Below are 576,716 nucleotides of genomic sequence, written 5' to 3'. Positions count from 1 at the left end.
CACAATGTCGTTTTTTGCTTCCTATAGTTTGCCCGTTCCTAACCCCTCAGAGTAACTTACTACTGTAGTAACTGTACTGTATCTGTAGTAAAAATAATTTACTGTTGCTGTTTTTGTTGTTGCTATTGCTGCTGTGGTGGTTGTTGTTGATGATAATGATGATAAGGTATCACCAAAGGTTCAATCCCAGAACCTGTTAGGTTGGTGATCAGCAAACTGTTTCAGCAGGGGGCTGGTCCACTGTCCCTCAGACCTTGTGGGGGGCCCAACTATATTTTGGAAAAAATAAAAACGAACTATTTCCTATGCCCCACAAATAACCCAGAGGTGCATTTTAAATAAAAAGACACGCTCTACTCATGTAAAAACACGCTGATTCCCGGACTGTCCGCGGGCTGGATTCAGAAGGTGATTGGGCCGCATCCCATGTGTTAGGTCAATGTTAACGTTAGTGGAATTGATGTCCTTTACCTGTTGTTCTTGGGTTTGTTTGTTTTTCATTTTGTTGATGACGCACGGAGGTGTAAATGGAGACAACCTAATGACGTATCAGCCCCCCCACCCCTCCACTCTGGGATCTCGTGCTCAAATTGTCTTCATAAGCTGGCCTTGTGCTATGTAACAGCAGAGAAGAAATGCCCATAAACAAGGTTTCCACCATTCTCCAATCCCTACACTCCATAAACAGCCTCAACTCACATTGTCTTTCTTTCCCATATCTGCAACAGAGAGAAAGACTTCAGAGCATGATCTTAACTCAGTGGTAGGGCTTTTGCCTTGCTCGTAGAAGGTCCCAGGTTCAGTATTCTGCATCTCAAAGTAGGACTGAGAGAGATTCCTGCCCCAAATCTGTATACTTAAAGCTATGATTTTCCCAGTAGTGATGTATGGAAATGAGAGCTGCACCATAAAGAAGGCTGATCGCCGAAGAATTGATGCCTCTGAAATTATGGCGCTGGAGGAGACTCTTGAGAGTCGCATGGACTGCAAGAAGATCAAACTTATCCATTTTGAAGGAAATCAGCCCTGAGTGCTCACTGGAAGGACAGATCCTGAAGCTGAGGCTCCAATACTTTGACCACTTCATGAGAAGAGAAGACTCCCTGGAAAAGACCCTGATGCCAACATGGAGGGCACAAGGAGAAGGGGACGACAGAGGATGAGATGGTTGGACAGTGTTCTCGAAGCTACTAACATGAGTTTGGCCAAACTGCGAGAGGCAGTGAAGGATAGGCGTGCCTGGCGTGCTCTGGTCCATGGGGTCACGAAGAGTCGGACACGACTGAACGACTGAACAACAACAACGAGCTAGATGGATGGACCAGTGTTCTGACTCAATGTCAAGTGACTTCCTATTTTCCTAAACTCAGTTGCATGTTGTCTTCCTGTTCAGAGGGAAAAGGCAACATGGGCACAACAGGCTTTCAGGGATTTGTGTTTAGCCTCACCCCTGAGATCACGTTAACTACCTCTGCCCCACCAACAGTTAGTGGGAAGAAACTGGTATTCATGGAGGCTCCCTGTGTGATTGTGAAGATCTGGGCTTTCAGTTGCAGAGGGAGTTTCCATGGATATGCAATGCTCCCTGCTAAAGGAGTCCCCTCATAACAAGAGCTGGGAGAATCTTTTGACCTTGGGGTGTGCATGAAATGCTCAGCTCTACGGTATATCTGTTGCCTCTTCCGTCCGGAATGATACAAACATTGGGCTTCCCTCAGGAAGGAGAAGTGGGACAGAAACAATAAATGGAGTGAATAAAATCTGGGCAATGCTGTTACTCCCATTAGCTCCTTCACCCTTGCTTGCTTTCTGCAGCAGAAATTTGGTGGAATTGGCATGATAAAACTCACATAAAAATGGGTGGGTAGCAAAGCTTTCTCCCCTTTTGATCATAGAATAATGAACGAAGCGGGAACAGTGACACAGAAAGATGCAGATTCTATAGACTGCCAAATTACTGTGAACTTTGTGTTTCTTTCTTTCTTTCTTTCTTTCTTTCTTTCTTTCTTTCTTTCTTTCAGGGGTTAGCTGCATTATTAGCTACTTTATTATGTAGCACCTTAATTAAATCATGGGCTGGAATGATCAGATCAAGTGCTTTTGGTTCTATTGTGTCTTCAGCAGCTTTACCTATATTCATAAAGCAAATGCCTCGTTTTATAAACAGGGAAGAAAATTATTTTTGCTCACTCGTCAGTTGAAGTATTCTAGTTAGCGCTTGTCATGGTATGCGGTTCCCCTGTGCCATAGAATAATTGGGGGCTGGGGATGCAGGTGGTGGGGAGGGGAGGGGGTGAATAAATCAGGTAGTTAGTACAGATTTCTCAATGTGAAATAGCTTCACTCTGAAGTTCATAGTCCTTTTAGCAAGACAAGAGGCTGAATCAGGGTGGCCGGATGCCTCCTTCCATCTTTGGAGGCATCTCCTGCTAAAAGCCCCAGAGTGCCATGCTGCAGTATTCCACACCAACCTGGCACGGGGCATGCTCCCATGGCAGGATGCATTACTCCATGCCACCAGGATCATACCTCCCAGGTTTGAACAAAGTGGCCTGTGCAAGAACTGCCCGCAGATTCCTTCAAGGGCTGCCTTTTCCCATGAAGCCTTTGATACACAAATCTTATTTCCCCCATGTTTGTTCCTGCCCCACTTTCCCTCCCCTTGTCCGTTGTCTCTCCCCTGTGCCTGCTTCCTATGTCCACAGCTAAGCTAATCAGAACGTCAAAGACTTTTAACAATAGGTCTGCAACAAGCCCACAAAGACACCTATAAATGGCAACAGCTATTTTTTCCAAATACATTCTTTCATATTAAATAGCCACATCAATTATTCACAATGAAAATTTCATCAACACCTGTGCAACAAAAATAACACCTCTCCTTCAACTGCATCATTCTTTTTAATTAATTTAACTTTCAGAAGTGTAACTATTATTGCACTAAATCTGAAGAAGGTCTCGCGGATGCATCTTGCATCATGGTCAGATATTTTGTCTTGGGACAGACTACCAGCACTGAAGGGATTTCGCCCCCTGCTCTGTTCATTTGATTCATTTCTACAGCACCACCCATGTACACGATGAGAAGAACCCTGGAAGAGGCTGGGCCAATCACAATGCCCCTCTGCCCCACCCCAGCTATGATCAGGACCCCCACCCATCCATTGCAAAAGTCTGCTTTTGTAGTCAGCCTAAAGTTTTGCTGTGCAAAGAGAAGCCAAGCTGAACTGAGCTGAAAGCTAATCTTTTTTATTATTTTTATTAAGGTTTTTCTTGTTTTACAAAGGTGTATGCAATGTCTCTCTCATATTTTTCCATGCGGCATTTTTACACATCAGTTTTGTTTGTTGAGACATTGGGAAGAAAGGGGGGAGAGAGGTGGGGGGGATGGGGGAAATGGGTGGGGTGGGGATGTTTCTTCTTTACTTAATATATGTATGGTTTGGTGTCAGCGTCGTTTGTGCTGGTTCTCTGTTGTTAGTTTGTGCTCCTTTGATGGTGAGAGAGTTCAGGGTTGGCGTAAGGTGTGATTGTTCCTTGTTGGTTGGCTGCCTTGGTCTTTTGGTTTCCTGTGTGAGTGGGGTGGGTGAGTGTTTTTGATCAGGTTAGCCATATTTATTTGTATGCTGTCAGCAGATTTTTGTCATTGTTTTTTTGGGCTGTGTGTGTGATGAAGGGGAACCATACCGGGTTGAAGTCGTCTTCTTTTGTTTGTCAGCTGAAAGCTAATCTGTGGAGTGGCGGAGAGATACAGGTTTATGGTTGAGAATAGATAAGCTGTATCCTGAATAGTGAGGTTCAAGTTTGTTTACAATCCTGTCATATTCATGAACCAGATGTTTTCAGAAAAGTCAGGGTCCCATTTGAATTTAATTTCTAATTTAATATCGGACCATCTTGATTCCCCCCCCCCCACACACCTTACAAAGAATGAGAGGACAGGTCTCTGGAGACATAACTGACAGTTACCTATGGAATAAGGGATCAAAAGCAAGCATGTGGGAGAAATTGGTTTGGTCCCCATTTTTCAGCAAACAGGTCTGATTTGCAGTGTGTTGACTAAAACATGAAAAAAATGCAGGCATCAGTAGGACTGCAAACCTCTGCAAATGCAGTTTCAGTTCAAAACTGTGTGTACAAAAGGTGTAGTTTTTTTGGGGGGGTCCAACTACGTATTTAGTGTAAAGTGCATGCAATAATGCTTGTTTTAGGGGAAATGCACACAGTATAAATGTGATTTATGTGGGTGTGTTTAATCTGCAGAATTGGGATAGAATGGGACACCTTGATTGAAAATATGTGAAACTAACACAGAATGGAAATAGTCGAACCCTAATGGCATGCAGAGATAATGTGCACCCATGATTTAGGAGTGGGCCACAAAATCATGATCATCTACTCTCTCTCATTCACAAATTCCCTCAAGCTTCCTGTATCATAGATCAGCCTGGCAGGTAACATTGCCTGGTTGAAAGACCTCGATTCAGGACTCTACTGTGTGTTTCCATGCCCTTCTCACAATCCATAAACTGCGGTTATGCATTACATCTGCCCCAGCCCATGAGGTAGTACCATTACAGTGTTTCACCATGACCTCTGAATGCAATATAGGTGATAGGAATAGGCGGCCTAATTGAAAAGACTTTGGCAAAGATCTCTGGGAAGTGTATTGAATGTGTGAAAGGCACTCTGCGTATGCGGCAGGATGGTGAGTGAAACCTTGAACTCCCACTGTCAGCAAATAAACCCCATTATCTGGCATTATCTGGGACTCTGAGGTTAAAATTTGGCAAGAACGTTTGCGGACCTGTCCTGATGTTATGTTCATGAATCACAGTTTCCTAAGCTTAAAAATAACTCTCTTTATTGCAGGAAAAGCACAGCATTTTATCAATAGCCTATTAGTGCCACCTAGTGTTCTCCATTTCCTTTACACTGTTGTTGTTGCTGCTGCTGCTAAAGAAAAAAATTGATTCAGCCGTTATAAATCGGCAGTCTTCTTATTTCACACAAAAGGCATGCACTAATTTGCTGTCCAGCTGGAGCACAGATAGGTTTGCCCTCAGGTTTCCTTATTTCATCATGATCACTGTCTCTAGTTCCTTCCTCACTCGCAGAAATCATTTGCTATTGCTGTGCAGGCTTTCGGCACTTGTAAGCAGCATAGCTCTGCATAAAATCCTGTACTGTATTATCGTTTATCAATGCTTTCATTTGTTAACGTATTTATTTGTGCACAGGGGATCTAGACACATCGCTGTTCCAAGAATGCTGAACTGTTTACTCTCTACTAACCTTAAGCATAGCTGGTCATCCAAAGCAGGGATGGCTCACACACCCCACCCGGTCTGGGGATATGATCCAGCCTCCCCACGAGCAATTTTTTGCTCACCTCCTAAGATGTCACTGATTTTGCCAGTGGCAGCAAAAAGAAAAGCTCAAGTAAACATAACCTGATGGGAATGCAAATTGCACCCTCCCCAGTCATCAGAGCAATCTTTTGATGAGCAGAAAAGGGTTGATAACTCCTTTCCTTGGCTGAGCTGCACAGATAAGCAGAGAAGAGAGGGCAGCTGTGTGTCTCATGCATGTGTGTGTCTCATGCATCTGCAGACGAGAGAGAATGGGCTGGCCAAACCCATTTTTAGTTACACCCACCAGTGCCATAGAGTCCATGGGAGATTAGCCAAGGGTGAATGTGGAAACCTGGGCAAAAAAAAAAAAAAGATTTGTCGCTTCTGCTCCGGGTGGACACTTTTAAAAGGGAGGTGCCGATGATGAGCAAGAGGAATTAAAAAAATAAAATAAAGAGTCTCTTGGTTTTTCTCAGGAACCACATCACAGAAGACATGTATGCAGTTCCGGTTCAATTATTTGGCATTTGCACTGAAAATTATTTGGCATTTGCTGTTGCAGGCTTTCAGTAATTGGTGTGTATAAACTACCCATACAGGCTCTCTTCTCTGTCTTGTATTTTCTCCTGGTGAGCTAATTTTAGAAGCTATGGGCCTGACAGGTGCAGTTCGTACGTTACAAGCCTCCCTGAATCCCCAGCGTCAGTGATACTTTCCTGTCCCTTGTTGTGGCACCAAGATATGGACTCACTGTCATGGTTTGAAAAGTCCTTAGAGGAGGAGGGAGGTAGAAAAGAAAGCAAGAGGGGTTGCAGCAATAACTGCTTATAGTGGTAGTGAAGTGTTTTCCACTCAAGATTAGATCAGGCTTCTAAATTAATGCTTAAGAGACTTTTATTTCTCCCGGCGCTTTAGAGGTATGGCATATTTATTTGTTCCCCTTTTTGCTTAGTTTGCAGTACTCCGCCTGTCAACATGAAAGTGCAGCCAGTGAACAGAACCGCCTTGCTGGTGACGTGGAATCAACCGGAGATGATCTACCACCCTCCCATTATGAACTATATGATTTCCTACAGCTGGGCTAAAAACGAAGATGAAAAGGAAAAAACCTTCACCAAGGACAGCGACAAGGACCTGGTAAAAACCACAGCATCGGAAGTTGCCATTAGTGTTAAGATAGCCTTACTGTGTTGTTTCCTCAGTAGATGGCTGGGGGATGAATCACTTGGGTCTTAAGCTGAATGAATGGTTTCTGCCTAACTCCTTTTAACACACATACGGTGTTTGTTGGTATCTGTGCACTGTTCCACAACTTCAAAACATCTGAATCTGATTCTTGGTTTGTATAGGTATAGGAGGAATGGCCAAACACCTTCTTCTTCTTCTTCTTGTATTGCACTTATAACTCTATGGGGAAGGACCGTAGGGTCAGAGATAGAGCATCTGCTTTGCATTCAGAAGGTCCCAAGTTCAACCCCTACCATTTCCAGGACCAGGAGAGAATCCTGCCAGAAACTCCGGAGAGCCACTGCCAGTCACTGTAGATAATACTAAATGGATCAGTGATCTGATTCATTATGAAGCAGCTTCCTAACCCTTCAGCTTGGAAACAAGTTAAGCTTGATGATGGAAGGAACTTGCTTCCCTGCATGTTGCTTCATACTAAGGGATCTGTGGCCCTCTGGATGTTGCTGGACTCCAACTCCCAGCACCCCTGACCATTGGCTGTGCTGGCTGAGGTTGATGGGAGCTGGAGTCCCAACAACATCTGAATGCCCATAGGTTCTCCATCCCGCTTTATGGCAGAAGTTGCAAATCCCTCTAATGGTCCTTATTGTGAATAGGAGATGAGCTATATCCTGAGGTTGTTCATGTTAGCACAGCCATTGTTCGTTCACAGGATTTGGCCTTTGGAGCCGGCAGTACATGTAGTATATGTACCTTTGTAACAGGTGGCTTAAATTTGAGAAGAGACATAAGCCCAAATCAGGGCAGTCTATATGGGCTGGAATATTGGTCTAGCACTTAAGGTGGGATCTACTTGGCATTCAACTTGCTGCCCAAGCAGAGGCAAGCGATAACTGTACAAGACTTTAAAATTCCATGTGTCTAGAATGAAAGTGACATATTCCATTTTGAAAGGGCTCAGTTTATTGTTAATCAAAGCAAGCTTCTGGAATAATGAAATCAGTAATTGTATATGCACATAAAAATGCAGCCACAATGAGTGAAATTTCTAATGACAGTTATCCTTTCTCTTCCTTTGCAACTACACACTCCTTGGGTAACCATTCAATCAGTTTATAGAATAATACATGTCTTATTCTCTCTTAGATTGAGGTTCTTTTACTTAATTTCCATTTATATTTTCAATTTCCCCCCACTAGAAGTTGTTATCTGGGTCGCGTTAGGGAGTGATGTGCTTCATGAAATCAGAAAGCAATCTTCTGAAAGGTGCCCAAGGTTAGGGCTGCATTATAATCTCAAACTTGTCATCATTTCGCACTCTTAAGGGAGATTATTTCCCCCACCCACCCACCCCCGTTTCTAATTAGTAAAAAGAACAGAGTGCATTAATCAGGGGGAAAAAGATCTAGTTACAAACATAGGGTGTAGTCCCCCAGGAATGGCTGTCGCACAATTTCCATTCATTTTCATTGCTTTAGAATTGATTGCTTAGCTATTACAGATGCTATAATAATTGGCACTTTAGAATCATGATTTCTAGCCAGCATCAATCTGTGGCCAAGAGGATGGCAGCCTAACTGGACGGGGGGGGGGGTTGGTTTTGTTTTTTTACCCCCTGGGCTTCTCAGCTGCTACTCCATGTGCATTTTCTTCCCTGTGCCTTCTCAGTCTTGTTCTTCTAGAACTATTTGGTGGGCTGGAGATGGGGGCGGAGAGAATGATTTACATGGGGAGAAAGGCACACACCCTCTCTCTCCACCAGATTACCCTATGAAAATGTCTGCCCTAACAATCCGCATCCCAATTGCATGGGAGATGGATGAGTGGTTTGTTTTTGAAACTTTTTTGGGCGGCAATAAGTAATGGAGCCTTGAAAAGGGAAGGATTTATTTTATGCCCTCCCATCTGCAGGAGCAAATAGGTTTTTCCCCTACCCTTGGGTCTTTGGGGCAGATTAGAAAATGGTAGAATATTCAACCATGAATATTTTATCACTAGCAGTGATAAAAAGAGTGCCTAGCCCAGGAGTCTTCCTGTAATTGAGGAAAATGAGGAACCTGGCAGGCAGAGAGTTTGTAGCACCGGGGGTGAGGGTGGGCTTCAGCCCTTCTGTTCTGAGGGTCTTCTGACCTTCCAAAGCGACCTGACATGATGTGTGAACCAAGGATCCAGTGAAAAAGTCCTCAATTTTTTAAAAACTAGCTTAAAGACTAGTTTTAGGGAATAGTCTAGTTTTCACATCGTCCGTCTCCATGGAAAACGTCTGATGAGTGCATGACCCAAAGAAAGCCTTCTGATTTCTTGACCGAAATAAATTCTGCCAGAGCGACTAGAATAATCTTTCCATTGTGCCTAGCGAAAGCAAACTTTTGATTACACAGACAAGGATTTTATGACACCCAGCACACGTAAGCTTTTTCTGATGAGGCCTGTCCTGGATTTTGAGTCACGTTGAGGCTAGCCAAGTCAGAAGGTCACACAGACCTTTAGTATCTGATACATTATGACCATATGGCAAAGGGACAGAAATCTGGAGCCTCCCTCCATACTTTGAAAATTCTGTTTACCAGCTGCTTTTATCGTTTTATTTTTGGAATATTTGTAAATCATTTGCTGTGTTTGACTAAAAGCCATTACAAACCCAGTTCCAAAACTCTGGTACCGTATCTCTTTATCGTATAAATATTTGTAAATGCGTTTTGGTCCCCTTAGGGCAGGGATGGGCTAGGGAACATGTTGCTGGACTCTACCTCCCATTTTCCGTTCCAGTAGTTGTGCTGGCTGGGGCTGATGGGAAGTAGAATCAACAGCATTTGGAGGGCCAGTTCAGCCCTGGTGGTCACATCCAGCTCTTCAAGCCTCTCTTTCTGACCCTCAGGAATCTCTGCAAGTCCAGACCTCGTCCCCACCTACATCCCCTATTGGAGCTGCTTTGCACCTTCCTTGAATGTTTTTGCCTGGCTGGAATATGTCCTTGAATTCTGACAGTGCGGGAAGGTTGTCCAGAGAGAAACAATGGCCGCTGGGCTTAAAAGGGTTCCCCACCCCTGGAACAGAATGGTTGAACTTGGTGCATTGTGCGTTCCTTCCAGCGACTTAGAAATTTGTATTCTGGGCCTGAGTCGCACTCCCCTGTGGCATCTCTGCTTCACAAAGGCAACTGCTAAATGGTAGCTGATCTTTGCCACTGCCTCTTCCTGTGCAGACAGATGCTCCTCTAACACTCTGAAGTCAGGCATGGCTGGGTTATATGATTCCGCAGATCCCCTCATTGCTAGTTTCATTTGGCGCCCAACTGCTTATTATACACAAAGACTGACGTTTCCTTCTGCCCAAAGAGCTGCACAAAATTTGTATGTTCCTCTGTGCCTTTTGGCATTTCTCCTCAACACAGATCCTGCTCCAGGGGGTGGGGTTTCTCTCTGATAAGCTTGCCCCTCGTGTAAACTCTCTTCTAAGTTTTCTTTTTGTTTTACAGACTGATCGTTCAGAATCCAGTTGGGAGGGATAAAACTGAATAATATCTATTTTTTTTAAACAGAAAGCCATCATTAGCCATGTCTCACCTGACATCCTTTATCTGTTCAGAGTTCAAGCAGTGTGCCGAAATGACATGCGCAGTGATTTTAGCCAGACAATGCTCTTTAAAGGTAAAAACCATGCAATTATTCTGTTCTCTTGTAATGTTCCCTTGGCCAGGGAAAAGTGTGTAGAGTTTAAAGTCGGGGGGGGAGGGGCGGTCAAGCTGCCATGGTATTTAGGAACAGTGCTTTTATAAAAATTGCATAAAGTGGAAACGCAATTTAAAGAGAAAACTTTGCTGACATGATTCACAGTATGACAAACCACTGAGTTCATTTCCATCAACCCAAATTGGGGGAGAGAACTGACCCTTGGCCAGTGCTATTGTTGCAGATCCAGCATACTTCAGGTGCAATATGAATCCCGAGAAAAATAATGGAGTGGGCTAAAAAGTTCTTTAAATGTTCTAAAAAAAAAAATCTGGAAGAGCAAATCTTAAATTGTTACTCCTCCTCCTATGGCTAATCCTTTTCCCAGTAGGTGTAAATTGCTTGCTGTCATATACCAACCCCAACTGTACCAGCTATGTATTGCTATGGGTTTGACATTGCAAATGGGGCTGTAATGTTGAAAACCGTGAAAGTGTTTTTCTTGCAGAGTAATAATAATAATAATAATAATAATAATAATAATAATAATAATAATAATAATAATAAAGACCAATGGCATTCACAACAGTGGTCTTGTTCTTATGACCCCGTGCTCAGGTTTAGTGACGTGTTCTCACATCTCCTGTGTTTGAAATGTGTTACAGTCCCCTTAAAAAAAAAAAAACCTGGTAGCTATCAGAGAGTATATGCCTCTTTGTATTCAAGCAGATCAAGTCCTGGGGAGAGCTTAAATATTTTAAAATCATATACACCTCTCAGGAAGGAGAGTTTGATCCTCAAAAATGTCTGCCTGTCTGAAGCTGCAGACACAGAAACACAGCTGGGTATTCAGCCACTCCTATGATGTAATCCTGACAATGTTTCTACTGACACAGATGCAGATCCAAACTGAGGCAATTGTGTCAGCAGTAATAATTGAACTTTTAATTCCAGAAACAGAAGCCTGCCTCCCTTGCACAAGGCTGGACTGGGCCCTCGATGGCCGTTTTATATTTACACAAGGCCTGTCATTTGTGGTGGCATCTCCACACATGCCCAGTTAGTTACAAGTGTTGACCCCTGGCTGCCTAAAGACTGAGGTAGCAGGGCTTGGGGTGGGGAGGGATAAGAGATGGTTTGACAGGAAAAGCAAGAAAAGTATAATGATAGGAAATTCCATCTTGTAGTATGCATTACTGGGTTGTGGGAATGCAGAGCAAGGGTTTTTGTTGTTGTTCAGTCGTTCAGTCGTGTCCGACTCTTAGTGACCCCATGGACCAGAGCACGCCAGGCACGCCTATCCTTCACTGCCTCCCGCAGTTTGAGAGCAAGGGTAGGGGACAGTATTTAGAAGTCTCAATTCTCATTCCAAGGAATAAGCTTGTTTATAGTTCCCCTCTGCCTCAATAAAAGCTATTGAAAAAACATTTTTTATTTATTTTTACTGTAACTCACCCTGGGATCATTGGGCTAGAAACTGAAATGATAAAAACATAAAATTATAGTGTTTAATGTTGTTTGCAGCTTTATCCACTTAAACATTATTATTACTTTTTCCTTCCCCAGCTAATACTACTCGAATTTTTGAAGGGACCAGAATAGTAAAAACAGGAGTGGTAAGTGACTTGAGTTATGAAATTGAATAGAAAAGCATTTAAAAAAAATACTTCAATGTTCTCTCCAGCAGGTGGCAGCGTTATATAGTAAATGTCCTGATTTAAAGTACTGATTTAAACGCTGTGATTTAAATTCAAAGGATCCAAGGATTTTGATGCAGAGTTCTTTTTTTTTTTTGTTTTTCATCATTGGTTATAACTCAGTATTACTTATGATCCTAGGACTATACAGATATGTTTGAATGTGTTAAATTAAAGCAAGTTAGTTAAACTGGATTTTTTTTGGGGGGGGTGTGTTTTTACACTGAATAATACACCAAAGAGCATTGTAATTAATTGAGGGGAACCTGCTGATGTGAATCAAAAGAGTGAGAACATAGTATCACCATTTTATTTTGGGTTTTGTTTGGTCCTATTTGGAACTGGCTTTTGATAGCAGCCACACAGTCAGCAGTAAAAAGTAAACAATTCTAAACATCAATGATATGTGCTAGAATGATGTTCAAAATTCCTTCTTCTATTGCAAGCATAAGATTGATGAAAACTGGGTGAAGCTTTATAATAGGATAAAACTATCAGGGAAGTGAAACTTGTAGGTCTAATCTAATTGATATTAGATTATTATTTTTTAATCCACAAACTCTTCCCATACCTTTTTCCTTTTCTGCTTCATCTGTTAGACTGTATTCCATTATTTAAAACTGAGCAGTGGGTTGGCAGAAAGGTCATATCCTTTTTTATTATTTAAAAGAAGTAGGTAAGGATGTGCCACCAAGCTAAACATAATAACATTTTACTGTGTGCTAAACAAAATGAAAATTAAATCTCAAACAAAATTATAGTGGGGCAGCAAAATATAGCAAATGCACTACACAGCCCTATGTTTTACTTATTATTTTATATTGTTTGGAGCTGAGTAAAAACGTCTTGACAAAATGGAATTCAAGTGGAAATTCCCCAGAGATGCAGAAAAACAATATAGCATTATTTAAAAGTTTTTAATGCAAGCCACCTAGAATTATTTTTCAAAATCCTATTTTTTTTCAGTGGGGGAGATTTAAGCCTCTGTTGCTTTAACTCACCTACTGAAAGCAATTGGATTTAGAATAGTTTAACTCTTGAGTAGATCAGTGTTTTTCAACCACTGTTCTGCGGCACACTAGTGTGCCGCGAGATGTTGCCTGGTGTGCCGCGGGAAAAATTGAAAAATTACTTTATATATAGTCAATATAGGCACAGAGTTAATTTTTTAACTCTGTGCCTATATTGGTGGTGTGCCTCGTGATTTTTTTCATGAAACAAGTGTGCCTTTGCCCAAAAAAGGTTGAAAAACACTGGAGTAGATCATACCTGCATGCGGGGGTGGGGGTGGGAGGGTAATAAACCCAAATGCCACAGCCTGTGAAATTCGTTGCTATGCCTTCCTTCATCTTAAAGGAGGAAACTGTGACTCTGGCTCTGATTTGAGCTGGGCCTCAGTCGTAACATAGTTTGTCTTCAGCCTTCTGTTTTCTTTGTCTTGTGAATCTCTGTGTTGTTTTGCCGGCTAGCTTTAACCACAATTGTTTAAATATACTTGTCTTATTTAAACAGAATAATGGGCAGCATGGAGTGTTTGGAAAGAAAAGGAAATCAAAAGGAAAAAAGAGCCGAGGTAGCATGTCAGGTACCTCTACTGATGCTCTCTCTGCTGTGTTTTCTTCTCTTGTTCCCCCTGGTGATTTCTTCAAGCCTACAGCTTCTCCTGCACCATCAGCCGACATGGCTCCCATCAGTTCTGGATCTTCTACTTGGACTTCCTCAGGCCTCCCCTTTTCCTTTGTATCCATGGCAACTGGAATGGGGCCTTCCTCCAGTGGGAGCCAGGCAACGGTGGCCTCTGTGGTCACCAGCACTTTGCTTGCAGGCCTCGGGTTTAGCAGTAGTGGCATTTCCTCTTTTCCTAGTACCGTTTGGCCAACTCGCCTCCCGACATCTGCGTCGACCAATAAACAGTCGGCGAGGCCCGTCCTTGCTACCACTGAGGCTTTATCTTCTTCTCCAGCCCCGGAAAGCGATTCCGCCCTCACAAAAGACAGTGAAGGCGCAGAGGATGGGGAAAAGGATGAGAAAAGCGAGAGCGAGGATGGGGAGAGAGAGCATGAAGAAGAGAGAGAAAAGGATTCGGAAAAAAGAGAGAAAAATGCTACGACTGAGGCTGCCGAGGTACAGGATAACACTGAAGCTACAGGCACCACTCTTGCTCCCAACAGGACTACGGAGGGAGGGAATAAAACCATACCTGATCAAGGGCAAAGCCAAAACATTTTCCCAACAGGTAGGAGTCCCGGACAAGAAGGAGATACGGAAACAGACTCTCAATACGAAACAGTCCCTTCCACCCAAGTGCCACCAGCATACACAAATGAACAATACACTCGAGAAATTCCAAGAAGACCAGAGACAGCATCAACCACACCCTTACCAAAAGACAACAGATTTATTACAATTAATCCAGGTGAGTTAACTGTGCAGGTACCAGGGAGGGGAAAGTGTGGGGTCAGGGGACTGGGAGTGTGTCAAAAATTGTTCATCAAAACAAAATGTCACTGATGCTTTTCGGCTGCTTTTGAAGTGTTGTAGCACCAACATTTGGGCTCATGCTTTCAGGAAACCTCATTACACGTTCTAGCAAACCCTTTTGTAATTACTGTGCTCATGATTGTTTCGTGCATTAAATTTTTCAGTATGGAACCTAACATCCAGATCTGTGGCAGTGAAAGGAAGGATAGATGTCATAAACCCTGAATGGAAATAAATAGTTTTTTGTGTAGGAGTGTCTGTGTCTTGTGACAATTATCCACACCTTCCTAAGAAGATTCATCTTGCTTGCATTGGAAGCATCACCCCCAAATGTTGCTAGAGAATGGAATAACTGCAATAGGTGTAGGCATACTTTGAACCACATTCAACTCGTATTAAGTAGCCTTGGTTGATCACACACCCACACACCTCCCAAGCTTCTTTTCATTTGTGGGTCTTTTATAGAAGCCTGGGTTCATGACTTCACACATCACCCCCATTGCCATGTCCACTTTAATCAGTGTTTGGGTTACTCTAGACAGTTTCCATTTGGCAAACAGGACAAGCAGTCCTCTAGTGCTATTGTACCTGGTTTCAGAACTCAAAATTCACTCAGTATATGGGCAGATCTACTATGTAAGAAGCTGGGGGTGACATCTTCCTCCTGTTGGCTAATTTTAAACTCGGTATCCTGTTTCTCAATTTACTTGCATGCCTGAATTTCTCTCTGTGTAGGTGTGAGTTTGGGTGTGCACCAGTGTTCTGTTTATTGAGCTCAGAGGCTGGTAGATTTCTTCAATTTCTCCCACCAATCTGCTTAATGTAAATTACTGCACTTTTTCTCTCCTGTTTTCTTCCAGCCTCTTTTGTCCTTTGCCTCTTTTGCTGTTGTTTTTAGTCACGGGCAATATCGTTAAATAAAATCATATTAAACAATAGTGGGGCGGGAAGGCACAGAAGCTAATAAAAGAGTAAAAGCCATCCTTTAAAAAGTGGAAGTGCAATCCAAGTCAGTTTGGGGAAAACTCAAGAACATAATTTCTGCCATGTGTATTGCATGTAAAACAAAGGGATATTGGGTGCAAGGGGGCAAATTTTTTTTTTAAAAAAAAACCCTACAATTTTGTTTCTCAAATACATTGTATAGAGGAGGCCTGCCGAAGGAACAGTAGGGCCACTGGACCACCACTGTGTAAGAGGAGCACTCAAGGATGACAGGATAAATGAGTTCTTTGCATCTGCCTCCACAAAGAGGGTATAGGAAAGAGGCCACACTCCAACAATTCTTCTTGGATGGTGAATTGGAAGAAAAAGTTGCACAGAAGAGATTTTGGAGCAAATTCATTGGTTTTGGGAGGGGTGATTCAACCAGATAAGATGGCATTTGCCCAGGAGTTCTAAAAGAGCTCACATTCAAAAATGAAATACTGACTTGGGCGCCCAGCCTCCTTTTTTTGACATTATTCTCTGTAGAGGATTTGAAAAGGACTAATGAAGGGCCAGTCTTGCAGACATGCACACAAACACACCTCCACATATGATCCTGGAAGCTACATCGTTAGCTAAATGTGAATTGAATTATTGGTCTATTAGTAATGTTTTCAAAAACGTTTAAAATGGATTGTTTAAATACTTGGTTGTTAGAGAAGAAGTAATAATCATCCAATGTTTTCCCAGCACTGGGAGGAACTCAGTCCCATTTGATTGAATACCTGAGAATCGATGGGGAAACGCCAGAGTCCCCCAAAATGGGAGAGGATCAAATATAATGCCAGATTTTACCACCTACCATGGACTTATAACTTAGTCCTGTTTGGAAGTTGGCAGTAGGAGTATATTGAATAAAAATTGCATCCATTGAAGAAATGAATGGAAGGAATTGTTCAGAAGTGGCTGATCCATTCCCCATCTGGGGAGACCTAATCCATCCCCTAAGCAATCCCCACCACCAAATGATGCCATTCTTTTTATTGGTTGCAAAAAGAAAATAAAGGAGACAATCAGTCCACCACCCCTGATGAAAATATAAATGTCCCCTTCCCTAGTCATAAAGTCAATCATTGGATGAATGGTGATGGTATGATGACACTCAGCTGATCTGCACATCTCAACTGAGATTGGGGAGTTTTGTGGTTATGTCCTCTGTGTGTGAGTGCATGTTTGTGCATGCAAAAAAATGCATGCGACAGTGTGGGGTGGTCAAACTCATCACTGACACATGCCCACCAGAGGGTTGGCTGGGAGTGAATATAGCCCATCAACCCAAAAAAGTTAGCTGCCTCCAGAACAATTGCAGTTTCCTATAGACCCGCAGAGGGGAGACCAGCTTTCCCTGGATAAAGTGACAGTGATGTTATCTATTTTTTCCTTCCTCTTCTCTACTCATCCAATAGAAAAGTCGGGAGCTACTTTTTGACAGCTTAGGTTTGTTGATTTACTTGCAAGTTTGTTTCTAAATATTTTCCAACATTCAAGGCATTGTACAATATTTAAAAACAGCTCAGTGAGAAGTGGCAAGCGATAATGATACAAACACCCCCGAAGAACTTAACCAAGTCAACAATGCACCTCCCACAAAGACAAAATCTTACACATTAGATCAGAGTAGGAGAATCTTACCTGTGGCCCCTCAGATGTTGCTGGACTTCGACTTCCATCAGCCTTAGCAAGCATGGCCAGAAGTCAGGGATGCTGGGAGTTGTAGTCCTGCAAAATCTGGAGGGCCACATAGGAGCCCCAAATCTCAACCCTATATAATGCCTTTCTCCCTCTTCTTTATCTCTTTGTCCTTCAAACCCTAAACAGCAACAATAAAATTTTGATTGTTTATATGCCACCCATCTGCCAGGAGTTTTGAACAGGGGCTTGGGATACAAGGGAACACTTTGTGCTACTTTCTCAGCTCACTTCTTTGCTTTCACATACCATCTTGTCTAACTTGAATTATGTCTATTCTGTACCTACATCTGTTCTGCGTACTGTGTTACTTTCTTTCTTTCCTGCTAAATAAATGTTTAGCAATTGTCATACTAATTCTGTGTCTTGTGTTTATTGGTTACAAATCTATCTTCTAAGCATTTAGGGTCTAGTGACTTCCGTGTCAGTGTATCTGAAGAACTAGGTTTGGTCTTAGTTGGTCTCTAAAGTGCTACTGGACTATTTTTCAATTTTTTATTCCAAGCATTCAGTTTTTCAGGCTGGTGATAACATTGGTGTTCCAGTAGCTGCTTGGAGCTTTCTCACACAATAAGACCACCATAAACGTCTGTGCAGTTGAACCTCTGCTCACTGCCGATAGGAACGATTGGCGGTGGCATGGAAAGAAACCCCATGGTGGGGGCTGACCACATGGAGTGATGAGCTGGTGGCTAGGAAATGGCTCACTGTATGGAGCAGCAACCATCTGGAGGCCATTTTAAGAGGGGTTTTTTTTTTTTTGCTTTGCGTAGCCCATTGCCAGTAACCCCCATTTGCATGTATAATCTAAACTATGGATTAGTGGACATAAGCAAATGTGCAGGTTCCCAGAGGGAAGAGCACAGCCACTTTGTTCCTTCTCTGATTCTGCTGCTGTGAACTGAGCCATAGTTCGGCCTTGTGTTACATCATGGTTTCTTTCACTCCAGGCAAACCATAAACTGTAGCCAAGATTTGTTCTATGGCTCATGGGTTTGTCTGGAGAAATAAACCAGGAGTCCAGGGGGAAAGGAGCAAAGCAGCTGCGATTGTCAAAACCAAGAGGATCCCCATGTTTGATTTCCAGGTGTTCATCAGGAATCTAGCCAGATTTTCCCCTCCCAATACTTTGCAGGGATTGAACCATGGGTCTGCAAACTAAGGTCCGTGGGCTGGATCAGGCCCAATTGCCTTCTGGATCTGGCCCATGGACGGTCCAGGAATCACCACGTGGATTTCCAGCACATGCATTCTTTCCCTCTCCCTCCCTCTCCCTCCCACGGCGGCAGCACCTCCTCCCTCCCTCCTCCTGGCTTCTCCCTGCCCTGCCTAGAGGAGGAAGGGGGTGAGCTTTGTTGGTGCCAGCAGCAGCAGCTCTTGAGCGGCCGTCATTTAAAGCCGCCCCTCTCCTGGGCCTTTTTGCGCGCTGCTCATCATCTCACCGCTGCCAGCCCCTTCCGCTCGCAAGACACAGGTAAGCAGCCACCGGGGCTCATGGTGCTCTTGCGTCATTTTTTTTTCTTTTTTCAAAATATAGTCCGGCCCCCCACAACGTCTGAGGGACAGTGGACTGGCCCACTGCTTAAGATGTTTGCTGACCCCTGGATTAAACCAATAGGTGACTGGACATTGCCTCATTGGAATACTGCACCTCCCTCCCTTTCTCCCCTATTTACCCTGATATGCTTTGATCTTCTCCCTTCAATAGGCATGGTCACCAAGACGATCCTTTGTGTGTTGGGGCTCATTTAGCCTCTGTACGCCTAGGCCTTCAGTGTTACTGTCTGAATTTCAGTCGTACAGAATTTTTTATTTTTTATTTTTTTAAAACAAGCTTGAGGTTGTGCAAAAGCCTTTGGGAAAAACCTCATTAGGATAATTAAGCATCTGTGTGGGTTCCCTCTCCCCCCATTCTCCATATGTGGCAAGAATTATTAAGTTATAATTTCTTGTGATTCGTGAATGTTTTACACTGCCGCGTGTAGGAGCCTGCAATCACTAAGACAGTTTGCATGCAGATAAACAAAAGAAAATCAGACCAGATTTTGCTGGCAGACTGTGTATACACAATATGACACTGTAGAAAAGTGTTGCCAGTCTCAACAGAAAAAAGGACATACTAAGGTGTAGAGGGAGGCGAGAGAAATACCTGCAACTAAATGGAAAGTAGCGTATGCTGCTGTTGCCTCTCACGTTACAGCGAGTAAAATGCTTTAGCTAATCAGTTACGGGTGTTTTAAGCTGTCCAGTGTCCGCTATTTATACTTGAATGGCTTGTACTGTGCTGGAAACAGTGTGCATTGATCCATCTGCACACAGGGTTTCATGCTCTCATAGGCTCATGAGTGTCCTTCAGTTGCATGAACTGCTGTTCATTGCATAGTGGGATTCTGGTAAATACTGTGTTCTGTGGTGTCTGCATGTATGTTCCTAGAAGAATGAGACATGAAATGCCAAAAAAAGGATGGGAGAGAATTTTCATTCTGTTACAAAGAAAGGTGGCTTCATAACATGTATCATCTGTTATGTTACCTTGTTACCTGTGGAGAATGACCCAAGTGTACATTGTCAAGGGCCCATTAGGATGGGCAGACAAGTAGAAGTTAATATGCTTATCCGGTGCCTTCCCCCCCCCCCTGGGATCCCTGTAATACTTTGCCAAAGCACCCTTAACAGTTTCATATATTTCTCCTGGCCCAGATTCTGAAATGGATAAAAACTGCTGAATGAGGCTTTCCTCGGGAAAGCAATTGTCATGGAATAAGCTACACATTTCAGTTTGTGGAGAAATGGCTTTTAAAGTGCCGGTGATCGTGTTAGGTAGGACTCCCTGAAGCAGATACGCTATAATAATTTTTATTCCTTCCTACTGGGATGCATTCCAAGCCAGTAAAAGGCAAACTGAATTAATTCAGCGGTGACATATGCCACAGGAAAGTGTTTGCATTTCTTAGCAAAACTGGAGTTTCCTCACCCCTTTTTTTAAAAAAAAAATGGGCAAAGTTACAAAAAGGATACATTATATTTGTCTATCGCTGCTGAGCTGCCTTTGTTTAAAACGGAAAGCTGAAAATGCTGGGTGGCGGTTGTTGTTTTTGTTGTTGGGATGCAGGGAACCAGAACCGTCTGTGTCATTCTGTTTAACGTACATTTTCCTTCAGTATTACTCAGCAGGCCACATTTTTATAGGCTTCTCAGTGCTGGACCCCTGCTGGTAGCCCAGATGTACTGCGGACTGCTTGCATTGAGCACCACCAGTTACTTTTGCTGGTACTTTTGTGTACTCCCTTTATATTTGCTGTAAAATACTTTTAAGATTTGTTTTTAAAAAGCAAATTTTCAAATGTGGCTTTTTTATTAATTTTTTATTCAGTTTTCTTATCATTGCATACATCTCAATATCAGTAACATTTATATTACATCACCTCTTCCACCCCGCCCCCCCATTTGTTTCCCTATTGTTACATACTGCTGTTTCTTTAAAAATCTACTGTATCATTCCTTTATCATTTTGTTTCTTTGTTGTGAAGATGTGAGTGTCTGTTTAAATCGTGCCATCAAGTCAATAGTCTTCCTTTGTTTCTGCAAATATATTATAAATGGTTCCAACTCTTTTTCAAAGTCACTGCTGTCTTTTTCTCGAAGTCTGTTTGTCATTTTTGCCAGTTCTGCATAGTTCATCAATTTCTCCTCCCATTTTTCTTTAGTTGGTATTTCAAATGTGGCTTTCTATTCAAATGTACTATCATGCTTCCACCTCTCCTGGTGCTCTGGGACAGCTCTCTCTCTTTCTCCCTTTCCTCTTTTTGTAGATCCAAATTGTTGATTAAAATGGAATATTCCTTCCAAATTAATTATGTATAATAATCAATATGTCAGTAGTACTAGATACTAAAGTCTTAAGCTGGACACCTTTTCCTCTGTTGCCGCTGGCTGCTGCTGTCACATAAGAAGAGATCAGACCAAAAGGCAGGCTCATCCGGCACATAATCCATGCATACAATGCAGGACACCTAATTAGGACTTGGTGTTGGACTTGGAACTGAAATTTGCTGGTTTCTATGCCTGCTCATCCATGAACTTTCTAGGTAATCATGATCACACCACTGTATGTATCCCAGTGTCTGTTGCCCATATTGCAAGAATTATTCCTGCTTTCATGTTCCAGTAATTACGCCCAATCGCATAAGACAAATGCACTAAACATCTGTAAAGCATTCTAGAAGTGCTGTGTAAATGTTTAAAGAGACGTGGGTTTGCCAGTATTGCCGTTTGCAGTTTAATCTTGTGAAGTGCTCCAAGTGGTCCTGCTGTACAGTGTTCTAGAAATCTAACACACACAAAATAAGAATGTCCTGTATGCAGGTTTCCATCTCATTGTCCAGGAGCCCAAGATGCTAAGTGGTGCCACAAACTTGAGAGTGATCACTTTTGCTACTTATGGTGGCTTGTTTGTGGTCCTTTTGATGCATTTGCTTATTCTGATTGTGTCCATTCAATAGATCTTGAGGGATGTCTTGATATTGGCTGTTTGGACATAATACTGGCCATAACCAAATTAGCTTCTGCACATCCCCGCTTCACTTCTCCCTTCCAGCAGTAGGGAGACAAGTCATTGAGTGTTGGCTTAGTGTTGTGTCCAAACCAAGGCTCACATTATTGACCCTTGGGTCCCTTCCAATTCTATGATTCTACAAGGTTTTCTCTCCTCCCAAACAAACTACAGTCGGGAATCCAAGAACAAATTTTGCCTTCCCGGTCAGGATTTGTTTAGGAAACTGGTCTAGCTAACTGACTTAACTATGTTTTATGGCCAGTGTTAAGTGCCACTGTGCCATGCTGGTTGGGACTGATGGAGGTTATAGTCCAACAGCATATGGAGAGCCACAGGGTCACCATCTCAGTATTAGAGCATCACACTTAAAGACTTTCTGTATGTATTAACAGAGGACCGGCTCAGTAATCTAGATTCTGTAACATTGCAAGAGACCCTAACTCTGTGAACATAAAATAGAATAAAAAACTTTATGCTTTGCTGAAGACTAATGAAAGTTCATTCACACCATAGATTTGCATAATGGTGTTATGATATCAGAAATTTAATTTTCAATTCCTTTCTTAATGATCCCTAGCATAGAAATTGGCTTTTTTGCAGCTGCCACATACTGATCAACATCTTCATCAAGCTATTCACTACAACTCCAAGGTCTTGTTCCTGGTCAGTCACTGCTGGTTCAGACCCCATGAGCATATATGTGTAATTAAGATGTTTTGCCCCATTAAGATGTTTTGTACACTTGTTTACATTGAATTGTGTTTGCTATTTTACCACCCATTCACTCAGTTCTAGAGAGATCCTTCTGGAGTTGTTTTTTTTTTGTTTAAACTACACTGAACAATTTTGTATCTACAAACTTGACTTCCTCACTGCTTACCCCAAGCTCTAGATAGTTTATAGAACAAGCACAGGTCCCAATACTGATCCTTGAGGGACCTCACTTTCTTCATCCCTCCATTGAGAGAACTGTCTGTTTTTTCATCCTGTCTGCTTTCTGTTACTTAACCAGTTCTTGTTCTGTAACTGCTAAACTTACTCAGCAATCTTGGGTGAGATACTTCATTGAAAACTTTTTGAAAGTCCAAGTACACGATGTCAACTATATCGCCTCTATCTCCATGCTCTCAAAGATCTCTAATGGGTTAGTGAGACAGGACTTACTTTTGCAGAACCTATGTTGGTTTTGATAACATAATTCAAACTGTGAACAGAGATACAAAATATGAACATTGGTAAAATCTTTGCTTTAAGCCATGTAGAAACCTGAGTTGAACTGTGACGTATAGGAGAAAATATATGAGGACCCTATTAGTTCATTCATTTAAATATATGCAACTGTTTCCCCATTGTTAGCCTTGTTTAAAGATTTTAGAAATAGTCGACATTGATCTCTGTACTCTCCACATTGTCTTCCATGAAGTTACCCCAAATGTCTTGCTTTGAGGAATATATGAACTCAGGTTTGTATCTTTCTACAATAATCTATTGTGAGGATCCAGCAATTTACATCTTCAGAGACATTTCAAACTTCACAGTGAGAAACACTGCAGTGAATACATTACAATGTTGAAAAGTTTGGAGGGGGTGGAGGATGAAAACAGTCATGGGCAAAAACTGGGAAAATTGAAACAAAATTCATGCACCCAATGCCTATGACCATTTGAAGTTGGAACCTAAAGAATGTTTCATGATAGCAAAACATCCCTATGTAACGCAACCGAGGTTTTGTGTTTCCAGTGTAATTCCTTGCTTCATAAAACACTCGTCTTTGTTTTGAAGTCTGGTCTTCACTCATGTGGAAAGAAGTACCATTTTCACTTTGGGCCATTTTATACATTACATTCCCAGGTGTACACAAGAAATGTATTGCATGCACACCAAAAAAGGAAATTGAAAGCAACAAAGATATGTTCACTGTAAGAAGTACCATACCGGGATACCTGTCAGGGAGCCGCAATTGGCTGTAGCTCCTTGCCAAGTGTACGCTTGATGGCAAACTCAGGTTTGCCTCTGTGTAATGTGCAAAATGGCCTGCTGTTCAAATTATTTTGTAGCCGTTCAGTTTCTTCTTGCAATTACTGATTTTGTTGTTATTTGCCATGCAGCAGACAAGAATATTTCCAGTATGGCAACCAGACCTGCTACTGGCAAAATGGAATGGATCATTCCCCTCATTGTAGTCTCAGCCTTGACGTTTGTGTGCCTCATACTCCTTATTGCTGTTCTTGTCTACTGGAGGTGAGCCTTTTTAAAGCATCTTTAAACTCAGTGATTGTATGCACTTTTGTGACTGCATTGTGATTTCTCTGCATTCATTTAGCTGTGGTTCTTGCATTGCAGGGGATTGGCCTCGGTGACTCTTTGGATTCCTTCCAGTTCTATGATTCTGTTATTTTTATTATTTTCATCAAGCTAATCCGATGACAAATACACTAAATACACCTTTGACAATTGGTATTTGTTTCCAGATTTGTGCCATGTAAATAAGCTATGGGAAGGGCACATGTACAGTATGCTGAAAGATCTGGCTCAATCTCCACTTAAATAATCTCAGGTAAAGGGAACGAGGAAGACCTCTCCTGAAACCTTGGATTGGGGTAGCGAAAATGGTGACACCTGGGTCTTGTCGGACTTCAGCTCCCTTCAGACCCAGGGAGCATGGCCAGTAGTCATGCATGATGGGATTTATATTCCTGCAAGATCTGGAGGATCACACATTGGCTGCCCTTGGCTTATCCCAGAACAGATTTATTTGTTCTGTGATTGACGAACTCAGTATATTGTCTGACTAAGTGCAAGACAGTTTCATATATTTAGGCAAATTTGCTGTGAACTGGCGTCAGATATTTCTTGCACTGTGGTCCATGCACATCTTAAAATAGCAAATATGGGTTCAAGTTGGCTTGTTCTAATAAACCGTAGTGAATATTGTCCAGGTTTTGACATCACAAGAAGCTGCTTGTGTTTACTTAGATGTAAGTCCCATATGAGGAGGTTTTTCAGTGATGTGTGGTCAGTGCCTAGCAACAGATACTACTGCTACGACAACAACAATCCAGGAAGAAATATACTGGTGATAAATGAGTGCGTTAGAAATACTATGGCAAATCAAGTGAAATATGGGAAAATACAATAATAAAAGATACAGTGGTATAAAAATCAGATCTACTTTGCTTTCAAAAATATTCCAAGAGAACCAAGGGTTGTATCCAACACTAGTCATCCACAAGGTAGATTCATTGTAATACACATGAGTAAATTAGGTTCATTTATTTCACTGGGTCTACACTGAATAGGACTTAGTTGGCTGCTATCCTTGAATCCCTGTATCGTGATATTGATTTATGTGTTTTCTCCCCTCTTGCAGCCAAGTATATTCTGTTAATTTCCACCATATTCCATGTTGTAGCTAGCCATTGTTTTAGCCAATTCACGTTCCAGCTTCAGCAGTTACCAGCAGTAGGAAGTTTGGTCTTTGTCAAAAGGTTCCAAACTAACTCATAATGCTTTGCATGAACCGTTTCTTCCAAATAACCCTTCAATTCAAACAAAGGGCTTATGGAGACTGTATATTCAATCATTAAACCAACGGCATAGAAATCATTTTCCACAACAAGACCACCACCCAACGGGACCACCAGATGTGCCGAAATTCAGACATGGCCCCAAAACTTTAAATTGCCTTTGGAATGAAATACTCAACTTTTCAAGTTTTTTGTGCACAAGAAAGCAGTCTTCCACATACAAGCCTTGCGCAGTCCTCAGTACAAACCAGTGTTGATTTTTAATGTTGGTGGCAATAAGGCAAAATAACAAGAGTCCAAACTCAGCCTTTGGCTTGGGAGCATTGAGCCTGGAAACGGGGAATAGATAGAGGCAAAGTTTGGTTTTTATTTTCCTTTGCTGACTGAGTCATTGCTCCCTCTGGCTGTTACTAGGGTGATGTCAACATGGCCTTCTCACACCTCCTTGAGCCGCACGGTGGGTCAACATGACATGTAGCCCAGAGCTTGAAAATGTAACAGTGTGTCTTTGTGTTCTAAGCACTGTGCTTTTAATTTCTAAGAACCGTGCGCAATCAATAATGATTCTGTCTCACGGCACCTTTTGCTACCCAGTCATTCCTTTCTTCTTCACACAAACACTCCCCTCAGTAATTTCGAGCTTTGAATACCTATTTACCTTTCTATATAGCAAAGTAAAAAGAGGCCTTCCTTTCCCTTTTTAATAATCCCAGGCTACAAGCATATGCTTGTAAGTGGGAATTCGTCAGTGGGAATTCGTTCCACAGGGAAAAAAAAACATGTATAGGATTCGGCTGCAATTACTCATATGCCATTGCAGTGGTTAGCACTGCAGGGAACATCTTTCTTTTTATAAGCTAAGGCTTTGATAGTCTGCGCTCAGGCCCAGTTCACACTGTTCTGCCAATTGCTGTTTATTTTCTGCCTGGATTGCATGAAGCTTGTTGGAATGGTAGGTCTCTGAATCACTTGCCCTGAGCACGAATCACAGTTCTTTATGCTACCTCTCAACCAACATTTGGAAATTTGCAGCTGAGGGCAACATACAGAGCTCAGGTCCTAATCCATTATTTGATTGGTTGCCAGAAGCTCCAGCTTGTCTTCTAGCTGCCACCGTGCTTTCCGTGGAGTCAGGTGCTAATATTGAAAGGCTGTGAGAGTACGCATGGAGTTGAGGCCCAAATAAACCACAGTGCATGCGCAGAAGGCCACATATAGCCCTTTGGATCTGCTGAGCAGATTTGAACATTCCCCACCACCTATGGTTTAGTAATAAAAAGAATAAACAAACTAGTTTCCTCATTCTTTTAAGATAAGGGTTGCAACTTGGAGCATCTGCTTTGTATGCAGAAGGTCCGAGGTTTAATCTTGGGCACCTCCAGGTAGGAATGGAGAATTTTTTTGCCTGAAACCCTGAGCTAGATTTAGCTAAGTAGTTGTACTAGCAGAAGCCAGTGCAATGAGTCCCATTAGTGCAACAGGATTTCCACCCCCTCTCCTCCTCCTGCCCCCTCCATGAGCACTAGAGGGCCTTGAAAACCCCCCAGAACAACACACAGAGATCATTCCATCAGGCAAGCTTAAAGCCAAAAACTTGTCAATGTAGTGCTAAGCAAATGCTTAGTGTTACATCCAAAGGAAGCCACTCCGGGGACCCAAATTAGGGAAAGTTACCAGCTCCTAAATGCTATTCAACTAAACAATTGTATAAGTTTTGCTAAGATACATGTTTTGAAAGCAACTATAATTGAAAACAAGACCGGGGCCTTAAAAAGGAATAAATGTTCCATAGTACTCTATAATATACTGTATGAATTCTTTTCCAAATACGTCTATGTGAAAATCATTATTATCTACTATAATTTCTTTAAAAAAAAAAAACAACCCTCTTTAATATCCTTTTTTTAAAAATAGTTATTTTTCTTTAGCTAAAGTAATTTGCATCTGTGAGCTAAATCTAATTTAACTTTGGTAATATTTAATTTAATATTAAAAAGGCTTTTGTCAGGAAAAACAATTGTATCTCCATTAAAATCAATCCTAATACAAAAGAAGCATTAAAAAGTTTTATAAAAGGTGAATGAATAAAGATTAATGATTCATTTTTCTTAAAAGATTTGAGATACAATTTCCATTTTCCAAAGGAAAACATTGTAATTAGAGGAATCTGCAAATTGAAATTAGCTTGCCTCTTCATTTTTGCCATTAAATAGAGTATTTAATTAGCATTTATAGTATTCAGGTTCTGAATTTAAATATAAACTAGAAAAGGACTTGAGTCACACTATTGTTTACATGCAAAATACCTAAATTGAATCTGCTGACAATGTGAATTAATTTTTTCCCTAACGATGCAAAGCACATTTTCTGAGATGAGTGAAAATCTTACTTTAAAAAACCCTTTTCCTTATTTGCATACATATTAATCCCTGTTTTAAAAAAAACATTAATTCTCTTCATTAAGCGCTAGTAAATGTATTTCGAACTTCTGATAATCAAGTTTGGAAACTATGGCCCTATTTTCAATGCAACATTTAGCATCGCTGAACTATCTACTGGATAATGCTTGTCTACTGTTTGTGTCACGAGGGTAAATCCCATTTGCCTTTTTAAAAATTACAGTGATTGCAAGCTCTTGTGATTAAGGAGCTAGCACTCATCCCCTAGAGTCTCCTCTGAAACAACTGGGTACTTTCAGAGACCACTTAATCCAGTATGTTAAAAATACAAATTTTGGCTTGCTGGAAAAGGTAATCAAGATCAAATCCTAATGCAAAAGATGGAGTGCTTTGAGGTTTTTTTCATTTATTTAGATAAGTAGAGGTGATTGGAATGTGTTAAGTATGATCAGTATAATGAGTAGTTGAGTTTGCTGGAAATTCTGCATTAGATCAGATACAGAAGGGTGAAAAGTTATGTGGATAGATTAATAGGTTTGGTTGGTAAAAATTTTTTAATGATTCTATTCTATTCAGATGTTCCATTGAGATCAATAAGGCTTACTCCTGTGTAAAGTAGGTATAAGTTTGACTTTCTCTTAGTCTCATATTTGCATCGACACCTCCCATCTACCCAGATGTAAACTGGTTGCTAATCCAGACCGGCGCAATCAGTTGAACTGGAATGATATTTTCTAAGTAGTAGTATGCCAGTTACTTGTTAACATGCCTCCATCGATGCATATGGTGCCCATATGGTTAGAAAGCTCTACAGTTGTTCATCTTAGCTGTAACTATGTGCTAAACATGGTTGTAAGAATTTGCCTAAGAGAAAGGTGCAACCATGCGCACACTCATTTCAGTCACTGGATAGCTGGATTGAGCTACTTCACAGCTCTTCAATACTGCTGGGATTATAATACTGCACAATAAACTAGAAGTGGAGTTACAACTGTGATCAAGACCACATTATTGGCATGACTACAGGTGCCGCATAATACCCATTCTGCATTTATAAGAACTCAATTATGTAGTGTGGCACTTAGGAACCCCCTGCCTCTTGAGATCAAGCATACACCTTCACTGTACTATTTTCTGCAGCTGCTAAAAATGTTCTTGTTTAGACAGGCCTACTCAGATGCTTAGAAAGTTGAGGTAATTTTAATCTTCGTTGTGTTTTATGGTGTGTCTCTTCCCCCCCCCCTCAATTTTATTGTTTAATCTTTTTGTAAACCACTTTGAGTTTCTTTTTTACAGTCAAGTGGTATATACATTTTGTGAAATAAATAAATAAATACCTCAGTTTGCAGCACTATATCCCCATAGCAAGCTGAACGTGGGCATGCATTACTGAAGTGGGATTTAAGTTTCAGTGTAAACAAAGAAAGAGTCTTGTGCTACCTTAAAGACTTCACCAAAAATGCCAAAGGTTTTTGTGGGTCATAGTCCACTACTCAAAGCTTTTGTTGTTCAGTCGTTCAGTCGTGTCCGACTCTTCGTGACCCCATGGACCAGAGCACGCCAGGTTTCTTTCACTGCCTCTCGCAGTTTGGCCAAACTCATGTTAGTAGCTTTGAGAACACTGTCCAACCATCTCATCCTCTGTCGTCCCCTTCTCCTTGTGCCCTCCATCTTTCCCAACATCAGGGTCTTTTCCAGGGAGTCTTCTCTTCTCATGAGGTGGCCAAAGTACTGGAGCCTCAACTTCAGGATCTGTCCTTCTAGTGAGCACTCAGGGCCGATTTCCTTGAGAATGGATAGGTTTGATCTTCTTGCAGTCCATGGGACTCTCAAGAGTCTCCTCCAGCACCATAATTCAAAAGCATCAATTCTTCGGCGATCAACCTTCTTGATGGTCCAGCTCTCACTTCCGTACATTACTACTGGGAAAACCATAGCTTTAACTATACGGACCTTTGTCGGCAAGGTGATGTCTTTGCTTTTTAAGATGCTGTCTAGGTTTGTCATTGCTTTTCTCCCAAGAAGCAGGCGTCTTCTAATTTCGTGACTGCTGTCACCATCTGCAGTGATCATGGAACCCAAGAAAGTGAAATCTCTCACTGCCTCCATTTCTTCCCCTTCTATTTGCCAGGAGGTGATGGGACCAGTGGCCATGATCTTAGTTTTTTTGATGTTGAGCTTCAGACCATATTTTGCGCTTTCCTCTTTCACCCTCATTAAAAGGTTCTTCAATTCCTCCTCACTTTCTGCCATCAAGGTTGTATCATCAGCATATCTGAGGTTGTTGATATTTTTTCCGGCAATCTTAATTCCGGTTTGGGATTCATCCAGCCCAGCCTTTCGCATGATGAATTCTGCATATAAGTTAAATAAGCAGGGAGACAATATACAGCCTTGTCGTACTCCTTTCCCAATTTTGAACCAATCAGTTATTCCATATCCAGTTCTAACTGTAGCTTCTTGTCCCACATACAGATTTCTCAGGAGACGGATGAGGTGATCAGGCACTCCCATTTCTTTAAGAACTTGCCATAGTTTGCTGTGGTCGACACAGTCAAATGCTTTTGCGTAGTCAATGAAGCAGAAGTAGATGTTTTTCTGGAACTCTCTAGCTTTCTCCATAATCCAGCGCATGTTTGCAATTTGGTCTCTGGTTCCTCTGCCCCTTCGAAATCCAGCTTGCACTTCTGGGAGTTCTCGGTCCACGTACTGCTTAAGCCTGCCTTGTAGAATTTTAAGCATAACCTTGCTAGCGTGTGAAATGAGTGCAATTGTGCGGTAGTTAGAGCATTCTTTGGCACTGCCCTTCTTTGGGATTGGGATGTAAACTGATCTCCAATCCTCTGGCCACTGCTGAGTTTTCCAAACTTGTTGGCATATTGAGTGTAGCACCTTAACAGCATCATCTTTTAGGATTTTAAATAGTTCAGCTGTAATATCATCACTTCCACTGGCCTTTTGGTTAGCAAGGCTTTCTAAGGCCCATTTGACTTCACTCTCCAGGATGTCTGGCTCAAGGTCAGCAACCACACTACCTGGGGTGTATGAGACCTCTATATCTTTCTGGTATAGTTCCTCTGTGTATTCTTGCCACCTCTTCTTGATGCCTTCTGCTTCTGTTAGGTCCTTTCCACTTTTGTCCTTAATTGTGGTAATCTTTGTATGAAATGTTCCTTTCATATCTCCAATTTTCTTGAACAGATCTCTGGTTTTTCCCATTCTGTTATTTTCCTCTATTTCTTTGCATTGTTCGTTTAGAAAGGCCCTCTTGTCTCTCCTTGCTATTCTTTGGAAATCTGCATTCAATTTCCTGTATCTTTCACTATCTCCCTCGCATTTTGCTTGCCTTCTCTCCCCCCCTATTTTTAAGGCCTCATTGGACAGCCACTTTGCTTTCTTGCATTTCTTTTTCATTGGGATGGTTTTCGTTGCTGCCTCCTGTATAATGTTACGAGCCTCCATCCACAGTTCTTCAGGCATTCTATCCACCAAATCTAAGTCCTTAAACCTGTTTTTCACTTCAACTGTGTATTCATAAGGAATTTGATTTAGATTGTATCTTACTGGCCCAGTGGTTTTTCCTACTTTCTTCAGTTTAAGCTGGAATTTTGCTATAAGAAGCTGATGATCAGAGCCACAGTCAGCTCCAGGTCTTGTTTTTGCTGAGTGTATTGAGCTTCTCCATCTTTGGCTGCAGAGAATATAATCAATCTGATTTCGATGTTGCCCATCTGGTGATGTCCGATAGGGGTGCCTGGCGTGCTCTGGTCCATGGGGTCACGAAGAGTCGGACATGACTGAACGACTGAACAACAACAACTTCAAAATTACTTCAAAGGGCTATAAGAAACTACTGCTGCAGTTGCCAGGAAGTCCCATTTTAAAGCTAAGTCCCATTTTAAAGTAATTCCCATTCCGCTTTGTCTGAACTATTCTCAATGGTAGTCTTCAGTCAGGAAAGGTTTCTCCTTGTGAGGTTTAAAATGCCTCTGCTACCTCACTGCAACGTTTTTGAAACTACTCATTAATTGGTTTCCAATACCCTCCCTCTTGCCCTCCTGTTGGCATGGGCAGAATACTTGGCCGCAATTAATTCTAGAGTAAGGGGCGTTGAAGAGCAAATGTACCTGAAAATGATTGCTGTGGGGATGCTCTTTAAGCGCAAATGCACCTAGAACTTTGATTGGGACAGGAAGGAGAAAGCCAAGATTTCTGCTAGTGAACAGCTTGTTCTGGGCTAAGCAGTTTAAGAACATAAACTAGCCCAGCATCCTGCTTCCCATAGTGATCTTCAGGAAGTTCACAAGCAGTACATGAGGGCAATAGCCCTCAGCTGCTGTTGTCCTCCAGCAACTGGTATTGAAAGGCATCCTGTGTCTAGTCTAGAGATGGTCTTTAACCACCATGACTAGTAGGCCATGATTGCTTTATCCTCCATGAATTTCTCTAATCCCCCTTTTAAAGCTAAGTTGGTGGGCCATCACCACATCTTCTGGAACCAAATTGGATAGTATGCCACAGCAGTGAGAAGGAGAGGCAGGGCACAGCCTGGATGGAGGCACGAATAGGATCTGGTGCGGACATCATGAGAAGTTCCATCCCAGATCACTTGCTGCCGCCTTTATACTCTACCCTGCTCCCCGCCTCTCACTAGTTCACCCAACCTGAGCCATCTGCTCAGGGATCTTACAGGCCTTTGACCATTGTGATTACTTCAGTTTGACATGATTACTTCAAAAGCTGAGGCTCCCTGGAAAAGACCCTGATGTTGGGGAAGATGGAGGGTACAAGGAGAAGGGGGCGACCGAGGACGAGATGGTTGGACAGTGTTCTCGAAGCGACTGGCATGAGTTTGGCCAAACTGCGGGAGGCAGTGAAAGATAGGGGTGCCTGGCGTGCTCTGGTCCATGGGGTCACGAAGAGTCGGACACGACTGAACGACTGAACAACAACAACTTCAAAATTACTTCAAAGGGCTATAAGAAACTACTGCTGCAGTTGCCAGGAAATGCCCTACTCCAAGAAGAGAGCGAGCAAGGACAAAACAAGTTTTCTGGTCCATGTTTCACTTAGGTTAAATTAGCTGGGTGTGTACGACGCTTGATGCTTGAAAGAAAAGTGTCTTGCAGCTGAACTGGGATAGTTCTGAACCCACACATACAAATGGAATGCCATGTTAACAGGTTTCCCTCCCTGATTTGTGCTCTTCCTTTCCCCTTACCCTCTTGTACTCTGGAGTGAAAGTGGGACAGGAAGCTCTGGGGAAAGGCAAAAGTGGAAATGTGGGGAGTTCACCTGCCACATAATCCTATGGCAAGTTCAAACCCCATGGAACAAGCAGGAGAATTGTGCTAAGTTGACTCTCCTATAGAGAGATTATACTACTGTTCAGTTCTTTTTCAAGTTGGATTTTTATTTTATTTTTTGGTCCAAAAATGCAGGAGAAGTGAGCATGGTGGAAACACGAGGGCTATAATTTGCTTGCTACTTTATGTGGATGAGCTGTAGGGGGGGGGGAACCTGAGTAAACTAAAAATGAGAATTCTACAATTCCTAATGCAGACAGACTTCCTCTTCATCATCATCATCACCATCACCATCACCATCACCATCATCATCATCATCATCATCATTGTATCCCGCCCATCTGACTGGGTTGCCCCAGCCACTCTGGATGTCTCCAACCACTTTCTGCCTTGTGAATATTATGTTTTAGAAATCACAATTTGCTAGGACCCTCAGCACCTAAAGTAAAGCCTACAAAGGAAACAATAAATTGTTTCCACCTACTATGATCTGAAATTCATGAAGCATGTTTCCTTAGCCTCTGTATGAATGGGCCAAAACAACCATTTTCAGCACCATGTTTACAGGGAAATATGGCCCAATGTATTCAATTGCATTTTATTGCAGGCCTGAGCCTTCTACCATCACCCCCATTTCAGATTCTGTATTTGGCTACAATGAAAAGTTAAATCGTTTGATTGTGTGCACATATTAGGATGCTCATATATCTATTAAAATTAGAATGTTGTTTTTTGTCATATTTTGTGTAAGCTCTATTTAAATTAGTTTGTTGCAGAACAGAGTTGCTTGATGGGTAAATTGGTGGATCAGATTCAGTGTTAACAAGTTCCTTGTCTGGTATTGTATATTGTATTATCAGGCATAGTTTTGTTCACATGTCACACTGAACACAGGTACAAGCTGTCTTCCCATGTACAAATATTTGTGTGAAAGAGTGAAGACATGTTGATTTGTACAGATTAACTCTTGTGTACCCAGGTACCCAAACTATACACTCATTGAATGGTACCTGTGAATAACTACATGAGCATACAACTCAATGTGCACACTTGCACAGATTGTACGTTCGTTGAATGTAACATGAACATCCCTCATGTGGCTGTGTTTTGCAACCAGACTCATATAAATGGCCCCTCCTTTTGTTGCAAACACCATAGCATAGTTCTTGATGATTCAGTAGTGAAAGTAAATGTTAATGCAATGGTCGTTGATCGTATCTCATGCACAAAAAATGTGGGGGGAAGTGTTTTGTTTTCTCCCCTTTTAAAAAAACAATAATTTAATATCCATTTAAGTGGCTTCAGCAGAAAGCAGCATGTAAACTGACAAGCATCCTATCAGGCTCTCCATTCCAGAATTCCAATTAGGTGTTTGAGCGGCAGATTGTCAGCACACTGGTTATCAGCCTTGTGTGATTGTAGTTTAGTGGGGCCTAATTTGCAATCAGGAGCCTATTGCACCCCCCACCCGCCAAACACTTTCTAAATTTCATACGCCATCATTTAGATTCTGTATTACTCTAACGGAGTATCCATTGTCTCCCCTACAAATTTTGCCTCTCCTTGGTGTATTGACACAGGGAGTAGGTATTACAGAGGGGTTGGGGAGGAAGCAAACCCTGTTTCCAAGCTAGAAAGGGGATGTTAATTAAACACTGTATATTCCCCCACACGCCTCGCTGAAATATAAATGACTCATTTGTTAGTCAACTGAAATTATCTTGCCCTGAACATCTTGTGCTCCTGTGACAAGGTTTGCCTGCGCATGGAAAATCACTTGCGCTGGCCGTTTTCCGAGTTTTCTAAACTGCTGTGTTGCTTTGACATGGTGTTCAAATGAATGGTATTTTCTGCTAGTCTGAGGGAGGAGGGAGAGGAAGGAACTTAGCTATTTCAGGCCACAATCCTGTATAGCCAGATAATTTAGGTTTTAGGTGGTTTCGTATCTTTTTTTTTTTTTTTATGAAGAATTTATTGGCGTTTTCATAACACAACACACACCCAAACCCACACCTACAAATATAAAACAAATACAAATACATATATTGCCAGGATTCTTCTTCTTGTTTATATACATAAAGAAAAATTTCTATTTCCGAATCTTGACGGTTGACTTCCCCTGCCTTTTCACCTTCGGTTTTAAATCCATAATCTACTTTCTTAACATCTTATCTCTGAAAAAAGAATTTAACTTCAATTAAAGATAACACAATTATCTTAATCCTCATATTCTATCATAAATCTTAACAAAATATTCTTATAAAATCTAAACTTATTTCTTCTGTCCTTTATCATGCTGCTATTAACATAAAATCTCGATATCTCCTTACTTATTCAAGATAAACTTACAATTAACAACCTTCACCCTCCGATTTCAGGTACCATAACAGACCATTTAACTTTTACATTTAATACTTCACCCCACACCCCCTCTGTCCATTGTCTTTCTCTGTCTTTCGCCGGGACCAATCTTCCAGTTATCTTCTTTTCCCAGATGTCCACAGATCCAGGCAGCATTCACAACAAACTTTGCATCGAGCTTCAGGATACACATCATCTCTTTTCTGGGCTCCTCCGCTTCTTTGTACCATACTTCTTCTTCTTGTAAATATCTTAATTCCTTGTCCCTTGCCCCCGAGCTCCCACCTCGGGGTCTGGATATTGTAAATTTTACCGTTCCGGGACTGCCACCCCCAAAGAACGGTTCTTTTTCCCGGAGTCGCCCAGACATTTCAAACCATCCTTCAAGCATCCCTTCTAACTCTTTGCAAAGGTTTCCTTCCATTGTGTAAAACTTTTGAAAAGCCTCCTCTGTGGAAAGTAGATTTTTTTTATTTATTATCCCACTCAAGACTTTCAATTTCCGATTAAGCAGTTCCAGCCTCAAGACAGTAAGCATTTCTTCATCCGTTCAGAAGCATTTCTTCATCCGTTCAGTAAGCATTTTCATTTCTTCATCCGTTAATCCAGAGTTCAAAACAAGTTCAAACACAAAGTCCAGCATGTTGGGGGAGGGGGTGAGTGTCAAATTTCAGTTCCTGTCTCTTCCTCCCTTTATTTCAATTGTTTCCCACATCAGTCCAAATTTTCCATCGCCATTTTTCTGAAGCCAGAGCGTAAAGACCAAAACTTTAAACGGAGATATTTTCTGCCCACTTAATCCCCAAAGGGAAATCTCAGCAGTCTCAGTTTTCAAATTTCAAACACTTTGTATCCATTACTGTAGCAGCAGTCACTTAAACTGGTTATTTTCTTTCTTTCCCGAAGGGAGGGAGGCAGGCTTCCTTTCCTCTTCCCCCCGGATCGTTCCCAAGATGTAAAAATCAGTCAAATACTCACAACCACCGGGTTCTTTAACACCATTAAAGACAGGTAGAACTTAGACGCTCATCACGGGATTTGTCGCCGCATTTGCATCCCGGTTGGGACATGTCCCCTATAGCCCGGCTCCGTCGTCCCTTCACCCCCACTCCCCCTTTACAGGGGGAGCGAGGGAAGGGTTCGGAGCCACAATGGGCACAGCCGGGGAGCCCAGGGTGCGGGACGCTCTTCCCGCACCCCACCGGAGCCCCGCTTTGCGGTAGCGGGGCTCCAACCCCCGGGACGGACTGGGTCGCCTCGCAGCCGAGGCAGCCCACGACCTCCCGCAATGGCGTCGCCGCCGGAAGTCAGGTGGTTTCGTATCTTAAAAGCTACGTTTTCTGAACTTAAAACTTCTTTCCGAGTCAACGTTTAAAGACTGCACTGTCCACACTCATTTGTCCATAGTTGCTGCAAGCAATTCATATGCAAAGATTCATGTTTGAAATCATTTTCCTGCATGTTTGTCCACTCATGTGTTAGTGTTACATGTAGCATGGGGTGCTGGTGATGTCATATTGACGGTGGCATGCAGTGGAATGGCATACAGGAAGGAATGTCACTCTCTTCACATGGGTCACCACTACAAATGGGTTGGTACCGTATTTTTCGCTCCATAAGACGCACTTTTTCCCTCCTAAAAAGGAAGGGAAAATGTTGCTGCGTCTTATGGAGCGAAGGCTTCGCTCCCTGCGGCCTCCCCCCACCCCCCACTGCGTTTGGCAGGAGGTGGGGGGCGGCAGCGGAGATGTTGCTGGATCCTCCATGCACCTACGTTCGCAGAAACATGCTTGTTTCTGCAAACAGAGGCTGCGGGGTGGACCCAGAAGTTCCTCCTCTGCGCTGCCCGCCGATCCCAAAAGCAGGCTTTTGGGATTGGCGCGCGGCGCGCGGGGTGGTGGAGGAAGCGGCAGCATCCCAGCTGCTTCCTCCACCACCCAGCACCCCGCGCCGATCCAAAAAGCAGGCTTTCTGCATCGGCACGGGGAGCTGGGCGGTGGGGAAAGCAGCCGGGATCCCAGCTGCTTCCTCCACCACCCAGGATGCAGAAAGGCTTTTTGGAGCAGCGCTGGGTGCTGGGTGGTGGAGGAAGCAGCTGCTTTCTCCACCACCCCACACCCTGTGCTCATCCCACTTGCTTTGAAGGGAGCTGGGGAAGAGGGGTGAACGCTCACCCCTTCTCCCCTGCTCCCTTTAAAAAAACGGGGATGAGCCCAGGGGCGTCGCTGGGGAGGGGCGGTGGGGGCGGTACGCCCCCAGTGACAGGGTGAGCAGCGGCGGGTGGGGGCGACCCCTCCCGCCACTCCCACGCGCCGCTGCGCCCTCCGTCACCCCGGGAGCAGCAGCACACGGATGGGGTGCTGCCACCGCTTTTTTTCGGCAGGGGGGGGGGGTCGGCCAGCGAGGGGGGGTGTCGCGCTTGTCCCCCCCTCATCGCTGGTCACCACCCCCCGCCGAAAAAAACCGCGGGGGGGGGGCCGGAAAGGAAGCAGAGCAGGCGCGTTTAAGCGCCGCTCTGCTTCCTTTTCCCCTTTCCGCTGCTTTTTTTCGGCGGGGGGGGCCGACCAGCGAGGGGGGGGTGTCACGCTTGTCACCCCCTCCTCGCTGGTCACCCCCCCGCCGAAAAAAAACCGCGGGGGGGGGGCGGGGAAAGCCTGGAAAGGAAGGAGAGCAGGCGCGTTTAAGCGGCGCTCTGCTTCTTTTCCAGGTTTCCGCCCGCTTTTTTCGGCGGGGGGGGGCCCGACCAGCGAGGGGGGGTGTCACGCTTGTCACCCCCTCCTCGCTGGTCACCCCCCCGCCGAAAAAAACCGCGGGGGGGGCGGGGAAAGCCTGGAAAGGAAGGAGAGCAGGCGCGTTTAAGCGCCGCTCTGCTTCTTTTCCAGGCTTTCCGCCCGCTTTTTTTCGGCGGGGGGGGGGGCCGACCAGCGAGGGGGGGTCACGCTTGTCACCCCCTCCTTGCTGGTCACCCCCCCGCCGGAAAAAACCGCGGGGGGGGGGCGGGGAAAGCCTGGAAAGGAAGCAGAGCAGGCGCGTTTAAGCGCCGCTCTGCTTCTTTTCCAGGCTTTCTGCCCGCTTTTTTCGGCGGGGGGGGGGCGACCAGCGAGGGGGGGCACGCTTGTCACCCCCTCCTCGCTGGTCACCACCCCCTGCCGAAAAAAAGCCTCGGAAAGGGGGAAATCCCCCCTTTCTGCATACACGTGCGTCGTGACGTCACGATGACGTCACGACGCACGCGTTGTGCCCCTCCCCCAGGGGGGTGCCTCTGCGCTGCCGCCGCCCCCAGCAGCGCAGAGGCTAGCGACGCCACTGGATGAGCCTTTTTGAAGGGGTGCATGGTGCCCCTTCAGAGCGGCTCATCCCCACTTTTTTTAAAGGGAGCCGGGGAGAAGGGCTGAGCGTTCACCCCTTCTCCCCAGCTGTCTTTAAATCTTTAAACCTCCCCAACACCAGCGAAATTGGGGTGGGAGGACAGGAAGCCCTACAGCATCGCTACTGGGCTTCCACTTTCTCTGCCCCACTCTCTGCCCCACTTTCGCTGGTGTCGGCAGGGTGGGAGAGGCAGGGGAGGCCCGTAGCATGTTCCTCTCCCAGTCCCTCCACCGCTGCTGCCTTCTTCGCTCCCCCTCCCAGCCTTTTAGAGGAGGAAAACCAGAAAAAATATTTTTCTCTGGTTTTTCCCCTTTAAAAATTGGTGCGTCTTATGGTCCAGAGCGTCTTATGGACCGAAAAATACGGTATATTTAAACTGTCCCAAAACAAGTGCTCTTCTGAAATCAAGTTTTCCTTTGCCTTGATATTTGATCAGTGTTAGTCATCTTCTACATATGTATCAGGGCAGGTGGGCATAACCATATTTTAACATCTCATAAAAGATAGGAAAATCAGAAGCTGGGTTATAGCAAGTCAGGCCGTTGGTACATCTAGCTCACTCTTGTCTACTCTGACTGGCAGTGGTTCTCCAGGGTTTCAGGCAGGAGGCTTTTCTCAGCCCAGAGATGCTTGGACCTTTTGCATGCAAATCATAGTTACCTTCAGTGAGCTACAGCCTCTTCCTCATGCTAATTCCTCAGGCTAAGAAGCTTAGCTCTCTTTGTTCCTATAATTTCAGTCATTATTTCTGTTTGAATTTAAAAGTCTCCTTTATTCTAATGCTCTAGTCTAGAACTTTGCTGCCTAATTAGGAGTTCCTGCAAATTCCTAATTCTAACGCTTCAGATGTTTCGATGTGCCTTGATTTTGCAGACATTCTGCATAACAAATGTTTTTTCCCTCAGCAGTCTGACTTGCTGTATTTTGGGACTGGGTTTGAAACTTCAAAGGTGTCCTTGATTATTCCCGCCGCCCCTTCTCTCTTTTTTTCTCTTTTGCAAATACTTTGCACAAAGGTGGTTTGACTTGGTCTCTCTTTTGATCCGATACATTTTATGACCTCTTACAAAGTTTGTATTATCATCACTTTGCCTCTTGAGAAGCTGTGCTAAGCTGTTCTTTCTTACTCCATTTGGAATTTGTAGTAAGTGTTTTTTTCTCTGCTTAAAAATACTGAACAAGTGCCTCAGGGCTATGACTTCTAGGCTGATTTCATGGATCTCAGTGGATGGAATAACAGAAGGAGCCTAGACTATCTGCCTCCTGCCCTTAAATAGCGCATCTGTTATCTACATGGCGCTTGTAATGATAGGGAGATAGGGTGTTTGTAATTCATTATGGGTTATGTGCAGAGTTGGAAGACAGGCCTGCGGCCAGAAATGTTGTGTACCTAAGCATACCTTGGGGGGAATGGGGATCATAACTCAATGCAAATCAGCAGAAACCTAACCATAAATAGTGGAATTTAATTCTACATTGAACTGATGTATTACATTTTTTAATACCACCAGATGCCCTAGTGTTTCTCAGCTGCCCCAGTACTTTACCACTTGCTGGTTAAAAAACAATGGAAGCCAGGAGCATGATTCTAGTGACACACTGGATACAGTGCTGACTGCGCATTTCCCCTCTGCAGGGAAGCTGCCTGGAATGCCCCCAAAGGCAGCAGACATCTCCATACACAACTCTGGGACACTGTTGTGGATAGCATTAATGTTGTTACAAAAGCCGGGCTCCTGTCCCTCTCTTCGCCAAGCCGTGGCAGGAGACGCACACACAGGGTCTGTGTCCCTTTGGATAACAGAAGACACAGTGGAGGCTGTCGTGCTTTAAGAAATGTGGTTTTATTCACATATTTACACCTTCAGTTTGCATGGAGGGGGTCCAGGTCTTACAGCATGGCCCAAAGGCGGTCCTTCCTTGCCCCTCACCAAGATGGATCTCACCCTTAATTCTTCCCAGAAGCCCCTTGCCCTCCTCCCAGAGCAGCTACCCTGGCAACCTTCCAAATCTCCAGTCTCTGGTCACACCTGGTGCTAGAAGTTTGGCCAGGCTACCCAGGAATTCCTTTGCAGCTTATATTCTGCCTTCATATCACCAATAACCCAAAAGCCTACCATTTATTAATTTTAGTGTTCGTCGGATGCCTCACCCCCACAGTTCTGTGGCCCACCATGTAGACCTGCCATAAACAAGATTTAGGATATGCATTCAAAATAAAGCACCTTCGTTCATTAAATAACTCAGTTCCATTTGGACAACATCCAACATTGTGTGAGTGGACTTCCCATTCCTCTTGTCTGCACCCCTTCTAAAGGTCCCACGTGGGGGTCATGGAGGGGACGGGACGGAAGCCTCCTCCTACAAACAGAAGTCCTTTCTGCTAGTGAATGGACTCCACTGGATTTCACCAGTTGTGTTTTAGGTCAGGCATGCTAACTCTTTTAAAATGGAGCATAAACATTTAAAAGTTTTGAAAAGAAATCCCACCTTCTTGGTCATTTGTAGTCCATAGAGCACACCCTCTTCCTCCTTTTTCTTCGTTTTCATAAATCCCTTATGTCAAAAGCTTTTCACTCACCACTGAGTGTAACGTGCACAGATGTTCCAAGTATTGATTAAATACATGGAGGGGGGGGGGAGCCTCGCTTGTTCCAGCCCTGCCAGAGGTCACAGAGAGAATAATTACTCTTAGAGGACCTTGTATGTCATCCCAAATAAGGTTTCACAATTTCCTTTGCCATTCTCAGGGGATGGTGTTGGCAAGATGGAGGAAAGAGCTGTGTGCTGGATTTATCCCACTATTAATTTGTAGTCAGAGAGCCATGTAAATGCATTATGGCACTGGACACCTGAGCATTCATTTGGTTGTACAGTGGCAGACTTAAGTATCACCCTCACTCCAAGAATCCTGATTTAGCCAGCTCAGCCAGATTTTTCGGAGCTCTTTAATGGGGAAAATGTCACACTGCAAGAGCCTTGATTTTAAAGAAGTGGTTCTGCTTGTTTTGCAATGCCTATGTATATATCAGCTAAAGCTGCGGCTCTGATAATAAACAGAACATGGGAGTGCATCACATGTTTGTACTCAATTCATCTTGAATAACCAACTGTCTCAGATTCCATACTCCCAGTTGGTCATCACCTTTCCCCCCACTCTTAGCTACTCTAATGGTGAGTACAGCAGAGCGGTTCAAGGGCAGTTGATTTGCATTCAGTGTTATGAATATGTACCACTTATGTAAAGAGGCTTTTAATCTGCATTACTGTACTTCAGACTATGGAAACTGGAAGCTGTTTTGATTAATTGATGTGGGGCATGTGATCCTGTGTCTATAGCATTACACTCTATGCCACTGAATCTACAGAGTGAGGTATACTGAAGATCACTTATCCCAGATTAATTACTCTTAAATACATGTTCCCTGCACATTTGTACAGCTAGTCAGGGTGAAAAAAGAATGCTAAAAGTGTGGCTTGGTGACATTTTAGTCTGATTGCCCAGAATTCGCTTGAGTTTTAGACCTGCCCATGGAATAAACTTTCTACACTCCTAGAGTACTCTGTCAAGCCAATAAAATGTATGTGAAATATATACAAGAGTATGGTAGATTGTAGAATACATACTGGGTACTTTGGTAGCAGAAGGTTTCAGGTTCAATCCCTGACATTGTAAAGCTGGAAGGCACCATGAGGATCATTTAGTCCACCCCTCCCCCTGCAATGCCGGAATCTTTCACCCAACGTAGGGCTTTAACCCATAACCCTGAGATTAAGAGTCTCATGCTCTACCAAGTGAGGTAGTCAGAGTAGGAGGGCTGTCAGCTTTGCCATAAGTACAACTATACTGACATACATGATATATGAACTGCTTTCGCACTTCATTCCACAATAGTGTTCCCATTCTAATGTCCTTCTGCTGCCCGCTGGATCTTCCTTCTGGAAGCTTTCAACTAGACTCTTGCAGCAAAAGCCTGTCAAAAAAAAAGTAATGTTTTCGGCCCCATTGTGTCCTCTGCAAACGAGATGCTCACAGATGCTCTCTCACATGAGTGCAATATCACACAGGCAGGCTGGAAGTTCATGAATATTCAATAGATTGGTTGTTCTTGTGGGCTTTCTCTTTGTGGGCTTCATAATTGCCCGAGCCCACATGATTTGCTCATAAAAGTCAGTGACTGATGACCCTAACTAATGCTTTGCAGACTGCTGGCAGGTGTCGTCCTGAGATGAACTTCACCAATCATTGCTTGTCTATAGCCCCCATTTACTTCAGGGAGGCTCACACATGCTGGTCTTTTGGTCATTTTGGGGTTGGCCTTGATCTGCCCCAGTTGCACTTTCAGGATGCAAATACTTCCTGAGAAGTTGATGCCTGTCAGTTGTGGTTGTAGTTGTTGTTGTTGTCTCTTCTATGACTGTGGGTGGAGCAGATGTTTTAAAAATGCAAAGTTATCTGCCTCATGTGGCCACATCTGTACATCCATAGCACATGTTGTTAATGAAGCCATGGACTAGCAGGCAGTTTATTTCAGAATCCAAGAGTGCCTTGCTCTGCATGTTGCAATTTCAGCAGGTAAAGTGTCTGTGCCAGCATATAGCTCCCCTCGGGCCAATACTGGGGCCCTACTGCTGATGGCCAACATATAATTTGGCCGTTCACTGCTGCAAGGTGTGGCAAATATTGTTTTCTAGTTTTTATATACCATTTTTCATTAAAAGCAAAAAACAAATAAATCACAAAGTAGCTTACAAGGCAATCCAAGAAAAGTGAAAAACACCATATAAAAACAATAAAACATCAAAATATACAAAATGGGATTCCACTCAGTACCCTTCCTCTAACTCAGCACCCACACAGATGAATTCAACCTATACATTCACATATTCACCCATCTTAAAACACCCACCTACAAACACAGTCTCCCTCACTCTCAACAATGGCTATTAGATGCTGTTAAAAGGCGGTTAGGCAAATTCAGGGACAGCAGTTATGAGTCATGATAACTAAACTTAACATGCATATTCAGAAGCAATGAGCCTCTGAATACTAGCTGCTCTGAAACAACAGCAGGAACATAGGAAGTCCGTTGAGCCATCTAGCTGATGGAGAAGTACATCCCTGGTTTTTCTACATATCCCATATCCCTATTATTTATTGGAAGTATTTTATTGTTCTGCTTGCAAAGGAGTTGGTACCTGAGGATGAGTTTCCATTTGTAAAAAACACTGCTCTCTAAAGTCAGTAAATTCAGTGAACATCCTCCTCTTCCTCCTCCTTCTCATACCGCCCTATACCTGGAATATGGGTATATGCATATGCCCTTTTAAACCCTGTTCACATCTGTAGTACACAAACAGAACACTTGGCAATACTCAGTGTTCTAAATTTGTTAATGTCATTGAGTTAAAAAAACTAACAACCGCCATTTAGTGATGGAGGGTCTTCCCTCAAAGTATAGTACTTTTGGTGGTAGTCCAACCCACTCGCAATTCCTTTTTGCCCATACCCGCAATTCCTTTTCACAATGGCCTGTCTGATGTCTGAGATCTCACACAGTGATTGTTCCCTGAGGAAAGCCAGCCAAAAAATAAACCATATGGGGTTTAGGAAGGTTGTGCTGAGAGAATAGTGGGACTGCTTCACTGAGCACACTAGTCTCTTTCAAAGACAACAGAGTTCTCAGTAATTTGCAGAAAACATGTGTGGGCTGTCTGGATTGTCCTGGAATTGGAAAGGAGAATGGATGCCATTTCAGCTATGAGATTGTGGAATTCTTTCTTGAAGTCAAAAAGTATTTCACTAGGTTTGGAACTGTGTACTTCCGTTCCACGTGGATTCGGGTGCTTGTTCAAATGCAGTAATTGAAAATCAGCTCATTCTGTCTTCTGAGGAGATACCTCAAGTACCTTGAGCTCACCATAATAAATATATAATTAGGACTCATTGGCAGAGTAGACAATAGGCATATTGTGGACCATATGAGTTCTTCAATGAATGTTTTTTGTAGCATAAGAGCTTATATCATATATTGGAAAAACTACAGCTTTAATACTGTAAAGGAAGTGTCTAACATATTGTCATTTCAGAATCTAGTCCCCTTCAGATATCTTCAGCTACAAGGCCCATTAGCCTCAGCCAGTGAGGCAAAAGGCTGTTGTAGAAGAATGAAAATGTGATGGCAATAAATGCTACGGAGACAAGACAATTTATTATAAATTGATCTAGTTTTTTAATTCATTGTTGTAAGAAGAGTCTGACAGTTTCAAAAATGCAACCTGTTTTTCAATGTTTAATTGAAGGAGTAATTTAAGTTCTTCTAATTCCAAATGGACTTGATTTCAAACTATATTATATTAGTATTGCAGGGATTTTTTTTTACATTTTTTGTGCTTATTATGTAATACCCTCAGTTAACCACCATCACCACCAAAACAAGACAAAACTGGATGCTAGGGAAGGAATGAAGGAAGCAGGAATTAAAATGGGTCTTGGGTGTCAAGAGGCAAGGCTTCATGAGGGTAAGGAGGGAGGGGTTTGGAGGACTCCTCCCATTGAGTTCATGAACAAAGAATAGCTCAGCCCACACCCTCAGACACCTCTCAGGAGCTGGCCTTGGCCTGATGAGGTAGCCATGTTCTGCTATATATGTCATAAAAGAAAGCCAAATCATATAAAAAGTGTCTGGAGAGTCTAGTCCTTGTCAAAATCTCAAATTATGTTTAATTTTATCCAATATAGCTATATTCCAGAGTGAGTGGTCACAAAGCTTCCAGTGTCAGATTTTGGGCTGTTTTCGAGTTGAAATTACTATTAAGGGTTGCTGATTTGAGACTCATTTTGAGCTTGAATCTGTCCGGTCTTTACTATCTGCCACTACATTTTGAACATATCTGAATGGAGCACTTGGGAAGGAGGAGGGTGGGTGGAGATGTGCTGAAAAGCATTTCCAATCCCATGTATGAGGAACCTTTGTCCTTTCAGATGTTTCTGAAGCCCCCTCAGCCCCAGCAAGCATGGCCAATGGCCAAGGATGGTGGGAGTTGTAGTTCAGCAACATCTGGAGGGCCAAAGGTTCCCCACACCTGCTGTACCATATATGGCCCTCATCATCATGGTGTGATGTTAGCTTATTGCAGTACTAGCAAGAAAGACACCATACGTGTACCTGCTGGAACCTGTGCAGTTTCTCATGGGTGCATGTTTGGATGAAGGGACTAATTGGAAATGTTCTGGTGCAAAATGTTGTTCATCACACTTTTCACATGTCACATGTTCATCACATGTTATGAAACCTGAGTTTCCTTATTGTTGTTGTTGTTCAGTCGTTCAGTCGTGTCCGACTCTTCGTGACCCCATGGACCAGAGTACGCCAGGCACGCCTATCCTTCACTGCCTCTCGCAGTTTGGCCAAACTCATGTTAGTAGCTTCAAGAACACTGTCCAACCATCTCATCCTCTGTCGTCCCCTTCTCCTTGTGCCCTCCATCTTTCCCAACATCAGGGTCTTTTCTAGGGATTCTTCTCTTCTCATGAGGTGGCCAAAGTACTGGAGCCTCAACTTCAGGATCCGTCCTTCTAGTGAGTACTCAGGGCTGATTTCTTTGAGAATGGATAGGTTTGATCTTCTTGCAGTCCATGGGACTCTCAAGTGTCTCCTCCAGCACCATAATTCAAAAGCATCAATTCTTCGGCGATCAGCCTTCTTGATGGTCCAGCTCTCACTTCCGTACATTACTACTGGGAAAACCATAGCTTTAACTATACGGACCTTTGTCGGCAAGGTGGACCTTTCCTTATAGGTAAAGGTAAAGGACTCCTGGACAGTTAAGTCCAGTCAAATGAGACTATGGGGTTGGAGCACTCATCTCGCTTTCAGGCAGACATCTTTCCGGGTCATGTGGCCAACATGACTAAACCGCTTCTGGCACAACGGAATACCGTGACGGAAACCAGATCACATGGAAATGCCGTTTACCTTCCTGCCACAACAGTACCTATTTATCTACTTGCACTAGTGTGCTTTCGAACAGCTAGGTTGGCAGGAGCTGGGACAGAGCAACGGGAACTCACCCCGTCGTGGGGATTTGAACCGCCAACCTTCCGATCAGCAAGCCCTAGGCTCAGTGATTTAGACCACATCGCCACCTGCATCATTGGACACCACTAAAATATTTTTCATAGAGCCTGACATATGCTCTTAAACTCTGTAACATTAAAAAAGGTAGGATCAGGCCCCTCCTGATAGCTTTTAGCTGACAATTTCCAGATTTTGTAATAAACTAAAGCCTCAATTTCCTGTGCTCTTAGCAAGTTCTTTGCTATTATGCTGTGCTATAAGCAAGTGCATAAGTATGTGTTCAAATAGTGATCTGCCCACACGTAGGGGACTGCCTTTGTTTAAAGGAACAGAAGTGGTGGCTGGAGGAGGCATTGAGATCACGTACATCACGATCCCAAGCCTGTTTATTCTACTGTGAGCTCTGCTGATTTTAGCATGAGGGAATCCCAGATACTGGTGCACAGGCCCTCTAGTCTTGGCACTAATACTTTTAAGAAATTATTCCTGGAAGATACACCAGTGGCTGGTGTAGATGTAACACTGTGAGATCAATTAAACGCCGGTAGGCAATGAGGGGTGTTTTTCAGGGTCTTTGCCCACCCTTCTCCCCACTTCTTTGTCCCCCACCTCCCCAGTTATTGATATACAGACTTTCCTACAGGGCAGATGGCCCTGTAGGAAGAAAGAAGGTAGAGTCTAGCTGGCTGGAAGAGGCTCTGAGGCAGTCTTCGCATGCTTACTTTACTCTCCTGGAATCCTTCCCACAGGGTAGCTGGTGACAGATGGCTGCCACAGAGAAAATGTTGGCGTACATAGAAAACTAACTATTGTTGCCTTCAAAATTTAGAGAGCAGTGCCTGCACTGGGTAGTAGGTATGTGTTGGGGGGGGGGTGGAATCCAAAAGTTCAGGGGCTGCTGGTTGCTCAACCACAGCTAGGCAATAGGGTATCATTATGCCTGTACTGAATGAGCCAATCCAATGACTCTGTTACAGCAATTCAGGGTTTTGACAAAGCTACAGTACTAGCTATTTGTTTGAAAGAATTCCATAGCACATCCAGCTATGAAGCTAGGCCAAAGGCTGATTCATGTGACAATTTTTGTCATTGCTTTGTATTGTCACCTGGTCCTGAAGATCATCAGGGAACGCTCTGTGCTGAACAAACACCTGAGTGTGGGTTAACATGATTGTGTAAATATCCTGAGATGTTATATGACCATAAATCAGTTACTCCTCTGTGTACACACAGTCTCTGTCACACATCTTTTCTTCTCAAGATTCATTTTTGTGATGCTACTTCCCAACATGAGGCAGATGGTAGGTTTTTGTCTTACATGCTGTTCTTCTGATAAATAATATCATAAGCCTAGTTACAGCTAAACTTAGAATTGCTCAAAACTGGAAGATGGACATTTCAGTATTTAAAGGACAATGGTTCGAACTATTTTGGTCCTGTTTAGATCAGGATAAGCCAGAATCAGGCTAACCTGGTGGAATGTTTGTTAACCAGGACATTTTTTCTTAGTTACACTGGATATCCAAACAAGGTTCAGTGTTAAACATATGATGATAAATTTGTATCAGACTAGCTTTGTTATTAATAAAGATGACTCTTATACAGAACAACTGGAGGGATGGAAGTGGTGTGGGATTATTACTTTTTTCCTTCTTGTTGTCGTTCAGGGGGCTGGAGGAATATAAAAAACACTAAAATGAAGAGCATGATATCAAAAGCCATCCTCCATGGATTTTGCTGAATATTTTACTCAAAGGAGAAAATCCTAAACGCTTCAAACACATGCACGTTCTACCTGATCCATATTCATAGGCCTTCCCTTGCTGTGACTGATTTATTCCCCTTTGTGGCCCTGGGGTGTTCATAGTCTATAGTAAAGGCAGCCTGAGTAGAAACCAAGTCTATCTTTACTTACGATCAGGAGGAGAAAGAGCAGTCAAGATATTAAGGGAAGAAACAAATTATTTGTGAAGGAATATTTCATTATACCATCACATATGTCACAATGTTTGGTCATACGCCACATATATTTGATCATATGTCACACCTTGGATTCCCAGGTATCATTTCACTACAAAGTAATGTTCCTAGAAAAGTACAGCTGTTAGGAGATGGTCTGTATGGAAGCAGCTGCCTGCTTGTGAGTAAAATGATGCTATAGAATAATAATAATAATATTTATTAATAATAATAATAATAATAATAATAATAATAATAATAATAATAATAATAATATTTATTATTTGTACCCCGCCCATCTGGCTGGATTTCCCCAGCCACTCTGGGCGGCTTCCAACAGAAATCAAATACAAAAATATCAAACATTAAAAACTTCCCATAAAAAACTTCCCTAAGAATGTGTTCTTTGGTGGCTGCATATTGTTTCAGTGGCCCTATGAATTTAGCTGCCATTGCTTTCGTTATTCATCAAGAGCGCAGTTGTTGGGACTGCCAGATGTCCCTATTATGATATCCCCGAGAGCCAGTGAATAGAGGGTCAGACTGGAACTTGGGTTCAGATCCTCACTCAGCCGTGACACAAAGTGGGTGGCCTTCACCCAGCCACAATCTCTCAACCTATAATCTACATCACAGGATTGTTGTGGTGAGCAGGGGGGAAATAGGATAACTTTCAAGTACACAGTCTTGAGCTGCTTGGAGGTAGGGCAGGATAAAGATGTGTGTTCAAGTGTTAGATTAGCCAGCTTTGTGGTTTTCACTGATCCTATTGTTTCAGTGGTTTTCTGAGTGTTAATTGTTGTGGATTCTGTGGTTTTAGGCATCCTGTATTTCATACCCAACCCTGGATTCCACTTAGATGAAAAAATAGGCTATAAACAGTATATATTTTGTGCATGTTGTGTGTGCGTTCGGCGGTGTGCATGCCCCATAACCTTTTATCACAGCTCCACTGACCATGGCCCTTAGTTTTAAACAGTTCAACTCACTAGTTTCATGCCTGGAGGGGGCTCAAATTTCTAGGAAGGGACAGTGTTCTGGAGCCTATGTACACCCGTCATTCTAGATCCAGAGAGGCTGAATGCCCCCTGCAGACGACCCTCCCCTATCTTCCTTAGATTTATTATGGAGTGACTGCACCCTCCTTATACCATCATCCCTAAGTGACTTTGAGATTATGTGAGTTTGGGAAAATATCTGTTCCCTGCCCCCGCCCCGCCCCAATCCCTTGTGCATACTTTCAGGAGCAAGGAAGTCAGAAAGTGTTGTCTTTTCAGATTTCAGTATGGGCATTGTTGGGCCAGTCCCACAGATCCTTCCATGGGGCACTAGGCTGTTTGCAAGCAATGGGTTGGGTTGGGTTAATGTATGTATGTATCACTTAAAAATCTTAAAGCAATTTGCAATACGAAACACATCAGATACACATACGAAAGCTTATACCCAGAACAAACTTAGTTGGTCTCTAAGGTGCTACTGGACATTAATATATATATATATATATATATATATATATATATATATATAATCTCAACTGTGTCAGACCAACATGTCAACCTACCTGAATCTACAATAGAAACACCTAAGTGTAATAAAAGCATAATCAAAATTATAAAAATCCAGCCATTGTTGCTGGCTGCCCAGCTCCCCGCCACACACACACAAAAAAACCTTTGCCACTGAATGAATGAAAAGGTAGGTGCCAGGTTGGACTTCAGGGGAAAGTATTCTGTTTCATAGGCTAAAAAGAAAAGGCTTGTTCTTTCTGCACACAACCATATCTCCATATGCTCAGCTAGTTGGCTTTGGGTTCAAGGGACAGCAGAATGGGGTGGTCATGCACAAAACATTTGAGAAATACTGCCCCGGCTTCATCAATCTCCTTATTCTGAGCATTTCAATCCGACAGCCCTAGCATTGTTAGCAGAATTCAGAAATTGAGGGCCTGCTGCATGCATTTGGCCAACTTCTTGCAAGAGATTTGCTTGGCCTTTGAAAGCTGTGTGAGTTGCACTGCCCTTTTTTCTCTCCCCGCACCCCCCACCCCAAAGCCCTCTGCTATGTACCTCTGTTCTGGAAACAATGGCACTACAAATTGCTTTGACAGTGTCAGCAAAGCTGGCGGGATAGAGTGGGCTTTTCTGCTTGGCCGTAATTCCAGAAGCCGTGCTGTGCGGCAGAGAGACCGCTGCAAACCTTTACAAGCAGAGGCAGTCTCTTGCGTGCCGGGGAAGCTAATCACGGCAGCGGCGGAGGCGGGTTCAGGACCCCGCACAGGTGTTGAGGAGCAGCAGTTCATTAAGGAAGGCAGGAAGAAGGCTTTCTCTCTCTGCTCTGTCCAGGCTATTGTTAAGAGCTCCTGACAGCTGAGAGCAGCCCCTTTGCTTGTCACAATAGCTGCTCATGCTGAGCAAGGCTCATTAAATATTCAGTCCCAGCCTCGAGCAGCTCATTAAGGCAGCAATGAGCAGTGACGTGGCTGCTGGAAAGCCCTGCCTTGCTTAGCATCACCATGCACAGGCTCATTGGACCTCTGGATGCTCTTCTCCTCAGTGCCTTCTCTGTGATGACCAGCTTGTGCTCCCTGCTTTGCATTAAGTACAGGTAAAAAGAGCAGCAATTACAATGTGTTTAGGGAAGCAGATTCAAGTCTAAAAATTTGGCTGGTTGGAGCATCGATCGGTGGGCTGCATCTGAGTTGCCCTCTGGCCTTTTTAGTGTTCGACGGGGTAGGGGGGCGTCGCAGAGGGAGGAAGCCGAGTTGACATCTACCACAGGCTTTTCCTTAGCAAGCATGTGTGCTTCTCGCCGTTTTGCAGGAGAAGCCTGCAAAGGGGATTTGCACAGCCAGCACAGAGTTGAATGAGGCAAACTTTTTTTTCCTGTTGAGATTGCAACTTCCCTAAGGAAGTTGTGTGGCCGTTATGTGTGTTCTGCTCTAGGTGCTGCCCATTAAGTGGCATGGTTCTATATGCTTCCAACACTAGTGTAGTTATGATTGTTTTAGTTTTCTTTTAAGAAGGGCTGCTATTGAGCCACAACAATTGACACCCAAAAGTTTCCTTTTTAAGTGAATGCATGCACTCTCAGCTGCTAAACTTCCTAGACTGTTTGTTTAATGAGAGGTAAGAAACAGGAGGCTCCTAAATGAAATGCTGGTTTATGGTGACTGGTAGCAGCACATTTCAGCGTTCACTTGAGGGTCACTGGCATGACAAAATCAGAAATTAAACTTTGTGTGTGTTTGTCCGTGTGTGTGATGCAAATGTTTGGCATGCTTAGCAGGTCATAGAGCCCTGAGAATGCTTATTATGTTTCTCTTCAATTCACAGAAAATGTTTTCAGACAGCTCATTTCTATGTGGAAGACAGCAGTTCGCCTCGAGTGGTGCCAAACGAAACCATTCCCGTTATTCCCATCCCAGGTAAGGAAGGTCTGACATCATGACTTAACTCATTCATACTTTGGGCTCCTTACAAATCACAGTTTGCACTGTATGTTCTGTATCAGTCAATCCGCTTCCCTCATTGGCTGACTTCTTTATACATTTGGAGCATCCTGCAGTTTGTAGTAATATTTCTGTAAATCTTCATTAAAATGAGGGGGAAACACAAAGTTTGGATTAGTGCATTCTTATCTGGTTAAGACACAAACAGCACTGATGGTATCATAGTGGTGAGTCCCCATGTGTCTTCTACTTTTCTGGCTCTGCCCTTTTGCCATTAATCACTTACTCCATCTTTCTTGTTCACTGAAGTTTGTAGTGTGCACCTTCTCTGGCCTCCTGCTGTGCAGGGCAATCTTATTAATGTCTACACAGAAATCCTGACATTCACGGAGACTTACTCCCAGGTAATGTTGGATTGCAGTGCAAGTGGAACTCCAGTTGCCAGGTCTCCGTAATGAAGACTTTTGCTTGCCATGCTGCCTGTGACCTTTTGAGGGTCTCCATAATCTGCCTATATTGTACCTTTTTATCTGAAGAAGCCATTGTTAGGGCTACATGTAATAAATTTTTAACATTATTATGTATATATATGTGTAAAGGCTTAGTCCTCACAATAAACTTTATTCAACCTTTCGAGGGCAGGGGGAGATCTCACCTATGCAGTACTGTTTTATAGGAAAACTCTTAATTTAAATGTGAGTGGCCAAATAAGATGCATATGTTTTGCTTGAGGCAAAGTTGTACCAGTTTAGTCCTAAATACTGTCCTAAATACACTTACTGGAAAGTAAGCAGTGGGATTCACTTCTCAATAAAGAGAAGATTGCCTCGTTAGAGTAGCTGTAGACTTGCTCCTAATGCTTATTTACTGGTTAATTAAAAATATCAAAGCACATGCCTACTATTTTACAATCTGTCATGTGCCTTGAAGTAATTATATATGGAATGGTTCTCAGCATAAATTTGTGTGCCAAAGCCAGACAGATGTGAAGATTTGCATATTGTCTGTTGTACACAGCTCTTTATCCCTTGAAACACAGGTAGCTATTTTGGTGCTGTCCAGATGTTGTGAACTACAACTCCCATCCTTCCCTGCCAGTAGGATCAATAGTTAGGGATGATGGGGTTTGTAGTCCAGCAACAACTGAGGGCCAAAGTTTCCCTACTCTTGCCTTAGAGCAATGAAAACTCAAAGCTTTTTTCAAAGGCATGTTGGAATTGTCACAGTTTTTCCCGAGGTAGTTGGTTGGCCACTGATTTGAGCTTTACCATTACAGTTATCTTTCAAAGTTATTGGGAACATAGGAAGTTGGAATCCCTAAAAATGCGGTGAACTCTCCTTCTTTGGAGGTATTTAAGCAGAGGGTAGATAGCCATCTGCCATGAATGCTTTAGTTGAAATTCCCCTATTGCAGGGGGTTGAACTACATGACCCTTGGGTCCCTTCCAACTCTACAAATCTATGATTCAGATGCTATACCACTGAGAATTGTGCACTGGACTTATTCCCCCCCCCCCCACTTCCAGATATTTTGAAAACCATGTATCGAATAGCTGTTTTAGACTGAGATTGCTTGCAAGGCATACGTATAAGTTAAATATTGCTAGCCAACAATATTGTGTACAATATAGATAAGATAACATTGGGGTTCTTTGTATGGCCTTGAGGCTTTTGTCAGAAGTGTGATTACCTTGTCTGACGAACCTCTGATGCTCATGTGGTGATTTTTTTCTTTAATGGGATCTCCTAAGCAAACATGCAGATACATAGGAAATTCACTTGGAATGCTTTCTATGTCACTTTTCTAAGGTTTGATCCCATTAGCTGAATTCCAAATTGGGTTTGGATCTGCTTTATGGGATTGTCTTCAGAAAGGGTCTGTGAATAACCCATTCTGACAGAGCTTTTGTTCACATACTCTTATCCAATTAGCAGCAAATCGTGTCAGAAATGTGTACAACTCTGCATGCTGTGATGATTTTTCCCTATTCCCAGTGTGCACAATGCTACAAACTATAAGTCCTTCATATAACCAAAACATTGCCATTAAAATGCTCCTTAAGGTTTGTCTAAAAGCTTTTAAAAACAAAAAAAATATCCCCATCTTCTTGTCACGTGTAAGCAAAATTGTATTATTTGACCATGTAGAATGCCTCACCCCCAAATGCTACTAATTCCATTAGTTCTGTGATATTTCCCCACACGATCACAGGAGGTGCGAAGTATTCAGGAGAATAGCTATGAAGCTTAAGTGGGAGTTGTAAAATAAAGAATTTCAGAGCTGAGCCATGCATTTAGCATGAGAAAAGTTCTAGTCTAGTATTTTACCTCATGTGGTTTTTCATTACTACAAATACATATTGTTGGTTTTAATCAGGTAAATAAGAGGGAACATAAAACAAACACACCAAGCCCCCACTTTTTGTATTAAACAAGAGAAGAAAACCTCTTTTGGTTGAACATGTATATCAGGGTCGCCCTCTAGATGTTGTTGGCCTCCAGCTCTCACAGCATGGTTAGGGATGGCGGGAGGTTCAGTCTAGCAACTTTTGGAGATAGACATGTTCCTGATCTCTGGTGTAGATCATTTATTGGTCTCTCTAAAAGGTGGAGGCAAAAGCTCCTTCTATTGGAGCTTCACTCTAATATAATTTCTTAATACACTTTTAATACTAAGTTGTCTGAAGGACAAGAAACTTGGGGGTGGATCTAGGAGGGGGGGACCCAAAACATACTCAGTGGTCACATAATATTGCTTGACTGTTATAAGCAAAATAGGAAACGGGTGGGAGGGGAAAGGGACTGGAGGTCCCACTTCTACATCAATGGCTGTTTTATTCTTGCAGTGAAAGAGGAAGCATCCATATCATTACTACCTTCCAACTAATGTATGTAGCCCAATTTCAGTTTGATTAATCAAAATAATGTGTGAAATAGCTAAAATGTTCAAAAAGTCTCCCCAGATCTTCAAGCATTGGTCTGCAGAAGTGGGGGTTTGAGATCCAGGATAAAGTTTTTGTCTTTTCTAAAAAAAGAGGGGGGTTATAGTGGCTCTTGATTTGAATGAAAATTCTCAGTGTGTTTTCACACTAGAGGGAAGATTTTTAATTTTCTAAAAAGCGGGAGTGTGCCCATAGGCCCAAAAAGAAAATGAGAAAATGGTTGCTTTTCATCAATACCACTGAATTGTTTCAGGAGTGCCAAACCAGAACTTAGAATAAAATGTTAGACAGTGGAACAGTAGTTTAACCTAAATACTTTTAGATATTATTAAAAAAAACTGTTTTTCCTCTGAAGGTGGAAAGCCATATTACAAATGTAACATAAAAACAAGGACAAAATTTTCAGCATTATTCTGTGTAATAGGAAATATTATGCCTCTTTTTAATTGGTGATAGGTCTAACTATGACCAAGGTCTAATTATGGAAGTAAGAGCACCTTTTTGCATGCATTCTGAAGCAGCAACCTTTGTGGAACTTTTGCAGTTTCTTGTACATAGCTGTTGAGTTTTATGTATATGATACCATGACAATATTGTGCCTTAATGCTGGGAACTCAATAGCTCCATTCAAGCATTCGGGGTCTGTGGGCACAATGTGTGCATGGCCCAGGTGGGCTAGCAAGGCATGTACCAGCTGCATAACCCCAGCCAATGCCCAGTTGTCATCAGTCTGAAGAGGGCTCTTTTTGTGCTCATAAGACAGGTGTTGCCAGTGAGATGTCCCATAGATGTTGTTGAACTATAACTCCCTGACCATTGGCCATACTGGCTGAGGACAACATCTAGAGGGTACCACATTGACTACCCCTTGCATTGGGGATGAGGAACCCTGAGTGAACAAGGTTTACCTCCTTTTCCTATAAACCCTATGCAAATAGATACAGATTGTGAGTCTTTTGGCAAGTCAGCTGGGGTCATGGCTGACACGCATGTTGTCATCAAGGTGGGACAGGTCTAGCCCCTCGTGTTCCTGCTGGTCCCATCATGCATTCAGTACCCATAGAAACAAGATGCCTGAGTAGAACTAAAGGTGTGCATAAATGTAGAATTTTTTTTTATATAAAGTGGGGGGAACCCCTTCTTAGTCTGTTTGAATGGGTCCAATTAATTTCACACCTGCCTGTCAGTTATAACTCCTTATACAGCCGTTTTTGCTGAAAAGCCTTTAAAGGTTAAATGGAAAATTCTTCCTTTTGATTCACTCATATGGTTGATAAAATGATACCTCTTCTAAACTTTTTCTTCCCCTTTAGAAACAGCCAGGGAGCATGAGAAAATCTCCCAAGCTGTATTGATTCTGGAAGTAAAGTATAAATGACATTTTAACAAACCCCAGTTCCTTAAAGTAATCTTTATTTGCTAGCAATACCCCAGGCAGTAGTTATAAATGGATAGTTAAATATGTCCCTGTGGATCTGCACATCTATTTAACCAGGCTGGGTGGACCAATTTTCATTCTCAGTTTCAGTCATATGGTCATAATGGAAGCAGTTTTGACCATGCATATCTAAAAATGTGAAACTCCTCTGCATTCCTTTTTTAAAACAATAAACAAAAACATATTCTGTGACAGCTTTGAAGATTCTTGACAGCTCCAAAACACATGGTGCTAATGATTGATAGTGTAATAGAATTAAATGGACATAAATCTGATATCAGGAATCACAAGACAGAGAAACCAATAGGAGGACACTTCAGTCTCCCAGGACATTCTATACAAGATCTCAGAGTAGCTGTCTTACTACAAAGGAATTTCAGAAATAGACTGGAAAGAGAAGTTGCTGAATTGCAACTCATTACTAAACTTAAAACCATGGAGAGACCTGGTCTGAACAAAGACATTGGATTCTTATCTCATTATACATGACAAAGCTATCTTTAGCAATCTCACCCCTTGCTTTTTCCTGTAAAGACCAATTGCAGTCATTAACAGTCATCAACAGGTTTTCCACACCTATCAGCCAATCACCCATTCCCACCACCCTTCTGAATAATACCCCTCCCCTCCCCACTCCCTCACTATATATAAGGGTCTGGTGACTTCTGTTTCAGTGTATCTGAAGAAGTGTGCATGCACACGAAAGCTCATACCAAGAACAAACTTAGTTGGTCTCTAAGATGCTACTCCCCTTCATGGATCACTGCCTTGTCGTGGCGAAGGGGCTTGAATTACTCAGGGAAGCTATGAGCTATGCCGTGCAGGGCCACCCAAGATGGACAGGTCATAGTGGAGAGTTTGGACCAAACGTGATCCACCTGGAGGAGGAACTGGCAACCCACTCCAGTATCCCTGCCAAGAAAACTCCATGGACAAAGACAACAGGCATATAAAAGATATGACGCTGGAAGATGAGCCCCTCAGGTCGGAAGGCGTCCAACATGCTACTGGGGAAGAGCGGAGGACAAGTACAAGTAGATCCAAAGCTGATGAAGCGGCTGGGCCAAAGCCGAAAGGACACTCAGTTGCGGATATGCCTGGAAGCGAAAGGAAAGTCCAATGCTGTAAAGAAAAGTATTGCATAGGAACCTGGAATGTAAGAACCATGAACCTTGGTAAGCTGGATGTGGTCAAAAATGAGATGGCAAGAATAAACATTGACATCCTAGGCATCAGTGAACTAAAATGGACGGGAATGGGCGAATTCAGTTCAGATGACTATCATATCTACTACTGCGGGCAGGAATCCCGTAAAAGAAATGGAGTGGCCCTCATAGTCAACAAAAGAGTGGCGAAAGCTGTACTGGGATGCAATTTCAAAAATGATAGATTGATCTCGATACGAATCCAAGGCAGTCCTTTTAACATCACAGTAATCCAAGTTTATGCACCAACTTCCAGTGCTGAAGAAACTGAAATTGACCAATTCTATGAAGACTTACAACACCTTATAGAAATGACACCAAAGAAGGATGTTCTTCTCATTATAGGGGATTGGAATGCTAAAGTAGGGAGTCAAGAGATAAAAGGAACAACTGGCAAGTTTGGCCTTGGAGTTCAAAATGAAGCAGGGCAAAGGCTAATAGAGTTCTGTCAGGAGAACAAGCTGGTCATCACAAACACTCTTTTCCAACAACACAAGAGACGACTCTACACATGGACATCACCAGATGGGCGACATCGAAATCAGATTGATTATATTCTCTGCAGCCAAAGATGGAGAAGCTCTATACACTCAGCAAAAACAAGACCTGGAGCTGACTGTGGCTCTGATCATCAGCTTCTTATAGCAAAATTCCAGCTTAAACTGAAGAAAGTAGGAAAAACCACTGGGCCAGTAAGATACAATCTAAATCAAATTCCTTATGAATACACAGTTGAAGTGAAAAACAGGTTTAAGGACTTAGATTTGGTGGATAGAGTGCCTGAAGAACTGTGGATGGAGGCTTGTAACATTATACAGGAGGCAGCAATGAAAACCATCCCAATGAAAAAGAAATGCAAGAAAGCAAAGTGGCTGTCCAATGAGGCCTTAAAAATAGCGGGGGAGAGAAGGCAAGCAAAATGCGAGGGAGATAGTGAAAGATACAGGAAATTGAATGCAGATTTCCAAAGAAGAGCAAGGAGAGACAAGAGGGCCTTTCTAAACGAGCAATGCAAAGAAATAGAGGAAAATAACAGAATGGGAAAAACCAGAGATCTGTTCAAGAAAATTGGAGACATGAAAGGAACATTTCGTACAAAGATTACCACAATTAAGGACAAAAGTGGAAAGGACCTAACAGAAGCAGAAGACATCAAGAAGAGGTGGCAAGAATACACAGAGGAACTATACCAGAAAGATATAGAGGTCTCATCCACCCCAGGTAGTGTGGTTGCTGACCTTGAGCCAGACATCCTGGAGAGTGAAGTCAAATGGGCCTTAGAAAGCCTTGCTAACAACAAGGCCAGTGGAAGTGATGATATTCCAGCTGAACTATTTAAAATCCTAAAAGATGATGCTGTTAAGGTGCTACACTCAATATGCCAACAAGTTTGGAAAACTCAGCAGTGGCCAGAGGATTGGAGAAGATCAGTTTACATCCCAATCCCAAAGAAGGGCAGTGCCAAAGAATGCTCTAACTACCGCACAATTGCACTCATTTCACACGCTAGCAAGGTTATGCTTAAAATTCTACAAGGCAGGCTTAAGCAGTATGTGGACCGAGAACTCCCAGAAGTGCAAGCTGGATTTCGAAGGGGCAGAGGAACCAGAGACCAAATTGCAAACATGCGCTGGATTATGGAGAAAGCTAGAGAGTTCCAGAAAAACATCTACTTCTGCTTCATTGACTACGCAAAAGCATTTGACTGTGTCGACCACAGCAAACTATGGAAAGTTCTTAAAGAAATGGGAGTGCCGGATCACCTCATCTGTCTCCTGAGAAATCTCTATTTGGGACAAGAAGCTACAGTTAGAACTGGATATGGAATAACTGATTGGTTCAAAATTGGGAAAGGAGTACGACAAGGCTGTATATTGTCTCCCTGCTTATTTAACTTATATGCAGAATTCATCATGCGAAAGGCTGGGCTGGATGAATCCCAAACCGGAATTAAGATTGCCGGAAAAAATATCAACAACCTCAGATATGCTGATGATACAACCTTGATGGCAGAAAGTGAGGAGGAATTGAAGAACCTTTTAATGAGGGTGAAAGAGGAAAGCGCAAAATATGGTCTGAAGCTCAACATCAAAAAAACTAAGATCATGGCCACTGGTCCCATCACCTCCTGGCAAATAGAAGGGGAAGAAATGGAGGCAGTGAGAGATTTCACTTTCTTGGGTTCCATGATCACTGCAGATGGTGACAGCAGTCACAAAATTAGAAGACGCCTGCTTCTTGGGAGAAAAGCAATGACAAACCTAGACAGCATCTTAAAAAGCAAAGACATCACCTTGCCAACAAAGGTCCGTATAGTTAAAGCTATGGTTTTCCCAGTAGTAATGTACGGAAGTGAGAGCTGGACCATCAAGAAGGCTGATCGCCGAAGAATTGATGCTTTTGAATTATGGTGCTGGAGGAGACTCTTGAGAGTCCCATGGACTGCAAGAAGATCAAACCTATCCATTCTCAAGGAAATTGGCCCTGAGTGCTCACTAGAAGGACAGATCCTGAAGTTGAGGCTCCATTACTTTGGCCACCTCATGAGAAGAGAAGACTCCCTGGAAAAGACCCTGATGTTGGGAAAGATGGAGGGCACAAGGAGAAGGGGACGACAGAGGATGAGATGGTTGGACAGTATTCTCGAAGCTACTAACATGAGTTTGGCCAAACTGCGGGAGGCAGTGAAGGATAGGCGTGCCTGGCGTGCTCTGGTCCATGGGGTCACGAAGAGTCGGACACGACTGAACGACTGAACAACAACAAGATGCTACTGGAAGGAATTTTTTTATTTTTTATTTTGTTTTGACTATGGCAGACCAACACGGCTACCTACCTGTAACTAGAATTTTGCTGTTCTGCAACTGCAGCATTATTAGATACCTAGCTTTCCACAGAAGAAATTTACTTCATTTTCGACCATGAAACTGAATAGCATATAGGCATGTACTAATCTATGCCCATTCTGTCCTGAAGCCCAGAGTTCTCATTACAATTCATAATTAACTCTACTGAGCAGTTTAGAGAACCACAGAACACCGACAGGATCATTAGCTCAGTTGCCCCTACAGCTATTACCCACTTAATATAAATCAAAAAGCATTGGTCTCATCTGGGATCATGCCCTTAGGGGGAGAGCAACTGCGCCTGGATGGCAGACTTATTAAACATTATTAAATATGCTAGCCCATTCTGTTCCACACAAACACACACACACACACACACACTTGCCATTGCTTCATTTTCTGTTTCTTAGCACAGTTCATTTTGGGTGCCTTCTAGTGATCTTTTCATGGAGTTCTTTATCACTAATCTGTAGTCATAGGTTGTGTGTGTGTGTGTGTGTGTGTGTGGATCTTGTCTGGTGCCTATCAGCCCTCCCCACCAAATAAAAGTTGACCAGAGAGTCATAAAACTTGCATTAAAAAGAGATATATGTATTTTACCAATGTTGTCATTAATGTACATCTCCCAGCTTCAGCCCCATATGGAGCAAGGGAAACCATGCATCTGTAAGTGAATCAATATGCTGTTTTCCCTCCAAAATGCCTATGAAGAGGTGTCCCATTCTGCCCCTGCATGCAGAATTTTCTAATTTGTGGAGCAAATAGCAGGTTGATTGGCCTGGAAGGAGGGCCATATTCAGAATGTATGAGAAATATTAATCCAATTTCTTCCATTTGATATTGGCTTGCCTTATTTTCCCCACTTGTTTTCAACAACAGTTTGAGTCATATGGAGGGACGGGATTCAGCAGCTGCTGAACCTCTGACTTAGCACGAGTCAAGAAATTTCCACGACTTTCTCTTAAGTTTGCAAACAGTACTCTGATGTTTCCATTATCACTGTATGTCACCATATTCATTGCTAAGGAGGAGGAGGCCAACATGTACCCAGTGCCTTTTCATATCGGGTACTTTTTGCAAGACACAACATTCTGCCCGGTGAATGTTAATAGTTCTCATTTGGATTATTCAGGAATGACTCTCATTCCTTCCTTGCAGACTTAAAGGAGGTGGACTGAATGTCACTTTCATTTATTATTTAAAGGCGGATGTGTGCATGTGGCTTATAAATTCAGATTTCATTCAATGTGCATAATATTTGTAACTGACACATCCCTTAATAGTTGCTCTTGGCATGATGCTATATTACATTACACCTTGATTGAAATAGTGTCATTAATACTCACTTAGTCACAAGCACGTGGTCTCTTTTCTTTCTTTCATTTTTGTCTGCCTAAGAGTCAGTTACTGCTCATGCAGATCTCTGGATCGGGACCAGTGAGGGCTCTTAACAGCACTTAAAATATTAAATATGCTGAAATCTCATGGTTTTTCAATGGGATTTAGGCATAACTCGCTTTCTCTAGAATAGACTCAGTACAGTGACTGCAATCCAGTGCACAGCTATATGTGCTCATGCTACTTAAAGTCGGTGCAATTTAAATTCATTTCACAGTTTGCTGACTTCCAGCCAATAACAACATAGTCTTTCTCTCAGCCAGTAGGTTCAATGTTGCTAAAATGTTAGTTATGGGAAGGCACTGTTTGTACACTCTGCAGTGTGTTGTTATTATCTTGTAAAATGAATAAAATAAAGAACATTCATAAGGGCAGTCGTCTGTCCCTTTACTGAGATTGGCTAAATTTAGGCGTTTGGAATGGAATAAAGGATTCATGAATGCTCCCATAATGCATCAGTTAGGCATTATGGATACAGGCACGCATAAGTAATTGCAGGGTTGTAGCCTGTCTGAAAAGTAGTAGAATAATATAATAGTAGAGTTGGAAGAGATCCCAAGGGTAATCTAGTCCAATTCCCTGCAATGCAGGAATCTCAGCTAAGGCATCCATTGCATTGGATCCACCATTGTTCAAACATCAGTTATGGGAATTCACTGTACCCTGTACGATGTGCTGTGATTGCAACATAAGATATTTGTAGCCAATGGAACTTGAGTTCAGTGGAACTTACTCCCTATTGTGTACATTGGATTGCACAGCCTTAGACTAGTCCAAAGCAAGCACCTGGGGTTGTAAGCAACTATGGTTTACTCAGAGTTGACCAGTTGAAATTGTGGGCCTATGTTAGTCATGCTTATTAATTTCAGTGTGCCTACTCTGAATAGGACTTACATTTTCTACAAAGTGTCTGCAGCAGTTTCAGTTGACATTGCATGCATGATTTTTAGTAAGATCCATTCTCTCATACACTGCTCAAATGGCATTGTTGTTAATGTCTTTTTTGCATCACCTGCAAATCCCTAAACTATCACTTTCCCTTGACACTAGAATAGCCTCTTAAATCATCCACTTAACATCTTTTAACATGCTGTATCCCTGATCCTCCAAGCTTCTGTCTTTTCTTAGCCCTCTCCATCCCTTCCCATAGCTCTTTGGTAGAGCACATGCTTTGACCCTGGGGCCTTTTGTTTGCAATCATTGGTATCTCCAGTGAAAAGGATCTGGTAGCAAGTTGTGCTGAAGGGACACATTAAACAGATGCAGCAGAGAATGTGCATCACAAGATCTATACATATGGAAAGGGAATGTGAGAGTCACCCGTGGCTCCCATCTTTTAGCTTAGCCTTCTTTACAAAAGTCAGGGGCAAAATAAAATGACACTGAATGGAGTGTGTGTGTGTGTGTGTGTGTGTGTGTGTGTCAAAAGTAATCACTGTTGTAAACCACCTTCTTTGCATTGCACATATTTACTAAGCACAAGTGTCATTATCTATTTTTGTTTATTTTATTTTTTTAAGTAAGATTTATATACTGCCGTTCATCAAAAGATCTCAGGAATGTTCACAAGTTTAAAATACAACATAAAAGCACAACTAATTTGTTAAAGCTGAAACAACAAAACAATAGCGCCCCCCCCCCCAACACACATTTAAAAGGCTGTAGAATATTAATCAGTCAAAGGCCTGGTTGAAGAGGAAAGTTTTCGCCTGGCACCTAAAAATATATAAGGAAGGGGCCAGACGAATCTCCATGGGGAGAGCATTCCACAAACGAGAGCCACTGTGCAGAAAAGGCTCATTCTCGTGTTGTCACCCTCTGGACCTCATGTGAAGGAGGTACACAAAGAAGGGCCTCAGATGATGAATGCAAAGTTGAGGTCAGTTTATATGGGAAGAGGTGGTCCTTGAGGTATTGTGGTCCTGGGTCAATTAAACTGAGCAGTTTAATTACAGGTAGGTAGCCGTGTTGGTCTGCCCTAGTTGAAACAAAATAAAAAAAATTCCTTCCAGTAGCACCTTAGAGACCAACTAAGTTTGATATTGGTATGAGCTTTCGTATACATGCACACTTCTTCGAAAGCTTATACCAATAACAAACTAGAATTCCTATCTCCAGACATGTGAGAACAGAAAGCGGCGACTCAGTTGTGGGGGAAGATAAGGGTGGAATTGGACCAAGACTAAGGGAGGCTGGGAAGGAGGCAAGAATCTTGGCTGGAGGATGGAGTACTTGAAAGAGTTCAGAAAAGGGGCAGGAAGATAAGAATCCGGATCTGGTACAGGTCACAAATGATAAGGGTACTTCCACAAGAGACATGAATAAATACTTCAGAAAAGCAAAACAAAATAAAAAATAAAAAAATTCCTTCCAGTAGCACCTTAGAGACCAACTAAGTTTGATATTGGTATGAGCTTTCGTATGCATGCACACTTCTTCGAAAGCTCATACCAATAACAAACTTAGTTGCTCTCTCAGGTGCTACTGGAAGGAATTTTTTTAAAATTTTTGTTTTGAGCAGTTTAATGTAGCCTTAATGTGGATAGGAAAGTAACCCAAGATGTCTGCTCATATAATCCACATGCTGGTTGCATTATAATATATTCCACCTGTGATTAAGGTTTTATTCGGGGTCCTCCATGGAGGGTTCTGTTTACACTCAAACAGGAATATAAGCCCTCTGCAAATCTTCCCCTCTCAAAATGGGGGGGCTGGGAACTCATCGGGTGAGACAACATATACAAGGATACTAGAGGCAGAGCCTGTCTGCATGGCCTAATCCAGAGATTCTGTTTTGCATGTTCAGGCAAACGCCTGAACATACCTAGAGACTGGGACAAATGTACAATTATAATATAATCCTATACATGTGTACTCAGAAGAAAGTCCCTTTGGGTTCAATGGAACTTACTCCCCAGGTAAGTGAATATAGGATTGCTCAAGACTAGCAAGCAAGGCCACTTGCTGGAAGGCTATGTAAAGCCTTGATTTTTAACATGGCAGAATGTTTTCCCATGTGTAGATGAGGAGAGGCAGGCTAGTCTTTAACATATTGGTAAGTAATTTAGATCTATTGAAACCGGAGAACCTTCTTATTTTTTTTTAAATACTTATTTATCCATACTGACATGACATAAGGATGTGCCTCTGAGACAGAATGAGGAAGAATCAAAATAAATAAAATAAAAAGTATGAACAATGATTATTAACACAAAACATATTCTCCCATTCATTAAATGTTGGGACAAGAAGGTTTTTTCCACTGTGACACTAATGAATGCTGCCCGGTTTTAGGCAAGGAGAAAGCTAATTGCCCAAATGGGACTATGCACTGAGCAACTGTTGGGTTTCCTAATTAGCCGTTATAGGATTTCATTAATCTCTTCAGTAGACTAAAAGGGGTATGGTCTCTGAAGTAAATGTTCCTGAAATGGAAAAGAAGCTTATCAGTAGCCACTAGATAAGTGGTACCTGAAAGAAGCATGTTCCTCATATGCATTAGCAGATTTTATTTGAGGAGGCATTTAGAGTGCATGAGCAAAGAATGCAGTGGAATTTTCGAACAATGACTGCATTTTTGGAATGTAGAACTTTCAAACTCCACTTCTGGCTGACTATATATTTTCCTTCAAAAGAATGCTCCTGATATTTGCAGACTGTATGGAATAGTTGTGCAGAGAGTCCTAAACTGACGGGTTGCAGTGCCTCAAATTACTTTAATCTCTGGCCTTTTGAGGCAAGGAAAAAAAGATAATATGAATATGAATTGGCAGTATGTTTGCCTCAGCTGGACCTTCTGTAAGTCAGAATAAGTCATTCTGCCCCCCCCCCCTGCCCCCAGTCCATTTGAAATATCAGGATCTTTAATTCTGGGCATTGTGGTATTGACCTGAAGATTATCTGAGTTACTCGTATCAGCACTGAATCACACAAACCGGCTTTTTTTCAAAGTGAAAGCTTTCAAACACTGACAAATTTAGCTCATGCCCTTTGCTCTTTGGTCTACTGACAGCTTGGTAAAGATGGAAGTAGAGGTGGGATCTTCCCATCACGATGCTAAGTAGCTTCCTCCGCCAGTGTTAACTTTTTCTCTGCTGGACAATTTAACCAGAAGGAATGGGAAACTTCAGAACAAAATACCTATATGGAGATGTCATTTGCTGTGCATTTAAAAAAGAAGAGGGAATTGAAGAAGAGATAGAGCAAGATAGGACAGACCAAGTTGGGGATGGGGAAGAGGGAGGAAGAGAGCAAGAAGAACAGGAAGAAGAAATGCTTGATCAGGAAAACTCAACAGTGATTGAATACCTTTCAGACACAGAAGATCCATATAATTTGTCACCAGGTGATGACTTTATTGATTCATTGTTTCATTAAATAGAGGTTGTAGTCTACCTTTGACTTTAGTTCATTCTTTTCACTGATATACCAAAACATCTGGGAAGTGTGCAGCAGTCTATAGTCTTCAATGTCCCAAAGTAAAGATAGCTGCTGGACTCTTCAAAGTTGGATTTATTCCCATTTCAATAGTTTTCAAGCCTTCGGTTAAGCAAGTTTTTCTTGGTATTCCTGCATGCTCTACATCAAGTGCAAAAGATTATTACAGTATGTGCTTATTCCCCAAAGGAAGGGTCACAACTCTGTAGTCTAAACAGACAGAACAAAAATGGCATACTGCGAGAGCCAGTCATCCTCTTTGTTTTAACATATATAGTTTATATAATTAATTAGATACATTGCAAAACTGTAATTTAGAGTTAGATATGCTTAAACAAGGGTACATGGAAAGGGACAGGTTACTGGTTTTGACTGTAGATTAGGACTCAATACTGTAACTGATCTCAGGAATTTTTTTTCGGGGGGGGGGAATTATTCACTGTGTCAGAAATTAACTTCTCATGAAAGTAGCATAGGAATTCATTCACTTTCAGAGACATTACTTGCATTGGAAAATATATTATTACAACCTACCTGTGGATGAGAGTTAATTCTTTTGCTAAGCATACAGTCGTACCTCAGAAGTTGAACAGAATCCATTCCGGAAGTCCGTTCAGCTTCCGAAACGTTCGACTTCCAAAGCACGGCTTCTAATTGGCTGCAGGAAGCTCCTACAGCCAATTGGAAGCCCCGTTGGATGCTCAGCTTCCAAAAGAACGTTCGAAAACCAGAACACTCACTTCTGGTTTTCAATCATTCGGGAGCCGAAATGTTCGACTCCCAAGCTGTTAGGCAGCCAAGATACGACTGTACTCATATTACTATGATATTGTAATAAACACTATACTAGAGGGAGGGACTTACTGTCAGGTTTGACCTCAAAAATTCCCCGGATTTTGCAACGGTATTCTATTAGCATATCTAGAGAAAATGCAAGAAGTTACCATGAAGTGCAGACTAGGCAAAAGTAAGCATAAATGTACATTTTGCATGGATCATACCAATCTATAAATTGTTGACTTAGCCTTAATACAACCACAGAACACAGTCAACCAAAATGTTTCCATGGGCAAACCTTTTTGGCTGTTCCATGTATCACAGTAGCAGAAGTTGAGAGGTAGTAGAACTGATAACAATAATAGTTTAGAATTCAGAGTCCTCTTTATTGTTTGTCAGTATATTTTCATATTGCAAAGTGTTAAGCTAGACCAAATACATACATAAATGTGTGTGTAAAAATACATATGACATACAGCCAAAGCAAGGTAATTTGCCCTACTCATAATTTGCATTATCTGTGATCAGGCACACAGCAAAGGTAATAGATATGCTGCGATTTCTCGGCTATTCTGCAGTTAAACGCATTCACTACAAATATATTCCTGGAGCTCAATTCAGCTCAACTCCCCATTTATGTGGAGGTTACGTTCCAAGGCACTGCATGTTTAAGTAAAATTGCTTATACAGTGGTACCTCGGTTTAAGAACAGTCCGGTTTAAGAACGATTTGGTTTACAAACTCCGCAAAACCGGAAATAGTTTCCCAGTTTGAGAACTTTACCTTGGCCTAAGAATGGAATCCAAATGGTGGAAGGGGACCAGCGGCGGGAGGCCTCATTAGGGAAAGCGCGCCTCAGTTTAAGAACGGTTTCGGTTTAAGAACGAACTTCCAGAATGGATTAAGTTCATAAACCAAGGTACCACTGTAGAGGGAACACTATTGAAAAAGCCTGCAAAAACCCTGTATCTAACCCTTTGGAAACCCTGTAAAAAACCAAAAATCCACCAACCACCACCACAATCACTTTTTCCAAACTTCCTTTCTCAAATTCCAACTTTTCACAAGCCTCAAAGTCAGTGCAAAGGCTCCTGGGGTTGCTAGGTGCTGTTTTCATGCCATTATTGCTGTTTATATGCTCTTTTCGGGCCGTTTTTGCCCCTTTGGGGGCCACTTCCAGGTTTGTGGCGATGCACGCATGCAGTCGCACATGCATTGAATGCGCATAAATGGGGAGTTGCCTGTAGTCTGTCCATCAGCAACCTACCCAGGGTCACTTTGTTTCCCGTGCATTCATGGGTGTTCCTTATTTATAAAATGGAAATAAAGCAACCATTTCTGGTCAGTAGGATCAAGTAAATGAAAACTTGACTGAACAGCAGCAACATGGTGGTCACTTAGTGCTGGATAAAAGTGATAATACAGAAATTGAGCATTAAGTTTGCACCAACATCTGGGGCCAGTATCAGCTGCAAAGGCACGTGAAACCATTTTCGCACACCGTTAGCATCTAGGTAGAGATGTTATTGCCTAACTTTATAGGACAATTGTTATTGTTAGAAAATATTGATTGTAGAGCTGAGTATCTTTTTCATTTTTCAGATGACATGGACGCTATTCCTGTCAAACAGTTCATTAAGCATATCAGTGAACTGTATGCCAACAACCAGCATGGATTCTCAGAAGACTTTGAGGTACGTGTTTACAGCCATAAGCACTGGAAGTTCCTCTGTGTGTTTAATTTAAATGTCTCAAGCAGCCTTGGAAGAGCGAAGGTCCAACTGCACTCAAGTGATCCTCTGAATAGAAGGGACTGCACGAGAGGTAGGGATATTTTTACTATAACGAGAAGGGTTGCAGAAATCCTAATGCCTGTGAGCATCTGCTGATTGGGACGGAGGAAGAATGGAAGGCAAGGCAGCCTGAAGCCTGTAATGAACGGTTGGATGTGGGATGGAGGCTGCACCAAGTTCGGTGGGGTTTCTTGAACCTTGTAACTGCTAGCCTCGTAGTAGACAAGCAAGGAGGAAAGAGACTGTGACTGCAATGCCCACAGACTCGTTTGGGTGGGATTCACCTAATGGGCCCTGTCAGCCCTGTGCTAGGACTTCCATTTGCACAACAGGGCTTTGAAGATGGTTCAGAAACATGCCGCCACACTAAAGGAATGACTCCATGCAAAAAAATAAATAAATGCATGGCACCTGTAGAAGTGCAAATTCCGCATATCGAAGTGATTGTAAGGGGTAACATGTTTTGTGATTGTAAATAAATTCCCCCCTTTTTATTATTATATTGTTGTAACCTGTCCTGGGACCTTATCGTGAAGGCTGGGTAGGAAATCTTATAAATATAAAAACTGTGATAACAGTAAAATGGAGAGCTCAGTATTAGGGACTGAAACAGAAATAATGGCAGTGGAAGAAGACGTTTAAATACAGGAATGCTGATAGCTGTGCAGCTGTGTGCGCAACCAAGTCACAGTCGCGGGCACTCTGTGGGTTTACAGACCCATGTGGCTTACACAAACACAGTTTCATGCTTAATGATGGTGGCAGACTCAGGCTCTAATAAGTTAAAATAGCTATTCCAAAAGCCAGTATTAACCGTTCTGCTTCCCCGCATTCCTTTCAGCGTGATCACAGTGGGGCTTTCAAAGTCCTGTCAGAAAGGAGGGCTCTCCCAGCCCTCTCAGCCAAAAATAGTGTGCAGCTGTTGTGCCATCTCGCCAGGCTGAGAGGAGAGAAATATGGTTTGGGGGCCATGACATGCTTTAGCAACCAAGTATTAAAAATGTCATGACTGAGTCATAAAAGGCAGCTGTATTTACTAATAAGATATTGGCACAAAATGGCTGCTTTGATGCTGAACACCCTTTCCCTCAGTGTAACAAAGCTAAGGCTGCAGCCGTTTTCTTCAGCATGGCCTTTTCAAGCCTCTTATTGCTGCCCTTTGGTAATAGCCTTTGCAATGAGGCACACTGTCTGATAATTCAAAAACCAAACCAAAATAAAGGGGGGGGGGAACCCTATTGTGCCAATCATAAGCATTTCGTATTCATGAGGACAGCGGCTGTGCGAGGTGTTAAAAGTGATTTAGTTAAATTGACTGTTGGCTGGATGACTGAACAGGGATATTGAGGCATTTAACAATGTTGATGGTATTCAGGACAAACATTTATCCTCGGGAGAGCAGAATTTGATGGGAATGATCAAATGCAATGCCGTCTCCTCAATTATTTATGAATTGAGACCCCAGTGCTATTCATCACAGCTGGTTTTGACACCATTTAATTATTCAAAATAATCAGCTACACATCTGTAAACTTGCACTGACTTAAAGTAGGCTTTGCTTCATCTGTCTCTGAAAACGCTGCCATTAACAAAAAAACGAGGCAGCTTCTGTCTGCATTGTGCAGCAGAGGGATATATTCCTGAAATAGCCTTTCAGAATGCTTCAGAATGCCCTTGTTGCCTCTTACTTACCCAGTAAATATTGTTTTGCCTATTAGTTTCGATTTATGAAGTTGGGTATCTCTTTTAAAAGGAAGTATAATAATTTTTAAACTGTAATTTCAAAGCCAAAATCTCTTCACTCCCACAAAGTATATGTGGAATGAACCCATAAGGGATTTGCATAAGCCAATGTGGTGCTCTCTATATGTTGTTGTGCTACAACTCCCATCATGCCTGATCATTGGCCGTACTGGCTAGGGCTGCTGGGAATTGCTGGCTATCCTTCACATAGGACACTATTTTTAGGCTTCCCCATGACAGACATGGGACACCATCTGATTTCTATACCTTTGCCACATTCCTAATTGCTTCTCACCAAGGTAACCCCTCTTGAAACAGTCACACTTGAAAATCAGCTGTGAATTTTCCCTTTGTTTGATATTCAAGTTGTCAAGGGGACATGTATAAAAGGTCAGAGATCAGGTTGCCCAAGGTAGTAGGGAGTCTGTCCATTAAGGAGTAATGTAGAACACAGGAAGGTTAGGTGTTACTTCAGTGCTGGGTAGCCCCAGATGAGTAGCTTTATAGCTGGTTACAGGTAGGTAGCCATGTTGGTCTGCCATGGTCAAAACAAAAAAAATAATAATAAAAAATCCTTCCAGTAGCACCTTAGAGACCAAATAAGGTTGTTTTTGGTATGAGCTTTCGTGTGCATGCACACTTTTTCAGATACCTTCAGATATATAGCTGGTGTTTCTCTCCCACCCTTTCCTGGCCTGGTATCAGACCCTGATATTGTTCCTGTGAGGAATCTGGATCCTACTTCATGGGTAGCTCTCAGGGATAGTTGACTTCATCCTGCCAGATAAGCACTGCACCTCCAGTCCTAGGTTTCTGCTCGGACATGCTGCCATCTTTCTTCGTGGGTGTGATCTTGTTGGAGCTATTCTTGGGGAGGGGAGTATATCAGTCAGGTTGCATTGTTTCCTCCAAACCTGCCACCTTATTAAGTGAAGTACCTTCCAGGATGGTGGTCTTGGAATGGTTACTCATATCTGACTTCTCTTTGACCCCATGAGAAGTAGGACCAGCAACAGATACCTTTTTCTGAAGTCCTGCCCAATTCTGGGCTGGCCCTGCTAGGACAGTTTGGGACATGACAAGGGATACCTTACTTCAATCCAGTTAATACAGTTGTTCTGTCAGCAATATATGAGGCTTGGTAATGCATGATTAGCACTGAGCTATTCTCATTCAAACTCTCTTTGAGAAATAACCTTAAGACGCCTTGCCTGATTGTTAAAGTCCATCATGATGCGCCTAGGTGTTTCGCCCCTTAGATGGAATTCTTATCCTCCCATAATAATTGCCTTGGAAATCATATGACAAGAACCACTGATAGCCTTTCTGTCTACCCCTATTCACATATCTTCATCAAGTCTGATGACATCTCTGGGACATTGATTTAGGCACGGAGTGCTGGAACTAGGCTATGGTAGATCTGTGCTTTGTATATTGCCTATATGGAAACCCCCTTAAACTAAAATTAAGGGGTTGGTGTACAGGACTGAAATAGGAAAAAGGGAAGAAATTGGAAGGGGGAAAACATGGCATGGATGGCTCTACAATCATGCAGACTTGTGTCTCCTCTTGGGATCATTTGGCAGACGTCTCCTTCTTCCTCATAAAGCATGATAGAATGTTCTGTGTCCTAGATTTACTCTCAAAAGCTTAAAATTTAACAGAGTAGTGGTAGAATGTTTGTCTTTATTTGGGGCTCTACTGCTTCTTCTGCTCTTTAACTTAGAAGTTATCTGTTATTTGTTTCATGTATTACTGAGCTCCAATATTTTTCTGCCTGCATTTTGGCAACCTAGTAGAGGATTTGGGTATTCATGCCATTAGGGAGTTTAAATGTAAGAAGACTCTTTAACCCTCCGAATGTAGATCCCTCTCCCCATCTTCCCCTTTGGGAGCTTTAGGCAGGCTTTTACTTGAATATTGGGAGGAGGAGGTTGTTCTTAGTTCTGTCCTGCACGTCTCATGAAAGAGGATTAAGCAAGGAAATCCCCAAAGTGCTGGCACGGAATGTTTATAATAGCATAATATGTATTGGATTTTGGAACCCATACAGTTTTGTTTGCCTCAATTCATTAATGGGTTGGGCATCTCTGCTGCTAGAAAGATTAGCAGTGGTGAATATAATCTCCCTAGTCTTGCCTGTTGCCTGTGGAAGCACAAGGGTTGTGATCCAGCCCCCAACTTGGAATTTGACCCAAAAACAAGCAATGCAGCTATCCCCCCACATACATTCAAAAAACTTCAATATCCTTCCCCCCAAAATGCCAAGAAACCAGCCATAAGTCCACAAAATCTGGTGGAAGAATTCTGCATTTGATAGCTTCCACAGGAGCAATAGTTTTATGGCTCGCTAATTCTTTTTTAAAAATAATACCAAATCCTTACAGATTATCCCCAAAGAGTGGTGGCTAAAAGATAATACTGCTCATAAGCATGCCCATAGTGCTTCAGAAAAGAGTTGGAAACCTCTAGCACTCTCGATGTTGTTGAACTTCAACTCCCATCAGCCCCAGCCAGCCCAGCCAAAGGTCAAGGATGAGACAGTGGCAATACAGCAACCTTTGGAGGGCACTAGGTGCCCTACCCCTGCTCCAGACCATTAAAAATCCTTCACATACATTCTCTCAGCAATCCTTGCAACAGCCCTGTAAGTTAGCATTAGTCTCTCCTCCACATTGTAGTGAGGGAAGAATATGATAAAGCTGAGAAATTAAACAACTTCATTTTAAAAATGGGTTTATGGAAGACTTTTAACTGCTATTGTTAAAATGGAGTCTATAAACAAACAAGATGTGTACCTCTAATTATGAGGTGTTGAGTACAAAGGGATGGGGACTGTCTCCATCTATCCCTCTGTGTGTTTCACAAGGACATCTGGATTGTATGCTACTGAAAACATAGGCTGGATAGAACAGAATTTAGTCTGGGCCAACAAGGTGTGGATGTCATTAAATACCCTTACCCATCTTCATCATTCACACTCTCCCAAACCCAACTTGCTTAGCTGTAACATTATTCCAACTGCACTCACTTGCTACTTCCATTGTAGAGTCATTGTTGTCTTATTTTCTACAGACACCATGGAGGCTTTACAAATTCTGGAAAGGAGCATAGGATGTGGGGGGGGGGGTGTAGCAGAAAGAGCAAGTGTGCAAGTTTTGCCCTCCCTCCAGCATAGTTTTCATTGACTACCAACTTAGGAAAGGCAACTGTCTACAGCAGGGAGATTTTTGTATTCATGGGTGCTTCCTGGGCATTTGGAAACCCCAATTTCCCAAAACATTCAAGAAGCCTCCATAGATACAAGAAAACACCCTGCTGCAGTCAGGCACCCTCCACACCGTTGGAAGGCAAGAAAAACAGTGATGGAGGAGGGCACTCTCACACACCTCTCACGTTTTTAGTTCCCAGGATTTGTAACACCTGTACAGAGCTACAATTGTCCCTAAGTATCAGACAGAAAATAAAGCCCTATGAGAAGCTAGCTCTCACCTGGGCTGGGCGTGATTACAGTACTTTTGCTAATCCACCCTAGTTTAGCCCCAGCCCTTTCTTTGCTTTGCCATTAAACTTGTTGCAGCTTTACAAGCTTGGCTTTAGTTTGAATTAGGTCTTGCTGGGCCACAGAGGCCTGTAGAAGAGACTCTTGCACTTTGCATTTATTTATTGAGTGGTTTCTGAAATTTCCAAATAGCCTTTCTACAGTTCAGTGCACAAGGAAACAAACAGAACCTTGTTGCGTAGCTACAAATTGGAGAGGGAAACATTTGCATGTTCTTACAAGTATAGATTTTACTGCTTGATTTTTTTTAATTTTTTTGTCTCAGAGTTCTTTTCAATTGACTGGGAAACCATATTATGATGTTGCTCTCAGGGTCGTAACTTGTTCACTTGTCTGAAGTTATATCAGAATGTCTATGCAATCAGCCATTCCGGAGCAATTTCTAGCTCATTATGTTGGATTATCAGACGTGTAGCAATTGGATTTTACACATAAATTTAGTGAAAGAATATTTGAAGTTTATAAAACTAATCAGCAACTTGTTTCAGAGGGACACTGAAAATGAATGAGTCATTAAACCTGGATGTATTAAATCCCAATCAGTGGTAGCACGGACAATATAATTAAAAGCTAAATTAGCCATAATGACACAGAAGAGTTTTAACTGTGACTAAAGGTTGATTAAAACCAAGTGTGTTGGATTCCAGAGTTGCCGACAATACATTCCAGTGGACAAAATAATAAGAACCGTAACCATTCATCTTTAAACAAAATTAGCGTTCTGGGAAGTTAAACACTGAGAATGTCATATGAACCAGTGAGACAAAAAAAATTGAATAAGGGAAAAGAATGATCGAGCCAGAAAGCTTTTCCTTCAGAATCCTAAAATAGACAATCCATTGTTGCTTTGGTGTCTTATACTCCAGTGGTCCTGCATTTGAACTGTTAGAAATTTGGGGTGATGGGAATATTTCTATATTTTTTTAAGAATTAGTAAAGTAATTGCAGCACATATATTTGTTTTACATTTCTTGTAAACTACTTAGACATTTTTGCTGATCAAACGGTATATAAATATTACTAAATAGATATCTAAATGAAATCTCCTTAGATACTGGCTTTAAACCAGGGGTGGCTAAGTCTGTGGTCCTCCAAATGTTGCTGAACTGTTGACTTCTATCAGCTCAGGCCAGTGTGGCCAGTGCCCAGGGATGATGGAAGTTCAGCATCATCTGGAGGTCACAGGTTAACTACTCCTGTTTTTATCTAAGCTAGAGCGCAGCTAACATTTAAAACCACCTGGAGTGCAGCTTCAATTTTAAAAATATATAAAAACCTTTTTGAGTCACAAATCCAAAATGCAAAATCCACATGACTGTGATTTCTGTCGTATTTATTCCAATTATTTAAATTTGGAAAAGGTTAAATAAACATGGCATGTTTCTGCTTCATCTGATCTTAAAATGCTTGTGTCAGGACAGATATAAAAGGGGTACCTGGTTCCTTAGGGTCTGAGCTGTAGTTGCTAACCAAGCACCATAAGGATTCTCTCCTTATCAGGGCCGTCTCAAAGGGATCGTGCGCCCTGGCGCGACGATCCCTCGGCGCCCCCGGTGGGCCGCCTCTCCGCCCACCTCCCTCCCGCGCTGGCCGCCCCTCGGGAGGGGGGGTGGGCGAGCGGGGGATGGGGGCGTGGCGCTGCAAGCCGGCCACCCTCCGGCGCCCCAGCTGGAGCGCTGGGAAGGGCGCGCAAAGCCCCACGCTGCTCCAGCGCCACGTCCATCATCCCCCGAGGGGCGGCCAGCGCGGGAGGGAGGCGGGCGAGCGGGGGAGGGTAGTGAAACAACACAGTGATTAATGGTTGATAATTAGAAATATCCTTTGGATTGAATCACTGAATCCTTTCTCTGCTGAACTACTGGTGTGAAAACACTGTTCTAGAATATATAATCATGTGACATTTGTGTCAATTATTCCATGTAAGGATTAGACTTGATACCCCGTTCAGCTTCTTTGTTTGTTCTTTGTTTCTTCTGGACAACAATGGGGATTTGCTTACCATAAAAAATGCCACTCCTTTATGAGTCTAAATGCCTCTAATTATATTTGGACTTGTGATATTTTGGATTTCCCAAAAAATGTAAATGTTTGGGGGCTGGATAGGAAGGAGGGCAATGAATTGGTTTGTCACTTCTTTATGACAGTTTGGTATTAATCCTGCACTCTGGCTACATCTGCAGTTTCACTAACATTTCTTGTGATAATTTTCTCTGTCACTTAGCTCGTACTCCATCATTGCAGCAGCTGTGCTGTACTAATGACTTCCCTTATTAGGATGCTCCTGTATTAACACATGAAGCCTGGGGTATGAAACAGTGTGGCATCTTGTAACCCTTGGGAGTACGAGGGAAACGGATGGCACTGACGGCACCCTGCAGAAGTAGCTTTTGGATAAAATTCAGCTAAATACATTGAGAAAATGCCCTGGAAAGAAGCAACAATGTTACATTATTGTAAAAAGATCTTTAAAATGCAATTAGGACACTTAAAATAAATGGCACAATTGACATTTCTGACTAAGAGGAATGTAGGACAGTATAATCACTGTGTTGTCCAACTTAACACTTTTTATATTATTTGATATTATTTAATATCAACTTGTTAACATATTTTAATTACTATTTAAAGTTACAAAAAAAACATTGAAGACAGACAAAGCCTACAAAGTAAACACTGACTTTAATGTGGAATGTGATAAACAAGAAATCACTCAAATCTTAAGGGAGGAAATGAAACTAACACACGTGTGTGTGTGTGTGTGTGTGTGTGTGTTGGCATCTGTCTGTCTAGAGACAATGGAGGAGTATGCCTTTGGAGGTGAAGTCAAACCGTTGGAAGGTTACAACGCCTGCTATGGCTGTATATATTTGAGTTGTCACAATTTAGGTGGTTCAGTTGTGCCGGTGTGCTGATTTTGATTATTTTGCATTATTCACTTTACCCCCTTTGTTGTCTGTTTTGTTGAATAACTCTAATGACACATTGGGACCCTTGTTCACATTGGGCCCCTGTGAAACACTGTAAATTCAGTCTGTTCTAAACTGAAAGTACTTCTTCAATACAGTCATTCAGCAGCTTATGTGCATTTAACTTGTGCATTCAGCTTTACGTGCTTGTCAAACAATTTTTTACAAAAATTAAAAAGGGTCAAAAAGTGGACGGACATCTGGGGGGAAAGACTTCTGCGATCCTACTTGCCATTGCACCCAATGTGTTTTGACTATTTACGTTTTTGGCTCTAGGGGCGATCCCCAGAATGTAACCCCCCTATGAGTTGTGGGCTTACTGTACTGCTTTGTATTTCCTAGGTAGGCACTCACTCCTCTCCCAGACCTAGGGAGTTATGACTATGAGTTGCTCTATGGCATAAAACTTGCCCAGACCCCTTTTTTTATTTAAGAGCAGAGTTGCTATTTTGGCTATGTTTTTCCTGCTTCTGAAAGTGCTCTAATTACAATTAAGCCTTGGGCAAATGGCTAGCAAAAGGCCTGTGACCACATTGGTATCTCTTTCTGGCTGCCATTAAGGGAGCTCTAGATAGATGGTTAAGCGGTGGGTGGGTAGGGGGTTGCGCCACAATGAATTGTAATCACCATGGACTTATATCAGATACTGGGAACCAGGCAATATCCTTAATAGAACTAGGATATGTTTAAGCAGTGTTATGCTGAAAGGATTCTCATGGGCGAAGAGAATCAATTACACCCACCATTTCAATGTGTTCTGAATGAGCTGCTTGCAAAATGAGACAGACAAAATGTTTTGCACTCATCTGTCTTTTTCAATGTAATTGTTTTCTTAACAGGAAGTGCAGCGTTGTACATCCGACATGAACATCACCGCTGAACATTCCAATCACCCCGACAACAAGCACAAAAACAGATACATCAACATTTTAGCATGTGAGTAGTAAAGGCCATAAGAGACAACAGCAACTAAAAGTGTCCGCTTTATACTACTGGCGTAAGAATGCCTGTCTGCTCAGCGTGAGGTTAGTCAGAGTGACAAAAGTTCATTTTCATCTAAGGGACAAGATGCCCCTGTTAGGTATGCTTTCTGATGTTGACAGTCTGACATTAGATACTTGTGGATTTTGGTTAGAAAGTAGCAATCCTGCCTAAAGATTTCGCAGCTGAATGTTTCAGCCTAAATTACTGTCTGATCTAGGTATGCTAATCTCTGAAAAGCGACTTAAGGGAAGTACATAATTGACAATCCTTGCTAGTTCCATTCTCTCCCAGACTTGCTAATGGGTTTGTCACATTTCCAAGTGCTCTGGAAAGAAAGAAACCCAGAACTTTTTGATCCCTTAGCTGACCATTTCTGCCACTTTTTTTTCTGGGCAGCAAATTATTTTACTGGTGCAGTTGAGAATGGAATAAGTTTTGTGATCTTCAAAGGAAGGGCAGCATATAAATTTAATAAGTAGTAAAAAGAATCTTTAGGGAAAGAATGGTTTAGCCCTGAAAGAGCCAATGAAGGTTTGCTCCAGATGTTGGACTCCCAGCAGCCCTGGACATTTGCCATCCATGCTGGTTGGAGCTGATGGGAGTTGTGCTTATTAGTTTTTTTTGGTTAGGAAATTGTCCTTTTAAGAAATCCATAGTTTTAATCTCCTAATACGTTTTCCTGTTTTGTGCCTGTTTGTTATCTTTCCTGAAGATGATCACAGTAGAGTGAAGCTAAGACCTTTGCCGGGAAAAGACTCGAAACACAGTGACTACATTAATGCCAATTATGTTGATGTAAGTTGTTTTTTGCTCTCATCTCTCTTTTGAGAAACACTGTCCTACAGAAGAAATAGAAACCATTAGTACTTGTAGAAGGCTTTTTTTTGCTGTTGTTTTGTTGACTAAGTTTAGCTCCAGACTCCTCAAACGTTCAGCAGGAAAGGCATCTCACACTGCAATATATACATTATTAATATGACTGCCATGCAGATACTTCATCTTGCTTTGCATTGTGGTTTTCTTTGAAGGGTTACAACAAAGCGAAAGCCTACATTGCCACCCAAGGACCTTTAAAGTCTACATTTGAAGATTTCTGGAGAATGATTTGGGAGCAAAACACTGGAATTATCATCATGATTACAAACCTTGTGGAAAAAGGAAGAGTAAGGGCAATGCAGTTTTTCACTAGCTACTTTTCTCGCCGTGATTATGTGGTCTTTCTTCAGAATCATTAAGGAGTACAATTGGTTCCATTAACTGTCATGTACAATATAAATTGCTGTAATCCGAAGGGGGTTATATAATACTGTAAGACTAAGGGGATGGATGTGGTGGTAGTGATGCTTGAAGCCTTGCTTCTAGCAGTGATAGGCTGAGCTCTCCTAAGGTCACAGAAGGTCTGGGGAAGCAGAAGGCTGACACTGGCTGAGCTGATCATGCCCTAGAGATAGAGGAGTCAAAGAAGGTTCCTGAGAAGGCAGCATACCACTGAACAAAGGAGGGCCTAGGAAACCAAATTTGGAGGAGGGGAGAGCACCAGAAGAATTCTCTGTCATCAGATTTCCATTCTTACAGTATATGTATGCTGTGATTCCAAAAAAATTATTCTCAGAGCAGATGTGTGCAATGCTGCTGCTCCCGGGGCAACGGAGCGAACGGCGGCGCGTGGGGGTGACAAGCGGCAGCCCCTCCTGCCACTCCCCCGCGCTGCCGCTCCCTCTGTCACCCTGGGAGCGGCAGCGCACGGCCTGACGATGGGGTGCGCCTGCGCGACATTTCGCGCAGGCACACTCTGTCGTCGGACCGCCGCTTCCACGGCCTCCTTTTGAGCCGCAGAGTGAAAAGGCGGCTCATGGGGCTGCCGTGCGCGATCGGCGGGGAGCCACCGATCGCGCTCGGCAGCCCCACGAGCCACCTTTTCGCTCTGCGGCTTAAAAGGGGGCTGCAGAAGCGGCAGAGGCACTCCATCGTGACGTCACAATGTGACATCACGACACCCCGCCCCCGGGCCGTTTCCTTTTGCCGCCCTGGGTAGCGCGGAGCCTTCCTCTGCCACTGCATGTAGCACTGACTTCCTCTAGCCCTAGGATCAGTAACCCTATTGTGGTTTGTCCTTCCCATCAACTCTCCGTCCTTCCTTCCTCTGCAGAAGGAACTCTGAGACTGGTGGTTCTTCAGTGAGCAGGTCACATAGGAAAAGCACAAATCTCTCCCTCAAACTGCAAGTTCCCTTTTAACTGCACGAGCACAGTCTTTCTGGGCTGCAACGTAGCCTCAGTTGTCCTTCTGGTAATGACATTGCAGCCTGGGTTGCCCCCACCTTGTAGTTCTCCAGTAAAATGTACCACCACCACCCCTAAAATTTACCATCCCCCCTCCACACCTGTCCATGCTTGGGCATTGCAGGCAATGATAATTTCTAAGGAACCCTCAAACCAAATGTGCCCTTGCAACCTAAGTTCAACAAAAGGCCAAGAAAATGAGGAGAAGCACTCACTTTTGCAATTCCTCAAAGGGGAGGCAACTTTTAGGTGCAGCTTTCCACTCCAGCTGCTGATGGAATATGGCTCTGCTGTTCTGTCTTTCACACTCACTCCCTGTGTGGCAGAAAAGGTAACTGAGGCCAGGGCACTCCAGATGAAAACTGCTTCCCTGCATTCTCAACTGGCCCATCAGCTGAGAAGCTGCAGCTGATACTGGTTTCAGGCCAGAGTCATCTGAGAAAGGAGGGAAGACTTTTCTAGCATGTTGCTGGTCTTGTGTTGTCTAGCATGCTTCAAAATCTAATATCCTATGCTACTCTGTCTTTTCTCAGAGAAAATGTGACCAATACTGGCCATCAGAAAACAGTGAAGAATATGGCAATATCATTGTCACATTGAAGAGCACAAATATACATGCTTGCTATACAGTCCGCCGCTTCACAGTCAGGAATGCAAAAATGAAAAAGGTGAGAAATGTTATTGCATTGTGGTTTGGAAAAAGGATGGAGACTAGGAATATGCTATTGGGTGTGATATACACAGCTGCTATATATCTCTTTGATGAAATATCTGGACCCAGCCAGTCAAATGCACTCTCCTAGATTTAATAAGGCAGGAGGGATTGGGGACAAGAGGACACATGGACAGGTATGTAGCCACCAGCACCCTGTGCACATCAGCTGACTGCATAAGCTGAAACTGATCCCACAACACATCACCAACACTTTACATTGAAAATTTCTTCTGCAACTGAAACAATACAGAATCAAGTTCACTCCAGAGTTGAGCAACTTTATATTGTGTAACCATATGGTCGCAGCAGGTCCTCAAATGTTCCAGAGGCAGATTAAGGGGAGCACAACTGGTTCAGTTACACTGGATATGGAGCCTCGGGCATGTCACAACTATGCTTCAGAATGGACCACAAGAGGCTGGGGGTGCCAAATTTTGGCATTGCACAGGGCCCCACTGTAATTTGAGACCCCCAAGGTCCAAAGCCCGCAGTACCACAATGGCATCCTGTCATAAAACGGAAGAGCTTTCATTCTGGCATGGGATGATATCTCTACTAGTAAATTGATTCTGGGGGTGCTCAACTACCCTACGTGCACAAAGAAAGGTCACAGAGGCAGGTATTTGAATAATGGCTGTGCTTGTAGAATGAGAGTCATTGCTAAGCAGTTGTTTTGCCTATGTAATCCTATTTTTCAGCTCAAACATGTAGAGTACAATCCTGCTTTTTGCAGGGATCAGCTGCGCAAGCAGCCAATCCAGCTGTGTCTCCACCTGCTCACACCTTACACCAAACATGATGTCAGGTGTGGGGCACATGGGCATGGAAAACCAACCTTTCTGCCAGTGGTTTAGTTGTTGTAGAAAAGTATCGTGATTTTATTTATATATTTTTGTTGCAAGTCAAAAGAAGAAATGGAGAAACTCACCAGAAGAATAAGAAATCAAGAAGAGAGACTTTTTAAAATAGAATGGGGGGGAAATTATTGACTGTTTGAAGATACACTGTAAACAAAACAAAACATAACATTAGTGGGACTGTTATAAGCATATGCAGTAAGAGATAATTAAGGGGAAATTAGTAAATATATTTGAATTAGATATGCAGTAATAAAAAGATATAAAATAAATAACCGCAGAAAGGAGGGAAGTCGAGGGGAAGGTAAATTAGACTTTCAAAGATTTTGTTTCTCTTGTTAAAATGTTTGTAAAAGGGGGAAATGAAAAAATATTTTTTAAAAAATTAGAAGAATAGGCATTGGTTAAAGCTTACTTATCTCACACCTGAACATGGTACAGTTCAATCCCCAACTAATATGTTTTCCTCCTGTATGTGTTTCATGTATTCTGGCTCACTAGGGGAACCCTAAAGGACGACAGAATGAAAGGACGGTCATTCAGTATCACTACACACAGTGGCCCGACATGGGTGTGCCTGAATATGCACTGCCAGTGCTGACATTTGTAAGAAGATCCTCTGCAGCCAGGACTGCTGAGATGGGCCCAGTGGTTGTGCACTGCAGGTACAGCTGGGCAAGTTCAGTCTAATTTTGCGTGCAACATGTTGTGGTTTAATATACAACTGAAGTAGAGCATAACAGTATTTCCCATATGTATTGTGCACTTTACAATCAATTATATCCATTTTGCAATAGGGAGAGATTGTGATTTACCAACACCATTCGCTGAATCATTGGCAGAACCACAGTTTGAACTTAAATTTCTCTGGTCCAATACAAGTTTATTCACTGTCCCGCACAGCACAGCACATTGCTGGCTGAAATTCTCTTATACAGATGAATGACTTTCTGGGATCTGATAATTCTGTAATCTATAGCAGAACTGGGCAGTTTTCATTGAATTCTAGAGGATTATGCAGTTAGCTGCAGGATTTCATGCTGTGATCGCTTGCTGTCATTATATGGGACAGAGCTTTCAGGTTCTACTGAATAGGTTTAATCCAGAACTGCCCTATGCCACACCACAGCTGCTCAAGAACATTTGCAACTTTTTCTTCACCCACAACAGATTCAGAAAAGAATTCATCAGATGAAGACATTTAAACTTTTCCAGACTTTTAAATATATTGTTGTTTTAACATGCTGTATTCTTACATTTTGGCTTAATTTTTTAAATCTTTGAATTACCACTAAAGGCTAGATGTTTTTGAGGTTTTTTTAATTGTCAGAAAGGGCAAATTCTGTAAATGAATCCTATTTTCATCAGTGGGATTCCTTAATATGTTCTGATTGCAAAATGTAAGACTCCTTTTTGGGAAAGAGTAGCTGTGTGTGCTACATGTACTTCCTAAATTTGCAGATGTTTGCATGTTCACATATTTATTTAATATATTATTTTATTTACTGCATTTATAGCCCACCTTTTTCTTCAAGGAGCTCAAGGTGGCATACATGATTCTCCCCCTCATTTAGTCCCCACAACAACCCTGTGAGGTAGGTTAGGGGGAGAGGCTGTGACTGGCCCAAGTTGAGCTTCCTGGCTGAGTGGGGATTTGCACCCCGGTTTCCCAGGTCCTTGTCCAACACTCTAACCGCTACACCACCCCAGCTCAAGTCGCACATAGTCTTGCTTCTCTCAAACCTGGAGAGTATCACCAGCTGAAAATGAATATTACCAGCTGACCTCTGTCTTTAAATGCTAAGCAAGACTGACCAACCTTTTTTTGGCCCAGAAGCTGCATTCACTGGGAGATAAGATTCCTTGTGCAAGGATTCAAAGAAACACCTAAGATCCCAGCAATTACAAGCAAATTGAAAGTTGGCCATTGCATATTATAGAAATTCTAAGGAGCAAGACTTTGTGAATGTAAAGAAGGGTATACTGTATATCAATATTAGCATGGTGTTGCAATTCTTTATTAGTGTTTAACCAGCCTTTCTCCTGAAACTTCTTTTTTGTCAGCGCTGGTGTTGGCAGGACTGGTACCTACATTGTTATAGACAGCATGCTGCAACAGATAAAAGACAAAAGCACAGTTAATGCCCTGGGTTTCCTGAAACACATCAGGACACAGCGCAACTACCTCGTCCAGACAGAGGTAAAACACAGAGACACATTTATTTTTACTGCAGCAAGCTATTGTCGCCAATTAAATATTGCAAGAGGGTCTGCCAAGTGTAATTTCCACTGGAATATCTCCACTGGAATATCTCCATAGGTTACATACTGCATTTCTTATGTTTTTCTGTGAATTCGGTTTGCAAATGTCATATTATTATTTAGCAATTGTGTCACTATTAAAATAAACCAAGCACTTTGCAGAGAATTTTCAAAATACTAGACCCAAAAGCTTTAGTCTTTAGTCTCCACAAGGCATTTAATATGCCAGGGTAATGTATATTTTATAACACAGAGAACTTTCGTAAAGGTGAACAGCAATTGATTAAAGTTGATGCAAGTCTCACCACCACCACCAGTTTCCTTTTCTGTAAAAGTAAAGGAGAAATAGTCTTAGAAAAAGAAGGGAACTGAGGCATACAGGAGGAAAAGGGAAATTCAATACATAAACAAAAACAAGGAGAAGAACAGCAAGCTGCAAAAGAAAAAAAGCAAGCAGAAATAACTATGGGAAATATCTGAAAAGTTATCTAAGCAGTATTTTTATTTAGTTGGTTCATTTTTAACTTGTCCTTCATTAAGCAAGTGGTCCAGGTTGGGGTGTTGTTGGTCAGTCGTTCAGTCGTGTCCGACTCTTCATGGATCACTGCCTTGTCGTGGCGAAGGGGCTTGAATTACTCAGAGAAGCTATGGACAGGTCAAGATGGACAGGTCATAGTGGAGAGTTTGGACCAAACGTGATCCACCTGGAGAAGGAACTGGCAAGCCGCTCCAGTATCCCTGCCAAGAAAACTCCATGTACAAAGACAACAGGTTGGGGTACACTGACCATAAAATCAAACTAGCGATGCAACAGTTCCAATTTGAACAATTGGAAAAATTAAAAAAAAAATCTGTCAGTATAACCTCTACACCTTACTCGAAAAATCAGTGTCCTAATACATCTGGCTAAAGAGGCACACTTTCAGCTGGCATCAAAACCAACCAAAATTGGTCCCAACCAGATTTCAAGAGGGGAAGGCATTCCAAAGTCAGGAAGCCAGCACTAAGAAGGCCCTTCTGTGAGCTATAGATGTACAAACCTCACTCAGAGGTGAACTAGCACTTTTCACACAGTGGGATTGTTGCAAATATAATTGTTGTTGTTCAGTCGTTCAGTCGTGTCCGACTCTTCGTGACCCCATGGACCAGAGCACGCCAGGCACGCCTATCCTTCACTGCCTCTCGCAGTTTGGCCAAACTCATGTTAGTAGCTTCGAGAACGCTGTCCAACCATCTCATCTTCTGTCGTCCCCTTCTCCTTGTGCCCTCCATCTTTCCCAACATCAGGGTCTTTTCTAGGGAGTCTTCTCTTCTCATGAGGTGGCCAAAGTACTGGAGCCTCAACTTCAGGATCTGTCCTTCTAGTGAGCACTCAGGGCTGATTTCTTTGAGAATGGATAGGTTTGATCTTCTTGCAGTCCATGGGACTCTCAAGAGTCTCCTCCAGCACCATAATTCAAAAGCATCAATTCTTCGGCGATCAGCCTTCTTGATGGTCCAGCTCTCACTTCCGTACATTACTACTGGGAAAACCATAGCTTTAACTATACGGACCTTTGTCGGCAAGGTGATGTCTTTGCTTTTTAAGATGCTGTCTAGGTTTGTCATTGCTTTTCTCCCCAGAAGCAGGCGTCTTCTAATTTCGTGACTGCTGTCACCATCTGCAGTGATCATGGAACCCAAGGAAGTGAAATCTCTCACTGCCTCCATTTCTTCCCCTTCTATTTGCCAGGAGGTGATGGGACCAGTGGCCATGATCTTAGTTTTTTTGATGTTGAGCTTCAGACCATATTTTGCACTCTCCTCTTTCACCCTCATTAAAAGGTTCTTTAATTCCTCCTCACTTTCTGCCATCAAGGTAGTATCATCAGCATATCTGAGGTTGTTGATATTTTTCCGGCAATCTTAATTCCGGTTTGGGATTCATCCAGTCCAGCCTTTCGCATGATGAATTCTGCATATAAGTTAAATAAGCAGGAAGACAATATACAGCCTTGTCGTACTCCTTTCCCAATTTTGAACCAATCAGTTGTTCCATATCCAGTTCTAACTGTAGCTTCTTGTCCCACATAGAGATTTCTCAGGAGACAAATGAGGTGATCCAGCACTCCCATTTCTTTAAGAACTTATATATAATAGTTGCCTTTAAAGAAGCTATGCTCCACTTACTATGGGCTTGCTTCTTCATTCTTTATTTGCTTCCTGCCATTCTAGGAGCAGTATATTTTTATTCATGATGCCTTGTTGGAAGCCATTCTTGGGAAAGAGACTGAAGTTTCTGCTAACCAGCTGCATAGCTATGTTAATAGCATTCTCATACCTGGAATTGGAGGAAAGACTCGGCTAGAGAAACAGTTCAAGGTAAGCTTCATTCTTAGCTTGTTCAGCCCTGCTGCCTTTACTAGGGAGATAGTGATCAGACCAAAACTGGTACTTTATCAGTGCAGATGGGTGGGAGGAATGGTCTGGTGAAAAGGCATTTGGTTACACCTCTGAAGTTGTCTTAATGTGTAAGGCAAATTCACCTAGCAGTAGATGGGCATTTAAATATCCCAGTCCTATGCCATTTAGGACATAATAATCATCCTTCAATTCAGAGCCTGGAAATGTATCAGAGGCTATCCCAATCAGCTGGCTCAGATGCCATGATAGATGGTGCTGAAAGCTGCTGAGAGGTCCAGCAGAACCAGCAGGGATACACTCCCCTTGTGAGCTTCTGGAAAAGGTCAGCCACAAAAGTGACCATGGCCATCTCCATCCTATATCTTGCCTAAAGTGAGACTGAAATGGATCGTGATAATCTGTGTCATTGAACAGGTAGGTAGCCGTGTTGGTCTGCCATAGTCAAAACAAAATATTTTATTTTGTTGTATCATTGAAGAGATCCTGCAGGTTTATCACCATTGCACCCTCAAACACCTTTCCTAAGAATGAAATATTACAGACTGGGTGGAATTTTAAACAAATTTTAAACATACATTTAAAACACATCAGCATCTACGTGCCATTGTAGGTTTGGCTAAATTAACATGTTTTAAACAAGTGACAAAAGGTGTACAGCAAAAGCACCTTCCTGGTGTCAATAGGCAGAGAATTCTGAAGTACAGGTGCCGCCACACTAAAAGATTGATTTGTGACAACTGTGATATGAGTATTGTGTGGCATCTGTAACAGTGCCAATTCTGCAGATTGAAGCGATCGAGGGTGCACATGTAACGTGAGGCGATCTCACAAGTAAACTGGTCTCAAACTGTTAAGGGCTCTCTGTACCAAAAGTAACACCTTGATCTTATCCACATCTTCAGTGACACAAGTGAAAAACTATCCATAAGAAGTAGAGCAAGTAGGACCCAGGTTTGCACTTATTGCACCTGCATTAACTGTGCCTGGTGATGTGAGGTGAGAATATTCTCCGGAGAATATTCTAGAGAATATAAAACATGTTTTACTTTTTTATTTGATACTTGCAAGTGACAAGTAGGTTTCTGCTTATATATTTTCACTATGGTTCCTTTACTAAATATATGGTTAGTGGTGAGTCATTCATGTTGAATTGTCAGTTTCAAGTTTGGTGCAAAAAATCAAAGAATGTGAATTCACTGCATTGCCCCATTGAATAAAAGTATTTGTACAATTTTGGTTGGCATCTGAACAAGTTTACCCATGAATAAACATATATATTAACAAATTATATCATTTTGAATGCATTAAAAAGGAATATTCTATTTTAAATTAAAATTCTCTAATATTCTCATTAGTCAAGAATATTCTCGAGAATATTCTCCAAAAGATTATTCTCGAGAATTTAACATCACTAACTGTGGTGTCCAAGTGGGAACAAAATATGCGACGATTTTGTCTGTGAAGTATCTTGAGAAACAGTCACAGTAAGCTCACTTTTTACCATGAAAGTATCACAGTCAACTTGGCAGGCAAAATAGACAAGCCCAGGAATAACTGATCTCAGCTGCAGCATTCCGATTCACAATAGCAGCAAGGAGGAAAAATTCCTTAGGCGTAGTTTTGTTTTGATGTTTTATAAAAGAACAAAGAGAGCTTTTTTTGTTTCCTGAGACCTGTTCTGACCTACATATGTCTTTGGGGCTTTGCAATATGTCTTCAGCAGAACTCAAATCGACATTGTCAAACCAGGTTGGAATGGAATTTCATTTACCCTGCGTGATATAAATGAGACCTACACAAACTTGAGGTCCCAACATGTGTTTGTATAAGTACCTTTCTTTAGGCAGAAAGTTCAGTTCATCTTGGCATTTTGAATGCTTTTAGCATATCTTACAGTTCAGTCTTCCAGAGATGCATTTCCCCCCCAGAAAAAAAAGAAATATTTGTGTGTGTGTGTGTAAGAGAAAGAACTGCAAAGGACTTAATCACACTTGCTTATTTTTTTTTAGCTGGTTATGCAATGCAATGCTAAATATGTGGAGTGCTTCAGTGCTCAGAAGGACTGCAACAAAGAAAAGAACAGAAACTCCTCAGTTGTGCCATGTAAGATCACATCTTAAAGTCTGATTGTTGTGCTGAATAATTTCCATGTGCTAAATTCTGAATTGTGTTTGCATGAAGTGGTGTGGGCCCTCAATTGGATTGTTTTGTGCTATTGGGTCAGAGTTCTTTTTAAATATAAATCTGATTTGTGGCTCCTGATGCTGGGTGCATGTCAATGCATTCCAATGCATAAATACAAATAAGTTTTGAACCAAGTGAAAGTATAAGAGTTTAATATAGTGATGAAGTATTTTCAAATATTTTCAGGGAACTTAATACAGCTTCCAGGAATTTTCAGTTGTCTTTTCCTGCAGAAATTCAATTATCAGCACTTTCAGATGTGCAAAATTAATTTTAGGGAAGAAAAAAATCCTAAGGGAAAAGACACCCCCACCCCCCAAACAGCTCAACGCATTCTGTCCATGCTCAATAGCCATATAATGCTGTTTGTTGGTGGGGAGATGGAAAACAAGGTAGGAGTAGGAATGGAACAGAGTATTGTGAAGGAGAGCATGGCTGGCTGGGACACTGAACAGGAGGACTGCACGCTGCAACTTTTTGTTGCAGGTCCCAAATAGTTATGGCATTGGTTTTCAAAGTGTTGTAATTCACCCCAATTCTTCATACCAATGGGTGAATAAATCTAAATAAGTAAATGGGGGTATGCATTATTAATGATGATTTGTCCGTGTTGGTCCTGCAATAAAAATATTACATCTGAAATATTAAGTTGATCCTTAGAAGCGCTTCAGTGGCTGGGAGGCTAAACTGATCTGGGGTCATTGACACCAGTGGCCTAAATCAGCTGAAATCCAAGTATTTTTGCTTATCTGCTTTGCGTGGCTACCTCTGTAGTCATTAGAAGAGTCCAGTGGTGTCCAAACCTTTTTTCAAAGAGGGCCAGATTTGATGAAGTGAAGGGCCGTGACCTTTTTTTTAGGATTTTACCCTAAAGTTCTTGAGCTTTTTTTAGGGTTGAAGTTGATGAGTTTTTTTAGGGTTTTACCCCAGGAAATAAACTGCCACAGGGGCTGGATTAAACCGACTGGCGGGCCGGATTAGGCCCCCGAAGCGGACTTTGGACATGCCTGGTCTAGATACATCCACTGCTGCGTGTGTGCATTCTGTGGTAGTTAACTTCAATTAATGTGGTTCTAAGAAGATAGCTGCTGACTTGCCCTGAAGTTAGGGAAGTGGTTGCTGCTGTCGCTACTTTTGGGAAGGGATGAGAGCAGCAAAAATAAATCAAATGTTGTTGTGTGCAGTTGCCCATAAATGATCTGATCATCATCAAATCTTTATTTCATTTATTACATTTTCATCCTCTGCCCTTTCTCCAAGGAGCTCAAGGCACATAGTCCTGACTCTATTTATCCTCACAACAAACTTGTGATATAAATTAGGCTGGGAGTATCTGGCCCAAGGCCCTGGGTGAATTTCATAGTGGAGAGGGAATTCGCTATTAACTATTATTTGGCATCTGGGGATAGCAGAAAGTAGTAAAATTTTATTGCTGAAATTATATCCTTGTGCAAACATTTCATTTTATCATTTTTATAGCTTTATCTCCTGCATGAGCTCAGCAAATTTTATGATGCTGGGTCTGGCCCTGGGAGAAATAGGAGTTGTGTTATGATAGCTGTGCTAAGATTGTGAGTTTTGTTTGATATGGGCTTTTCTTCTGTTCATTTGTTTGTTTACAGCTGAACGAGCAAGGGTGGGACTGGCACCATTACCTGGAATGAAAGGGACTGATTACATTAATGCCTCTTACATTATGGTAAGAAAATCAACAGAAAGTAACCGAATATAAAATTGTTCAATCAGTTGGTTTTATCTATTGTTGCAAATAGCTCTTGTGTTTCTTTTTTCAATGAGGTGATTCTTTTTTTCAAAGAACAGCCACTGTGTGCAACGAACGTTAAACAGTGCTGCTTAGAATTAAAAGAAATTCATTTTTTATAACTTAGGGAATTAGGGACACAATTCATCCTCTCCTGCATGCACATCTCATGGGATGAGATCACCACAGTTTCAATTGAGTCTTCTAACTCCGATTCCCTTGCCAGCCCTTGACTGGGCAGATGTTCGCTAAAGCATGCCAGCTATTACGTAGAATGAGAGGAGCCCAGCACATCTCCCATTCCAGGTGATAGCCAGCATGCTGCAATGGATATATGTCCCAGCCAAGGACTACAGTGTAGTTAAAAGGCTCATTCAGTCCTTTGGAGATCCTGCCCTGCTTGCACTGCTCTGTGAGCTGCTGTGCAGGAGGGATGGGCCATGCCTTACATTGGCCAGTCATATTCTTCATAGTTGCATATTGTGTGTCATTTGCATATTTTGTCATTGGCAGTGTCATTCTACTGGAGTAATTTTTTAAAACCGTCTGAAGTGACATTTGCTGTACCAGAAACTAGAACAAGTGGCATCACAGAAGGAAGGCAATATATCTAACAACTGTGCTGAATCCATTATTTTTAATTAGGGTAAACAAATATTAGTTGCAGCTCATCTTACTTGTTTCCACTGTGGTCCTCTACACTCAGTGGGTTGCCGTTCCTGGTGGAAACTATTCAGTTACGTGAAACATGTTTATAGAGTTTATTTTTCGTTTATATATTCTCCAGTATTGTTTTAGGATAAATTAACACAGCAGGGAACTTTTAAAATTTAGCAATGTAATAAACTTGTATTGTCTGCCTTCATCCATGAAGTTTCCAAACTATTCTATGTACTGAGTAACTGCTGCATTTGGTTCTTGCTTTAAAAGGGTTACTATCGGAGCAACGAGTTCATCATTACACAGCATCCCCTGCCACACACAACTAAAGATTTCTGGAGAATGATCTGGGATCACAATGCACAGATCATTGTCATGCTTCCGGATAACCAGAGCTTTGTAAGTTATTTAACTCCACATACTTTATATTAATGATGTATCACAGCAGGGAGCAAGAACTGGGCCACTTAACTACATATTGTGGCTGTATTTCAATGCAAAGCATTGTTGATGTCTCCTTTAACAGCTCCATAATCCACAGTATCCAAAGACGCCTAGGAAAGAAGTTGGAGGAAGACAGTGGGAGGGAGGAAACCTGTTGTGTTCTGTCAGCATCACAGCAAAATGTCCCAGTTCTGTGCTGCCCTACTGTGAAGGCAAAGTCTATCCCAGGGGTAGGCAACCTAAGGCCCGTGGGCCGGATGTGGCCCAACTGCCTTCTCAATGTGGCCCGTGGACGGTTCGGGATTCAGTGTGTTTTTACATGAGTAGAATGTGTCATTTTATTTAAAATGCCTCTCTGGGTTATTTGTGGGGCATAGGAATTAATTCATTCCCCCCCCCCCAAAAAAAAATATAGTCCGGCCCACCACATGGTCTGAGAGACGGTGGACCAGCCCACGGCTGAAAATGGTTGCTGACCTCTGGTCTATCCAGTGAGCTTTTTTGAAAGGGAAGAAGAAAAACTTTAGTGCTTTTGCACCAGTCAACCCTCAGGGATATCGGCCTCCATTTGTGACCTCTCTTTCTCAAATGCCAATGAGAAATAATATCTGCCTGCCCTTATCTTCTTGAACAACAGAACATGTAAAATTACTTTGTTTCCTGTTACAGGTGGGTAGCCATGTTGGTCTGCCATAGTCGAAACAAAATAGAAAATTCTTTCCAGTAGCACCTTAGAGACCAACTGAGTTTGTTCTTGGTATGAGCTTTCGTGTTGCTGCATGCACACAAAAGCTCATACCAAGAACAAACTCAGTTGGTCTCTAAGGTGCTTCTGGAAAGAATTTTCTATTTTGTTTACTGTTGCAGTGTACAAAACAGCTGAGCAGTATGTTGTCATTTCCATTAAATTACTGCAGGTGCCTAATCAGTTGTTATCCTAGTTGATTGCTTGTGTAGAAAGACAGAAACACACAGTGAGTTGTTTGGCATTTACTGGTTCTTAGTGAAGTGAGCAGTGAAGTGGCAGTCATAATTTATCTGCACCTTCCCATAATATCTAATGGATTTGTGGACTATGGCACAGGAATTGAATCTGTATTCTTTCCATGACTCTGTGGGTATTTCTCCTGGAACTGTTGGCTTCTGGTATATGAACTCCAAAACTGATTAGAAGAACAAGAGAGCGAGCCCACATTTGCTTCTGCTCCAGGGCTCTTTCTCTGCCAGCATTCGTCACTGGTTGGGATACAATGTCAACTTCTGAAGCAGGAGTAGGCAACATGGTGCCATCCAGATATTGTAGACTGCAACCTCCATCCTTCCTGACCATTTACCATTCTGTCTATGGCTAATAGAAGTTCTAATTCACAACATCTGGAGAGTACCAGGTTGGCTACCCCTGTGCCCTTAACCTAGTTTGTGCTGTCCTAAGCAGTTTCTGTTTTGGTTGGATTTTCTAAACCAGAATCAGCTTATCTGGATCAATGCTGTTATGAATGGGGGGTGTATGTGTGGTGTTATTTTTTAATGTACAGTGGTGCCCCGCTAGACGAAAATAATTCGTTCTACGAGTGTCTTCGTAGAGCAAATTTTTCGTCTAGCGAAGCGGCAATGCAGCGCGGAGGTTTTCGCTTACAAAAAAAAATCGTCTTGCGAGGCAGCCCCATTGACATTTTCGTCTTGCGGGGCAGCCTTCCGCTAGTGAATGCCGTTCGTCTAGCGAGTTTTTCGTCTAGCGAGGCATTCGTCTAGCGGGGCACCACTGTACTGTATATTCTGGCGTATAAGACTACTTTTTAATGCAGGAAAATCTTCTCAAAAGTCAGGGGTCGTCTTATACGCCGGGTGGAGAATCTACGGTCGAGTATATCTCAAACTCTATATTTTAACTGGAAAAGTTGGGGGTCGTCTTATACGCCCAGTCGTCTTATACGCCGGAAAATACGGTATTGATTTTAAAAATTAAATGTAAGCAGAATATTTAAGGAAAATTCATTTTTATTCTTCAGAATTCATTGTGAACTTACAATACTTTTAAAATATATAGCATGAAGTACAACTGCTGTGTGTGTGTGTGTGTGTGTGTGTGAGAGAGAGAGAGAGAGAGAGAGAGAGAGAGAGAGAGAGAGAGAGAGAGAGACATATAGTATCTCTGTATGTCCTGAAGTTACTATTACAAAAGGGAATTTTTAGGCTTTGAATCAAGTCCTAAAGGGCACTATTGATAGCAAATAAAGGAAATAACACGTCAATATCTAATTACCTTTGTGGCTTCAAGCAGGTGCTTACCTTAAGACACGAAAAACTACATTATAAAATGTATTTCTGCAAAATCTGTACCCCTCTATAAAAATTTAATTTTATAAATGTTCTAAAATATGCAGTTCCCTGTGAAACTAATTAAATATCAAACTTGCTCTGATTGGGAAGCTCAGAGTATCCCTATGATATTCATACTGTTGTTTTAACAGGATACATTTTGTAAAAAGAAAGGGATATCAATTTGTATTTCTTCCTATTAAACCAAGTTTTGATTCTTTGAATTTTGCTCATGTAAAAAGTAAAGAAATATACAAAAAAGGTCTGTTTGATTCATTTTGTCTTTAGGCAGAGGATGAATTTGTGTACTGGCCAAGTCGAGAAGAATCCATGAACTGTGAGGCATTTACTGTGACCCTTATCAGCAAAGACAGACTGTGCCTCTCTAATGAGGAGCAGATCATCATCCATGACTTTATCCTTGAGGCTACCCAGGTATATAAAACATCCTCCAGAGGTGAATCTGGAATCTGCTTGACATTCAAAGTACTGCTGCTGTCAGTTAACAATTTATATGCATGCTTTTCAGTGGGATTGGCTTAATGTCTTTGTTTGGTCATAGTGGACTTATCAGTTTCCCTCTTTCTTCCCAGAGGTCTTCTCCTGTCATATCACAGTTTTGTTTTCAGTATACCATTTCCACAGAAGGTGATAACATTTCAGCTTTTCTCTGATCCAAGGGTGAAAGTTTCTCAGACAGGAATCACACCAAAGGCTTGCTTTTGTTTTATTTTCATTTTTAAGTAGAATGTACTAAGCGTGCATGTTCACTAGCTATTTCTCTGGATGTATCACTGTTATTGAAAGCAGCTTTTGCAGGCCTCATGAGTGGAGTTGGTTATTGGTCTCACAAATGGAGTTGGTTATTAGGTATAAATATCTAGATTTTGTTTGGGGCAAGTGATTCCCTCTTAAGGCAGGAGCGGGGGAAACGTTTTTGTGTTGTGGGCTGTATTCCCTTGGGTGTAATCTGTTGGTGGCCACACCCACCAGTGTGTGGGACCAAAGTGGGTAGAGTTTTGAAACTGGGCTGCAGGTTCCCCACTCAGCTTTAAGCGGTGTTACCTTCTCTACAATGTTCCGTGCAATTTCTGGACAAATGGCAACTGCAAGTAGGTTACTCCTGAGTAAGGAGTTCAGTTATTCTTTATATAGCAAGTTGCAACTTTTAAGTGCAAGTGGGCATGCCAGAGAGCTAGTTGACCCATCATGCCTTTTCTCTATTCTTATACTCTTTTGTGAGCATATACACTGCAAGTCCGTAGCGAGCACCACAGAGATGAGAAATTATCAGTGCAGAAGCAGCCAAGGCCCCACAGGTGGGGCACTGTTGCTCTCCAAGCTTTCCAACACAGCAGGTTGCTGGCATTTACTGAGAGGAAGAGGGTAAGAGTGCAGGGAGTTTGGCCCAGTGCAGTGCATGGCAGCAGGAGCATCAGATTGCCTGCACACTGTGACTCACAATGGGCCAGCTTCCCCAGACATCACTTCTCCCCTCTCCATGCCAACACCCAGGTATGTTGGGAACCCAGGAGAGCAAAAATGCTCCACCCATGCTGCCTCATGAGCCGCTACTGGATTGGAGACAGAACAAAACAATTATGGAGCATGATAATGGCACATAACCTAAACTGAAGCAGGCAGCAACTCTGAAGTGCACTGGATACCTGGGTCCATGGAGGGCTAGTGAAAAGATTGTATTGCCTTTGGGGCATAGGTTAGGATTAGCAACAAAGTTGAAACGCCCACATGTTAAATATATCAGTGGGGAAATTTCCCCAACATTTTAGGAAATGCACTGCTCCATTAAGAGCAGCTGGTATAAATACGTTTGGAAGGTGCAAACAACCCTCTGGAGTAGATGATCTTTCCTTGATGAAGGAGGCAGTCCTGGGGAAAGCACTGCAGCACTACCAAGCACTAGTGTGTGTGTGTCCAGTAGCACCTTAGAGACCAACTACCGGTAAGTTTGTTCTTGGTATAAGTTTGTTCTTGGTATAAGCTTTCGTGTGCATGCATCAAAAAGTGTGCATGCACACGAAAGCTTATACTAAGAACAAACTTAGTTGGTCTCTAAGGTGCTACAGGACAATTTTTTTATATGTGTCACCTCAAAAAGGATATTATAAAGTTAGAAAAGTTTCATAAAACGAAGGCAAAATTATCAGTGGGTTGAAGAAGAGGAGGAGTTTGGATTTGGTATCCCGCTTTATCACTACCCACAGGAGTCTCAAAACGGCTAACATTCTCCTTTCCCTTCCTCCCCCACAACAAACACTCTGTGAGATGAGTGGGGCTGAGAGACTTCAAAGAAGTGTGACTAGCCCAGGGTCACCCAGCAGCTGCATGTGGAGGAGTGGAGACGCGAACCTGGTTCCCCAGATTACAAGTCTACTGCTCTTAACCACTATACCACACTGTCTCTCTATGAGGAGTCTTGCAGCATTTGGCATATTTTAGTTTTGAGAAATGGTCAGACTCAAAGACGACATGATACAAGTTTATAAAATTATGCATAGAACAAAAAAAAAGTGGATAGAAAAAAGTTTTCTCTCTCTCGAAAACTGCAGCTCATGGACATCCAATGAAGCCAAATATAGGAAGATTTAGGAGAGATAAAAGAAAGTACTTATTCACACAGTGCATAATTAAACCATGGAATTTGCTCCTATAGGAGACAGTGATGATCACAACTTGGATGGCTTTAAAAGAGGATTAGACAAATTCATGGAGAACAAGGCTATCAACAGCTTCTAGCCACAATGACTTTGTTCTACCTCCACTGTCAGATGCATTACACCTCTGAATTTCAGTGCCTGGGAATGACATGTGGGCAGAGTGCCTGGGAATGACACTGTTGTAAGCTTCCCACGGGCATCTGGTTAGCCACTCTGAGAACAGGACGCTGGGCTAGATGGGCCATTGATCTAATTCAGCAGGGACTTCTTTTGTTCTTAAATAAAAATGAAGGTTACCACATGCCACTTGCAGAAAGAGAGTTCCTGCTTGTATGGGCAGGAGACAAGACATGCTTCCTCATAGCAATCCGAGGCTGGATTGGTAACTTCTTTTTAGCTAGAGGTGATCAGTGAATCTATTTGAATGTTAGAAGTGCATTTTTAAACATAAAAGTGTTATTAAAACGATTAACTGTTGGGTTGGTTTTTGTTTCAGGATGACTATGTTTTGGAAGTACGCCATTTTCAGTGTCCCAAATGGCCAAACCCAGATGCCCCAATCAGCAGTACCTTTGAGCTTATCAATGTAATCAAGGAAGAGGCCTTAACAAGAGATGGCCCCACCATTGTTCACGATGAGTATGTATATCCATCAAATCATATTCATTTTATAGATTGGATAAGAAAGATTACAGTAAATATGGAAGCTTATTTGGCCTTTCATCTGGGAAGTGGAAAGGGGGGCACAAGTATTTTATTTGTTTATAAAACAAGTCTGTACCACCTATTGGCTCTAAAAAAAGAGCCTCCAACATGGTTTACAACAATGGTAAGTCAGTTAAATAGAGCATATAAAGCCAAAATAGCACAGAGAAACAAAACTATAACTAGATAAAATTTAAGACACATTAAAAGCCTGACAGAACAAAAATGCCTTAATCACTCACATAAAGAACAGCAGAGAAAGGGCCAGTCTAATCTAGTTCACAGTTAGGGTGCTGCCAGTGAAAAGGACCTATCCTTCCAAAAAAAATTCACCTTGCAGAGCAGGGCTTTGGAAGTTGCTGGAGATTGACTAGCAGGTTCATGCAGAAATAGACCTTCCTTTAAATATCCAGGTCCCAAGCCATTTCAGTGCCTTAGATTGGGCCTTTAAAAGAATTGGCAGCCAGTACTTCATCCGCCAAGGCAATCAAAGCCATTTCTATCCTCAAGCTGGGCTTCAACCCAGATCAGAAAGGATCTAAAATAATAAGAGTCTTGTCCAAGAAAGCTTGGGTTCTGAGTTGCCACCATTGCGGAGAAAGCTTTTCAATAAAGGTCTCACAACTAATTTCTCATTCAAGGAAGAATTCAGAGTTCCAACCACCCACTTGGCCAGCCTCCCATCTGGCATTCTTAATCAGCCGAAATGGGCATGGACCAAAATGCAAGCAGTTGGCCTCAGGCTGAACAAGCTGGAATTTATCCTTCAAAACAGTACAAGCAGTAACCTCAAACAAAGCCATAGATTCTCACTCTCAGTGCAGAGTTTAAACTGGAATGCATGCATCAGCAAAGTGTTTTACGAAGTGGTCACAGCAGGCTGCCAAGGTTTCCTCCTTGCTAGCTTGTGGACTAGCATGCAGCCATCTCCTCATCACTTGGAACAACTCCACTGACTGACCCGTGTCAATGTACTGGTGATTAAGAAGTATAGTTTCTTCGATGCCATCATCACCATAGAGTAGGCCTTGGAATGAATTTCAACACATTTTTATAGACCACAGTTTTCATAAAAATAGAGTGAGGCAGTGTACAACACACAAATTACAATTATTGGTTTGGTTGAATACATCTTGAGTATTTTCCACTGTCACTCTGGCTACCCACCCACTCATTGCATCACCCTAGGTTTTTCAGAAAACCAATGAACCTGAGTTCTACCCATGAGACAGGGTGTTTGGGAGTGATTGTGTCAATGCTAATGGCATTCCCTATTCTGGAGGTCAGCTAGGTTCAACAGCCATCTTGGTAGGAGAATCCCCTGGAACACTCAGGAGTCCATCAGGAACGATAGGCTCCCCAAGACCTTTTCAGCCAGGGACTTGTCCATGCCAGTGGTGTTATTTCAACCCTGCACCCTTACACAGAACACATTTTTTACTGCCAAGCAGCTAAGAAGATTATGTCCTGCAGAATCTGTAGGACTAGATATTGAGATAAGTCCATGCTTGTTATGGAGACCATGAAATCCTGGCCTGCTAAGCAAAGTGCTGAAAAATCAAGTGCTTTTTCCATGTACCTTGGGTTCATTCTCCAAATCAGAACAAAATGTGCGGAAGAGACATTGTCAGGAAGCTACCCAGCCCAACACACAGCAATCAACTAATGAGTGTGTATCCCTCTGGTGTATTTTACATACTTTCTTACTTAGTTATTTTTGTCCCTCTCCTTAGGAAATGGTGGCTGGGTGTGTGGTGTATTATCATCATGCACATATGGGTCTGAAAAGAACAATTAAGGGCTCTATATATGACTTTTCTTTCACATCTTGACTTGCTAAAGTGCATTATAAAATACAGATGCTTTAGCCAACTGAATATTAAGTCATTGCTAGTTTTAATGCTCACCTAGGTTCTGAATACTTTTGCTGCTCTTGCAATATTCAAAATTAAGACAGTTATTGATCTGGGCATTTCATGAGACAAAAAAATATCAAACCTCTCTTTCTAACACTGCTGAGTCATTTCTTTTGTAAATTGCTTTTTGGGTTATTTGTTATATTCACTGATTTTTATTTTTATGCCTTCATACATAAAATATGTTCCACTTTTAACTGCATTCTGAGGAAATGTAGCTGAAAATGAAAATTTTCCTTCTGTGCACTCGACCACATCATCACTTATTTTATTCATTAATAAAACAGCAAACTAATCCCAAGTATAGGTACACCTATCTGGCAGTGATTATAGGTGCAATTCAAAGAAAACTAAAGCTGATATACAGACATCAGATTTTCATTGCTACCTGACAGGGGGGCTTCATGATTCACCTATGAGCATCTGAACACAACTGTTCTGTGGGTTTGCAGGTATGGAGCAGTGGCGGCTGGAACATTATGTGCCCTTACCACTCTGTCCCAGCAGCTGGAGAATGAAAATGCTGTTGACGTTTTCCAGGTGGCAAAGATGATCAATCTGATGAGGCCTGGAGTATTTACAGACATTGTAAGTCTTTAAAAAGGAGATAAAGTTGTTTACAAGGTAGTTTATAAACAGGGAAATGTCCAATTAAAATCTATGCACATGTTTTGCATACAGTCCCATGCCCCTGTGCCTGTGAAGTCAGATGGCTAAAAGATGTCAGGATGACCTACACACGAGTAGAGCCTTGGCAGAGACACATGCCCGACTGGCATGTTCCCTCCCTCCTGGGCGATCTTTCAGGAGCTTCAAAAGCATTCCTCAGCCCGAACATCACAGCAACTAATGCCAGAAGACATTAGCACACTAACGGATCCGCAGAGGTTTGCGCAGTTGCGTAACAGAACTCAGCAACTCAGCATTTTGGCTAATCTACTTTATTTACATATAAACACACATGGAACACTGCAACACGGCTCCCTCTCTCTCTAGCATCAGACAGCAAAGAGAAAGAATAAAGGAAAATAGTCCCACTTCACAGAACACAGTAAGACAAACATCCTGTCTTCGTTACATCCCATTCCTGTGAATCAAAATACATACCCAGTCACGTGATAGACAACAAACCCATGGCTGCACACGGGGAATGAATCTCCAACAAAAGACTCCACCACCACATATATTCATAGAGTCTCCACCAGTTTTGCTGCCAGATATCCTGCACAACTAAGAACCACAGTGCAGCAATAAGCACCATCTTAGACCCTGACCTTTATTTATCTAGGGTCGGAATTCCTTTCTTTCTTAGATCCAACAAACAGAGTTTGTTCTAGGATGGAGATTATCCATGGAGTCAGCGCTATCATTCAGCTACTTTTTAACTTGTTATATTCTTGCAGGGTTTGGGGTTTTTAGACTATAGTTCATTACAGTTCTCACAATATTACAATAAAAAACAATGCAGTACCTTATTCCCCCTTTTCCCTCCCAGCTTCCCCACCAACCTCTGTCCCCATGCTTCTTTATTTACTTCAAAACATTTTCGTTTTTAATACGTAGTCGTTAAGTACGCTACACAGTGTTCAGACTTCCGTGCTCAGATAACGGTTAGGATGAATGAGTGGCAATGCTCTGCTTTGGTCCCAGATGAACATCTGTTAAATTGGAGGTGTTTCCATCCCTGCATTGTGCCTGCAGGCTTCACAGGAAGCACAGGACTTGTATGCCCTAACTCTTTAGACGAGATCAGAGCAGAAAGGAGGTGCACATAATATTAAAATAAGGCGAGTAAACAAACCTTTATTGAAGATGTAGTTTGTGAGAGGTGACTGGAAACAAGATGAGAGCGAATCTATTGCAATAATTGGGCGGGGGTCCGGCTGTAACACACAACCAACAAAATTGATCGAACAGGCAAGTCTTTTGGTTGAATCTGTGTCACTGCCCTTTGTAAATCGTTATTTCTGTATCTTCTCTCAACTTTTTAATTATTCAACAGATTGGCCACATAACTTAATTTTGTTTCATTGGTATTGTACCTGGCTTTAGGATTATTTTCTAATGAAAGGTTGGTAACAATTTTTATATTGTGGGTTATCAGAGTATGGGAGAGCTACAAGATTAAAGGTGTCAGGCTAGGGCACAGCAAGCAATACTGATCTCCCCTAGAAAATGCAAGCTGAACATTTTACTTCCTTGAATGTTAGGTTGTTTAAAATGTTCTGATATTTCCATTCCAGGAGCAGTACCAATTTCTTTACAAAGCAATGCTAAGCCTGGTCAGCACTAAGGAAAACGGAAATGGCCCCATGGCACTGGACAAAAATGGTGCTGTTATGGCCAACGACGAATCAGATCCTGCAGAAAGCATGGAGTCTCTTGTCTAATTGGAATATTGAAAAGGCACTTAATTTGTGGAATTTCTGAAGACTGAGTAAACTTTTTTGAGGCCTTTTTTGCCAGACTCTAGGTTATACAATAACCCAATTACTTTTTTACACTGATAAAAGTTTTGATATTTATTTTTGCCATTTTATGTCTTAATGGTATCCTACTGAGCATTTGCACCTCTTGTTTATTTCACACAGTGAAACGCAATTTTATCTAGTTTGCACTATATGATCAGTGTTAACTGCCTATAAAGTTGTAATACAAAAACAAGCAAGCAAACAAACCCTGATGTGACATTCCATAACAAACATGCTACTTTTTAGTTGAAATGCCATGAAGTTTTGTTAATTACTGTGAGCCTTGACTCTGAAGTCTTGAATGCTAGACCAGAAGGATTCTTTTTGTTTTACAAGAACAGTGCTGTACTCTAAACATACTCCAATGTTTATTAATTTTCATATAACTTTGGTAATCATTATAGGTCTTCTGTATTCCAGTAACATGGATGAGTGTTTTTTTTCCTTGTTTGACAAAGTGGTGTGGTGATCACTAGCTACACTGAAGTGCAGTAGCATTCAGAAGTCGAATAGCTGGTCTGCATTATTTGAATTGCTCCTCTCGGCTACATGGAAGCCTAAGGAATTGCTTTCCATGTCACATACTAAATTACATTCCCGAAACACTGAGCGACTCAAATCTTGAGATTTGACCTCAGTCTTTGGTTTTACAACTTCACTGATTCCCCAGATTTTCACAATGACATTTCAGTATGGGAAAATATTTTGATCATATTGCCACCACAGACAATTTAGTAATCAACAATATACTACCAGATCATTTTATTCCAAAAGCATTTAGGTCACAATTTCCCAGTTAGTGTTCACCATTTTAAACATATATTTCCTTCATTCTTCTGGAACAGGATTTCTATCTTGACAATATGTTGCAGGATGGCAAAAGGAATTTCTTAATTTCATAGCTGTTAGATGCCGTTTTTACAGGTGTGTAATTTTCATACTTTACTGCTAAAACGTACTGATCCATATTACTGGTGAAACGATCTAATAAAAAAAAACTACCTATAAGATTACACTTCCTCTTTTTTTTTTTTGAACCAAATTAATTATTTAGCATACATCTCCTTAGTTCATTGATCCATTTCTATATATTATACATTATACTACACTGTCCCTGTTACTTCAGGCAGCCACTTAATCTATTTCAAACTTCAGAAAACCCATTTCCACTCATTAGCTTTACATTTAAGCCTCTGTTTTGAATAACTTAAAACTGCTCTGCTTTCCAAACCACTTTTCTGTGCAGCTCATTTAAGCATGGATGGTCCCCTTGCACTGCTTTTTATCTACACTGTAAGAATGGGGAAATTAATTAAATTCTGATGAGGTGCTTGGTTACATGGCCCATACCATCTGTGGTCATTGTAAATAAGCAGTGAATGCCCACAGGAGGAAGATTACAGAATGGACCTTGCTAGTATAAAATTCAGTATAATTGGCAAACTGGTTTTAATGGCTAAAATGTATAACTTATGTTATAGCTACCCAAATTACTTTATTGTGCTCTTGTGCTCTTGGTTTGTCCTTGAATCAGTTTGTTTAAAATGATCCCTTCTTGTCTGAATTTACTTTACTGTGCCTCCAATTCAAAATAGTGAGAAGAATGTGCCTACATGTAAAAACAGGTTCCTGCCGTTATATCTGCACTAGCTGTCAAGGGTAGAAGTGGCTGTGTGTATGTATGAGGGAATCCAGGGTAAGCCAACAGAGACACTGGTCTACTTGTCATTAAGATGGTAAATTGAATAGTTCCCTAGGCAAAAAAGCCATGCCAATAGAAAATTAGATGTCAGGTAGAAGTGTTCTAGCTTAGTCTCCTCCTTGACATCTACTGTAGTTCTGCATCTGCAGGGGATTTTCCCACCACAATAGTGTGAACCACAAATTTGATAGGTTTGCAACCTTGGTGAGAATTCACTGTGTGCTAGGGCTTCATAGCACCAACTTTACTAGCTCCTCTATTTAAAAAGCCACTGAAAATTCTAACATTTGGTAGGAACCAAAAGGCACCATCACTTACAGTCCAATTCTATATATATAGCCAAAAGTGAGCCCCACTGAATCTAATGGGACTTACTCCTTGGTATGCATATAGGGTTGTAGCTTTAGGGAATTATTTGCATGCAACAGTCACTACTACAAATGTAAGAGTTGCTATGCAAATATTTGGTATTTGCAATGTACAGCCAGGCTAATACTGGTGCCTCAATACTGCAGGGCAAAACCACTTCTTTCTTTGGATGATGATTTCCAGTGTTCTCTCCAAATGTATGGGAAAGTAAATTAGGGCATTAAATATATATTCAAAGTAAAATGTACAAACATTTAGGAAATGCTGGTTCCATTGAAGAAACAATTGAACTGCAAGCTTATAATGTTGACAGAATGTCCTATTTTATGGATTCCTTCATCCATAGAAAAGAGAGAAATCTAGTTTGTGCCAGCCACACATTTGAAACACTTTACCACTAAACTTAAAATAATCTGGATGACCTTAACCATTAAGTAGAAGAGTTTGAAGTGGTTTTTATTGACACAAGTTGATGCATGTGTGTGTCTCCTACTCCAACAGCAAACTAATTCTTAAACAAATGCCTATTTCTTTATAATATTGTCTCCTAAAATGTAAAGGCCTCCTAAAAGGGTGTGAAAATAAATGTCCAGCAAAGCTGTTATCCAGTGATGTAACAGCTGCTCCGAAATTCATCCATGAAGCTGTTGTTTGTAATTGTTCATAAACACACAATTAAGTGCCTCTCACATGTTGCTGCCCATTTTAAATTTGCAGTTGAAATTATTAATGTGGCATTAGAGAAAGTAGGGTCCAAAACCACCACAAGATCCTGATGGTAGTTGCATTGAGGAGCCTCCTCTGTTACGGAGATGGTTGAGGCAGCACCCTCTTGCACTGAGCTCCATGCACATATCAGAACCATCCATGCACTCTAGAGCTGCTGGAAAAGGACTCCGGGTTCCGCAGTAAATAAACTACATTAAGTGAAGCTCACCAGAGGGGGGCCTAAGTTGTCCAATGCATTGTGTAGATTTAAGACTGACTATCCAGAAGCTGCACTTCACTTTAAAAACTCATTTCAAGTTACACCATCTGTACTGCTTCTGCTTTGACCAAGAGGCATACTGCTTGCATTGGCATCAGGGACTGCAGTGCTTCCATTGCTGGCAATGGGCACTGCTTCAGGAAATTACAACTTTTGAGCATGAGACGAACTTTGATCATTTCACATCCAGAATTTTGTGGCAAGAAATGACTGGTTCAAAAAGTAAGAGGTGTGTGGTGTGTATGTTTCCCGCCCCCAGCTTTAGTTGGATTTGTTGGTAGCTTTTCATTTGAGTCTGAATTTGTGGAGGAGATACTACAGAGGAAAATGAATGTGTCTTGGCAAGACTGCCTGGCAGCACTTAAGCCAGTTCCTTAAAATGTGTACCATGTTGTACAAGTGTGTTTTTCGGTGTGGATTTTAAGACAAAATTAGACCAGTATAGCTGAAGTTGGATTGTTTGCAAAGCCAATTCCATGTGAATTCCAGCTCTTCTTTAATATTTACAGAATTTTGTCCAAAGGTGTATAACTCGATTTAATGATCAATTGCTTTGTTTTAATTAGTTCACATGGGAATCAGGGTGCATTCTTAATGCTGCAGTCAGCAGGTAAAGAGGGGGATAACAAGATGCGTTTGGGGAGAAGGGTTTGATGTTTCATGTGAAGTTCGAGTTACAAAGTGTAAATTTGCTGTAACATGAAAAGCTGCAATTTTGAGTTTGCAGCTCTCATTTTGTTCTGAAACAATCCTATGGACATGAGCCCCAACTCAGAGGATGTTTGGGCCACACTACCGTAGATGTGACATTGATTGCATGAATGCAGTCGACATACTGTTTTTATTATGCAAATACCAACAACCAAGGTGAAACCTAAGCAGCCGTCAGACCTTATGGGGTGGGAAGGAGGAGTTCAGCTTTTTCTCTCCCTGCCAAAGTCATATGAGCAGCAGTTTATGAAAAGTTAATTTTTGTCAGAACCATGGAAGGGAGAGAGTTAAACTCTCCATTCCCATCAACCCCTCCCAGGTTTAGGTGTTATTTACTTTTCTCGTTGGCTGCAACAAAAATGTGCACATTATTTGTATTACTGCAATTAAGTCAGTAGTTTGGCCCTGAATCAGGACTTACATCCCAGTGAATTATTTGGAACAAGTTAGTCATTTGTGTCCTATTTATGTTCTGCCTTCCTACCCTGCTTAAGGCAATGGGTCTTGCATCTGTTTATCCAAGGAATATTGTAGTATTGCTTATCAGTGTAAGCTCTGAATTTATATTAACAGATCAGTGGGCTCAGCATTCTAATGAAATACTGCCATTGGTCTTTTCTGTTAGACTCACATTGACTATACTTCATTGTTGAGGGGAGGATATCCTTCTGATGATACCTGAATTTTGATTAATTTATAAACATTAGTCATTTTCAATATTAGCATTTTGAAAGAAATGCACTTGTAAAAGACTGATGCTTGTATAACCTGACTTTGCTAATGTGGTCTGGAAACAAAGAGAACATGGGATTGTAATATGGATACTCTGAAACAAATTGCCTCGTATGTTTGGGCCATGAAAATCAATGCATATTTATGTATTGAACCCTCATCTAAAGGAAGGGTAGCGCCGTTGGCATTCCCAGTCTACAGCCTTAGTACTGCAAATACATACTTTGCTTTGTACTTCTTGAGTATGATAGTTGATATGAAAAGTCACTTTGCATAGATTAAGTTCATCACACATGAATAGTGCAGGAGGCATACCAAAACTTTTATTTTGAAACAAATTATCCTTTAGCATTTCAGTGTGTCTGATCAAACTCTGAATGGAAACTATCATGAGGCGAAAGATGTGGGTGCATGTAGGCACATGTGCACACCTCTGTGTAAGGAATACAGACTTTTAGGGTCCATTGTAGAGCCAGTGGAGTTGCAATCAGATGAGCAAGGTTTAAATTGAAAGATTCATTGGAACGCTACCAAAATGCTATCCCTTTTTAATGACATAGCACAATGACCTTGTTATAAGTATGATTTCTTGTAAACTGCTATTGTATTTTAAAGTAGAGATATCAATTTTACCAAAGAAACATAATACTAATTCTTAGGAAAAATAATGGAAAAATTGAAGAAGAAGAAGAAATAAGGAAAGTATAGTTATGTTGCAGGGCAATTGTATGCATGTTTGATTGGAAGTCAATCCCATTGTGTTCAATGGGGCTTAGTTCCAGGTAATGTGTGTACAGGATTGCACTGTTAATGACTTAGCAGTCATTCTCTCAAATTCATTCTCTTCTGCCACCCACTCCTGTGATACATGGTTATGTTCAAATAGTGCCAGTGAATTTTATATGAAGGGGAAATGCCTCATTGCTTATCCACTGCATTTCTTTTCTTTTTGAGATGTAATTCTCCATCCTTACATGTCAATTCTTGAGCTTTCTCTCTTGATTGTCATTATAAGTAATGCATACTACATTAGCTTTGCTTATCTGTATGGGGAAGGCATGCAAAACAAACAGCGAGAGTACACAGAGAAACTAATGAAAAGACTTGGCCTCGACATTGTCTTAGCTGTTCAACTGTTTTTAGTATTTTTGTTAGATATTTGCAAAGGGAAGCCTTTTCTACAGAGGATAATTAATTTCAAGAAAAATGTCTTGAGTTTTAAGAATAAACATGTCTCCAAAAGAGGAGATAGTCAATTTTATAAAATGTCACAACTCTCCAACATTTGGGGTAGTGACCTTTCTTTCTTTTGTTAGAACCTTTGAAACTAGCAAGCAGCCATTGTTTCTAAAGAACTAAGTATTCATCTCTATCCATTGTTTTCATTTCCTTCATTTTTAAATAGCAGAAATCATTAAAACTGTAAATATTTTGTTGCTTGAATAAGCATCTTCTGGGAACTTTGTATCTATGGTATATAATCATAGAATTTTATATTTTCATATAAAGCTAATTTTTTTCTAGTTTCAACTTCTTCATGGTTTTTTTTTTCCTTTTGTGGTGGATATGTGAATACATACTTTATGTGTATTGAAGTAGTGAAATGCCATCACATTCCAAAAAGAATTCAACACATGTTATTTCTTTGGGACAGTGATTGTTAATGCTGGATTTTCTTTAAATTCCATTGTCAGTGTGTGCAATAGGAATTAGACTTAACCAGTCACTGGATAAGTTTGTCTCATTGACCCATTGGGGAAATGTGGTGTTTGGTTTGGGGGGAGTTATTAATTTTTTTGTTTTCTGTTCTTCCTTTTTGTAACTTGAAGAATTTCCTTTTTGTTATGTTTTAAAAGTATATCAAATCATTCTATTATAGTGTTATTTAATATGTAAATTGTATTGCTATACATAAAATAAAGTATGGTTTTTGATGTATTTACAATAGTTGGTTGATATTTTCACTATATTAATGTACACCGTGGCTAACCTATGCCCCTTCTATTTCAGTGCACCTACTCTAATGCTCAATCCAACGCTACATGTAAATTGAAACATGCTTTTGTCCAAATGCAGCCTGAAAGAGAGAGAAACCTGCATGGAGATAGACCACAGTATGGTCACAGACTCTACACATCAGCCACAAGAACTTGTTGTTGGATAGAGTGGTGGGGTATACTTTTTAAAATAAACAAGATCACATTGAATACTGATAAAAAGGCACCCCAATGTGACCTCTATCCATAATTCACAGGATGGAAAGATGAGGATACAACATCATTCCTTCTTTGTGAAGCAGACTAAGATAAGTATCTTATCTGCTGTTTTAGGGTATGAGTTGAACAGAACAATTTATTTAATGAGGCTTATTTGAGCCTTTACATTTGAAGAGAAAGATACTAAAAAAGCTCAGCTCTGCAGTCCCTGTTGCAATTAAACTGCTGCAAGAGGGGTACATCCTTTGGACATTTGAGAGCCTAATTTTGTTCATAACATTGACTTTCTCACAAAGCCTTTTTTATGTCTATCGGGTGCAAGTATATTAAAGGTAAAGGGACCCCTGACCATTAGGTCCAGTCATGTCTGACTCTGGTGTTGCGGCGCTCATCTCACGTTACTGGCCAAGGGAGCCGCCGTACAGCTTCCGGGTCATGTGGCGAACCAGAGCAGCGCACAAAAACGCTGTTTACCTTCCCGCCGAAGCGGTACCTACTTATCTACTTGCACTTTTGACGTGCTTTCGAACTGCTAGGTGGGCAAGAGCTGGGACCGAGCAATGGGAGCTCAACCCCGTCGCGGGGATTCGAACCACCGACCTTCTGATCAGCAAGCACTAGGCTCTGTGGTTTAACCCACAGTGCCACCCGCATCCCACAATTATATTACCTGGGCATATAGAAGTGTTTGGAACACTGATGGGCAATCCACAGCCCTTCACCTCCTTTCATGTGCCCCACCCCCCGCCAGGCCTGAAGAGAATGAACGGAATAGAATTAATGGATGAAGGGGAGAGTGTGTGTGGATGATTTAATGCTTGTGTATACAGATGTGTGAGAGAGAGAAAATGAAAGGAAGATGGGTAGATGAAGAACAGGAAAGGCAAAAAAAGAGAGAAGGGGTCTCCCACCCATTTTTGCTTTGGTCATCAGCATGAGTATGTGGCCCTGAACCCTGAAAGTGTGGTCTACCTCTAGATTTAAAGGGTATTGAGTTATTGATAAAATATTGGGCCTGGAGGGAGAAAATCCAGGTTCATTTTTTTGTTCACATATGAATATCATTGGGTGGCCTATCAAATCAAGATGTTTCAGGATACTCAACTTACCCAGGGTTTTACAAGAAATATAAATATTCCATACCATCACCAGTCTCTTTGCTTTCAATACATTTATGACATCAGCAACTCCAATGCTAATCCCCACTCGATAAGTCAAACCTAGCTCATATCCAGCAACCAGCAGAATTCACATTAAGAAAATAGGCAAAGGCTGTCATGCTTAACAAGTCAGGGAACCAACTGTCAGCAATGAATGTGTATGCACAGAAGTGAGCAACAACCAGCTCTTTGAAAAGCAATAATATATATTCCACAATGTATGGGGCAAATAAAAATAAGCTGCTTATTTTATGCAAGAATTCACACATCTCATAGTTTAATCTCAAAATATGTTCCCACAATTCACTGGACATCATGCTGGCAATAATGAGTCCTGCTTGATCAGATGAAAAGCCCATCTGGTCCAGCATCCTGTTTTCACGGTGGCCAGCAAAATGCCTATGGGAAGCCCACAAGCAGGACCTGAGAACAACAGCACTCTCCCTACTTGTGATTTCTGGCAACCGGTCTTCAGAAGCATACTGCCTTTGGGATTGGAGGTACAACACTGCAATCATAGCTAGTAGCTACTGAGTGCCTTATCCTCCATGAGTTTGTCTGATCCTCTTTTATTGCTATCCAGTAATAAGATAAAAGCTTAACTAACCTCATTTAACAGTAGCTTGCTATGAGAAACAAAATGCTCATGCACTTCCAATGGGAGTTCTGCAGCAGGCATACACGTTCAGGGGCACCATCTGCATCAGCAATCATAGGACACTGAACTTGCAGGTCTCTGAACTGAGGTAGCTAGTTATAAACCCAGACAACTGTGAAATACATGGTATCCTTGAAAGGACTGTGTAGAAAATAAACACCTAAACTTTTTAATATTAAAGGCAGTGGGGCTGCTGCCCTGTTATTGCTGCTTCACATGTAATTAGAGAAGCTACAGTATAATTAACTGTTTCCAACACTTCCCACTAGTGGCGATAAGGCTCAGTTAACTAACTGCATCAGGAAAGCCCAACATTGTAGGTAAGAACAGCTAATGACTTTAAGATTCCAAACTCTGCTAATAGTCATATTTAATTATAAATAACCATGCCATTTGTATGCAATGGGTTTAAATGGCATAAGCTGCTTCTTCAGGAAACTACTGACTTAGTTTAGAAAGAAAAAAAATCAATGCTGTTGTGTTAGCCAGCCAGCTCCTGACAATGTTTCCTGTGCTCAGATTAACTCAGTCTTTATTGATCACCCCTGGTTTACATTTTGTCTTCGCTGCCAATCAATGGCCCTTGATGCTTTTGTAAATTAAAAAGGGAAGCATCAAGGCTTCCAGTCCCACCTTCTTTAATGGAGGCAGCCCCCACGACAGTGAGGGATCATCAGCGAACTAAAAACAAGGATGATTGAGGGTAAATCATCCTTTCAAAAGGGCTTCACTTGCAGTTCATCTCGGTACCTGGTTCTCACTCCAGCATGGAATGTGGGAGGCAAAAGCACTCCACCTGGCAATAATCCTCCAATGTTGCCATTAAGAAGTAGAGGTTCTCTGTTTAATTGGATCTTTAATAGGCTTTAAAGTACCGGTGCATGGTGGAAAAGGGTTACAACATACTGTTGAATATACCAGCTACATGGATCAAAGGTTTGAATTGAAATAATATTTTCTTCAGCATAAGAGTTGGCTGAGAAGAGGGAAGCCCACGGTTTGTTTATTCTAAGCTTCTTTTATATATTTATGATTCAGCAGCCATCTCTGGAATATAAGATAAAATTATTTTTACAAGTGAGGAAGGGACATTGGAGTAATATTGATATTAACAAGCAAAAATGGAATCTGCGTGTGATCTGAAATGAAGAAAGGAGGGGGAGGGGAAGCTCATGTATGACTGTTTAGAGTAATTCCCCTCACTTCTGTTTAAAAACAATAGACAAGGAAAAAGAGACTGAGATTTGTGTGTGCTACTGACGGAATGTAATTTAAGATAAAGTTTAATTGGGCCATAAATCTCTTGCTGGGAAGAAAAGAATTTGGGGGCTGTGATAAGAATGCTGCAGAGATTCTGAGAGTTGGAAAGGAGTATTAAATCTTCAGCACATTCAAAAACTGCCCACCTTTTCCTAGGCTGAGGAGGAAATGGCAAAGATCTGTGACATGTTTTACTAGTGAGACAGAATGGTTTCTAGCAGACTGTCGCCTGTTCTGAGACATTGAAACAAGGGACAGAGATAAGACCTCTGAGAAACTTTGAGATTCAGTTCCACTCCAAGTCACGATGGGAGAAAACAACAGCTGGGAAGTGAAAGAGACGACACCATATATGGACAGAAGAAATCTCCATGGATATAACAGTTTTTACATGCAGGACAGAATAAAGATAATAGTTTGAGTTCCTCACTTGAAGCTTTATAAATTTATATATTGTAACATCACGAATGGAAATCATTAATTGTGTAGCTGTTGACTAAGGGATTATTATTATAACTGAAATTAATTAAGATTATGGAACACAGTAATGTAAGATTGGAAATGTACTCAAAGCATGTGGGGAGCCACTTTAACTAAAATGTATTAATTGGAAGCTGATTGGCACTTTGATAATTGTATAATTTGGGAATTAATTACTGTTATATTTTGGCTATTATTGGGGGTATGTTGGAAAACTAATAATTTTTTAATAATAAAAATACAAACAGAAGCATCAAAATCCAGTTGTTCAATTACTCTCCCTAGCAGTGTGCTATTCTTTTGAAATCAACTGATTTTTTTGTTTTTGTTTTTCATTAAAAGAACATGGATGGATGAAGATGGTACTGTATATTTTCTGGGATTAAAATCTTAAAAATTAACAACTATTCTCAGGACTTTGACTTTTTCACCGTTTTATGAGACACACAGGTGTTGAGAGCAGATTTTTGTTTAAATTTATTAGATTATTCTGTCTGATCTCTCAACAGTTGTACCATCTGTTCACTCTGAAAATGAGAGATGACTCTGGTCTTGACTTGTTAATTGGAGATACAAAGCCCTTTAGGAACAGTAGAAGTTTTAGGTTTGCTATTTCTTGTTATCTACTTCTCTCTGAGTTTCATTGAACAAGAACACAGAAAATCATTTTATATTAAATAAAAGAGAGATTAGACTTGCTGGGCAAGTTCTACACTCCAAAGCTGATCTTGATTGTAAACTCAATTAATTATGTGGGAATGACAGCCAATTCTACTTTATTTCCTCTAATATTAACTATAGGCTTTCACAGATACTACTGTATGTGCTTCAGCCTCAAATCCAGCCTGGGTGATATATGATTATTCAAAAGACCCATCATGTTCAACAGAGCTTATTCCCGAGTAAGCATGCATAGGATCGCAGCTCAAGTTGGCTGTGCACAAAGCATTGTGGACTTTGGGCCTACTAATGTTATCGCTTGGTCTGCATCTTGAATGGACATAGGACACCCTATTCAAAGCCAAAATCAAAATCATACGTAGGAGCAGAAGAAATAAGGCAGGCAGATGTGGGTCCACAGCATTGTTGGGGACACTTCAGTATTTAGGAACACTCTTTCCATCCCTCATTACTGCCAACTGCTGGAGGGGGTAGAAAGCTACACAATGTAATAAAAACACTACCTGATGTACTGGTAAGTGATCCTACCTCAACATGGAGGAGCTGTTTTGAGCACATTCCTATATTATGCCTAAAAGGAAATTCCACTATAACTCTATATACTCCGTACACTAGAATTCCATATAGATAAATAACTCTATAAGCAGATCAAATGCACTCTGTCCTCTCATAAACACATTCCTTGATTAAAAATGCAGCAAAACAAGGGAACTGACAGAAAAGGCCGTATTTAACAGTACTCTGCTAAATACGAAACACACTGTACCAATTGCTCAACTTTGCATTTCTCTTGAGTGCAAAGCATGGTTAAGACTATTTTCTGCTCTGTGAGTCCTTCAAGCCTCTTACACAAAGGCATCATTAACCTTTTGAAATTAGATGTTTTCAGTACAGTGGTAGCTCGGTTTAAGAACAGTCCAGTTTAAGAACGATTTGGTTTACAAACTCCACAAAACCAGAAAGAGTCTTGGTTTGAGAACTTTACCTCGGTCTACGAATGGAAGCCGAATGGTGGAAGGGCACCGGTGATGGGAGGCCTCATTAGGGAAAGTGCGCCTCGGTTTAAGAACAGTTTTGTTTTAAGAACGGACTTCAGGAACAGATTAAGTTTGTAAACCGAGGTACCACTGTACTATTATTCCAGATCCCGCCTGCCCTACAGAGGAAGAGATCGATACAGTGGTACCTCTGGTTGTGGACACGATCTGTTCCGGGGTGCCATTCGCACCCTGAAAAGTCCACAACCAGAGCTGTGCTTTTGCGCATGCGCGAAGCGCTGCTAGAGCACTTCTGCACATGTGCAAGCAGCGCAGAACACTTCTGCGCATGCACGCGCCGCGAAACCCAGAAATAAACACGTCTGGGTTTGCCGCATTCTTAACATGAGAAAACACAACCTGAAGTGGCTGTAACCCGAGGTATGACTATACTGATTTTTTAACATTTACACTGTGGTATTCCTTGTCAGTGTGATGTATCAACTTTTCATGTAATAAAGAATCCTTGCTTGGCTTCTTGCTCCAAAATGCATGCATGTTAATGTTAACAAAACATCCAGGCACAAATTGTGTCTTAATGCAGTGTTAACATTTTGCATTGCCTGCTTCCAATAGTTTTTAAATAGTACTTTTATATGATCATTACAAAAAAGGTATTCAGAGGTGAAGACCTTTCCTTAAATGCCATTATTTAAGCAGTATGATGCCTTTTACAAAAAGCTAAAACTCTTTGGATTGACTCCCTCAATACAGACATTAGAAGTCTTTCTCTACCTAGGTTCAGGATTTTAAAACTAATTTAAAATTTAAAATTGCTGATTGGAATAATTGCTCTTCAAAAAAGTTCTCTGACATTTGTTTCTTTGAACTTTTGCCAATAAAGTAAAAATCTGATGCTACTCTGGGTATCCTAAAGGTTTATTTGGGATGTGGAGATGGGATGCTCCATGACAAAATAAGAGGGGGGGGTTACAGCTAAGTGGGTGTGACAGGCACAGGACCCATGAGAGAGCAGTAAGATGACAACTCAAGTAGACAGGAAGAAGAAGAAGAAGAAGAAGAAGAAGAAGAAGAAGAAGAAGAAGAAGAAGAAGAAGAAGAAGAAGAAGAAGAAGAAGAAGAAGAAGAAGAAGAAGAAGAATAAGAAGAAGAGTTTGGATTTGATATCCCGCTTTTCAGCCAATCCTGATTTCCCTTCTGTTGCCAGCTGGCCCTGCCCCAGCTTCTTCTCCTGGGCCTATTCCCTCCTTCCCCATACTACTAACAGCTGCCTCTTCCACTCAGCAACCATGTCCATTTGGACATCGGATGCAGTCTGTAGCTAATGGCAACAGCTGGGGAGGCATCAGCACAAGCCCCTAGGCCTGAAAATTGTGGGGGCACCTCAGCAGTGATTTATCATTTAAAAATATACAACCCATCCTTCATACAGGGGCGGGAATGTTGTTACACCATAAACTTTGGTATCTGACCTTCCATTATCTGTGAAGGAAAAGACAGAACAGACAATACACATGGCTGTATTCAGGGGGAGAAATATTTAGAAATATAAACTGGTTTGCACATGTTCTGCAGTTCCCTTCATTGCTATCACCGGAGTTGGGGTGGTGTTCTGGCTAAGTCATCCATGGAAGAAGAAGGAGGGAAAGACCATAAAGAGGATGGGTACCATCGGATCGCACTACCCAGCACTTCCACCAGCTTCTGCCTGGCAACTTCATCCTCTAACTTCCTAGGGGTTTCATCTATTCATGAATATCCGCCAGTTTCCTTTCACACATGTACTCTTTGCTTTGACCACATTCAAACCCTTCCACTCACAACACAAGCATATGCCAGCCAACCTCCATGAAGAACATCATTCATTCATCTTTCACCTTCATTCACATTCTTGTCCCGGCTGCAGCTCAGATTTCAAATGACTTCTGTTGACTGGCTTCCGAAGGTGAATTTCAACCAGTTTGGATCCACAAATATCAGCCTGCTTCAGCTTTACGACATCCACCAGCTTCCAAATGTGAACTCCACCCACCACCTTCCACCACCACCACCATCTGCCATGGATTTCAGCCGCCTTCTATGACGGAAAATTTTGTTTTGCTGGGCAGATTGGGTCCCCAAGTCTTTCCTTTTTATTTTTCCCTGCCAGCAAACGGTTAATGAATGGCAGCCTCTGATTGGCCGGGGTTCCAGGAGAGAGAGTTGAAAAGGATTTTGATAGACAGTTTGTAGGTTGGGATAGAGCAGGCATAAATGTTTGGGACTACAATTCCCATATTCTAGCTAACAGGTCCAGTGGTCAGGGATTATGGGAATTGTAGTCCCAAACATCTGGAGGGCCGGAGTTTGCCTATGTCTGGGATAGAGATTGGGAGATTAGGTTGGGAGATAGGGAGTGAGATGAGAGAGTTGGTTGTGGGTAGAAACATCCACTCTGAGAAATATATCAAAAACTAGAGAAAGGAGACTCTGAGTTTAGTGTGAAGGACAGTGTGGGGTGTCCTGTAAGAGTAATGAGGCCAGGAATTAACTGGGAGACTGAGGCTGAGCCAGAAGTCCCGGTAGTAGAAGCTGTGAGAATACAGTCTACTCAGGACTCATTCCAGTCAGGAGGGGAGATTCTTCTACAAAAAGAGAAGACTCCCAAACCAGTTAAGAGGGGTGTGGTGATCCCTTGGGTCTGTTACTTGGAGTACCTCAGGAGTAGGGTTGTCTAAGGGGTGTGTAACTGACAGGAAGTACCACCTTGTTTAAGAACCAAGGTATTAAGCGGCAACAGCTATGCAACAACTGAGAAAGAACTGAAGTGAAATAACTTTATAATCTGAAGTATATTATGTTTTACCCACTTTGTGTCATAAACTTCCTTTGTTTAATAAAATCATTCCTGTTTATTTGATCAAATCCTGCCTGAGACTCCAAATTATTACGTTTTCTCTCACACAAGTCCCCCAATCTGGGGTAGTTTGTAGGAATTTGTGGAATTGGTGTTCCACAAAGGTGGGTACACTATATTTAAGTGAGGATGGGCCCAACGGCACCAGGGGGGAAAGTGCTGTTGCGCCATCGCACCTTCAAGCCACAATTCTGCTCAGCAAGTGAAGTTAAAAACACCCAAAAGAACCAAGGTCACGACTGACGTAATGCCAAACACACAAAGGTCGTAACTGGCTGATGAATAATCACAATTCTCATCAAATGCACAAATAAACAAATGTAATATAAATCTCAAACATAATAATAGATAGGCACACCATTCAACTGTAAATATATGCCATCAACATGAATCCATAAGTATCTTGGGATCCACAATTTACAGATCAAGGTCCCATTGCCACAGAGGGGTGTGATGCAGGTCGTACTGGTTGGTGATGGCTCTGTAGTTGGAGTGGAGTGTGCTTCTGATATGATTGTTTCCAATGTGGCAACCAGAGTAAAAAATTCTTAATTAATCCCTTTGCTAGTGGCACATTGCTGAAGTTTGCAATTGTCGTATTCCATCCAGAACCACTACCAACCCTAGGGTTCAAGCTGCTAGGATATTTACTTCTTTCTCAATATATACAGTAGTGTGTCTGTCTGTCTGTCTGTCTGTCTCACTATTGACTATAAGGAGGAATGTAAAAACATTCTCGTTTACCCATGCATTTGATTGCTAAAACATTGTGATGACACTATATTTGATACCTAAAAGAAACCTTGAAAAGGAAATTGTAGAGTTAGAAAAGCTTTAAAAAGGGTCAATCAAAATGATCAACTCTCCTATGAAGAAAGGTTTCTCAACATTAGAACCTGTGGACATCCAATGAAGCTGAATGTTGGAAGATTTGGGACAGATTAAAAAAAGCTATGTAACTCACTCCCACGGAAGTCAGTGATGGCTATCAACTTGGATGTCTTTAAAAGGGCAGGAAAATTCATGGAGAATAGGGCAATCCATGGCTACTAGGCATGACGGTTGTGCTCTGCCTCCACAGTTGGAGGCAGTAATACACCTGTGTTTATTTTGACATCTGAACTAGGTTGATATTGTAGTTGACATCCATCTGTCTAGGGAGATGATGGAAGAGTACGCCTTCAGGGGTCAACCTGTTCCAATATTTATTGTACTTATTTATTGATTATACTTAGTGCTGCTTCTATAAGAAGGAGAAGCAGAAACAGTTAAATAGTTGCTGGAAAGGAAGAAATAATGGCTAGGAAGGCATGCAAATAGACACACATACCTTCCTTAGGAAACTCAAAGCAACTTCCAATGATTTCCTGTGCTTAGGTTCAACAATCATACAAAACCATGTACACTGGGACCATTCATTAGATTATACATACAAGTGGCTGAAACATGAAGTTGCCAAGGGCATAAATAATATTTTCAGTTCTATACATACGGTAAGTGGTTTAACTGATACTCCTTGAAAATGAGAAGCCTTTTGTTTCTATTTCTTGGAGACCAACTCAGAACTCACTCTACAAAACAAACCTATTAGAAGCCCTGTTTTTTTAAAAGTGGCATATGGCACCCATTGGCATTGATAAATGAAAGCCCATAACAATAAAATGCACTGTGCTAAATGCTAGTAAAAATGACAAGCTAAAATATTATCAACATAAAAAGGAGTAGTAGGTGCCATATTACTATCCAAAATAATATATTGCACATTGTATACTTAAGGATTTCATTTTACTTTCCTGTAATTATTTGTATATATCTGTTAATATCAGTCCATGACATCTTTTGGAGAATATAATTAATAGCAAGCTGGATGAGAATGTTTTTTTAAAAAAATTGTGCTGTGATATTTTAAAGCAATTTCTGACTTTGTTAGTTGTGTTTAACTGCCACCTAGTGTTAAAATTAACAAATTTCTTTTCATAAGGCATTAAAGCTATAGGTAAACACTTATGTCAATGTGGCAATTTCCAGTTTATAATATTTTGAAGGTCAATGGTCTTCAATTGTTCTCTATTTTTTTAAACAGAGGCCAATGCTCTATATTTTTAAAATCTAATGTTGTTTTGTTTTTTAATGGCTACCACATGCCCTGTAGGACAGGTACAATGATCCTCCTGCCTGCAGGCCTAATTAAGCCCACCAAGCATCAGAGATAGGCCTGCCAGGTAATTTGGGGCATACCATGCCCACCTTTCCTGCCTCTGAGGTCATATATATGTCCATCAGTTATTCACCCCTGCTTTACAGTAAAGATCTAAAATATGTATCAGGCCACAAACATTAGCAACCAAAATTCATCAGCTCTTTCCCATGGTCTGCCTCCCTTTGGTTCTGACCCAGCAACAGCCCACACCTGCACCAACTTTATGAGCCCAAACAAAGAAGGTCCTACTACCAGGTCTGATGCATAGGGCCATACTCATTGTTTCAGCTGTTGGTCAGCTGCTGTTGTGGCCGCTGCTTGGAGGCAAAGGAGAATGATGTTTCTGGTTAGTTCATCCTTGACCTCCTAAAGAGCAGACATTCCCTTTTAGGCAACCTTCCAGGATTTGCCAGCTGTGGCTGAAGCCAAAGACAAAAGTGGGCACAGCAAAGAATATGAATTTTACCTTTGCACAGTATGCTAGTTTCTGCACCCACACCCACCCACCTCAATCCTCCATTCAGGCAAGCAAGAATCAATGTTCAAGGTCACACTGCAGTGCAGCAAAAACACTCAAGGAATGTGCAAATCTACAGTAGTGTGGGATGTGGCCTGGAGAAGAATTCGAGAAGATAGAAAGGTCTGGAGAACCACATACCGCCTTGGTTCTCCATCCCTGCTAATGAAGTTCCTCCATTCATGAATGAACAGAATACATGTAAACTTTCATTGTAGTACATGTAACTAACTTGTTAAGCCACAAATAAAAAAAGGTCATGGTCTCTCAGATAGAGCACCCACCTATAGTGACAGATCAAACTGCAGAATTTGAGCCTATTTCCACAATGATGCTTCCAAGAGGTCATCCACCATGGATAAAAAAGTGTATGTCATCTTCAGATCCCCCCCCCCATTAATCCTAACAATATTACTTTATAAGGTAGCCAGCCAAATATCAGCAGACGGTATGCCAAAGTGCTGAGTGGCATTCCTTTCATTTCTACTTGATCAATGTGTCTTTTGTTATGGCAGTATCTTAAACTGTGCTTTAATGAGTTTTTTAAAGCTTATTCTCCATTACTGCATGAAAGCAGTCAGGAATATTCCACCGTTTTTGGCCTGGAGGCAAGAATGTCATACTGCTAAAGGAGGGAAAGACATGAGAAGTCATTTCTTATTCCCTTTCAGGAGCAATCACATCTCTGATAATGATATTATTGAAGCACCAGCTCTAACTGCAGCTAGGGATTGGTAGAGCAGCTTGCAAGTCAAACCAGTAAAATAGTACCCAAACACCTGATCTGCAATGCTAGAGGTGTCTCTGTGCACAGCTCTGACTCTGTCATTGGAGGGAAAGCTCTGTGGGCAAGCTGTAGCCCAATCTGCCAGCCCAAACATTGGACAGGTGGAAGATACCACCATCACCTCCCCTGTCAGCAGTAGTCAACCTCTTCACTGCACCAGCACAGCACCAGAGTTTTCCCTCTACCCTGGCTGGCACAAGTGGCAAAGTTGTAAAAGTGGCGGTGCAAACTTTGGTCCATCAATCCCTGCCACTTGCTGACCAGAGAGTTCAGTTGACCCCTCAAGATGTAACAATTCAGCAGGATCCTTCCTATAGGGTAGTGTCAGTTGGCATGTTTGAACATGCTGTTAAATTGTGAACAGCAGGGGGAGAAATACCTTCCCACATTACTTATGAGGGAGTAAATCACACTGAACACAGTGGGACTTGCTCCTTACTAGACCTGCATAAGGTTGCACTTGTAGTTGTTGCTTACTTATGAGGTTGGCAGTCTGTAAGTACAAACCTAAGTATGTCTATTCATACAGAAGTCCCAATAAGCTGCTGATTCTGTTGGGCAAGAAAAGAGAGACCCAAAATTAAGAGATGGAGAGGAGTAAATTGCAATTCCTGGTTGGGTGAAGAGTGGAATTTATATTTATAAAAGAAAATACTGAGCTATAAAATACATACGGTAAACACACTTTTTCGACACCTTTTTTTTTTTTGGCCTCCTAAGCAAGAAACCTGAAGTACTGGGTTCTCTCACCAAAGGAGAAAGAAGAAAATAGAGCGGGGGAAAGCAACCACCTCCTCCTAAATCACCTCAGAGTAACCCGCCCCCTCTCCCACCCTGGTTTCCCCAACGGTTTCCTTCCCAAGAGCCGCTAACGACTTGCTCCGCCCCCTTTCTTCGCCCGCTTATGACAGCAACCGCGCGCCAAGCGCGGAAAGGAGAGGGCAGTTCCGTGCGCTGCTTGCGTAGCCACGCCCCTTTCACAGGAAGACGGCCAATCAAACGGTTTCTACCGTCGCCCTCTTTTACTGCTCCCCCTCCCGCGCTCGCTTTTTTTACGGTATCGCGATAACAGGTAGTCGAGCGGAATGGTTGTTGGGAGTCTTCTAACGGCAGCAATGGACTGAGAAGAAAAGTTAAGAGAGAGAAAGAGAGGAAAAGATTGCGGCTAGCTGTACAGTATTCGGGTCATCATGGAGGTAGCTTCCTTTCACCTCACAGCTCTCTTAAGGCTTTTTTTTTTACGCTTCACGCTGTGGTACGGTCTCCTATGACCCCTGTTTCCTTCACTTAGTGGTACTGTCCACAAGCTCTCCCCTCCAATCTCCCATGCTTGGGTTCTTCCGCCCTGGTTCCCCCCCCCTTCTTCCTCCTCCAGCCCCCCTCCCCATTCCCTCTCGAGTTCATTCCTCCTGGAATGAACATTCTCCTCCCCCCTCCGCTCGCATAATGGTGCATTCTCCGCACAGGGCTTGAAAGGGCGGGAGTTGAAAGGACGGAGTTCAGATTTCTGAGGCAGGGGTGGTGAAGCAACCAAAGTTCGATGGAGCAAGAATTTCAAGGAGCTCCAGGGGCATGCACGCAACCATTAACTCCTGCTCTCATATCAATGAACGTTGACCCAGCTTCCAAGGTGCATTGCCTGAGGACCCCTCAACGTGCAGTATGCTGCATTGCAGAGATAGCCAACGTGGTGCCCTCCAGGTGTTTTGGGACTCCCAGCTCCCATCATCCTTGGCCACTAGCTGCGCTGGCCAGGGTTGGTGGGAACTGGAGCCTCAAACATCTGGAAGGTACACATACATCATACGTATGGCTTTGGTATAAATCGCATTTGCATCCTGTCTGTATTTTGTGGTGGGTGTCCATAGGAACAGCTAGGCCAGTCTCCCATTTGGTTGTTGGTCAGACACAGACATGCTTAGCGCCACAAGGTTGCAGCAGCAGCATGTGTGTGAGGATCGTAACAGACCAAGGTTGTAAATAAGCCAAAAGGCCCTGTAGTGCAAGAGGTTCAGGCTTGGCATCCCTGTGCAAAGCTCAGAAGTGTTGCAAGATTAGCACAGTGACCATTCACAATAGCAGTAATGGATGGTGAACACATCTTGGTAGTTTTCTTTGTCTCTATGCATATAATAATAATAATAATAATAATAATAATAATAATTTATTATTTGTACCCCACCCATCTGGCTGGGTCTCCCCAGCCACTCTGGGCGGCTTCCACCAAACATTAAAATACATTTAAAATATCACAGTTTTAAAACTTCCCTAAACAGGGCTGCCTTCAGGTATTTTCTGAATGTCAGGTAGTTGTTATATCCAGCTGGTTAAGGCAAACCTTAATATATTGGCTTAAGTTGGGGCGAGAACTTTGCTGGCATTGTATATTACAGCTGCATTCCTCATCTATCCTCAGTGTGAAGCGAAGTCCGGTTCTTGCCCATTACAGTGAGAAAGAGAGAGAAAGGAGCACGAGGAGGGGCTGCGCTGGAGAAATTGCTGTTGGAATGTCTCCTTAACCAATGAAAGTGAGTGAGCTCTAAAGCCCCATTTTGACAAGACTGGGAGTAGAAAAATGAACATCCACATTTTGTACGAGATAGGTCTCTCAACATCAGAGAAAAAAGTGGAACCTACAACAAAATGTTGCATTGTGGTGTGCTTTTATTTTCTCTCATACAACTCATTTTCCCTTCTCACCAAAGAAAAACAGGTCAGTCAGCATTCCATACTCAGACCTCATTTTTTGCTACTTTGGGGTTTCTCCCCTCGCCCGGAAGTCCCCCCCTCCCCCATTCGTTCATTCATTTAGTATACCTCAGATATTGTGATGCTGACTTCAGGAGCTGATGCCACCAGCTCCCTGGCCTGGATTTCCTCACTTCTGCTTTCCTTCATGACACAAAGGTCTTAAGTTGTTCCAGAGAATATCGGGCTGAGGCTGTCCCAGCTGTTGATGGTTACTTCAGCTGGTGGTTATATGCTCCATGCCAAAATTCTGTGTTATGCTCTAGTCTCATAAACTGAGGCAGAAAGGACAAGGGATCAGAAAAAGTCTTCTGCTATATTCAGGCATGCTCCAGAATTACCTGGACTGCTCCAGGATTGAATGACTTGCACTGAAATAGTTTAAGTGCATTCAAGCATGTGCATGACATTAACATTGCCACACTCATGTACATACCCAAATGAACTCAACATGTTCAGGCATGCAGCAAAGTGATGTTGACATGCTTTCTTTCCTTCACCAAAGTAAATACAGTTTTTTAAAAAACTGATAAATGACTGTGTGCTGAGTCTGCTCTTCAGAATAGAGGCATCTCAGGTTAACTATGTTATGAATTAACACCATTAAATTAAGGCACTTATTTTTTTAAAAAATGCACAGCATATATCTCTGAGGAACCATGCAATATTAACTGATATTCACCTGGTCCACGTGTCACATTCAACCACAGTTTAAAACAAACTGGGTTGTGTGAAAGAGTTCCTGGGGTGCCCCGCCTCTGCTTCTGCCATGCCATAGACAAAGCAATACAGATTCATGTTTGTCAGAATGTTGTTGTTGTTGTTCAGTCGTTCAGTCGTGTCCGACTCTTCGTGACCCCATGGACCAGAGCACGCCAGGCACGCCTATCCTTCACTGCCTCTCGCAGTTTGGCCAAACTCATGTTAGTAGCTTCGTGAACACTGTCCAGCCATCTCATCCTCTGTCGTCCCCTTCTCCTTGTGCCCTCCATCTTTCCCAACATCAGGGTCTTTTCCAGGGAGTCTTCTCTTCTCATGAGGTGGCCAAAGTACTGGAGCCTCAACTTCAGGATCTGTCAGAATGTACATCAATATAAATGCTCTTATCTGTGCTGCATTGATTTGATAGGAAGTACATATGAATGTGCATGCCTATCTTTGTTCGGGTGCAACTAATATGTAAATTCTTTTTTTTTAATGCAGTTACAGTTGGATTGGGGTGCATGTCCCAAGTGTGTTTCTGATTTTCTGCAGGACTTCCGTAACATTATGTTCATATATAACAAGGAGGATATCTTTCTGTGGAGGTAACATCTGTGCTCTCTCTAAAAACGAAATGTGCATTTTAAAAAGTCTTGTCTATACATTGTGAGTGGGATTGAAGTAAGTTGCAAAAGAGCAAAGCTTGGGTTAATGCCCAGTTTCAGGTGTGTTTGTTTTTTAAGGATTCATAAGAGCTACCTAAACATCCTTCCCATAAGTGTATTGAGTTTTAAAAGCTACCACTACCTGAACAAGGAACACTTACTGAATGTTTGCCTTTCACACAAACAAGCAAAGGCTGTATGAGTGTTCCTGCCCAGGAGTTATGTTGTGGAGGAGTGCACAGTTTTCACAAAGGAAACATTGTGGGACAATGGCTATAATGCTGGACTTGGATCAGAAAGGCCCAGGTTCATATTCCTCATTTACTCAAGGACAAAGCTCTATTTCCCTGCTGTACACCTGGGAGGGAACATAGGATGTGAAACATTAAATATAATGATGTGGGTGTGAGGCGAGTTGAGCACCTGATTATCATAGAAACATAGAATTGTAGAGTTGAAAGAGACTTAAGAGTCATCTAGTCCGGGGGTCAGCAACCTGCGGCTCCGGAGCCGCATGCGGCTCTCTGACAGGTCTCCCGCGGCTCCGGCATGCCCCCTTTCAATGCCCTTTCAATAATAATTAAATGGTTATCGGCAAAAAAAGGGCCAAAAAAACCATGAATAATCCGCATTAACGTTGAACAGCTGGGCGGTCTTTCTCAGCCCTCTCGGGGTTCCCGAGGACAGACCCAAGATTGATGTCCACCTTGACCACTCCCAGAGAGAGGAAGCGACTTCTTCACACCAATAAGCGTGTGGGGAGGGCTGAGCTTTTACCACCTTGGCGTGCCGATTGGCAGGACAGATCGCCCGCCTTGGCGCATAGGCTCGGAGCCAGGGCCTTACCCCCGAGGTAGCCACTGAGGATGAAGGCGGGCACGGGAGAGCAATGCTTCGTCCGGCCAATGAGCCGCCGGGATGCCTGTTCCTGTTTGAGGGGAACATGCCAATGAGGGTGGCGTTAGGGCGGGGAGAAGAAGGAGCTGGGCTTTGCGAGTTATCGAGAGAGAGAGAGAGAGAAAAGAGTCGGGATAATAAAGGTGGCGGGAGGTGGCGGCGGCGGCGGCGATTGGAGCGGCCCCTGTCGGGCGGAATCCTTTTCAAAGCGGCCGCGCGGAGGGCGGAGCAGGCGGGCCAGGCGTCGCCGTGACGGGAGGGCGGTGATGGTCACCGACAGGATGAAGTAGAGCTGCTTTGGGTGGGGGCGGTGAAAACGTCCGGGCTGCTTCTGAAACCTCCGCCAACCGGTGCTTCGCCAGCGCTCGCTGCGGGCGGTGTACATGCTCAAGACGGCCCCAAGGGTGGCTCGGGGGCCCGGAGCCCCGAGGCCGGCGCGCTGCAGTGCCTGGCGTGATTCCCCCCCCAAACCTGTTTTTTGCTTTTTGGCTTTTTGCCTTGCTCTCCCACCCCCTCTCTTTTTCTTCCTCCCCTCCTTTTTTAATCCAAGGGGAGAAATCCCATTTTTAAAACAAACAAACAAACGAAAAATAAACAAACACCCCCCACAGCTGCTGCAGCCACTCTATTTGAATTTTTATTATTACCCTTTTCTCCCTCTATCCCCCCTTTTTCTTTTCTCTTCCCCTTTTGTTTTTGTTTTCAAAAAAAGGAAAAAGAAGAAAAAGATTTCCCCCCTTTATTTTTATTTTTAAACTACTACATATTTTTAATAGATATTCTCCCCACCCCACCCCACCCCCAATTTATATTTTTCCACCCCACTTTTCCATTCCCACCCCCCTTTTTTCTTTCTTTATTAGTTCGCTTGCCAACCTATCTTAGAGGGGGAAGCCCTCTCTCCCATCCACCACACCCCCCCAAAACAACTTTGAGCTGAACCCCAAAAAACGGGGGTAGATCACTGCTGAAAGTAGATCACAGTTTCTTGGGAGTTGGCCACCCCTGGTATAAGACATGTAACTAGAATAAAAATTTAAAAAAACCAAGCAAATAATTGTAATAACTACTGTAATAAAGCACTGCTATAATTATATATAATTTCCCTAAAATTTTGGTTTCATTCGCCTTTCCGTGCTGAAATGTCACAACCTGAACGACCATGGCTTGCCCCCCCCCCCAGTTTTGATCCTGGGTACGCCCCTGAGTCAATGCAAAAAAGTAATAACTTATTCTTGTTGTTTTTACTAATTATACTTTGCATTGGCTCCTATACGTTATTTATTATTATTGCATTAAGGTAAGAAACAATATATGCAGCGTTATATTTGTTTTAAATGTCGCAATGGTTTTGCGGCTCCCAGTTGTTGTTTTTTCCCTTTGGAAACGGGTCCAAGTGGCTCTTTGTGTCTTAAAGGTTGCAGACCCCTGATCTAGTCCAACCCCCTGTAATGCAGGAATCTCAACCAGATCACACATGACAGATGACCATCCTACCTCTGCTTAAAAACATCAAAGGAATGAGAGTCAACCTCTTCTCATGGGGGGGGGGGTCTGTTCCACTAAATTGTTAATAGTAACTTGGTGCCCGTTCCAACATCTGAAACATTTGTTCAACAAGTCCAGTTTTGCTGAAGTGGTTAGTAATATTTGCCTTTAACATAAATACAGTCCAGCAGTATTGTTGTTGACGTCTGTCTGTCTCAAGACAATGGCATTCGCCTGTGGGGGTGAAGTCAAACTGCTGCATTAGCATCACCGAAGTGACTTCCCTGGGGCACGCGTCTGTGCAGTATGTATGGAGGGATTGGGGTGCCCAGACAGTAAGACACACACACCCCTCAGCTTCACAGATGTGATCCAAAGGAAAGCAATACTTTTGGCACCAGCTTGGCTTCAGCCGTTGCCAGATGGAGGCATACAAGTTGCCATTCAACCATCTTAGGGACTCCACTCTGGATTTGTATAGTGTTTACTCCTTGGCCTTGTCTTCTCCCGAAGATATCCCACAAGGCAGCTGGGGTTTAGGAACATAGGTTTCTTTCTCCTAGGTGGGCTTCCCAGGTTGACGAGCCCCATCTGCCCCTCTGCAACACGTGCAGAAACTGCCTTCTTGACCACTGGAATTACTATTGGTCTCTTCCACCCAATCCGTCAGAGCCTGTATTTGCATGCAGGGGAAGTCCCTAATTCACCAAGGGTTTGAGACCCATTGACTACCCTCACCTGGTTTAGCTGGCCAGTCAAATCTGTTCCCAGGGTTCTGGTCGCAGTCGGATACTGAAAGTTTCTAGGAGCCAACAGGTGAAAGCTGAATGTAGGGTGGGGACCATCCAAAGGTGGACAAACTACCTGAGAAGGACCTTAACGTGTCCTCCACCAGAGGAGCTAACCCACCCCATACACCCCAGCAATATTATGATCCTGAAAATGTTCATGAATCAGATTTCACTTTTTAAAAGGCAGTTATGCAGCCGCTAATTCTGTATTATATTTAGCTTTAGCACTGTATTTTAATAGATTTCTCTAGAAGTATCTCTCTGTATATTTAAATAAACAATTTTAGCTTCTTTTTCTTCATTGACAGAGTGGTAAAACTGAGGCATTAGTCATATGACTAAAGATGGCATCCTATTTAGCACAAGAAGTTCAACTTGCTAAAAGACATGAAGAAATGTAAGTATTTATTTCAAACAAAATCCTGCCTCTTAGGAGTTAGGAGAAAGAGAAAAAAACACAAAAAAGTTTGACACCTGTGGCTAAGAATCTGAATTTTTTTCCTAGGCTTTTTTACATTTATACCGTCTTTTTTCTGCATGAGATACTTTTGCTACTATGTAAATACTCCTGAAAAAGTAGTCTCTTAGACCAGCATCATTTTTCCCCAACTTAGCTTCTTGGAAGTTGTAACAATAGAAAACTAAAAAGATTGCCTCAAGGGGGTGCTGTGATGCCAGTGCTGCTCCTCTGATGAAAAATGCTAAGTGAAACCCTGACTATTAATATTGAATATTCTACTTAAATTCTAGCTAAACCTGAGCAATTGGTTTCGGCCTTCTTAAATTCAGTCTGAGGCCTCATTTCAGTCCAGTATTTTTTCTTCATATTGAAACTAAAATTTCAGGATATATATACTAAAACATAAAACATTTATGTTTGAATTAATAACAGTGTATTACTATGCTTTAAATAATTAAGTTCTTTCATTCAAAAAGTGAAATGTAAAATTGAGAATTGTAATGTTTTTTAAAATTGTGACCAAAAAAATCTTCCAGCTTCCACCTTCCAGCTGCTCTGATGTGAATCAAAAGGTGCTGTGGACCAAGGTGCTAGGTACATATTATTCATGTGTGGCATTTGCTGAACCTAGGTTAAGACAATCTGGTGTTAATTAAGGTGACATGCCTTACTGATGAATTTCCCCATTTCCAGTGTTTCTGGATCTGATGGCATCTTTATTTCAATGACTGATGCATCAGAGAGGCTGAGATAATCTGAATTGAAGTGCTTTTTAACTGCTAGTCATTCTGGTCTTGAAGTAACCTGAGAAGGCAGAGCAACGGAAGAAGGCAGAAACAGTTTGCTTAAAAATTTTAATATCTCTGTTTTGTTAGTAACTAACTTCTTGTTTTGAACCTCATATGTTAATTTAATGCCTATTCACTCCATTTGGAAAGATCTTTTTGGAGCGCTTCACATTCCTGTTTTGTTTTCAGCACCCTCAATAATTTGGTGTGCCATAAACTTTACCAGCTCACTGCTTGCTTCTAACTTCAGATCATTTATGAACAAGCTATAAAGCACAGTTCTCAATACTGCTCCTTGGGGGTCTCACTATTTACATCCCTCCATTGTGAGAAATGGCAATTTATTCCTGATCTCTGCTTCCTCTTATTTAACCAGCTGTTGATCCATCGTCTTATCCTGTGACTATTAAGTTTACAGAGGAGCCTTTGGTTGAAGGACTTAATCAAAATATTATTGGAAGATTAGATATATAATGTATTCTAGATAACCCTTATATACATGCTTTGCAACACTCTCAAAGAACTCCAAAAGTCTAGTCAAGCCATTATTTTAGAAGCCATGCTGGTTCTCCTTAACAAGACTTATTCTTCTATATGATTAATCATTTTGTCTTTAAAAAAGCAACCCCATAGAATATAGCAAACTTCTTTCTTTGGCAAGCTTGTTTCTTTGGCAAGCTTGACACTGCTTCATTGTGATTCAGCAGCTGAAACGGCAGGGAGAATTTAGGAAAGAATAAAAAGAGTATAAAAGTTGTCATAAGCTTAGTACCAAAATCTGTGAAAGCTCCTATGTGCATTTCTGACTGTGGCTTCTCAGAGAGGAAATAGCAAATCTTGCAAAGTACAACAAGGGCAATAAAATTGTGGTGGGTGTAATAAGAAGTGGAGACTTAATAGGACTAGACTGAATTAACTAAGAAAAGCAATAATCACCGAGGCAATTTTATTTGACATATGGAGTCTCAGAATGGTTTACAGGAAATTGAATGTAACTGATATTTACTGATATTTTTATTCTTCAGAAGAAATACTTTCTGAGTGTTAGGGCAGCGGTGGAGGGCCTGTGGATCTCCACATATTAGATTCCATCAGCTCCAGTCACTATGGCCAATGGTCAAGGATTATGGGAGGTGTTGTCCAGCAACATGTAAAGCACTACCGGTTCCAACTCCTGCTTTAGGACAGGGACCACAGCTCAGCTGTAGAGCTCATGCTTTGAATGCAGAAAATTCTAGGTTCAATCCTGGTATCAACAGTTGGAAAAAATGGATAATGTAGCAGATAATGGGAGAGAGAGACGTCTGCTTAAGACCCTACCACCATTATGAGGTTCTGAAAGATTTACACTTTCATCCTTATGATGATGTGTAATCCCAAAGTAGATACATTACAGCTTTTCCTGGCTTTCCCCAGCAAAGTATTTTTAAAACTGTTCTGCTACCTTTTTGATAGGCTCCAGAAATCCGCTTCCATTCTGGTTCATGAGGGCCTGTCTCTTTTTGTACAAATGTGGCTTACCCCCAAAGTTCTACAATGCACAAACAATCTAAAGCATTCCTCCCATTACCCACCTTAACCAAGCATTGAGAACCCACAACCCTGTCTGCAGGCCTGGCATATAAAACAGGTAGCATTCTACCATGCAGGCCCTGAACTTGAACATGTTACCTAGGAGTCTAAATTTGGCTTCCAGGGCCTCATGTCAATATTTCCCAACACCCCTAGTGCCAGCATGTACCAAAACTAGTGATTGACCGTATCAGGACAATGCATGATGTTTGCAACCTTCACACCAGGCAGGCAAACACCATACCATCATCAAGCTTGTCACCAATCCATCAAATCTTCCACTACTGGTTGTTCTGTGGGAGATTATAGCCAAGGATGCAGAATTATCCTCATCCGCAGGTAGGGAAAAAACAGCCAGAGAGCCTTTGATCTAAAGCCTATTGATTAGTTTGGGATGTAGAAAGAAACTTAGTGTACAGTTGGAAATGAAGTGGAACTTGGGGGGAGGGACTTTGTAGAAGGGAATATTGAAAAGATCATCTATTTCAGGAAAAGCATACCTGATTATTTACAAATCTTGATTCTGAGGAAGATAAATGGCTATTCCTTTAAATGACAGCCTTCCTTTTGCATATGAACATGGGCTATGTACAATAGCAGAACCCAGTTAACCCATATTATTACTAACAGTACAGTTAGTTATTATTTCTAACTCTGCATTACACACGTCTCTTCGGCGGTGTTCAGTGCTGGGTGTCTCATTTGTTCACAGAGCCTGCTTGTTGTACAACATGGTGGTTGCTTTCTCCACAGGAGCACATCAAGTAAGGGACTTCCTGTGCTTTTCCCCCTCCTTCAGTGCACCCACGCTGTATTCAACATAATTAGAGGAGAAATGGGTGAGGGTAAAAGGTGGCTGTTTTTCTTGCTGTTGTGCAGAAAGAATGGTCTGCCCACTTATCAAAATGTTTCCCTTTTGTAGACTGTCTCAGAGAATGGTGTTGCTTCAGCAGATGGAGAGTCATCTAGGAGACAAAGAAGCTGAGAAGACATGGCAAATACAAGAAGCTGATGCAGCTCATAAAAGAAATGTAGCACTTTTAAATGTAAGTTTTCATCACTTTTAACCAGTAACTGAATAGTGAAATTTCCATATGGCATTTAAAAAACACTGTTTTCCACTGTGTTAATTCCATTAAATTTTATTACATTTATATCCCACCTTTCCCTCCAAGGAGCTCAAGGTGGCATGCATGGTTCTCCACCCCAGTGACAGTGACTGCTATGGGGTCACCCAGCATGCTTCCTGGCTGAGTATTTGAACCCTGGTCTCCCAGGTCCTAGTCATTACTCTAGCTACTACACCACACTGGCTTTCAGATACTGTACTGATAAATTTGTTCAGGACCATATGCAGAAGGAAGCAGAGGTGTTTAACACTGAAGTGTGATGAGCTATTCTTTACACTGTTCATTTCAGACTGCTGTGGCTTACCTTTTGAGGTCCTGAACAGTTTGGGGCTCAAATACCTGCAGCAACCTCCCCAAGTCTGAAGATGTTCAGAGGAGGCTCTTCTCCATTTCTGGGGGAAGTTAATTATGTAGCAACAAAGGAGAAAAAAAGACTCTTTCTTCACTTCATCTTTGGAATTTCCTCCCTGCCCCTGCTAGCAATGTTACAATCATTTCGGTGTTGTGTCAAAACTTATTTATTTGTCCAGGCATTTTTAAGCTGATTTACTGTCCGTCTTCTCTGCTTGTTTTAGCTGTCCCTGTATGCTTCTGATTGTGTTGTTTTATTTACTTTTGGCATTATTCCTTGTTCTGTCTCTCCAATCCATCTGAAGCAGGAGTGGCTGTGCAGGTGCAGTGCCAGTGACTAGAAGCAGTGATTAGCTGGATGAGGATCAGTGAACAGGATTCAGTGAGCCTGAATTCTGATAAGTCCATGCAGTGAGATTGGGAGAGGAGAGCCTACTCATGATCCCACCAGTGAGCATGATAGGGCAGGGAGTGTCATTTATTTGTTTGTTTGTTTCACAAAATTCATATACCACTATATTGTTAGGGGGAAATATACATATCCTTTTGGTGACCAGACTGTGGTCATGGTTCTAAAAAAAAACCAAAAAAAAAACCCACCTCTGCCTGAAGCTGAAACACAGGAGGAGAATTACTAGGTTTGTCTATAACTAATGTGTGTGTTTAGGTTAATATTGCTCTTTCCAGGATGTTGGCTTTGAGTCTTCATTAAACTTAATTGAAATTATCAGTAATGTTGCAAACTCTTTTTAAAATTAACTCTCACCCCAATTACTGCAACCTTCTCTCTAGTCTTCCATTGCCCTACCTCTCAGTCCCTTAACCAATATCCAGTATTCTGCAGCCAAAGCTATTCACCTCTGTTGTCGTTCTGATTATATGGGCCTGGTCTTTCTCCCTTGCTTCTCCTTTGTCTCCTAGAATATGTGATGCCATATTGATTAGTTGATTGTAAGCTTCTTAGAGCAAAAGGTCTGCCTTGACATACCCACATGGAACAAAACAATGCCCAAATATCTGTTTAAAGATCAAATGAAGATGTGTGAGTGGAGGCAAATGTTCAGATGTTCAGAATTCCATTTGTCATCTCAACTACCCTCTCTGTTGAATATAAATGGAGAGAGAGAGAGTAATGCAGTACCACTTTTTAATATTCTGGGTCTTGTAATTGTTTATACTTTTGTTTCCTGGGTCTCTTGCTGTTATTTTTCTTTATCCTTCCAAGATAGCTAAGACTGATTCAGAATGTGGAAAAATAATTTCTGGTTTTTTGACTTTCACCCAAAGATAAAGGATAACTTAAAGTGATCTATTTGTGCTATGCTGAGAGAATCTGATCTCGGGTTCATTTGGTTCTCAGCATAGTCCTTAGCCCTCAAATGCTTACCAGCATGTTGGTTAAGATCGGATATTTTTGTTTCTGCCTATTAGTATGACAACTAAGTTGTTTATGGAGGGAATGATTATATATTGGGAGGATGGGAACCCTGTGAGATGCAGTGGTACAAAACATGTGCACAGGAACACATCCCTCCCCACCAAAAAGCAGGTTCCCTGTAGATGGTCCAAAATGTGGTCCTTCATGTTTTTCTTCTTTTGAGAACAAAGATGGAATCTAGAGTGAAGCAGTCTCAGGAGCTGGATGTCACCATTTTATATGTTGCAAAAGTCTTCTGCTTCTTCTAGCAGTAATTTTAGCTCGCAGTGTCTGAAGCGTTTAACAGTGAGGTGCAGAAATACTGTGTGTGCTCCAGGCTATGAAGACTTATCTACTCGCTCTCATACAGAACATTCTGCAAAGCTAAATCAGTCCTCTGGGCACTTCTGTAGTCCTTCCGAGGAAGGTGATATGAGCTCATGATATTTCTTTCGCACTTGCTTGCCCATTCCAGCAAAGGCCATCTCCACAAATTTTATGACAAAACATTGCTCTAGGAGTGAGCCAAGACATGAGAAATCTTACCGTCTCTTTCTATGGTCTGGCTCAAATTCAGCAGGTTCGACTGTCTCTAAGGAAACCATTTCCAACTGGCTGATTGCTGACTCTTCCCTTTAGGCAAGCATAAACACAAGATTGCTTTTGGATATAAAGGATTTTTCTTCTGTTGTGAAATAGCTTATAGTTTTCTTTTTCAAATAAGAAGCTTAGCTAGTCCACTGACTGTAGCCCACCATGTATTTGTTAACCACTATGGTTATATTGGGCCTAGCAACTTTCCTAATTCCTCATGGTGGTGCCCCTGATTTTGTAGGGCATTTCTTCCCCATCCCCCACTTAAAAAGAAATATGTACATGCTTTATCTCTCACGGACATACATATATATTTGCAACTATGCCTTAACATTCACCTGGTTGCTCTTCTAGTGCATGTTGTGGTGTCATGTTTTGTGACAGTGTGTCTTTGTTTTACTTTTCTAGAGACATCCCTGGGGCAGTACAGTCTCAAAAGAGTGGGGATGTGTCACCTCTTTCTTCGGGAAATGGGAAATTACTTCCCTTTAATTGCTTTGTTCTAAACATGTTATGACAGATCACCCACTCATCCACTCTGCTCTTTTTGGAGCTGAGGGTTCTGTAACCTTCTTGTGCATATTTTCAGTTCAGTGCCTATGAAATTATTTCTGTCAGGAGCAGAAAGGGAAATTTGCACATGATGGGACTCCTAGTTCTTCACAAGAACTGGCATTTGGCTACATTTTGATAGAATGAGCAGTTTAGAGCTTGGAGAAGTCCCAATATGATATTTTAGAAGAAAAAATAGGGGAAGATGAAGGTTTGTTTGGGGTGGGGAAGGGTTGCCATGGCCGACCATCTGTGGCAGACCATATCACATAAAGCTAAGTATATCATATGCACAAAGACATCATAAAACAGTGACCACTCACCTCATGTGTACCAATATATAGATGTCTGCCCTGTTTCCGCATCTGTTATATATAGAAGGCCACCCTATGGGTAGATCAGGATATGTAATGTATGCTACTTCAACAATGTGAAGCAGGGGCCAATGATGAAATTGCTGCTCTGTGATGAATGCCTGGTTGATTCTATACCTTATATATTTTGCATTCCACATTGGTGAAGAAAGAACACACTTAATCCAACTTGCTGAAACCATGCACCTATTTTTTTTTAAAAAAATTACATATAACAATTCCTATGTAACAGACTTTTTGGGGGACGGTGATAGCCAGTGTTAGCCATACCCAGAGTAGACCCATTGAAATAAATGGACGTGTTCATTAATTTTGGTGTGTTTACTTTGAATATGATTTAGTTGACTATCACCCTATATATGTATTTTTAGCCACCAGGTATACAAATGAAAACAATTGCTTGCAGTGAATGATAATAGTAGTCTGTTGATATCTGTAGGTAAAATATTATAAGCTCTTTTAAGTTAGTGCAGAATATTCACTGTTTACCATCACAGTGTGCTGAATAATTTCTCTCAAGTGTCAAAAATGTTAGAACATTTGAGGAAGGAATAAAAGCATATGTATGACCATCAAAACAAATTGTCTGGCAGGAAAATGCAACTTTAGTGAGTTTAGATGTATTAATTTTATTCTGGCTTTAACAGGCATGCAGCACTGCAGATGCTTTCTGATAACAAAATAAAACAGGAACGAGATCCATGCAGAATATTATATTAGAACCTTGAAAATAAGGTTCAGGTTTATGTGCCAACTTTTAAAAATTATTCCCAATAGCAGGCATTGTACATTTCACAGTTACCATGTGGAGAGTTGTTAATTTGGCTTTCTCAGAAATACACCGATGCCATGATGAGGTGTCATTGTATTTGCCTGCATTCAAATGAAACCGAGTAAAATTACTTCTGTTATGCTTTTAGCTATGAAAAGAGTTATTACTGCTCTCTTGGTTACAACTAGAATTTTGTACTTCCAAAACAGAAATGGCTGAAACACAAGTATTAAAAATTGGTTTGTTCTCTTGGTTTCATTAAAGGGAGGAGAATTTAAAAACGGAAATAAATTGATTCTTTGACATTCAAAAGGCATTTGGGTTGCAATCCTATTTACACATATTTGAGAGTGGGTCGCTGGGACCTGTTTCTACTTAAGGATCGAGCAGTTAATCCAGTATTTTTGAATGTTAGGATAATACTTCCGAGATCTTTAAAGCTAAAGCTAAAGTTGTCTGGTTTATTCAGTGGTGGCTATCTAGTCTTTTATATATTACATGTGTTTGGATGATCAATGTATTTGAATGGCTTTGTATGATTTTATAATTTTACTGTATTAACGTATGCCAATAAAGGCTAGTAGTAGTAGTAGTAGTAATAGTACTTCCTTCTCTCACACACAATTCCTTAAGATGGGTAGTACTAGATTAAAATTATAATTACTGTGAAATAATTATAAATACCAAAACTGATTAATTAACTCCACCCACAGCCAGGAAATACATCTATGACTAACAAAAGAGCAGAAAATAAGTGTCTGATACTATATGGCTGTAGAAATTAGGCAATCGATCAGATGTTCTCACCATACTCTCTTTAAAATATGGAATGAGAAGCAGTTTTGTAGATTTTGAATGTGGAATTTGTATTTTATTTCTTCTTTTGCTTCCTCCTTGTTTGGGTATGTAAACCACTTAGAGATTTCTGCTGAAATACGAAGTGGTATATAAATGAACTAAAGAAATATAAATAAAAATATATAAATAAGGCAGAGGAGGGTGGTATCATTAACAAAGCTGGTGATACCTCTTGAACACCATAAGCATCATTTGCAACTTTTAAGCTTCCAAATTAGATTTCATCTTCCCAAAACAGATTATTTTCTAATATTAGAAACCTCATTTTGCCTTTCCATCTGCACTTCTGGTTAAATCGCATAGAAATCAATGAATGGAGTTATTGATGTTCTTCAACTAGATGCTCCTTATTTCTTATAATGCCTGATAGTATGCTACCCAGTTCACAAACTTCCTTAAAACGTACTCAGGGATGCTCTTCTTTAATTTATCGATGCCAAGGTACAAGTGCTCAATAGCTTCACTGTTCTGTCCTATCACAAACTGAAATAATTTCCCCAGTGCAGATCAGGTGAGACCTTGTCCTCATCGTGTGCATACCACCTAATCAATAAATGTTCTTCAAAAGCTAACCCCCACCCACTATGCACCAATGTGTGCTGTCTTCATGGCACCTCTGTATCAGATAATGTACAGGAACTGTTCAGTCTGTTCCCACCTTTGATGCTACTTCACTATTTTGCTAAAGATTAAATTTCATTAGAGCCAGTTTAAATCAGAATCATTTATGACAGGACTGAACTGACTGAGATCAGTTACAGAGGCCCTGCTTATATGCCTGTCAGTAGTGGTGGTTAGGATGGCCAATACAAAAGATGGGCCCTTCCTTCTTAGTTGAATTCCTTCCCTTTCTCAGTGGAACTCCTTCCTCATATTGGTATGATTGGCTCCCTTGCTGTTCTCTTTTAGATAATCCCTGAAGATGCTTCATTTCAGTCTGCTTTTAATTAAGAGGGTAGGTTAATATATTTGTTGTTGTTGTTGTTGTTCAGTCGTTCAGTCGTGTCCGACTCTTCGTGACCCCATGGACCAGAGCACGCCAGGCACGCCTATCCTTCACTGCCTCTCGCAGTTTGGCCAGACTCATGTTAGTAGCTTCGAGAACACTGTCCAACCATCTCATCCTCTGTCGTCCCCTTCTCCTTGTGCCCTCCATCTTTCCCAACATCAGGGTCTTTTCTAGGGAGTCTTCTCTTCTCATGAGGTGGCCAAAGTACTGGAGCCTCAACTTCAGGATCTGTCCTTCTAGTGAGCACTCAGGGCCGATTTCTTTGAGAATGGATAGGTTTGATCTTCTTGCAGTCCATGGGACTCTCAAGAGTCTCCTCCAGCACCATAATTCAAAAGCATCAATTCTTCGGCGATCAGCCTTCTTTATGGTCCAGCTCTCACTTCCGTACATTACTACTGGGAAAACCATAGCTTTAACTATACGGACCTTTGTCGGCAAGGTGATGTCTCTGCTTTTTAAGATGCTGTCTAGGTTTGTCATTGCTTTTCTCCCAAGAAGCAGGCGTCTTCTAATTTCGTGACTGCTGTCACCATCTGCAGTGATCATGGAACCCAAGAAAGTGAAATCTCTCACTGCCTATATAACAAATATATTTGTTACTGTATGTTTTTCAGTGGCTCTGAGTTAGGACTCCATATACTTTTGACTGGCTTGAAATAAAATGGTTTATACGACTGGTTTAATATTCGAATGGTCAGTTTTCATATTTGTTTTTCAGTGTTTTATTCTGCATCACTTTGGGGAAAGAGTTGCCTTTTCAGAGGCTACCAAGGAGTAGTTTCCTAAACAAATTAAAAATGGTCTTACAAAACTAAGAATGCACCACACTCAGGACCACATAAGTCCATCATTGTTTAGCAGAAATCGCATCAATGCCATCTGAGGAGAGGGATTGGCTAATTGGTAATGTGCTGTCTCATTTTATTACATGGCACAGAATATAAAGCAGTGAATTGTTTAATACTAAATGGAGCCCGTGTGAAAGACAGAATGCTGGATGTGGACTGAGAATGTTTAGATTCAAACCCTTTTTGAACTTCACTGGGTTACCTCATACCAATCACTCTCTCTCTCTCTCAGCCTAGCCTGCCTCACAGGGTTGGCATAAGTATAAAATGGGATGGCAACCCCCTTAGAAGGTGTGTGAGAAACAGATGTGATAAGTAAAGTAAGCTTTTAGAAATATAGGCAGTGCTGAATCTTTTCTGAAGGTATTTTGAAGCACTGTTACTGGAGCAGCATTGTAGTTTTGTAGTATTTTTCATTATCACCTGAAGCTAGTGGTATTTGGTAGATTTCCAGGGGGCTGTATGTGGCCTTTCCTTGTCACCTTCTCTGTTCCCTTTACTCCCAGCTGCCTTTTGAAACTTTTAAAAACCCAAAATGTTTTATATCGCAGTATCCAAAAAAACTGCACTTGATATGCCAAAGGCATATTATATTACTGCTGACTTTTAAAATATTGAAAAGGTTTGCCAAAAGCAAAACCCTGTTGCCAAACCTTAAAGTGAAAAGACACATACAAAAGACATGGTTGCCTTTAGCTATCAGCAGCATGCAAAGGTGCCATCTAATCTTTCAGAGACATCATCCCACCCCCAAGGCACATTTCAGCTCCCAGCAACAAATTCTGTCAGTTCCTGTCATTAAATCAGTGCTCTGGATGACAATAGACTTCAAAATATGCTAAAACTGGATAGGAGCAACAAAAAGACACATCTGGTATGTAGGCTGTGCCAAAGTGCCCTTCTCAACTAAAATCAAGTGAGCCAGAGCTATTTTCTCTTGCCCCAAAGTACTTTACTTTCCTACCATCACACACACACACACACACGCACACACACACGAAACAAAGTGATTTTGGACAGGATTGCGTAATGCTGTGGAAATCTTCCTAAGAGCAGTGCTGTGGAGTGGAGCATGCCACAGCAAGAATACTTTGCCATACAACACCCTAGAAAACCAGGGTTAAATGGAGTCTGAGGTGTCTTGCTATCATGACAGTTGATCTCTTCAGGCCAAGGAGAAAACGTTTTGATAGGTGTCGTAAGAGTCTGCATTTCATGGTGCATCTGTTCTGTCATTTAATCTCTGGAGCTGTTAGTCCGAGATTGCGAACCACCCCTTTTAGCAAAATCGGGAGGGTCTTACACTTCTATAAATGCATGAGTGTGGGAAGGAGGAAAGGTTATCTTGCATTTCCTCCCCTGTCTCATCATGTTCACAATCGCTCACTTCGTCATTCCTTTCCCATTGCTGCCTGCAATAAATTGGGTCTAGATCTCACAACCCCTGTTTAGGCTGGTTTAAATTTAACGGTGACATTCAAAGTGGCTACTCCGCTCCTGGCGAGCATCTCTTTGTTTTGATCCTGCTGCACCAGGATCCCTATTCTTCTGAGCTGCCATGTTTTGGGAATGATGGGAAGTCCCTTTGGGGAATTTCCTCCTTTTTTAACTTAATTTTTAAAAAATGCCTTACTCTTCACACTCACTCTCTGCTCCCGACGATGCCATCTGCTATGCTCTCCTTCCATCTCTGTTCAGCACTGGCTCCTTCACACCCCACTCCCACGCCCCTTCCCATCTCTCTTAATTTGCCCAAAAGGCCTGCGCTTGATCTCTTTAATGTTTGTGTATGAAAGCCCACAAAAAAGAGGGGGGTGTCACAGCTTCGAGGAGGTGCTTCCCCCTCCCGCCCCCAGATTGAGTCTAGTTCTCTGTGAACCCAACACATGGAAAGTGGAAGCCCATGTGCAAATTTCCTAAGAAAAGCTAATAGAGGTGAGTTTTCATTGGAGTTTGAATGTCTGGTGAACAGCTTGCTGCCTTTCTACATCTTTGTGCACATGTTATGCATGCATATTAGCAAGTCATCTTTGTCTTGAGCAGGGGAAGAGCTTCAACAAAATTGCTGTCTGTCTTTGTAGCTCCGTTACTTTGTGGCTTTCTTTCGGAAAGAATATTGGCTTCATCACATGTGCGCAGCAAATGCTTTCACTCCAAATGGTGAATCATCTTAACTGTAAATTACCCCCAGCGCATAAAGTTCAAATCATGCAGTCAGCGCTCTCAGTAAAAAGTACCTCAGTAATAAAAACAGCTCTCAAAGTCTGAAGGGTGTTTGTCAGGGTACAGCTGATTCATTTAAAATCTCTGTAATGTTGCATACCTTATTCCTCAAAGTTCTCTCCTTGAAGGATTTGTCTTCACTTTCTAAGACAACCACGTTTGAGAGATTTAGATGTTTCCGGGGAGGCAGGGATGCAACATTGCTGGGTATAACGTATTTTTTGAACTCCCATTGCCATGAGTGAGAGCTATCTCATATGCAATAAAGAAGGAGGTAGGAAATGAAACGGCCCATGAGTACCAGGAAGAGCTGCAGAAGAACGTTCATCCTCGGGACACCCACAGCAGAGATTCTTTCCAGCCAACATACGGGTGCACATTTGTGTCTTGAGACTTGTAAAGAGCTTTTGAAGCTTTGACTCTTTTTGGTCATTAGTTGACTCTCACGCACCTGTGACTCAAGCACTGTGACCAAGAGACAAACGAAACCATTTAAGAACAAGAGTGGATTCAAGGAGCTGGAATGGAAGAAGCTGGTTTCAGTGATGACACGTGTCAAGAAATCTAATACCCCAACCCTACATATTTTTGTAAAAAAGACGTTTGCTAGCCACAAAATGCTGGTTCATTAATGAGGACTTAATTCTGGGATTTCTTTTTACTTTCCCCAAATCCCTTGAAAATAATAAAAGTTATAAATATAAAAGGGGCCCGCGAGGAGCACTGGAATGTCTGTCTGCATTGGTAGCATATCCAGAATGCTAGTATAACAACAGTTGTGATATTGTTCTGGCTGCACACCCATTATTAAGCACTTAACTTATTCAATGGATCAGCAGAGCCTTCAATTCCAATAAAATTGTAGCTTATTGGATAAACTGTTTCGATAGTTGTTTTTGCTTCTTGCTCAGTCACTCATGAACCACTTTCCTGTGCAGTGTCTTCCTCTTGTTGATATAATAGCTTTGTTGAAGTATGTGAAACAGCTGATCCCTGTATGCAAAGCCATTCCTGAATCGGAAAATCAGTTGCTGGAGTACAGCAAAAAAAAATGCTTTTCATAAGATTATTGGAACTAACACCAGTAAACATACTCATCCAAATTGTTGCTGGGGTTTTTTGGACATTTTTAGGGTTTGTACATTTTCTCAAGGCACACGGGTGGTGCTCTGGTCTAAACCACAGAGCCTAGGGCTTGCTGATCAGAAGGTCAGCAGTTCAAATCACCTCGATGGGGTGAGCTCCCGTTGCTCGGTCCCTGCTCCTGCCAACCTAGCAGTTCAAAAGCACATCAAAGTGCAAGTAGATAATTAGGTACCGCTGCTCTGGTTCGCCGGAAGCGGCTTAGTCATGCTGGCCACATGACCCGGAAGCTGTACGCTGGCTCCCTCGGCCAATAAAGCGAGATGAGCACCGCAACCCCAGAGTCGTTCGCGACTGGACCTAACGGTCAGGGGTCCCTTTACCTTTACATTTTCTCAAAAATTTACAATTTTTGTGAAGTGTCTTGCTTACCAAGTATAATAAAATCAGACATTGGTCAAACTGAGTTTTGCCAAAATCAAAGAAGGTATTTAGTGGGAGACCTAGTGAGACAAATTTATATTTTGGGGCAGGGATACACTAACAGAGTGTATCCTCTCTTGTGAGTCCCTCTCATGCATCCCTTTCGTTCTGGAGAAGTCCTTATGCACCGTGGTACTAAGCATTTTAGGATTTTAATGGTGTTAACTAGAATCTTGAACTAAACTTGGAAACATACAGGAAGCTAATGGTGCTGATATAAAAAGAGTATTATGCTATAAAAAGCCCTTGTTCTTTCTTCTCTTTAGATTGTATATCACTTGAGACAGTGATCTGTGATTTCTTTATACCTCTTCTGTACAGGCACCATGTACATTGATATCACTTATTGTCAGGATGCTGTCAGAGGCTCCCGGCTGGTTGCCCAGGAAAGTATAAAGACAAGGAAAAGTTTATTACCATCCTATTTTATTTCAATCTTTGCAGAGAGGGGCTATAGAACTCAGCCTCTTGGATAATGGCGTTGTCCTGAGTGAATCGCCGCCACCCCCCGTCTTTCCCACTTCCTCATTCGTCATTATCATGTTCTCTATGGGCACTGCTACACGCCCTCTGTCTTGGAGCTCTTTGCTCTCCTACTTTTAAGACTCGCCGGATTCTGGGAGGTGGAGGGTCTGGAATAGTTTCTGATGACAACATGTCAGCCAGCTGTTCCGGGTCTCCCACAATTTCCCAACTTTTCACTTCACCTGCCTCTGAGCTGCGAGCTCCCTCAAACCCCTGTTGCAACCATACTGTCTTCCTCTTCTTCCTCCCTGGAAGGGTCAGGATGAGGAGGCAGTCTCCAACATTCCTCCTCTGCCCAGTCCCTGGCACTTATACATTACTTACAGCATGTATGGCTACAGAAGTATTCTGACTTCCATGATTGCTTAAAAAAAAAAAATCTGCTTAGCGGTGCATTTCAGTACATGTTTAATCAGAACTAAGCCTCATTGAGTTCAGTGGGACTTACAGTGGTGCCCCACTAGACGAAAATAATTTGTTCTGCGAATTTTTTCGTCTAGCGTTTTTTTTCGTCTAGCGAAGCGGCAATGACAGCCGCACTCCACTAAACGAAAAAAAAAGACGAACATTTTTCGTCTTGCGAAGCAGCCCCATTGACTTTTTCGTCTTGCGGGGCAGCTTCCGCTAGACGAATGCCGTTCGTCTAGCGAGTTTTTCGTCTAGCGAGGCATTCGTCTAGCGGGGCACCACTGTATTCCCAGCTAAGTGTGTTTAGCACAGGTGGGGAAACATTCAGCCTGTGTGTTACATTCCCTCATGGCAGCTTTCTGGGATCTGCATGCCAATAATGGGTGGGACAGGATGCAGAGGGTGGAACAATGGGTGTGACTCTTGCCTTTGTACAGTAGTGTCAAGGACTGGACAGAGGCGGAACGGTGGAGACCGCCTCCCTAGCCTGAACCTTCCAGAGAAGAGGAAGACAGTATAGATTTACAACAGTGGTTTGCGGGAGGTCACAGCTCAGAGGCGGATGAGGGGAAAAGTTGGGAAATAATGGGAGAGGAGGAGAGGGCAGAGCCGGACCAGCTGGCTGACACGTTATCACTACAAAATAAAAAATAATAAAAATTCCTTCCAGTAGCACCTTAGAGACCAACTAAGTTTGTTCTTGGTATGAGCTTTCGTGTGCATGCACACTTCTTCAGATACACTGAAACAGAAGTCACCAGACCCTTATATATGAAGAAGTGTGCATGCACACAAAAGCTCATACCAAGAACAAACTTAGTTGGTCTCTAAGGTTCTACTGGAAGGATTTGTTTTATTTTTTATTTTGTTTTGACTATGGCAGACCAACACGGCTACCTACCTTAACGTTATCACTAGATAGCATTCCAGACCCCACCCCCTCCCAGAACCCGGCAAGCATTGAAAGTAGGAGAGCAAAGGGCTCGGAGACAGATGGCCCTAAGCGGCCACCGTAAGGTGAGTGGTGCTGTTGATGAATGAGAGAAGGGGGGGGGTGGAGATTTACTCAGAGCAACACCATTACTCCAAGAGGCTGCATTTCTAAGCCTCTCTGTGAATATTGACAATATTGGTAAGAACTTTCCTTGTCTTAGCCATTCCTGGCAACCTACTGTGGGGGGTTGGATCCTCTGTCGCCTGACAGGTAGTCTACATTCCACACATGGGAAAAGTCAGAGATTTCCACACATATGTATCTCTCCATCTTTTTCCCAACAAGCAAAAGTTATTGCAGTCCACGGACCCATTCTAGCCAGACCAAAGCATTTGAGGAGGACATGGAATAGGGATGGTGCAGGGTGTGGCCTAAGGGAAAAGGATGTTCCCACAGGAGTGGCCCAGAGAGAGTTCTGAGTGCCAGATAAAAGGGACCTGGTGGGCCCATTTGGCCTCCAGACCTGACATTCCTCGCCCCAGTATATAATATTGCTGCTTTGTTGCATGTGTGTGAATTCTGGCGCTTGCATGTGTTGCAGGATATAAAAACAGCAGGGGAAAAGCTACAGTCGAGAGAGCACTTACTTCTGCACCCTGACATTGTTAATCTTGAGGTAAGCCTAAGGCCAAACTCCCAGCTTTCCATAGTCTTTAATGCAAACTTTTAAGCCAAAGATAGCCAAAATAGTGACCTCCAGATGTCATTGTGCTCCAACTGCTTTCATTCTTGACCATTGGTCATGCTGGCTGGGGCTGAAGGGTGAGCCCATCAACATCTGGAGGGCACCACATTGGCTACTGCTGCCTTAAGCTCTTCATGATGTTGTTAAAATGCAATCACTGCTGTGCCCCTGGTGCTCTGCAGCCTCTTCAGATGATTTCATTATATTTAAGATTCTTTGTTGGAATAGAAATTCAGCCTCTAATACTCCATTAGTTGGATGTTAAATTCTATTTATGTTATGTCACAGTTTTCATTTCCAATACATTGTATACTGCTGTTTTCAGAATCCAGAACATACAGTGGTGCCCCGCTAGACGAAAATAATTCGTCCCGCGAAAATTTTCGTCTAGCGGGGTTTTCGTCTTGCAGAGCGGCAATGGGAGCCGCGCTCCGCAAAAACGAAAAAAAAAAGACGAAATTTTTTCGTCTTGCGAGGCAGCCCCATAGACTTTTTCGTCTAGCGGGGCAGCCTCCCGCTAGACGAATGCTTTCGTCTAGCGAGTTTTTCGTCTAGCGAAGCATTCGTCTAGCGGGGTACCACTGTATTGGGATTCATGAGGTTCGAAGCTGTATTTCCATTATCACTTGATTCATATTTTGGCATTTTCTCAGTAGTGCTAAGAGACAATTTCAACATTGTCCCCTCAGCCACACTGTGCTGTATTTCAAAAATTCTCCAAACTTAAAGAAGTACATCCAAGACACAGTATGACTGAGGGAACAATCCTCTGCCTACTTCCTAACATCCAGGTTTCTCAGAGGTGGACAAATAACCTCAGAAACTGAGCAGTATAGAGACAAGCACCAGACTTCCTCCTGAGAGTTGGCTCTCTGACACCCAGAGACAAGGCTCTACTCCTCTCACTCTGGGTCTTAGTGACTATAAATTCAGATGGCTAAAGCCAGAGCAACTTTGCAAGCACTAGACATTTTCAGTTTTGTTTTGAACTATGTTGTCATTACTTTGTTTGGTGTTGTGGCTTTATAACACATAAAACATCCTCAAACTATTTGAACCCAATTAACTCAAAATCCTTTAAAATCCTTGTATTTATGTACATGCCAAACCTTTCTAGCAACTACATAGTTAAAATGTTTTAGATAAGGACTTTATTGTTAAGAATTCTGGGAATAACCTTGTGATTCTGAAAAATATAACTCCTGTGTATAAATGAAGGAAACAATTATAATGTTCAAGGATTACTTTTCTAATACATAATTCACCACAAGAGGGCACATCCAATCATTGCAAATTTACTCCAGGCATTGAAATCCTTCCAGCCTCCATTATATTGTATAATTGAGGGATTTGAGAATTAGCACCAAAGTAGTTTGGCCTTTTCTAAATTACTTCACACGTAAAACAGGCTTTAATGACACATTTTATGTTTGGATTGTTTTGTGATGGGCTTGTAAACAAAGTAGATTATGTTGTGAAGCCAAGTTAAATTGCATATTGTGTTTTGTCTTTTCTAGACTCTTTACTGGGCAAAAGTAGAAGAATCCATCCCTAAGTGGGAGCCATTTTTTTTAGGAAGAACACAAGCCCCTATTGGGGTTAGAAAAATCAAGCCAACAAAGCAAAAGACAGATTCCCCCAAGAGATAAACGAAAATCAGGTCTGTGGGAAGGATCTGCTCATTCTTCCAAATGGTGGGTTATTAAATGGTTCTTTAAATTTTTGTTGGATAAGCTACATGAATTCTGAATCGGCAATGAAGAGTTCTCCCCCACCAGCCTGTTTATCTACAGGAGAGTGACCTTTGTATCAAACATGGAGGACATCAAACATCAAGATGAAAACTCAGCTGTTCAACGGTTTAGTCAAGATGAGCAAATATGAAATCTTACCCTTCAGAGGTAAGATTCAGAAGCATCTTTTCCCAATAAAAGTGGAAGCAAATGCCAATCCGACTGCCCCATGAGAAGATTTGTTTCATGAGTAAGGCATGCATTTCCCATAATTTTGGCAAGCTGGATTTAGCTGGTTGCTGGGGAATTAACAGAACCCTGAGTGACAGAGGCTGAAGAAGAAACCCAAGGAATTTGAACATTCCCACATAACTTAACCATGCCCACCTCCCCAGTCATGTTTGGTCTATAGGCATATCTTATGTGGCTAAATATTGCTCCGCTCTCATACTGTATTTCAGTTTGGATCCAGCTGGTGTAAAAGGATTTGACCACAGGATTTTAGAATTTTCCAGCACTGAACTCAGCTTTGTGTTTGGGATAGATTCTCCATCAAAAGTATACAGCAATAAAAGGCCACATTAAGCTATATTTTATGTTGACATATTTTGTCGACTTAAAATTGTTGAACAAAGACATCTGTAACTAAACACATGTATAATTTGTCATTCCTTGATCTTAATAGTAAAGCAACCCCTCATTTTGTATTATTCGGCAGCTCTGAGCGGAGTATAACTACCAGGTTAAGATCTATATGTGCCTCTTGCACTTTACTATTAAGGACCTTGGTTCCTTATAAATCACAAATGGTTCAAGGTGAGAGGCATGGAGATCCTGAGAGCTAAAATGCAAGGAGGAAAATTAGTTTCATTTTGCACTAGAGGTTTAATAGACAGTTATGCCATCAATCTAAGAGATCCATGCACAGACAAAGATATACCAGAAATGTTTGAGAATAGCAGCAAAGCTATTTCTTCTTCCTAGATGTGTGCGTGTGTATAAAACTACATATCAGGCAGACTATATATTCTGCCTGACAAGTAGTTGCTGCCACCAGTAAACTAGCAACAATCAGATGCAAGAGTAGTGTGTCACTACTATTAATTAAGCACTGTAAATACTATTGATAGGGTGAAGACAACAATAGTGCTTGGCTATGGAGGTACTAAGAGGCTATCATGGGGTTTTTCATTTTTTGCATTTCCCCCCCCTAATAAGTTAGTTTTTCATCTGCGTATATAATATATCATTACCTGCAGCAAGACTTCAGGACTGAGTAGGCTACAGGTGGGATTTCACCAGTGTGAAAAAACCAAAAAAGTCATGTACATATGATAAGTTGAATTCACAAGATAAGTTTCTAATAGACCATAGTTGAAAAAACCATCCCTTTTATCCTCACAACAACATTTCAGGTAGTTAAATCTAATGAAACAAACAAACAAAAATCCTTCCAATAGCACCTTAGCGACCAACTAAGTTTGATATTGATATGAGCTTTCGTGTGCATGCACACTTCTTCAGATACCTGCACATGAAAGCTCATACCAATAACAAACTTAGTTGGTCTCTAAGGTGCTACTAGAAGGATTTTTTTTTATTCAGTTTCAACTATGGCAGACCAACATGGCTACCTACCTGTAATTAAATCTAATGAGATTGACAATCCAAAGGCCACCCAGTAAACTGTTTGCCTGAGATTTGAAACCTGCATTTCCCTGGTCTTTGTGCAATACACCACACACACTGGCTGCTAGTGTAAACTTGAAAGTACTTGGCTTCTGACTGAGTCGACCTCACCACCTTGGGTGGAATTCAGCATAGTGCTAAGGAGATCTTTCCATCAGTGCAATCATTTCTGCTTGACCCATGGAACATACCCCCTTTCCTCCCCCCATGCTGTGTTCTGGGGGTTCTCTCAATCCTCTGGAACAGATTTTGGGCAGGCACTGGAGAGGGGAGGAAGAGAAAGCCCTGTTGCACTAGTGGGAGTCTTTATGCTGGCTTCCTCTAGTGGAACTTGATAATTATTATTATTATTATTATTATTATTATTATTATTATTATTTTATTTATACCTGCCCATCTGGCTGGGTTTACCCAGCCACTCTGGGAGGCTTCCAACAGAACACTAAAATGCAATAATCTGTTAAACATTAAAAGCCTCCCTAAACAGGACTGCCTTCAGATGTCTTCTAAAGGTCTGGTAGTTGTTGTTTTCTTTGACATCTGGTGGGAGGACGTTCCACAGGGTGGGTGCCACTACCGAGAAGGCCCTTCGCCTGCTTCCCTGTAACTTGGCTTCTCGTAGTGAGGGAACTGCCAGAAGGCCCTCGGCACTGGACCTCAGTGTCCGGGCAGAATGATGGGGGTGGAGAATGATGGGGGTGTTAGTTGAATCTAGCCCAGATCGAGCCTTCCAACATTCATTGAAAATGATTGTTATTTTTAGAATTGTACACTCTTGAATTCACCTGATAAATGCAATAGGTATCCAATAAAAAATATGTGGACCAATTTTGGACAGTAGTGAACAAGAGGCAGAATTGAGGTAAACATATAGCAGAAGTAACGAGTACTTTCCACTGTCCCTTTCAGGGGTGCCAATTTGAATAAAATATTGTGGGGGCCCAGGTAATTTGAATAAAATATTGTGGGGACCCCACATAATCGATCACATGACGGAGTTCACACACAAACACCATTTTAATGGGAATCCCCATCAACTTTGTGAGGGGCCAAAGCCCCCATGGCCCCTAGGAGTTGGCTCCTATGGTCCCTTTAGTGAAGTATGTTTGTTCTTTGTTTCCTAGTGATATAGCTATTTTGCCCCATGATGCTTCAGTTGAGAGTTTCCTCTCATCAAGTGGACAGTTTCCTTTAGTTCTTTGGCTGTGAAGAGCAAGGCACACCACCAGATGATTGTGGGATAGTGGCAGCTAGACTTAGAAAATTCCTTGGAGGGATGATGAGAGCAGGAGGCAGGAATGAATGTTCCAAGGAGGCAATTAGCAGGATGTATGACCAGCAGAGGGAGCAGACACACTGCCGCCACATGTTTTACTAAAAGATTCGAAAGCTGGGGAGGTTGGGGGCGAAGATGTATAAACATAACTTCAGGGAGTCTGCACTGCTTACAGTTGTTAACCTGAATAGCTAAATTTAAATTACTTTAAAATGTACCGACTAATAATCACTTCTAAATTGCCATTTCATAAATGTTTCCATTTTAAAAGAAGGCGGCTAGAAGTTTGCTGTCAACTTTTTTACCCCTTTTGCTAGTGAAGTGTCCATTAAACTAATCAGGTTTTCTTTAAAAAAAAAAAATTAACAGAAACTGCCGTCTTAGAACTATCCTGTTGAGTGGGTGTTGGTGTTTGTAACAATAACGTTGTTTTCATAATATGTGATGGCAGATTAGCACGCTTCTCTGCAGTGTTGTTAACAGTTGTAATTAAGGAATAAACAGTAAAGGGTGTCAGTCCGATGACAATTTCATCTATAGTGTCACAATACAAAATGTCACAAAATATTACTGTTATATAACTACAAAAATATCAAATTAGGCTTTCGTCTTAGAAGCAGAGAGGTTGTTTTTTAAAAAAAGAAAGAAAGAAAGAAACAACAACACACAGAAAACAAAACCTGGCATAGAGACCATCGCAATTTTATACCTACTCAGTGTTCTGTCATGAAGACAAGTTGGTAATGTTTTCTTCTGTAAAATTTGGTTCTTTGCCATGCAGTTGAATTAAGAGAAAATATAAAGAGCTGATCCACAGCTTGGGTTTTACGAACACCACTGCATGTAGGAGGATAGAGACGATGCAACAATTACAGCTTGTTATGAAAGATTTCTCAAAAATACATAAACTAGACTTCCATGTGTATCTTCAGACAATTTCCGCAAGCCTTCCCTAAAATATGTTTTAAAAATTAATTCACTCTAATTCAGGAGAAAATGAAAAGAACTGAGAGTATAGTTGGAACTAATTCCATGGTTCTCAAAAGGGTGAGATGGGTTTCTCTTGGGAGGGACAGTCAGTCACTAGGGGAAGCGTGTGAAGGTTGGAAAAGTGTGTGGAAGGGAATAGAAGCAAAGAAGGGAAAAGGCAACAAGTAAGAAATATTCCTACTTTCGAAGGCACACTAAAAAATAATAATCTGAAATTTATAGGCTGCCCTTTGGCCCCCCAAAATGCTGCTAATAACTTTTTCATATTGCACCTTCTACATATAGTCAGGTGTTTAAAAGGTAAAGGGACCCCTGACCGTTAGGTCCAGTCGCGGACAACTCTGGGGTTGCGGCGCACATCTCGCTTTACTGGCCCTCTGCGCGCCCTTCCAGTGCTCCCGGGACGGGAGGCGAGGGCAGCCAGCTCGCAGCCCGCCCGGGAGTGGCATGGGCGGCAGCGGCTGCGCTGGTGGTGCGTGAGCGCCCAGCCACCAGCCCGCCCGTGGGGGCAGGAGCGGGTTGGGGAGGGGCGCCCGGTATGCCGGCCGGCTCGCAGGGGCGCCCCTGGGGCGGCGGCGCCCTGGCGCGGTGCGCCACTAGCCCCTATAGATGAGACGGCCCTGCATGCAGATATACAGAAATCCCATGGACACAATCCAACACTGCATTCAATATACCTGAAAAACTAAGCGGCTTTTAAATGCTAATAATTAATTGTGCCTGCTATGCACATACCTCTTTCTGAAGGACAAAATAGTGCCCTGGCAATGTTGAAGAAATCTTTGGAGTGCAAAGGGGGATGTGCACTGAAACAGCCTTGTCTGAGACAACAGAAATATCACTCACTGCTTATTCTTAATATCATGTTTCCTTGTCTGCACATAGGGTACTGCAAAACACACTTTCTGACACTAAATTGGCCCTGGAGTCAAGGGGAAGGGATAGAGGGGAAAGGTCATGGAAAATCAGGCTACCTCCCAGAATGTGGGGATACCTAACAACAAGGATGTGGGGCATGAAAATGTTCCAGGTTCTGGCATCTCTGGGTAGAGCTGGGATAGATCTGTTCTGAAATCCTAGAGAACTGCCAATCTATGTAGACAGTACTAAGCTAGGTGGACTAATATGAGTTACTATAAGGCAGGTTCCTGTGTAAAGGAAAAAATCATGACACCGTTTACTAGGTCAAAGTGTGTTTTTGTGCTCCTTTATTTGCTTTTTATTCAGGCAACAAATTTCAGGTGATTTGCAAGAATGTGTTTATTATTTATACAAATGCAATAAATAATAATAAATAATATGTTTTTGCAAATCACCTAAATAAAAAGCAATTCAGCAATATCACTGAGAACCATTTCACAGTCCATGATTCTGCATAAAATCCAATTTATATGTCAGTTGTATCCTGCTCTTCCTCCCTCTGGTGTTTAAATAGAATAATAATCTCAGTGCTAGCAGGTTTCAAACATACGTTTGAATGGTATCCCCCAAAAAGATTTCTCTAGAGAATATTAATGTGGAATAATAATATGTAACTAGCCTTGTTTTGAACACAGACTATAACCAGGTATAGGTAGGTAGCCGTGTTGGTCTGCCATAGTCCAAACAAAATAAAAAATAAATAAAAAATCCTTCCAGTAGCACCTTAGAGACCAACTAAGTTTGTTCTTGGTATGAACTTTTGTGTGTATCTGAAGAAGAAGCTCATACCAAGAACAAACTTAGTTGGTCTCTAAGGTGCTACTGGAAGGAATTTTTTTTATTTTTTATTTTGTTTTGACTATAACCAGGTATGATACTCTACAATCCCCTGTTCTGAATTTAAGCCTTAAAAACAGCAGACTAAAGATTGATCCCCAATGGGCCAGGATTTTGTCTGTTACCTACCTATCTCACTAACTGGTTCTTGGATTCCCTCTCTCTTGTAGCCTCCCATATAAATGAATGGCTGTCATTCATTTCTATGGAGAAGAGTTCATTGTTGCCCTTGGAGATAATGCTGTGATCAGGCCCAAACCTGCATCTCTCTGACACTGAATGATTCAGCCTCCATCATAGGCACCACTGAATCACAGAGTCACATTCTATGTCAACGGGTTGCTGAAATATTGATATTCTACATAAGTACTGTTTTGGAGGGACGGGACGGGCAGGTGTGGAGGACTTCCTGGTCCTGAATGGGGTAACTGTGCCCCTGAAAGACCAGGTGCGCAGCCTGCGAGTCATTTTGGAGTCACAGCTGTCCATGGAGGCGCAGATCAATTCTGTGTCGAGGGCAGCTGTCTACCAGCTCCATCTGGTATGCATGCTGAGACACTACCTGCCCACAGACTGTCTTGCAAGGGTAGGGCATGCACTGGTTATCTCCTGCTTGTACTACTGTAATGTGCTCTATGTGGGGCTACCTTTGAAGGTGACCTGGAAACTACAACTAAACCAGAATGCGGCAGCTAGACTGGTGACTTGTTGTGGCCGCCGAGACCATATAACACCGGTCTTGAAAGACCTACATTGACTCCCAGTACGTTTCCGAGCACAATTCAAAGTGTTGGTGCTGACCTTTAAAGCCCTAAATGGCTTCGGGCCAGTATACCTGAAGGAGCATCTCCACCCCATCGCTCAGCCCGGACATTGAGGTCCAGCGCCAAATCTGATTTTAGAAGACATCTGAAGGCAACCCTGTTTAGGTTAGTTTTTAATGTTTGATGTTTTATTGTGTTTTTAATATTCTGTTGGGAGCCACCCAGAGTGGCTGGGGAAACCCAGCCAGATGGGTGGGGTATAAATAAAGTAGTAGTAGTAGTAGTAGTAGTAGTAGTAGTATGAGGGAAATGTGTACCCTCCAGCACCCCATCATCCCTTACCCCTGATGCTGTTAGTTCTTGGAATCCCATCCCTGCTCTATAAAGAGCCCACCCCTCATTACAATGGGCATATATCTAGAATAGCAACAAAGTTCATGTACAAACAACTGCATGCCATAACTGCATTAACACACTTAGAAAAAATTAAGACACTGTCTTCCCTAACAAGGCTGTGCTGATATTCAATGCCCCTTCCACTGATGATCTTTGATGTCCCTTCCATAAACGATGAGTAAATATGCATAGGATTGCACAGTTTGCAGCATTTTATTGGAGGGACGGTAAAAAGAAGGTGCCGGTCAATCCTTGATAAAATGGCTATAAGAAAAGTGCATGTATCGCAGGCTGTTTTTAAAGGCCCAATAGCTGCTTTGCTTCTAAATTGCATAGCCATGAAGGCTCATTTTTCATTTCATATGAATTCATCATAATTGATTGATAATGTACAGTTAGTATGTATCTGTCCAAGATAACAAGTCAATTTTTTTAGTTCCCAAGTTCCCAGTGTGGTGTAGTGGTTAAGAGTGGTAGACTCGTAATCTGGTGAACCGGGTTCGCGTCTCCGCTCCTCCACATGCAGCTGCTGGGTGACCTTGGGCTAGTAACACTTCTCTGGAGTCTCTCAGCCCCACTCACCTCACATAGTGTTTGTTGTGGGGGAGGAAGGGAAAGGAGAATGTTAGCTGCTTTGAGACTCCTTCGGGTAGTGAAAAGCGGGATATCAAATCCAAACTCTTCTACTATGTCACCAATAACACCTTCCCACCAAAAACAGACAGGTTTCTATTAAACTGTGTCTTACCAGCCTGCCCACTTAAATTATTTCTCTTGCGGTTTTGCAGACATAAACCTGAAACTGTATGCCAGAGAGAGAGACCCAAGAGGTATTGTATATTCTTAATCACTTAATAGCAATGACAACTCAAAGGAAACGAGAGATCAGCTAGCCTTTCTTTGTGCTTCCTTGGAAGGAGCAGGAAAATACCCATACCAAAAAATAAATAAAAACCCAACTGTGTGAGACCTAATCTCTCAAAACTGGTTTGGTGCTTGAATGAAGTGAAGTCTGTCACTGTTCCTCTGTGTCGTCTATGAACTGTATTTAGAATGTGCTTGAAGAGCCAGCGCTGACCCACACTGTTCTGATTTCCAGACGCTTTCTCTTCCCCCGTCCTCACCCCCAAGTATTTGATTGCCAAGTCACTCATTGGGTACAATTGTGCTTTTTTGCCTGGAGTCAGCCTCCTCTTTCTCCTTGTGCTGGATGCCTTCAGCGATGGCACAATCCAGGCTAGTGACATCCCCAGTTTGTTAACAAAATGAATCAGAAGGAAGAGGCTGGTTAGACGTGAAAAGCTATTTCTGCAGAACGGCTTGACGACTGCCAAAAAGCAGGCAGGGAAGGAAGTGGAAAGAGTCATCTTGGCAGTTCATGAGATATATATTTTTTTAATAATATGACACCAAAGGGTCTCTGGTGCCCTCCTTCCTGTATCAGTTGGCTTTAAGAAGCCACATGGTGCCCTCACTCCCAATTATACTAGCAAAATTATTTCCAATATCATGGGTGGAATTGGGCGGGGGGGAGGACGTGCATATTGCCAGGACCCCTGCAGGATTCAGTATGTGTGTCTGCTGTACAAAGGGATGCGTTACATCCTCTCAGTGAATCCCAGGACCCAGTGTCCCATTGGGAGTGGTAGGGCAGAAGGCATAGAACCCAACAGTAGGTGACAGCACAGCCAGTGACAGCTGGAGCCAGCAAATTCCAGCTTCGTCCCCATCCTCCTCCCTGCTGGAAACTACAAGGGCAACACTGAAAGGATGAAGATGGCAACCAGTGCCACTCTAGGCCAGGGCGAGGTTGGTGGGACAGTGCCCTGTTTGCCCTAATTGGTTGGCCTCCACTGGATAGGAGGCAGGCTTTCTCGTCACCGGAACTGCCTGCAAATCCAGTGCATAAGAAAAATTAGCAGCCAGTCACTTGTATGGACAGCAACCAAAGGGTCACAGTTAAGGATGGCTTGCTTCCTGCCCAAGATGTGCTTGGGCTGTTTTAGGTGCTCCGCAGTTAGAGTTTTTCTTCTGAAGAATATCCTCCTACAAACCTTAAGGCTCTCTTGCCCCTGCTGAAAGAAGGTGGCCTTTCACTTCAGGCAAAGTGCAGAAGGAAATGTGATGTCTGGTGGGTAGAACTAGAAGCACAACCTCTCTCCATAGTCATCATAGTAATGAGCACACGAACAATATGTGAATAGGGCTAAAATGTCACGGTGTAGCATCCTCATGACACCTTTTCAGGATACCCCCTTCCCTTTTTTCCACCTTTCCTCCCCCACCAACAGACAGCATTCAGTGCCCCCTGACCTTGCTTAGTCCTCACTGGAGAGTGGGCCACTAGGTCAAATGGGGCACTGCCCCACCAACCTCAGTCTGTCCCCAGCCAGTCCCCTCCTGCCTACCTGCTTACTTCAACCAGTCCATATGGCAGCACTTTTTCATCCTCATCCTCATCCTTAGTCTCAGTGTTGCCCTTTGTAGAACTCAGCAAAGAGGGGGATGGGGACAAAACTAGAATTCTTTGGCTCTGCCTGTTGTTGGGACTGGCTCCATATAATGTTGGTCTCCCTGCCTTCTGCCCCACCAATAACCAATGGGTACCAGATACCACCAGCAATATCTCTATGTGTGAGAGCCCTCTTCAGCCATCAACCCAGAGAGCTCTTGTGTTCCTTGATGTGGTCATGCAGGATATGATCCTCCCTCTCATCTCAGTTGGAAGAAGAAGGTAGAACCCCAGGTCACCCTGTATTTCATTTCTCCTACCCAGCATTACTGACTAAAGGAGCATCAACCTTTGGAGCTGGGGATATGGAGAGGAGCCATGGCTCTAGGAGAGGCCATGCTTTGAATCATGAAACACTCATGAAATTTATTGTGGTCAGAGACCAGCTTGTGAAGTGTTTTGAATCCATTAAGTTCCCAGTTACCTATATACTCGAGTATAAGTCGACCCAAATACAAGCCGAGGCACCTAATTTCCCTACAAAAATGTGGGAAAGCTTATTGACTCAAGTATAAGCCGGTTCACCTTTGCCACTGTGGTAGAGGAGGAACGAGCAGCCCAAAGCAGCCCTTTGGGCTGCTCCTTCCTCTTCCTCCTTTGCTGCTGTGGAGCTCACCCCGTCGCAGGGTTTTGAACCGCCATTCTTCTGATCAGCAAGCCCTAGGGCTCTGTGGTTTAACTCACAGCGCAATGTTCCCTTGTGTTATACAGAGAAGGCTGGGATCCTGTCCTGTTTAAGCAGGAGCCAGGGAAAGTGAGCACCAGTGGGGTTTTAATATTTCCCTAACTGATAGGCTTTCTGCCTTCTGGGGTCTAAAGTTTGCATTTATGTGAGCAGTTCAGGAATGGAACAAGCTGCCTGGGGAGAGTAAAGAACCACCGTTCTTGTACACTTCTTAAGGAATGGTTGACTTGAGTATAAGCCGAGGGCAGCTTTTAAAGCACAAAAAGTGTGCTGAAAAACTAGGCTTATACTCAAGTATATACGGTAAATCCCTGACATCCTCCTCCAAGGATCTTTGGTACCATGATGGTAAAGATGTCAGTCTGAGACCTTGGAGTAGTCAAGGGATGGGGAACCTGTGACACACAAACTTGGTGTTGTTGTTCTTTAACTCCCATCCACCCCAGTCGAAATAGTCAACATTGAAGGATAATGGGAGTCCAGCAACCTTTGGGGGACCACAGGGTCCCATCCCTGCAATGGACAATATTGGGCCAGATTGACCAACTGGTCTGGCTCAGTATAACATCATTTCCCATGTGGATATATGTAGCTTGTGTGTTCTCATTCTGAGTGGCAGCATTTGATTTGTTTCATTTCAATTATGCTATGACTGCCTACTGTAAAATACTGTCCACATTTTTATTTTTATTCCATGCAAACCTAGGATAAAAGGGTAGTTTTGTGTTCATGTTATATTTTTAAACTCTTGGGGAAAAGATGCACTGAGTACCCGCATATGTGCTCACAAGTGCACATGCCACTTGCTTCTGTGTACATATCCCCAAGTCAGCATTTTTTTTAAAGTCTTGCTGTAGTAGATTTTCTTATCATCAGAACCAACAAGCAGGAGAATTTGGACTGGCACCAGCATTGCTGCCATCTCCACCCCCACCCCAACTATAGGTACGCCAAACAGGAATCCGTACCGCAGTGATGAGCAGTATGATAGTACTTTCAGGGATATGTGTCAACAGGGCGGTCTTGTCATAGGGGCTGGGTGGTGCGGTGCACCAGGGCGCCAGGCCCCCCAGGGGCGCCCCCGCAAGCCCGTCGGCATACCGCTCGCCCACCTCCCTCCCGCGCTGGCTGCCCCTTGGGGGATGAGGGGCGTGGCGCTGGAGCGGTGTGGGGCTTTGTGCGCCCTTCCCAGCGCTCCAGCTGGGGCTCCGGAGGGCGGGCGGCTTGCAGCGCCACGCCCCTCATCCCGCGCTCGCCCACCCCCCCTCCTGAGGGGCGGCCAGCACGGGAGGGAGGTGGGCGGAGAGGTGGCCCAACAGAGGCGCCGAGGGATCGTCGCACCAGGGCGGCCAATCCCTTTAAGACGGCCCTGTGTGTCAACAAGTCCAGGACTATCAGCTTGAGGAGAATGCAGGAGGCCAACGAGAAGGAAAAAAATGGAACAAAGAGAATGAAGGTGGAATAAGCTCGCAAAACCATTCCATTTCCAAGTATAAAATAAATACCAATGTCAGAACATTCTCTAAGGGAAACTGGACAGGTACAGATTCTTCTGCTGTACGAAGCACTCCTGGACTCTTAATAGTACAGTACACATTCTGCTATGGTCACAACAGGAGGTGGAACAATGGGTGCTGTGATGTCATGCAGTTGTTTAGAGAAAAATTGCAATGAGATGAAGCAAGCAGTCTTGCTTTTTTATTAGTCAGGGATTAATTCATAATCATCTGAGAGAAGAAATCTGTCCCTATATCATATGACGGGAGATTTTCTGCCTTTGTTTGGGCCCAGTGACGATGCTCCTTGCTTCAACACTTCATTGTCTATATAGGTTGCCTTCCCCTTCCTTCCTTCTTTTTAGACCCTTCTCTACATTTGTTCTGGACACATACTGAATTGATTCGTGCTTGTAGCTGTGCTTTGGGAACATACAGAGACCTCCGTCAGGGTCAGGCAGAATTCACAAGGAGCTGCTATTGGGAATGTGTGCACCTGCTCACTCATCCAGCAATGCAGATCCTAGGTTAGCAAAGGAGCGACTAGGGAGCTCACCCACATTTCAGATGTGTACCAACAGCTACTCATAGCTATGCCTTTGCGGATGAAGATCTGAAGAGTTCAGGAGAAATCCCCATTGGCCCTTGGTAATTTTCACCATGAGATGATTTTACCTCATCAGTTTCATGTGGCAGGTGCGTGTGTGTCTGTGTGTGTATATATACACACTCCTCCCCCACATGCATACCTGGTGACAGATGGTGTTTACCACTGCAGTGGGAATGCTTGAGAACAAACAGGCTCCCTGATGTGGTAAATACCAGCTTTTCAGTATGTGGGGGTGCGTCGATGAGAAAGTCATTGTGGTCCATGGGAAATTACGGCGCTTGAAAGAGTCACCATTTGGATGGCTAGCTCTGGCCTTGCCTATTCCATGGGGCAATAAAGGGGGCAATAAAGAAAGAGCTGGAAGATCCATAGGAGGACCTTGTTTGGGCACCCACACCAGTCATAATTGTCATCCAGGTGCCTGGAGAAGGAGAAGACCCTGGTCATTCTTCAGGGGCTACCAGGAATTACATAGGGTGCAGAACTTGTGGGCTTCCAGGTGTTGGCATTCATCAACCCCAGCCAGCATGGTCATGAGAGCTGCAGCCCCCAACATCTGGAGACTGACAGATTCTCCTGACCCCTGCTGAATCACTATAGATAGCTATAGGTCTTCATAAAAACTGGAGGAGTTTCTGTTGTTGTCAAGAGTATCCAACAGCAAAGCCAGGGTCAATGCAGGCACAGTCCACAAACAGAGCAAATGGCGCTTCAGACTCCAGACCAGCCAGGTGAAGAAGGATGGCAAAGTGCCCCTTCTCCTCTCCCTGTCCCCGAAATAAACAGGGCCTACCTGTTAATCCAGCCCTACCAGACTCAAGATGCACACCGCCTTCCTGGGGCTTAAGAGGAATCTAGCAGCGGTAAATGATGGGGAAACCTTGCCCCTCCTGAAGACCTCACCCTAATCTCCAACACTTAGGGACGGTTTTAAAAAACAGTGTATGAATTTTATTATCTCTCCCCAAAATGTAGTGGGTCCACAAATCCCCATTCATACCCTAATTGGAAAGCTTTGGAGTGCATTGCTCAGGACAGGGGAGCGGAGCTTAAGGATGGGCCGTTCAGCAATTGGGGTGGGGGGTGAGGGGGCAGGACATGCCAATGCATTTCCCATCCTGATTTGGGGGGGGGCAGTTGAGGGCTGCACTCCATCCCCACAGCGGGGGCTTTTCTTTTCTTTCTCCCCACCAGCTTTGAGCAGGCCTGTTTCAGATTGGCCTTTTTATGTTTGATCTAAAGAATAGTTGTTGGCCAATTCCATCTTTTCATCACTGTTCTGCCAGGCCTAGATCCAAGCGGCTTGTCAGATGCTCATTAACTCCCCCTTTGGCTCTTTGCAGTGTGTCTCCTAAGCTCATTGTGCCAAGAACTCGCGCTTCTTTCTCTCCCTTTCTCTGCTCCATCAGGGAGACAAATTACTTTCCAAAAAGGGGGATCGCCAGGGATGGTTTAATGAGAATTTCTGCAGGGCTGGGACTGGTGGAAAAAGCGATGTAGTTAACATTCGGTGGACTTAATTGGACTTTTCTCTTCTACCTCCTTCAAAAAAAACTCTGAAGCTATCCTGTTAATCTCTCATTTGTAATCAATTGTGTTGACTCAACAAAAGTCTAGGTCGTCCTTTCTTCCTGTCCCAGACAATCCTTTGTTGCCTCTAAATGCCTCATTCTTGAGTGCTCCTGGTCTTGTAGATGGGCTCGATTGTTGACAGTTCATTATTGCGCTTTTGTCCATTTAATCTCCCTCGCTGTGTTTTGCATGTGCATGCCTTAATGAGCTCCGTTGGCAATTAACATGTTTCTCGCAGCAAACTGGTTGCTCAGACGTTTGGAGGAGTGGAGTGCAGGAAAAGGGCAATGCATCTGCCTTGCAAGGCTCCCCGCTTTCCCAGCCCCGGCACACATCTCTCTCTCTCTCTCTCTCTCTCTCTCTCTCTCTCTCTCTCTCTCTCCTCCAGGCAGAAAACTTGCCTCCCTTGTCGATCCACCTGGGACAACCTCCCTCCGCCACCAAGGAAAGAAAGAGGGGAGGCCGTTGAATGGGCTGTGAGGGGAGGCCTCCAACGCTCAGCCAGGCAAATGGAGTTTACACCCAAGGGGTGTTTGTGTGTTATTTGTTTTTTGTTTTTTTTAAATAAAAAAAATTCTGCAAGCCTGCAAAATCCTGGCAAGTTTTTAAGTGTCATTCTTTACATAGAGGAACCTCTAACCCCCCCTTAGGCACTAGGCCTGTTCAAGCTGTTGTGTTCATGCCTGTGGCTTTGGAAGAGGGTTTTCTTTTTTAAAAAAATAAATAAATAAATACATTATTTGAAGCTTGCTGGCAAGATTGCTGAAGTGTGAGCAGTCATGGACAGAAGAAACATCTTGTGGTGGAAAAGATAATTGGAGGCTTGTGTGTGTGTGTGTGTGAGAGAGAGAGAGAGAGAGAGAGAGAGAGAGAGAGAGAGTGACAGAATTACCCTCCCCCTCAATTTTAGCATTTTAATACTATGAGTAGCATAGGCTAGAATAATGAATCGCCCACCTTGTTTTAGAGAGATGCTTGGGAGGGGAGATTGGGATCAGAAACTGCACGTCATACATGCCCCAAAAGGAAAGGTTCCCCCCTCCGCTGTGATACATATATATCACAATATATATCAATATATGATATATTGTTGTTGTGTTTATTCATTATTTTTCTCCGCTAGTGGTTTGGTGCTCACATCCGCAGAAGCCAATACATACGTTCCACATTTATTTACTTATATTTATATTGATTTCAGACACATTTGTAGCCTGCTATTTGTACCTTTAAAAGGGTGTGTGTCAGAATGGTTTACAATAAAATGCACTGTTAGGTATTTGGTTTTGCCGTAACAAAATGTTCCAGTGTGGAGTGCCCTTGTTCAGTATTTCTGCCAGCCATGCCCTTCCCCACAATACTCCATTCCATTCCCAGTTCCCTTGTTTTCCCATTCCCCTGCCCAACAGACAGTGTTTTTCACCCATAGGAGATGCTTGATCTAGAATGGATGGTTTTTTGTTTTTTTTTAGGTTGAGGGTTTATGATCCCAGTCTACCTGTGCTCCTTCAAGCCTTGTGATCCCCCCAAGCTCACTAGCATATCCCTCTTGGACTTGCTTCTAAAGTCAGGGTTTGGACTAGGGGCTTTGTGTATGCAACAGGTGCTCTTTTTCTAAGCAGTAACCAGCGGGGCTATTAATGCCCCTATAAATGACACAATTGTTTATTTTCTTATACCCCACCTTTTCTCCAAGCCCAAAGTGGCATGCATAGTCCTCCGCCTGTCAATTTTATTCTCATGGCACTCCTGTGAGGTAGGGTTAAGCTGAGAGAAAGTGACTTGCCCATAGCCTAGTGTGGATTTCAGCCTTTGTGTCCCAGGCCCTTGTTTGATACTCTAACCCAGGGGTAGGCAACCTGGGCCCGCGGACAGTCTGGGAATCAGCATGTTTTTACATGAGTAGAATGTGTGCTTTTATTTAAAATGCATCTCTGGGTTATTTGTGGGGCATAGGAATTCGTTCATCCTCCCCCCCAAAAAATATAGTGCAGCCCACCACATGGTCTGAGGGACGGTGGACTGGCCCACGGCTGAAAAAGGTTGCTGACCCCCTGCTCTAACCTTTGCACCAAACTATGCCAACCCTTACTGGAGTGATTAGGTACAGGCACAGATTCTCAGCATATCATAGTCCCCAACTGGTGTAGGGTTTTACGTAGACTTGTGGAGACATGCGTCTGATCCCTTCCTTTCCATGAAGCTAACAAAGTGGTTTTGGCTCAGTCAATCTTTAGTTAGGATAAATGGGATGACCTAATAACAGAGAGTTGTGCTGGAGCAGGCCATAGGCCTAGCATCCTGTTCTCACAGTGGCCAAGCAGCAGCCTATAACCTGCATGGCTGCTGCCTTTAATTCCTTGGAGGAAGGATGAGTGTGTAAATGTGAGAAATATGCAAATAAAATAGCGTAAGTCAGCTCTAAAGGAAGAGCACCAGAAGCATGAATCAATATTGTGAATGTTGTGCTAAAGGTGGGAGAGTGTCATTAAAACTAGTGGTAACCTACTAAAATATCTACTAACATAACTTGCTTCTAAAGCAGAAATGGGCAACCCTTAGCCTCTGGCTTGCATATGGTCCTCAGGCTAATTTCAAAAGCTATCCACACACAGTTTAACGTATTTACTTGACTGTAATGCGCCCCTTTGGGGGGCCAAATCACATCACAAAAATGAAGGGGTGCATTAGACTTGATGGCGCCAGCAATTTATTTATTTATTTTTTGTTTCAAGGTTTTGAAAATTGAGGTGTGCATTAGATTCAATGGTGCATTAAATTTGTGTAAATACAGTATTTTTAGGGCCAGCCCTATTTATGTGGTTGTAAATTGTTTCAAATTGTTTTTAAATGTTGTGTTTTGCTGTAACCTGCCCTGGGACCTTAGTGTGAAGGGCGGGTAATAAATTAAATTGTTCATCATCATCTCTTGCCAGAGTGATCTGTCCCTCCCTTTACGGCCCACTGGGTTGGGGAGAGGGGGAGAGAAGAGGTGTGACCCCAACCACTTTGTTCCTGTCAGGCTGCAGCAAGTTCTCTTGGGAACAAATGACATAACCATGGCTGCTTTCTCATCACTGAAAGTACAAACATTGGCTTTACCCCAGGTCTGTCTCCATCCCTTAGGCCAGTGGTTCCCAATTGGTGGTCCGTGGACCCCAGGGGGTCTGTGTAACTCGCCTAGGGTGTCTGCGGCACCATTCACATAACAAACAAAAAAACTACCATAGACATATCAACATTTTCAAAAGTAGGGGATCCATGGCTTAGCTTTTGAAAAATGGGGTCCACAGTACTTAGCTAATTAGGAAGCACCACCATAAGCAGTTCCTTGACAGGCTGAATCAGGAGAAACTGATGCTTCTATTAGCAAAGCAATAAACTGATTTTAGATGGTGTGCTATCCTATTTTAGCACCTGAGATGGAAAATCATAGAATTGTAGTGTTGGAAGGGAACCTGAGGGTCATCTAGTCCAACACCCTGCAATGCAGGTATCTCAACTACAGCACCCATGACAGATGGTCATCCAGCCTCTCTTTAAAAAGCTCCTAGGAATGAGAGTCCACCATCTCCTGAGGGAGTCCATTCCACAAGTACCGCTGCCTTTTCGTCACATCCTAAATATGCTTCCTCGCTCTGCCTAATAGTAGAGTCGCCCCTCTCTAGGAGAAACTGCCGCCTGAGACTTTGAAGAGCTCCTGCCTATCTGGGCAGAGGCCCCGCCGCAAACCTTTGGGGCACAGGGGCGTGTTTGAAAATATGAGAAGCTCTCATGAGCATCACTAAACACCTACATCACAGAAGAAAATTTGCAGCAGCAACAACAACAACAAAAGCAGGCAGCATCCCTCCCACAAAGCAGGCAAACCCTCCCACACATTGCCAAACAACAACAACAAACCCCACATATTTTTTTTGTTAAAGTTGGAAGGGATAGAGGGCCTTGGCAGGCACTATGGAGAATTTATGAGGTTGCCCCATTGCCATACTAATACAGGGACATTTCAGTGGCTAGCAAGGCCTGTGTGAATATCTACATTATTGTACTAGTCTCAAAAGTCCTCTCCTGTGTCCATCTCTACAAGGAGTGTGTGACATCACAAGCACGGTGCGCAATGTTGCGTCATATTTTTGGAGGGTGGGCTCCTCCTCCTCCTCCTCCTCCCTGCAGCCAGCAAGGCACCCTTTTCCATGGGGAGGGACTCAAAGGCATAAAGCCCCCCATCTCCCGAAAATGGGTGCCTCGCTGGCTGGTTGCTTCTCTCTCGGAGGCAGCGCCACAGAGGCTGGCTGCCTCTTTCTGGCTTTGCTCATTGACTTTGTGGGTGCCTACCCCCCCCAATTATATTATTGTGGGAGTCAAGCACCCACGGCCCCCTGGAGCTGTTTCCTATGCCTGTGTCATGGAACAGTCAAGTACTAGCACTGGAACACACATAGTTAAAACGCCAGACTCTCTCCAGCTGCTGCTCAGCGGGGATGAGGCAGGCACTGCTGCCTGATCTCTCCTATTGTGATTGAAGTGTCTGCATTTAGTTTGAGTTTCTGCAATTACAGCCCCATGTGAAATATCACCTTCCCAGGTGTAACAGAGACGAGGACTCGGTGTTAAAAAATACAGAACTGAGTGATCCCTTTTCAGACCTGCACGGAGACAGAAAATGCTGGAGTAGCACCTCTTGAAACCCTAAAAGGCTTCTCCCTGGGCTTCCAAACTGCCGGCCAAGTTTCCAGGTGTAAAATCCTGGCCACGTGGCAGTTAATGGGAATGTTGCCACTGACTTCAACAAGAGCTAAGATCATTGCCATGTTTTAAACAACAACAACAACAACAACAACCAAAAACCTCACAAACAGTTATGTAGAGGAACTTCAAGGAAACCCATTCTTTATCCCTTAAGTAGTCTGGGGTGAAAGTGATAATTTGTTTTGCAAAGTCGGTGTTGCAAATGCATAGGTGCTTTGGGGAAAACCCTGCATCACCCTTATTTCCTCTGCCCTGAAACACCTGAAACTGTGATGCCTATATTTCCATCACAGCAGTTCTTCTGACTGCTGTGGTCATTCTCATCCTTCCACATTCAGAGAACCATCCTAAACACAAGAAGCTTCCATAAAGCAAACCAGTGTAAATTAAGCCAGCCTAATGTTGCACCAGATCCAAACTCTGCAGCCTGAGCCTCACTAAGCCCTGCAGAGGGAAAACAAGCCTTCAAAACAGTGTTTTGGTTACACCACCCTTTTTGCCATCTTAACATGCTGGGTTGTGAGGTCACATAACAGAGCTGAAATGGCTTGGTACATAGCTGTCAACTTTTCCCTTTTTTAAAGGGAAATTCCCTTATTCCGAATAGGATTCCTTGCAAGGAAAGGGAAAAGTTGACAGCTATGGCTTGGTATCCAGCCTAAGTCTACCCCCTCTAGTTCCATCCCTGGGATACTCCCTTTTCAGGGATTAAAGGTAAAGGGACCCCATTAGGTCCAGTCGTGTCCGACTCTGGGGTTGCGGTGCTCATCTCTCATTACTGGCCAAGGGAGCCGGCATACAGCTTCTGGGTCCAGATCAGGCCTCCTCTTTCCCTTCACTTCAGTTACCATAGTGTGTGCACCATCTTCTGTAGAGGCTTTTTAAAAAAAGCCCTTTGAAGATAGATGTGTAAATATAGAGTTCAGTGCTGTTAGAGCGAAATAAATGTTACTTAGCAGCAACAGCAAATATTTCCTAGAAAGCTATACAACCATACAATCTGGTGAGGGCCAGTGAAGTATGCCACTAAAGTCAAACGTAGACTTCCCATCATCTAAAGAACTGAGCATTGAGGAGAGGCATTATTTTGGTGGGGCAACGAAGAGAGTAACAGAAGATTAGCAGACTGAAAGCTGCCTGACAGTATAATTTAGCCAGTAAGCGCATTACACTATAGCAGTGGTTTTCAACCAGTGTGCCATGGTACCCAGGGTGCCTTGAATGATGGTCAGGGGTGCCGTGAAGCAGCCCTGGCTATAAGCTTCACAGATGAATGGTACCTCTGGCAGGCACCTCTCTTGGGGGGGGGGTGCAGCTCAGAGACCAGGGATGGCAGCAGTAGCTGCCCGGAGGACTCCCAAGGAAAGGGGAAAGGAGAGGAGGCTGAGGGAACACTCCACAAGGGAGGGTGTTCAAAAAGGGGTGAGGGGTTGCTGGCTCTGCAGACAAGGGGTGACATAACTGGGCTCCTCAGCCCCTCAGGGGCGCCACAGAAAGAATGTAGTTGGTTAAGGGAACCGTGGACTCCAAAAGGTTGAAAACCTCTGCACTGTAACATGACACAGTGCACAACACCATCTGAATGGCAATGCCCATCAACTTTGGAGGGGACCTCAAATATTTTATTGGGGGGCCAAGGAACCTTGGCCCCTAGGAGTTGGCTCCTATGGTGTGTGTCCCCACAAACAGAGCTTAGACTAGAAATGCAATGAAAAATGCATTATGGATTGTCCCTGGTAAAAAGGTGTGCATTGATTCCGCCGCTGGCATGGAATGAGGAAGGATTTGAATCCTGCTGGTGCTCAATAAATCTGCAGTGTTAAGCAAACTTACTATGGCATAAAGCTTGCTTTTGAGTAAACATGCCTAGAATCACACAGCACACCTGTCGCAGAAGTGATATACAGTAATACAAAGTATTGCATACGGCCCCTATATCCTTAAGCATATTATTCTAAAGACTTAATGCAGAAATCTGCTTTTGTCAGGAAATTCTTCTTTCTTCCTACTCCATATTAGTATCCATTTAAAACACGCATGGCAAACCTCTTGGTGGGCTACAACTCCTATCAGTCCTGGTCATTGGCCAGTCTGGGAGGGGGGCGGTTGATGGGAGCTGGAGCAAAACAACCTCTGGAGGACCACAGCTCCCCCACCCCACATTTAAAGCTACCGGGGTGGCGGAAGATACTTTTAATGAAAAATGTTCCTGTAAGTTGATGTCACTGACAAACTTCTTTTGCATTGTATAAGATCCCCAACCTCTTTTCTGCAAACTGCTTCTCAAAAGCCATAAAACTTTGCCACTATGTAGAGATCCAAGTGTACATACAGATGCATTCTGCATCAGCCGACTCTCAGTTGTCCTCTAGGAAAGTGTTAAGTGAAAAGCAGGACACAATGTAGAGCAATTGCTACTCACTTTCTCTGCAGGATCAGTTGCCATGTGACAGCCATTTCCAGCATGGCCAGAGAACACCTGCAACAACAGAATCAGCCCCAGAGCAGGCCTAATAAGCCTTGGAGGCACACATAGCCCAGTGGCAGAGCCACATGCCTTGCATCCAGAAAGTCCTTGCATCTGCCATTAAAAACTGGAGGAGGAGGAGGAGGAGTTTGGATTTGATATCCTGCTTTATCACTACCAGAAGGAGTCTCAAAGCGGCTAACATTCTCCTTTCCCTTCCTCCCCCACAACAAACACTCTGTGAGGTGAGTGGGGCTGAGAGACTTCAGAGAAGTGTGACTAACCCAAGGTCACCCAGCAGCTGCATGTGGAGGAGCGGAGATGCGAACCCGGTTCACCAGATTACAAGACTACCACTCTTAACCACTACACCACACTGGCTCTAGAAGAACTAGGGAAGACCTCTCCCAGGGAATACTGGACTGGGCAGACTGTCAGTACAAGGCAACTTGGATGCCACCTCTTAACACGAAAATTCCACTTGGCTGATAAAGGGGGCAGGGGAGGGGATGCCTAAAGCTGGTGCTTTGGAAAGATCTGCTGGCTGGCCATTTTAATATTTTAATCAGAAAATGATATAAGCTTACCAAATCCAAGTACACAGAGCACACGTACTGTCAGCCATATAGTTTCACACCAGCATTAGGTCACATTAATGGCAGCATGTTCTGCTGCAGCAGAACTTTCCCCAAACCCAGCAGGAAAAACAAATGATTGGAAAAACTTGGCAGGAACAATTCCTCTTCCCCCTATCCGTCCTCCCCCTTGCTAGGGTGTTATTTTGGGCTGCATGAAGAGCTTGGGCTTGGTTGCCTGCAAAAGGCAAATTAAGGTGAAAGCTTGGTTCATGGAGAACAAGCTGATACTGGGACTGCGGGGAAGGAGGATAGGAAAGCTGACGGAAAGAAAACATGAACGACCATTTTGTCTTATTGTAGTGCTTCCTTATGTTCAAAACGTAGGCATTAGCCCAAGGTCTAGGTAGGGGGGGGGGGAGAACCCTGTTTCCTGATCGAGGCTGTAGTACTATACCCACTTACTTGGGAGCAAAGCCCTGTTGAACTCAAGGGGACTTGCTCCTGAGCAAGTATAGGATTGCCGTGTAAATATCGACACTGCTATTTTACTTTGATCTAGTTACAGGTAGGTAGCCGTGTTGGTCTGCCATAGCCAAAACAAAATAAAATAAAAAAATTCCTTCCAGTAGCACCTTAGAGACCAACTAAGTTTGTTCTTGGTATGAGCTTTCGTGCGCATGCACACTTCTTCAGATCTTTGATCTGTTTGGGCAGCGCATTCCTGTCGGTGTGTGCTCAGAAGTCAGCCGCCTCCGGTGCAATTTCTAGGTAAACATGCATAGGAGTTTGGGAGGCTTAAAGAAATTTCACGACCACTCATGGGGTTTTATTTTCAACAGCGAGGGTTCACCCTTCAACGCTCATCTTCCATACCTGGGAAATTAAAGGGACGCTGGTATAGATTATCTGAAACAAGCTTGCCACCTTCCTGCCCTGAATGTAGGAATCAATTTAAGGAGAGTCAATGCGAGCCCTGCATTAGGAATAACTGAGGTGGACTTGTCGGCTGGGAGCCTCTGCGAAACTTGCTCGCTTTTCGGCATTTAACCACTCAATTAACCAGAGGAAAGGTGAACTCCCGACGAAGCTGTCCCCAGACGATGGCGAGGTCCTGCTTAATTCTCCCTTTCATTGGCAAGCTTGGATTGAGCAGCACGCACATGGGCGGGCTCGCAGGATTTCCTTGGCTCCGCCGTAATAATATTGTGGGCAGAATTGATATTGCCACATTAGAAGGCTGGGGAGGGGAGGCTGAGCTAGAGTGTTCCTTAATCCATGCCCTTGATTATCCATATTCCGATTTATTTTTTTAAAGGGGTTCTGGGGCCTGCTGTGGATGATTACACGATTAATGTAATGCGGTTTGAAGGGTCTGTGTGCTTTCCCTCTTAATTTGGGTCATTACTCAGAAAGCAAGCGTGAGATCCTTTCACCAGCAGTGGGGAGGAGGTAATTTTTTTAAACAAAATAATAATAGTAATAACAACAGCAGTGTAAAAAGACACAAGGATAGTCATTCGGGAAATAACTTTAAAACATCTCAAGTGATGGAACACACACACACACACACACACTAGAAAAGTGGCAGGTTACAGCTGAAAGAGGTGCAGCCGAAACTTCCAATGTCGACACTTTTTAAAGGCATCATCGGCATCTAATTTTGTCTTTCTCCTCCTCCCTCTAGAGATGGAAAGGAGCCATCGAGATCGGAAGCTGATCTCTCCCCCCCCCCCATCTCTTAGTTGTGGAGGGGGGAGAGAAACCAAAAACAGAACACATACACACACAAAAACCCTCGAAGGAACTGGCGGTGTGGGTGTTGTTAGTGGCAGACGCCTGGTTGCGCGCGAGGGGGGAGAGGGAGGGCCCCCAGTTTGCGTTTGTTTGTTACCGTCGGTCGTCTGCCTCGATATATTGTTTTGTTTGTCTGTTCCCAGAATCCCTCCCTTCCTTTTTCCTTTAAAACGAATAAAATAAAATTAAAAAGAACGGGGCGGTTTTTCTCTCCCTTTCTCCGCGCCCCCAGCATAACCTGCACAGGCTGCGCTTTGCGGTGGAACCAGAAGGCGCTGCGAACTCCGGAGTCTCTCCAGACGCGCACCTTGCGCAAACGCTCCTGGGCTATCGAAGAAACGAAAATATGTCATTATCTGGAATAGCTTTCTCGGTGCTTTCTCTCTTTATTGAGAGTCCCTTACTTTTGGGGAGGGATAGAAAACCAGAAACAACAAAAAACAACACACCAAAAACCGACGGAAAGGCTCGTTTAAGCAAAGAAACGCCTTTCTCCTTTACCTCCTCTCTTAGGCCGGATGTGGATTTCTCGTTGTTGTCTTTTGCTTATTGAAACGGCGACCCTAAGTCCCGCTCCGTGTAGGATGTAGATCCCGTTTCAATAAGCAGACCTGGAGGAACTCCAGACTAGACTCCCAATCCTTTTTTTAAAATAAATAAATACATTTTTAAAAAAACGGTCCTGGGGACTAGAGTCATTCCACATGTTTGCCACACGCGTGTCCATAAGGCACCAAGCAGACTTTCCAAATTCCATTCGCTTGTTCTGTTCCCCTCCGCTCCAGAGCAAGCGCGGAAGTCTGGCTTGCACGTGGGAATCGAATTCACGCCACTTTCCCGGAGTAGCAACAACTCCAGAGCCCAGCAAAAGTTGATGACACCCAGGCCGAAACTTCGTAGCTCCGCATTGAAATGGAACGGGAAAATCGCCCCATTTCAAAGGAGGTTTTCAAAGTGGTGGATTGAAACCCTTTTAAGCAGTGACCTGATTCTTCCCCAAGTTCACACACAAGTAATAATAACGATAACGATAATGGTAATAATAGACCGGAATTGAGTTTATTTTTGTTTGTTTTTTGTTTTTTTGTTTTTAAAAAAATGTGTTTGGGGGAGCTGGAAATAAGACTCCTATTAAACGACTTTTTATTGCCTCATAGATGATAGATTCCTTAGTTATTTTGGTGTACATTAAAATTTAAAATTTTCAGTCATATATATTTATATATTTATATATATATATACATATATAGAATGATTGGCCCGGCATATTTTGTTATTTTATTTTATTATATATATATATATATATTTTACAGTCCTGCCAGGCCTCCGAAGAAATGTTGCCTTCAGTCCAATCAAAGATCCGCCACTATTCCCGTAATTCAATCCGCAGCAACAACGGAATTTTAAATAAGTTTCTTCCTTTTGGCATGTGTGTGTGTGTGTACGCCAAAAATGATTGTCTCTCTTCAGCTTGGTGTTTGCGTGTGTGAGGGGGGGGGGAACAGATCCGAGGGGCTTCTCCCCCTCCCCAGGCCTTGTAAAGGTCCCGAGATCTTTGGAAGTCTCTGAACGCGTCGCTTTGACCATTGTGCAAAGATGTCTCTTGCTTCGCTGAACAGGCTCGCCTCGCTTCTGTGTTATTGTGTGTGTGTGTGTGTGTGTGTGTGTGCGGTTTAGCTTTGCACGCTCCTAGGAAGTTCTTTCCCGCAAGGCGCGGCGGCGGCGGCGGCGGCGGCGGCGGCAGCGACGGTGTCGTGCAGTTTCCTCACGTGCTTCTTCAAGTCAAAGTTCCTGCAGAAGCCCTTGCCGCAGGTGACGCAGGTGAAAGGCTTCTTGTCGTTGTGCGTGTGCATGTGGAAGGTCAGGTTGTAGATCTGGTGGAAAGCTTTGTTGCAGATGGTGCACTTGTACTGCTTCTCGCCGCTATGGGTCAGCTTGTGGTTTTTATAATTCCCTGTTCGAGAGAGAAGGAGGAGAAGAAAAGAAGGGAAATGGGGAGAGGAGTACGTTAGTTTCAAGGGGGATCGTTCCCTGCCATTAACACGCACGCACGCACACACACACACCAAAGACACACATTTAATCTCTCACTCTCCAGATACACACATCCCCCTCACTGGAGCAACAAGAGTTTTTTGCGGCGGGGCTTCATTAGGAAGCGTCCTGCAAGGGGCAGTCAAGAAGTTGTCAAACTCAGTCTCCGTCAAGGCAGAGCAGCATGCAACGGACGAATTAAAAAATTAGAGGCAGGGTCAGCGTCCTGACCCGGAGCAAATGGGAGAACCTGGATTAGGAAACCCCACCACCACCACCACCACAAAAAAGAGGGTAAGGGCGTAGAAGTCCGATTCTAATTTAAAGTTGGAATTTTCTAGCCTGAATCCAGGCAGGGGAGAATCGGCCCAGGCTCTTCCGAAACTTTATTTCCCCGTTTTGAGAAAGTACCGTCCCGTCCCGTCCCTCTCCCCCCCCCCACTTCCAGGGCAAAGGCCCACCTGCCCAACCCAAGACCGTGAAGAGAGCTCTCTGGTTAGAAATCAACGGGAATTTTCGTTTAAAGTGCTTTCGTTTCGGCTGGATCGCGCCCTAAGTGGGCTGAATTCATTTTAATCGCTGTTAATAACAAGTGACGGGTTTGAGCTAGTCTTTCGTGGCAGCCCCAGGGCAAAGCCCCCTAAGGACGTTTAAGGGAGCGGGCGGGCGGGGAGGGAGGGAGGGAAGCGGTCATCTCCTAGCAGCAGCCTCTAAATACGGCGGCTACTTTATTATTTTTTTATTTTTTATTTTTTGGAACGCGAGAGAACCGCAAGATTCCACTTGGAACCTTCACAACTTTCAGTTTGGAATCTTCGCAACGTTCTGTCTGGAGCCTCAAGCTCCGCGGGGAGCCGAAATTGACCAGACGCCTTGAAACCGGCGGGTAATTCTTATATTTCGTCTATCCACCACCACACGTGTTGTTTCCAAATTGTGCTTCCTAATAATAATAATAATAATAATAATAATAATAATAATAATATCCCCTCCTTAATTCGAAATAACATTATACTTCGAATAATAACGAAACCAGGTTCCTCCTCTGGAAAAAGTAGCCTTCTGTTCTACCCCTCCTTTTTTAATCATTTATTTTTAGCAATCATTAATAATTTTCACACACACACACAGCTTCTCTCCCCCCCCCAAAAAAAACAGAAAAGCCAAAAACAAAAGCCACCGTTTTCATCCCAGATACCTTTTTGATGAAATCCTTTGCCACAAAATTCACACACAAAAGGTTTGTAGCCAGCGTGGATCCTAATGTGAGTATTTAACGTGGAACTTCTGTTGAACGCTTTCCCGCACTGGTTGCACTTGTGGGGTTTTTCCTGTTGGGCCGGGGAGAGGACATTTTAAAAGAGAGTGGTTTTTTATTTTTTGTTTTTTTTAAGAAATAAATTTTATTTTGGTGCCGAGCGCATAAACACACAGCTCTGACCCTCAGGTCTCCCCCCTGCCACCGTACCTGCGTGTGGATGATTTTGTGTCTGCAGAGAGTGCTGGCTTGGCGGAAGCCCTTCCCGCAGACTTTGCACACGAAGGGCCGGGCTCCAGTGTGCACCGGCATGTGGCGGGTGAGGTTATAATGGGCGTTGAACACCTAAGAGGGAACACAAAGCACAAGCAACTTTTGTCAGCCGCAGGAGAGCTTACCGGCTCGCCTCCTCCTCGCCTTGTCGCCCTTCATCCGGAGTGGCCAAAACATGGATCCAAAGGGGACGAGGAGAAAGACTTTCGTTCTGAATATATCTCTCTACAAACACACACACAGTTTAAACGACCCTTGGTTAAACTATATTTCTGCGGCTTCGTGGGTGAACCCATTTGATCCAGACTACCTACCGCTCAGCTTTGGCGCCACCGCGCAAACCCAAAATCTGTAAAATGGGAACAAAACTCTTGAGCTTTTCATTTTGTGCTATTTTTAAACCACGCCAATGATAGGCGATGTACGGGGGCACCGTAGCGACACTATGGCTCTCTTCCGCAGGTGGTTTCTACACATCGTATATCCGCTATGAACCAGGAGACCCGTTTCCGTTCTCAGCTCTGCTACAGATTTACCGGGTTCCACCCCCACCCCCGTGGCTTTGGTAAACTTAATCATAGTAGCCTAGTTCTCTGTAATGGTGATCAGGAAGTGTCTAGGAGGCATGGAGCAATTGGGAAGGAGCTAATCCCTTCATTTCAAGATTATTAAAATGCGCTGAACTTAAAATATTATTATTAGAGTGAGCTGAGAGAAGCGTTCTAGGAATGAGGGCTCCCTCCCGGCGCGCGCAAAGAACCGGAGCGGGTTTTTATGGAGGGCGCAGCCCTGTCCGGGCTGCCCCCACGGGTTCTAGAGCTAAGAGTGCGCCCCCTAGCGCGAGCACCCTGCTCCTGCATACCTTGCCGCACACCTCGCAGGTAAAGTTCTTGGGCTTCCCGTCGGCCGCGCCGCCCCCACCAGCACCTGCGACGCCGCTACCGACGCCGACGCCCGGTTTGCCGTGGTGATGTCCCTTGGCGCCGTTCCTTTCCCCGGCCAGGCCCGTGTTCTCCTTCATCACTTGGTCCAGCTGCCCGGGGAGGCGCTCCTTGTGCGGGTATTGCGCGTTGGGGAACTTCTCCGACGGGGCCAAGGAAGCCAGCTTGGCGTTATCCAACAGGAAGAGTTTCTGGTGAGCCGAGAGGGCGGCTGCGGCTGCGGCAGCGGCTGCGGCTGCCGCGGCGGCGGGGCTTTGGGAATGGAGCAGGCTGGAAGTGAAGAGCTGCCCGTGGAGGATCTCCGACGGGTGGTATGGCGAGGAATCCAGGTAGTTGAAGTAGTAGAGGCTAGATCCGTTGGCCGGCATGGCCAGCGCCTGGTTGATCACCTGCGGCTTGATCACGCGGGTCGTGGCGGGCAAGGAGGCCTGGCCCAGGGTGCTGCTGCTGCTGTTGTGATGGTGGTGGTGGTGGTGGTGGTGGTGGTGGAGGTCCCCCTTGCAGCACAAGCCGCAGCCGCCTTTGCAGAAGCCGCCGGCCGTCGAAGCTGCGCCGCCCGCCAGAGCCGAGCCGCAGTTCCTCAAGCTACTTTTCCACAGCTCGGAGTAGTTGAGCAGCGCCTTGGGCGAGGGCGCCTCGTACCCGGGCAGAGGCTGCATGGGCGCGATCACGCACGGGATGGGCGAGCAGAGGCTCAGCAGCTTCTTGCCCGGAGACTCGCTGCGCCGCGCCTCGAAGGCGGCGGCGGCGGCGGCGGCGGCGGGTTTGTGGTGCTGCTGTTGCGGCTGGTGCGGTTCCGAGCTCTTGGCCATGATTCTCTCTATGGAGAAGGCGAGCGTCTTGGCCGGGTTGGCCGCGCCGTTGCGGACGCAGGCGGGAGGCATGACCGTCTCCAGCGGAGCCGAGGAGGCCATCTCGGGAGGGGGAGGGAAGGAGACCCGAACTGAAGATGAGCAGCCGGATCTCGCCCATAAAATAGATCTATAGATAGATATATAATATAATGATAACAACAATTAAATTTTTGTTGTTGTTTTTTTTTAAAAAAAGGAGAAAAGGGGGGAAGAAGGCGCGCGTCAAATCACAGTTTCTGCCGAGTTCCTCCTCCAGCTCAGCATTCCAGAAAAGCCAGGAGACAAATCAATTTAATAAGCACCTCTCTCCCCCTCTCTCTCACCCCCCCCATCCTAGCATCTCCTCCCCCATTTACATTCAAATGAACACAAGAACAACTGCGCGCGGGGAGACCAGATTGCTGCTCATTAAGCGAGGAGGCAAGGAAGAAAGAGAGCGAGAAAGTAACAGGCAAACTCCCCGTCCCTTGCGGAGTGGGCCTGCATTTGAGAAGAGCGGCGAGGGAGGGGAGTAGGGACTAGGGAGGCAGGGAGGGGGGCAGAGTAAACCCCAAGCGCAGCCCCAGCCCCCGCGGATCTTTATTTCGGGTCCCACTAGGGTGGGGGGGGGGGCGAGAGAGGGGGGTGGAGGAAGGAGGTGGGCAGCCTGGCCTGGGATGAGTTACCTTTTTCCCCCCTTTGCCCGACGCCGCCGAGGAGACGCATCCAAGCACCGCGGTGCGGCCGCGCTGTCAGATTTGGATGGCCAGCATCTTCGCGAGCGTCAGATCGCTGTCTCTTACATTTAAAGCTGACATCACATGAAGTCACTTGGAGCAGAATGACATGGGATTTGGGCCACCAAGGGGGGTGGGGAGGAGAGAGTGAGAGCGAGAGAGAATTTCTTTTCCCAGCCAAACGTTCAGCAAAGGTCTGGACTGAAAGAGGAGGGGGGGTGAGGAAGGAGGAGGATGAGAAATGGATCCCCCTCTCTCCTCCAATTTAAGGCACACCCTTGGTTTTCCTTGCGCAAGAGAGAGAGAGAGAGAGAGAGAGAGAGAGAGCGCTCTTCCAGGCGGGAAGGAGGGATGGGAGATTTGGGGAGGGGGAGTAACTTGCCAAAGGAGAGAGAGAGAGAGATGGAAAGAAAGAGAGGAGTCGTTTTGCATGTGGCAAATTAAGAAAGGGAAGTGAGATTCTCAAGTTGGGTGCAACGCAAGAGTGCAGTTAGAAAAGCCACCCCGAGAAAGCAGAGTTGTATTTAATTTAACAAAAGTGTTCGCGCGGGGTGGGGAGTTGGGCAGGGAGAGAAAGAGAGAGAGAAGAGGAATTTTTAAAATGATGATTCAGCTCGCTCTCTCTCTCTCACCCCGCCACCCCCACCCCACCCCGGCTCCAATTTAGGCAACCCGTCCACAATCAGATCCCTTGCAAAAGCCAGCCGGGAAGATCAAGTGACAATTTATGAAAGATCAACCCACCCCGCCCCCCGCCGCCGCAAGAGCGCGCATCCGATGAATAGCGGGTCTATTAATGAGGTCCTGGCGGCGTTAATGCGAATTAAAACTTAGTTGAATGCTGCTGGCGCTCAGATTCCCTAGACCGGCCGCCGGGCTCCTGCCAAAAGCCGAATATCGCCATTCAGATAAACAAACAAGCAAACAAACCAATTTACAAACAAACAGAAATCGTTCACTTGTGAGATGTGATTTATTATATATATATATATGTATAGACAAAATCCCCTTTCTGCGAAGGTGGTTCTTTTTGTAGAAACGAAGCGGAGTAAATTCTGTTTTTCTCCACCTCCCTTTACTGGTTGTTGTTGTTAATTGGTTTATTTCCGGCCCTTCACCCTGAGATTTTAAACAAATCACGATGGCAATTTAAGTTTCTGTCATGGAGTTTGCAAGGATGAAAAGAGAATTTGGGGCAGGGGCGGTGGTGGAGAGTCTCAAGCAACTCCGGAATCCGACCTCCAGCCAGGTGTCCAAATCTTGCCTAATTCGGAGTGTGTGTGTGTGTGTGTATTCAGTGGGTGCATGTGTGTTTGGTAAGAGAGGGAGAGAGAGAGATTTTGTCCATTTCCCACCTGGTTTCTGAGGGCAGCTCCGGCTGCTGCTCTGGCCTTGCTCCCAAGCGATGGAGAGCCTGCCTCGAGGCTCCTTGAATAGGAGAGACACTATAGCGCTGCGTGGCACCTGATTTTGTGTTTCTAAAATAAAGAGAAGGATTATTTGGAGGGAGGGGGATGGATGAGAAGAGGGGTTTGCAGAGTAGGTAAAGCAAGGCATGAAAAGCATCTCTCTCTCTCTCTCTCTCTCTCTCTCTCTCCAGTTCTTTAAACAAAACCCACTACCCCAACTTGGGAGGAATTCCGCTTTTTGTGTGGTGCTAACAAAGGGCCCCAGAGAGAGAGAGAGAGAGAGAGCGCAGCCGCCGCCTTCTTTGCGGTGTGGGATGGGGTGTTTTTTTTGGGGGGGGGTCTATTTTCAGACCCGCTGTTTTCACCTGCGAAGCACAACAAGCCCTTCTCAAGGAGTCCCCGAGCACAAGACCCAACTGGCCGAGCTGATGATGATGGCGGGTGGGTGGGTGGAGGCAGCGGGGAGAAAAGGGGGGGAGGGAGGGGGGAAACGAGGGTCAGACAAGGAGTAGCAAGTTGGAGGGAGCGGGGGAAAGGCGACGCTTTTTCACACAGCGTTTTTGTCCCGCAGACCTGGCCTCCTTCTAAGAAGCGCTTTTGCGCTCTTGCCGGAGAGATAAAAGGCAAAGCGCAATCTATCCAGGACTTCTTTCTCCCGCTCCGCTTCTCCTCTCCGTTTACACGTCGTCGTCGTCCCGTCCCCCCCCCCCCCCGCACTCCAGCAGCTATATCAAAGGAAATGATGGACGCAATTATGTTAGGGAGAGGGAAAGTACTGCTGTCGTTGGACTTGGGTCAGTCACAGGATCACTCCCCCTTTCCCCTTGCTCTCCTGAATTCGTGTTCCTCCCGGACACGTGGGTGCGCTCGGCCGCGTGGCCCCTCCTTGCGCTTCCACGTTTCTAGCCCTCATGAACTACGCGCTGGGTCAAGGGGGAGAAACATGCCTGTGTGGCCCTTCCAAAGCTAAGCGGCTGCAAACGGATCGCACCACGCGCGCGCCAGAGAGAGACAAAAGTGTAGGCCTCTTACTTGGGAGGAAGCCGGATAAATCCACGAGACTTGCTTCCAGAGAAGCGTATTGCGATCGGGGTGCAAAATCGAGAACTCCCCGGAAACATAGGCAGAGGAATATATATATTAAACACAAACACGCACACACACATTTACAGAAGATCAATGGACAATTGCAGCTTAGTTCCAATTGCATGTGCCTGGATGAAGACAGAGGCGTAAGGGCGCCTTTTTATTTTATTTTATTTTATTTTATTTTATTTTGTTTTATTTTATTTTATTTTATTATCTTCGAAACCGCAAGGCAGCAACGCGTCTTGTCGCTAGTGTAAGCTGTTCGCTGTCTAGATTCGTAGAAACTGGGGTGGAGGCGAGCTCACTTTTCACGAAAACCACCAGACCAAGCTAGGTCATCATATTAGGAAATAGTTAGCACGATCCCTGATGCGGAGGTTGGGATTGCCAGCGAAGAGACCAAGGCTGAAATCTTCTGAGCCGCCCTCGACATAGCGATCTGGCAGTAAGCTCCGTTTCGAATAGCAAAAATAGAGGACACATTTGCGGACTTCTAACTGTGGATCGCTATGACGACTCTCATTTTACATACCCATAAAAAAGAGGACGTGTCCTGGAAAAAAAGAGGACATATGGCAACCCTAGTAGACACCTGTAGGATTGCAACGGGAAGTCTAATGATATTTAAGTACTGTATTAAATCTGCATAGAAGGGTGCTGTACTATTCTTTTCCGCGGTCAACTTGGAGTGTGTGTGCTTGTGCGAGCGAGAAAGCGAATATGGCAGTCTCAGTACTTCTCTCCGTAGTATGGACATATTCACGGAAGAAGATCCCTACTGCATTAGGCCAGCGACCCATCTAGTCCAGCCTCTTCTTCTTCTCACAGTTGGCCAACCCATGGAAGACCTGAAAGCAGGGCCTGAGCACACGAGCGCTCTCCCCACAGACAACTCGTAGAAACTGGTATTCGGAAGAAGCCTCCCCCAGTGGAAGGAGATGAGAGTCATACCTGTCAGTGTCTTCGGCTCCTTTCATTTGCTCACCTAACCTCAGCCTCATCTCTGGATATTCTTTGCATTTGAATGCCGCCTTTCTGCTAAGCCACCCAAGGCGGTTTGCAAGTTTATGTAAATATGTGACAAAGCTATTCACTGAAACAGTGAGGACGATAATCAACTACACTAGCGTGGTTGGCTCGTTCTCTTTTTCTCCCACCCGCCTCTTTTAGTAGCCATTTCCCCAAGGGCTCCACCTGTTCCGGCCTGGGCCCCTGGCCGCCCCACCTGGGACCTCCGCTTTAGCCACCTCTGCAACGAAGCTTTGAATTCGAAAAGCCCCAGCGCCAACTTTTGGCTGCCAAAGCAGCTCCTTGGCTTCCGCCAAAGGATTTAATTAGCCCCCAAACTTCTCTCTCTCTCTCTCTCTCTCTCTCTCTCTTTCTCTCTCACTCACTTTCTCTCTCTCTCCCCGCCCGCCTTTAACTTCGCCCGCCGATTCTACCGAGCGGAGGGGTTGGGAACTCTTTTACACCTTGCCACTCACATGTTAATTAATCTCTATCTAACCCTAATTGCAGCTTATTCAAGCACCGCTCAACAGCTCACCCACACAATAAACACGGCGCGTACTTTTATCCGTCTTACTCCACGATAACACGTTGAGTAATTAACTCCAGTACCAACTAATAGTGCAAACAAATATTTTCTGTAAACGAGATGATTTGAGGCAGGAGGGAAGCGGGCGGCAGAGACGGCGAGGCGAGGTGCGACTGCTGTGCCGGGTCACCGGCGCTAAATCCCCCCCCCCCCAGCCCTCCCCAAAGCCTCCCTTCTCCTCGGCGCTCACTTCCCTCCCAGGCTCGAGTGTCTCTTCTCCCCACCATTTCCAGGCACCGTTCTTTTTCTTCTCTGTTCCCTCTTTTCTTTCCACCACTTTCCTGGTGTGCATCCCTCCTCCGCCTATCTCCGTCTTTTGCTTAATTTTTCGTTTCTTTCTCTCCTATTCCTTGTCAGCCTCTATCCTTCCTTTCTCTGTTCTTTCCTTCCTTCCTTCCTTCCTTCCTTCCTTCCTTCCTTCCTTCCTTCCTTCCTTCCTTCCTTCTTTCTTTCTTTCTTGCTTGCTTTCTACACTTTCTCCATTCATTCTGGGTTTGTACTTGGCTAGGATAGATTCCTTCTGCATTAGCTCCAGACTTTTACTCAACAGGGTTCAGATAGAAACACACACACTCTCTCTGTCTCCCATCCCGCTCAGTAACGCGCAGCCGTCTCTAATAAATATCCCGAGTACAACACCGTTTCTCCAGCTAGAAAACTTCTCCTAGGAGAGGATCGCGCGCGGGCGATACGCCTGCGCCCTGCCGCCGGAGCACATGCACCGCGCAATCCCTGCCCACCCGCGTCCGTGGGGCGCTCTGCTCTCTTCGCGCCCGCGATCCCGGGTGGGGGAGTAGTTTCCTCCTCCTCTCGACTTGCGCTGGCGTCTGGTGGCGCCGCCGGTAACTGCACCGCGCAAAGCATTCCTCCGAAGAGCTGGCCAGGCCTCGGCCCGCAAAATGAGACGGGATGGTGCCACGCCGCGCTTTCTTCTGTTCTCTAAACGCACACCACGTTATTTTTACGCACTCTGCCGGCGGCTCCGGCAGCAGGACAGCGTGGGAAGCAGCCAGCGGCAGGCTCCATTTTTCCTGCCTGGCTTGCGGTGGCTGATCCGCTTTCCTGATCTCCGAAGGGAGCGTGGAACCGCCGCTTTCCAACGGGACTAGGCGGCCCCAGAAGCGCCTCGGGTGACGGGTCTTCTCGGGTGGAGGTCGGGGCTTGGATCCTGGCTTCAACCCACCCACTCCAGGCAGACACGGGGACCATCTCTCCCCGATCCTCATCCCCAGCCCTCGATTCGGAGCGAGGAGCTGCCTCTCGGCGTGGCCCTCTCTCTCTCTCTCTCTCTCTCTCTCTCTCTTTCCCTCGCAGGCTACCTGGGATCCGGTTTGAGAGACTACCCGTTCACGTAATGTCAGAAGAGCCCTGCTGGGTCAGGCAGGACCATCTTGTCCAGCGCCCTGTTCTTACAGTGGCCAACCAGATGCTCCTTTCCGCTTGTGATCCTCCCCAGCATACTGGCTCTGACGGGGGCGGCGGCGGCGGAACCGCGCCTTGCCCCCAAGTGAGAAGCGCCAGCCCGATCTCCAAGCTTGTTGGGGGGGGCATGACCTCCCCCATGAAGGGGAATGAGGCATTTAATTTGCTCCAGTGCAGGCATGAATAATATAATCAAATAATTGTCAAATAATTGACCACGAGGGTCATGTACTCCAACTGCCTGCAACGCAGGAATCTTTTGCCCAACGTGAGGCTCCAATCCATGAATCTGAACTACTCACTGGGATAAGGATATAGTGACTGACCAGATAATAAAGCAGTTTGGGAAACGCATTTTTAAAATTGTTTAGTAGAACAGCGGGGCTATTTACTACCTGAAGGAGAAGGTGTCGCTGACCATGGGCAGATTGCAGCCCCATCCCACCCGCAGCTGACTAGTCACAGTCCACACCTGTCCACATAACCGGGAGGAGGAGGAGTTAGGGGGCGCAGGAGAGAAGGATTTGGTGTCAGAAGAAGGTGAGATGGTTGGGGGCTTTTCTTCTTGACATCCCACAACGTTTCGCTTTTCTCCCGCAGATATGGACTGAATGAATAGCCCGCGCCCCAGTTTTGGTCCTTGGTACAAAACCGGTATAGAGGTGGACCACTAAGAATCGCAGAAAGGCTGCATCAGGCCTGGTTTTTGCCTTGAATTTTTGCGGTTGTTCTGTACCTCAATATTTGTAATTATATAAAGCGCATTTGCAGGAATAGGACCGCAGACAGCTGCCTTATACTGAGTCAGGCCACTGGGTCCAGCTAGCAAAAGCGTCTAAGATGCTGTTGGATTTCAGCTCCCCTGTCTGCCTGGGGCTGATGGGAGTTAGATTCCCCCCCCCCCAAAAAAAATTTTTTTTAGCGGAAGAGCATCTTTCCCCATCCCTGCAGCGAGGCAAACCACCACCAAACCAACTCTTATCCAGCGTTTTGCAGCAGGGCTATCTATATTCTGGGAACAATAAAATAAATGGCACGGCGCCATTTCACCGGTGTCCTCCTACCTCCACGTATAAAATCCTTAGCATTCATAAAGAGCCGAGTTCTGTGCAACGTTCGAAGCATTTTCACAAATCCTTGCGACAATCCCGCAAGGTAGACTAGTGTCCCCCCAACTCCTTCGAACTGCAGCTGGGAAACCTGAGAGACAGCTGCTTGTTTAAGACCACCGAGCGAGTCTGAGCCAGAAACCTCATTTCCCCTGCACACGTTCCTTAGCCCTGCCTGGCACGCCTGTGTGTTTCCATCTCTCATAACGCGTTGCTATGGTCGCTTGGAGAGGGAAACCACCAAACCATAGGAACCAACTAATAGGGGCAGAGGTCACTTAGCCCTCCCCCCAAATTAATTTTGGAGGGGATCGAGCCCCCCCCCCCGTTGATGGCCATTCAAATGGTGTGGGTGCGCCCTGTCATGTGATCCATTATGTGGGAGGGGCTTCCCTGGCACCCCAATATTTTATTCAAGTTTGCACCCCTGCAGCAAACGAAGGCGCATCAGAGACAATGAACACCAGGAGCTGCTTTATCCAGAGCCTGTATTGTCCACACGGACTGGCAACGGCCCCCCAGCGTTTACAGGCCTTGAGCCACGGGCCTTGCCCACAGGGTGATGGTCGCCTCGCAGAATATAGGTCAGGCACAGGCAAACTCCGGCCCTCCAGATGTTTCGGACTACAATTCCCATCATCCCTAGCTAACAGGACCAGTGGTCAGGGTCAGGATGATGGGAATTGTAGTCCCAAACATCTGGAGGGCCGGAGTTTGCCTGTGCTTAGAATAGGAGAAAACAGTGAGGACGGCTCACAGCGAAACAGCTTCTCCAAGGAATTGCACACACGTGTGTGAGTGAATGTGAATCCAGGAGTCGCTCTCTTCACCTCCCCCGCTCCCTCCAACGAGCCTCCCCAGTCACCCGCGCTCACCCCGGAGTCCCCCAAAGTCTGAAGAGACGACCAGCCCTTTGGGTAGCATCGGATTCCACCAGGACCTTCGGGGCCCAGAGGGATGCGAAAGGCGCTGGGGGAGGATGGGCTCCTCCTGCCACAGAAGCGGCCCCATTGACAGAGGAAGGCGCAGAGGATTCGCCTCACGGGGAAAGGGAGATCCTACGTTTCTCCTCTGAGGGAAGTGAGGGGCCTTCAGACTCAATGAGCCCGCACCCGAAAGGGGGTCTTCTCCTCTCAGCCGCTCCTAAGGTTCAAGCAGTTGGGGGGCAGGCCGGAATCAAGATTCAACCCGGCTTGACATTTGGACAGGTCCGGCTCTCAGCTGCCTTAAACCGGCCTTCAAATCCCACTTGAAACAGAAATAAAAGTTTTTCTCTCTCCGCCCCACCAGCAAAAGTGTGCCATATGTTGCCTAAAAAGCTCCCTCCCCTTCTCTCTCAGTGATATCCAGACAGAGCCAGTGCCCACTCGGTTCAATGGGGACTTATTCCCGAGTGGGCCCGAAGCAAACCTACTTCGGAGCGAGTCCGGTTGAACGGGACTCCTCCCTTCGGAATAAGCACGCGCTTGGTAGCGCGGCTAGGACTTTGCGGGCCTTGTGTCTGGAGTCTGGACCGCCTAGAATGGAAACCAAAACCCTTCAGCGCAACAAGCTTTGTGCGCATAAGTCTTCCTATTACTGTAGTAAATCCCATCGAGCTCCACACGGCTGACTCTATTTGCGCCTCTATGGTGACTTCTGTTTCAGTGTATCTGAAGAAGTGTGCATGCACACGAAAGCTCATACCAAGAACAAACTCAGTTGGTCTCTAAGGTGCTACTGGAAAGAATTTCCTATTTTGTTTCGTCTATTTGCGCCTGACCAAGGATGTGCCTATGCGCGCGCCTGCGCTTTCCTTCGTCCTTCTTCATCCTCTTCCTTCACCTTTGCCAGGTATCCCGCAGTTTAAATGGTTCTGCACTGCTTTAGCCGAAGGCCTCTTAGTCTGTCACAGGGGCTGTCTTCTCGACATAGAATAACAACGTATTATTCTTTTCTGACACTCTTTTGCACACATATAATTATCACCCTCAGATTCCGACACCCCGCTTCCTAGTAGTTGTAGCGAACGCTACAACAGCAGGCACTACTGCTACTGCGAAAGTCGACTTTTATTTAGTTCCTCTGTTCCCTGGCTTTCCGATTCCGAAGCAACCACTTGGCCGGTGCAAGGAGCTAGTCCCTGCGGTTCTTTCCCAGCGGGCTCCTCGCGATAGGCTCTCGCCCAGAAGACCTGGGTTCCAGCGACCTACGCCTGTCCCTGTCCGGGCGCTTTTGAATCCGGTGCCAACCTCCAGGCCAAACCGGGGAAAAGTAAATAAAGCCCACCCCCCAGATTTAGCCTCGCCGGTCGTTACTAGGAATCGGATTCATCACGGCCTTCACGGCTAGGGAGTGTGTCCAGCAGGTCTGCCTTTGAGATCGCTGACCCGCCAGGCTTCCGCCCCCTCCAGCTCAGAGAGGGAAGCCGGGCCGCCGCCTGCAGGGAGAGGCGATCGTGGGAGAAACTTTCTTTCCGGAGCAGCGATTTGGTTTGCTTCTGAGTAAATGGCCTTTGAGGACTGTCACCCCGACCTGCGCAACATACTAGGCAGCTACTCATGTTTACTCAGGAGTAAGTCCCACCGAGCGCACTCCTATAAGTGAAAACGCAGAGAATCCTCGCCAACGTTCCGCAGAGCAATGAAGCATTTTTTTTAAAAAAAATGCCCAGTGTTAATTGGAGAGGGCGCGCGGGGGGCCAATTGCTTAGTATGCTCCAATTTAGGATTATTTTTTTTAAAGGACTGCAATCCTAAATAGTTAACAGTGAGAACTCATTCCGAGTAAAGACGAGTTGAACCGGAAAGCAAATTCTCCCCGACACATTTAATATAAACCTGAAATGAATGAATGTAGATGAGGAAAAAAATGTTTATCCAAACGGGTGAAAAAGAAGCTTGCATTAATTTTGGCGAAGTTGCAAATCTAATCATTTCGCACACAATTGAAGAGAAGTATATACCACAACTTCACATTTTGATGAGGGTTTTATTTTTTATTGTGAACATGCTTTTATTTCTTCAGCCCACATGTGGTTCAGATGAAGTAAAGGCGAATCTCCGCCTCCCAAAGTTTAGCTTTCTAAGAAAAATGTTAGCTTCTCCTGATCGGTGGACTTTAAATAAACTTCTTTTGCGCGGAGGTTACTTTTATCAACGGTTCTGGGTGGAGACGGTGGTTGCAAGTAAATATTATCTCAATACCCTGCAAGAGCTGGGCGGGCGAAGGCTAGCGATGGGAGGGAGGACCAAAGGGTGTCGGAGCGTAGGAATATAGATAGGAAAAGAAAGGGGAATGGAAAGGTTGAGGCTGCAGCCTTCTGCTGATTTACGGGGCTTGTTTATAAATATATAAGCAAAGGATAAAGCTATGAAGGACATTACAGGGTTTTAAAAAAAATATTTAAAAACCAGCTAAAAAGAAAGATAAAAGAGCATGAAATACTTGGAGGGGGAGAAAATGGAGGGGGGGATCGAATAGGTGGAGAAGCAGAGAAGTTATACTGATGACAATGGACATTGGGGGGAAAACACACACACACGCTGGTGGTATTCTTCTTCTTGGCTTGAAAAAAAAAAGTTGGGAAATATCTGGAGGGGAAGAGGACAAAAGGCTTTTAATTGCATGTCGGCTGGCGACCCGGGTGTGTTTAATCCAGTGTGGTGGAGTATATTCAGCATTTACACCCGGGGCAGAGTAAAAAGTCAGAGGCGTGTGTCTTCTTGTAATTGCTTCCCCAACAGGATTTTTCTTGGAAACCTCCGTCGAGCTGGTTCCCCGCTTCCCCGTCATTTTACGTATTTCTCTTTCTCCCCCCCCCCCAAACCGGTCCTTCTCTCCCCTCGCGGGAGCCAGCCCTTCCATAGGATGCAGTTTACTGGCTGCGAACTTCAAGGCCCCCCCCCCCTTTTTGGGATCTCTCCGGCGCACCTTCCAAACGGGACCCCCGGACGCGTCCTCCCTCCTCGAACGGCTCTCATCGCCGCCCCACACCCGATCATATATATATAATATGTATGTATGTATTTCTGCTAGACTGATAAAGATAAGTTATCGGATCTTCCTGGTTAATTAACTTGGCAGCTGTTTAAACTCCGCAGTGGAAGCTGCCCGAAGTTATTAGCATTAAGCTGGCCAAAAGGAAGGACAAAAATCTCCTGCAAAGGATTGCTCGTTGGAGAGGGCTTGTTGTGTCTCCTCTCTCCTTCACGGCACAAGGCAAGGGTTACTCAAGGGGCAACGGATGGCATGGCAGGAACAGCGCGGGACTAATATGTCTCCCGAATGGGAAGTGACATCCTCTTGCAAACTAAAGATACAAATGTGCCAGGCAAACGATTACGGCACGCGTTGCAAACGGCAGCCTTTTCTCGCTTGGAAAGGCGGGGGTCCGGGGTGAGAGCGGGTGGGTCGCGGGAAGCCTCAGTCTAAAGCAGGCATAGACCGCGCAGGCAAGTGAGGCAGGAACTTCGCCTGATCTCGAGCGAGGAAGGCGCCCCCTAGCTCAGTGAAAAGGACTTCCAACTGCCCCCGAATAAAGTGCATATAATTCGTAGCCTTGAATTCGTTGGGACTGACTCCCGAGTAAATCCTCGCAGGATCGCAACTCTATACCACCTTTGGAACACCGCCCCCCCCCCCGCCCAGTGCTCGATTTCACACGTGTTGACAGCGGAAGCCACTTATTGCCTACTCAGAAGCAAAACCGCACCGAAATGAATGGGGTTTACTCACTCCCCCCCCCCCCCGGTGCGTCTGTATAGGTTGCAACCATTCAAGCATCTTGATCGCAGGATGACTGAGACGCAGCCAAGCCCTGTCCCGGATATGCCCATTTTGACCCCTTAGTTTGATACGTTTTGGGAAAGGCTTGATTTAAGGTAAACAGCCTCTTAAATACTTCCATAGGTAAATCCGCATCTCTTGATTTAGGGGGTGGAAAATGTATACACGATTAATCCTCAACCTTCTTTAGTTTGCCCTCCTCCGATACGCGTACCCATTTCGTGAAAGGTTCATTCAACGGGAGATTGGAAGCCTTAATCAGTTCAGTAAAATAGAGGATGGGAGAAAGCGAAGGAAAAGGCCATTGACAAACCCAGCCACCATATTCTTCATAAAAATGGAGCACCGCATTATGTAATCTCTTCCTCTCTCTAACGCTAGGTCCACGGATGTCATCCTTTGGGGAATTTTTATTTATTTATTTGGACTTTTAAAAACAGCCCGCATTTGCAAAAGGAGCTGGTACAGTCATTCCGAGTAACATGCGCATTACAATCTCCGTTTTTCTCAGCATCCACCCACCTGCTTGCCTGCCAGGAGATCGCTTTGGGCATGGGATTCTTTGCGAGATTTGTTGTTGTTCAGTCGTTCAGTCGTGTCCGACTCTTCGTGACCCCATGGACCATAGCACGCCAGGCACGCCTATCCTTCACTGCCTCTTGCACTTTGGCCAAACTCATGTTAGTAGCTTCGAGAACACTGTCCAACCATCTCATCCTCTGTCGTCCCCTTCTCCTTGTGCCCTCCATCTTTCCCAACATCAGGGTCTTTTCTAGGGAGTCTTCTCTTCTCATGAGGTGGCCAAAGTACTGGAGCCTCAACTTCAGGATCTGTCCTTCTAGTGAGCACTCAGGGCTGATTTCTTTAAGAATGGATAGGTTTGATCTTCTTGCAGTCCATGGGACTCTCAGGAGTCTCCTCCAGCACCATAATTCAAAAGCATCAATTCTTTTGCGAGATTAATTGCCGTTAAAACAAATGCATTATGGCCCAATAACCGCACGTCCCACGTGGGTGGGATACCATCCTCAAAAAAGGGACCTTTTTGGATTAGCGCGCGCGCCCTGAGGGCCACTCAGGCGGCCGGGACAGAATACGAATTCTCTTTCTGAGCACGTGCCAGATTCTCGAGGGTCACGTGGGTGGGTCACTGCGGGGGAGTGAGGAACAGCGGTCCCTAAACATTGCGGCGTTCCATTTGCTCAGGGCATTCCACGACTTCCTTTCTCCCAGTAGTGCAAGGCCCGGAAACGAGGTGCCTAGTCTGTGCAAAACCTACTAGCTCCTTTGTGATTTCTTTCTCCCCTCCAGCTGTGAATGGTGCAAGGCGCGGACGCCTGATGACCTTGGGAATCCTCCTTCTTGGGTTTTGAGGCCGGTGCATAAGCATAGAGTATAGCCCTGCCCTTCTTCACTGAGCAGCCAATTGGAAACAGGCCCTGTCTGCAATCTGGAGGCGGGATGGGAGCTCCAGAGCAATGGCTGAAACTCCCTATAGCTTTCCATTTAGAAGTTAGCTGCAAGCAGTATATAACTCGCTTAAATGATATATGGCAGCAGCTTTATAATTTCCCAAGTTCTGAAAGCAGCAGAATCTCATCAGCACTGTCACAGACCCTCCAAGTGTCCCTATTTTCCAGGGACAGTCCCAGATTTAGAGAAATCGCCCTGGTTTCTGCTTTGATCCCAGAATGTCCTACTTTTCCTTAGGATGTCCCTGTTTTCAGCCACTCTTCTTCCTTTGCTCACGCTCGATCCTCCGTTGCACAACTTGGTGCAGTGTGAACCTTTTCCTTCCAAATATTTTTTGCCTCTGGATGCTGCCGCTCCTTGCTCTTGTAAGGAAGATTCAACCACCATATTCTGAATGGATGGCAACTGACAAAGAGTTCAGTGTAAAGGTCAGAATGTCCCTCCCTTGGTAGAGCATAGTTTCCAGTTTGACTGGGTATTGCTCTAAAGTAGTGTAATGGTTAGAGCATTGGATTAGGACAGGGGTCAGCAAACTTACTGCGCCTCGGGCCTGTATCTCCAGCGCAGATTGCGCGGCGGGCCGGAGGGCGGGGGAAGTGCTCGCCCATACGTGTACTCACACGCTATTTCCGGCGCACTTCTGGGTCGGAGGAGCACCGGAAATAAGCTTGTGCGCATGTGCATGGGCCTCCTCCGACTCGGATGTGTGACGGAAATAACGCTTGTGCATGCGCACAAGCTATTTCCGGTGCTCCCCCAACTCAGAAGTGGGCAGCTGCACAGTGCAGCGCCGGTAAGAGCAGGCAGTGGGGGTTGCTGCGGACCGGATAAACAAGTCCCCCGGGCCTTATCCAGCCCATGGACCTGAGTTTGGGGACCCCTGGATTAGGACATGGGAGATCAGGGTTCAAATTCCCACTCAGCCATGAAGCTCATTGGATGCTTTAGCTGAGATTCCTGCATTGCAGGGTGTTGGACTAGATGGCCCTTGGGGTCCCTTTCAACTCTACAGTTCTATAACTCTATGACCTTGGGCCAGTCACCATTTCTTAGCTTAACTTACCTCACAGGGTTGTTGTAAGGATGAACTGGGGAGGAAGAGAACCCTGTGTACCTCCTTGAGCTCCTTGTAAGCTCATTGGAAGTTTTGCGACTGGGGTCCGTTCTGGAGCCCTGGTCACTGGCCGAAAAGAATGATGGACAAAGTGCTGCGTCTGGGCACGTGCGCAGAGTGGTTGCGCTTTTGTGCATGTGCGAAGCGCGATTTAGCCCTTCTGCACATGCGTGAGTGGCGAACCCGGAAGTAACCTGTTCCAGGTTTGCTGCGGACGTTCAACGGAATGGGCGCTTGACAAGGTGGACGCTAGACGAGGTACGACTGTATAAAAATGTCACAAACAAACAAACAAACAAAGTAACTCCCACCATATCTTGCCACTGGCCATGCTTTCTGGGGCTGATTGGAATTGTCCTTCAGCAATATCTGGAGGGCCAAATGTTCCCCACGCTTGTTCTAGAGTATTTGGTATAATGATCAATCCAGCCTGTCCAGGTTGGAGGCAGTGGCTTTTGTTTGTTTTCATTGTCCTGTTGGCACCAGGAAAAGTGTGGTGTAGTTAGAGTGTTGAATGAGGACCAAGGAGACCCAGATTTAACTGCACTTGGCCATGGAGCTCACTGAGGTGACCTGTAGCCAGTCACCATCTCCCAGCGTAATTTATCTCGCAGGGCTGTCTTTCAGGATAAAATGGAGTTGTGGGAGAACAAGGCCTTGAGCTCCTTGGCAAATAAATGTAGTAAAGTAAGTAAGCAGCATTCTATTTTCCCAGGCATTTAACATTCTTTTAGTCCCGTCAGTTGTTTTTATCAGGTTCTTAAAATCCTGCTGCCTTTTTTTTTATAAAGTTTGTGTGTGTGGTTATTAACTTCTATTGTGTGGTTTTTTTAAATTTTACTTTTTGCTTTTCTTATGTAAACTGCCCGGTACGTTTTGTTTATTGAAGGGTGTATGAAAAATAACTGTAATACGGTTACTGAATATAGATATAGCAGGTTCATTATGAGAAAGATTATTGAGAGTTGGAAATGGAAGGGTTACAGCCTTTTAAGAAATCAAGAGGAATTGATCAAGAGATCCTTCTGCTAAGATTTGAGTTAGTCATATTGTAAGTATTAGGTTGATTGCTTATGGTCTTTGTTTCGTAGTTTGTGAAGATTAATTATATTTTTGTATGTTATTATTTGTAGCTGTTCCTTTTAAGATTAGAGAATATGGATGTTTTTTGTGTTTCTTTTCCTTTAAAAAAAAGACATTTACTATGTGAATCATTTTCAAAGTCACATAGAGCGAGCTTCTGTCTTAGCACTCTTCTAGACCTGCTTAGGATCAGCACGTTTGCCATATCACGCCTTTCCAGATCAGGTCCGGGTAGGTGGACCATGATTGTTTGAAGAGGCTGCATCTTCTCTTCCTGAAGCTGTGCTATTTGACATGGATTATAGTCTTAAGGAGGAATGATCGTGAGCTTGGAAAGCTACATGAAACAAGTAAGGGGGTGGATAAGTCTTGGCACCAGTTCCAGGCACTCTTGTTTTGGTGTTAGCCAGACATCTCCATCTGCTTGGTTATACACTTGTGGTATCGTTTGTGTTCGCTATCCTGGATTCAGCACCAAAGTGAAACTTTGCTAGTTTTTTTTTCTCCCTTCTGCGTCGAGGGTGGGGAACATTTTGCAGCTTGAGGGCCGCATTCCCACATGGGCGACCTTCCAGGGCCGTATTCCGGTGATGGGCACGGCCAGAGGAAAAAGGTGTAATAGGTGTGACTTTTACCATTGCACAGTAGGCTATATTCCGGCTGCACAGAAGATAGAAGTTTCTTTTCTATGCATACCCGCCCAGGCAAGCAAGAGGCCATGACCACAATCTGAGGCTACATTTCAGCCAGGCAAAAGCATGTGAAGATGGCAGGGAACATACATGGCCTGGAAAGTGTCCCAAGGGCCAGCTAGAGAAGGGAGGAGGGCCATATTTGGATTCCCAGCCCTCCTCTAAGTCTTAAAAGTCACTTGAACGTGAGGACTCCAGCGCACCTAAGTCTGCTGTGCCCTCCAAGGTTTAGTTGACCTTATCCATAGTGCTGTGGAACTGAAAGTCTCCTGCTATTTATGCCAAGTCTGGGACAATGTGGCACAGATACGATGCTTGTAAGGCCTGCAGACACTGCTGCCGCTAACAGGGGCTCCAGATGTCAACAGGACGATGCTGTTCTTCTGACGCTGACACCCACAATTCATGCTGTGGTTGCTGTGTCAAACCAGGCGAACAAGGGAGCCAGCAGGAGAGGCATAGGCCCTGCCACAAAGAGAGCAGTTCCCTGCAGATTGTTGTCTTCTGCTTCCATCATCACCTTTGAAACGTGTTTGAAGGTTTTCATTCCTTCCTCTTCTTTTTAATCCACTGCAGGTGCATTTAGGAAACCCACGATTGGTTCCCTCTAGTAAATCACTTCTCTAGCCCTATGCACTGGTCCTTTTGTTTTCATCCTTTTACAAAAAATGATTCATTGGGTTTTTGTTTTGTCTGTACAGTAGTATATGGGCATTAAAAACAAAGTGCTCTAACAACCTTCTAGGGAGTTTTATTGTGATTTGTTTAAAAGGCGAGAGCCAGTTGTGGCAGCCAGCTAGAGCAACATCCCATCCTGATTTCCAATCCTCGTGGGAAAAGAGATTTTAAATGAAGTGCAGACTTGCGGACTGTCACATCTCTTTCTGGAGTCTATGACATTCACTCATGCCAAAGCAGTGATCTCTCAAAGACTGAGGGACATTGCTAGACAAGAGGACATTGCTTGTGTGAAACCAGGGGTGTTTTTAGGGGAGCAGATCTTCCAGAATTCACCAGCCCCCTACCTGGTGGAAATCCAATATGTGGAATACCGCAGACTCCTCACAGCAGCAAGGTTAAACGTCCTGGAAACAGCGGTCTTGTTGGGAAGATACAAGGGAGTCCCATATGCTCTGAGAGTCTGTCCTTGTGCCTTGGGAATGGTTGAGTCAACCGAACACATTCTCCTGACCTGTCCATTTTATGTAGACCTTAGACAAAAACTGATAGCTCCACTCTTAGGCCACCTTAGCCTGGTAGATAGAGAATGTCAGGTTTCATTTTTGGTGAATAATTTTACTGGTACCACAACCTTAGAGGTGGCCAAATTTCTTTTTTTGGCCCTTAAACGACGTAAGGTTAAAATCGATAGTATCGATATGGGTCTTTATGTATAATCTACTTTTAGTGTATGTTTTAGTGTAAACCCCTCTGAGTTGTCTCAGGTTTTTTAAAAAATTTTTGTATGGATAATGATTGTGTTCTGACTGACGGTCAAATAAATTGTTGTTGTTGTTGTACATCCCATCTGCTAGAGCTCCAGCCAGCATGAGCAATTTCGAGGAATTGTGGGACTTGTAGGGACTCTCTTTCCACACCTGTGTCTTAAACTAAACAGGAATGGCCAGGAAACATGGGCACAACACCCCTAGACAGGGCCAGCTCAGCCATGAGCCAAGGGGAGGTGACCCCCTCAGACGGTAGGTTCCACAGGGACAGCAGATCTCAGTGAAGACCTTTCTTCCCCTCTTGTTTCTGATGTAGATCTTCACTCACCCCTCCTTCTTCCCTGGTGGGGAGTGGGAAGCCATTTTGTGGGTCGCCTCAGGTGCCAAAATGTCTTGGGTCGGCCCTGCGCCTAGAACAGGGGTAGCCAACATGCTGCCCTCCAGTTGTTGGGACTCCAAGTCCGCAACCAGCGTGGCCAATGACAGGGGATAAAGGAGTTGTAGCCTTGTTGCTGTGTGGTCCCACCAGGATATTTGCAGTTCAGTTCAGGTAGCACATGAATGGCCTCTGCAGGGTCACAATCGCACCGTATATTCCAGCCTATTCTGAGCACACAGCAAAGGATCAGCGATAAACTTTGCCTATTAAAAAAAGCAACCACCAACCTTCTTGTCAATCGGATCCAATCCGACCACCTGGCTTGTCTTCCAGTCAGACAAATAAGTCATAACATGTTTGTTTATTTCAATAACTTGTCTTTGTTGCATAGCAAATGAGCCAATATGTCTGTGATGGGCCCAGCAAAAATGAATGCCATGTTTTGCGATTGTCTTGCCCATCTCTCAGCTTCTGATGTCTTCCCAAGTAACCACAATCTTATTTTTGTACTTCTGGCACCTGTTATTGACTTAATCTTCTTAAGTATTCACATTATTCCAGGGTTCTGCCCCCTCCCCTCCCCTGGCCCTCCGCTCTTTGCTGCATGTATTAATTTTAATCGGTTTGATCTCCATATTAGCTGCTGCCTGGGACTAATTTGTTGCTCAGTGTTTTTCTTTGTTTTGACCTGCAAGCCACTTTCATCATGCCAGCAGATTGCTTGTAATCTCTGCGTTTCATTCCCTGACTCCCCAGCCCATAATTTGCATTGTTACAGTAAATGCAGATTTAGAGTCTCATTAAAAAAAAATCCATATCATAAAAAGAAAAGTGGAGGATGGGAATGATTATTGCCTATCTGGATAATAAAGGATCTAAACTCCATAGAAGCACAAAACCTTGCCAGCTGTTTTCCTAAGGTGGTGTGCATCTACCCAGAGTAAATAATCATAACCATCATCTTATATATGAGACAACAAATATAAGATGAAGAACTGAAGCACCTCCAGATCAGAAATGCAAAAGATGTGGTAAGGGTTATAGATTTCTCTTAATCTGCCTACAAGTTCTGCAGCCAGGAAGTTCATATTCTGCAAAGGGAATACACAGTTTGATGTAAGTAGGTTGCCTTATCTTCGGCAAGGCGTGGGGAACTTCTAGGGCTTCAGATGTTCCCTTCTGACTTCCATCACCCTAACCATTGGCCATATTGGCTGAGGCTGGAGGGACAGAGGTTTCCCAACCTTGTCTTAGGCGAATGATAGCTGGAGGGACAGAGGTTTCCCAACCTTGTCTTAGGCGAAGCAGAGATTTGCATGGCTCCAGCTGCAGTGGCACCCTGCCTCTCATCCTCCCTAGCAAATGTATTGCCGCTTCACTGGTGTACTCTGGTCATTCATAGGATCTGTTTACTATGGGCTACGCCACCAAACTTGGCATGGGGCAGAATTTAGAGATCAGCAGCCTCCTAAGAAGATACATGCTGCTGTTGCCAACCTCTGAGAACCTGCTTCTTCTGTGAACCTGTCACCCATGTACCCTTTTAAATACACCTCCTCCTAAATGGGAACCCACATTTCCTAAATGGGAACCCACATTTCCTAAGCAGAACATGCTGTGGAGCACACATCTGCAATAGCAGTTATTTGACCCTTGCCCCACCTTTGCGAGGCGGGCTAGACTGAGAGACAGGGGTGGTCTCAAGGACGCACAGGGAGCTGCACGGCTGAGCATCATTTCCAGGTTGCCATTTTCAGTTCCCATCGGTCTATCAAGTAATGTACATGGGCTGCCTTGTCAGCAGCAAACTCGATTTTTGCTATTAACAGGAGAGCAAGAACTGTTGCACGTGGGGTGATTGTGCAAGGCTATGGCTCCACAGGTGGTGCAGAGTCTGCCCCGTTTTGTAAGGGGGTGGGGAGATGGTTCACGGGGGGGGGGGGTTTGCTATAAATCAATAAGTGAGAACTTCCCTCTGGCAAGAGAGCCCTGCTCAGTCTGTGAACGTTCACAAGCCCTTGTAGGCTGGTGCATGGACATCATATTGGACAACCTCACAGCCACTCATGGGGAGGTATTGAAGACATGAGGCCATCAGGCTACTCAAATGCTTCACATGGAGCGTCCTTGCTACAGGGGAGCTGCGGCACACACTGCCCCCTTGGTAACTTTAATATGTGTTCAAGGAGAGATGAGGAGAACCTCAGGCCCAGCTTCTCTGTCTGGCCCTCAGGACTCTCTCCAGCCCTCTCCTCAGGCCAAACCCCTCACTGGCCCTGCTTCACATTCTGCTTGAGAGTTTTTGCCTGGCTCGAATGTATCATTGAACTCGGATAAAACCTCTTGCATGTCTGGATAGAGGAGAGAGAAAGAGCGGTGTGTGTGTGTGTTTGTGTGTGTGTGTGTAGAATCTAGCTCACTGTACAGAGGTAAAATTTACGTGTGTCGCCGAGCCCACTTCTGTCTCTGGAGCCTCTGCAAGGTTGCCTAGAAGGAAATGTGGCTCTAGAACTGAAAAAGGTCCCTCACTCCTGCCTTGGGAGGTTAGTAAGTGTCTACACCATGGTCTGCTAGCTGGAAGAAGAGGATTCCGTGCTCTATACAGCTCTGTGTGGCCTCTTCGTGCCCATGCCTCCTGTTCTGTAGCCTCCTTAAAGCCTACCCTTGTCCAGATTCTATGATCACCCGCTCTTCTATCCCCATTGCTACATCCTGCTTTGACAAGACCAGATATTCAGGAAAAAAGAATGCAATCTTTTGGCAGGCTCCCAAGAAGCTCAGGGTGACATGTAGAGGGTTATTCCATTTGATCCTTTCAGTACCCTTGTGAAGTAGGCTAGCCTGAGAGAGAAAATGTCCCAAGGACATCTAGGAAGCTTTGTGACTGGCCACAAATTCAAGTCTAAAGAGTCTACCGACCATACCAGGAGTGGGCATCTTGTGGCCCTCAGCCTAATTTTACGTCCACTGTCTCCAGAGTTCTGTGACCGTGCCTTTACATGCTCTTCCACACCTGGGAAAACCAGGGCTCTCCTTTTACAAAGGGGTGGGAAGCAAGAGACAAGGGCAAGCAAAGTTGTGGCACTGCACACTACTCTGCCTCCTTAAGAAAGTAACAGACACCTTCTAAATGGGAAGCCGTGGGGTTTGTGGAAGAAAGGACCAAGGTGGCAGGAGAGTGAGTGGCTTTCTGCAGCAGCTCCCTTCAGGCCAGGAAACACACTTTGCAGCAGGGCGGAAGCCAACTGCTGGAATTTGAAACAAATTGGATTAATAGGTGGTGACATGTGTCCATTTGCTTGCATTGCCCGTCTCCATGCCCCATGAATTAATGCTGCCAAAGAAGGAGAGCTTAGCTGGACTTCCAGAAGACGAGAGAGGATTTGACGTGGCCAGGCATGGTGCTATTAGGGTTGGTGTGAGGCTGGATTCCCTTCCAAATGAAGCTGATGCCCAGCAAGGCTTTGAAGCAGAAGCCCTCCAGTCTCCCATTACCAAGGAGAGAACAACTCTTTGCCATAATTCCACCCCACCCAACTCCACCTGTTGACAACAAAACTCAAAACAAGACAGATTTCTGCTCCAAAGTGTTCAAAACTATTTTGTGAGTGCATCTTTCTTTTTTGCTTATTTTCTTTGAGGACGACTCTGGAGGTTTCCATACACCTCTTGACTTGGGTGGAAGAGCACAGGGAAAAGCGAGTGCTGCTCCTTGGAAGTGCTCTGGGGAAGCACAGGAATGAGATGATGGTTCAGTACTGCAGCCTAGTTCTCTTGTCTGCTGAAAGCGTATGATCAGAGAGCTTGTTATTCAATGGGAGGGCATGAAGAGGGATCCTGGTTCAATCAGGTAGCAGTTAATGGGGAAGAGTGCTTCCTGAAATTCTGCTGTCCTGAAATTCTTCCTGAAAATCTGTCATCATGGCGGACAGCGCTGGGCTAAAGGGACAAATAGTCTCACCTGGTGTAAACAGGTTCCTAGATCTCGGATGCTCCTGCCATCAGGGCAGCGGGCTGAATACTTTTTTCTCTCCTGCTGAAGGTTGCATTCCCTTGGGGATAATCTGTTGGGTGATGCTGAAGCCAGTGGCATGCAGCAACATGCACAGCAAGCCAGGAGTTTTCCAGGAATCGGAAGATGTATTCCTTGATTACTGGAGGTCTCAGAGTACATTTTGTTTTCTGAGTCAGCAGATATTACTGACGCATCTGAAACATCTTGTTGCCACCCTGAGGCCTAGTAACATGCTTTCATTCTCTAAAAAAATATGAAAGCTAAATTTGCTACCTATTTCAGATTTTGCACAGTGCATGGAATCTGGCTGTGGAAGAAAACTGCCCCAGCTCAACTCTACTGGTGGTACAAATTTTCTCCTGCTGTTGAGTTGATTCTTAGTCGGTTAGCATCAAATCAAACCCATTATCCCATTCCAATCAATGCAAATCAAGCTCTGCCTAATGAAATGGAGCGAGGGTATCAGGCGTGTGTGCAGCCACCTTTGCCCCTGTAGCCCCCAGGACCTTACTGTAAGTACAGATCCTGATGAGATGGCTGAAGTTGGAAATGACCACAGACATGCTACCCAGCTGTGAGTGCCAACAGCAGCAGACTGCAGTGCCTCAACTCAGCTCTTGCTTCTTCCTTTTGTAAGCTTTCACTCTTTTCATTTTAAACGTTTTAACACATTCTGCGGCTTCAAGCATAACTTCCTTTGCCGCACTGTTTACATTATAAAAAAAGCCCCCACCCCTGTTTCAGAGAGAGAGAGACGCAATAATATCACCACCGATTAGACACTACTTTTCGATTTTTATTCCATTTGTGTCATTAATCCCTAGTCCGTCTCATTTGAGTTAGGGCTGCATTTAGTTTAATTGGCTATGTTTGTCAGTTTCAAAACTTTTAGGCTGTAACTATACATATACTTTCCTAGGAGTAGATGCCATTGAACTCAGTAGGGCTTCTTTCTGAGTAGGTATGTATAGGATCGCAGCATTAATTGACTGAATGAAGTCCCTGCTTAATCAAGGACAAGATTGTATCAGTTCATGTATGTCTATGTATGTACAGCATATATATATATATATTTATATATCACTGCAAATGACATTTTTAATCTTTAAAAAGAGGTTTTATTCCCCCCCCAGAAGTATTCCACATATGAGATGCTGCTTTCTGCAATATATACGCATATGGGAATATTTTTAAAAAGCCCAAAGAAAGCATGCTTTTTGTTTCAGTAACACTGTTTCAAGCATATACAAATTTGCACAAGTTGAAATAACAGAATAACCAATTAAGCAACTAAAACAGTTATGATTAATGGTCTAAATTTATTTGCAATCCTCACTTTAATGGGATTTTTAAAAAAATCATTATCCGCCTTCCTTTGGCCATGATGTTGTCCACCCCTGCCATCTTTTCCGTTTCCTTTTTCTTTTATTTATTTGTTTCATAAAATTTACACACCCCTTGACTGTAAAAAACAAAACAACCCCAACAACCTCAAATCAGTTTATATATAAAAAAAGGTAATGTGATTTTAAAGGACCCATTCAGGTGTAACTTCTGTAACAGGAGACAAATTGGACAGTTTATTGACTTGGGGTTTGGTGAGAATGACTCATGAATCTTATGAGTTTAGAGGATCTACACGGTAGGTGTCATGCTGTACAGTTCGGATTCTAGTTAAATGGGATTTTAACTGGTTAGCAAATCCTGTAGATAAAACAACCGGACAAGGCTGTTGTCTTCATGCCCTGCTTGTGGGCTGGAAGCATCTGTCTGACTTCTATTTCAAACAGTATAGTGCTCTACATGGACCCTTGTTCTGACCCAGCTGGGCATTTCTTGTGTTCTTTGTACTGTATTCACTGCAGTTCAAAATCATTTCCCATATTAAACTCAACCCTCCATCTGTGGGTACCCAAATGCTCTTTGGTGTTCACTAGTACACCTCTTTCTTTCTGCTGCCTATCCCACCCATTTTGTGCTGGTATCCACCATAAACGTGCACCTCATTTTGCTTGTTTTTTAACGGAAGAAAGTCTGTACGATGCCTAGCATCTCCAGCTAAAATCTGTCAAAGACTCCAGACTAAAAGCTTGGAAAGTCCCTACCAATCAGATGAAGACACAGCAGCTGCATATGTCCCTTCCCTGTTTCCTCTCCTCTAATAATTTTTTTGCCACTCTGCCCCCACTGTCAATGAAATAAAATAGCTACAACACTCGGTACAGAAATCAGGAATTTGTATGTGAATTAGCTTAGAGTGCATAATTTATTCCAACCAAAGTTAGTCTGTTTTATTTTTAACCCCAGAATTCTAAGCCTGCTCTGTAAAAATATTTCACGATAGAGTGGAAAAATCCCTCCCATCTGTTCCTTATTAATTAACAAACCTGGGTTATACCTGCATGTGCCTTTTTCAGACCGGCTAATGATGCTTCTACTTCTGTGCCAACAACAGTACAGTGGTACCTCGGTTTACGAACTTAATCCGTTGCAGAAGTCCGTTCTTAAACCGAAAACATTCTTAAACTGAGGTGCGCTTTCCCTAATGAGGCCTTCCGCCACCGGTGCCCTTCCACCGTTCGGCTTCCGTTTGTAGACTGAGGTAAAGTTCGCTAACTGGAACACTAGTTCTAGTTTTGCGGAGTTCGTAAACTGAATAGTTTGTGAACAGGGCTGTTCTTAAACCGAGATACCATTGCACCAACTTAAAAACTTCTGTTCCATTTGCTTGGTATGTCTCAATGCAGAAGGAGTGGTTTTCAGTCATTTTCCTAGTGCTGGAATCAGTAGGCTTAACTACACCTAACAATGTATGATTGCGGCCCTTATCTCTCACCACTTCCTCTGACTGTCAGATAAAAATACAAAGTAAAAATAAATCATAGGCCAGACTCTACCTGTAACAATGTTATATGATGAAAAGAAAAGGTAGTTCCATTTTTAAAGAAAACCCAATTAGCTCAGTTGTAACCAAATTGTAGTGTTGGCCCACCATAATTTCCCTCTGATTCCTTAGAACCCTATTCATTTTGATGCAAGTAGGGAGCATAAGATTTTGAAGATCTCTTCTGTAGGTGGAGCAGAATATCAGAGCCCAGAGGCCTCCTCAGTTCTAGAAACTGTTGGTTCTCTGTTGTTGGTGCTCTGATAGCTGAAGAGGACCTAAAAGAGCACCTCCCCCATTATCAACCATATTGGGCCCTACAATTGGAAGGGGGAACTCTGTTGGTGTTGCTGCTGCTGGGTGTTGCCCAGTTGGCACTGACCTGTGACAGGGCCTTCTTGGGAGTGGCCCTCCCTTTGCAGAACATCCTCCCTGGTGAGGTGCGCCTCTCTCCATCATTATTAGCATTCAGTAGGAATTTGAAAACATTCCTGTTTGCCTAGGCATTTGATGGCTGAAAGATACTATACGTATACCTAGCAACCTTAAAAATACCAGCTGTGAGGTTAAGCGACTATTTTCAAATGTTCTTCATGTTTTAAACATGTTTTTGTTTCATGCTAACTGTTGTTTTACTACTTTTTTGTTTGCTAACCCATCCTTTGGGAGGAAGGGTTAGCAAACAAACATCTTGAAGTAATGAAATGCTTGCATTGTTTCTTTGTTAACTTAGCAAGGCTCACTATGATGAAAACTGAAAGTTGCTTGAAAGTAAGAAAGGCTTCCTTTTAGAGAAGGGTGCTTCTACAATTCTGGCTTTTGTAAGTCAGGAAACAAGTCCCGCAAACTTAAAAAAAAAAAAAACCAAACCCATCCACGTGAAAAGAAAATTCCTTTATTCTAGGGCTCTTACATTTGGTTTTTTTTTTGTTTTGTTAGCTCATCTTTTGCTTTCTCTTCCTAAGGCAGACATAAAAAGACTCCAGCGTTTATTCTTAGGACATCTGAATAATTATTTATTGAGAAGCCACAGTCCTCACACTGTTACAACTGTTGGCTTGTATAAGGCAAAAAAGCAAGATGGATCCACTATTTTACACAGAAAATAAAAGCTTCTGGAAGGGAAAGGGGGAACCCAAGGACATGCAAGTTACTGGTCCAAATGCAATGTACATGACAAGATATAAAAACCATTGTGAAAACAAAAGGAGATTTAAATTATGGTTACAATCTACCAAAAGAAATCTTCATATATTGTCATTATCGTTATTATTATTAGTTATTATTATTATTATTATCCTCGTTATTATAAACACATCTGTATAGTCTAAGATTGTAATTAAAGTTGTCCTTTTTACAAACACAGTTATCGGAACTCTGAACGAAAGTGTAACATTTAGAGGGGGGGGGAAAGACGCGGACGTAAAACAACTGCTCTGAATCGTCATGTGGACAAGGTGATGAAGGGCCAACCCGTTGTGGCAATATGGATGACTATTATATTCCATTGGTATGTCACTTCTACAAAGTTAGCTGTATATATTTGGAGGGAAAGTGCTTGGGTCTATTAAACGGGAATAATTCCAACTTCCGGTTTATGCATTTCCTAACCCCCGCCCCCAACCGCCCCCAAATGTACAAAAGAGGTGTCATTTGTAGTAGTAGCCTCACTCTGTTTCGAAGCAATCGGCACCCACAGGAGAGAAACAAAGATATGAAAGTACTTGTTTCACTTGTCTTCACAACGATTTACCGTCAATGTATATATAGTACATTAATGAAGCATCATTTATACTTTAGTTATAACAGGGACACACCTAGCATGTTTTCTATGCAGTTTTTTTCCATTAACAGTTTTTAAACAACAGTGCTCCATATTGCTTATGAACATATAGATATGAAATCGGGGAAACTCAATGGATCGAAACAGAGGTGCTAAATCTTAAGTACCACACAGCTAAAATGGCAAATTGTATTGGTAGACTTTCCATGGGCATTTAGAGCAGACAGAAAATTTCCTAATGTGGCTAAACTGAATAACAGACTAGATTACATGCACTGGTTTCCAGGCTACATCCAAGTTGGGGGGCTTCTAGAGAGTTAATCATCCTCTTCATCTTCTTCATCACTGTCTTTCATGGTGATTCCTTGAAGTCCTCCGCCTTCGCTTACGGAGGCTGTGGCTTCTTCTACAGTCAGACGGTTTCGCACTGTGTCATAGGTTTTGCTATTCAAGGTGGAATCCAGGACTCCTTGCAATCGGAAATCTCTGTATGTTTTCTAGGGAGGGGAGGGGGTCGCGTTGTGGAAAAGAGGAGTAGAAAAAATATCACAAATAGGACAAAGTAGGGTTCGTACCAGCAAATCCGTTCCAAGTCAGTTCTCCTCCCCTCCCCGCTTTTAGAGAATGTTTATACCCGCGGTATTCTTTGGCCATAACTCTCAACCCACTTACCCCGAAGCTGGGCTGCTGAAGCAAATGGTAAACGCTGCGAGGCTTATACTAACATTGGCCTTCTGAATATCAGCCGGCACTGACCCAAGAGGCAAACTTTTGGTTCTTTATAACTCAGCAGATGTCCAAGTTGGTACTGCCAACACCACACACAGATTGATTACTATTATGACACATTCAACCTAGTAATAAGACAGTAATAGTACAGGATATCCCTATCCAACTGTGGGTATCCTAGTCTGGTAATCTGTTACAGTTGGTTCGACTCTCAACTGAGGAGAGTGGTGCTGTGCTCAGGTCCTGCTTGCAGAGGTGTGTGTATAGGCAGGCATCTGGTTGGCCACTGTTAGAACTGGATAAAAAGGGCCTTTTGCAGGATCCAGCAGGACTCTCCTTAAATTCTTAATTATCTGATGTGCATGTGTGAGGAATAAACCCAGTCTTTTGTTGCTCCCCCCCAACTATCATGTTACAAGTAATATGTGTTGGAAATGTAAAGATGTAGAAGGTACCTTTTATCATATGTGGTGCACATGCCCAAGGGTTAAGGCTTTCTGGGAGAAGATTTATAATGAAATTAAAAAAGTAATGAAAATTACTTTTGGTAAGAAACCAGAGGCCTTCCTTTTGAGCATGTGTAACCATGAGATACACAGTCAGGATAGAGTGTTTTTTATGTATGCCACAACAGCTGCTAGAATTCTACTTGCAAGAAACTGGAAAGGTGAGGAGATCCCGACAGTCGAAGAATGGCAGATGAAATTAATGGACTTTATGGAACTCGCTGAACTGACCGCGAGACTCCGAGACCAGAGGGAGGAGAAGGTGCAACAGGATTGGAAGAAATTTAAGGACTATTTAAAAAATCGTGAAAAGTTAGATATTTGAAGCAGAATTTGTTTGTTTATATGGCTTTAGCTAGTTGATGTTAGTGGAAAATAATACATAAGAAGTAATGTTATGAATGCTGTAAAATGTTTAGAGATATCTAAGGATATATTACCTAAGTGATGATTTATAAATGGTAAGTGAGTATCTTTATGATTATTAAGAATTGTGGTAAATGTTAAGAAATTAGTTACAAAGTTACCAAAGTATATTGATATAGAATGCAGCTGAGAGCACGGGGGAAGTCCCCTTTAAAGAAGAGAGGAACTAGAATACAACAATGAATTATATGTGTTGGTTTGGGTAGGTATGGGTTTTTTCTTTGCTATTTCTATATTGTTTAATGTGTTTATGTTTTTCTTTTTTCTTTATTCTTTGTTAGTTATTTTTGTTTAAATGTTTAAGTGTTGGATTTATGTGTTGTTTAATGCAGAAAATAATAAAATCTCTTTAAAAAAAACAAAAACAGTATGGCACTATTGTTGACAATCTGATCAGCGCTATGTGCTCAAACCCTCAGCTGCTGCATTGGGCCAGAAATTAACTTGTACGCTGCCCATTTGTGCATAGAGTTCATCATCCCGTTGTGGCTCATTTTTATTGATAAAGCCAAGTGCCGTTGCTTCATTGCGTTTTCTGCCCTCTCCATAACCTATGTTAGTGACTAAACCTGCACGTTTTCGTACAGCCTTAAACATAAGTCCCTAATACCAATGGGCTGCGTGATGGGGAGGAGACTCCTGTCTGTGGCCACCACCCCTTCAAACAAGCTTCCATACAACTAAAAACTTTAGCTGTTGTGCACCTGTCAGGTGAATAGGAGTTCTGGGGTGGTTTCAGCAGCAGGGAAACAAAAAAAAAGTCATGCATGTTGGGTGAAGATATCTCTGACCCTTCTCTGATGTGAACAACACCAGGCAAATGCAGCTTGAAATGCGGCAATAAGGAAAGGATCTTGGGGTGTTTTAAGCTGCTAATGTGCACATACATCTTTAGCAGATGGAAGTCAGGCTGCTTAGCTTTCCCTATGCCCAGCCATTTGCCCCCTAGCTGGGCTTACTTCTACATTTGGAGAAACCTGGTTGGGGAAAAGCATGCTAAAAACACCCTTTATTAGGGAGAATTGGTGGTGGTGGGAGTAGGGAAATTAAGCATCAACTCCCCCACACCATGAGACCCTGCACTTGTCCCTTGCAAGACAATTCTGCCCATGCAAGTGGAGGGCAGTTTGTTTACAGAATAGATAAGTTGCAAAACTGCACCGTGCACAAATAGTTATTATTTGTATTTGACTAGGTTTAGAGTCCCTTTGTTTTTACAGAGCACAATTGCAACTTTAAAATGCAAGTATTAGTAAAATTCACATGGTATTTAACACCACGAAACAGTTTAAAGGTGTTTTGCTGGATAGCAAGCACGCCTAGAGAAATTGTTATTTTTTAGAGCAACTGCATAGCTGTAACAGCACACAAGACACCTTGAGTACTTTTCAGCGCCCTTCAAACTAACACATAATAATAATGTGCTGATACCTATCGCTTTTATTTATGAACATTAAAAGCTTTTTAGTAATTTATTCATGCCTTGATTTTCAGAGTACACAATTCTACTATTTTAGCGCTCTTCAATGAAACAGAACCACATAGAACCAAAAATGATCAAATATGTATTTACCTCCCCCTGTGATCTTATTATTTCATGTAAGCCACTGAGATTTCACACTGAAATAATTATCATGTGTCCAGTACAAACACACACACACATATCTTATTATCTCTTTGCAGTCCCTTTTAAAAGGCTGTAAACACCTATTGTAAGAGAAATTTCAATTACCTATATGCATAATTCAGATATTTGTATTTAAAATAGTAATTGAACAGAAACTAAAAGTGGAGTCAGTGGTAACAATTTAGTCAACGAATTTTGCAAATGTGAACATCCAAAGGGAAAAATTAATAATGGGCGTAATCAAACGTATGTCTGTTTAAAAAAACAACTGCAAATGATGGCTGATAAATCATGGCTTATCTGTCCAAGAATTAACTTCGCACCTGTGCAACCCTCCCCTGCCCTCATGCATCCGGCCTGGTATTTTTATCCTAGTTCATTATGCTTCAGTGTTCATGACATCAAAATTAACTGTGGTTTCATATACTTCTTTGTAGGCAGTGATTAAACAAACGTTTCCCTCTTTGGCTGTCCCAGGAAACTATGGTTCAAACAAGCTAGAAGTGCCGAAGATAGATGTGTGAGAAGAGAAGATGGGTGAGGAGGGAACATGAAGGCATATTACTCATTCTCAGAGTGACAAACCATCACCCCAATATTGCTACATTTGAACTGGGCTATATATGATGGTACAATGCAAATCTTGCCTTTATTCCACCCCACTAGTCTAACGTTTATCAAATTTCTTTCCTGGGAAGCGACGTGATTGTGGGATTCAGCTATGTACTTGAAATGGTTGTTTAAACCAAATGAGACCATAGTGGCAGAAGGCAATCGTGGACCTATGGTTACTGGTCTTTTTTAAATGTCCCAGGCATTCTGACCATTAAGGTTTTATTGGACCCCTGAAAAGCTCCAATTCAATATCCCACCCCTTCAAAAAAAGCCAAGACACCAAATGTTTTTCCTTCAGATCACCAGGTGTGGGGTTGTTAACCTGAGGTTCTGTTGAACTTTGTCGTAGCCATGGTGCCATTGGGCCTTGGTGGAGGGAAAGATATGACCTATCAGGCGAGGAGACAAGCTGTTAGAAATGACATTTGTGATGGATGGGGAACTGGAACGACTTGATAAAGCAAGCAGGAGGCACAAGGCATCTCTCCAACATATAGTTCAGTTTTCCTCAACCTAGTGCCCTTCAACCCTGACCATGCTGGCTGGGGCTGAGGGGAGTTGGAGTCCAAGATCTGGATTGCACCAGGTTAGGCAAGGCTGATACAGGGAAATGCTGTAGGATAAATCTTTAATATCTTGAAAAAAGTGAAGTTGGAGATGTGCCCACAACATGTGTTCCTGAATCTGCTTTTGCCAGCAGAATTCAGTAGCTAAGTAGAGTTGGGCCTAGATTCACCCATGGACTTGCTTGGTGGTCTTGTGGAGGTCAATACCTTTCAGCCTCAATTTTCTATCTGAGGAAATGGATCAAGGCTAGATTTATACCCTGCAATAGTGATATTCCATTTCCACTTGAAAATGGAATTGTTTTGGTTGAGGGATTGCAGTGGCATATTGAAAATCAGCAAAACCCACATAGGCGGTGATTCACCCAGACACTATCCTGCATGGCATTGTACCCATATGCTTCTTTTTTCAAGTGCTATCACACCCCTATTGTATTACATGCCTGGGGCCCCTTCTGATTTTATAATTAGTGGTGTGGGAAGGGGTGCAGTACGATTCCTTCCTGCATAATTTAGCGTCGTCGGATGTGTATGATCACATGACAAGCAGCACATCTCATGCGGCCACCTTATGCCATTGTTGCACTCTCTCCAAGAACTGGAGCAATGCACGTCTGAGAAGCCACTGCAGCAGGAATGGGTAACTTGTGGCCCTCTGTCTTTTGGTAGACTCCAACTCCCATCGGTCCCACTGACAGGAATGACAGACACTGTAGTCCAGCTACATCTGTAGGACCACGGGTCCCTTGTCCCTGTGCTATATGGGTTCCCCCAAAGTGTGGTCATGCTTCTGATGCAGCCTAGTGGCACAGGAAGGCACCACGCGGCAGCTCATCTCATGCCACCAAAGATAACATCGGAAGCCACACCTGTGCTGGTGTTAACTTGAGCTCTACAACAAGGATGAAAAACAAGACAGTACAGCAATGTTTACCTCATAAGGATGAATTGGATCTGACTAAATTCTTAAACTCAGAGCAGATGTGCTGCTACACTAATGGACCGAAGTTAGTCACGTCCATTGAATTCAATGGACCTGCTATTTCTTTCGTGCACGGAACCTCCTTACTCCATGAAACAAAACAGCCTGGAAGTAATAAAACATGCTCACCTTTACTATCCTGATAAGGGTTTTCAGTTGATAGATGTGGAGCTGAAGGTCCATGCGGTCTGTCAGCCACGTGCAAACCATGTTCATGGTGCTGGTGTACCATTGCTGCAAAAGAAGTGAGAGCTTTCCGAGGGGCATGCCAAAGAGCATATATTATGTGCCAAATATAAAACACAGAACACAGGCAATTGGACATGATCACGTCTGGCCTCCCCACTCTCCCTTGCCAGTTTGCCAGCACAGGCTCCTTCCTAAGAAGAGAATGAACTTTTAAGCCCACTGAGGTTCAGGAGCTCTTGTCTGGCACACTTGGGTTTACTACGTGATCTAGAACTTGTATTAGAATTTTTCTCCTTCTTAGAGGAATCCTCTATCCCTGCATTGCCGCGGGTTGGATTAGACAACGCTACAATTCTATGATCCTCGTTTTTGTTTTGTTTTGCATTATAGTTCTATATATCTTCTGTTATTCAGGTGGGGGAAATGGAAGTCTGGCACTATCATCAGACCCGGAGCGTCACAATTTTAATTGTGTTTTAAGGGTTTCCAGGGACTCTTCTCGCCGTGAGACTGTTGTGGATGAGCTGAGAAGTTTGTTTGGACCCTGGGTGAGAACTCAGAGGCTGACAGGAAGGGTGTGTCAGAATGAAAATGAATTGATAATGATTTATACAGTGTGTGTGTGTGTGTGTGTGTGTTTGTGTAACTTTGTATTAATGTAACAGTTTACATGTAACTGTTTTTGCATGTGCAACATTTTGCTTAAGTTGTTTGTTGTTGCTTCAGTTTTCTGTGCACCGCTTGGATATATTTTTTATTATATTAAGCCGGTATAGAAATTAAATAATCAACCCATAAACCAACCTTCCAGGGGCCACATGGCAGTGGTGGGTAGAGCAACAAGGGCACATTTTATCTTTCTACAGTTGTGTGGTTTCTATGCACATCTATCTCTTGATTCAGGCAAGTAAGAGGCATTGCCAGGGTTCAAGGACACGTTTCAGCGTGGCAAAGACACCCAAAGAGGATGTGAAACAGGGTCAGTGAGGGGTGTGACTTAGAGAGAGTCTCAAAGGCCAGAAACAGAGGCTTGGAGGCCCAGCCCCGCTGCCAATGAATGCAGAAAAAGTGAGCACATAGCAGTATCCCTACCACAGGCAAGGCGGGGACTGAAATATGCTTGCTTGCAGTGATAATCAGAGAGTCCTTGGACTGGGGCGAGAGTGGTTTGCAAAATCTACTTATTATGGATTTTCCTTTCTGAAGGAGTGCTGAAAAGTATCCTCGGCTGCCAAGTTCACAACAGGGTCCCCGAGGCAGCTGAGTAGGGGTGTGACAGCTTATGTTGTCAGGCAGTCCCCCACATTTCTTATTAGACTTGCACAATTCAAGAGGGTACGTTTTTCGTTCTGTAACTTACTCTAAATTACTCAGCTCTGCCTTTTCTCAGACTGTCACAAACAGAATGTTCTCATTCTCTCGGAGGCTTTTGGGCACAGGCTACCTCATAAATATTTATCGCTTCGGCTTTGCATCCCAAGGTAATGAGGATCTCTTGTTTAATACACGATGCTTGTTCTTTTTCCACCCATGTAGCCCTGAGGCCTTTTCAGTCCCAGGGACAGCCAAAGTGCCACCGTTTGCCTGTGGCTACAAACATTTCCAGGAATGAAGTGATTACCATCTTTGCTTTTCTGCTCGTCTGCATTTATTTTTTTTGGGGGGGGGAGTGTGTGTGTGCAGATTCAATTCAGATGGTTAAATATGGTTAAGCTGTTCTTTGTCAACATTTAAAATAAAATAAAAAATGAAACTTTTACAGAAGTACATGCTGCCGTATTGTGAAATATCAGGGTGACGCCCACTGATATGTATACAACGGAACATAAACCACCGTTTGGACAATGCAAAACTATCATAAAAATGACCGACCAGTGAAGAACACGTAAACAATCGCATAGGCCTGTTGGCATAAATGGGTTTTCAAGAGACACATGAAAGGCAAATTAGTAGTAATGCCTGCTGAATCTCTGTCGGAACAACACGGGACTGGCAATGCTTAAATGTCAGTCAGGGGACAATTAACAGTGCTTCTCCAAATGATCTAAGTTGAGTAGGATATATAAAGGCTCCGGCTTAAGGTACCTTGGAACCAAGAAATAGCAATTCACCATTTATATCAGGGCGGCCCAACTTTTCATACCAAGTGGGCTGCAACAGTATTTCGAGACGGAACCTGCGGCCTGCGCGCTGCCTTGTTGCATGGGGAGGGGGGGTAAAGGGGAGCAAGACCAACATTTGATGCTCTCCCCAGATGTCACGCTGCCTCCCCAGAGCTGGCTAAGTGAGGCAACGGGCTCTGGGAAGGGGGCGTGAGGTTCTGATAGTTGGGAAAGCGCTAACCAGGATTTGGGAAGGAGGCAGGAAGATGCTGGGATCCTCTCAGAGCCCTCATACCTCCTTCCCCAAAGCCCAGTGTCTTGCTTACCTGGCTTTTGGGAGGCAACTTGAGGGCTGCGGTTGGGGGGGGGGCATCAAATGTTGCTGAGGGCCGCGAAAAAAGGGCTTAAGGCCTGCATGTTGGACCGACCTGGTTTGTATCATTCTGCCACCTGATTTGCCCCACTAGGCTGAACACAACTGTCCCCTGCCAACATTAATTTATTTGTGAGTTATAGTACTTAAGGCTCCTAAACACACTTACCTGGGAGTAATTTTTGAACAAAACACGCATAGGATTGCTTTGTAACTTTCAGCTTGTCCCACCGTTTTCCCTGGGAGAAAGCCTGCTGTTTGCTGCTGAATCGGAAGAAATGTCAATCCCTGGAAAACCTGATTGACGTTTGTTCCGATTCAGCAGTAAACAGTGGGTTTTCCCGGGGAAAGCAGTGGGGGAACAGAGAAAGCTCTTGGGTCCGTGCCAAGAAATCACAGGACAATCAGAAATATGGACGAGCCCATTGCTACGTTAAAAACATGCGGCTAACAGCAGAAGCCTAGGCATGTCTGCTCAGGCGTCCTACTAAGCTCAATGGGACTTATTTCCAGGTATATGAGATCACAACCATATAATGCTAAGGTGAGTAAGGGGTGCTCCACTTACACAGTACGTACCGGAGAAAAGCTAGTAGACAATTGTCACCACTGTCAGTGGCGAAGGGCACATCTCCTAAGATGTAGGGATGGGCAGATTGCTCTATTTCTAGCACATGCTCACTGAAAACCCTATCCTGTCCCATTTCCACATTCATCTGAAACTTTTGTTTTTTTTTAGCAATCAGCATGAAAATCCACCCAGCTTTTTAATTTTCTCACAGCCCTGCATTTCTGCCTATACATTTAACTTGGCACAGGGGTAGCCAATGTGACTCCTAGTCACGCTGGCTGGGGTCGATAGGAGTTGGCATCCGACCGTGTGAAGGGCACCAAGTTGGCTACTCCTGACTAATAATAATAATAATAATAATAATAATAATAATAATAATAATATTTTATTATTTATACCCTGTCCGTCTGGCTGGGTTTCCCCAGCCACTGTGGGTGGCTCCGAACAGAATATATAAAAAAGCGGCAAAACACCAAACATTAAAAACTTCCCTAAACTTAGCACATTTGTGTAAGGGGATTGTGCCCTGAGTGTTCTATGAAACCAGCAACAGCCCTGCAGGGCACCACTTTGGGAATGCCAGCTTGCTCAAATCCAGGCTGGGATAGTGGAAGGTGGTAGCTCCTGAGCTCCTAAAAGTAACCACCAGTAGGCAGCAACACAGGAAGCTGCCTTATACGGAGCCAGACCATTGGTCCATCTAGCTCAGCATTGTCTCATCTGACTGGCTGGAGCTCTCTAGAGCAGGGGTCTGCAAAGTTTTTGTGGCTTGGGCCAGTTCACGGTCCCGCAGATGCCACGGTGGGCTGGAGTGTGTGTGTGTGTGCGTGTGTGCGTGTGCGTAAATGCTATTTCCGGCACTCCTTCCAGCGCGGAGGAGGCATGTGCCTGCAGCCAATGGGAAGCCGGCCAGCGTCACGGAAAGCGGTTTCTGCTCTGCTCCGCGTGCATGGGAGCTGACCGAATGGGCGGTGGGGGTCCATGGACCAGTTAAATGACCCCCATGGGTCACTGGGCCTTAGGTTGCCAAACCCTGCTCTAGAGTTTTAGACTGGATGGAGGGCATTCCCAGCCCTGCCCTGAGATGCCAGGGACAGTTTTTTTTTTAGACCTGCCAACACCAGTGTCTGCAGAGCTGCTGAACTTCATCTCTGAATATATATGTAAGCTGCGTTTTTTTTGGGGGGGGGGAGAGAAAAATGATATGAATAAATCTGCAAAGTAACACACACTGATGGCGGTGGCGGCAGCAGCAGCAGCAGCACATTTGATGAAAGCACGCGCTGGGTTCCTGCGCTTCGAGGGAGGTGGTGTAATTACACATCCACCAGAACATCTGCAAACTCCCATTTCCTTTTGGTGGGTTTGAATGGGAGCCTGACCTGCTGCTCCTTGCCATGAACCTTGAGTTCACACTCACAATTTTACATGTTACAGGAAGCCGCAGCTCACTCCAGGGGTGCTGCAAACAGAATCTCAGAAGCCAGATGCAGCCCTGCTTCTTTAATGCACCTGAAGGAGCTGTATTCTCCATTCAAAAAAGAAAGAAAAGAAAAACAGAAAAAGGAGGAGGAGGTGGTGGTGGTGGTGGAGGAGGAGGAGAAGAAGAAGAAGAGGAGGAGAAGCCCACATACTAGTAGCTTAAGGTCACTCTGGCCTTTGTAAAGAGTTGGACAAAACCAGGAATGCTTATGGGGCTGAGTTGTCAGCAGGGTAGCAGAAGGATTACAAGGAACCTGTGACTCTGCCTCTTTCTGCCTTTGCTAGTAGCTTTTGTGTGTGTGTGTGTGAACAAGTGCCATACAACAGATTGAGGCTGGTATAAAGGCCTGGGACTGTGCAAGGAGACCCCCGCTGGGCCTCAGCTGTGCTTGCAATTAGCAATAAGCATGAAATGATTATTGTTGTGGTGGCTGATGGCAATCTGAAGTGACAAGTTTTATTGGGGGGGGGAGTTAAAGTAAGTGTGTGTGTGTGTGTGTGTGTGTGTGTGTTAAGATGTTCAGGAAAAGTCCTCCCCCTTTGCTTGCAAACCCATTAAGCAAAAGTTCCAGTGCAATTTAGTCAGAACTATTTTATGTCATTCACAAAGGTCTTACAAAGTCCCGGCTGAAAGAATATTTTCTTCCTCTCACTGCCTCGGAATGGAGTTTTTCTAGGTCACGGATTCTTCACTGCCCTATTTAGTGTCAAAAATACCCATTTGCCTCAAATTAGCAGAAAGCTTGTAGTGAAGGCCGAGAGATTAAGCATACAAAATTACTCAGCAGGCGGCCGCTGGATGGATTTTGGGGGGTTGAGAAGTCTTTAAAACTGACTACAAGACATTATATACTTCTGACAAAAGAACATAGTAATCCTACCTGCTTGCTTTAACCACTGTTGTTTGTCCATTATTTTGTGCTTTAATGCCCATGAGAGCAAAACTACGGGCGATGCTGCTCAATAACCATAGTAACTCACACCCATGACCCCTCAGTTCAGTTCTGGCTCTCCAACCAGAACGAATCCAGGCTGCTCAACCCTATTAAGAATAAACGGAGGCAGGAACTGCACTGAGAAACTCAAAGGACAAGTCTGTCCTTTCTCTCTCTCTCTCTCTCTCTCTTCTGGACTGCGGGGCTCTGTTTTGAAATACTCAAAAGAGGCTTTGCGACAGACCTTTGAATTCAAGGTGTTCCGAAGGTAACGGATTCAATGGCGTGAGGCGATTTTTTCAGCTACACCCGGGATAAAAGCAACACTAGTCAAGGGAAGCAAACAAAAGGGGCATGTGCTCATGGGTGATCACAGCCCCTTTTTGGTTTTCAGAAGGCAAGTTTGCGGCTAAATAGCCAGCCCCACTTCAATAGACCAGCAAGGTACAAAACCCTCGGACATTCATTTTTCACCAACTCCATCTCTCTCTCTCAACGCGCTTTTGCTGGGCTTAGCTGTTGGAGCTATCAATGTGAGGAGGAGGAGGGACCATGGTCAACCCTATTATACATGAGGTGTTCAAATCTGCTTGACTTTTTCCCATGCAAATGTAAATTGTTCGCAGGGATTCTTAAGTTCAGCTCCTAAACATGGTGCCACGGAAAATGCATCTCCATGCTAACCTGAGGATTATTATTATTATTATTATTTTAATTAAGTTGTATATAAAATGCTCACACAATTGGCTACCCTTCTCTCACTTCATTAAGACTAAAAGGAGAATAAGATATTGGAGATGAATTAGAGGAGCAACTCAGGGAAGAAAACTGGAATAAACTACCATTTGGATCCATCTCAGTTACTTGAGAAAATGCTTGAAAGGTAAAGATGGTACATGTGCCCTGAGTATAAAGGATTCATAACAAAACACACCCAACTTTTGCTGGCAAGGATGCAATTTAACTGGCTCTCTCGAACACTTGTGATGGCTTTCCCCCAAAATTATTCCCTTTTGGGGGGGGAAAATGTTTTCAAACCATCAATTGATAGGACAATCCTTACAACCAGACCCAAAATTATCCCTACTGTTTTATTTTACTCCTCAGATTAAGAACATAACCAATAAAGACCCCGTCCTCCATTTACTAACTGCAGCTAGATTAGTGACTGCAAAACAACTGGAAAACATATTTTAATCCTTGTATTCTAAAAAAGTGTCAGCTTAAAAGAAACATTTCCACCTAAGGCAGTACAAAGGGGTTTTCTAATAACAGTAATATTTCAATTTTTAATATTATTTATCTGCCACCCATCTGACTGGGCTGCTCCAGCCACTCTGGGCAGCTTCCATAAAAATATAAAAACACAATAAGATGCTGTGACACAGGTATGCATCATCCCCAGACTTTCCCACTTCAGAATATATATTTTTTCACATATGTAAATTTATACAAAGTTAACTGATTGATTACCAACTAAAAATTCCTAAGATTAATTGAGCAATATTTCTTTAATTGGAAAATAGCCCTAGCTGTCATGAAATATAAAAAGACGATCACAGCAAATGTTCTAAAAAACACACCTTTGGGGCAATAGATTCAAGAGTTGAGTAGAGCTATTTAATTCCTACCAATAATCCTGCCGCTTCCCCTTGCTCAATTTTGCTGGCCCAAATACTGAACTCTGAAATGGCACACCTGCCTGTCTTCTTGCTCAGAGCCTGGTGGCCAAGATGCAGGGATCACTTTAATGCAAGATCGTCAGGGATTGGAAGTGAGCTGGCCTTAGAGCCTCAGGACAATCTAATCTTATACTGTACAACAGAATTCTGAAAACAGCATGCAGTGTGGGCTTCATAATCATAAAAATCCATTGTAACTGCATTCTTTTTTTCATTTTGCTTTCCTGTATAATGGAAAAGACATCTGCACTCCTAGGCATGTTGCACGGGGCCGGGGGGGGGGGCGCTTAAAAACTGTACCGCACATACACACAAAAGAAGGCACATCAGCACAGCCAAATGGCCCCCAATGCATTGCTGATTCCAAACAAGCCACTAGCTACCTGTGAACAGCTCCAACCCTCAGTATGTTTTCTGCAGCAGCTCTCAGTCCTGGTAAGTGACCTAGTTATTTCTGAGGTCAACTGTTTAACGCTGGGTCAAGGATGACAACATTGCAAAATTCATATTGCATTAATTTATCCCTAGAGAGATTAGGGGCAATTCTGCCGGCTGATCCCATGGATGTCATTTCACAACTGGTCAAGTTGCATAATGGGGCTATTCTTATTAAACCCCAGAAGCATTGGGCAGTCAAAGGCGGAGTACAGCATTGGATGCTTCATGTATCGACCCTCAAGATTTCCCCCCTTTTGCCCTTTCACATAACCTATCATGGTTAGAGATCACTTGTTACTCATTACTATCAAATTCACAGCAGTGGTGTAGGAAGGTGGGGGCGTTGAGAGTGGCATGCCCCCTGTTCCAGCTGGTTCCAACCTGGGGGGGGTGACACTCGGCACCCCCTTCCGACTCCCAAGCCGCCGTCTGGCACCACTTCCATGCGGCGGCTGCTCGCGCGCTGCAGCCTTACGAGTTGCCGCACGGACAGGGTGCCACTCGCAGCCATGCGGCTGCTTGCGTCCGGCAGCCTGGATGGACTGCGCTCCATAGCGCGCATGTGCCGTGACGTCACGACGCATGCGCGCTATGGAGCGGCACCCTGCCCCCGCATTTGCCGCTCCGGGCAGCAAAGTGGCTCCGTACGCCACTGATTCACAGGCTTATCCGTGCTGGCCATGTGTAGCTAACCTGTAAATCTCCCAAAGTTTCTGGCTTTCAGTTTCCATCATCCCTGACCATTGTCCATGCTGGATGGGGATGATGGGAGTTAGAGTCCCAACACCTGGAGGCCCACAGGCTCCCCACCCCTGCACTGTGTTTTCCTAATTGTAGCTCAGGTTTGCTAACACAATGGCTACAGCATTGTTATTTGATTTCCACCTCACATGGGCTTGACAAACACATATTACTCTTGGTGGTTTTATTTCTAAAAGTGGAAGGTTTTGTTTTCGGAAGAACTTAACAATGCGAATCTTCTCAGCAAAACCTGTGTATTTGTAGTCAAAGTAATAACAGCATCTCCTACAGCTTCCTGCTTCTTTGTTCTAAACTGCAACAGATATAGCTTAGGTAAATATCAGCCTACTGATGTAGCATTGATTCAGGGACATCTAAACCTGTTTATCCTGAAGTCTTTTCTTCTTACTATAGACAACTGGGCACATATGCATTGCAAAAAAGGGGGGGAGCAAATGCATCACTTCCTGCAAAAAGGAGGGCAAAACAGGACACAGATTTGCATAAAATGTACATATGCTAATATATATGTACAGGTGGAAATATTAAATATAAATATAAAAGATTTCACTATAGCAGGGAAGACTGTAACCTAGTGACCCTTGTTCCCACTCAGTCCGCTGCTCAGATGTTAACTGTTGATGGGCAACTTCAAGGCCTGTTAGGGTTCTTAATTGTTAAACCAGACTTTGATGTCTCTGGAATCAATTATATTGATAGGGAAGAAACAAGGGAAGAAGACTGGTTGCCCTTATAACAACTTTAACATATGGGTACAGTGGTACCTTGGGTTACAAACATTTTGGGTTACAGACTCCGCTAACCCAGAAGTAGTACCTCAGGTTAAGAACTTTACCTCAGGATGAGAACAGAAATTACACGCTAGTGGCACGGCGACAGCAGGAGGCCCCATTAGCTAAAGTGGTACCTCAGGTTAAGAACGGTTTCAGGTTAAGAACGGACCTCCGGAACACATTAAGTTCATAACCAGAGGTACCAGTGTATTTTGGGTGGTGGTTGTTCCTCACACACTACAGTGGTTCTTGAAGGTCTTTGGCCAAGGTCTCTGACACCACTTGATATTTGGTCCTTTTCACTGAAGATGCCCAAGGACTGAACCTGTGACCTTCCGTAAACAAACCAGCTGTACTACTGGGTCATGATTCCTCCCAAAAGACAGAAAATGTATGTGATGTGCATTATAAATGATTTCTGAGACCTGTCTCTTTGTCACCATCAAGCATGACCAAGAATGCAGCTTCTGGCTAGGTTCTTAGTGGTGTCTACTGAGTTATATGGGACACAGTAATCTGCGCACCCATTAAGATTGAACCGAGAGGGGCAAAGCCTGTGTTCCACCGAGATGTTCAGGCAGGGAAAGGTTTTGCACTCCACAGCTTTCAGCCTGCTTTATTCCCCCCATATTTCCATTCGGAGTGGAAGCTCTCTGGGACAAAGCAAACAACTTGCCACATTTGTTGAGATACTGAAACCTCCCCGCCTCCACTCCAGACTTCTGGGTTATCAGGGATGTGTCAAGTCCTCAACCCAACCCTGCCTTGGAGTGCATCACAAATGGCTGCCATTCTTACAGGAAAAGGTGCCTGGCACCCAATTGTGGTGGAGGCAATTGCCATCCCCAGCAATCCATGGGGTTTTTTTTTTTGGCTAGTGCACTGGAAACACAATGGTGCAAGTGATGTTACAAAGCAGCGAGTAAGATATTCAGAGCGCTTCTGGATGGTGGCTTTGAATATAGTCTCCAAGGAAAGTTGGGGGGAAAGGGAGACTTTCTGCTGCAAAGAAAGGGGGAGCATGGTTTTCCATGCTAAAGGAAAATATTTTTTTCTAGAATTGCAGAGGACTCCCCTGCTCAGCACCTGAAGGCCCCAGTCCTGCCACTCACCACCTGGCCTAGGGCGGGGCCTCACGGGCTCCATAAAGGACTGCTGCCGCTGCTGCTGGGCAGAGAGGGCTCTGTTTTTGTTTTTGTTTAATTGCTGTTATTATTATTTTTAACTATGTCATTTTAAACTGTGATATTAATTCTGTATTCTTAGTTTTAGATTTTGATTTATGTGGAAATGGTTTTCAATTTGGTTGTGTGGTTTTTTTTTGGATGTGGTTTATTTATTGTTTATGACTTTTGTAATTATGTAAATCTTTTCATGTTGCCTTGAGCATTGCTTTTAACTATGGAAAGGCTGCATACAAATAAAATGATGATGAGGATCCTGTGTACAGAAATAAGTCCCACTTTATCTTTCAGTGGGATGAAGCCCCTTATCCAGTGCACGCTCTGACCCCATCTGGTGCAGCCTCAACCTGCCCGCATGAAGGTTAGGGTTGGAGCAGGCAGGGAAGGAGAAATCTCCCCCAAGTTTGTTTAAGCACAGATAGAATCAGGCCTGAATAGCACTACTGTTTGCAGCCTTAGATACACTTTTTGAGCCATGGTAATTGATTTCTGGGGCAACGCATGCATATATATTTTAATGAAAACACAACAAAGCTTCTACCTGTCCGGTATCTAGCTATGCCTTCCTTCTTCTGCCCCTTTTTGAAAGCTCAATTCTGATTTGAATCCTTAGCATATGAGAGACACCCTCACAGTAATAAATTTGCTTCCCCCTAAAACAAACCAGTAAGACAAGTTAACTCTGTTACATACCATTACGATTTAATAGTACCAATATCTATGAAAACTACCACCGAGCTAATGACGTTGCGGGCATCTGATCAGCAAATCTTAACAATTAATGCTTCCAGTAATAATAATGATAGTTTTTGGGGAGGGTTTTTTTTAAAAAAAATAAATAAAAATAAAATAAAAATAAAAGCAAGCTCCCTTCATCCTTTTGTTCAGTAGCATAAGAAATTAAACACTTGTGGGCTCATTCTAAAGAGTGAATGAAATTGAATAAGCTACCTAGTACTTGAGTTTCACAGCGAGTGCTTGAATAGAGCAAACCTCCTAAGTTGAATAGGTTGCCTTTTGGGACCAATTTGCCTCTTTTCACTCTTTAGTCTTCCTTTTTTGCTGACAGATGTACAAAGGCGGAACTGCGCTGTGCGGCTTATCTACATACACCCTCAGCAGCTGTCACTTTTGTCGAGCAAGTTAATCAAGCAAATGCCACCATATCCCACTTTCTATAAGGAACAACATGTTATAGACAGTAGTCTTGGGAGAGAGAGAGGGAGAGGGAGAAAGACTTTATTTTAACTTTGATTAGCTTGGTTTTTTCCCCCTACAAACAAAAGCCTCTCTCCCTCTCTTATACTTATGATGCAACTCATTATTTCAGGGTTTTAGTTTTTTTTAAGGGAATTAAATATCTCAAAAACTCAGTTTTGATTCACAAGGGCGAAAGAAGGGGAAAAGTTGCTAGCCCTCAGTGACGTAGAGAAAAGCTGCAATGAGCCATAAAGGCAAACAGGGAAGAAACCCCTATATTAAAAAGCAACCAAACAAAAATTATCAACTTAAAATATAGCATAGGTTTTTGACAGGGCAGAAGAAACAGCTTTTGAGCAATGTGTATCATTATTATTACTGCCAATCTAGCTGGCTGTTTGCAAAGGTCTTTTCAATGTTTTTTTTTTTTTAAATAAATTAAATGATTTAAAGACACAGAGAAAGAAAAACGGATGCTTTTGTTTGCACTAATGCTTGTTGATAACAATATATTGTCAATTGCTGAGCCACAAAGATTAGCACAGCAAAAGCTATTTTCTGAATAGCATGAGTGAAAGGCTTGGTCCATTTTCTCCTTGTATTTCATTGTAAGAGAGTTTCAATCACTAGTTGTTATTTATACACATTCTTTGATAAACTCAACTTGTGTGGCTGTGTTTTTTTTTTTTAAGAAATCCCTCCCTCATTAGGTACATAATAGTGTTTAATGTTGTAGAGGTTCTTCCCTGCTTTTTTTCTTTTAAGTCTTTCAAGCTTAAGCATACTCCCCTCTGTTAAAATTATGCTTCAGAACTTCTGACCTATGAAAACAAATAGCTATGAAAACAGTATTATGCATAATAAATTCTGTCGATAAATCTATACCTATCAGGCGTTCATGAATTGTGCCACCACCAAGAAACCTCACCTAAACTCGTGAGCGCAGAGCAGCCTGCAACACATCTGAATTAAGTCAGAGCACCTGGATTAACCAGACTGAATCCTGTTACTTCAAATAGGGCTAACATGGTTCTGTCAACGTATCTACTTGTACACAGGGAGCGAGCTGCTTCTAAAGCGATGTTATGTTGATAACAGTGATCAGCACAATCCAATCTAAGCACTGTACCTCTTTGTTCAGCAAATTTTATGACTGGCTGTTTGGTCTATATTTACATTGAACAAGAAACTGACCAGGCCACCCTGCTGAAAACGAAGCACCTCACTCAATAACAAAGCAAAAAACAAAACAAAACAAAACAAAAACACCCAGAACTCTATAGAGTTTCTCTCCCCTCACCACACATTAAGACACTGCGTTTTCCTCATTAGCTCATACCATTTCCCAAACTGTCTCCTTTAAAAGATGGGAGTTGTTAATTAATCGCTCAGTATTTGTGTGGTGTTTTGACTTCGTATATCGGAGACTTTTGACTCAGTTACGACCCCAAACAAATGAGAAATATTACAGTGTGATGGATTGTGTGAAAAACCAAGCAGCAGATCTTGTGAATAACGAATCACTCCTGTGAAAAAGAGGTCCTTCAATCTTGGAAAAAGTTGGAAATCCCTCCCCCCCCCCCCGAATTTGTTTATATGTTCTAGTTTAATTCAGTGCACTGGAAAGAGTTCTCCAATAACTTTCTTATGTGACAAAGTGGTGTATTTTATCCATATGAGTTTTGCCATTAAAACTTACTCCTGCTACAGTGTCATTTTCAGGGAGAATAACTGGTTGAAATACATTATTGCCCTGACTATAAGTGTAGGCACGTATTTCTTGCGATCACAGTGATACTTTTTAAAAAAAATAACACTGCAGTGATTTGGTTGCCTTAAACAATGCATATAACCCCCTCTACAACCAATTTATACTTTCTCTGCCAGTCTGCTCCCTTTTCTCCTGTACCAGTGAAGCCTTAATCACATTGAAAATGCATTGATGCAGATAAGTTAGAAAGTCAGTGAGCTTTGAATATTAAAATCATTTGCATTGTTGTTTAATAATGCTGCTGTGATGGTGTTACATAATAGGGTTAAGCTGCTATCCTGAATTATCAATAATCTCCCTCGGCATCAAATTACACCATCCCCTCCCCTTCCCTTTGCCGGCTAAAATAAACCACAAAAGAGTTGCTTAAAAATTGTTGAAAAGGTCTGGTCTAGACAAAACAAGGAAGCGGGTTAAGACGGAAGCTTAAATTTGCAGGCACACATTTTCGTTCGCATACAGCAGGGTTCTTCTCCTTCTGTTTTTTGCAGTACATATGGTCCATAAGATCACCCACTGTTTAGGGACTTCTGTGATCGGGTGAGTTAAGGATGGAGTTTCACCCTTAATTGGGATTAAGTTTGACTTGAAACGGTCTACTGCATGGAATTCCCATCACTGTTAATGAAAGTTATGCGCTGAATGAAGTCCCGTGGGTGTTAACAGGCCGTACGCCTTGGGTATAGGTTTCCAGGGCTGAATTCATGGATTTATGGCTTCAGGCTCCCATGGCTGTTAATGGGAAATGCATGTTTAATATCTCACATGAAATTATACTCCCTTCTCCCATTTTAATAATGCTTTTTTATTTTAATTGACCTGTATATACCACATCTCAAGCTGTTTTAATCAGTAATAACCACTAATTTTTTATTTCATAAGTAATAAGTACTAATTTATTTCATAAGCATTCTTGGCATCAGTTTAGATTCTAGAAGCACAACCAAACCTCTTAAAAAAACCCCAAAAGCAAAACACAACATTTTTTCCCTTTGCAACAAAAGGTAGTGGACTGAGATAGGCAAATAGCAGGAAAGTGTCCTTATTTGTCTTTAGCAGGAATAAATTCAGAACTGCTGCATTGCCATTTAGAGATTACCTGGATTACTGTACAAGGCCATTCTATGTGTGGGCGTATTTTATCCAGAGTCTGAAAAGTTTAAAAGAATGTATTTATTTTTGCCTGGAGAAGAGATGATAAAGAGGCGATATAATTGCCATCTCCCAGCATTTGATGACAGAGCAAATTTATTCTGTTTGCTCCAGAGGGCAAAACACAAACCAACTGGTTCAAATGACAAGAAATGTGATTTTTGTCTAAGCATTAGGAAGAACCTCTGGACAGTACAAACTGTTTGACGGTGGACCAGCCAGACTGCCTCAGGCAGCTGTGAACTCTGTTTGGATTTTAGTGCTCCCGATATGTTGAAAACCTTCAGTAAAATTGCTTCCCCCCCCCCCCCCGCTTTGAGCAAAGTGTGAATGGCTGCCTGTCCGACCTGCAGCAACAATGGATTTCCTGCATCAGTGGGAGGCTGGCCTTGGGGGAATCCTTTCTAACTCAATGATTCTATAATTTTTAGGTGTATCTCAGTTCAGCAAGAACCAGGCATGCTCAGATAAGGTTTCATATGAAGAAGAAGAGAAGAAGAGTTTGGATTTGATATCCCGCTTTTCACTACCTGAAGGAGTCTCAAAGCGGCTAACATTCTCCTTTCCCTTCCTCCCCCACAACAAACACTCTGTGAGGTGAGTGGGGCTGAGAGACTTCAAAGAAGTGTGACTGGCCCAAGGTCACCCAGCAGCTGCATGTGGAGGAGTGGAGACGCGAACCCGGTTCCCCAGATAACAAGTCTATCGCTCTTAACCACTACACCACACTGGCTCTCGTTGCCCTCTGAGATTACTCAAGCATGGGTCATTCATGCAGGCTAACAGTGGATACTAGCCATGATGGTTGTGCTCTGCCTCCACAGTCAGATGCGCCAATGCTTCTGAACACCAGTTGCTGGAAACCACAGAAGGTGAGGGTGATCTTGTGCTCAGGTCTTGTGAGAACAGGATGCTGGACTAGATGGGCCACCAGCCTGATTCAGTGGGCTCTGTTTAGGTTCTTACTAGAACGCAACTGGGAAAGGGCGTAACATTATTATTACTCTACGGTGCTCAAGGTAGCATAGATGGGTCTCCCACTCCTCATTTTATCCTCACAGCAGCAGTGTGAAGGGAGGCTATGCTGAGAGAAGGTGACTAGCCCAAGGTCATCCAGCGAGCTTCATATCTGAGTGGGGAATTTGACCAAAGGTCTGCCATGCTCAAATCCCACATTCTAACCACTACATCACACTGCTGGTCGGCAATGCGCCTAAATGGTGTATCCAAAACCACAAGTGAGTGTAGACATCAGAAAATGCTCACCTTGACTAAGTAAAAAACGTCACCTGAGCACTGGATGATTGGCCTGTCTTCTGGACATGGGAACCACCTACCCACAAAGCCTCTCTCTTGGTTTATTGGCCCTGTGTGTCACCAGTGTACTGATGGCACCATGCTCCAAACCCCCTAATGACCACGCCCAACAAACCAAAAGAGGTAAAGGTTGCATTTCAGCCGGCTGAAGATCTTTTGTTAAAGCTCATTAGGTCTTACAAGTTGAACCTGCACAACCTGAAGTTAAGTACCACTGAGGTTATGGAAGCTTACTCACAAGAAAATATGCATAGGATTGCAGACAGCTATGCTGATCCTAATGCTACTCTTTCGGTGTGTGCATGTGTATGTACATGTGTGTGTTATTACTATTATTACTACTACAGTATTACTAACAATAATAATGAAACCACCCAGCTGCCTGCATTTTTGGACTCTCTTGGGGCGCACAGATATCACGACGAGCTTGCCCTGTGCTTCAAAAATTATTACTATAAATCTCTCTCCTCTTTTGTCCCAGTGCACTTCTCAGTACACGTGGCTGTTTCAAGCAAGTTTCTACCAGTCATGATCTGTTCCAATATCAGAGGTGGGCTGGGTGGAAATGGTTTGAGGCAATGGAATAAGGCAAAGGGGGAATGGCGTTATTTATTATTTAATCCAGACTCCATAATATTAAAAAGCAAAATCTCTTCCCTACATGGTCCTTTTCATGGGGAGGAGGGCAGATACAGATCTTTGCCCCATTCTTTCTTTTTGATGGCAAATTGGACACATAAGTGCATAAAACAGATGTGACTGAGCCATTGCTTCTAGTTTGGTTGTAGCTTGTGGTGCTGTGGGGGAAGGGGACCTCAGGCATGGGGCCAAATGGGGTCCTCCTGTCCTTTTCTAGAAACTCCCTCCAGGCCACACATTTCACTAGCTTTTGCTTTGCATCCTCTCTGAGCAATTTTTGCCGGTCTTGACTATGCCCTTGAACTCTGATAGTGTGTTGTAGTGGTTAGTGCAGCACTAACTCTTACTATGTGTATAAATGAGTTTTAAATGCCCTTGGTTTTAAAATATAATTTGAAAGCCAGCAGTGGACTTCTTCCAGGAAAAGTGTTAAAAAGGTGGAGGAGCAGGTGGCTATAAACATCAATCTCTGAACCACTGTCGATTTGTTTAGTACCAAGTACGAGAGGAAGTGTGGTCCACTGGACCATGTTGACTTAGGGCCCTCTCAGACTGTTGTTATCTTCAAGTGGGATCAATTTGCACCAGCAAATTTGGGTAGTGCAAATGAAATCTGATTTTGTGCTCTTGTACAGCAAACCTCTTTCCCCACCAAAAACCAGATTATTATTTTTTATGATAAAGAGAGTGACAGAAAAATGTACTGGAAGGTCTAGGGTAACACTTGCTTGACACAACATCCTACAACCTCTCTGCAAACTATGAATGGAAGCAAAAGAGAATGGAAACAGATTTAGGAGATGCATATTCACATTCTACCTCTGCTTATAAGTGGCTGATCTTGGGAAGTCACTATCTTAAACCTGAGTCTAAAAGGATTTTCCTTTGGTGTATATATGTATGTGTGTATGTGTTTGATCTCTATTCCTTTCTGCTGCACACTTATAAAGGTCCTTATTTCCCTTTTGTTGTAGTCTTTATTGATACTCTTAATAGATTTTTACTTCTCTTTGCAGCAAAAGATTTACTGGGTTGTTTTTTAAAATTTCTTTCCAGTAGCACCTTAGAGACCAACTAAGTTTGTTCTTGGTATGAGCTTTTGTGTGCAGGCACACTTCTTCAGATGCACACGTGCTCATGCACACAAAAGCTCATACCAAGAACAAACTTAGTTGGTCTCTAAGGTGCTACTGGAAAGAATTTTTTATTTTATTTTGTTTTGACTATGGCAGACCAACACGGCTACCCACCTGTAACTGGGTTGTTTTTGCATTTTTAAAAACCCATTCTCTTATCAAAAATGTTTTTACACTGAAAACATTTCACACTTTCCTAGCAAAATGGAAGGGATTTCCCTTGTGCTGTTGCAAGACACTTGCTAATATGTGCAATGCTCCCTCTAGCGGCTGGCCCACCAGCAACCATTAATTAATCAATCAATCAATTGCACCAATGAATGAACACAGTTACTCCCTGTGTAAATGACGCTTCGTGGCAAATAGCTTCCTCTCTATGGGTATCATTTTCATGAAGGAAAACGCATATACAAATTTACTTGACTGCATGTACACAGCAAGTGAAGTTGTGGCGAACCACAGCTTCCCAATGTGTGTACAGTTAATGAAACAAGACACGTTTGTTGGTACATTTAAGAATATGCCCATCGCCCTGTTCTCACAGTGCCCAAGAGAAGCCTGGAATGCTGCGCTCACTTGTGGATCCCAGCAAATGGTATTCAGAGGTGAAGCTGCACAGAGCTTGATATGTGAATGAGAGAGCCATTTGAAAAGTAAGAACTCTGCTAACATAAGAGGAGGTGGTGAGCTGCATTATGAAGCAGCAAGAATACAGTACTGTGGTTCTCAACCTCCTGCAATCCTAGTTTTTGGCTTCTGCTGCTTTCAATGCTGCTCTGTACTGAATATGAGTGCTTAAATCAGTTGACCCCCATGCACCCATTGTTAATCTGGTGGACACCAGAATGGTCTCAAGCCAACACTTGTCACAGCTATAAACTAGAATAATCAGTACTGAGGGACAAAACTGTTTAAAATTAAGGACAAAGAATGTGATCTTATAGAGATTCCAGTAATGAAAGGCATGTGTGGCATGCAATATTTTCTTAAAGAATTGCCAGATATTCTTTACTTTAATGCAACATTCCTTTGTCCAGAGCATTAGCGCAAACAAATCTCATTTGCAGAACACCCTTGGTGCCAAAGAATTCCACAGAACAAGGCTTGTGCATTGACAGCCTGCATGTGACCTCTGACTTTGAGGTCACTGTGGTGCAGTGCTTGAGGCGCTGGACAAGCAGTGGAGAGATCCAGGTTCAGATCCTGCCTCAGCCATGAAGATCACCTTGGGCCAACCACTGCCTCTCAGCCCAATTGAGCTCACAGGGCTGTTGTTATGAAGAAGATATGAAGTTGGAAGGCGTTCAAGCTGTGAGCTTTTAGCTTTCACCTTGGGAGAAAGGTGACATCTAAATGTAGCCACTCACCATCACCATATCTGAATTTTAACCAAGATATGGTAATATGTTTGCTTGCAGCAGCAGGGATGCGGAACCCTGTGGCCACCTGGTTTTTGTCAGACTACAAGTCCTATAATCGCAAACCAATGTCCATGCCACCTGCAGCTAACGGAGGTTAGAATCTATTAACATTTGGAGAACCAAAGGTTCACCATGCAGAAGGCCCCAGGTTCAATCCCTGGCTGCTCCAAGTAGGACCACTGCGGATGCCCCTGTCTGTAGGGTGAGCTGTTGGGCTAGATAGATCAACAGAATAAAGCAGTGTTCTGTGTTCATATGTAATGGTCCCCACTTTCATGGCAAGAGTTCTTTGTGCAAGAAGACACACTCCTGGTGCCCAGACCAATCACACTGCACAGAGAATAGAGAGGTTGGTCATATTTGCCATTGAACAAACACTGTGACTCCAGAGGAAACCCCCCCCCCCAAATACAATGGATCTGGGAAATTTATGCCCTGACCTTATGACACAGTGAAAATTTGCTGCTTGGATGGAAAGGTATGATCATTACAGGTTTTCTGGGAGGAAGCATGAGAGACTGGTGGATCATTGTGAATGCTTGGAATGAAATAACAGCTATGTAGCACTAGCTACCAAGTCTGTGGGATATAATCTGGTTTTTGTAACCCTGCATAAACTGTGTATTATTTAGGTCTTTTTTAAACAGACACCTGAAACAGTGAATTGTAGAGGGTCTCAAAGGAAATGTATAGCTCTGCTTTTTTAAAAAAAGCCTCTTTTTGAATACTGTATTCTCTTGTTTGTTCTCTCTCTCTAAAAAAAGAATGTTGATATTTTACACTCAGTTCTCCTTTAAAGGTCCTTAACTAAACAGACTACCTACATAGCAATTTTGTGAAGGGCCATGCCCTTTCCTAGTCAATGGATTGCAATCCAGCACCAGCGTAATTGGGATGTAATGTTATTTTGCACATTGCAATAGAATAACGACAGTCATACAATACTTTAATTGTACTGGTATTTATGCCTTAACACTAGAAGCGGAATCAAAAGACGTCACAAACTGGACTCAGTAACCTTAATTGAGTCCTCTTGTGTAGCTTTCGCATTGTAAAGTGAGTGTTTTAAGGGAGGGCTAGGTATTCACTGTGAACTGGATGTTCAGTGAATGGCTGAATAATGTCCTCGCCGTTCCTTCCCGCGCCATACATGGGGTTGCAAATGGATCTCCTGGCTATTTGTGAGCATTTTTGTACGCTGATATCATAAATGCAGGGTGGGGGGGGGGCAAGATTTAAAAGGATATTGGGTGGTAGAAAAGAAAAGAGCTACAGATCAAGAGGGAAGAAGTGACCTATGACTGTTAATCTAATATGCACCAGTGGTTTGCTTGCCAGTGGTGTGTGACTGGGCAGTCCACAGAGAAAGAGAAAGAAGAGTGAGAACTCTGTAGGGAACTGGGCTAAACCTTTGTTGCTGAGGTAGAGGACTTAACACTGCCAAGCACCACCTCAGTCTGATGCTGGGAAGTGTCTCCTTAGCCCACTGGCCAGGGCAAGCTGGTAGTAGCCTTGTTTTGTATGCAGCTAAATTCTAAAGAACTTGCACTCGGAATCACACTGCCTATAATACTGGAGGAAATTCTGCTTCCTTTGCATCAGTGCCCTTATTGTAGAACTATCTCGCCTCTTTAGCTTACAAGAGCAGCAAAATTATGGATGCCTATCACAGACGTATCTGTGTTTGCAGGCCATTTGCTGGTGCTTAGTCCTGACAACTCTTGACTCCCGCTTCCTTTACCATCAATTCTGGCGGCCATACACCTGCATATTAAGTTATAGCAAAACAGAATGGCAACTGAAATATGCTGATCCACCAGCAGGACACTACTTTTTGCATGCCACAGGCTTTGCCAAACTGATGCCCGCCGTATGTTTTGGATTACAGCTCCCTTCATGGGCTGGCTGGGGCTGGTGGGATTTGTAGCCTCAAACTGGAGGACACCAGGTTGGCCTAGAACAAAAAATAATAATAAAAAAATAAAAAATGACACTTGTCATCCATAGTAACTCTCAACCCACCAAATGTTATGCTGAATAATTCCTAGAGGCATAAAACAACAGCATTGCACTCCCTTAAAATAATGGTGTTGGTCCAGGCAGGCCCATGCAGAGCTTGTCTGAGGCCCAGGATATTATTGGCATGACAGCAGAGGTCCAAAAGATCCCTAGCGAGTTCCACCCAGCCAGCTTAGCTCTCTAAGGCCCAGGACAAGTGTACCCAGCTGCCCCACCTTCTGCATGGGCCTGGGTCCAGGAGTCATGATGTCTGAAAGCAAGCACTTGATTGTTGCACTTAAGCCTATGTACAACATCAAGTACATTTTAATGTGGATGATACTTTATGTATTCACTAAAGAAGGGCAGTACAGCCCAACATGCACTGGGACAGGCTGTCGTCTGCTTTGCAGCAGCTTCCATCAAGCTAGCAGATGGCCGAAAGAAGCCACCAGGAGTCTTTACCTGGGAGCTATGGCAGCAGGAAAAAGGGCCTGCTGGCTTGTTCCCAAGTTGGCATTCAGCACCATCAAGTCTGGATGGTTACAGAGATGCACTGCAGCTACCATAACAGCACAACTCAGGTGTCACAAGGCACCAGTGGGGCTACCTTTGGTCCAGCACAACTTCTGGCCCGATTCCGCAGTATAAGGATCATGTTACTCAGAGAGTGCTTGAGCTGTTCTACGATCACCTGCCCCTGCCCATCCATCTGCCTGCTTTCCCCCACGAGCCTGTCTGTTTTCCAACTGTGTCACTCTGCTGCTCAGTAACACCTGCTTGCTTCCAGGTCTCCAGCCCTGGCAATACATTTACTGCACACAGGAGATTGAAAGATATGGTATTTGCTGGAGGTGACCATTGTTTAGGAATGGGCTGAAAATGCCAGAGAGAGTGAAGAGAGTGAAAAAGAAAGATATGCACTCTGCTATAACAACAACAACAACAGTTGCCCTAGCCATTCTGGGCGACTTCCAACAAAATATAGAAACACAGTGAGACATCAAACAATAAAAACTTCCCTATACAGGGCTGCCTTCAGATGTCTTCTGAAAGTTGTAGTTGTTTATCTCCTTGACATGTTTTCTGTCTGTGTTAGGGAGGAAGGGACAGGCGAAGAAGAGGGGACAAAATATTTGTTCCCATTAGATGTGTGACATAAGGCATGTCCAGAATAAGGAAGGATTTGGATTAGATAGGTCTGCATAAGAGGGGATTTACTGTATTGATTGTCACTTCCAAATTTCAGGCCCAATCCTGTTTTGCTTGGGTACCTTCAGTTAAAGTCAGCTGAGGTTCTGTCAGCCCCTAAGAGATATTATATCTTCTCATTTGACCTTTCTACCAAACCATGCCACAGTTCAATTAAAAAGAAAAACATTTTCTTTTAAAGAAGAGTTTGAATGGTGCAGCATTTTCTCTCCCCCCCCCTCAAGTTTTTTTTGGGTGGACTCCCTTTCTTCTCAACCCCCCCCATTTAATCTAAAGTAGGATTAGTGGCCTTTTTATTTTTACAGTCCGTTTTCTTCCTTTTGGTTATACAGTGCAGCAGGGAAAATTCTGCAGCCCTTCTGAGATTTAAGATGTTTGCAAATGTGATGGGCTTTTCAGGTTTTCTGCATTGTCTCTCCCTCTCTCCAAAATATTTGCTTTTACTATAAACTGCACACGCAACAGAGTTAGGCATGTGCATCATCCCCCATTCCCACCACCCATGGCCATTGACCATGCTGACTGGTAATGATGGAAGTTGTAGTCCAAAACATCTGGAGGGCACCAGGTTGGTGAAGGCTGATGCAGACAACACTTAAACTGGCAGATTATATTTAAGAAGGAAAGGTATTCTTCTTGGAACACTATCAGCACATTCCTTTCTTGGAATTGTCAGTGCCACACTTTGTTCAGGATGTGGGGTGAGCAGTTATGTGTAATGTCCCATCTGCCATAGATGTTCCATAAGCGTAACTGCCACCAGAATATCTGTTCAGCTAGAGAAGGGGTTGCTCTGTACAATTTCTTTCTTTATTAATGCCCTGAGCAGCTGGTAGGATAGTAACAGCTGGCAAGCTCTTATTTCCTCAGTACCAAGCATCTTGGACTCTACGATTGGCAGGTGAGGCCCTGTAGCTGGTGCCACCACCGGGGGCTGCCAAATTGTCACCGAGTATATCCAGTGGTGGTTCCCTGGTTGTGGAATATCCTCCCTAGTGAGGTGCACCTGTTTCCACCATGATTAACTTTCAGAAGGAATTTGAAAACATTCTTGTTTACATGGACATTTGATGGCCGAAGAATACTGCCGCTGCCAACCCCAAAATCATTGACCGGAGGAATGTTTTTAAGTGCAACTTCTTTTAGAATGGTTTTGTTTTTAAACTGTGTATCTGTTTGCTGCCCTGGGTTCCTTGGGGGTGAAGGGTAGGATATAAATTCAATAAATAACTATAGCTACTTGTAGTGGAAACTCGCGGAAGATCTTTGTAATCACGAGGAGTCAGGTGGCATATCCTCCTCCCTTTTCCATCCTCAGTCTTGAAATTAGCAAAGTAAAGTTGCTGGTGAGGAAGATACATTTAGTTGAGAACACCTTCAGCTGCCAATGACCTTAGCCAAGCCACATCCAGGTGCCTGACCAGTCGGGAATGGTACCTGATAGCCAGGTGGAATCAATCAAACCTATTAACTATATAAACGAAGGAATGGAGGGGACCGGTTGGGCTTCGCCACAGACCAGGTACCGGGTGCTGTAGGTTTCCTGGCATGAGGGGTCTCTCTCGCCGCTCCTTTGGGGCCCCGGGCAGCAGAAGGGGAGATTGTGCTTGGGCTTTTTATCAGGTATGCTACATTTGTCTGCTGCTGATTGTATCTAGAAATAAAAGCATATTTGTTCTTCTTCCCTTGGTGTGTTCATTGGATCCAGATCCCAAAAGAACCCTGCCCCTTGGTGGAACACTACTCTGCCCGAGAAACGTGAACTACATATCGAGAATTTCACAATTAAAATTTCATCTTCGCCATGAACTCACTAGGGTAGCCTTACACAAGCCACTCACTCTCAGTCTCCCATCTATAATGTGGGTATAATAACATGGGCAATACCTTCGGGTATAGGGGTGCAGGCAGGATACTTGGAACATTCAAAAACACCCTATACAAAGGAAGGGGAGCTCTGGTGAATCATCAGACTGAAGGCCCATCTAGTCAAGCATTGTTTGCAAGAGTAGTTACCGGTAACTCTTCTACCGAAGCTCACACGCAGGGCATGAAGGCAACAGCTCTCACCACCTCACTTGCTTATCACTCAGCAACTGGTAATAATAGATCATTAAGATAAGCCCTGCTAGGTCACGCCACTCTAGTCCAGCATCCTGTTTTCCACTGTGGCCAGTCATAAGCTTCTTGGAAGCCCACGAAGCAAGACATAATGCGTGCAATACACCTCCTGCGTTGTCTGCCCACCAGCAAGTTCTGGTAAGAGCTGTTTGCAGGAAAGTAAAATGCAACCACAATAGAGATACAAGGAACCAAATACGTGTTAAACATGCCAGCTTATTATCCATAGGGTGACTGTACCATTTTGGGTCCAACCTACAGCTTGAACAAGGCTTGATTCTGGTGTTATAGACTTGTAAGAAAAGTATTCATCAGCTTCCTTGTTTGAGGTGCTCAGTGGGAGAACTTCTGCTTAGGCAAGGTGGGGCATACAATTTTTGCTGATCCTCTTACCTCCTCTATTCCATAACCCATACTGTTGTGGAGTATCTCCACCACAACCCTCAGGTGTAGCTTTTTGGGGGTCCAGCCTTTCATAAGCAGAAGTACTTCTGCTTCCCTCACTGGATATAACCCAAGGTGGCTAATCATTTTGTATTATAGCTCATAAACATTAACGTGACAACTTTTCAGGAGAAAAGAAACAGCAGTCTTCTGCTGGGCTACTTGACAATATAATATTTAATTCCAACAGCAATCTCCCTACTCCTCCAAAAAAAGCACAAACCAACCCAGGATTGTCTGATGCCTTCAATCTGCCATTAAAAATATAACCACATTTTCAGACACAGAAAATATGACACTAAACATGTCAGTGAGAGTTTCAAGTAACAGAATAATTGGTCTGATTTCTCAAGCAGCAATTCGGCGACTGTTTACACTGATGCAGCCCCATTAATATACGTGGGTCTGCACCAGTGTAGAAGTGATTAGTGGAACAGTCTCCCCTGGAAAAGAAAACCAATTAACTGTCTTCACCAAATGTCTGCTGGAACACGAAAAGCTGCTTCGATAAAGATCTTTGGGAGCATAAACTCCTACAAGCATGCAAAGCCAAGTGACAAATCTAGGACTTATTTTGTTAAGAGTCTATCTAAAATAAATTAGACTAAGCCCTTCTTAAATTAAATACTTCACAAGGGAATAAACCTTCTGACATACTATAGATAGCAATTTCTTACACAAGTGCAACTCTTCTGCATTTGTCAAGAAAACATTTCCACGATTAATCAACCCCCTTAAACCTTTCTCTTGTCCTTTTCTTGGTAGTGGATGTGCAGTTAAGGATAAGCTGAGAAATGCCTCGGGGCTGGCATGTTGGTGTGACGGGAGCATGTTCTTGAAGCCCCCAAAACAACTGTTCTCCCTTTCACCTTCCCTAAAAATCTACATCAGAGAAACAGACCTCTGATGGCTGATGGGCAGGGATGGTGGAAGTAGCAGTCCAAAACATCTGGGGTGCTGGGGAATAATGATTTATACAGTTCTCATATTAGTGAAACCCCCACCCCTGACCCTCCACCTAGGTGGTCATTTACACATAATCAAAAGAGGACATAAAATCTGCACGTGCGACTTTGCAAATTTAGAAACAGTTACAGTAATTTCAATAGAAATACAGCACATCTCACCATAGTGGGAGAGGCCATGGCTAGGTAATGGGCAATTGCAACGCCCCTGGTCTCCCTTCTTAGGGTTCTTTGCCTTTTAACCAGGTTTAGACCAGGCACTTCTTCAAATAGAAAGCCACCTAATCTTTTCTGGCCCCACTAAGATGGCCCCCAAAAAGAGGACAACGATTTGCATAAAATTTGCATTTGATATTTTATATTTATAGATACAAATTTGGAAATAATTACTGTATTAAACATTAAATAGAAAAGTATCACCACTCACTCTAGTAGGGGAGGGCTGTGAGAAGGTGACAGGTGTGCCAGCTCAGTCTCCTGACTGCAATTTCAAGGCCCCCCTGCTCTCCCTTTTCATGGTTATCTTTAAACCAGTTTGTGCTTCAACGAGAGGAGACCTTGAAACAGACACCCGTCCTCTGACAGCCCTTCAAAGTAGAGGACTGTTCTCTCTAAAGTAGGACATGTAGACGCCCTACCAGATAACTTGGTGTGGCTCTATGCCGCTGATATGCCGTAGTAGCACTGCAAACTTGGGCCCACATGCCTTACATACTTGGAACTGCACACTATGTTCTCTGTCACGACGATACATATTAATAAAGTCAGGATATCAAGAGGCTTTAAGTAATGCCCAAATACCTGAAAAGAGCATGCACATTTTGAGCCGCTCAGGTTGCTTCCAGCCAACCTATTGAGTTTCCATCCTGATTTTTTTGTAGGGAAATTAGACAACAATGGCTATTTAATGGGCATTCATTCTGATTTGTTTGTGGAGACGGCATGTTGTTGTTTTGTCAGACTCAACATTATGGAGACATATTAAAACCGACGAGAAGAATCTCTGTTGTCAATGGATGTGGATCTGCAACATGGCAGTCATTTGTAATAACGAAAGGGACTCCGCCTCCCTTTTCCCAGGCCTATCTCACACAGGTTTCTGAACATTACACTCACCTTGAGATGTTTGGAGTTGTAATGAGAGGCTTCCGCTCGAAGGCAAACTCGGGTGACGTGTTGAAAGTCTCACACTTCCCACCTTAAGAATCCTCTGATAGTTTGCTACACTATCCTAATCACATGGTGCTGTGAATCTTTATTATTAGGTTCACATGGGATGCAGCTTGGGAGGAATTAATTTGTGTGTTTGTGTGGCAGCCGGGAGGCCAATCTTGTGGAGACAATCTAGCCCCCTTTTTCTCTATGCTTGTCTGTCAAAGTACTGGCATTAATCTGCCTGACCAGGGCTGGCCATATTAGTTTAAGAGCAAACACTGCAGAAACTAAAGACTGAACTTCCATTTCAATACTAAATATGGCTAATGAAATATGTTCCCACAAATACAGTGAAAAAGAGCATTCAATTACGAGGGGCAGACAGGAAATATCACATATCACACAAGACTCCTTGAGAGCAAAAACACATGCAGCAGTGTTGGTTTTTTGCTTACAGCAACAGCACCTAACAACACGGTACATGCAGTGCTTTTTTATAGAAAAAAAGTGCTGGTACTCACCATGAAGTTGTTACAGCAGGCGCCACACTTTTAACATTTGAAAATAAAAAGTGCTGGTTCTCTGTACCCTTGAGTACCTCCAGAAAAAAGCACTGGGTTGATGTAATGTTTAGAACTGATCACAGAGCCCTGATTCCATATTCTTTGCATCTAGTGGGGAAGATCACATGCTTACCCAGCTCATGATTCCTTTCCTGCGCTACAAGGTTTTTGTGTGCCCCAAGCCTCATAGCACACATAATGTAACATTTATTTATTTCCACAAAAAACCCTTACATCCTGCCCTTTGCACTGAATCCCAACAATAAAAACAACAAATATTAAAACAAGATGCAATATCAACAATACTATCAGTTACCCGAGATCTAGGCATGCCTCTACATTAAAATGCCTGCCAGGAAACACAGGTCTTTAGCTGGTTCCGAAAGCTGAACAACATTGGTACTAGGGCTGTGGCTCAGTGGTAGAGACTCATGCACTGCATGCAGAAGGCCACAGGTTCAATCTCTGGCATTTCCATTTAGGGCTGGAAATGTTCCCTTCTGAAACCCTGAACAGCAGTTGCCAGTCATTGCAGACACTGACAATATTGAGCTAGATCAGGGGTCAGCAACATTTTTCAGCTGTGGGCCGGTCCACCGTCCCTCAGATCATGTGGTGGGCCGGACTATTTTTTTGGGGGGGGGGAATGAATGAATTCCTATGCCCCCCAAATAACCCAGAGATGCATTTTAAATAAAAGGACACATTCTACTAATGTAAAAACATGCTGATTCCAGGATTGAGAAGGCGATTGGGCCGCATCCGGCCGCTGGGCCTTAGGTTGCCTACCCCAGAGCTAGATGGACCAATGGTCTTGACTGGTTATAAGGCAGCTTCCTATGAAGTTGAACCTCATGGGGAGGGGGAATGCTTTCCATATCTGGAGTGCTGAGAAGGCTCCCTGGGCCTCCCTGAAGGCTGGAACTTCCAACAGGGCCTCAATAGAGAGGCCAATTTGTGCAAACTCCCCCTCCTTCCAAAACAGTGGAAACATCTCTGCACAAACTACCCAAATCATGTTAATTTGTGTGCATGGTGGAGCCGTTCAAACTCAGGATGAATTGTCTCAGGTAAGTCCAACCTGTCGTAGCCAAAAACCAGGACAAACGTCTTCTGGGCCATGCTCCTGGGTGAGTTACATGACCCACATGAGAGTACGGAGCCTAAAAATGGGATATTTCAATTTAATTGGGACAGTTGAGGGATATGATATTGACCAAGCCATTCTCCTTTCTGCTTGTTAATACATTTTCCTTTTGTTCTGAAATCTCATTTTTAGATCCACTTTTACCCTGCATGGAGAAGTGTTTTCTAAGTGGTTCCATCAACAGTTGAGAAATATATATATATATATATATATATATATATATATATATATATATACACACACACACACACACACACACACATACATACACACACACACACACACATCTCGGAAAACATCCAGGCACATACTGTACAGCTGATTGTAAAGTGACAGTGAAATGGTAAGTCAAGTCTCCTGAAAAAGCATAGAGCAGTTAGCATCCCAGTATCATCGGGCCCTATCACTGCATGATTAAGTTCTTACCAGACTTTTCAGTAAGGGCAACCTTCCTGATCCGGTAACTGCCAAGGGCAAGCCAAATACAGAGTCAATCTATGAACATTTAATCTCTGCAGAGAAGGCAGATTAAGTGTATAATTGACCCATATAATCCACATATCATCTCCAGTCAAATGCTTCCTACCTCCGGTTTAGACAGACAGGGGCTCTGCAAAAGAAAGCTATCAGGGCCTGCATATTACCAGGGCTGTGGATTTCATCAAAGTTCGAGATGGCTTTTTAATCACTGATCTCAGAGACTGCTAGACTTAAGCAGATGAACTAGCTGCTAAGCACATCTGTTTTAATCCTTATCTTCTGGTCAGGCAGGCTTGTGTCTTCAAGAAGTACAAGGAGGGGAGGGGGAAAATAAATTAATTTTTGTTTAGATCTTTGCAATCTTGGGAGCTTCGCTGGATGATTTGATTTCTCATATCAAAAGCATGTTGTTGTTGTTTTTTAAGTATTTTTTTTGGGCAAGGGGCAAGATATTGGATTAATCATCTGAGGGGAGGGGAAATGCCATCTGCGCCTTTTGTGGATTCTGCATCAATATCCGAAGATCCACATAGGCACCTGGATTCTCATCTCATTTTTTGGTACTCTGCTGCTACAGAGTAGCAGTCTATAAGAATGCATTCTTCACAATATCAAGAACGATGGTTTTCATTGTGAGATCTATTGGCGATGGACTTTGAAGTCTCTTGAAGCCAAGGGTGGCACAGGGCCAAGCTAGATGCGACACTGATCACATGGTTGGTCTTTGCATGCTTGTGTTGGGCTTTACTATACAGCAGTCATGGGGGACAGAATCTAGAGGAAGATCATGGTATGCAGTGCAGGGGCGAGGAGAGGAAGAGGGGCTTTAACCCTACCCCTGCTATGGTCCGGGTCTGGACCTGGGCCCATGTGCCTATTTGCCTTGGGAGGGAAGCCATGTTGTCACTGTTTGTGTTGCATTTGGATTCTCTCCTTTGAAAGGAACCTGCCAGAGCTCCCCATTACCTTCTGCCCCGGTACTGTAAATCAGGGTTCGTTCACACAATGTAAGAATTACCGGCTACAGGCCTGCATACTGTAAGTACTTGCAGTAATGTGTGAGAGCCATACTTGTTGTTGTTAACTTACATATACCTGGTCAGCTTGCGAGATGGAACAATCCCCCTCTCCCCCGCTGTATGCTGTTCTGGGGATTCTCCCCACCCCCAGCCAATTTCAAGAGGCAGGGGGTTGGGGTACATGAAGGGAGGGGGGGTACAAGCCCCACAGTGCTGTCCTTGCGTGGGATGAAGCTGGTGGAACTAGTTAGCTGAATTCCCAAGAGCTGGTATGGAATTTAATTACACCAAAGCCCACATCTCTTATGTCCCAAGGCAGTCAGATGAGCCATTTGCAAGGGAATGACATCCTGACAGCATTGGTTCTCACTCTATGTCCAACTGCCAGCCAGCCGTTCATTCATTCATTTAACTATTTAGAACTTGCACTTTTCATGAAATATATCAAGACGGCTTACAATAAAAAAATACAATAAAAACAGTCTATAAATAGCACACCAATAAAACTTCAGTAGATACTGGCTGGTTATAAAGAAAAAAATTCCCATTGAGAAGGCCTGTTTAAACAGTGCAGTTTTCAGAAGATGCCTGAAAGAAGGCAGCAACGATTCCTGCCAAACCTTTCCAGGGTGGGTCTTACCAAAATAAAGGTAGTGAAGGCCAACTGGACCCCAGGGGTGTGGGGAACTACCCAAAGTGCCCCATTGGAGGATCTCAGTCAGGGGTCAGCAAACTTTTTCAGCAGGGGGCTGGTCCACTGTCCCTCAGACCTCGTGGGGGGCTGGACTATTTTTTTGGGGGGGGGAGGGGAATTGAACGAATTCCTATGCCCCACAAATAACCCAGAGACACATTTTAAATAAAAGGACACATTCTACTCATGTAAAAACACAATGATTCCCAGACCGTCCGCGGGCCGAATTTAGAAGGCGATTGGGCCGGATCCGGCCCCCGGGGCTTAGTTTGCCTACCCATGATCTCAGTGCTCAAGGTGGAGCATAAGGGATCAGATGCTCCCTAAGGTACTCTGGGCCCAAGTTGTTCAGGGCTTTGTGGATTCATAAACCTGGGCTGGTAGCAAATCTGCAACCGGAGCAGCTCTCTCAGCAGCGGATTATCATGTTGCCAGTAATCTGTTCCTGTGAGCAGTCTAGCAGCTGCATTCTGCAGCAGTTGCAGCTTCTGGACCAGATACAAGGGCAGCCCCACATGAAATCAAGTCCTGAGATTACAGCAATCAAGTCCTGAAATTGCCAATGGGTGGGGCCACTGTGGTCAGCAGGCTGTCATGGCCCCAAAACGGTCACAGCTGGAGTATCAGCATGAGTGGATAAAAAGCACATCACTTGGGCCTCTAATGGATCAAGGAGTAGCCTCAGACTGCACACTTCCTTCAGAGGGAGTGCAACCCATGGGAACATTACCCTGCACCCCAAATTCCCAAGCAAACCCTAGCCACACACAATCATGACTCTCTTATCATTTAAACAACACCACAGGACCCCACTTGGGACAGGTAACACAATGCTACTGTTTCTAGATTACAAGAGATGCTGAAATCACCTCTCAAAAACCCAACAGATGTAAACTGGCCATATAATCTCAAATCAAGAGTTTTAGAACCGACATACAGATAAATCACACACCTCTAGCCGAGAAAACACAAATGTACAATAACAATATTGTGATTCTTTTTCATAACTACAGTACTGGCCCTCTGGCCACCCTTTTAGTACGATGGGACAAAGTAGTCATGTGAAATTTCAGTAAATAACTCCTGGAGGAAAAAATAGCCTTGTTAGCTGCTGATTGTCAGACTAACTTACTAGCCAATCTGTTTCTTTCCCCAGTGACCCTAAGAGAAGATTTTTAAAATGACAATGATGACTTTATTCCACAGTAAACCCGACTAATTTACAGAATAAAGGCGATTAAAATGTAGACCACACAGTAATATTCGGATAATCTCCTGCATACCCCAATATCCACCAGGGAGAATAATTCTGCTATCACGGCTCACATGGGGAAGAGGAACTGGGGAGGTAATGAATACTAAAGCAGTGGCGAATGAATGGCCTCAGGAACAAAAGAAACAGCAAAATTAGCCTTTTGAAAATGTGTTGCCAATAATATTAATAACTTAAAATATTTTTTTTAATAAAAAGTGGAAAATATGTGACAAAGACAAGGAGGAATCCAATGGGAACACCACCTTCAGAAATAAAACAAAACAAAGATGGTGATTTTATTGATTAACACCCCAATTCTATGCATGTTTAATGAGAAAGTAAGCCCTGCTATGTTCAGTGGGGCTTACTCTCAGGGAAATGTCAACAGGATTGAACCCTAAGATGTATTTCATTGTTGTTGAGATTCACTGAAAGTAGGCAGATTTGTGAAAAAGGAGACAGAGCTCCTGCACTTTTAATACATGGGTAGAAGAGGGAATTTCAGAAGGTATAGCTTGCATAATAAGCTGTTCCTGTTAATTTTTCCTCTTCTGCTAGTTGTGTAGAAAGAGCCCTATCCTCTTTTGCATTAGGTCACCCTGAAACAAAGCAGGCAATGCAATACCTTGGAAAGCCCAGGTCAATGTGCTCACTGGGGAGGCTTACCTATTTTAGAGCAGGGATGTTTTTGAGACTCCCAACTCCCACCAGCCCCTGGCAGCATGACCAATGAGTCAGGGTTGATGGGAGTTGTATCCCAACACCAACAACTGGAGGACCACAGGATCTCCACCCATGTTTTACAGAAGGGGTGAGGAACCTGCGGCTCTCCAGATGTTGTTGGACTCCAACTCCCAATAGCCCCAGGAAGTATGGCCAATGGTCAGGGCTGAATGAGAGCTGTAGTCCAGGTCTACAGCTTCCCCACCGGTCTTGCTCTAGGGTGACAAGATAAAAAGGAAGAGTAGGCTTCTGTATCTTTAACAGCTCAGAAATGCTCACAAAGGCTCAAAGTGCACCAGCAGGAAGCCACACAAGGCTGCCTTGTCATAACTGCAGGATGTTAATAGAGCGGCCTGGTTAACAGGGAACGTCAGAACAGCCATGCAAGCTGCATCTCTCTTCAACATGGCTCTTTAAGGTGCAGGAGTTCCCTCCTCTTTTGCAGAATGTTTCCAGATTAAACAGTTATGTTTTTAATCTGAATTTTTCCAGATTAGAAAGAAAAGAATGGCCTGCGTATGCAAACTGTTGTGCGACAGTGGGAAATAGTATGGTTTTTACTAGCCATGGTTTTTAGTGCTATAACCATGTCCTTACACTGGAACTTAAGTTTATATTCTTTGGAGCCGTGTTCCAAATTGGGAGCATGTTACAAATTTAACCCAGTTTTGAACACAGTGTTTGTCTGTGGCTTTGTAATGGAGCCCACCTTGCTTATAGAGGTGTGCTTCCTATGGGGAACCCGATGCAACATTTAAGCCAAACAGATTATTGCTGTGCATTGGCTCCTGTCTGCAAAGACAGGGCCTAAACCCTTTAAAAGCTAGCTTAAGCAGAGAGATGTGACCTTATATAGACCATGGTTTCGACTGAACTGAAATTCAGTTCCGATCAACTATCCGTCTGCTGGGATCTGCACAAAACTGGAAACTGCTCAAAGGGAAGGTTGGCACTGAAAAGAACAGTCCCGGGGAAAATGTACTGCTAATGGAAGAATTTCAGCATAGGCAGGCAGAGCGCTTAGCAGATCTGTAACAGAATGGAAATGACTGCCTCTTTGTCATTGCCAAGTGGATAGGTGATTTGTATTTGACATTTTTTTTATAAAAAATAATAATGCTTGAAATTCTCTTAAGAGGAAAGGAGTCTCTGGAGTGCTTTATGCATGAATGAGGCATTCTCAGTGGATATGGGTCATGCTAGAAGATGTACACAGGAAGATTATTTGACTCCAATTCATGCCACTTGATATAATGTGATAAAACATTTGACATGAGAGATAAGTTCCATTTTAATCTTGGAGAATATTGGGGGGGGGAGAAGGGTGGCGGTGAAAGGAGAGAATTATGCAGTAGGGAAGAGGCTTGGGTGGGAAAAGAAAAATGGGGTGGAGGGGGGGGAAAGATGGGGATCAAGCAGGAGAAGAACTTGTATGGGGTGGAGAGGCAGTGACGATGGGAGAGAAAAGGCTTTTCCTGCCCAATGCAAGCAAGGGAGCATGTAAACAAAGCCCCGGTAGGTCTGAAGGCATTCACATCCAAATGCCAGAATACTGGGTGAGTGGGTGGGTAGAGAAACAGCACAAAACAAATGAGAGCGAGTGAGAGAGAGAAAGAAAGAGCGCCGAGAGGTGCAAAGGGAGAAAAAGGAAGTTGCTTTACAGCCACACAAAACAACGTAAACAGAGATCCAACCTAACAAGTGACTGAAACAGTAATGTCAAGCGCCCGCTGCAAGCGTCAATGCTAGACTGCACAATTGCTAGGACAGAAAATGTGTTGTTGCACAGCAGAAGCAACAGGAAGGCAGAGAAGTCTGTGGACATGCACTCTATGCTATGCAAAATAAAACCTTAAGTTGACACTTGGGAGCTACCGGGAACCACAGCAGCCGTCCTCTTTCAAGGTATTAAACCTCGGTTTTCAGATTTAAAAACCCATAAAAGTTCCACCCAGTATTTCCTAGAGGATCCCAAGTTCTAGTTTTAAAGCATTACAATTGTATTCTATAATGCAAAAATTGGGACTTATCGTTTTTATTTTATTTTTAAAAAAATCATGCTTAGATTTCCTGGAGGGAAAGGTCATTCCCTCCCAACCCTTTCCTTTAATTAAAAAATGGTCTTTCGGTAACGATGCTATCTCAAAGTCAAATTGCACATGCACCCTATCTGACTTCTTCACCTCCCCCCCCCACCTTTTAAAAACAGGACTTTTGGTGATAATAATGACTTGCAGTGCGAATCCTATACATAATCTACTCAGAAGTAAACCCCCTCTGTGTTCAACAGGGCTCACTCCCTGGTAAGGGAGCATAGGATTGCAGCCTAACGCATTTCGGATACGAGATGATACATGTTGATATAAGATGCTTTTATCTAAAAATCTAGAGAGAGAGAAAGAGAGAGAGAGAGAAACCGGGACAAAGTGGATCCGAGTAGAACATTAGAGCAGACAAGAGAACTGAGAGAATTTCAATCAGAAGGAAAAGGAAACTTAAAAAAAATAAAAATAAAAATCTAAAAGTAATCATTTAATCTCAAAATGTGACTTATCCTCCTGTCTCATTTTGCCACATTTTGCAGTTTCTCCTCCTTGGATTCCCCCAAGGCAGAGAAGGCATTTACTTACATCAAATAACCTTTCTATATACATCTCCTCATTGACCTTATCACGCAGGATGTCCTGAGAATGGCGCACGAAGGTCACGTAGGCGTCAGCAACATCCATCCCTGGTTTCTGCATAGAGAAAAGGAGTGGGGCAGGGAGGTGCAGCGGGGGGGGGGGGGGAGGAGGAGAGGAGAGAGAAGGAGGGTGGGGGGGAAAAAACAAAAACACCCAGCATGAAAATGGCATCTTCCCAAGAAAAGCTTATTTATTCATTTGTAAGGATCCTTCCCGCCCCTTCCCGCCATGTGCTCTACTCTCCCTGACACTGTGGCGGAGGTTCCTTTTCCTACCAGAGTATCTGCGACATATTTGGGTGTCAGTTATTGCTTTCTTGCTCGGTAGGCAGCTGAAGCAACACTAAGTGCAGTTTGCACAGCGTAAAAAGATCACCGTGTGCACAGACTAGCTCTCTTTCTCTTTCGCCTGGAGGGAAGCCGCTTAGATGGATATAGACTTTCCCTTGACACTCTTGGTGCCAGGAAGTTCTCTCTTGCAGTGTTTGGTACTATTGACCTAATTAGCAAAGCAACAATTCCTGCTGGGTTCACCCCCCCCCCAACTCTACCCCTTGTGTCCTCTGTACGCAAATCTCCTATTATACGAAGTTAGAAGGCTAACACCCAGCACTTAGTCTCTTTCCCCTAAGGCATTTGAAATAGGTACATGTATATATATATATATTTTTTAAAAGCGCCATCAGAACCACACATTATAAAAAATAATTTGCAGTTTTATCTTTTCTTTCTATACATCTGGTAAGGGCACGAATACTTCGGCAGTGTATTGATTGTAGTGGAAAGTTTAGCAGTCTTTCCCTTGTCAAAAGCTTTGCTGGATCGGGCCCTAAATGCTAAATAGCTACTAAGGCTGCAATCCCGGGTCTGCTGGGACACAGTGGCACTTACTTCTAAGTAAATGTGCATAGGACTCCCCTGTTCAATCTCCAACTTGTCTCAGGAGTTATGTTTTCCCGAAACCAGAACTTCTAAAGCTTGCGGTGTTTGTGATGCTCACGGCACAGTTTGTGTTTCCCTCACAAGATGCAAGCCGTGGAGATAATTTGGGAGAAAATCATCACTAAGTAAGTTCACACTCCTTCATATGTTGGAGTCGAACTTATCTCAGAGGGAACCCATTAAACTGCTGAAACAAGAGTCATTATGAAAGCTGCCACACAAATCTTAAATGTCTGTGGCACATTGGAAGTTTCTTCATAATGGGTGTCATTACTTGGATTACTGTGATTTGCTGCAGATCACAAAGTATCATTTTCTGTATGAGATGTGATTGTCAGCCACTGTAAATTGAAGTTAGTTAACACTTCTCTGTAATTTCCAGGGTGAAAATTAGGACAGTTTGAGAAGCAGTAGGAAGGTAGTTTATAGATATATATATTAAAATAGAAATACAATTATCAAGCAAAGGGCCAATGGTTGGCCCCAGAGCTGCCAGTAACATTTTTAACACCTACTGAAACAATGACAAGGTATTAATTTAAAAAACAATGAGGACAATGTAAACGTGGCGGTTATATTTTTTTCCAAGCAATTTCCCGCAAGTGGATTGTGCCAGCTTTAGGATGCAATAAAAAGTGCTGAAATTCTCCGGTACAAAACAATCATCTTTCCAGAATTAGATGCAGCAATTGTTATCTGGTTGATGCTCAGAGAGCTAAGCTTTTACCTAGAGATAAAACCTCAAAGCTCTCCTGACTGCACAGGTTTGGGGAGTTTCCCCACCACTGAAAGAATTTGCCAGTCAATTGAGATATTGGATGGGTTAGGGGAACAAAGGGAGTGAAGGCATCAACTTAATTGTGAAAAATCAGATTGCAATAGTCCCCTTGTAGAACATAATGAGTCCCACTCTTCAGGATCCCACTAAGTGGTGAGACCGGGATGGCGAGAAGGAAGGTGCCTCCATAGGGTCTCCTCCTACATTATTTTCCCCTTCTTGGTTTCCTCTGCAAGGAAGGGAGTTGGGGAGGGTATCCCATTTAGCTGCTGTGAAATCTCTTTTTCATTTCAGCTCGCCATGCTCAGCTGCTTTCTTCAACATTCCCACATGCCTACCTGCTCTGCCTGGCTGTTCAACAAAGGTGCTGGATTCGCCTTCATTTGAGGTTTTATACAGACATTCTTTAGCTGTGACTCCTGCATTACAGAGGGTTGGACTGGATGACCCTTGGGACCCCATCCAACTCTACAGTTCTGTGATTCTATGTCCCACCTGTAGTTTCTGCAATCACATCGTTTGATGCTGCACTGGTTCAGAGATTGGCAATCCCTTATAGCTGAAAGCAGATATCAAATCTATAGGTGTTGTTGGAATCTGATGTTAACGTACCTGAGCCATGGGGGGCAGGTGTTTTCCTAATACCCTGAGGCCCTTCTTCATGTGCTCCCTCCATGAGAGGGGCCATGAGAAGTCTGAAGGGTAGCAGCATGAGAAATCGTGTCCTCCCTCAAAGAGGGCACATGTTGTGGGTGGGTACGATTGGATAGCCACAACACTCTATTGGTAGGTCCTTTGATGCTGGGTTTAATCAGACCAATGGGACACTAGCCAAACAGATCAAGGGACCTATATATGCCCATGCACGTGACCCAGAGCTTCCTCTTTTGGTCAGTGCATTGAAACACCCGCCCACCTCTCCCTATTTTTAGGGCTTGCGCGCTTGACCTTCCTGTGCCGTTGTGTGTCGTCTGTCGTTGGGACAGGGGCACAGCAGGAATTCCCCCCACTTGGCTGATTGGCTGTTGCCATTTGGGTTTTGCCTGCCGCGTAGCAAATCGCCACAACTTGTACGGTTGTGGATAGGCACTGGTTCAGGTGATAGGGATGGGGGAACGCTCTCACCATCCCTATGTGAAGGGTATATTCAGTTAAAGGAATCCAGGGACTCAATGGTTTGGTCAACCTTGAGAGGGGTTGTGCCCGTGTCTGAGTCCAGGGGGACATCTGGGTGGTGGACATAGCATGTCCCCGACTTTCCGCCATTCCAGGCGTTCACCCTAGGCTGACCTATACTGGTGCCCTGGGTCAGCGCTACCTGCAACGGTGCAGGGAGCTAGTCGAACCAGAGCTTATGCAACCAGTCACTTGCTGTAATCAATGAAGTTGTGGCCTAAATTCTGCCAAAAACCAAAACAAAATTTGAGTCTTGTCTGAATTTATTTAAGGGGGAGGTTTAAAGGTCTAAACACGCAACAAGTCTTTTCTGCGGTGGCTTCCCATTTGTGGAAAACTCTCCCCAGGGAGGCTCGCCTGGCATCTACATATTCTGTAACCAGGTATTTGGTGGATTAGACTACTTATGACCTTTTAAATGTGTTTGTGGGGTGGGAGGGTTTCAAAACATGGTGTTTCATAATGTGAAAAGAAAAAGGAATAAATTCTAAACTTTGCCTGTAACTTCCATAAATATATACTGAAGTAAGCAAAACAGTTTACTGATCAAAACCACATATAGCTTCTCTGTCCTAATTTGTAAACATCTTTATCTTCCAAATTCTACATATGGATCCATATTTGTAAAGTTAAAAGTAGTCATTCATGTTTATAAATTCTCATTTTTAAAAAAGTCTGTCTGCAATTGCCTCCTGTTTATCAGTCATAATCCTTGACTCCCACCAACATTTATATACTGCACTTAAACGTAATTTAAATGTTAATTTCTGGCAAGCAGAGTGCTTTGCCTGAGATCTTTAAGAGTTCTCTTCATTATAATCCAAGCTCTAAATAGAGAGATGCAGGCAGCAACACTATTTGCCCTTGTAAGAATGATATAATGCAGTTATTTTGCAGAAATGTTCAAGGCTGGTTTTGGTATAAAAGGTAAAGGGACCCCTGACCATTAGATTCAGTCGTGTCCGACTCTGGGGTTGCAGCGCTCATCTCGCGTTACTGGCCGAGGGAGCCGCCGTACAGCTTCCAGGTCATGTGGCCAGCATGACTAAGCCGCTTCTGGTGAACCAGAGCAGCGCACGGAAACGCCGTTTACCTTCCCGCTGGAGCGGTCCCTATTTATCTACTTGCACTTTGACGTGCTTTCGAACTGCTAGGTGGGCAGGAGCTGGGACTGAGCAACGGGAGCTCACCCTGTCGCGGGGATTCGAACCGCCGACCTTCTGATCAGCAAGCCCTAGGCTCTTTGGTTTAACTCACAGCGCCACCCGCTGTATACACAGCACCAATTCAACATTTCTGCCTATCTGGGTTGGGGTTTAAATCATGCTAGTAAGAACTGACCTGGTGCTATCATCACCTTATCTGATTTTGAATAAGGTAGTTTGGGCCTCTGTAAAAGTCCTCCTGGAGTTTTTAAATGGTATTTAGTCGAGTTGTTTGCTGGACATGTCGCTATTATAGTTTTGTACTGCTGTGGTTGGAAATGGTTTCTCTTTTACTGCTTTGCCATTTTTGTATTTTTTAATTTTAAGGAGCTTTATTAATAATGCTGTGTTACATTTTTATTACTTATATTGTTGCTTGCCACCTGGGAAAGACAACAAGAAAGAATGGAAGAATGATGAGTTTTTTAATTTCCTAATGTACATCCCTGACCTCTGCTTTGGCTTAAATTTCCCTCTTGCTAGGCCTAGCAAACTGAACTATTGCTCTCTCTCCTTCTTCAACCTCACAAGCCCCCTCTTCTGGCCAGGCATCATTTTAGGCCTCGTACTGCCTGTTTGCCACAATTATGACAGATCCCAGTCTTTGCAGTCCGGCCATTGTTTCAAGATGCTGGTAGCTCTCAGGAACCACTTCCCACAATGCCACTCAAATGCGCGACAGTATTTTCCTTTGTTTCCTGGGACTGTCGCCTCCTGCTGCCCAGTAAGGCCTCATAGTTTACTACTCATCTTAGGGCTTTTCCACACTTGCCACTGACAGTGGTATAGCTGCCGTTTGAGCCAACATTTTAAAGAGTGAATTTGTAGTTGGTAGTCTGCAGCTTTGGTCCAACGCTGCTGTTATTACAGAGTTAGTGGGAATCATAGAGTTGGAAGAGACCACAAGGGCCATCCAGTCCAACCCCCTGCCAAACAGGAAACACCACCAAAGCATTCCTGACAGATGGCTGTCCAAAGAAGGAGACTCCACCACACTCCTTGGTAGCAAATTCCACTGCCGAACAGCTCTCACTGTCAGGAAGTTCTTCCTAATGTTTAGGTGGAATCTTCTTTCTTGTAGTTTGAATCCATTGCTCCGTGTCCGCTTCTCTGGAGCAGCAGAAAACAACCTTTCTCCCTCCTCTATATGACATCCTTTTATATATTTGAACATGGCTATCATATCACCTCTTAACCTTCTCTTCTCCAGGCTAAACATACCCAGCTCCCTAAGCCGTTCCTCATAAGGCATCGTTTCCAGGCCTTTGACCATTTTGGTTGCCCTCTTCTGGACACGTTCCAGCTTGTCAGTATCCTTCTTGAACTGTGGTGCCCAGAACTGGACACAGTATTCCAGGTGAGGTCTGACCAGGTGAGGTCTGACCAGAGCCCTTTCCACGCTAATGGCAGCTTGTGCCCAAATTCAGAAAAGTTCTGTGACTGTAGTGACATCCCTTGGAGTCCACATTTAGACTCTGGGCCTGTGGTTCCTCATCCTTGTTTTACATATTGGTGGTTGATAAACAGTATATGATGCAAGGGGCAGAAAATCATAAACACAAGCATATCTATAGGGTAAAATTAACAGGAAACTTTCAGGATAAATCAGCTCTCAGAAAAATACATAGCAGGAACTAATGCAAAAATTATCGTAATTTTTGTGTGCTTACGGGCACATCCACGTATTTGGAAGCTGCCTTCACCTGAAACAGAAAAATAGCCAACTTTAGATTATGCTTTCGAGCTATACAAACAAACACAAACAGGGAAGCAAAATAGGACAACTTAGCAGTATTACTAAAACATAAAAATGCAGTAATTATGAGACCAATTCAATGTACATGGCACTGAAGGATAGATTCTAATTAAGCACACTGAACCACTTAGGAGATAAAACCTAACTAACTATAGGCCACTTGCTAATCTCCCTTTCCTGAGCAAGGTTCTGGAGTGAGTGATCGCAGACCAGATCCAGGCGCTTTTGTAAGAACCTGATTTTCTGGATCCATTTCAATTGGAGTTTAGGCCCTGTTTTGGCACAGAAACTGCTTTGGTCGCCCTGTATGATAACCTCTGTCGAGAGAGAGAGGGACAAGGGAAACAGGTCCCTGTTAATTCTTCTCGATCTCTCAGTGGCTTTCGATAGAATCGACCATGGTAACCTTCTTGAGCAACTGTCCGAACGAGGGGAGTCCTACTTGGATGGTCATTCCCAGAGGGTGTTGCTTGGGGAATGCTTTTCAGCCCCATGGAACCTTCAATGTGGGGTTTCGCAGGGCTCAGTCCTATCCCATACATTGTTTAACATCTACATGAAACCTCTGGGTGGGATTATCTGGAGGTTTGGAGTACGTTCTCAGTAGTCTGCTGATGACACTCAGCTCTATTTCTCATTTACATCTGCAGGTGAGGCAGTGGAAGTGCTGGACCAGTGTCTTGCCTCAGTAATAGACTGGATGAGAGCCAACAAACTGAAACTCAATCTAAATAAGACTGACGCACTGTTAGTGGGTGGTTCCCTAGACCAGATGGGTGGGAATTGCCTGCTCTTGATGGGTTACACTTCCTCTGAAGGAGCAGGTTTGTAGATTGGGGATACTCCTGGATCCTTTGCTGAGGCTCAGGTGGCCACAGTGGCCTGGAGTGCCTTCCATCAGCTTCGGCTGGTGGCCCAGCTCCCTATCTGAACAAGGATAGCCTAATTACTGTTGTCTATGCTCTGGTAACCTCAAGGTTATGTGGGGCTGAGTCTGGAGACAGTTCAGAAACTTCAGCTAGTGTAGAATTCAGCAGCCAGGTTGCTCACTGGAGCAAGACAGTTTGAACAAATTAGATCCTGGTCTGACTGCAGTGGCTACCAGTTAAGTTTCCGGGCCCAATTCAAAGTGCTGGTTGTGACCTGTAAAGCCTTAAACCGCTCAGGACCGCAATACCTCAAGGACCGCCTCTTTCCATATGAACCTACCCAGACCCTTAGATCATCTTCAGAGGCCCTGCTTCCTGTGCCTCCTTCTCGAGAGGTCCGGAGGGTGGCAACGTGAGAACGGGCCTCCTCTGCAGTGGCTCCCCATCTGTGGAACGCTCTCCCCAGGGAAGTTCGCCTGGCGCCTTCGTTATACACCTTTAGGCGCCAGGCAAAAACGTTCCTTTTTAACCAGGCCTTTGGTTGATTTGATTGACATCCTATGCCCTTTTAAAATGTGGGTTTTTTGGGGGGGGGAGTGTTATTGGGTTGTTGTTTGTATTTTGATTATATCTTTTGTGGTTTTATATTTTGATTTTATTCTGTGAACCACTCTGAGACCTCTGGGATAGGGCAGTATATTAATAATAATAATAATAATAATAATAATAATAATAATAATAATAATAATAGCAATATGATTTTAAGACAAATATTTGGTACATGCTTTAAGAAAAATTCCAGAAATACAGAACAGAGTACTAGATGAATCACGAATGATTTGTTTCAGAAATAAAAGCTTGTCCCTGTGGCTTCAGTGGGATGCTTCCTTTCTTATTGCTCTGTTGGGTTTGGAGCTTCTGCAGTGTGTCTCCATCCTGGGCTGCCAAAGTAATATGAGAAGCCCCATGTCAGATTGGGTGAAGGTCATACTGCACCTCCATCCATGTGGTCTGGAGCTTCTCACAGAACACTGGTGGCAGAGGAATGGCTACTAGCCATGATGGCTGTGCTCTGCCTCCACAGTCAGAGAACAGATGCTTCTGAATACCAGTTGCTGGAAACCGCAGGAGGTGAGAGGGCTCTTTTTGTGCTCTGGTCCTGCTAGTGGGCTTCCCATAGGCATCTGGTTAACCACTGTGAGAACAGGGTGCTGGACCAGATGGGCCATTGGCTGGATCTAACAGGCTCCTATGCAATGACTCCCATCCAGTGCTAGTTTTCTAGAAAAGAGGAGCCGGAACTCACCATGACCTTGTTCTCTCACAATGACAATGGTGCCCACCTGAGAGGGGTTCGGAAATGAGTTCTGGTGAGTCCCCGCTGAAAAAGAGCCCTGCTCCCATCCCACCAGAATCATGTAAGAAAGGGCCTCTGACTGGTATGGAGTTGGGAACAAGGACTTATGGGCATTTGGTATTGCAATCATACCCTCAGCATTATTAATGTCAAAAGCTCTTCCCTCCGTTCTGTGGCCCTTCTCGGTAGGCAATGTAAAAGCAAATGGGTTATTTCTGCAGCTGGCAACAGAATGTGTTGTTGTTGTTGGTTTTGGGGGGGGGGGAGTCCATGAATTTCTGAGTTAACATATCTAACGGAATGTTTTCCAGATGGACAGAGAGACCCTTTTGCAAAGGTACCATAATGCATCCCATCTGCAGGGCTGAGAATTTCTATAGCAAGCATGTATCTAATTAGAATAAAGCACTGATCAGCATCCTTGTTTGGGTTCTAAATGCTCACCTGCTTCTAAATATTTCGGAAGCTACAGGTAAAATAGCCTAAATATTAGACACACATGCAGGCACACACCTGCATCTTGCGATGAATAAATAACACGTTCCAGTTGGGAAATGCATCATTTGAGACTGCAAAGCAAGGAACCACTAAATAGGACCACTAAAATCAAGCCACATGCAGTTAAAAGGTACTGGGGGCGGGGAAATCACTGCCACACATCTATTTTAAAAATACCCTATTCAGGGAAAGTTAGAATTAAGAGGGCATTATAAATTGAGACGCAGGTGACACTGTGGTCTAAACCACAGAGCCTAGGGCTTGCCGATCAGAAGGTCGGCGGTTCGAATCCCTGCGACGGGGTGAGCTCCCGTTGTTCGGTCCCAGCTCCTAGCAGTTTGAAAGCACATCAAGTGCAAGTAGATAAATAGGTACCGCTCCAGCGGGAAGGTAAACAGCGTTTCCATGTGCTGCTCTGGTTCGCTAGAAGAGGCTTAGTCATGCTGGCCACATGACCCAGATGCTGTCTGTGGACAAACGCCAGCTCCCTCGGCCTATAGAGCGAGATGAGCGCGCAACCCCAGAGTCGTCCGCGACTGGACCTAATGGTCAGGGGTACCTTTACCTTTCTTTACCTTTAATTTATAAATTACCATGGACTTTGAATTCCAAAAAGGATTTAAGGTGAACATTTGGATGGGCTCTGCACTTTGCCACCATCCCTCCCTTCTCCTCTAATATCAATGGAAAGCCCAGAATATATTGGACATTTATGAAATTCTGACCACCCCCCCGGAATCTTGCTCCTTTGCCTAAAAAAAGTGGTCATGTACCTACTGCTGTGCCTTATAGCACATGCATGTTGGACGTGAATGTGCATTGGAATGCATACCAATGCTATGTTACTCTCCGATATCCCCCACCATCCCTGCCTAGTCTGCAAGTCCAGCTGCCACTTATTATTTCCCCCTGACAAAAAAGTAAATTGGGCAGACTCGAACATCAGGAAGGTTCAAGGTCATTGTCTCCATCACTGGGATAATACTTTTTGTGCCGGAAATCAAACCTGGCAGGTGACTGCAGCATGGTACAGGTGCATCAGTGGGAGAGCCAGAATGGCTCCACTAAACAAGCCACACAGCACCGACCGACCCTCCCTACCACCTTGCTGTTGGCAAATGCTCCTGGGGGGGGGACGGCAAACCCCCAGTACCTCTGAGCATCTCCCAGTAGACATATCTCTGGAATGGCATGTCCCTTCACTCCAGAGTGCCTCTCTGCGACACTTCTCTTATGAAAAGTGCATACAAGTCTTCTAGCATCACGCAGCAAGAAGAAAGAAACACCCGTAGATCTAAACTACGTTTTATTTACATTCTATACAGAGAATCCATAATCACGTCTGTGTTCTCCAAGCTCTGGCAGAACAAGCAGTTGCATGCTGCAAAAGTGAAAGTACAGTACAATAACACTCTCAGACGGAAGAGATAAGACAGTCTTCCGTTCCCACACTCTTCTCAGACAACTCATGTGATTTATACTAATCATACTAGCCAGCACCGGCTACGTAAAATCCCAGCACTTGCCCCTCCCATTAAGTGGTATTGACTGTGCTGCCAGGAGGCCAATGTGAATGAAATATTGTGGGAGCCCAGGTAAGCCCTGCCCCACACATGATGCAGTGCACACACCCCATTTGAATGGCAATGCCCTTTTGGGGGGGGGAGCCAAACCCCTGAAATATTTTATTGTGGGGGGCCAAAGCTCCCATGGTCCCTAGGAGCTGGCTCCTATGGCCAAGTGCATAGCAACAACTCCTGAAACAGAGGCATATTGCTTTTGATATGGAAGGTATGATGTACTGTAGTGATCGTGACCAGAAGCCATTGACAGCCTCATCCATGAATTTACCTAAACCCTTTGAAAGACATTCATGCTGGTAGCTGTCAGTACATCCCAAGAAAGCAAATTCCATGCTTTAACTATGTGCTGTGTGAAGAAGTACTTGCTTTTTTTTGTCCCGAATGTTTCAACATTCAGCTTCATTCGGTGGCCCCGAGTTCTACTTTTATGGGAGGCCCATTCCATTTCTTTTCACCATGCATGCAAACTACAAACTTCTGCCGTGTCTCCTCAGTTACTCGCCTTTGTTTGAAATGGAAAAGCCCCAAATGTTGTAACCTCCCCAACCTCATGATCACTCTGGTTTCCTTTTCTGTAACTTTCCCCATTCTGCAGCATCACTTTTGAGTTAAGGTTGTAACCAGAGCTCTTCACCCAACTCAAAAGTGTGGCCACACCACAGATTTGCATTATGATATTGGCAGCTTTATTCTCAATCATTTCCCTAATGATCCCTAGCATGGAATTTGCGTTTTTAAAGTGATTAAACTTAGCAGAGGAAGGAGAGCAGGAGGGAGGCCTGTCTCCCCCACAGAGACAGCACATGCAGCATTGCTTTCCTGCTAGGGATTTTGGGCCTGGCAATCTCACCCTCCAGCAGGAAAAGACCAGGGGCCTGAGAGCACCTGCTGTCACTGGCACCACTCTACCTTCCTCTTCCCTTGAGAAGTTGCTTGCAATCCATCCAGTTAATGACATGTGGCTGCACTTAGAGATTAGGAAAATGATTGAAACCCTGCCTCCTAAGCAAAGTCTCCCTTGCCCTGTACTCTGGAGTGGCACAATATTTAAATTAGAAAACAAGAAAACAATTATAATGATAAACTAAAAAGAAAACCAATTTTGTTACTCTAGCCATCTCCTTTGATGCTTAGCATGCACACACTTTTGCACCCCCTCCAATCTTTCTCCTTCCCTTAGTGCAGATGTTTTTCAACCTTTTTGAGTCCACTGCTTCCTTGGCCAGCTACATTCTTTCTGTGTCACCCCTGTGAGGCATAGGGGCCCAGTTATGTCACCCCTTGCTTTCAGAGCTGGCAGCCTCTAACCATTTTTCAAACACCCTCTGTTGTGGAGTGTTCCTTCAACCTCCTCTCCTCTACCCTCTCCCTGAGAGTCCTCTGGGCAACCGCAGTTGCCACCCCTGGTCTTTGAGCTGCACCCCCTGCCCCAAAGAGAGGTGCCTCCTCACACTGCTCCACAGGGGCCTGGGAAGCACCCCCTGGCCAGTCCCAGAGGCACCATCCACCTGGGGAGCTTGTAGCCAGGGCTGCTGCAACAAATAGCTGTGCAAGCCTTCGGGAGGCAGAGATGTGAGAGGGCATCAGAGGAGGGAGGGAAGGAAGGAAGGAAGGAAGGAAGGAAGGAAGGAAGGAAAGAAAGAAAGAAAGAAAGAAAGAAAGAAAGAAAGAAAGAGGGAAAGAGGCCAGTGTTGCTTGTGGCACCCCTGACTATCATTCAAGGCACCCCAGGGTGCCACAGCACACTGGTTGAAAACCACTGCCTTAGAGTTTCCTAAACAGCAACAAAGAGCAACACGGCAGCACTGTCATTTGAGTATCACACAGTAGGGTGGGGCTCAACGTACTTGTGGGTCCCAACTCTTTAGTTGAAGACACTACCCTTCCCCTCCCGTCTCTCTTTCTCTCTCTCTTCATTCAATTTACATCCCCCCTCCTCTCAAAGGAGTCCAGCGTTTCAAATACATCAATAACAATATCATCAAAGACGTTCTGAAAGCATTTTAAAACGTTCAAAAAAACCTGTTAATCACATTCTAATCTAGGACAGCTGACACTAAATGAAGCTTAAGTAGCAACAACCATAAAAACAGTAACTGTTCGTTTGACGACATACTGTAGTTGAGAACTATTTGTATATCTTAAAAACTAATGAAAATAATCTACAAAAAGTAGTAACTTAGTTATTGTTATCTCACTGACATAAATGTAGTATTTGTTGTAGACACAGCAAAGGAAGAGAGTAATGCAATAGGTGTTTTGCTACTGTAACAAAACTAGAAGCGGAGAAAAAAAAATAGAGACCAGAAATAAGAAGTCATGGAACCGCGGCAAAATAAAATGAACGTTTGCCGCAATGGAGATTATAATATGGCAATGACTCAGTCTGTCTTCCACATTGCCTTTTCACACAACAACCCTAAGCTTCTCCCCCCCCCCCCATAAAAACAACAACCAGCCAACCACAACTGCTTGTTTCTCTTTAGTGTAAAACTTGGCTACATACATTGCAATTTTCATGCTGCCGGATGTTGTGTGATCTCTTTGCTAGGCTGCAGCTCATCAGGAATTATGTGACTTTTCCCATGAAATTTCTCAGTTTATGACAAAAAATTGTGCTGAACAAAAATAAGATTGCCAGTAACCTGTCCCGGGGGTAAAATACACTCTCTAGTTTTAATTAATATGTAGCAGTAATTCATTCCCCGCTCTCCTGTTTGAAGCGAAGAGATGCTTCAGATGAAATGAATCTTGAGCAGCTGTCATCAGCTTGGTTGCAATTCTTTTCTTTAGATAGAGATACCCACCTAATGACTGGACTTCCAGGTCCAAGAAACACTACTGACTGCAGAAAACATCTTTCTCCAGCTCCTTGACTAAATGTAGAATGATGTTCCATTAAGGGGGGAGGAATCCAAAGAATATTTTATAATGATGTGGTTAGTGAGAATGCTATTAGGACAACTGATGCATTAATTTTAAGCTGAATTTCACAGCAAGAATTGAAAATGAGGGTATCCTACTAGGTGATAAAACGGCTTGTCACAAGACCCCTGGTGACATGTCATTTTCTAAGCAAGTGGACAATGTTTGATAAAAGCAGTTGGTAGAAGGCTGGGTGTTTGGAGAATTTTTTTTATAATAAAAAAATCTGACAATGTTTTTTGAAATGATTTGTTTGTATAGCGAAAGGAGAAGCAAATGGACTATAATAAGAACAATGCCTCTTATTATTCTGCATTAAGGACGATGCTATAGACTTAGAGAATTATGCTACCCTGCTGATGCTTCTTTTAGGCATAGTGTTGTAAGCATACAGGATACCTCCCCAAAGCTTTGTAATATTTGGCCCAGTCTGGATGTTCAGTTCTTGCCTTGCTAAGCTACACTTTAGCAGCTGGGAGCAAACAACAAGGCCAAACATTTCTTTCTCGCCCTGTCCCCTTGCCCCTTCCTTTCTTGGTGCTTACAACCTAGTTTAATTAAACCAGTTAACCACTGTGTTTGAAATAAGGAGTTATGGTTTAATACCAGCGTACTAACCAAGATCTTAAACGATTCAAGCTGTAGTTTAAGATCCTTGTTAGCGAACATATTCATCTGAGGCTGTGTACACACAATACCTTTCAAAACACATTCTTTCCTTCAAAGAATTATGAGCACCAGAGCCCATAAGGCAAGGCAGAGCCCATCAGGCGGCAAGATCCACGGGAGCAACAGAGCTCAAAGTAGATCAATAAGAGCACGTCTATCATAGATTACCGGAATTGGAAGGGACTACAAAATTTTCTTCCCCATTTGTTACTGGTGGATGTGCCCATATTCTCATGTGTGTTAAAAGTTAGGAGTTTCATGAAGTGGTAAAGTTCCCCACATGTGGCTGGCTGCCTGGCTGAGTTAGTCGTTTATTGTATGTGATGTTGCACGGGAATGGTATCCAACTTGTACTTAAAAGTTTCCTGGTTTGGATGTCACAGGAAACTGTGGTTTAACAAACTATTATACCTTTTTTGTGAGGGGAGGAAGGCAAGGGGGGCAGTGAACACCATGCTCATGTTTCATTGGAAATGTTTACATCTAAACGAAGTCTATTTCTCTGTCTTTGAACCCCATTATAGTTAATTGCCCTGATCCAGCAGTTTATTAAAGGGACAGAAATTCTGATCTATATACAGACCTCCTCCATGTTAGGATTTTTACATATCCTCTGCTGCTTCAGCAGGACTGTTCTGATTAGTGCAAATCACATAAGTGTCTGAGAGAGTGTGGGAATGGAAGTCTGTCTTATCTCTTCCGCCTAAGTGTTGTTATTGTATGGTTTAGTTTCACTTATGTCGTGTCACAGTTTGTACTCTTGTTTGGAGAACACAGACGTGATTATGGAGTCTCTGTATATAGACTGTAAATAAAGTAGTTTAGAGCTACAGATGAGTCTTTCTTCTTGCTGTGTGATGCTAGAAGACCTGTGTGCTCTTTTCATAAGAAAAGGGTCGCAGATTACTGGTGCTCTGGACTGAAGGGACATGCCAGCCAGAGAGGGCCACCGGGAGGACGCTCCGGAGTCTTGGGAAGTTCGCTGTCTTCCCAGAGCATTTTTCCAACCCTCCATACATCAACATGGGAACACAGGAGAATAGGAAGCTACCTTATACTAACTCTGACCATTGGTTCATCTAGCTTAGTATTGTATATTCTGATTGGCAGAGTCTCTCAAGGGTTTCAGGTAGGGAACCCTCCCCGCCCTGCCTGAACAAAATCGAAAATTCTTTCTAGTAGCACCTTAGAGACCAACTGAGTTTGTTCCTGGTATGAGCTTTCGTGTGCATGCACACTTCTTCAGATACCAGTGTCTGAGAGAGTGTGGGAATGGAAGTCTGTCTTATCTCTTCCGCCTAAGTGTTGTTATTGTATGGTTTAGTTTCACTTATGTTGTGTCACAGTTTGTACTCTTGTTTGGCGAACACAGACGTGATTATGGAGTCTCTGTATATAGACTGTAAATAAAGTAGTTTAGAGCTACAGATGAGTCTTTCTTCTTGCTGTGTGATGCTAGAAGACCTGTGTGCTCTTTTCATAAGAAAAGGGTCGCAGATTACTGGTGCTCTGGACTGAAGGGACATGCCAGCCAGAGAGGGCCACCGGGAGGACGCTCCGGAGTCTTGGGAAGTTCGCTGTCTTCCCAGAGCATTTTTCCAACCCTCCATACATCAACATGGGAACACAGGAGAATAGGAAGCTACCTTATACTAACTCTGACCATTGGTTCATCTAGCTTAGTATTGTATATTCTGATTGGCAGAGTCTCTCAAGGGTTTCAGGTAGGGAACCCTCCCCGCCCTGCCTGGAGATGTCAGGGATTGAACATGGGGTTTTCTGCATCTGGTTGGCCACAGTGAGAACAGGATATTGGTCTGGATGGGCCTTTGGCCTGATCCAGGAGGGCTCTTCTTATGTTCTTAATTAAACAGAAAAATATAAAAGTAGAGAACTATATAATGAACACTTCCCTCTCCGACTTTCACTTTGCCTTTTGGGCAGCATACATGGTTCTTCCTTTAATCCACACAACAACTCTGTGAGGTAGGTCAATCTGAGAGATGACAGCTAGTCCAAGGTCACCCAGTAAATTTGGCAGCTGAGACGGATTCACACTCAGGTCTCCCCATAACACACTGGCTTTTACTTGGTAGGGTTCTGGAAAGGTATACAGCCTCCTTTAATATTTTGGTACTTCTTAATATTTTCTTTATATTTATGTGCTCTTTTTCACCCATCACAGAACTCAAAGTGGCATATATACAGTTCCCAGGAACTGCTTTCCCACTGGAACACTGACCAACGCATACCTGCTGGGCTTCAGCAAGACGGTTGTTATCAGATAACTTCAGACCATGCAAGATGTTTCCTTGTGGTTTTAACCAGAACCATCCTTCAGTCCATGAAAAAACAACCTTTAAACTATGAACATTGAATTAAAAAGTGCAAGGAGCAAAAAGCAGGGACAATTGGGTGTAACTTACAGTAAATGACAGGAAAGAAGAAAACAACGTCCCTTCGTCGTATCTGGATAGTTTGGCCAAGACTCCTTCCAGAATTGTGACAAACTGGAGGAACAAAAGGAGATATACTTCAGTTGCAAGAATAATCAAATCACCCTAATTGCAACTGAGCAAATCAGTATTAAGTCCATCAGAGTAAAAAGAGATTTCCAAGTGTATCAACTATCTTCTAGCAAGGTAGATTGCTTATAGCGATATGACACTTCAATGACGAGATAAAGAAATCTATCCTCTAATTAGCAGGGAGGAAAGTCACTGCAGAAGATTAAGAAAAGTCAAGTTTTATGTGTGTGGGGTAATCTAGTTGACTGTTCTGGAGTAAAGAGCTGATATTGTCTATAACTAAAAATCTGTCCTAAATTAGCACTGTTTCATGGAATACGTTAATAAAGAGAATCAAGTATAGCTACTGACTTATTTTTCTTTTGGCATCACCATGCTTATTAGCTATTATTAATAATAATATAAGTAACTGGAAAACAGTTGCTTTCAAAGGACAAGCATATCAATGAAAATGTTGAATCCTTTCTTGCTTCCGCCTAAAGCAATTTCATCTTCAAATGTTTAGGAGGTTTCTAATTTGGTTTTCTGTTTTGGCAACAAAATTATGTACAAGGAAGAAAATCCCTCTTCTGAGATTCCCTTGCATTTTCAATGTTTGTTGATCAAAAGCAAAAAATAAATAAAAATAAAGTGAAGCTCCTTTGTGTTGTGTGTGTGTGTGTGTATATATATATATATCACATGTTCATTAAAGCTCTTTCAGCTGCTCTCTGCCTGCTATATTGGTCATTCTGTGTAGAGAAAGGCAGTTATGTTGGTGCCGTACATTGCAGAAGCTAATGAGAGTGCAACTCCCAAGCATAAGGTGCAAGAAATATGTTACTCCTCGAGAGTAATACCAAATGGAGAACAGCTGGTAGGTCCTTGATGGAGACCCAGAATGGCACGTGTTGTCCCATATGTTCTACAGGTCCTTGTAATTATTTTGTGATCCTTATAGTCTTCCCCTGGTTTGCCTAATTGAAGTTAAAAGAAATGCAAGCATGGTGCATTTATTTAATTTATTTGAAACATTTATACAAAGTGTTACAAGGATCACAGGCTGAAGTCTGCGTTGCAAGATGTTTTTTGGTCTGGAAATGGGAAACTAGATGAAGCAGTACTATTGATAAATGGCTGCCATTGCCACACAATATGCCGTATATATGAGAATGCTTCTGAGTTCATTGTGTTTTGCATTACACCCTTCCTGACAGTTCAAAGTGACTGACAATCACAACATTTTAAAATGCCACAAGAACTATAAGGATTAAAACCACATAAAACATCCACCCAGAGATAAGATGGAACCAAAACAAATTACGTTTGGCCAAGATTGACGCAGTCTGGCTACTTTCTGCTCTAGTGCAACTGTGTGTGATGGAAAGCTCAGTAGAGGACCTGGAAAGAGGGGGGTGTGGACCCATAGAGGTAAGCTTATAGTCCTAGGACTCTCCCTGCAAACTGGCACTCAACGGCTATAACCAATCAGTCCAGATAATGTGATCAAGTTCAGAAAACAAGAGCTTTGCAGTCTTCGTCTTGAACTGCACTTTGTAAGTTCAGCACCCTTGCGTTGCTTCGTACAGACTGCAATCACGAAATGTTCCGTCTGTCGAGACTGAGTGATGTATGATCTCTCCTGTGAGAAACAACAAACCACCCAAACTTCTTAATGTGTCACATTTTAATGGAAATGCTGTTTAAAAAAGGGAGAGAGAAAAAAGAGAGAGTGATGTTAACAGTGAATCGCTTCACCTGAAGCTGAAGGTTACCTTTGCAACTAGGAGCGTTATCATTTCCTTGACGGTTTCTTCAATTAGTTCATCTATTTTTGAGTGATACTGGTGCTAAGGAGGGGGAAGAAGATGGAGGCAAAATATTATTAGCATAAATCATTGGTAACAAACACTTCTGTCTAGTTTGTTGTTGTATCAGCTGTGATATTTAAATGTTGATTGACACGTGCTCTAGTGTAGTGGGCAGTAATGGATTGATAAAATGCATTTTTCTTTTTTCCTTAAACCAAGAAGCCTCTGATAGGATTTCATGAATCATGGACAAATCCTAGCTTCAGTTCCATGCATGCAGCTGAGCCGACATTAATGAGAGTCAAATGCATGCAGCAGAGGACAAAATCTGGCATTTTTTTTCCCTTTTTCCTTTGCTATATGCAAATCATGATAAAAGTGGGCAGCGGTAGGAGAGCGCTTTACATCTGTTCTTAGTTCTGATTGATCCAAAGTGTTGCAATTAAGGCATTCACATTCTTTAAGGTTTTAAACGACTCCTGAAACACAGCCCACGCTGAAAAAGCAACAGAGCAGCTGTCTCCTGGTGCACAGCAAATCTGCTGTTGGTCAGAGGGAACGTACAGAAGGGTCGCCCACTTCCAGAAAGCCAAGTGGAATTTAATGTTTAGACTCCACTCTTGGCGAAACAAATTAGCTAAGGATGTAAAGTTCTAAGTGCAAGTGCTTGTTAAGCACCTGAGCAAACTGGAGCCTTTATGACCAAGTGTAAAAATGATTTGAGACATGGGTGTTCTGACTCATGCAAAAGATGGCAATTGCTACACTATAAGGCCCCTCAATTAATTACCATGCTGGGGCGTTGGGTTAGTGCTGACGACTCAGAAAAGACTGGCACCAACTGAACATTCAGCATCACTTTTGACACAGGACGAGAGTTGCTACCCACCCACTCGATGGGCCCCTCTACCCAATTAATGACGAGATCAAACCTTGCTGTCCTACGGAGCTCTGAGAGAATCACCAAAAGCGTGTGATTCCAGGCAAGGGCACGAGAGCTTTCTGCCAAATTTTAACAAAACAAGCATCTACTTTTTCAAAAAACAAAACAGGCTTTTCACTACTAAGCAAACACTACAGGGGGCATTCTTTTGTTTTTGTCAAAGCACAGAAGAACAAATGCTTAATATATGATGAACTTTCTTTTCCACATTCCTTCTCTCCTACATTAAATAAAACATTGAAAGCGCTGATCTCAGTCACTGTATTTATTTCCACTTGTTTGCGCTAATGTTATTTTAAAATGTTAACATCCAACCAGGAAAAAAAACCACATTAAAAGAGACAAATCTGCTATAAATACTAAATCATGCTTTGGGGAATAAGGAGTGTGAGGGGCAATTAGAAGTGTGAGACGCTAGTCCCTCAGAACTGACTTAAGAGTTCCTCGCTAGTTTGAACTGCTCAGTGTTTCTCTTTCTTTCAATGGAACAGTCACATACTACAACAGGAACTTGGAAGAAAACAAAAGAAAATGTAGGACACACTTACCCACTCTTTAGCAAACTTTCAGATGATTGGGGACAGAAATAAAGAGGAAGGTGCAGAAGACAGGAAAAAGAACATATGAAGGTAAACCATAAATAAAAACAAAATCTTCAAAAAAATGGGACCTTCTAAATGGGGGCCATGAAAAAGCAGCAGCATGCACAGAAACAATAAGCAACAAGGAAATGAAATATAATGGATATAATCCCTTTTCACTGAAATACCTGAGATTGCTACCAAAGAGAACCACACGCAGAATACAAAACGGGTTTTTGAAAAGTGATTGTTGCACAGAACACATACACAGAAACATCTCTAGTGAGGCAGAGAAATATCATCTTTGTTGCAATTTGGGGAAAAAAGGAATAGTAATTATAATATATGTAGAGCTCAGTGGCATGGCAGCTGGGTTTTTTTGTTTTGGCTTACTGGACTCCAGTTTGGGGATGGCTAAAGTTTGATGGTACCCCCTTCTTTACTGAATCAACATGAAGAAGCTGACACTTGGGAAGAGGCAATTTCCCCAGAATTAACATGTGAGTTTTGTCCACCACTTTTTTTTTTTAACACCAGAAGAGAATTGGCTTTCGATTACAGATTTTATTTTATTTTTTAAATCGTATTCAACATTTTAGGTTAACCGTCATAATGTTACAACCTAAAATAACGTTTTTGTTCACTCGGTAGCGTCTATCTGATTAACGACCCATTCCCATATCTGCGATGTTGGTCAATTTATTTGGGTTGTGACTGTACACTACACCTACAACTTCCAATGGGATGTAGAACATCTGTCTTGTTGTTCTTCCATTAACTTCATTTTCAAGTTGTGTTGGACTAGCTTGCAGGGATGAAAAGTGTGTGTGTGTGCGTGTGCGTGCGTGTAATGTAGCAGCTTTTCCCACATAGCCCCCCCCCCCGCGAGGCTGAATCTACATATGCAGCAGAATCAGGGGGCAGAATCCTAACCCCTACCACTTCTGGAAAGCTGTAGATGGAGGATGTGCATTTTGGAAGCTACCCTGTGTTAAAAATGAATGAATCACTGCAGGTAGCAGAAAGAGGTATAGCAGAAAAAGGGCTGAATGGCAATATTTGGGAAGGGGCCAGAAACCGTGCTTTACATGCAGAAGGTGCAAGGCTCAGGCCCAAGCCTCTCCAGTTAAGAGAGAATCGGGTAACAGGTGATAGGGAAATGCTTCTGTAACTGCTGCCAGTCGGACAGTTCTGGGCTAGACTGGTGAATAGTTTGAACAGTATGTTGTTTAACTGCCTTGTTCTAATAAGGGGAGTTTTAGAGCAGTAGAACTTGTACCCACAGTGTAGAAGTGGCAGTCATTCTACCACCCATGTGCTGCTACATGTGTACATTCATGCTAAGCCTCGGAAGGGAGGTTTTTTTCTTTAAAAAGGCACAGGTGTTTGTAACTTGGACCAAACAAGTCAGCATTTGCATGTGATTGTGTACATGTTTACAGGAACTGGAAATGGCATAGAAATGCTGGAGGGAGGAGGGTGGAATCTCCTGACTCGGTGCTTTGCAATTTGCACAGGAAAAATCAGCAAGAGATGCGTTAAGAAAAGCAGCTGTGTTTCAGAATCCCATCTAGTGCTTATCTCTGCCTCTGTCCCTCATGTAAGGACGTAACCCTCAATGACCTCCCTTGCCTGATGTAAAATATACTTGCTGCTGGCTCAGGAAGGCTGGGCAGCTCTGTGTTTGCACAGGCGAGAGGGGGACTGGGGAAAGGCGATGCAGGTAACTGAGGTAAGGAAGCAGAAGCCAGTGGCAATCTCCTCTAGTTTGCTGGGGGCGATGTCGCCAGGCTACCTACCCAAAAGACACCCTCTTCCCAAGGGACTAGGTGCTTTGTGCAAACCCTCCACTGCTCTCGCTTCTCCACCTGCTAAAAAAATATTACTCCACGTGCAGAATCCCTCTTTTCTCCAGCAGCCACAGCCACTTTTGCAGATATTTACTCTGGATGGTGGGATGCAGGCAGCGCTGCTGAGGAGTAGCATGCCACATAATGAAGAACGTGCCGAACAGAACAAATCCCTGGACGCGGAAAACAGCAACGGGCGTTTCCTGGAGGACGTGACCCCTTGACATATATATATGTACACGTGCTACCCACTAAGCACAGGACAAACAAAGCTTGCAAATGCACACCATGCACACCAGTGAAAACTATGTTGGCTTGGACCTCATTTTGAAAAGCACCAAGAGATGCACAATGCAGGACATGCCCAAACCTGGCACGCTCTGGCTCTGAGGCATGCGCGGAAAATGGGACCCTTACAAGCATGTTAGGCTGAGCAGAAGTACACCAAAGGTAGTGAACGTGCAAGGTGGGCAGTCCCTAAAGTGCACCTATGCTTTTGAAAATGCAGCCCACGGGATATGGTGGCAATGCATGGAATTTAAAATAAAAAGATTCTCTTGACTGATTTTTCCCCCCTCTCTCTTTAAAAATCTGGGCTTCGCATACAAGTCCAAAAGACATGCTTAATTTGCCACATTATCATATTGTTTTAATCAAGGACGTTTGTTTGTTGGAGGTGAGGGTGGGTGACATTTCTCTTGCTAAGTGTTCATCTTCATTGGATAAATTATGAGATTTAACTAAAAGGATGGCTAGGTGTGTGCAAAATAATACAGTGTGAAATGTATTGACAAATATATTTTCAATTAAAATCTCCTTTACAACGCAAATGAGAACAACAACAGCAGCAGCAACAGCAGCAGCACTAGAATGCAGCCAGAAAGATTGCAGACTAGCTCTCTGATCCTCAAACCGCTTCGCTAGGGAAAGCTCCATTGGCACGAACAAAGCTTGCGCTGGTGGAAGCGCTTGGGAGGATTGTATATTTTAGAGACCGACAGGGCCCTTCACCTACAAAAATCTGTCACTAGGGGCACTGACTCAAAGAAGCACTACATTGTTTCCCCAAACCTGCTCCCTATTCTGAACCCGCAGGGCTAAATAATAATAATAATAATAATAACAATAATAATAATAATAATAAAATTATTATTATTATTATTATTATTATTATTATTATTATTATTATTACCCCACCCATCTGGCTGAGTTTCCCCAGCCACTCTGGGCGGCTCCCAAACGAGTGTTAAAAACAATACAGCCTGAAATATTAAAAACTTCCCTAAACAGGGCTGCCTTCAGATGTCTTTTAAAAATAGGATAGCTACTTATTTCCTTGACATCTGATGGAGGGCGTTTCACATGGCGGGCACCACTACCGAGAAGGCCTTCTGTCTGGTTCCCTGTAACCTCACTTCTCGCAATGAGGGAACTGCCAGAAGACCCTCGGCGCTGGATCTCAGTGAATCTGAATCACAGAATAATAAAGTTGGAGGCACCCTTACCAGGAAATCTGGTAATACAGTATCATCCAACCTCTGCTTAGTGATGGAGAGTCCACTGTCTTTTCAGGAGGCCTGTTCCACTGCTGAACAATTCACACTGTTAGGAAGTTCTTCCTGTTTACTTACTTTCTGACATTTACATTATTCTGTGCTCCCCTTGCAGAACCCAAAGCAGTGTGGTTCAAAGGCCACGGTTACCCACCCAGGCAACTGACCAGACCCAGACCTGCTTAGCTTCAGCAAGGCAGTAGTCTCCTGTATCTTCATACCATATTCATAGTTCTTTACATCAGGTTGTAATAAACAAGATCAGAGGACTAAAGTAAAATTTACATCAACAATATGCCTTTTGGCTCATGGAGCTGTTTTAAAGCTACCCATTTACTGCCGATAGCTGCAATGCAGGGCATCCTGGCTACTCTCTAATTATGAAACTCCACGATGTGGATGATGTTGGTTGATGTATGGGGAGGATGTTGGTGGGTAATCCTACTTCTGGCAGACATTGGAATGATGGACACTTTGTGGGTGCCTGTTCCGGGTCTCACTGCACAGAAGTTCTGTGGCCCTCTTCAGTTTGTCTAAGAAGGCAGGCTCCTGCTTGCAGCCAAGTGTCCTCTGATTTATTTGCCATCAGCAGAAGCTGCCATTTTATCCTGCATGCTATAAATCAGCCCTTCTCCATGTAGATTGAATGGTGGCTTCAAAGTTGCTATTCCCATTTGAAATGAACATGTTGGTGAAACAGCTTGTTGGGAGGGGGGCAGGGAGCTACCGCAAGCAAAAAAGGAAGTTGATGCAACCAGGGTTGGATATGTACCAGCCCTCCTAGACTGCAGGTTAGGTGCGCAGCCTCGAGGTCATCTTGGACTCAGAGTTGTCCACGGAAGCGCAGGCCAATTCTGTGTCCAGGGCTGCACATTGTCTTGCCAGAGTGGTACATGCTCTGGTTATCTCCTGCTTAGACTACTGCAATGTGCTCTACATGGGGCTACCTTTGAAGGCGACTTGGAAACTACAATTAATCTAGGATATGGCTGCCAGACTGGTGACTGGGAGTGGCCACAGGGACCATATCTCACTGGTTCTAAAAGATCTACATTGGCTCCCAGTACGTTTCCGAGCACAATTCAAAGTGTTGGTGTTGACTTTTAAATGACATTGGCCCTGTATACCTGAAGGAGTGTCTCTATTTCCATTGTTTAGCCTAGACACTGAGGTCCTGCTCTGAGGGCCTTCTGGTGGTTCCCTCAATGTGAGATTTGAAGTTATAGGGAACCAGGAAGAAGGCCTGCTCAGTAGTGGGTCCCACCCTGTAGAAAGTCCTGTCATCAGATGTCAAAGTGATAAACAACTACACAACTTTCTGGAGTCATCTGAAGGCAGCCATTTATTAGGAAGTTTTTAATATTTGATGTTTCATTGTATTTTTACATTCTGTTGGAAGCTGCCCAGAGTGGTAACAAACAACAACAACAACAACAACAACTTATTTATTTATTTATTTATTTATTTATTTATTTATTTATTATTATTATTAGTACCCCACGTATCTGTCTGGGTTTCCCCAGCTATTCTGGGTGGCTTCCAACAGAGATTAAAAATACGTTAAAACATCAGTCAATAAACTTCCCTAAACAGGGCTGCCTTCAGATGTCTTCTAAACATCAGATAGTTGTTTATCTCTTTGACATCTGATGGGAGGGCGTTCCACAGGGCGGGTGCCACTACCGAGAAGGCCCTCTGCCTGGTTCCCTGGAACTTGGCTTCTCGCAGTGAGGGAACCGCTAGAAGGCCCTTGGTGCTGGATTTCAGTGTCCGGGCAGAATGATGGGGGTGGAGACGCTCCTTCAGGTATACTGGGCCAGGGCTGTTTAGGGCTTTAAAGGTCAACACCCAGTCAGATGGGTGGGGTCCTAATAAGCAACAACAACAACGATTGCCACAGAATTGCCACTAGATCCACAGTGCTTAGTTCAGAGTGGAGAAGATAGGAAGAACATGAGAACATGCCTTATACCAGCTCAGGACTAATCTAGGGGCCCATCTGCACCATACATTTAAAGCATTGTTGATACCATTTTAAACAGCCATGGCTTCCCTCAAAGAATCCTGGGGGCTAAGTTTGCTAAGGGCACTGAGAGTTGTTAGGAGGCTCTTATTCCCCTCAGAGAGCTCCAGTTCCCAGAGTCCCTTGGCAAGAAGGATTGTTAACCCCTCCCTGGAAATTGTAGGTGTGTGAGGGGAATAATAACTCTCAGCTGCCTCTTCCTCTTGTGGTCCCACCTGTATGGCAGCACTGGAACACTTTGGGCAGAGAAAGGCATGGATTTGGTGCTCCTGTCATGCTGACCCATTGAATCAGTGTGGGGGGAAATCCACCCTAGGAAGCTTTGCAGCACCCAGGTCCTCCAAAGTGCTCTGTAGGAGTGGGCTGCTAATTCAGCTAAACTAGTGAGAAAGTTTGGCCTGCTTTACAAGCAGATGAATTCAGTCCATCTATATTCACTTTACTAGGCTGACATTGGGTGCGCACGTGAGAGGCATGTTTCATTATGACACCGCCAACAGATTGTGTGTATGCTGCATTTCTATTAGCGACCATCTGACCTTGGAAAAGAAAAAACATACCAGACCCACCAAGAAATATTTGATACACAAGTTATTCCTGTCAATACATTAAATATTCAGAAGAAATATAAATATTTAAGGTGGTAAATTATGTCTGCCAAATGTCTGAACAGCTGCCTTTGAATATAAGGACACAGGGAGAATATGGGTGTATATGTTCAGCAGAATGCACTCCCTAAAATGCCTCAAATTATTCCATATCTGATCATTAAAAAAAAGAAATAATGGCTACATTTGGAGGCTCAGTAGGATTCAGTGGACAGACCTTATATAGGTCTCCTTTTCTCCAAAGGAAGGAATTGTGGATACTCTAAAGGAGGAAACTCAGGTTGTCAATTCAAGATGGGTTGTTTATCGTTTTGTTGGTTTGATTTACTTGTTTTTATCCTGTATTTAATCCTGTGAACCGCCCTAAGATCTTATGATGAATATCTTATTAGAAATCTAATAAATAATATTAATAATGACATTTGGTGGTTATCCTGAATTTTCTGGTGCAATTATCCCATGTCTTTTCTAACAATAAAAAGTCCGATAAGAAAACTGATGGATAACTACGCTGGAAAAAGTTGGCAATGTTGTATAGCCTCCACATGAACATATCAGGATGAATGTCTGGTAAGCATCATTTATAGCAACATTGTACTCTGAGTGCTCAAAAAAGAATTGGTCTGGAAGCTCCCTAAATCACAGTTCAAATGGAGTTGTTATTGGGATTGGATTGGGTGGGAGGATAGAAGTATAGTGCCTGCTAGTTCTATTACATGTGGTAGAGTGGGAGGTTGCTGCAAATTGACTGTTCCTATGTGTGCAATTGACTTAGATGAGTCCCGTGATTGATTAAGAGGAAAGGCCTTTTATCAGTTGTTAAGGATGTGGGGGAGAAAATAAGGACAGCAAACACACTGAGGAATTCTACTAGTTAGGAGGGGCAAGATTAAGTCCCAGGGCTAGTGTCAGAAGCAGCTTGCCTGGTTCATTGGCAGATGTGTCACTTAAGAGGGGGGACGGTGAGGTGGTGTGGGGGTTGGTGTGGTGCAGATGCACCGGCAGAACCTATCTGATGCTCCCGCTGGTATGACTGCAGTGTACATACATCCCCACCGCTTCACCCCTTCTCCCACCTCATAAGCATCAGCAAAGCGCTTGCCAGGAAGGAAGCACTGTGGCTCAAGATGCTGCTGTGGCTCTGGGAGCACCTTTTGGTTCAACAGCCAAGAGCTCAGATAGCCTGGGGAATAGCAAAGCATCCCACCAGCAAACCCTTCTAGGCTGTGGCTGGCATGAGAGTAAGAATGCGGCAGCTGTCAATAATGTTATCCCTTTGGAGCTGGGTTGGGTTTGTCCACATGGAGGGTTGAATCAAATACACCCCGACTTTGTTTAAGAAAAGAGATGGATAAAATGGTCAATTTAGTGTCATTGGCATAAATATCCCTTGCCATACTGCAGTCCTTATTAGTCAATCACTTTATATATTAGCAGTTATACATTTCTGAGAGAAACAGGAGAAAAGCAAAGAGAAATGAGGTGGCATGAGACACTGGGATGAGATAGGAATTCATTAAAATGAATAAAAGAGAAAACAAAAGACTTGGAGGAGAGAAGGCGGGGTGTATGTAATCCTGCAGTCCTAAACAGTAACTTATGCACAGATAACTCACATCTGATTTGCAGGTCTATTAGTTCAGCTATTTGTTAAAAATGTCATACCAGAGCAACTGCTACTTCACACAATAGCTATGCAATCTGTGTACCACAGTATCAATACTTTATCAAAGAGGCACATGTGGATTTGCCTAAGACATATTAAAGGCTGATTCTTTGTGCAACTGAATTGCTGCTTGTTATCAACCATAATGGGTCATGGATTTGCAAGAACAATGCGAGTGACAAATCAAGTAAAATGGGAGTTGGACAGGGATAACTGAGGCTGGCAAGCCCCTTTTACCTATGCTATACCTGATGGGAAATGAAACTGATACAACAGAGAAATGGCAAATTAAAAACCTATAAGAATCAAATTCCTCACCATCACATGAACAGGTAGCTGGTAGAACAATCCTATGCATATCTGCTCAGAAGTTAGTTCAACGTTTAGTTCAACGGGACTTACTCCCAGGTAAACGTGCATAGGAGTGCAGCCTATGCTTACTCCCAGCCTTGGCATTTGTGTAAGGGCCGGAATTTATTTCAACTAATAGTGTTACTCTTAGAGACACAGCGGGTGGTGCTGTGGTCTAAACCACAGAGCCTAGGGCTTGCCGATCAGAAGGTTGGTGGTTCGAATCCCCGCAACAGGGTGAGCTCCCGTTGCTCGGTCCCTGCTCCTGCCAACCTAGCAGTTCAAAAGGACGTCAAAATGCAAGTAGATAAATAGGTACCGCTCTGGAGGGAAGGTAAACAGCGCTTCCGTGCGCTGCTCTGGTTCGCCAGAAGCGGCTTTGTCATGCTGGCCACATGACCCGGAAGCTGTACGCCGGCTCCCTCGGCCAGTAACGCGAGATGATCACTGCAATCCCAGAGTGGTCTGCAACTGGGCTTAACAGTCAGGGGTCCCTTTACCTTAATCTTTTTACTAGGCTTAAGCCAGGAACACTGAACACTGGGGCTCTTTACAAACTTGACTATTGGAAGAGTTTAGAAGTGTCACTTCAGGCCAGTTGCCAGAAACCTCTAGCAGACATTCCTATAGCAGACGTTCCCACAGATCATAATGGATCAAAACAAGGAATTATGGCGCAGAAATAATTGAGCTGCAGCAGCTTCACTACGACTGTCTTCCTGAGGTTGTTTTGAAAAAGTGCAACGAAAAGGCTGCACCAAGACAGAAGATGCAAGGCAAATTCTGTGGTTCTGGGCTAATTTCAGACCAGGAGTGGTGGGAGTCCATTTAAGTACATGCTTTGACTTACTCAAAGTCTAATCTCCCCATGAATCCATTTGGATTGGCGCTTTATTTTGTAAGTATCAGAATGAGATAAATATTTCAAGAAAATAAAAAAAGCTAGAATAACCCATCTGACATAGATTCTGAACATGAGGAGTTGTTGTTGTATGCACTACTGAAAATGAGATACGAGAATCCAAGCCCTGTGTCTGAACTGGTCATAAACAGAGATGAGAAAGATGTTGAACAGCGTTTCAAGCCTTCCAAACAAAAGAGGATTATGATTATGCATTTCATTGAGCCCAATTCAGCATGTCTTTCTACTTCACAACATCACATGTGGAAACGTTCAAGTTGTGATAATGTCTTTGAGAAGTAAAACACATTAGACCAGCAGATGATAAAAACTGGACCAGTTTGGAACCTTTGAGTCATTAAGGACCCGGAAGTATTATAAATGTAGGTTTTGGAAAAGTCCAATCAGGCAGGACTGCATTTTACATAGGATCAGGCAATTTATTTCCCCTTAAGTCCTTTTGCTCAGGTTGCTTTGTTTCTCATTGGGTTTTCTTTGCCTGTTGGTCAAAATAATAATGCCTTTGCAATGTGGTAGTTGCATGTAAAAATCAAGACTGTGGGGCAAACGTATGTCTGGTTCCAAGGTGGAGTTAATGACTCAATATAAAACACTGTCATGCATAAATAGGCTGTAAAGGTACCTTGTGCACATCACAATCCTTTGCAACAGTCACTTCTAAGTGACAGGCGTTCTGAGTGTCCATATTCAATATGGGGATTTGTTTGACGGAGTGACCCTGCATTTTCATCTGCATAGTCTATATATGGAAAACTAAATCCACAACTGTTAGAATGTTTCTGAAACCAGCAGAATATAAGATGCAGATTTTTTTCCCCTTTAAACATTTTTTTTAAAAAAATAAAAATAAAATAAATGTAAGTTTTACCTCTTGGCCCATTTCCATACTGCAAAGTTTTGTTGACTGAGCTTTGGCATCAACCATAACATTAAACATGGTGCATATTGACTGAGGGACTCTGAAATCTGTTGACCGGCTTGTTTTTTGCAGCTTTACTTCAAACGCAATCCTGGTTCTGTTAAAAGTAATAAAATAAAATAAAATAAAATAAAATAAAATAAAAGGAACGTTTTGAAAGTTAAGATACTGCAGTTACTAATTTGACTGAGCAATACAATACTCCAAAGTCTTCATTTTCCTGTGTGTTCTGGGAGACCAGTGGGAAGGGGAGCTGGTCACAGCAGGAGAAGGAGACCCCCTGTCTTCTTCTACAGCCTGCCTCACTCAGCCTCTTGACCCCCCTCGCTTCTGAGTCTGCACTGCTGCCTGCCACAGCCTCTCCCTGCTCACTAAATCCTGTTGTCTCTTCTGCTCCTAACACCTCCCAGTCTACTCCTTCTTCCTCTGACCACCCATTGTCCTCCCACCACCAGCACCCTGGTTCTGAGCCTTCTTCATCTGGGGGTTCCCTAGGGTTTCCTCAGCTTGTACCTCCCACCACTTCTGTGCATCCAGGCAGTCCATGACAACTGATTTCTATTCCGGACATGGAACAGATAAGCGAAGCTCATCAGTTTCCGCTCCTGTTTCCATTTTCAGCTGAATTCTCCAATATTCCTAGCCCAACACATTGTGGAATGTTAAAAGAAAAAAATTCACGAATGGCAGCTCACACTTTTTAGCTTTCTTCTTTAGTGATTTGCCAAAGCTACCAAAAGTTTATCTTTGCAGGTTGCAAACTAATTTATAACTGAAGTATACCAGGAACCAAACAGAAAACTCACGGCAGTATAGGAAACCATATGGGTGTTCATTACTCAGCACCGATTATACAAACCTGCTAATTGATTAACTCCACTATAATACTGAATTGTCACATTTTCATTTTGTCATAATGTGACTTGTTTGCCTGAACTCTTCTGAATTGTCACGTAAACTGCTATAAGTTGATTCTTTGACAAATAAATATACAACACCTCTTCAGGTTCTATTGCAAAATGGGAGCCCCAGGTTTATTTCTTCTCTTCTCATTATGCGATTTACCCAACCTATTCCAACAACAGCCAATGGTTTTTTTAAAAAAATTATTTTTATTAAAGATTTTCTTGCTTTACAAAAGAATGTGCAATGTCTCTCTCTCTCTCTCGTATTTTTTCCCATGTAACATTTTTACAAATCAGTTTCATTTGTTGAGACACTGGGAAGAAAAAGGTGTGAAAGAGGTGGACAGGGGGAAAGATGGGTGGGGTGGGGTGGGGTAGGGTGACAATGTTTCTATTTTACTTAATATATGTAGGGTTTGATGTCAGCGTTGCTTGTGCAGGTTCTCTGCTGTTCGCTTGTGTTCCTTTGGTGGTGAGAGAGGTTGAGGTTGGCCTAGGGTGTGGTTGTTCATTTGTGGTTGGCTGTGGTGGTCTTTGTTTTCATGTGTTAGTGGGGTGGGTGGGTGGGTATTTTGGATCGGGTTAGCCATATTGATTTGTATGCTGTTGGTGGGGTTTTGTCATTGTCTTGTTGGACTGTGTGTGTGATAAAGGGGAGCCATAACAACAGCCAATGATGTGGAATTGGGTGGGTGGGGGAAACATCTTCTTCATCATCAGCATCATTACTACTACTACTACATTTCTATCCTTTCTTCCAAGGAGCTCAAGGTTCTCACCACTCTCCATCTCATCCTCACAGCAAGAAATAGTGACTGGCCCAAGGTCACAGACACAGAGTGAGATTTATGTCTGAGCAGGCATTTAAACCTTGACCTGCCAGACCAACACTCTAACCACTACATCCCACTGGCTCACATGCTCCCACATAGCATGATGCCATGTCATATGATCAGTTGCACGAGCTATTTGGGGGGGGGGCGGGGCGGGGGAGGGAAAGAGGAAATGAAGAATGCCACTACTATTTTTTGGTGGTAGCCCCAAGTATGTAGTTCTGCCCTGAACGACTGCTCTTGCTTGATTTGAGAAGGCTGTTCGCCATTACTGATCTTCTCATTGAGGAATCCCTGCTAAGGCTTACTTAAAACTCTCACAGAAGCTACTCATCTAGTACTTATTTTTTGGGGGGAACTCATTTCCAGCATGCATTGCCCTAATTGCATAAAGCAGAATTGCACAATTGTGCAGAAGCAATTGGATGTGATTTCAAAACTTATATGCATGCTATGTGGACACGAGTTGCTTCCACCAGTGGTGAAGCATGGGAGGGGGCACAGGGGTGGTTGCCCTGGGTATAATATTGTTAGGGGCACGAAATTTCAACACCCAGCGTGTTGCAGTTTCGTCCCTGGGCTCTGTTGAAAGCAGCTTCTCCATGTGAACCAGGAAGTGACTTCTCCTGAAAACGATCTCCTGGGTGATACGGATGCCGTTAGGAAGCTGAATGCTCATGCACACTCCCCATCCTTTCCCCTCCCTCCCACCACCTCTGCGTGGCCTTGGACACTGGCAACCCATGATACGCCACTGGTTTCCACTTACCTCTTCACACAGGACTCAATCATATCACTAGCCATAAGTTTTAAGCGCTGTTCTAGGTGTTTCCCAAACTCTTCCTCAGGCCAGTGTAAATCCCTGATGAAGGTCTGTAAGGCATCCAATTTCCAAAACAGATCTTCTGATGTTCCTGATCCATTGCTGCCGGGAGAAGAGGAAAATAAGAATGACAGGAGAGGTTACAGTCTGCTCTCTGGCTCTGGAAACCTAATGTGGAGATCGTTCTTGCACATGTAACGGGGGCGTAACAGTGACTGGAGACAGAACAATGCCAGGGAGAATCTCCATCATCAGGGTTTTACAGTATACATTTTCTTCTTCCTCTTCTAATCTACCTAGCTGTTACAAGTCTTTCCAGATCAGACAGAAGAGGGTAACGGACGTTTATCTGGAAACAGTGCATATGGCATAAAAAACAAAAACAAAAAACAGCCTGTTTCAATAATCACATTAGGGTATGTAGTTATTGAACTGAAGGCTATACAACGTGAAGGCAAATCTCTGCTTGATAATAACCGCAGTACACAAACGTATGTGGTTATTCTTCGGTTTCATGCACTTCCCGCATTGCAAGCTTCATTCTCTTCGTTCTCCTTCCCCCATACCCAAGGGTTTCAGGGAAAAAACAAGAACAGTGCTAACAAGTGGTGAGCGAGGACACACTTTTTGAACAGCTGGAAACAAATCAGGGTAAGGCAATTGAATAATTCACAATGAGACATCCTTTTACATATCTCAGAAAGCTTTGGCTTTGTTGATTTCTCTACCTCTTTTTAGTTTGGGACTCCAACCCCCCCCCCCCCAATTTCCTTTCTCTTTTTCAGAAAGAGAGATAAATATATCTGACCAGACTTCTGTAAGTTTCCTTTTGCTTTTTGCAATGCCTTTACAATTCAGTGCAGGTTCAATAAAGCGCAGGTTCTCTTACCCAGATCTTCCATACAGACGGGACCAGCCAGTCCAGCTGCTGATTTAGACTTCTCTTCAGCTACAATTATGCCTAATGCCTCTACTTACAGGATAAGATATGAGCTTCAGATTGTGTTTCATGCTGAGAAATTTATGCACCTTTCCCCTTCTCTCTCTCTCTCTCACTCCTCTCTCCACATTGATTATGACCAAGGGAACTTGAAGAAGCGCACCCGACTCCTCGCATACCACTAATGCTAACACAATAATTTGTATTTACACACCATGCATTACCAGGTCATGCTGATATCGTCTATAGAAACAAAGAAGGATGGGTGTTTCTATTGTGACAGATGCCAGCTGCATTGAGTTAATGCTACAGAAGGGAAGATATAGCTAAATGCACACATGGCTACTGCAGGGTGAAGACTATATTCCCAACATGCCAAGGGGTGGGGTGGGGCGCAGTCCTTTGAATCCTGCACTAACAAAGGTATTTCCCCCCAAAGAATGCATCGACTCAGTTGTAATAAATAGACATATCTATGTAATGGCGTGAAAACACTGAAACATGTCCTTAATGGGTAGAAGGGAGATGGGCCCAATGAAAAGATAAGAGAATCAGGCTTTTTCTTGAATGGTTGGTTAAGCAAAGAAGTAGCACACATCATAACAGTGGCATAATTGGCTTAGCATCATTTCAGTTCTTCTGATTTAAACATGCATTGAGAATAATTACCTTCTCTTTATTATTATTTTTTAAATCCAGTCTAATCCTGCCTTTGGAATAGAGCGTATTTATGTTTTAAGCAATCAGATATCCAGGAATGGGGGGGAAACCTGGTATTTAGTATTACAACATGCCGATACCCATCTGCTTCCAGAATTTTCAAATAAAAAAATAATCTCTGGGTTGTTTTGTATCTCCCATTTGAAGAGCTCACTGGATTTTGAAAAGCGGAGAGCAATATCACACATTTGGCTTAAAGCTGACAAGTTCAGTAGCTCAATTTTTTTCCTCCATCATACTGCTTTTAAGATGAATTTGTGCTCAAGTGTTATTCTTTTTAAAAAATCATACGTGAAACTTAAGTTGACTGCTTTGTCTTTGACTGCCATCCTAAATGCATGCCCTCATGAGAAAGTGACATTCAAGTCATTCAATGAGACTTACTCATGAGTAAGCATGTCCAGGACTGAGGCCTTGATTCTTATCTTTTCGAAAACAAAACAAAACAATATCACAGAGCATGCACAGGGAGAAAGTAAAACTGTCAGTTATCTATTTACACACACTGCCTAGTCTAGTCTAGCCTTTAATAAACCAGCTTAGCATGAATATGAGTTGCATTTCATAGAACTATCAGTTCTGGTACTTTTAAAAAAACCAACTCTCTCTCTATATACAATTTAATAGATGAATGTAGCATTTTCTTGTACAGTGATTCATTTGACTTGCTTTTCAAAATCATAACGTTTTGGTGGAAATGGCCTTTAGATTAAAATTTGAATACAGTTTCCTGTCCCCAAATGATTGTTCAAAAAGGCAGTACGATAAGTTTCGTCATGCTTGGATTGGGCCTGGTAGGGTGGAAGGCAGGGAGCCCAACAGTAGGTGGCGCCAGAGCCAATGACAGGCAGAGCCAACTACCTGGTAGTTCCAGTTTTTTTCTCGACCCTCCTCCCTGCTGAGTTCTACAATGGAAACACTGAGACAGAGGAGGAGGAAGATGACAGCCAGCGACGCCTCTCTGGATGAGTTGTAAGAAGGCAGGCAGGTTGGGAGGTTGGCTGAGGGTAGGCTGAAGCACAGAAGTGACGCTTGTGGGTGGGAAGTTGACATCTGTGCTTACACTCACACTTCTGGCAGGGCTATGCTTACTTTGGTGGCTCCAGATGCGTCCCACTGACTTCCATGGGGCAATTTGGAGTGAGACTGAAACCATTCATATACATTTGCCTCTCTGGATGTACTAGCAAGGTCCCAGCTTCAATCCCCACTGGCATCTCCAAGTAGGGCTGGGAGAGACTCCTTCTTGAAACCCTAGGGAGCCACTGCCATTCAGTGTAGAACAATGGGTCTCTAGCTGTTTTTGGGACTATCATCCCTAGCCAGCAAGACCAGTGGTTATGGATGATGGGAACTGTAGTCCAATAACAGCTGGAGACCCAAGTTTGGGAAACACTGGTGTAGACAATACTGAGCCAGATGGACCAATGGTCCAATTCAGTATAAGGCAGCTTCCTATGTAGCTTCAGTTTTCCTGTTCACAGAAGAAGAGGAGCGTAAACCCTGCCTGAGTTTTCTCTTCTGACATTCCACTACTCATGCCAGGAGACCTATGTGAGCAGCTACTTGCAAGGGTTAGCTGTCTGCAGGAATGGAAGACCTCAGCTCACGATGGTCACAGACTGCCATGGTTTCCCCACTTCCCTTTGTAATGTGGTTATAGGACCGGCGTGCCAGGCCATAGTCCTAGATAACTTGAGGAAAACTATCTAAGCAACAGCAGCTTTGGGATGCAGATCTTCTAGCGGCATATAGGGTTGGGCCCAAGCGACTTTGCCATCTAGGACAAGGCAGCCCCCTCCGCTACTGCATTTCACAGCATCGGAAACGGCCCCATGCTTCAGGCACCACAGAGAAGCCACCTGAAGTTTCACAAGGCTTTGCCAAAGTGTCCAGGGCAGCAGGTGGCAAAGGGGCATTCCTGTTCTGATTCCCTAGCAGCCCCTCCTGACCTGCCGCCTGAGGCAGGTGATTCAGTATGCTAGGGCCGACTCTGAAAGCCCTTATTCCAACAGTGTAAATGTTGCTTTCTTTCTTTTTTAACAATCATTTAGGAAAGCAGGAACAATCAGGTAAAGCATATGGGCTTTTAGATCCCAATAAAGATAATGGCAAAATTAGTTCAGTGCAGGATAGTTTCTTTTTAAATAGCACACATTGTTGACACTTATCTCATGGTTCACAACAAACACAATAGTATTTTTTTTTGGTGCGCCGGTCCAAATCTTATCAACAGGTATGTTGACAAGTGTCAAGCGTGGAAGGAAAAAAATGCATTCGATACAGACATCCGTGCTAAATTTCAACAGGACGCATGCCAAATTTAGTCCTCCTCTACAAAGAGACGTCAATCTCGCTTGTCCTCTTAAAGAGGCTCTTAGCAAAGTCTGACGAAGAGAAATAAACAATCCATATCCATGCCAAGGAAACTTTTGATTTAAATGAGATCTATTGAACTGAATACACACTCAGCATCATATATAGCAGCCATCCATGACGGTGCGGAAAAGGCAGGCATTTGGGGGATGCCTAGCGGGATGTTAACTGGTAGATTTGGAACTTTGGGGAGATTCACATTTGGTAGGTTCACATTGGGCAGATTACTTGTTAAACTCCTGTGGAAGAAACAGACAGAAAAAAGAAAAAAATACCATCACGGTGACAATGCAGATGCGGCAGAAGCACAGTGGCACTCGTAAACAAATCTGCAAAGTTCACAGCAAGACGACAGTCAAAAGACCCAAACCAAAAACATTTCAGAGAGAAGCATGAATATGGAAGGCTTGGTTTTTTTTGGGTTTTTTTTAAAGCAGCCTGCAATTAAAAATAACAATGACAAACAACAAGTTGCTTAAAAGAAAAGAGAGCTGGGACGAAAACGAAAGAAGAGACGTTTATAAAGTAGCAAATTAAAACATCAATACAGGAGGACGTAACCTACATAGATCCTGAGGACTTTTCAAAGCACAGAGACTGGTTCCTATTTACAAGGAGGGAACGGTACTTCAGGGATCCAAATGTACAATAGGGAAGACATAATGACATGGTTACCCTAAGGCCGCAGTCCCATATACACTTTACTAGGGAGTAAGCCCCATTGGACACAGTGGGACTTACTTCTGAGTAAATATGCATAGGGATTGCACTCCAGGATTTCCCGGACATATCCAGAATACTGGGAAAATCCGGACGCATGGCAGCCCATGTCGGCAGTGCAGTTTTTGCAGATTTTCCATAAAAAATAGCTAAAAAACCATCTTGCCACAAAGCTCAAGAACTTTGGGCAGTACTAAAATAGCTCAACAACCCTAAATTTGGACATACACAAATAAATCCTATGATCCTATGTGGTCATAAGAGCTTGATAAGACAAAGAGCTCCTATACTTAAAAGCAGGATTTCCCATTTATTTCAGTTGAGTGGGAATGTACACATATATCTGTCTTTCCCATCCAAGTGAAGAGAGAATCCTTACATGCATGGGTTATCTTTGGCAGCCACAGAAAGTTACTTATTGTTTGTTGATAGCAATTATCACCAAATTCTGCTCAAAACAGAACTGGGTAGTGAATGTGTGGTTCTCTCCACAGCGGAACTGAACTATAGGGGATTTGTAAGCCTTTATAGGGGATTTGTAAGCAGGTGCAGAGATCTCTTGGCCTGTGGCACAGAGCTTGTGGTGGAAGCTTGTGAAGCCACCAGAACCCAGGGAGACTTGTAAATGTTCTGACTGAACTGGCTTCAGGAATCCTAGGCTGATTTTCCAGTAGCTGATGTGGTCCAAAGGAAATGAGACCAATACATTTGGCACCAGTTTGGCTGCAGAAGTTGCCAGAAATAGGAGTATAAGACACCATCCAACTATCTTAGGGACTCCACTCTGGATTTGCGTAGGGTTTTCTGTTTTGAACTGGCTTCAGGAATCCAAGGCTGATTTTCCAGTAGCATGAGTAATTCCAGCAGACTTCTAGGCTGGAGAAAAACTATTTATCCCAATCCTGTGTGCATTTACTCAGGAGTAAGTGCTTCTGAATTCAACAGAGTTTACTTTCAAGTAAGGGGGGTGTCTAGGATTATAGCCATGAAGTCTAGTTTTATGAATATGAACAAGAGCTAAGGGCCACTGATTTCACAGGACTTACTCCCAATAAATGTGCCAAGGATTGCATCCTTATGCTGCAGTTCTATGTATGTCTACTCAGATATAAATTGTAATGTATTCTATGAAATTTACTCCCAAATTAAATATGTACAGGACTTTTTCCTGAGGATTGTTATGCAATCTATACCCACATTTTCATTCCTAATTCTAGTGACAAAATGAATGCCTGAAGGAATGAGCTTGTAAGATTGCGGATTTGCTACCCTTTAGACTTGAAATATGAGTTCAAAACCTACTTCAGCCCCAGACACTGCAGATCAGGATGAGCAATAGTAACATACATATATGATTAGTAATAATAATAATAATAATAATAATAATAATAATAATAATAATAATAGAGAAACACTTGTTAGTGCTCTGGGACACAATGAGATTTGGGGTACATTTTTTCAGCGTGATGTGCATTCAGCTAATCAGTTCTGCTAGTGAAAGCCAGCACAAGGATTCCCGCTAGTGAAAGGGAGCTCCCCCTTCTGCACCTCACCTACTCCAAATCTGCTCAGGAGGGGCAGGAGAGCTGCCAGGACAGTATGCAGTGGGGAGGAGAGGGAGATAATTCCATGAGGCAATCCTAACTGTTCCCACTGACGGAACAATCTCCTTAGTGCTGCGCTGACTTCCACCCATTATTCTCTTATATTCCCCATGACTTAAATACAGAATCAGCTAACCTCTAGAGCAAAATTATTGTTCTGGGGCTGCAGCACTCAGCATTCTAGAACCAGTGGCCACTCTTCAGTGAGCCCCTGCTGTGAACAGCAGAGGTTGTTTCTGTACACTCATTTTCCTTCCTGAGTCTTCTTCAAACGGACGGATGAGAACTTTCTGAGGGGAAGAGCTGTTCTACAGGGGAACATCACAGGAGGTGATGAACTTTCCTTCCTTGGATGTTTTTAAGTAGAGGCTGGATGGCCGTTTGTCATGGATGCTTTGGTTGAGATTCCTGCATTGCAGAAGGCTCAACCAGATGACCCTTAGAGATCCTTCCAGCTCTGTAATTCTATGATCATATGATCCCATTCCCAATTAATAATGTTAATTGACAACAAGGTGGTAAGTTTTCTGGGGCTACTGGAACAAAATAAATAAATAAATAAGCAAACCAGAACACTCTGATGAGAAAGTGCAACCTCTCAGCCTAATACCTGGCTCCCAAAGGGGTGGTAAAACCATTTGACTGCAGGAAGTGGCTCACATAACTGAATACTCCTCCATGCCAAGAAATCCCCTGTATATAACAAACCAGGAAGAAAGCTAGGCTGAAACCCTACTTTATGATAACTACTTGGAGAGGGGGGCGTTTTTTTTGTATAGAGAAGCATTCGACCATGTATTCATCTGAAGTGGTGCAGTGAAGTCTAGATAAAAGTTTATCACTATAATGAGAGCTATGATTCCAGCAGGCCTGGTCCCTGAAACATGATTTGACTGACTCTCTCTATTGAATACATTAGCATGTAATAAAATACATATTCCATAAAAATACACATGGGAGGGTTAGTGACTGTAGACGCTTCATCTTATGAAACAGATGTGACCAGAATAATGACCTCACAAATGAAAACATCTTGCAATTTTGGTACCTAGAAATTCACTCTCTGTGGATTTTTTTTATGATGCTCTCAACAGGAAACAAACATTTTAGACATAAACAATGCTCACTGAGGACAGCTGGTTATAGCAGACATATTCCAGAGATGACAGTAAGAAAGATATACTCTCATATCATTCATTTTTATATATAAAAAAGCAAAATGATTTAACTACCATCTGCCCAGTTTAAAGAGAAATGAAACTCCTCTCCATACAATTATACTGTATACCACCCACCACAGAGCAAGATTAATTCAGAAATTCCTTGCAGTTTCATTATGAAAGCAAATCCCAGCGACCAGATTAAAGTCATAGAAAGAAAGTGTACACACTTGAGAAATTAACTGGTATGCGAGGGTGGTCAACATTTTGCATATCGATTTCTTTTATTTTTGATTGGCATCATCTCATTGTCCCATGCCAAAATGTGACTGACACCACGGGGAGCCAATGCTGTGTTCTCCTGAAGTTGTTGGGCTATAACTCCCATCAATCACAGCTAGAGGCCAAATGTCAGAGATCATGAGAACTGTAGCCTAACAACCAGCAAAGGCTGGCACAGTGGGATGGTAGCTTCCCAGAGTGGCTGGGGAAACCCAGCCAGAAGGGCAGGGTACAAACAAACAAACAAACAAACAAACAAATAAATATTACTGTTGTCCTACCAACAGTGGCAACACTGCCACTTACCATGACCGGTCAGGGCATGGTGGCAGCAGCATCAAGGCTGCAGCGTGCATCAGCAAAACCTTGACCTTGCCACCGTCCTGCTCTGCTTCTATCCTTGGTAAGCCACAATGATGCCACTCTCAGGAATGCAGTAGTGTGGCATCATCACTCCATGCTGGCTGTTCCTACATCTGGAGGGCAGCACATTGGCTACAGCCGTATTACACAGCCCACATTTTAGTATAATCTCAAGCGGGATGTGACAGGGAAAGTGCGTCTGAGGCTAAGGGCTCAAAGAAGTGGTATGCATGTGCAAAGGACAGGCCTATGTGAAACCGTTACATGGAAACCTAAAAACAAAACTCTGGTTGTGTGTCTGTGATTCTGCTCTGTGCATACCTATTCTTTGTTTGGATCCCAGCCAATGTATTTGAATACAGACACTGACACAAAACTGGTTCTGAATTAGATTTTTGTGCAGTGAACCTCTGTGTGTTCGGCTGTTTTTCCAAGCCGCTTTTGCCCAGGTATGTATTTGTGTTGCCTTTACTCCATGTAAATATGATGTAATGTTTTCAAACCATTCCAGATGAAGAATGTTGAGTCACCACCAAGTGAAAAATTCCTTCTAGTTCAGCTACAATAAAGTAGCAAGGTTTGGCATATGGGCGGCGGGGTGGGGGGAAGGATGAGATCCGGCCATACTCTGAGTAGACCCACTGAAATTGATTAGTATGACTTCATTGGATATCACCTTAGGTCAACAACAAGGCACCCATGGGTACAATGGAAATCTTGAGGCCTTCCTCTGGCACCCATGAAAGGGGGAAAGAAGAAATCTGTTCTTACATACAGCTAGATCTAGACTTTGTCATAATTAGAGTAGTCCATTGAAACCAATGGGACATATGATACTCATGACTAACTTAAATCCCATTGACTGTAATGAGGTCTACTTTTAAGTAAGGATCCAATCCACTGTGTTTTAATTAATGGAACTGTTCCCTCCAATCTGGTGGTTTTATTTTTCTAGTTAAGGCTGCAATCCAGAAAGCAATTATGGACTCTTCAGTGGGACCAGCTTATTTCATAATTATATGCTGATTTGCAATTTGTTTGCAACCTAAAATATTGCATAACCCTTTAACACAGGCAAATGAATGCCTTTTAATCCAAATTGGAAATGAGTTCTCAGAATGGTTGAGAATCTGTTACAAATTCCAAGATTGATAGGCATATTCAGTTGGACATCAAATGTTAAGAAATTAATTGAAGGCATGTAAATTCATGAAGAAAAGCAACTTAAGCTTGTCAATCACATATAAATACATTTTTTTAAAAAGATGCTTATTATAATTTTTAGTGTTCAACTAATAAAACATGCATTACTGTAGTTTTACAGTGATAAGCAATATTAGTCATCCTTACTGATTTAAATAGGTATACTCTGAGTATGACTAATGTTGGGTATCACCCAAGAGGTTTACTATTAATAAAATATTTTCTTCCCTTGCAGTCAAGTATTAATGCAATATTGTTATATGGTGCTGTGTCCACACATACATTTTTATTCCATTTCTTTTAAAAGCCATATTACAACTCAGTTTCTTTTTCACAGTAAACTAAAATACTGCAGTATATGTAAGAAAAGTCTATTTCTGAGCTTCTCTATTTGGACTTTTTTTTTTGCAGGGGCAACTGATCTTATTTACACATTTACTTATCTGATTTGAAGTTTCAGCCAAGTTACTGGAGTTTCACCTAACAGTAATAGCACCTGCGTGTTACTAGAGCCACAGAACGGCACGTATGAAAAATGACAATGCTTCTAAATATCACTGCACACATTTCTCTCTTATAAAAGTATCCCTTGTGCTGCAGTCAAATTGGATATGCTGATGCAGATTGTCTAATACCAATGGGGAAGATATGGGTCCTGTGCTTGCTTGTGCGTAGCCGACAGCATGGTTGGCTACTGCTGGGGGAGGAGGGCAAGGCAGCTAGAATGACCACTGACTTCCACGAGGGAGCAAGGTAAGGACTGCTTACCGTCAGCTGTGTGGTCGGTATTCCTGCAAGCATACAATGAGGTTTCCTTCGGGCAGGTTCTATTAGTCACTCGCCACAATTTTCAGGCCCATTTTGTTGCCTGCAGAAGCCTAGGCTTCGGGGTCTACTTCAAGGATTGTTGGTGCTCCCAGCTATGGCCTGCTCGTTGGAGGGAGAAAGGATGACATGCGACCTTACCTTCCTAGAATTCTTCCCCATCCTGGTGGCTGTATATATCTGCTGGAACTTCAGGGTCTGACTTCGGGTCTGACAATCAAGTGGTGGTGAGCCAAGCTGTCCTTCTGGCATGGCCTGAGGTTATTATGGGCATTTGTGCTCCAGCTGGCTAACACCTCCTTTTCAGCCAGTTTTGTTCCAGGGCTCGGTAATAGCACAGCAGACACTGTCTCAGTTTCAGGAGGATCGCTTTTGAGCTCTGGCAACCGGGGCTCAGCTGGAGCCAGGGCCTTTCCCTGAGGACCTGTAGGCACTTGGAGGCACGACGTGATGCAGGGGGTATTACAGCCCATCGCACCTTCCACATTCCAAGCACACTCCAGGGCATCATATTCCTTTGAAGCCTTTAGGTCTCGTGCTGGGGTGGGCCCAGACTCCCCTCAGGCATGAGAGGTGGATGTCCTGCCATACCTTGTGTCCCTTAATGACCGGGGGTTAGCCACCATGACCATGTCCTTGTGTCCTTGCATGTAGCTGCAACCACCATTTTTAGTAAATTCCTCCAGTTCCCTGCTCCCTGCGATTACTTCCAATCCCGAAGGTTGCTGGAGGGCTGGTGCAGGCACCACCTTACAACCTCAAATGTGGGGAGGCCAGTTACGTATGGTCTCCTCAGAAATATTTGGAAAGTTCTGTGCACCATCTGCTGGACGAAATATGAGAACAGGCTTTTTTGGTGAGCACTGATGCTCTCTTTCTCAGGGCCTAGAGCCTATTCCCCCCCCTTCCCCCCGAATAGTGTTTGAACTTATTTGTTTTATAAAAATATTTATTTATTTCTCTGGTAGTCATTACTCTTAACAATAACATCAAATCGCATCGAAGTACAGTATTGATGAAAATAATGCATTTTTCTTAAATGATTTCCTATAAAGGACACACAAGCCCTATTCAGGCATTATGTACACAGGCAAGTTGCCCTGTATGTAGGTGTGAGTGAGGGGGCTCCAGCAAGGACAAGTATGTTAGCTTTACCCGCTCTGTGCCCCCAAACACAAAGGAAGCACCCATAGATACAGGAGGCTCTCTGCTGCAGAAAGTCACCTTCCAACTCAAGGCAGCTGATGAAAATGGATGTGGATGGGGGTGGAGCTAACATGCTTGTCCTGCTGCCTTTTCTCATGTGGTAGCTGACCTGTGTACACTGTGACCTTGCTCCAGATGAGCCAAGTTCTGTTGACTAAATTCATCAGTGCATTGATATCTGGGTGGTTGCTGAATACCATGGAAGCTCATTGAGCAACGAGTCCAAAGGTGCTGTTGGTATGATCCTTTATCTCATGTGATGGTCTGCATTTAATCTCCCAAGAATAGATTTATCTTCCATATTCAGTGTTTTGGAAAACTGTGTTAGGGCTGCTGCCTTGCTTCGATTAATTTCCCCTGCGTGGTTTTGTCCACAATTGCCAAGCTGTGCAACCTTTCAAAAAGCAAGACGACTCGCCTTGATAAGGTTTGCAGCTTTTGCAGAATGAGTGAAATAATAGTAATAATAAAACAAAACAAAGAGAGGCATATTTATACAGTATTTGTAGGGACTCTTTGGTGTTTACAATGCTTATCTCTATGTATGGCTCAAGTTAATTTCAAAGGTGCTCTGCAGCATTTTGCTATGAATTTTTTTTTTAAATTAAATCTACAATCTCTTATAGAGCCATCTGGTTAGGTTAAATAAAGTGCCATATATTTCAACCTTGATTTGCAGGCAGGCATGTCAAAAGGTCTATTCTAAAGACTCTGTGTTGTGATAGAACTTCTTGGCCTGCGAGAGGTAATGAGATTCCATCCACACAATTTGACCTAATGATTCAAAGCAAGATAGCAGAAGGCTCCGTGAGACATATGCATCTCTTGCTTTCTCTTCCAGATAAAGTTGAAAGCTTTTCTCCAATTCTCTCCAATGGGAAGCGAATATTTGCCGATAATAATTTACACTGCATGGAGGCCACATTATTAGCTTTGTTATTAACTTAGGCTGAAAACCCTATATATGCTAAAGCAGAGGCTTCCAACCATTGGCTTCTGGTGATTGCACCAGGGATGAGGAATCTGTGGCCTGTCAAAAGTTCTTGGACTACTGTACCTGTCACTGCTGGCATTGCTGTCTGGGACTAATGGGAGATGGAGTCCAATGACATCTGGACTTCCCCAGATCCCCCATCCCAGTCCAGTCTATGGCTGGACTCCTCTTGGAGGGGAGGCAGCCTCTCTGTACAAAGTACCGGTACCACTGTAATTAGCAACGGGATTCCGAGGCTTTGTCTCAGTGGTAGGTGGGAAGAACTCTGAATGAAATAAAGCTCCTCCTACACAACATGGACAGGCTGAAGGTAATTCACACTACGATATGGTAAGCTGAGTCCTGAAAGGAGAAAAGGCAGTCCATCCTGTTCACCTTCTTCCTATGTCAGAAGAGCAAATGGCTGCTGAGTAGATCCTCCTGAAAGACAGGATTACTTCTTAATGATGTTCAGAACAGGATGATGTTGCTGTTGGCATCTGTATGTCTTGAGAGACAATGCAGTGCGCCTCCAGGGGTAAAGTCAGACCACTGGAGAGTAACAGAGCCTGCTATGCCTCCTGTGTTGTTTTTGCTGCATTAGCAGCACCAAAGTGACCTGTCCAGGGCACAAGCCTGGGCAGTGTGTATGGAGGTCCAGGGGTGCCCAAAGGACAAGGCCCTCTTATTGGCCTCGCCAGTGTGGTCTAAAGGAAAGCAGAGCAATTTATTTGGCACCAGCTTGGCTGCAGGAGTTGCCGGAAAGAGGAGTATAAGATGCCATCCAACAATCTTGGGGACTCCACTTCGGATTTGTGTAGGGTTTACTCCTTAGCCTTTTCTTCTCAAAGATGTCCTGCATGGCAGCGGGCAATGGAAAAGGACGACTGCTTGCAAAAGTAAAGCAGTCTGGAATCTCCTGAAGTAGAACAACTCTACTGGCTTGCAGAACTCACCCAGAGTAAACAGCCTGGGAATCACCAGGGCCAACCGAAAATGGCTAAGGCGACTGCATGTAAGATCTGTGAGGTGTGCTCCAGAATTGCCTGCAATGCTGCCAGGTTTGTTAGGGCACAACTAGAGTGCCCAGGTGCACACAGTCTGGTGGCACTGCTCTGTGGCCAGTCCAAAGATCTGCACTCCTTGGTGTCCTTTAATTGCCATGATGTTTTACTGCAATTGCTTTATTTCATATTTCAGTTATGGGCTGGGGGAGGCTGCTGTCTGAAGTCCAGGAGAACCATGGCCGGCGTCTGAGTTAGATGGACCAGCGGTCCAAAACAGTGTAAGGCAGCTTCTTTGTTCCTCTTCCACTTGTTGGCAACGTTCTCCCCATCAAGCAGCACCACCTGTTTTTGATTTGCATCACTCTCTTTTCACCAGCATATTCAAAATTCAACAAAGTCTTCATGAATTTACATTTTCATTTGCAAATCAAAAATGGCACACACCCTTAAATACAAATCCAGTGTAAGAATTTAGTGAAGCTGACAAAAGATGGGTATAAATAAACGAGTGTAATCCCTCCACTGCCTGCAACCGCATGGCATGATTCAGCCAAAGACACACATTTAATTCCATTAGATTTTAACAGGAGAGTTAACTACATCCTCAAGTCTCTGGCTGAAATCAACGGCACTTAAATATGCCAGTTGCTACTGGAGTGTGGCCATGCTAGGCCTGAAGGGCATTTCTGGGGGGGAAACCCCCCACCTTTATACAACTTTTAAAGATAACATATAAAGAGAAAGCCCTGCATAGCTTTCCTGCACAATATTGTTGTTGTTCAGTTGTTCAGTCATGTCCGACTCTTCGTGACCCCATGGACCAGAGCACGCCAGGCACGCCTATCCTCCACTGCCTCCCGCAGTTTGGCCAAACTCATGTCAGTTGCTTCAAGAACACTGTCCAACCATCTCATCCTCTGTCGTCCCCTTCTCCTTGTGCCCTCCATCTTTCCCAACATCAGGGTCTTTTCCAGGGAGTCTTCTCTTCTCATGAGGTGGCCAAAGTATTGGAGCCTCATGGATTGGAGCCTCCTTCATGGATCACTGCCTTGTCATGGCGAAGGGGCTTGAATAACTCAGGGAAGCTATGAGCTATGCCACGCAGGGCCACCCAAGATGGACAGGTCATAGCGGAGAGTTTAGACTAAATGTGATCCACCTGGAGAAGGAACTGGCAAGCCACTCCAGTATCCCTGCCAAGAAAACTCCATGGACAAAGACAACAGGCACAATATTACCACGAAAATCAATAGATCTTCATGCACAAGGTAAGCGACTGTGATACAATTAAATATCCCTGAATTAATTTAGAAACAGAGATTGCTATTCAAAAGCAGCAGACTTTTATAAGAAAGAGAACATGTGCAGGGGGAAAAAAGTGACTGCAAACCACAACTCAATTATGCAGATCATGGAACAAATGTGGAATAAATAAATTGTGGACTCTGGCTTGGACCTAATAGACCGAATGGCATGTTAAAAAAAACCCCCAACCTAAATTCATTTAAAAACTACAAAGTGCATATATGCGTGCACTATTTCTCAAGTATATGTTTCGGTATTGTTGCCTAAAATAAAATGTAAAACACAATTTTTACGGTGCAACTATTAATTAATGTATTTTCCAAACATGTTTGAGACAAGAACCAGTTTTCTTTGGTGAAAAGAGCCTCCCCATGAAGCACATCTGCCCCTTAGAGGTGGTTTCCATTGTTTCATTCCATGCCTTGGCAAGTAACACGCAATTCCTGAAAGCTTCCATCTTTTTTTTCTGAATGCTTTTTGCTTGATGGTCAAAAGAAGAAATTGCTTCCCAATAAGAAACTCAGAGTCAATTCACACGAGTACTGGGAACATGACAGTTATTAGAGAACCACTCAATGGCATCAGGTCTAAGATCAGGCTATTTACATGCCATCACATTTTTGATATGACAACAACGATAATAATGCATTTGTAACCCAAACTAGGCACCAGCCTTAAGTGAACATGGAAAAGAATAAGTTTTCCCCTACTTCTCTCATAAGGAAAATAAGTGTTACAGGTTAGAACCATAAGGCTCAGGTGCACAAACTAGTTTAGTTACTCTTGAGTATCTGGATTTAGGCTCAAGTCTAAGATGTAGGTTCATTTATGCATTACTGGCAGTGGGGTAGGAGTGCTTCTTAGCAGTTTTGTCCCACATCACCTGCAGGAATGCCACTATCTGCAAGCTGAGGCCAAGAGCCAGGTGGCAAGGAACCAGGTCACTGGCCCTATCTATCAACTCAAAGATCAGCCAAATACTCTGAAAAGAATTCTCTCAGCCCCAAGTGACTTGGCCATCTTCATCATCCTTCCAAGCAGCAAGGCGAATCCTACCACTTGTCAACTGCTCTCTTACGTGTGGTAAGTGATCCTAAGGACTAGCAAAAGTGATATGGAACGAAGCTACAACCACCAGCTGACCCACGATTCAGCTTTTCCTACGTCAGATCATAAGTGGTTAGTATCGCTTAGTGAAAAATACAGCACTACGCTTAAGTGTTCAATAGTTGGGCTATAAAGAGCAAAAAGAGAAAAATGAGAGAACTTTCACTCATGCTCTACCTTTGCATTCCAGAATGCAAATAATTAAAAGTTAACAATGCATAACATACTGCAGAGTATCTATAAAGTTTTTCCATAAAACCAGTGGACTTCTCTTTAAGGACCTTATTATTATTTTTTGCACCCAAACAAAAAAACATTCACAGAGCATCTACTGTTTTACTAATTCATCTGCGTATGAATCCTCTTGTACCCGAAAACTCCAATTGTATCAAAGGAGGTTTCCTTACTTTACTGGCTCCCATGACTCCCGCTCAAATCCCCTGTGAATTGACTGTGCAATTGAGGATTCCATGAGATCGACATATCTAACAACAAGTGGGGCAAACAGGTCCTGAAGATGTTTGTGGTATTTTCCATTGCACAAATTATCTAGAATAAATAAATAAAAGCATGGTAAGGAGTCTTTCGCAGCAACCCAAGCTGTCATATTTTATCACACAGCATAAATTTTTGAGCTCAAAACAATACTTTACAGGGCAAAACGATTCAGCTAGAAAAGGTCCTGCCAAATAAAAGGCTTTGCTACCAAACCATTTACTCTACATTTCAGTGATTTTTATGAGGCTAGTAAATGCAATATTACCATCTTCCTTCAAACAAGCAAACAATAAAATCATAGCCTACCCATTAGTGGCAACACAGGTATTAGCAGAGTGGCTGGGGAAACTCAGCCAGATGGGCGGGGTACAAATAATGAATTTTTATTATAATTATTAATTATTATAGCAAAACAGTTGTGTTCTTACTACTGGGTACAAAAATGCTGAAGATGCTTTGTACTGATTAAGACTTCCTTAGATGTGTCAATTTAAATCCTTGGATCTTTGATCCCATATAAACAATAGATATAAACTGAATACCAAGGCATCATGGGAACTGTTGTTTTTTATGAATGTGGAAAATGCCATGAAAAATCCCTGTATCCAGCTCTTCAGAACTACGGCTTCCATGTGTCCTTGAAGGGAAACTGCAACATGTGCAGCACAACCTGATACAGGTCTGCTTGGAAGTAAACCCCACTGTATTCAATGGGGTTTAATTGCAGTCTTAAATGGGTTCAAGTTTGTGGTACAGAATGTCCTTAGGCTTGCACCCAGTGCTCATCATGGAATTTGTAAGATGCAAGCTCAGATGTTATTTCATAGACATTTGTCTTTATTTAAGATTCACCTTTCAACCCTCTTCAAACACCAATCCCACTCACATCTTTTTGCCACGCAATGCTCGACACTCTCTGCCTGCAGGTTCCCACAACCTAGATCAGAGTTTGGGAACCTGGGGCTTTTTAGACAATGCAGGACTATAACTCCCATCAGCTCCAGCCAGCATAGCCAATGGTCAGGAATGATGGGAACTGTAGTGCAACAGGATCTGGAGGGTTGTAGGCTCCCCATCCTAACTAGATAGTTCTGATCCATCAGCTGGGAATCACTAACTTATATCAATGAGCTATTGCCATGAACAAATTGGAAGGAGGATATGATAGCCATAATAAACAGAACAAAATAAAAAAAAAACCACAGTGATCTGCACATGCATTAGAAACTTCTGCACGTTCCTTCTTTGAAGTTTTGACTACGTCTGCCCATGCTACCACAGAGCAAAGCTGCTTTTCTCTTTGGAACATGACTTCTTTTTCTGGTTGCATGAGCAACTGAAGTAGAAACTTCAAAGAACTCTGCAGCAGTGCTGTCAAGTATCCCGTTTCCCCCAGGAATCTCCCTTATTTCCAGCAGTTTCCCGCTGCTATCCCTTATTTTTTATATCCCTTTAATTTCCTGTTTTTTCAAAGGAAGCAGCTCCTTCCCCTCCCCCTGCTGGCCAGGGACTGGGAAGACCTCGCCTCCTTGCAGCCTCAAAGCAAGCGGGAGCCATTTCCCGCGCTTACAGGCGTCGTAGCCCACGGGCAGCGTTTCCAAAATACAGTAAGCCTACTGAGTGCGTTCACACCAGTGCCGCCCACTTTTGCTTCTGGCTCCGCCCACCACTGCCATGTGACTGTCCCTGGGATAGGTGAGGCTGCTGATCCCTTATTTTCAAATCCGAAACTTGACAGCTATGCTCTGCAGTGGCACATGTGGTTCTCTCTTGCATTTATTATGCATACAGAATGGTATTCAGCTAAGGTTTACTCAGAGTATACCTACTGAAATTGATGGCCTCAACACAGTCATGCTGACAAAAAGCATTGCTAACAAGTGCCACCAACCAACTGCATAACTGGCTGGTGTTATTCATTTATAAGCTGGTTTCAATGAGGCAATAGAAAAGTTTGATACTGTCTTTGCACAGGAGTTCACATATGTAAAGTACATAGTTCCCCGAGTATGAATAAACAATAATGCCTTTCTTCCAAAACCACTGAGAGTCAAACGAATTGGCAAAGGCCGCTTTTATCCCACAGAGAACCAGAAAACAACTGTTTTGCCCTATCAGAGAATGAACATTAAAGGTCCAAATACAATACATACAGTCACTACGAAGCGAATCATTTAGAAGCTGAAAGAGTGGAAAGCTGTCCCAGGTATCTGGGGGCTGGACCTCTAGCGCAGCATCCATATCCACCGCAAACAAGGAAAGGAAGGTTTCCGCATGCTCAACCATTAAATCTGACCACCAAGCAAAGGCCTTGAAATGGAGTAGGGGGGAAAAAGATGAAAGAAGTATTAGTGATATCCTAAACCACAGTGCATTTCCCCCACATGTAATAGACATTCTGAAAACAACAACTACTAATGGGGAATCGTACTGGAAACTAGCTTTATTGTAAAGAGAACAGCAGTACAAAATGCTAGGCATTGTGCAGATATGGTGTATCCATCAAGCCCCTGCTACTTTTTGGCAGGAACTTCTCCCGGAGCGTTGAATCAGAACTGTATACTTCCTCTACATATCTGTAATGCAAGAGAAGATGCATGCCTGTTCAGTTTACAATAACCCATTCAATTCCTTTTAGATCATGCTATTTACTAGAGGGGTAAACTAGTTCTTTGTCTAAAATATAAAACATCTGGGAGTTTCTTCACTGTGTTTGTGGGTTTTCTCCTTTTCTTTCCCACGATGCTATCAAAAATTCCATCTAGAATCTGACTGACAACTGCAATGTGAGAACAGGACTTGCACGGGGTCTGACTGGCCCTAAAACATCTCACATTAACAATGCAAAGTCAACCAGTCAATTAAAAAAAGATCCCTACCTCAATTTAACTCATTTAAGTTTTAAAGTAATTAAAGCTGGTTTGCCCCACTTAGAATGGAAGAATTAACACCCAATTTTAGAAGGCTGGCGTTGGAGGAACCATCAAGCATCAAGCCAGGGTGTGCCTACAGCAGGAAATAAATCTAAAGTTGAAAACCAAGAAATATCAGTGAAGTAACTCTTTTGTCATGCGCATGGGTCCTTGAGAATTCACTGTACAGCTTTTCTGAAGTGACATTCACATCATACATGACTCAGATGTGAATGTGTTTGGAACACATGCATGCGTGTTTAAAATCACTTCTGCTCAGGAACATGCAGTATGAGTGGAGTTGTCAACAGGACCTTGTGCAGTAATTGTTAGGCAATACGGAAACTATTCAACAGCTTAGTGTTTATACAAGGTGAAAAAAATGTAATTAGCATTTACCAAGGGGAGAAAAAAAGTTAGACTTGAAAAATGAGGAAAAGGCTAAGTATATTTGATTAAATAGCCATTTTTAAACCTGCCAATGGGGTCCTGCTCTGTGTTCCATTCTCCAAGGAGGTGACACTGTCAATCTGACAGGAGCAGTGCCTTTTCTGTGGTGGCCCCCAAGTTATGGAATGTGCTTCCCTGGAGTTCTGTGGTATGTATCCAACTAGGTCATACTCAGAGAGAGTAGACCCACTGATATAAAGGACCAAGAAAACCACAACTGACTTAAATCCAGTGCTCTTTTCTGGGGGGGATGCATGGGTACGCATACCCCTAAACATTTTGTGATTCTAAGTTTGGCCTCATTGAGGGGCAGTATTTCAATATGAGTAGGAAAATGAGAGTACTCCTAAACATTTTTAAACAAAAATGCACTGCTTAAATCCATTGGGCGTACTTTGAGAATGTCTAAGTTTTGTACAATCTATGTATTCTTCTCCAAGCTCTTTTCAGAAGCAGATGAAGACCTCTTTATTCTGCCAGTCATTTCTGGAGTTAACAGCAGATTTCCAATTGCTGATTTATTTAGTTTTAAATGATTGTTTTATACTGTTTCAATTAGACATGTCTTCAATTAGAAATGTTTTGTGGACTTTTTTGCTGGAAGATGGCTAAGAAACACTGTGCATAAAATGAATAAGTACATACAACTGAACAGAAATTGTTAGTGATTAATCGTGTCAATTGCAATGGTATATTTTTTATCAGTGGATGGGGGAAACGGTTCAAAAAGAAATGAATGGACGGACTGAACCCCTACTTTGTTTTGCAGTGCATTATTTTTGAGACATTAACAGAAATTAATAATTAAGATTCAAATGATTCACTGAAGGGCCCAAATTGCCAACTTTCTCATTCTAAACTATTCCTTAACCTACTCAGACATCCTTTTTTACTACAAGCAGTGTAGCATGACATGGATTATATTAATTTTTAACAGGAAGTCCCGAGGAAGGCAGAAGGAATTGTACCTCTGATGTGCCAATTCAGACACAAAGGCTTTGTTCAGATACTGGTTTTTTGTCCTGGTTCCCACAGAAAACCCCTATGTGGATATGTGCCAAGGGATCCATAGTATGAAATATCAAGGCATGGCGTGAGGGTTTTAAGATTATATAAATTTGAAACTCTACACAGTATTATAGTTCCATGACACTTTAACATTAAGAGCTCTATATTACTTTATATGCAACTGCTATAATCGCCTTACTATTTTCTATTAATGTCACCTTTGTAGATATCTGATTTGCACAAATATCTGATTTGCATGATATCCAGATTTTCAGGGGGAATTTCATTGTAACAGACTAGTTGTTACGGAAATTTCATGCAGATGAGTTCTGCTGGATCACACCAAAGGTTCATCTAGTCCAGCATTTTGCTTTCGACAATGGCCCATCAGATTCCTTTCGGAGATTTCAAGGGATTGTAATCCTTAAAAAGTTCTGTATTTCTTCCCTGGCAAAATATTGCACAGTGTTCACAATTTTCTGCTTTGTTTGGCTCAGATTATCGATTGCTTTTGATATCTTTATAGGGCTTGCTTTATCTTCTGGACTAAAATACTGTGTTATAAATCACACTGGATTGGCAGGGGTGGAAGAAACCTATCGGTAATAATGTCCACACATAATAAACATACCTATGAGTTAAAAAAAAAAGAAAGAGAGAGAGAGAGAGAGAGAGAGCGCTAATGCTTTAGAAATTCAGAAGAAAAGATCACAATCATTTCCGAAGAACAAAGCTTTTCACTCTGTAAGTAGCAGTCAGCTTGCTCTCAGTAAGTCTGTTCATTCATGCCAAGCTTATTGCCCTGTGATCACAGTATATCGTTCCTTCTTTCTCCAAAATGAGAGAAGTAACATGGTGTTACTCAACAATCCAGTTCAACACAGAAAAGTTTAGTTTGCCATCTACTTACCTTCTTTGTCCCAAGCATGGAAAGGAAGTGTCCTCACTACATCACCACACCTACAATTCCCCCCTACACCCATGGGAACTCATGTATATATGCATGTCTCCCAGGAGGTAAAATACATATATACACATACTCCTACATATACATACATAAGGAGAGAGAACGGCAGTAGTGAAACTGCCTATGGTAGCTACTGCCCTATAAAATGCCCTGTTACTTAGTTTTGCGGGGTGTGTGTGTGTGGCGTGTTTATGAAAAATGAGACAAACGGCATAGACTTAAAGGCTATAAGATGTCTGTTGGGATTTGAACAGCAACTTTAGCTTTTGCAACTGTTCAACAACACAGTTCAGGGCCCTTTTGCTTAAATGGAATTACAGCGGTGCCCCGCTAGACGAAAATAATTCGTTCTGCGAAAATTTTCGTCTAGTGGGTTTTTCATCTAGCGAAGCGGCAATGACAGCCGCGCTTTCGCTAGACGAAAAAGAAAAAAGAAAGATGAAAAATTTTCGTCTTGCGAGGCAGCCCCATAGACTTTTTCGTCTAGCGGGGCAGCCTCCCGCTAGACGAATGCTTTCATCTAGCGAGTTTTTCGTCTAGCGAGGCATTCGTCTAGCGGGGCACCACTGTAATTGTACAGCACATATTTAATGATAATCTTCACTGTTCTCTGGGGTTTTTTTTGGGGGGGGGAGGCAGGGGTGAGGAGTGTTGCTAGTTGTTAACAAACGAACTAGGAACTAGGAAGAAATCTTTTTCCTGATAATGTTTCTCAATATCCCCCCCCCCAAGACAGCTGTTTCCCTTTCTGTGTGGTTACACTTGGTATAAGGAATTTTAAAAGGTGTGCCCATTAACAGGTGTGTTCATCCACTTTGCAATCTACAATACCCTTCCCATGTGCTCATGCTGCTTGTCTAAAATGGTTGTCAGTAAGTGATGTAAGGATGCGTGTGAAGTCTTCAGTTAACCTCAAGTGACCTGAAAAGTACCTATGAAAACTCATGGAAAGTAAGAGAAAGGAGTGTTTTCGTTTTGTCTTTTTAATGGTACAAAGTCAGTAAATCTGGAGGGAGGGAGGGGGGAAAGCCAACTGGCCATAGCATCTATAACATCACCAATCTACACTACACTTACCTATTTTCTGGAGCAATCCTAATTCCCAGCAGGGCTGAACAGAGTGTACAAGTCACTGCTGCATCTGTGGCCCTGTTGCTTGTGCTGGCCTGAGTAGGAAGGAGGGATGGGGGAAGTGCAAATGCTAGCAGAGAAGAAAGGCCTAAATCAGGCCAATTGTGGATAGCTGGGTCGACTTAAGATCCAGCAAATTTCTTGGTCAGCCAAGCTAACCTCCTTCCCTTCCCTGAAACACCCCGTTTCAAGGGTTTGCGCTGGTGGGGATGCCACTAGAGACCATGCTTTTGGAGGGTGCAGTGGGAACTTCAATGGTGGCAGAACTCCCGGCGCTCTGCCAATGGATCCCAGCAGATCCAGGTACTGCCCACATCCTAACCTCCTTCAGCATGGCAGGTCAGGGGTTAGGATTGCTCTGTTGCACACCAGTCTTCTTGATCTATAAAACCTAAAATGGATTTGTGTTGATTCTCTAAATCAGGGATGGAGAATCTGTTGCCCTCCAGGTGTTGCTGGACTACAACTCCCATCATCTCTGCATATTGGCCATGCTGGCTGGGGTTGATGGCAGCTGGAGTCCAACAGCAACTGGAGCGCTACAGGTTCCCAAGCCCTGCTCTAAGAGATAACTACTTTCAGTCAAGGCGGGCTCATATGCTAAGGGTCCTGTGGTTGCTGTTCGCCAGTGGTCCATCTGCATTCTATTTGGGTAACGTTGGACTAGCAGAACTGTGTGTGTGTGTGCTGGTTGCTGAAGACATGTCCCTTGCCAACATTGCCCCATGTGGTAGCTCTCAACATGTGGTGAACTGCTTTCCCTTACAGAACCTATGCCTCAAAGTCACAGCCATTGGCCACTTGTATCAGTTGTTGTCATTGTCTTGCTATCGAACAATTACAGATTTCTCATTCCTTCACAAGGTATACTAAAAAGGCGAGATAGTGAGGTGGGAAGCAGCATTACTTGCCATAGGTATGCCACCACAGCTCACAGAATCATGCTCTTTCTGAATTAACATGGCTAGCCTTTCAACAACATGAAAGCAGAATTTGCTCCGCTCCTGAACCTTGGATCAACACTCTCTCCATATGTACATATTGTATATATATATATTGTATATATACTGTATACCAAAACAATACACACAATGAACAAAATCAGAGGAAGGCTATAGCTATCCTAGCTAATAGTTTGGCACTTATTTTTATTACCAGCAGCAGGGAAACTATATAGAGATCAGGTGTACGCTGAGCAACAGAGGTAAACAGGCTGAGGAAAGAGCCCAGGCAGGTAGGACAAGTGTTGGGATGTAACTGCAGTGCTTGTAAAAATAAATCCATCGCTACATGCACGGGCTGGAGAATTTCCCCCCACATTAGCCCTGCCATGTAGGGCTACAATTCCACAAGCAGTTCTGACAGAAGTTGCTGTTACATTCCTTGGCTCCAGAGTTACAAAGCAAGGTTGACCCAGGGAAGATCCCATTAGGAAACATGGCACCGAGAGGGCATGCACGAAAATATGACAGGAGGTGACTTGTTTCATTCACTTTAGTCACATACCTCTTTCCCCTGCCGGGATCATCCAAGAATGAATGAACAGTAGAAAAACAGGGAGGAAATTTAAATATGCAATCAGGCATTAGTTGGGACTCGTGGATTGCTGTGCACTAGAAATAAATTAATTTTACTCTGCTTTTATTAGACATCTGATTTATGGTTGTTGTTTTTTAATGGCGAAATTATTTATGTTAAAATGTATTTAATACAATATAGAAACGTCAATGAAAAGGAAAGGAGAAAATAGGGAATTAACACTGCAGTGTTAAAATTTATAAACAAAGGATAGTTTTATCTTAATTTTAAGAGGATCATTTATATATAAAAAAGGTTATCACAGATCACTACATTTTTCAAAGAACATTGGATATGAGTTTACATGCAAATTTAGCTTCATATATGCACCTGTATATGGGGGATGAAATCCTGGCACCACATGAAGGCAAATGCACACGGACTACTTAGGAGTCAGAATTTCATTTTTTTTGGATTAATGCATGTGTGCTTTAAAATCCTAACAGGATTCTAAGCTGCTTTAAGAGTAGCAACTAAACCAGCTCTCCCTTTGCTGGAGAACTTACTCACTAAAAGGCACAACTTGTGCCAAGACTTCTGGCAACATGAATAGTAACTGAAGCTGTATTCTTGGGCCCTGTTATACATGTTTTATTGCATATTAAAGCATATGAACAACTGAACATCTATAGAGACCTGACCTAGCCTTGGCATTGTCAATTCATTGGTTAATTTCTATTATTGGCTGTTTGGTACATATAATATGGCTTTTGCACAACAAGAAAACTCAAACCTCAACTCATCTTAGCCCACCTCTTAAATTAGAAACCTTTTATGTTGTAGTTATTCAGCAGTTGAAAAAGAAAATTGGCCAAATTTTGCTGCATTCCACAATGATTTAATAAACCAACATAAAATTATTAGTGGTAAACTGACTTCAAAGCTGAGGCATACCAAGTGGAGTAACCCAGGCAAAAACACATTATATTGGAATGCAAAGTATATCAGTTTGGGGTTCTGTTCTTCTTTTATTTTTGCAAGGAACAGCAGCCATCAAATTCTCTTATTGCAGATCTCTCCTGCAAAATCCATGTAGTTTTTACGTTCCGGCGTAATGTTTTCTCTATGGATTTCTCCACAGGTAATCTTCTCTGAAATGTTACATTGGAACAGAGCCTGAGAATAGAATCTGATCATTGGTGGGTACGATCCAGAACTGAACTGCCTCTTTAAATCCCAGCCCAAGTGAACCAGCATGTAAAGTGATGGTTAAGCAATTATGACCATAGTTCTTTAAACAATCTTCTACAGTTGAGCCCTATATACCTCTACTCAAAAGCATGTCTCATGAGGTCAACAGGATTTTACTCCCGGGTATGTGCGTAGGGGATTGCAGCCTTAAAGGTCTTTCCCTGTAAAATTATTTTTCTTTTTAGTGATATTTAGGTTTATTTTGGGGGGGTAGACAGTGGATTTGCCTTGCTCACACCCTATGGCATAAAGAACTAGAGGTGCAATACGCAGAGGGATGACACTTTGTCCAATTGGTCCGCGCTCAGAAATGTTTAGGCCACAGCTGCTCACCTCTGCATGGTGCTCTTCGTTCTGCTGTAGGACTTCAATTACCAATTCCGCCAAGCGAATTGTATCTTCTAGCTTTTTGGCAGGTGTGACTAACCGACCTACATTTTCTGTAGTACAAGAACTTGAATTAAAATGGAGTGAGACAGGATAGGCTCAATGTAAGGCCAACAGAATGGTTGCTTTTTTATATATATAAAAAAAGAACAGAAAAGAAAAATCTCAGGATAATTAATAATAGTAATAAGAATAAGAATAAAAAAGAGGAACCTCTACTTCATGCAAGAGTTAAAATGCTATGTAGTTAGTACTGAGCAAACCATAAAGCCACGTTTGTTGTTATACCATGAAAACAGTGCTCCAGCTTTGCATTTAAATATGCGGTACAAATTGTTTTACTTTGCAGTTGGGACGGTATCAAGTAACTACTTGAAAATACATTTCCTAGAGACAGCATCTTGGTATTATCTGCATAGGGAACATCTGATTTCACAGTTTATGCATACATATGGTTGTGCTGGGGATCTCAAACACTGTTTGTGATTTTGAGTATTATCTAAACTGATCCAGAAATGAGGAATGTTATGAATACAGTCATGCCCCGGGTTGCGCATGCTCCGGGTTGCGTAAGTTTGGGTTAAGAACGCCCGCAACCAGGAAGCGTTTCTGGAGCGCACGCGACCCCCGGATGCGCAGAACGCTTCTGCACACTTCACGCATGCGCAGAAGCGCTTAAATCGTGCTACTTCCGGGTTTTCGCCCCCCCCAAGTGTTCAGGACCACAGGGCGGTTTACAGCATAAAAGTACACTCCAAACAAAACAAAACAACAACAGTCCATGAGACTATTAAGACAAATCTTACTGACAATGCAATCCAGTTGCTCAGAGGTTTGTCCTACTGTGTTCAATAGGACTTTCTCCTAAGCACATGGGTATGGCATTGCTTCCTTAAGGTCAGCCTTTATAAACAATTTCCAGTGTTTCTCAATAACTTAGAAAACATTAGCTAAACATTCCCTTACTATAAACTTGAGCTGAACATACCCTTCCACTGGCTGTGTATATGCCAACCACGTCAGCCTCAACGTCCTTCTATCAATTTGCAAGGCCCTTAGCAACAAAGATACCTTAAGGGCCAAACCATTCCTTACATTCCCGCCTGATCACTGAGAAGGAGTCACTGTTCATGGTCCCCTATGGCTCGGATGCACTGCTCCATCCACCAGGAACCACGTGTTCAATACTGTGGGCCCATTTCCGTGGAACTTCTTACTGGCTGAGATCGGAAAGCTCCCCTTGCTGTTGAACTTCTGGCGCCAGGCAAAGAGCTTTTGATTTCGAGCAAGTTTTCTTAATTTATGGTTAATCTGAACTGGTTTTAACTTTATCATTGTATCTTTTTAACCTTACTGTACGCGGCGCTATGTGGTTTATAAATTGAACTAAACAAATTATAAGTGGTAAGTTACTTATTCATCCCAAGTTGGAAATTCCAAGTTCATAGGGAGTGAGGTCATTATTACGAAGTGACATCTGTGAGCAGACAAAAAATAAATAAATGTAATTTATAAGTGTTCTGTTATAAATTATATTATTTTCATCCAATGGAAAACTTAGGTTAATGATTCACAAAAGCTGTTTTTTTAAAAAAATAAATAAATCTACTTTGAGGTATTTTTTTAATGAATTTGTTTGATTTGTATCCATCTAGTCTAGCCTCCCGTTCTCACAGTGGCCAACCAGGTGCCTGTAGGAAGCCCGCAAGCAAGACCTGAGTGCATGGTGTTCGACCACTTGCGATTCCCAGTAACTGGCATATGGAAGCACACTGCCTCCAACAATGGAGGCAGAACGTAGCCATCATGGCTAGTACAATGCCTTGGCTACTGCATCCCTTTGAGGCTGTACCCTCCACTCACACTTGGGGAGAGGCTGAACCAGCAGATATAACCACAAGCTTACCTGCAAGAATTTGTCTCTAGGTGAAATGCAGATTCATCCCAAGCTTAAATTTCTTTTCGACAACATTTTTTTTTAAATTAAAAAAATTATAATCTCTGCCATATTAGAGAGCCATATTGTGGACAACTGGAGCATTGCTCAATGAAACGGCATACTTCTCAGTCATTTCATACTTAATTTAATTCATACAGATTCACATATCTCATGCAAAATGTTATGCAACAACAATGTTATTTTGTGCTGACGTTGATATTTGAAAATGTTGCATATGTCAGACATTGCTAGACAAAAAAGGTGGACACTTTGAAACCAATGCTATTTACTAGAAGCGCTGCGCTAGAAAATTTCTCTTTTTCAAAGCCTACAGTCGAGACTACTTTCCTATGATCTAAACTAATAGCAAATCAATGAGAAAAAGGCTAAACTAGAAAGATATATTTAATGAAAGAAAGGAAAACTATTACGGTTACTTGGTGCTTGCTTAGGTATGCCTTTCAGCATCTGATTTATCATGTTAGTCTGCGTTTGAATGGATGGAGTGGGCCCAGCTGGGGGCTTGGGCACTGACGATCGAGCTGTTCGTGAATGATGTAAAGAGACAGCGAAAGTAAAGACACATGTGACTTCATAAACAGTGACAAAAAAGATGAAAACTTTTGAACAAAAAGTAAGCAGAAATGATAAAAGTACAAATGGAATAGCTGCTGTTTTGCTTATCGTCAACTCAAGTACTACACAATTATGACAACAAACATTTTTTTCTGAAGTCGACAGATTCCACTATGCTACAAGAATTCACAATCTAGGATGCTTAAAATTCAGTGCGAATGCTAATTGTTATTTCATGTAGCCAAGTGCAAAAAGCAGGATTTTAGTACAGTCAATTAGTCGTGTATGTTTTTTTTTTAATTTAAAAAAACTTTATCTGCATGTGTCAAATGTGAAATAGCATTGCATGCCTTTTTATACCCATATCGTGGCAAGAAATATTGCCTACTATGGATTTCTTCTAGATATTGTGAGACTTATCAACTGAAAAAAAGCAGAAAGTACAGAAACGAATTGTTTTGCAATGACTGCATTTTGAAAAAAGTAAATAACACCATTCTGGGCTAAAAGGATTGCTATACGGCATTCTAAGGGCAATTTAAATATGTACTCAAATCTCTTGCTTTCTTTTTTTAAAAAATGTGTGGTTTCTGATTGTTTCCAGCTCATTATTTTCCACTTGGAATTCTAGTGGCTTTTATATTCTGGGTTGAATCATATATAAAAACTTGCCAGCTCTATCAAATATGTTACTTTGCTATTCCAAATGTTAGAATACTGCAAATCAGGACTTGACCCATCTGTCATATAGTTTGTGATATCAGCCTAGGGGGAGAATATATATATATATATATATATATATATATATATATATATATATATATATATATATATATATATATATATATATATATATATATATATATATATATATATATATAATTTCTGTATGCACACAACAACAAATTCTATATGATGAACGTACTTCTCCTATAGTTTCTGTTATGTTCAAGATCAACATTATAATAGCCAAAGCACTTCTCTAAACAATTCTGTCTGCAAGGAGTCTGGCATAGTTATCTAGATGGTTTGTTGCCAGAAGCCCTTTTTCTTTTTGCTTGCATTTTCCAGAGATGGAAAAGAAGGAGAAAAGAGAGAGAGAGAGAGAGAGAGAGAGAGAGAGAGAGAAAGAAAGAAAGAACCCAATTGTCTAGCTCTTTACAGGACCATGATTTCTGGTAAATTGTAATTTTGAAAGCGTTCTAAAAATGCTATAAAGGGCTGTATGTTCAGGGTGGTAGATACACTTGCCTCTATCAAGTGCAACTGTAAGGGAGCAATCCTATATACATGACGCTGGTGTAAACTTACACCAGATCAAAACTCTGTTCAGTCATGGGGCTGCTGTCTATTGAGCTCACCTAAGCCTGGCAGAGGGAAAACAAGTCTTTAAAATATGGTTTGGGTTATGCCACCCTTTATAGCTTAACTGATGCTGGGTTGCCAGGTCACATGACCAAGCTGAATGGTCTTAGGATCTGGCCTATGTCCTCCCCCCCCCCACTTTGGTCCCTCCTACATCACACCCCTGGAGCGCCCTTTCTTCAGGGCTTAGGACAGCTTAAGATCTGCCAGGCTCAGCTCAGCCAAGGATGGGGGAAGATACTCCAGCATACCTTCAGCTGAGCTGAGGGTGAGGAAGTTAAGCTGTTGGATCACTGCCTTGTTGTGGTGAAGGGGATTGGATAATTCAGAGGAGCTATGAGCTATGCCGTGCAGGGCCACCCAAGACCGACAGGTCATAGTGGAGAGTTTTGACTAAATTTGATCCAACTGGAGCAGGAACCGGCAAGCCACTCCAGTATCTCTGCCAAGAAAACTCCACGGACAAAAACAACAGGTTTGCCCAAACTGTGGGAGGCAGTGGAAGACAGGAGTGCCTGGCGTGCTCTGGTCCATGGCGTCACGAAGAGTTGGACACGACTAAACGACTAAAAAACATCAACAAGCCTGGCTGCGCCAGGAACCTCTTGGCTCAGCCAGAGATCTGCTGGATAGTAGCCTGCTCATTCCAGTGGATATTGCTTTAGGATTGCTCCCTTAGGCAGCAATCCCACACAAACTTTGCCTGCTTGGATTCCACTGAAGCCAATGGGATTTAAGAAGCCCATGTGAAGGATGGTATCCCAAATCTTAGTGAACCATCCGTCCCATTCTAAGAGGTATACACACTCTGTCAGACAAACAAAAGCCAAATAATAATCTGCCCATCGTACCCTTAATGGTCAGCCATAACCATAGTGGGTGACCAGAAGCTTAGTTTTCATGTTTCCTTTTGATATGGTGACGTTTCCCACATGGCAACCTAACAAGGCATGTTTGGGGTGACAAATATGGGGAGGCCAAGTTGCTGCTCTTAGCACATAGGCCCTCCCTTGTCAATGAGTAGATATCAGGGGCAAGAACAATGGATGTCAGGGTTGGGGATCTCTCCTGAACAACCCTACTGAGTCAGAACCTCAGTCCACATTCCTCACAAATAACGTACAAAGAACTTGGAAAGCTTCACTGAGCTTTATGAAATTTCTGAATGCCCTTTATAACATTTATGTTAGGAATATCTATACAACTTATGTTGACTAAATTTCTTTCTCCCTTTTTCTGAAATGGTTCTCCTTTCCTTGAAATGAATCCATCAATTCATGTCCCAAAACACCTTAGTCTAATTTCTCATGGGCTAAGGAAGGGAAGGGATACTAGTAAAGTTTTTTTTTTTTTGCCTCATGCTAAACACATTATTTCTGATTTTGTCTACTATTTCCCTTTGTGGGGATATTTTCTCCCCATGATGCTATGGGTCAAGGGGGCAGAATTTCACAGAACCACTGTGAGTCAAGAAAAGATTGGAAATGGAAGCCTTTTTCCTGGTGCAGGCCTCTTAGGAAACAGCCATCCTATCTAGCTTGCAATCTGGACAACTCATAATCTTTGATTTAGAGAAAAAATATATCTCAGGCTAGTCTTGGTTAAAGCCCTTTGAGGGCATATTAAATCTCACCTCAAAAGGAAAAGTGAGCTTTATTTGTCTTTCTGAGTTGGAGAAGACTTGCTGGTTTCCATGGCCTCCTGAATTTCTGTCCTTATCTTTGTATTTTGCCCCCATTCAATCTAATGGACCAACATCATGCAACTCTGTTTAATACGGAAATATTTAAGATGGTCACAGGTGGGTAATTTTTCTGGACACCAGAAGGGTTCAGAAAAATGATTTCAGATCTGATTTTTTAAAGGAGATCTTGGATCACTTCCATGTTAATCCAAGGTGAGCTTGGAAGCTCTCACCCATTTCTATTTTGTATTAATTGCAAGATGGCAGATCCAGGCCCAGGCCCAATGGCTGACTAGCCATCACAAGGGATTGCATCACAAGGGATTGCCAAACACAGTAAGTAACCTAAGTTATCAAAACTGTTTTTTTCCTGGCCTTTCTTAAGTCAGACTAAGGTTATATTGAGATGGAAGCTTCCCACTTCAGAGGTTCAAGGTTGAGCACTGCAGCTCCCAACTGGGCCTATGGGGACAGATGCTAATTCTGCAAATTGTTACTCCCTTGTTGCTACATCTATCTTCATGGAAATAGCACGAAAGGAAGCATTTTGCAGTTCTGAAGTTCACTGAAACAGTTCATTGAAACAAGCCAACCTCTTGTAGTCTCCATTTTGCTCTCACTATGCTGTAAGAGGGGATGGACGGACAAATTTTGGTCCAGCCCAGACATTGTGGATCAGGGAGCAGTAAATCAGAGACAGTATCGTACCCCTTTAATGGTATGTCTTGTTTTGAGAAAGCATGGTGTGTGTGTGTGTGTGTGTGTGTGTGTGCGTGTGTATACTTCTGCGTAGCTTGGTAGGTGGAGTGCTGGTAGGTTAGCTTCTTTGGCTCCGCTGCTGTGTTTGCACTATGCTGACCTTCAGACCACTTCCCTCCCTCCTTCCCAACAGCAACCCACCTGCCAGGAAGCTAGCATAGCAGCTTAGCCTCCCCAGGCAAGCCTCTTCTGCGTGTGTGTGCTTGTGTGTGTTCACCCAAAAATATTAAACTAAAACAACGAATGCTGATAACAAGAGCAATGTTTGGAAAAGGCTGTCGTTCCCTTGCACCAAATATATGCATGGGTCAATTATGTCACAGGGATCTCGCTGCAGACAATTTTCATCTGACCTGTTCCCATTCAGTTACGACGTGAATGGCATTTCCTCAAAGGATACCAAAGCCAGAGGACAATTGCACCCACGAGACACGGCTTAGCTGTGCAGCAAACCCTGCAGTAACTCAACTCTGCACCAGCCTTAAATATGTTCCAGCTACTGAACTTGCCAGCAGCTGCACATTTCTGCCAGTTGCTACAGACCTAGACACCTACAGTGACCTAGATGAAAAATATATTTCAGAGCTGACTGGCATTTAAATCCTGCAGCTGTCAAACACGCCTGGGTTGCGCAACTGCAGTTGGGGTGTGCTTGTTTGCGAGTGCCCGCGCACATGAGTGGGCGCCCAAAGCAGAAAAATATGGGGAAGGGAGTGAAGCAGAAAAAAGGGTGAGGAGAGTGAGAGAGAGAGAGAGGAATAAAGAAAGAAAACAGTGTAAAGCAAAGTGGCCATAGCAGCTGGCCTTATCAAGTATTTTTTTATATAAAAAAAACAACAACAAAACAAAACAGCTTAAAACACATGACCTATGGATTGGATTGTGCAGTTCTCAGCACATTGATCCGCTGCTCTGATTTTTCTTTTTTTTGAAATGAAATTGTAAAAACAAAAGGAAATAGGAAGAAGTATTTCTGAAAGCAACCAGGGAGGGATCTGTGCATATTTCCCTACAGCTCCGCAACATGCACCACAATAGTAATTAAAATACCCCTGCTGATTCCCTACTGATGCCAACAAGTGCATATAGATGGCTTCTGCCAAACTCTGGCATGAGATGTAATTGCTTCATGCTAGGTTATAAAGGCAGTGGGTGGAAACCAGGAACACCGTCACACTACAAAAGTCCAAATTCCAAGACCACCCTTACAACTTTCAGGATTACATTAACAGCATTTTTTTTTAAAAAAATTCTTTTTTATTACTATTTATGCATGTGTGAGTACTAAAGAGACCTGATTCACTCTAGCTTGGGGACTTAGGGACAGAGCAGGGCTGGCTGGCATTTGGATGGGCAGTGTCCCTGCAGAGATCAGTTTGTAGGAATTGGCATCTCCATATTCTACATGTCTTTTGTAGCTGTTGTGATTTACCTGATTGTAACAGCTCAAAAGAGGGCCGTTATAATCTCAGAAACACAATGACTCTGAGCTTATTGCCCTGCTGAGATGCTCAACCTCTTCTCGCATCCATTGCACAGAAGTGAAGCTCTTAGAATGCTGTGAAAAGCAATATATTTGCTCAGTACAAGTACCGAAAAGCTGGTATCCTACGGAATAAATCAATACCAATGGCAGGTATGAAAACACAGGAAAACTTCAATACCATTTAGAAGCTATTCCACTATCTGAAAACTGCTCGTTTTTGCCACCTTGTGGATATTTTTCTGTGATTGGGTATAATCTACAGTGCTGCAGCACTTTCTGTCTTTACATTCTAGGAATTACTTTATCTTCTTTGAAACAATAAATAGAATCAAGCACACATTCTGTCCATACCATGCCACTAGTCTCATGCACAACTCCTGTCCTGCTTTCAGGAGATCCCTTCTAGCTGGACTCCTGGTTGGAATCACAAGCAAACTCTCAGCTCTGGGGGAAAAGACCCCTGGGAAGAGAAGGCATCTTACAAGTTTGCCTGTGACGTGTGTGTGTGTGTGTGTGTGTGTGTGTGTGTGTTTTTAACTAATCTTGGGAGAGAAAAAGCAGGGAAACATTAGCTCCCTTTAGGCTCTCAGTGCTTTCTGTTTCTGATGGCTTCCTAGAACCCAAGCCTTCAGGTTCCTTCAGCATATTAGAGATGCAACAGCTTCACTGTTAGCTGTAGCATTGCAGTATACCCAGTTGCTAGTGTAGAACAATCCCAGATGCTTTTTGGAGAACTCTGTAGCTACACACCCCTTATATTCAACTTCAAAGTGTTTCATACCCTTACTTCCACCCTTTCATTGCTAGTGATTCCTTGGATGGGAGAGTAATGATTGGGAGAACATAGCCAGGGTTGGCTGCTGAAACAGTTCTCCAGCTGCAACAACTGACCACTGGTTCTCATACTCACCCTAAATGGAGAAGGGATGATGGAGGAGGCTGGGGACACCTCTGTCTGCCCTATGCAAATGTATATTTGTTGACTGGTAGCAGGCTCAGGCTTCCTTTCAGCTTAATTGCCATTTGTGGATGGATGTGGACCCGCATCTGCATGCTGCTCTATGCTGCCGAGATTGACCGACAGCATGAAAGCAGCATCCATGTATGTCCTCCTTAAATTTCTATGGGGTTTATTTTTTAATGGCAGGAGGGTTGAATGGAGATTGTACTGGGGTTTCAAATCCTGCCACCTCCAGTGAAAAGGATCAGGTAACAGGTGACTGGAAAGACCTCTGCCTAAAATCATGGAGAGGGGGCTAGAGAAAGAAACAGTCTTGTCCCGGGACAAGTCAGCCTCCTTTGCTCCTATGGGGAATTCTTCTGATATGAAAGAATCTACAGTACTCTGTTCCTCACACAGGGCTTCAATTGCATGTAGTCTGGCCACTACTCAACACTTTTAACGATGCAGAACTAGATTGTTTTTGCTTGCCTTCTAAAAGGTTCAAAGATATTTTACTACGTTGTGTTAGAATTGGCAATAACCATCTCTTTCTTTGCAAAATGCAAGGCGGTTATGATTGCGCTTTACTAGTTACATGATCAAATAACAACATTTTGGCTTCAATATCTGTTCCATTGTGCTTACTTTCATTGCCTACTCCATTTAACATGCAGGTTGTCTTTTGCAGCTAATCAACACCTTCTGACTACTCCAAACAAAATATATTCTTTTACCAAATCACATTAGGACTATACATGTACAAGGAATGCTCTGTTTTACAAGCTGTAATACGGTATTAATTGCCTTAAGCCACTTGCAGCAAATCAAGAACTATCACTAAGAACACTCTTAAAATCTACCTAACTTTGGCATGTCATATTATGCTTCTCTAGCAGAATAAGATAACCACAGTGAAAATTAGTGAGCCCTTTAGTATTGAAGTTATTCAGATATCTGTGCAAAACTGTACCTATGGAAATGTACCTAAATGTTGCTGCAATTATTATTTTCTAAGCAGACAATGTATTTTAAAATTCCATGTGCAAATATATGTACATGAATCTTTTGCATTACATTTTGATATGCTAGAATTCAGTGGAACTTGAATTCTCCTACTGTGTGATGTTCTACATCATGTGAGAATATTTCTGCTCACATGACTGTACTTCCCCCACTTCTCATCCTCTTTGCAGGCCCCAAAATCTACTCTGGAGGGTTGGGGGATCTTCTGGAACAGATTACTAGGAGTACAAAGGAGGCACATTGGGGAGGAGAGGAAGGGAAAGTTCCATTGTGAAATAATAAATCTGTATTGCAGCTTGGTGGGCAACAATGGATGTCACCCGTTGACTTTAGAATGAATTTCATGTGGTTGTGGTTTTAATACCCCCCATGTTCTTTGGTGTCAGTTCGAGGTGTACTACATCATGATACTTCCTGAACCAGAAAGCAAGCAAAACACAGTTTAATTTGAAATATGGACACAATGGATGCAATCCGGAACCATTTTTAATAAAGTGGGGGGAAATATATAGAATGCCAGAAAAATGTAACTGCAAGGTTGTTAGTGTAGCTCAAAGATGGCTAATCCACAGGTATAACTTGCACGTAAGATACACTGAATAACCAAAATATGGAGACTATGTTACCTATCACAAGGGACTGTTGACAGTGATAATCCCTTGCATGTCTGGTGAATATTCAAAAATACAGAGATGGACCAGTGAACCATGCTCACTGGACATGTTCAGATCCCCTCCATAATTCTGGATAGTCACAATATACATGGGTACTATTCCCTCGTGGTTGTCTCCTTATTTTGCTAATGTGCATCGATGCCTGATGCAGATGCAGCCTCCATTGTACTTTACGGATGCATCAAGTTGATGCATGTAAGGCTGCCTGTCCTTGTCAGAGCCCCCTTTGGTCATAAATATCTGTTTAAATTCTGTATAAATCAAGAGCACTGGGTGCCCTTGATATTGTGACAAAATGATTACCTAATAATATTCTTTATGCAAAGGGAAGGGTAGGCAATTTTAGTTATTTGTTGTAAGCTTTTCTTGGGGGACGACAAACTGTTCAACTAAAATAATAGATTTCCTAGTATTTTAGTATAGTTCATTCTGGTGTAAGTGGAATTCTTGTATGAAAAAAAATGAGATACTGAGCCACTTTGTGGTAGCTTCTCTCAAAGATGACCCTGACACAACCCAAGGCAGAATTTGCAACAAAATTATGCATTGCAGAAATATTTTCTCTCTCTAAAAACACTTCAAAATCCAGACAATCTGCTTTCACAGAACATAAACGAAGGACTCAAGAAAAATAAAGAAAAATAAATTAAATTAACAGTTCAGATTTTAAGAAATTTCAAATGAATATTTTTTTTATATCCAGAAGTCATGAAAAAGGTGGCATGTCTGACAAATTTTTACTGAATTATTTTTCAAAGTTTTTTTAATCTGAACTGTATTCTTGTTTCATTACATTACCACATTACGAACAAAAATAATAAAACAAGAAACATGACTTCTCTCTGACTGTATTGTTAGTTACACATTAACAGGAAAACAATTCAACCCGAATAGGGTATTAAACAGAATATATGAAAAACAAAAATGAGATTAAGTTTAGGTATCAAACAGTGGTTTGAACAGAATGTCAGACTGCTAATAGTACTGAGTTCTAAAATGTACTTTTAGGGTTGTTTTTGTAAACTTTTTCTTGATTAAACTGTGTCTCGTCTCCTAGTAAGATGGCACTGAATTTCTGTTCTACTAGATCTACTTAGGGGAGAAGGAGAACACTCATTACGGGAATTAAGACAGCACAAATTAACTCCTTAAGTATTACTGCAACTCCAACTTCTCTCTATAAAGGAGTACATATCTTAAGGAGCTACGGAAAGGAAAACAAAGATAAATAAAAACTCAACAATCCTAGCAATGTATAATATACAGTTGTTCACCTGCATCCTTTTGATTCTCTATATGAAAGAGAGAGAAAGCAACAAGGAGAAAAGAGAGAGAAACAAGAACAGATATGCAGGATTAATGAGCAAGTGGATCAAAATGCCCCCAGTTATGTGTGATATATGACATTCAAAAAGAAAAAAAAGTTGCCCAAATCTCTCCCACCACCCAGAAGCATGGGGAATCATCAAAAACGACTTGCTTTGCCAAGACAAAATGTTATGTTGTACAAAGAAAAAACTGGTGTTTAGGTGGTTTAAGCTCTGAGTACGCATACTGGCTATTAGACTGGTAAAACGAATATACACAATTTGTCCTATTCAGAGCTCTCTATAGAGGAATATTCAGGAAAAAAGAACCTTGGATAGCACTCTGTTTGAAAGATAACAGACAAGAGACGTGGAAGATCTAATGTACAGGGAAGACATTTTTCTGCGGCCGTATACACAGATTGTAAAGAACTTTTGAAACACATACACATTAGGGAAAGATAGAGATGACTCTTCCCCAATGTCTCATTTTTTCTTCTGACCTCTAGCTCATTGCTCCCCCATGTAGTTGCTGTCTTTTGATTGTGTACCAGTGACAAGTGTTTACAAATTGGGGTTACACAGAAGCAAAGTAAAAATGCATTCAGGTCACAGACAGAAAGAAGAACTGAAAAAACTTACAGACAAATTGGAGTTCGTCACAAACAAAAACAGCTGATTTTTTTTTCTAACCTTTTTCTTTTCTTTTCTTTTTTTTAGGCTGATAAAAAGTGACTGGACTTCTCACACTGGGACTTTCACAGACAGAAGCAACAGACAAAGCCAATGCTAAAAGACTTGAAGCAAGGAAAGTGAGTTGGTTTGGCTCTGGATTGTACTGAAGTAATGAAAACAGAAAAGAGTGAAGACGGCGTGGAGAGGAGGGTGGAAGGTACTCACGAATGGTTAAATCCATCACTTGAGAGGCCAAGCAGAAGACAGGATGCTCATACATTTCTCTCTTTTTCCCTATAAAAGAGGATTTGGGCATGCAAGAGGCTTAGGTCAGAGGTAAAGAGGTTATAGGTCATAGGTCAGAGGAAAACTTTACATTAGCTCAAAAGGAAAGTAGCTGTAGAGTATTTTGGGATACACACAGGAAAAATAATAATTAAAAAAAAAAAGATTTAAAATTGGAGGTTTACTGGATTAACCATTCAGCATGCTCATGAGTCACAAAAGAGATTGTGACCATGATTCTAAAGGTTTGTTCTGAATTGTTTGCAGGAATATAATGATCAGAACGTCATGAATAGAAGGAAATAGAATTTGATTGATTTAAGGCTCCAAGATACTAAGGAGTTTAGCCTTCAGTATCTAAGGCTTTCACAGGTATTTCTTCATAAACATAGCCTCAAGCAGCATTGCTGTGAAATTGTTTCTTATCTTAATTTTAATGCACTCAGGCTAGTTAGACCTCGAAGGAGGCATTTGGTTTCCAAATTGTAGACTCCACTGTAGAAATGGTCAAACAATGGTTATTGTTTTTAAGTAAAAAAAAAAAAGGAGCAGAAAAAAGCAAAGAGGAACTCAGAGTGAGCGGACTATGCTCATGAGAGAAAACCTGAAGCATGCAGCTTGCGGATGTTGGGTTGTTTGGAATTAACAATCCCAGCATGCTCTGAAACGGATGCAACCACTTTTTATAGCGGCAGCATAGAAAAGTGGCTGAACCAACCACGAACAGGGAAGGAGAGAAGCAGAAGAGAGCAGGTAGTGTGGGATGAAGTACTTCTCCGAAAACAATAGCTGGAATTCAAAACGAAACAGAAAAATAAAACAAATAAATAAAAAAAAGTTTGTTGCTTCAAAGTTTCCCAGACCTAAAAGTCACAGTGCCAAAAAAGAGGGCAAGGTAATTAAAGACAACCAAGAAGAATTGAGGCACCAAAGGAAAGTACACGCTAACTGTTCTACGTTTTGGGAAATGAATGCATTTTTACTTACAGATCATAAAGTTTGTTTTTGCATAGATATATCTGAAAGAAGAGAGCAAAGCTTACCGACAGAGTTAGTGAGCGTTACACAGAGACCTAGGGAGTCCAGTGTCCATTCAAAAGGAAAGTCGCAACAACAACAACAACCCCAAAACTGCCTCAGAACTGGAGTTCTCCCATGTCCTCGTGCAGCATATTTAAACATTGAATTTTTTAACAGAGTTCACCAATTAAAACCATTCTGTGAAGTCGAGTGCTTTGATAAATTGCTTGATAGCACAGTGCTCAAGAGACCTGCGTTCCTTCTCTATTTTCATCGCTCATTACCAAGTCAAGAGTTGATAAACATCCTTTTAGTGCCCAATTCTTAAGCGTTTCTCACTGGATGCATAACAATGAATTCATTACCACTGGTACACAATTTGCATTGTCAACGTGGGGGGGGGGGGACATTGAAAAAGAGAGGAGGTGTATAATCTACAGACCCTGGAAATATGGGGCATATCACAATAATCCAGTCCTTATGACCAGCAAGGACTATGGAAAGAAAAAAAAATGAACGGTGATATTGTTTCCTCTAGCATTATTATTTGAAGCAAACGAGAACATTGCTTTTTTAAAGCAAAGCTTCATAACACATGACAAGAACCCCAAATCCACAGCACATAATTCAATTTATACATCTAACAGCAAGGCATTTGTCGTGTTGTGTAGGAGTTTCAAATTACTGTACAGCAGCCAAAAAGGTAACAATGAAAACTCATTAATGTGTAAAGATCTATCTGCATGTATAGAATTCCTGCCAAAAGCATATCTTCAAGCAAGTTTAAAAATGTCTTTTTGATAGCTACATGTGTCTCTGGTCACTAGTTGTTATTCCTTCCTAACGTAAAAGGTCAATAATATCAGCTGTGGCGAATTTAGAGTGACAAGAATGAAATCTGATGCAAGTGCAGGGCCAACTGATTTGACAAGATCTGCTATGCATAAAAGGGGAGGTGGCAAAGCATTACCCAGGAAAAATAAATAAATAGACATCCTAAGCTGGCTTACAAATGAGTGTGCACAGTTAAAACTATTTAATTTCTGATATTTCCATTGTTTCATGAACTCTGCTGTCACAAGCAATTAGCTGCGTTTCCCATTCCAGTTACAAAACATGACATACTATGTTGATCCCAATGGTTGTTTTCTAGGAAAACAACAACACAACACATATGAATATTGTACAAGTGACCAAACATGCTTACTCTCCGACAAAGTAATTACCCTGTGTACCATTTCATGTTCTTAAAAAAAGAGAGGAAGATTTTACCCTAGCCTTATTTACCCTGCAAGCTATGGCATATTTTGATTTTATTTATTTTCTTTTTCTTCTTCTTTTTTTTAAAAAGCAGCTTAGTCGTCTCACTGAAACAGGAAACCAGTGTTAATTTTAGTAGTAAAATCGCCTTACCTTCAATTTTGGCATACTCTGAGAGCCGTGTATAGTTAGTCAATGCAGCTTGCTCTAAGCATTTACGGATGACGGTCTTTACCTCCTCTTGAGGGACTGGAGTAACTATGTCTTTCATCAGAACCTTGATACAAGAAACACTGATTTGTTGTGTCATCTTGAAATTAACTGCTTTTGTTTTCAATTTCACCCACCTAAAGGATTTCAAAGGGTTCACAGTGCCCTTTGTCTCCCTCTACTGGTTAGAACACAGGCAGCAATAGCCCATTGCATCTTGGGAACTATTGAACCTGATCACCCTGGCCCATGGTTTTGTGTTTTGCATTTTGAAAGAGAGTGTGACGAAGTGGGCTGCTAGGAGTGGGAATCCAGCAACATCTGGATGGCACTATATTTAGGCTACCTGTGCATTAGATGTTAAGATAAATTATCGGTTCACAAGGTTCATTATTATTAGATGTACGGATTAATTGCACCAGCCCTAAAGTACTTGTTCAATTAGAGCTGAGTTCAATAAGAGTTCAGGTTTTTCTGCTAGCAGGATAAAACGATGACTTTATGACACAGAAAATTGCAATCAGAATTCTGGGTGTCATAAAATATCCACGTGTACGTGAAGCTTTAAGCTATTGTTGTTCATAGAGTCAGGAGAGGCCAAGAGGTAACCCGGCCCAACCAAACCCACCCATGAAATCTGGACCACGGTGTGCCCCCAAGTAGAGAGAGCAGGTGCACTGAAGAATGCTGCTCAAATTAAACGACATACACAAACATGCCAGGAGATGAAACGCCCCTTCGCCCACTCATTTCCAATGTGATTGGAATCAAAATGGCATCCAGACTCCAAATATATAACCGAAGTCAATATAAACCCCGCTGAATGAAAAGAGCCAAATATGAGAACTGGATTGATTTATTTTTAACCAACCTTTCAGGACCCTTATGCTTACCCTTTCCAGGAGTGATAGTGTGGCTTTTAAAGCGCCTTCTGGTCGGCCGAATGGAAAGCAATACCTAGGGTAAATACATAGCATTTTTGGATATGTGCAAAATGTTTTAAAAGCTAACAAATGATTTACACCCATACTGCAAGTCCCAGTCACTCCCCGCTATGTGTTTCAAAGTGAATAAGGAAAACAAGGCGGGCAGAGGAGCAGGGCGGGGCGGGGAGAGGAAGAAATTGCTATTTTGGTTTTGAAACTGAAATAGCATTACTTTATAAAAAAACCAAAACCCCAATCTTCTGGCTGCTTTTAGTTAATGAGTACTGACAAGATAAAAACAGAAAATGGCAATTGTTTAGAACATAGAGACATTCCACTGTAGACTTCTATTCTAAACCTTTAATGGCAAAAATGCACACATAAATCAATTTTACATTTTCTGTGTAACATCTCTATGACTGACTGTCAGTGCCATCTATATGCTAACCTATAGTACGCTAAAATCACTTTAAAAGTTCCCGTTGTTTATGCAAGTAATCATCACTGCAGCATCTGAAACGCAGCAAGTTGGCTCTTTGTCTGGAAGGTGAAACATCAGTCATTACCTAAAATGTGTGATTTGATTTTCCAATAACAACCGCAGCCTCTCTTTGATTTCTTCAAACCGCTCTTTTTCTTCTACTGTTACAGTTCCTATTCCATCAGGCCTGGAGGAGAAAAGCTATGAATAAGTTGCATTTTACCTCATGACTTTTATGAATCATCAGCACTGTAATCCATCACATTATAGTCAAAACAATTATACAAATAAATTAGAGTATTTGAATATTGGGTTTCCAGACTCGGATTACCTGAAATCAGTGGCTTCACATCAAAGTTCTTGAAGACTCTAAAGCTCTCCATGAGCAGGGACTACTCTAGGGATGCGGTCACAGTATCTGCACTTTCCTTAAGTACCAGAGAGCCTGAATAGCACTTGTGTTGTTGGTTTTTTCTTTTTTTGGGGGGGGGGGACCTGTGGTCCTTTAAATATAGTTGGGCTCCAGCTTCCATCAGCCCCAGACAGCACAGCAAGTGGCTAACATTGACAGGGATTATATTCCTGTTATATTCCTGCATTGCAGGGGGTTGGACTAGATGACTCCGGGACTCCCTTCCAACTCCACATATGATACCTGGAGGGTCACAGGGCCCCCATCCCTGGAGTACCCCCATTCACTTCAAGGTCACTGCTAGTTCCATGTACACCTCCCTTGTGTGAGTGTAACATTTCGCCCCACACTGGGCACCCCTGCTGGGTTGAAATTCTTGGATGGTATTCACTGCAGACTCAATAAAGGCACAGGGCCAAGGCAGTAAACTGTGTTGCCACATGTAACTCGTGTGGGAGCAAATCTCTGAATATCATATATTTCTTCATACCTAAGAGACTGCCTTTACCCATGTGAACCTGCACCTAACCTGAGGTCATCATCTGAGGCCCATATCTGTAAGCCACCTCTGAATCAGGTCTGCAGGGTGGCGACTGCTCTTCACAGGTGAGCCCATATGGTGACATGATTTTGGCAACAAGCAAAAACAGCTTCATTCTCTGCTGCAGAATCATTCTGCTACCCACCAGCCCCTTCCAGTCTCATGTGATGTACAGTACTTAGGCAGAACTCACTTAAAGTGACAGGGTCCCCATTATGGGGCAGGGTAGAAAGCTACTGCTTGGAAGGGCGGAACTTGTGTGTGAGTGGGACTCACACCAGTTTAGATCCTGGCCTATTTGCTTTCAGCTATTAGGATCAAAGGTGTGAGATGATGCAGAGCGAGGAAGTACAAACACAAGGAGGAGTGAGGTTTTTCTCCTGTGGAAGTGTCTGTGCTTCTTTTGAAAGCAGCAAAATAAGCAGAGTTCTTCCTACGTGCAGAATGCAGTTCTTTGAACAACGCCTAGTAATACCAAATTAATTATTTTACCTCAGCAAGTTATGTGTTGCTGTGAAACTCCCACCCATGTGCAAAGCAGTTAAGCACAAGTTGACTTAAATCTGTCAGTTTGCATTTCTTAGTGCAGAAAGTATTGATCTGATGTGTAGAGATCTTTCCTATTCTACTTAATTCAAGAGGGTTCTGGACGTTTCTCTGTGTGAAAGAAATAAGCAGAAGGTTCCTGATGTTTGGGTTATTCCTTCAGAGAAGAAGAAAGAGAAGAAGAAGAAGAAGAAGAAGAAGAAGAAGAAGAAGAAGAAGAGGTGTTTGGATTTGATATCCCGCTTTTCACTACCCGAAGGAGTCTCAAGGGGGCTAACAATCTCCTTTCCCTTCCTCGCCCACAACAAACACTCTGTGAGGTGAGTGGGGCTGAGAGACTTCAGAGAAGTGTGACTAGCCCAAGGTCACCCAGCAGCTGCATGTGGAGGAGTGGAGACACGAACCCGGTTCCCCAGATTACGTGTCTACCGCTCTTAACCACTACACCACACTGGCTGAGAACAGTTGGTTTAAACTGGTTCTGTTATCTCTTTCAGTCATGGTCATGCTGACCACAGTCATACCTTGGGTTACGGCTGTTTCAGGTTGCGCGATTTCGGGTTGTGCACTGCGCCGAACCTGGAAGTAACAGAACGGGTTACTTCCGGGTTTCGGCACTCGCGCATGCGCAGAAGCGCTAAATTGCGCTTTGTGCATGCGCAGAAGCGCCGAATTGCATCGCACGTGTGTGTAGACGCAGCGGCGCAGGTTGCAAATGCTGCGGGTTGCGAACGCGCCTCCCGTACGGATCACGTTCGCAACCCGAGTGTCCACTGTATAAAAGTAGGGCAAAGGAGCCTGGGTTTCACTTTCTCTTTCTTCTGGTGTGGCATTCTGTACATAGTATGCTTAGTGTTAAGGTTTAGTCTTATTGTAAGTTATTGTAAGTTTAAGTTAAAGTCTGCTGCAACTGGATTTCTTATGGACGGTGCCAATCCTGAATGTATTGGATTTGTGACCATTATGCTCATTTGCCTTCAGTAGCAGTAAAGCTCTGCTGGATGAAATACAATTGCCTCTGGTCTATTTTTGGGGAATCCTGCAAGGTGTTTAAGTTGTTACTCTGCTAACTATACACTGGAATCTACTCTGGATCAATACTGAGTAGAATTTCATGACAAAACCAAAGTGCTCTGCTTTAACTGTTATGCCAGGGGTGGGGAACTTCAAAATGCAGCCCTCCTGTTCTCTCTGCCTGATCCTAGGAACTTTCTCCAAGCCACATCTCTCCCCAAGCTACAGCTTGTACTGGTCCTGCTGTGCACTGACCACGAGTGCTTCTACCTGGTTGGGATGTATCCTTGAACCCGCAATATTGCCTTTTGTTTTGCCTGGAAGGAGAGCAAGGAGTGAGTCTCTCTGTGTGTAGACACTAGCTTACCACACAATGGTAAAATTTACATTTGCTGCTCCACCCACTAACTTTTGCCCCTGGTCCCACATACCATTGGCATGTAGCCCCTGAAAGGTTGCCCACAATGGAATGTGGCCCTCAGGCTGAAAACAGTCCCCCATTCTATGATCCCTCTGTTACATGGATGTGGTCGACAAAAACCAAAGGCAAAAGCCAAGACTGTGGATCCGAGGAATTGTGCAAATTCTGTGTATACTCAAATTGGCTTAGAATCATAGAGTTGGAAGAGACCACAAGGGCCATCCAGTCATATGCTGTTCTATTGAATAATCCATGCAAAAGGTAATGCACTACTCTAATCCATTCTAGGAAATAAGTCAACAAACCAGACAATTAGCAACACTATTTCCTACTACTGGCAATTTCCTAGTGTGTGGACTTGTGTGTTAGTACTCAGTTTGTAACTGTAAGTCTCTCTCTCTCTCTGTTAGGAAGAGTAATGGAAGAAGTCTTAAAACTGAACAAATGTTCTTACTTAAAGGCCTCCTCCCGTGTTTGGATTAAAGCTTTGTAAACCCTTCGTATTAGACTAGTTTGGCTGTACAAAAGACTTGGCAAGGGATTACAAAGCTTCTAATGAACCTCCTGTCAGGGGTTAATTGGTAAGCTTTATTTTTCCTTTTAATGAATCAGAATGCTCCTAACTTTTTATACATATATAAAATACAATCTGTACAGTCAATATTTCATTGACCTAAAGATGCAGAAACCTCAAAATATAATAAATATTAGCACTTGATGTTAAATATGGTTAAAACTCACCCATTTAAAACAAAGGCATTATATACACTTTGGAAATGTATTTTTGTCTTTTTTATTTAAAATGATGAAGTGAATTTTAAACACTCAAAAATAAACACTCATATAATTGGGTTGCCCATCACTAATCCTGTATATATATGTCCTATTGAAGAAAAGAGAGATTTACCGGTACATGTTTGATAGTTTCCCAGCCCATGTACGTATTTAGATTATTCTATGGTATTACTGTTTGAATTCAGTATACATTTTATACACCAAGCTTGGGTGAATAAAAATATTGATTTAGGCCTCAACTGGAAACATCACTAGGAGAAGACATAAAGCAGTACAAAAGTATATTGTTTTGGCCTCATTTTTGCTTAAATATATAGTTGTATGAAAATTTAGCAGGCTGTTTATAGTTTGAAACATTTAACTACTGAAACACTTAGAATGTTTTAAAATTCCTTATTCTAGAAAATGTTACCACTAAAGTTGCAGTCTTAGAATCACTTACCTGGAAGTAAGCCCCATTGAGCTAAATGGGGCTTACTTCTGAGTAGGCATGTTTCAGATTGCAGGGTGTGTTTTTGTTTTATAGTAAGTGAGCATTCCTACAATAAGACAAAAGTGAAAGCATAGAGTTTCAACTCACAGTGCTTGGAGATGCTCTGCAAAAGGCCAAATGGAAGGCCTCATTGTAATTTCAAAGAGATATGCAAGCACAGAACCTTAACTGCTCAAAATGAAGGGTACTGCTAATTTTCAAATCAACTGCTTATTTTAGAGAAGGTCCGTTTAACTAAAAGTAATTCTCAAACTAATTAGGGACGGCAGCCTAAGATATAGGAAATATTTGTTTACTGAGATAAATTAAAAGGTTTGAAAGACAAATGCCAGGCAAGCACACAAGTTATGTTGTTGATGTGATAATTGTAGCTATCACTTGATAACCTGAACGTGTGAAACTGTTACCACTAGTTATTGCATGATCAAGTTATTACAGATCATTGCCTCTTGTCAGGCACTTGCCCAATAAGGGAAAAATCCAAGATAGGAGGTGATAAGCCCATCATGTGTAGTTGCCCATCTCATGTTGTCAAACTATTATTAAACGAAATGTGTGATTTTTTCCCTGATTGCAGCAATAACCTATGAAGTGTGTTACTGAAAATGTCTTGACATGAGTCTAAATGCAGAAGAAAACAAAATGTGGCTCAAAAACTTGTTCTTTTACTGTACTCCTTTCGTTTTAAAGACATCAATTTAGAACTTATGGTGAACCCTACATGCTTACTACGGAGAGAGAGCTGCTTCTTCCAAAGAAGACAAAATGGTAACCACAGACTACAGATGGCAATGGCTGACACTCTGATTCTGAACACATTGCAGGAGAAAGTACTTCCAATTGTGTTTGGGGTCAGAGCACCAGACTGCTGCTTATTTTGCTGCACTCCACAAAACACTACCGAGCCACTCCTTTTGTAGGCTCAAGGAAGTTTACTAGAGCATTAAAACTAGCACTGTGCTGAAACCTGCCGCCCAATTTCTTTAAAGCTTTCTTCCCCCACAAAAGTGGTCTCCATTTTTCTGCAGAGCTGAGCACACTTTAGTGGTGACTGAGGGTGTGTTGGGTATATATTTTTCTTTCCACTGAACATTTCCCCAGCACTCCCCTGTCCTGGATGTAATTTAACCAGAATACTAAATATGTACCTACAGGTATATCTGTATATCTATCGATTTGTGAATTAGCTTGGGTCTCCCAAGCTGCTTGAGAAAAAACCTTTACTTTACCAATAATAAAGAGAATATTGGAGTACCTGAAGGAGCTCTCCATTGAGAGACCCCTGAGAAGGAAGGTGCTGGCAGTGGGGAGTGCTGATGCCTTGCTGGCCTCACCCTGAATGCCTGGATACTCCCGAGCATTTTCAGGTACATCCACTGCTGTTTGAATGCATGGGGATTGTACTGTAGTTTCCAGTCCCTCCCAATCCTTTTTTTTTTTTTTAATGTGGGAGCTACTAGAAGCTAGAGTTGCAACTAAACTGTAGCAGCATCAGGAAGCTGCCACAGGTCAGTGGCCAGTGAGGGGATGGGACAGAACAACTGGGTAGAATCACTGCAGCAGCTCCATGTTGTTGAAGTGACTGGGTCTGGATCAAGTTCAGCGTGGGACAGTGATAACTGTGAGAGTGGGTCATGATCTAGCAGAATCCAGGTTGGCTCTGCATGACCCACCACCTACCACTGGAAGGTCCTGTTTTGGGGCTTTCCGCTGGGTTAAGGTACCACCAAGGGACTTTCTGGATGGGTGCATCCAAGGAATTATGCTTGGCAGCTCAGTTGGAAAAACGTGATGCTTCAACTCAGTCCAACCCCACCTGCCCAGTTTGGTATAAGGCGGTGTGTGTGTGTGTGTGTGTGTGTGTGTGTTAATTGCGCTGTCACTCATTAAATCATGTGAAAACTACTTGTGAAACATAATACGTCTGCACAGCTGTCCTTACATTATTATTATTATTATTTTAAAAAATTGTATTCACGACACTAGACGGAATTAATAATGATAAATATCACAGCTGGCTTCTGTGTATCATGTAGCAACAAACTTCAGACAATCTACAGGTCAACTGTAGCCATTTTTGGAGCCGCCTGGATGTCTGGAAGGGCCTGCCAACTAAGAGCCATCACAACTGCAAGGACTTCCTTTCTCAAACAGCTGTGGACTATATTACATCTGACATGACGGGCATCTCTTGAATCTACCTTTCAAACATTCGGCAAACCATTTTCTCACTGTCCTTCACAAAGTTGACATTTTCAGCAGCATGATAGGAAAGATGTCATGTCGGCTGCTTTTCAAGTTCTTGTCACAGTGGTTAGCACCAGTTCTGTCATCTTTACTCTCCTCACAATCCCCCATCTTTAGCCATGTCACAAATAATAATACTTCCAATGTTTTTTGTCAAATTTCAAATACTACCACCCAGCTGCACATCTTTTGGAAATTTATGAGTTATGTTAATTCTTGTTGCTCATCTCCCCAGAAGCTGAAGCAACATGATTTCATTAATTAAGTACAAATCTGTAGACGGCACCATGATTATATAAACATAAATTAAAAGCCCTGCACTTATTTTTATATACTTGAAGGGAAATGGAACCATTGTCATTAATGATCGTATTATCTCATTTTATATATGTGTGCTTTCTCCCGCCTTCAAATTAATGTTTGGAGTATTCCTGCTCTTACGATTTCCTTTTCTCTGCTGCATTCAGAACATTCTCTTGTTGCAAAGCAAGCAGTCAAAGGCATTAGAATATAATCAAAAGGCATTATCTGTGGGAGAAGAAATCCACATTTCCGCTGTAGATGTGTGTGTGTGTTTAGGTGCCACTTCCGAGACATTTCAATATTTGATATTTACAAGTGTAATCACAGGTTTCTGCTGCTTGTGCAATTTGTATTTTACCTTTTTATGTCCAATGATTTTTAAAAAAATGTGCACATAATGTCACATTTAATGTAGTTATGTCATGCTTGGATCCAGATCAGGAATACAAAACATGAGGGAGGACAGAAACAGTGCACAGAAACGTCAGACTTGTGGTGTCTGTAAATCTCTATGTAGTCACACAAAGAATTGCCGACATGTTACAGTGCCTGCACCTCTATATGAATTTAGGTCAACCTACAGAATTGGAAATATCTCAGACTTGAACGGTAGCAGATTCCACCCCATTTGATACTGTTTGGATTCTGCTAGAGAAATTAATAGGGCATAATAGTACAGATGGGTGTTGGGGGGGGGGGAGAAAAAGGAGGTTGGGATAGTGCCAGGAAAAGGTGCCTTTATGATGAGATATTAAAACCCTAAATTAGCTGTTCATAGTGTGCATTTTAAAAATATTGTAAACACATTACACGAGAAGCTAAAATGTTCCTGTCTACTCCTAATATTACTCATTGACTAATTATTAATCAGCCCCAAAAGAAATATTTTTGAAGCGAGTTGTCAAGTTTAAAAATAAATGGTCTCGTGGCAAAGACAATATTCCCCCACCCCGACTGCTTCTTTGTGCAAATCGCAGGGTTAATTATAAATTATAATTAGGACCAGAGGTCCTAAGGCCACAATTTCTTTCTGGAAACCCCACCTCCCCCACCATGCCCTTTTCTAATTGTACACGGTGCCTCGGGGGCTAGTTATGCTGCTCAAGCAAATATATCAGAATCATTTCTTTTAAACCAAGGAGTACTATACGAGGCAATGGCATGCATTTGTGTGCAATTATAAATACACATTATAGCTCTTTGGGGTTAATCCCTTTGACATTTGCCTGTTCCAGCGTGGCTTTGAAATGAACACATAGTGTCTTTTACACCTTTCATGATAACCTCGCCCTGTTCTTGGGAAAACATGCCCATTAGTAGGCATGTACAACCAGATAAATACCTGATCCGAACTTTAAAGGATCAAAGCCATCTTTCCTTTCCTTTTTTCTACACCATGGCCCCTTGAAAGTGTTTTGCGGTGCAGAGGACTTACAATACCTGTGACTATTATGATGCAAAGAGCATGTCCAGATGGCTGCCTGCCTGGCTGTAAGCCCAGGCGTATTGTGTTATTACATAACCATGTCACATCAGAAATGCAGCTGTTACCGGCAAAGGGCGAATTGAGTGCTGCTCCCATAATGCATGACCACACCTGGTTTTATCTACTGGTTCTTGCCTGTTCTGCTGCAACCATGCCCTCACGTCACATGGGAAAACTTTGAATGAGACATTATGAAGGGGGCTAATGTGCATACTTGGCCATTGCTGTATTTTTGTGTCTAACATAGGCAGAGCTATAGATCTGATTTCTCTTGCATTGCTCAAGGCCGACACCCACTATTTGGGTGAGCAGCATCTTCATTAGTACCTCTCATAGAAACTCTCTTATACGTATATGAAGGTCAAGTTAACATATGAAGAGCCTTTCTGAATCACGCCAAATGGCTGAATAGTTCAGTCGCTGGAGCATGGGACTCTTAATCTCAGGATCGTGGGTTCGAGCCCCACGCTGGGTGAAAGATTTCTGTATTGCAAGGCATTGGACTAGAACAGGCATAGGCAAACTCGGCCCTCCAGATGTTTTGGGACTACAACTCCCATCATCCCTAGCTAACAGGACCAGTGGTCAGGGATGATGGGAATTGTAGTCTCAAAACATCTGGAGGGCCGAGTTTCCTATGCCTGTACTAGAAGACCCTAGTGGTAACTTCCAATCTACGATTCTATGAAATCTGCTCCAGAGCCCTGTTTCCTGTAGTGAATATCCAAGTAAGAATATAAGTAGAGCTCTATTGGATCAGACCAAAGGCCTATCTGGTCCAGCATCTCTCTTCCCCCCCCCCCCAAAAAAATTAGCCAACCAGAAGTCCACGAGAAGGCCACCAGCACAAGAGCACTTTCTACTATTGTTCTCTGTATTCAGAGACACACTGCCTCAGGTCCTGGAGGTAACTGGGAGATATTGATATAACAGTTTAGAACAGGACTTTTAACCAGTGGTGCTTCACAGGATATCAGGCGGTATAAGCAGTACTGCTTGAAAAGCACAAGGTTAGAATGATGGACTAAGATTGGAGAAGGGCCATAGTTCAGGGGTAGAACACATGCTTTAAAAACAGAAGGCCCAAGGTTCGACCCCCTTGCGTCTCCAGATAGGACTGGGGAAATACTTCTTTCTGAATTCCCCGAGAGCCAGTGTCAGCCAGTGTAGACAACACTGAGCTAGATGGACCCTATGTTCCCAAGAGAGGCCCAGATTCAAATCCTCACTCAGCCAAGAATCTTCCCAGATGACCGTGAGCAAATAAGTCTCTCTTAGGCCTCACCTTACCATCACACAGTTGTTGTGTGAATAACAAGGATAGGTATTGCCTTGAGCTTCTTGGAAGAAAGGCGGGACAAAAAAGAAAAGAAAGCGTTTATATATTTAAAAAGGGTTTGTGCACAAAGAAGTACTTCCTATTTTAATTAATATGTATAAAATGATAAGGGGCCAGAGCGATGCTGCGCCAAATCAAGAAAGTGGGTTGCAGATGGGATTTTTGAAATGTTTGTTCATACTGTGCCCTCTTACTGATTCCCTGTCTTTGGACATGGTAAAGACTAGTACTTTTTTTTCTTAGATGACTGGATAAAGGAGGGTGTGACCAATACAAGAAAAATGGAAGAGGTGTTGGAAATGTGTGGTTTATTAAACCACACATGTTCTGAGTGAAGACTCTCTGGTTACAAATGCACTGTAACTTTAAAGCACATTTGAAGAATGTTTCAAGCTCCTCAAAGAATTCTGGGCACTGTAGTTTGTCCCTCAGTTACAATTCCCAGCAATCCTTAACAGACTCTCTGAGGGGCAAACTACAGTGCCCAGAATTCTGTGAGGGGGGAAAATGAGTTTTGGATGTGCTTCAGAGGTATAGTGTGGATGCAATCTTTGTTAGGGGCAGGACACCTTGCCTGAACTGGATTATACCAGTACAGCAAAGCAGGCCTGCAACCTACAGCCATTCATTACGGAGGCAGGAAAGAGCCTAGTTTAAGGCAGAACAAGGAAGGTGCCTCCTAATACAGTCTCTCAGCTGAAATGTTCTTCAAAGAATCTCCCTCCAAGTGGTCAGAAAGGAAAGCGCCCTCAATGCTTTTTCTCACTGGATGGAGAGACTAGGGGGAATGTAGTGAATTAGTCCCAGTGCCTTTTGAGTAAAGAGTCTTTGTCAGGGGCACTCATTTACTTACTTACTTACTTACCTACTTACTTACTTACTTACGCATGCACAGTCAAGGTTTGGTCCAGGACAGAAAAGCAAAGCTTAAACCAGGCGTCGGCAAGGTTATCCGGCCATGGTCCGGACCAAGCCCACTGAGAGCATCTGCACATGTCCGTGGGGCCGAAAATCACTTCTGTGCATGTCCGTGACGCCAAAAATCGTGCCTGCGCAGAAGCGATTTCCAGCGTCTGGACATGCGCAGACGCAATTTCCAGTATCTGTGCAGGCGCAGACACAATTTTCGGCGCTGCTTGGCAAGTCGCCGCACCGGTTTAGCACAGTGCTCAAGGGGCTTGCCGAGCGGGCGGCTTGGTTGGCGGGCGGCTCGTGGGCCAGTAAAACAGCCTTCGTGGGCCGCATCTGGCTCACGGGCCAGAGGTTGCCGACCTCTGGCTTAAACTGTGGAAGGGAAGTCAGATGGTGTACAGTGATACCTCGGGTCCCAGACGCTTCAGGTTACAGACGCTTCAGGTTACAGACTCTGCTAACCCAGAAATAGTACCTCGGGTTAAGAACTTTACTTCACGATGAGAACAGAAATCGCATGGCAGTGGTGTGGCAGCAGTGGGAGGCCCCATTAGCTAAAGTGGTACCTCAGGTTAAGAACAGTTTCAGGTTAAGAACAGACCTCCAGAACGAATTAAGTTCTTAACCCGAGGTACCACTGTACAGTGAACAGGGCTGCATTTGCCTTGCTGACATCTGGACAGGGAGGCAAATTTGTAGCAGAGGCGGGAGGAGGGAGGGGTCCTTATTGCCACAGTATTTATGCTCCAAATACTGCACATACCCAAACTTTTCCAGAGTCTTATTACATGTCGATAAAGCAAAACTATAGGGGAATAGATATTCTGCCCAAAAAACTCTTAGGGGGAGGGGGCTAACCTTACATGCTAAAATAAAAGTAACACACACACACACACACACACACACACACACACAGACACACACACACACACACACACACTATAAACTATCCAAATGGTGCAAATGAACTACAGACAAATGTTAACAATTGTACAATTACTGCCATGTTTCTCTACTGTAACCATTCATTTCAGTGAGAGAGTGAAGCATGGTCTCAAGTCACTTCCACTGAGATGTACAGTACTTGAAAGGGATCTGCATGGATTGTGTCCAACACAAACAGGGGCCAATCCAGTTGGCCCCTTCTGCCTAGGGTTCGATGCACACAATTGTTCCCATATGTGTAGCACTCCACTCACAGAAGAGCTACCTGTAGGGCAAGGGGTGGATGGGTGGCATCCAATTCCTGAGCTGTGTGCAGAAGGAGGTGACAGTGGCAGGTGGCTTGTGCTTCAAGTCTTTAATTGTACGCCCCTTGGCTATCCTTGCTCATTTCTTCTATTTTAGGAATTTTACATCCCTAGATGAAAAGCAATGGAAATATAGAACCAATCCATTTCACACATAAATAAGCTTGCTGAATTCACACATAATGCTGATAATTATGATAATAAGATCGTGGAAGCTGAATACACTATCTATCTATCTATCTATCTATCTATCTATCTATCTATGTCCCAAAGAAGGAAATTCCATTATACATCTCAGGGAGAAGAAAAATAAAAAAGTTATATTATAAACTTAAAAATGACCTTCTGTGTTTTGATTTTCTAAGAAGCAGAAATAAAGCAAATACTATCATTGCCTGGAAAGCAGTTTTTCCTAATAAAACATCTAAGCAGTCAACTGACAAAATCTTCCCGGCAAAGTCTGAAAATATACAGTGCAAAACTCTCATTTTGCTTTGTAGACATTTCACATGATATGGCGCAAGGGTCACAGCTGAGCTAGAGGTGTATTTCTAACAGCAGCCATTTTATTCCTGTCCTGCACTGACACTGATCAGCTACCCCAGAACTGTATTCATGAAGCAGGACCCTGGATAGCATCTAGTTAGTTTCTTTCCTCTGATGGCCTGTCATTCTGTCAGTCCTGACCTTCAGGCTGTCCTGCACCATCTGAATCACATTCTCTCTGCACTTTCTCACTGACTGCAAGCTACTGTTGTCTCACTGTCTGACCTTAGACAAACACAATACAAACAGACAACCCACCTCAGCTCCATCACTGTCTATCGCTTACATGGGAGATTGATAGCCACACAGAATTCTCTCTCTTCGACCTTCATTACTAGAGTGGCATATTCTGACTGACAGCCAACCTCATTTCTCAGAAAGCTAAACTGCCAGTTGTTGGTGGTGTGATCTTTCCCCCCCTTTATTTCTTTCAAAAATCGCCTTCAATAAGCAAATGGATTTACGCACAAGTCTAACAAGAGGCATGCTAAACACACCTGCTCTTAGCCAGAGAAAACATGTTTTAAACCTTGAAAAACAGAGGGAGCAGGATGGAGAGAAACATCTAGACAGATGAAATAGTAATTAAGGCCACAGTTTTACACACTCTTACCTGGGATTAGTAAGCCATACTGAACTCAATGTTGCTTACTTCTGAGTAGACATGCATAGGATTGTATGGTAAGGCACGAAAGGTTTGCGATTTCTCACTGTCCAAAACTACAAGTGGAAATCAAGTGCCAATCTGTAAACCAGATACCCTAAGAAGAGCCATGCTGGACTATCACGACCCTGTTTTGTCTTCTGCTAGAAAGGATGTTCTGGCCCCACAGGGTCCAGTTATTTAGTGATAGCAAATCTCTCTATAGCAGGGGTCCCCAAACTAAGGCCCGGGGGCCAGATGTGGCCCAAGCGCCTTCTCAATCCGGCTCGCGGACGATCCAGGAATCAACATGTTTTTACATGAGTAGAATGTGTCCTTTTATTTAAAATGCATCTCTGGGTTATATGTGGGGCATAGGAATTCGTTCATATTTTTTTCCAAAATATAGTCCGCCCCCCCACAAGATCTGAGGGACAGTGGACCGGCCCCCTGCTGAAAAAGTTTGCTGACCCCTGCTCTATAGTATTAGTATTAAGTAGAAGGAATAATAATGCTGCTCCTTTAAGAAAATGTAGTGCCTTTCCCCTTTCCAGACCTTAAGGCAGGCTGGGAAATGAAGGCACAGTAATTTTCTAGTTTCTATTGGCTCTGCCCAGAGTGGGGAAAACCTCCCTCTCTGCTTTGCAACCTAGTTCAGTTTAGTTCTTGCAAGCCCAGGAAGAGGGATAAACTCACTTGTTCTTACAGAACTCCATAGACAACTTCCTAAGCACATTCATTCAAAGCCAAAGAAAAGCCTACTGGAATGTGAGTAAATATCTCTACATGTGCCTTGTGAACTTCAATAAAATGCATGTTTGAGAGCTTTGTGGAGTTTTGTTTATACTATCCTGATTGAGAGAAGAAGGAAGGACAGAACAAAAGAAGAAGCCATTGTGATGTGTTTGCGTACTTTAGAATTTGTTTGAGTGATCCTTTAACTTGCAGTGCTAATAGACTGAACTAGCATTTAAAAAATCACTTCAAGATCCACAGTTGGTACAACAGTTAACACAATGGCTTTGCGCACGATTACACACACACACACACACACTCTATAGCTACAGGCTTCATCAACAGATGCAAAAGTTGCTTTTATCAGCTGATTATATAGATTTCCAGTCATGCCTCCATCAACCATAATCCACACAGCTCAGACTGAGCCTTAAGTGTGTAAGTAATCAATACTCCAAAAGCTCTAAAAATTAAAAGCCCACCTCCTGCATAACTTAGCACAGGTAACCCACTGCCCCAAGTCTTGTGGAAATGTATGCATGAAGCTGTGGTTCACACAGCACGCCTGAAAATTTCCTCAGGCGCTTTGGAAAACTTCCACTTGCCTGTTCTGAACCATGAACCCTCCAGTCTTCTTGGTCCTTAAAGGTAAAGGGACCCCTGACCATTAGGTCCAGTCGTGTCCGATTCTGGGGTTGTGCCGCTCATCTCGGCGTACAGCTTCTGGGTCATGTGGCCAGATGACAAAGCTGCTTCTGGCGAACCAGAGCAGCGCACGGAAACGCCGTTTACCTTCCCGCTGGAGCGGTACCTATTTATCTACTTGAACTTTGACGTGCTTTTGAAGTGCTAGGTGGGCAGGAGCTGGGACCGAGCAACGCCAACCTTCTGATCAGCAAGCCCTAGGCTCCATGGTTTAACCCACAGTGCCACCCGCCACCTTACAAACAACAAAAAGGTGAAGAGCTGAGAACCTCCTACTCATGGGATAGCTCTGACTTCAAATCTAGGGATGTCCTTCAACTGGACTTTGAACAAGCTCTTTCTCAAAACCTCTGCATGGCCCACACATGTTTATATGCTACAGCCTGTATCTTGCTTATTCACCATGTTTCTCATGCTGTAAAGCTGCCAATTAGCTACTGGGTTAGATTGGTACTGGTGTACAAAACCCGATAGAGCTTGGGACCAGGATACCAGAATAAAAGATTGTCTCACCCCTTAAAAACCCAACCAATCACTGTATCCTACAGAAGAGGGCGTCTTCATCAGGAGGCCCATTCTGTAGGAACTGGGATTTCAGAAATAGACTGGAAAGAGAAGTGGCTGAATTGCAACTAATCACCAAACTTAAAACCATGGAGAAACCTGGTCTGAACAAAGACATTGGATTCTTATCTCATTATACATGACAAAGCTATCTTTAGCCATCTCACCCCTTGCCTTTCCCTGTAAGATCAATTGCAGTCGTAAGAGTCGTCAACAAGTTTTCCACACCTATCAGCTGATCACCCATTCCCACCACCCTTCTGAGTAATACCCCTCTCCACTCCCTCACTATATTTAAGGGTCTGGTGACTTCCGTTTCAGTGTATCTGAAGAAGTGTGCATGCACACGAAAGCTCATACCAAGAACAAACTTAGTTGGTCTCTAAGGTGCTACTGGAAGGAATTTTTTATTTTATTTTGTTTTGGGCCTTTAGTGTCACAGTACCTGCCCTTTAGAACTGCCTCCTGTTACATAGGCATCATCTCTATTACCTTTTCAGCACCTACTGAAGACCTTCCTTTTTCAATAAGACTTTGAAGTGGAGATTTTCATCCCAGTCTGTATCTGCACGGGATTTGAAGTTGTTTTTTTGTGGGTGTTTTTATTGCAGATTTTTTTTAATTGATGCATGTTTATTGTTAACTGCTTTGAGATGTTTCATGGGAAGTGATAGGCCCTACCTAAACGAATGGATAGATGGATGAGCGACTGAGTGAGAAACCCTGTGTTAGGGGTTGCATATGTGCTCATGGAACAGCATTAATACATTTGTGGTTTCCTTTTCTTTTTCTTGCTCATATTTCTTGAGGTCCAAGCCAGTGTGCTCAGTGGCTGATACGAAACTCTGCAGTGCAATCTTGTAAAACTGCTATTTCTTACCTTTTGGGCTCTGGAGGTGGCTGGGGTTTGGAATCTTTCCTCTTTTTGGACTCCTTTTTGGAATCCTTTTTTTGCTCTACTTCGACGGCTGGGGGATTATTTGCCACTGGCAGTATGGCACCAAGTATCTCTTCCATTTTTTGACTTTGGGACATGACAGGGATGGTTTTAAGTGAAAAGGTAAGGACAGCAGAAACGGAAAAAAAGAGGAAAAGTAACAAAAGAAAGTGTAACAGAAGAAATGAAAAGAAAACAAGCTAAAAGCAAATAATAGAAACAACAACAGTATTCTGATAATAAATGCCAACAGCAAACAAAAGAAGCAAATGAAAGCCATAACCAAAAAGAAAATATGGAGAAGCAAACTCTTGTTAGCCTGACAAGATGGATCAAATGAACTGTGACTTTAGTGGCAGCCTTATAATGTGAAATACCGGCAATGTGTATAATAATTCGTGATGATGTTTACCAGAGAGCTTACAAAAACACTTCATTATTTTATAACACTCTGCTATTCAGTAGCATATGCAGAGCAGAGTGTGATATCTCACTGTATAGAATGCAACTTCCAAAAACAAAACCATCAGTGCAACAATACTGTAGCTGTCTATAGAGAAAGGAAACTTATCTCAGCAACACTTTCAGGCGTAAAATCTACTGTTTAATCCTAAAAGGCTGGAGTGAGCTTGAAATGGCTGTGCAGCTATTGTGGCTGCCAAGTGGCAAAAGTGTTTTTGTGTTTTATTTTTAACTTTCCATAGATGTTCTGTCTGATTCACTGTAGCAGCTCAACTGACGGTCTGGCAAGGGAAGGTGAAAGATACTCGGAGTCGAGTGTGAATTTCATGCTCTTTATTCAGCTCATAGTAGTGAGGACTCTGTAGTTCCCCCAAAACGTTTGCTTTATATACACTATTTACACAATGGGCCCCACGTGATTGGCTAATTCCGGGATACTCCTGTATGCCAATCAGAGTGCAGATTCACTTCCACCTGGAGCTGGATTGGGTGGCTCCTGCGGACCAATCAGACTGCTGCAATCTCAATCCTATTGTTCTGGGACCAATCAGACTGCTGCAATCTCAATCCTATTGTTCTGGGACCAGTCAGACTGCTGCAATCTCAATCCTATTGTTCTGGGACCAGTCAGACTGCTGCAATCTCAATCCTATTGTTCTAGGACCAATCAGCCTGCTGCAGTTTGGATCCTATTCAACTCAGTACATAACAGAAGGTAACTGTGGACCTTATAGATTTGCAAAGCCCTGGTAGAATCTCATGTGTGGATAATTCACCATTATATTGAGAGATATTCTTAGTTCTGTACTGCATGTTAGTGGAAACAACAAGGCAGAAAGTAGTTAGCACCGGCCAATGGAAAGCCTTGCTTAAGTTTTACAAAGGACCTGGAAAAAAAGGCAGAAGGCTATTTATTACTGCTCCTTCCCCACTTCTCTTTCTCCTTTCATGATGTTAAAAATACCTGGAGGAAGGAGTCTCAGTTATTTCATCTCTGCTCTCTCCCATCCAATAAATACAGAAACTGCATGAAGACCCAAATGTATACATTTTTGTAAATAAACTCAAGTATATCTCGAAACATTCTGATACCTGTACATGTTTTAAAGGAGAGCTGGGGAACCTGCAGCCCAGCATATATTTGTTGGATTCCAATTCCCATCATCCTCAGCCAATATCCGGGGATGATGGGAGCTGTAGTCCAGCAACAGCTGGAAGGCCACAGATGTTCCCCATTCCAGACTTTAAAAAGAATGTTGATTTGAAACATGCTTCCCAAATAAAATAAGATATAATGATTATTTACAATCAAGTCATCAGAAGTCATCGTTAAGTTGCAAAGTGGCCAACGCTACATTAAAAAAACAAAATATGAACCTACATATCAAAACTATTCTTAACACACCAATTTCGCATCTCAGTTACACAAGTTGAGTCTTATATTCTTTATAGCAGAATATAAGACTTTTGTTTGTTAGTATTTAGCTGTCTATTCTCATCCAGATGAAAATGAAACAGGGCAAATTCATCGTACCCAATGAGAGATGCATTCTGCAGCATCACACTACCTTACTTCCCCCCCTCCCCCAAACTACGTCAAGCTATTTTCTTAAGTGAACAAAAAGCAACAGCCAACTGTTGGGATCTGTCTGCACTTGGTTCTTTGCTGCCTTCCTTTTGCTAACAACAAGCAAGTCAATTCTGCTGCCCAATATGTTGCGCATCATACGATAAGAAGAACACAGCCACAGGGAAGGAGCCGTTATGCATTAATGGCCAAATAAATCTGTACTGGAGACTTGCACCTCCCTGATGGAGACAAGCATGCCCTCCACTTACCTGTTGCCATGGACATGCGATGCACAAAAGGCAAAGCTGTAGTGAAGCAAGGTAGGGTCAATCATCGCTCCATTTTCTGCTCTCTCAAGCAAGTCGCTGAGGTAGCAGAGATGCCTGTGACAGCCTCTGACTCCGTTACGTGCACAGTACTCATCCAGCACAAATACCTGGCCGGGACTGAACCAGCCCTGTTTGGAAATAAGAGAGAATTTATTTCAAATGAAGGCAATAGATCTGGAAATGTGATGCTCAACAACAGAGACAACAACAAATGGAAACCTCTATAAAGAAAGTATTAGCAATGGAAATGAAATGCATTTGCAAACACACGAAGCTTGCATTATTGTAAGTAAGTAAATACAAATCCAATAACCTTCAGAAGTTGGCTGCAGAAACTTAATATCACAATGACAGAGTGTACATCAGATTCACCAAATTTCAGAAAGAATAAGAATTCGCACAGCTTTTACTACCGATCAGTTTGTTTATTACTTATTGCCTTGCTAAACACATGAACACACCCCAGCTGATAATCACCTTCTATTACTAGCATACAAACAAGTTTGTGGCTGACTGAAGCTATGAGTCAGGCACCTGCAAATTAAATGAATCACCCACAAGTCACCCATTCAGAGGGACAACCCCATTCTGATTGGCATTAATATAAAGCAGTGTTTTTCAACCTTTTTTGGGCAAAGGCACACTTGTTTCATGAAAAAAATCACGAGGCACACCACCATTAGAAAATGTTAAAAAAAATTAACTCTGTGCCTATATTGACTATATATAAAGTAATTTTTCATTTTTTCCCACGGCACACCAGGCAACATCTCGCGGCACACTAGTGTGCCGCGGAACAGTGGTTGAAAAACACTGATATAAAGCATCCAGCAGGAGAGAAAACAACAGGAAGAATTAACAGCACAGTGTCAGATAGATACCAGAAGTCCTAACATAATGTAAAGGCTTATCTAGTCCTGCAACTGGTATCACCAAAACCAACCCTTTGAACCTCTGCTTCATTCCAACAGGTGTGCACACACACCTGTTCCAACAAGGGCCTGTAGGCATACATGCCTATGTGCATGGGCTCTGGTTGTATGATTTGTACCCCTGTAAGAATGGAACATATGGCTCATGTGCACAGAACCTGTGCATGTCATGAGATACATGTCTAGACTTTGTATGGATGGCATCTGGAATGCATGGAGGTTAGGGCTAGGGATAGCAGTTGTGATCCCAATTGTCACCTCCGTGCACTCACCTGTGCGCAAAAATGAAATGTTTGCAAATAACTAAGGCCCCTCTAGTAAAAGAGAGGAAGAAAAGTCAACCAGATGCTATGGGCTAACTATGCCAGTGTGGTGTAGTGGTTAAGAGCAGTGGATTCGTAATCTGGTGAACTGGGCTCGCTTCCCCGCTCCTCCACATGCAGCTGCTGGGCGACCTTGGGCTAGTCTCGCTTCTCTGAAGTCTCTCAGCCTCACTCACCTCACACAGTGTTTGTTGTGGGGGAGGAAAGGAAATTAGATTGTTAGCCACTTTGAGACGCCTTAAGGGGAGTGAAATCCGGGATATCAAGTCCAAACTATTCTTCTTCTATGCAAATATAAGCTTACAACATATAAGCTTACAAATTACATACATAATTTTGCAACATGAACAAATACATAACTACAACGTAACAAAGATAGTCATAAACAATAAAAAATTATATAAATAAAAAAGATTTTAAAAACACACAACCAAACTCTAAAACTTCCACATAAATCATAACAAGATCTGAAATAAAGATGCAAAAAACCAACATCAACACCCCTTCCATCAAAACACGCCAGCCCGAGTCTGTTCAGCAGCCTCGGTTTTTGTAGCTGGAGTCAGTCACGACTTTGCCTTCCTAGGCCAGGTGGGAAAAAGGTCTGCAGGACAAGGAGCAGGTCTTTTAGGACTCACAGCCAAGGTGGTTTCTAAGGCTCAAGCTGTCTAAGAGTTTTTATATGTCAATACTAAGATCTTGGGAATGTGAATGGAATTTGATTAGAAGCCACTCTATATTCAGGTGTGATGAAAGCAAAGCAACATTATATTCCCAGCAGACCATCATGTTTGCCTCGAGTTGCTTTCTCAGAACAGTCTACAGGGCCACTGATCATGATAAGAAGTGTTATAATAGTGAAGTTTCAAGGTTGCAGAGGCATGAATTAATAGGGAAGCAACTTTGTAAATCTATCCCAGCATGCTAGAGCACGATACCACCGTTTTACGGTGGGAGAACATGTATTACGGTGACAGCGATGATGGCTTCTCAGGTAGACTGTCTCTCACCTAATCTGAAATTCTGTTAAGTATGATAACAAAGGCATTTTTTCAAAAACAAAAAAAAATCTTCAGTATTGATAGGGATGCTGAACAATTGATAAGATGTACATATATCGTGCTTCAAAACTGCAGAATCTTTCATCTTTTAATTGAAAAGTTCCTGCAGGGAGTAGATCAGTGCCCTGCCCCTTTAGGCAACTTGTTTGCCACCCCATCTGCCACCCCAAATGCTACGTCTTTGAAATGACGCTGCTGTGAAAAGATTAAAATATATTTTCTACCACTCGGATGACACCAAATCTTTTCTGGATGCCAAAATAGCTACTGTTGAGGAGAGTTGAAGAAATATCAATTAAGAAACTCCGTCGAAGGGATTTGCTTATCCTTGTTGGGCCAACTCCAGAACAGATTGAAAAAGGGATTAAAATAATGAGGGGCAGAATCAAAAGGCATGGGGGGGGAAACAGATACAGTTCCTTTCATTACTCCAGTCGCCAGAAAGCGCATGTGTGAAAACGAAGATGCTGATTGAGAATAACGCAGAAGGTGGCCTGTCACGAGAGTCCTCTGATGGCGGCTTCTTTTCTCTGTTTCCACTTCGAGAGAGCTACTGGGATTCTGCTTTTTAGTGGGGGGCCGAGACAAAAATGTTTCCCATACTTTGTGTTTGTCTGGGGTGCGTGGGGTAGGGCGGAGGGAAAGCAAAATGAAAGGCATGCTGCTGATTTCTAGTGGGATTTAGACTTCCGGGGAGGGGGTTAATGTTTTAATGTTAATGTTTAGGGAAGTTTTTAATGTGTGGCATTTTAATGTATTTTAATCTTTGTTGCAAGCTGCCCAGAGTGGCTGGGGAAACCCAGCCGGATGGGCAGGGTACAAATAAATTATTATTATTATTATTATTATTATTATTATTATTATTATTATTATTAGAAAGAACACCCAAATCCACAGTTGGGCAATACGTTTAATAGGGCCAACCAACATGTCACAAAACAATGTCAAGCCATTGAGTTCTACAGAACTCTTCATTAGGCTACAGGATATGCGAAGCAGGGAGAGAGGCATGGGAAGCACGAGTTTCGATTTGGTCTCATTGGAGACCATTTCCCCCAAGCCACACCCACCTGCTCCACACTCAATGTCATATGTGACACCAGGTGAGGGGCAGGTGGAGATGCGCCTGCCAGTGTACAATCAGAAGCCTGGGAGTGCATTCCTGATTGTACATTGGCAAGGGAGGCTTGCCGAGCTGGTTACAGATTAAATCTAAATGGCTACAAGGCCATTTAGGGGATTGCAGGGGACGGGGTCAGTCAGCTTGGATAGCTCAGTGGGTTAGGGTGTGATGCTGATAATGCCAAGGTTTGCAGGTTCGATCCCCATATAGGGCAGCTTCACATTCCTGCACTGCAGGGGGGGGGGCTGGATGGTCCTCAGGTTCCCTTCCAACTCTACAGTTTTGTGATTGTTGGATAGGGTAACGTGTCATATTTGATATTTAGCTGCAGCCTCTAAACAGGCCCTTAAAAGAAAAGGAGGGGGGGGAAGGAACAGGGGGTGGTTTCAGGCAGGTTGGCTGACCAAAACCACTTTGCATGGCTACCTTTCATTTCACGGTCTTGCATTTGTGAATCTATTTTTGCTTCTTAGTTCAGTTTCCTCCGTGGCTTTTTGTCTACAGGCCCCTTTTTTCTGAGCTTGCCAAACATTGCCTAGAATGCCTTCCCAGGTCGACCCTTGTCCGTCTGCCCTGGTTTTTCTAGTCCTGATTGCAGTTCATGATTTTTTCTTTTTTGGGGGAGGAATCATAACCCTAGATCTGCTGGGATAAGCGAGTTAGGATGTGGTGGATCTCCAGCTCAGGCAGTTTGTCTCCAACCCTGGCTCAGCTGGAGATATGCTAGCTCAGCCAGTGCCCAATAAACCTTGAAAAATGGGTGTTCCAGAAGAGTGGCAGAAGAGGGACTGGATATTGGAATTTATGCTGGATCTTGACTCTGTTCAGCTCCGTCATGTGACTTGGCAACCCAGTGAAAGCTACACCAGCAAAAAGGGTGGTGTAAATCAAACTCTGTTTTAAAGGCTTGTTGATTTGTCTGCTAGGCTTTAGCCGGCTCAGCCAGCAGTAGCCCCCCTTGTGAACGAGTTTGGATCTGGCGTAGCTTTTGCTGGCTTCTCATACTTACAGTTGCTTCCTTCCTTCCTGCAATTTGTTTACTGGGGGAATCTTACCGTGTCACTGACACTTCCATAGGCTCTCTTATGTGATATGCCATTAGAAACTGAACTATGCTTGCTGTGGTAACTCTCCTAGAGTTAGTGTAACTTCAGCAGGTGGTTGTTCTTCTCATTTCAGGTGTCCTTTGTTCCTTTATTCCATCTCCAGACCCAAATCAAGAAACCCACACAGCACCTTCTAAACGCTCATTTTTTTGGAAGGGAACAGGGTGTCTGGAAGACAACTGAGACTTAGCCTTTATGATCCTAGGGATTTATTTCCGTTTTGTTATAACAATGCTGAAGTCCATTTTGCAACCAGATATCTTGGATAAATAGAATAGAATAGAATAGAATAGAATAGAATAGAATAGAATAGATCTTTATTATCATTGTCCCCTTGCGGGAAACAATGAAATTCCTCATGAAGGTTAAGGTGATCATCTGTTGAGCATACCCCGCTCCCATCTTTCCTGAAATAAAAATGAAATTGTTTTAGAAAGGCCTGATGGTAATTTTTACCTTCATGGTATTGCTATTTATTCTAAAATTATTATTATTTTTTTTAAAAAAGAAGCCATGGCGCTTATTTTTGTCCATAGAAGTTGTCCTTTGATAAACTTGGCTTCTTTCTGGTGAATTTTGGTTCCATTTGTGGAACGATGCTTCTGCATTCTACTTTTTTCATACAAGATTCAGCATGAAAGCAGTTCACCGCTTCATGAATGAACACTGAACCACAGGGGAAAAAAGGCATAAAAGCGCTGGCAGAGGCTAACAGGAAAGCGGTAGATGGGCAACGACTATGTAACCATCTGAAGAAAATACTTGCCAGCCTACCAGATAACATCCTGCAATGTACTGGGAAGCTTGAGTCTAAAGTGGAGAACCTTATAAGGCACAGGTGCAAACTCCACAAACGGTAACACCACTGCTATACCCAGTTCAGGAATGGTGGAAAAGCCCAAAGCTGTAGATCTTATCAATGGAGCCCATGAACAGGGTGAATTGCCTTTCATGAATAGCTTCCCCTACTGTCAGGGACTATGATGAGGAGGGCTGCACTGAGGAGGAATGGTGGGAGCCTCCCCCTCCCCCAGCTCCTGCATCTTCTCAGGATCAGGAGGACAGTTTAGACTTGGAACAGTGGTTTGCAGAGGGGCATAGTTCAGAAGGCAGAAGCTGGGAAATACTGGATGGGGAACAGCTAGGAGAAGCAGCATTGGGAAAGAGAGAGTTAACAGATTGAGAGTCTCTGGACAGCGTCCATCCCACTTCTCCAAGGATACAGAGAGCTTAGAAAGTGTTAGAGCAGAAAGCGCAGAGGGTACAAGCTCAGATTACAAAACGTAGGAGTAATGTAGATTAATAGGGACAGAGGGAGGAGTGACCCTTAATTTGGAGCACCGCCATTTCTAGTAGATGTGTTCTTTGTTCACTTACTGTGATTATTAAAGATTCTAACTGGTAAGACATTCCTTTCGTTTGATCTTTTGTTTACTGCCATAGGGGAGGAAGCCGATTCCCCAAAACATGACAGCTATTGAGGAGGACAAAACAAAAAGGAAGAAAGATATGTCATGATAGGCAATTTGGGATGTGGATGGATCCATACAGTCCTATACAGTGTATAGGAGACGGGGAGCATCAAGAGAGGTATGCAGAGGCCAGAGCAAGAACTGTTGTGTAGAGGGGTGCCTTGTTTGCCATCTTTGGGGACCTCTGGGTAGCTCACCAAACCTCTGTAGCCTGGAACTGGGTGTGTGGATTGCAGCTGGGTACTGAATGAGATACAGCTGTGGACAGCCAGAGGAAGTCCTATCTACCTTTCTGCCTACCCATCAAAAGCAAGCCTAGAGCAAGAGACTTGAATGGTGTCAGAAGGTTCCAGGAATCTGAAATTTATTTATTTATTGAGAGGAGGAGCTCTCAGTTTGTTTGGGTCTTGAGCGAGAGCTAGGAGGCTGAAAGAGGAGGTATGTCAGAAGGAGAAGGGATTGATATTATTATCAGTAAATGGCATTAATGGTTTCATTTTGCATTTTTGTAACATTCATTTTAGTTTACAAAATGGCCTAAAATAAATAGTTTTTTTAAATTTAGAATAATATTTTAAATTGCAAAGTAACTAATAATAATACTAAAAATCCAGAATTAAACAACTGACAAAAAAATTCCCAGGCACTACTGAAAGAGTATTCATATAACACCCTGAGACTAGGCCTTCCAGCATTTCCCATTGAACATTTAGATCTCCGATGTTACTGATTTTCAAAAATACAGAATGTTTTGGAATCGTCCAGTTTGACATTTTCAGAAACTCTGCAATCTCCCAATGCCACCAATTTGGGGGGTGGGGTGGGGTGGGGCAGAGCGGGGTAGGGGTTTCAAACTCTTAGAACCTTTGAATGCACATTTTCATTTCAGATATAAAGAAGAAAGTATGCTTATCTCTGCAGCTTTTGTATCCATTTCAAGAGTAGTAGAACAAAGCACGTTAAGTCACCACATGTCAAATCTGCAGAGCGGAAAGGCACCAATTGCAGCGTTAAAAGATGGGAGTGAGTACCAGTGATGGACAGCAGAGGCATCATCTAAAAGACCATTTGCAGAGAGGAGCCTATGGCTATGAAGACTGTGGCAGGCAGCTTCAGTAAATGGTGCCAACAACACCTCTGCTTCTTCCCCGCAAATGCTTCTCCCTGCCAAGAAGTGTCGCCTCTGCCTTATCTGCGATGAGTCAATTTCTTTGTTTTCATACAAATCTCTGCCTCTGTAGGGAATCAAGCGAAGCTGTACAGCAGTGGCTCAAGAAAGAGCAAGGATGGCTGTTTCCAGGGCATCTTTCTGTCTATGAAACTGTCACAGAGCGAACAAGGATTGCCACAAGAACAACTGTAGAGGCACATTTTACAACAGAGAGGGAGGGGCACTGTATTCATTCTAAACTCAGAGAGACATGGCCCTCTGGTACATTCGCTCCCCTGCATTGACTCATCTATGGCAGCAGCATTGAACTACAGGCCGATTCACACAGTTTCACTTACATGCGAGCAGATGTGCTCTCTCCTGAGCAGGGAAATTAGCAATAAGTTGCATCCAACGCTAGCCCTACCCAGAGTAGACCCACTGAAGTTAACAGGCATGACTAACATAGGTTCATTAATTTCAGTGGGTCTGTTCTGAGCAGATCTTACTTGGAGGGAACCCAAATTTCTTTCTGCACAGCCTTACATGTTATCTCCAGGACCAGGCTTCCAGTCATGGCAAGATCACCTGTGAACCAGTTGGTATTTACATCTTATTTGCAACTTGAAAAAAAAAAAAATCTTAGTGAGTCAAGCTGTGTGAAGCCCAGCAAATGGAGAACTTGGCTTGATATTGTTAGTATGGAATTGACACACACACACAGAGAGACTCAGTCTCTCTCTCTCTCACGCACACACACCTTTAAAAAATCCACACAAGTATAAATAAATGGGCTGCAAAGGCTTCACATATTGTGTTTAAGATTCCATATTATTCCATATATTTTGTTTAAAACAGGAATGTAAGGCAGCTTTATTTGGTCTCATTAACTTTAATGGTAAAATAGAAAACCTCCTATATTTTATAAGGAAGCTCATATGCAGCCAAGACATGGAATGCAGATGGACATTATAGATAGTGGTTTCTCTGAGGCATGTATGTTACAGGTGAATGAATCAGCGTCTGCTGCCTCCCAAAGAAAAGCTACCCAATACATTAGACACAAGGATAGGTTTTCATTATAGGAGCTAGCAAAGGGGAATACACTTGTCTCAAGAAGAAGAAGAAGAAGAAGAAGAAGAAGAAGAAGAAGAAGAAGAAGAAGAAGAGTTTGGATTTGATATCCCGCTTTTCACTACCCGAAGGAGTCTCAAAGCGGCTAACATTCTCCTTTCCCTTCCTCCCCCACAACAAACACTCTGTGAGGTGAGTGGGGCTGAGAGACTTCAGAGAAGTGTGACTAGCCCAAGGTCACCCAGCAGCTGCATGTGGAGGAGCGGAGACGCGAACCCGGTTCCCCAGATTACGAATCTACCACTCTTAACCACTACACCACACTGGCTCACACACACACACACACACACACACACACACTTTAGGATTCATTCTATTCTCTTGGTTGTTATCTTTTTTTATTGGTAATATGGGACCTCATGGTGATTACATAATAATAACGTGCAGTGGGCCAGTGAGAGTGGGCAAGATAGAAATAGGTTGTTACGCTTACTTTTTGTTTGCTGGTAAGTAGAATTGTAGCCTCAATATACCAGCAAAACCACCAGTGCCAAGTTCAAAACAAAGGTTTTGATGTAAAACAACAACAACACAGAAAGTAAATTCAAGCAAGCAATGCCCACATACTTTAAACATTGTTCACAGAGCCAAACAGCTATTTAGAATAATGGAACTGTAGCCAGAAAGAAGCGAAGGCCTTCGCTGAGATTTGATAAATAAGATGTTCACCTGGTCACTCATGGTGAGTGGACATCACCTTGAGGTGATCAGTGAAGAAAGCTTTTTAAAGACAGCTGTTTCTTTCCTTATTGGCCACTGACGTACCGTAGTTCGTTAATGTAGGTTTGTGCAGACAACTTTACTTTACTTGCAACCTTTGTGGATAGAGCTGCAAGTCTGCCTTTATGTTCTTCCCAAGCCTGAAGACAGCTCTGTTCATTCCCCACCCTTCACCTGTCCAATGAAGACCCAAGCGTACCATTATCATGGCCAGATAATAATGTGCACAGCACAAGAATGTTTGCAGAACATATACTAAGCTTCATGCACCAATGAAAGGTAGAAACAAATTCAATCTGATCTGCAGGGAAATCCTTTCATGACTCCAATAGGGTAATCATTCAGGCCCCCATTATGAGAAAAAAAAACACATCCAAACCAATGCAAATTTTATTGAACTGTTATTCCAAATCACCCAGGATCCTTTAATAATGTATTTATTTCTTATACCCTGCACATCTGACTGGAAAAACAGCAGTGACACAACAGACCATCACACATTAAAAGCGTCCTGATACAGGGCTGCCTTCAGGTGTCTACAGAATGCTGTATATTTATCTCTTTGACATCTGACAGGAGGGTGTTCCACAGGGCAGGCACAACTACCGAGAAGGCCCTCTGCCTGGTCCCCTGTAAGCTTACTTCTTGCAGTGAGGGAACTGCTACAAGACCCTCGGCGCTGCATCTCAATGTCTGGGCTGAATGATGTGAGCAGAGATGCTCCTTCAGGTATACAGAGCCAAAGCTGTGTAGGGTTTTAACTACTATGTCTAGTAGTTGAAACAACAGACTAGCAGGCGAGTCTAGTCACAATGTGAATTTCTCAGCAGAGCAAAGCTATGTTGGGGGATTAAAATGGTGGCAAGACATAGCTACACAGGTTGGGTCCAAGGCCGCAAATAACTTTTATAAATTATGTTTAATACAATCAAGGAGGTGTGCCAGAACTGTAATCCTGCTGTCATAGGAACAAGTGAACTATAATATATAACACTGAAAGTATATGCATTCCACACAAAAAAGTGTAATGTTCTGAAGGTGTCTGACCCAACACCAAAAGTCAAGTAAAATCTAAAGTCCCAACTGCAGGATCAAACACAGCTTTGGATGTAGTCACATTCAATAAATAGCAATGTACATTAAAAATTACCGGTATACAGGAATTTAACACCTGTTAGTGATGGCCAAATTTAATTCCTGGTTCAATTCCACCGACTTTGCTGGTTAGGATACGACGAGAAGCAATGATGGATACTAATGTATGAGTGTCAGTTCTGCTTCTTGTTTCTTAGCATTTACATGTCAATATTTTATTAAAAAGGAAACATGAAACTCTATGCTGTACAGAATGGCTAGCAAAGACAGTAGGTTCAACAGAGGTTGTTTTTCGAAACATAAGACGTTTGGGGGCCAATTTCGGACCTGGAGTAAGCAGGCACGGGTTCAACTAATTGCAGTGACACGGCACACACTTTTCCCCAGATCAGACTTTGGTGCCCAGTATTGATATTATATAGACCAAAGAATATACTTGCCAGACAAGAATAGGAATCATTAAGTCTGTGGTCCAAAGTGAGGCGCTGAAGCATCTCAAAGAGTGCAGCGTGGTCAAAGTTACAGGGATTGGAAGAGATAAATTCATCCATGCCATGCTTTTGAGCTCTATCTGCATCTGTTCATTTATACATATAGAGAAAGAAACAATTTAGAGAAACATTGCATTGCATAAGATGCATCAGGTGCTATTAAATGAAGCACGAGAACTACTTCGCTCCCTAGCATTCGGCTGAATTGCAGGCTCACAAGCCTCTATCAAATAGTCTTCAGCTTCCATTGTCAACTTGCAACACTTATTTATTGCCTTTGAGGCCAAAGGTACTAGAATCAGCATCTACCCCACTTGAACACATTTCTTCTGCACTTAACAAGATAACTTTTCCCTCACAAAAGCAAACAAACCTCCAAAACAACTCGTCCCCAAAAGCAAACTAGAGGGACGGTAACAAACAGCCGTTTCCTATTTATGTATTTCTAAATAATTGTAATAGATTCTGCCATTCTAAGGAAATGTGGTTTGTTATGTTTTCTTAATTTTACTATATTTGGCTAAGGAGAAGCCCATTTAGACTTTTTGGGGCGAAAATCTTATCCATCATGGGTTTTGGGGTTGTTTTTTTTTTAAACTCAACCTGCAGACGTAAACATAGGGGTGTGGTTTTTTTTTGCTATTTTTTTTTACAGCAGATTTAAAATCTTTTCTGAAAGAAACAACATAAAAGATGCTCCTCTAAACATCACAGACAAGTTAATCTGCCATTTCAGTGGCAGAACAGTCTGATTATTATTTTTTTTGGGGGGGGACCCAATTAACAATTGCTTCAGATAATTACTGTGCAATCCTATATACATTTCATCCCAGAAGTATGTTTTACAGATTTTAGTGGGACTAACCGTCAGGTAAGTGCACATAGGATTGCAACCTAAGCATTGTATCGGGGTTCAACTTCTGTTCTACTTTGTGGGGGACAGGAGAAATGCAAGATGCTGCCCGATCCTAATAATAATAATAATAATAATAATAATAATAATAATAATAATTTTTTTGGTACCCTGCCCTCCCGGCCGGAGCCGGGCTCAGAGCAGCTAACATCATATAAATAATACATGTTTAACTCTAATAAAATACCCACTTTGTTCGTTTCATTTTAAGCTGATGTCTTTTGGTACAAGTTTCCAGAGACTACACCTATTACCCACATTAATCAATCAATCAATTAAAATCATACCTAGATAGAAGGAAGTATTTTGTAGACAGGGGCAGGTCTACAAAATACACTGTTTCCAGTCCTGACGCAGATGTGATTTGTTCAGGAGCAACAGAATTAAAATACCGGTAACCCCTTTGCCTTAAATTCTTTTTCTCCATTGACTCAGTTTTCTGCTAAGTGAGGCCTTGCACAAATCCTCAACAAATAAAGCAGGAAATCGGGATTTAAATCCCCACCTTGTTTACAGCTTCCTACTAAGGTCTTAAGAGAATTAGCAAAGCTGAAGGGCACAATAGCACACTTAAAATGAAGACCTAGAGTTTCTTTGGGATGATTCTCACTTCAAAAGCACAACAAGATTTTTTTTCTTTTTAAAGGCCTGTGTTTCAAAAACAGCGAGTGGAGCTGTGCTTATATAGAAACAAAGGAGATTTCTGCGAAAGGTTTCTGAAGTGGGGAGCACTGCACAAATTGCTTTGAGAACGCCCGGCTCCTATATTAAGGAATTAGTGCAGCCTTTTTTAATAAAAAGAAAACAAGAGAAGGGAGGGGACAAACCTTTTATAGTATATTATCTACATAGAAGATTTTGGTTTTCTAAAAGGCTACACAAGCAAACTGTAAAACCTGAAGCATCTCCATTAACTGCAACGAGGTGTTAGTTCAGCAAATAATGTATGTGTTTCTTTAATTCTGTATGCTGAACTAAAAATGGCAGCCTAACCTTTCCCTAAACATGCTGACTTGGAATAAAGCCTCACTGAATTCTGAGGGGCTTAACTGCAACCCGCTGAAAGGACAGGCTACACTATTCCAGAGTATGGTTTTATGTTTTTTGTTTAGTATGAACCTATTTTATTCAATAACTGGTTGATCTTCTAATTTATGTTTCATCAACTTAATTTCTAGCTGCACATCTACAGAGCAGCGTTAAATATAGTTTTATCTGGTTGGCTGATGCCACATGGATGTTTCTCAGTTCAGTGGCAAGGAATGTGTGAATTAAGTCAAACCGTAGCTGTCAACTTTCCCCCTTTTTTAAGGGAAATCCCCTTATTCCGAATAGGATTCCTCGCAAGAAAAGGAAAAAGTTGACAGCTACGACTCAAACACCTTGGCTGTAAGCCATAGTGCCGGCTCTACCATTAGGCAGAGTAAGGCAGCTGCAGGCCCAACAATATTCCACATGAGTCCCCTGAGGTAGCTCACTCTCAGCCACCTAACTGGGCTTGCTGCCCTCAGGTACAGCAGAGAATGTCATCCCATCATCAGTATTGATGATTGATTGTGCATTGGTAAGTTTCAATGGACCAGGCTGTAAGTTTACTTTCCCTACAGGCTTAAGACCTTCAGCACAGTCCAGTGTAACCTTGGGTTTCAAACTGCAGCACACTATGAGCAACCAATCAGATGCTGTCTATCTCTTTTGACAGACGATGCCCATCCCCTCTGGGCCAAGATCAATTTGATTAATACAAATACACCAGCAAAAGGCTTCCCCACCCCTGCCATTTTCAAGTTTTACAGCAGCCAGAATAATAAACACATAGTAGATGAAAAGCTTCACAGTTTTAACAGGCTGGATGAAGCTTAAAAAAATTATTTTAAATAGTCAAGGCTGCAGTGTTCAAATTTCCCCGAGTAGACTGCAAGCTGACAAATTGGCTGGAGGCCTTCATTTGCCAGTTCTGCTCAGATATTTCATGACTTTTCCAATTATGAGCCATGGTGCCTTGTCAATCCCGATGCTTTAATAAGCGAGCCAGAGTAAACTGGCGACGAGTTGAAAGCGCCCCTCAATCTTCTAAGCGGGTAGAATTCTGACCTCACAGGAATCCAGTGTCATGGCTCTGAACAGTTAATTGCTCAGCCTCTTTTAATAGTTATTAAAAATTAAATGAACTACCCTACGTGTCAGGGCACGTGACAAAACTGTTTCTGCAATGCACCACATCAGCCTGTAGCTGGGAAGAACAGGATGACTGACTGCTGACCCATATTTAAAAATGACTCCCTCATTTTTCTGTTTAACTAGGAGTGCTCTTCCCTCCATTGAGAGCGCTGGTTTAGGCACTGAGCAATGCATTCCAGGGACAGCCTTTCTCTGGCCAGGTGTTGTTTGCCTAAACCAGACCTGCTTCTATCATGCTCACTGCGCTGCCCTTCCCACCAGCTTGGCTGCATAATGTAGGGCCCTGGAATCACTTCCCAGAAGCTTATTGCTCATGCTCCTTTTCACCCCGGGGCAGTGGCGTCCTTCCAACATGTGTTGGATCCATTCTAGGTCAATATCTAGCCTGATGTGATGATTACCATGAGGTGACAAATTTCACTATGGGATGGGGTTAACAGTTCTGTGAATACTGCCTGTGTACACTGCATGGGGTAATGGTGGTATGGAATTTATTAGAGGTTTGACAACTTGCCAAGCAATCTTCTACCTAGCTTCCAAGCTTTAGAAGCTCCCACACTAACATTTGAATGTACCCAGCCCTCACTATGCTGGTGGCTGGGATAGGCTCATGCGGAGGTGCAGTTAGGGGAACCAATCAATGCCTCCACATGGAGGCTGTACACAACCGCTGACGATGGATACCACGTTTTCGAGCTGCTGCAATTATGCGCATCCCAGCAGCTACGTACATACAACATCCATTGTTCCCACAGAGGAAGGGGGTGCGGTGAGGGCGGTCTGCGCCGGGTGTCGCCACTGAGGGGTTTTTTTTTGACAAATTGCCGGGCGGCACTTGCCACAGGGCCTGCAGCGCACCCAAGCCACACATCTTTCCTGGGAGAGACACGGTGGCTTATGTGCGCAGACTCTGTGCTTCCTGAAACGGTCTGCCTGCTGCCTCCCCCTCAGCTGTAAGGTGGCTGAGTGAGAGGAGGCAGGCAGATTCCTCAGAGGCCCTGCAGAGCATCCTGCCCCAGCTGTGGGTGGCTGGCCCCGCCCCTGGGCGCAGGGCACGTGCGCCGCCCCAGGCTCCTGATTGCTCCGCCGCTGCACAGAGGGCATCTCTGTGTAAAGTTAGTCATGTGAAGTCAGTTCTGTGAAAGCCGCTGCTTAGAAATGGCGGTGTGAAAAGAGGTGCTGGCGAAGTTTGCAGTCATGATGCAAAGCCAGAATGAGCAAGAGCTACATAGGGGTGGGTGTACTGAGCTCATTTGCAGCCACTTCATACCTCTCTTTGTGTGAGCAACCGGATGAGCACTTAAACATAGCCTTCTGTTAGGTGCAGACCTAAGCATGCCTTCATATTCTGGCCTGTCGGTAGGCCAACGACCATAGTTTCTGGGTTTGCCTATGAAGGGGAGCTATGATAAAGAGCTGTGCCCTGGTTTGTTCAGCTACTCCTGTGAAGGGGAGCAAAGCAGTTGCAAAGTTCTCTACATGGGTTCCTCAGACAGAATACAATCTGCTGGAGATCCAGATACTGAAACGCACGACGGCACAGGCCTTACAGAGCAATTTGAATTTATACGTTCCAATAGTCTTCTCTGATCATTAGCTACAGGTTAATACGGAAGAACAGAAGGTGTTCAAAATTGCCCTCTTAGATCTGGATACATAAAAATAAAACATGGCTGAAATTGGATATGGGTTTGGAAAGCGACTATGCTGCAGATTAGGCACCCAGACACAACTTTAAATGTTATGCTTTCTAATTGCATTGTAGCTCTTTGGAATACCTAGAATCTATGTTGGAGGATAAAATATTAATTAACATCCTACGTTGGCAATGCTGTTTTTTTCCCCTTCATCAAAATGATAAAATAAATGCACCAGCAAGCTGTTTTAGGGTTTTTGATTGGCTTCCATTTTTAGCAAGTGTTGATTTGGCTGGGGCAGAAATATAGACTTGCACTAAAACATTTCCCTTTCTAGGAAAAGCAAAGCATGATATCTAAACCTACTGTCCTTTGTTACCTTCCCTCCTGCTCCACTTTAAATTACATATGGGTCTAATGGTTTCAATGCAATCCCTGCCAACTATATTAAAATATAAATATTCTTTATAGTTTGAAAAAGGATTTTAACCAATTATCAGGATTAGGTGGGTTTTATGCCATTCCTTGAATATTACAGATGGTTGTTAGAGATCTTAATGAATCACTGGTTAGCAATAAACTATTTTGGTTCTTCTAAAACCCTGATCTTCTTGTCAACAACAGCAATGACAATGTAAACTTCCACAGCAATGTCCTTTTGGAAGTCTTTATGTTAAAGGATTTCGCACATTTAGGATTCTTTGGCTTGGACCTCCGCTCATGGGAAGCAAAGGCCATGTTAATGGATTCCCCCTTCCCTGAGAAACTGCTCTGCAGTGTTGGGAGACTCTTCGGAAAAGTGTGGTAGGGAGAATGTAGGGCAGGCATTGCCAAACTTGGCCTTCCAGATGTTTTGGGACTACAATTCCCATCATCCCTGACCACTGGTCCTGTTAGCTAGGGATGATGGGAGTTGTAGTCCCAAAACATCCAGATGGCCAAGTTTGGCCATGCCAGATGGACTTGCAAGAATTGCCTCTCCCCCTTCTTGCCAGCAGGAGCCTGTGTGCTGCATGTTGACCCTTTCATTTGCAGAAAGAATCCAACGCATTCAACATGGTGCTGAAGGCCAAGGAAATGTTTTGTTTTGGGGAGTTTTGGGGAGATTCCGTAATAGGAGTTTGGTATCACAAACAATCCTAAATTATTTGCCAGTTTTGGAAGGAAGCCTTTCATAATAGAATGCTTCTCTGGAGATGTTTCTTTTTCCTCCCACCACCATGCATTAAAATGAATTTTTTTTTGGGGGGGGGGGGAGATGATATTGGTTGTCAATCAGCGGGGGCTTTTCAGCTGCTGCCTTGCTGTGTCCCTTAAAAAGTTGCCCCATTGGACAAGGGACCATGTGGACTGGCTTTCTGTTATAGGCTGCTGTTGAAAGGGAAAGCTCTCCTTCAGATCAGCATGCAATCTCTACGGTAGAGAAGATTCCAGGTTCTATTTATAGCATTGACAGGTAAGACTAGGAAAGACCCCTGCCAGATACTCTGAAAAGTCCCTGCAAATCAGTGTTGACAGTACTAAGGTACATGGAACAGTGGTCTGACTTGGTTTAAGGTATGTCCCTATATAAGCACGACAATTTGCGGGTTAAATCAGCAGATGTTGTAAACCTCTACTGTCGTTAATAATGTTTTGTACTGTATATCTGCCTCACTTCTGAAAAGGCATGTTGCCATCAGGAAGATACTGCTTTGAAAAATACTGCTTTCCCCCCCTCCTGGTGCTATAAGTTGGCTGTAGAAAGGCCACTTTGGGCGTGGAATCTTCTGACCAAAGTAGACAGAAACGTCAAGCATCTTTCTCTTTCTATTTATTTTTCTTCTTGTTGCTACATCAAGAGTTTAGACACATTCTGATGGAGCCTTACAGATGGGTGCAAAACTCCATGAATGATTCCTGTTATAAAAGGCTGCAGCACATTCATTCGTTTGCAAGGATCTGAAAACCTGTTTTATTTATTTTGCAGGAACTAAGTAGCTTTGTTTTAGCTCAAAAAGCCAAATGAGCATCCGAGTACATTTTTATTTTAGAACAGATTTGTTTTATATATATATATATATATATATATATATATATATATATATATATATATATATATATATATATATGCAACCACCAGCAACCGCCGAATTGTAAATTAAAAGGTGACTTTGTATTTTATTCATCTGGAAAATGTGTGCTTGTCATATCTGTTTGACGTTACAAGAATGAAGTTATGGTTTGGACAGTAACAAACAATGACACTAGTCAACCTCATCAGTAGACATGAAATAAAGGAATGACAATGATTGATGGCAGCTATTCATTTACAGATATTTCTAGAAGATTCTTTATTGGCATAGTCAGGCAAGCATACATTCTCTCTCTCTCTCTCTCTCTCTCTCCCCCCCCACCCCCAATTCTTAACTCTTCTTTAGCTCTGCACAACAGTGGATAAGAGGGCAAAAGGGACTTCAGGCAATTCCCAGCCTCTTGCACACACAGGCGATTGCATGTTTTGAAGAACTACTATGCTCCTTCATAGTCTCATAGGTCTAGGCTGAATGGATACACAGAAAGTAACTACTTAGTAACAAAACACCGTAGCAAAGTGTCTAAGAACAACAAGCACACTTCAGACTTGAGAGAGAGAGAGAGAGAGAGAGAGAGAGAGAGAGAGAGAGATGGAGGAACAGGCAGAGAAAGAGAGAAAACCCTGAGCAGCATATAATTCGGTTCTAAACACTGCCTCAATAGTTCTCTTGGCATTTGGCGTACCAAATCTAATTACACGAGGTTGCTATCTCCCTTGCTGTTTTAGGGTGTGCCATAATTTTGCCCCTGGTTTGAAGCCAACGTGATCGTTCTTATAGGACTTCTCACTTGAGTAAAGTTTCATACAATACTGATCCCTTCTTTGGCATTATTTCAGTTGCTTTAAAAACAAAACAAAACAAAACAAAACAAAACTGACCATGCTTTATAGTGTTTTACTCCCTATGGCATAAACAAGCATATTCCTTTAAATTTGTTTCAATGGTTTATCTCCAGTAATGCATTTGACTGTAAATCACTAAATTATGTTATTGCAATAAGAAAAGTGTTTAATAGGTAATGTTTTAGTGGTACTCTGAATAAACTAAGTGGTCCATTCAATAAACAGATTTCCGAAAACAAAAGAGTGTGCCAGTCACTGCATTTTGGATTGTTTTGAATGGAGTAATTAGAGGGGATTTTTTTGGCATTGCATTGCTGTTAAAAAGGTCCAGACAGTGATTTACAGTATATCTGAAGTTCATGCAAAAAATAATAATGTGAAAACTGAATTTATATTATAATACTGCATTCCTGTAGTGTAGCATCTGCAAGTTGACAATACAAGAAAACATAGCAGTGTTCTCATGAGAGATAAATAGAGACTAAAGCAACTAAAAGCACACACATTGCTGAAAATAAAACAACTAAGAGGATAGCAATGCATTCTAATGCAAGATACATACTGTCAGACCAGAATTCATTCAGTCTTTCTTTTTTTTTCTTTTTTAAAAAAGAAGCAAAATCCAGATTTTTCTACCCCAACTCTGTTCTATAGCAAATCTGATCCTCTTTAGACCTCCCCCACCAACTTAGAAAGAACTAAAAAGAAAAAAAAGAAAAGAAAAATTGAGTAAAAGAATTTAAATAAAATAAAGTAAGAGTATTTGCTAGAAGTGGTGAAGAAATTCTGCCTGGTATCCAGGGTATGCTTATGGAAAAGAAAGAAAGAAAGAAAAGGGGAAAAAGGAGTATTGCCTCATGGACAGGAGGTACGCCAACCCACCTGCTCCATTTCATTATTGCATTCAGAATACTCCAGGTACATATTTGCCAGCTCTCGTGACCAGTAAAAGCTCCAATTCTCTCTTAAGTAAAGGTGCACTCACCATTTGTATGAGGAACAGCTTTTTGAACATAAATAAAAAATTAGTACAGCATATTGTTTAAAAGTTAACATGGAGGGGAAGGGGAACCTGTTTTTATTGGGAAGGATTCAGCTTGCCTTTCTTTTAAAACCCAGGATTAGGGGAAAGGAAACAAAAAGATGATTTAGCAGCTGAAGATTCCTTACGTTTCCTTTCCTTTAAAAAGGCTGTTGTTTTGCTGTAGCAGAGTTATATTTGAGATCGCATGCTAAAACATTCATTTTAATGGATTTATGTTTTGTTTTTAGTGGCGGTGGTGGAAGAGGGGGAAAGGTGAAGGTGGGATAAAGGGAGAAACCCTATCGCTTCTAAGCTACTCTCTCTCTCTTATGTGGTTATATATATATGGGTATGTTGAAAAACGAAAAAGCAAAAGTCTACCAAAATGATCACCACATAAGACACACGTTTTTGGTTTCTAGACCACTGGAAACTGCAACTCAGTAAGCAGTCATACTTGCGCCCGCAGGGAACTGTTACTGCCCACCACTTTAATATATAGCAGCTTCCCTCATAAGGCTCACTGCCCTACCTTTCTATTCTTGGAAGTGTCCCAGGGTTAACACCATTCTGCTGGTGAACTACACCAAGCTAATCATTGGAACGGGGGAAAAACAAAACAAAAAAGAACGGTAGGTTGGCAAAGTGCAGAATGATCTGTTGTCAGGCATCAAAGCAGCCAAAAACTGGATGTCAGTTCCATGAAACAAAAGAAAGGTAATAGTTACAGTCTCATTGTGACGTTAATTCATATTTACAACCTTGGGATGATGAAGAAGAAGAGTAAGAAGAAGAAGAAGAAGAAGAAGGAAAAGGAAACGAAAATGTCAATGGTTGGCTTTTACTAAGAGGATCAGTTGATGCCAATATGAAAGCCGGGGAGAGAAGGCAATTATGCAGACACCACATGCATCCTAATTTCAGTATGGAAAACTTACATTTCAAACCTAAATTCAGGAAAATAATATGGAAAATTTATACTACAAAATCTAAACATGAGAAAGATTTAAGAGGAGGGGTGGGGGGGGGAAGCACATTGCATATGTCAGATAATCGACTCTGATTATCTGATCTGTGCTAGCTACAGGGAAGCACTTACCCTTAAGTCCAGCTAGAAGTTAGCAGGGTAAGAAGGAACAAACCAGAATAACATAAAGGCTAGCAACAAGGCTCAGGAAAGCAGACAGGAGTTCTAACCTAGCAGCTAGAGTACTTGGGTTCAAGCAAAGAATGAAACAAAATAATAATAAGAGTAATAAGAAAAACCAAAGACAAATAAAGAAACTTTAAAACAACACGAATATACAACAACACTTAACAGCTGATTTTTTTTTTTTAAAATGAAGCTCAAAAACCTAGCCATATAAATATATATATATACAAAATATATAAAGGGTGAAACAAAAGGATCACACGAATTCTCAAAAAGAACAGCCAAATCTTTTGCACGTGATGCGACCAACATCGTAAAATAGAACAGATACCACAAATCAAACAAAACGGAATAACGGAAAGGAAAGGAAAAGCACAGGTGATATGTGAAACAATTACTGAACAATCTTTCATGTTTAAAAGAAGGTTTAAAAATGAAAGTGTGTGTGTCTGTGTGTGCATTTTGGCTAGCGTGCCAGTAATAAAACAGAACAGATAAAAATTGATATCCCCAGACAAGTGGCCGTTTCATGAAACTTTATATATTGCCAAAGGGTGTTGTGCATCATTTTAGGAGTAATGAACAAAGGCTTTGGGTAGATTTTTTTGTTTTCCTTTTACTGAAAGCATATATAGCATAAACCTTCTAGCTTACTAAGACTGAAATCCTATGCACACTTTCCTGGGAGTAAGCTCCAATGAACACAGTGGCTCTTACTTCCGAATAAACATGCATAGGATTGCTGTGCTGATTTTTTATTGATTTATTGGTAAAAACAAAAAGCAATAATGAAAGTACCAGTCTCTCAAAAAAAACAAAACCGGGATTGTTGAACTTTATAAAACTGATGAATAGCAGGATCTATTGTTTTTTTAATGCATTTAAAATGCCCGCAAAAATACACTCCACTTTTAAATTTGATATACTTAAATAAAAGCTATCTGTTTCATTCAAAGTTGGAAGCCAGCTATCATACGGGAAGTCGAGTGTTGCATAAAGTTTACATTTGCTAAGACAAATTAGGTGGGAACCAAATGAATTCAGTATTATTCCCAAGTTTCCCAACTGTAAAATGTGTTGTTCTCGAGTTTCTGTTTTACAGACAGCTTCATCGTAAGAACGGAGTGTTGTTGTTTTTTCCTGGTCAGTAACACAATGCAGCTCTGCCATCTTTAGGCAATTTATGTCATCTATGAAAGCATTAACAAAATTTTTACACTAATGAAAAGTGCCTCTAATGTGTACTTTCTTTCAAGCCTTTCATGTAGCCAAGAACTATATGCTACTGTGAACAAGGAAAAGTAAACAAAAAGGATATGCAAGCTAAATGCACAAGAATAAAAGCGTTTCTCTCACAATAGTACTTACCTTTCTGTGGTTGAAGAAAAATAGATGAATGAGACCCTTTAAAATGCAATACTTGATTTACATGGGAACTGAACGATTTGTTCTATTTTCCCTGTGTGGTACCTGGCAGTCATCATCATGTGTGCATAAAAAGGACTCACTTCTGATGCTTATATCTCTACCTGCACATATTTTATTGCCCATTGATGCATTTTAACAAGGAGCTTGGTGTTCTGATGCAAGAAAAAAAAAGTGATGCAAATATGCAGGCATTAATAAAGCATGACCTTTCACAGCCTGAGCTCACTGGTGTTTTGGTGAGCAGGGGGGAGGAAAAAAAAAGCAGCTGCGATGCATGGGTTCGGGCTAAAGGCCTGTGCACATATTATGCATTTGCAAGATGCACTCACCCCAATATTTTTGTTTAGTTCATATCCTCCCTTGACTTAGAGGTTTTTGCCAATTAAGTGGTATATAAACCCAAGGGTAACTGAGTTTCATCTCAGGACTGTATGAACATGGTGATTTATTATTATTATTATTATTATTATTATTATTATTATTATTATTATTATTATTATTATGATGGATTACCTTTAGCAACCTCTAGTGGTAGTTTTCCAGCTATCTGGAAAAAGCCGTTCATGTTACCTACCAGTCATTTTCTCTCGATCAGGACTTAAAAGGTCTGCACTTTTCTACCCTCATAATACTCTGCTGTGGTTGTCTTTGTTGGCATATGTCTCTGTTTCAATCACTTTGTGAAGAAACAGAATATCAGAAGAAATAGGAACGCAGAAGAGGGTTGCCTGCAGCCACTGCCTCCATTTGCTAAGATGGAGCATGTGATGTTTTCTTTAGGGACAGGTTTCTGGAAAGGAGACTCATTTCGGTTGCCCTATTTGCTACTCCAACAGAGGAGAAATGCAGGGAAAAGCCAATTCTTCTTCCAGGTTTTTTCTTCTTCTAGATTTTGAAGCACATTTAGCACACACAACTTCCTCTGTGAAATCCTGAGTAGTATAGTTTATCCCTCACGGAGCTACAGTTCACAGCACCCTTAATAAACTGCAGTTCTCAGGATTCTACAGGGGAAGCTGAGTACTTTATGTGGATGTGAAGCAAAGCCTGCAAATGAGAGGGAATGTCTCCAGGGAAGAGATATTCCACAATGGAGCACATGATTGCTCTTATCAGCTGGTCAGTTTTATAAACAGCTATGCTAGGAATATAACTCAGGCAGAATCTGGGTATCCAGATCACTAGATCTTTTAATATAAGGAGCTCAGCAGTTATCCCACTAAGAGGAAATGTGTGCACAAGCGCCCTGACATGTTCTGTATTTCCGCTCTCTCTTTGCCTCAAAGGCTTGCTCAGCATGGAGTTAGGTATACAAGGGGGATGGATCAGGGAAGGGGTCACATTCTGCGATATGCTTGGGCCATCCCAAAGCAGGGGAGCAATCTGGTACAGCCGTAGCTAAGTCTGGAATTTCCGTTGTCTCATTTTGGAATCCCTGCGGTGCCCAAGAATGTTGTATGTTTTCAGATGAGGAGCACCGCAGATTATGAGGAGTCAAAAAGAGGAGAGAGGGGAACCATTTGGAAATCATTATGGAGGCTCGCTATGCTGATCAGGGAGGTTCCATGGGCTTGAGATTTGTATGTCCCACACTGCACCAGCTAGGGACTGCGGGGAAAGGAAGCCATTCTTTAAGAACTGAAGAGTGAAACAGGAAATTCAGAATCCTGAAAGGTGACAGCTAGGTAAAGACAGAGCACATGGAATGCTAGAAATGGGAACAGCACAGCTTTGGGGAAGGGTATTAGATTATGTAAAGGAGAAGTATTCTTATGACTCACTCTTGGATCAGCCAGCCATTCATTGAGCTAGGAAAGGCCATCAGACTGCTCTGCGGTGTCTTGTGCAAGCAATTCAGAAAAGTATGCTGTTTACTTACCTTACCTGTGTCACAAACGTGTCATGTCATTAAAATCATGAAAATGGGCTGCTCCTAATGTGTGCAGTGTGTGTGTGTATGTGTGCGCGCACACACAAACACACACACAAAGATGATGCGAGCGAGGATGCACATGCCATTATAATAAGGTTACCAGACGTCCCCGTTTCCTGGGGTCAGTCCCCGGATTTACACATCAGTCCCCATACAAAATCCATTGAAGTTGAAAAGTGTCCCCGGATTCATTGAAAAAAAAATCTGGTAACCTTACATTATAAGGCCCAATGCTGTAGCATTTCAATCCACCAATCAGTCAAACTGCCACTTAAGTCAATGAAAGTTTTCCTTTTGTAATGGGCAACAGAAGGGAAACCATGAAATGAACAAACTTCAACCGGTCTGAATCATGCCATGTTTTCATTCGTACTGAAATGAAAACCAAGCTTTTGCCGGGCAATAATAAAGTCAGAGTAGGAGTCCAAGCTATGCAAGCATGTGATAAAACAATATCTGTATATCTAAATAGTTCTCAAAGCTTTCAAAACCTTCACAGATATACTCTGTAGGGGGAAAAGGAACTAAAACATGATCAATAGTGAGGTGTCTAAGAGTCCGTATATGTAAAGGCAAGCGCTTTTGATGTATTTCAAATTTACCAGAGCCTTCAACACATGAGAAGGCAAGGAAGGCTGATGTACAAACCCATGCTGACTTGGCAGAATCTTTGATTTTGGGCTGCTTAGAAACCTTTGATTTTCAGGAGTCTTAGTGAGAAGGCTGAAGGGTGTGCCAGCTCATCATGGGTTTATTGTTCACGCAATTGGTTGATTCCACCATGCAGGGACGTCTTACCCATAGAGCCCAGTGGTGCAAGGTGCCATGGTGGCAAGTTCTGGAGGGCGCCTCTGTCATGCTGCACCGCCCCTGCAGCCGCCACCCTGCCGGAGGAGCTGTCCTCCAACCCCGCTGGCAGCACCCTCTCGCCCGCCTCTTCTCGGGCTGCAGCCGGTGTTGAGCCTCCCATCAGCGCGGCAGCCAGGGCTCCTGCTGCTTCAGCCGAGCAGGCGGAGGCGGGCCACAACTGGCAGTGTCCCCACCCATCAGGCCGCACCCTCCAGCTGCCTGCTGTGCCTGGCCAGCCCTGCCGGCAGCAGACCCTCGCCTGCCTTGGGCTGCGGGCGCCGTCGCAGGGAAGCCACAGCAGGGGATGGGGTGGACGGAGAGATGGAGGCAGGGAAGGATCCGCTCGGGATCCCAGCGGTGCAACAGAAGCCGAGATTGGCGGCCCGGCAGGAGGCCTGCCCGCCGCCGGAGGGAGGCGATCCCGGGTTTGGGAGCCGCTGAAGCCCTTCCCTTCCTCGCGCGCTCTTCTTCAGCTTGTCACTGTTGGAAAAGTGGGAGAGTCTTAGCCATCAGTCTTGGCTAGTATAGCTATGCTGGTCAGGTCAGATGGTAGTTGTATTCCAAAACATCTGGAGGGCACCAGCTTGGGGGAGGCTGCTCAACAAATTAGTGCTGTGCCCGCGGGTGGGGGGTGCCGGATGGATCCTTGCACCACGGCGCCAGATAAGCTTATGACGGCCCTGCCACAATGTGGAAGTGATCACAACCCTCTGGAAATGTTATAATCCAATTGTGGAGAATGGGAGAATCATGACTGTGCTGATGAGCTCCACCTCCTTGGCATACCATACACCTGAAAAGGAGGTTAAGCGCACAATAGGCCCCAATGCACATAGACACAAATTACTCAATCTGTACATTGCAATGTACGGATTATACAGGTTCCACCCTATGCCCATTAGGGTCTATTTATTTAAGTCCCTATGCACACAGTATAATTTACACATGGTGTGATTATAATCCTTCCTCGACACGTTGACTGCAATAGCTGCATAGGGCTCACGTGAGCAAGCTCCCCAAACCAACTTTTTAAGCTGAAACTGGTAAATGTCCTACACCAAAGATTGTGCTGGAAATTTATTTAGCTCTTTCTCCATGGGACAACTTAACAATCTTAGCAGCGCAATTAGTACCATTATTCTAAACCTCTTCCCAAAATCATGTCTTTGAGCTAGTTAAAAGTGTCACTTGATTTTAAATTCTCCTGGTTTTTGTTTTTGTTTTTCTGTTTGACGTTCTGGGTTTCTTTGAGAGGAAGAGTGGATACATAATTAATAATATTAATATCTCTCAAATTGCATGATTAAGTTGGCAGTCTTATACACACTTACCTGGAAGCAAACCCCATTTAATCCAGTGGGTCTTATTTCTGAGTAGACATGCATAAGATTGCACTGCTAATGAATCTGCTAATGAATCTATTTCTTTTAAAAGGTGACATACTGTAAAGTTTAAGACATTTGTGAATGGAAATAAGTTACGTGTTTGTGGAGTTTAAAACTCTTAAAATAAACAGTTTAAAAAACAGTAAATTGATTATTACAATGAAAAATTTACAATCTAGTGGCTGAAAACCACGAGTGCACCACAGATTTATTTGGTCTTGGGTTAGAGGTTCTTGTTTCCTGTAACTAACGAATACAATCCTAACTGTGCAGCTTGCTAGGCTGGGTTCCTGGTTGTTTAAATTTGGATAACAGAGGCAACAATAAAGAGCCACAATAAAATAAAGTTTTTTTAAAAAATGTGCTTGTGATCTACAGCTAATTTGGAGGATACAAGAAGGTGTTAGGCAGGCCCGTCTTAGAGGGATCGTCCGCCCTGGCGCAACGATCCCTCGGCGCCCCCAGCCTGCCGCCTCTCCGCCCGCCTCCCTCCCGCGCTGGCCGCCCCTCGGGAGGGGGGGTGGGCGAGCGGGGGATGAGAGGCGTGGCGTTGGAGCGGGCGCCCGCGCTCCGGCGGGCGGGCGCTCGCGCACCGGCGGGAGGGCGGGCTGCAAGCCGGCGGGCGGGCGGGCTGCAAGCCGGCGGGCGGGCGGGCTGCAAGCCGGCTGCCCTCGCTTCCCAGAGCCCCAGCTGGAGTGCTGGAAGGTCGCGCAAAGCCCCGCGCCGCTTCAGCGCTCCAGCTGGGGCTCCGGGAGGCGAGGGCGGGCGGCTTACAGCCCGCCCGCCCGCCGGCGCGCGAGTGCCCGCCTGCCCATAGGGGCGGGGGCTGGTTGGGGAGGGGGAGCCCGGTATGCCGGCGGGCTCACGGGGGCGCCCCTGGGGTGCCCTGCGCCCTGGCGCGCCGCGCCACCGGCCTCTATGGATGAGACGGCTCTGGTGTTAGGTGACTGGATTTACACATTTTCAATACACCTGCTTTTTCTAAAACAACACCGGCCTATATCAAAACACCAATCTTGAAAAGGTGGCTGATTCCTGGCACTGTATCAACCTGGTAGCCTCCATATGTTTTTGGACTACAGTTCTCATCATTCCTGATCATTGACCATGCTGCCTGGGACCGATGGAAGCTGTAGTCCAAGCATGTAGATGGTACCAAGCTGAGGAAGGCTGGCATAAAGAGCTAGTTTTGTTATGGGACAGAATATGGCTGTCCTAATGGTTTGTCCCATAAAAAAAAATGCACAGAGAAGAACTGAAAATGGACAGCCCTGGGTGGATGTTTATGTAATTGTTGTAAGGAACAAGTGTGGAATACCTTGTAGCCTTCTGAGACATCTCCTCTGAGAACCTTTCCATCAAGTATTGCATTTTAGACTTTACTTTGGATGTTTCCCAATAGGATTCTTTTCTCAGTCCACTGCGCACAGCATCCAGAATCCTCAGATGTGAAGATAAACCAATGAAAAGTGTATTTTGAAAAAGGTGGAGCCCACCCCTGCTCCCCATTCATGAACAAGCAACCTTTTGACCAACACCCCCCCCCAACTTCTTCTCTCTCTCTTTGCTTTAATTAGAGCTTGTTTTACTTACAAAACTGAGAGATTGGGGCATCTAGCTGGGGCACGTTTCCTCCTTTAGCATTAAGCTTTTGAACTTGAGTGGGGGGCACAGGCTTGTGGGACTGGCCAGTGGCTCGGTACATGGCTTGGACCCACAGGATTCGGTCTTGCTCATCGTCGCTTGCAAAAATCACTGTGTCGCCTTCTTTCACTGCATTAAAAAATGCTCTGCCGCCCTCCAAACCTGAAGAAGAAGCCAGCAATTAGAATGGCAGCAATTGGAGATGTGATTTGTGATCCAGTGGCTGGGATCCTAAATGCAAGGTTTGCCCAATGAGGCTTTCTCTCCCCCCCCCCCACCACCCGTAGTCTCCCATGCCTCCAGGAAAGCTGCTCCTGAAGGCCAGGAGATTCTTCATAAAGAAATGTAATGTGGTGCAGAAAGCTGCAAGATGCAGGGGGAATCTGAAGTCCCTACTTCATATGAGCATTCAGGCAAAAGACTTTTAGCGTCCAATCCAGCAAGCACAAGGGGGCAAATGACTAAGGTCAAATGAAGCTTAGGAATGTAGGAAGCGGAGACTTATTCCAAGTCTGACCTTTGGACTATCTAGCTCCATAGTGTTTACATTGGCTGGAAGCACCCCTTCAGGGTTTCAGACAGGGGTCTCTCCCAGCCCTACAAATAAATGGGCACATATAATGTAGAACCAACCCTTGGAAAGTGACTGTGCCAGATTCTATGCGATGGTATTTCTGCTCCTGACACTTAAGATGTTGCAGTCTCCAGGCAAGTCTTCAAACAGGCATGTACTCAACCTCCTTGAAGAGCAACAAGTTAGTGCAAAGCCCTTCCTCATACTTTCCTCCCTAGTGTTAACAGACAGGCCCATCAGGCCTAATCTATGGCATTGGTTACCAAGACTTCTGCCACCACCGCCACCCTTCCGTCATAATCAAATATCCCATAATCAAAGACTTGGGAGAGATGTGGAAGAAACCCTTGCCTGACACACACTAATCAATCAGTTGCCCGTGAGTACGACTTGGGGATCATATCATTATGGATGCAGAGACTTAGGGCAGTTTTCAATGACAGGAAAGTGGTAATCTATAGGATTTTATCACACCATGTGGGATCAGAAGGCACCAGTTTAAGGACCCCTTTCGTAGCTTGCAACAACAAATAGAAAACAAGCAGCTTGCAGAAATAAATGGAACAAATCCCGATGAGGCCCCTAACTGTTCAGCAAACAAATGGGCAACCAGAAAATAAAGAGCACCCGTCGACTTGTCTACCTGGCTGTGGGTCTGTGTAGTCCACCGTGTATCCGTCAAGCTGCAACAGCTCTTGAGGCTCAGCCTTTTTCTCTCGGTAACTGCACATAGCAAAGGTATATTGGCTAACCTGCAGGAAAATCAGAACACTTAAATAGCACCCGGTGATGACGGTAGAATTCTTTGAAGTGGCAGCATCTGCAAATATTTATGCAGCCACTTAAATATCTATCTACCGGTATCTATCTATCTATCTATCTATCTATCTATCTATCTATCTATCTATCATCTCAGTTGAAACCCCAGTATATGAAACCTCTCCCCAATTATAATTTGGGATCATAACCAGTCTTGAAGTGCACAGGTTTCTACTTAGCAGAAGAGAGAATGCTGGGATACTACATTCATTATCCTAGGGGCACAGAGTAAGACCTTGACATTCTGATAATCAAATATATGCCATGGAACGTTCTTGTCCACAGAGCAGTCGTTAGGCAGAACAGGGAACGATAAAAGGGAGCCAATGGGACTGGACTGCGGAGTTATAAGCATGGTGCCTGGTGGTGCAGATGTGCCCATAAAGTCCCTCCCTGGCACATACAGTGCCCTGTCCTTGTGCATCTTCACAGCTCAAATTAGGCTTGAAAAAAGCCTCCTATTAGCTACCACAGGCGGCTTCTTTCAAGTCTAATTTCTGCTGTAAAGGGGGTGGGATTTGTGGGAGTGCTACTCTCCAGGAAGATCACCCCACTGGCATGGGAAAACACATTTCCAAGCCTAATTGCTGATAAGGGAGGCAGGAGCGGATGGGTGTGCGTGGCTGTGATGTGAATGTAGCTGGGAGGGGGGGGGAGTTGTGGTGCAGGTAGGCGTGGCTGCGGCAAGCGGGTGTCACCTGCAACTTTTCCTCCAGTTTGTAAATGTGCCCACAAACTGCTGTCCCCCACCCCTGGCTGTAGCCCAAAGACGAAAGCAGACTGCGACCAACTTGCAAGAGGCATCAAAATAAGTGTTCCTCTCCATGCATCGTATTTCTCAGATACACATTTGAGATTTCTTTTTTTTTCAAGTTTACACCGAAAAATAGGTATGTTTGGAAACAAATGGGTATATTTGTCAGAGAGCTATGATGGTCTGTGGTTCCCTGTTGATTATCACTGTACCAGGCGTTTTCTCGATTAAATGTTGATGCCCCTTCCATGTGCGCAAGGGTTCTTGGTTTTCCTGACAGCTACTTGTGGCATTGCAATAAATGTTAATATAGCAGGCACATAGCGTGCCACAGAAAGCGTATATCAGCAGAACCTGCGGCTGCTTCCTGCCCAGCGGCTTAAGGAAAAGCTTGAGGAGCTGGGTTCAGGCAACACAATGCCACTCTAATAAACCAATGGCTTATTTGATCAAGGACAACATCGGGTCCACTCCCTACTTCCTCCTCCTTCTTCTTGGCATGTCGTAATGGTAAACCTAACTTTCCTGTTACAACAGAACTGGGATAGTGTAGTTTACATGACGCTTACAAACCAAGAATGTTACATCTGCACTGGGCCCTCAGCTGTTCACTTGCAGATGTATAACCTGTGACTTTAGGAAACCAGAGGCAAGCTCCTCTACACAGGCACTAGATATGGACTGCAGATCTCTCCTCCCAGTCCCTGAGCAGTTCAGAATCCATGAATACCACAGAATAGGTTCTAATTATCCCTAGGAGGAGATTAGCTCTTAGCTGATAAGTCTCAGCCCTTGCCTAACTAACTTCATTGAGTTGCTGTTTTATCGTGTTTTTAATATTCTGTTGTGAACCGCCCAGAGTGGCTGGGGAAACCCAGCCAGATGGAAGGGGAATAAATAACAACAACTAGAACTATTATTATTATTATTATTATTATTATTATTAGACATGGGGGCATCCAGGACAAGAGATATCCAGGTAGAACCTGTTGTGGGTAGCAGAAACAAGGAGTCAAATGGCAAATGAATAAATAAATTGTTCTGACTATGTCCAAAACGATCCTTTAACATTCCTTAATAAAAGAGTTCACAGTGGGCTCTTCACTCCCTGAATTGATCCCAGGGCTTTTTTTATTTTTAGTTTTTTTTAAGCTATTGTCCAAAAGGCGGAATCTACATGCTTTGAAACGCTTATCATTCATCTGGAGAGCGCCAGAGTGACACACTGTCAGAAACAATGTGCACTAAATTGCTGGTTGCCAGTCATATTAAAGCAATATGAAAACCCCACAGATATGTACAGTTGTTGTCGTTGGTCCTGCAAATGGCAGCTCTCAGTCCTCAGATTTACCATCTATCTGTGTGACATGACACATTCAATGTCAAGTTCTTGACGGCACTCTACTTGCTGGCTGCAGGGGGCTCTGGCATCGCCTTGAGGTGCCCATCAGGCAGCTTGTACTTAACATTTGAAAAATCAGGATCGTCTAGGAGAAGGCAGCAAGAAAGCAAAGGATTCTCCTCAGCTCTAGGCTAGGAACTTACAGGGAAATTTACTGTCAAATGATTTCAAAATGACTTTGTTAAGGTTGTGTCACATTCTGGATTCCTTACGCAATTATATCGGTTTGGACATTTCCTTGACCTCCGAAGGAAACTTTGACTCCGACAATTCCTTAAAACTCTTGTATCAATGCATTGTGTTTGTCATTTTGGAAGAACTGGGGGGTGGGGTGGGGTTGGGGTTGGAAGAAATCCCCCCTCACTCGCTGGGTGTGAGAGTGTCTGCTGGCCATCGCAGAAAAGCCAGGAGACTTCCTACCAAACTACACCATACTATTAGCAAGAATGTATATAACAAGATGTATATCCACACACACACACAAGCACAAACCTTGCTATGATATACAATAAGATGTGATTTATTTAAAACAGAAGATTTTTCAAGCAGGCTAAGATAATTTAGTGCCATGCTGCCCTCTACTGGTCTCAAATAATCATTAATCATGTGCTTATAACTGCCACCACCTCACTCTCAAATCTGTTGCTAGCTTCTTCTTGCTACTTTCTCCACACTCTGATTATCCATACTTTAAAAACCCACAAGATATTGTTGTGGTTCCAAAAACCCACATGAGGAAAGGGAGCCAATTTTCAAGGTGTTACTGCGAAGGAATTATCACCAGTCACAACCCATCTGGGTATCTCTAGTCATTCCTTGCATCACCCAGGCCTCCATAGCGCTGGGTTTCTTTTGTTGTTTGCCTGTTGCAAGGCTTTAAAGATGTGTTCCCAAATGGTTAGCCTCTACAGGGGTGTGTGTGAATGAAACCTGCCCACTCAAACATTGCAGTGCTACCGTGGTCCAATTCTGACGCCTGTGGGTGCAAATGCGCTCTTAAGGCCTTCCCTTGGTACTTGCAAAACCTCTGAGGTGTGTCACCCATCGGCCCCATCCCTTTGTCCTGAGGTGGTGTGGGGGGGGGGGGTTAGCTCCCCCTGCCCCGGAAAAGTACATAGTACATATGTCCTGAAAGACCTACATTGGCTCCCAGTAGTTTCTGAGCACAATTGAAAGTGTTGGTGCTGATCTTTAAAGCCCTAAAACGGCTCGGTTCAGTATACCTGAAGGAGCGTCTCCAACTCCATTGTTCGGCCCGGACACTGAGGTCCAGCTCTGAGGGCCTTCTGGTGGTTCCCTCCCTGCGAGAAGTGAGGTTACAGGGAACCAGTCAGAAGGCCTTCTCGGTGGCGGTGCCCGCTCTGTGAAATGCCCTCCCATCAGATGTCAAGGAAATAAACAACTATCTGAAGAAAACCCTGTTTAGGGAAGTTTATAATGTTTGATGTTTTATCATGCTTTTAATATTCTGTTGGGAGCCGCCCAGAGTGGCTGGGGAAACCCAGCCAGATTGGGGGTGGTGGCAAATAAATAAATAAATAAATAAATAAATAAATATTAAGCTGAAGGAGTAAGTTGGAAGAGCAATGTTCGTTTCCACTTCCTGTTTCAGCTCTATGGGCTTGATGAACAGCAAGCATAGCAAATGAGAGGGCAGGATATGATATCTATATGATATATATACGAGAATAGATGATTAATGTTAAAATTATGGTTAAATGTATATAAATGAAAATTAGAAATAAAAATTAAAAAAGAAGGCAAAGGGAGGGGTCTGAGGGACTGGGGGAAAGGCAATGGAGCAACCAGACAGAAGATGGGGTGGAGGAGTGAGAGAGGAGAAAGAGAAAGCACATGTAATAAAGAAATGCAGTGAGTCCAGAAATATTTCTAACTAATAAAAAAGCTGCTTCCCTTTTGTGTGTCCTTTGTTTGCTTCTTGGAACACTTACTGAATTGTTACCAAGCGCAGATAATAGAATGAGAGAGAAGGTGTGTGTGGACTTGCACACGGGTGAGATCCAATAAAATGGACCCTCCTAAGTTTCCTTCATGGGTTCCATCCCTTCAACTCACCATCAGATCACAGCACATCTCTCTCTGTTGACTGAACCATTAAAAAAAAAAAAAGTATCTTGCGAACCGCCCTGGGATCTTTCGATGAAGAAGGGCAGAATGTATATAAACCCAGTGCTTTTTTCTGGGGGGGGGGGGAATGCAGGGGTACGCATACCCCTAAACATTTTGTGAATCTAAGTTTGGCCTCATTGAAGGGCAGTATTTCAATATGAGTAGGAAAATGAGAGTACCCCTAAACATTTTTTTAAAGAAAGAAAAAAAGCACTGTATGAATCTTAGCAGCAGCAACAACAGCAACAACAGCAGCAGCAGCAACAACAACACCACTCTTGCTCATGTGTCTGTGAGACAGAAAGAGAAGTCATTGTCCCTAGATATGCAGCATGTTGCTGCCACCTCCTGGACAATCCATTACAAATACCAAGAACAAACTTAGTTGGTCTCTAAGATGCTACTGGGAGGAATTTTTTTTTTTTAATGTTGACAATGTTCACTCTCCAGCTTCCAGTTACTCAATCAAAATAATCAGATCTGAATTACTCCATCAGTGTGAAATGAGGGATGCCAGCAGATATTACATGTCCATGGGAGACTGGCTCCTTTGTCAGCCAGAATTAACATCTCACCAGGGTTTTTCTTCCTGCAATGGTTTTCTCTAAAAGAATATATTTTGTAATTCTGCAAATGTGTTCTTAATTTGTCATCTATTTTAATGCGTAAGATTCCTTTTTTGCAATGCCAGTAAACACTGGGTACCTGATTCATGATTTTCTAGCATATGTAACTGAGCCTGAACAACCCCGGTTCAGTATTTAGAGAGATAAGCTTATTCGCCTTTTTTGCCATAAAAACAATAGTGTGGTACCTTAAAGACAAAGACATTTATTATAGCATAACCTTTCCTCATTTAATCAGTTGAAAAATTGAATTTAGAAGGAAAATTCCAGTATAAAACTGCTGAATTACAATTAACAAAGTTTAATTTCATTCATTTGGGTCTGAACAGAATTTATTTGCTGTCCTGTCCCACCACAGGTGTTAGTATATTTTTATTCAACAGGATTTGAAACCTCAAAAACCATGCTAACGTTATCCCCAGCTGCAAAGGTCACTGGGCTTATTTTGAATACATTTCAGCTATGATTTACTTGTCACAGGCTCTACTTCTATTTATTTATTGATAAGATTAATTCTAAACTGCCAACTCATTCAAAAAACATCGTGGCAGTGTACAATAAAAATGCTTTTTCACTGAACTCCAAGTTCTACAAGCCCCTTGTTTAAGCAGAGGATGGATGGCCATCTGTCAAGTATGAGCTAGTTGAGGTTCCTGCATTGCAGGGGGTTGGACGAGATGACCCTTGGGGTCCATTCTGCTAAATGCGAATTACACGATGCAGTCGATTCTAGTCCATGAAATCATATGCCATAATAAATGTGCTTTCGTTTAAGGTTCCATAAGCTCTATTCAGGTGTTTGGTGCATGTAGGTACCAAATGTGTGAGGAGTCTTGAGAGGGTTAGCCTCACATCTTGCATGGGCAGATCCCAATCCCAGATGACGATGCACACACCAGCAACACCTTTGGCTGACACAACATCACCAGTCTGAAGGCAGTCTATGCAAGCGCAGATATATGTGTGTCAGGCTCTGTCTACAGGGACAGGCCCCCTGGTTCCGCCTACTGTGAAGCGAGTCTTTCATGCTGACCACACATTGGGGAGAGCGTCGTTGTGGCATGCACATTGGCAAGGAGGAGCTGGGACTAGTCTGCACATTCTCAGCAGCCGCTTCATGTGACCTTATGGAGCAGTGCTATTTCGGCAGGTGGAGCCCGTGTTCTTGTGTTGCTAGGTGGCAGTGATGAGGGGAGGAATTCATTGTAGCATTCAGTTAAAGTTAGCAAAGTTAAAAATGGAAAGCGTAATGCTGCTGGTCAACAAAAGAGGTTTAAAGACTCTCTCAAGGAAAATCTTAAAAAATGTAGTATAAACACCAACAATTGGGAAACACTTGCATGTGAGCGCTCCAATTGGAGAACAGCCTTTGCCAAAGGTGCCATGAGCTTTGAAGACACTCGAACTCAGGACGCAAAGGGAGAAACGTGCTAAGAGGAAGGCACGCTTGGCAAATCCACAACGTGATCAACTCCTGCCCGGAAACCAATGTCCCCACTGTGGAAGGACGTGTGGGTCCAGAATTGGCCTCCACAGTCACTTACGGACTCATTGTTAAAACCGTGTTTATGGAAGACAATCTTACTTGGCTACGAGTGATCGCCAAAGAAGAAGAATGCTATTGGAATGGCTTGCAGAAGAGAGAGTGCAGCATGGTTCTTGCGGCTGGTTGTGCACCAGATTCCTGCAGCCTCGATACGACCAGTCGCACAACCAGTTGCACAACAAGCTTCCGCAAGCAGAACTGATGCACTGGATTTCACACTGTGCAACCATTATTCCCGCTCTTATGCTAGCACAACCGCCCTTGTGCTGACTGTCAGAGAAAGTAGAATGTTCCTCAACTTTTTCTGGGTCCAATCTAAAGTGCTGGTTTTAAAGACCACCTTATCCCATATTTACCTACCTGAAACCTTAAGACCATTTTGGGGGACATATTAAAACCTCATTGAACTGGGCTTGTTCAAGAAACAAATCTCAGAAATTAAAAGAAGATTGCCAACCAAGAACAACCTTTGCTGCTCACTTGATAGGGGCAAGCTCTTTCTGTTATATAGTGACAGGAAGCTGGCTTCAAAACTTCAGAGCCACCATATATATATAAAAAATATTGTTTGGTAGTGACCACCAGCTGTATAGTTGATAAGACTGTCAAAAGACTTTAAGTGACAGATTTTAAAGTCCAGGAACATACATGTGTGAGATGAGATGAGATGACTAGAATCATATGAAAGCACACCAAAGATTTCTGTGACATCATTACGACATTTACAGTTGTGGGATGTCTGGTCTGATGCTTTTAAGAGCCTCATATTACAGCTGCAGCCAGTAGGGTAGTTCACAGGCAAGAATCACTGTTTTGGTGTTGTGGGATCTTTCAGCATGGTGAGGCGAATGCAGAAGCTTATTAGCAGCAGGGCAGTGGCTCAGTTAGCACCATGATGTCAGTGGGCTACGGCCAATTGGAAAGCTGCTAGCCAGCAAACAACCAGGTGCTTGCACGACGATGACTGAACTGTGCTCTGCCTCACTGTCATCTCCCGACAGATGTTAGTAAGGGCCTACATTTGCCTCCAACCTCAGTTGCCCAGCAGAGGCAGCCAGCAAACCTTACCTCACTGGCCACCATATCTCAACCAAATTTCACGGTTCTGCTTGGTATACCTAATGATGAATTTCCTAACAAGTTCTGTTGGAGAACGAAGACTAATTTGGTAGTTTTCAAGAATACTAGATAGAGCGATTGCTTTTGTGATGCTATCTTAGAAGAGCAGGAAGAGCAATCATTTCTATTTTTCTTTTTTAAAAGAGCCATGCGGTTATATCTTAAGGACTCCCATATGTGAAAATAAATAAATAAGCCCGAAGGTTGCATCCATCTCAAGCGTTTCAAAGAACATCTATCTGAAGGAGAAAATGAAGAGGTACTTATAAGACATTAAGTGATTGGCCTTTTTCCCACTTCCTACAGTAAAACTGTTTAATATAAAAACTTCTTGGCATTCTCCAGCCAGTTATGAGCACCAGACTGACTTTGCCGTGCATTTCCCCTGATTTATGATGCCATGGACACATTTTCATTCCTAACCTTGGGGTCATATTCTGCCATCACTTTCACACTGCATAGCTCAGAATTTACAATGAGGTGAATAATGAAGCTGTGCTGTGAAATTTGCATGCAATTAGCATTCTGTTCATTGCAGAGGGTAAATTTGCTACCAGAGTGGTAGGTGATGTACAGAAAGGCACTCAGCAAAACCGAAAGAGAACACACACTCTCTCCTGGACTTACTCCAAAACTATTATGAGCATGTGATCCAAGAGGATGTGATAATGTTCTCTTAGGTTTCATGACACAGAGGCAAGGAAAAGCTGTGTGCAGTCGGACAGGCACACTGGACCAATTTCAAAAAGGTTAAGGGACCATGGTCAGAAATAATCTTAAGACAAGGGAGTCCAAGATGGATGGGAGTTTAAGAAACGCGAAAGTCCATTCCAACAAGAAAGAAGACCGAGAGGCATCTAAAGAAACTGGTGCGGCTGCATAAGGAGCTGACAGATGAGCCGAGGTTTAAGAAGGGCATGTATTAAGAAGCGGAAGAAGCGGAACCCGGAACAAAAGAGCTTTTAAGCCATTTGCCTTGTTTGCTAGGCAAGGACTTCTCAGCACGCCGGCTCTGGGAGCTTAGGGATGCTTGTGTGAGATCTTGCAGGAACATGCATCACCACTCAAGATCTTGTGAGAGCATCCCAGAGCTGGTGTGCTGAGCGGGCCTTGCCCGTCAAGCAAGGCAGAGAGTTTAAAAGCTCTCCAGCGTGGCTGGATTTATCATGCACAGTTCCAACCAGCCGGTATTCAACTGCGTATAGTTGAAATTGTGCAAGTTAAATGTGTGTAAAATGCGATTGTACTGTAGTGGCTTATCTAGGGGATGAGGTGAAATCTGAGCTTCAGATTTTTTGGCTTACATATCACAGTCTTACACCAGCATTACCCAACCAGGTGCTCTCCAGATGTTTTGGGCTACGAATCCCATCATTCCCTGGTCGTGCCGGCTAGAGATGAAGGGAGCTGTGGTTCAAAATATCTGGAGGGCACCAGGTTGGGGAAAGCTGCACTATACTATACCACTTCTTGGAATTCATGCTTTCAAAAAATGAAATTTTAAAAAGAGATATTAAAAAGAGCAGAGCCGTCAAAACCACCTCATGTTAAAATAAGGAGAACCTTTATTAGTCAAAATATTACCTGGACCAGCACAAAGAACCTTTTCTTCCATCTCTTCCAGACATTTTTGCCAATGGCCCACAAATATCTACAAAAGAAGCAGAGGCAATTTCAGTAGGCAAATATCTACAGGAAAGACTAAGATTATGGTGAGTTTAACATAATATTTAGTTCATTCACAAAGTCAAAGGCTATATAGTCAGATATAAAGGCACCACATCTCTAATCTCACAAATGGTTTTGAGTCTCACAGTTCAATTAATACAGGCAGGTCTCACAATCCGAACACAATGTGTTTTTCAGAAAATTGTTAAGTTTGGTGAGCTTTTGCATGATGAGTCAATTATTTCCATTTGATTCCTATGGGGAAAAAGTGTTCCTGACCATGAAATTTTGACCCCAACATGACAGAAAAACCCAGGAAAGTCCAGGAAAGCTCTCTGAAACCTTGCAAAAGGCAAAAAAGGAAGGAAAAATGCTCTCTTATTTGCTTGATCTCTTCCTCCTACCATAGCTTCTGGCGAAACAGCTGCCATGGAGCAACAAAACACAAAAAGTAAAGCTTGTTTATGGCTACTTATTTGTTTACAGTACTACATGCAGATCAAGCTGTTTGGATATCTGAATCTGTGGTGTGTATGGCGAGGTTTGGATACTAATTCATCATGTTTGGATAAGTGAATTTTCAAATTATGAGCATTTGTATTGTGTACAGTAAGCCCACAACTTGTGCACATTTATCTTGTGTACATTCAGCTTTACGCACTTGGCAATATAAATATTTTAAAAAACCATAAAAGGGGTGGGCGTCCAGGAACACACTGCACCCCATGTGTTTTGACTATATGCAATTTTGGCTTTAGGTGATATCCCCATAACTCAACCCACATGGAAACTGAGGGCTTACTGAAGAATTTATAAATATGCTTCAAGTGTTGGAAGTGTGGATATGGCCAAAGCAAGAAAAAATATTTTTGTGTTGCGATTGCTGCAGCATTTTGCTATCTTGCTTCACGATCATTTATTTATTACAAAGTGTTGAAAATATGGATATATTTGATATGATTTATATCATTGTATCAAGTGATGAGAATTTTACTGCAAATCAGCTATGAGGGTATGTTAAAAGGAGTGCATACAATACTTCAAAAATATATTAACATCATCTGAGGGTGTAAAAAAGTTTTGTTTATGTTTTCTGTAAATATTTATTGTTGTTTATGCTTTATACAGGTCATGTTTACCACACAAATAACACATCATGACATTATTTAACCATTATGACATTATATAGCCAATCAGAATTGGCTATGCGGTCATCTCCTAAAGCCAAATCAGAATGAAAGCAGTAACCATCACTCTGAATAGGTGTTTTGGAGGGAGCTGTTATTTTAATACATTTGCCCTGCTTCTGAAAAGTAACTGAAACAAGGAAGAGGAAAAAATACTTGAGAAAACTACCCATTTTGGCTCAGATCTACTTTCATTCTTTGAACTACTTTGGTATATTAGTTTGTGGGCATAACTCCGTTCAGCAGCAGCAGATATGACAGCACCCTCTGTGTGAGCTTTGAGAGTATGAAGAATTAAATTATGGAATGTATTATCACAGCATGCGGTGATAGAATCCTTAAAAATAAAAAAGGATACCTGAGGCATACCTATAGATGGATATTATTAGCCACGAGAAGCCAAGTAGAGCCTGTATTATTGGAGTCAATGTACCTCTGATTACAGGGCGAGACTATTGTATCATACTTTGCCTATGATCTTCACATGGTTCACTTTAGGGGAAAGAATGCTGGAACTGACTCTCCAGTAATCAATGCTTACACTCTTATTACAAATTAGGACACCATAAAAACAGTTGTGGGGCTGGTCTATGGGGCTGGATTCACTTATAACTTTACCCAGATCTGACCAGCAATGTTCTTATCACTCCTGCTCACCTAGCACAAATGTCTCACCTCCAACACCACTTTATGTCCATGTCCATGTCCATGTCCGTGTGTGTGTGTGTAATGGCTGAATATGATTTTTTGTTTGTTTGTTGGCATCCGTCTGTCGACAGAAACAATGGAGTGTGCCTCTGTGGGTGAAGTCAAACCACCGCGTTAGCAGCACTGAAGTGACTTCCCTGGGGCACAAGCCTGGGCAGTGTGTATGGAGGTCCTGGGGCTGCCCAGATGACAATACATGCCTCCCTCCACCAGTCTCACTGATGTGGTCCAAACAAAAGCAGAGAAATACATTTGGCACCAGCTGTGGCAATTGTGCATGCGATTGCCGGCTGCTGTTGGCGAGTGGGCAGACGCTGTGTGGCTTTTGTGATGTGTGCGATTGGCAGCGTTTGTCAGTCTGGTGAGTGATTTTTGGCACCCCCCCAAAAAAGCTCAAAAACTATGGGCAACCCCCCCCACAAAGCTCTACAACTCTGGGCCATCTCCCCCCCTCATTTTCTTAAATTGGAGCCTCCCAAAATAGGGGGCACATGGAAAAATACGGTATGCTGGGTGGGCAGAGAAAGGAAGTGCACCCTCCATTTGCAGGGGTTGAATATGGGTAAAGATGTCATGTGATCTGGCCCGGGGATATTTAGGAATCAGAGGAGGGTTCTTGCCATTTGAAAAAATATTTGGGCTGCCCTTTATGCTGCTTGAAAGGTGCAAAGGATAGGAAAGTGTGAGGAAGCTCTTGACAGTCCCATGTATTCAAATTTGTCTCCAAAGGTTTAAATTTAAATGTGATGCCAAGCGGGCAAGAAGAAATTGCCTGCGTACCTTGCTTAAACCAGGACCCTGTGCCAGAGTGTACATTGCTGGCAAAGCCCTCAATGCACATATATCAGACAAAGGCCAGGTTTAAATGAGATGCTGAGCCCCTGCAACCCGGGGAAATTCTCCTTGACCTCCTGCGTCACATTTAAATCAAGCCTAAATCTATGCAGACAAAAGTGACAGGCACTTTGGCCTACATGCTGTACAATTATGCATAATTTAGCAGAAACATTCCAGGATGCATTATTTATGGCTTGATCAAAAGTCCTCTGAAGTTAGTGGGGAAATTGTAATTGACTTCGGAGAGGTCTGGAGCATCAAAATTTGTAAGAACAGGGCAGATGGCTTAATCATTTAAATGTACTGAAGACTTCAGAATCAACTGTGAGTCAAAAGGAACTGTGACAAAAAGCCAAAGCTAATTAGTAGAGTTACACTCAGAAGCTTCTAAAGAAATGAGATATTGCTGAATGACAATCTACAGAGGGTGATCTAAATCTCAGAATGGTCAGCTACGTATTCCTGGCGTGCCCAGAAATATTTCTAAACAAGAGGGGGGAAATTAATTGAATGCTAGGTCTAGCAGGGCTGCTTGATCTAGTAGGAGTGGTCCCCAATTGTCATGCATACATGTCACCGTATTGGCCTTGCTTATTTATTTTTACTATAGAATAGGCTCTGGAATTTAGGGCAGGTTTTTATGGAGAATAAGTAGAAGATTTTCCTACAGGAGATAACTTAATGCAGAAGGTGTTGTAACTAGAAACGAGTTCAAATTTATGCTTTGCAAAGCATTCACTAGATGGATTTGGGCAAGGAACTTTCTAACTGTCCTACTTCTCAGGTTGGAAATGAGGAAAAGTGAAAAAGCAGAGATGAAATACTTCCCGGTGAAAGTAGGCTATTGAATAGTTTACATCCAAATAGTACTGTAACAATAGAAATTACTTTCTGCTGTATTGGCTTCTTTTGCTCCTAACTGTACCATCCTCATACAGTCTTCGAGAGGATTTTAATAAAATAGTACACTTGCAAAATATAGAGAAGGTTTACATCTCCCTGTAAATAATGATAATTGACAGTTTCTATTAATGTTCTTACCACACAGCAACAAGACTATTATTCTGAAAATACAATGTAAGAAACATACACATCAAGCAAATCAAGATATGGCGATGATATGTACAGTACAAGATATGACAATGTTTGCTGTGGTCTGTAGAGATTCACTCTCTCTTTTGGTTCTCTGTCCAGTTGAGGGGTGGTGGTGGGAGGGGGAATCAAGCACGTGTGTTTCTGACATTGAGCAATCTTAGGGACCCTGAGATCATCCTCTGAGGCCCTTCTTTGTGTGCCTCCTTCATAAGTCTTTTCTGCAGTGGCTCCCCATTTGTGGAAGAAGAAGAAGAGAAGAAGAGTTTGGATTTGATATCCCGCTTTTCACTACCTGAAGGAGTCTCAAAGCGGCTAACATTCTCCTTTCCCTTTCTCCCCCACAACAAACACTCTGTGAGGTGAGTGGGGCTGAGAGACTTCAGAGAAGTGTGACTAGCCCAAGGTCACCCAGCAGCTGCATGTGGAGGAGTGGAGACGCGAACCCGGTTCCCCAGATTATGGGTCTACCACTCTTAACCACTACACCACACTGGTTCTCCTCAAAGAGATTCAGCTGGGGCATTCATTACACGCCTTTAGGCACCAGGTGAAAACATTCCTCTTCATTCAGGCCTTTGGCTGGTTGACATCAGAGGCCCTTTTAAATGTGTTGTGGGAGGGGAGATTACTGGTTTGTATTTTTATAGTGTATTTAGTGTTACTGTACAGTGGTACCTTGGGTTACAGACACTTCAGGTTACAGATGCTTCAGGTTACAGACTCCGCTAACCCAGAAATAACGCTTCAGGTTAGGAACTTTGCTTCAGGATGAGAACAGAAATAGCGTGGCAGCGGCGCAGCTGGAGGTCCCATTAGCTAAAGTGGTGCTTCATGTTAAGAACAGTTTCAGGTTAAGAACGGACCTCCAGAACGAATTAAGTTCTTAACCCGAGGTACCACTGTATTATGTTGTGAACTGCCCTGAGTTCTATGGATAAAGGGTGCTATACAAATAATAACAACAAAACAACAACACAATACAAATGGGGGAATTTCCCTGTTTATTTCTCTCTCACACATACAAGCAGAACAAAATTCCTGGTGAATTCTGTACAGATTTAGTATTTAGCTCTACTCATCTGCAGAATAAACAAACAATTACTTATTAAAACAAGCTGTCATTCTTTAAATGGAGGTTGCCATATTCTGTCACGTCACAAGTTAAAGACAAATTTCCCAAAAACTCTGGGGCGGAGGGAAAGCAGGGCTAATTAGAACTAAAATATTAGGGTGGTTTACACAAGGCATTTAATTTAAGTCATAAAAAATATTATTATTACTATTTTTATAATGTGGTGATTATCTTTGAAATGATTAGCCGAGATCCATCGAATCATCTTTTAACCGTACGTCAACCAAGGAGGAGGAAGGCAAAGCCACATTTGTCTCGCCCCCTGTAGCGCCAGGAAGAAAAATGACGGATGCCAAACTACTTACCCAGAGTGCTTCATGTTTTGAGGTTTATCCATTCGGACTGCAAGTTTGATTTTCAGGTTCTGATCGGGACAGTTTTTGGAAACAGCCATGTTGTGCCACTCTGATTGCTTGGGGCTGTTGGGTGTAGGATGAAGAACGACCTGAAGGAGACAAAGAAGAGAAACTTCTTATTATGGTGATGTTTAGAGAGAACACAGAGAGTGCAGAGATATTGAGAGAGAAACACAATTCAGTCTTGACTTTTGCAGTGTTTCTGGGATGAATTCAAAGTGTTGGTTTCAACCCTACAAAGAATTACGTGGCTTTAGGTCTCAGTATTTAAAGCAGGCTGGGGCGAAACGCAACCCTTCAGGTCTTTCTGGCCGCCAGGATTTACCATTCGTGCCCCGCCTTCCCAGGACAGCCCTTCCATGAGAGATTTTGCCCGGGTGGAACATGTCATCAAACTCTTGCTTGCCTGTTTGGAAGATGTGCATATTTATGTGTGAATAAGTGTGTGCTTTGGTACAGAAACCTGTGGATTTTGTCTGGCTGTAATGTAGTCTTTTCTACAAAGATAAGAGCCACTTCAGGCTTCATCCAGTTTTGCTTCTGGCACCATCTGCCATCAAGGCTCCAGAAGGTTACTCTTGCAATATTGACTGACAAGATTCTTCTCCCCTGATTGCCTGCTTCTGTATGTATACACCTCTGCCATAGGGATGTCTGGTCAGAAGCACCCCAGGCCCTAAGAGCTTGGGACCCACCCCTAGGTCTCAGTTTGGGCCCTGGTGATGTCACAGGGGGCAGGCCCCAGTGATGTCATTAAACAAAATCCCCACCATATTCCATTCTTTTCCATATCCAAATTGATTTCTTATGCCTGTTCCTATGGTTCCCAATTGGATTATTTTACTGGGGAGCTGTGGAAGGGGAAACCCCACTGGAAGGGGTATGGGAATTTCCCAATCCAGTGCTTCCCCCCCCTTCTGCCTCTGAGGCAACCCAATCACCCCACCAAGGTGTGGTTACCCAAACTGTACACAACCTTCAAAGTATGGTTGTACCATGGACCACAGTGTCTTGTATTAGGCACAGTTTTGTTTTAGTTAAATATGAATGTGTCATTAGAAAGACTATGAATTTGCTATAAGAGTGAATGTTTTTAAATATACCAAAAAGAAGGTTTTTTTTTTTTTTAAAAAACCCACAAGTATGACTTCTAGTATGCTAATATATAATGGCATATTTTGCTTGTGGTAGCATAAAAAGATGAAAAAAACAATGTGAAGGGAGAGAGGTTCATTTTATTGAATAAGATAAAGCTAAACTTTAAGCTACACTGTAAGCTAATGGAATGAAGAAGAAGAAGAAGAGTTTGGATTTGATATCCCGCTTTTTACTACCCGAAGGAGTCTCAAAGCGGCTAACATTCTCCTATCCCTTCCTCCCCCACAACAAACACTCTGTGAGGTGAGTGGGGCTGAGAGACTTCAGAGAAGTGTGACTAGCCCAAGGTCACCCAGCAGCTGCATGTGGAGGAGTGCAGACACGAACCCGGTTCCCCAGATTACGAGTCTGCCGCTCCTAACCACTACACCAAACTGGCTGTTTAAAATATTTGAAGAGGATGAAAACGTTAAGGAGATGATAACATCTTATAAAAAGCTATGGAAGGTTAGGGAGATGATTCCGAGGTGTGTGCTTTGACACAATTAAAAATATCACAGGAAAACTACCCATGGTTTAATTAATACCCTCCCTGCCCCCCTGAGGATTTATTCTGTATCTTGTTTCTGATATATTATTTGTTTACCTTTTTGGGTTCTTGAAGAGTAAAGACATGTTTTTATCATTTTTAATTTTTTTTTGGCATCTCTGTTTTCCATTTCAGCTTGTTCCAATGACTCAGGAGGTAAAATCTCATTATTAAGCTTCTTATTATTCTGCAGCAGGATTAATCTCCTCCTAATGCATTAACCTTTAAGGGCACGTACTCTCATTACTCAGATGATTTCTATCTTTTTCCTGACTAGCTGTATTTGCCCAATACTGACACACAACTTCATCTTCCTAATATTCCATCGATCTTGAACTCTGCTGCTGATTCAACAGACTATACCTTTTTTATTTCTGTAATGGGATTAAAACATCTCAAGCACCGATTGCAGCAACAGACCTAATCTTTCTCAAATCACTGAATGCTTCCTCCGAGTCCTCTGACTTCAGCAAATTATTATGTTAAATGAGTATTTACTTTGCCAAGTTAAAAATAACGTAGCATATTTCTTTCTTTCTTTTTAAAAAGGTATCCAAGACATACAAACTTTAGAGGGCACCTCCCTGCTATGGCTAACCGCTTAAAAGTTATATCATACAAGAGCTCCATGCCAAGTAAGAACTGAATTACTCTTGGTGGCAATTGACCCCAACAATCTCCTGTGGAGAGCCTAAGTTTCATTCACATTTCAAATGTAATACACATGCTTGTGAGCTGGCAGTTAGTAGCTATATTTGGTCAGTTTTTCCTCTTCCAAACTTATCAGAATAATGGACACGTCTAGCTCAGGCCTACACAACTTGCAACACAAATGCAACTCAGATACAGCTCCAGCAGAAAACTGTGCCTGCAACTTCTACTTAACAACACAAACATATTTCAGATAGCTTCAGGATGTATTGTCTGCCTTCTGCCGGCGTGGTGTAGTGGTCAAGTTTGTCGGACTAGGACCTGGGAGACCGGGGTTCAAATCCCCATTTCGCCACGAAGCTTGGGCCAGTCGCTGCCTTTCAGCCTAACCTACTTCACAGGGTAGGTTAAATGGGGATTAAATGTGGAAGGGGAGAAACATGTGTGCCACCTTAAGCTCCTTGGATAAAAAGGCAGGCTACAAATGCAATAAATCAAGCAGTCAGTGCCTCTTGGTACAGTCCTTTGAGCTGAGGCAGTGTGCCATGCAGCTCCTTAGAAGCAAGGGGTTTCTCATGTTTGGTAGTAGTGAAGAACCCCTGGTTAAGGTTCTGGAAGCTCCATTGGGTTTCCTGGAGAGGAGAGCCTAGGAGTTGGCTGCAAACTGAGCAGGTAAGCTCACTCTCTATATAAATCACGCCCAAGGGCCATCGCACCCACCATATTTGTGGTCTCAGGCAGGGATCAGAAAGAAGCTTATTGAGCCTTCATGGCTCCCCAAACATGCATGGACACTACAGGATGGGGCTGTTAGAAAAACCAAATGCCCATTATTCTCAGATTTCATGGAACAATGATTTGTGGCTTGTGGACGTTACTGCTTCTTGCCGTTATTGCTACAGCTAAATGGGAAGCATTGGGATAGCCGCTGAGCTACAATTGAAATATTTTAAGTTCCAATCAAGCACGGAATTGGTCTCAAGAACACATTTGGGTTTTTCCTCTTTCAGGGCTTCATTCTACTTTAGACTGCTTGGTTTTGCTACCTTTGGGACACTATTTTATTCCTTTGCTCATCTGCAAAAACAAAAAAACAAAAACAACCCTGGGCTGTATTTATTTGAAACGCCAAACCATGGGCATAATTCTCTCTTGGAATAAATAGAAAGAAATCTCTAAATACACCTACTTGTCTATTCATCAGGATTCTATTTCATGTGCAGGGGTGAAACAACAGAGACGCCTTCTGGCCAGTGTGGGAGACACTCCTCTCATAGTTGAGAGGAAGTGAAGGCATCTCTCAGTCTCTGCACCTTAAAAGGACCTCCTGTTTAAAGACACAGGTGGTCCTTATGTCCAAATTCTAAAATACGCTTAGAGTGTGTGTGTGTGGGGGGGGGGTGAGTGAAGGGAAAGCAGAGGCAGACATAGAATTCATTGGCAATTATGTCTGCCACCCAGACAAATTGTGCAGCTGCAGGCTCTGGAGAGAGCGAGGGGAAAAATCAATGATGACTAACTGAAGTGTCATAAAGCAACAGAGAAGGAACATTCAGGAGCACTCTGTGTGTAGCTGATAGCACCGGGGAACAAGCTGAATCACAAAAAGGGGAATTAGTGTTATGAACCTTAGCAGCTGGGGGGGGGGGAGAGAAAGGGGCAGGCTGCAGTTAATTCAGCAGGGGCTCTGTTGCCAAATTTAGCATGCTGAATTATTTACTGATCATCCAGCTGACATCACGTAATCAATCCCCAACATCCACAGCAGATCCTCCTGTCCCGGGCTGTTAAGGTGAAGTATTTTCCAGGACAGTCTGCAGCTTTGTATGTCTGCAACACAAGCTAGCAGAAGCTCAGGTAAATTTTAACAGCTTTACAATTTAGGCAAACCCATCTCTACTCTAAAACGAACACATGGAAGAGGCTTGCGTTGACTGGTGGCAATGTGTGGAGAGGATCTGACTTGATTTTTCATCCTTTTTTCCCTTCATTGCAATAGCTTGACTTGCCTGAACTAAAATATCTCTTTGGATCGGTAAAAGAGAAATTAAGGATCAGTGTTCTACACCAGCCTCTTCTGTTAGACAAGGTAGGTTAAAGCATGTAGCCAAGATAGCTTACCCATCACTAGTGAGCTGAAGTGTCCCCCCAACAATCTTCCTGAAGTTACGACAGCAGTGCTTGTATATTGTCTTTTTAAATTGCCTATTGCTGTGTTCTCCATTTATTTCTTATTGTTAAATAAAGTGTACTTCATTGAAGCCTTGTCCCTAAGTGTGGTGACAGATACATCCTACAAATTCGGCTACCACACTTATAGTAAGGTCTTAAGTCAGGGGTTCTCAGAATTTCTACTCCTGGGGCCCGCTGAGGACAACCAGATACAAAATGGTAGTGCAGGGGCACAGCCAGTCACAAAATGGAGGCAGATGGAGATGGGTCATCTGGCAGTTAGTGACATCATTTTCTACTGATCTCTGTACAAAAGCCCTCTTTTGAAATGGCTAAATTATTTGCCACAGCAGTTTCCTTGTGGCGAAGAGTTCCGTAGGTCAGCTTTTCTCATAGATATTGTGAGTCAGCGTCCATGTTTTAGACAGAATATGCTTTAAGTGGAATAGGTTTTTTATTTTATATTTTTCGCTCTCCCTATTCCTCTCAAAGCATTTTTTACTCATTCATTGCCATTTCTTCTTTTCTCTTTTTTAAATTACACCTTAGCCCCCTACAACTACCAATTTCTTTTATCCCTCCTCCCTGCTCCTTTTACACACATTTTTCTCCTGTAAGAGCTGTCCTTTCTTACCCCCTTCCTTTCTATTCCCAGTGTGTTATTATTAAGCTGGTTTTTAAAGAAATTCATCTTTTACGTCTCCTCCTAAGTTTCTCCAACACCCCCTTTGGCCTCATGAGAATTCATCAATATTTTAGTGTGAATTTCTTCTAATATACACATATTCATGTGCAATTTTGTATAATAAACACATCTTTGCAAAGCAATTTCGCCCAATAAGATTTTGGTATGTTGTGTTTACTAGTATCTGCATTTTTATCAATGCATTACTTGGCCAGAGAACTTTACTGCAAAATTTGGAAAAGTGTGAAATTTTGAAGGATGGCTGGGTTTCCGTTCGAATATTGTTTCGGAAAGTGCAAATTATGTCGGTTTGGCATTAAATATGAACTGCATTGGATTTGTCCCCCATCCCTAGTTGCTGGTGCTTTCGCCAGCCAAACCAGGAGATGGGTCAGGTGAGTGAGGAGGTGCTAAGGCCCACTGGTGGCCTCTAACCCACCATTTGTGGATATGTCTAATTGGGTGTGTAGCTGTGCACCAACAATTTAGACTTAATGGCTTCAAGCTATAAGAAAGGAGATTCCGACTATGGTAAACATCAGGAATAGCCTTCTGATGGTAAGAGCTGTTCAACCATGGAACAGACTCTCCCGGGAGGTTGTGGACTCTCCTTCCTTGGAGGTTGGATGGCCATCAATCATGGATGCTTTAGTTGAGATTCCTGAATTGCAGGGGGTTGGACTAGATCAGGCATAGGCAACCTTCGGCTCTCCAGATGTTTTGGCCTACAACTACCATGATCCCTAGCTAACAGGACCAGTGGTCAGGGATGATGGGAATTGTAGTCCGAAACATCTGGAGAGCCGAAGGTTGCTGACCCCTGGACTAGATCATCCCCGTAGGTCCCTTGCAGCTCTACAATTCTATGATTCTATGTGCGACACACACACCACACTTTATTTGAAACAAAGACTTCAACCAATCTCTTCTCTGAAATTCTTTAGTGATTGTGATGCTTACAAGGAACCAATATAGCTCCTTCTTTCCCAGCCCAGAAAGATTGTCTTTCAGCTCTAGAACAAACTCTGCTCTCCTTTTCTGTTCTGCAAATGTGCATTTATGTGTTTTATGTGCTTTCAGAACAGCTGCCAATATTACTTCCTTGCTTGGGGGCATTCGGTAGGCTGCAGTTCTTAAAAAGCTATGCCAGAGATGAAATGTTCTAATTTGCAGCACTGTGGGTTAGAAAGCCTGTGCTCCTTTGCAACCTGGGTTCATAAAATTGCTACCCCTGATGGGTGGCGGGCTTTTCTTCCTCCTCCAAAGCAAAGCTGAAGAAGCATCACTGCCCTTACCCGCCCGAGTTCTTTGTCTTCTAAAGCCAGCACACCGGTGCTCTCGGTAAACAGCTTCACCTTCACTGCTGGAAGGGCGTGCGTCGTGTTAAAGTCACCTTGAGTCCCCCATCTGCGAAAACATCCAAGACGGGGAAAAAAAAGCATGAGGCAAGAAACGCAGCCTGCCAACCCAGCCCCGTCACCTCGGGGTGGAAAAGGTTAATGCAAATGTCACCAACTGTCTTAGGCATTAAAAAAGCAACAGGAGTGACATTGTGCTAATTAATTAAGTTGGTAAGACAACAACTCTGCAGTATCACAAAGCTTCCTCTGGGAAGGCAACAGAATAGCATGAAGCAAAAGCTAGAAGTACACACACATCCGCACGTGCCACAGATACACAAATGCGCTTTTATTTATTTTTGCAAGTGAGTAAAATAAACCTGATGAACATAATTTAGCACTGAAACTTCGCACAGAAATTGCAGAGCCATCTGAATACTTACCTGTCTGCCACTGCTAGTTTTCTAGAAAAAGAGGTGCCGTAACTCATCATGAACCCTTGTGTTCTCTCCAAATTTGCAATGGCGCCCACCTGAGAGGTGCCGGAACTGAGTTCCGGCAAGTTCCAGCTGGAAAAAAAGCCCTGTCTGTCTCCCATTACTGAAATAGCAGAGTGGCTGCAGACGATAGGAGTCTAGTAAATGAGGCATCTAGGAGCACAAGGCCTGCTAAGGCACCGCTCAGCATTGGAACCAACATGGATACAGCAAGGTTGCCTCTTCCAGGGTTCTGACTTGTGTGGGGATCCTTCACAGAGGCAAAAAGTTCCCCATTGGCAGAGGTTCACCTTATTGGGTGTGGGGTGAGGAAAAAACAGCACTTGCTTTCAGGCAGAGGGAGCTGGCGTTTGTCCACAGACAGCTTTCCAGGTCATGTGGCCAGCATGAGTAAACCGCTTTTGGTGCAACGGGACACAGAAAATCCATTTACCTTCCTGCCACAGTGGCAACTATTTATCTACTCGCACTGGTGTGCTTTCAAACTGCTAGGTTGGCAGAAGCTGGGACTGAGCAACGGGAGCTCGCCACCATCGTGTGGATTTGAACTGCTGACCTTCCGATTGGCAGGCCCAAGAGGCTCAGTGGTTTAGACCACAGCGCCAACAGCACCATCTCGGGGTCAGGGTTTAATGTTGAGCCCTGTACCCCCACTCTATCAAGTAAGCCAGTTAGCTTATGTCAAAGCAAGTGAATATAAACATATATGAGCTTATTGCTACAACCACCCCCAATTAATTGTGGGTTTATCTTGACCTGCAATATGGTGTTCGCAAGGCTTCTCGAACAGTTCAGCTTTGGTTCAACACAACTGTTGAAGCTGACCCAGAAACTCCAGCAGGTGCAGAATGCTGCGGTGAGGCTCCTTATGGGGTCCTTGCCACGGGGTCACATTCATCCAGTGCTTTACCAGCTGCACTGGCTCCCAGTGGAGTATAGGGTCAGGTATAAGGTGCTGGTTTTGACCTTTAAAGCCCTATGCGGCCTACGACCCTCGTACCTATGGGATAGCCTCTCCTGGTATGCCTCACGGAGGACCTTAAGGTCCATAAATAACAACACTTTCGAGGTCCCAAGCCTCAAGGAGGTTAGACTGGTTTCAACTAGGGCCAGGGCCTTTTCCTGCTGGAGTTTACAAACTCCTGCCTGAGCACCTGCTGGAGTTTCCAAACACTCTTCAAGGGCAGCCCCACAAAGAGTACATTGTAGTAGTCCAATCTGGATGTGACCGGGGCATGACTAACATTTTGTACTATTCAGCCCACTTTACCCTGAGCTACTTGTGGTACCCTGTTGTCTTTGTCTGGTGCTGGAGGAGACTCTTGAGAGTCCCATGGACTGCAAAAAGATCAAACTTATCCATCCTTAAAGAAATCAGCCCTAAGTGCTCACTGGAAGGGCAGATCCTGAAGTTGAGGCTCCAGTACTTTGACCACCTCATGAGAAGAGAAGACTCCCTGGAAAAGACCCTGATGTTGGGAAAGATGGAGGGCACAAGGAGAAGGGGACAACAGAGGATGAGATGGTTGGACAGTGTTCTCGAAGTGACTGGTATGAGTTTGGCCAAACTGCGGGAGGCAGTGGAGGATAGGGGTGCCTGGCGTGCTCTGGTCTATAGGGTCACGAAGAGTCGGACATGACTGAACGACTGAACAACAACAACTTGTGGTACCCTATAAATCCTTTAGCTTTCGGAGGACTTTTGTTAGAGATGTGCGCAGGATGCTGGACTTAGAAGATTCTCTGCCTTATTGGTTCATTCCAGTTTAACAATTCATAGCAGGGTTTTACTCTCTAGCTCTGGAGAGAACACAGGGAACCTTTCATTATGGCTGTGATTGATTTTCAATAATCTTCACAGCTCATTTAATTTTGTTTCTCGAACTTCCAAGCTGCGCTAACATTTTTTTTTTTAACAAACGGTGCATTTGGTCTCGTGAAGGTAGGCAGTTCTCTCCTCTCCCCGTCTCTCACGTAATGAAACTCGCATACAGCTTAATAAATCTTGAGAAATAGCCTTAATATTGCCATTCTGTGTAAAGAGACTCCATAAAGAACATTGTGGCCCAGCTCTCTCCTGTTTCCTCGTGTCCTCCATAGTTTCCCAAAGGAAAACAGGGGCACTCCGTTGCATAAGTTGGTGGAGGGATGGGCACTGTTTTGCAGCCCAGAGGCAAGGCTCAATGGATAATGGTGGGCCTTGAGCAGGGAACCTGTGGCCCTCCAGGTGCTGTTGGACTTCCGCTCCCATCAGCCTCAGCCAGCAAAGCCAGTGGGCAGGCATGATAGGAGTTGTAGTCCTGCAACATCTGGCAAACCATAGGTTCCCCATTCCTGGACTAGTGGCTTAAACCTTTCAGAAATGCTGAAGTTTTTGGGAGAAAAACAATCTGTACTTTCTCATCAAACCTAAACGTATCTACAATTTATTTTTTTTTTTATAAGAATTTATTGACCTTTTTCTTATAACAGCATATACCCACACCCACACCTACAATTAAACAAATACAAAACAAATACACTGATAAAACAAATACAAACAGTGTCAAGTTTTCTTGTTGCATCTTTTCTTTAAAAAGAAAATTTCTATTTCCATATCTTGACCATTGACTTCCCCTGCCCTTTCTCCTTCGAGTTCATATCCTTAATCTATTTTATAACCATTTCTCCTGAAATTCAAATTCAATTATATAGTTACACACAATTATATATTCAACATTTAACTAACAATGCATCATCGTAGTAATATCTCATCATAATTCTTCTTCCATTAAAATCTTCACCAATCATTTATATCATATCTATCTCTTCTATCCTTTAAACTGCTGCTAATAACATAGTAACTCAAAATATCTCCTTTCATATTCAAACAAAAATAAAACAGAAAGATTGTTGACAGTATTCACCCTCCGATTTCAAAATTCCATGACAGGCTACTTCAAATTTTACTTAGTGTTTCACCCCACACCCCCTCTGTCCATTATTCTTCTCCTGGTGGCATCAACACTGAATTTCCCTGTAGCTTCCCTCTCCAAGCGTCCACAGATCCAGGCACAGTCCAAAACTCTCCTTGCCACGAGCTCCAGGATGTCCATCTCGTCGTCTCTCAGCTTCTCCGGTTCTTTGTAACATTCCTTTTCTTCTTGTAAAAACCATAATTCTCTGTCCCTGGCCCCCGAGCTCACACCTCGGGGACTGGATATAACAAATCTTACCGTCGCCTTGGGACTGCCACCCCCAAAAGGCGAGTTTCTTCTCCGAAGTAGCTCACTCATTTCTCTCCATCTTTCCAGACACCCTCTCAGCTCTTTGGCAAGACTTTCTTCCAAAGTGTTAAAAGTTTTAATAGCCTCCTCTGTGGGCAATTGGTTCTCTTTCAGACCCCCACACAAGACTTTGACTTTCCTGTACAGCAGTTCCACCTTCAAAGCAGTGAGCCTCTGTTCGTCCGTTAGTCCAGAGTTCAATACCAGTTCAAGGACGAAGCCCAGCATACTGGTAGAGGGGGAGGAAGTGGGTATCAGATTTCTACTCCTGCCTCTCTGTTCGTCGCCATTTTCCTAAACTGGAGCGCAGATACCGCAACTTTAAATGGAGATATTTTCCACTAATTTACTTCCCAAGAAAAAAGTTTGCCAGTCTCATGTATCAATTTTAAGTACATTGAAACAGTTCTGTAGCAGCAGTTACTCAAATTGGTTAGCTTCTTTAACTCGAAGGGAAGAAGGCAGGCTGCCTTTCTCCTTCCCCCCGGATCGTTCCAAAAGCTCAGTTTCTGGTCAAATTAATTACTCACGACCACCGGGTTCCTTTGGCTCCATTCTTCAAAGGTAGAACTAAGACGCTCACCGCGGGCTTTGTCGCCGCATTTGCATCCCGGTTGGGGCATATCCCCGTAAGCCCGGCTCCGTTGTCCCTTCACCCCCACTCCCCCTTTACAGGGGGGGCAAGGGAAGGGTTCGGAGCCTCCGTGGGCGCAGCCGGGGAGCCCAGGGTGCGGGACGCTCTTCCCGCACCCCAACCGGAGCCCCGCTTTGCGGTTGCGGGGCTCCTAACCCCCGGGATGGATCGGGCGCCTCGCAGCCGAAGCAGCCCCGACCACCCGCTATGGCGTCGCCAGCCGGAAGTCTCTAAACGTATCTACAATTTAAACAGGGGGGCTGGTATGCCTCTGTTTCAAGCGTTGTTACTTTCTGCTTGAGATTTCACTGTTTGTTAGGATGCAACCCTATGCAGCATTTACTTGAGAAGCAGTCCACTCTGTTGGACCTCTGAGAAAACAGGCTTGCAGTCCTGCTTGCAAAGGTCTTTGGAGCATAATTCACTTTTAGACATAAATGTTTCTACTTGTTGTGCGAATATCTCCAGTGTGGTACATGTGGGAATGTATGGGAGTCCGGGGGAGGGTATATTATTTATAATATCCTCTCCCTACTTGTCTTCACAAGTTTAACAAAAGGCAGACTTAAACAGATTAGAACATAATGTAAATATGGTAACAATCTCCTTGTGGAGAAATCCCCCTTTTACTTCTCTTGGCCCTAGTGCCAAGGGTACATCTTAGTAGAGCTGCTGTTAAGATGGCATCGCTAGAGAGTGAACAGGAGAGAAGACAAAATGGACGCCAGCCTGTTTCTGCTTCTGCAGGACAGGCCACGCCCCATATCAAGTTACACTTCAATGTCGTGTTTGGCTGCACTGGATTCTTACATCTCACAGTACACAGCTTGTACTCAGTCCCTCTCCTTGTGGCGCACAAAGGTAATTGTGGGTTAACCTCTAAGGACTGACAAGTGCGAATAACAGTACATAGTGTTTCTGAGCTTTAAGATTGTATTTTTTTTAAAAAATTCTGACTATTAACTCTGTCTGGCATTTTAAAACATGAGAAAAAGAAAGTTTTGAAAGTCTTGGCCTTTCAGAAAATATTTGAAAAAACTATGTGGGGTGTGATACTTTCCCCTTAAGCAGGGATCTGTGGTCCTCCAGATGTTGGCTCCAATTCCCACCATCCCCAGCCAAGCCTAGCTTAGGAGTTCGGGATGACGGAAGTTGTAGGCCAACAACATCTGGAAGGCCACAGGTTCTCCACTCCTGACCTAAAGTGAACATTTGTAAGCCCACTAAGTTTGAAATCACCATTTAAATGGTTCTGACCAATTACATTCTGTATTGAATGGTTGCCTTTTCTGCAGTCCTCGAAGTTGAGATATGTGCAGTAAAAGGGAAACGGAAAGCATACATCGTGCATTCATGTTGCCAGCATTCAATGGAAAGATGGTTAGATGTGACTGTGTGCAGGCATATAAACCAAAACACAGATGGTGAAACTAATTTTAGGGCTACCAGAAAAGGCAGTATTGCTTTAAGCAGTTTGTTTCCTTGACAATATCTCACTGTGTGCTTCTTAACCCATAGAATATCACTGTTTCCTAGATTTGCGGACACTCAGAATGTGGCATTTGCTACTTATGATACACAGCCTTCAGCAGGCCTGCATAACAGCCGTCTCAATTAACTTTAGGTTGGTGATCTATGCATGAATGATTGAAAACATCCAGATTGGTTTCCCACCCCCAGGAGTGACAAAACTATTGGGCTCAGTTGCTGAACGCTCTGCATTACTTCTCTAACCTTCTGTCACTTCTCTACAGTGGCACCCCATTTCCTAGGTCCTGTGCAAGTAAATGAGGCCCAAAGTGAGAGAAATGACTTAATATATATATATATATATATTTGGTAGAGGTATGTAAAACCTCCTATTTATTCTCCTAAGATTTGTGCCTTCCCAAGCATTGGCACTGGACGTGTGACATATTTATGCAAAGGAAAATACAGTCGTACCTTGGAAGTTGAATGGAATCCGTTCTGGAAGTCCGTTTGACTTCCAAAACTTTCGGAAACCAAAGCGGAAACCAGGAGGAATTCAACATCACACAAAGGTGTTTATTTCATCACTGCAGACATGGTATGGCTTGCTGGATGGAACAATCCCCCCTCTCTAAATAGTAGTTCTGAGAACCAGGAGTAGCTGATACCATCTACCTAGGGCAGGAGAGAACCCTGGCCTCTTTGGACCTCTTATGTCTTGTGATACCCAGGCAAGGTGTTTAGCAACACGCTTCAAGATCAGAGATTTTTTTTTCTGGGGGCACTGCAGGCCTGTCCTAGAAATAATAGGAACAATTGTGCTGGGAATAGGTCCTTTTTTCTGCACGCTGTTGACTCATTCCTTTCAACAAATAGCCTTCACTTACATTCCCCACAGCCAAGAAGTGAAAACTTTTCATCAAATAATGTTTTGTGAGGTTTTCAGTGTCACTCATTTTCAAGGTGTAAACCATTCGGAGAACTTTTTTTACAGTGAAAAGTGGCATATGCAATCCATAATATGAATGAATTAGGTGACTTTGAGCAAATAAAGATCCCCCCCAACCTCAGTCTTCTTTTTTTTGGGGGGGGGGGGAGAAATAGTGACCCACCTCAAAAATGCAACAAATAATACTGTACACTAATAGGAGGAATAGTCAAAACAAAATACAAAATAAAAAATCCTTCCAGTAGCACCTTAGAGACCAACTAAGTTTGTTCTTGGTATGAGCTTTCGTGTGCATGCACACTTCTTCAGATACCAAATTTATCCCATTCTTGAAGGAGTTAGGAGAACCAGCAGAGGGCAGTATAGGCATGGAATATTCTACCAGTTGTAGAATTCAGACAGACAATAGGATTTGAAGGTAGTTTGACAGAGGTGGTGTTATCTGTAGATGCGCTCATACAGTTGTCCCACTACTGTCTCTGGCAAGCAGATTTGTGAATCACTTGGAGTGGGGAGAGAGGGAAATGTATTGTCTGGAGAATGTATGAATTCCCCAGGAAGTGATTTCTACTATATCTACAGAGATATAGCAGTTAAACTGTAGTAAAATCTCTGTAGATACCTATGGTTGTTTGTGTGTGCGCAGCAATAGTTGTTTTCAAGGTTTGTTTCCTAAAGAAATATTTCATACTTAATATCAAACAAACAAAGGAAGGTGGGTGAAATTATACATAGTTTGTGGTATTCCCCCCCTTTATCATTAGTAATTTCATTTGTTTATGAGCCAGATTATACAAGCGAAGAGCCTATAAAGGTAGATTTTTCCTTTATCATTAGTAATTTCATGTGTTTATGAGTCAGGATTATACAAGTGAAGAGCCTACGGACTTCCCAGTATAAAATGGACCCTCCATCTGTTCACCTGTCAGAACTTTGAATGAATCTCACATCTCAGCCTGAAATTAATCAAAGTAGACTTTGAGAGCCTACAGATTCTGCGAGTAATCTTTGTCACTATCACTTCACTTTGTCTCAGTTCCCCATAATATATATAAAAAGGAAAGTAATATTAATGACTTCACAAGCTTATTAATAGCATGAATGAGCTAAGGATTGTAATGCAGAAGCTTGATTCAAGGCAAGGGCAGAATATTTCATATCCACTTGCTGGTTGCATATTGCAGGCAGATGTTTACACATGGGAAACACAGCCACATTGCTCAGATTGGACAGGTGTCTTAATGTGATTAATGGGGGGTGGGGGTGGAAATCTGCATAGAATTGCATCTTCATGGTGAAACAACTTGCAAAATTCATTAAACATGTCTTCCTGGATAATCTTAGTGGCAGGAGCTAAATGGATCCCATCACAGATAGAATTGTATTACAAACACAACCTCTTGGCCAGTGCCATCCTTGCAAAAGAGCTGGGATGCATGTGAGAAGCTGTTCTTCCTGAAGGGCTTGGTTGATACTGATCTCTTTAAATCCGAGCTCTTGGAAACAGCCATAGAATAATAGAATCGTAGCAAGTTTGGTCTGATTTGATGATTTAAGATCAGAAGCACTTTATATACAGTACACGTTCTGCATGTTAACCATCAGCTCCATGAGAGCTGACCAGTAATGCAGTTCGAGAATAATTCATTTCCATAGTTGGATTTGATCCATTTGTGCTTCCAATTTTTGTGTTGTTTTTAAATCTGTGTAACAGTTTTGTTTTGTTTTTAAATCCATGTTTTGAGTCTTGTCCAAAGAAACCGAAGTCCCGGAGCACTTTGGGCACCCTTAATTTCATTATCCTCTTTTGAGAAAGCCAGTTATGCAATGATCGTAAAGTCCTGCCTGGTCATTACGTAAGACATTATTCCTTCTCTTTTGCTTGCTTGGATTAGCATGCTGCACTGAGACACTTACTGAATGTTCAGACCCTTGAGCAAACCAGAGCATAGACTACAGGCCTATATAGGGAAAGGGAAGGATACAGTGCCATTTGGAAGGAGCTGCTAATTTGCCTTGATATGTTTTATATATTTCATACGCTCAGGCTGCTGTTGCAGGTTTTGCTTCTGGGCTTCCTGCAGGTGTCTGCTTGGCCGCTGTGAGAACAGGAAGCTGAACTAGATCAAAGTCTAAAAGTCTGTTAAAACAATCTTATTTATAAATATTATAGGAGTTGAAACATGTGATTAATCATGCCAGAAACACATCCCTCTCACTATGCCTATAATCTATTACAGGGGTCAGCAACCTTTTTCAGCTGTGGGCCGGTTCATCGCCCCTCAGACCATGTGGTGGGCCGGACTATATATATATATATATTATTATTTTTTTTGGGGGGGGGGAAATGAACGAATTCCTATGCCCCACAAATAACCCAGAGATGCATTTTAAATAAAAGGACACATTCTACTCATGTAAAAACACGCTAATTCCTGGACCGTCCGCGGGCTGGATTGAGAAGGCGATTGGGCCGCATCTGGGCCACAGGCCTTAGGTTGCCTACCCCTGATTTATTACTTGCCCATACTAAGATAAAGGGAAAAGGACCCCTGGATGGTTAAGTCTAGTCAAAGGCGGCTATCGGGTGCGGCGCTCATCTTGCTTTCAGGCCGAGGGAGCTGGTGTTTGTCTACAGACAGCTTTCCAGGTCATGCAGCCAGCAGGACTAAACCACGTCTGGTGCAACAGGACACTGGGACAAGTGCCAGAGTGCTGCAGCAGCACCTGTTTATGGTGTGTTTTTGAACTGCTAGGTTGGTAGGAGCTGGGACAGAGCACCGGGAACTCACCACTGTTGAGCGGATTCGAACTGCCGACCTTCCAATCAGCAAGCCCAAGAGGCTCAGTGGTTTAGACCACAGTGCCACCTGCGCCCCCCCCATACTAGTAATAGCTTCAAGAAGGTGGCTTTATTACAACCATGGTGGTGACCTGCAGTAAGACGGTACATCTAGCTTCCTTGGCATTGCCATGTTTTTACCATGGTGCAGTACTATGAACACCACAGATCCTCTCCCCTTAGAGCTGCTCCACCCTTTAATTCAAGGCAACACCATAAAAGCTGCACAAGTTTTGGCTCTTTGGCTGAATGAATGAATGAATGAATGAGAAACACGTGCAGCTTCATGGTGGTTCAAGGTTGCATGGGCAGATCTTCTCCTACTGCCATCACCTAGCAGGAGGAGAATCGAATAAACTGGACAGGCCAAAAGTCTGCCTAAACAAAAAAGTATTCACCTTTTGCAGAGGTCCCCTAGACTGTGCACTACATACATACATTAAGTGCAATGTCACACAGGACACTTAGTTGTGAAGTCTAGATGAGCTGCAAGCATTGATTGAAAGGTAAGAAGTGCCAAGAATCTGGTGCAAGACATGCCCGGAGTTTAAAGCATTCAATGGCCTAGTCTGCTTTATCTCCCAGTATGTTAGTAGCATTGGAACAGGAACATGCCTTCATAGTGATAATGCCAAGGGATTCTAAGTAAAGATACACATGACTGTTTTGAGATTGAGCCTGGAAATGTGAGCGCTATCTCTACCACGCTAATCAGAGAAAATATCAGTCTGCAAAGGAAATTGTAAATTTACAGAAAAAGAGTTCCATCAAGTCTCTAGGATGTGTTAAGGAAATGAAGGCTGAGGCTTTAAAATTCCCAACACAAAGCAGTGTCTACAAGACACTGAAATATTTTTTCCTTTTTTCCTTTTTCCTCATAGGAAGCATTTTGTGGCACTTAAGTTATCATTAAGGTAAACTGTACACTATCAGCCCTGAGTGCTCACTAGAAGGACAGATCCTGAAGTTGAGGCTCCAGTACTTTGGCTACCTCATGAGAAGAGAGAAGACTCCCTAGAAAAGACCCTGATGTTGGGAAAGATGGAGGGCACAAGGAGAAGGGGACGACAGAGGATGAGATGGTTGGACAGTGTTCTCGAAGCTACTAACATGAGTTTGACCAAACTGCGAGAGGCAGTGAAGGATAGGGGTGCCTGGCGTGCTCTGGTCCATGGGGTCACGAAGAGTCGGACACGACTGAACGACTGAACAACAACAAAGGCACCCACCTTCTCTTCTTCGCCCCCACCAACCCGATCGCTGAGGCAACCCAATAATTGTGCCACACGGCCCAAGGCACCATACCACCCCAATCTAAAGAGCTGCCGGAACGCACCAAAAAGGTGCTGGAACTCTGTTCCAGCTGAAAAAAGCCCTGATTCTTATGGCGATATCTTATGGGGACTGGATATCAAAGAGACACTGTTTCTTAACCGGTTCCTCCTGCCTTCATTTAAAAATAAACTAGGAGCAAATTACTTCATAGTTAAGTACAGTCGTACCTCCGCTTATGTATCCCTCTGGTTACGTAAACTTCAGGATACGTAAGCGGCAAACCCGGATGTATATTTCCAGGTTTTTGCCGTGCGCGCATGTGCAGAAGCGTTCTTTCCGGCTTCGGAAACCTCGGGATCCGGCCAGACCTCCGGAATGGATCCCGTCCACAACCAGAGGCACCACTGTAGTTCTTGTTGGTTACGTGATAGGAAGGTAGAGCCACCGGCGTTCTGAGAACCACCAATTCCAGAATTGTGGAATTGGAAACTGGAAAATTGGTACAGAGGGATGCTATTATGTGATGAAGGATGAAGGAGGAGATCTGAAGTGGCCAGGTGGCAGGAGCTGGGATATACTTTCAATTTCTAAAAAAAAAACATTTCTAATAAAGAAGAGTAAGATTTACTCGCAAGGGCAAAAAACAAAAACAAAAACGAGCAGTTCACCAAAGCAGCTTGTGGAATTTACTACTTGCTCTGGGATAAGAAGGTAAAACATACTCTGTTTTGCCTCTCAGCCCAGTAACCGTATGGTATATTGTTCCACTAAGAATTTTCAGGATCAAACACAAAACCCATATTTTAACAGCAGCTTGCCATGTGCCTCCAGGAAACTGACAAGCAGAGAGTGATGGCAAATAGCTCTTATTTCCCGTTCAACGCAACACCTAATCATGGGGTGTATACTGCTACTGGATATGGAGAAGCCTTTGTTGGTACAACTAATCTGGAGCAAGCAATTTCATAAGTTCTGTGCAATAGCATCCTAGTTATGAAATGCCCTCCTTTCTAAATTGTGCTTGCCAGTGATTCTTTTGTTTCCGGCACCAGCTCAATGTGCATCTCTTTTACGTGGGCATTTACAGGTCGTTGGCTGTGAATTTATCTTGAAGGATGAAGCTGCTCTGCACTCTTAAAGATTGCTGTTATTTATTGTGTTTCTATCCCCATTTATATTTATGGTGGTTTGAAACCTGATGTATTTAATAGCTTTAAGTTCAGTATTTCATATTGTTTGTACCTTGCCTGGGATTGTTTTTCATGAAGGGCAGGTTAGAAATATTAAATAAACAATAATAAGGTTTTGTTTCTTTTCTTTTTCTTTTTAAAAAAATGTGTTGGCTGGAGGAATATTTTCTTTTGTTTGTCTCAGATCTAATGTCAATTGCTTTTGCTGGAGGTCTCCAAGTTCTGCTGAAGAAAGAAAGAAAGGCAGAGAAAATAATTTCTCCCTCTCCACTCTCTCCACTCCACAAGCAATTTCCTACAAACCTCTTGCACGTCATCTTTCAAACCTGCTTCTTCCATATACTACATAGTTGTTTTATGGAGATGTCATTAGAAGTTGATTGCCAGGGGGATTTTGGTGCTATGACCAACCTTATAAATGGTTTAGTATGTACCAGAATCACAACGTCTTAAAAAAAAAACCAACACCCTGAAATATTTATTTCAAACATTTGTAACTTGTGTTTGTGCTCCCAAGCAAAGTGACATATATAGGATCTCAAGGACTGCCCACTTTCTCATAAACTAAAAGGACCGCTTAAAACACTTTGAAGGACTAAATGACCTTCCACACGAATGTGGCTGAATACTGACATCATTTCTAAGTGCCTCCTGAGATTAAATTGGTGGTGCTCAGGAAAAGGCCTTCTTGGTGGTTGAAGTCCATGGATATGTGAATCAACCCAGTGGCGTAGCAAGGTCAGGTGGTACCCGGTGCGGAAAATTTCTTGTCCCCCCCCCATTGAAATCTAGTTGGACTCACAAGAGATTGTGATCTACTCACAGTATAAAAAGACTGGCTGTGATCTACCCATTGTCATTGCCAGGAGTTGTTGAGCTTTTTTTAAGGGGAGGGTTGGTGAGCTTTTTTTGTGGTTACAGGGTTTGGGTCCTGAGTTTAGGGAGCTTCTGCTTCTACCCTTCCCTCTACCCACTGCTTGTTTGCTTGCCTGCATCTTTCCCATCCACTCCCTGTCTGCCTGGATGTCTCCTCCAGCAGCCAGGGAGCGTGAGGCTGTCAAAATGGCAAAGTGGCGCAGCTCCCCCCTTCCCCCCCACACGGCTCATGGGAGTTGCGGGCGGAGTGCAGAATGCCACCCCCTCAGTGATGACACCCGGAGCAGACCACACCCACTGCACCCACCTTGCTCCGCCCCTGAATCAACCTTCAGATAATATAAAGGCAATGTATTGTTTATCTGTCCAAGTTTGCCAGATCTTCTCCACTCACCTAGAAGAAGGTGATTCAGTTTAGGTCCCTCTCAAGGGCTTCAATAATAATCAAGCACTGGTTCCAAAATGGACAAACATTGGTCCATGGGGGAGAGCTGTGAGTGGCTCGCCAGGCATTTGGTGCAAGTATTAGGCACAGTACGGTACAAGGATCCTTTTACTGCATTGTCAGCGCTTAGAATCCACAGACAGGCTGCAGATTCCATAGGTGACAAAATTCAGCTGGTGACTTCCCTTGCTGGGAACAATTCTCAACAGTAGTTGGCTCCCCCACTTCATTTTTCTTTCAAATAGGTAACTGGAGTTTATTGTAGCTCCATGGTAAAGCATCTAGTCCCCATGCAGAAGACATCAGGCATCTCCAGGTAAGGCTGGGAATATCCCATGTCTGGAAGCCTGGAGAGCAGCTGCCAGTTAGTGCAGACATTATTGAACTAGATGGGCCAATAGTCTTAACTTTCTATAAGGCAGCTTCCTAGGTTCCTATTTACGACATATCTGAAAAGAGTTTAAAACGGTCACACTTTCTCACAGCTTAATTAGCTGGCTCAGAATATTTTCAGTTCTTAAAGCTGAAATACCTGACAAACCGGCATTGAACAAACGACATTTTCGCACTGGAAAACTACCGGGAATAATATTTTCCCCTTGCCTAACACAGAACTAAAATGTGTTTATGTTCTCATCTGTTCTGAATGCAGTTTGTCATGACTTTGCATCTTGGCCCCACGCAACTTTTGCCAAGCAAAAGGCTGACAAATTGACTTGTTTGCTTCCTCGTAGATTTTGCTCTCCAATCGACCTCCTTCCGGCTGCTGCTGAATGTCACCAAGCTCTACAGGACTTAAACCTTTCGTGCGAGTGCACCAAACAGCCAGAAAAACCTAACAATAATCCCGTTTCTTAGTAGTATTCAAAATATGAAACCTCTAGGGTTCTACCAGTTAACCAAATTTGGCAGGGATAAAGGATGTTGAGGCAACTAAATAGTAATTTTCTAGCAATTACTGGTATTAAAATTATCAGAAGAAAGGAACAGTCTTAAGATTTTGCTGTTATTTTAGAGTTACAAGGCTTGCGTTGTACTCGGCATGTACTCTGCATCTTTTCTCCTGCTGGCACCTGGACACCTTGAGATCCATCTTCAATGAAGAAAAGGAAAACAAGAATGAAGGAATGAAGGAAGGAAGGTGTAAGAAGTGTAAAAGGAGAAGGAAAAAATACCCTCACACATAACCTTGCGCTGTGTATTTCGATAGCATCTGCTTTCTACAATGCCTATCTCTGCTTACTATTAAAAGCTGCTTATTTGCTGAAGCATTCCCAGACCATATGCTATCAACAAATGTTGGTAACCAAATGCAAACACTAATTTTCATTAGTGTTGTCTTTATGAGAACAGCATTAGTCACAAAGGGAATAAACCAAATGAGGGTAAAGACACGTAGCAAACCTTTGACAACAATGCGGTGCTTATAAACTCATACTTAACAAAGCCGAGAAATGTCCACTTCGTTACAGAAATGACAATTTTGCAATTGGATTTAGGGCAAGCTAGATTTTAGGATGATGTCATTAGTTGCCATAGTGATGTTCAGCATAAGGATATAATTCAGGGCCGCTAAAATATCTGCATTCATGCTAAGTGCACAGCTTCTGTTCATAAGAATTTGTGCTTAGCATTCATAAAAAAATTAGCTTCAGAGAATATCTAGATAGCAGAGTCCTTCCAGAGACAAGAAGCAGAATGTGATTGGCTGGCTTGCCACAAAGCAAAAACCATCCAGACAATGGAATTTACTTTCATTTCTTCTCCTTTTAGCCAAACCTTTGGATTGCTTTTTAGACTGCAGTGAATCAGTGTATGAAAGGATTTAAAAGTGCATAGATTATCTAGTCGGGGAATTCTCAGTCTTTATCTTTGTCAGCTTCTATCAGTTCTGTGTTTGTGTGTGTGTGTGTGTGTGAGAGAGAGAGAGAGGGGGGGGGAGCACATCCATGAACAAAGCCTTCTTGTACATCTTTACCAATGGGCCTTTTTTAACACAATAAATTTGTGATTGTTATTCACTTGTTTCATTCACAAGATCTAGATATCTTCCACTTTGTCGCACTTCTTTTGATGGAATATCTAATATGCCCAATGTTCAACCTGCGACGAGAAAAGTGTGACCAGCCATACAGCTTCCAGGGCTCTTGAGAACTGTTGTGTGGCATGAGGTTGTTGAGTGTTAAAAACCCTTTCCGGGTCCATGTGTGTCTTCATTAGTGGCTCGTGATGAAAGCCCATAAATTCGGTGCCCTTTTGACACCTTGTTTGAATTTATTTTGTTTTTTTATATGTAGCCCTCTAAATAAGAGGTGCCTCTGGTTTATTTTGTAAGTCTGGTTCCAACTGAATTAGTGTCGGGAATCAACTCAGATAGAGATTCCAAGCATATTCAGCAGAAGATGAAAAATTCATATTATATATATATATATGTGGGATATTGATAGCAATAACTTTTTTAATGGGGATATTCAATTAGAGGTGAATATTGCTATTAAACAGATTTCCCATTCTTACTTTTGGTGAATTTGCAAATTGGCTACACCGGGTGTTATGCTCTGTCTTGCCTTGCAAAAGTGCACCAATAATTTCTATACGTAATTTCAGAATTGGCTCGTGCAGCTTAGTCTTGCCATGGCCTCTTCTACCTCCTATTCATTCATCCGTTCGCCCACCTTTCTGGTGAAATGTGTATCACCATCTACATGAGAACATAAGATAAACCTGTTGGATCAGGCCACTGGCCCATCTAGTCCAGCATTCTGCTCTTACAATGGCCGGCCAGATATTTTGGAAAGCCAGAAAACTGATTCCAAGTACAAGATGACTCTCCCTTCCTGCAGTTTCTGATATTAAAAGCATACCCCCCCCCAGCTGTGGAGACAGAGCATAGCCATCATGGCTGGTAGCCTATGATAGCCCTCTCCACCATGAATTTGTCTAATTCAGTGTTAAAGCCATTTTATATCACCAAGTTGCTGAATCAAATGCCACATGAGAAATGGAGTCCTGGGATTTGATAAGATGAGAGATACTGGGAGGAATAATTTTTTTTTGGGGGGGGGGGAGAAACCCAACAATACAGAAACCAAAAGCCAAATCCCAGAATGCCTTTTCTGGAGTATCTAATAAAGACTTCAAATAATTCTTCCCACAGCAGAGTTTGTATAATCGGGGACAGGATAGTGGTGGAGGAAGCAAATCTATTGTCCATCATGGTTTGCTAGACAATGCCTGCTTTAGGCCTCATTTGTGCTTAACTGTGCTATGTTTATCTCTGGCTGATTCCTTGCTCCCATACCAATTAGTTGCCTGCCTTATCTTGAAGGAATGTCTACAGAAGTTGAAAGAACGGTGACCTTTAAAGTGGAGAAATTGAAGTGTCTTGGTATATAACTCATTTCCAGCTTAACTGCTCGCTGGAGTGTTGGTGCGCACAAAGGCGCACACACGCACACTCAGGAGTGCTGCGCATCGATAGTGGTCCCCATTGAATCATGCCGTGTTGCTCTTCAGCGACTAGATGGCATCAGTGAGCTGTAGATGGGGATATGGCGCTGTCGTCTTACCCCAAAACTAGCCATGGTCTCTAGTGAATTTCTTGATGATCAGATTTTGCTGCAGGAACACTTCACACAGCACGGAGGAGACATCACAAGCAACATCGATCACTTTGTCCAAAGAAAACAAAGTGTGTGTAATTTAGTGTGGTTTTGCTTGATTATTTGCAATTCAGATTTCAGGTTTGATGCTTGCATTGTAAAGAGTTCAGGTGGGAGGGGGGGCCTCAAAGGAATGAAAACAGAATTGCAATGATGACGGGAGGGGGTGAGAATTTGTGTGGGCACCCCCCTTTAAAAATAAAGTAACTCCTTTTAGCTGCACAGAGAAATGATGCCTTCACCAGTCTAGTAAATACTTTCCCACCTGCTCACCCATTCATTATAGTACATTCATATAGGCATTCCTTGCATGTATCAATCTGTCTCTCCATTGGAATTAATGGGATGCACCATAGACTCACTGGAACTCCATGGGTGCATCGAAGCACCTGTAGGGTGGGTATGGTTATTGGCCAAATTCAAAATGAAGGGCAATGAAAGTTTTTAAATGACAAAGATGCTCATCATCAGACATAAGTCTTCAGATAAAATACTGTAAGTGTTTTGAATGCTATTATGTTCAAACAAGTTTTAAATTCTGTTGATGAAAAAACCACATGCACCCTAAGTCATAGCAAAGATGAATTTTGCAAAACGCACCAGACATTGCCTGTTCTACGCCTTTCATTCCAACAAAGTGTTGGCCACGTGACCTTTAAAATACAGACATTGCTACACTGTGAGCATATTTTGCCATTTGTATTTCAACACAAGCTCTCGCACAGAAACTGTTCTATCTGAGCTAGAGAAACATGCTAGAAAGCCAAGAAGTCAGGTGTGAATTCTGTAGACTGAGGATTGTAAATTTTTAAAATTACTGCATCTACACCCACGTATAGTAGCGACCCAAACGTCTTATTTAATCTGAAAGGTAGCTGGTTCATGCACCACAGCTAGTTAACCAGCTAGTTTGCAGAATAGGAGGGTGCAGTGGTTTCAAATGATGTTCCTAAGATATTTGGGGTTCAATGATTCTTCAATAAGAAGACAAATAATTTTGAACAGTCTTTGCTGAAAGACAGTTCGTTCATCACAGTCAACCATCCTGTGTTCTTTCTGTTGGCTGAGTTAAAGGACGTTGAAATCAGATGCTGAAGTTGAATCTTCCTTCGACACTGATGATGGGACAATGCCCTCCACAGGACCTCAGGGCAGCAGGCTAGCTCAGGGGCCTCTGTGAGAACAGAGTGATTCCCTATTCCTGTGATTTTAATCTGTTTTAACTGCTTTTAACTGCATGGAAACTGCTGGTGAATGGCATGTAATTAATTAATTGACTAGATGGGTCTTTAGGGACGCAGGTGGCGCTGTGGTCTAAACCAATGAGCCTAGGGATTGCCGATCAGAAGGTCAGCGGTTCGAATCCCCGTGACGTGGTGAGCTCCTGTTGTTTGGTCCCTGCTCCTGCCCACCTAGCAGTTTGAAAGCACATCAAGTGCAAGTAGATAAATAGGTAAACGGCGTTTCCGTGTGCTGCTCTGGTTCGCCAGAAGCGGCTTAGTCATGCTGGCCACATGACCTGGAAGCTGTCTGCGGACAAATGCCAGCTCCCTTGGCCAATAGAGTGAGATGAGCACTGCAACCCCAGAGTCGTCCGCGACTGGACCTAATGGTCAGGGGTACCTTTACCTTTACCCAGATGGGTCTTTGGCCTGATCCAGCAGGTTTTTCTTATGTTATTGGATGGAGGTGAACCTACAAGGGACTCAGTGAAGTTTCCCATCATGGTTACAAGTGATGGCTCAAAAACTAAAGATAAAATTCATTCTCGGGTTTGTTTCTTTGGGTGTGTGAGCGAATAGCTGAGAATTTGGGGGAGGCTGACTTAGCATATCTAGAAACCTAAGCACAGCAGTGGAAGCACAGCTGTTGAACACAAACCTGTTTCTCAAGGGCATTTATTGCCCTCTGCAAATTGAAATATGAAGATGTGGGGGATCGCTACAGCCCCACACGTCTACTCAGAAATAAACCTCATTGACTTCAGTGTGACTTACTCCCAAGTAAGCACATATAGGACTGCAGCCCTCATCTCTGGGAAACTGGTGCAATTCTGATGCCAGGAGGAATTCTGATGACATGACAGGGTCTTCCCCCTGTGAGATCGCTTGAAAATGAGGCTATCCACCCCCCCTTGTTTCCTTTGAAAAACAGGGCAATGTAAATGTTGGGCAGGTTCCTGGCTTCAAACTGTCAGGGGTTTCCTTTAGGGAGTGTTGGAAATTAGATGCTTACTCAGTCCATAGCTGTCAACTTTTCCCTTTTTTTAAGGGAGATTCCCTTATTCTGAATAGGATTCCTCGCAAGAAAAGGGAAAAGCTGGCAGCTATGACTCAGTCCCACCATGGCAGAAAACATTTCATCTTGTTTTTATGTGGAGCTGTTCAGCTGCTTCTCAAATCCACAATAAGCAAAAAGTCACAACAAATTCAAAGCTGAAATGCGAAAATGTGATCAGCTAATCTCAATCAAAAGCTGCATGAACAGATTGCCAATAGACGTTCTGATCAAACATGAAGAAGGTGGGAAATCTTTTCCCCAGGAGGGGGAATAAATTGGAAATAAATATCAGAAGAGGGTTAAAAAAACAACAACCCTTAATTAACAGGACATCAAAGCATGCTGTGTGCTTCTTGTCCAATGAACAAATAATGAATAATGTCAACATTCAGGGTTTGATCTGAGTCAGGACTAAAAGCAGTTTATGCCTAGCCTCCAGATGCAACAGGGGTAAGGTGACAAGAGTTCTGGCAGAGGATTACTTTTCAATGCTTGCATCCTCCTCCTCTTCCTCCTCCTCCTCCTCCTCCTCCTCATACCCCACCAATCTGGGCAGCTTACAGTACATATAAAAACCTAGTAAAATGTCAAGCATTTAAAATTTCCTGATACAGGGCTGCCTTCAGGTGTCTTCTAAAAAATGAGAAACCCTCCCTGCATGAAAAAAAAAAATCCTACACAGCAAGAAGTGGCCTGAGCTAAGGCCCACACTAAGTTCCTTAACTGAATGGAAATCTTTACAAAGAAACATTTCAAAATGTTATATCCCAATTGCCTAATTTTAATTGTAAACTCAGCCGGTAGAGCGTGAGCCACTTAACCCCAGGATCATGGGTTAGAACCCCACACTGGGCAAATAATAATAATAATAATAATAATACACGCCCATCCGGCTGGGTTGCCCTAGCCACTCTGCATTGCAGGGGGTTGGACTATATGACCCACATGGTCCTTTCCAATTCGACAATTTTATGATTTTATAATCCTAAGGTCGATCTATTTTCACTGGTAGTGCAAAAAACAACAACAACAAAGCAAACGAAAAAGCTTGCAAGCACTTCAGATTGTTAAGGGGATTAAAGAACACCTTGTCACAGGTTGTTTTTAAGACCATCACCCCAAAGCTTCCCTTTATGGCTGCTTTAGGGACAGCATGAAAAGGGACTGGGATAGATCACACTTGATCCTTGACTTTGTGAGGTCATGGAAGCTACGAGTTACTCTAATTTCTATCCAATTTCTCCCTGCACCCAGGAATAACTGCTCCAAAAGGCTGCTCAGTTCACTTCCAGACAGCCTGCTTATTGAGCATTCATTCTGACATGCTTGCAAGGGGGTTAATATGATGTTTTATCACGCAGGTGTTACCCAACGTTTTCCAATGTCTTTCCTCCAGCACTTTCTTTATTGCAAAAAGTCTGATTTGGGGAGGGGGCGGGGGCGGGGTGGGGAGTTGGTTTGTTGCACAAGAGCACTAAAATCAGCTGAATGGTCTGACCTGCATTTGGTGACAAGTGATTGAATCCCACCTGAAAGTAGTGGTGGTCTAGAAGCACTGCCAGTCTCAGACATTTGACTGACAGGGGAAGAAATAAAGGCAATAAAATGTGTTTAGTGAAGGAGAGGTGACGGAATACATCACGGATATCTTATGAGGGCCGTAAGGAAATTGGTGCTGCTTTGAACCCCCAACTCTCCACCCTCAAAAAATCTATATTTGGCCGATTCGGAATGTGGAACAATTTTTAGTGGTGTTTTACGATCTGTGCCTGAATGTAGCAGCTCTATATTTGAGCTATCAAATGGGATTTGTAGTGTTCTCTTTCCCCACCCCACAGAACCAGCAAGCTGCTGTGATTCAGTGAATAAACATGTGTATTTTAAGCTTTCATATAGCACCGGGGTACAAAAGAATTAAATATAGCAAGATAGATTGGCGTGAAAGTTTTGCTGCCTTTGAGAGGAAGAATGGGATAGAAATTTAATGAATGAATGAGTGAATGAATGAATAACCAAATGAGGACACCTCTATCACAAGAATACACAATGTTAGTTGAAGTCAGCCTGAAAGCAACATAAATTTCTCATTGCAAAACAAATAATTATTCAAGTATATCACATTTTCCCCCCACAGAAGGACTTTGAATTCCTGGAAACTTAATATTCAATGCACATTCCATATTTTTGCACCTTTCAGTGGCAGTACTAAAGCAAATCAGGATGCACAAGGAACAGCAGTGGCTTAAAAGCTTCTCTAGACAGATGCGCTATTGAATGACAGCCTAAATGACAACTAGGATTTAGGTGAAGGACTCTGAGGTTGTTGTTTAAAATATACCTGCACCTGGTATATTAGAGAAGGGAAAGGGAACGATGGTAAAATCTGATACTGAAAGAGAATGGCCAAGTTGGAAACTGCTCATTAGGCTTTGCAATACATGTAAGCAGCCTGACAGATTTACAGTGGATCAGAGCATCTGTTTGGGGACATTGGTAAAGATAGAACATCCCTGGATATTGCAACAATAATGGCTTGCTGCTTGTACTTTCAGAATATATATATAGAGAGAGAGAGAGAGAGCGAGAGAGCGAGAGAGAGAGAGATCAAAACTGCATCATGAAAGCTGAATCTAGAAGACTATCTGGCCACTTCTATTATACAGATTTATTTTTAAAAAAACATTTTCAAGAAGTGGTCATCTTAATGTATATATTTATTTATTTCTGACAAAAAAAGGAACACCACTTGGTGCCTTTTCCTGTAATTGTCCCGTGCCTAGGCACATCTATGTAGGTGTGGGTGTGTATTCAGTTTAAAGTTATTAAATGTAAAATGTAATTAAATGGGGGTAAATGTAATGTAAGCCTGATCAAACAGGTACCGGTAGCTGTCACAAGAAGGCTTAGTCATAAGATTTAGGAGGGAAAGGTGATTTTTAGCTTTTGTATTACGATTGCATGCATTTTGTGATTCCCAGATGAATACTCAGGGAGGGCACAGAAAAAGGGTGACCGAGAAATTGCCATTTACTTTCTAAGAATTCAGTTCTGGAGAGAAAACATAATTGTTTAAAAGGCAGTTCCCTCTCCCCAAGCTTCTGACTCTGTTTGGAACCATTATGTTTGCAATACTCACATCCATATCGTGGAGTAGTATTTTACATGCTGTCTCCATATAATGGCATTATCTCCCTGTGATGGAGATCCTTGGAACCATGGCTCTTGAGCCCATCAAAGGGAAAGTTGGAGATTTTCAATCACTATATGACTCCCTGCCAAAGGGAAGGCTCTTCCCACAGATTTGTGGAAGCTGCCTGAAAGTTCCAGCGGTTCCATCTGGCTACATACTGAATAAGATGGATTCTTGACTGAATTTCCACATATCTCTCAGCACATGAGCGGACAAGTGGCTCCCATATCTACAAAAGGCACTTTAAACCAACCTAGAGTACCGAAAGAGGCTGGAAGAAATAGCCACATGTTACACCATACATGGGAATGTTCAGGTAACACTGAAACAAGCTTCCTTACAGAACAGAATATAGAATCAGCAAGACTTTGTGCTCCTTTTTAGTCTGCTGGTTTTCATTTCAGTAAATCAAACCAGCTTATACTTAAAATTAAGTGCTTATGATATGTCTCGGTGACATTCAACAGGACGAAAGAAAATGCCACAAGTCCTTACTGACTCATGGCTTAATTCATGGTCCAGAGATGATCTCATATGGAAAGGTGTATTTCCGCAAATGCCATCATCATCACCATCATGGCTAACAGGAAGGGAAGATGGGAATCATTTCCCAGAAGCATCTGGAAGACCAGACATTTCCCATGCCCTTGTGCAGAAGGAAGAAGAGAACTCACTATGTGTTTTTCCTGCTAGGCTGGAGAAAGAAAACGGAGGTAAATTAAAACTTACGTTGGCTTTGATGCTTCGGCTTGATCCGTCTGTAGCTTTTCTCCCCCCTCCACTTCCATCGTGCAATATACAATGCGGTTGGGTGCTAAGGATTTGAGACCTTGGACTTCCATGATGACAACCTATTAAAAGAAAAAAAGAAGAAAACCACCCTGGATGACGTTCTGCACTCAGTAATCAGGTCTGGAAACAATGTTTTCAAGACATTTCTATGCTGCTTCAGTTATCGTTTATGACATTTCCGAGAGAGTGCGAGCCTGAGAATCTACTGATGAGGAATGTAGGGGACAGACCTAAGAGGCTGGACGTGTCAAAAATAGGTAAGTGAAGTAATGAAAATTTTATACACGGAAGAAACAACAGCTATACATTGATTAATTGTGAATTGATGAATTACTGAAAGTCAGCAAACAAAACCCCAAAACATTAATTAAAATGAATTATCTCTAAGTTCTTAAATGTGGGAGAATTGTTTCTTTTTTAAAAGAAAGAAAGAAAGAAAGAAAGAAAGAAAGATGGGGACAGAGGATTTGAACAATCAGATCACGAGGTATCCTGCTTCTAGTGGCCAGGCAGTTCAAGGTGTGGGAAGATGGGTTGATGGTGTGGAGTCGATTCACACAATCACTGCTAGTTGAAATTCCTTTTCAACTTGGCTCTCTGCCCATGCCCAGAAAGTTGTATGCAAATCAGGTCCTCCCTCACAGAGGGCACGTGTTGCGGTGCGACCTGGCAACCAGACCCTGTGTTGTGGATGGGACCCTCAATGCTGGTAGCAATAGGGCCAATGGGACGCAAGGAAGGGCATCAAGGGACCTATTTAAGCCCATTTAAGCTGAGCTTCCTCTTGGGGCTAGTGCATCGGAACACCAGCCCACCCCTCCCTATATTTAGGGCTTGCGCTTGACCTTGCTATGCTGTTGTGTGTCGCTTGTCATTGGGACAGGGGCACGGCAGGAATTTTCCCCACTTGGCTGATTGGCTGTTGCCACTTGGGTTTTGCCTGCTGCGTAGCAAATCATCACAACTTGTAAGGTTGTGGATAGGCTCTGGTTCAAGTGATAGGGATGGGAGAACGCTCTTGCCATCCCTCTGTGAAGGGTATTCAGGTAAAGGAATCCACGGACGCAATGGTTTGGTCAACCCTGAGAGGGGTTGTGCCCATGCCCGAGTCTGGGAGACTTCAGGGTGGCTGACTAGAGCTCCAGCTTTCAGCTATCCCTGGTGTTCACCCTTGGCTGACCTACGATAGAGCTCTGGGTCAGCGCTGCCTGCAAGGGTGCAGGGAGCTAGTCGAATCACAGCCTATGCAACCACTCACTTGATTGTAATCAATAAAGTTGTGGCCTAAATTCTGCCAAAAACCAAACCAAATATCTGAGTCATGTGTGAATTTATTTCTAGGGAATGGTTAAAAGGTCTAAGCACGCAACAGCTGCTGCCACCCACACCCTTAATCTTTTTTTTGGCAGGCTGAACATGACTGGCTAGTGACAGGCAGGAAGTTCATGTGTTCAGGAACTTCAAGCAGCTGTTGCAGGCTCCATGGTCATGTGGATTGTCCAAAACTGCATGGTGCAATGCCTTCACATTATATCTTCCTGACAATCCCTTTGCTGACCACCCAGACGTGCCCTCTAATAGCAAGTGTGCAGTCAAAAGCCATTTCCCAATGTCTCACTGCATCACTCAAGGTTTCAATGAATAGTTTGGCTTTTGCTTAAGTTCTGACTGATCACCACACATGGATTTAGGATACAATTCTCTTAAAGTCACAACTGGCTATTGGGGCATGGGTGTGGGGCATGAGTCACTGGACACAGAACTATAGTTCTATAAGCATATGGCTGTGATGTGTCTCATCTCTGCCTGTGGCATGTGCTGATGCCGCCATCTCCTCCCTGCCCCTTTGTTGTTGTTGTTGTTCAGTCGTTCAGTCGTGTCCGACTCTTCGTGACCCCATGGACCAGAGCACGCCAGGCACGCCTATCCTTCACTGCCTCTCGCAGTTTGGCCAAACTCATGCTAGTCGCTTCGAGAACACTGTCCAACCATCTCATCCTCTGTCGTCCCCTTCTCCTTGTGCCCTCCATCTTTCCCAACATCAGGGTCTTTTCTAGGGAGTCTTCTCTTCTCATGAGGTGGCCAAAGTACTGGAGCCTCAACTTCAGGATCTGTCCTTCTAGTGAGCACTCAGGGCTAATTCCTTTAAGAATGGATAGGTTTGATCTTCTTGCAGTCCCTGCCCCTTACCAGCACCAAATTACATACAGAAAAAGCAGTGAAGAAAAGTCCTCTATATCTGCTTCAGCACCCCAATGGTGCTTTCTGCTTTCAAAGCCAAACTCCACAATTAAGTAGTGGAACAATCAGCAGCACCTTCACTGGGAACTGGGCACAGTGTTGTATAACCCAAGTGAAGATGTTGCATTCGGCGTTGGAGTAGCAGGGCATCATACTGGTTTTGCACCCTAAGGCACGGAGGCAAGGGCAGTTCAGGAAGAGAGGCTAACATGCATGTGGGTTCATGAATGAGTACTGCCAGGCAACGGATGTCTGCTTGTGTCTATCGATCTGGGTTAATGGATTTTTGTGTGACTGTTTTTCGAAAGAAGCTGGAGCATGTCAGAGAGCTGTGTGAGTAGAGTAACTTAACCATCCTTGACTATGAGACCACCCTTCAGGTTACACTGCAAAGAACACACAATTACTATTCAATTCAGGTGAACCATACATTTCAAAGTATATGTGTGAAGATAAATTGCACAACTACGTTTCCTGCAAAACGTAGGTGACACCTCTAATTAGCAATGATCAAATGCAAAGAACACAGGGAAAGAAGATTTAGTAATTCAGACACCAGTATATAAAAAAGCTGTGAAACAACTCTAATGAATATTAAAATACCTCCTCCCAGAAGATCTATTTTTGATCCAAACAAATCAACATCTCTCTCCCCCCCCCCCGCAATATGCACAGCAAAGTTTGCTGTCGACTGAAATGAAGAGATGGGGGAAACATATACGGAATGCAAACAAATAACTTTTTTTCAGGTTGGGGAAGGCCTGTAGATCAGTGGTAGAGCATCTGCTTTGCACACCAAAGGTTCCAGGTTCAATCCCCGGCATTTCCAGGCAGGGCTGGGAGTGTCCCTCATCTGAAACCATGAAGAGCTACTGCCAGCCAATGTAATTGCGCAGCACACGGCAGCACCCTATGTTCCTATGCATATGGTCCCATTAATATGACACTTGAATAATGCGGGAGCTTCCGTAGCAGGGCTTCTTACCATGCTGCTGCTAATATTCGAAAGGAAAAAAATTGTGTGGGCAGACTGATTCATGTGGTCATTTCCCATAGCATGAGCAATGCTGATGTAGGGAATAACAACTAGAGTCTGGCCGCCCATGCAATTGCTTTCCTTCCTGAGTTACTAGACTAGCATGGGAAGCAACCAAATCTTAGAAGCACCCACACTGTTCAGGTAAGGATTGAATTACGCCTTTATATTGTGGGATGTGATACATAAGTAGCAGTCAAGTACAACACTCCTTGTTTTCCTAGAGTGGATGTGGGATGTGAAACTGCAGTCAAGTACAACATTCCTACAGTAGAAACAAAATAAAAAAAATCCCTTCCAGTAGCACCTTAGAGACCAACTAAGTTTGTTATTGGTATGAGCTTTCAGGTACCAAGTCACAGTAGATATGTGACTTGAAGAGGGTGTGGTCTGCTGTACTAGCATGAAGGCGCACATGGCCTCCATGTTCTGATCAGTGTGTCTTCTCCATTTTGTATGTTGCTGTGTGTTTGGAGAAGTGACTGCTTAGTTGCAGTCTCTTGGGACTAACTTCTCTATGGAAAAGTTCTAGTTGTTATGTAACCTAAGCCTGCCTTCAGGGATATGTCTGTGAACCTGAATGAATCTGTGAGTAAACTATTTTTTATATTAAAGTTAATCAGATTCTTGTGTTTATTCTTTTTAAGAGGGAAAGGCAAGGGATTTTATCAGGAAGGAATCTTCAATAGTAAGACTCAGATGAGTCAGCAACAAGCTGATCACTGCGTAATCTAAAAAGGGAGGTGTTTGGAACTCTGCTAGAGTATGGAACTTGCCAGCGCAAGTTTGGAAGGATATTATTAAATAATATATATCCTCTCCTGCCTCCCTAATCATCCCCACAGTGGACATGTGAGGGAATGTTTGGTCCAGCCAGTCGAAAACTTCCTGTTTCCTTCTGGCTGGGACATACTTCCTCTGCATGTGACTAGAGGTGGGTGTGACCTTACCTGTACAGGTAACTAAAGGACAAGGCACACAACACCCTCTCTCTCTCATTGACTTCCTCCATCGCTGGTGCAGCAGCATTTAGCTAGAAATGCTCTGTTGGCTCTCAGCCAACAGAGGACACTGGGACTATCTCCATATGGGATAGATCCACATGTATATACTTTGTAACTAAGTCTGCCTTCAGGGATCCAACTGTGAACTGATGATGTGAGTCAACGTCTTTTATATACTTTACCCAAGATTGTGGCGTGTTTATTCTTTTAGGAGGGATATAAGGGAACTTACCAGGAATCTAATGCTGAGAGGCTTAAGCAAGCCTGCAACCAGCTGTCTGCTGTGCGTTTAAAAGAGGAATGTAAACTCTGCTAAGTTATAGAACTTGCTAGCACAAGTTAGGAAGGATATTAATAGACAATATATCCCCTCCTGCCTCCCTGAACATTCCCACATATACAAAACAAAATAAAATAAAAAATTCCTTCCAGTAGCACCTTAGAGACCAACTAAGTTTGTTCTTGGTATGAACTTTCGTGTGCATGCACACTTCCTCAGATACCTGTAACATTCCCACATATAGTCATTACAACAAATAAGGGGCTATTATATTAAAAAGTCATGTTCCTTTTCTCCTTTTTCAACAAATTCCATGTCTTGACACCATTAGAGTGCACAGTTTCCCACCACTGGCTGCTGCTGTTGGCAAACACAAAAAGCACATCAAATTGATTGACACCAATGTGCTGAACTATAGGTTAAGGACTATGCAACTCAGCACCGGGCTATCTTTTTCACTTTGTAGCATTTAGTTCTCATTTATTTTGCCTTGCACAAGGATTTTTAATGGGCAGGAGAAGCAAATGCAGAATTCCTTATGCAGGGAAAAGGAGCCTTAGGCTGTCCCAAGACAGTGAGCACTGAAGTGTTGCTAAAGTCCTATGGAAGGGGAAGCTCCATAGGCTGTAGACTATAACTCCTGATTGTTGGCCATGCTGGCTGAGCATGATGAGAATTGTAGTCTGTAACACCTGAGTGGCACCACGTGGGCTACCCCTGCTCTATGGAAATCCAGATGTGAAAAAGGGGGTTATTGATTCAGAATGATAACTGTCCATCGACAGCTTTTGAAGCCACCCCCGGTGTCCTGAATGGGATATTTTTAGATAAGCGAGCAATTTTTAATTTAGGTAATTGGCTTAGCATGTACACATTCTTCTAACAGACTGCACTAACAAGGCTGCATGGAACCTGAAAGAACAAATCAAAAGGGATGTTAAAGGGATTTCTGTTTGTTGTTGGTTAGTCCCCCCCCCCTTTCTTTGCTCAAGTATTAGGGGCCTGGTTTCTGTTTTGCTGACCTCTGCCCACAAAGCTTTTCTTCTAAGCTCTGATTAGCTAAACAGTGATTGTCGAGACTTTCTTTTGCTGTTGTTAACTTGCATGAATATTGCCAACATGCCTAATTGATCCGTAGAAATGCTGTACATTTTACCTCCAGGGAAAAAGACAACACAACGTCTGACTTTGAGAGCTGGTTTTCATTTTCTTCTCCCAAGTCGATGATGGAGGTGTTGTGGCTTCGTTTTAGTTTTTGTAACTTAAACTCGGAGCCACCTTTGGACACTGGCATGCTTTCCAGGTTTGCCATTAGCAAATTGACCGAAGACTTCAGTTCCTCAATGTACATGTTTTCCATTTCTTTGGATACAAATTTAGGAAATTTGCGCTCCTATGATTGAAAGACAAAAGTAAAATTAGGGCACAATCAACAGCATCATGTTAGCATGCATTTATAATTATATTAATTGTCGTTCAATAAAATATACCCAAAGCACTGTTTATGTTATACCAAAATTGTATTAATTAGGCAGGCATTACTGATATACAGATTTGGGGTGGGGGTGGGGAATGGTATGCAAGCAAGCCTACTAAGAAGTGCATAACTGGTTTTGAAGCTTGATTTTATCTACATTTTGATAATTTTATTATTTCTGCTGTTTTTGATATCTGTTCCTATCACAATTTTTATTGAATATTTTGTACCATTTTATTTAAATCACTTATATACCTCTTTTGATATATTAAGCAGGGCATATAAATCTTGATATTAAATAAAGGTGAAAACAGGAATTCATCCAAGCAAACATTTCTATCCTATGCTTTCTAGCATAAATGCACCACTCAGGGTAGCTTACAACATTGAAAACACAACTTCATAGAATAATAATAATAATAATAATAATAATAATAATAATATGGGCTAACCAATGAAAAGAGACAGAGTCAGCGTTTAAAGCCAGCCATAAAACATAATAATTGTCTGCTTCAGCACAGTGATAGTCTGCTGGAACAAAAATATCTTTGGCAGAACAAAACAGCAAGGGAAGGAACTGTCTGTTCACAGGGCAAGATAATCTAGGTGCACCCATGGAAAAGTCATAAAAATGCAATCTACCAGTAATAAAAACAGAAGAAGAAGAATCATGTTAACATCCCAGTTGGTATTTAGCTGATAAAGACTCTTGAAGTAAGAATGAGCACAAGAAAAGCCCTGCTGGGTCAGGCCAAAGGCCCCTCTAGTCTAAAATCTTAGTGGCCAACCAAATGCCTATGGAAAGACTGCAAGTGGGACCTGAGGGCAACATCCCGTCTCCCCACTTGCAATTCCCAGCAGCTGGTTTTCAGAGGCATTCATTGCACCTAGCTGTGGAGGCAAAACAAAGGCGCCAGTTAGTAGCCACTGATGAAGACTTCCACTGCCTTCAACCATTAATAGCATCATGGAATGCCTTCAGCTGCCAAGAGACCTTGTTAGAATGAAGCGACAGAATGCTGCGGTATTAGAAGGGAGTGTGGCACCTGACCACATGGAAGGGATATCACTCTTCAGTAAAAAAAAATACAATAGTAAAAAAAAAAAAAAGAACTCCTGCAGATAGAAAACTGGCATATCGGGGAGAAAAGTTCTAGCCTAATCCTGTGCCTGCTTGCAAGGAGTTTTTAACACTGGAGAGCATTCAGAAATGTGACCCTTCAACTGGAGCCTGAAGTGTTGCAGTCTAGCCTCTCATCTCATGTTGCTGCATGCATAGACCACACCGTAGAAAGGCTGGCCAACACGTATCTCTTCTGGCAGCGGATTGCAACGTCTAGGCCCTGCCTGTACCTTGAGAGGTCTGATTTCAGTAAATGGGAAAATATGGGCAAGCTCTGTGCGCCTATTTCAGGGGATGGTAGAAAAAGCGGGAGCAAGGGTAGCCAAAACTATGAAGGACTTAGGTGTTCAGTGGATTAAAATGGCCACCTTGGGAAAGTTGCTCTGCCCTTATACTCTCCCAAATGCTTAACATACTTGACAAGATGACCCTCCCATGCCAGGTCTAGCAAAGTCCTCCACTGTCCTTAAGAGTTTAATCTAGGATTTGGATATGACTCTCAGAAATCTCCCCAGTGTTTTTAACACTCTGAGTTGATAATCTTATTATGCTTTTCACAGGCTAATGGTGGCTCTAATAGATAAACAAGGAGAAGGAGGTAACTAGGACTTAACAAAGAGACTCTAAAGTAAACTCCAGGGGAGTGGAAGAACTGGTCTCAGAAGCAGCTCCTTGCTTCCACAGTGGCTCATGCGACATGGTTCTGGATTCATATCATTTTATGTTTGTACCTACTTGGCATCTGTGTGACCAGTGGCGTAGCAAGGGTGGGGCATAGGGGGCAGGGCACCCCAGGTTCCAGCCTGGGGAGGGTGACAGTCTGCGCCACGCCCCCATGAGTATGACTCCCAAGCCGCCACCTGGCAGCCTTTGCGCGCGAGCAGCCGCTGCACAGAGGGGGTGCCGGGCGGCAGCTTGGGAGTCCAGGTGGACTGCGCATGTCTGCAGCAGCCTGCACAGCCTGCACATGTGCGGACGTGCGCAGTCCGCCCAGGCTGCTGAGGACATGCACAGTCTGCCCAGACTGCCAAGCCGCTGCCCGGCACCCCTTTTCCGTTCCTTCCATGTGGTGGCTGCTCGCGCGGAAGGGCTGCCGGGCGGTGGCTTGGGAGTCTGCCCAGGCTGCTGCAGACATGTACAGTCCGCCCGGGCTGCGTTCTGTAGCACATGCGTCATGACGCATACGCTATGGAGCGAGGTCCCGTCCTGGGGGAGTGCCCCTTGGCTTGCCGCCCCCGGCAGCTAAGCGGCTTGGTACGCCTCTGTGTGTGACCTAAAGTAAAAACATTTCTAGCTTAGTTTGCTAAAAGATTTACAGAATGCTAGACGTTTCTGTCAAGCATATGAGGTCTAGTGCTTGTTACGCTGCAAGTTTACTTAGGTTGGAGGCAGGGGCGTAGCAAGGTGGCGGGGGCGGGCCGCCCTGGGTTCCATAATGGAGGGGGTGACAAATTATCAAGGAACATTATTTTTTGAAAATGCCTGCTCCGAAGGTCTTATCTTACTATACTAGGGATTATATAGCTATATATGAAATTTCATGCATATCGGTTAATATCTTGACCCTCCTCCACCAAAATAGCTGTTCACTTGGCTGTTTTCCTATGTCATGAAGGCTGAAATTTCAGTTCAGAGAACACTTACTGTTCCCAACCCTAACCCTGTGGAAAGCCATCTAATTAGACTTTGAGATGTTTTTAGGAGGTAATTTAATTATTGTTTGATTTTATACCAATGTTATGTATCTGATGTTAGACATCCTGAGCCCGACTTTGGCCGGGGAGGGTGGGATATAAATAAAAGGGTTTTTTAATTTTTACTTATTATTCCTTTGTAAGAAAATATGAAATAACGTAAAACCATTTTTGCGGGGGGGGGATCAATGGGGGGGTTGACAAGAAATTTTCCGCACCGGTTACCACCTGACCTTCCCATGCCTGGGGGGGGGGGGGTTTGACAAAAAATATTTTGCCCCCGGGTACCAATTTACCCAGCTACGCCCCTGGTTGGAGGTTGCCTTGGAGAAGTAGGCAAGATCTTACTGCCTGCTGAAGAGAGATTATTCTACTATAGAATAACTACTGACCTCTTTAGTAGGGCCGCAATTACTGGTTGAGAAATGGGGGCATTTTGTGAAAAGCTACCGAACTCGGAAGTTGCCACTCATTGGATTCATCAGGGCTGTGTGAGGACAATATGTTCACCTCAACTTCTGAACCATGGCTTAATTTGCAGATGGCTTGGCCAACGTGAGATGTGAACAATTTCTTCCACAAGCATATGCTGACCAATCAAGTGCACTTATTAATCATTGTTCTCGAAGCTTCTTGCTGGTTCCTGCTCACTAACAATGCAATTTAAAGGCATAGCCAGGGCTGCCAGGTGAGAAAGAGAACAGAACTCCTGTCCAGAGGATGAAATTTTGGCAGATGTAGCTTGTCATTCAAGTTTCATCTGCTGAAATTCCCTCTTCTCTCCTGTTATTAGAGGTGCAAGAGCCCTGACCTCCTTTTCACCTGTGCAGACAAAGTGTGAACTAACTCATGTTGCATTACAAATGGGAAGAGGCCGGTGCAACTAATGGGGTGAGGTTGGGGCTACACCAGCAAGAGGGTTGACTCTGCTGCTGGGGGGCTTGTGCAATCCCAAACTCACTGCAGATGTTGCAGCAACAGGAACAGGGAGATATGCTTCAGATGCTCCAGTCTTGAGGGTATAATCTTTTGCTCCAAGGAAGCTAGTCTCTAACCTAAGAGCAGTACCTGATTTTCCCCCTACATCATCCCTCCCCACTCAACTTCTGTGAGCCCCAGTGAGCACGGCCAATTGTCAGGGATGGTGGAAGCTGCAGTCCAAAACATCTGGGAGGCACCTGGTTGGGGAATGCTGGGCTACAAGGGCTCCCTGAAATGCTTCATGAAGAGCTCCTGCCTCTGCCACTGGGTAAAGGTAAAAAAGGTCAAGGACCCCTGGACGGTTAAGTGCCGTCAAAGGCGACTACAGGGTTGTGGCACTCATCTCACTTTCAGGCCGAGGGGGCTGGCGTTTGTCCACAGACAGCTTTCCGGGTCATGTGGCCAGCACGACTAAACCAGTTCTGGTGCAACGGAACACCGTGACAGAAGCCAGAGTGCACAGAAACGCTGTTTACCTTCCCGCCGGAGCGGTACCTATTTATCTACTTGCACTGGCATGCTTTCGAACTGCTAGGTTGGCAGGAACTGGGACAGAGCAATGGGAGCTCACCCCGTCGCAGGGGTTCGAACCGTTGACCTTCTGATTGGCAAGCCCAATCCTGTTATCACATGGAGTTTACAAATCGGTCAGCATATTAACATGTATTGAAACCAGTTGCACAAGTCATTCCACTCACCTCTCAGCCTGTACAACCACGTCATTTTATGCCCTGCCCAATTTTCACCTTGAGTTATTAACACACTTTATATTAATAAGTATTTGACTTTTGCATCCTTGCCCTGGGCCTGAAGATTAATTACTTGTTGCCAGTGAATTTACCCTTTAATGAAGAGACAATGGGCAGCATGTAACCAAAAATGTCTCCATTGGGCACCATGAGAAAGTGCCATATATAACAGGAATGCCACAGAAGGAGTTTCTCATTAAAAGGCTGCTCAGCAAATGAATGTCCTTTATCTCTGGGAACTTTTCAGCAGCTGATATGAATTCATGTCCCTTTATGGCATTTTGAGGCAGGAAACGCTGGATAGCAAACTATTACGCTCATCTGCTGTTAGCTAAAAAGTTTTATGATCAGATCATTGTCCCCAAGCCTTCTTTTTTAAATAGACTTTTGATGCTTATTAGCCTTGTAAGGCACTTTCATAAGCATTGCTCAAACAAGTAAATCAGGTCCAGCTATGGGAAGCCCAGCCAGATGGGTGGGGTATAAATAAATAAATAAATAAATAAAAATTATTATTATTACTATTCATTACCAACAACTAGCAGAGAATTTCAAATCTGGTTACCCATCCATCCCTTTCACTTTTCTGGGCAGTGCTGTCTCTCGTTCTGTGATCAAACTAAACATGATAAACCATGGGGGAGAGACTGTAGCTGAGTAGTAGAATGCATGCCAATGGACACAGGTTTAATCTCCACCATATCCAGATAGACAAGGGGAAAGTGCCTGTCTTAAACCCTGGAGAGCCATTGCCAGTCACACTTAGATGGGCCATCAATCTGATTTGGCGTACAACAGCTTCCTATGTTCCTATGACTTCTGCAGCTCTTTTGTGGATTTCATTGACAGTGTTACATATAGAACCTAACATATAGGGTTGCTACATAGTCTACCAGAGGATGTCCCATTCAGGGAGGCTTCCTATTTAATCAACACAGTTCATCCTATGTGCGTGCAGCAGGAAGAGTCTGGCTCTCCTTCACTCCTTTGGCTATAATTGGTTATATCCAATGGCAGCCTCTCTTAGAGTAGACACACTGAAATAATAGACACAACCAGTGCTTTCCCCCCCAGCTGGAGCACAGTTCTAGCACCTCTCAGATGGGCGCCACTCTGGGCCAGTGTTTCCCCTGCCCGCTTATTGTCTTTACATACTTTGGAGAAGCCCAAAACAAACATTTCAAGTCAAGGGAAGCTGGCCAGCAAGTCAACACTTTTTTTTTTTAGACCTATGACTCCACCTAGCTCCTAGCCACTCCTAGTCATGATTGGTCAAGCTACAGAGCGGGGCCAATTCATATTTCCCAGTATACCTGAAGGAGTGTCTCCACCCCCATCATTCAACCCGGACACTGAGCTCCAGCGCTGAGGGGCCGTCTGGCGGTTCCCTAACTGTGAGAAGCCAAGTTACAGGGAACCAGGCAGAGGGCCTTCTCGGTAGTGGCACCCACCCTGTGGGACGCCCTCCTATCAGATGTCAAAAAAACAAACAACTACCTGACATTTAGAAGACATCTGAAGGCAGCCCTGTTTAGGGAAGTTTTTAATGACTGATGTTTTAATGTATTTTTTATCTTTTGTTGGAAGCCGCCCAGAGTGGCTGGGGTATGTATGTATGTATGTATGTATGTATAAATAAATAAATATTTCTTCAATCCATCTCTTGTGTAGTGGTGGCGGGCTTTGAGCTTTCCAGTCAGGCCTCTACCATTGCACACATGCATGCAATGAGAGGCAGAATACCAGTGTTATCCTGGTTACCAACATAACAATTAAGTACCTAGCTTGCTGAATTCAAAATACCCAGTGGGAAAAGCTGACATGAAACCATCCTTGCCAGCTAATTACTTTCAGTTAACTCTAAAATGTAACCTGTGATGCTATGCGGGGAAGCAGAATCTGTAGCAGAGTGCCACGATTCACATGTGTGGCATCTGTGCTGTGAAGTAGGCATGGCATGCTCTTTGAAATATGCTCTGTCCTGAGCAAACAGAGTGAGCATTAGAACCCCACAATTTTGCTAGGACTCAAATCTCATAAATGCGCCCAGTGCCTATGCATAGTCCTTGTGGCAACTCGGCCCTCCATATATTGTCAGAGCACAGTTCCCATTGGCCCCATCCAGCATGGCCAATGGCCAGAGACGATGGGAGTTTACATAGCCCAACACCATCTGAAGGGCACCAGGCTGGGGAAGGCTGGTGTGATTGAATGCATCACTTGGGTATCATTCTCCAATCATGTCTTTGCGTCTGATGATTTGTACTGTGAGTTTCAGCAATCAGAAGCTTCACAAAGTTCAGTTCTGGAACGGGTTTTAAAGATCAAACTTCTGAAGATGATCTTTGTGAAATGTCTTCTGACTTAAGACATAAAAGACACTAATGACATAAAAAGTCTGTTCATAAAAAGGACTCCTGGCAATAAAAAAATAGAGCTATAGTTCTCTTAGGAAAATGCCCTTAAGCAAGTTGGATAAATATACTCTGCCAACATTCACTGGAGGCAGAATTCAAGGATTAGTAAAATGCTTTAGCATTAAAAAAAAATAAACCCTTCTCTTAAAAAAAAAAAAGCTTTTCTATCAGGCAAATTAACAAGGAGCTTCCCATTCCAAGTTCAAAGCTTCAGAAACCTTTCCTCTTTATCAATTTAGCCACAACCATATCTAGTAAAAGCTTAACAGCGAAACTGATAATGATTTGCCCAAGGTCAGCCTGTGAAATTTGAACTTGAGGTTCTCACATCCAAGCCCATGACATATGTCATGTCAAGGACTGATGCTCCTAGCCTGAGACAAAGGGACATTTCAAGTACCTTCAACCTGGGAGTTGAGCATTCATTGTTCTGAAGAGTTGCTGGATTGGAAAGCTCCCTGACTTAGGTGACAACTTGTATCTAATTAGAATTTTTCAGCGCCCCTTTCAGAATGCCCACATTGTATTCCTGTTTATAAAGATTAATTAATGTGCATATTTTTTCCTGTTATCTTATTAGTATTCACATAAAAGTATGGTTAAGCAGTAAGATAAACAAACCAAATTACCACCAGTGTGTTACCAAGCTGGAACGCAGTATTCTTTCAACCTGCTTTTTGGTATTACACAGTTACTTAATAAATACGGAGCAATACTGTACTCAAGGAGAAAGAGGGCAAACCTTCCACTTTAAGCAGGGGTGGGGAAAGAATGAATATATGGTTTCCGCTGTTAATTTTTGCAAGTATCCATTTTGGTCTACCTCATTTGTCCATATCTTTAAAGTGGTCTTTAATATTTTTTTTGGAATTCCTGCCTGCTGTGATAATGACTTTGAAAAGCAGAATGCACAATGCAAGGGCAAACAGGGGAAGCGAATGGTGTTCCTCCAAACGCTGGCGGTAAACAACGAAGCACAACAACCATTCATAATACACAAGCTCAGTTGGGTGCCTCATGATTGCTTTGCTGAGAAATCGCCCTGGAAAAGCCCTATCTTTTTTTGAGATTCCTCAAAGAAGCCCGGCAAATGCTGGTACGTAAACAATGAGTGAGGCATTTACCCTACAGGGATTTGTGGTTTACTCTGGAGGGACTTGTTGTGCATCTGCGCTTCTCAGTAATGAACTGGAGGGGCCTGGAATTGGTAATATATTTAGCTGCACGGGCTGTCAAAAGCACTAAGGATATATCTGGGCTTGTAAGGAAAACACTACATCATATTTGTTCTTGCAGATGGGAAGGCTGGGACTCAGATTCCAATTTCTCTCTCTCCCAGAAGAATAACAAGAGTGATGTGACACAGCAGCTGGTGACCCCTCCCTATCAAACCTTTCAGGGGTTTCCTGATCCTCCCCCAAAACGAGCTCAGTAGCTCAGGATTTGGCAGTGCCCTGGGGGGGGGAGGGGAGGATCACAGCTCAGTATCAGAGTCTAGGCTTTGCAGGCAAAAGGGCCCAGACTCAATCCCAGGCATCTCCCAGTGCCAGACTTTGTTGGGGTTGTTGTTACCTTGGCGATCTGATCTGCCATTTGGAGACGTCCATCGAGCTCCCGCCTAATTTGTGCTGCTTGTTCGTCTGGATTGTCCAGCTGCACAAAAAAACAAAACCAAATAGTTAATACTGTTATAGCAATAATGAAAGGTGGGGAAAGCAGCCAGTGTTGGAAGAAATAGCATTACAGCATGCCTGCCTGCCTGCTTGCCTATCTATCTATCTCTCTGTCTATCTATCTCTCTGTCTATCTTTCTATTTATCAATCATCTATCTATCTATCTATCATCTATCTATCTATCTATTTATCTATTTATCAATCTTTCTATCTATTTATCTATCTATCTATCTATCTATCTATCATCTATCTATCTATCTATCTATCTATCTATCTATCTATCTATCTATCATCTATCTATCTCTATCATCTATCATCTATCTATCTATCTATCATCTATCTATCTATCTATCTATCTATCATCTATCTATCTCTATCATCTATCATCTATCTATCTATCTATCTATCATCTATCTATCTATCTATCTATCTATCATCTATCTATCTCTATCATCTATCTATCTATCTATCTATCTATCATCTATCTATCTCTATCATCTATCATCTATCTATCTATCTATCTATCTATCATCTATCTATCTATCTATCTATCTATCATCTATCTATCTATCTATCATCTATCTATCTATCTATCTATCTATCTATCTATCTATCTATCATCTATCTATCTCTATCATCTATCATCTATCATCTATCTATCTATCTATCTATCATCTATCTATCTATCTATCTATCTATCTATCTATCTACTTTGTAAGATGCCAGAAGATGAGAAGCAAGCATAAATAAAATATAGACATAGCACTTTTCAAAGTTTTCTGCACTACTAATGATGCTGTGTAGTCATTTGCAGCCTGTTGCACGATCTATCAGACACATTGCTTTATCCCTCTGTATCTGCATTTACCCTTTCTTGCAGTATTTAACTGTAAAGAGAAAGGCATCTAGTGTCAGAAACTCCAAGGATTTGTACCATCTCCCCAAAATGTCTTCCTTCATAAATGCCATTATGTGTTGTCATTGTCGTCGTCTTCTTGTTGTTCAACTTCTCTCACCACCAAAGGAACACAAGTGAATAGTAAAGAGAACCCGCACAAGCGACGCTGACACAAAACCCCCCACACATACATTAAGTAAAATAGAAACATTGCCTCCCGACCCCACCCCATCCCCACCCACCACGGCCCCCTCCACCTCTTCCCCCCTTTTCTTCCTAATGTAACCCTAATGTCTCAACAAATGAAACTGACCTATGGAAAATGTAACTTGAAAAAAGAGACATTGCACGTACCTTTGTAAACCAAGAAAACTTTAATAAAAAAGAGGAGGGAAATAGAGATACTGACTAAAAACCACTTTTTATTTCATTTTTCACTCATTTAGTTCACCCCCCCCGCCCCGCAGTACTACCTCCATTCATTTTACTGGGATTGTTCTATGTCTTGCTCCTAAGAGGAACCTTAATTGAAAATACTCTCAAGTGAGGATCCAAAGCTTACTAGGTACAGGGATGCCCAGCTTTTTACCTTTGACTGCATGAATTGCTCTGTGCCTTGCCTAGAAATATCCAGATTATAACCATGTTTTGTTTGTGTGAGTGTGTGTTTGTGTGTGTGCTTGCAAACCATCCAACCAGATTATTACCATTAACATCTTTTTTTGCTTCTGCGAGAAGAACTGATACCTTACTTTACTTTCCCAAGACAGCTGCTGCCATTCTTCACTATCAAATGCCAGTTATGCCTTTTATACAGAGAAAGAAAGTTTGACTGCTGAAAGGACATCATTGCTTAAATGCACACCCCCATGAACTTTTTTATTAAAGGCACAGAAAGCTGATAATGGCCAAGATATACAAATTGAAATCCAACCTCTGTTTGAGATGTGGTGGAGAAATAGGAACAACAATACATATGTGGTGGAGGTGTGAGGAAATTAAGTTCTGGACAGTAGCACATGAAGAATTAAGGAAGATGTTGAGAATATCATTAACAAAGAAACCAGAGGCATAGCTTCTTGGACTGTTAGATGAAGAGATACCACCGGGGGAAGAATTTTCCTATATGCAAGTACAGCTGGTAGAGTAGTGATAGCTACTAAATGGAAATCACAAACTATACCCACAAAGGAGGAATGGATTTGTAAATTAAATGAATATTTAGTTTTGGCAAAATTAATGGCCATTATTAGAAATCAGTCGAATCAAAAATTTTAAAAGGAGTGGAAATGTTTTGATGATTATATGGTAAAGTATTGCTCAAAAAAGATATGCTAATATGCCTAGATTAAAATATGAAGCATCCGATAGAAGAAAAATTTGTAAAGATAGAAAATAAGAATACATAGAAAATTCGGGAAGATTATAGAATGCAAAGATTACTGTAACTAATATAATGGGAAGGAAATCGAGTTGGGGCAGAGGGAAGTGGGAGGAGGGAGAAAAGAATAAATATGATTGATTGACGATATATAAAGATATGGGGGGAAAGGGTGGTGGTTGTAATACGTGTGTAGTGCAATATAATATGAGAAAATCAATTTTTTTAAAAAAAACAACCATGAAGTACAACATGAAACTTAAAGATGCTACTGAAACTAAACACATAACAGAAACAGTGGTCATTTGATGGTCAAGGAAATTTGTTAGATATTGGAATGTTTTTATCTGGTAACAGAAATAAAGAAGGCGATTAGAAAAAAAGAAAGATAATGTCTACTTTCTGAAAGTTCAGGCATGATGTTCCTTTTGAGGTCCCTCCTTTTCCACCCCTGTGCAAGGTTCTTCTTATTATATCACCTATTGACTGCAGAGAAAATGCACCACTTTCCCAAGTAACTTTCAGTGTAGTCCTACTGCACATGCTTGCTCAGAAGTAAGTGTTCAATTGAGCTTACACCGTAGTAGAGTATTCTCAGCCTATCATTGCCAGAAACCTTCCGTGTATTTTATCTTAATTATTGATCAGTTCACCTCCTCTCCCCTCAGACTTTGCAAATGCCGAAGCTCTCAGCGATCCCTTCTAGCTATGGGAGAGGAAGAGAGAGAGAGGGGAAAAGAAAATATCTCCCGGAGCGCTTTGTGTACAGTAGCACTATCTTTGGTGACAGTTCTCCATAAAACACTTTTATAAGCCGGCTTGGGGTTGCTGTAAATACCGCCCTATATTTTATCCTTCTCGGGAGACAAATTGCTCCATACAGCAAACGCTTGCTTGGTGCAGTGCAGTGCAGTCTGGAAAGTTACAGCCGCAGGAACCATTACGGTTTCAATTCCCAATCTGACTAGCCATGAGCGCTTAGGTTATAGTTCCCTGAATGTATTAGGCTATGCCATCTATCCATCAACGCATTGCTGAACCTGCAAGCTGCACCAGCTGCTTCTTTACACAAGCGCACAGGCAGGTGTTGCAGTAAACAGTATTCGTAAACTCAGGTCGCGTTTCTGCACACATGGGCGAGTTCCTGGCTGCTCCTGGAAAACCTCTCATTCCAAGGCAAAGGATGTTGAAATGTGGGAAGGGACCTATTCTGCTCTCAGCGAGAACTGCTATCAGGTCCTTGTTTAGCAGAAGTAGCAACCCCTCTCTGTCACCGCACTATTGTCCCCTGTGTAAGAATGCACTACATAGACATTCCTATCTATAATAATATATAATAATAATTTATTATTTATACCCCGCCCATCTGGCTGATTTTCCCCAGCCACTCTGGGCGGCTCCCAATCAAGTGTTAAAAACAATACAGCATTAAATATTAAAAATTCCCCTAAACAGGGCTGCCTTCAGATGTCCTCTAAAAGTCAGTTGTTTATTTCCTTAACATCTGATGGGAGGCTGTTCCACAGGGCAGGCACCACTACCGAGAAGCCCCTCTGTCTGGTTCCCTGTAACCTCACTTCTCGCAATGAGGGAACCGCCAGATTTCAGTGTCTGGCACTGGATTTCAGTGTCCGGGCTGAACGATAGGGGTGGAGACGCTCCTTCGGGTATACATGACCGAGGCCGTTTAGGGCTTTAAAGGTCAGCACCAACACTTTGAATTGTGCTCGGAAACGTACTGCATTGAAAAGACTTATTGCTGTCTACTGCCTCTGTATTTCAGTTAAGTGAAGGATATTCCTACAGTCATGGTGCTTTCTTTGGTAATTCAAAAGCTTGTTATTCTGAGCTCTTTTAATTGAGGTTAACTGCACTGCCCAAAATAAACTTGCAGGCTATATTTGGAAGGGAAGGGTGCTGTTTTGCTTGAAATATGTCCTCTTGCTTTCCTTACTACCATAGCACCTTTCATTTTGCAGGCATTTTCAAAGAACAATCTCCAGAAAATGAGGACCAATCATTTGTATGGAGATGTTAGTTCCAAACCAGCATCCTCAGGTCAGTGCTCAGACAACAGATGCCTTGGCCCTCCGTGATTTAGTGGACCACAGGGACACTGATCTCGGGTTTGCAAGGACATCTCCTACAGCTGCTGGCAATGACATATCTGCTTCTGAAGGAAAGCAGGACATCAAGCATTGACACACTTTTTATGGTAACTCAAAGATTGCATCTGTGTCTTGAACTAATGGCCTGAAAGCATGTTCCAAAATAACATTAGGGCTACTTTTCAGAATAGTGTCACCTCTGATTCAAGATCCATACACATGGCCTATGAGACACATGTTCCAGCCAGATTTGTTTTCTATCAGAAAAAAGCCCAGACACTGTAGCTGCTTTCAGAACCTCAGCAGGCAATGCAGTTCTCACATTAAGTCTAGATGACTCAGGAAAAGACGCCAAGGAAATGAAGCTTAGTAAAACAAGGTTAGTCTCCCCCCCCCAAAAAAAAATCTGCAGCAAACTTGCCTAGATTTGATGGGTGAACTGATCCCACCATAATTCACAATTATGTGAATTATGACCAAGTTATAAATTTAATGTCAAGAATTGCTAAGGTCAAAAGCTCTCCATTATTATGAGATTCTGAAGTACGTTTGTAGTTAAATTTACTGTAAAAGAGCTCTAAAACATATTCTTCTATATTCTCCTTTTTTTTTAAGGTAAGAGCCTCTCTGAGGTAGAAGCTTCTCCTGCCGCAAAGCTTTGAAAACCGGGTCAGAAATGTCACTGGAAGTGGTGCTTTGTGGTCACGTAATGTTGTTTCCAGGAGCTGCGCATAAAAAAGGTGGCTGCCCACATATCATACAGAAACCACAGATAAGGTCAATGGGATAAAGTCAACAGAAAGTGCCACAGGGATGTCAAATTATGGGAAGCAACTCTTCCTAGATGAAGCTTCAGTTTATCTTTGGCTGCTGTGTGACTCTATTTCACATATGTCACAGTACGTGTCCAGTTCATTTGTGCTTCTATGTACAATCATTGTAGTCAGTGCTATTTTTCCAGAAAAAGAGGTGCCAGAACTCACCATGAATGCCTCCCTTGTTCTCCCCAAAATAGCAATGGTACCCACCATTTATTATGGTGCTGGAGGAGACTCTTGAGAGTCCCATGGACTGCAAAAAGATCAAACTTATCCATCCTTAAAGAAATCAGCCCTGAGTGCTCACTGGAAGGGCAGATCCTGAAGTTGAGGCTCCAGTACTTTGGCCACCTCATGAGTAGAGAAGACTGCCTGGAAAAGACCCTGATGTTGGGAAAGATGGAGGGCACAAGGAGAAGGGGACAACAGAGGATGAGATGGTTGGACAGTGTTCTCGAAGCGACTGGTATGAGTTTGGCCAAACTGCGGGAGGCAGTGGAGGATAGGGGTGCCTGGCGTGCTCTGGTCTATGGGGTCACGAAGAGTCAGACACGACTGAACGACTGAACAACAACAACAACAACAACCCACCTGAGAAGTGCTGGAACTGAGTTCCAGCGAGCTCTGGCTGAAAAAATCCCTGGTTGTCTTATATTGCTATTTCTATCAGTTACATTGGCTACCTCTGATACTTTATGCTTTTTTTTGCATAATTTGCAGAGCCCCCCCCCCTTTGCAGTTTGTGTCCCCATTACGCTGACCACACAGGCACAGACCATATAAATGAACTTACAATCCATCTGAGCTTTAGCTATGAAAATATTAAAGTTTATTGGATTGAAGTCAGGCCTTTTTATGCAATGAGAATTACAAACATATTAGATTTGACTTACGAACTAATCTCAAATTTCAGCTGCATCACTATTATTTGGCTAGATTTGATGGCAGGAATATGTGGCCTGCCCTGTCTAAGAGCCTGAGGCAGATAACAGCATTAGAGACAGAAAGAAAAGAAAATAGATTTCTATCTTGCAGGCACACACTGAACATATTTCTTATCTTGGAATTATGGAATTATGGCCATATTGAGGACGGGCAATTATATTATACTGTACATATTATTATATCCAGTGTGGCTGGAAGTTTTAATTGGTTTTAACGGCTATCAGCTTGATTAACAAGTAATGAACATGTTTATTTGGCAAGGCTTATTTTAACCTCAGTTTGCAGGGCCGCAGTGGCGTGGCGAGGGTGTGGCGTTGGGGGTGTGGCGCCCAGGGTTCCAGCCTGGGGAGGGTGACACTCTGTGCCACCCCCCCCCCCGCGCACGAGTGTGACTCCCAGTGTGGTGTAGTGGTTAAGAGCGGTAGACTTATAATCTGGGGAACCGGGTTCGTGTCTCCGCTCCTCCACATGCAGCTGCTGGGTGACCTTGTGCTAGTCACACTTCTTTGAAGTCTCTCAGCCCCACTCACCTCACAGAGTGTTTGTTGCGGGGGAGGAAGGGAAAGGAGAATGTTAGCCGCTTTGATACTCCTTCGGGTAGTGATAAAGCGGGATATCAAATCCAAACTCTTCTTCTTCTTCTCCCAAGCCGCCGCCCGGCAGCCCTTCCGTGTGAGCAGCCACCTCTTGGAAGGGGTGCCGGGCGGCAGCTTGGGAGTCCGGAAGGACTGTGTATGTCTGCAGCAGCCTGCGGACATACGCAGTTCACCCAGGCTGCTGAGGACATGCACAGTCTGCCCGGACTCCCAAGCTGCCACCCAGCACCCCTTTGCTGTCCCATGCGGCGGCTGCTCGTGTGGAAGGGCTGCTGGGAGGCGGTTTGGGAGTTGCACCCGTGGGGTGTGTGTGTAAGTATTAATACTCATATGCAAAAAAATCATTCATCAGACCCGATTTCATTAGGATTGTCACCTGACCAGAAACCTTGCAGCCTTCCTTAATCCTGTGCCTTTAACAACAGCTTGACCTGCAGAAACCAGCAGGTAAAGCTTTCCACGACACAGATAATTTTCCACATAGCTATGCAGAAGCTGACTATTTATAATAAATGAAGCCATTCGCTCATATGGATGTGCATTGTTGGTGCTGGCAAAGAGGCTGCAACCTGCTGTTACTATTAAATTTTCTTTATTATACCAGCAAGCACCCTCCTCCTTCATCTATTTAACGATCAAAGCCTGAAGTACAAAAATAAGCAAAAGCTATGAGAAAGAGGAGACAAATTGGTAAGAGCCAGGGCTTCTTCCCTTCGTTACTGAAATCTTATTTCACAGTTCAGAGATTTCAGGCCTGTGCCTGGGTGTACTATAATAAACATATTCCCAAAGCTTCAGGCAATTGGTCCACCTTTTCTGAATGCTAATAGCAAAGGGCAAAACAGCTTTATTACTATAAATAAATTTGGCTCTGCCACACACACACACACACATCGTGCAATCAAATAAGTGTCAAGTTCTGGATATTACTTGCAACTCTGTTTACTTGGAGAGTGTTTTGTGCATTTACTGTAGGAAAACTATGTATTCATTCATTCATATTTGTAACCTTCCTGTATCCCAAACACTTGAGACAGCACCGGCATTTAGAAGCATGTGGTATTTGTGTATGAATGTGTGCGTGGATCTGTCTAACTGTGCTTACAGGACAGTACCCATACTGGAGAACAATATCTCCCATCAAGATGTGCAGCACAAATTGACCTCAGAGTTAGAACAATGAGAACCATAAGCTTCAGTGCTCAATGTCACTGGAGACTTTAGGTTAGAAGAGCCCTGGTGCATCAAAACGAAGGCCTATCAAGCCTAATACTGATTATTATTATTATTATTATTTTTTAAAAAACACCATTCTCCATCATTTAATGAGAAATGAAATTGTATTAAAAATTATCAAAGGGGAGAGAAAAAATTGGTGAAATTCTCATGGGTGGGGTGCAGGATTTTTGTTGTACTTAAGTTACTTTTCAAGCAACTGAGGGCTGTGTGTGTGTGTGTGTGTCCTTTCCTACATTCTACAAATAATTTCACCAGCGGTCTGCAACCTGCAGCCTTCCCGGGTGTCTATGCTTCCATTAAATCCAACTTTGCACGTCCCCCCCCCCCAAGATCTGGAAGCATGGAGAACCGGGGTGGTTGCAGAGCACTGGAGAAATGTTTACTGGAAGAAAAACACATACACATCAGTCTCAAGCACTTCACAATGGTATGATACAAAAACGGCACGCTAGCCGAAATTCTAAAGAGATCTGAAAATGATCTGACAAGCTCACACACAGGACATGAGGGCAACATGTTCTTCAGCATATTCAGAGTCTTAGTGCCTCTGGTGCTGGAGACAGTATATCACCACTATGGCTATCAGCCATTGGTAACTTCATCCTGCACTAATTATTCTAATCCCTTTTTAAAGTCATCCGAGCTGGAGGCCATCATACATCTTCTGGGAGTGAATTCCATAGCCAACTACCATCTAGTCCAACATCTTGTGGGACGCGGGTGGTGCTGTGGTCTAAACCACTGAGCCTCTTGGGCTTACTGATCGGAAGCTCACCAGTTTGAATCCTTGTGACGGGGTGAGCTCCTGTTGCTCTGTCCCAGCTCCTGCCAACCTAGCAGTTTGAAAGCATGCCAGTGCAAGTAGATAAATAGGTACCACTGTGGCGGGAAGGTAAACGGCATTTCTGTGTGCTGCTCTGGTTCACCAGAAGCGGCTTAGTCATGCTGGCCACATGACCCGGAAAGCTGTCTGTGGACAAACACCAGCTCCCTCAGACTGAAGTGAGATGAGCACCGCTCATCTCCCGTCCTGTGGCACCCAGCAACTGGTATTCAGAGTAATTACTGCCTCCAACCAGGGCAGCAAACAACCACCATCATGGCTATAACGTACGTGTAAGATCATTTATTTATTTAGAGGGACGTGGGTGACGCTGTGGGTTAAACCACAGAGCCTAGGGCTTGCTGATCAGAAGGTCGGTGGTTCGAATACCCGTGACGGGGTGAGCTCCCGTTGCTTGGTCCCTGCTCCTGCCCACCTAGTAGTTCGAAAGCATGTCAAAGTGCAAGTAGATAAATAGGTACTGCTCCAGCTGGATGGTAAACGGCATTTCCGTGCGCTGTTCTGGTTCACCAGAAGCAGCTTAGTCATGCTGGCCACATGACCCAGAAGCTGTACGCCGGCTCCCTCGGCCAGTAACGTGAGATGAGTGCTGCAACCCCACAGTCGGACACGAATGGACCTAATGGTCAGGGGTCCCTTTACCTTTAAGATCATTTATAATGGGAACTGTGGTCTGGCAGTTATAATATCTAGTAAGCTATCAACCCCAAACCAGAAGAAGAACAGAACTAAACCACTGTACTATTAAACTGCATTGTTGAATTGGAAATAGGATAGGCTCTTTATTTTCATATCTTACCTGTATTAACTGAGGTTTTTAACAATGGGTTAAAAAAAAACACAGTACAGCAGATAGTTCAAATGAAGCAGCCGAGAGCAAATTGTTTGGCTTTCAGCCTGGGTTTGACACTGCAGAGAAATTCACATGTTAAGATGTGCCCTGATAATTATCACTGCAGATGGCATCCTTGAATGTATCATGCTTAAGCATAATGGCAATTCACTAAGCCACAGCAAAGAGAAAGATAAGTCTCTGCTTAATATCAGTGCCTTGATTACAAAAGAGTTGACGGCAGGAGAGGGCAAAGTGAAACATACAGCATTTTAAATCTCGCATGGCTCATTGTTTAAAAGCCCTTGACCATTATTATTGGTTTTTTTTTTTTAAAAAAGCCTCAGAACAGGAGAATGTCCTTGCCAACTTACAAGAGAAACCTTTCCCCCCGTTTTTTCTCTTTCAGAATGAATTTCTTAAAATCATTTCTAAAAAATAATACTTTCAATTCTCTCCACTTCAGTGCTTGTATGACATTTACTATTAATGTTTACACTTGAACTATGCTTTTGGGTTGGGGAAAAGGGGTTATGTTCATTTTGTATCTCCCCACCCCCAGTAAAAAATAAATAAAGTAAAAGTAAAAAAATGCTACTACTGCAAAACTCCTAGATCCAACGGCACTTCCAAACAAACTGTTTACTGAGCATTCGTTTCGATCTGTTTCCAGGGAGGTTAGAGAAGATGCTGTGTGAAAACAAGTGCTATCTCGTCGTTTCCAGTGGATTTCCCTGCCACTTTCCTTATCACTAAAAGCCACTCTTTGGGGGAAGTGGATCTGCTGCACAAGACCTTGCAACAAACTAGTTAATTTGATGGTTTGTGATGGAATCCCAACCAGAAATAGTGACAGCAAGATTACAAGAAGGTAATTTGAGACTGAGGCTCCGAGAATGGACCCCAAAACCACCTTATCAGAGGAAGTATTTACCGGTATTTAATATTATATATTTGTTGTATATGGCGGACACAATGGAACACAGCAAGACAGCAGAGGACAACTCTCACGGTGCTGAGCAATATTTTCCCCATAATAACTTTCTGGAAATTACCTTGGATGTAGGAGTGGAACCACTGTAATATGGTGCCCCCAACACTCCACCTTCCAGAAGGAAAAGTATCAAAATCCATAGGGAGATCAAGGATAGTGAGTGACGTTGCATTGGCCACATCTCTCTCCCAAAAAATGTTATCAGCCAGTGCAAGCAAGGTAGTTTCAGTGTCATGACCGGGCCTGAAACCAGACTGAAATGTGTCCACATAATCAGTTTCCTCCAAGCATGCTTGAAATCTGGTTGCCACTACCATCTTGAGTGCCTTGCCACCAATGGGGATATTCACCACTGGGTGATTGTTAAGTATTCCTGGGTCTTGGGAGGTCCTGTTAAGTAGAAACCAGTGGTTAGAGTGCTGGACTAGGAACCTAGAAGACTAGGGTTCAAATCCCCACTCAGCCATGAAGCTCAATGGGTGATGTTGGGAAGAAGAGAACTATGGGCTGCCACCTGAGCAGCTTGGAAGAAAGGTGAGATAGAAATGCAATACTATATGCCTGGGAAACGTGGACCACTTATAAACGCCATCTCCAACTGCTCGAAAGATTCCATCAACGGTGTTTCCAATTTTTTTTACACATCACTTGGGAAGACAGGCGAACTAATGCCAGTGTACTAGAAGAAGCAAAGATCAGCAGTGTTGAAGCAATGGTTATTCAACATTAACCTCATTGGACTGGTCATGCTGTGCAGATGCCTGATTATCATCTTCCAAAGCAACTACTCTATTCCAAACTTAAAAATGGAAAGCGTAATGCTGGTGGTCAACAAAAGAGGTTTAAAGACTCTTTTGTTGGGAAACACTGACCTGCGAGTGCTCTAATTGGAGAACCAAAGGTGTCAGGGACTTTGAAGTCACTCAAACTCAGGACGCAAGGGAGAAACGTGCTAAGAGGAAGGCACGCTTGGCAAACCCTCACCATGATCAACTCCTGCCTGGAAAGCTATGTCCCCACTATGGAAGGATGTGTGGATCCAGACTTGGTCTCCACAGTCACTTACGGACTCGCTGTTAAAACCATGTTTATGGAAGACAATCTTACTAGGCTATGAGTGATTGCCAAAGAAGAAGAAATAAAATAAAGAAATAAAATAAGTAGTGATGGATCTATAAGGATGACAAGAAGGCATTGCCAAGCAGCAGTTGCCACTTTTGACATAAGGAGCGAGAGCCCTCCTTTCTTCAATACAGGCATAGAATAGGCAGTGTGATGTAGTGGTTGGATTGCCAGACTATGATTGGGGAGATCTGTCTTTAAAACCTCCCTCAGCCTTAAAGATCAGCTGGTGACCATGGGTTAGCCCACCTTACCATAGCTGTCAACTTTTCCCTTTTTAAAAGGGAAATTCCCTTATTCTGAATAGGATTCCCCGCAAGAAAAGGGAAAAGTTGACAGCTATGCACCTTACAGAGTTACCTAACTCTAAAATGGGAGACCGTGCCATGCATGCCACCCTGAGCAACCTGGCAGAATGGTGGGATGTAAGTGATGGTGATGATGATGATGATGATGATGATACAAGAAGAAGAAAACCAGGTTATATGTGAACAGCATCTCAGGGTGCTCCCTTTGAATGTCTGGCATTGCCAGGTCACTTAAGTGGGAGCTGCAAATGGATCAGGAGATGGGGTGGGGGAGAATGACTGCTTTTTTGTTTCAATTCAATGATGTATATAAAAAATGAAATCCTAGAAGTGGCACAGCCCGGAGCCATTCCGAGAACACAATTGCTAAAATTGATTTCAAGGTTAACCACCAGCTTTTACTTTGAACTCTCTTTTTCATAGGACCCGTTTTTCTTAGTCTCCCTCTTTAATATGTCACCAGCGACTGTCCTGTCCTTTTGTGATATCAAGAGAGATGCTTGCTGGCTTATTATTCATATCTAACTGAATTTATCTCTGCCGATAGCCTACTGTACAAGTCTTAATGCTATTGAAAAGGATTTATTGGACATGCGGTGAACCTTTTATTTGACTCAGATTGGATTTTCTCTCTTGTGGCTGACCAGTGTTCTGGTTTGGTGGTATTCTTCCCTAGACCCTCTTCCTTGTTCTCCATGGAATTTATTCTTACTAGGCACAGATTGCTATTAATGATTGGTAGGGTTTTACTAGGAATTTATGGTCTCTGGACAGGAGTTATTAGGCAGCCACTTGTAAAGTCAAGTCAAAATAATCTCTCAAGCCATAAAACCCATGTTATGGTTAAAGCACAGTTTTCATGACTTGCGTTACTTAGGGTTGGGATGCAGTCTGGATCAGATTAAAGCATTGCTAGTTTATATAATAGGGAATCTGTATGCAATTGAGGAGAAAGATCATAGCTCAGTAGTACAGCAGGTCCCAGGTTCAATCCCCAACATATCCAGGTAGGATTAGAAGGCATCCCTGCCTGAAATCCTAGAGAACCACTGTCACTCATTGAACACACTGCTGAATTAGATGGACCAATAACATGACTCTGTATAAGGCAGCTTCCTCTCTTCCTAACTGGGATGATGTTACTGCAAAAAAGGGGGTGGGAAATATCAAATGCATGGTGGACGTGTAAAAGGGTAAAAGAGTATTGGGAAATGATCCATAATGAATTGAAAAAAAATGTTTTAAAGTACTCCCCCCCCCCAAACCAGAGTCCTTTCTGTTGGGGATAATTCAGATTGAAATTCCCAGATGTCAAAAAAGTTTATTTATGTATGCCACTACTGCGGCCTGTGTTTTGTTAGCCTAAAAATGGAAAACGAGCGAGGTCCCAACTAAAGAACAATGGCAACTTAAGCTGATGAAATATGCGCAGCTTGCAGCTCTAACATACAGAATAAGAGAACAAGAAGAACATACCTTTAGAGAAGACTGGAAAATGTTTATTGAATATATGGGGGGTGGGGGGTTGTGTACACTTGAAAACTTTGGCAGCATTAAGATAAATTCAACAGTGTAAATAAGTTTTGATGGATGCAAGAACGGAATACTGAATGGTTTAGTTTATGTAAAATATTCAGGGATTTAAGATATGGAAAATGAACAATGGAAAGAGAAGAATGGAAGTCATTGATATTTTAAGGATTTTTAAATGAGTATTTTAAATTGTATAACAGAAAATTTAATAAAAAATTATATCTATCTATCTATCCATCATCTAAGGAAATATCAAATGCAAACTGATATTATGAGAAACAATCAAAAATTTGCTTCCTAAAGTATGAGTCAGCATCAGGACTATTGGAACAGGAATAGCTCTCCTTTTATGGATGAGCTCAGCTGTGTAACCTACTAGACGAAGCATAACTTTCTAATTAAATTGGAGTATGATGCTTGAAATGCACCAAGACTACTGCTGTTCCTGGCCAGCTTCCAATCCCCAAGTGCTGATCAGCCATAACTTCAGCCAGCTGTGAATGTGCTGCTATATATATATGAATGATATTTCTTGCACATTTCCTAGTATGTTTCTTCTTGCACATAGGCTGCAATGGCTGCTCTCTAGTAAATTCCTGACATGGTTCTTGTTGTCCTTACTGTTTAAAAAACCCCAAAACCAGACGTAGGTTGCAGCAGCATGAAAATCTATAAAGACTAAGAACCAAACACATACTCAAGCAAGTAAGAGCTGAAAATTGGAGCAAATCTTCATTACAATTTCTCACGAGGTGAGAAATCTCTGTAATTATTCTCTCATCTATTTTTAAATATGTAGAGAGAAGTAGAGATAGAGCTATTTTAAAAAAAATCTACTGAAATGCATTTTAGTGGGTGTTATGTACTGAGCTTGGATCCTAGAACAATAGGCAGGTAGGATCCTAGAAGGCAGCAACCTGATTGGTCTGCAGGAGCCGTCCAATCTGGCTCCAGGAGGAAGTGAATCAGCAACCTGATTGGCCTGCAAGAACAGTCCAATCAGGCTCCAGGAGGAATCAGCCAATCACACAGGACCCACTGTGCAAATAATGTATATATAGCCAGAGGTTTTTTGGGGAAAGCACTCACTCACTGTTTACTATGAGATGAAAGAAAGAGCATGAAATCAACACTCAATTCCGAGTATATTTCAGTGGGGCTGTTTTACTACACTACCATGTGTGTGTGTGTGGGGGGGGGGATTTGTCAGAGTTCAATGATACATTTGAGCCAGGAAAAAACACTCAAAGGGTATTTCAAACAAATCCAGTTGTGGCCTAGGAAAGAGGATGTGACTGGGAATGGGGAGTGGCCTGGGAAGAGTCTCAAATGTCATACAAATGTCATAAATGGAGGGTTCTCCCCGGTGTTAAAAGCACCAAGAACAGAAGAACTATTACCATTCTGATACCAAAGCCTACCACTGGTGTACCCCCCCATTACATTTCCATAAAAAGAACCTAGACAGAAAAGCACCCACTGTACATAGAACACAACATCAAAAAGTACTCATTTATCTTTGCAACTGTAAAATATAACAAGGAGTGCCTACTGATTTCACCAGGAACACCTGACTCCAAACCCATGCTCAGCCATGGAGTCAAGGCTGCTCCGCACCTGGAATTGGGATTCAGATGCTTCCCAGATTAAGAAAATTGCCAAAGGTTGGAACTCACCCCTTTGGAAGGAGTGGAATTAGCTGCGAGTGGAGCCCTACCAATCCTCATAGTCCACTAACAACATCTAATGGTCAATGGTGTCAAAAACCACTAAGATGTCTAGAAATGCCGGGGAGGTTACATTCCACTCCCTTGCCTGAGCCAATCCATCCATCCATCCATCCATCCATCCCCAAATCAGCTGGAAAGTCCAACCAAATAGATGTCAGGATAGAAGAACTCCCAGTGCAGAATAGGCAGTTGTCTGTTGAAGACATGCCAGCAGAGATGGAGGGAAAAGGGGAGGGAGACAATAGAATGCAAGCAACTGGAGAAACAAGTAGGCAGCCAGTTAGTTGAAGTTCATGTGCACCAGAAGTGTCAGCTTTTCAGAAGGAGGAGGGGAGCCTGTGAGCTTCCGAACCCGCAGGGGGGGAGGGCTTCGAGAAAGAGAGCGGGAAAAGCAGTGTCATAAGAAAAGGACGCACTTCCGTTTTTGCTGGAGAAGGAAGAAGAAAGAAAGTGAAACTTCAGCCGAGTCATCATCACTGTGATGGACGCTGCTTGGAGAGAGAGAGCTCTGAGCTGATGTGTTTTGTTTGGCAATAAACCAACCCTTTTAAATTAACTGGACTCGTGTGTTATCAGCTGCCGCTCACAATAGATTAAGAAAATCAACGTCACCCGGGAATATTAAGATATTAAGAAGACTATATAGTTAATTTTATATTTGTGCAAAATACATTTGTATTTTCCATGCCTGTTATCCTTAAAGGTCTGTTTATCACCACTTTGGCACTTTGCTTGAAGTGGGAATGGGGGTGGTGGTGGTGGTAGAATTCTCAGCAGCAGCTGCAGGGAAATCTACTTACATAAACACAAACATGCCACTAACTGGTACCTAAAGGGGTTAAAATCCCAACCTCTGATTAAGTGAAAGCATCCCAAGGAGTTTAATTGGCCATGCTAAAGCCATGACCATCTGTTCAGCAGTGTTTGGCTACTCTTCACGAGAACTATTGATCAGCCGCTGCTGGAGAAGACATCATTATGCTACATTAGATTTATTTGGTTTAATGGAAAAAACTAATTCCTTTAAATTTAATTACAGCGGCTAGAAATTAGTCCTTTGAAACTCTGAAATATTGCAGAATTGTTTTAGGCTCTTTCGTTACAGCTGATTTGATGACATTTATGACTTTTTAAATTCTTTATTGCCGTGTGATGGTTTTGTAATTAGTTTTTTTATATATATATATATATATATTTATATTATTGTAGGGAATTCCTTGGAGCATAGTGCTCCAAAGAAGTGTATTAGTGTATTAATAAATACACAAGCATGTAATAATGAAATCTGATAATGAAATCTGATAATTAGGTTCATGACTTCATGCATATATGTTTCACATATCCAAGCCCTTCAAACTGAGCCTTTCTGGCCCACATCTGTGCTGTTTATGTGATACTAAAGGTTACATGGATTAAAAACATTTTAAAAATTTATTACATACAATCCATCCTCTTAGTAACTGTAAGATGATTTGATCTCTCAAGTAACAGAATTTTATGTTACAGGTAGGTAGCCGTGTTGGTCTGCCATAGTCAAAACAAAATAAAAAAATAAAAAATTCCTTCCAGTAGCACCTTAGAGACCAACAAAGTTTGTTCTTGGTATGAGCTTTCGTGTGCATGCACACTTCTTCAGATACATTGAAACAGAAGTCACCAGACCCTTATATATAGTGAGAGAGTGGGGAGGGTTATTACTCAGAAGGGTGGTGGGAATGGGTGATTGACTTATAGGTGTAGTAAACCTGTTGATGACTGTTAACGACTGCAATTGGTCTTACAGGAAAAAGCGAGGGGTGAGATAGCTAAAAATAGCTTTATCACGTATAATGAGATAAGAATCCAATGTCTCTATTCAGACCAGGTTTCTCCATGGTTTTAAGTTTGGTAATAAGTTGCAATTCAGCAACTTCTCTTTCCAGTCTATTTTTGAAATTCTTTTGTAATAAGACAGCTACTTTGAGATCTTGTATAGAATGTCCTGGGAGGCTGAAGTGTTCTCCTACTTGTTTCTCTGTCTTGTGATTCCTGATGTCAGATTTATGTCCATTTATCCTTTGGCGTAGGGTTTGGCCTGTTTGTCCAATACAGAGAGCTGAAAGGGCACTGTTGGCATTAGATAGCATATCACAATGTTAGAAGATGAGCAATTAAATAGTCCTGTTTGATGTTGTTGGGGCCAGTAATGGTGTTGTCCGGGTGTATGTGTCCATGTTATGTCTGGTTGTTGTATTATTGTGTGGGTGAGGGGTTGTTTAAGATTGGGTGGCTGTCTGTAGGAAAGGTCTTCCTCCCAGAGCTTGCGAAAGAGAACTGTCATTGTCTAGAATTTCATGTGTTCTTCTGACATTAGAAATTTCAAGGTAGCCAGCCATGCCAAGTCTGGGTTGCAGCAAAAGGAACAGTTTTGGTACACATTTAAGGCTAACACACTTATGGCATAAGCTTCCATGGGAAACAAGTCACTTCATCATATGCATGAAGTTCTTTTTCTAAGCACACATGGTGTTGGGGTGGAGGGGGAGCGCACCGCCCCCGGTTGCACAATCCCAGTGGGGTGCCATTGTGGCTGCCCCCTCCTGCGCTGGGCACAACACCCGCACAGACAGTGTGCCATGCCCCCAGGATGTGCGCCAGCCACGCCCCCCCACCTGCTCTCCACCCCCACCCCCCCGCTGGAGCTTGAAGCTCTGCCACTGAGTGTGAGCTGGTTTTATTGATAATGACATGGGCCATATTACTGTGCATTTCTCTGAATGTTTCTGACTAGTTGTAAGGCATTTTTCATGCTGTGCAATAAAGAAATATTGATTGAATGATTGAGAGGGCGACCATATCCAGTTGCCGTATGTTAAGTGTATTGATCTAAAAAAACCACACCCATAGAACTGTTATCCCCCTCCCCCCTTTTACTGTTCAATTCCTCCTGTGGATTCAAGGTAAAAGAATTTTTAATGACCCCAGGAGCATATATTGACAAGTAGTATCAAAGGATTTTGCATAATAATGTCTTGCCGCATGACTATGTCCCCTCCCCCCCCCTTTTAATGCTGGTTGTTGAGGGAGAATGTGAAGCACACGTGATAAGGATTAGGGATTAGGTTCATGTTAAATGATTGCAGGAGTATGCAACTGCTGGTTTTAATAAAAATAAAAAGAAGGCCAACAGCAGAATGGAGTATAAAAAGGATTAAAGTAACCTACTGAGATGGAAGGATCATCAGCAACTCTGGAAGTCAGGGAAACGCATTCTCAATTTCACATCCAAAATTGCATTCTATTTCCTCTGCAGCTACTGCAAGTCTGCTTCTCATATGTTCTGCACAGCTCCTTCTTCATTCTGCAAAGCTGCATGTCAAAAGCTGCAGGCCATGTGGAAGAAGCATATACACCTTGCCATACCAGCGTAGGGGCGAGGGAGAAATTGAATATTGTTTGCATCTTGATAATGTGAAACTATCTGTTTCACAGTTCCTGCACTTCACAGAATTCTGCTGTGCATTTCTCCGGCCAATGTGTAGCAAAAAGAGAGAGAACATTTTTAGAGAAAGTGCTCTCTCTCTCCTTTTAGTTCTTTATCTTGGGCTGGGACATCCCTTCAAATAGAAGACTCCTTCAAATGGAGAGTAGCCCATGAGACAGAGGGCTGTCCTCTGTAAAGCAGGACAAATGGGCACCCTAGATGGAAGGTGGAGCCCAACATTTCCAAGGGATGATGAAACTGAGGTCCCTGCCACCGCCATCACCACCTACACTCCAAGTAGCAGCCACTGAAACACAGGTTTTGCTTTAAACTTTTTGCTTCTTGCATCCACTTTTTGTTTGTACTGTGCTTTTCTCTTTCACCGGACCATGACAGTGACAGTCATTGAAAGCTGGGGAATGGAGTGATATGGTTATATTAGCCATAGAATCATAGAGTTGGAAGGGACCCTGATGATCATCTAGTCCAACCCCCTGCAATGCAGGAAGAGAAATAAAAGAAGAAAGTACTTATTTTTTCCTGCATCCTTCAGTCATGGTGCAGATATATTTTAGATTCCATTTTGTTGTTGTTCAGTCATTCAGTCGTGTCCGACTCTTCGTGACCCCATGGACCAGAGCACGCCAGGCACGCCTATCCTTCACTGCCTCCCGCAGTTTGGCCAAACTCATGTTAGTAGCTTTGAGAACACTGTCCAACCATCTCATCCTCTGAGAACACTGTCCAACCATCTCATCCTCTGTCGTCCCCTTCTCCTTGTGCCCTCCATCTTTCCCAACATCAGGGTCTTTTCCAGGGAGTCTTCTCTTCTCATGAGGTGGCCAAAGTACTGGAGCCTCAACTTCAGGATCTGTCCTTCTAGTGAGCTTTAGATTCCATATATATATATATATATATATATATATATATATATATATATATATATATATATGTGTGTGTGTGTGTGTGTGTGTGTGTGTGTGTGAGTGTGATAAACCAACCCTGCTTAGCCTGTAAAGAATTACACCCCACTGCTTTTACTGCCTAATTCGACAACCAGGGATAGTTGCAAGAGGGCAATTTTTCTTTAACATCTATTTAACATTCAAAGTGAAAACCCCAGAAGTCTCCAGCATCTACTCTGGAGTTGACAGTGATGCTTACACTCAAGCCCGTTGAAAGTTAAAAGAGTAATTACAATCCTTACAGAGGGGTTCCAGGCTGCCACTTCAGTTTCTATGGCAATAAATGCTGACTGTCCCAAAAATAGATTATTGTGCTTTACACTGGTCTTTGAAACAATGGTAATCCTACAAGCACTTCAGTGTGTGTGTGTGTGTGTGTGTGTGAGAGAGAGAGAGAGAGAGAGAGAGAGAGAGAGAGAGAATCTTGCATGGTACTTAAGAGGTTTTCATTTTGTCTGAGGAGCACAAGAACTTAAGAATCGTGCTGGTTCAGACCAAGGGCCTGTCTACTTCAGCACCCAGTTTCATCAAGAGTAGCCAGCTGGATACGTCCTGGAGTTCCACAAGCAGGTCATGAAGCCAACAGCGACAGCTCTGAGAATAGTTTGATCCCAGGCTGGTTCTGTCCTGTTCTACTGGAATACACTGTTCTTTGCTACAGAGTGTGGGGTCGGTTACTTAAATCCTTATTCTCCCCTTCCCATCATTACATTTCTGATGGGGAATAGTATGTTGATGTTACCTATTCAGGCTCAGGTGAACTGTTGTGCTGTGCTGAACAGAGCCACACAGCTGATAGCTGAGGACAGGACAGCACTTCTTGCATGTTGTGATTTGCTTTATTATTATTATTATTTAGTTATTTAAAAGCATTTATAAACCACTTAATTTAAAAAAAAAATCAGGATAGATGGTAGAAGGGAAGGCTATGCTGCTCGCATATCTGGAAGGCTGACAGTGTCTGTGGATTGACAATGGCAGTAGGGTCCACTACCTGGGAAATAGGGCAAACATTATTCACGCATTATGGCAGATTTCAGGTGCAGCTGTCAATAAATAAGTGAAGGAAGGTCCATCCCTATATCCATGTGTATGTGCAGGCAGAAGCAACAGACTGTAGCAGATACATTTGGACTCATGGATACAATTCACCATATCCTCTCACCCAAAACACACCCCATGTATTCTATTTACTTATTCATCTTCCAGCAACACATTGTAAGGATGCCACAGTAATAAGACAATATCTGTGTGCATTTCCATTTACTGTAAGCCCTGGCCCTCAGCTTTCTCCTTCAATATCTCCTGAGATGTCAACATTGGCAAATTAGAGGAACGTAATTTGAACACTTAGCCACTGTTTGTGATACACACGGGGCCTCTAAAGGAAATGTTTTAACAGCTTTTTAACCTTGTAGCATTTCAGGAAATAAATGGAGAGGAAAAACAAATTCAGCAAACAGCCAGTAACCTATGGTAACAAGCACGCTAAACTATTGCTTTCTTGGCATTAGGCAGAAATATTACAGAGATCTCAGCCCCCAATTTCACAATAACAAAACGATGATAAAGCCTAAGTACTTTATCATAGTGCCCCCCCAGCTGTTAGTCTATCTGGGCACCTCAGCATCCTTGGATATTGACCCAGGGGTTGAAAACATATTTAGAGAAGATAGAGAGTTCAGATCTGCTAATGGAATTCAGCAGCATGGCTTGTTAAATCATTAGGAAAAGCTGAATCCTTTAACTGAAGTAGGGCTGGCGTATACAGCTCTTTTACAAAGCAAATGGACACTCCTTTATTGGGAGCAGTGAGTGTTATCTGGCTTCAGCTCAGCACAGAGGCAGATTTAGGGCAGCATGGCTGGTTCTGTCGCACTGGGTGCAGAGCTTTGGGGCCACCACAACTATGATGTAGACTGGATGGCAAGGGGGCACCAAATTTTGGTACTGCACAGGGTACCACTGGAATTTGAGACCCCAAGGTCCGCCGATGCTCAGTGTAATCAGACTTCAGAACCTCATATGTCACTTCACCCAAGTTGTCATCAAGTCTGTTTCACTGCCTGAAGAACACAACACACACACACACACCACAAAAAGCCAAGGTGCAGCCTGGGCATGGCAGCACCAGAGAAATCCCTTATTAATGGTAGCCCTTTCCACCTCACTGTTCTGGAATGAGACTATGGCCTCACGGGGAGTGCCAGACATGCCAACCAAAAACTCTCACAGAGGAATCACTGAGATTCCATAAGTGTGGTAGCAGGCTATCTTAAAAAATCCTCCAGAGATGACTAGCCACCACCAGTCCAAACCACACCTGAAAATGATCTGCCAGGACAATGAGGTGATCGAATCACTCCCTCTCCCAAATAGCAGATTCTTCTTCTTCTTCCTCTTCTTCTTCTTCTTCTTCTTCTTCTTCATCATCTACTCTGTAGCAACAACTATTTCCTGCCACATTTTTCAGGCCAGAGATACAGTGAGACAGCCATGTGGTTGTCATGGTGGCCATGAAGTCATGAGTTGGTCTATGCAAGGAACCCTTGCATGCCCCAACCTGTCCCAGCCTGGGGATTCTCTGAGACTACCTCTTCTAGTTTGGACACCTGATCAGAGGAATGGTTCATACAGCAACAGAATCCTGTTCTGTGTCTCTTTACCCAACAACACTGGACATGTCCTTGCATCTAATTCCAGAGCAGATCTCCTGTTAAGGGAGATGGAATTGTTCATGGATGACAGGGACCCCAACCCCACATGCAACTAATTGCCACAAGAGGTGGTAGGTGGCCAATAAACTGGAATGATCCCCTCTTTAATCAAACAGCTTGCAGGTCTATAATAACGAATGATAAAGCTCCATTTTCAGGCCACGAGAACATGCAACATTGGCTGTGTGGCAGCTCTGTGCCTTCTCATCCTCCCACTCCCATTATATTTAGTAAAGTAATGCCGTATCATGTGTTTTGCCATAGTAAACATTGTAAGAGGGAGAGAGAGGAGGTGGTGGAAGGCTGCTGCATGCAGCAATTGTAATATGCAGTTCCAGACAAGTTTAACAGAGAGTGAATTTGCTGGGAATAGCAACTATGCCATTCATGCCTTGTTTGTGAGCTGGACTGGATGGATCCTGGTCTGACCCAATGTGGTAATTCATGTGCTTTGTTCCCTCTGGCCTCCTCTAGAAGAGCTAGTCTGGAGTTTGTGGGTCTATGTCAGATATAGCATTAGAGGCATGCTGCTCGTACATCGGCAAGCCCTGCCATTGTCAAATGTCCAAACTGGTCTCCCATTTCTCTCTTCTACTGGGCTGATGAATGTTACAATTTCCCAAGCTTATTCTTCAACTTACTGGAGCAAGGATTCCCAAACTTGGGTCTCCAGCTGTTTTGGGACTACAATTCCCATCATCCCCGCCCACTGGTCCTGCTAGCTGGGGATGATGGGAGTTGAAGTCCAAAAACGGCTGGAGACCCAAGTTGGGAAACCCTGCACTAGAGAATGCCAAAGTTCCAGATCACCAGCAAAGTCACTATAAGATGCTAATATTGTTTTCTACACTGAAATGTCAAGATTCACGGTTTCTTCCTCCTCCCCCCCTCCCCAAGAGCACAGTTTCATGTCTTTTAGAATGAGACTGCAGGACCAGATGTTACACAACACAGCTGAGCATTCAAGGTGAATGACATAACAGGAGGCTCTTGCAGGCAGGAATACTCCAATACATCATGGTTTGAAACACAAAGTCAAACTCATTCCCCAAGGTCATTCATTCAACGATTCTGTGGTAAAAGCCCATAATTAAATTTGCCCTCTGCCTAGTCCAGAATCAAACTATTAATCCTCCATGGTGTGTGTGTGTGATTGCGATACCATGTTTTCCAATATTTTAAAAATGTGAATACTAGAAATTCTCATTCATGAATGATTCACATTCTAATTCTGACTACCTCACTCCAGGAATGTAGCCATAGAATCGGCACATTGATTATAACTACCACAGAGTCTGAGCAGCATCTATGTCAGGGATATGACACTACAGATGGGGAGACCCATAGGAAGTCTAACAATTGTCAGTAAAATACATCTGGCTGTTTTTGCTCTCTCTATATTATTTCTCACAGTCCCATCAAATCCTTGCTGGGGATCCCATGCTTTTAAATTCTTGGGAATAGTTGGGCATCGAAAGGAAGGAATGTGGTATTAAAGGTACCCAACCCAGGAAGCTATAAAAAATCAACCTGCTGACTCCTTTAAAAAAAATTGTTTCCATATTATGTTGTCTGTAGTGGGTTTTGGTTGGGTACACCTATTCTTAAAGTTCTAGGTGTGAGGCAATGCATGGCTTTCCTTGGTTCCATATTTCAAGCCGAATGCTTCAGTGGTCCAACATTATAAGATGCAATGCTATGGCTCTACACCGCAGGTTCCACTGTGCCACAATAATTTATATGACTTTAGTCTAGACTTTTGTGCCAATAGAGACATACCTTCATCCACTGGGCGATAAAAGAATTTATGCATATGGTGCAATGCCAGTGGAAGAGACTGGGAAAGTACAGCGAGAGATACAGCCAGGGCTGTGAGCTTTGATTAAGTCTACCTCTTTTTATCCATCTGTGATTGAGACATCATTTAGTCACATTGATTGGTAGTGATTCCAGCCCTACAACGAATGGATTGAAAATCGTTTTGCACAAAAGTTATTTCCCTGTTTTAAACTGATTAAACTCTGTGAGTTTGGGAAGTTTCTGGGTTGTTGTTGGTTTTTGTGTTTGTTTGTTTTTGGCAATAGAAAGTCCTGATATTTCTGCAATTTTACCCTTCCATCTTTTAAACTCCTTTTTGATCACACCAATTTCTTTAGCTTGGCATAATCCCAGAGAGACAGTGGATCATTTTCCGTTACATTATGAGGAATCATATTATGCTGTGTTGGCATTATGGCGGCATAGCTATTTTTAAAAATCCTTTTGGAAATGATTCTACATCTCTATTCACTAAAGCCCTCCCTAGGAATATAGTGGAACAAACTGTGATAACTGTGACTTAATTATTCATTGGTAGAGCAATCCGAGTAAAAATCTTCTTCCAAGCAGTATCTGTGGGTTGTACACAGTTGGCATCCCTCCACTGACATAGTGGAGGCATTGATCAACATAACTGGGAGGGAGGCAATTTTTGCTAATTTCCCTTGCCACCTGCTGCTCCCTACACTAACAACCACTAAGGAACAATGTGGGAGGTGGCATGGCAGGAACTGCGAGAGGAGGAAGAATGTATGAGAACTGCCTCCCAGTTCTGCTGATGGAAGCCCCTGCTTAACCAAGAATCTCCCACCATGGAGGGTCAGCAGTTAGATACAGCTAGACATGTAAGGAGTCAGCAATTTTTGTCTAATCCTTTGTAGGTTATCACCAGTGCTTTTTCTATTCCACTGCAGTTCAGCTTCTGCTAAAAACCTATGTTGTTCATCTTGCTATTTGCTATGGCCAGAACTAACAGAATTAATTTTGTAATTAATTTCAATGCATTGCAATGGAAGGGAAACATAAAAAACAATGCAGAAAATAATATAATTATTTACCTAATGTCTGTGGATTAAACACAAACAAATTGGCAGTGGATGCCACTGGTATTTGCTTGCATGATTTGCGTTCCTGACCCCCAATGAGCTTTTAAATTGCATCACTTTTGTTTCCCATTTCCATTTCTGACGGTATTCTCCGATACCCCTAGATGCAATCGTATGTACATTGTTCCTGAGCTAACATTAACCCCTTGAAAGGGATTTTCAGCCTCTTTCTGCAAGTAAACCCAAATGAGCTTAATGTGACTCCCATCCTAGTACAGATGCATAAGATACAGTAACAGCTTTTGGTTTCACCACCGTTGATTGAGCAAGCAACAAATGCCCACTTCTCTCCTGTTCTTTCTCTCTGAAATTTCCTCCCTGTACAACCTTGTCAGTTCAAGAAGTGAACAGAACTATAAGCCCCTCCTACATCTTTACAACCAGGGGACACCACTCCCTAGTACATATACTTAGGGCAACAGCTCTTGGTTTCACTGTTGACTCAGAGAACAACAAATGCCCACATCTCTCTCGGTCTTTCTCTCCGAAATGTTCTTCCCTGCACAGCCTTGTCAATCTAAGAAGTGAGCAGAACAACAAGCCCCTCCTACATCTTTACAACCAGGGCAGAGCTAATGAGACATGGCACAGCTGCCAGAGAGACTTGGCAGGCATCAATCAGCACCTCCACAAGAGACCCAATTGACACCTGTTGTCAACAGAGTGAACCAGCCTTTTCCACTGTCACAGCACAGTTCTTTTCCTCTCTACATCTTGTTCTTCCAACTGTTTATCTTCTGTCTTTCATGGAAAAGTGATTCCACCCATTCATTTCCTTATAATTAATCTGATTTTCTGCCCATGCCTCAGTGTTCACTAGGAGATTGTGGAGTTGATGCAGAAACTCCATCTGGAAGAATTATATTAGTCACAGGCAATTCCTTTCCCCACCACAGATAATGAGGATGTCCTCCTGGGCTCCAATCCTTGTTGAGCAGATATTTTTAAAAATAGGTGATGTAGCAAGGAAAATCACCCAGGGACAGGGGCGTAGCAAGGGGGGGCATAGGGGGCGGTTCGCCCCATGTTCCATAATGGAGGGGGTGACAAATTATCAAGGAACAATTACTGCCCTACTAGGGCGGTTCATAAAAAACTTTTTTTTTAAAAAAAAAAAAAGCCTGCTCCAAAGGTCTTATCTTACTATACTAGGGATTATATAGCTATATATGAAATTTCATGTATATTGGTTAATATCTTGACCCTCCTCCACCTAAATAGATGTTTACTTGGCTGTTTTCCTATGTCGTGAAGGCTGAAATTTCAGTTCAGTGGAACACTTACTGTTCCCAACCCTAACCCTGTGGAAAGCCATCTAATTAGACTTTAATTTGATTTTGAGATGGTCTTAAGAGGTTATTTAATTGTTGTTTGATTTTATACCAATGTTATGTATCTGATGTTAGCCACCCTGAATCCGACTTTGGCCAGGGAGGGATGGATATAAATAAAAGTTTTTTATTATTATTACTTGTTATTATTCCTTTGTAAGAAAATATGAAATAACATAAAACCATTTTTGGGGGGAGGGAATCAATGGGGGGGTGACAAGAAACGTTCCGCACCGGGTACCACCTGACCTTCCTACGCCTCTGCCCAGGGATAGACAAGAGAACTCTGCATACTGATGAACTGTTGGACTCATGCATTTCTGTATTAATAAGGTCTACCCATTGCCCTAAGCATGGTCATCTGTGAGTGTGCCAGTGCTGTAGATGAGCTCGGTGGACTGCTCACAGGCAACAGGACTGAGATATTGTGGTTGGGTGGCAATGGGTCAAATGTCAGGTGTTGTTGCACGTGCCACCAGGTGATCAGAAGTAGAGCAGTTCTAAATGAGCTTGAAGATACGTTGGATGGTCACAGAGCATCACAGAGAAGAAATGGCAGGTAAAATATTCTTTCAAAAATAACATTGCCAGTAGCAGATAGTATCCACTGATGGGTTCTCTGCAGAGGCTGGAAGAGCACAAGTCTCCTTTGCTGCGGGAGCACAGCACACATTCAGTAAGAAAGTAAGGAGGGAACTGCTGGATCAGGTCAGTGGCCCACCTTCTCCAGAAGTCCTATTCTTTCAGTGGCCAGGTGGGTGGATGCCTTTTGGAAGCACAAAGGCAGGACCTGAGCATAACGGCACTCTGCCCACATGTAATTCCCAGCAACTGGTATTCAGAGACATACTGCCTCCAACTCTGGAGGTAGGGCATAGCCACTATCCTGTATGGATTTGTCTAATCATCTTGGAAAGCATCCATCACTATCTCTTGTGGGACCTAATTCCATAGTTTAACTATGCTATATGTCTGCCCCAACATTCATCATCATCAGATGACACTGGAGTGTAATATTATGAGAGAGAACCATAAGAACACAAGAGCTCTGCTGGATCAGCCCCAAGTCCTATCCAGTCCAGCATTCTGTTCTCACAGTGGCCAAGCAGATGCCTATGGGAAACATGTAAACAGGACAGGAGGACAACAGCACTCTCTCCCGACATGTGATTTTCAGGAACTGCTAAAGATTTCCCACTTCTGACTAGCCACTTTCTTTGCATCATGCATAATTCTATAAACTTCATTCACATGGATGGTCGACTGGCCATATATGGAGGGACACAGGCTAGGCACCTCTGCTCTATCGTATTTCCCCCCTTTTCACCTTTCCTCTCAGCTAAAAAGCCTCAGATCATTGTAACCTGTCCTCATAGGCAGCTGCTCCAGCCACCTGATCATTTCCAGCTCTACAGTAACCTTCTTTAACTGCTTTTCAATTCTGGTCACACTGCAAATTTGCATGCGCACGTCTACCATCGGGAAATGCACAGCACCTTGATAGACATTGACAGTCTCCATCCACAAAGTCATGCAAGGTTCACCTTACATACTTGGAATTAGAAAATTAGATACTTGGGATTAGAATTTATTTTTCCATTTGATGCGTTGTCAACATGAGGATCTAGAAGAGCTTGGAATTGCAAGAATACAGCAACGTGTGTCTGTTCTTATGGATATCGATCTGACAGATGACATTCTCTGCTTCCATTCATAATCCTGGCTGCTTGCCTAGGCAGACTCAGAGCATCTCAAAAATCAGATATAAATGAGCGCCCATGCTTTCTGCTTTGACATCATTCAGGTGCCATGGAAAGCCTGCAACAATTTTTAAGCTCACCTGAAATAAACTGTGAGAGTGGTAATGCAAGAGAGAATAGGATTAGAAGAGACCAGAAGCCCGGAGTCTATTTCTGGCTCTCACCTTGCATCAAACTGTGACCTCTGGTGATTCAATTCACTGCTGCATAATATGCCCTGCTTTGAGCATAACAAAACTGCCTCAACCACAAATGCAATGCACAGTGCTTAGATAAAAGGCACTTGCTAAGTGGAAGTTAATGTAAATAATGATGCTGCAAACATTTCACTACAAGGCACAGAAGAAAAGCAATATGAGAGGTGGGAGAAGGGAGGAACTGTCTCCTTGAATCTCTTGTAGATATATCTGAGGAAAGATCTGCTTTTGTAATTAATCACTTGGCACCAAAGTCCTGGATGTGCTAATGCTAAATGCACATAAGAGCTTTGCTGAAATGCTTTTGGAAGCAATCGAAACAACAGCACCGTGAATGCTCGTTTCCTAATCCCAAAGCCTGAACTTTGTAATTCACCCAGCTTTTTTGTCAATATGGATGCTAAAAGACATGCTCATCACCTTAGTACAGAATCTCGCACTCAGCCATACTCAACTCCAAAGCTTATATAACGGCAAAATCATTTTGGAGCAGAAAAATGAAAATCCAAAGTATGCTCATCTAAGCATGAGTGATTGACTGATTAGCTGCAATCACAGCATTATACCAGGAGTTGTGTAGAAAATTATGGCATTCCAACAGAGAAAAGTATATGGCTTTCTAACACCAGCATGGATAAATTGTGAAAGCAAAAGTCAAAATAAGACAAGCGTTCTTCCAGAGAGCATATTACGTATTGCATCAAACCACTAGTAAAAGGCTTCACTGCTTCCTCTACTTTTGAGTGTAAGATATCTTCATCACAGAATCTTCATACTGATTACAATATATTAAACAGCTTTTTTGTTGTTGCTGCTGGTTGGTTGGTGTTGCAAATTTAAGAGCATATGCCATTGGTCTGCTTTTCATTTTAACCCCTGGTATGGAAGCCAGCAGCCTCTTAGTGCCAATACTTTGTCTCAGCACCCATTTGGGGTCTCCTAATAAGTCATCATTTTACCAAGTTTCTGTGGCTGATTTCAAAGTGACTCAGAATACTCTTCTCCCCACATTGCATTTCTGTACTGATGCCTTTAATTCTGATTGTGCCAATTCTCCTTTCTAGCCTTGGTCATCCTCAGTCCCCCCCCCCACAAGTCCATCTTCTGCAAATCGTCTCTTGAGCCACCAGAGTGCTGTCCTTACATCACTTGCTGCCACTAGCTAACCCACACCTTTCTGATCCTTCCTTAACCAACCAGGTTCTCACAAAGAATCATTGCACATTTCAGGGTGGAAGCTGCATGCATTTCTTTCCTTATTAAATAGTGCACATTGTTTTCATAGGTATTATTGGGCTGGGGTGTGGGGAAGACTGATTGTGGTTGCTCCCTGGTGAGGGGTGGAGTGTGTGCAACCCCCCCTTTCAGTGTGAACTTAATTTGGGGGAGATAGCAGCAGATGTGAGAGTAGTAGTAGTAGTAGTAGTAGTAATTGCAATTTATAACTACATACAGGTGGAACTCGAAAAATTAGAATATCATGGAAAGGTTCATTTCGTTCAGTAATTCAACTTAAAAGGTGACACTAATATATGAGATAGACTCATGACATGCAAAGCAATATATGTCAAGCCTTTATTTGTTATAATTGTGATGATTATGGCGTACAGTTGATGAGAACCCCAAATTAACAATTTCAACTTTGGGGTTTTCATCAGCTGTACGCCATAATCATCACAATTATAACAAACAAAGGCTTGACATCTCTCCCTTTGCATGTCATGAGTCTATCTCATATATTAAACTCCAGTAGCTAATGAAAACAATTGCTTACATCAATGGACTTTTCCACGGTATTCTAATTTTTCGAGTTTCACCTGTACTTGCATATCTGGTGGGTGGGGTTGGTTGTCTCTACTGTATTTCTGCATTTTGATCTGCTGGTGGTTTCAGTTTATATTGAAACAAAATGAAAAAAATCCTTCCAGTAGCACCTTAGAGACCAACTAAGTTTGTTATTGACATGACCTTTCGTGTGCATGCCTAATTGTCAGTTTATATTGATATATAAGAGGCTCTTATCTAATCATTCTGTGCAACATATTATTATTAGTAGTATTAGTATAAGTATTAGTATTAGTAGTAGTAGTAGTAGAAGAAGAGTTTGGATTTGATATCCCGCTTTATCACTACCCGAAGGAGTCTCAAAGCGGCTAACATTCTCCTTTCCCTTCCTCCACCACAACAAACACTCTGTGAGGTGAGTGGGGCTGAGAGACTCCAGAGAAGTGTGACTAGCCCAAGGTCACCCAGCAGCTGCATGTGGAGGAGCGGGGAAGTGAACCTGGTTCACCAGATTACGAGTCCACCGCTCTTAACCACTACACCACACTGGCTCTCCAGTAGTAAGTAGTAGTAGTAGTAGTATTACTGTTACTATTATTATTTCTGTTCAGTTCCTTAGCTGTTTCATTACTCTGTACTTATCACATATAAATCATACCCAGAGCCTGGCTGGAAAACAGCTCTGAACTCTACCTCTGGGTCTTTAGATGCTTTCTTTTCTTTTCTTTTTTTTAAAAAATATTTTCATCAACAGCTTCAGGAAGCAGTGCAGGAAATGAACTGAAGGAGATGAAAATAAACCTACTGAGAGATCTAATGAGGGGTGGGGAGTGGGGAAGGGAAAGGTCTAGTTAAAGCATTGGTCACAGCGAATTGTAATCACAGTGTCCAGCTTTTCTTGGGTATTATCATTTTAATCTCCACATATACTGATTCACAAACACAAAACCCTTCCCGATAGGGCTAAAGCTTGGAGCTCTGTTTTAGTTTCTTCCAAAGAGATGGCTTATATAAGATGCTCTCCCCCTAGAGAATCTCTGTTAATTATCATCCTTATCATACACATATTAAAAATAGCAAAGTAATCCTTGTGTTAAGTGTTTGCGTTCTCACTGAAATATGTACTTCTAACAAATCCCTAATTAATTGTAGGTTTGCTGGTTTAATGAGCAATAAAAGAACACAAATAAAACCAGGCACTGCATCACCCAAGCATTAAAACCAGCTGCAGAGATTTTACACTCGGCGCATGGGTGAGCTCAGCCCACGGGGAGAACCTTGCCAGGCAGGTTACCTAATGAGCTTCCCCCAGTCCTTTCTGACAGAAAGAGACCCACGGAGCAAATGTTGTTTCATAAAAGGGATTTTAAAGTGTGGCCTTTACAGAAGGCAGGAAGCAAAGATTTGAAAGAGAGCTGAAAGAGAGAGGAATGGCATCAATGGAACAGTGTTTTCTGCTGGTATAATGATAAGGCTCCATCTTAGAGACCAATTGTTATACAGTTTTTGATGTAAACTATACCCCCCACCGACCCCTGATCTCGGGTTTCCTCTCCACCTCTTTGGAATTGTACTTCTACATACACATCAACTTGATAATGGCCGTGTTTGCATGTCATGCTAAGCCAAATGATATCTTTGAGCAAACACGTGGGCTCATGGGAAGGAGAGCGCAGCTGTTTTGCTCCTCTCCAGCCCCTTTAGCTCAGCCAAGATTTCCCACAATAGTTAATCCAAGTTGTGCGCATTCCCACTAGAGGCTGCCTTCACACCAACGAGCACTGTCGTGTTGCTGGCTTCAAATGTGATTGAATCATAGAATCATAGAATCATAGAGTTGGAAGAGACCACAAGGGCCATCCAGTCCAACCCCCTGCCAAGCAGGAAACACCATCAAAGCATTCCTGACAGATGGCTGTCAAGCCTCCGCTTAAAGACCTCCAAAGAAGGAGACTCCACCACACTCCTGGGTAGCAAATTCCACTGTCAAACAGCTCTTACTGTCAGGAAGTTCTTCCTAATGTTTAGGTGGAATCTTCTTTCTTGTAGTTTGAATCCATTGCCCCATGTCCGCTTCTCTGGAGCAGCAGAAAACAACCTTTCACCCTCCTCTATATGACATCCTTTGATTGCTTGGAATACTTCCTAGTAGTGGTTCACCAAGCAGACCTGGCTGCTTTTAGTGTTTCACACGTAATGCTACTGTAAATCATAGTTTGCCTGGCCTAACTATAATTTGTTTGAATGTGCGAACCTAGCCCAGCAGACTCACTATAGTTTGTTTTCTGTCAACAAATGTCAGGAGTCCAGTCCCTGGCTTGATCACATCACACAGTAAGCGTAGTTAATTAAAAAGGATGGTCATCAAATCTCTGTTTAAATCTGGCAATCTGGCATGGATGCTTTAGTTGAGATCCTTACATTACAGGGGGTAGGACTAGATGGCCCTCGGGTCCCCTTCCCTTCTACAGTTCCATGATTCTTAAATGGTATGCCCATCTGGAAGCGACACAGTAATTGTGACTGACTGGCACTGAGCAGGAGAGAGACTACAGTGGCTAGTATTAATGGGATCTTCAAGGACATGTAGACCTCCCCATGCTACTGTAACCTAGTTATCACATTGCTCCTCTATCCATTTTTGCTCTTACTATGTGATCTGTCTCCAGTTGTCACATGATAATGCAAGCACAGCCTGAGGTGTGGGAGATGCTTTTTTTTTTTAAAAAAAAAATAAAGATGTAGGGCAAGAGACAGAATGGTGTGCAAGCCCAACTCACAGGCAGGAGACTGCAGCTGTGATGGAATAAACCCAGAATTAGCAATCCCTCTGAAGTTATCCTTCTGCCTCTTCATTTCCCTAATTCTCTCCTTTATTCTCTCCTTGGCTGGGCAGCAGGGTTATTAATCAGAACAGCAATGCCCACTGTGTTCTTTTGAACTGTGGAATATTTCTCTCTCTTTTTTGACTTTGAGGAGGCGAGAGATGAAAAAAAACGAGGAAATTAATCTATTCATGAAATAAATATAATCCCCGTCTCCTGGGAATGAATATGTAAATCTGAAAAGGAAAGTACCAAATGACTGAATTTGCTCTAAAAAAAAGAGAGATGCACTGCTGTGAATTTGGAGGACAAAAAGATGAAGAAGAAGGGAGGTCTGTAAGCATGCTCATATAAAAAGGAACAGCCAGTGAATATTAGGCTAAAAAGTGATATATCAGAATCATATCATTCTATATCTTCAGCCTTGTCTCCTGAGGTGCTGTGGGACTACAAAACTCATCATCCCCAGACAGCTTAGCCAATGGTCAGGGATGATGGGGCCGTAGTTCAACAATATCTGGGGACAGAGACTGAAGAGTTATACCTTAGTATATAAATCATGACATTGCATGAACTTGATGGAAGGGAACTAGGAGATTCAATGGCTAACCTATCAGGTTCTCTTCACTCTTCCTGCCCCCCTCCCCCCAAAAATCCATAAAATAGCCATTCTCAACCTGGTGCCCTCCATATGTTTTAGACCAACTCCTATCATTCCCAGCCAACATGGTCAATATTCAAAGGTGGTAGGAATGGCAGACCAATAACCTCTGAAAGGCACCAGGTTAGGCCTGTCAGTGGTTCCCAAATTTATTTTGCCCCACTTGAAAATTGCCAGATCACTTAATGTTTTTTTTCCCACCTGTTGCAGCAATTTTAATGCACTGTATTAGATGCTATATGATTTCTAAACTTTTTTTTTTTACACAAACATGCTGCAAACCACTGCAAGCTGAAAGACTGCAATTTGGGGACTCCTAGTCTATGTGGCACAAATTTTGCTCACATGTACCTTTTACACTCGCCTCAACTCTCATGGTAGCTTCAGCTTTATTTATTTTGTTACATCCTCCAAGCTCAAGATGGCTGCTCCCCATTTTATTTTCACAACAACCTGGGAGGCCAGTTGGGCTCAGAGATAGCGACTGGCCCAGTACGCTTCATAGCTGAGGGGAGATTTGAACCCAGGTCCTGGTCCAACACTCTGACTACCCACATAATGCCGGCTCTCATCTAATTCTTTCACTTATGCAAGCCTCCTCAGTTCTATTTTAATTTAAATACTTTTCATGTGGAAAAATACTGTGGCTACTCCCTTGCAGAGATTAAGAGACTATAGAGAATAAGGGCAGATGAAGGGTTCTGCACTTCACTAAAAAAAAAAGGCAATATTTGCCCACACACTGCCCCTTCCATCACCATTTAGTCCTGGAATATTCACAGTTGAGTTTTGGCACCAAATGCCAGTGGAAGATGCCTGCACCCACTGCAATAGCTCCACCAACAGCCCACTGGAAAAATGCTACCACAAAAAACACACCGGTAGAGACCAGCCGTATTTGCAGAACAAGAGATTCCAACAAGAAGGGGTACTAATAAAAAGGCTTAATGCAAATTTCACTGAAATAGAGGCAGGGGCGCAGAAGGAGACTCTCAATGCCCCAATTCATTTTCAACAAAACTGTAACATGCAGGGAGGTAGGAGGAAGATCAGTCATCCTTTCGCTTCCTTCTTATATTGACATTTCTGTGTTTTTTGCAATGTGGGCTCCCCATGGAAAGCGCAGCTTTCTCCTCTCGGTTCATCACAAAGCCACTTCACTCTCCTTTTCTAAGTCCGCCGTGAAGAGCTGCATGCTGGGTGACTGATGACCAAATTCCACCCTAGCTTCACCTCCCCGGCTCCTCCTTTCCCATCTGACTGTCCTCTGCCTGATCACCACTACTCATTGTCAGACCCCGGTGCCTGGCCCTGTGCCTGGCTTGCTGCTCAACAGAGGCTGTCAAAGCCAGAGGCTGTCACCTCTGTACGCACTGCTGATGTTATACAAAATTAGTTCTGCAAACAGCTATTCCTGAAAGCCCTTCCTCTAACAGCACCATCCTCTTGATGTACGGCACGGCAGAGCACACCCCATCTCTTAGGCAGCTAGACAAGAGTGAACAGATAGCGTACAAGCCAGCTGTGGAGTCAGAGTTTAGTAGCAATGCTGATGAGACGGCATGTAAGTTGTCACACTCAATATCCTCCCACAAGAATACATGCAAAATAAAGCCTGTGGGAAGCACCCATGAATCATCACCATTGAAATCTCCCTTGTTATTCTCCTGAAAATTAAACCAATGTACAGGACAATGCCTTTGTAAGAGTAGTAATCCACATATACAAACAGCTGGTATTCTCCTGGAAAACAGGGAGTCTTACCTGACATGCATTGTACAGAAGCTGGTGCTCAAATTTCTTGATGCCCAAGATGTTCTGGAACATCTCATACAGTTGTTCCTTGCTGAGAATCAGCTCTGAAGCAGCACTTGCGGTCATCCTGGCTTGCGCTTTGCGAGGATCCTCTTCACCGCGATAGATCGCATCAAATTTCGCCATCCAGGAACTCAGAACAGTCTCCTTGCTGAGGCCATCGATCTCGGGGAGACTTCGGACCCTCTTTTCAATATGCTTCTTGAAGACTTCCCGAGAGTCGTTAGCTGAGAAACCACCACTCTGAACCATTCTGGCAACGCGGTCACTTTTCAGAAACACCTGCAAGTAAAACAATAGAATAAAATGAAATCTCGATTCCCCTCCTGGCTGTTTCAGAGCATGCTGGCTGTGAAATGACTGGAAGCAAATCACATTAGGAAATACTGTCTAGTGGCTTATGCACTGGACAGTATGCACTAGACAGTAGTCAAGGAATATAACATCCCACCCTGAGTTTACAGCTAGACCTGATGAACTGGAGTAGTAAGCCATGACTTTTTCAGGTGGGCACCATTGCCATTATAAAAGAACAAGGGAGAACAAGGGAAGTGTTCATTGTGAGTTCCGGCACCTCTTTTCCCCTAGAAAAATAGCACTGAGTACACACAGCATCTATACTTTGCAAATCTTTTCTTTTTTTTTTTTTAAAAAAGAAACAAGTAAAAAAAGGACATATTTTTCTTCCCAACGAGAACTTTGGCAGCCATGTAAGCAACCATCAGGAAATGGAATGACATTTTAAGCTGAACACAGATTTTGATAAAAGTCACTACATAATCAGATTCAGGCTCTGCTATTCTCTTTTTCTCTCAGGGGCAATTCAAACATGACAAATGCCTGACAACGAAAGTCTTTCAGTGTAGGGGAAAGTGTGTAAATCACATATCTTGTCACTTATAAACTGCACATCCATCCATCCATCTGTTTTGCTGTATGTGCCTGTGCAGGGAGACTGGCCCATGTAGGCCCTACCCATGTTCATTCAGCAAAATAGGTCAGGCCATTGAGCTACCCAGTATTGTCAGGCAGCAATCGAAACCACACTTACCTGTAAGTAAAGTGCAGTAGGACTTTCTTCTGAGCAGACATGTTTAGGACTGTGAAGCAGCTCTCCAGGGTCTCGGGCAGGACTCTTTATCGTCACCTGCTACCTGAACTCTTTTAACTGGAGATGCCAGGGATTGAACCTGGGACCTTAAACCTGCAAAGCAGGTGATGCTGACCATCATATTGAGCCTTTGTCCCTCCCTCAGTGTCCTCACTGGAAAAGCGCATGCTTTGTGTGCCTTTGACTTAATTTATCCTTTTGTTGACATCTGCCTCCAAAATCAGACAGGAAGAACAGGACACTAGAATGTGGATACATTATGGAAAACCTGAAGTTTCAGGAGCTTTCTTCATTTATTTTCAGATTATTTTTACAGTGGTACCTCGGGTTACAGACGCTTCAGGTTACAGACTCTGCTAACCCAGAAATAGTACCTCAGGTTAAGAACTTTACCTCAGGACGAGAACAGAAATCGCGCGCCGGCAGCACGCCGGCAGCGGGAGACCCCATTAGCTAAAGTGGTACCTCAGGTTAAGAACAGACTTCTTAAACTGAGGTACCACTGTACTTCACATTTCCTATACAGGGAATTGAAAGGTCTTACACTGGACAACAAACATGCTGGAAACAAGTCGTTTTTGCTCAAAACATAAACTAGTTTTATACGGAAGTGGCTCCCAAGTCACTATGCTACTTCTGACAGGTGGGTTGATATCACTTACCAGGAGGGAGTGGGGCAGGGGCAAGGTGCTTAGGAGGAAAGCATGGTGCAAACGCTCTGGCAGAAGTGACAGTTTGGCTCCGACGATGTGTTTCCACCACACCACACTCCCTGCCGCAATGTCCCTTCCCCTCCCAGGAAACAATGGCGACTCACATGCTAGGGTAGTGGTTCTGCCCACCCAGAAAAACCACTTCTGGTTTTATATGAATGTGGTTTCTTATGGAATTCATGTTTTGGCTCAAAGTAAACATGTTCTTTCTTATTTCAGGTATTTAACTACCGTGCAATATTCAGAATGTCACAGCTCTTGGGTTCTGTGATTAGGTACCGAATATGTACTCTGTTGTGAGCCGCCCAGAGTGGCTGTGGAAACCCAGCCAGGTGGGCGGGGTATAAATAATAAAATTGTTGTTGTTGTTGTTGTTGTTGTTGTTATTATTATTATTACCTCCAGGTTTGACTGCTCTGGTTAGGTGCTTGGGATCAATTCTTTACTCTTCTACTGCGATTTTCTTTCACCTTTTAGAAAGCATTATGATGCAACCTACCAACACTAATGCTGCATTTCTGTTCATTTTTATGGGACTTTTTCAGTTTCCCTTTTTTGCCACCCTTGCCAATAGTCTGCAAGGCATGAAAGTGAATTGGCTATCATACCACAGTGGTTTAATATTACGCCACCTGCTTAGTTCCTGCAATGAAGGAACCACAACTAAAGAATCCCTGACAGATGGCCAGAGGTTAGGATTCCTGTATTAGTTAGTTGTGATTCCTGTATTGTAGGAGGTTGGACTAGATCGTCCTTGGGATCCCTTCCCATTATACAATTCTATGATTCTAGAACACGACCCCCACTCCTTAATATCTACTCCCCCCCCCCTTTCTGGGATCCTGTTTTTTCTGAACCACTGGTTACCCAAACAGTTTCAAGAACTAGGCCATTTCAATAAATGAAATTGTTCTGTGTCCTCGTGCCTTGTAGCTTTACAGAAACAACAGAATGTCTTGTAAGGAGAACATATCACCTAAGCAATTGACCTAACGCCATTATCAGACAAACCGGGATGAGAAAATCCACCTCTCACCTTCTCACATAAGAACTTTCCAATACATTGTGGCCTGCTAGGAGCATTGTGGCCACACTTTAATTAAAAGAAAAGGAGATGCCAGTGAGTGACAGGATGCTATTTGAGAACCGGCCGCAGATCAAACCTTGTTGCTATGTAGAGTCGAGTGTAAGAAAAGCAATCTGTGCCTCACGCTATTCTGAGGGTCTCTTTTCATCACTCTATGCAGACAGATGGAGTACAAAGCAGAGGTCAGACGCAGGGGATGAAAGCCATTTGACACTGTGACAGCCGCTCTGGGGAAGAACAGGGGAAGATGACATTTTTTTCTTTCCCTAGGAGCCACCTGTCAACAGTGACCTCTTTCTGGCAAAGGTATGAAAAAAAGATGAAAAGATGAAAGAGAAATGTCCACCTCGGAGATAGGGAATAAAACATGACACATATCCTTTCTCTGAAGGCAGGACACCCCCGGGGGTGGGGGTGGGGTGGAGATGAAGTGGAAGGGCTGGAACTTCTGAAAGCTCACCATGAAGGACCACCAGCCAGTCTTCAAAAAAAGTCCAAAAGGATTAGTAGTCTGAAGGGCGTTGGTTTTTTTTTTTTTTAAACCAGCTAATAGAGAGGAATCCCTCTGTTATTCAGGATACTAGCCTCTTAGCAGGCTAGTTACAACATAGGAATAAAAACCCTCTTAACAAACAGACTGATGAGGAATGGGAATGGGCGAAGGAGGAATGGAGAGATCCGTCCCTCCTCGGCCAGCCCCCTCATTCACCTGCCTGGAATCCTATGGTTACCAGCAGATGACTTGTTAAATGCAAGGTTGGGCTGTTGGTTTTTCTGTTAGCACATGTGTTCACTTGTGAAACATGAGCATCATTAGGCTGCCTTACACAACTCCAGCGGCCCACTTCTGCAGCTCCAGGTGCCAGTTTTACAATTTAGTGAAAGAATCCAGGATTCTTTCAGTCAGAGGTGTAGGAAGGTCAGGTGGTACCCAGTGGGGAAAATTTATTGTCACCCCCCCATTGATCCCCCCCCCGCAAAAATGGTTTTACATTATTTCATATTTTCTTACAAAGGAATAATAACAAGTAATGATAATAAAAAAAACTTTTATTTATATCCTGCCCTCCCTGGCCGAAGTCGGGCTCAGGGTGGCTAACATCAGATACATAACATTGGTATAAAACCAAACAATAATTAAATTACCTCCTAAAACATCTCAAAATCAAATTAAAGTCTAAGTAGATGGCTTTCCACAGGGTTAGGGTTGGGAACAGTAAGTGCTCCACTGAACTGAAATTTCACCCTTCACGGCATAGGAAAACAGCCAAGTAAACAGCTATTTTGGTGGAGGAGGGTCAAGATATTAACCGATATGCATGAAATTTCATATATAGCTATATAATCCCTAGTATAATAAGATAAGACCTTCAGAGCAGGCATTTTTAAAAAAGTAATTGTTCCTTGATAATTTGTCACCCCCTCCATTATGGAACTGGGGTGGACCACCCCCCTATGCCCCCCTTGCTATGCCCCTGTCTGTAGTAACTCAGATGTGTTTGTAGTTGGAGATGCAGATCATCTCAGTATGCTCGTACCCACCCCTTTGAGCCACCATTTTGCATTGGGCTCTCCCCCAAAGCTACCATTTTGTTCCTGGCTCCGCCTGGTGGCCCTCACAAGCCTGAAGCATTCCCTGCTTGCTCTGCTGAGACTCTTGAAAAGAAAGCAAGAGTCTCCAGTGCTCTCTCCTGCAAAGGGAGCCAGAGCTAATTCTGAAGCTTCTATCCACTTGCAGCAGTGGGGGAACTCTCAAAAGCTACTGAAGGTAGCTTGTGCTAACACAACAAGCATGGACAAAAACGTAAGAACACCCTGTTCTCACAATGGCAAACCAGATGCCCATGGAAAACCCACAAGTAGAACCTGTGGGCAACAGTGTTCTCCCCACTTGTGATTCTCAGCATTCAAAAGCACAGGAGAGGTAGGACACAGCCATTATGGCCCAATTCTGCTCTGCCTCACAGTTTACTCAGTTTTCAGAGCTTTTTGCAACTGAGATGCCCTTCCATTTAGATCAGCGAATCTAAAACAAAGCAGATGCACAGGAGAAGAAGAGAGGCAAAGCAGGGTGCCCGTGAGATGGTATTTATTTCGACTAAAAGAAAGAAAAGGGAAAATGGGTCAAGGCGATAATGGCGCCCCACCAGAAACAATTCCTCTCAATTCGGCAGAACAGGGAGGGCTGCTGGCAGCCTGGAAGGCGTAAAGCATTGCTTTCTTAATGGCGTCAAGGATGGAATGAATGCAGTACACTGTGAAGAAGCTAGGCCGGCAGAGGGGTGTATCTGCAAATGTTCAATAATTAAGGGACTGAAGGATGACCCGAGGACACAACAGTTTTCTGCATTGAGTATCTCGAGCTTGGAAAAGCACTAAAAGCTTATAATGCTCTCCACGTGCATTGGAGGAAGAGACACTTCCATAAAAAAAGGATAACAGACTGCATGAGTACAAAAGGAAGAAAGGAAGTGTGAGGATTCTCACTCTAGCCTTGCAAACATGAAGCAGAAGAATGTTTCAAGTGCCCTCCTGACACTCTGAGCAAGATGGCATCTTTCATATTTCCTGCAGAAGGAGATGGAAGTGGGTTGAGAGTGACTTTACTATCAGGCACTTCTGCTTTGAAGGAGCATCTTGATACAGCCTGCACTTCATGAGCAAGGAGGTATACATGGAAAAACAAACAAACACCACCACCAGCAGCAGGAATATGCAAGAATCAAATCATGTTAAGGGTACCAGTTGGTTGTGCTGGTTACTGCTTGAAGAAAACAACCATCACCACATGCAGGAAGGACCAGATGCCTTTAGCATGCAATGGAGGTGATGTCTTGGAGAGCCACTGCCAGTCAGTGCAGACAATACTGAGTTAGATGGGCCAGTGATACGACTCCATTTAATGCAACTTCCTATTATTGCTAGATGGTTCGATGGTCCAATTCCATAAGAAGCAACTTCCTACGTTCCTAAGTAGTGTTACAGCAGAAGATATTCACTACCTCTAGCATCCGGTTTGCTGTGTATGTAGAAATTCTAATTAGGAAAACATGAATCTTCAAAGTTGGCCCCCTGACACATAAAGGGAGCTTGCATGTAAAATATGAAAGCAAATGTTAATGCATATGGATGTTGTATACCCAAAATATGGTGTTTTCCTCCCCTGATTATTATTCATTCATGCGAACTGAACTCAACCAGTATATAGAGATGTCAAGTGAGCTATCTGACAACTTGTAAACAGTTATAGAAGCCGTGATGATCGGTCGCAGAGATTAATTAGTACGCAGAAGGCTTATTTTTAAAAAACCTAATTAACTGCCAAAATATTGATTCTTTTAACAAAGATATTATATAATTGGAAAATAGCACTCCCTAATTGAAATTTATGACCTCTGGAATGAGAAAAATGACACAAAATAATCTAATGACTGGATACTGTAGGAGAAGTACTCCCCTAGTTCCGCATTAGTCTTTTTATTACCTTACTACTAGTTTGTCGCTTGGAAAACATGCCCCCCCCCACAAAAAACCAAGCCCCTGAGGCAATGTAAACTCACTCAGATGAATTGTTAGTTCATATTTCTGTGCGCTATAATATGCCACAATCCGCCAAATTCATTCTCTGGGTCAGCCCACTGAAAGCTATTCCAAAGTAAGTGGTGTGAGGTCTTGAGCCTTTAGACAGGCACACACACACACACAAAATTGTCATAAAGAGTTAGGCGAGTAAGAAGTGTTCTGCTGAATCAGACCAAAGACCCACCTTGTCCTGCTTCCTGTTTCCCACAGGGGCCAATCAGATGCCTCTTGGAAGCTTACAAGAATGGCCTAAAGGCAATAACCCTTCCTGGCTGTTGCCTCTCAGCAATTGGTTTTCAGAGCTACGTTACCTCTGAACATAGAAACAGTACATAGATCTACACTGCCTTGGAATGTAGAAACAGAATACAGAGACATACTGCTTCTGACCAAAAAGATTCCATATAGACATCGTTGTATTGGGAAGATTTCGATGTTTGATGTTTTGTTGTGTTTTTTTTATATTCTGTTGGAAGCCGTCCAGAGTGGCTGAGGCAACCCAGTCAGATGGGTGGGGTGTAAGTAATAAATAATAATCATCATCAACAACAACAACAACAATGATAGTTGTTAAAAACTTATCCTCCGTGAGTTTGTCAAATCCCATTTTAAAGCCATCTAAACTCTTCTTTCTCAAGGTTAGAAAAAAACAATGACGCTACTGCAGAGGTTCTAAAACGCTGTTCTTTCTTTCATGGACCATCTGAAAATTGCTGGGTTTTTAAGCAGAACACTTAATAAACCCCTTTCCTGCCATGCCAGCATTGTCAAAACCAGTGTCCTTAGGCTAGGCCTCTTAGAAGGACCCAATTAACTGGCGCTTCTTCTTTTTAATAATAGAAAAATCAATAGACCGCTTCAGCACCATGTTGTGAAAAGTGCAGGCCCTAGGCCAGGTCTTAATATTTCTGTGTGCTATAATATGCCACAGTCCTCCAAATTCATTCTCTGGGTCAGCCTACTGAAAGCCCTGGTCAAAACAGCTCAAGTCTCCACTGTTAAGACAAAAATAAATCAAGTGCAGGGCCAAGTATGGGTTCCATGACGTTTTCTGGAGATGACCTCAACAGAACTCACGGACCGCAGTTTGGCTACCTCTGAACAGCTGCAGTTGTTAGGAACATAGAAAGTCCTCTTGTACCAGGTTCGACTCCTGCTCCATCAGACTGGCAGCAGCATCTCAGGCAGAGGCCTCACATCACTGGTTACCTGTTCCCTACATCCAGAAAGAAGAGATGGCTGGGTGGTGGTGGTGGTAATGCTACCTGAGCTGCAGAAATTGTAATTGTGCTATTTACACAAACTGAAGTAATTTCATGGGAGACAACAGGCCCAATCCGCCTTCTATTAGTTGTTACAAATTCCCATGGAAAGTAATGGGACTCGTTAGTTGAGACTCACTTTGGTTCCTGGTGGCCCACAGTCACAACGAACCCTGATCTGGTTTGGGATCTCAGGGTGACATGACAAAAGAACAGGGTACAGCTTACTAACAAATTGAGGCATAAAGCCTGGAAACTGCTTTGAGCATGGTGAAAGGTGATGGCATTTACAGAGCCGGACAAAGTTTCCTAGTACAAGCAGGAAGAAAGAACTCTGGGACTTGTAGTTCCTGAGAGAGCAGGCCATATTGCGAGAAGCCCTATTGAGTTGTTTGTCCCTTCTCACAATGTTAATCGCATGGCGGAAATAGTGCACTCTGTGAGTTGGAGGGTGACGTAGTGGAGAGGCTACTCCACTAAAAGGAAAAGAAAAAAGCAAACCAATGCGAAAGTATGGCATCCTGAATTTAAGACTGGAAAAAATGGAAAAAATGAATGAAATGGAAACGGACAGATTTCTCCATCCCAGTCTCGGATTGGTCCATTCTGTGCACATGGGGACAGCTTCTCCCCCTTTAGAATCTGAGAATTGGAATTGCCACTCTTGTGTTCTTATTTTTAAAAACATACATACAGAAGAAAATACATTATGAAACCAAAATACAAAAATGCCGAAAAAAATACAAAAATACGGAAATAGAAAAAGTAAAGGAAAAAAAATTATCAAAGAAAAAGAAAGAAAGAAAAAAGATTGACTTCCTTCAGCCACTCCACTATACAGTTCCTATAATCTCATACCTTGGTTGTCTGTAATCATTTCATACATTGTGGAGAGACAATTTGTTTACCTGTGGAGTTTTTAATCTAGGCTAAGCCAATCATAATTTTGGGAACCTGCTTTCCTCATATAATTTACAAAGACATCCCATTCTCTCCTGATTTTTCCACTTGGTTGGTTTCATAATAATTCTGTTAGTTTTGCCAGTTTGAGATACTCACTTAATTTTAATAACCATTCTTCTTTTGTTGGAATTGTGTTGCTTTTCCAGTATTTTGCAATCACAACCCTAGCGGCAGTTATTGCATATAGAAAGACTCTTTTATTATCTTGGGATGGCTGTTGTGAAGATGCCTAGTAAGAATAACTCTTGTGTTCTTCTTACCTCGTAATAGCTCTGGACGGCATTCATGAAGGCTTCATCTGCAACAATCTGAGTTTCTCCATTGAGGAAGGCTTGGAAGCGATCCTTGACGGTTTGGAGCTGCTGTTTACTTATCTGAAAAACCAATTAAAATGCAAAACGTTATTTATATAGAAATGCCATTAAGATCAGCAAAGAGGTAGAGTAATTTAAACACACAATCAGTTGTTGTTGTTGTTGTAGTTATTATTTACAAAAGGAGACAACTTGAATTCTGTTACTGCATATGGGAAAGTATGCAAATAAAACACATTTGTGTATATTGTACTGTGTAATTTGTACTGCATCTCCTAACCATTAGGAAAGAATAAAGAGACTGTGAATGGCTGTGAAGTCCTACTGTGAACATGGGAAATTCAGCCTTCTCCAACATTGGAGGTATAACATAGCCGTTGTGACTACTAGTCATTTATCCTCTGATGAAGTTGACCAACCTTCTTTTAAATCCATCTAAGCTGGTGGCCATCGCTACATATTGTGGGAGAGAATTATATAGCTGAACTATGAGCTGTGTGAAAAAGAACTTTCTCTTGTATGAATCTTTCCATCTTCCCCTTCATTGGATGGCCATGGATACTAACATCGTGAGAGAGGGATATGAACGGGGAGGAAAGCTGAATCAGTCAAAGCCACCTGATCCACACTCGTCTTGATCCCACAGGCCTCTATTTATGCCCTTATGTTTGTCTTAACGTGATGGCAAGGTGACGGTGAGATGATGGGGAGGTGTTGTGTAGGGAGACAGGGAGTAAGGAAATGAACAAAGAACCACGGCGAAGCTTAAAAATGATGAGAGTAAAACTACAAAACACATTGCAATATACATGCTGCTATGCCTGAAAATGCTCTGTGCTTTGTACTAAATTGGCATGCAAACAACATTTTAATTTGTATCATTTTATTTAAAACATCCCTGTGCAGCTTTATGTTCCAGAACAACAATTTTTTTGGGGGGGGGGAACCCAACATTTCCCAATGACAACAAAGAATTTTTCTTTGTGGGTCCATTTTAATAGGAGTTTGGTTAAACTGTTTTGAAAATGAATGAAGTTGGCTGACATTTCTGGAGACTTTTTGCTCGTGCATTAAGTACTTCACTATGAGAAATAAAACTTGGAATTTTACAATCTGTAACATTGTTTGTTTTCTGAAAGAATATACAATTTTAGCTGTACTGGAGTAAACCAGCAATGCACCCTTGCATCCTGTATGTGTCTCTAGTAAACCTTAATTTGATTATTTTATAGATTGCAAAACAGCAGGAGCTTATTGATCTTCCCCACCCCCTATTTCAACAGCAACCATGGCTGCTGAGAGCAGAAGTCAATTCCTAAGAGGAAATTAAATTGCTTTAATATTCCATTTAGCTTTTGCAGTGCCGCAGTAACAGCTGACTGGCAACAGCTCCCTGTCTGTTACAAGTCTACATAAACAAGGGTATATATTTGCATTCAATCATATGGGTAAAAAGAGAAAGAAGGAAATCAAATACACATTTTGTGATTTTTACCATGTGTGTACCCATGTTTGAATGCTTCCAATCGCAGCTCCCCTGATTGGGTAATTGTGATCCTACTGCCTACAGAAAAATATTCTGGGCAAGGGTTACCTTTGCCAAAGCTGTGCACTCATGTGTTCCTTTAGCCCTGCATGTGTCTTTTATGTGTTTCTGCTTTTACGTAGCCTAGTGCCAGTTAAGAGGTCCTTTCTCCTGCTCTCATTCTCAGATGGATTCCCTTGGCTGTTCCTAAATAACTATTCTGACCATCGACTCAGCTATACAGCTGCAAATAAAACATTTTCAATGTGTTGTAAAGTGCAATATACAAATGTGACACTAGATGGTGACAGTGAGCTATGCCAAATTCAATGTATTTTTCAAAACGTTTTTAAAAGAGTATTTTCACAGCATTTTTTTTTAAAAAAAAAATGTGTGTACTTTCCACCTGCTAGCCTTGCTCTAGGGATAAGGTTCTGACTGGGCAGGGATCAGGTTCTGACCTCCCATCTGAAGGCAAATCTTTCAGGGTGCCAGTTCACATCATCAGCCACACAACCCCTGCTATTCTTAAAACAGCTAGATGCCTTTCTTTCTGACCCCACCCCTTTATCCCACTATCTTCTAAACCCGTAGGTTTGTTTGCTTGCAGAGAAACTGCATGCAATTCAGAAGCATGTGTGAAGGAAGCAATGGCATGGGTGAAGTCAATTGCATGGGTCTTTCCTGCCAGATAACTGCATTGGAATTGCAACATGGAAAAAAGGCTTCGCCGCCGCCAAAAGCGTGTGTGAATGGGACCAAAGATTCCTAGATGAGCAGTATAGCCAACAGATCAGCTCTGAAGTTCAGGCATGTGGTTGCTCCCTTGGAAAATCAGCTCTTGGGACAAATATTACATGTTTACTATGGTCCAGCTGGATATAGAGAACAAGGTTGTTTCTAGCACATACACTTGATGGATTTTCTGCCTAACAATTTTACTACTGCTAGAGGGCACATAGGTTACTACACCTTCTGCACCCTTTTGAAACCCATTCCAGTACAAACACAACCAGCCATGCGGGAGTTGCTTGCCCATGTTGCTACTCCTGGTCAGTTGGTGGTCAGGTAGGAAAGTCCCATAGAATTGTCTCTCTCTTTACATAAACTTGTACAAGAACTTAAGAACAATGTGCTTGGTCAAGCCAGTGGCCCATCTAGTCCAGCTACCTGTTGTCATAGCAGTCAACTAGATGTCAATGGGAAGCCCATGAACAGAACACGAGTGCATTTGGCAATAAAATTGTTGAGGGCAGAATCTAGCACCTTCAAATACACCCACTTTCCAAAGATGTTAGGAATCAGACTGTACACACAAGGAAAGCAAAATGAGATTGTTTTACAGTCATATGCTCTAAAATAAAGGATCCAGGGTTATATATATCTTCTCTAAGCTTTAATTCGATTTGCATCTGGGTTCATTGCTGCACATCAGCTGACTGCGAGGGTATATACATAAAGTTGTTCTCTGAGATCATCACTCCTGCAAAGTATATTCAACTAAGATTTTGAAAGGCCCATGACAGCACATTTCTCACTCAGTTACCTTCAATAATGTGTTTACAAATTGCATCAAAGCAAGCCAATGGAATACCTCCATTGCTGAAAAAATGTGGATGAAATCAATGCTATACATCAATGTCCTCTCTCTGCAGTTCTTTTTACAGGACTCTGGGTCAAGTCTAGCATTCAATGGTGCCCATGTAGCACTGTACAAGTTCAGTAGAGTTACTGATCATAAAAAATATGCCAGCAAAGACATGAGAAAGACATGACAAATCACAATTGTAGATTTAACAGTATAATATAGCATTTGCATTTTATTGGTTTTTATAAGCCGCACTATTTTGTCACCAGGGATGCATATGTAGTAATTAAATGATGTGTCAAGAAAACTTATTCCAGGTTAAATAATGTAGGCAGAATAATGTTCATATTTGGAACAACAGATTCCACTTGCAGAATCCAGCCTCTTTTGCAAAGCAAGCAAGAATGAGCCATAGGATGGGTGGGCTGAACATTTAAATGAACAAACAAAGTAGAGTTCAGTGCTTTAAGAGGCATGGACCAGCAACTCACAAAGACACTTATTGCTCATGGAGAGAGAAGAATACATTCCCATTATTCCTTATCCCAAGCCCTTTCAGCAGAACATAAATGCAGCAAATGTACAATTTTGGGGGCAAATGATCACATTTCAGTTTCAAACATTGGGAATGCTCAGATCTAAAGACGCATGCATTCCCTAATGTAAATACACCACACACCTTTTTTTTGGGGGGGGCAAGAATATATTTCGATCTACACACATATCCAAAACCTGCTTCCACTCCCACATTCACAAAATTGAGAAAAGCAGCCCTTTGAGCTGCAGTCATTTAACTGGAACAACAATAAGTTTGAATGGCTTAAACAGTCACTGACTGCATTAACAGTCTTTGCCTAGAATTGCCTGTAATTTGTGGCACGTGTATGATTTCACACAGGCTAATGGTGACAATAACTGTTCCCCATTGTTTACTGATGTCTACTGGGTACTTAGTAAGCAGTGAAGACCGAACTAATAGGTACACAGTTTCATGCTGAGGGTGGTGTAAATATTTTATTACTTTGCAGAAGCAGCAAATTCAGGAATAAGCAGGGCAAGTTAACAAGCATCTCTTTTCATGGTAGCCTTTACATCCGAAGAGAAAGCTTGGGACACAAGTTATGTGTTCCAAGCCAAAGGTGATTGATTGGTGGGTGTACAATAAATGTCAGAGTAAATTAGAATGGTAAATTAGAAACAGCAACACAGGCTACTGGTCTGTTCTGGGGACAATTCAAAGTGCTGATGCTTACCTATAAAGCCTTCCACCATATGAACCAACCTGTACTTTATGCTCACCATACGGAGTGTCTCCTCCAGATTCCCCCCTCCATACCTGAACTTAGGTGGGTGATGGTGACTGGACAGAGGACCTGCTCATTTGCAGACGCCACACCTGGAACATCATCTCCAGGGAAGCTTGCCTAGTGCTAAAACTGTCATCCCGTTGCCTGCTTAAAGGCATTTTCATTTTTCCAGACATTCCAGCACTTTGTAGGAAGGACCATAGCTCAGTGGGAAAGCATCTCTTGTGTATGTAGAAAGTCCTGGGTTCAATCCCCCAGTATCTCCAGGAAGCGTTGGGAGAGACTCCTGCCTGAAACCATGGAGAGTGGCTTCCTCTCAGTGAAGAAAACATTGAGCTAGATGGAACAAAGGTTTGAGTCAGGATAGGGGCAGCTCCTGGTGCTCCTAACTGGTGAATGATGGTTCAACCAATCTGCCGAGTTTATGCTGTTGTTCTTTTTTTTGTATATGTAATTTTATATGGATTTATATTTATTTATTTTTGTGTTATGACACCCTAACAGCATTACCGAATATGGTGGATACAAGTTATGAAAGCAAACACCATCATGAGGATACTTTTCTTTCATGGGCAACTCACTATATTCAGTTTAATTTGGTTCAAGCGAAATAAAATATCAATTTTGGTAGAATTTTTTTTAGCACAGCAGAAAAAGTGGAACCAATTTAAAAAAACAAACCAACCAACAATGCAGGAAGCTCTTTTTATAAATCTTTGGATAAAATGTTAGAAGAGTCATTGGTCTGTAGGTGGCCATATGGCCACTGAAGAGTACACACAAAGCAAAGTCCAATATCCTAATGCAAGAGTAGGGAACCATAGTCCCAGAGACTAAATTCAGCCCTCCAGGTCTCTATCAGGCCACGGTTCTCACTAGGGATTTTGGAGAAAATGGAGAAGGAAGTGGAAATTCCTGCAGTTTGCATGTGCATCAAGGACCAGGAATGAAAATCAGTCAAGTGAATACAATTGGTATTTGTACATATTGTTCTTCTGGTTCTAAGTCTGCAAATGATCCTTTTTTTGCAATGTTTTCTTTACATTAAAATGATTGTAACATAAATAGTTACATAAATCACCTGAAGTGCAGCAGAACAGAAATAGCGCAGATTGTGACAAACACAAGTCAGAATGGAAATTGCTGCCTTCTTAAATCCCTGCCTCTCACTGACCTTGCTTTGCACCCCAAGTATTTCTGCCTGGCTTGACTATGAACTCTGTGAACTCTGATATTGCCTCTTGCTTGTTTGGATGGAGAGTAAAAAGTGTGTGTAGAAAGCAACCGGCTGTACACACAGTAGGGAAAGCAAGAAAAGGGCACCAGTGACTAAACTTCCCATGGGAGTAGAGAATGCATGCACATCAGTGATTAGAAACAATCACCATGATCACCACAGCTCCATAATTACTTAAGGAGCCTAAGATAATCTCCGCTGCTAAAGATCAAATTGACACCCAATTTCTTCATAAGTGTATAACAAGCGCATCCATTCTCCTCTTTACGTCAGTCGATAACCTTAATGAATCATAAAAATAATTACCACTTGTTGTCTAGCTGTGTATGCAGCTGCCCTTCCAATAATCTGTTATTTGTTGTTGAGTATGTGCATGCCTCTTTGCTTGATCGATGTATAGATTTTACCTCAAACCAACAAATGAAATTCAAACAAGGGGAGAAGGGGGAAAGTTATAGCCTGCTGCCTAAGATGCAAGGCAAGTTCGGGTTATATTCCCAATTAAATATAAAATCTCTGGGGAAATACCTAAGTCTCCATTTCTTCAGTTTACACACATCCCTCTACATCAGGCATAGGCAAACTCGGCCCTCCAGATGTTTCGGGACTACAATTCCCATCATCCCTGACCACTGGTCCTGTTAGCTAGGGATCATGGGAGTTGTAGTCCCAAAATATCTGGAGGGCCGAGTTTGAGGAAGCCTGCTCTACATAGTCTAAGCTCCAGGGACAGGGCGGGGGGGGGGGGGGGAGAGTAGGGCCACACCACTTCCATCCAATACCTCTTGCATGACTTTTTCACCCCTACGGCACACTGGATGGGTGACTTCTGCAGTGGGGAACCTTCTCCAGATGTGCCATTGGATTTCTAAATCAATAAAGGGAGCCTATACAAGTAGAGCAGAAATTAACTCTTTAAAATGTGGAGGGCAATGGAACCAACCCACAGTAACATGGGGTCAACAAATGCATTCCTGCTTTTCGTGCAATTCTATCACATGGGGAGGAGAGTAGACACATAGACACACCCTGTGTGCATTTAAATTACCAGCTCCTGTTTGTTATCATGTCCTCTATGGCCCTTGACCCACAGGGTCTTGTGCTTTCTTCACCTAATACATGAATGGGAAAGCTATGACCTTCCAGATGTTGAAATAAAAATTTTTTTTTTTTTGTCCTGCAGCACCTTAGAGACCAACTAAGTTTGTTCTGGGTATAAGCTTTCATGTGCATGCACACTTCTTCAGATACACTGAAACAGAAGTCACCAGACCCTTATATATAGTGGGAGGGTGGGGTGGGTTTTTTCTGAGAAGGGTAGTAGGAGATGGGTGATTGATGCAATGGGTATGGTAAACCTGTTGACAACTGTTAACGACTGCATTTAGTCCTACAGGAAAAAGCATGAGATAGTATGCAGATGACCCAAAATAGCTTTAGCATGTGTAATGAGACAAGAATCCAATCTCTCTATTCAGACCAGGTCTCTCCATAGTTTTCAGTTTAGTAATAAGTTGTAATTCAGCAACTTCTCTTTCAAGTCTGTGTCTGAAATTCTTTTGTAATAAGACAGCTGTGTTGAGATCCTGTATTGAGTGTCCTGGGAGACTGAAGTGTTCTCCTACTGGCTTCTCTGTCTTGTGATTCCTGATGTCAGATTTATGTCCATTTATCCTTTGGCATAGGGTTTGGCCTTCCAGATATTGTTGGACAACAACCCCTGCCATCCCCCAACCACTGGCCATGTTGTTTGATTGGAGTTGGGACTCCAACAGTATGTGGAGGGTGACAGCTTCCTCCGCCCTGACCTGATAGCTTCACATAGAGAAATGACAATGTCATACTGGTAAAACCAGTGGACAACATGCTAAACTGAGATAACAGAGACCAAGAAGCACTGGAAAAGAAGGCAGCAATCTGCCCCACTCTAAGCAGGGCTCCTGTGTTTTAACGATCTGTGTATGAAGTGGAAAACCAGGACTTCTCTTTGCCAAGGAGTTGAGGAAAGTTTTGCCTGAGGAGATTCTGCTTTTCATACTAAGTCTTGCAAGGAGAGAGAGAAAAAGTTGGCAGTCCTACTAGGTAGACTTCTTTGGATGACTTTAGTGTGACATAGCTCCTTTAGCAGATTTACAGTTTGGTGTTGTCAGCATATGATAAGCCCTTTCCAAGATCAGGGCCTCTTTCAGCAGCCAAGGATAAGATGGTAACATCAACTACTTGAACTCTGTGTCTCAGAATAGTAGCAGCACTGAAGTGCTGGCAATACATCATGAACTAACTGTGTCAGGAAGAAAGGATTATCAGATATCCTTCCCCACGATTTCTCAGTATCTCCCAGTATTTGCGTTTTTCTATTTCAACTTGGCAAGTGTCAATGAGTCTTTATGAGAGCTGTTTGGCAACTCATTTTGATCTACTCAAGTTTTTCCCTTCTAGGCAAATTTCACATCCATTACCAGAGAGGACACTCAGAGCTTTGAACTTATTTTTCTGGCAGCTACAACCTGTGTTTTGAGGGACAGCAGGCCTTGGCATGCTGAATTCGTCTTCCTATGCCCAACTGCAAATGCAATTCTATAAAGAAGCTAATGGATTTATTTATTTGAGGGAGGGGGTTTGAACAATTCATTTTGAGTGTGGGGATATTTGATTTGTCCACAAGTGTGCCATCAGCAAAAGTCAGTAGCTAGTTCTTATTGAACTTTTTAGTGCATCTCTTTATATTCAACTCAAATTGAATGACTGATCTGGCCTTTCTGCATGCTTTCTCCATTCCACAGCTTTGGTTGGTCTTAAAAATAATAATCATAATTTGTTGCAGGCACAGTGAATCCCACTGTGAAAAGTGGTCCTCAGCCCTCTCTATCTGGCCCTCAGAATTCTCCCATTGCTCCACCTACTTTTGCATCAGGTATTGCCATTTTATCTCCCTGACCCCACTAGTGTTGTTGATGAGGGAAAGCAGTGCCCAGCTTGAAAAATTGTTTCCTATCCCTAATTTGTAAAAACAACTTTCAAAAAGTGATATCCCTATAGCCCTTTCCTATCTTCACCTGGCCATGCGGTAGCTTGCCATTGTGCTATCTGTTTGAACAACCTGATTGGCACCCTTCCCAGCAGGGTGCTGAACAGTTGGACAAGATCCACACAACTGCAGAATCCCAGAAGTGGGACAAAAATAAAGTGTGGAAGTGGTTTTCATGAGATTGGGTATGTGAAGGGTTCTTCACAGCACAATCCAGTATGTTATTACTCAAAAGTAAATCCGAACACATTCAGTGGGGTTTACTCCCTTATAACCATTTCCAGCACGGAAGCCTAAGTGTGCAATTAGGAGTTACTCATACAAATGAATTGAATTATGGTGCTGGAGGAGACTCTTGAGAGTCCAATGGACTGCAAAAAGATCAAACTTAAAGAAATCAGCCCTAAGTGCTCACTGGAAGGACAGATCCTGAAGTTGAGGCTCCAGTATTTTGGCCACCTCATGAGAAGAGAAGACTCCCTAGAAAAGACCCTGATGTTGGGAAAGATGGAGGGCACAAGGAGAAGGGGACGACAGAGGATGAGATGGTTGGACAATGTTCTCGAAGTGACTAGCATGAGTTTGGCCAAACTGCGGGAGGCAGTGAAAGATAGGAGTGCCTGGCATGCTCTGGTCCACGGGGTCACGAAGAGCTGGACACGACTGAACAACAACAACATACAAATGAAAATCTACTCACAAATTAAAAAAAAAACACTTTCCTTATCTCATTTTTGTAGGTAACCTAGCACTGATATTTTCTAAACAAAATTTCTATAATGGAAATGTCAGACATGAGTTCTAGAAATCCTAATAGCCTGTCAAATAAATATTCCATATAACTATTTCAACATTTTTTCTCTTTCATTCATTACATCAGTCTGTTGGTTGCATGGCTGTGGGCTGGCATTTCTCAAGAAGCTCAGGGCTAGCCTACAATTACTTCTCATGCAGAAAGAAAGACCACTTGAAAATGGTCTCAGGGTTGTGCCAGCAGTGGGTGGGATTGGATAGTGGACAGTGTCCAGGGACTGCTGCCATCACAATCTTGGCTCTCAGTTGGTGCAAGGGCCAAGCACAATGTGCTCAATCCTGTCCTGCTGGAGCCTGCATAATGTGTGAGTCTTACGTGATTGCTTAATAGACCTGGGAGAAGTTTTTGAAAGCCTCACATTCCACTCTCCACGGTCTATGACTGTCAGCTGAAGGCCCCAAGCCCAAACTAGAGATGCCTTTGCCCTTGCAACCTCCAACATTATGGTCTCTTCTTCCTCTTCAGATGGAGTGTTCTGCCTGGACACTGAGATCCAGATCCGAAGGCCTTCTGGTGGTTCCCTCACTGTGAGAAGTAAAGGTACAGGGGAGCAGGCAGAGGGCCTTCTTGGTAGTGGCACCCACCCATATGGAATGCTCTCCCATCAGATGTCAAGGAGATAAATAACTATACAACTTTTAGAAGAAATCTGAAGGCTGCTCTGTATAGGGAAGTTTTAAATGTTTTATTGTGCTTTTATATTTGTTGGAAGCCGCCCAGAGTGGCTGGGGCAACCCAGCCAGATGGACAAGATACAAATAATAAAATTTTTAATTATTATATGCCATTTTTGTGTGTCTGCCCTATACCTGTATGTGGTCCATTCCTTCCCAATCTGAATTTCTTTTCACTGATTCTTTTCTTTCCTGATCTGATCCTATCGAGGAATAACTCCGGGTCTGACAAAAGGAAAAACAGCCAGATATTTAGTCGAGCAATGTATCCAGGAGTCTGAGATATTGTGCAAATTTATCATGCCTTGGCTCATTGGCCAACAATTAGTCATAATTTGCAATCCAAACAAGCAAATTAATCCCATATTTTGGAAGCTTTCTCGCAGCGTATCAGACACTATCATTACTTTTGCCTGCTGCTCCCCCTGGTGTAGCAGTTATTAGCCTTTCCCCTAGAAAATGTGATCAATAACATTTGGCTTTTGTCCAACAGAGTAAAAAAGGTAAAGGCCAGAATGACCTTCTTTATGGGCAGTTCTTAAGCAATGGCTGAAGAGGAGGGAGAATAAAGACAGAAAAAAGGGGGAGGAGGAAAAAAAAGGAGGAATAAGAACAGAAGCGTCCGCACTCCGTGTTACACTTCCGGGTTTGCGGAGTACGCAACCCGAACGCACGTAACACGGAGCGTTCGCAACCCGAGGTAACTTGGGGGTGGGGTGGGCAGACTGAAAACGAACAATGCAAATGGCATTTCTAAAGATACTGGGATGTCACTTCAGATTGTTAGAAGAATGCTCTGTGTATTGATTCCAACCTACAGTTCCATCAAATCCCATGCGAAGCCATTTGTGAAATGATTTGCTGTGTGTTCACTCAGGCATTTTGTCTTTTAAAACATTGTTATTTATTCTTCATTGCTCCAAGATTACAAAAGGATTACTTGTAAAAAGACTGTTTTATCATAGGTACACTTAGGGAAATACAACCCATCCTGTCTGTTGCTATAAGCAGGTGACCACAACAGCAGCTGGTCTCACCATTAGGCAACTGCTGTTGGCTGTCTAGAATAGCACTTTTAAAAACAATTTGCTACTGCAAATGGAAAGTCAAGGGGAAAATCAAAGGTTCCCAATGACAGCGGGAGGGGATATTGTAGACCAATAAAGGTAAAGGGACCCCTGACCATTAGGTCCAGTTGTGTCCGACTCTGGGGTTGCGGCACTCATCTCGTGTTACTGGCCAAGGGAGCCTGCGTACAGCTTCCGGGTTATGTGGCCAGCATGACAAAGCCGCTTTCTGGCGAACCAGAGCAGAGCACGGAAACGCCGTTTACCTTCCCGCCGGAGTGGTACCTATTTATCTACTTGCACTTTGACGTGCTTTCGAACTGCTAGGTGGGCAGGAGCAACGGGAGCTCACCCCATCGCGGGGATTCGAAGCGCCGACCTTCTGATCAGCAAGCCCCAGCCAGTATGGCCAAATGTTATTCAGGATTCAGGATGGTAGGAGTTGAAATCTCGCAGCATTCTGAGGGCCACAGGATCCTCACTTCTGGTATAAGTCATCAACCCAGGGCCATAAATGATTGGGAAGTGTGGAGGGGTCACACTGCTAAAGTAACCTAAGAACATGGTCCAAGGTGACAGTGTGAAATAGGGCTTTATACTTTAATCGTCACTGCTCTGTATGACGCCAATTGCTTTTGCGTTGTATCAAGTCTTTGCATCGCTTGGAGGGCAACATTCACATTAACAAGTATTATTTCCCTGATTTCTGCTGTCAGCTATTTGACGTAGCATTATCCTCCTTGTCATTAGAATTACCGGTACCTTGGTTTTTATGAAGAATGCCATGTAAAATTAACCTTGGGGATTGTCTGGCCCAAATAACTCCCCCGATACCTGGCCCTGCCAAAGGACCAGTGGCTGCAGTCTAGTGCCATCAACTTTCCATTTGTTGTTGTTGTTGTTGTTCAGTCGTTCAGTCGTGTCCGACTCTTCGTGACCCCATGGACCAGAGCACATGGACCAATAACTTTCCATTATTCCCACTATATGTCAATATGACTCTTGCTCCTTTTCACTGAAAGCTGACTGCTCCACCATTATTCCTTTAGACTGCTCAGATAATATCAGTTGGGGGCTACATGCTATAATTCCCAAAGTGGTGCTGGTTAAAGTTGCAGTTGTTGTTTTAATTATCATTTCCCACCCCCACCCCATGTTTTAAGTAATTATTATTTTTATTATCCATAAGCTGCCCCATCAGAGAAAAAGGCAGAGTATAAATAAATATATAATCATAATAAAATATCAAGGCATGAAAGGGAATAAGTGCTTTTAAAAGCACATTTTAAAGCACCAAAAATAACTGGCAATGTGGTAATAGCTTAAGACTCCAAATGATAGCTGGTGATGGAAGCGAAGTGGTGGATTCATTATCCCAATGAGTGAAGGCTGGAAAACTGGATTGGAAAATAAGAGAATCCTGTTTTCCAGCAGCCAGGAATAGTCATTTCAAAAATGCTCATTTTTTTTTTACTTTATTTTTAAATTAGTTTGCCCAGCTAGCTTGCTTCCCCCTCCCTTCATTGTAAAAGGTTAAAAAAAATCCTCTTGGTAGACAATATTAATATTCATTTAAACAAGACCGTATTACAGATTTATTAGTGGTTGTTGAAATTTCTGAGCCAAAGCAGTTCTGACGCACATGATATTTGCCGTAGAGGAAAAGAACCCAGGTAGAAAAGGCTGGCTTTAAGGAGAGATTTACAGACTGAAGGGGCAAACACTGAATACTGGAAACATTAGGAAGGCTGGGGGGTGGGGTGGGGGTGGGGCAAAATAAAATAAAATAAATGGTAATGAAACTAGGAAAGTAAATACTGCCAAGACACAAGGATTTCCCCCACCCAGGAGAAAAAGATCATACTGTGGGATTGTACTATTTGTACAATCAGTAAATAGTGTTTGGTTTAGATGTGGGATGACCCAGGTTCAAAGCAATGCTCAGCTGTTATAGTCACTGGGTTTGCTGTTGTTGTTCAGTCGTTCAGTCGTTTCCGACTCTTCGTGACCCCATGGACCAGAGCACGCCAGGCACGCCTATCCTTCACTGCCTCTCGCAGTTTGGCCAAACTCATGTTAGTAGCTTCGAGAACACTGTCCAACCATCTCATCCTCTGTCGTCCCCTTCTCCTTGTGCCCTCCATCTTTCCCAACATCAGGGTCTTTTCTAGGGAGTCTTTTCTTCTCATGAGGTGGCCAAAGTACTGGAGCCTCAACTTCAGGATCTGTCCTTCTAGTGAGCACTCAGGGCTGATTTCTTTGAGAATGGATAGGTTTGATCTTCTTGCAGTCCATGGGACTCTCAAGAGTCTCCTCCAGCACCATAATTCAAAGGCATCAATTCTTCGGCGATCAGCCTTCTTGATGGTCCAGCTCTCACTTCCGTACATTACTAGTGGGAAAACCATAGCTTTAACTATACGGACCTTTGTCGGCAAGGTGATGTCTTTACTTTTTAAGATGCTGTCTAGGTTTGTCATTGCTTTTCTCCCAAGAAGCAGGCGTCTTCTAATTTCGTGACTGCTGTCACCATCTGCAGTGATCATGGAACCCAATGGGTTTACACTTCTGCAAAGCAAGTAGTTGTATGTATAATTTGCTGGTGACCAGTGACAGAAGGGAAATTGATTCAGTTCTCAAAGCCAATTCTATCTACCTAATGCACATATTAGGGCAGGCATAGGCAAACTCCGGACCTCCAGATGTTTGGGACTACAATTCCCATCATCCCTGACCACTTGTCCTGTTAGCTAGGGATGAAAGTATGTATGAAAATGCATGTATTAATGAAAACCCGTCTGGTTGTTTCTCTGTACCTGGAATGGGGAAATATATTGTCCTTTGCCTCATTCAACAAAATCCTTTGCCCAGCCCATGTTATTCTTACTGGCTACAAACTGCCTCATGTGTTTTTTTTTATTGTTTTCATTTGGGGGGCGGTACATTTTTCAAAACTGATGTAAGCTGGTTTTGAGTAATTTTATGGTAAGATAAATCTCGATGTATATATATCCTCTTAATGGTAAAAATAAATAAATGAAAATGCAGCACCTTAAGTAGATAGGGCCATCCATTCATTATTCAGGCAGACCAAAATGGCACCCCAAACACACATTTCTTGCTTTCCAGTAGGTGAAGTCAGGCCTGCTCCATTGTCTTATTATAGATTTCTCTGTTTTTCTCTAGTCAAAGAGCAGAGCGCAGCCGCGTGAAGCTTATGAGAGCTGACATAACATGGCATCCCAGGCATTATGTTACAAGCTTTCGTGTCTTAAATGCACGGAACAGTGCACATTAGAGAGGCGACCGAGGGGAGGAAGAGGAAGTCACCACTTGCGTCCTACAGTCTTGTTCCCTAAGAAAATGTCAGCGATGGCAGACTGTGAACATGCAAGAGTTTAGATTCCCTTCCCTGGCAATCTCTGCGAAGAACCTTAAGAACCCTTTATGTTTTATGGATCTGCTGCTCTGAGACAGGTTCTCTCATGCGGAATATGTTGGGGTTTTTGGCAGGGTGAGGGAAATTAAGAGGCTAGCGCAGCCTCCCCCCATCCTGATACCCTACTTCTGAAACAAGATGCTGGACAAAGACCAGGGAAGATCATGAACGTTGTGCCCTGGTGAAGTCCTGGAGGTATCTGGCTTGCTCCTATAGAGCCATAGCAACTCTTAAGATGCTCAATTTATTTTTATTTTGTTAGAACCACTACAAATTCTATTTTTTTTCACTCTTTTCTATACAAAAACAAAACACAATGGGACATTTTGAAAGGGCCAGCTGGGAGAATAAGGAGGCACCTATTCTTGTACTCTTGCCATATCCATGGATCTAATCCCTTTTGTGAGGCCAGATGGAAAGAAGGAACTCCAAGTAAGCAGGAGCAGTTAACTGAGAAAACAAAGTCGCTGTATTATTCCAAAGGGGAATAATTCTCAGTGCGGAATTACTTCTGCACTTCTAGTGAAGCAAGTTCTGCAAGATCACACTGCCAAATGGGACAGAACACCAAATGGGGTCTGTTGATGACAGTAGCGTGTAAGGCCCATTTGCGTTAATGAAAATGACTTGAATCACTCTGCTGGTGGCTTTAAAACTTTGCCTATTGTCTCCTAGATATCTGAAGTATTATCAGCTGTTCCCTACTTGTACCAGAGCATACAATTCCAGCAGAATAATTAGCATGACGCTGGCATTCAACGTTGCAACCTTGTGGATGTTTACTCAGAAGTAAATCCCACTGGATTCATTGTTCCTTGCTCCCACAAAGGTGGGGTTAGAACCGAAACTTAAATGCATTTGTAGAGCATGGTTGGTTGCCATCGGGAGATAATGGAAGAGTGCGCTTTTTTGGGGGGGGGGTCAAACCATTGGAGAGTTACAGTGCCTCCTGTGGCTGTAGAGACTGCTATAGACAGGTTTTGTTTCAGCTGGAGCAGATGAAGGCATCTGGTTGCATCATGGAGTTTCTTCTCTTTGCTTTCCTCCCAGCAGTCATTTCTCCTCAGGTCACTGCTGTGGATACACAACCTGTCTGTCTCCAGGCGCTGCAGTCATCTGCAAGGGATTCCCATGCGGCAGGATTAATGTTGCCAGCCTTCATGTCGTGTTTGCAGACATCTTTGTATCTCAGAGTTGGTCTGCCAATGGGCATTTTGTTTACATGTTCAAGCCAGAACAGATGTCACTGAGACAGGCTGCGAACATGCTGAAGGAGCGTCTCCACCCCCATTGTTCTGCCTGGACACTGAGGTCCAGCGCCGAGGGCCTTCTGGGGGTTCCCTCCCTACAAGAAGCGAAGTTACAGGGAACCAGGCAGAGGGCCTTCTTGGTAGTGGCGCCCTCCCTGTGGAACACCCTCCCATCAGATGTCAAAGAAATAAAAAACTATCTGACTTTTAGAAGACATCTGAAGGTGTGCTACTGTTTGGGGAAGCTTTTAATATTTGATTAATTATTGTATTTTAATATTTTGTTGGAAGCCTCCCAGAGTGGCTGGGGAAACCCAGCCAGATGGGCAGGGTATAAATAATAAATTATTATTATTATTATTATTATTATTATTATTATTATTATTATTAGTAGTAGTAGTAGTAGTATAGTATTCTTCAGATTCCAGAATGAAGGGTACCACGAAAAGCTCATTTTGTCCTGGACAGGACAGCCTGATCCCAACTGTCAGGGGTCAAGGAGTGCTATCCCTCCCATGGTGGGATGCCAAGAAGCTTAAAGCTCATTTATTCCCATTTAAGTTAACAGGCCTGAGAAGAACTCCTGTGAAAACCTGGTGAGCTGTGGTCACTCAGTGGTGTCAATACTGAGCTAGGGGTGGAGAGATTCATTCAAAGCCCCACTTGTTTGTGAAGCTCATCTTGGGCCACACACTTTCCTTTAGGCCAACCTACTGCATCAAGACTCTGCCTATCTGCAGGGACACCAATACCCCAAAGATCCCACAGTCTTGCCTCTACTGATGAGCACAGTGCAGCGGCTCTTGCTTCCATCCTTTCCAGTGAACCAGCACTGCATTGTGAGGATAAATATGTGTGGAGATTAGACGTATGGCACCTTGAGTTTATTAGTGGAAGAATGGCATACCAATAATTTTGGTTTTGTTTTTATAAAAAAAAACATTTATTTGAATGCACAGCCCATCTCATCTTGAAAGCTCAAGTCAGGTAAATCCATTGAAGAGCTAAATAGAAAACAATGCCAAGGTCCCTCAGTCCCTGACTTGTTTAACTCTTACCTGCCCACCCCGAAGCCGATTCGAAGAGAACAAGGTCTTACAAAACATCTGAAAAAATGCTTAGGCTCAAATTTGCTTGGAACTGGCCCCAGGAGTAGTATAAAGCAGGGTGAGCAATGGACCTTGAGAGACACTTCTGAAAGATCAAAAATATTTCACTGACATATCATTTTTAAGTGGAAATGCTGCTTGTCAAAATGAAAGCCTTAGTTTAGACGGAATGCTCTCAGGAGGAAGCTATTAATCACTACTGATGTGTACCCGATCACAAATGTTTTTGTTGTAGAAGTCAATTTTACTTCCAAGGTAAAGCTAGAAACTGTGGCACTAGGCATTAAAGAGAGAGAGAGAGGTGCAGACATTTAGAATCATAGAATCATAGAGTTGGAAGAGACCACAAGGGCCATCCAGTCCAACCCCCTGCCAAGCAGGAAACACCATCAAAGCATTCCTGACAGATGGATGTCAAGCCTCTGCTTAAAGACCTCCAAAGAAGGAGACTCCACCACACTCCTTGGTAGCAAATTCCACTGCCGAACAGCTCTCACTGTCAGGAAGTTCTTCCTAATGTTTAGGTGGAATCTTCTTTCTTGTAGTTTGAATCTATTGCCCCGTGTCCGCTTCTCTGGAGCAGCAGAAAACAACCTTTCTCCCTCCTCTATATGACATCCTTTTCTATATTTGAACATGGCTATCATATTTGAAGTCATGTAAATATACTTGGCATGATGAATGTTATTTTAGTGTCATGTATTTACTCACACCCTTGCAGAGCAAGTATATATGGCAATGTCCCAGGGCGCAAGATTTAATAGTAAATAAATAAATAAATAAATAAATAAAATAAACATTTTATGGCCTTTTAAATCTGTCAGGGGCATTGCTGGTTTGATTTGCTCTTGTTTCATTTGATATTCTTACGTTGTGAACCTCCATGTAATTTTTGGATGAAGAGCGGTATACTGATTAAAAATAAAATAAAATAAAATAAAATAAATCATGCAGCAATGCATGGAGCCCTCTCGGCAATCTCTAATGTTTCTGGTAAGTACTGTAATTTTAAAGGGTTGGTGATAGGGAAGGCACCATTAATGGCTATGAAGCATATCAGAGCGATTCCACAGTGTGCTTTCAAATGTAAATTTCTGTGTCTTCTGTAAGCATGTTCGAACCAGCTAGATCCCAATATGAACAGCCCCCACAACCATTATTAATACTTGAATAGAAGACACGGTTTTGACAAAGCAGCCTGCAAAGAAGAGAAATAAAACTGAACCGGCTGAAATTCCCTCAACCACCGAGAACGATGGAGGATACCTTCCCCTGCATCAGTCGATCGTTCTGTGGTATATGGAGATGTGTTCACTGGAAACATGGAAAATGTGGGGAATGTAGCCTCCTAATCTTGTCCACTCATTCGCTTTAGGGTCTGAAAGTGACTCCTGTGGCCATTTTATAGCCCAGGGTCAGTGTGCTCTTGTACTTCTCAGCAGGAAGCAAAAGAGTTCTTTGTGGATAATGTGCATTTTACAAATCTATTATTTCCAGCAGTAGCTCCAGGAAAAAGTCTTGGAGTGGGGGCACAGAAGGGGCAAAGCCTGCCATGTTAGATTTCTGAAAGAGAAATAAGAGTGTATTTCACGTTGACAATCTCGAAATTATTAGCTCTGAGGGCATGTAATTGTTTTTAGATGTTTTTAATGTTTTAAATATAATTTTCATTCTATTTTTTTAAAAATATCCTATTGTTTTGCTAGTTGTTTGTTATGCTGGGCTCCTATGGGGGCAATGGTAGGATAAAAACTGAATAACATAATGCACTACACTCAAATGAATGGACTTCGATAATTTAAGCCACTTTTTATTTCAGTGGATCTCCTCTGAGTATGAACCCAATTGAGTATCACCCCAGATGTACAACTACAAAAACAGAGCGCCATGCTGGTTACCTGACAGGGCAGATTTGCAGCATACATTTAAAGCCTATCCAATGCACACAACTTCCCCCAGTGAACCCTGGGAACTGTAGTTTCCTCCTCAAACAGCTACGAGGTCTCCCAGCATCCTTAACAAACTACAGTTCTTTGAGGAAAGCCAACTTTTTAGGGAAGTTTTAATGTTTGATATTTTTGTATTTGGTTTCTGTTGGAAGCCGCCCAGAGTGGCTGGGGAAATCCAGCCAGATGGGCGGGGTACAAATAATAAATATTATTATTATTATTATTATTATTATTATTATTATTATTATTATTATTATTATGTGCTTTAAATCTAAGTTAAATAAGCTTTAATACGATGGTATGGATTGCCACGAAATGCAATGTGCCGTTCTTTGGTTTGTTGATACACGAAGTTTCCTGGGCAATTAGAGATCTTACATCATCTGTGCTTGAATCATCCTGGGATGAGCTTCCTGGAAGCAAGACCTCAATGCTTCTCTCTCTCTCTCTCTCTCTCTTAAATGTAACTGCATCAGTCTCTGGAGCTAGCAAGGCAAATGGACTTCTTGAGTGCATATCATGGATTCCTGGCAATTCTTAATGTTGGTCCAGTGCTTAATTGCCCTGGCCTAAGTGGCTACATCAAGCCACTGGATTTCCTTATGCTTTCCGTCTGCTGTGTTAAATAACCCCCTGTTATCAGATAAATCTTTTATTTCATGACAAACTGGGCCTGCAGCAGTGTCTAGCTTCTCTTCTTCGCTGCTGATATATATATATATATATAGGAGAGATTAATTCTTTCTTAAGGTTGCGGAAAGGCTCTGGTTCAGGTAATAGGGATGGGAGAACACTCTCACCATCCCTGTGTGAAGGGTATTCCGCTCAAGGAATCCAGGGACTCGATGGTTTGGTCAACCCCTGAGAGGTCCAGGGGTCATTTGGGTGGTGGATAGAGCAGGTCCCCGGCTTTCTGCTATCCAGGTGTTCACCCGTGGCTGACCTATGCTGGAACCCTGTGTCAGCGCTACCTGCGGAGCAGGGAGCTAGTTGAACCAGAGCCTATGCAACCAATCACTTGCTGTAATCAATAAAGTTGCGGCCTAAATTCTGCCAAAAACCAAACCAAAATTTGAGTCTTGTCTGAATTTATTTGGGGTGAGTTTAAAAGGTCTGAACACGCAAAAATATAAATAGGAGAGATTAATTCTTTCTCCAGTTTTTAAAAGCGCCTGAGTTTATCATTCCTAGTGATTTCAAAATCAGAAAGTCTACCAGTTAAGGCACAGCATTACAACAAAAGATCATCATAGCATAAATATATACAGCACTGCATTGCAATTCCAATACACATTAGGAAAAAAAGCTGTAATGCACATGGGCTTGTTATACATCATGTATCATGGAATGGTATTTTTATGCATCATGTATAAATGCTGAATTAATGAAATAGGAATGACTGTAGGAAATGAAATATAATGCAATTAATGCAAAACATTCAACTCGTAATTGTATCCAGCCTCAAATCTACTCTGGTGCTAAAGCTGAATATAACATAACTCAATGAATTTAATCTTCCCCTACCCTGTCATTCCAACTATGATAGCACCCACCATCTCAGTACACAAAGCCAGCACAAGTTGTCTGGAGAGGCTTTTGCATGTCCAAGTCTACATTTGGAAACCATGGAAGCCAAAACTCCAGAAGTAATAAGCAAAGGAAATTGATGTTATTTCTCGATAAAGTCCAAAAAAATGGTGGGCGGTGATTAAAATGGATTTGTAGCTTGAAGCACTGGCACAGAAATATAAAATAGTAAGATGTTAGTAGAAGGACAAGGGACCCAGGTGGCGCTGTGGGTTAAACCACAGAGTCTAGGGCTTGCCGATCAGAAGGTCGGCGGTTCGAATCCCTGCGATGGGGTGAGCTCCTGTTGTTCGGTCCCAGCTCCTGCCCACCTAGCAGTTCAAAAGCACGTCAAAGCGCAAGTAGATAAATAGGGACCGCTCTGGTGGGAAGGTAAACGACGTTTCCATGCGCTGCTCTGGTTCTCCAGAAAGCGGCTTTGTCATGCTGGCCACATGACCTGGAAGCTGTCTGCGGACAAACGCCGGCTCCCTTGGCCTATAGAGCGAGATGAGTGCCGCAACCCCAGAGTCGGACACGACTGGACCTAATGGTCAGGGGTCCCTTTACCTTTACCTTTAGTAGAAGGACACAGAATGACATTGCTTAGACCAGAGCCAGCTCACCTGTGAAACAAGGTGAGGCAACTGTCTCAGGTGGCAGGATCCACAGAAGCAGCAGATCCTGATGTAGATCTTTCTCCCCCACCTTGTTCCTAATGTAGATTTGCACTCACCCCTTCTTCCCTGGCGGGGCTGGGGGTGGCGGGCACCATTTTGTGGTTTGCCTCGGGTGCCAAAATCTCATGGGCTGGCCCCAGCCCAGCTCATAAGCTCAAACTGTTCCTATAATGAAGGTGGTGAGATTGCCTTATATGGAGTGGAGGCAGTGCTGGATTTGCTCACAGGCTACATTTTAGGGCCTTAGATCATGTGGGGACTCTAAATACAGAAAACAGATGAAACAATTCCCAAAAGTTCTAAGTTTTATGCCATGTGCAGGACACACACAGGACACTGTATTGCGTCTTCCGTTTAGCAAATGCTAAACCGTATAACTGCTTTTGTGTTGCTGAACATTAAAGGTTTTCATAGATGGTATTGTCACCTAAAGGTACAGTGGTACCTTAGTTCTCAAACTTAATCCATTCCGGAAGTCCGTTCGACTACTGAAACACTTCGAAAGCCAAGGCACGGCTTCCGATTGGCTGCAGGAGCTTCCTGCACTCAGTCGGAAGCCCCCAGAAGCTGTGTTGGATGTTTGGCTTCCGAAAAATGTTCGCAAACCGGAACACTCACTTCTGGGGTTGCGGCGTTCGGGAGCCAATTTCTTCAGGAGCCAAGCTGTTCAGGAACCAAGGTACCACGGTGTTTCATTTGCAAATAGGCTTGGTGCAAGATAAATGTTTTTGTTAAATTGTTGGTTTTTAGGTGCATACTTCTATGATTCTATTAGGAAGAACTTCCTGACAGTGAGAGCTGTTCGGCAGTTGAATTTGCTACCAAGGAGTGTGGTGGAGTCTCCTTCTTTGGAGGTCTTTAAGCGGAGGCTTGACAGCCATCTGTCAGGAATGCTTTGATGGTGTTTCCTGCTTGGCAGGGGGTTGGACTGGATGGCCCTTGTGGTCTCTTCCAACTCTATGATTCTATGTACAGTATGTGCAAAATATAAATGCTTACAGTGGTACCTCAGGTTACAAACTTTGCTTCAGGATAAGAACAGAAATTGTGCTCTGGTGGTGCAGCGGCAGCGGGAGGTCCCATTAGCTAAAGTGGTGCTTCAGGTTAAGAACAGTTTCAGGTTAAGAATGGACCTCCAGAACGAATTAAGTTCTTAACCCAAGGTACCGCTGTATTTCTATTTTCATTGTCCTTTCTGTTAACAGAATACTGTATACTTTGTTCGGTAATGCTATGGGGCCTCTTAAACTTTCTTAGGGTTTCAGCATGTCCTAACCTGGCCCTGAGCAGAGGTAGGAATCAGGGAAATAGCAGCGAGTGGGGAACCTGAATGCAAATGAGTGGTTTGGACCAAAACGAAGGTTCACAGATAGCAAGACTAAGGAAGGAAGGAATTTTCATGATAGGTGGCAGCTCAATGTCAAACACCGTTTGGTAGTTGAAACTCATTGGGGGTAGGGTTAATGTTGAAAGCAGTGATGCTTTCTGTATAATTTATTTCATGATTAAAAGTGAAATATTAGACACATCTAAGTGCCCCATTTGCCAAATACCGTCATTGTCTAATGTCTCTGACAATTGGGTCCTAAATCATATGAAAAATTAAACGCCATCAGTTAGGAATGGCAGAATGCTTCCGTTAATGGAGCTAATTAACTATCAGCCAATAAAGATGGATTTTTCTTTTGGTTGTTGTCAGCTCACAGTTATTTGGTGGCATCTGACGTTCAGCCATTATTAAGATCACTGTCACATCCCAGTGAATAGTTTAAATGAAAAGGAATTATTAAAGTGGGTTCATGTAAGGCAATCTGAGAAGTGGTGAAAACACCGATACTGTACGGTATCGATGCAGATGCTGGCAGACCGAATCCCACTGTTGACATGGGAAGGATAAGAAATATATTTATTTCTGCAGGCTATGTCTACTGGCTGCTACACATGCATTATCAAATTATTTTGGAGGCGAAATAAATAAATAAATAAATAAATAATTGTCCAGTATAACCTTAGAGACCAAACTAAGTTTGTTCTTTGTATAAGCTTTCGTGTACATGCACACTTCTTAGGCACAAAATCATCAATAATGTGACTGTGCAGCTGCTTACTAGGCAGGCTGCCACCCTAAAGTTACGTTGCTGATGAAAGAATTGCACTGGCTGCCAAAGAACTACTAGGTTATGGCACTGGTGTCCAAAGACCCATGCAGGGCTTTTTTCCCCCATCTGGAACTTACTGGAACTCAGTTACAGCACCTCTCAGGTAGGCGCCATTGCCATTATAAGGGAACAAGTGGGACGTTCATGGTGAGTTCCAGCAACTCTTTTTTCTAAAGTTATCCTTGTTGAAATCACTTCTAACAAGAGATTTTATGGGATTTATGTGAAGTGATTCATAAATGAAACTGATGAACGGCTTTCCTATGTTATGTACAGTCGTGCCTTGGAAGTCGAACAGTCCAGTTCTTGAACGTTTCGGCTCCTGAACAATCGAAACCCGGAACTGACTGTTCTGGTTTTCGAACATTCTTTTGGAAACCGAACGTCCGACGGGGCTTCCGTTTGGCTGTAGGAGCTTCCTGCAGCCAATTAGAAGCCGCGCTTTGGTTTCCGAACATTTTGGAAGTCGAACAGATTTCCAGAATGGATTCCGTTCGACTTCCAAGGTACAACCGTATTCCACTTTTAACACTTCTTTCTTTTAGAGAACTTAATTCAGTTCCCATCCAGCAACAACCAGGGGGCCACAGGTTCCCCATCCATGCAATACAGCAAACACACAAATCCTAAAACAATTTAAGGCAAATATGTCCAACCATTCCGCATTATGTCTCTCCTAGATTTTAATGACTGTGCAGATGACAGGATTTTGGCTGCCACAGCTGTTCAAACTATTAGAGCAGTGTGACATGACATAAGCTGCTCCTGCTAAAATTCCTTCTTCTGTGCAAAAGTACAACTGCCTTAATGTTGAAAGGCTGGCCGGCCCTGATTTAAGTGATCAGAAATAAAGCTATTCTCCATATTTCTATCTAGCAAACAGCCTTTTGGTACTTCCAAGGGGCAGTACCAGGCAAAGCTATCTTTAACTACATGCTTAATTGAGATTCCCTTCTTCACCATAACTCTCTCTCTAAGTTGGCCATCAGGCACTGCCCGTTTTTAAATGTGATGTCATTTTCTGCCTTTTTTGGAGATATTTGAATTTTCGGGTATTGGTTTCCCTGAGTACAGGTTTTGGCAGTGTCCAGCTGGGTTGGCTTGGGGATTTTTGCCTCACTGTGCTTTGTGAATCTAAATTTGCATCTGTCCGTCTTGCATTTCTCTTCACCATATTTATCTTCTTTTCTTTGTGAAGGATTAATTAGGTGAAAAATAAAACACACCTTCTATGAGTCTCCTGCTTTGTGGATTTAAAATTTGCATTATGTGATTATCATGCACACACAGCTAAATAGCATCTAACCTGACAATTGTGAAAGTGTTCTTAACGGCCAAGAAAATTCTCCTAACTTTCAAACAAATTCTACCATCCTCTAACCCATCAGATGTCAAGGAAATAAACAACTATCTGACTTTTAGAAGACATCTGAAGGCAGCCCTGTTTAGGGAAGTTTTAAATGTTTGATGCTTTATCGTGTTTTTAACGATAAAGCATCAAACAGATGGGCAGGGTATAAATAATACATATTATTATTATTATTATTATTATTACTATTATTATTATTACTACTACTACTATCTAAAGCCCATTGTGTGCTGAAGCAAGAGCACAAGTAATTCAGGAATATTTAGTGTATTTTTTGTAAGCAATGTTTTTTTTAACAAATGTGCCCCACAGCTATTTTATTGGTAAAAATAACAGAGGCAATCTGGATGAACAAGATTGACAAAGTTGATGTAGTGTAACAGCATGACCAATGACCAAGGATGATGGAAGTTGTTGTTCAGCAACTGGAGGACCAAAGGTTCCTCACACTTAACACAGCTTACAAGTTTGAAAATACTCTTTTGCCCTAAGGGGTGGTTTGTGGGCACACAGAACTTATGAAGCTTGCTGTATACCAAGCCAGCACACTAGCCCAATATTGTCTAATCCAACCTTCCCCAGCCTAGTGCCCTCCAGATGTTTTGGATTACAATTGCCATCATCCCTGACTCCTGGTCATGCTGGCTGTGGCTGATAGGAACTGTAGTCCAAAACCATAGAAGGGCATCAATGCTGGGAGTTGGTGTTGGGAAGTAGAGCTTGATTCTGCTTTTTGGTGTTCAATCACTCAAGTCTGACATTTCAGGATTACCGTATTAGCTTAACTGCAAGGGAAGGCAGCTAAGTAGGAAGAATACAGAGATATAGAAATAAAACGATTTCCAGCAGGGAACCAAAAGGGAGAGTGAGGAAAAAGTATCTACAGAGGGTGGCTACTTCTTTCCATTTCTTTGAGGGGGTTCCTACTTCAGGCTAGCAATTAAAAAGGTGAAACTTTGTCTACATTTTTAATTAAGCTCCAAAGATTCCCTTTCTGGTGACTGAAACAGATTATCCGTTAAATGTGCAGTGTTTTACAAATTGAATCTATGCATGTCTACTCCGAAGTAAGCACCACTGAATGTTGTGGAGCATACTCTCAAGCAAGTATACACAGGAGTGCAATCTCGGAATCAAAAAATATATCTAGGGACAGTTGGAAGTCTGGTAATGCTTTATAATTGGAATGTAGCAGTTTTCTTCCATCTATCCCTTTTTGAAGAGAGACCTTTACACACTCTATTTATTTTCTTTTAAATAAAATGCACTGGGCTTATGGAACTCTGATGATCACTGTAAACAAGTTTTGTACCTTGCCAAATTTTGCATATTCTCACTGAGCATTAAGAGCAGTGGTGATGGCACAGTAATTGTATCAGATCCAACAGTGGCTGTTGAATGAGGAAATAAATCACCATTCTGGAAACCCTAATATGTATGTACATGCCAAAAAAAGTGATTTCATCATGAATTGTAATTAAAAATATTTTTTAAAAACCCTCTTGTGTGACTTTTGGGGTGGGGTGGGGGGCTGAATCTAAGGAAACTCCAAATTTAGAATATAGTGCTTCTCTTTAACTTTGAATCACTCTAACTGGAGGGTATAGCTGACTGGGTGTGCGAGGCTATGTTAATGTGTGGATGAAAATTGTAATTTAATTTGTCCGGGTGAAAAATGGATGAAATGACCAGCCGAGCCATCCTGTTCATGAACAGGTGCACTGTTTAGAGAGGGGGTCATTGTCTCTGCCTCCCCACCTATTCCAGCTTACATGTAGTTATTTCTCAGGCGCACCCATAATTTCGATATTGTACTTTGATAAACATTGAGCTTTTGCACATTGCATTTTGTTCAGGGGGTAGGTGTGTATGTGGCAACTGAATATATCTCAGATTGGTAAAGAGAGAGAGAGAGAGGGAGAGAGAGAGAGAGAGAGAGAGAGAGAGAGAGAGGATGCTCCTTAGAACTCAGTGGCTTACATCTGAGTAGACATGTACAGAATCACACTATAAACCTTGTTGAGAACCTTGCCCCTCCTTCTTGAAATCCAAAATGGTGCCCTTTTCCCGAGCACTTCATGTTCAGATATAATACGATTCTCCAACAACAACGGGATACAAATGGTTGGGAATCCCAGCTCTCCAACCTTTACCCACTATCAAAGATCTCCGCGTTCTTGTTGTGAAAGCCCTCATCTCTGCACACCAGAGATAAGGTTCATGCAACTACTAACATAGTCATTTATCCTGTGGTGAAATGTCAGCTGCCTCTCAGTATCTGTAGGCACTGCCCTCCCTTTCCACACGCTTCAGCTCCCCCACACATGAGCAAGCAAAAAATTCATTCAACGCCAGTCAGATAGGAACAGCTAATGAGGCCTAGCTAGCCCACCATGACCAGGAAAGCTGGTACCAAAAGCTGCATTTGTGCAGTGCAATTAGAATTCATTTTCATGCAACTCCTTTTATCTCACAATAATCGTCTTGCTTGCTAGACGCTCGGTGCCACTGCAGCAAATTCCCCTGTGAGAAGCATAGACTATATTTATTCTGGAACATTACAGTGGGAAGCTTTAATCTGTGTAATCGCCTCAGAGAAGATTTCAACCAGTGGGGGGAAAGCAATTACCATTTCATTTGCAACTGGTTGCTATCCCAGGATTCTCCATCTATCAGTGACAGGGTGTCCTGTCACCCAGTGGGCGCCTGTGTGTGTGGACTTCACTGGACCACAGCAGTATGTTTCTGCCCCCCCCCATCTTGGAGGACACCGTGGGCTTTTTAGTCGGCGTTGTCAGGCGTTTTTCTCCCCCGAGGAGATACTTGCTGTAGCGTTTATCAGACTTTACATAATGCATGAAGAAAGCAACCGGATATAATCCTAGATTAGAAGGATTGCAACACAGAGAATGAAATGCAAACTCATAAACTCGACTCCTAATACAACTTGCTGCCGTCATTCACTTATCCCAGACATTCAGATATTTTGCTGGACATGCAGCTGGGGGCATTACGCAGTTTCGCCCCTCTAGCTGATTTTACAAAATGAATGTTAACTCGGACACAACAGAAAGGGACTGTTGTCCCAGATAGGGCCACTTGAAATAGTCTCTCTCAGTTGGTAAAGCACGAGACTCTTAATCTCAGGGTTGTGGGTTCGAGTCCCACATTGGGCAAAAGATTTCTGCATTGCAGGGGGTTGGACTAGATGGCCCTCATGCATGGTTCACTTTGCTTTATTTGTAAGTTTCATATCCCACTCAATCTCCCAGGAGGGTCACATTCAAGTAAAAATGGTGCACAAACACGCAAGAAAGTCAGTCAAGAAACTCATCTCAACCCAAATCAATTAATCTGCTTCCCTTATAACAATGCCAAACGGCTCAATGCCTCAGCCTCCAACTCTACCAAAGGCCTGGAGGAAGAGACAGGAATTTCAGCAAGGTGCCAAAAGCTGAACAATGAAGAGCATTTCACAGCCATGAGACGACCATCAGGAACGACCTACCCCTTGCTAAACATTTGTATTAGCTGGTATATGCATAATTATTAGCAGTGCTTTTTTCTGGGGGGACGATGGGGAACGCATACCCCTAAACATTTTGTGAATCTATGTTTGGCCTCATTGAGGGGTAGTACAGTGGTACCTCGGGTTATAAGCATTTCGGGTTACAGACTCCGCTAACCCAGAAGTAGTTTTTCAGGTTAAGAACTTTACCTCAGGATGAGAACAGAAATCGTGCAGTGGTGGCGTGGTGGCAGCGGGAGGCCCCATTAGTTAAAGTGGTACCTCAGGTTAAGAACGGTTTCAGGTTAAGAATGGACCTCCAGAACGAATTAAGTTTGTAACCAGAGGTACCACTGTATTCCAATATAAGCAGGAAAGTGAGAGTACCCCTAAACACACACACACACACACACACACACACACGAAAAAAGCACTGAATATGAGCAACACTTGTGATTTAAGGCCCTTATTCATGCATTCCTATGAATATCGGAAGGTCTCAAAGCAAGAAGAGCTAATTGACATTTTATGGTTTTCAGCGCTTTAAATCCTGAAGTGCTGGTGCTTGAACTTCAACACTTCACCCCTTTTGCTCTTGAGGCATCGCCCCTCCAATTCCACATGTGTGGGATTCTGCATTCATTCATTCATTCATTCAGCCTTTATTGGCATAATTTAGATAATAAAATCATAAAAGGAGGGGGGGAACCCATCCATAAAACACTGGTAACCCAGACATATTAAACACATAAAATGCATAAAGGACTCAGTAGCCACCATTAAGTAAAATTAAGCAATGTTAGATTTGACTTTCTGCATGTGAGCCGAGGCACGCTTTTTAAAGGACTCCTTCATGCTCCTTATCTCCTTGGCTCGAGGATCGCATAATTCCATACCCTCCAACTTTTCGCCGATGCAAATAGGGATGTCCTAAGGAAAAGCGGGACATTCCGGGATCAAATCAGAAACTGGGACGGCTTCTGTAAACCCAGGACTGTTTCTGGACGGTCTGGTATTTTAACTTTTGTACGTTTTAAAGTAGTGTTGTAAATTTGCATTGATGTTTTTTTTTAATCATTTTGTAAACTGCTTGGAAGGTTTTTACAATCAAGCAAGAGAGATATTTTATGAAATAAATAAATAAAATCAATCAATCAAAGTGATGCCTTGGGCGACCACCTATTTATCTTACTTACTGGTAAGTACACCTTCCCTTAACCTGCACTGACCTTGCAAGCCATGAGCTATTTAAAAGGTGTTACAAACAGATTAGCCATGCAGTCCTATCTACTGCAATTCAGAAGTAATCCCCATTGTTTCCAATGTTGTTTATTGTCAGGCCATCATATACAGGATTTCAGTTTAAAATGCAACCTGATGTGAAGCATGGAAGTGCATGGTGGGTAAAATGAAACTAACCAAAACCTTTTTGCAGTGACTAATTTAGGTCAGGACAGGGGAATTCCCTATTTCCTGAAGCAGTCAGCCAGTTAATCCTACAATGCAGTAAATGGAAAGGGTACATGGTAAACTTAGTAAGAACTGCCCAGGCAGCATTGTGTATTTCTGTCTTCGTGCAGACTTAAAAAGCTGTCCACTACCAACCTCCCACTGGTTGACCTGCAGGTTCAGATGATGGGTGAATCTGTCAATTTCTCTCCGTTTCTCATTTCTCCAACCTTACATCCAGTTCTCCACCAACACAATTTTAAAAGACAACTCAAGGAAATTCGTCAGCATTTTAGCGCAAACCTCTCCTAATATGCACATTTTTGTGTGCCATTTTTTGCCTAATACAGTGGTACCTTGACTTACGAATTTAATCCGTTCCGAATGCACATTCGTAGGTCGAAAAATTCGTAAGTCGAAGAAAGCGATTTCCCCATAGGAATGCATTGGAAACGAAAAATTCGGAAAAATTCATAAGTCGAGTAAACTGCATCTAAAATTCGTAGGTTGAGTAAACCCCATCTAAAAGCGCCAACGGATGTCCTTTGGATGTCGAAAAATTTGTAGGCGTGCGGGCACTTTTTTCATTCGTAAGTCGAAAAATTCGTATGTCGAGTAATTCGTAAGTCGAGGAACCACTGTATACACATTTTTGCAAAATGGTATAATGCATTTTCACTGATATGTATTCATTTTTAGGCACAGTTTACCCCGGTGTAAACATTTTTGTACACATTACTTGGTTGGAGTATGGCACTGTAAAACTTTTAAAGGATGGTTGTGTTTCAGAATGTGCGGATTAGGTAGATTAGAGTCACCTTCAAATGCAAACTGCGTTGAATTCGTCCCCCATCACTACCTTCGTGAGGAAAGCAGCATGGTCAAGTCACAATTTGCCTTCTTTTCCACTCCATTCCGCAATATGCAAAGCCCCATCCACCTGCTGAAGCCGAAATGTATGACTTATTTTATGGTTACCAGATTTTTTCCAATGAATCTGGGGACACTTTTTTTTTGAAGCTGAGTAGCAACAGGGAGTCAGTAAGGGGGATGGTGAGGCAAAAGACCCTGGGCCAAAGCACACATGCATATTGTATAAACGTGCAAAGCCTTTCTATTGCACCCTGTGAAACATAAATGTGCAGAGATTTTAAAAAACTGGGCAACGGTGCACTGCCCATCTGTGACTCCCGAGTCTTCCCCGATCTCCTGCCCCACCCCCCCTTTGTTTTGACAGATTGGGGGAGGCTCGGGAGTTGCAGGCAACCGGCCGTTTCTCTGCCAGGCAAGGTGCAAAGCCCTTCCTTTCCACCCTGTGAAACATAAATGCACAGAGTTTTAAAAAACCTGGGCAACGCCTGCCCGCCTGCAACTCCCGAGCCTCCCCCGATAAGTCAAAACAAAGGGGGAAGGGGGCAGGAGATCTGTACCGCCAGACATCCCCGGTTCCCCTTCAGCAGTGGCGGCGGCACAAGACACATCATATGGGGACTTCCAGAGAGGAAAAATGGTGGGCGCTACGGCAGTGAGCAGCTCCTGAAGCCAGCCAGAGCCAACTGCGCTACCAGGCTGGCTCCGGGCTGCTGAGGCTGCTGCTGCCACGTTTCCCAGGGACAGATTTGCAAATCTGGGGACATTCTGGGGACAGAATTTGTCCAGGGACAGATTTGCAAATCCGGGGAGTGTTCCCGGTGACCCAGGGACGTCTGGTAACCCTAACTTATTTGCCATTTCACTCAAGAATATAAGAAAATAGAAGTATCCCACTGGATCAGAACAAAAGCTCCCAACTGTGCTCAGCCAGAGGTTTCTGGGAATCCTACAGCAGGGCTGTTTGCCTCCCAGCAGCTGCTGTTCAGGAACAGGCTGCTTCTGAGTACAGTCTTCACATGTGGGGCTATGACAAAATGTTGCAGCGTTCAGTGTTCTTGTTCAGACTTCCATCTTCCCATGATTCTCCATTCCACCGTCCCCCCGTTTTACTCCCACTGCTCCCAAATGAATCATCAAAATTCAATGCCCACTGGGCACGCTCGGTCCTCAGCTGAATGAGGATGTTTCTTTCCTCCCATATGGTTTCCTTTTCTAGAGATGCGTCATATTTCTTGGGCATCCCAAGTCTGCTAAAACTGCTCCTTTGTGCGTGTGTGGTGCCATTGGGCTCTGTAAGGATTGGTACTCAGAGAATGAGTTCACTAGTATTATATAGCAGGGTTGCAGGGCCTGTGGCCCTTCAGATTTTGGGGGGAGACCACAACTGATCACTGGTCATGCTGGCTGGGGCTGATATGAGCACAACAACATCTGGAAGGCAACAGGTTCCCCATTCTTGTTATATAAGACGGCTATTAGCTAATCCCATTTTAGTCTAATCCCATTAGTCTGTTCCCATTTCAAAGTCATCTAAACTAGTGGTCATTATCATATGCAGCAGTGAAATCCATTAATCTATCAATCAATTTATGGTGGTGTTGGGGGAAGCACTGAGTTTCATTTAGTGCCTCTGAACTCCAATGTTATGGGAGGGATGCAAATAAACTCTAATAATCCAGACCCTCTGCACTGTGCATAATTTTACAAACCCCTATCGCATCCCCTGTCGGTCATCAATTTCTGAAACTAAAAGAAGTCCCAAATGCTTAATTTTTTCTCTGAAGGAAAAGCGTTCCAGTTGTTTGATCATTTTTGTTGCCCCTTCCTGCATCTTTCCCAGCATCTCACAACATCCTTTTTTTCAAACCAAAATGCACACAGTATTCCAAACACAGCTGTGCCATAGATTTATATAAAGGTATTACAGTGCTGACAGTTTTATTTCCAATCCCTTTCCTAATAATCTCTGGCATGCAATTTGCCCTTTTCTGAGCAGCTACAACCAGAGCTGATGTTTTCATTGAGCTGTCCATTATGACACCAAGTTCTCTGTTGCTGATAATCTCAGCCAGTTGAGAACCTTTCAGTGCATATGTGCAACAGCATCGTTTTACACTTATTTCCACTGAAATTCATTTGCCATTTATTGCCATCCACACAGCTTGGATTTATTCTATTTAAAAAAGCAACAGAAGCAGAAGAAGAAGAAGAAGAAGAAGAAGAAGAAGAAGAAAAAGAAGAAGAGGAAGATGAGAAGGAGGAAGAAGAGGAACTACTACTACTACTACTACTACCACTACTACTACTACTACTATTACTCATGGTCACCTAAGCGTTTCACTGTCCAAAGAAATTAAATAATTTTAACTGGAGAGTGCCAGAGTGTTACCTTTAAAGATGGCTACCTTACCAGTGACAACAGATCATTTATGAATAATGTGAATAATAGTGGTTCCAATACAGATCATGTGGACAGTCGACTGATTCCTTACCTCAGTGGCAAGAACTGTCAATTTACCCTTACCCTTTGATGAGGCAAGATTTATCTTTCCAGAAGCCTTACTGGTTTTTCCTAAGCAAGGCTTGTTTTTATATTTAGCGATTTCTCTCAATTTAGGGTTTTCCAGCATTTTGCCAGAATACAGGTAGAGGTAAATTCTAATTCCTTGGGTCTTCCCTGGATCCCATCAAACAGGTCTTACATTGGGTCAGAGTTTGTCCTTCATTTGAACAAAACTTCAAAACTTTTCTTGAAGGAAGTCTTCTTCCCTTTCATAGATTCCTTGAACCAGCCTATTAACCATGATGAAATCTTCTGGATTTGTTCATATTTTTCCTACTTTACAGTATACATTTTAGATGAGCTTTTATTTTTCTGGTTTTACCACCCTGTTGACATTTTATTTAAACTTCCTAGTAACTAATCCCCTCTTGATAACTAATTAGCACTTTTGTTTTGTTTTTTTCTCTTTTGCATGAGGGCACTTTCTCATGCTGGACTTTCTTGTCAACTTCCCACTTACATATACAGTGGTACCTCGGGTTACAGACACTTCAGGTTACAGACTCCGCTAACCCAGAAATAGTACCTCGGGTTAAGAACTTTACTTCAGGATGAGAACAGAAATTGTGTTGTGGCAGCACAGCGGCAGCAGGAGGCCCCATTAGCTAAAGTGGCACCTCAGGTTAAGAACAGTTTCAGGTTAAGAACGGGCCTCCAGAAGGAATTAAGTTCTTAACCCGAGGTATGTTGAATCTGAAAGCACAATGCTTGTGAACAATTCAATAATGCTTGATCATGGACACCATTTGGATTAGGTACAGCTTCTGCTCCTCTCTCATAAGAAGAAACTGCTGGATCAGGGCAATGGCCCACATTGTACAGTACAGTGGTACCTCGCAAGACGAATGTCTCATGCAACGAAAAACTCGCTAGACGAAAGGGTTTTGCGATTTTTTAGGTGACTTGCAAGACGAATTTTTCTATTGTCGTGCTTCGCAAGACGAAAATTTCAATGCATTCCTATGGGAAGCCGTGCTTTGCAAGATGAAATTTTCGCAATATGAAACGACTCGCGGAACGAATTAATTTCGTCTTGCGAGGCACCACTGTAACCTGTTCTTACACAGTGGCCAACCAGATACATGTGGCAACTCCAAATGCAGAGCTGAGCACCACAGAAGCCTCCCCACTTGACCAAAGTACAGCTGTCTGTTTTCTCTAGACATCTTGCCTTTGTTTTATGGTCTGCACTAAAAATGAGCACATTCCCTCCAACTTTGCTTTGCCATTCTTCTGCCATTCCACATGTGTATTCTGCTGCACTTGTCTTCCAGCAGGGATTCAATATTTTTCAGGTTGATAATGGATCATGTGCAGGGGCCCACAAACTCGAATAAAATATTTTTTAAAAAGAGGGGGGGGGAATCCTGACAATTCTCAGTGCACTGGCACTGTTATTATGACATGTAAAAGCAACTACAAGATGGCAACTAGGTGGACAAGTTGCAAGGCACAGTGAGGAGGGAAATGGTTTTTTACTGTAATGCATTAAAGCTTTCACAGATTCTTTTCAAATTAACTATACCATATAACAAGTTCCTTTTGCAACCTGGTGGAACAAGGTTTGCTGTTGAAAAAACAAGTTGCTATCTGATTTACAGCTCCTATTGATTTTTTTTTAAAATAGAATTTCACACACTGCATTTCTGCACAGATACCGCGTACAAAGAGCCTTAGGAACTGCAAAATGTTATTAGCTCTTTGGCTTGAAAAGAGTATGACTCGCTGAAGGGAATGCAAAAGATTGTCAGCAGCATGGCTCAGCCTAGTATGCCACATCTTTAGGGTGTCTTCACCCTAAGTCTTGAAGTACATACATATTTTGTGCAATAGCCAAAATAACTAAGAGATGCATTTTTAAAAAGGGCACATTCTACTCATGTAAAAACACACTGATTGCCGGACTGTCCGAGGGCCGGATTTAGAAGGCAATTGAGCTGGATCCGGCCCCTGGGCCTTAGTTTGCCTACCCATGATGTAGAGGTCTATGCTGATCAGGAGGGAGCATCTTGTGTATTGATTAATGCAGGTGAACCCTCTGGTGCTCTGTATAAAGGTAAAGAGACCCCTGACCATTCGGTCCAGTCGCGAACGACTCTGGGGTTGCGGCGCTCATCTCGCTTTATTGGCCGAGAGAGCCGGTGTACAGCTTCTGGGTCATATTGTTCCATTCAGCTTGACTAAGCCGCTTTTGTCAAACCGGAGCAGCGCACAGAAACACCGTTTACCTTCCTGCAGGAGCAGTACCTATTTATCTACTTGCCCTCTGATGTGCTTTCGAACTGCTAGGTTGGCAGGAGCTGGGACCGAGCAACGGGAGCTCACCCCGTCGTGGGGATTCAAACCTCCGACCTTCTGATCGGCAAGCCCTAGGCTCTGTGGTTTAACCCACAGCGGCACCCACGTCCCTGGTGCTCTGTATAACCAGCAGCAATTCTTAACTCTTGACTCAGATTCTACATGAGGAACCTTCCCATGGATTTCATATGAGAGTCACTTCAGTGTGGAAAAGGGACCCTGAGAAATGTGTGTACAGTACATGGGAAAATAGTGCATTGGGCAAACTTGGCTGAGGGCTGGGGAAAGGAATACAACAAGGGTAAAAGATTTATCAGTCTTGGTTGCTGCTCCACCCTGGCGATGACTCACTGACCTAGGTCCTAATGCTATGTAATTTACTGAAAGAATAATGTGACGATGGCTATGTGGGAAGGAGAATGCACTCTGGATTGAAGTACGGCTCCATTTGGTAACTTTAAAAAGTAGCAGATGCAGAAGGAATGGTAAATCACTGCAGTGTAGGTTCAAGGCAACAAGAAGGAAAGTAGCTTGCAATTTAAAGGCCTTGGACCACCCACCACCTCTGAATAGGTGGTCACTTTCATGAAACTGCCTATCATCAACTAAAATCTTTAGAGGGCCTTTTCCAGCTGCCCCTGCCTTCAAAGCTCAAGCAGATGCCTACTGGAGAGCAGGTCTATCTCCTTCTCTAGAGAGGTGTTCCTGGCACTTCCTTTGTTATCTTTTAGGTGACAAAGCCTTCTCTCTCTCTCTCTCTCTCTCTCTCTCTCTCGTACCTTTAATGCCTGTTAATTTTAATTGAATTCCTCCCCCTTTGGACTGCCTTCCCACTGTTTTTCAGAAGCTACTAATTGAGGTTGTTTGGTTTTGGGGGGACTGCTTTGCTTTTTGACTGCTGGTTTGTGTGTTTGTGTGTGTGTTTAGTATTGTTGTGTACTGTTTTATATTGTTACTCTTTTTATTGTAAGCTGCCACCTGCTGGTAATATACTATAAACAAATGAGCCTGCCATATGAGAATGTTTTTGAAGTTTACACTGCAAAACTGTGTTTCCTCCTTACATATTCTCTTTCTTTCTTTCTTTCTTTCTTTCTTTCTTAAAAATAATACACTGGAACCTCTAGTGAACAAGATGAGTGTGTGCACATAACAGTTCTGTACACACCAACTGGTGATGTGTATTTCTGAGGTCCACACTCATTAATGCTGGAGAAGGTGTTTGACTGATGCAAAGCAAACTCTCTCTCTCTTTCACATGTTTTTAAGCCTGTGAATTTTCAGCTATTTTTAGAATTCACTTTGAGATGAAAGCTCTTGCATGTGCTTCAGAGTTTGTTATGCACTTAGGGGCCATTATCTGCATGAGTCCCGAGAATCCATCCCCTACAGGGAGAAGTGATGGAGAATTAGTCTTTTTAAGTGCTTAGAAAAACCTACCTGGTGACTCTGCTTGGTCATAACTTTTTAATAGCTTCTGAGCTCAAGGAGCCATGATTCAAAGCTAGGTTTGTTTTCTTTTTTAAAAGAGGGTGAAATATGGCAACTTATATACTCACTGCTAGCTCTGTGGACTCAGGACTGATAACTATTTCAGGCTGCAGATGTTTGAGGATAGAGCTACCGGTATGTATGCTACATGGTCTGCCCTGCTCTCTCCCCATCTAGGCTGCTATCCTCAGGTACTACAGAAGATGCTATCTTGTCACCAAGTAAGAATCAACTGTTAGCCCAGTTGCTAGCCTCTGCATGTAAAAGAGGAAGGATAAGGAATAAGGAATAATTTTATTGGCCAAGTACCAACATACTTGGAATTTAGCTTCGGCTACATTGCAATATAAATGTACCTTATACAACACTATTCCACTCACAATACAATAACACAGCAAAGGAACCCCACCCATAACTGGCCTCCCCTTCTGCTACATAATTACAAATTTAACAATTTAATGGCACAAGGGAAGAAACTGTTCCTGTGTCTAGCTGTTTTTGTATATAAAGCCCTGTAGCGACATCCAGATGGAAGTAAATCAGATGATGACCGGGATGCAAAGGATCTGTGACAATTCCCTCTGCTCTCTTCCTAACTCGGGTAGCATAGAGCGTCTCTACTGAAGGCAAGCTTGCACCAGTTACCCTTTCTGCAATTCTTACTGCTCGTTGGAGCCTTTTCTTGTCCATATTGGAGGCTGTGCCGTACCAAGCAGTAATAGAATTGCAGAGAACAGTTTCAATGATACCTCTGTAAAATTGGATCAACACTTCCTGGGGCAATTTAAATTTCCTTAGTTGACACAAGAAATACAGCCTCTGGTGGGCCTTCTTAATAATACTATTGATGTTGCCTCACCAATTTAAGTTTTGAGAAATTATAGAGCCCAGGAACTCTATAAAGGAGGGAACCATCTTGGATTTTGCCTCAGACGGCAAAATGTTTTGAGCTGAACCTGTGTGGGCTGAGGCATGCCCTTCTCTTCTAGACTTTGGTGTAAAGAAAAACATACCCACCTCTCACATTAGCTTCCTGGGTAGAAATACACAGATTTGCTTTTAATCTTGACCTTCACAGGCAAAACAGAAGAGGGGCTATGTGCATCTTCCAAACACTACAGGGAAAATTTGTTTCTAGAGGGGCAGAAATTTCTTGAGGAATAGCAATAAGCTGAAGAAGTGTGCATGCACATGAAAGCTCACACCAGTAACAAACTTAGTTGGTCTCTAAGGTGCTACTGGAAGGAATTTTTTTATTTTGTTTTGACTACGGCAGACCAACACAGCTACCTACCTGTAACTAGGAGTTTAGTATTGTTTTTATTTTGAATTCTATACAGGTGGGCACCATAATTTTTTCAGTGCTCTTAATCTGGCCCTGACCAGCCTCACCACCTCATGACACTCAAACTCAAAGGCTTTGTGAACAACGAGAAAATACTGGGACTTTTTTTAAAATAACCAAACTGGAGGAAACTTTATCTGCAGTAACAACCAGTGCAACATACATTTCATCTACATTCTAATACAACAATGGCTGGCTGCTGTGAGTCTGCTGGAGTACCTGGGCCTCTTTATTTACTCTTATAATCATAAAAGTTTTGAATCTCCTTTCTTGTCCTGTCACTTGAAACATGACATGAAACTTTAACCATTCCTTCTAAAAACCAACAGTTTGGTTGTTGCGCATATCAGTTTGGAGATGAAATGAGGGCACCGCAAAATAAGAAAGTGATTTTGGCATTGTCATGGAAGGAAGGAAGTTTGCTGACAAGGACCTGCGAGCTTCTGGGACATACTGAATGCTCATGGCCATTGAACCTATAGAGGTCATAAATTTTAGAACAACTCATCTCATTGGAAGATGGGAAGATGGAAGATCATGATGAATGGCAAAGATACAAACTCCTGCTTTTGCAGATACTTTTGCCAGTGTCAAGCTATTCAAAGACCAATGAAATTCAGTGTAAGATTCTTGGTAGGTGGAACGCAACCTATCAAAATTTCACTTAATTCATTCAAACTATGGCCTTTTGCGATAGAAAGCATGAAGCAAAAGAGGCTATTTTTTCCTGTCTTTGCCTACTGTTCAATAAGTACTTTGGGACCGAGTGGTTGATTTCTATCAGCAAATGTTGCACCCAAGGCCTAGTGTCGGTCCTAAAACCTTGGCTTCTTTGCTAAAGACAATCCTGCCTAATTTCATGGGTCACTGCTGCAACATCTTTACACAGCTGCCAATATCTGTATTGCTTGTCTGTGGGGGAAAAAATCAATGGATGGAGAAAAATTGGGAACTGAGCAAGTTAGGCAGGCAAGGAATACAACTGTGAATACCAATACAATAGCAGTCTGGTTCATTCTTATATGGACGCAAGTGTGTGTTGCCTTAAATAAAATTTGTATTTTTAATCTTCTGTAGTTAATGTAATACCATTACTTTTTTCCGTGTCCCCTTTCTTAACTGAAAATGCTTTAATGAGAAAAGTAGCTCTTTATTATGCAGGCATTATCTTTACATTTGTTCATTGCTGCCCCCTGCCCCATATTTAGGTGCATATTTTTAATTGTAGATCTTCTTTGTAGCTATAACCCTTTATCTTTGGGAGAAGAAAAACAGTTCAATAAAAAAAATTAAATCTAAGAAATGGCTTGAATCCAATTGTTTTGTGAACTGTGCCACCAATTAACGCAATCTATAAATGAGATGCATTGAATGAAGCATAGATGGATATGTGGAGCTGCATACCTGCCAACATCCAGAGGATCCAAATTGGGATGCTCTTTTTTTTTTTTTTGGTCCCGAGCTTTCGCAGGAGCCAGCTCACTTGCACCAGAGTGTGAGGCCCCAAAACGAGCACCTTTTGCTCCAGCACTGTGGCACAAGCCAGCTGACTCATGCCAGAGCACCAGACCACAAAAATGAGACATTCTGGGATCCAATCAGAAGCCAAGATCACTTCTGTAAGTCTGGGGTGTCCTGCTTAACTCAGGACGGTTGAGCAGTATGGGGCTGGAGATGGGCAGGGTGGTGTACAGAATAGTGCTGTAAGTTATACTTAATAAATTATAGGGACTGGAGTACTCTTTGCTTTTCTGTCAACCTACTAGAATTCAGTACCAACCACTGTCCAAAACAATGTCAGGGGTGGTTGTCTCTCTAATTTTATGTTATGTCATGCTCTCCATGGTAGCCATTTTGTGTTATGCTAGGCCTCCCCACCCCCCATGGCAGCCATTTTGTAACTGGAACCCTCAACACTCTCCCAACATTTGAAATATGCCCATGGGTTCAAGGAAGCTGGTCTACATTAACTTGAAGCAGCTCTCCAGTGTTTAACTCTGAGCGCTCACACACAAAATGCATTTTAAAGATGTTCTGATTTTTCTCTCTCTCTCCCAGCAGTAGCCACTGACAAATAATAACTCCTCTAGATGACACATCCAGACAGGGCTATGTTTTTCATGCTGAAGAGCCTGTCTAATGAGTCACAGAAGAAGCATTGGTTTCTTCACTCTCTTCTCAAGCTCTTCAGATGTTCCAGATGGCATTGCCAAATTTGTACACACTACCGAGGTGACTGTAAACATGGGGGTAGACTTTATCACCTCCCATCATTAGGAAACTGCCTGATGTTGTCTCGGAGCAGGATCTGTAGTAATGGATCATTGCCACCAGCTTCCCAAATTCAGAGAGATGAGTGACAGCACCATCATTTGATAATTCATGATATGCTTTTTTCAGTGGTAAGGGCTTACAACCCAGAGACTGGTTGAATACATGACTGCCGCCTATTAGTTGAGCAACCCAGCTAGCTCAGTCAGTGGAGCACGAGACTCTTAATCTCAGGGTCCTGGATTCCCACAATGGGTACAGACATTTGTTGCAGGTTTGATATTCCTGCATTGCAGGGGGTTAGACTTGATGATCCTCAGGGTCCCTTCCAGCTCTACAACACTATGATTCTATGAAACCCTGTCCCTGTAGCTATTGCTATAGCGAATATTGAAGTGCAGCAGAGGTTAGGGTGTTTCTCTTCCGCCGTAAGCATTACCAATGAGCTGGCAGATGCAATAGAACTGGCAAAAGGAATGGGACTGTAGTCACCCAAATAAAGCCAATCTCCTTGCCCTATTTTATTCACAGGCCCAACCTTACCATTAGTTAGAATGAAGGGGCAATTCAAAGCCCTAGCTTGCAATGGCAGGGTTTGGTGGAGTGACATAGCTCACACCTGCCAGTAGAAATCAAGGCGCTAAGGAATGCTCTGCAAAGAGGCCCAGTTTGCCACCATATGACAACAGGAGGGTGACCCTGCACTGTCCCAGGCCTGTGCCCACCATATTTCTGCCAGCTGCCACCAGCAGGGATGCCACCGGTTTCTGTTCACCTGCTGTTTCGGCAGGTGTACCATGGTGCTTTCTGCTGGTGGAGCTTACCCAGCAATGGAGGAGGCCAGCAAGACTTGGCAGATGTCAAGCCTGGGACTTCCCCTCTGTTGGTTTATTATAAGGTGGCCATGTGCCTACTTTACAGAGAGCAGTCTTCCATTGGAAGGACTCTCCAGTCCAGGCCCAGTTTAAAGATCAAGAACCATAAGAAGGAAAATCAGGAACCCAAACAGCAGAATGAGCAGGCCTCCAGGTAAGCTGGTCACAGACTGCCCCACCATGGTGAGATGCATTTCCAGTTAAATTATAGCAAATATTTCTAAATGTAGTACATATAAAGATACATATGTAAACTTTGTGCAAATCTGTGTCCTCTTTTTGTCCTCTATTCAGTGATTCATTTATCTCATTGGGGGAAATGCGTAAGTGGCCATTCAAATTATTTTGGTCCCTGTTCTTGCATTTTTACTGCCTGAGAGGGAGAGAGACCTGTGGGATCCCCTTGCTTCATATGCCAAAATAACTTGACCTGTCTTGAGCACTATGTACCTTGACTCGGAGAAGAGGGATCCCATTTACTGCTCTGTCTCAAGCAGCAATAACACATTGGGCTGGCTTTGATCACCCTGTTTCTGTCCCTTCCTCTCCAAACAACAACAACAACATTTGGGTTCTGTAATGGAAGTCTTCCTCTCCTCCCGCCCCCCCCCCCCAATGCACAGGGATTGTGTGATGGCTATTGATGGGGCTTGTGCTTCATAAAAAGGATCACAAAGCATTATAAAAATGTTTCAAGTCTACTAATCCATCTGATGGGTAATGACTCACTGACCTGCCCCCCCCCCCGCCCTGCATTGCTTACTGAGAGCTATGACGATGTTAACAGCCTCAAAGCAGAAATATATCTGAGACCATACCAAAAAAAGATCCCGGGTAATAATTCCAGTACTTCAATTCTAGCATGGCATGGCGGAGGGGGGTGGGGGAGGGAGAAAAGAAAAGGAATTCATGTGGCCTAAACAAATGTTTGCAACTGTCTCTCTTATGATTGCCTAATGAGTGTTATGTTCCAGTATTGAGGAAAACCAACCCCTTCTGAATTACTCCTGTTTGGGCAGCTGCAGCTATTTGTCAGCTTGAAAGCCAAACTATTTAAATTCCCTCTGACTCGATCGCTTACTCCATGGGCGCAGGCCTCAGCCGCTCCTGCAGATGAGCAATTAGACCCGCAAAAGCCAAACAGTGGCAGTTTGTAACATGCGGCCGATTTCCCCCTGCTACTAGGTTGTCACCTTCAAGGCAGCCCGGCCCTGGATAATGAGCACCTTTTTTTAGAGAGCAAAATTACTTTAATCTAAACAAGTTTGCGTCTGGTACACATTCTCCCCTCCCTTCCCTTTTGCAAGGGACGTGGCACTGATACCAGGGTTAGGGAAAGATAATTAGTGAAAACACTGCATAGAGCAGGGATAACCAGCCATTGTGTTCTTGGGGTGGTGGGTGGACTCTGATGTTCAGACATTAGTCTTGGGGACCAGAAATGTGTATCGCTTCAGAAAGCGATCTCATTAAGAAAGAGAAACTAGCCTTCATAATAAAGCTGGTGATTCGCAGCAGAAACAGTGATACATTTAGGGAACATGTGCTCTCTCTCTCTCTCTCTCTCTCTCTCTCTCTCTCACACACACACACACACACACACACACACACACACACAATTAATTTTGTAAGATACAAATTCCCCAGAAGATAAAGTGACTGGTGTGGGTCTGGTGTAGTGGTTAATAGTACTGGTCTGTATTAAACCAAAGGCGAACTGGTCTGAAAGCTCACACACCTCCAGCATTTGCTTGAGCTACCATGCTAGTGACTCTATCCAGAAAGGAGATCAGGTTAGTCCAGCATGATTTGTTCCCAAGAAACCCATGCTGGCTCTTTGTAATCGCTGTGTTCTTTTCAAAACGCTCCCAGATGGATTGCTTGACGATCTGCCCTCGAACCTTTTCCAGGCATCGACGTGAAGCTAACGTAGAAAGATAAGGCAGTCTCTGCCTTTAGGTTCCCAATACGAAAAGAGAAAGCAAGGACTGGAACAGCTGAACCTTTATCAGTCAATAGATGGGGCCAAGATGGTCTCCCTCTTGCCATGCTGTTCTACCTGAGAGGCAGGGGCTGCAGCCCCACAGCGCCCCTTGAACTTATGGCTTGTTATTTTCTTATGTCACAGCAATAAGAAGTCATATGGTTCTTCCAGACCAGTGACTCCAGGGATAGAATGCAAGAGTGAGTGAACCAACTCTTTCTTAAGTTGGGGTTTATCAGAATTTACCAATTGAAGTCAGTGCAGTTAAAATGGGTGCTCAATTAAGGACTTTTTTTTAAAAAAGGCAGTAAATGGAGCACAGTTAGCAGGCAAGCTGTTATGTAGCCTCACTCTCCATGGCAACACTTTAAAGAGAACCCAAAGAAAATCAACAATGGGGGGCATTATTTTTAACCGTATTATTGGTTATGCGGAAACCTCGCCCTTATTAATGTTCATTAGCGTTTCTTCCTGCTATTCCTTGGGGCATCACTAGTTTCTAGCAAATTACTCATCAAGGCAGGATTTTTAGGCCATAAAAATAATTGACTTGCTTGTCCTTCCCCATAAACTTGCGAGATTATTCTTCTACTCCTGTTTCTTGTATGAGAAAATGAAGCTGATGAGGAATGACTTGGCCAAGGACACCTTCTAAGTCATTATCTTGGTTGGCTTTTGAAGCTGCATTTCCTGTTGTCACATCACCCCCCTAGCCTAGCCTGATCTTCCTTTCCACAAGCGCGGCTTCAATATAGACTCTTGGAAATCGCCACGCAACAGAAGGGTTTCTTCCCGATTCCTTCCTCCAAGTTTTAATATACTGTATGCATTTACCCCACCCCCCACCCCGGCCTTCAGGCAAAGGGATGACAGAATGTATACTCTGGATCTCTTTTACCTCCCTTTTCAGTGGCTATTTATGTACCTTTGAAAAATCCATTTGATGCAGTTGCAAGGGGGTGTCAAATAAACATCAAGTCCTTTTATCATCAAGAGTGTACAACTTGTAATCATGAATTATGCAAGCCGGGATCGGCTGTCTCATTGTAGGAAGGAGCAGCTGCAGGCACCGCTCGGAGAGTATAGGAGTTACAAAAGGCAATTGGATAGACCTCATCAGATACTGAAATTAAAACAACAACCCTAAACTTTAGGGGCCTCCCCTGCTGAGGGAAGGGCCATAACTCAGTGGTAGAAGGTTCTCTGCTCAGTCCTAGGTATCTCCAAATAGAGCTGGCAATGTCCCAGGCCTGAAACTCCAGAGAAGTCACTGCCAGTTAGTAGAGACAAGACTGAGCTAGATGGACCAGTGGCCTGACTTGCAGAATCAACAACATGTGTTCCTATGAACACACAGTGTTGTAAAATCCCTGCTTGCAGAATGCACAGATTTACCATCATCTATTCAGCTATGTGCCTGACAAAGACTAAAGCTGTCCTCAAGCACACCCCTCCCAAGTTTTCCCAGATCGCAGGAGTTGGGACATCTTCACAGCCAGGGGACAAAATGTGTGAGTCAGGGTGCAAGGTTGCTTAAGCAGCACCAGACTGGCAGCCACCATGCCTCCTCCCACGTAGCTTTGTTGTGACAGCTAGCGATGGAGGATCACAAATCTTCTCCAGGGCACCCCTGCATCCTCACATAGCACATAGCGTCCACCAACCTGGTGCCCTCCAGATGTTTTGGACTACAGCTCCAATCAGTCATAGCCAGCAAAGCAGTTCTAAGAGGGTTTTTTTTTAATTGGGGCAAAGGCAAAGATGCCAACTTGCACCAAAGATTGAGGGAGCTGGGTTTAGCAAGTGACATTGTGCAATGTTGCATCATTATCAGTATCAAAACCTTTATTGGCATCACTTACAAACATTCAAAATAAATAGGCCAGTATGATCTTGTTGCCAACAACGTTGCATGTGTGACATCACATGTGTGTAGCATGACATCACATGAAGGAGGAGGAGCTCGGAGATGGAGACGAACGCAGTGGCTGGAGGCTCCTCCTCTCTTGCGCTCCATGGCAGGGGAAGGAGGTGGAGTTGGCCACTGAAGCCATGCTCAGCTCCACAGTCAGCCTCCTCCACCTCCTGATGGTAGTGAACATTGAGGGCCCCAGCTCCCCCAAAGTATCGGGGGGCCCCCAAAACGCTTGGCCCCCTGAGTTGACACCCCTGGGTTGGGAAAGAGATGGTGGTGCCAGGAAGTGCCACCAGAAGGAGGTCAGGAATAGCAATGGTGAGTTTCATCTCCAACCTGTCCTTTGACACCTCCTCGGGAAAAAATGATGGAGGGTGCTCTCCATTTTGCTCCCAACCTCACAAAATTTGAATCAAATGTGTGTGTTTTTTTAAATGAAAAACTAGGACTGGGCTCAGCCCTAGTTTTGAGAATGTTCACAGGGAGGGGGGAGGAGAATGTATAGTGTGAGCTGGACATAGAGCTTGGTCATGTACAGATGATCCAAGACACAGATAATGAGTTTAAAAGTCAGAAGGCTAAGAGGGGCACCATAAGGGTTTAGGCCTGTGGTTCCCAACGTCTGGTACACACCCCACAGGGGGGCAATTTGAGAATGAGTTAGACCAAGTTATTCGCCTTTTAGGCTTCCTCCACATGAATAGGACATTGGGACATGGCCAGAAAAAGGTTGGGAACCACTGGTTTAGGTGATCCATGCATCCTATACCATCTCACATGGTATAGGCTGATGAAGTCAACATTCCTTTTGTGACAGCTACTTATATGAAATTGCTACCTTGTGAAGTCAATTCCTATGTTATCAGGTTTAGAGGTTTGGATTTATAAGGCCAGGAAGAATTCTAAAATAACTCCCAGAGGGCAAAACACTGGAGACTTTTTAAGATGGATTTTGCTTGTTACTGGGAAGATGAACATAAACAACAACAAAAATGATTAAATTTCCCAGTGATTCAGAGCTCAGTGTGGGTTACTCGGTGCAACAAAAGAGCCCTATAAAATTCAGAATGACAGGGGGAAATGTGGACCTGGGGGGAGGATGATTATCTTAAAACAATCTCACTGATAGAAATGCAACAAAGTAAGATGAAAATGGAAAAGGAGAGAATGAAGTGTGTCTGTATGCACTCATGCCTCAGATCGTTAAACAGGAATAGAAATGGCTTCAAGGTATTTTGTCAGTTCTCAAACTCAGCCTTCCCTAGCTTGCTCCCCCTCCAGATGTTTTAGACTACAAATCCCATCATCCCGGACCAATGGCTGTGCTAGCCAGGACTGCTGGGGGTGGTAGTCCAAAGGATCTGGAGGAGAAACCAGTTGTGGGAAGGTTGCAATAACTTCTTTTTCTTATGCAATGTCCCTCTTCTTCCCCTCACAGCCATCTTGCAAGGCAAAATGCCTGAGACATGGTGGTATGCTACACTTGAGATATGTGAAACCCCCAAATGATGCAAAGCTTTGTTTATGCTGGGGCAACTGCTTATGCATCACCAAAAAGCACCCCCCCAAAAAAAAGAGGTTGGAAGAGGACACTGGTTTGCCACTGGTCTCCTCGCAAGCCACAAGTATTCTCCAGCTCTCTCCTGTCACCTCCTGGTTTGAATTGATTTATCTATTTCCCACTACCACAGTCTACAGAGTCACTCACGAGTCGACCACACATAAGTGGGGGGATTCCTGTGCTTTAAACAGAAACACAGTACACCACAATGGGGAAGACCGTGACCAAGAGATCTGCGTGTGCCTCCTTAGTCTGCCGTGCAGCTGCTGATGGCTACAACTGCAGGGTCCCTGCTCTCTTTTTAAATGACTCTGCACTTGGTCTGGACAACTCTTCAAGAAGAGTATAGCAGGGGTGGGGAGCCTGGTGCCCTCCAGATGTTGTGGGACTCCAACTCCCATCAGCCTTGGCCAGGATGGCCAGCAGACAATAGTGTCTACTGAGACCCACCCAATGAGAATGTCACACAGATGATCAAGGGTCTGGAAACCAAGCCCTATGAGGAGCGGTTGAAGGAGCTAGGTATGTTTAGCCTGGAAAAGAGGAGACTGAGAGGAGATATGATTGTCATCTTCAAATATTTCAAGGGCTTTCACATGGAAGATTTAGAAAGTTTGTTTTCTCTTGCTGGGGAGGGTAGGACTCAAACCAATGGTTTCAAGTTACAGGTAAGACGCTTCCAAGTAAACATCAGGAATAACTTTCTGACAGTAAGAGCTGTTCGACAGTGGAGGTTATGGACGCTCCTTCTCTGGAGGCTTTCAAGCAGAGGTTGGATGGCCACCTGTCTTGGATGCTTTAGCTGAGATTCCTGCTTTGCAGGGGGTTGGACTAGATGACCCTTGAGGGCTCTACAATTCTATGATTCTGTTATTCTTTTAAGAATCCCCCACCTTAAAGCTTTTCCCAGTAGTAATGTATGGAAGTGAGAGCTGGACCATAAAGAAGACTGATCGCCGAAGAATTGACGCTTTTGAATTATGCTGCTGGAGGAGACTCTTGAGAGTCCCATGGACTGCAAAAAGATCAAACTTATCCATCCTTAAAGAAATCAGCCCCGAGTGCTCACTGGAAGGGCAGATCCTGAAGCTGAGGCTCCAGTACTTTGGCCACCTCATGAGAAGAGAAGACTCCCTGGAAAAGACCCTGATGTTGGGAAAGATGGAGGGCACAAGGAGAAGGGGGCGACTGAGGACGAGATGGTTGGACAGTGTTCTCGAAGCGACTGGCATGAGTTTGGCCAAACTGCGGGAGGCAGTGAAAGATAGGCGTGCCTGGCGTGCTCTGGTCCGTGGGGTCACGAAGAGTCAGACACGACTGAACGACTGAACAACAACAAACCTTAAAGCTATACACTTTTCATATGTCACACATACATTTTAGACTTCTGTGAACTTACAGAGGCGAAAACTGGAATCCTACAAATTGGCTATTTGATTAGGAGCCTGTGAAGCTGGAATAAGTGTCCATTGCAGACATTCCCATCAGATAGCTAGTAGATATAATACTAGCTTCTTTTAATGCCAGGGTGGGGAACCTATGGCTCTCACATGTTGTTGGATTCCAAGCTCCCATCATCCCTGACTGTTGGCCATGCTGGCTGAGGCTGATGGGCATTGAAATCCAGAAACATCTGGAGGGCCAGAGGTTCTTCAACTCTGAGCTATACCAGCACAGAGCTATACCAGCACAGAGCTATACGAGCACTCAAGCTGCTGCCCTTGCAGATGCTTGGATCAAGTGAGCCAAGTTCTCAGATATTATGAACTGAAACGTACCGGTACTTATAAATGGAGCATCCTTGTGTCAGCAGAGGGCAGTATCATGAGCAGAAACAAGAGTGGACTGAAAAGGTCTTAAAAGAAAGGATAAGAAGCTTGAGTGTGATGCAGGTCCAGAACACTATTGAGAAAACAAGGTGATAATTGTCTGAAACCCATTAACATGCTCCTGAATGGCGATAAAATGGAAAGTAGAGAGCTGGGGTGTATTTGGAAATATTTCAGTAGATGTAAATAAGAATCTGTGAGCAGCACAACGACCTATGTATATTTAAGGCAGTTTCTGCATAAAGATAAAATTCCCGGGGGTTTTGGCAGAAAATTGCTTTGTAATTTCTCCATTCTTTCCTTGCCCGTTTAAACAATCATGGAATAAGGAACCCTCACATTCAGCTTCTGTTTTATTTCCATGTTAGATCAGAGCTTGAAGTGGGACAGAACGTCTGCCAGGATCAAGGGCTTCTGACTCACCTTTTTTGTCACATGATTGTCAGTCAGGATTATAGGGTTGTGACCAATACATGACCCCAAATTGTCAGTGTGGGTGGGAGAAAACACTCTGGAATTCCTTGTTCTGCAGACAAGGACAACAAGACAACTGTAGCTGAAATAAACAAGCCTTTGAACACAAGAACATAGGAACTTAATACCAAGCCAAACCACTGCTTCTAGCTCAGTATTGCCTATTGAGGATCTATGGAGTTTCTTACAAGGGATATTTCCACTGCTAACTAACTGGAGATGCATGCAAGGCAGATGACCTACCACTGAGGAATGGCCCTGTGGCCATGGAACAATAGGTTCAGCACTGAAACCTGGAACTTCTATAGGTTTAATGTACTGCTGTGCTGAAAATATATCCAGCACCCCTGCCCAAACTCCCATTATCCAACACTTTATGCGCAAAGAAATTGCACGTGCAATTTATCAAAGGGGAGAGAATCATAGAATTATAGAACTGTAGAGTTGGAGTTGTCTAGTCCAACACCCTGCAATGCAGGAATATGCAGCCATAGAACCTGCAACCTTGGCATTATCAGCACCATGCTCTAACCAACTGTCTTGCTGAAATCTGCAGAGGCTCACCTGGTAGGGTGGAGCCACAGAGTGGCTGGGAAAGCCCAGCCAGATGGACAGGGTATGAATAAATTACTACTACTGCTACTACTCCTCCTCCTCCTCTCTGGCTATTGCAATAGCCCTGTGGTAGTGGAATCACTGCTGCTTTTGTTGTGCTTACCTGACTTTCAAGGTGGCCAAGGGGTGATTGTGGGTGCCTTCCCTTTCATTCTGCAAATTGTTGCTTTGGTGGTCTACACTTTGCAGCCTTCCTGGGTACACAAATCTCCTGAAAATCATTTGGAAGTCTCAGGGGCGTAGCAGGGGGGGCAGGCTGCCCCGGGCAGCACCCTGGGGGGTGACACTTGGGGTGGGACCCCACATCCCACCCCCGCAATTGGTGCCTCCAAAGCCGATTGCACGGTGCATGGTGCGGCGGCGGCTGGCTTGCTTGGCCCAGGCGGAGGCGAGGGGCAGGCCAGCGAGGAGGGGTGACAGGCTGGTGTGACACCCCTCCTTGCTGGCCCGCCCCTTGCCTCCACACTGTGGCTCCGCCCACCCAGGGCCAGCCCCAGCCCCAGCCCCAGCCTTTTTTAAAAAGGGCTTTCTTCAGCGCTTGGCTTGGTCTGGCCCTGGGTGGGCGGAGCTGTGGCGCGGAGACAAGGGACAGGCCAGCGAGGAGGGGTGTCACGCCAGCCTGTCACCCCTCCTCGCTGGCCCGCCCCTCACTTCTGCAGCTCCGCCCGGGCCAACGCTGAAGAAAGCCCTTTTTAAAAAAGCAAAAGGAAAGGAAATGAGGCTGCTTTCCTTTCCTTTTGCTTTTTTTAAGGGCTACTTTTAGTTCTGGCCTGGGTGGAGCTGCAGAAGCGAGGGGCGGGCCAGCGAGGAGGGGTGACAGGCTGGCGTGACGCCCTTCCTCGCTGGCCCACTCCTTGCCTCCGTGGCTCTGCCCGGGCCAGTGCATGTCCGTGCAGGGCGTCGCTCTGTGCGAATGCATCGTGAGTCACAACGCATGCGCATGGAGCGACGCCCCGCCCCTCCAGGGGTGCCACTTGGCTTGCCCTTGGGAAGTCTCAGCTGGGCTTTTCTGTAAGCATGGGGAAGTAGGCAGGATGCCCTATAGCCAACTGATATTCTTTTTATTTTGATCTTTTTAGTGACATCTCTTTACGTTTAAAGAAATCAGCATGGGAAGGTTTTTGCTAGTTTGTTCCACGGTAAAAGTAAGCTCTTCCCTTAAAAACAAAACCAGCAAGTGTGCCTATCTTAGGTATTCACTAAGCCTGCTTCCCTGGCTTCCCATGCTTCAGTTTCATCTCAGGAGGAAATGTTCATGATGCACTGTTTGTCTGAAATAAATGCAAGTTTTCAAACACACACACACTATCGCATAGGTACACAGGTACACTCATTCCAAAAGGCAAGCTTGGCTGCAGCTTAGGCATACACCTAATGATGATAAACCCTGACCTGTTGCCCTGTAATGTGTGAATGGCTTTTACAGTGGACTGGAAGACCAAATCCTAACTCTGCACCATAGCCATGCCAACACTGATAAAGAAAAAGAGGGAGAAAGGAGCACGCCAACTGTTCTCTCTCAAAAAGCCGGCTATATTCCTCAGCCCACTGCATTACAGTTCAAACATGTATTTGACAGCCCAGCGCATGAAGATTTACTGTGTAAGGGAATGAAATGCGCATGGTGGAATAAATAAAGAGGTTGCCCTATAATTTGCTGTTCCCTTGTTGTAGCACTGCAGCAGCCCACGCTGTGGGATAATTCTTAATATTGACTCCAGTTTCACAAGACTGCCTTTGGGTTACAGAAGCGCAGGAATGTTTCTGCTAGAGGCAGGAACGGGTATGCCTGAACAATTCATGATGGAAGCAATGGCTTTGGTCCTTCTGCTCAAGGAAAGGTGCTTGAGTCAGAGGAGACTTCCAGTGGTGGAAGGAGAGGGAACACCTGTAAAAACAATTCTTGCTGTAGCCCTTGCACCACTTCCCACATGGTTCAGCACAGTGCCACAGCAGAAGAGGGACTTTGGCAGAAAACGAAATTGGCAAAAACGCCTTTCCCTCCTTTTGCAGTGGGAACATGCATAGATGAAATCTATGTATAGAACATCTATACATTATTTTGGTAGTAGAAGAAGAAGAAGAAGAAGAAGAAGAAGAAGAAGGGGAGGAGGAGGAGTTTGGATTTGATACCCCGCTTTATCACTACCCGAAGGAGTCTCAAAGCGGCTAACATTCTCCTTTCCCTTCCTCCCCCACAACAAGCACTCTGTGAGGTGAGTGGGGCTGAGAGACTTCAAAGAAGTGTGACTAGCCCAGGGTCACCCAGCAGCTGCATGTGGAGGAGCGGAGACGCAAACCCGGTTCACCAGATTATGAGTCTACTGCTCTTAACCACTACACCACACTGGCTCTCATTGAATGCACACAGCCTATAGCCTGTTGATGAAACTTTTGTGGCTTTCTGCACATATATGATTCTACAGTGTTCAGCTGTTGAGCTTGCCTGCTTTACTCTAAACCATGGATGGGGAACATTTTTCATTTTTTTTTAATAAAAAAAGTTTTATTGAATTTTTTCACAACACAATAAAAAGAACGAACTAATCTGCCAAGAATAATAACAAGAAAGAAACTAGAAGAAAAGAGAGAGAAAACTACAAAATCCTCCCTCACCTCTGTATCTTAACTTTTATCCCATACAGGATAAGGTGAGCCTTCCCAGCCCCCCAGGTAAAGCTGGGAGTATCAATGGGGAACCACATTGGTGGGTGGAGGACCACATTGGTGGGTGGAGCCAGAGGCAAAAGTGGGTGGAGCAACAAATGCAAATTTTACCTCTGTATATGGTAGGCCAGTTTCTAGACTCATTCATACACCCTTCTCTAACCTCCATACGTTTCCGAGCACAATTCAAAGTGTTGGTGCTGACTTTTAAAGCCCTAAACGGCCTCGGTCCTGTATACCTGAAGAAGCGTCTCCACCCCCATAGTTCAGCCCGGACACTGAGATCCAGCGCTGGGGGCCTTCTGGGGGTTCTGGGGGGGTTCCCTCACTGCGAGAAGCAAAGCTACAGGGAACCAGGCAGAGGGCCTTCTCGGTAGTGGCACCCGCCCTGTGGAACACCCTCCCAGCAGAGGTCAAAGAGATAAATAACTATCTGACATTCAGAAAATACCTGAAGGCAGCCCTGTTTAGGGAAGTTTTTAACCTGTGATATTTTAATGTATTTTAATATCTGTTGGAGGCCACCCAGAGTGGGTACAAATAATAAATTATTATTATTATTATTATTATTATTACTCCATACAGACAAGCGAGAGGCACTGCCGGAGTTCAGGGGCACAATCCAGCCAGGCAAAACCACTCAGGATGTGAAGCAGAACCAGTGAGGGCTGTGGCCTAGCAGCCCCGAGGGCTGTGTAGAGACGCCTGGAGGGCCGCATTCAGTTCCTGAGCTGGGGGGGGGGTTCCCCACACCTATTCTAAACCCTCTGTGTGACTTCTTCCCCTCAGAATTGGGCATCAGTATCATAGAATGGTAGAGCTGGAAGGGACCCTGAGGATTATCTCGTCCAACTCCCTGCAATGCAGCAGGAATATGCAGCTGTCTCTTATGGGGATTGAACCTGCTACCTTGGTGTTTTCAGCACCATGCTCTAACCAAATGAGCTCTCCGACTGAATGTAGGAAAACATTAGAGGGGACGTAGGGATAGGTCACCAGCTATGCCAAGCCCTAGAGCAGAGCTGTGTCCGTTGTAGGTATCAGCGGGTGCTTGCTGGGGCCCACTGTTCTGCAGAGGGCCCTCTGTCAAGCCCCAGAACCTCCTTGCTTCTCCTCCTCACTGTCACTGTCTGGTCACCTGCTCACATTGAGCAGAAGACCTCCACTTATATTCTGCCCAGGGGCAGAGGGCTACCAAATGGGCAACAGGGGAAGAGGTGAGAAGGGGTGCCTACCGGGGGCACTGCCATTTAAATAATGAACCCACCTTTCCCAAGAAGCCTTCACCACAACTCCTTAGTCTTCCAATCTTACTGTACCTAAGCCTACGTACGTGACCCTGAAATAACTGCGTACCCTTCCACAGTCTGTTGTCTCACCTGTGTTGAGTTTAAGAATGTTAACACACCTGCCTTCTTGGCCCTTGCCATGCATGTTGATGATGCTATTTAATAAGAGTAACAGCACACCTCTTTCGAACTCTCCTCCCACAGGCTAGAAACTAGGGTCGCCATATTGTGAAGAGCAAAAAAGAGGACACGTTCTTCGACTTCTACTTTTAACTGTGGATCGCTATGATGAAAAAGTGGGCGTGTCCCTGGAAATAGAGGGCAGAAACTTGCTTTCTCTGTTTTGATTGAAAACCAAGATGAGTCCATCTTTAGACTCCATTCAGGCTTCTGTGCAAGTCCATAGCCAGTTGGCAGTAATAGTTATTGTTTCTAATAGGATTTGAAAACCCAAGCACTTTGTAGCAAGTTATAAAAAGACCCAGGACAGATTTTGTCTGCCTGTAGCCTCCTGATCTAAAAAAACACGAACAGCCCTGCAGTAAGGTTTCTGTTGCTTTCCCTTTCACCTTCACGGAGCCTCATTAACCTCACAGCATATACAAACAGTTTTAGACTAGCGGTATTAAATCTTCACATTTGAGACAATAAAGGCCAGATGGTGATAAAGGTGCAATAGATCATCTTGGAAGAACCGGTTCTTCAACGTTTTAGAAACTCATACCCCCACCTTAGCCTCACAGATGGCAATAGCAATAGTTTCTGCACAGATAGGTTCATTATTCCTCTTTTCTCATAAATTGAGCAAGCTTTTGGCCCGCTAGCTTTTTAAAAAATCAAATAAAAATAAAATACGACAGGAGCGCATCTTAAAGGTCGTTGCCGAAACGTAATACTGGAAAGCCAAGGCTGGCTGCAGATCTGGCCCTGCCTTCGTTCATTGCTGACTTGGAGATGATGTTTGATTGCTGCCAACAAGACTGACGCAGCAGAAATTAAAAATGGAGGCCCCCATGGCTAAACACAGTGTGCTAGCTCTTGCATCGAGAAGTGAGGTGCTTCTGAAGGCCTTAGAAGCCAGCCTATCGCCATGATCCCAAGCATCGTTGCTTGCAAGGAAGTCCCGTCCCTCTCAAAGAAAGAGAGCTGCACCACTTTAAGGCAGCCTGAGCACACTGATAATATTACAGCCCTGTTCCCTGCTGCAAAGACACACAGATCCAATGAGTGATGCCCTCAAAACATGTATTTCCCAGCTCATGCACACCTCAAAAAGAAGACAAGCAAATGCTCGGTCAGACATCACGCTGAACACAGGTACAAGTGTTTGTGTGAAAGAGTGTACTTGTGTTGATTGGTACAGCTCACCTATTAGTGTGCACAGTGACACAACCTCTATTATGGCCTCCCCTGCTCCTCTACAGAATTCCTATCCGAGATAACTGGATCCCACTGGTATTCCATTCTGCCCACTATGTCTAAGACCAAGCTCTCCAGTTCACCCAACTTAGCTTGGCAGCTTCTAGCATTAGCGTATAAACACTTGCATGAAACAACAACAACAACAACAACAACAACAACAACAAAAATATTTACACCCCACCTATCTGGCCGGGTTTCTCCAGCCACTCTGGGAGGCTTCCAGCAAAATGTAAAACATAATTTTAAAAAATGCATGCAATATCTCTTCAGTTTTACATTTTGACCTGTGGTGCTTTGTCCTCTCGGAATTGCTATTTTGCACCCAGCACTCACAGTGCCTAGTTTTATGCCTCACATATTTAAATTTCCATCAATTTATTGTCTTCACCCCTACTCATATCACATGGTGGTAGGAAAGGGTTTGTGTTGACTGGGCAGTTGGGGGACAGATTCCGAGCCCCCTGCACTTCCGATTATGTAACTGAGGACATGGAGGGCTTTGAACTGGGCTCCAAAAACCAATAAGAACACAAGAGCCTCCTGGGTCAGGCTAAAGGCCCATCTAGTTTTCAGAATGGCCGGTCAGATCCTTAGGGAACCCTAAGCAGAACCTGAGGGCAACAGCACTCTCCCCACTTGTGATTCCCCACAACCGGTACTCAGAGGCATGCTGTCTCCAGCAGTGGTGAACGAACATAGCTCTTGTGTCTAGCAACTGCTGGTAGCAGTGGCATGCGGTGAAATTTTTCATAGGGGAACAGTTAGGGCCTTCTGATGGTGATTGGTGTTGGGGGGAAGAGAGATGCAGGAGTATCTCTCCCCCCCCCATGCAGGAGCATCGCACCTCCCTTTCTAAGCCGGGCAGAAACTTCCTTGGCTTTTGGGAAGGAGGCACCAGAGGAACATTTAGGGGACTAGCCAAGTTCCCATGTCCACTGAGTGCATGCCACTGGCTGATAGCCTTATCATCTGTGAATTTGTCCAAGGTGGTGGCCATCAGTGCCTCTTTGGGAGCAAATGCCACAATCAAGCTATTTTCAGAACTTTTTCTGAAACTATTTTCAGAAACAGTGCAGTCTTCTAAGCCCAACCACAAGCAAAACAAGGGGTGTTCGTCCCATCACTAGCAGGCACTAGGGGGAACAAACACGCTCTCTCAGCCTTCTCTCCTCTCTCTCTCCTCTCTCTCTCTCCTCTCTCTCTCTCTCATACACATTGTAAGGCAGCCTTACTCATTTTAGTAAAAAATGAGGTGCCAGCACTCTTATCATAATAAAAGTGCCAGAGGTGCTAGCAGACTCTTTCTACCAGGGACAGCAGAAAACGAGGTGCTGGTATTCTGGGCATTGAGCACCATCACAACAAAAGCACCGGTCATGTCCATACAGATGGAACGTGGTTCGGTTTTGGAGCTTAGCAAACCGGGCCAGGTTTTGTGAGTGAGCAGATGCTGGTCCCCATAAGATGCATCATTGTCCCCTGCTTAATTCAGAACCAAATTATCTGGCTTCAGTCCTTATTTAATTAACAGCAGACTGGATGTTTTCTCTCCATCACAATGATGTGTGTGATGAACTACAAGCAGGGGCTGCCAAAATGCATCAGAGTTTGTTGGCTTGGCAGAGTTTATTGTACCTGTGGAGGCCAGTCTGGGCAAAGATCCGGAGGCACAGATGGCCCTGCATTTGGTCCAGTTGGGGCTTTGCATCCTGGTACTGGGTACTTTGAAACCCACTCAATCAAATGGTAAACATTAGATGTGTTTTCTCCTCCCACGGCATTTATGGCCTGGCTGTTTTGGATGAAGGGATGGGATATGTAAACACTGATCCCTTGGCAAAGGGAAAGAAGGACGCTTGGATATGGGTTGAGAAGTACTACCCAAGTTAGACAATGTAATGACAAACTCATGGAAGAGCCATGCTTTTTTAGGGAAAAGTCAATGTGGATATCAGTTGGTAGCCAGGGCTCAGGTACAACAGAGGAGGAGCTGACTGGATCTAGATCATTAGTACAGCCTGCAGTGGCAATGAGACACAGGCACTGATATTCACTCTGAGTGTGGCAGCCATGAGTCCCTGGGACATTCAAATTGGATTCCTATAGACAGTTTCCTCAGCGCTTGCTGTATGGACACCACCACATCAGGCATCTCTCACTTCTCAATGGCTGCCCACTTGTACAGGAAGCACATGGGGGTGGGAAACAGGTGAAGGCTTGTTTTGGGGTGTTTATCTCTAGCCCCATTGAATAATCTCTACTCTTCAGCAAGGTGGTGAGCCTGGGAAAAGTAGTCTGGGACTAGAGAGACAGAAGGCCTCAGCTAGAGAGGAGAGTTTGTTGGAGGGAAGTTGTTCCCTCCGAGTGATCTGGTCCATGGTCCCTCCAAGCCTTGTGTCTGACCTTCCTTATTCTACAGACCTTGGATCTGTGAACCACTCTCTGTTTTGTCAGTTCTGGTTCTCTCCAGCACCCTAGTCTGCTAACTGGACCTCTTACCTTTCTGGCCATCTCTAGGTTGGGCCTTTCCTAAAATAGGAATGTTGCACTCCCAATAAAGAATAAGCTGGCTATATTACCCCCAGGGTCAGAGGCAGTATGCCTCTGAATATTAGCATCTGGGGAGGTGCTAATTAGCATCTGGGGAGGTGCTAAAATTCATCAGGGATGTTCTTATATTCTGTGTTGTCTGCTGACTCTCAATTACTTACTCAGACTCTACGCAGGTGCTGATAAGTTTAAAATTTTTATTAACAGGTCCTATAGAAGTCCCTGCAGCAGGGACTCACCCGGGCTAAGGGAAAAGAAAAAGCAGCGAGTTTGGAGACTGTATTTAAGGGGACATTGTGCTTGAATGTAACACACATGCCAGAATACATAGCTGGTGAGCTGTGTCAGTTTCATAGGTCATAACTTATGTAAGATTCTTCTTGCTTCATTATACAAAGTTAATTGGCATTGCATGATTTAGTGTACACGTGGTCATAGGATTGATACAGGATTCCAGTGGCTCACTTCCATGCTTAAAAATGCTGTGTATGATCTGTCTTCTCTCAGCATCAGTCTCTGGAGCAAGACTGTTTCAAATATGCCAAGGCAAAAGTATCCAAATCAACTGCTTTGCAAATGATTCAGTGATCACTATGAATCAAAAAAAGGGTGGAAAAGACACTGTGGAGGTAGGTAGATAAAAGATAAATGCTAAAACCTATTATGAGTGGTTGAAATTACTAACACAAAGGCACACTGCTTCAGGGAAAGTGTCTAGACTATGTAGAATGCAGCTATAAATAATCTCTAAAGACAGAATTCTACTCTGTGCTCAAAAGCACAATCTGAATGTGCCTCTGCACTGCATTGGTTTTTGCAGTACGTAGTATCTTTGAGTTGAAAACTCTCCACAATTAGTAACTACCAGCGGCACTGGCAGTAATCTTGGCATTTAACAGCCTCAGTAATTATAAATGGTTAAGTAAGAACCTGGATTCAAAAGGTATTTATTTGCATTTCCTGACTAAAGTAGCAGAGTGTAGAAGAAGACTGTTAATGGCAATCATTTAAATCCACTCTAATTAAGAGAGGCGAGGGCTGCAGGAAAATGAATTGGAGGAATTTTTTATCTGGAATTATGAGCCTTCTATAGATGGGTTCCAGGTTTGCTTCCAAGGATGGCATTTCATACCCGGCACGCCTCCACTAAACAAGAGTTAACTCCATTAAATTAGCTCCTTAATAATGTACTATTAATACTTGTTAAAGCTATTTTGAAGCATATAATTTAACTAATTAATAACAATACATCATAAATTCACTATAAAACTTGTTTCAAAATAATTTTCTGACAAAGCTTTTTTTTTTTTATTAATTCCACCTAGGAAAGCAAACAAAAGAAAACAATGCTGGCTAAGTAGCATTTGTGACTACTTTGGGGGCTGTTTTCAACATCTTTAATCATGGTACTTTTCACAATACAAAACTGGCTTCCAAATACGACTCGATTTTTGTAATGATGTTGCTATTTGCTCCTGACTGAGCTCAGTGACTTGTACACTGTGCTGGCATAACTCACTTCCTGTTGCCACTGCACTCTCTTCCCTCCAGCAATCTATGTTCCCTCTTCCAACTTCTAATTTAGTCATCCATTTTGTTTGGATGACTCCAAATCCATTTTGGGAAGAATGGACTCAACCTTTGATTCAAAGCAGGGAATCTCCTTTTCTATATGGGAAAAAAAATCCTTTCAGGCTGAGGCTACCCCTGAAAGACCTCTCCTCTACCGAATAATCCTGCTTACTGTCAAAAGTCATTGGGACATAAGAAACTGCCTTGTACTGAGTAATACCAATGATCCATCTAGCTCAGTGTTGTCTATACTCACTAGCAGCAGCTCCCTGGAGTCTCAGGCGAAGCTCCCTCCTTGTCAGGGATTGAACCTGGGGTCGTCTTCAATACAAAGCAGATGCTCTATACCAAGCTACAACCCTTTCATTGCTAGTTTTACCTATATCAACAGTCATTTATCAGTTATGATAATGGAATCATAGACTTGGAGAGACCCTAAGGACCATCAAGTCCAACTATCTGCAATGCAGGAATCTCAACTAAAGCATCCATGACAGACGGCCACCCAACCTTTGCTTAAAAAACCTCCAGTGAAGGAAAATTATCCACCTTCTGAGGAGTCCATTCCACTCTCAAACAGCGCTTACCATCAAGTACTTCTTGATGCGACAGCCCTTGAGATATTTGAAGATGACTATGTTATCTCCTCTCAGTCTCCTCTTTTCCAGGCTAAACATACCCAGTTCCCTCAATCATTCCTCATAAGGGTTTCCGACCCTTGATCATCTTGGTTGCCCTCCTCTGCACACGTTCCAGCTTGTCAATACCATCTTCAATTGTAGCGCCAGGACTGGACATGGTACTTCTGGTGTAGTCTAAGCAGAACAAGCTGTACTATTAACTTTGCTTGATTGGGACACTATACTTCTGTTGATGCAGCCTAGAAGGCTTTTTTTGCTGCTGCATCACACTGTAGACTCATGTTGAGCTTGTGGTCCACTAAGCCTCCCTAGATACTTTCACAGTACTACTGGCAAGCCAGATGTCCCCCAGGTTGATAGTTGTGGAGCTAGTTAATTCCTGCCTAAGTGTGGAACCTTAATTTGTCCCTATTGAAATTCATGTTGCTAGATGGGCCCAGTTCTCCAATCTGTTCAGGTTATCTTGATCTCCAATTCTGCCATCTATGGCATTGGCTACCCCTCCCAGTTTGATACCACTGATAGCTATATCCGCTGTGAATTTGTCTAATCTAAGCAGCAGTTGGGTGGCCATCGTCAGGGGATGCTCTAGCTGCATCCTGCACACCAGATCTTGCATTAGACTAGATGAACTCCACAATCCTTCCAACTCTACGATTCTTTGTGCCACCAACCCCTAGGAAGCTCACAGGTAGCACCCATGCCCTACTGTTTCCACAAGTTCCCCATCACCTAGAAGCTACCTACACTTGCTGGTTAACTGTAGCTGAGATCCAACATCTACCATGTACATATGTGCATTTGCTACAATAGCTTGCCTTTTTTTTATATATAAAACTGATTTTTTATGCAGTTAGGCAAGATCTTAATAGTGTTACACTAGAGATGTTTTGGGTACCAGTGCGGTGCCCAACCCTTATCCTCCAGTTTTGAGAAGCACTTTGCCCTCTGTGCAAGAGGGTCACGGGAAGCTGCATGGCACCAAGTCAGAACCAGTGGTCCATCAGGCTCAGTACTATCAGGCAGCAGATTTCTAGGGTTTCAGGCATGTGGCATTTCCTTCCAGGGATCAAGCCTGGTATCCCTTCTGCATGGGAGGCAGATGTTTGTTGCCGAGCTACAGCACCTCCCCAAGGGTAGTAATTTTTCTTTCCTTTTCACCACAGGGGAAAAAAGAATTTCTCAGAAATTTCAGGGCAGGGTTGAGACTTTTAAAGTTATGTAAAATTAACTTTTTTAAAAGTTAAATTTCTTTATGCAGCGTGGTGCAGTCCTCTGTAGTTTCCCCTGGTTTCCTTTTTAAACTTTTATAAATTGTTCAGCTCTCAGGTGCTCCAGAGTCCATCTTTCCTGGTGCCTGAAGACCCACAATCAAGGATACTGCCTGTGGAGCACCAGAGAACGGGCAGACAACAGCAACTAAATAAATAAAGAAAATGCCCGTAACATCTCTCTAGAGAAATGGGGAGGCTTCCTGATACTATCCAATAATTTCTTTCCAAGCAAAAGGACTTTGCTAAAAAGTAACAGGTATGTGGTAGCAGCTTCTCAGTGGCCAATCTTCCTGGAAAAGGGCATCATGGTGTTTTGTTGGTACCCAGGAAGGCTGCAGATTGCTAAGCGACGCTTTTACAATGGAAGAGGATGCTCCCCTCCATGGCTCCTTGTAAGTAAGCCCAAGAAACCAGCAATTTCCTCATAAGAATTTCACTGAAATTTTCCTTTCCCTTTGAAATTTCTGCAAAAGCAAATTCATCCATCTATGTCTCTGTCTCTTCCCCCACCCCCTCTCTCTGAATACACAAAAATAAAGTGGATTCAATTTTTGACACAGCACTATACTGGGCCTAATGAACAAAACAGGCAAAATGATTATTTTTTGGACTAAAATATATGGCCACTGAAATTACGTAGTACCTTTTCCTCTGCAGAAGTTATTAAGAAACTAAGAATGCATTCAGGATGCGAAGAAGCGCAACACTCAAAGAATAATCGTCTATCTCACACATTGTCTCGCGTGACAGACAAATGCCAACAACACACTGCGACCAACACTCCAGCAGCAACCATGTAGATGAAACAAAACAGGCTTTGAGCTCTTGGAAACTCACAAAAGCAATGATCATGATGAACAATAGCAGCTGATTCCTCTGTGGGTTAATTGTCCTTCCAACATGATCTCTCTCCGTCTGACCTCTCTAGAGAAACGTACACAGCAGCACCTTCAGAAAACATGCCCAAGGTTTCATTCAAAACACTTCAAACTTATAAGTGGGGTGGAGCAGTAGGTCTAGTCCAACCGCCTGACAAAAAGTTAAACGATGCCTTCACCACTCCCATGGTAGATGACACCTGCCTGATTCAGACCACAGTGTGCTCCAAACAGGCAGTAGGAGCATATTGGAGCTGAAAGCTCCATCAAGTAACTTCATCAGGGCAGCTGAACACCAACCTCAGGGGAAATGCTGGGCCAGTCCCTGTGTGCATCTCTAAGCAATCTGACCTTGTAGAACACTTTTTTTTCCCTGAGCCCCAAATATTACTGTCACACATACCTTCAGCAGTGGCACAAACCATTCTTTGAAACTTCCACAGCAACTCCTCCTAGCGTTATGTCCCTAGTTGAAGGATTGCAACATTAACTGCAAAAGGGCAGAAGAGTTGTAGAACGACCAATGCTTCTGTCGTCAATCTGACTGCCATTGAGCAGCCCACCTGAAACCTCTTCTTAGAAGGCAGATCATAGTAACTGAAATACATCTATTGCTGAGAGATATTTAAAATTTTCTTTGCATATCCTTTCTCTTTCCTCCCTGGTGCTTTTCATCATATCTCATTTCTAAACTTGGTTTTGGGCAAGAGCTTGTTTTCATTAATTATTTGTGAAGGGCATAATTTATTTTAAGCATGATGTTGATGTGGCTGACAGTTCAGTTGAGAACAGAGATCTTTGGGGCTAGGTTATTTTGAGAGGTTTTTTTTAAATAAACCCTTCCTGGTTACTGTATTTCTCTTTTTGCATGCTAAAGTCCATAGATCACACTCCTAAGCAATGATCCTGCTCATTAGATTTGATTATTTTTCCATTTGGGGTGAGAAAATGTTCCTAAACATGCCTACTCCTAATACAAACAAAAGAAAGTCTGTTTCCTTCTTTTGAATGAATGAATGAAATGAATGAATGAATACTACCTCCACTGATGGTGAAATTTGTCACCTGCATTTATCCGAAGTGCATATATTATCCTAAAATTTGACTTTGTGTGGCCCTAAGGTCACAGCTTCCCTCACCACTGGGTGGACGGTGATATATACTCAGTTCCAGTGAATATAGTTAGGGAAGGGCAAATCTGTCAATTTCAGTTTCTTCCTCAGTTTTTTAAAAAATTTCCCTTGAGAGAGTAGTGTGAATTTCAGAAAGTAAATAGTGCAGGAGGCAACCAACAAGGAATAATGCCTTGTTATGCAAAACATGGGTACCCTTTCTTGCATACCAAGTTTGGTAACTCAATCTAATCCCCAAATCCCACAAGATCTCAGCAAAAACTCACAAGATCTCATGGAGCACAAGAGGTCTTGCCAGAAGCCAATTCCACTGCTGGGGTTTTGCAGGTGCCACCGTGCAACACAGGTAAGAGAGGTGGGGCACCAGTGGTGCGGGTGGGTGTGGTGGCAGCATGTTCCCGTTTTGCCTCAAATGTTGAAACAGGAAGCAACACTCCTGGTTTGAATGTGCATGAGGCCACCACTTTGCTGAAATTAATAATAATAATAATAATAATAATTTTTTTATACCCCGCCCTTCCCAGCCAGAAAACCGGGCTCAGGGCGGCTAACATCAATTAAAATCACAGCAAATATAACATAAAAACGATCAATTTAAAATAACAGATTAAAATACAAATTTAAAAATTAAATTAAAACTGCAGGTCTCAATTTCAAAATAACCCACCAATAAAAGATAAAGCATAAATATTAAACAGAAACCAACCCAAAGGCCAGGTGGAACAGCTCCGTCTTGCAGGCCCTGCGGAAAGATGCCAAATCCCGCAGGGCCCTGGTCTCTTGTGATAGGCTGTTCCACCAAGTCGGGGCCAATATTGAGAAGGCCCTGGCCCTAGTTGAGGCCAGCCTAGCGTCTTTGTTGCTCGGGACCTCCAAAAGATTATTATTTGAGGACCTTAAGGTCCTACATGGGACATACCAGGAGAGGCGGTCCCTTAAGCTGATCTGGGTCTGGACAGTGTTGATGGGTGGCTGCCTTGGGAGTCATGTGGACCCTCAGGAAGAAAGGCAGTTTTGACACAGCTTACTGTGGAAAAGCAATGTGGAGCTAAACTAAACTTCCCTGCTTCTTGAAACATGTGACAAAGTAAACACCTTTCGGCTCTTGATACACGTAACGATGTAAACAACTCTCATTGCAATTTTAGCATACCTCATCATCCCTTCAAGGAAACTGAAGCTGATGCAATTGTCTTACAATTCCTTGCCTGCTCCAGACGGACGAGAAGCTGAGCTCATCCAGCTCCAAAGCATGTTCACAATCAATAAACAAAACAAGAGTAGCTGTTTCTTCTCTAGAGCAGTACAAGTGTGCATCAATGACTGCCTCTTTCTTTTCTGGAGGCTGAGTAATTTGCATGGTGGAGGAATTAAAAGTTGTGTGTGGTTCCACACACCCCCCCCACGCCGCTCCTCACTCACCCAAGCTCAGATTTTCTCTGTCTCAGAATGCTGACATCTCTGTCAACAGTTCCCAAAGATCTTGAACAAATGAGTCATTCTTAATGTAGGAAGGCAAAGATATTTGCTAAAACCAATCTGTCTCAAAGAGCGACCATGTGCGCTCATCACAACTAATCTTCAAATATCTGGAGGATACCATTCAGATTGTCCGAAACAAGATATAGTTATGTTGAGAATGCAACACTAGCAGGTCATAGAAAGAGCATGAGTTCAACTCAATTCGCTTTTGAATCTGCCACTCATAAAAACAGCCAGTCACGAAACAGAAATGAACACATAACACAATCGTTTTGCTACAATTAGTTGTTGCAGTAATGAGTTTGCTTGAGGCTCAAATCTCGCTTAAGGCAGTGCATGTATTGAAGACAAGGAGAATTTCCCCTAAGTAATAGCAAGAGGTGGAATCATCTCAAACAATCTCCATGGAAGTGCTAATTTAAGAATATGCATTAAAACCCATTCTTTAGACACAGCTGGAGACTCTAAAGGGAGACAATGGTAACTCTTCTCCTACTCAAAAGCACTTCTGGAATATTGGTCAGTGCACTCCCCCCTTAGCTTCAACATAAGTGACAGAATCTTGATGTCAATGGACTATTCTGATTCTGCCATCTGCATTCATTTTATCTCTATGGATAAATTTTCCATGGGTTGTTTTAATTAATAATATGGCCCCATTATTTTTTTTATGTCCTTTGCCATGTGCTTTAGCCAGTTGTGTCACATTTACTTTTTAGGACCCTGGGTTGGTTTAACTCAAGTGTTTAAGCCACTATACTACCACTGATGTACAGAGTTAAAACTATTTTCAAAACAAAATAAAATAAAATAATTCCTTCCAGTAGCACCTTAGAGACCAACTAAGTTTGTTCTTGGCTGGAAGGAATTTTTTATTTTATTTTGTTTTGACTATGGCAGATCAACACGGCTACCTACCTGTAACTATTTTCAAGTAAAGTTTGTTGCCTTAATTGAGCTGTAAACCTATGTTATGCACTGTTTCTCCCTTATATAAAAAAGAAAGAAAAAGATTGTACAGTATACGCATCATCTGTGCAAGGTCCCAAATTCCTTAGTCCCCAGAATCTCTACCTAAAAGGCTCCCAAAGCTACAGACCCTGGAGAATCACTCTCAGCCAGATCAGATCCCACTGGGTGTTAGATCAGCCAGCAATTTGGCTCAGTATGATTACACCATGTGTTCATATTTGCTAAATGTTGTTTGCATCCCTATTTACTATTTTGGGGGGAGAGGGGTGATGGTGGAATACTAATTCTCATTTCAACATAACCTGATTGATTTCTGCTGGGGATTTCCAACCCCCCCCCAACCAGACCACACAATACTTGCAATATTTAAAACTTATCTTGGCAACAACCTTGCACAACAGAAGCATTCCCATTTTACAGGTGGCAAGTCAAGGTGGCTGGCCAGGCAAAGTATTATGGCTGAGCAGGCATTTGAAAAAATGCCTTCTACATCAGAGCTCAACATTTTTAATCCACGTAGCACCCCTTCCACCTGCTCCCTGTCTACCTTCAAATGAAGTTTTCTTTTTGAAATGCACTACTCTCACACACCCCTCTTCTTATATAACATGAAGGATTTATATTGCATCGAGTGAGAGTGGGGTAACAAAATGCGCAACTGTAAGCAGCATGATACAAAAGCCATCAACCCCAAACCTAAAACCACCAAGGCAATAATATTCAAATATAATATGCACTATCATCAATGTATCCCATATAGCTAATACATGTGTATAAGCGTTTGACTTTCCACACTAAACTCTCCAGTTATTCCCTCTGCGAACGTGTTCCCCTGAATAATTTTTCCCCCAGCCTCCTTTTTCTCGAATGGGCTAATAATAGCCTTGTGATGCGACAAACTGAATGAATTTGTGAATGCCATTTCCATCAATATGTCCTAGAGACATTCTGGTTTAGAAAGGTCGTTGGTAAGACGTGCAGCCATTTGGCGTTTTTAAAACTTTGCCTCTAAGGTTTTGAATAAACTAAATGTTACTTTGCTTTTTGTCCCCCCCCCCCCGCATAGAGTTTTTAAAAAGCCATGTGAGGGCATCGCTTAGCAAAATAATAGAGAATGAGAAGGGAGGCAGATGCTACTGAGTTATCTGGCCTTCTTCACAAAACACACAAAGCCAAACTAATTTGCTGTGATTGTCTAGGTGATAGATGACCATGCCCTTATAACTGAAAGTGTCAATAGCAGTTCTTTTCAGTGGGAGCTAAATTGTATTGCCTATTTCAAAACAAAATAAAAATAAAAAATTCATTCCAGTAGCACCTTAGAGACCAAGTTGGTATGAGCTTTCGTGTGCATGCACACGAAAGCTCATACCAAGAACAAACTTAGTTGGTCTCTAAGGTGCTACTGGAAAGAATTTTATTTTTTATTTTTTATTTTGTTTTGACTATGGCAGACCAACATGGCTACCTACCTGTAACTGCCTATTTCAAAGTCCACCTGAGTCCCCCGTGCCCCTCCTTATTCTTGTAATTCTCTCTCTCTCTCTCTCTCTCACACACACACACACAAATAAATAAAAAAACCTGTTTGCTACTAGTTTTGTGTCCCTTTGACGAATGCATCTTGTGTAGGTCATGTCGGCACTTTGACTGGAAAGGAACCTTCCCTCATACCGCAAGAGTAAGCTAGGTTTCATTCAGAAATATAGAGGTATCTGCTCACAAGCATGTTTTCCAGGCTAGGCCTTAGTGGAGTACTAATTTTCTTTATCATCTTAGGTTCGTATTTGACAAACTACTTATTTATGACTACCCCTGCTGATTCCAGTGGGAGTTTCGGGTTTATGACCTTCCTTTACACAACAAAAATTGTGACAGTAGGGAGAATTGGCTACCTTTCCTAAACGCAACTCATTTGGAATTCATGGAATATAAGCATAACCATCAGCAGCTCAGAGCTACCTTTACTGCAAAGAGTGCAATTTATTTAATTGCACCATGTTTTACAGTACTCTGTACGAAGGCTGTACATTGTATCCTAGGGTTTATTAAATCAGTAGCAGTTTTGCCACCAACTTCCATGAGATGGGACTGCATCTTTAGGCTACAATCTTATGCTCTTCAGTGCAGTGAGACATACTTGAAAATAAACAAGTTACGATGGACTCAGCTCTTGGGCTGAAAATCCCTATTTTGGCAGGAATCAGTGGTTGACCTTGGGAAAGTCACTTACTGTCTCTAAGTCTCAGTTTCCAAGCTGTAAAGTTTAGATTCTAGTGATCTACTTCACAGGGCTGTTTGCAAGCCCAAAGAAGACAGCAGTGCTGAAGCAATCGTATTAAAAGTGCTAAACTATAACTAGAAAATGCATCAACAACTGGATGCAGCTTAACAATGGCTGGATTAATTACACCTCTTTTGAAATAGATGGTGCATAGAAGGCTAGGATCACACAGAGTACTAAGTACATGAGAAGTCAAGGCTTTTCATCCCCCCTTCAGTTTACTCAAACCCTGGTAGCTTTTGGTGTGTGTCTCATTTAAAATTTAGTGTGCATATGCAGCAGGTACCCCTGCTCCTGGTCAAAAGAATGCAGAGCTCATCTGTAGTGCTTTTTTGCATTGTAGAAAAAGAGGAGAAAAACAGGCATGAAAAAGAAAGTGAGCTGAACTTAGCGTGAAGCATGTTATGCTCCTGTTAAACATCAAACGCTGCACTGAGAAGGCTTGTGGCTGGGGCTCCTCCAGCAGGGACACAAAAGCTTTGCTGCAATAATTGGTTCTTACAGTAGCACAAGCGCAGCAGGCAACTGGGCCAGAGTAACCTTTGCTCAGAGCTCCTGGAGAGCAATCGCTTGGCCACTTCTCTCCAGCGGGAGCAACAGTCACCTTGGGACAAGAGGGGTGGGGTGGGGGATGCAAGAGCGGAGTGAAGGAGCCCTTCAAGACTCAAGAAACACATGGCCTGCTTTTACTCTCTGTGGTGTGTTGACTTTTTATTTTTATTTTTTTTTAAAAAAAGGCCAGGCCCCTTCTGGCAATAGCTGCAGTTACATAAGGCACAGGGGAAGCAGCCGAGAGGAGAGGGAGGGGGGGGGTTATGGATCATCTGACTTCTTGTCCACTGCCAGGGTTATCCCTCTTCAAGCAGCAATGCTGGGTGGATTCTATCGTACTTTCTACTCTGGTGCTGCCTTTCTTTCTCACTTTCCTCTTCCCATCCCTGTAAATTTCTGCTTCATTTTCATTCCCCTATCCCTTTGGCTTCCAGCAGTACTCCCATCGCCTTGATCCTGGGCCAGAGGCCCCACTGGTGTGTATGTGTGTCTCCCTCGTGTCCTTCCCGCTCCCTCTCCTCTTACTGCATTCGAATGCTGCAGGCAACTCCCAGCCTTTCAGCTCAGCAGGCCACTTCCCACCTCTGTGGCTATGCTGGACACAGACCAAGGGGAGCTGGGTTCAAAACCTGACTCAGCCATCTCTCTCGCTCTAACAAGGTCCCTCTTCTCTGAGCTTCGGGACTTGCTTGCACCTCCTGCCAGGGTTTTTGTTGTAGAGAGGGATGAGATCATGGCTGCACATGCACTTTTTATGTTGCAGAAAGAAAGAGGGCTGGTCATGATGCCTAAAACTTGCCCAGGGAAGGGTTGCCTTCCCATGTCAGCTGGCCACAGAGGTCTCCAGCTGCCAACCTTGGGGGGAACTACAGTGCAGCATTAAGTGTCCCCGGGGGCTCTGTTTCTCTTTTCCCACCTCCCTGCTCTGACCCTCCTCTTCTGCTGAGCGCCAGGTGATGCTTCTCCTGTCTGCCCCGCTCCCCTCCGCAGACATCTCTGCCTCTTTGCAGGGTCTGCCTGCCAGCCCTCCATTGTTCTCCCCGTCCAGGCGTTACCTTCTGTTGCCTCCGAGCCATGTCGGTGGGCTGCTTGGCATTGAAGGGGTAGGCGATGCACCTCATGACGAAGACGTACAGCTGCAGCTTCTTTTTGCGCTCCTCTTCCTCCTTCTGCAGCCGCTCGAGCTCTTCCTTTCCTTCTCGCTCACCACCGAGGGGCTGGGGCTGGAAGGCCGGACGCTGCTGCCGCTCCGGCTGCTGGGCTGCAAGCCCCCGCCGCCCCCGAGCTCTCGCTGGTCCGGCTCGGCGAGAGCCGTGCCCCAGAAGCCGCCGGGGCCAGCACCTCCTTGCTGCTCTCCTCTTCCACGATCTCATCGGATTCCTCCTCGCTGGACGACGGGTCCAACATGCTGGCGGCGGATCGTGCCCTGGCGCGCAGCTCTAAGTGGGAGAAAGGACCGAGGGCAGGGAGGCAGGCAGGCAGCACAAAGCCCGGCTTGCACTTCCAAGATGCCCTCCTTTCACAGTCTCCCCGGCTCATCCGCCGAAAGGTGGCTGGCACACCGAACAAAGTCTCCTCCTCGGCCACCACCCTCTCAGCTCCTGCAACTTCAGCCACCGAATCGCGCCAGCCGACCTCCGGGAAAAAGTCGCGCCGGGGAGCCGGTGTCCGAGGAGGCGAGCTGCCTGCCTCTCAGATGCAGCTGACAGCCGAGAGGGCGCCGCCGTCTTCCCAACAGAAGAGAGAGAGACAGAGAGCGAGCGAGAGCAAACGAGCGCTTACGTGGGTTTATGGCTTTTAACTCTTGCCTACCCGGGACTGGCTCGGCTGCCTGCTGCACACACACAGAGAGAGAAAGGCGTCGGGATCAAAGGCTGCAGTCGCGGCTGGCCTCGCGCGCTCTCTCCTCCAGCGAGGCCGGCTCGGCCCCTCCTGCGATCGATCTATTAATACAGAGCGAGGCAGATGGTGGCTCCGCCGCGCGCGCTCCTCTCCGCCTCTCTCGCTCGCCTCGCTCTCCCGCTTAGTTCCCGTCAAGCCAATAATAAAGCCGCAGGGCGAGAGGAGCTGACCAGGGTGCTGAATGTAAGCAGCCAACTGCAGAGGCATTGAAAAGCGCCCGGCGCAGCAGCGGCGGCAGCAACAACAAGCAGAACGGCCCACCCCGGTCTGCGCAGGCTCAGCACTCCCGTCTCCTCCCCTTCCCTCCTCACCCACCCCTCCCTGCACGCGAGCGTAGCACATGACTGTTTGGGAAAGTGACGCCCCCCGAAAGAAGCATCTGCCCTTACCCAGCTTGCTTGCTTCCTTCCTTCCAGCACCCTCTGATTTCCTCTGAGTTCTTTTCTCCTCCTTCCTGATTTGACTTTTCTTTCCTTCCTCGCTTCCTCGAGGGGTGGGGTGGTGCGGCGGAAGGAAACGTGGAGCGGGTTTGCAAGCAGAGCTGAGGAAGAGTGCAAAGGGGTTGGGGGTGTATGTGAGAGCAGCGGCAGGGAAGGTTAGGGGGCAAAAGTGAAGATCAGAGGAAGTGTGTGGGGAGGGGAACGCCGTGGTAACAAATATGGGAGGCAATGGGAAGAAATCCGATGGGACGGTGAAGGGCAGGGGACGCTCTGGTTGCAGGCTGATCAGTCCATGGGAAAGGAAGGGCAAATCGGGATAGGGGAAGGGAACCCAGAGATCAGAGCAGGGCAGTAGAAGGGCAAGTTGAATTAACTGTGGAAACGCGGGGGTGAAGCTACAGTCCTAATCAGAGCCATACCTAGGCTTCCTTGTGCCCTTGGCATGGAGCTGTATTGAAGCCAGGAGGGACCATGGACAAGAAACTCAAAAAGTTTTTTTTTGTCACCTTGCCACTCTGAGCCAGAATGTAGAGGTGCAATTTTTGTACTCCCCTGGAAATGAACCCTTGGCAGGGCCAACCTAACCAACCCCTAGATACACCCCTGATCCCAATTCCATTTACCTGGGAGAAAGCCCTACTAAGTTCAATAGGAGTAGACGTAGTTAGGCTTGCACTGCAGCTCAGTTTTATCCTGTTCCCACAATGTTAGGAAGTCCAGGTCAGCCAGTGAAAGTGATTGGCAGAGTATATTCAGGAGAAGTAAGAGAAGGCAAATGTCCCCACAGTGCAGGATGTCACTGTGGCATTTGCTGCTACAAGGACTGGTGGCGATGGTAGCTGGTTTAGCTGGCTTTAAAGGAGGGGGGAAGAATTAGGTAAATTCATGGAGGTTGTGTGTATAAGGGAGTACTAGTCATGTATGGTGGCCTGTGGAAGGTTGATGTTCAGGCGTAATAATAATAGTTTATTATTTATTCCCTGCCCATCTGGCTGGGTTTCTCCAGCCACTCTGGGCGGCTCCCAACAGAATATTAAAAACATGATAAAACATCAAAGTTAAAAACTTCCCTAAACAGCAGGCATCCCCAAACTCGGCTCTCCAGCTGTTTTGGGACTACAACTCCCATCATCCCTAGCTAACAGGACCAGTGGTCAGGGACGATGGGAATTGTAGTTTGGGGATGCCTGCTAAACAGGGCTGCTTTCAGGTGTCTTCTAAAAGTCAGATAGTTGTTTATTTCCTTGACATCTGATGGGAGGGCATTTCAGAAGGCGGGTGCCACTACCGAGAAGGCCCTCTGCCTTCAGTAGCATAAAATGTCAAGTGTCGTAGGGAGCAACCATTGCCCTCATGTCCTGTTTGTGAGCTTCCCAGGAGTACCCGGTCAATAAAGGAAGCAGGATACTGAACCAGATAAGCCCTTGCTCTGATCCAGCAGGAATCTGCTTATGCTGATGTTCACACAGCATCACCCCACACAAAAAACACACCTCCTGCTGCAGTTTGATGGCATAACACACAAAAAAGAAGAAGCTGAGAATTAGAACAAATTCCAGCTTTGATTAGAGGATTTGCAGAGTAAAGTTGATATGAAAGGTTAACGATATCTTCCCAAGACTAAAAAGGTGTGTGGGTTTGCTTTTGCAAAATAAAATGGCAGGTCACAACAGTCCCATTGAATTTCATAAGAGCTAAGTGGCTAAGGGCTGAGGGTGGCGCTGTGGGTTAAACCACAGAGCCTAGGGCTTGCTGATCAGAAGGTCGGTGGTTCAAATCCCCACGATGGGGTGAGCTCCCGTTGCTCGGTCTCAGCTCCTGCCCACCTAGCAGTTTGAAAGCACATCAAAAGTGCAAGTAGATAAATAGGTACTGCTCCGGTGGGAAAGTAAACGGCATTTCCATGTGCTGCTCTGGTTCACCAGAAGTGGCTTTGTCATGCTGGCCACATGACCTGGAAGCTGTACGCTGGCTCCCTCGGCCAGTAATGCGAGACGAGTGCCGCAACCCCAGAGTCAGACACGACTGGACCTAATGGTCAGCGGTCCCTTTACCTTTACCTTAAGTGGCTTTGGGAGGAGGGTCTACAGTTATATTTTTTAAAGAACAATATTACCAAGTCTTTGCTGAACTGATTGCAGAGCACCACATACACTTAGCTAGCAGTAAGTTCCATGGAGTTCCATGGGGTTTAGTTTAGTTTAGATTGGACATGTACAGGGTTGCAGGAATCCCAGACAAACTTGCTTGGGATTGACTGCTGCAAATTATGAGCTAGGAAGTCTTCATTTCAATCCTTGGTTTAGTCACAGACTCAGTAGTGTTAAATAAACTGCTCTCCATCAACCCATACCCCTCTGTAATATGGGAATAATAGCATTAACAGTCTATCTTGCAGGAATCTTGTAAAAGATTATCTGCAACACTCTGTGAAGTACGGTACTTTGACTGCCCTTGTTTATATATCTCTTCTCTCCCTCATTAGTGCTGTGACCATGCTGTTTCTGCCCAGTGTCTTACATGGCATCCCTGCAGTAACAGTACCACAGTGCTGATAAATCTATTAAACTGGCAAAAGTATTTCTGGAGAAGTATATTCATGAATATGTAGATCCTGTTTTCTTGCATGGTCTTGCTTGCATTAAAGCTGCACACACAATGCAGTCTTATGGTACATCCATCTGTATGAATCTCACTGCCTATTAAGGCATTATAACAGGGCCCTAGTTAGAGTCTTGCCTCCTGGAGTACTTAGGACAATGGCAGGGTTTTCTCACAGCTAAAATGTGAATAATTGGGAAATGTGGATGTCAAAACAACACTCAGAGCAGCTGAGCCAGTTCAGACACTTTAGTTTCCTGCATAGGTTACAGCCCCTGAATGCAATTGCACAGGAGATGCATGGTCTGATCTAGGGATGGGGAGAAATTAAATTCAGTTAACATTAAGAGGCAAATCTACCAAATTCTCACTTTCTGAAACAATACGAGAACGAAAACAGTGTCATCCTTAAAAATTGCACAATTTCCTGAATTTTGCAATGCAGGAATTAAACAAAACAAGTCAGATAAATGCATTATATTAGGAAAAACTGGAAAAATGTATATTAGGCAAAATGCATATGTGTATATTTGGAGAAATTTGCATTAAGTTGCTGATGAATTTTCATGAGGATTTAAAAATAAATAAATCAGAATCTGGTGTTTAAATGTGGAGGACTGAATTTACAGCTGGGAAAATGAGAAACCAAGAGAAACAGAAATTGACAGATTCACTCATCTCTAGTCTGAGGTTGCAATCATACACAGTGCAATTCTGACAACATCTACTAAGAAGTGAATCTATTGAATTCAATGGGGCTTAGTTCCAGGTCAGTGATGTTAGGATTGCAGCCTTCACTTGGGGGTGAGACCCATCAAACTCGGTGCGATTTACTTCTGAGTGATAACACCTGACTGTGCTTTTATTCTTGTCGAATGGTGTAGGGGTCTTTTACCCCAAGGTTACACATGGAGGACCTTGTGCCTATGGCTACTGCTGACGCAGGGGTAATAAAACTGGCACAGATGGCGAGCATTAGCACTCACCATGATGAATATTGCCTCAAGGATTTTTACGGGAAGAAAAATGTGATTACTCCAAGAGCACCTATGCTGCTATGCATTAAAATTTAAAGATCTTTCAGATCAGGCTCGACATGTAGGCTGCACATAAATGGAGATCAGGGCTGCCTGTGGAGAGCTGTACAAGTCTCCTGCAGAAGCAAAGAGTCATAACCATCATGTTTCACTTCCTTTTGTGAATGGGAATAGGTGGAAGGGACAGGCGTCAAGTGAAACAGTTGCATAGTTAATTGTTCCACACATAGTTTGGGGGGGGGGGGGGTAATACTTTTGACAATTATGTGGGATGGGGCTTAACTGGGCCCCCAAATATTTTATTCAAGTTGGCATCCCTGGTACAAAAATAGAAAGGTTGCAAGGACTCAGGCCAGGACGGCAATAAACAATGGTTTTCTCTATTTTTGTTGTTGAAAGTATAAAACAAATTCCAGTTACGATTGTTAACTCCAGGACAAGGCCCTGTTTCGTTTATTCTTCTTCAGCTGGAATAATAAAGAATCTCAAATTAAACTTATATCTTCTGACATTATTATCTATTTAGTCATTTCTATCAAGACAATTGTGTAACAAGCATTTTGACAACCATAGAAAGTTCTATATGAAAGAATACACATAACGAATTATAGTAAATAATATAGCAATTCATGTAGCAAACATCCATGATACAAAGGCAATTGGCTCTGGGGTGGCTCAGGACTTCATGGCTGCCATGATGACCATGGGGCTGTCCCATTCCCAACATGTGGCCAGCTTACTATTTTGATTGGCTTTCAATGCTGATTTTAACTTCAGCAAGTTAACTTCCCTATATCCAGCTTCTACCCGCTTAGCCGACTTCTCACATGTTTATTCAATCCAGCCTCTATCCCTGGCAGGAAAACAGAAAAGTACAAGCTAACACCTACGTAGGTGGTCAAAAGATGCATAATGTAAAAATGACACCCACAAAAAAATGATCACAATAGAAAGAAGCTAGCCTTCAGTGTGTCTTCAAAAAGAGTCCAAATACGTGCCTGTCTATTTTTGCACTGTGCTGAAAAGCAAGCAACGTGAGAGGGGAAAGGAGTGCAATTATGCATATGCAACACCCAGTAGTAATTTTTCTTATTAATAGTTAATTGCATGCAATTATCCACTGTGAATGGATAAATGAAACGACCAACTTTGTCTTTTCTAGAAGGATGGCCATGTTAGTTTTGTAGCAAACCAACAAAGATTTGGTGATACATTAAAGACTAATGGGTTTATTGCGGCATGAACTTTTGTGGATTGAGCCCAGTTCTTCAGATGTGGGTGTAAGTATACTATACGCGAAATGAAATGTGAGAGGCACATCTGTGGGCGTTTCCTATCTCTTCCAACAAGTCTTTTCAGCAGATGTCTTTCCCAGTTTGCAACTGTATTGGAATTGTCTGTAGATGTTTGTTTCATTGCTTGTATGTTTGCCATTCTGGCCTCCTTTGGGAGAAAGAGAAGGATATAAATTTTAAAACACACAAATAAATTTATGTGCAAAGACCAAATATATACAAGATCAGAGGGTGGCCCATTCACAACAGCAAACATACCACGCTTTTGAGTTCTAACTATGCTATATTAGTGATAGAGAAATATCAAACAAGGTCTTAAATTCTGGATAATTTTCTGGACAATTGATAAATGAACTTTGGTCTGCTCAACAGCAAAAGCAGTGTGTAAGTGACAAAGGGTCACAGAATAATAGAATCATAGAATCATAGAATTATTGAGCTGGAAGGGACCCTGAGGAGCATCTAGTGTAACCCCCAGCAATGCAGGTATATACAGCTGTTCCATAGGGTGATCGGACCTGCAACCTTGGCATTATCAGAACCACATTCTGAAGGTGGCATTTGCTTGATTCACATTCGGTTCTAACTGCAGTAGTGAAGTTGTGTAAAAATGTCCTAACATTTGTAACAGCAGACTGCCATGTAATATGCTGATTTAAAAGGGTAAACAACCATTTTAGCAGTATATTGAAATCATTCTGTAACTTTTGAAAGTTCCCACTATATTTGAGGAAGTGGTTTATGTGCTTGTTGTGTGCCATCTATTGTATAAATGTTTTGCACTTTGTGCCGTGCTCAGAGAACTTCTCAGCACTATTGTGTTAGGGTATCTCTCTCTGTATGCATATTGGAAATAAAGGGAAGCCACTGGCGTATCATTAAAAATATAATATCCTGGTCTGATTTCCACAGCACCAGCACAATATCCAATGTGGTGTAGTGGTTAGAGTGTTGGACTAGCAGCGAGCAGGCCAGTATTCAAATTCCCACTTGGCCATGAAGCTCATTGGATGACCGTGAGCTGCTCACTGCCTCTCAGCATAACCCGCCTCAGAAGAAGAAGAAGAAGAAGAAGAAGAGTTTGGATTTGATATCCTGCTTTATCACTACCCAAAGGAGTCTCAAAGCGGCTAACATTCTCCTTTCCCTTCCTCCCCCACAACAAACACTCTGTGAGGTGTGCATTAAATTGTTGTTGTGTGCATTAAATGCAGAGAGGGAGTACCACCTATGCTACCTTGAGCTTCTTGGAGAAAAAAGTAGGATATAAATGCAACAATACCAAACCAATACTATCAATATCTGTAGTGGAGGGTGGGGTGGGGCAAAGCCACAGTCACAATTAATTTTGAATTGAAGTCAGTAAAATTTGCTGGTAGCAATTTCACACTAGCGGTTCACTTTGAAAGATAAGGAACCCCCCCCCCACACACACACATTCCCAAACACACACAGATGCATGTTTTATCTTCATACATAGCTGGGCTCTATAGCTTCTAAGATTTTAAAAAAGATGTTTTAAAAATATTTCCAACAGCTACTGTGAAATTTCTGTAACTGTGAAGGCTTAGGTGGCTGAATGTGCATCAACACTCTGGAAAAGTAACTGTGATCTCTAGTTGAATTACATCATCTCTTCTCTTCTCTCTCTCTCTCTCTCTCTCTCTCCCCCCCCCCCCCGCTTTCTTGGCCCTTTTAACTAAAGGAGGAAGCAATACTCAGTCCTTTAATTTTTAATCCACCTCTTTATAGATAGCTGCACTAGGGATATTCCCTGTTGGGCATCAAATTATGGAAAGGTAGGGAATAAACCCTTAGTATGAAGGGATGAATCTCCTCTAGGACAGGCAAATCTTATGGGAGGACTAGATGACTAATTCTAAGGCAGGATTGTGTTGAGCCATGGAGATAGAATTTTCAGATTGGAAAATTCAGATGGAAATTTCAGGTTTCTAAGGCTGCTCTGGTTTTACGGGAAAAGCTGTGTACTTTGAGGACTTCTTATCTGGGTGAGGGAACAGATCAATTGCTTTTCCAAAATTTCAAGTGCCACGGTTTTTTGGGTGAGGCAGCAAAATGTTGATGAAACTGGCTATTTGTAAACAGGGTAATGCTCACAAGTTCTGTAGAAACAATTAAAGTATAAACTTGGGAAATGTTCACTTTCATTATCATTGAGGATATGACATTAGAAATTATCCTGAAAGGAGATCCGTGATCTTCTGTGATGATGACTTTGATCTCTCTCCAGTGCTCCACTGATGACCTCACATTACAGTTGGTGCTCCTGTTGGTGCGCCTCTCCTGGTATGTCCCGTGTAGGACCTTAAGGTCCTCAAATAATAATCTTTTGGAGGTCCCGAGAAACAAAGATGCTAGGTTGGCCTCAACTAGGGTCAGGGTTTTCTCAGTATTGGCACCGACTTGGTGGAACAGCCTATCACAAGAGACCAGGGCCCTGCGGGATTTGGCATCTTTCCGCAGGGCCTGCAAGACGGAACTGTTCCACCTGGCCTTTGGGTTGGTTTCTGTTTGATACTTATGCTTCATTCTTTTATTGGTGGGCTATTTGAAAATGAGACTGCAGTTTTAATTTTTAATTTTTAATTTGTATTTTAATCTGTATTTTAAATTGATTGTTTTTATGTTTTTGCTGTGATTTTAATTAGTGTTAGCTGCCCTGAGCCCGGTTTTTGGCTGGGAAGGGCGGGGTATAAATAAAAATTTATGATGATGATGATGTTGTTGAAACAAGGGTGGGGAAACACGGGATAAAATGGTACTGCATAGTGTAGCCAATACTTGTGCAAACATAGACGTTCACTCACACTACCTTTGCAGAACAAGAGCTGAGTCAATATGGGTCTTTCACACACCACTGCAATAATGTCAACAGTCCCCAGTTTGGGAAAGAATCATTGCTCAATTTTAGAGCACACAGACAGTTCCAGGTTCCATCTCCAGCATCTTCAAATAGAGTGCGAAAGAATCCTCTCTGAAACCCTGTAAGTGTAGCTCATAGTGAGCTAGAAGAAGAATATAAGACAGCGTCAAAATCAAGATAACAGTTTTTTATATATATAAAAGAATGGAAATAGTTTATTGAATATTTACAGATAAATTGTAAACAGATAAAAACATTGGCAGGATTGTTGCAATAACTTGCAGTTTCATAAGAGTATATATTCAAAGAAGATGAATAAATGAGCAAATTAAGTTAATTTTGGATATACAGAAGATATTAAAAATAAATTTAAGGAACCGCAGAAAAAAAGGGAAGGATGTCAAGTTTTGAAGTGTCAAAATGATTGTAAAATTAGTGAAATGTATAAACTTGAAAAGTACAAATAAATAGCAGCAGCAGCAGCAGCAGTCATTGACACCTAGACCATCTCTTGGTCTTGGTAACACTGGGAATACCTGAAAAAAACGAGCTACATTTTGGGGATCTTCAAATTTTCAAGCTAGGAAAAGGAGGGGTGGTTGCTAATGACTTGGCTAGAGGACATCCTGTTCTCTGTACATTTACTCAATTTCTCAGCACTTGTAGCACAAACAGAACAGGGAACTGATATCAGGCAGCCCAGCAAGCACCGTGGCTGTTCCCGGCTATCTTTTAAACAAGCAATTCATGAAAAATGTTGACAATTTTGTAACGTCGTGTACAATTGTTGTGACAAGGTAGGGATCTTGTTTTAATCTGAAGACAGAAATATAGCCATGTTTTCAAACTGCAACTATATGTTGGCCTGCCTGTTCACCCATCAGTTAAAATTAAGAGACTGGTCTTTTAAAAAGAAGCAAAACACTATTCATTGTTGTTTTCAATAAAAAAATACCCATTGAGCAGCAAGGAACTTATTTTTTCCCATGCATTTCTGAACTACGCAAATAGGAGACTTTAGTTGGAGAGCTGACATTCTGATGAATTTGCCTGCCCGCAGTAGCTTGGGGTTTTGAGAATAAAGCAGTGTAGTTTTAGATAGAGGAAATGTATGGGGAATTTTTAAAAATAATAATATTGCTGGTATAAAGAAGACAGGCTCTGACAGATTAAGCGGACGATACCAATAGTCAGGCCAACAGTCAAGAAGGCAGTTTCTGCATGTGCTGTAGAGGGAAGTCAGAGGCAGATGGGGCCCCTCTATGGTAGTCCATCTAAGAGAAGGAAAACTCTAAACCTCCACTGCTTTGTGAGATACCTTCAGGAGAAGAAAAGGCTGAGGTGTAAACTCTACATAAATCCAAAGCGGAGTCCCTAAGATGGTTGGATGACACCTTGTAAGCCAGTGTGGTGTAGTGGTTAGGAGCGGTAGACTCGTAATCTGGGGAACTGGGTTCGTGTCTCCACTCCTCCACATGCAGCTGCTGGGTGACCTTGGGCTAGTCACACTTCACTGAAGTCTCTCAGCCCCACTCACCTCACAGAGTGTTTGTTGTGGGGGAGGAAGGGAAAGGAGAATGTTAGCCGCTTTGAGACTCCTTCGGGTAGTGAAAAGCGGGATATCACATCCAAATTCTTCTTCTTCTTCTTCTTCTTCTTCTTCTTCTTCTTCTTCTTCTTCTTCTTCTTCTTCTTCTTCTTCTTCTGGCAACTCCTGCAGCCAAGCTGATGCCAAACACATTGCCATAGCTTTTAACCTTCCCCTTTTTTTTGCGGGAAATTCCCCTATCAGTACTATACTATAGACGATAGTATTGTTCTGCTTTCCTTTGGACCACATCAGCGAGGCCAACGGGGGACGGGTCTTGTCGTTTGGGCAGCCCAGGAACTCCATACACAATGCCCAGGCTTGCCTCCAAGGGAGGTCACTTTGGTGCTGTTAACACAGTGGTTTGACTTCACCCCCAGAGGCACACGACATTGTCTCTCGAGACAGACGGATGGCAACAACAACAAAAGAGTGGGTCAAATGCTAAACCCTTTGTGGTGGCTTTGATCCTGGTGAAATTGTCAGCATCTGGACTTGAAAGGGGCATCTTGGCTTTTAACATTCTACCCTCTTCTGGCATTTCATATTTGTTAGAAGAAGAATAGTACAGTTGTTTACATTAAGTGTTAAGTGTAGGCATTGTTTAAGGACGTCTCATTGAAAGCATTGCATCTACCTGAATGGAAAAAAACTTTGTGGAGTATCTGGAATAAACAAATGAAAACACTAGCAGCATTAAGGTAAATCCAACAGTATAATATATAATAAGAATAAGGGGAGAAAGTGATCTAAATGGATATATATGAATATGCAGGAATGGTGGGGAAATTAAGGGAACCAGGGAAGGAGAGGAAGGGAAGTCGTTAAATGTTTTAATTAAAAGCAAGATATTAAGAGTGGAAATGTACATTTGAACGTGAATGTGATTTTGGAAATGGTAATAATGAAAATTATAAATCAAATTATAAAAAGAAAGCATTACATCTACCTAATATTAGCCTTTAATAATTAGTAATATCCGTAATAAAGGGGACTGAAAAAGAAATATATATATATATATATATATATATATATATATATATATATATATATATATATATATATATATATATACAAGCCTGGATAAGCCATTATTTATAGAGACAGTGTAAGACCCTGCTCATGCAAGCTCATTGAACCAATAGAGGCTGCAGTTTTTCATTCATTGCCCTTCCACAGCCTGAAACAGTGATGTGAATGCTGGCAAGGCATACTGTTGGCAACTGATCACAACTGCAGCAGATGCAACTGAGTGCCAACTGCAGTTTAGCCTTTGTCTGCCAATAACATGTGACTGGCACAACCAATGAAAGCCTAACTCAAATAGGTATGCAAAGACACCTCCAGGGGCATACCTATACTACAGATGTAAACAGACAGTTCTTTCCTTTCCCAAGGAACTCTGGGAACTGTAGTTCATTTGCAAGGCAATAGGGGTCTTCAAAGAGAATTTGCAGCATCTCATCAAACTACAGTTCCCAGGATTCTCTCAGGGAGGTGGAGCCACACTACTAGTTTTTGATGAGGCTACATGGAGCCAAGTTCCCTGTGGAAAATATTTATTCAAGGCTAATAATGACACTCAAAATCTGAACAACAGGAAGAGGAGGAGGAGAAGGAGAAGAAGAGGGGGAGGAGGAAGATAATAGTGGAAGGATCCATTTCTGAGAGTTGCAGACTTATCCCCTTGGGGAGTTCCACATTTGTGCTAAAGGAGTCTCTTCCCTCCTTTTTGTAATCCTATTTAAAGGGACCCAAACAAAACATTTTCTTAAGTCCAGATGCAATTATCTGCTTTGTAAAACATTTTGTTTTAACAAAAAAGGTGGTGAGTCATTAGAAGAAAACATACACCAAGGTAAATATACACTCGTGTGTGTGTGTGTGTGTGTGTGTGTGTGTGTGTGTGTGTCCTGGTGCTGCCTTCCTCCTCTTCCCCTGTGTCACATGGCACTTAATGGAAGAGTATTTTCTGGTGCAATGTGTCATATTTCAAACACTTACTGGATCGATGCATTGCTGATTCTCAGCCGCTTTCTTCATGCATACTCTGAGTCCATTACAGGTGGAAAACTGGTCTAATGAGAAGAGGTTCAAAGAGCCAGACCTCTTTTTGCCTCATAAAACTGCCACTGACAACAGTTGGACAGGAGGGCAGACTCTCTCCTGTGAAAAAATTCGGCCACCATCAAGTCAGTTCTCTGGAGGAAGAATTATGTGCCAGGAGCTGCCTTTTCCTTCTGGCTTGCAAATGGTTGCTTGTTCTGCTCCTGGATCTGGATCTGGGGTGAGGGAAGAATGCTTCCAGGCAGAGCAAGACATCTAGAAACTAGCATAGACATCAGGGGGCATGGTGAAGTATAATTCCATCAAGCCCTCTTCTGTGAGAATAACAACTACCCATCAACTGCTGTGAGCACCCCGTGAGCCACTTGCTATAATACCCATCCCAGGAACTCTTTGGTTTCATGGCTTCTTCCCATGGGTGGCCACCCATCTTCCTGAGTTGCAGCTCCGTGGCAAGTACAGCCTTCCTGGCTGGCTGCTGCAGATAGTCCTTGGAAAAATTAGTGTTGGCGCTCAGAGTTCAGTCTTGTCAAGTGCTGCCTACTTCTCCCAGCTGCGCTACAATTTTAGTTTCCTTTGGAGGGGAGAGTGCATTGAACAAAGGCACATTGGTCAATAGCACATTTGTACCCCACCCTTCAGCCAAAAGGATCCCAGAATGGCTTGCATGCAGTTGATTAAAACATTATAGTTCATGCCTGCAGGTTTACAATATAAAAACACAACACACAAGGGAAAAGAGATGTGGAGGGAAGAGGAAAAAGGCACTCAGGTACCAGTTCTGATCAGTAGTTCTTATAATGACAAGCTGGCATAGAAATAGCTCAGGGGCAGGGGGTGCCTGATGGAGTTGGTCATTTGACACAGTTGATGGAGTCCTGCCTCCCATTTCTCCCATTGAAGAAGAAGAAGAAGAAGAAGAAGAAGAAGAAGAGTTTGGATTTGATATCCCGCTTTATCACTACCTGAAGGAGTCTCAAAGTGGCTAACATTCTCCTTTCCCTTCCTCCCCCACAACAAACACTCTGTGAGGTGAGTGGGGCTGAGAGACTTCAAAGAAGTGTGACTAGCCCAAGGTCACGCAGCAGCTGCATGTGGAGGAGCAGAGACGCGAACCCGGTTCACCAGATGACGAGTCTACCACTCTTCACCACTACACCACACTGGCTCTCAGGGAGCCTGATGGAATGGTGACAGTTGGGAGATGGGGTATAGATATCTGCTAATTTAAGAGAAGGGATTTCCCACTGTGCCTCTCTGGAAATCTGTTCCAGAGTACAGTATAGGGGACCCTCCAGAACAGTGCAGAAGGCAGTCCAAATAATAATTTAATAAATAATAATAATTTTATTATTTATATTCCTCTCATCTGACTGGGTTGCCCCAGCCACTCTGGGAGGCTCCCTACAAAACATTAAAAACACCAAACATTAACAACTGCCCTATACACGGCTGCCTTCAGATGTCTTCTAAATGCTGAATAGTTGTTTATTCCCTTGACATCTGACAGGAGGGCATTCCACAGGGCGGGCACCACTGCCGAAAAGGCTCTCTGCCTGGTTCCCTGTAACCTTACTTCTTGCATTGAGGGAACCACCAGAAGGCCTTCGGAGCTGGAGCTGAGAATGGTAGAAAACAACTTCTCATTCTCTTGCATTATGGGAAGGTCCATAGCTCAGTGGCAGAGCATCTGCTTTGCACGCAGAAGGTCCCAGGTGTGATCCCCAGCATCTCCAGGTGTGGGTGGGAGAGACCTCTGCCTGCATCTCTGGACATCCACTGCCTGTCACTGTAGACAATACTGAGCTAGATGGACCAATGGTCTGATTCAATAGAAGGCAGCTTTCCTGTGTTCTGATGTTGCCTCCACTGGATCGAAAGCCATTCTGTGCATGCAACAGTAGCCCTGGATCCCACCCCTCTGTCATTTCATGGCACATTCTGATTACATAGTACAGGGGGATTTACCAAGGAGCAGCTGTGCAGCCAAAAAGCAAACTAGTGACGGAAATTAATAATCAGGTGTAGAGTGGGCAGGCTTCAGCCCAGACATCACTTTGTTTAATGTGTAAATAAAGTCCAGTTGGTGGCACTGCAAAGTCTTGCCTTTCATGGACTGTCAGTAATGATACTAATTTACAGTAAGAAACTTGTAATCGTGTTGGGTTGGATTTTTTTGTTTTTTGTTTTTGACTCTCGTTTGCTTCACTGGCATATCCTAAAATAGCACATCAGGCCGTGGTAGTTGTAATTTATTTTAAAGATAGCTGAACATGCCAAATGCAAGCAGCAGGATGTCCTAAAGCTGCCTCCATGCATCTCTGTTCCACCAGCAAGGATGATCCCATCTAAATTTGGGAGAAGCTCTTTAGCCGTTCCAAGTCAATGGCAAGCTGATCAGTTGGATAGCTTCAGACATGTAGGTAGTTGGGAAATGGCTGAAGTCCAGTCTGAGAACCTGGCAACAAGATAATGTGATAGGGGTTGTGAGAGTATTTTTAAAAATATAAGGCTTTAGCACCATGTCAGTCTGTTGATTCTAACAGGCAACATTTACTGGAAGTGCCTCCTGCACAATCACCTTTGAAGTTAACAAGACTTACACAGCCATGTGGCCAGTCTCTATAGTTAATATTATTTATTATTGTCCGACAATATTTAAATATGGTTTGATCAGCCTCTATGTGGTTTACATACAATTATTCTAGGCTACATCAATAGAAATATAGTGTCCAGGTCAAGGGAGATAATAGTAAACAGCCCTGTTTAGGGAAGCTTTTAATATCTGAAGGACTATTGTATTTTAATATTTTGTTGGAACCCGCCCAGAGTTGCTGGGGAAACCCAGCCAGATGGGTGGGGTATAAACAATAAATTATTATTATTATTATTATTATTATTATTATTATTATTATTATTATTATTATTATTATTATTATTATTATTATTATTATACCACTCTACTCTGCCTTGGTCACACCACGCCTGGAATACTGTGTCCAGTTCTGGGCACCACAATTTAAGAAGGACATTGACAAGCTGGAACATGTGCAGAGGAGGGCAACCAAGATGATCACAAGTCTGGAAACCAAGCCTTATGAGGAATAGTTGAAAGAGCTGGGTTGGTTTAGCCTAGAAAAAAGAAAACCGAGAGGAGATAATGATAGCTATCTTCAAACGTCTTAAGGACATTCACATGGAAGATGGAGCAAGCTTTCTTTCTTCTGCTCCAGAGGGTTGGACTCGAAGCAATGGCTTCAAGTTACAAGAAATGAGATTCTGCTTAAACATCTGGAAGAACTTTCTGACAGTAAGAGCTGTTTGACAGTGAAGTGGACTCCCACAGAGGTTGTGGACTCTCCTTCCTTGGAGGTTTCAACACAGAGGTCGGATGGCCATCGTTCATGGATGCTTTAGTTGAGATTCCTGCATTGCAAAGAGTTGGACTAGATAGCCTTCGGGGTCTCTTACAACTCTATAATTCTATTATCATAACTGATAAATGATATACAGGGTGGTAAAGCTAGCAATGAAAGGGTTATAGCTTGGTAGGAGAGCATCTGCTTTGTATGAAGAAGGCCCCAGGTTCCATCCCTGGCTAGGAGCGAGCCTTGCCAGAGACTCCAGAGAGCTGCTACCAGTCAGTATAGACAACACTGAGCTAGAAGGATCATTGCTATGACTCAGTACAAGGCAGCTTCTTATGTTCCCAATGACGTTTGACACTAAGCAAAGCTAACTATGTCCTTAGGGTTAAGCCAAGAGGGTGCAAAAGAATGACAATGATAATGATAATAAAAAACCCTATATTTATATGGGTACCTACTGAGCAGATCCATAAAAAAGCAACTGTACCAAAAGGAGTTACTGTGAAAATAAGAAATATTTAGGGGGTGGGCACCAAATTTTGTCCTCACTCAGGTCTCCATATTACCAGAGTCCTCTCCTGGTGCGGGGCACATGTGTGGGAGAAGGAAGGGGGAAGTCCCATTGCGCAAATGGGAATCCTCACACTGATGGGACACAGTAGTTGAGTACCTCTCCATGGAATGGATAGATTTTATGCATTGTTTTTCTGGAGATGATGGTCCTTAAAAAACTGCATTGAAACCTTAAGAAGAAGAAGAAGAAGAAGAAGAAGAAGAAGAAGAAGAAGAGTTTGGATTTGATATCCCGCTTTTCACTACCCGAAGGAGTCTCAAAGCGGGTAACATTCTCCTTTCCCTTCCTCCCCCACAACAAACACTCTGTGAGGTGAGTGGTGCTGAGAGACTTCAGAGAAGTGTGACTAGCCCAAGGTCACCCAGCAGCTGCATGTGGAGGAGTGGAGACGCGAACCTGGTTCCCCAGATAACGAGTCTACCGCTCTTAACCACTACACCACACTGGCTTAAAACAAACAAACAAACAAACAAACAAACAAACAAACAAACTCCCCTTTATACACCTGTGTTAAGTCACTGCACCAAAGAGAGGACTGATCATCTGAGCTTGCCCCTATAATAGTGATGGCGGTCCCCTGGGGCCAAGTGTCTGGACTCTCCCTGGTTAAGCTGCTGAGGAGCCAGATTCTCTACCTGTCTGCTCCATCAGTGCTATTATTATTTGTCTACTACCTGGAGCATTACATAGAAGGATTGGAGAAACATTTTATAAATAAGTAAATAAGCTTGAGAGGCTTCTGTGACCTATGCTTTATTCATGAACGAAAGCTACTTCAGCAATATCGCAAACTTTGAGAGCGTTGTTGAGAAGCAGTACTGAAGTTTAAGGAATATGTAAAACGGCTTTCATCCCGTATTCTGCCTGAGATGCCATGGGGGAGAGACAACAGCGGTGTTGGCAATGTTACTCTTTCAAGGGGTAATGAACAGGAAAGGTTATCAGATCTCTTGACTGCTGGAGTTAAACTCTAGAGGCCAGTGGGCTTCTGAAATAATTGAAAAGAACCCTGAAAAGAGGCCACTTCTTCAGCAAATTGTGGATGTTTTCTGTAGAGCAGGCACGTCCAACAGGTAGATCGTGATCTACTGGTAGATCACTGGATGTCTGTGGTATATCACTGGTAGATCACTGCCCCCCCCAAGAAGCTCAACAAGTTTGGCTCCCCCCAGAAAAGCTCAACATTTTTGCCCTGGATCCCTAAAAAACGTGGTTTTCTCCTAAAAAAGCTCAACAACTTCAACCTGAACCCCTCCAAAATGGGCCTTCCTCCTTCCTAAAAAAAGCTCATCAACTTTGACCTGAAAAGGGGGTAGATCACTGCCAGTTTTTAACTCTGTGAGTAGATCGCTGTCTTTTGGAAGTTGGCCACCCCTGCTTTAGAGCTTCCATTGCCCAAAATGCTTGAGAGGTTGCTCTTAAGATATGGAGCTTTGGTCCATCACGTCCCCCTCAATGGGCAATCTGGCTTTTCCATATCAGCTGATTTCCCCTTGTTTTCAGCAAGATATGGAACTCAATCACAAAGAAGTGGATTTTCTCTCCTTGTGTTTGCTACTGTGGTTTGTAAGTACTGATGTGATAATAAATGAAGGTGGGCATTTTGTAAGAATGGAACCAGATGAACACCTTACAGTGCCCATTTCAAGGCCAGGCAACATTTTGTCCCCTGTTTAGGGCTGCATTCCTTTCGGAATAACCTATAAGGAGCACTTGCTAGGTACAGCAAGCGTCAATAGTGGGTAGGAACAGAGCCAGAACTCTTCTGTTTTAGTTAACCTGGAAAAATCATAGCATCATAGAACTGTAGAGTTGGAAGGGAGCCCAAGGGTCATCTAGTCCAACCACCTGCAATGCAGGAATTCTGCCCCTAAAGCTTAAGCTACTAGCTGAATGATCCCTGCTGTTGCACTTTGTACAATAATAATCCTGCCCCCAGCACCACTTTGCTACCAGGATAAAGTATAATGAGGACAGTTCCCAAGATAATCAATCAGCTAAATGATTTCCTAGAACACTAACAGTATCTGTCATTATGTTTATTTCAGGTTATTTCTCGTTGCCATTTCTGAAAATTTAAGTGAAACTATTAATTGGCATTTTAATTTCTTTCAGGTTGCCGGCTGTAGGCCTAAGGCACTTGTGAGCAGGCAAGCAGGAACTGGGAAACTGGGACCACTTATTGCAAGAAGCAACGCCAAGCACACTGACGGGCAAACCATCTTTGGAAGAAGCCGGTAAAGAATTATTGCAATTCTTTTGTGTTATAGCAGTCCTCAGGCTCTGCCTTCACTGAATGAGGTTGGATTGGAGACTCTGCTTGCTATGGATAAAACAGTTGCAGCTCTGAGGATTAGGGCATCCACGTGGAACTACTGGAAATATGGAGATTACAGGTCTACGGAAGCCACCTCAGAAATTTATCATAGCCAATGTGGGACCTTCTTGATGTTGGTCTACTCCAATCCCCACCATCCTTGGCCGCTGGCCATGACAGGAGTTGGAGCCTGACAGTATCTGGAGGATACAACATTGGCTATAGACTAAAGACTGGAAATCTTTAAGGTGCCCAAAATTCTGTTGCTTGTTCTTGCTACGACAGTTCAACACATCTGGTGCACCCTTTGATTCAGATGTGGGGCTGGGGTAGGATTAGCTGTCTGGAAGTGAACTCTCAAGGGAACAGATTAGACTATATTCAAGAGAGGCAGCAATTTTATTTATAGGTTTATTTACAAGCCTATTTTGTTGCAGGGCTCAACATTTAGCTTTGGATAAGATGCCCTGTTTTTGCTGCTGTTGGGAAACATTGTATTTTATTTTAAGGCATTGCATCAGTATTTATTATCATGAGAGGTTTGTTTAGACTCCTAATGTTAGTGTGTCTAGTTATTTAAATGGTGTTTTGCAATTGTTAATTAATTTTCTTGAAATGTTGTGCCATTATATTCCATATGCTGTTGGGAGCCCCTTTGAGCATTGTTTTACTGCAGAAAAAAGACACACACACACACAAACTCATGTTGATTATGATGATTTTAAGAATTAATGTACAACATCATGCTTTTCAGTGGTTGATAAAGCAGATCCATATATACAAAGATCCACTTAGGTCAGGGTTGGGAGATATTTTCAGTCCAAGACTTGCATTCACTCATGAGGAACCTTGAAGAGATTGGATCCTAGTGATAGGTGGGTTCAGAGGTAATAATAATAATAATAATAATAATAATACCCCACCCATCTTGCTGGGTTTCTCCAGTCACTCTGGGCGGCTTCCAGCACATATAAAACCATACTGAAACATCAAACCTTAAAAACTTCGCCATACAGGGCTGCCTTCAGATGTCTTCTAAATGTCTAACAGTTGTTTCATTGGCATCTGATGGGAAGGCGTTCCACAGGGCGTCTGCCACTGCCAAGAAGGTCCTTTGCTTGGCTGGCAGATATGGGATGAATTGTAGCTCTTCTCCTCCTCCTCCTCCTCCTGCTCCTGCTCCTCCTCCTCCTGCTCCTCCTCCTCCTCCTCCTCTTATTATTATTTTGTGGTAGACATTCTAGCAATGCAAAACTCTGAGATCTGTGCATGGATGCTTCCCTTAACTTACTGACTGTTCAAATTTTGTTGCATTTTGTAACTTATGTAATTTTGTGTGAGAGTGTGTATGTTGTGAGCTGCCTTGAGCCTGGCCAAGTCTCCCGGTCCTTGTCCGACACACACTAACCACTGCACAGCACTGCCTCTCAAACATATCTGAGCTCAGATTTCTCAGCTGCTGCACCTCCAGCAGGACCTCGTGAAAGCTTTCCCTGGAAATTTCTGCCATTTGACGAAAACCCTTGGACAGCGTTTCGAAAAGTCCCCCTTTGGCTCGCAGCTCCTTAAATCTTAGGTAATTCCAATCAAGACCTTTCTCCGTCTCGTTTTGTTTGGTAGCTTCACCCCTCACGCAGGAGGCCCTGAGCTGTCGTGGTTGGTAATCAATTTGGCGGTAATTACGGGCTTGCCGAGCAATTGCTTCGTTGAATGCACTGTACTCCCACTGCTACAATAAATAGCAAACAATTTCACAAAGGCTTAGAAAATGACGGCGGCCGAGCGAGCGAACTGAATTCCCACACTGTGCCGTTTTCACCTTCATAACCCTTTGAAGACATTGGGGTGAGAGTGAACAAGCTCACTGCCCCCCTCCATCGCCAGCCTCCCTGAAAAGAATGGAAGTTGCTTACGTAGGAGAAAGGACTGGGTCATAATTGCAGCCATTGGCCCCCCATACATTCTCCGGATTAATCCTAGTGCATACTGTGGGAGAAGAGGTTCTTCTGGCTTTGGGAGCTTATAGCCCAACCATGAAAAGTGTCCCTATTTTCCAGGGCCAGTCCCAGATTTACAGAAGCCCTCCCGGTTTCTGAGTTTGTTGGTATTTCTGGTTACCTCTCTCTCTTACATCATGGATGTTGGCAGATTGGATTTTAAAAACAACAAAGTAATATTAGAATTGGAGCTCTCAGAGATGCACAGGGGAGGCTGTGTTTTAATGCTCAGGAACGTGGCAAAGTCTTTGCAGATTTTTATATTGAGGATGTATATTTTGTGTTATTTTAATAATACTACTGCATAATACAAGTTTGCCATGACCTTTGGGTAGAACAATAAACTGAACTGAACTGTATTAAAGCACTATGCATGATTGATTTCCAAAAGGCTTGCTCCCAGCTAAGGCTGTGTACACAACATACATTTGTGGTTTAAGGGTACTGGGAATTGTAATTCTGCAAGCGGTGAACTACAGTTCCCAGGATTCTTGCGGGTGGAGTGTGTACTTTAAATGTGCTTTAAATATGTGGTGTGTATGCAGTCTAAGTGCACAGGGTTGCTGCTTAATCCTATAAACCCCTGTGCCTGGCCGCATTCCTGCTGCAGCTTTTACATGTAACTAGCAATGGAGGAGAAATTCAATTCTGTTCACATTTAAAGGTGAACCTACCTAAATTTACACTTTTGGAAACAATACACAAACAGGAAAGAGCCGTCCTTCAAAATATGCACTCCTCCAAATTTGGCATTGCAATTCTCCAGCCAAGTAACACGTGCGAAAATGCATGCATTAGTGAAAATAATATTACAAAAATGCACTGTATTTGGAAGAAGACAAATATTAGGGGAAATATGCACAAGTGGACAAAATTGCATACAAAAATGTGTATATTAGGTGAAATTTCACACTAAAATGCTGGCCAGTTTTCATGAGGACATGTAACCCAGTTAGTTCGTACTTAACCGGCTATAGGTTGCCATTGCTTTGCAGTTTTATCTGGCCACAATGGGGAACTGGTGGGTCCAGGGGTGGTCTTCAAGTCCACTGAACTGTGGCTCAAAATGAGCCGTGAGTAAATCTATGATATGCCTGCTGGAAAGATTAAGGTTATATTAACACCCCATTTCAGTAAGTAGGACACTTGAGCAGAATGCTAGGAAGGGAATAAATATTTAATGCTTTTTATTCCCTGTTTAGTGTGAAACATACTATTAAAATGCACGGCATGCTTCCTATTTTCACGGAAATAGCCAAGCTAATACAGTCGGAGGAGGGGTGGAAGCATATTATGCATTAATGCTATGTTCAGGAATCAATTGCTCTGTGGACTGGAAACTTTTGGTTTTCAATTTCCTTCCACCACCCCCTCCATGGATCAAGCAGCTTTTGTTGTTGTTGTTGTTGTTGTGACTCTTTGCCTTGCTCCGGTTCTTTGGCTTCTCTGCTTCCTGCAACCCCCCAAAATCCAAATCCTAGAAGGGAAATAAGTTTTGCAGAAGAAGACGCTTTGAGCAAATCAGTTCCCATTTCAAAATCTGATTTATCTCACCTATGACCCCTGTGAAGTCATTCCAGGGGTTCACAGAATATATAGGATTTCCCTCTATGACATCAGAGCTCTGACATCAGAGAGCGAAAGTTTTCACAGAATGATAGAACTGCTGACTTTGAAGGGCATCATCTAGTCCAACCCCCTGCGATGCAGGAATCTTTTGCCCAACATGGGGCTTGATGTTGGGTTGCCCCTCCCCACAGTGTAGAAACATCCAGTGCCCTCACCCAACCAACATCAGGGCTCTAATATCAGTAGAGTCAAAAAGGGATGTGTTGGGAGCAGCTGGGTGGATTCAAATTCCTCTTAGGTCAAGACATTTCCCCAACCTAAACAGAGATTTTAGTCTAACACAGGAGGCCCAGAAGATACAGGGGCATATTTGAGGGGGGGTGATCTGTATGGGAAAGTGTAGGTCTTAAGTTGAAGTACTGTATTTATGAGATTTCCGTTCAGGATGATCATATTACAGTGGTACCTCTGGTTATGAACTTAATTCATTCCGGAGGTCCATTCTTAACCTGAAACTGTTCTTAACCTGAGGTACCACTTTAGCTAATGGGGCCTCCCGCTGCCGCCACACAGCTACTGCACGATTTCTGTTCTCATCCTGAGGTAAAGTTCTTAACCCAAGGTACTACTTATGGGTTAGTGGAATCCGTAACCCAAAGTGTTTGTAACCTGAAGCGTTTGTAACCCGAGGTACCACTGTACAAGGCCTACATAAAACCTTTATGAGGTAAAGATAAAAACACTTAAACAAATGTTAGCTAACAGAGTGTTGGTCTTTTAAACATGAATCCTAAGTTGGAAAAGTTTCCACTTGAAAAAGGGCACATTTAGTAAGGCGTAAGCCCCGTTGAAGTCACATGGCTTGTAATAGTATGTGAAAGTATTTGGGGGAAAGGTGAATGCACACATTAGAGAAACTACAAATATTGTCCTGATAATTCACCATCATCATTTTATTTGTATGCTGCCTTCCACAGTTGAAACTATGCTCAAGGCGGCTTACAACATGACAAGATTTACTTAATTACAAACAGGTTGTTGTTGTTCAGTCGTGTCCGACTCTTCGTGACCCCATGGACCAGAGCACGCCAGGCACGCCTATCCTTCACTGCCTCTCGCAGTTTGGCCAAACTCATGTTAGTCGCTTCAAGTACACTGTCCAACCATCTCATCCTCTGTCGTCCCCTTCTCCTTGTGCCCTCCATCTTTCCCAACATCAGGGTCTTTTCCAGGGAGTCTTCTCTTCTCATGAGGTGGCCAAAGTACTGGAGCCTCAACTTCAGGATCTGTCCTTCCAGTGAGCACTCAGGGCTGATTTCTTTAAGAATGGATAGGTTTGATCTTCTTGCAGTCCATGGGACTCTCAAGAGTCTCCTCCAGCACCATAATTCAAAAGCATCAATTCTTCGGCGATCAGCCTTCTTTATGGTCCAACTCTCATAAACAATCAATAAAACACATCAAAAATACACAACCAAATGGGAACAATTTCCACGTAAATGATAAGATACAACAATAATATCAATAGCAGCAACAGCTCTCTCCACCCCCACCCCCCGTAAACAATACTCCAGCCCAAGAATCTGTTCAACAGCTTCAGCTTTTGTAGCTGGAGTCAGTCAGCACTCCACTCTCCCAGGCCAGAAGGGAAAGGGCCAGCAAGGCAGGGGGCAGGTCTTCCAGGGCTCACAGCCAAGATGGTCTCATTTAAAACAACACAGATAAAAATTAAAACAATTTAAAAGCAGCTGCAGTCCTTGTGAAGCCTGTCAAGCCCCGCCCCACAGCAGCAGCAGTCCTTAAGAGCCTGTCAGGACCCGCCCCAAGCCAGGTGGAAAGAGGCAAGGGAAGGGTCCTTCAGGCCCTCAGAAGGCAGTCCTCCTTCATGCAAAAATCACATTGGAGGTCCTCAAACAAACAAACAAACAAACAAGAGATGGTTTTAATTAGGTTGGCTGCTGATGCATTTGCCAAAGAGAGGGGGGACCACACCCATCTACATAATATCTGCACACTTCAATAGATGCAAATTTAGATATGATTGTTATAATTCAATTTTAAAATGTTGTAATAATAATAATAATAATAATAATAATAATAATAATAATAATAATAATAATAATAATTTATTATTTGTACCCTGCCCACTCTGGGCGGCTTCCACCAAACATTAAAATACATTTAAAATATCACAGTTAAAAAACTTCCCTGAACAGGGCTGCCTTCAGGTATTTTCTGAATGTCAGGTAGTTGTTTATTCCCTTGACTTCTGATGGGAGGCCCTCTGCCTGGTTCCCTGTAGTTTTGCTTCTCGCAGTGAGGGAACCGACAGAAGGCCCTCGGCGCTGGATCTCAGTGTCCGGGCTGAATGATGGGGGTGGAGATGCTCCTTCAGGTTATATCTCACCACAGTGGGGAAGGTGGGTCTAAGGGCTACCTTCCCACTCAGGTGTGAGTTTCATGTGTCAGCTTCACCTGGGCAACTCCAAGGCCCCTCCTGCTCTCCCTTGTTCAAATTCTTCATCCTTAAACTGGACTTAGACTCAGCTGCACTTTAAATAGAGGACTGCCCTCTCTTCAGAGGGAGGACTGGACAGTAAGACACATGGCCACCCTTGTTATTTGCATAACATCAGGCTGGAGTATGAAACAAAAAACTCTGGGGGATGAAAAGCAGTGCCTTGTTGTCCAAATCCAGCCCCCCCCCCCAATTACAGAGTCCTGATGCGGCCAATTGGGTGCTGTGCCTATCCTCATTTGTCCTTTGGGGTAAGGAGGTAAAAGAAGCGGTCTCTCTCTCTCTCTCTCTTTTTAGACATGTTAATTTAAATGAGTATGTCTTATCAAAGATGAAAGACCCAGAAAATTAATCCTCTCTTGTGGCATCCTTTAAGTAGTTGGCATCTACTTTGATTCCTTTTAATTGACCAAAACAGAAAGTGCTGTGTTGCAGAGTTTTCCAAGACTTGGCATCTCTATCCAGGATATCTTGTAGCAGCAGGAGCTAAGGAACAAGAAGAATCCAGAGTTTGATATTGGCTTTAAAAGGCTCATGCTGGAGCTCTTCCAAGTCTCTATATGCAGCTAGAGTACTTACGACGCCCCCCATTCAAATATTCTTTGTTGAGACAAGGCCCCTATTTTAGATACAGAATTGTCCTTAGTGGCAGAAATTAAAAATAAATTGTGATGCTACCAAATCTCAATAAGTTTTGCTGAATTCTGCGTCAATAAAGGAATTCATTTTTAACACATAATGGGAGGGCGAGATGAACACAATGAGAGGCAAATTGCTCCAAATGACAGCAAGTCTGTCATTACTTTTCTTGTTCTTTTTTAAGGGATCATTTTCACCCAATAGACCAAATACTGTTCATTCTGGATCAGTTGTTTCAAACAATTTAAGCTGCCCAATTGTTACTCTGTAGATAACTCACAAGAAAATGTAGTACTTCCGTTGGCTTTGCTGGGGAAGCAATAAATCACACAATGACTTCATTGATCTTCTTATTCAAGCAAAGTGGATTGCACCAGAATCCGAGCAGGGTAGCTCAGTGTCCAAACCCATCTGCTCTTGCCAGAAATTGTGTGTTTATCTATTGTTTGGGGATTATCTTCTGCTGTGATCAGAAAGTTCATGTTAGATATCAATATTATTAATATGCTGATTTCATAGCAGTAAATGTACCACACCCGCCCACACCAATTTAAGCTTATCCATCCAATTACAGCCTATAACCAATTTTAAAGGACTGTTTCATATGTTATAATTTCCCTTTTGGGGATTACTTTCACATCAGGTAGTCATACTAGAAAATGATGAGCGATCACAGTTTCCTATCCACATGCTTAATGACACTCTCAAAGAAATCTAAAAGATTACATAGACAGGATTTACTCCTGTAGAAGTTATTCTGCTTCTTCAGCAGTTTGTTCTTCTATAATCTTGGTAATACAGTGGTACCTCGACTTACGAATTTAATCCGTTCCGAATGCACATTCGTAGGTCGAAAAATTTGCAAGTCGGAAAAAGCAATTTCCCCATAGGAATGCATTGGAAACGAAAAATTCGGAAAAATTCATAAGTCGAGTAAACCGCATCTAAAATTCGTAAGTCAAGTAAACCCCATCTAAAACTGCCAACGGATGTAAGTCGAAAAATTCGTATGTCGAGTAATTCGTAAGTCGAGGTACCAGTGTAATGTTTTCCACAAGTCAAAGAACTGGCCTGTAATTTGTGGGATCCTCCCCCTATCCTTAAAACAAATAATATTGGTGTTACGCTGTCAAGTTTTCAATCTCTTCCAGCTATAAAGCTGATCTTCGGGACATGTTACATATTTTTCTTAGGAGATCAGCAATTTCACATTTGAGTTTCTTGAGAATTGTTGGTTGGATGCTATTGGCAGTTTGTCAGTTTGTGTTTTGTCTGTTAGGCCAAGGAATTCATCTCTTGTCACCCACTGTTTGTCTCAGACTCATTTTCTGAAAAAGTTAGCACAGACATAGAGATCTGTCCTGTATCTTCTGCTGTGAAGACAGGTGCAAATAATCTGTTCAGCTTCTCTGCAAACTCCTTATCCTCCTTTAACACTCCTTTGACTCCCTTGTCATCCAATGGTACCAAACACATCCATAGACAGTCTAATAATGCAGTGTGGTGTAGTGGTTAAGAGTGGTAGTCTCGTTATCTGGGGAACCGGGTTTGTATCTCCACTCCTCCACATGCAGCTGCTGGGTGACCTTGGGCTAGTCACACTTCTCTGAAGTCTCTCAGCCCCACTCACCTCACAGAGTGTTTGTTGTGGGGGAGGAAGGGAAAGGAGAATGTTAGCCACTTTGAGACTCCTTCAGGTAGTGAAAAGCGGGATATCAAATCCAAACTCTTCTTCTTCTTCTTTTAAGATTTTTCTTGGCAAGGGTCTTTGTGTTTTTAGCAATGCATTCCTCAAAATTTGTGTGTGTGTGTGTGTGTGTGTGTGTGTGTTATTGTCTCCTTGCATTTCTTTTGCCAAAGTATGTGTTGCTTTTTCGGTTCTCATTTAGGCAAGGTGTCCATTTTCCTGAGAAAATGTCTCTAATAAAAATGAACCCCAGCATGATTTCATTAATCCAGCTCCTGTGACTGTAACAATTGTAGAGAAGGCTGATTTCATAAAACTGCAGATCTTCTGGCACAGGGATAGCCCTGCCAGTGTGTTTGCACCACACGGCTTCACAACCCACTGATGAGGTTACAAAACTAGGGTTTATCTCTGCTCAGACTGCATGCTCTGAACTGCACCTTTCAAAGCATAGCTCACCTTCCAGATTTTGCATATGTTCCATGCTGCATCGTTTGCAGCATTTACAAGAAGATGAATCCATTTTAGCATACAGGTGATTGCCATATGTTCTCAGTACAGTGGACCCTCTGGATATGAATTAAATTTGTTCTGGGGGTCCATCCGTAACCTGAAAAGTCCGTAGACAGAGGTGCCGCTTTTGCGCATGCGCACAAAGTGATTGAGCACTTCTGTGCATGCGCGCGTGACGAAAGCCATGCTCATAACCCAAAAAAGGGTAAAGGGACCCCTGACCATTAGGTCCAGTCACAGACGACTTTGGGGTTGCAGCGCTCATCTCACTTTATTGGCCAAGGGAGCCGGCGTACAGCTTCCAGGTCATGTGGCCAGCATGACTAAGCCACTTCTGGCGAACCAGAGCAGCACACGGAAATGCTGTTTACCTTCCCACTGGAGTGGTACCTATTTACCTACTTGCACTTTGACGTGCTTTCGGACTGCTAGGTTGGCAGGAGTACGTATCCAGAGCGGTATGTAATTAGGGGTCCACTGTATTGCACTAGGACAGGGCTTCTGTATTTTTAGCAGCAATACAGAAGTGCATCTTTTCTTTTTTTTTCTTTTTTTTTTTTATAAGAATTTATTGGCATTTTTCTATAACAACATATACCCACACCCACACCTACAATTAGACAAATGCAAAACAAATAGAACAAATACAAACAGTGTCAAGTTTTCTTATTGCATCTTTCTAGAAAAAAAAAAAATTTCTATTTCCATATCTTGACCATTGACTTCCCCTGCCTTTTCACCTTCGAGTTTATATCCTTAATCTATTTTATAACCATTTCTCCTGCAAAAAACAAACAAAAAAAAAAGTTCATTTAATCTTAACAATTTCATCTTAATCTACATCTTGATCTTAATCTTCTTGATCCATAAACTTAATCCACTTAAATTCACTTTACTTATACTCTACCTCACAGATCTTCACAAATCATTCCCATCTAATCTATTTCTTCTATCCTTAAGGTTGCTGCTAATTACATAATAACTTGAAATATCTCCTTTCATGTTCAAATAAAAAAAAATCACAAAGTATTGATGACAGTATTCACCCTCCGATTTCAATTTACCATATCAGACTACTTAAAATTTTACTTGATGCTTCACCCCACACCCCCTCTGTCCATTATTCTTCTCCTGGTGGCATCAACACTGAACTTCCATATCTCCTCCCTCTCCAAGCGTCCACAGATCCAGGCACAGTCCAAACCACTCCTTGCCACGAGTTCGGAGGTGTCCATCTCATCATCTCTCAGCTTCTTCGGTTCTTTGTAACATTCCTTTTCTTCTTGTAGATACCTTAATTCTCTGTCCCTGGCCCCCGAGCTCACACCTCGGGGACTGGATATAAGAAATCTTGACATCGCCTTGGGGCTGCCACCCCCAAAAAGCGAATTTCTTCTCCGAAGTAGCTCACTCATATCTTTCCATCTTTCCATCCATCCTCTCAACTCCTTGGCAAGGCTTTCTTCCAAAGTATCAAAAGTTTTACAAGCCTCCTCTGTGGGCAATTGGTTCCATTTCAGACCCCCACACAAGACTTTGACTTTTCTACAAAGCAATTCCACCTTCAAGGCAGTGAGTCTCTGTTCGTCCGTTAGTCCAGAGTTCAATACCAGTTCAAGGACGAAACCCAGCATACTGGCAGAGGAGGAGGAAGCGGGTGTCATATTTCTACTCCCCTCTTTGTTCGTCGCCATTTTCCTGAGCTGGAGCGCAAATACCGCAACTTTAAAAGGAAATATTTTCCTCTAGTTAACTTCCCGAAAAAAAAGTTTGCCAGTCTCATGTGTCAATTTTGAATACATTGTAGCCAGTTCTGTAGCAGCAATCACTCAAATTGGTTAGATTCTTAAGCTCGAAGGGAGGGAGGGCAGGCTGCCTTTCTCCTTCCCCCCGGATCGTTCCAAAAGCACGATTTCTGTTCAAATTCTTTACTCACGACCACCGGGTTCCTTTAGCTCCATTCTTCAAAGGTAGAACTTAGACGCTCACCGCGGGCTCTGTCGCCGCATTTGCATCCCGGTTGGGGCATGTCCCCGAAGCCCGGCTCCGTTTGCCCTTCACCCCCACTCCCCCTTTACAGGGGGAGCGAGGGAAGGGTTCGGAGCCTCCGCGGGCGCTGCCGGGGAGCCCAGGGTGCGGGACGCTCTTCCCGCACCCCAACCGGAGCCCCGCTTTGCGGTAGCGGGGCTCCTGACCCCCGGGATGGACAGGGCGCTTCGGACCCGAAGCAGCCCTCGACCACCCGGCGATTGCGTCGCCGCCGGAAGTCCAGAAGTGCATCTTTTCTTCCCCTTTCCTATCAAGCCAGAGCACTGCTCTCTTGCATTTGATTATTCAGAGAAACAGCAGCCAAACAATAAAGAATATCATGTTGTACCCCACCAGGGAGTGTGTTGTGCGGTAACAATGCACCAGAAGGAACAGGCCCTGTTTAGGGTAGCTACTATAGTGAACAATGTTCTGGGAAAGTGTCTGGATGGAAAGGAGGAAGCAGTTGTAGGAGAGAATGTTAAGAGGAAAAGGGAGTCTTGCAGTGGGTGGAATATTAGGGAAGGAGCATTTAGGACATGAGAGTACAGTGGTACGTTGGGTTACAAACACCTCGGGTTACAAACACTTTGGGTTACAGACTCCGCTAAGCCGGAAGTAGTACCTGGGGTTAAGAACTTTACCTCAGGATGGGAACAGAAACTGCGCTGCGGGAGGCCCCCTTAGCTAAAGTGGTACCTCAGGTTAAGAACGGTTTCAGGTTAAGAACGGACCTCTGGAACGAATTAGGTTTGTAACCAGAGGTACCACTGTAAAAGCACAGTGCATCTGTAACCAGAGTGGAGGGTGAGTAGGGTTTTAGGTTAGCTCATGGAGTTGAGATTTCCTGTTTCTAAAGTTTAAAGATGAAAAGTTCCTATCATAAGAAACACTGTATCTTTCTTTCTTTCTTTCTTTCTTTCTTTCTTTCTTTCTTTCTTTCTTTCTTTCTTTCTTTCTTTCTTTCTTTCCTTGCTGTCCTCTTGTGAATAAAATCTGTCACATTGTGAATCCCAGCCTGCCACTTTTAAAGAATTTGAACACTCACTTGGGGACAAAGTATTTGTGGCGAACTGGTGACACCACTTACCTTTTCGATCAGAGCTTCTGTGTGGCTTTAAGTGTCCCAGGGAAAGCAGCCGGTTTTGCTTGTGTGGAGACTCGGTGATAGGGAAAGTTGTAACACCCGAGTTTCTCTCTGCCATGCATCTGTCACACAAACGTAGGAGGAGCAGCAGAAAAATGGCTAGCAGCCCCAATCCTGCTTGGAAAAAGGCTGGAGGACTGCAGCTGGCTGCAGCTGGGCTGAGGTTGGGACCTGGCGATCAAGGGCTGACATGGTTTTCTTTATTTCTTTTTGGCATGTTTAAAAATCTCTGGGATCTAGTAATGGTAGTCTTGCACTCCCTGACTGCTGAGTGCTGAGTGTGCAGCTCTGACTTCCTTCAATACGGTATGCATGAGCAGCTTTCTGCTTTCTCAATTATCACACCAGGCTGGGACGTTTCAATTTAACAAGAAACAGTTAGCACAGACCTTGCGCTAACAAGATCCACGGGGGGCCTTGTACCTTTGGCTTGACAGCAGTTGGATCTGCAGAAATCAGCAGCTTTCTGCAGCACGGAAATAAGCATTGTCAACCTGCTAAAGGGTGGAAGATTGTTCTGCCGTTCAAGGGCACAACTGCAAAGGGGGGAAAGAAGAAAAAGTTGGCAACCGTAGTTGCCAGTGTTTTTCTTGACAGAGATCTGTGCCACTGACAGCTGCATGATAGGCAGCTGTTTCATTCAGGAGCAATAACTGCCCCCCCACTGCTGCATCTCTGTGCCACTACAGCCGGCACCATTTGAAATTCTGCAGATATACGCTTGAAAGCGTTGTGGTAAAAATGTCAACATGGGCAGCCAAATTGCCCTCCCCTGCTGTTGAAGGTATCTTTTATTCAATTGCTTTAATGCAGCAACTTTGACTCGAGCTATTCTCAAGGGTCCCTTCCAAAGAAAAGCTATTCTTTTCTTAGCTGGGGGGAAATCCGTCAAGCCACTTATGTGCTTTCTTTCAATTGTGAAAAACAACAACACACTGCTACATGCAAAACTGTACAAGTTACAGTGAAATTATAGTAGGCAAACCTACTGAGTTTTAGACACTCTAAGTGGCATAGACCTATTAGGATGATAATAGTCGTTCAGCCCCAGACATTGAGGTCCAGCTCTGAGGGCCTTCTGGGAGTTCCTTCAATGCAAGAAGTGAAGTTATAGGGAGAACCAGGCAGAGGGTTTTCTTGATAGTGGTCCCTTCCCTGTGGAACACCCTCCTATCAGATGTCAAGGAGATAAACGACTATATGACTTTTAGAAGACATCTGAAGGCAGTCCTGTATGGGGAAGTTTCAAGGTTTGATGTTTTGTTGTGTTTTTATGTTTTGCTGGAAGCCAATCAGAGTGGCTGAGGCAACCCAGTCAGATGGGTGGCATATAAACAAAAAATGTATTATTATTATTATTATTATTATTATTATTATTAGATTAATGGAGTCTGATGGACTCTTGAATGCCATTGTGTAGCTTCTGGTTGGCATAGATGGTGCTCCTGTTGAAGTCCTTATTGCTCTGAAGGATGTTGAGATGTTTCGGCTTGTCGTCTCCTCATTCTCACTCCCACTTTCCAGAACCTGTTTAGTTCTCTGGGTTCCTGGAGAGTTGAGGGTAATGTGAATTTGACCAATAAGTGAGATCTTATTGGATGTGTGCATTGGCCATAATAGACCAACGTCCACTGAGTCCAGCACTCTAACCACAAGACTGGAATGACCCAATAAGTGTGGCTTAATAGGTGGTGGTTGAAGGAGAAACTTATGTAGGTTGACAGAACCAGGTTAATCCACTTGGTGCCAGAATGTAGTAATTCCAGGGCACAGCCAAAATAGATGTAACAGATTAGCTTGTGGTGCATTACATCTCCAGCCCTGTAATTTTCAGTGTTCCCAATGTGATCATGCAAAACCAAAGGAGAAATAACTAGATGGGGAATGGGGGGTGGGGGCAATGGTGATCACTCAGACTGCAAGGCTTAATAAAACCCAGCTCCTGCCTAATTATGTTATAGTCACGTTGTTAAAGTTTTACTCCTGTCAATGTTATCTTTATGCATCAGGATTTCCTATTGATTATTGTAATTCATTTGTTTTCTTAACTTCAGCTCCTTCTGTGTAGCTCATTTCCTCCCTAATTATTCCCATCTTGATTAAGAGGGTTGATTAAGGTGAAGCAACTATGTTCCTAGCCTTGCAGTCCAAATTTCTTTCCACTGATTCTTTTCTTTCTATCCAAATTGCATCACCTGATTTGCAACCAGCTCCCTGCATTTTGTTTCCACTTATTGGTGATTGTATTCAAAGCTTATTTGTGAAATATTACTTGCCCTAAACTAGAGGTGCCCCCCCTGGGCTTTTAAAGTTATGTTGCACGGATTAATGCCAGGCTGCATACCTAACTCTTTCATGGGGTCATTTCTGCCCTGCAAAAGAGGCTGAATTTTATTAATCTTTGGTGAGGCAGGAGCTTTTCTATTTTAGGACAAGGGGACAGATGATTTCTACTTATTTCTTTTACAAAAAAATAAAATAAACTTTGCTGCCTCTTTAAGCAGTGGGAGAACTGCAAACAGCAGTCTGCTGATTCTCTCATTTGCCACAAAATTGTCCAGTGGGAGACACTGAGCAGATATGGCTTTCCTAATCACCGTCAGACAAGATAATGGTTCAAAGTAGTAAAGCACTCAGCAACAGCCCTCCTGAACATTAACCATTTTCTTTGCAAGGACAACTTTGGGAAATGGCAGCAGAGAGGTCTGTTTAGTGGCAGAGAGTGCATGCATGGGGAAAGGTATTGTGAGCCAGCCCCACAATTCAGGAGAGACTTGGCTCGGCTCATAGTGGATAATCATTTTCCAAACTGGGGGAGCTCATCTATCCAGCCTGGATAGCTCATTTGGTTAGAGCATGGTGCTGATAAGGCCAAGGTTACAGGTTTGATCCCCATATGGGACAGTTGCATATTCCTGTTGGACTAGATGATCCTCAGGGTCCTTTCTGACTCTACAATTCTATTATTTCTATGATTTAGAGCCTCCAGTCTCGTCCACACGCCAGTTCCAAAGCCTGGTGCCAGCACTGTCTAATTTAGTTATACCACAGTGTCACTGGTGGCAAACGGACCAAGTTTAAAGTGAGGGCAATGCAGAACTCCATTTGCTCTTAGTGGTGTGCCAACATCACTGAAAAGAGATGTTTTTCAAGCAAAGGGTCATGCCAAGGCAAGAGTCACAAGCCATATCTCCGAGATCAATGTAATATCCAAGCTTGCATTTGGAGACATCAGTCCTGGGCTGTGTAAGTGCATTTAGCATTTCTGCCATGAAGTGACAACCGCAGACCTTTAGGGAATTGTGTAAAAAACATTTGTATCTAGATACTATCCTCCAACTCACCCCCCCACCCTTTTTTTTGCTATTCATATCCTATGCTTGATGCCTTTCTGAATGGGGTTTGAATGACAAATGAAACGAGTAAACGGGTCTCCCCTACAGCTGCTGTGTTGATGCCGCACAAATGCATTCAAGGATGAAGCTGCAGCTGGAAGCCAAAACAAGGAGTAGCGGGAAAGGGGGGGGGGCTCACAACAAAGTTCAGGGGTAGAAAAGGAAATGATTTAGTCTGCGTTTCACAGTGGACCTACCTATTGCTCCCAGACTCACTTGTGGATCAGAGTACCAGCTCCCAGTTGGATAATGTGCTTATCTGGATTTTGGCCTCGTTTTTGTGTGCAGTGTGGTGTATTGGTTAAGAGTGGTAGACTCGTAATCTGGTGAACCGGGTTCGCGTCTCCGCTCCTCCACATGCAGCTGCTGGGTGACCTTGGGCTAGTCACACTTCTCTGAAGTCTCTCAGCCCCACTCACCTCACAGAGTGTTTGTTGTGGGGGAGGAAGGGAAAGGAGATTGTTAGCTGCTTTGAGACTCCTTCGGGTACTGATAAAGCGGGATATCAAATCCAAACTCCTCTTCCTCCTCCTCCTCCTCCTCTTCTATTTCTGCAAAAAGTACACACAAAAAGACCAATGTTCGATAACAAAATGTATGCAAAACATTGAAAAATACATATTTTTGATAAAATGTCTGTAACACCAAAGGCATATGGTTCAAATGCAGACCTTTAGTGCATTCGTTTGAAAAATGCAAGTAAAATGGAAAGAAACTGACCCGTTACTGAGCACCATTGAAATTGAAATGAGATGGAATTAGGCTGCTCAGTCCATGCCCAGCAAAGGCTCCTGCTCTGTCCAATGAAAAGGGTCCAGAAGAGAAAATAAAGCACTTAGAATTCCAACCAGAACAGGGAAGATAGACGGTACTATGGAGTCAGGTGGTTGAAAGTTGCAAGAACTTGCTTCCTTTGACTCCACCCTGTCAGGTATCCCACCGTGGCAGAAACCAGCTTCTAAGATCCTGCTTGCCTCCAGAGCAGGGTTCCCCAAACTTGGGTCTCCAGCTGTTTTTGGACTACAGTTCCCATCATCCCTGACCGCTGGTCCTTTAAGGTAGAGATGATGGGAGTTGTAGTCCAACAACAGTAGGAGATCCAAGTTTGGGAAACCCTGCTCCAGAACTACCACCTGAAGATACTGCTATGTAAAGCCCCCCCCCCAAGGCATCTTCTTAAAATTGTGTGTTCATGATTGTTTGGGCTCATAATGGTATTGGGTAGCTATAGGCAATCCCTCTTGCAATAGCATTTTGCCTGCTGCTAATGTTTTGGGGTAGACATGTTGCTTCATTCCAACAAGTGCATGCCCTGGAACTTCCTACTGAAATCCTGTAACTTTTAATGTCACAAACATTGCAGTTTATTTATTTTTTGTCATCCCGCTTCTGTTGTGCCCCCTCCTGATCAGAGCTGTCAACCTTCCCTTTTTTTTGCATTGGGAAATGGCCATAGCTGTCAACTTCCCTCTTTTTTTGCAATGGAAAACTGCACTGGAATAAGGGAATTTCCCGCAAAAAAGGGAAAGTTGACAGCTATGCTCCTGATGGCAGTAACAAGAAATAAAGTGGAATGATATATGGGAGGACCTGTATAAATTATTATGTGAATGACAGGTTGCAGAATACACTTCCAAAATCAACCTGTCAACCTGTCAATCAATCAATCAATCCTGGATGATAAGAAAGGTGAAGAGCTGGTAAACTTCCGCATTTCTGATTTTAACTTCGTCTCTCCTGTGCTAATGAATTAATTGTCTCAATTTTTTTTTCTTTGCTGTTAACTCTTTTGTCACTGTAATAAAGAATAGTAGAGGACTGGCTCTGCCTGGTATTATGTATTGTTTCATTCATTTATACCCCACCTTTTCTGTGGGATATAACTGGGACTCAAGATGGCTCACAAAAAAATAAAAATAAAAATGGATAAAACGCAGAAAGCTAAAAACGTATAAAATCTAATAGTTAAAAATTAAACTATAATAGCTTTAAAACCATATAAAAACAAATCTATAAAATCTGATAAGTATAAAAAGAAATAAAACTTGTTTTTTAAAAAAAAAAAAACCAACCACACACAAACACAAAACAGCCAATTCCTCAACTTAGTCTTCAGCTGCCAGAGGAAAGGCAACAAGGAGGGAGGCAGTCTAGCCTCAATAGGGAGGGAGTTCCAAAGTCTGGGAGCCGCCACTGAGAAGGCCCTGTTCCTTGTCCCTACCAAGCATTCCTGTGAGGGTGGTGTGACCAAGAAAAGGGCCTCCCCCAAAGATCTCAGAGCCTGGGAAGGTTTGTATGGGGGCACATGATTCTTCGGATAGCTTGGGCTATATAGGTGGCTCATTACTGGGTCCTCTACTTATGAGGAAGTCATCTGAAGGCCCTGGCATAAACAGTCTCACAGTGCCAACTGTCTTGCATCCTCACACCTCCACTGTCACATCTCTGTTTTTTGTGCCGGGAGATTTTTTTGCTTTGCTGTGGAGTAAGGAGACACATGCCACTTAAAATTTGCAGAGAGTGAAAGTCAACTTTCTCAGATGGGAAGTATCTTACTGTATGTCTCCTAGCTCTTTTTTCCTGTCACCACAGCTGAGAGTTATAAAAATTAGATGAAAGGGGAGAGGAACACTCTCACACATTATCAAGTCGGGCTGTCAAGCACATATCAGTCATTCCTGATCAGCCGTTTGAGCCTCTGAGAAGGATCAGACCTTTCGTTGCTGATCTGCGCACATGAGATACTACACAGAGTCCACTGGGAAATATTCAATACTGGAAGAAATGTACTAATCTCTAAAAAAGAAGACTGATCTTGGTTATCATCAGTTTTGGTGGGCAGCGGTGTTGCATCATTTGCCGGTGCCCGGTGCACATGTGTTGGGGTGCAGAGTATGAACAGAACCCACCACACCAGCCCAGCCATCACCACCATTGCTGGGCGGGGGCATATGGGGCGCAGAGGGTCCACGAAGCTCGTGTGCCAGCCTAGCCCTCACCACTAGAGCCAAGTGGGCCTGCACTGTGCCTCCTTCCCACCTGCACAGGGAGGAACCCAACAGGTCAACCCAGCCCTTGGTGGGAGAATCCCCCCCGATGCCGAATCGGTGGCCATTCAGCGAGGGGGCTGAGGACACTGTGGCGAGGCCAGGTGAGGCTCTAGGGCCCAGAAATTCCCAGCAGCAGCCAGGACAGGATGCAGATCCCTGCTTGGGGGTGTTTGGTTCATGGCCTCTAAAAATAATGTGCCCAGGGCTATAGCTCCCTGTCCACCCCCATGCTACCAGGGGCGGATTTAGGTTTGATGAGGCCCTAAACTACTGAAGTTAATGGGGCCCTTTATATGTCCAGCTGTCCTTTGTCAACAACAAATTGCCGCTGTATTTTGTCTTGAATATATGCTATAAGGTAATTTACTGACCTAAAGCCATTTGCACATGACAAAATATGTATTTTATCAGAGTAATTGTTGAACTGAAATACAATTAAGAAGAAGTATATTAATAGTGAAATACAATTAAGAAGAAGTATATTAATAGTGAAATAATTATTAATACATACTGCTGCTGTATGTAGGTTTTATTTTATTTGTTTATTATCTTATATTTTTGAAATTTACATCCAGTTTTTTTTTCCTTTTTCCATTTTTTTTTCCTTTTGGGTGGGCCCCCAAAAGAGAGGGACCCTAAACTATAGCTGGTTTAGCTTATACATAAATGCAGCAC

The 576,716-nt window shown here is 43.1% G+C and overlaps 4 protein-coding genes and 1 long non-coding RNA gene across 11 annotated transcripts in view; 2 read left to right on the top strand and 3 right to left on the bottom strand.

Annotated features, from left to right (window-relative positions):
• The window catches only part of PTPRG (protein tyrosine phosphatase receptor type G), a 565,261-nt gene extending 462,427 nt beyond the window's left edge, over positions 1-102,834 (top strand). For 2 of the 4 annotated variants that reach the window (XM_033141322.1, XM_033141319.1), the window contains 21 exons: positions 6,307-6,491; positions 10,084-10,192; positions 11,780-11,829; positions 13,423-14,326; positions 23,731-23,863; positions 51,957-52,048; positions 68,718-68,809; positions 78,019-78,115; positions 78,876-78,958; positions 79,192-79,326; positions 80,979-81,113; positions 82,519-82,682; positions 84,082-84,217; positions 86,494-86,640; positions 88,692-88,785; positions 90,489-90,565; positions 91,559-91,687; positions 94,340-94,486; positions 97,226-97,368; positions 99,803-99,938; positions 101,594-102,834. In XM_033141322.1, coding sequence (XP_032997213.1) covers positions 6,307-6,491; positions 10,084-10,192; positions 11,780-11,829; positions 13,423-14,326; positions 23,731-23,863; positions 51,957-52,048; positions 68,718-68,809; positions 78,019-78,115; positions 78,876-78,958; positions 79,192-79,326; positions 80,979-81,113; positions 82,519-82,682; positions 84,082-84,217; positions 86,494-86,640; positions 88,692-88,785; positions 90,489-90,565; positions 91,559-91,687; positions 94,340-94,486; positions 97,226-97,368; positions 99,803-99,938; positions 101,594-101,740 — 3,335 coding nt within the window. In that variant the 3' untranslated portion in view covers positions 101,741-102,834. The remainder of the gene's footprint in view (positions 1-6,306; positions 6,492-10,083; positions 10,193-11,779; positions 11,830-13,422; positions 14,327-23,730; positions 23,864-51,956; positions 52,049-68,717; positions 68,810-78,018; positions 78,116-78,875; positions 78,959-79,191; positions 79,327-80,978; positions 81,114-82,518; positions 82,683-84,081; positions 84,218-86,493; positions 86,641-88,691; positions 88,786-90,488; positions 90,566-91,558; positions 91,688-94,339; positions 94,487-97,225; positions 97,369-99,802; positions 99,939-101,593) is intronic. The other 2 variants (XM_033141320.1, XM_033141323.1) reach the window with 2 other exon arrangements.
• On the bottom strand, positions 99,593-101,245 carry LOC117041945. Its single transcript, XR_004426038.1, has 2 exons — positions 101,152-101,245; positions 99,593-99,944 (listed from the first exon to the last, which is right to left on the bottom strand). It is a non-coding gene; the product is annotated as an uncharacterized LOC117041945 (long non-coding RNA).
• An 18,413-nt stretch (positions 102,835-121,247) lies between the features above and the next one.
• On the top strand, positions 121,248-146,918 carry C2H3orf14 (chromosome 2 C3orf14 homolog). Of its 4 annotated transcripts, none has more exons than XM_033141318.1 (7): positions 121,248-121,372; positions 122,593-122,704; positions 127,776-127,864; positions 131,210-131,333; positions 144,453-144,527; positions 146,114-146,290; positions 146,390-146,497. In XM_033141318.1, the coding sequence occupies exons 3-6, from the start codon at positions 127,812-127,814 to the stop codon at positions 146,243-146,245; spliced, it is 384 nt and encodes a 127-aa protein (XP_032997209.1). In that variant the 5' UTR covers positions 121,248-121,372; positions 122,593-122,704; positions 127,776-127,811; the 3' UTR covers positions 146,246-146,290; positions 146,390-146,497. The 4 variants fall into 4 exon arrangements, with proteins under 4 accessions (XP_032997209.1, XP_032997207.1, XP_032997206.1 ...); XM_033141316.1 differs by adding an exon at positions 124,128-124,231 and having other exon boundaries at positions 146,114-146,497; XM_033141315.1 differs by having other exon boundaries at positions 146,114-146,918.
• A 24,417-nt stretch (positions 146,919-171,335) lies between these two features.
• Positions 171,336-176,023, bottom strand: FEZF2 (FEZ family zinc finger 2). Its single transcript, XM_033141876.1, has 5 exons — positions 175,688-176,023; positions 174,090-175,149; positions 173,165-173,299; positions 172,895-173,027; positions 171,336-171,616 (listed from the first exon to the last, which is right to left on the bottom strand). The coding sequence occupies exons 2-5, from the start codon at positions 175,080-175,082 to the stop codon at positions 171,336-171,338; spliced, it is 1,542 nt and encodes a 513-aa protein (XP_032997767.1). The 5' UTR covers positions 175,083-175,149; positions 175,688-176,023.
• Positions 176,024-201,207: 25,184 nt separating this feature from the next.
• On the bottom strand, positions 201,208-539,192 carry CADPS (calcium dependent secretion activator). Its single transcript, XM_033141314.1, is given in 35 exon segments — positions 201,208-202,499; positions 207,583-207,687; positions 242,987-243,094; positions 248,811-248,843; positions 259,224-259,307; positions 261,080-261,154; positions 262,607-262,621; positions 272,481-272,628; positions 275,039-275,194; positions 279,221-279,367; positions 291,291-291,432; positions 293,535-293,691; positions 299,356-299,364; positions 300,952-301,058; positions 303,376-303,486; positions 312,729-312,746; positions 313,662-313,730; positions 316,155-316,278; positions 317,105-317,168; positions 317,704-317,805; positions 335,809-335,996; positions 346,425-346,561; positions 356,250-356,261; positions 363,492-363,704; positions 364,760-364,868; positions 374,097-374,163; positions 379,445-379,584; positions 385,986-386,097; positions 409,336-409,457; positions 415,116-415,352; positions 423,973-424,053; positions 459,815-460,147; positions 468,844-468,957; positions 538,481-538,637; positions 538,639-539,192. Coding segments are annotated over 35 exon segments (4,302 nt in total). The 5' UTR covers positions 538,965-539,192; the 3' UTR covers positions 201,208-202,319.
• Positions 539,193-576,716: the final 37,524 nt, after the last annotated feature.

Source organism: Lacerta agilis, chromosome 2, assembly GCF_009819535.1.
Source record: "Lacerta agilis isolate rLacAgi1 chromosome 2, rLacAgi1.pri, whole genome shotgun sequence".
NCBI classification, from domain to species: Eukaryota; Metazoa; Chordata; class Lepidosauria; order Squamata; family Lacertidae; genus Lacerta; species Lacerta agilis.
The sequence above is the reverse complement of the archived record's forward strand: the minus strand, read 5'-3'. Positions and strand labels throughout refer to the sequence as shown.

What these genes read in the sequence shown, in the direction of transcription:
- FEZF2 (XM_033141876.1), bottom strand. Translation starts at nt 175,082, where the DNA reads ATGGCCTCCTCGGCTCCGCTGGAGACGGTCATGCCTCCCGCCTGCGTC. An exon ending in CCTGCGAGGTGTGCGGCAAG is followed by an intron (nt 173,300 to 174,089) that starts GTATGCAGGAGC and finishes GTTCCCTCTTAG; the next exon opens with GTGTTCAACGCCCATTATAA. An exon ending in CAAAGGATTTCATCAAAAAG is followed by an intron (nt 171,617 to 172,894) that starts GTATCTGGGATG and finishes TCTCTCGAACAG; the next exon opens with GGAATTATAAAAACCACAAG.
- C2H3orf14 (XM_033141315.1), top strand. Translation starts at nt 127,812, where the DNA reads ATGGCATCCTATTTAGCACAAGAAGTTCAACTTGCTAAAAGACATGAA. An exon ending in GCTAAAAGACATGAAGAAAT is followed by an intron (nt 127,865 to 131,209) that starts GTAAGTATTTAT and finishes TCCCTTTTGTAG; the next exon opens with ACTGTCTCAGAGAATGGTGT. An exon ending in GAAATGTAGCACTTTTAAAT is followed by an intron (nt 131,334 to 144,452) that starts GTAAGTTTTCAT and finishes CATGTGTTGCAG; the next exon opens with GATATAAAAACAGCAGGGGA.